This window comes from Eulemur rufifrons, chromosome 1, assembly GCF_041146395.1.
Source record: "Eulemur rufifrons isolate Redbay chromosome 1, OSU_ERuf_1, whole genome shotgun sequence".
Lineage (NCBI taxonomy): Eukaryota > Metazoa > Chordata > Mammalia > Primates > Lemuridae > Eulemur > Eulemur rufifrons.
In genome coordinates this window covers 39,380,601-39,856,554 of record NC_090983.1, presented here as the reverse complement: position 1 = coordinate 39,856,554, position 475,954 = coordinate 39,380,601, and the positions used below count along the sequence as shown (strand labels likewise).

The following is a 475,954-nucleotide window of genomic DNA, read 5'->3' as shown; positions in this document are numbered from 1 at the left end:
CTTGTTAACTAATTCCCTGCATAACAGGAAAAATGTCAGTTGTCCTGTTCTTCAGCGTTCTGGAAGAGAAATACCAAACAAGAATCTCTGGTGAGTATCTTGCAACACACACACATGCGTGCTGCAACTGCAGTTACAAGTTGGGTGTCAACCATGAGATCAGTCCGCAGTCTTCTGAAGTCTCAATCAGCTAAAATTATGACATCGTGCTGCTTACCAGAAATGAGTGATTTGTTTCATTGTCTAAATTTTAAACTCATGATAGAACTCCTAAACAGTTTCCCACTTCAGAAAACTGCAAAAGAAAACTGAAGAAAAAGAGAGAAGAAAACTATAGAAAAATGGGATATTTTTTGCCCAATTTTTTCAGTCTTGACTTTGAGCTATAGGAGTAAAGCCCTAAATGAATCTGTCTTTTTCCTGTTTTTCTAAAAGTTTCCTATACAGAACCTGTTTCGTTTTCTGATTATGATATGGAAAATTCAAATAAAACAATGCCAGATGTCTGTTGGGTCTGATAATTACTTTTAAGATTCTGTAACTGAGAGCTGATTGAAATTGGAACAGTGTTCTTTTCTAAATGAAGCAAATACCAATGGGTTCAGCAAAACAAAATTTAACTGATATTATTGACATGAGTGATGGAAAAACTGAAATGTGAATGTGTTATGCTACATTTTAAGTAATGAATCTATTCTTTTGACCATAAACTTTTGTTAATAAAAATCAATTTTTCCTCACTAAGCACTTGTGAAACAACATTTAGTGAGCAACATTTAAAGAACAACATTAAAAAATTTGGCTTAAAGGGATGCTATATCTTGGTTGGGCTGTGCTTATATTATCTTCCCTATCTAGGTGAAAGAATTTTGTAATTAGGAAAAAGTTTCATTCTTTCCCTTTTCCTGCTTAAAAGATCTGATTCAAATATTTTAAGCTTATCAACTTCCATAAAATGAGCTGTTCCCACCAAAATATTCTTAGGGAAAACTTGGAGGAGGAGATGATAAGAAGCCCAACTACTTTTACTCCTAACTGGTGCCAAGGTTTTTCTCTTCACTTAGACTGGAACCCTGAGTCATCTCTGAAACTTGTCTTTCTCTACTCTTCACGTTCAGTCAGATACAAAGTCCTGCTGATTCTTCATTTGTATTTTCACACACCCACGCGGGTGCATAAACCCACACACACAACACACACACACATATTCCACATTCGTTTCTTTCTCATCCCATTGTCATCCCTTAGTTCAGTCCCTTTCATCTCATGCAATCTCAACCTCATTTTTTTCTATTTTCCAATCCATTCTGTATATGGTTTTCCAGAAAAAATTCCCTCAACACTACTTTTTTCTGCCTAAGGAAAAGCAAAACACAACACCACAACCAACAATTTCAATGACTCTCTACTGCGAATAGAAAATTCAAATTCTCCAGACAAGCATTTTTTCAGGCCAAGTCAGTACCTTTAAGAGTTTTCTCACCGTCCAGATCCCAGGGCCCTGGCGCCCTAGTGGAAACGAAGCACATGCTTTGGCTCGGGGCACCCCCTATCCGGCACCTCAGACCTTCCGTCCGGGCCTCACCACCACATTTCCCACTCCCTGGCCCCTGCAGACTGATAGTGAGTTTAGGCACCTACTTGGCTTTGAATTGAGCTTCTAAAAATGTGCCTTTGGGATCCGGCTTCATACACCGTAGTCAGCGATGTCCTCTGACAAACTTGGCCCAGCTGCCGAGCAACATCCTGGCACTCACCGGCCGGGAGAGGAAGACCAGGTAGCGCGTATGCTGCTTCAGTGTGGCCGCCACAAATACCTTCTTGCCTTCTCTCCCTGTGCCAATGATTCATTTCGGCAAAGAGTCTGTCTGTGGTTCCCTAAATCCCTACCTACTCACCTTAAGTTGCCAACTATGAGAGTCCACAGGAAAATGTCCCTTATCAGAATCCCTATTTCTCATCACCGGAGGATGATGAGGCCACTCCAGTTCCATTTTTAAGAGAACCCAGTGTGACCATCCCTCTGCCTCATGGCATTCTCTGCTTCTGGGGACTGCGAGTCTCCTCATCACTGCCCTTAGCAGGTGTGACCACTCCTAGCAACTCACGTAGCGGCAAAGTCCCCTCCAGCCTGTCTCTGCCTGACCCACGGCCTGTCAGTCTCTATTGAACAAACACGGAGAGCCTCAGTGAATATCTGAGGTGTTTGTTTTTTGTTTCTTTTCATGGGAGAGTCAGGTCTCAGGGTGGAAGGGCAGTGTGAGAGAAACACGGGTCGTGGCACCATCCGAGGTATTCCTTTGTTCCACCCAAGGAGAGGCCCCTTCTGACGTGGGCTTTAAAAGGAATATGTGTTCTATAGATGCCTCCTTCCATCCTTTCTTCCCTCCCTCTCTCTGTGCGGCCATTAAAGGCCTCATCCTGTCTTGGGGCAAATTCCTTCCACAGGAGGAAGAGAAGGTTCTGTTCTCGGGTTTTGAAAACTTGAGGATCTCAGGCTTTGACAAATTTTTTGCAGGGAGAGGGATGGACTCTGGGTCCTGAATGAACGCGAAAGTGGCTCCCCAATCTCCTCACATGAGAGGTACAACTCACTTCCTCTCTGATTACCTAGCAAGTCATCACCTTTTTGTTTAAGAAACACAGTCTAAACTCACATCTAGGAAAGTCTATTTTTTCTGTTAGCATGGCTTCTTTCTTGTCCTTTTCAGAAAAATGGAACCCACTATTTCTTGTGCCAACAAACATTTGATTTTTTAATGGGCTACCCCACCAGCTATTCAAGAGGGGTGGCTCAGGCTTTGATCATCTCCTTTAAATTCGGAGTTTCCATTTTATAGGGTTAGGGCAATGAGAGGGATACTCTAGTTCATCCCACCTCTCGGTACTATGCTCATACAGCAATTGTATAACTTCTCCTTCACAACTTAGGTACAGGAGATATAGGTGGACTTTATGGCACATACACAGATAAATGAGACCATCTGAATTTTAGAAGTATACAAGCTGAAAAGAAATGTATGTCAGTAACTAGTCATGATATACAAATGAAATAACTACATTAAAAGATGGCAAATGAGGACGGAGGAGTGTTGATTTTGATTTGGGAAGGTTGACTTTGATCAGAAAGGTTTCCAGAAGTGGTGCCATGTAATATCCTTCAATGTGAGTAGTATTTTGATAGGGGGACAATGGCATTACGGTCACATGAAATTACCTAAGAAAGGCCTAAAGTGTTGTAGAATATGGCTTCGTTGAGGAAACAGTATGGGCAAAGAATCAAGCTAGGGATTTTTAACTTTATTCTATAAGCAACAGAATACATCTCCAATTTTTAAGAACAAGAATATCCTCCTCCAAATTTTGATTGAGAAATACAACTCTAATGTCAGTGAGAAGGCTGGATTGGAAAGTTATATATATCAAATGCTTCTTGATAGGGCTGGTGAGTTTTCCTTGGACATATCATGCTCCCATAAGGCCATCTGCAGCCAGTAGAAATTCAGTTCGGCCATTTCTTCTGCCTTGGAGGGTCTTTGTTCCTTGAGGCCTTGTATCTCCTCATCAGTATCATTAACCGGGCTCCACGACTCCTCGTAATCCACAGAAGGGGCCAGAGTCCCTCCTTGCATTGTATTATACTTGAAATACCCTTGAGGGTATACAGTAGAAACATAGTTTACTATTTATAGGCCAAAAGGAAAAACCAGTAAAGCAAATGTATAATGTGCTGATGTCACTTTAATATTTAACTTTATTATTTGTGATGGCTATTATGTATGTTTGAAGATCCATAAAATTGATTTTCTACCCGCTAGGGAATAAATGGACTATTTAAAACCATAGGCCCACAAACAAATCCCCTGAGGTGCCTGAGAGCACATTTCCCTCCCGATAATCGCCCACAATTAAAGCAGATTCTTTCAGATACATAAATTAGAGCAGTAAAATGAGATGACTATAAATAGCACTGCTGTTCACACTGAAGGAATTGAGCTGTAAACTACTAATCCTCACCCAAAATAACTTGGTTCTGTAGTTGCAAGCACTGATAAGAATAGGTTATGGAATCACCAGATGGGAAGAAATCCTAGTCTAGTGCAAACTTCCAAACTAGCTTGGATCCAGTCTTCCAGAGGGACAAGAATCTGTCTTGTTCTGATCATCCGTATCAATAACTATCCACAGATTAGGCTAAAAAGAATTGAAAATGCTTGTGAGTGTTCCTCGTAGGTCACACCTGCACAGTATTCCTTCCCCAAGAGGTGAGAACTGGCCAAAGGCTGGCAGACCTCATGTGCTGTGGTGAGAGCTTAGGGACAGAGCATTTCTTCTTACCTGTGGTTGGGATGTTTGAGGCCAGGTCGGGTACCTGAGAACTTTGTCCTGAAGAGGCTTCTGAGATGCTAAGTCTGAAATTAGGACGCCAACCTGAGAGTCTGGGGGGAGACTGAGGCCAAAGGTATGGAACCAAAATAGAAAAAATACTCAAAATCAGGGTTTCTGAAGGGTTTGGGTGGATGGGCTGAGTGCCTTAAAAAGATCTGGAGTGAGATGGACCACACCTCCATTCGTGGGTATTAAGTACAGACAGTTCTTCCTAAGAACAAGTTTTCTTAACATGAATTGCTTGAAAGACAATTGGCTAATTAGGGAACATGTTTTGCCTAACACTGATATCTTTTGATTATAACATAACATAACAATAACAATCAAGAACTAGCACCAAAATAAGAAAAAACGAGAAAGCTGTGGCTCCCACAGGCTAGGAATGCAGCACTGTTTTGTTGTGTGGCTGGCTGCTCATTTAGTTCCGGTTTCTTTTGTTTATCTCTTATGCCAATTTTGAGTCTTGTTTGTAATAACAATGAAGGGGATAAGAATTGTGTAAGAGACTCTCCGTATCCTCACCCCATCACTCATGGAAACAACTATGTTTATAATATGTTTTTTGATAATGTGAGCTTTCCATAAAGTACCACTATTGCACTGTAGCAGAAAAGACATTTTCATTTACATTTCTTGGCTTTGAATTTAATGCTGTTAATTTCAAAAATATGGAAAACAACAAAAAGTGTGCTTGGGAAACATATCCTCGAGGAATTTATGATCCAGTTTAAATGAGGTTTCTCCAGCCAATCAACCACACTTTTCTCAAGAAGCTAATTGTTTTAAATCATGTGTTAGAATTATCAAGTTTTAGAGATGAAAACAAACTCAGAAATCGTCTGGTTCCAACAATCTTCTAATATATCATTAGAATAATAGTAACAACCAGGGAGAAACTAATGTGTGGAATATGAGCAGTCACAAGCAAAGGGAGTGCTGAAGCCACAAAGAGTTTGAGCAGGAATTGCCAATATTGGGCAAGAGCTGAACAAGGAACTCCTCCAGTGCATTTTGGAGATGGGGTCAGAATAGGGAAGAGGCTCCTTCATTGTTTCATCTGCTGCTATAAAGAAGCCAAACTTTACTACTCTAAATATTTTGTACTCAGGATTCTCAGAAGAAATATTTTCACCAATTTTCTGTATAGATGCCATTTCTTTCAATGATGTGTTTTTGCAACCTAAATTATTGTATATTCCTTTGGGAAATGCGTCAATACCATTCTGATGGCTTAAGTATTTGATGAGGAAGTGTAGCATTCAACTCTGCACGGACATGCTAAAAGCGTTTTATATCAGTGAACTGAGTTAGAAAATTAGAAGAATACAGCATTTTGATCTCAGAATCTCAACTGTAATAAGCTATATCCAGGCACGTTTTGATATGAGACAGTTGGTGCTTTTTTATATATTTCTTTTCACCAAGAGCAACAGGTTTGCAAAGTAGAGATCATCTCAGATACGAAGACATGGGAGTTCAGCCTAGGTAAGTAACCTTCCTGTGGTGAAATACAGCTAGATATTGACTGAGAAAGAATTTTAGCCAAAACTGATCTACTGCAAAGTCAAGAAAAAATTATGGAAGAAATAGTTGTTTCTGCAACCTTGTTATTCATCTCATTTTAAGAGAAAAATCTCTCTCTTTACTTTGTTTTTAAGCTCCTCAGCAGAGTCCTCAGGATCTTCAAAATTAAACTTTTGTAAGCTAATCTAATCATTGCTTGTAAATTGAAATTCAATATTCTTGTTGTCTCAATATCATCTGCAGAGCATTTTTTATAAAACCCTGCCGATAGAATGTCTACAAAAAAGTAATTTAATCTTTCTTATTTTAAAAGGTAATGCTAATTTTATTAATTTAATCATTTGACATTTAAAACATGAATCATCAATTTTTTTTATTGTGAAACAATATAACCACATTATATTTTAAAAATGTAGAAACTAGAGATGAAAAAAATCAACTATAATCACACCAGCCTAAAAAGGCAACTGCTTGCATGTTGGTGTGACTTTTAAATTTCTCCTCATGAATAGTTCTTTTATGCATACTTTTCAAGAGATGAATACATTTTGAATACAGAATGTCCCCTTTTTGTCTCTTAATGTTAACATATAAGAATTGGGAATTTAATCTTGACTCCTGTGTTAAAGAAAATAAGACTAGAAAGAGATGGGTAAAAAGAAAAAAGAACAAGGTGGATAAAAAGCTTCCTTCAGCCCTTAATTTGCTAAATTCTAATTTTTTCTGAAGGCCTCATCCCATTCTCAAGTATCATATGAGTGAGCATGACAAGTAAGCTGTAGTTTAACAGAGTAAACCCTGCCATTGTGCTCTGAGCAGAGTCCAAAAGCTCAACCAAGTGAAATGAGGGGCAGTTACTGTGAGGTTAGCAAATGAACTGGGGAAGCCCAAAGTGGAGGATGGGAAACAGTCACTGGTCACGTCACATCCGGACGTACGGGGTCATGTTGTCCCCATATCTCTCTGTTTTGAAGGCCCCTTTATAATGATGGTGTGAAAATAGGATCTGAACTACTAAGGAGGACACCCCACATAGTCCCTTGTTGGGCATTATTGTGATCATTTTCCATGTCTGTTTAAGCTTTCAGTTTCGGTGCCTCCTCTAATTGGTTAGTAGTGGCCTCCTGGAACACTGAGTTGAGAAGAATGCCAAGGTCATGTCTTGGCTCCTGCAATCCAGTGCCTGCTGATTAGTACCTTCTAGAATAATTGTGGGAAGTATGTGGGTGTGAATACTGGGAATTGGCCTTGTTGGGATTTAGGCATGTTAGTTTTATGAGGACATTCAGGGAGATCCTTCCAGAAAGCAGAGACGGGGGGAAAGTTGCCTAAAAGAACAGCCGAAGAGAATCTGGGAAAGTGAGCAGAGCTGCTGACCAGAGTCAGGAAGAAATTGATTATTCCATGGACTCAGAGTAAGCCAACCACTAATGCCCTCAAAATGAATGGAGAACTAAGATCTCTCTTCAACTGAAGGGCTGAAATAGACAACTCATGAGATCCACTGTGGTAATGGGTGAGAATAGACAAGCTTGCAGAATAGACACCCACCATTATGCCACACAGTGTGGTGGGATGAGAATAAGAAGCCAAACTGCATTTAAAGCAGTAGCTCTTAATGCTGGCTGTATCTTAGATTCACCTGGGCAGCTTTACAACCCTAACTCTGCCTGAGGACGATCCCAGACAAAGTAAATTATCTTTTGGTGGTGAGTCCAGATATTTTAGTTTAAAAGCTTCCCAGGAGATTGTGAGCCACTGGCAGAAAGAAAGAAGAGCCATTATAGTGGTATTTCCAATTAATGAGGAGGTTCAGCAAATCCATTCTAGAAGAAGGATGGAAATGGATCACAGGGAAAGAATTTGAGAAGCCTTCCATCCTCACTTGTAACTAGTAGCCCATTGGCCTCCATCTTGGGCTACATCTGAAAACTTTGAGGCCTAAAGGGAAAATTTCATTTAATATTTTCTCTACCAAGTCTGAATTGAATGAAGAGGATGGGCAGAAAGTAGGAGCTGGAGATAGGAGACGAAGAAAGGAAAAAGAAACATGGAGAAATAGCAAGAGCTATGGGAATGCAAGAGCTCTTCTGTCTTTAAACATGTTTGTAAAATACTGCTTAGGGTCTGGATGCATGAGAGAATCAGGTGAAGGAGATAGGGATGATTAACTTGGAGGAAAGAAGTCATAGGGACTATAATAACTGTTTTCAAATATTTGAATGGGAAGCCACAATCACCTAATCTCCTGAGGAAGCCAGCCACATGCCAAATTCTAGAGCAAAAATATACAAAACTTTTAGCATGTATGACTTCTTTAATGTGGTTCCAGAGGCAGAATTAGGACTGGGGTGTTTAAAGTTCCAAGGGTGCAGAATTCAACTCAACCACAATAGAACTTTCTATGAGAGGTAGTTTACAAGGGTGGAAGGGCTTTAGAGTCCAACACCCTGGGTCTATGCCCTGGGCCACCACTACTAACCATGTGAGAAATGTTCTTAAATTCTCTGAGATTATATATATAAAGGCCCTAGTACAATGGTTGGTAGTCACAACACAACATTCATGGGCATTTTCCTGTTGCTCTAAAACTGACAACTGGAATCCAAAGCTGAAGGCAAAGAGGTATCAAGGACCAATCAGTAAATAATAAAGGAACAGCAACCAGATATCCCTTTCAGGGCTTATTAAGAAGTAGCTGAACTTTCTCTGCTTCCCCAACCTTCATCTCTACCACCTGCTTCCAGGCCATATAAGCAGGCAGGGGCTGGGGGAAGTGAATTCTGGGAGGTCATCTGCGTCCTCGGAGGACTGCGTAGCGATGAGATGCGTTTCCTGCTCCCTCCTCATTCAGCAGCTGGAGGTCTGCTTTACACACAGATGCCTGGTCACCTTGTCCAATCGGACAAGTGGAGGAGCAAACTGGAAGGAGAAAGCAGAGCAGAGGGAAGGGGTGGAACGCCGCAGTTTCCGTGCCTACCATTAACATTTGGGGAAGGCCTGGTGCGATTTTACTGTGGATCAAAGGGACGCTGTGGAATACAGCCATGCTTGTGCCTGTCCCACCAGAATCCCACCCAAGAGAACTGGCTGCCAGGAAAGTGGACCCTGGTGACACAAAAACCAGCGGGGTGAATCTGCAAGGGTAGAAGCAGATGGTGGAGATGGTGAAGTGGGAGGCCCCGGTGGCACCTCTGGAAAATCCACATGAGCGCTGAGCAGGAAGCCAGTATTGGCTGTTTGCAGCAGAGAAGTCACCAACAGCCAGCCTGCACTGGCCAGAGAGGCCTCTGACACCTCAACCAGGTAGGAAACACTGGCCTGCCCCTCCTGCCCTCTTCCCTGTCTCCAGAAATGCACAGTAGAGGAGGATGCTGCAGGGGCAGGTACGTCCCCCACCCGTGGGGAGACCCTCCTGGGCTGGGGGCTGGGGGCACATGGTCGTTGTATTGAACTGAGATGGAGGTTGTAAACTGGACTGGAATGGATTGGGCTGTTTACCCTTGAAAGGGACTGGAACCCTAGAGATCTACTCCAGATGTTGTCAGCAGACACAACAGAGAGATTGTGAACATGGCAGAGTTGAAGGCAAGTGAGCGTAGAAAAATAAAATCATTTCATGTCTGTACTTCCCATGAACTAGCATTGTTCACTGAACCAGATGTGGTAGCCACTATTTTTATTATCAACGAAGTGGCAGCAGGCAGGACTGAGGGATGCAGCTTTGGGGAAATGCACTGGAGATGAATCACTGTGCGAGTATGCGGGTGGGGCTTCCCCTACAGGGACTGGGACTGCTCACTGCCAGCTGTCCTCAGAAGAGGTCAGTCCTGGGGCAGGAAATCAGAACCTGGAGTCAGTCTGACTGGCTGTCCCAGGAAGACAGACTCCTGAGGCCTCAAGGCCCTGAGGCCCTCCCTCCCTCCCAGGGCCTCTGCACCCGCATTGACTTATTCTCCAGAATTAAGGGGAAAGGTCCACAACCACTCACAGTGAAGCAGGCAGAGGAGTGTCGTCATTCCTGTCCTGAGGCCACAGCGGTGGTGGCAGCCATAGGCAGCAGCTGAGAATAGCCTTGCCCTGGAGTGACCATCTCGCAACCTCTGATTACATCAGCCTAGTGGCTACAATCATAGGACTTGAGAGACTGGTTATTGAATACACACAACAGGGTACCCTGATAGAGTCTCAAGATTCTTAAGCATAGCAGGTCACACTGTGGGCTAAGGGGCGTGGGGGGCACTAATTATGTCAATAAATCTAGGGTGAGTCAAGGCATTGTCACTTCAGTTACACTGTAATTAGAGTTATCCAACAATGGAGCAAGCTCCTTGTCACTAGAAGTTCTTAGAGGATAAATATTTTCCTTTAGGAAGTATTCTAAGGGTGTTCCCATGACATTTATTTATTTAACATTTATCTATTTTGCATTTACTGTACATCAAGCATCATGCTAAGTGTTTTACACACAATCCCTATTAATAGTGTAGTTTTATGGATGAGGAAACTGAGGCTTAGAAAAGTAAATAAGTTGCCTAAGATCTTACAATGAATTAGTAGTAGAGACTCCAGAGAGGAGTACGCTAGAATAGTCAGTGAGGGAGGATGACACAGTTGCAGAAAACGATTCCTTGATGGAGATGGGCACAGATTGTTACGGGGGCATACAACTTAGTGTGATGGCAGGGGACAGTGGGACAGAGGGAACACTCAGGGAGGGCTTCTCAGAGGAGGTGCTTCCAAGGCTGCTTCTTAAAGGATGTGCAGGAGTTCAAAGGAGGAGAAGGAGGGAGCACCCAGACAAAGGGGCCAGCAAAGTGATTCTCACAGAGATAGTTCAGTAAACATTCCCTGAGTAGCTGAATGACAGCATGGGCAAAGTCACCTAGTCAAGACACCACAGAGCTTTAGGGGTATGGGGATGGGGGTGACACCACACCTGACAGCACAGAGTGCAAGGCAGGGAGTGCTGTGAGCCAGATGGACACAAGCAGCTGCGTGGCCGGCGGACACGTCTGGAGGTTGTTTTCTGAGAGTGGATGTTGGAATGTTAGACTTCCGAAGTGGAATGCTTCCAGATGATGGGAAGACCCGTGGGGTGATGGCTGGCTGGGAGTGGTGGCTGAAAGGAACACGTGTTGAGGGTCATTGGAGTTAGAAGACTGCCCCAACATTTGGAGGCTAAATAGTTTTCCTACAACTCTAAGAATCTATAATTCTTTTAATCACCTGGCTTTTCTCGAAATGAATGGGTTTGTAAAATGCTTTGGTATCATTATGCAAAAGCCGGTTGCCTAATTAAAAGTTGCTATTTTACTCAGCCTTTTGCAAATACACTGCCAGGGTGTTACAATCAAAGCCTGTGATTTTTGCAATAGTACCAATTAAGCTTTTCAGTTTTGTGATGTGTGGACAGAGTGTTTATTTGCGACTCTAACACCCTTTAACCTGGAGCAGTGAAAGCACACAGGACCAGGTCATTGGTTTTCATGCAACTAATGGAGCTCAGATACGTATCACGGTAAGAAACAAATGGCCCACCTAGCTTTAAGGACATAGGTAAGCAGCTTAGCTAGAAGCCTAAGCCTTATCAGCCACCGGAGGCATCTTTGTTGTTTGTGGAAATCTTGAGACACTTCCACCAGTCTCCTCTCTTTAGACACCTTCCCGGTACGGGAGTGTGATATTTAATATTAGGATATATAAATATGTATTGGTTTCCATCTACGGTTCCTGGCTCATAACTCCCATGGTCCTTGTTTTAATTTTGGAGTGCTTTAAGCCTCAGAAGCAGACCTGAGAAAACAGAATCTCTCTCTCTGACCTTCTCCTGTCCTCTTTTCACCTGCTCCTTTCTCTCCCCAAGGCGAGAATCGTCTCTTACCTTTCTGTCTTAGAGCTGGCGCCATAGAGAAATTCTCTGGCTGACCTTGTCTGATTGTGGGTCACAAGACTCCCATTTCAGAAGGGGTCCTGCCCCATACCCTGGAGGAAGGAATACTGCACAGAGAGGCCGAGAAGAATCTGAACAGACAGGCCTTGCTGGGGTTCCCCACTGATCATACCCTTTTGGTCCAATCACATTTCTACGCAGTTGTCCATCACTATCCAGTGAAGTCTCCACAAAAGGCCCAAGAGCACAGGGTTTGCGGAGATTCTGGAGAGCTGAACACATGGAGGTCCCTGGAGGGTGGCACGAAGCTCCGTGTCCCTTCCCCCACACCTCGCCCTGTGCATCTCGTCATCTGTACTCTTTGTAATATCCTTTATGATAAACTGGTAAACATAAATAAGTTTTTCCCTGAGTTCCATGAGTGGCTCTAGCAAGTTAATTGAACTCAAAGGGAGGATCATGGGAACCCCAGCTTGAAGTTAGTTGGTCAGAAGTTGCAGAGGCCTGGCCTTGTGACTGGTGCCTGGGGTGGGGGTGCAGTCTTGGGGACTGAGCCCTCAACTTGTGGAATCTGACGCTATCTCTGGGGAGATAGTGTGGGAATCGAATTGGAGGACACCCAGCTGGCGTTGGCTGAAGAATTGATTGCTTGTTTGGCGTGTGGGGAAAAAAAACCACACACATCTATTTGGTCACAGAAGCCTTCTGTGTTAATTGTTGTTGTTGAGGGAGAGAATAGAAAGAACACTTTGAGTTTTCTTTTCCACTCAGGGTGAGGCATAGGTGACAATGATCAACATAAAAAGACACGTCTGAACACGGTCACATTAAACAGAGCACATCTAGCACTTAAGTACATTTTTACCTTTGAACAACTGCCATTGTGGAGGTCATGACCTCTTGCCACATGAACCTCCATATACTCCATTATTCTTTTGTTCCAAAAAAACAAAAAAGTGAAGATCCCAACAATGTCTGAGAAACTTCTGTTTAAAAAGGGTCATTGCCAAATGTGCTCGATACAGCTTGACCTCTTGCCTTCTCCCTAATAGGAGCACATAGAAATATAAATAGATAATTCAAGTTAAACTGAAACGGTTCATTTTGATCATCAGCAAAGGCAAGGTGACAGAAGTTGGGGATTGTCCTTGACAACTAAATTCAAGACTGTCTTTGTCAGCTGTTACCTGTTTCTGTGCAGCTCCATGGCTTCTGGCAGAAAAAAATTGTTCGGGGCCGAACAGAATCCCCATGATTTTTTCTATCTTCTGGGTGAGACCGGAAAAGATGGCCCTAAGGGACACAATCCTGTCCCCATTTCAGCCCTGGAGCTAGAATCCTGTTGGTGCTCCAGGGTTCACAGCCGCAGGCCTTCCCTCCTGCTCGCTGGCGGAGGTCGATTGATCCTAACTCTATGATTTGAGAAAAACATTTCCAGCCTTAAAAAAAAATTGGCCTTCAGTTTCAACTTGTGGTGAATTTTTATGGTTGAATTACAAGGGCTAACAGACCGAGGGGGAGCATGGGAGGTTCAGAATGGAAACACTGACTGCTTTCTGACAGCACTGGTGCTGACAAGCATCTACTCCAGTCCCACAGACGCAAACGCGAATCTTGCACTTCTGAGTTTCTTGTGGGCTTCTTGGTGAGAGAGATTGCAGAAGTGCTGACTTCACTGGAAATCCCCTGATAAAAAGACCCTTACTAGCATTCTGATAACTGGGTCTCCGGGCTCTCATACTTCTCATTGACCATCAAAGTGTGCATTCTTGACTAATGTAACCTGCTAGAAAGAAGAGAAATAAACCTTTTCCCTTCACCGTGTGACCCCTTGGGAGGAAGACAGCACCTGCCAGGGCACAGGTGCTTCTCACAGAGTCGTCCAGTGTGTAAGAAGAAGGATCCAATCCCAGCTAGGGCACAGCAAGGGCCTCTACACATAGCCTGGTCTTCCCAAGTGTCTTCTGCCTTTAGCCAACATTTCTTGGAAACTTGGAATAATAAAGCTTCCATTATTTTGCTCTTTCAGGAAATGATTCACGGTATTTCCAAAATCAACAGAATCTCTCTCTACAGCAGGGTATTTGAATTCCCAAAGCAGGAATTGCTCTCTGCAGACCTCCACAATCTCCCTGTTCATTAACTTTATGTCTGTTAGTCTCTCACTTGCTAGTGATTCTGGCACTTTGGCCCCAAATAAAACAAAAGAGAACTTTTTCAAATTTAATTTTTTTAATGAAAAAAATAAAATAGAATTTCTAGGCTCCCGGCTGGGAGAGGGGACTCATGATGCAGAGGAGACGTGTGTGGGGCGGCGGAAAGAGCGCCAGCGATTAGACTCAGCAGACCTCGGCCCGGATCTGCTGCTTCCTGGCAGCAGGACCTTGAGTTCATTCTGTAACCCCTGAGCCTCAATTTCCTCAATTATAAGAATTGTAGCACTGCCTGCTGGAGTTCACATGAGATCAAAAGAGATGCGAAAACCAAGATGTCAAACAAAGTATCATTGTGTGCACTGATATTTGGAAACTGGGCACTTTCGCATTTAAACGATAGGATGCCACCTCTGGGTGGCTATGGCGCAGGTTTCCTTGTGCTAAGCAAAGCATTCCGTTGCAGAATTCCTCTGCGTGGCTGTGGGGTTGGCAGTAGGGTTTAGGCAGATGTCTGTGATCAGTTAAGCTCCCCGTATGGTCTTCTGGAGAAAAATCAGGGCTGCTCTGAGGGTCCTTAGGTGCCCAAAAGCTTCAGAAATATTCTGTCCTGTATACCCCGTGTACCTTTATTGCTTGTATTTAGACCCTGGAACTTGAATTTTTTCTCTTAAAATTCCAACATCTTCAAAGTAGTTGGATCCTGTTAGCAAAGAGGCAACAGAGCTATTTATACAGCCGACAGCCCTCGACTCGTTATGCCTTCTGAGGTAGATGCTGGGGTGTGCCGACCACAGGACTGAAACCCTGACCCAATTTTCTAGAAAGTTGCTCAATTCCTTCTTCCTTCCCTAGGAACTGCTTACAGAGTTGCTTTCTCTCGGTTTAAGGAGCTGCCAGGGCCTGCTCAATGTGGAGGTGGGAAGGCCTGGCCTCCTGGCCTCAATTTAGGATCTTTAATGAGCCATCCAGCTCCGGAGCTCTCTGTGGGGTTGGTGGAGGCCTTTGCTGAAACTCCTTCATCGTTCATGTGAACCATTTTCCCTCTGCCCACTGCTGTTTCCCTTCCTACCGTGTCCATGGCATTCCTAGGAGCTGGCCCATGCTAGAGTAAGCGTGACAGCCTGCGGCTGCCATCCTTTCAAACACCTGTTTACAAGTTTGGCCCTTGGCTTGCGTCTGGGAACTTGGATTTCAGTAGGGTTCATACCGTTCCCAGAATGGATAAAAGCAGATCACTGTGCCTAAACTGTTTTTTGAAACAATGTGGTTTATGTTGAACACCTGCTTTCCTTCTGGGAGTCTGGAATTTTGGTACATGCAAGGCCAAGGAGCCCCCCATGAAAACCCTAAATAAAAAACTCTAATGAACTTCCCTGATAGTAGTACTTTGTATGTGTTGCTACGTATGTCTTGTGTGACTCTGCTAGGAGAGGACTCTTGGAAGTTTGTGCCTGATTTTTTCCAGACTTTGTCCCATGCACCTTTGCTGATTTTTCTTGATATCCTTTTTCTTGAACTGCTGACCTCAAGCGATCCTCCCGCCTCGGCCTCCCAGAGTACTAGTATTACAGGCATGGGCCACGGTGCCCAGACAATACCCTTTCTCTGTAATAAATTATAGCTGTGAGTACAGCTGTATGCTGAGTCCCGTGAGTCCTCCTAGCAAATCATTGAACTTCCCAACAAACTTTCTGTATGCAAATCTCCATCCTCTCAGAAAACCTGACCTATGTCACCCCGCTCCTTACCTCTTACCCAATATCTAGTCTTCTTTCCAGCTCAATTTTAGTTAATTGTACCACTGCTCTTCCAATGCGCTGATCTTAGAATGTCAGAATCAAAACCTTCCCATCCTGTTGACTCAGTCCTTCCAAATGTATCACCGTCATGTCTCCTGAATGTGTCGTCTACACTCTCACCACCGTCATTGCTGTGATTTAGGCCATGATGCTTTCCATCTGGGCACTTGCATCAGTTCCCCAATTGTTCTCTTCCCAGTCACCCATTCATACAGAGTGCTGCCAAATTAATCTTCCTAATGTAAACCTCGGAAAAAGTGAGTTTCTAGCTTTAAAACGAAAACAACTTCAGTTTGGGGTTTTTTTCCCATTGATTTCAGAATAAAGTTATACTTCTTAGCAAGGCATTCAAGGCCTCCATGAACTGGCTTCAGCCACTTAGCTAGTCTTTTCCCTTCTGCTCATTGTCCTATACCTTTTAGCCAAATGGAACCTCACACTGCTCACCAAATAAGCCTTGTGTTTTTGTCTCTTGTTTCCTTTATTATGCTATTTCTTCCTTCTCAAAAAGTCCCTTACCCATCTTCTGTTATCAGGAGTCTATCACTGTTTTCAATCCCAAACTTCTTTCGAGAAGCCTCTTCTATAAAACCTTCCAATCTACCTCCTCAAGGCAGAATTAGTCTTGTCCTCTGCTCTTCTACAGGACAAACAGATTACTGTGTCTCTCCTATCCCCTTTTGATGTGTGATAACGAGGCTTCCCTTCCTTTCCTTTCAGCTGGATCAATAGATTTGGCTAAACAAGAGCTAGAGGAAATTCTTAGGCAAGAGTTTTTATTCCTATGGTAGAGAGAACCACCCGTAGTTTATAAGCTATGTGCTCTGGACCAGTGGTCTCTAAATGTTCTGGATCATGTTCCCCTAAAAGAACTGAACATGCATTTTCAACTTTATGTGTATTTATTTATATATTATATACATGTACATATACCGATATTTTATGTACATTAGAGAACACTCACGTAAATAGTAATTTTCAAAGGATGAGATAAAAAAAAACAGGTGTAGAAAGTTGTAACGTTTTGTTGTCCCATGCCCCAGGGGATCCTCTTACACAGAAGCATGTGCCCTCTTTTCTGGAGCACCCTGCTTCCCAGTCCCAAGACTCCGTACATTCAGCTTTCTCCTTCATGATCTCCCTGTCTCAAATCAAAAGACATTTCTCAGTTGTGCCATGAGCACAGCTAGGAAATATTAACTTCTTTGTGGCCAGAGTGAATAAAGGTCATCTTTCTCAAGGGAAAGGCGACTTTCACAAGCAGAGCAAGGTCCTTGTGGTTTAGATGCCCTTTTATAGCCAGAGATTGTCCAAAAGGAGGCTGAGTTTTATTTCTGTTAAAGAAGGCAGGATATCAGACTGTCCCTGAAGACTTTTGGTGTTGTTATTGTTGTTGTTGTTGTTGCTGGGTGGTTGTGTTTAAATCACACCCTCTGACATGCTCCATGATTAGGAAGACTTCAAAAATTTAGGCTGGCCTGCAGGCAGGTTGAGGCAAAATATTTCTCCTCTAGTAATGACAGATCCAGTTTGACAATATAGAACTTTAAATGGTAATGACCTTAAAAAAATGTGAAGCTCTCAGCTCACTTCTGCTGTCACAAGAGACTCTTGAGCAAACCAAGTAGAAAAACAGGAGTATAAGAAATATGTAAAGGAGGGTGGTATAAAAATAACTATAGAAAGGTTTTTGGGAAATATGGTCAAATGCATATATTGAATGCATATGTGTCACCAAAAGAAAACATATTGCAAAAGAACATTTACACAACTTTGGATTTAATAAGATCTTTGACTTGAATTGTTAAGGAAAAAGAGCCCAGAAAGGCAGAAAATTGCTGCTGTACAATAAATCTTTGGGCTAGCATTTTGGAACACTTTCTCCGCATGACTTTAATGGGATTACATTAAGATTAGCATCAATTAAGACCTTTATATTTACAAAGGGACTCTCTTTCCACTTCTGCAGCACAGTTTATCAAACAAGTGTTACTGGAAACCACTACATTAAAGCGATTACAAACATGTAGCTGCCACAATGACTCCAAAAGGCAAGCCCAGCATCCTTAATTGCCATTTCACACACCCCACACAAACAAGGGTAAAGACAGGCTTCGCTTCACATTTTGGCTTTGAGTATAAAGGTCCAAATCCAATCAATCACCAGCCCACTACTAGGCATGAGTGATTTGGGGTTTAAAGTAAAATGTACCCTTTTCTGGGGAAATTTCATTTCAATGAAGTTCAAAATAAATGGGACAGAAAGGGTAATACAACTGGTTTCTTCTCTGCAATAGGGCTGATATATTCTATGCCTACCTGAGTTCTCCAGGCATAAGCCTTTACTTTGGACACTGATCCATTTTCGCATGGCTCCAGGGGAGGTAGAGAGAGGAAGTGGAAAAAAGCCTGTCACACTCTTTAACAATCACGCCAGTGCATTACAAAGCAGATGCAAATGAGATGGTGCAGTGTGAGGCTGCGGTGTTGTGCCATTCTTGCACAGCCAAACTAGGTGCACATAAGCAAATGTACATCAAGTTGTACAGGTGATTAACATAAGTGCTTTGCCTTTTCTGCAACTATTTGAGGAATTTAACTGTAAAATAAAGTCACAGGATATTTTATCCAATAGTTGACTTTCCTGGAATTGCTACAAATAGATATTGGAATGCAACTAGTCAGTTAATACAGAAAGAGTATACAAAAAAACAGCTCTTTTTATGTCTCTCTAGAGTAGATGCATAGTGTGTATTTTAATCTTTCATTCTGTTGATCTTAGATCATATACAGAATGCAGAAACCACCTCACTTATTCAATAGCTGGTGAGCCCAGAAAAGGGACACATAAAGATTTATAAGTTTTTCTCCAGTTCTAGGAAAAGAGTAATGTTTGATATTTGTAATCCAGGCCGAGTGTCTGGATAAATGGGTTAAACATGCAGTTTAGATATAATGATTTTCTGATGGCATGCAAAGCTGCTAATACCAAGAAAGGAAACACCAAAGAGAAGTATAGATTGTAACTGAGAGGTGAAATTACAACTAAGGGAGATCAGCAATAAAGAAATAGGTAAATTTTGAAGCAGGAGTCCTCATTCAGCTCATTAGAACTTGCCAGTGGCCCTTAAGGCCCCAGTCCGTAGATTTGTAAGCCGCTTGCTGTTACTGTGCTTCTTTCTTCATCCACTGTCCATCCTTAGTGCCCTCTCTCCATGATTTGCTGAGCTTCTTCCTAGGAAAGGGAAGACAACCTGAATGTCTCTGTTTGTGCTGTTATAACAAAATACCTGAGACTCTGAGCAAGTTATAAAGAATAGAAATTTATTTCTCAAAGTTTTGGGGATCAGGGCGCCAGCAGATTGGGTGTCTGATAAAGCCCTGATCTCTGCTTGCAACATGGTGCCTTGTGGCTGCATCCTCTGGAGGGAGGAACTCTGTGCCCTCACAGGGTGGAAGGGGTGAAAGGGCAAGAGCCTGCACCCTTCAACCTTGAGCCCTTTTATAAAGGTGCTAATCCCACTCAGCAGGTGGCGCCCTCACGACTTAATCAGGTCCCAAAGGCCACACCTCTTAATACTGTTGCATTGAGAATTAAGTTTCAACCTGAATTTTAGAGGGGACACCGTCATTCAAACCATAGTACCATCTATTGCATTTTATTTACATTATAATTATGATGAATAAATACACTACAAAATATAAGGGAAGATATTAGATATCGAATTTGTCTGAAATTTCTAAATAAACTATTTTGAAATTTTAATGATAAACTTCAGCTTGCTTCCATTAAACATAACTTATTTTATGTTGTGATTTAGGCTTGAAATGGCTACATTATAATTTTAACAATGTTCTTCAATGAAGAGCTCTTCAAATTCTTGGTAGTCAGTATTTTTTTTTTTTTTTTTTTTTTTTTTTTTTTTGTTGAGACAGAGTCTCACTTTGTTGCCCAGGCTAGAGTGAGTGCCGTGGCGTCAGCTTAGCTCACAGCAACCTCAAACTCCTGGGCTTAAGCGATCCTACTGCCTCAGCCTCCCGAGTAGCTGGGACTACAGGCATGCGCCACTATGCCCGGCTAATTTTTTCTATATAGATTTTTAGGTGTCCATATAATGTCTTTCTATTTTTTTAGTAGAGACGGGGTCTCGCTCAGGCTGGTCTCGAACTCCTGACCTTGAGCAATCCACCCACCTCGGCCTCCCAGAGTGCTAGGATTACAGGCGTGAGCCACCGCGCCCGGCGGTAGTCAGTATTGATAAGAAACAGTTCACAAGTGGGTGGTAGAAAAATTTTTAAAATAACAATTTAACACTACCATTGAACACATATTTAAAGGCTAACAGCTCTTCCTTTTCTTCATTGACAAACATAATGTTGACATTTCTTGTGCTTCATATGAATGGTTTTTTAATTCCATCAAAAATTTTAAAATCAAGTTAATGTGTTTCCATCATACCTACACGGTCAGCATGGTTATCCTACAGCAAACTTAAGTGTTCCTAAAAGGACACAATGGCGGCAAATTGACGAAAGGACTGAATAAACATGATAATAGAGATTTAGGGAACACTGGGTCAGGAATTACAGCAGCCAGAAGCCCCGCCTGGGTTCCTCAGTCCTATTCTCTCTGCTCCTTGGGCACCTAGAGCACAAACTCCCCCAGCGGGACACAGCCTCCTTATTCATGCTGAGTCCCTGTGAGAATGCTCTAAGTGGCTTGCTGGAGATGGTGTCGGTGGTAAAGCATCTCTTTGATTGCAGTCCTTGCATCATGGCAGAGCGGGAGGTAAATGATGTTGTGCTGTGTGCCATCTGCAGGAGTCTTGGGGCACACTATCACACCTCGCTCCACTAAGGCATCATTATCTCACAATACAGTAATATCCACTTGTGGCACATAAATTAGGCAGCTCTACTCTCAAAACCAGCAAGAACTACATACTTTTGCCTATTGTGGGTTTCAAAGTTTGAGTCTAGTTTGCTTAAAATTCCTTTCACTGGCGTGTGAAAGCCTATGTTCACTCCCAATATAAAGAGATGCACCTTGACAAAAATTTTGAATAGATTTCTGTATCTCTCTAGCAAAATTTTGCATTGCAGCATTGAAATAAGAATGCAAAACACTATCCTTTGATTAGTGTGATTGGCAGCTCAAAGATGGCTCCTAATGATCCTCCCCTCCTAGGTACCCATGCCAGTGAGTGTGGGTTGGACACAGTGACTTGCTTCTAATAAGTAGAATATGGCAGACAGAGATGGGATGTCACAGCCAAGATTAGGCAACAAAAGGACTCTACCTTCCACCTTGCTTACCCTCTCTTAGTCTCTAACTTGCTCACTCTGATTAAAGCCAGTTGCCGTGTTATGAACTATGGAGAGGCCCTCATGGCAAGACACTGAAAGAGGTTTCCAACCAACAGCTAGAGAAGAACTGAGGTCCTTGGTCCAACAGCCTGGGAGGAACTGAATCCCATCAACAATCGTGTGAGGGAGTTTGGAAGTATAATACACCTCCAGCAGAAGGCTGAAATGACTGCAGCCCTTGATTACAGCCTTGTAAGAAACCCCGAGTCAGAGGACCTTAGCAAAGCTGCACCCAGATACCTGACCACAAAAAATTCTGTTGTTTTAAGTTTCCAAGTTTTGGGCTAATTTTTTATTCAGCAATAGATAATGGATACAATCAATTTTCTTCAATGGGCAGAACTAAATTCATAAAGCATCTGATAGCCTTTCAAGTATACCAGGAGCTCATCAACTATACAAATCTTGAGATCATTCGAAGAATGCCAAGTTTTGAAAAGTTGGGAAGGTAATTCTCATAATATGACCCTTTCTTCTATTTCATTCATATATTTAGGTTTGTGTTTGACAATTCATAAATATAAATGCCTTGTGATAGATTTGGTGACAAATAACCAAACAAATACAGTCTTAGGAAAAAAACACCCAGACACTTCCTATTGGTTTGTTGCAAAAAAGATAGCTGGGTTTTATCTTAGAATGCTTCTTTATTGAAACAGAGCTAATAATTTTTAAATAAAATTTAAGGTAATTGTTTACTCAAAACAAAGCAGTATTCATTATTAAAATGCTGGAAAATACAGAAGAGCCCCCAAAAGAAAATTAAAATTTCCTATTATCTCTCTCCTGAAGCTAATCACTATCAACATTTTGGTGTATAGGCAGTAGGTGCAGTTTTGTGCTTTGCCCTTCTCCTTGTTCCTGGCTGAAAGATTTGCAGATCTGATGGCTAGATCTCTGGTAACCTCTCAAGGGCATAAATGAGGGTCTCATTTTAAGCATGGCATGAGAGCTGGATGAAAGATAGGATGACTATGGGTCTCAGAAAACATCTTAAATCACCCAGCCTGAACTACCTACCTGCAGACTCTTTCATGTGTCAGAAAAATAAAGTCTTAATTTGTTTAAGCCTTTGTTTTGGGTTTCTATTATTTGCAGTCCAACATAATTCCTCACACAGTGTCTAAGATAACAATATGGTGATTTTTTTATTCATGAGATAGCTGTTTTGATGAGATTGTGTCAGGTTTACGTTGATAGCCATTGTCACTATTCTTAGAACAAACAATGAACAAGTACATATTGTGTAACTGATATCTTGCCGAGTTCTGTTTGGGGCACACAAAATGCATCAGGGACAGCTCACACTTTCAAAGGGATTGTACACTATCTATCGAAGTGAAGTTATGGACGAACTTGGGAGAATGACAATCTCAAGAAACATTAATAGAAAAGAAATAAATCATTCTGTAAGGAACAGGTCAAACGTGACTTGAGGAGCAGTGAAAAACAGCGACGTGAAAAAAGTCTAACCTTAGAAATGATCAAGCAGATTTAGACATGTCAAATGGTATTTTCCTGCCTAAATCAGACACCAAATTATATTTTCAATGTGATTATTATTTGTGTTGTAAATGTTACTTGTGCCACTTGCTCATATTATTTGGGGGTAGTTTCTAATATTAATGGATGAGGAGGAAACTTGCATATAGTCTGAATTATCTTTAAAATTCCCCCAAATAACCATAATGTATGGTCCCAGTATCTTTAACATCCAGGTTTGGAATAGGTCACTGTCAACTGGGGGCCAGATGAAGTTGTTGTGTATTGGAGCCATATTAGACAAGAAAAATGTATCTTTAAGTACTAGAATCACACTCAGCTTAGCTTACGCTTAAGCTTTGCTCACACTGCAGCACCCTGTGGAAACTGAGGTAGTCTGGGGGATATGTTATATCATTTATGTCACTCCAGTGCCTAAGGATATGCAGTAGAATGGAGAGAGGATAGTTCTCACTGTGTAAATTATTCTTTCTCTTTTTCTCTCTCATGTGTAGCTAAATTTACATAAGTGTGTGTATGATACACCTCCTCTGTATTTATATAAGTCTTAATCGTCTAGCTGGCAAAACTTCAGAAAGTCAACAGTTTTTATTGTACATCTATATGACCAAAGCCTTCTTTAAAGGTGTTACAAATTGCCAGAGACAAATGGTAACTTAGTAATTTGCATGATGGACTGATAAATTAAGGATTTTTTTTCCTTGCATCTTGTGCAGTATGTATGGTTACAAGTGCTGGGTAGTGAAAGATAAGAGGAGAAGTGAGAGGTCTCCTTACTACCAATGACCTTATCCGTCCTTGAAATCCTTGGCTCTTGGCTTTGATCCATTGAGTTTGCCTGGTTAGGTCAGCTGTGATAACCTGATCCAGCCACTAGGTGAGCTGGATTGCCCAGGGACATTCTGACACCTTCTGTGACACCTTAGTAAATTGTAGAGGTGCAGAAACTTATTTAAGCATAAGGGGACTGTTTAGGTGGGGCAAGAAATAGCTCCTGAAGCATAAGACTGTGAGGAAAGATGACCCAGTCTCAAAAATCTCTCAGCAAAATATTAGAAAATTTAATTAAACAATGTAAAAAAGATTAATATATCACAACCAAGTGTGGTACATCCTGAATAAAAGGCTGGCTCAATATTTGAAAATCTTTCAATATAATCCACTACAATAATAGTCCAAAGAAGTCCACATGATCATATCAATAGAGGCAGATAAAGCATTTGAATAAATTTAACATCTACTCCTGACTTAAAAAAAAAAAAACTCTCAGAAAACTAGGAATAAAAAGCAACTTTCTCAACCTAATAAAGAGCATCTACAAACCAAACCAACCAAACGAATGAACATCATACTTAATGATGAGACACTGAATGCTTACCTGCCCAAATCAGAACCAAGACAAGAATATGCCCCTCTCAACACTCCTCTATCTTACATCTTAGGAAATAAAGCAAGGAAACAAACAAATAAATGGCATATATTTTAGAAAGAAAGAAAGAAAATTGCTCCTATTCATAGATGGCACAAATGTCTATGTAAAAAATCCTGAAGAATCTGCAAAAAAATTCCTAAAGCTATTTAAATTAATCAAGGTTGCAGGATTCAAGGTCAACATGAAAACCAATCACAATTCTATATGCTAGCAGTGGACAATTGACAACCATAATTTAAGAAAATAAACCCAAAAGAACTCCAAAATTGGTATAGTTAGATATACATCTAGCCAAATCTATATAGGATCTGTATGCTAAAAAATAAAAAATGCTACTGAAATAAATTAAAGCAGATCTACATAAATGGAGAAACATACCATGGTTATGGGCTGGAAGTGTCGACATAGTAATTAATGGTGTCAATTCTCCCTTAATTGATCTATAGGTTTAATACAGTTTCAATCAAATTTCTTCAGAATTTTTTGTAGATGTAGACAAGCTGATTCTAAAATGTACATGGATAGGCAAAAACTAGAATACCTAAAATTATTTTTTAAAAGAAGAATAAAGTTGAAGGAATCACAAGACACAATTTTATGACTTATCATAAAGCTATAGTAATCAAGACAATGTGATATGGACAGACATACAGATCAATGGAACAGAATAGAATCCAGAAATAGGCCCACACGAATGTGGTCAATTAATCTTTGACAAAAACACAAAGCAATTCAATGGTGAAAGGATAATCTTTTCAATAAATGGCATTGCAACCATTAGAATGCCTAAACTTCACACATTGTTAAAAAAAATTAACTCAAAATAGATTACAGATCTAAATGTTAAGCTTAAAACTGTAAAACTTTTAGAAGATAATATAGGAAAAATCTTGTTGACCTAGTGTTAGGTAAAGAGTTCTTTGACACTAAAAGCACAATCTATGAAAAAATACATTGGCTGGGCATGGTTGCTCGTGCTTGTAATCCTAGCACTTTGGGAGGCTGAGGCAGGAGGATTGGTTGAGGTCAGGAGTTCGAGGGTACAGTGAGCTATGATGACACCACTGCACTCTAGCCTGGTTGACGCTGTTGCAAAAAAAAAAAAAAGGAAAAAAGAATATATTAATAAATTTGACTTAATCAAAATTAAAACCTTTTCTCTATGAAAGACACTGTTAAGAAAATGAAAATACAAGCTACAGACAGGCAGAAAATATTTGCAAATCACATATCTGACAATAATTTATATCAAGAATATAAAAAGAACACTCAGAATTCAAGTGTAAGAAAACATCAACCCAATTCAAATTCTTCACCAAAGAGCATATATGGATGGAAACTAATTAGGTAAAAACATCTTCAACATCATTAGACATTAGGGAAATGCAAATTAAAGCCATGATGAAATATTGCTACATACCTCTGAAAATGGCTACAATAAAAGACTGGCAATACCAAGTGCTGGTTAGAACATAGAGAACCTGGACCGCGCATAGATTGCTGGTGGGAATACAAAATGACACAGTCATGTTTGGAAGTTTGGCAGTTTCTTACAGAGCCAAATATGGGTTTACCAATTAATCTAGCAATCATGTTCCTAGTTAATTACCCAAATGAGTTGGAAATGTATGATCTCACAAAAACCGGCACACAAAATATTTATAGCAGCGTTATGAATTATTGTCCAAAACTGGAAGCAATCACGATGTCCTTCAATAGGCGAATAGATAAACAAACTGGTTCATTCATTCAATAGACTATTTTAGCACGGTACATAATTAGAGCTATTTCACTTTTTCCCATTTTACTTCTAGTAGGCAGTGTTTTATAAATGAAATAAACTCTAAATTGGTGGCTTAGTTAATTCAGGCTATTCATGAAAAATCTCTTTCTCATCTGTGTTCCTATTACTTTGTGTGTATCTCTATCAGTGTCAGCTTCAAGTGAAAGGAAACACAAAATAACACTGGCTTAAATAGGATAGACATGTGTTTCCTTTTCATGGAAATGAAGTCCTAAATTAAGTAGTCTAGGCCTGGTGTGGCAACTCCGTGTCCCCAAATTCTTTAAATCTTACCACTCTGCTATCCTCACATTGTTGCTCGTTGATCCAAGAAGAATGCTCAAGCCATGCATTAGTCACCTACTAAAATGGAATAAAAGCTTAGCTACTTAAAACAGCATGCATTTATTATTTCACAGTTTCTGTAGGCCAGGAACTTATCTGGGTGGCTTACCTGGATGTCTTTACCTAAAAGTCTCACGTAGAGCGGCAAAGTATCTTCCTGTTAGGGACAGAAAAACAAGTGAGAGGTAATGGAAATCAGAAAAACATAAAGGAGAAAACATTTATAGAAAAACAATAAGGAGGAAATGGTTGCAGAAAAATAAAAAGAGAGAACAGTTACTTCAGTCTTAAAGAATGGGGTAATTAGGCCGTGGAACACTGACCACCAGGGAATGAAAAAACATCATAAACAGTTATGGAACTTTCCCTGCAGTACGTATAACAACCTTTAAGTCAGGTACAAATCTGGAAAGAATTCGGTTCCCAAAGCAGTCATGTACAGTTATGAATAATTATAACTAACCTTTACCTAAACTGCTAACATATGAAAGGAAAAACATAGAAGAAGACAGTGTTCTCTCCACTAGCAGAGACAGACCCATTTCCCCTTAGGAAATGTACTTTCGCTTTGCACCCTTAAACTTTCCTTACAGTAAGTTCTTCACACATACTTGCTGAGTGTCTGTTATCTCTCTCTCCATTGCACGGGCCAAGGCTTGTGATTCCTCCAAGCCCGGAGCCCAAGAACTGGGGCAAAACTTCAAAGTTCAGCCATGAACTGAACCGTGACATTCCAGTGCTGCACTCTCCTCTGAAGGTTGGATTAGGAAAGGCTTTACTTACAAGCACAACTATTCTCTAAGACATTCTTCATTTTTCATGAAAGGTAGAACATGTTTGCAACTGAGTGGTCCTTTCAGCATGTTTCCTGCCAGTAGAATACAGGGGTCCGATGGCTTCACTATTTTGTACTGTTTTGTCTCTTTTATCCAAACTGGTATTGTCTTAGCAGATATAAAAAACTTTGTAGACCTCTTAATGAATCTCTTTGGCATTCACTCCATTAGACAAAAGCCACACCTACAAAATCTTTTCTCTACCTTGTGCTCCTGTAGAGATTGAGAGGGACAAATTGTTAAGCTTCTTTGAGGCCCTAGTGTTTGATTAAGAAGACCTGTGAGGTACACCCTTAATACTTTTAAAGTGTCCATTGTGTGACTGAATAGTGGTCCAAGGAACCATCTTTAATCTTTGAAGATTTTAACAAAAATGTTTGCAATCATACTCTTGGCTTCATCTTTAGACCTTTTCTCCTGGCAATGCCCTGGTTTTGAATTTTACTAAAACCATTTCTTAATTTTATTAACTTTTGCTGTCTGAAGAGGCTGAGAATTTTCCAAATTATCAGCTTAACAGTACTTCTCTCACTTTATCTCTTCCCTTTCACATCTTACTATAAGCAGCAAGAAGGAACCAGGTTGTACCTTCAACACTTTGCTTGGAAATCTCCTTAGCTAGGCCATCAAGTTCATTAGGCATATTCTCTGCTTTCCACATAACTGCAGACAACAGTGCTGCTAACATGTCTGCCACTACATAACAAGGATTTCCATTTCCCCAGTGTTCCTTACTTCCTTTTGAGTCTTCACCGCCAGCATCCTCAAAGTCCAAATTTCTATTAACAGTCTATTCAAGGAAAACTAGGTTTTCTCTAACATTTCTTCTCAAAATCCTTCTAGCCTCTACCCATTTCTTGGTTCCAAAGTCACATTCACATTTGTTATGGCAGCACTCCATCTCAGCACAGGAGTCAATCAGAGAAGAGGAGATACTACACAAACACATACACACACATGCAAAGAGATTTGGCCTTCCTTAATTGTGGGAGCTGGTTAAGCAGTCTCTATAACACTGTTGTCTTCACATCTAATGCTGGAGCTTGAAGTCCACAAGGCAGGCAGAGTCAGGAAGCAATGATGGGGATCAAGAAGAAGTCAGAACCCATAAGCATGAGCAGAAAGTCAGAAGCCATGACCATGAGATTGGAGCATGCTATGGTTTGAATGTTTGTCCCCTCAGCAACTCATGTTGAAATTTAATTGCCAATGTGACAGTACTGGGAGGTGGGACATTTAAGAAATGTTTATTTCATGAAGGCTTAACTCTCATGAATGGACTAATGTTATTGTGGGAGTGGGTTCAGTATCATGGGAGTGGGTTTGCCTCCCCCTCTTTGCCCTTCTGCCAGGGGATGATGCAGCAAAAAGACCCTCACAAGGTGCCGGCCCCTTCCTCTTGGACTTCACAGCCTCCAGAATCATGGGCCAGCAAAATTTTGTTCATTACAATTACTCAATCTAGGGTAGGTAGTCTGTTACAGCAGCTCAAAACAGACTAAGACACAGCCCCATGACAGCAAATCAAAACCTTTGCCACTTCTAATTGCTTCTTGGTGGCATGAGTATCCTGCAGAAGCCAAGGCTCACTGTCATAGCTAAACATAACACATATGACTCAGGAGTCAGAAGCTGAGGGAGAATCCAGGGGAAAATGGAGCAGTTGCTGCCTCATACCAATGAAGTGATTTAGCAGATCAGTGACAAGGCTGCAGCCCTCTAACTCTACTATCAGAATCTCCCCATGGCCTCTCTCAGTGGAAACGTACAGGAAGGGGAATTCTGGAAAAGGGGGTTCAGCCTGGCTAAGTGGACACTGTATCAAGTCGCCACACACCATTATCTCTGCAGTCCAGCCAGTGGGAAGGAAGAAGGAAATGAAGAAGTGTTCACCCTCCTTTAACTGAGAACATGTCATCAAAGGGATACTCCACCTTAGTGTTAAGGACAGTTTTTAGTTCCAATGTGCGAAAAAAAGAGATATAAATAATTTGAATACAAACATATTAGAGAGTGGCAATATAGAGTTGTAAAATGTCAAGTTACATTCTAAGAGTGACAGATGAAACTTCACATCCAGGTCCATGTAGCCCTTTCTTAAAATTTCATGGATTTTACTAGAGTTCTGCTTTATGTTCACTTAATATCTATAAGAGTACACACACTCTCTGTCTTTCTCTCTCTCTCTCTCAAACTGAAAAGCAGAGCTTTAATTAAAAACTGATATTTAAAAAAGAAAGTCATTTGAGCAGCGCTTTTGAGCAGCTTCTGAATTCTAACACACATTCTTGCTCTTTGAACCTTCGCTCCCACACACCAGCAGATGCAGTCTTAAACACACGCCCCCACCTTCACACCTACGGGTTCAGCCTCTCGCCCGCCCCTCACGCAGAGTTCTGACACGTTTGTTCTACCTCCGTCATCTGAGGGAGATAGAGTGAAGGAGAAATGAAAGTCATGAGCACAGATGTGTGATACACAAACATGTGCACTACACAACACCTCTGGGAAAAAGCCTTCCATGAAATAAACAGCATTAATTCATTTCAGAAAAATATAGCCAGTTCTTCTAGGCCAAATTCATGATGTTACAAGTGAAGATTATGATTCAGAGTTTAATTCAAGCCATTTTTGATAACAATATAGCCGAACAAAAACAATAAAGTGATTTCTTAAGAAAAGGATGTGAGACAGTGCTGTGGAATTAGCTCTCATAGACCTAAAAAGAAGAAAATAACAGTGTAATTTTTTTTTATGTTCAGGAAGACTCTAAATTTAACTCACTAGAGGTTTTGCCTTGGAGCCTGAAGCCTTTCTGATTCTGCATTATATTCACATTTAGGTGGACACAATTAGATCAAAAATGAGATTTTTAATGTCCACAAATATGGAAAATCATCAATGCTACTTCTATTCATAAAAACGTACAAGTCAGGAACTGTGGCAAATCCAAAATTGCCAAGATAGATGTTATAAAGTCTCTGAAAGCAGCAGCCATTGACTGTATAGTACTGTTGCTGACAAAGCGTCTTATATTTTCCCTCCTCAAGAATCTTGAAGGTTCTGACAAGCCATAACATTATGAAAAACAGGGTAGAAAGATGTATTCTTTCTCCATTAATGAGTTGAAAGAGCTCACCTTTGGCACAGGCTAAGACTCTAGGGAATGAGTGAGATTCTTTTAGTCACAAGTGGCAGAAAACCTGACCAAACTGGCTCAAAAGGAAGTTTATCAGCGCATGTAACTGAAAAGCCCAACTGTAGGTCCTGGGCTTCAAGCACCGCTGGACTCTGGGTAAACCATTCGACAGTAGTTGGGTTGCTCTCTGTCTTCTGAGTCTGCCTTCTGCGTGGCTTCAGTCTCAGGCTCCACGTGGCAGTGCTCCAGTCCTTCTGTCCTCTGATGTTCAAGGCCAGCAAGCAAGAGCCAGCACTTCCCCAGGAAGCCAGAGTTATTAATATTTCATCTTGTGCTCAGCCCTGAGCCAATCGCGTGGCTAAGGGGGTGTGATGTGTTGACTAGCTTAGGCTGGAGGAATACATTTTGCCTCTGGGTGAGGACAGAGGTGTATTCGTGCTCAATCACATGGACTGAGAGTGGGGGAGAATGAGAAAAGAGTAAAACTCAATGTGAACATTGGGAGATGTTGCTGGAAGGTGGAGAATGGATGGGATTCTGGAACACAAACCACGTGTGCTCATTATAGGGGGAATCTCACTTGTGGCCGTGGAGATATAGTTTTACTGGCTCTGTCAGAACCAGGAGTCCTAGATGAAAGGTGCTGACACAAATGCTTAGTAAATCCACCATGTACAAGGCAGACGTGCCGCTGGATCTTCAGTTTCCTTGGCTGCACAATGACAATGATACCACTCACCACTCGATGTTTTTGGTGAGGATTAACAAACCAATGCATGTGCTATGGCCTGAATGTTTGTGTCCCCTCCAAATTCATATGTTGAAATCCTGATCCCCAGGGTGATGGCATTACGAAGTGGGGACTTTCAGAGGTGATTAGGTCATGGGAGTGGAGCCCTCATGTTTGGGATTAATGCCCTTATAAAAGAGACCCGAGAGACTCCCTCGTTCCTTTCACCATCTGAGGACACAGAAAAATAACAGGCATCCACGAACCAGAAAGTGAGGCCTCATCAGAAACACCGAAACTGCCAGCACCTTGATCTTAGACTTCCCAGCCTCTCGAACTGTGAGAAATACATTTCTGTTGGTTATAAGCCAGCCAGCCTATGATATTTTGTTATAGGTGTCCAGACTGAGATACAATGTGAAAGCATAGGTGGTTAAAATGTCAGTTATCCTCTCATTTCCCTTTCAGTCAAATTCCCCTTTCTTAAGTTGAGTTCTTCACAACAGTGAGAATGCCTACGCGGAATTCGTTTTCTTTAATCTCCAGAATTTAGAACAGTGTCTAATACATAGTAGGGATTTAATGCGTGATGAACAAACAAATGTCAGATATACTAGCTAGGTTATAGGATAAATTACGGTAACAAAGAGACCCCAAAATATAGTGGCTCAGACAAGGTTAAGTGTTTCTTTCTCTCCCAGGGAGCAGTTGGAGCTGCTGGGCGGTTTTTGTCAGGAAGCTTCCTCTGTCTGACTTTTCTGCCTTCCCTTTGTTTTCCTCATGGGCATGTTGGCAGCTCCCTGACCACCCTGACAACTGCATTACAGCCCAAGGGAAGCAGGGAAATATGAAGGGCAAACAGCTTCCCTTTAGAAATGTGCTCCAGATGTTGCACTGCCTCCTCTACTCACATTCCTTTGGGCAAACCTTAGTCAACTGGCTACAAAAAGCTGCAAGGGATGCTGAGGGCTATAGCCTCTAGCAAGGCAGTCACGTGCCAGCTCAAACTCAGGACAGTCCACTGAAAAAGAGAGATCAGGAGAATGGAGAGAGGGACTCAATCAGTGGTCTCTGCCCCATGCAGCCATGTGGAGGTCAGAGACTTTGGAGCCATGGGGAAAACTTTGCCCAATATTCTCAGCGTCATTGCTAGTAAAAAAGCAAAGGTAAAGCTATCTGGAAGGGACCCAGGATTACAGTATCTGAGTGTTGTATGTAAATGAGCCTCTTTATTGTTAAGGCTAAAGATGAGAATTAGACTAATGGGACCTGATGATGAGCAGATTGACTAAGTATGATGTTAAATGCATTCTAGAAAGCACCTATTTCCTTAATCTCAGCCCATTTAATTTTGTCAGGACCATGAACTTGGATTTTATTTATTGGATTTTATTCTCAGTGTTATTTTTCTAGGACTGATTCACCCTCATTTAGTTGTTTCTCCAGATGAAAGTTCTAAAGAATATAAAAAGCTTTATTTGAGGTAAGAATTATATTTTCAACCAAAGACATATAAAAGGAATTTTATTGATAAATATACTTACAATCTGTTCTATGTTGAAGGGAGTTGTCCTAAATCAAATAGGACATATTTAAGAGAGTTAGATGTCCCAGAAAATCTGGGACAGTTCAATTTTAGATATCTGATGTTGTCACTAATTCTTCAACGTTTTTGAGCATGTACCACCAATATATGTATATTTACTTATTTATATATATATGTACTAACACATATATAAACTGACACATTGTGTGTATTATAAAACATACACCAAAATTAAAATTTTAAAAGGATAAGCCAACTTATAAATAGATGTTCCAATATTTACTACCCACATTGTCCTGGAGCTCATGTAGACAAACGTGAAAACTACTGCGCTAGTTAATTATAGAATCTGAACCAGAATCCAGGTCTCCTGACTTCTAGTTTACTAGTCTTTTCTCCTCACTTCACCTCCTTACATCTTTCCAATATCTAATTTTAAAGTATAGGGCAGGCTCCAAACAAGATGCAGTAAACACAACCCATTTTAATTCTGTTAACAACCGCCACCACCCTGGACAAAATACATAACTCACCAGAAAACTCTGAAAGGTGGAGAAAAGGTGTATTGGGTACAAACTTCTTTTCTCTACACTCTCCACACTTCTGTTCACCTTGTATTTTTCTCATACCACCCAATTCTCTGACATCAGCTGGGTGTCCTATAATTCAGTTCAATTCTGACACTACCTGGAGTTAGTGCACACCCCACAGGTTAAGTAAGGGCTCAGTCCCACAAGACTGCCCCTGCTTTGGACACCAGTCATAAGTCCAAGTTTTCACTTGTGCTTCTAACCAACCAGCTATTAATCAGGAGCTCTCATAACCCCCTCCTCAGGTTCAACCGCTTGCTAAAATGGCTCACAGAACTCAGGGAAATGCTTATTTATGTTTACCAGTTTACTATAAAGAATATTACAAAGGACACATTAAAACAGCCAGATAAAGAGGGACACAGTGAAGACAGAAGAGCAGGACAGGAGCTTCTGTCCCTATGGAATCAGGCTGTGCCACCCTCCAAGTTCACGGATGTTCTCACCAACCCAGAAGCTCCCAAGACCCCATACTTTAGGGACTTTTATGGAGGCTTCATCAATCTCCAGCTCCTCCCCTCCCTGGAGGACGGGGAGTGGAGCTGAAAATTCCAGCTTCTAATTATGGCTTGGTCTTTCAGGTAAGCAGGCCCCACCCAGGAGCCCACCAAGAGTCACCTCATGAGAACAAAAGATGCTCTTATCACCCAGGAACTTTTAAGGCATTTAGGAGCTCTGTGTTAGGAACCAGGGTCAAAGACCAAATAATAGAACAAAAGATGCTCCTAGCACCCCTATTACTTAGGAAATTACAAGGGTTTTAGGAGTATTGTATCAGGAACCATGGGCAGACACCAAAATATATATTTCTTATTATTGCACATTAGGAAACCAAAGCCTTGAAAAATGACCTGGAGGTGAGTTTCCTGGTTTTTTCTTGCCTCCTATATATCCAGGCCTGTGTGCCAGAGAAGCCTGCAACCTGGAAACACTAATGGGCACAGACAAAAAAAGCACCAAGAAAATTCTGCTCTCATTAGCCAAAGGACTGGGAAAGGGGCAGCCCAGCAAAACAGAAACCTTTTAACTCTATTTGGTAGGCAAAATTCTAAGATGTCCCCCAAGATTTCCCACCACTGATGTACATGCCCTCACCTAGAATTATAAATCTGATGGACTTTGTTCCTATGATAGGTTATGTTATATGGCATAGTTGCCCTTAAAATAGGGAGATTATCCAGATGTCCCCAGCCTAATTGCATGAGTCCTTTAAAAGCTAAGAGTTTTCTCTGGCAGAGGGGGACATCAAAGAGATTCAAAACATGAGAGAAATTAGACATGAAGGAAGTTTCTGTGGCAAAGATGAAAGGGTCTATTTGGCAAGGACCTGCAAGTGGCCTCTAGAAGCTGACGTTGTCCACAGCTGACACCCAGCCAGAAAAACGGGGATCTGAATCTTACAACTGAAAGGAAATGAATTCTGCCAACAGTGTGAAGGAGTTTGGAAGCGGATCTTTTCCTACTAAACTTCCACGTGAGGATGTAGCTGGCTAACATCTTGCTTTTAGCCTTATGGGACCCTGAGCTAAAATATGTGGCACTCCTGACTCAGGGAAACTATAAAATAATAAATTTGTGTTCTTTGAAGCCACTAAATTTGTGGTAATTTGCCTGTCCTTGGGATAGACACTGTGAAAAAGCCATGCCCCTTCCTCACTCCAAAGATACTGTAGTAGTAGAGCTGGTTGGTGGATCTCTGATATCCACCCTGCATTAATTTCCTCTTGCTGTTGTAACAAATTACCACTCATTTAGAGGCCTAAGAGAATAAAAACTTATTATCTTATAGTTCTGGAGATCCAAAGTTAAAAATGGGTCTTATGGGGCTGAAATCAAGGTGTTCACAGAGCTGCATTCTTTCTGGAGGCTCTAGGGGAGAATCCATTTCCCTACCTTTTCCAGCTTCTAGAGGCCACCTGCATTCCTTGGCCCACGCCCCTTCCTTCATCTTCAAAGAGCATCACTACAACCGCTGCTTCTGTCATCACATCTCCCCTCTTTGTGTTGACCCTCTTGCTTTTCTCTTATAATGACTCTTGATTACCTGGGGCCCACCTGGGTAATCTAGGATAATCTTCCCACATGAAGATCCTCATCTTAATCACATCTGCAAAGTCACCTTTACCATGTAAGGTAACATATCCCTGGATTCTGGGGATTAGGATGTGGACGACTCTGGGGAGGAGAACATTGCTCTGCCTACCATAACCCCTCACTATTCAGCACTGTGGAGGCTTTATAAATGAAATTAACATTTGACTCACAACCCATATCAGTAGGCTAGGACATGCATTCTGAACAGAAAGAGGTTAACTACTTGCTAAAATAGGAGATCCAAATAGGAACCAGAGTCTTATAATAGCCAAATGTCCAGGATGTAGTACAAAATTACTCACCATATCAGGGAAACCTCAACTCAAATGAAAATAGATTAATAGATGCTCACACCGAGATGACACAGATGTTGAAATTATTAGACAGGGATTTTATTTTACTTTATTTTTTAAACTTACAAGTATTTTTATTTGTACATGGTAACAAATATAAATTTTTTGTGTCAGAGCAAATCTTTTTGTATATATTTAAGGTGTACAACATGACATTTTGATATACATAGTGAAATGGTTACTATATTCACTATAAATTATATCATCTCACATAATTACTCTCAGACAAGGATCATAAAGTAGCTATCATAAAAATGCTCCAATAAGCACTTAAACTCTTCAATCAAAAGAAAAAATAGAAAATCTTAGCAAAGCAATAGGAGATATAAAGAAGGATTAAATGAAAATTTTTAGGATTAAAAAATACAATAACTGAAATAAGAAAATCATTAGATGGGCTCAATAACTAAACAAAGGTAACCAAAGAAATAGTCAGTGATCTTGAAGATAGAGCAACAGAAATTATCAATATGAACAACAGAGAGAAAAGAGATTTTTTTAAAAATGAAAAGGTCCCCAGGGACCTGTGGGACAATAACAAAAGATCTAACATCATGTCATCAAAGTTTCAGAAGGAGAGGAAAAAGAATACTGGGCTGAAAAAGAAATTGAAGAAATAATTACCCAAACTTTCCAAATTTGGTGAAAGATATAAACTTACAGATTCGTGAAGCTGAGTGTTCCCCAAACAGAATAAACCTTAAGGAATCCACGCTCAGACACACCATAATCAAACTTCTGAAAACTAAAGACAAAGAAAAACTTTTGAAATCAACCAGAGAGAAACAATGCATTACCAAATGATGATCAATAATTCAAATGACAGCTGATTTCTTATCAGAAACTGGAAGGACAGAATGAAGAGACAAAACATTTTGCAAGTCTTGAAAGGAAAGAACTGCCAACCCAGAATTCTATATCCAGTAAAAATATCATTCAGGAATGAAGATGAAGGAAAGCTAAGAGAATTTGTTACCAGCAGATCTGCTCTGAAAGAATGGCTAAAGGAAGTTCTTCAGACAGAAAGGAATTGGCAATAGAAGGAAACTTGGAACATCACCAAATGAAAATAAAGAGCACTAGAAAGAGAAAATATATGGGTTATAAACTACATGATTCAATTTACATGAAATTCTCAAAGTGACGAGTTTATAGTGATAGAGAAGTGATCAGTGGTTGCATGGGTTTAAGGTTGGGGGTTATACTATGGTTATAGAGGATAGTATTATTGGGGCAATATTAGGCACACAGAAACTCTCTTCTATTCTTGCAACTTCTTGTAAGTCTTAAATTATTTCAAAATAAAATGTTATAATAAAAATATAGAGCACATTCTAAGTTATTTTAATTTGATAATTTACAAAGGTAGAATAAGGTCAGGGGAAAGCAGGGTTTGAAGAAAATCAGCTGAGTTGGCTACTGGTGTATGACTGATTCTGGTTGGTTCAGTGAGATCATTCTGCACACCTCTAATCTCTAATCTATGCCTACATATGTGTGTATGCACACTTACACACGAACAGAGTTGTATTTACCTATGCTTCAGTGTTTTCCTATCTTTCCAGTATTCTCTCTCCAGCCATCTTTCTTCCAGATTTTTCTGTGCTTAGCATTAGGAAAGATCTCTCAGGAGATCATCTCTCTTTTCCTATTGGTCGTCTGACCCATCTCACTCCTCTTACCTTCCCTCTAACACCTTCATATGCCTAACCATTTTTGAAACAGTTACAGTTCTTACTGTCATAAAATTCTAGTCTTCATTTCTGATCACTGTATTACCAGAGACCTGTTTAATATTCCAGTATTCTCTGCAGCCCTATTAGATATGATGGGGTGAGAAGGCACAAGCTGAAACCTGATTCAGCACTAAGTGATGTCAGATGTAGGAGTCACCCTAGGGTGCCCACAAACTCCCTTTCACATTCCTAAGGCTCATATGTCCTCTGCAGGGTGGTGGTAGGAAAATAGCTCCAGAAAAGTCTGAGGATACCAAGGCAGATAAGCAGGATGTTAGAGGAGGAGAGGTAAGGAGTGGTGAGAAGTTATCCCATTTATGAGAACATTATCCAGATCAAATCCTTGGATGATCATTCAGGCTAGAACTAAGAAAGGATAAGAGAAGTTAAGAGGCCAAAATGACCTGAAAAATTCTTATAGACAAAGACTCTGTCGCCATCCTGTTCTGAGACTAGAAGGAAAGGAAGGGACAAGGTTGGTAAACCCAGTTCTCAGGCTGCTGGGGGAGGGAATAGAAAGAGTTCACTTGGTGTGGATGACTTTGAAGATCTACTCTGTAAAACAGAAAACCTTAGTATATTGGCTGATATCACCCCTCAGAGGATCTTCTGATCAGGATAGGATCCCTTGGATCTGACTTGGGCACAATGTTGGGGCAAAAGATATTTTCTGTTAGAGAAATGAGAGATGGGTCAGTCAGGGTAGCCAAAACAAAGATGATGGAGTACCAAGTCTCTACTGGGGGGCCCATAAGAGAAAGACTTGGGTGATAAGGGCTGGGAGAAATGCCTCCTCACTCACCCTAGGCCACATTAGGGGAAGCCTTGGAGAAATGATAGCACTTACATTTTTCTCTCATAATATCTAAGTTCATTCATGACTGGAAAGAGGAAAATAATTCCTTCCTGATTCCTATTTACCCTGATCTCATCTTGGATGTAGAGACAGGAGATTGTGTTGGGACCCCAAAGATATGTGAAGGACATATGTGGCCCCCAAAACAGTGTCCCAGATCCAATTTAGGCAGACGGAAAAGAGTTACTCAACATGAGCGTATGGTCTCCAGACATGATTCTGCACAGAACATGTTCTCTGAGACTTTAAAAGATATTTATCTTCTATAAGACTCTTGGCAATCTTTATTTGAGAACCAAGTGACATCTTGGTTTATTTGGACATCAGGTTTTGTTTATGAGCACACACAGACAGAAAGAGAGAGGTAACGTTTCTCCTTGATCCTTCACATATCCAACTCCCTTTATCCTCTCTTTCCTCCTTCATTTTTCTTATTGTCCTCACCATCATTCAATGAAGGAAAAAGCCAAAATGAAAAGGACCAGAGAAGAGGAAAACATAATGAAATGAGAAAACCAAAGTGTGGTTCCAGGGTGTAAACTGCATACCTTGGGCTTGTGCATACATGCTTTTACTTATGAATGCTTATTTGTAAGTTTCTAACAAATGAGCCACCATCAGCATCACCAGCTGGGTTGTCCTCCACCACCTTCCTCACCCAGACACCCTTTCACCCTCATTTGGGTGATGAATGAGGCAAGGACAATGGATTCCAGAGATCTCCAGCCATAAATAGCCATGTTACTCTTCAGTATCTTGTGTTGCCTCTTTGGGCCTCAATTTCCACGTGAGTAAAATTAGAGGTTAAGATGTATAAGTTTCAGGCCCCTTCCAACTCTATTGCTCTGTAATTATAGTTACATGATAAACCTCATTGAGGGTCTGTCTTGAAGGTCACTCACTGTAATTCTTCCATGTCCAGCCCCAGCCAGAGACAGTGCATGTGGCTCCCATTCTGTCATCTGCAGTGTTGGGCACAACTGCCAGCCTCATTGTATCACTGAGCTTTAGGGGATTCTTCAGCTTGATGAGCATGAGGTCATGTTCAGCAGAATCCTGAGTGAAATGTGGGCATTGGACGATAAGCATGGGTTTTAATTTCCCCTCCTTGTTTTGAAAATGCGTCACTTCTGAAATCAGCAATCTGCATGTTAAGAAATCTGGAACAGGCTGTGAAAGGTAGTAGAGGAGGGAGGTGTTATTCCACTGTTCTTCTTGCACTGTTTCTTCCCCTAACTTGCTTTGTGACTTTGGTCTCATTCCTTCCATAACTTGCCAAGACCTCAGCCTCCTCATCCTGCAAATGAGCAATTTCCAATGCAGTTCTGCAATTCTCTGATCCACACACTTTATGTAGCCTCTTTCCTCCCTATTTGTCCATCCCCAGTTCCTCAGGCCCCCCTAACTCCCTTTGCCTACCTCATCCACCCCAAAATCTAACTCATAACCAACCACCTGGCTATCTCTGTTTCCTGCCTCCTTCCTGCCCTTTCTCAGGTTTGAGTGTGCCCTGTGCATGGTGCAACTCAGCCTCAACCCTCCTCGTAAGGAATCCCGGAGACTAAGGTGAAAATCCTCCCCTCCCAGGATCCCCATCACTCATGGTAAGAAGTAGTGAGCTGCAGCATGAACCCACTGTTTGCAGATCAGAGTCCCCAAACAAGGCTCATACTCCGAGTTCAGGAAAATCAAAAAGATTAGTCCATCAGTTTTTATGTTCATCTAGTTGATTTGCCTGGCTGCATTTTCTTTTGCTGATGCTGGTGTTACAGTTATTCCTGTTACTGCTGCCATACAGAGGAAAGGGAGGCAGAGTCGGAGACAGCGGATGCTGCAGAGATGGGAAGTCTGAGACGTTTCATGGGAAGTGTCATAGATATAGAAGGCATAGTGGAGCCATTTCAGGATCCTTTCCTGGTAATGTTCTCTTAGACTTCTCCCTGTATTTGTGTTCTCCCTCCTCCTCCTCTTCTTTTCTTCCTCTTGATCCTTCTCTCTTTTCTTCAAGCTTCCTTCCTAGCTACACAGCTAAACTCATTCTTTATGCCACACCTCATACATTGTGTCGAGTCTCATTTTCTCAGTCTAAAGCCTCTAATGCATCACAGAGTGGAGGAAACTCAGTGGGCTCTGGATGTCTCCAGATGTTCTAGAAAACTGCCCGTCACTATGATCTTGAATTCTTATCTGTTCAATTGACGATCTCTCCACCCCTCTTGTCTAGATGAATTTCCTCCACTTTCCTCTAATACGACCCTGACTTTTTCAAAATTTTAAGCCCAAATAGGAATGTACACTATCTAGTCACTGTCAGAGTAATGAAGACTAGGAAGAGGTGGGTCATATCTGCCTGCCTCAACATGCCCTCTTCCAGTGAGAAGATGTAGGCAGGGGGTGAACCAATGCAAAAGATCTGTCAGTCTACCTGGTCCCTGGAGACTTTGCAAAGAGAGAAATGACAGTAAGGAATGGGAAGGCTCACAGGGGTGAGGTGTTCTGCACAAACTGAGGATGGCATCAGAGGGAGGAAAGACAGCCAGACCCATCCCTCTATAGTGTCTGCCCTTCTGATGTAGTCTGGGAAATTATTCCCAGGTGAGATGCCTGAACCCCAAAGAGATGGACTACAGGCTGAGAGCCATGCTCTCCTTTATTAGCAGAGAGAACTTTCAACTGCCTAATCCTATCAGCCTTTATTCACTGTCTCCACTCATATTTCAGCCCCATGGTTCACTTAGGTTTACTGACTTATCCCCACGTGGAGTGGCTGATCTCTACCTCTCTGTGTGACATTTACCTGCCTTCAACTTGAAAATAACCTCCCCTTACCCATGAGCTACAGACCTCCTTCCCCTGCTACAGTGAGCCCTATCCCATGTTACATTGACCCTTTCCCTCATGTCACACTGGCTGCACCCCCATGTCATCCTCTCCCCATGTTACATTGCCCCTATCCCATGCCATCCTCCCTACCCCAACTGACCTTTCCCTGAATATCTGCAGAGCATGTCAGAGACAGACAGGGTATGCTGAGCATAGAGCCCCCATGGAATGGAGTCAAGGGGATACTGAGTAGGAGATATCAGTCAGTTTTTCCTACATAGCAAACTTACTTAAAATTTAGTGGTTTAAAATAGTAGCCAATTATTGGCTCACAAGTCTGTGAGTTGCTAGTTGGGATGGGCTCAGCTGGACAGTTCTTCTGTTCTCAGTAGGGCTCAGTTATGCCTCTGTGATCAGCTGGAAGTCATTGGTCTCATGGACATGTCTAGTGGTTGGCAGGTTGTTGGCTTGGATGATAGGAGTAACTGGGCCATGTGTCTACCATCCTCCAACAGACTAGCCCAAGATCATTTGCTTATATGATGGTAGTTGCAGCACTTCCAAAATCAGCAAAATGATAAGTCCCAATGTGCAAGCACTTTTCAAGCCTCTGCATATATCATATTTGCTAATGTCCCACTGGCCAAAGCAAGTTGCATGGCCAGCCCAGACTCACAGAGTGGAAAAGAGTCTACATCTTGATAGGAGAATGTGTAAAATTATATTGAAAGGTCACAGATAGAAGAAGGGGAATAATTTTTGAGCACTTTTCCCTCAACACATTATTGTTTAAACTTTCAAACACATTGGAAAAAGTTAAAAGCAGTGAACACTCACATACCCGCCACCATCTTATTTCTTCAACTAACTATATTTTACTCTATTTGCTTTATCACATATCTAGGCAGTGGTGGGCATTGTTACAATCCATCAGATACAGGCAACCAATTCATCCCCTTCTTAATCCCCTGCAATCTGTCTTCCTCTCCCACCTCTCTGACAGCTCCTTCTCTTTCTCTATTTGTGGTTGCTCTTCACAGCTGCCATCCTCACCATATAACTCTGGAGTTGCTACGACAGCTTCCAAGCTAGTCTTCCTTGACTAGCTGTCTCTTCTTCTGTCCAATTTGCCAGATTTATCCTTTTTTTAATTTGTTGTGTTCATGCTTTAAAGCTTACAGTGCTTCCTAGAGCTCATCACGTCATGTCTAAATTTCTATGCCTGACTGCCAAGGCCCTCGATAATCTGGTGTTAATGATGCCTGGCTCTGTAGGCATATGACATAATGGCAGAGTCAGTGTTCCTGGGCAATCTCAAAAGTAGCAGCCTGTGTTCTTGGAACATATGTTGGCACACTTCTTGTCTCTCCCCGACTAAATCTAGTCCCTTTGTGTCCTAGCCCCTTTAAAAAAATTGGCTGTCATCTTTGGCTTCTAGACTTCTTTGCCCAGCGAGCACACTACACACCTGAGCATCTCCCATGAGCATCCTATCGATATCAACTTCTTCCCTGACCTGGATACCTTCTTCCCCTAGGCTCCTTGTCAAAATGCCCCTCACTTTCATTCCTATAAATCCATCTGTATCCCTGCTGCTGAGCAACAATGGCTGTTTCCTGGAATCTGGGCAAACAGTGGTCCTGACTCTTTTGAATATATTCCTCTGATTGGCTCTGAGTCCTTGGCTATGTTTCCTGGGTTCATGGCCACAAGACAGGATTCCCATCCATCCTATGATCTGGCCACACTTCTCACTACAATGAGGACATTTCTCTGCCTCCCACTAAGCCAATCTCTGCCTGCATCCATTGAGCTCTGCCTGTTCAGAATGGGTTTCAAGAGCCCCTCAGATTCCAACTGGAGTCCATCTCCTCCCCCCAACCAACTCCTGGTGCATTATTTTTCTCTCTTCCTTACTATGGACTTTCCACTCTAGGCCAGCAAGTTTCTTCAGTATTCTGCACATTTACCATTTCCATACATGCTTTCTTTCATTCTTTGGCTCACTGTACAAATATATTCGAAGGCACCTATCCTACCCACCCCTTGTTAGGAAATCTACCCCTACCCACAACCTCTGCCAAGGGGCTCAAACTTGGATGTCACAGGGCCAGAACCTGGATCCTCAAGAATACTCCCAGACCAGCATAGCTCTACCTCAGTGCCCCACCTGGTTCTACCCTGTCTGGGTATGACCCTATCACACCCATAGCTCATCCTGTCAGATCCTCACCAGCTTCTGGATGTCTCAGACTTGAGCAGCTCAATTTCCCTGGTTCATGACTTTGACCTTCCTAAGGGCAGGATTTGCATCTGATTCAACTCTGTATCTCCAGCATAGTATCTGGCACCACACAGTAGATTTTGCACACACACGTACACACACACACACACACACACACATATTTTGATCAATGAGTGATCAAATGAGTGACCTGTTTACCTGATTATCTCCTAACTTAAAACTCTCCGCAACCTGCCACATTGACCTGACCTCCAGGTAATCTAAGATTCCTGGCTTGACTCAGGTCCCTTCCTTGTGAGTTGTAATGAGAATAACATTCCCAGGTTATGGTCCTTGATCCCAAGAGTCAGGTATTGGACCTCACTGACAAGAGATTTAATCTTTTTTCTTTTAATAGGTTTCATTGACATACAATAATTCAAACATATAGTGTCCCTTGGTATCCTCTGGGGATTGATTCCAGGACCTTTGGGGATACACAAGTCCCTGATATAAAATGGCATAATATTCGTATGTAACCTGTGCACATCCTCCTGTATATTTTAAATCATCTCTAAATTACTTACAATACTGAATACAATGTAAATGCTATATAAATATTTGTTACACTGTATTGTTTTTATTTGTATTATTTTTACTTATTTATTCATTTATTTTTAGACATGGTCTCATTCTGTCTCTTGGACTAGAGCACAGTGTCATCATCATAGCTCATTGCAACCACAAACACCTGGGCTCAGATGATCCTTCTGCCTCAGCCTCCCAAGTAGCTGGGACTACAGGTGTGCACCACCACACCAGGCTAATTTTTCTATCTTTAGTAGAGACGGGTCTCACTCTTGCTCAGATTGATCTTGAAATCCGGAGCTCAAATGATCCTTCTGCTTTGGCCTCCCAGAGTGCTAGGATTACAGGCATGAGCCACTGCACCCAGCCTGTGTTATTATTATTTTAATATTTTTGATCCACAAAATCAAAATAAAAAATATGGTTGAATCACAGATATGGAGCCCAAGGATACTGAGGGACCAACTTTATTTAAAAAGGTACAATTTGGTAAGTTAATGAACGTATTCCCAAAAGATTCCTTATCCTGCTTTGTAATTCCTCTTTCTTTCCCTCCCACTCCCCACCCTGTTGCCAGGCAACCACTAATCTGCTTTCTGTTGCTAGAAGTTAATTTACATTTTCTAGAATTTTAGATAAATAAAACCATACAGTATGTACTCCTTTTTGGTCTGGCTACTTTCACTCAGCATAATTAACTTGAGATTCATACATGTTGTCATGTGAATCTAGAGTTCATTTATTTTCACTACTGAAGAGTACTCCACTGTATTGATATGCCAAAATTAACTTATTTACCTGTTGGTAGACATTTGGGTTGTTTCCAGTTTGGAGTTATTACAAATAAAGCTGCTATGAACTTCATGAGTAAGACTTTATGTGGACATATGCTTTCTTTTATCTTGGGTAAATAATTAGAGGCAGAACGGCTGGATCATATAGCAGCTGTATGTTTAACTTTTAAAGAAACCACAAATTCTTTTCCAAATTATTTATACTATTTTATTTTATTTTCTAGCTTTACTGAAGTATAACTGACAAATAAAACTATATCTACTTAAGGTATACAATGTGATGACTTTATATACATTGTGAAATGATTACCACAATCAAGTTAGTTAACACATCCATCACCTTACATAGGTACCATTTTTTGTGTGTAAGTGGTAAAAACACTTAAGATCTAGCAAGATTTTAGCAATTTTCAAGTATACAATATGGTATTATTAACTATAGTCACCATGTTGTACATTAGATCCCCAGAACTCATTCATTTTACAACTGAAAGTTTGTACCCTTTGACCAACAACTTTGATGTGTTGGTAAAAGTTATATCATTTTACATTCCCACCAGAAGCTCCTGCTCCTGTACATCCTCACCAATACTTGACATTATCAGTCTTTTTGATTTCAACTACCCCAATAACTGTGCAGTGGCATTTCATTGTGGTTTTATTCTGCATTTCCCTAATGACAAATGATGTTGAACATCTTTTCATGTGCCTATTTTCCATCGATATATGAGGCATCTTTAAAAAGTTCGTGGAAATATATATCGTGAAAAAACTATGCATGGATTTCAAAATTTTTTTGCACCAAAATAAACTCATACTAACTTGTTACAACATTTCTGAACAGGATCTAGTTAGAGGCACTAAGACGGACAAGACATCTGTTAGAAAAGAGCTCCTATGAGAGCAACATGAATACTGCTAAAATTGAAGAAACAACAAACATCAAGTTTATGGTGAAACTTTGATGGAAGAATGGTGAAATCATTCATGCATTACAAAAAGTTTATGGGGACAATGCCCCAGTGAAATCAGCAGTTTACAAATGGATAGCTCATTTTAAGAAGAGATCAGACAATGTTGAAAACTAAGCCCACAACAGCAGACCATCCACATCAATTCATCCTGTTCACACTCTAATTGAAGAGAACTGATGATTAACAACAAAAATGATAGCTAACACCATAGACATCTCAATGGGTTCAGTTGACACAATTCTGACTGGAAAATTAAAGTTGAACCAACTGTCCACTCAACTGGTGCCAAAATCATGAGCCCAGATCAGCTGTGGACAAGAGCAGAGCTTTCAAAGGAAATTTTAAATAAATGGATCAAGATCCTGAAGTATTTATTCAAAGAATTTTAACAGAAGATGAAACATGGCTTTAACAGTATGATCCTGAAGACAGAGCACAATCAAAGCAATGCCTGCTAAGAGTTATAAGTGGTCCAGTGAAAGCAAAGTGGACCAGTCAAGAGCAAAGGTCATGGCAACAGTTTTGGGGGATGCTCAAGGCATTTTGCTTGCTGACTTTCTGGAAGGCCAAAGAACAATCACATCTGCTTATCATGAGAGTGTTTTGAGAAAGTTAGCCAAAGCTTTAGCAGAAAAACACCCGGAAATCTTCACCAGACAGTCCTTCTCCACCGCAATGCTCCTGCTCTTTCTTCTCATCAAACAAGGACAATTTTGTGATAGTTTTGATGGGAAATCATTAGGCATTCACCTTACAGTCCTGATTTGGCTCCTTCCAACTTCTTTTTGTTTCCAAACCTTAAAATGTCTGTAAAGGGCACTCATTTTCCTTCAGTTGATAATGTAAAAAAGACTGCATTGACATGGTTAAATCCCTAGGACCCTCAGTTCTTTAGTGTTGAACTAAATGGCTGTTTTGTACCCTATTAAATAGAGTTCAAAGTGTCTTGAACCTGATGGAGTTTATGTTGAGAAATAAGGTTTATATTTTTTATTTTTGTCTTTTAATTCCATTTTTTCATGAACTTTTCAAAGTCCCCTCCTATCTTCTTCCATAAAGTGTCCTGTTCAAATCTTTTGCCCACTTTTAAATTGGGTTGTTAATTTCCTTATAATTCAAATGTGGAGGTTTTTTAATATTCTGGATACAAGCCTTGCAATACTTCCAGCAGCTGGAGGGGTGGTGTGTTGGCACTGAAGTGTGTAGTTGGGTGGTAAACCATAATTTCCACAACAATCCACTCCTTGCACCTCTCAGAGCCATTCCTTTCATGTAGTTAGTTCAGTCTTTCTGGGAATAGGTTTTACAGGATTCTGGCTGGTCTCTTTTCTTTGGGGAAATTTAGATCAGGGAGAACAGTGGACTTATCTACAGCTTCCAATATTGCGGTTGGTCTTGGGCCGCAACTCATATTCATCATCTCCTTTCTCTACTTCCCCTAGATTCTTCTTACCTTCAACTATCACTTTTTCTGGCCCAGGTGGCTTCCTGAGTGGAGTAATCTAGACCTTCATGAATGAAAGTCTGAAACTCTGGTCCCCAATACCTTCTCATGGCTCCTACATTTTCCCACTTATTGTCATAAAATAAATAACAAGGCAGAAGAGTATGAAGAGATGTCTTAGCAAGTTGTCTGGATGCCAAACATATTCTTCCCTGCCCCCATGGACTACTCAAAGGCCCTGCATCCTCCTGATAATTAGGGTCAATTACTCCTGCCAGAACAATGACTTCATCCTTGCCTGCTGGTTTCTTGACACAAGTAACTCAAGTGACCAGGTAGCAGACCTAGTGTAGAATTTAATGGGAGCATTCTCATTCTGGGAACCAGGAATTCTCTACCCATAGAGCCTGGAGTTTTGCAGAGTGGGAAGCACAAATTCCCAAAGACAGACACTCAGTTATGGAAAGCAGGGTCATTCCTACTTTCATTCCTTGGACCTATGTATACTCACTGAGGACATAGTTCCTTACAATGATTGTTCATTTAGCCTCTATGGTGCACCATGGAGGAATAAGCCTCACCCTTTCATGGTATCATCTCCATTCCGGTGTTTCACTGTAGCATTATTCCATCAAGCCATCAGCTTTTAGGTAGTCTGGTATATAATAGGACCATTAATTCAATAGTCACATGTCTACTACTATATTTCCTTTGCTAAAAAGTATATTTCTTAGTTAGATGCAAAGTTATACAAGTTCACATGTCAATAGATAAACAGTCTGTATACCCCAGATAGTGGTACTGGCTGAAGCCCTGCAGGCAAGAAGACAAATTCATATGTGAAATAGTGTTGAGGCATGATGAATTGCTGACCCTTTTAGGATGGAAGTGTTCCAGTGTAATTAACTTTCCACCAAGCATGATGCTGTATCAGCAATTCAGCTTTGGTCTCTGTTACTGTCAGGTTGGACACTTGGCAGTGGTAGTAGGAAGACCTTGGTGGGAGAGAGGCCATGTTGTTGAACCTAGAATTAACCTCTATCCCTGCCACCAAGGCTGCTTTATTCATGCACCCATTATGCCAGAACCAGCATTAAGCCATTTTGTCTATCTGATTCTTCAGTGCCTCTACCACAGTGGTGATTAACATGCAATACATAATCTTTGTAATCCATGTCCACCCCCTAGGTCCATCCACATGTCTCTTCCCTTGACCTATTTGTTCCCAATTTTTCAATCTTCCTCCTTTCAAACTTCTGACCAAGCAGCCGAACTGTTTATCACTGACCATGAGTCTTATATGCTCTTGTCTCAGGCTACTTCTCTTTCCACACAAAGTAGATGACCAGGTGTACCACCAAAGCTCTTCCCATAGGGAGATCTTTTGATCCATTCTTGAATTGGCCCATTTTTGGCTTCACCACATACCAAGCTGACCCATCTGTGTACCAAGAATAGCCTTTTCCTTTTCTACGAGTTGATCTTAACAGAAATTCTCTGTTCCCCCTCTCACCTTCATCCCTGCAAACAATTGTTAAGTATGGTGAAGGGAAAGAGGACAGTGCCCCAGAGGTAGATGGCACAGGTGTCTGAGCCACCTACTCATGCAGCTTGCTTGTGCCCCCTGGCCCTGCTCAGGACCAATTTTAGATATATCACTTCCATCTCACTGTGGACTTCTGCTGGGTTTACATGACCTTGTGATTTAGTGGATATGACAGAACACACCTGATGAATGGACATTTCTGGCTGCATAGTCACTGGATGCCTCAAGATCAGGGCTCTGTCTTTACCAAGGCCCAGTAGCACATCAGGAACTAGTTTTTGAACAGTCTCTGCTGCAGATGAATGGCATTTGTCCAAAACCCGGCAGTTCACATGGTGATTCTCTTATTAGGCCTTGTTATAAACCCCACAAAAAGTTCTTTTCCTGCCACAGATACCTCCAATAGCGTAAGTCTACCAGGTGGCATGGCCCAAGCTCAAGGACTGCTTGTGCTATAGCCTGAGACTTCCTTGTTGCTTTTTCATGCTCTGGACTCTATTCAAAGATGGAGTCTTCCATGTCACTTGGCAAGTTGTTCAGCGTGGTATTTCCAAGTGTGGAGTATACTGACTCCAGAACCCCAGAAGCCCACTAGTTATTGTGCTTCCTTTTAGTGGTGGAATACTTGACATGTCCTTGACCACTAAACTCCTAAATCTTCACTGATGTGGAGAACACCTGTATCTTCTTAGGATTTGTCTTTTACCCTCTGGAGAAGATGTTCCCTTAACATTCTTGCCACTTCTTAATCATCTGATCCAATTATCATGATGTAGCAGTAACCTGCTGCTGTGTTACAAATTACCCCCAAAATTTAGCAGCTTAAAACAGTAAACATTTACATCTCACGCTGTAGATCAGGAACTTAGGAGTGTCTTTGCTGGGTGATTCTAGCTCAGAGTCTCTCATGAGGTTACAGCAAGATGCTACCCTGGGCTGCAGTCATCTGGAGGCGTGACAGGCTAGAGGGTCTGCTTCCAAGATGGGTCACTCAAATAGATTTTGGCAGGAGGCCTCAGTTCCTTCCTACATGAATCTCTCCATAGGAAGACCTATCTGTTGAGGTATCTGTGGTTGGAAAAGACATTTTTGTGGAGTTTTAACAAGTCCTCATAAGAGAATCACCATGTGAACTGTAATGTCCTCATCACAAGGTACCTGATTTCTTGAAAGCATGTGATTCAAGAGACAGCAAAGGAGAGAATGAAGTTGCAGTGTCTTAGAAGTCACATATCATCACTTCTGCAATATTTTATTTGTTAGAAGTAAGTCGTTAAGCCTCGCGCACCATCAGTGGGAGGGGAATTAATCTCTACCTCTTGAAGGAAAAGTATTGGAAATTTGTGGGCATACTTGAAAACCACCACACGGGATATCATCAATATAGCGAATCATTGTGCTGATATGCGGAGTATCCAGACAGTCCAGATCCCTTAGGGTTATGACAGAGGGCAAAGGAGTTAGTCCTGGTCAAGGCTGTCAATGCCTGTGTAATTCCCATGTTCCTCTTTCTTGATAGGAATGGAAATGAATGCATTTGCCAATCAATGCAACATTCCTGAAGCTATGTTAAGAATCTGTTCTAGCAAAGATATATCTGGAATAACAAATGCAGTTGGGGCAACTATTTGGTTGAGTTTACTACTCCCCAGGATAAGATTGATTTTTCTAGAGGCCAGACAGGTGAATTAAATGAGGGTTAACGAGGGCCATCCCCTGCATCCTTTAGGTCATAGAGAGTAGCACTAAACTCTGCTGGTCTCCCCAGGATGTGATATCACTTTTTTATTTGCTGTCTTAGTGAGAGAGCAAATTTGTTTCAGATATTCCTCTTGGTCTCCCCTACTAATATAGCTTTTATCCCACAATGCAAGGAATCAATGCAGAGGTTCTGCCAATTACCAAGTATATCCATTCCAATTACACATCAAGGGATCAGAGAAATGACCCTTTTCTCCAAAGCACTTACCACCATCTACCCTAACATATATTATAGTACTCCTTTTATTTATTATCTGTCTCCTCAGTGAATATAATCTCAATAAGGGGAGGCAGGTCTGTCTTTTTTTTAGGACTGATTTATTCCCAATGACTACAAAGTGCCTTAATATCGTAGCCACTTTTTTAGTTCTAGCACATAGGAGGTACTCAGTAAATATTTGTTGAATGAAAGAAGGAACAGTGCCTGACTCTCAATATAAGTTAGTCATCATTATTGTTATAATTGCTTCTAAGTTTTTTCCACCTCTCCCAGCAAATGGGAATCCAAGTGCGAATCATAATTAGGGAAAGGTTTCCATAAGTGGTTCACAGAGGAACACTGGCACTTGAAATCTCCCATGGTAAAGCATGTGTGCTGGTGGTAGCCTGAGAGGGACACCACTTTAAGGTTCCAAGTACCTTTTATATCTTTTTCCTCCCCAATGTGGGTTGAAGTATATATATTTAATCTCTTACATTTCCCTGTGATAATTATTGGTATTTGGGGATCAAACATACTCACACATGCACATACCTATACCTCCCAAAGATACACATTAATTCTCAGAAACACTACAGTTTAAATCATAGGTTGCCACTAGTTTGGCCTCCTATAATTGAATTGCTTGTTTTTAAAACATTTGTATTAGTCAAAAAATATTTAAATACTTTCAGGCTTCTCTTGAAAAATAGAAAGATCTGGCTATTGCCATTTTCACTGGTTTCTGGAAGTGGATGCTCGTTTTAGATGGCGCATGTGTTTTCTATTTTATCGCAGTCCTCGCCACTCCTTATTGTCTCCTTCACACTAAGGCTAGGTGACAGCTGCCTTAGTGTGAAGACTAAGTGCATGAGTGAGACTACTTTTCTTAGAGTCAAGAAGAAAGTGATATCATTTGTATTAATACACGGTGTCCTGAAAGTCTCCATACAAAGGAAACATTTTGTAATGAATATTTTGTAAATAAAGGTACATTTAGCTACAATTTCCCATTTTCCCTATGCACGGTAACTTTTGGGGCATCCTGTATATCCAAGTCCTTTACAAAATTGAAACAAATGAAATATAGACAAAGAGAAGCATACATTTCAAGAAAAATGGAAAGAAAGTGTTTTGACGAAGTAAAGGGGAACAAAGACCATTTCTAAGCATTTAATATATAACATGCAAATGAAGTATGACTGGGTCCATAAAGTGCAATTCAGGATGTCAAGACCCTGAGTTTGCAATCTTTGCCCTCATCCAATAAAGAGAAATAAATAGTAAATTCTACCTACCTCGTAATTTGCATGGTACTTCTTTCCCTAAAAATAATCTGTAATTTCCATTAATATGCAAAGTATTTTAGTTTCTTTTCTTCATATTGACTTCTTCTCCCCAACATACATACAAGCCCACTCCACCTCCCCAATTTTGCCCCTTGGGAATGGAAATACAGAAGGACTCATGCTAGTTCATATGCTTTGTAATTGTTGCTGCCTTATTTATACAAAGAAAAGTTCTGCAATTCTAGCTCAGGAAATACTTAATTAAAATCTTAGCTAAAGATCCACATTCTCTTCAATTTCAATATGAAGGACGGAAAGAGGGCTATTTATTTTTGCAGTTGCTTTCAGTTGATGGTTTTAGGATGCAAAAATTTAATTATAACAGTAAAAGTAAAATTTTATATTGGCAATTTGGATTCTAGAATGCCCTTAGCTAGTAAATACACATGATGATTAGAAAATTGCAACAAGTACAATTAAGCAAAAAAAATTTTTTTAAAGGCCAAACATAAATCCATCACAATCCAGGCATTTAGCTTAAATGGTAGTTAGGGTATTGGCGCATATTTGTCAGACTCTTGTAAGGAAGCGAAGGTGTTCTTATATTAATCTGAATATGGCTTTCTCCCTCCACCACCTTTTCCGTCTTCATTCAAGACAGTTATAAAAATAGGGCAGTTATTGAGCCCAGTATTCACTGATAAACAAGCAGGAAACTTTTGGGTGTGAACCAGACTGGGGCTGAATCATTGGAAGCCAAATGTTTGTATGAAAAACTCCCCTAAAATGGAACAAAAGCAAATATTTATAAACATGTTTAAAAAGCATTATGGAACTCTTGGGAGGAGGGGTTAAAATATCGCCACCCATTCCTATTACACCGCTATGATGAAACATTGCTTTGCTACCACGGAGTCTGACCCAGGCTCTAAGCCTTTCAGAAATGGGGTTGCTACAATTGGTAGAACTGATTCTGACTCACAGTAGTTCTTATTTCAAAATATTACTCTATTTTGATTATCTCAGCCTATCTCTATTTTGAATGCATCGAAGATTCATGTGCTACTTGTGAAAATTTTAAGTTTTCATTGGATATTTCTCTCCATTGCAATCTGCACAGAGGACACAAGAAAAGAGTGATTAAAAATGGAAATTTGTTTCTTGATGAGCAAATGTTTACCTCAAGTAGCATGAGCATATATTGAAATCCTGCACCAGGATGTTGCCTATTGTGTTAAATGGCTTTCTTTATCCCTCAAGTAAACAAAAAAATGGCTGTTGTTTTAATTCTAGCAGATACTTTTGGCACATATCAGGTTCTTGCTTAGACTTCTTGTTTAGACTCAGGCTTTCATCGGAAACCCCAGAGTCCATGACACAGATTGATCTGAGGCCCATGGTAAGTCAGCTCCTGTTAGAAGCTGCCTCCAGTTGGGAGGTGATGGTGGTGGTGGTGGAAGTTTAATGTTTTTCCATCCGTCTCCATTTTAAAAGGTACCAGAGGTTCAGGAGGTAATGAAGCCAAGAGGTGAGTCCTTCTGCTAAACTAAACCGTCGACCTTTTTTCTGTGACTTCTGCTGAGGATCTTGAGTTGTTGGTATATTTTTAAAAGGGCATTGTCGACCTTTTTTCTATGACTTCTGCTGAGGATCTTGAGTTGTTGGTATATTTTTAAAAGGGCATTAAGCCATCTTGGTCTCTATGATTGAACTCATATCATTGAACTAAGCAGCAGCACTCTCAGAATTTTATCTCATATCCAAGAAACCATTGGAAAATACTTAGAACACTGGGTATAAGAGACGTGAATAAGGAGGTTAGTATCAAGGTGAGAAAACATCATCTTGGAATTCCATATTTGGAGCTGGTGTTACCTATTTCTGTAGCAAAAACATCCAGACCAGATGAGCCTATGTGGACCACGGTTACAAACACAGCCCTGCTCCCTTTAGTCAAGATTATGAGAAAATAGCTTCTCCAAATCAGCAGTCCCCAACCTTTTTGGCACCAGGGACCGTTTTCATGGAAGACAATTCTTCCACGGACTGGGGTGGGGGGGGAGGATGTGGAGGTGAGATGGTTTGGGGATGATTCAAGCACATTACATTCATCATGCACTTTATTTCTATTATTATTACATTGTAACATATGATGCAATAATTATACAACTCACCATAGGTTGGGGACCCCTGCTCTAAATAACTGAATTTCCCAGATTTATGGAGCTTCCCTTATTAAGCACCAAAATGTTAAAAAATAAATAAACAAATAACCATAGAAAATGGAAGAACCTCCCTGGGGGGAGGGTAAGTGGAAGCTCTAACTTCTCTTTTTTTGCTCTTCTGTAAAGAATGAATTTTTAAATAACTAATTTGTGCTACTTTTATTATTTTAAAAGCTTACTTGAAACAATTTCCATATAAATAAGTAGGTTACATACGTTTGCCTTCTCAAAAGAGCCAAACTGAGCTTTCCTTTGATGATTCATTATCATCATAAAGCTCGATTCCTCCCTGTGCCACAAAGCAGTGACACCCGCACGCAGTCCCGGGAGGCAGTGAATGGTTATTTCTACACTAACTCCCCTCAGACTTTTGCTCCTCATAAATTTTCTGCTGTCTGCTTTGCTGTGAGATCGTTAGCTGTCATGTCACACTGACAGGATTTGGCCTATCTTTAGCAGCCTCCCCTAAGAATTTGTGGTTTTAACTTGATGCTCCTAATCAGCTGACTGGTAAGTCATATAAACTTGTTAGAAGTTAACATAAAATAAAATTAAATGAGCATAGAGTGAAGACCCAAGGGTGAATACCCAAGGGTCACTCTGCTGAACATAGAGCTTTTGTACATTTATCTGGAGATTTCAGTCCCATCCTTTCTATCTGGATCTCAGCTATGTTTTAGATACTAGATGTCACTGTATAAAAGAGTTATAGATACGTGAAATGATGTTCTGCTGTCATTTAATAACATGAGTTGCATTGTTTCTTTCCTCCCTGGTGACATTGCTCAATGGCAGTCCCCGTAGACGGATATGATACTGAATTAGAGTTATTCACCCTCTCCAGGATAATTGAGATGACAGTCCTGGACATGTTGCCAGTTCTAGAATAATATTGTAAATAAGAAGTCATTGCCAGGATTTGGATAACCAAGGATTCATTTAGAGTAAATGTTCTCTGGCTTTTATGATCTCAATATGCTTGAAATTTACTGAATCCACATTAAAAAAACATACATGTAGGCTCTAGTCTACTGGGTAGATCAGACAAGACTCAGCTGACTCACAGATACATGGAAATAGATCAAACAAGTAGCATGTGTTTGAAAAGAACACTTCGGTTAGACAGGGAGTAGAGATTTTTTGACAATCCTTCTGAATGTGAGTGAGAGTGTAGGTTTGTGTGGGCGAGTGTGTGGGTGGATACATCTGTGGGTGTCAGAAAGAGACAGCCAGAAATAGATGGCTGCAGTTCCGTCCTAGTAAAATGACTATAATAGTAAAATAAATTTAAAGGCATAGAGCTTTGTGGAGCCCTTTAAAGTAGTTTTAGACAAACAATGTCTACAGACGGGCTTATTTAAAATACCAATTGCTTCCCACAAAGAATTTAAATTACCCCTCCTTACACAATACCAGGCAATTTTCATTTACCACTTACGTGAAATTTGGCAATTATCACAAATGAAACCCTATCCTACATTCTTGGTCGTCAAGACTTCTTAAAAATGGGAAAATTGAGATAAATTGGCTGTATTTCTTAACTGGAAAATGACCTTCAGCTGTTCATAAACCAAGAAATGACAGCAAATAACTTGGCAAGGAAAAATGAGCTAAAATGGGTAATAGAAGAAGGAGAAGGGTAATCTACAGCGATAACAAGATGATTCCTGACATTCCTACAGTAATTGGGCAATACAAAAATGTAAAAAGAGGGCATTGGCTATACAATTGCTTGCCTGGTTTCACCTGGGAGAATAATGTTGTGGATGAGCTGGAGTCTATGCATAGAAACTCCATTCACAAGAAATTCCCAGATGCTCATTGTTTTTGGCAATTCCACAATTGTTATTCCTAGACCCTGGCAAATCTGAATTTATGGCCAAGTTGAGAACCCCCAAAGCCACACAGAATATCACTTGAAACTAAAGCAAATCATCCCAGAATGAAAGAGGCGATGGATGAGTAAGCACTGGCAGGATTGTTCAATATGCAACACACATTTTTGAGCACCTCTGATGTATCTCCCTGTCGTGCTTGCTTCTAGAATTACAGCCCTGCACCTGCCCTCAAGGAACTCAACCCTTGAATTAAACAGTTAAGGAAGCTGACTAACACTGTGCTAGGTGCTATGACACAGGTGTCCATGGAGGAAGCAATTATTAATTTTTCACTCATCATCCATGATTTTTTTCCAAAGCACAAATACTTTTTTCTAATTAGAAAAATAATACATGCTCTTTACAAAAAATTCAGATATGATAGAAGAGTATCATTGGCTCATGTAAGGAAAATTCATTTAAAGCCATTAGACAGTATGGGAGAAAAGGATCTGTGCTTTTTTACATATGCCCTCTTCGTCAACTAACTTCTCCAGTCCTTGCCATGCACCAGTTTGTCTTATTAACTGGTGGAGAATAAGTGATACAATGTACTCGCCCAGTAGGCCAAGAGACCAGACCCGCTACCCTTTACAGCTATGCACTTATTGTTAGTTCTCACATACTGCAAGCCTCTTATAAACCTATTGCATAAGCACTCTGGGCTTGGAAAACTCCAAAACCACTTCATCTGTTTCTCATGCGTTAGTAGGATCACTCCTGCACTCTTAAGACGGGAGTCTATATTTTGAAGTCCTGATTCTTTACCCCTTTTTTGTCAGAGCTAAGAAGTCAAATCCCACTTAACCACTCTGAGTATGATTCATGGTAGCCACGAGCCTTTTCTGGGTTTGGAGCTCTTGATGTGGAGGATGAAGAAGACACAGAGAATGTGTGAGCCCATGTTAGTCAGGGCAGGGGAGGCTTATGTCGCAGTTACCCAGTTAATCGGAAACCCCAGTGGCTCGGCACAAGAAAGGTTTATTTCTTGCTCATGCTACAGTGATGGATGGGGAGAGGGCCTTGCTCAAGCACTGCGGTTGATGGAGGCTCTGCTATTGTGTGGCTGCACCAGCTCCCTGCCGCCAGGCCCTCATTTGTTACCATTAATTCCAATATGGGTTGACTAAAAATAGCAACATGCCTGGATTTGTCGGGGTAGGACGATTTCTGTAACAATTAGTTATTTCTGGTTTTTAGAATTCTGGATAATTTTTTTTCTTTTGCTTATCTGAATTTTATAATTTTTTTTTATAATCTCAGTGGTTTAAGATAATAGAATTTATTAATTGCACATGTAACAGTTCCGTATGGTGTTTTATTCCCATTTATTTTTTATTTGTATATATTCCCGGGTTCAGGGACAATTTAGCTATATTGATATATTGCATTGTGGTGACATCGGGACCTTCATGGCGTACATACGTCACTGTAGCAACACACATTGTACCCACCAAGCAACCTCCCATCATACACCCCCTTCCACCACCCACCACCGCCAAGTCTCCATTGCCCATTGTTCAGTGTGGGTATTTGATGAGCAGCCTTGTATGAGGTGTTTCAGGGACCTGGGCTCCTAATTCCTGAGACTCTTGTCACCCCCGAGGCCTTCAGAGTCTTCTGCTGGTCCCTTGTATCAGGCAGATAGACACGGGAAGAGAAGGATCTGGGCTAGGCTTGGAAACGGCCTGTGTCCTTTCCACCCCCATTCTGCTGGCCAGAAGTCATGATCACACTTAACCTCAAGGGAGCCTGGGAAATGTAGTCTGCCTGTGTGAACTGGAGGAAAAGTGATAGGTCTGGTGACAGTCTCTGCCACAATGCCCCTGACATGACCAAAACAAAAAACAAAAACGAGAAAGAGAAGAGAGAGGGAAGAGGAACTAAGAAATCTGATTAGAGTTGGATGTGTCTAGGGGAAAAGAACACTATTTCTACTGCATTTGCTTCATTTATACTTTTATGCTGTTTCTCCACAAGTGCATTTAATTTTCTTTTAAAACCAATTTTTAAAAATGTTAATACCCAGCTTTGTTGAGAGTAACACTGATCACGTTGGAATGTAAACTGATACAACCTGATTGAAGGGAAATTTGTCTGTATAGATCAAAAACCTTATAAGAAGCACAGTCAACAATTCGACTTCCAGAATTTTATCCTGGGGAAATAAGCAGGTCATATAAACAGATTATTTACATATTTATCACAGCATTGCTTCTAATGGTGAAACGCTTTCATGATATAAGTGTCCAGCAATTAGAAGTAAAATAATAATGCTACTTCTAATAAAATAATACCTGGCCATGAATGATGCCCTAGATGTCTATTTAGTGACATTGAATGACATTCCTTGTACCTTAAATGAAAATGTCAGTTTATAAATCTCTATATCTAGAATATTTCTATTTTTATTTTTCAAAAAATGATTTTGTATGTATATATAAATATATATGTGCATGATTTTTTATCCAATTATTTTTCTCTGGCATTCTAATGCTTGGTGAATATTTTTTTTTCCTTTTTGGCTTATTTGTGTTTTCTATATAAACAGATCATATTTATCTAAAAAGAAATCTTTCTTATTTTAAAGCAAAAAACCCAAACCCATAATATTTAAAACAAAAATACAGTTTTAACTCATAGGCATTGCAAAGAAAAAAACAAAACAAAATACCACCTGGTTACCCACACTGGCTTGGATAATGGGCAACAAATTATATCTTCCAGATGGCTACTGCCTGAGCACCTGGAAGAGTCTAGGTTGGGGTGGAGGTGGGGGGCAGGAGTTGGTATGTGCCCTGATCTCGTCTAGGCCCTTGTCTCTGCACTGGGCTTAAGCGAATTGTAGAGTTCTCGCATAGCTACTGTTCTTCATTCCTCCCCTCCCTCACCCGACAATGGTCTGCTTTCTTTCCTCTGAGTAGGAAACCTGCAGAGGCAGCTGGCTTGTGATCTCTTGTGTAGGCCTGTGAGTTATATGCAAATCACATGCAAAGCCACTCAGTATCCTTTCTCAGATGGTCCAAGTCAAGAATATTTGTCAAGAGTCTGTAGTACACCTAAAAAAAGGACACGCACATCTGACATTTCTCTTACTTAATTTCTTCCAGAATAAGTCAAGCTGCTGTCAGAAAAGCTTTCAGCTTCTAGGTTCACTATTCTTTTTGGAGTTATCCGTGCATGCATGCTTATAAAAGTGAAATTATTTTCAAAGACAGAATAATTTTTCCACCACAATTGAACTCCAAGTAAGTGAAGAGCCAGATCATGATAATTTCCTCCAAGAATCAACACCCTCTATCGTTCAAATAACTTGCAGTATGGATTTACAACCGCTGAAAGATGGGGAAAAAATTTTAAACACTTTCAGTATTGAGAACAGTGATTTTATGAACTGCAGACCTCACTCAGTCAACTCATACATCTCTGTCACCTACACATATACAAACACACTACCCAAAATTCGTTAATACTTGTTAAAATTATAGTAGTTATACTCATTTACAAATTAATTCAAAGAAGTGTGTACTTTTAAACAGACATTACCTACAATAAAAAAATCAAAGCCAATTTTGATTGTGTAGTAAAAGACCAACTTGTATTAAATCAGTATACTTGTCAGAAAATTATTATGAAACTCAGAGAAAAACAGAACATACTGACAGTCACTTTATTTGCTAAATTATGACACCCTATACTTGCCTAGACTGCTTTTTGGTTTTTCAAAGCAGGTTGAAAAGGAGGAAATGCTGATAATCATATGTAACTCATCCTGATCTTATTGATTAGCAGTAAGTTGAGAATTTTCTAACAGAAGAGGATAAGATGTTAACTCTCATAAGCACTAAGGATTTTTTTTAAAAATGTGTTATTGACTTTTTAAAGTTTATTTTTTTAGAGATGGGGTCTTGCTATATTGTTCAGTCTGGACTTGAACACCTGGACTCAAGATCCTTCCCCCTCAGCCTCCTGAGTAGCTAGGACTACAGGCGTGCACCACTGCACTGATTCACTTGTGAGAGGTAGGATGGGATTAGTCCATGAGGGGTGAGGAAATAAAGTGCCAGCATTGGAGTGAAAGGGCCACGAAAGAGACTAGTGGCAAGACCTTTTGCCTCTTTTCCCTGGTAGGCTCTAGCCATATATTTCCATGCAGGACTGTTTTGATAAGGTACAGCCTTTGCCACCACAAAGAACACCAGGATCAGCATGAAGGCATCTTCTGAGTGTTGCCCTGAGCTCACGCCTCAACGTTGCTTCTCCTCTCTGGGGCAATATCTGTCTCCTCATTATGGGCCCCTCCTTTTGAGCACCAGCTCTAAATGCTGATCATTTTCTTTTTCTTTTTTCTTTTTTTTTTGAGACAGGGTCTTGCTCTGTCACCTGGGCTAGAGTACAGTGGTAACATCACGCTCACTACAATCTCAAACTCCTGGCCTCAAGTGATCCTCCTCTGATCCTCGTGCCTCAGTGTCTTGAGTAGCTGGGACTGCAGGCCTGGGCCACGAAGCCCAGCTAATTTTTCTTTCTTTTTTTTTTTTTTTTTATAGAGACGGGGTCTCGCTCTTGCTCAGGCTCATCTCAAACTCCTGAGCTCAAGCAATCCTCCCACCTCAGCCTCCCAGAGTGCTAGGATTGCAGGCCTGAGCTACCGCACCTGGCGCTTTTGCTCTGGACTCACCATTCCCAGCATGTCACTTCCTCAGCTCCATCACTGGTAAAGGACCTTGCTTATTCTGGGACTTTCATCCTCAACCATGGCCCCAGCTGAACTCAGACAGTAGATGTGTGGGGCAGGTTCACTGCAATGGGCAGAAAAAGGAGAGAGAAAGCAGCTCACTGCTCTCACCTGAGAACGACTGTAGAACAGTGTAGGGACCAGTGGGAGGGGCGAGCACAATTACAAAGGCACCTGCATGTGTAGTTTGTTCTCTGCTAACCAGATATCAGACAGCAATAGGCAAGAGAAAAGAGTAAAACTTGGCAACTCCAGCTTATTCTATTTTGAATCTAGTTGACAAAGAAGCTGTCCAATGGTTTCTTATACACACACCCATCTCACTCACCCATCTCACCTATCTTCCAATCACCTGCCTTTCATACAACTCTTGGCCCCCAACACATACCTTTCTGCTCACTACCCTGATTCTCCCACCTGCTAATCAGTGAGCCCATTTACCTGCCTTTGAACTCTTTCACTGTTCCAGCATACATCATGGTTATCTGTGGGATGTCTCTCAGGGTGTGCAAGCATTTGTTTCCTTTCACCTCTAGAACACACTTTTCTATAGATGAACTGGTTCTTTGGTTAACCTGTGTGGCTATATTGTTACATTACGTAATGTGTAGGTGTACACTTCTACTGTGTGAATGGTTGAATCCTGATGTGGTTTAACACAACTATCTTTATATACGCATTGCAGATTGTATGCATGTACCTATGTACATACCAAGAGGTATGTAACTCTTAGTGTTTATTTGGGTGTCTCTGTTTAGGTACCCAGGTTGTGTTTATGTGTAAGTCTGCATATGTATATATCTGTATGTGTGTCTCAAGGCCCTGCTGATGACTTCCTATAAAGTATGATGGCATGCCTCCAAATCTCCCCACTTACTAGTGTTACTTTTCTTGTGAAATTTTTTTATCATGGTAAAATATGTGTGACATAAAGTTTGCCATTTTAGCCAAGTTTAAGTATACAATTTAGTAGTATTAATTACATTCACAGTGGTGGGTAAATAATCCCCACTGTCTGTACCCCAAATTTTTCACCATCATAACAGAAATTCTGAAACCATTAAGCAATAACTCCCTATTCTTCCCTCCTGAGTCCTTTTTTTATTTTATTTTTTTATTTTTTATTTTTTTTTGAGACAGAATCTCACTCTGTTGCCCAGGCTAGAGTGAGTGCCGTGGCGTCAGCCTAGCTCACAGCAACCTCAAACTCCTGAGCTCAAGCGATCCTCCTGTCTCAGCCTCCCGAGTAGCTGGGACTACAGGCATGAGCCACCATGCCCGGCTAATTTTTTTTTCTATATATATTTTTAGCTGTCCATATAATTTCTTTCTATTTTTAGTAGAGATGGGGTCTCGCTCTTGCTCAGGCTGGTCTCGAACTCCTGAGCTCAAACGATCCGCCCACCTCGGCCTCCCAGAGTGCTAGGATTACAGGCATGAGCCACCACGCCCGGCCTCCTCCTGAGTCCTTGATAACTTCTAATCTATTTTGTCTCTATGAATTTGCCCATTCTAGATATTTCATGTAAGTTAAATCATGCAATATTTATTCTTTTGTGTATTTCACTTAGCATAAAGTTTTCAAGGTTCATCCATGTAGTAGCGTGTATCAGAACTTCATTCTATTGAATGATATTCTGTTGTGTATATATATCACATTTTATTTCTTCATTCATGTGTTCATGGACACTTGGGTTGTTTCCACATTTTGGCTATTGTGAATAATACTGCTATGAATATTGGCATTCAATCATCTGTTCAAGTCCTTGTTTTTAATTCTTTGGGGTATATACCTAGGAATGGAATTGCTGGGTCATGTATTAATTCTATGTTTAGCTTTTTAAGGAATGACCAACCTGTTTCCGCAGTGGCTACAGCATTTTACATTACCATTAACAATGTATGAGGATTCCAATTTCTCCACATCATCATCAACAGTTCTTTTCTTTTTATTTTATTATAGCCATTCTAGTAGATGTGAAGATGTATTTCATTGTGATCTGGATTTGCATTTGCCTAAGGATTAATGTTGTTGAACATATTTTTCATGTGCTTATTGGCCATTTTTATATTTTATTTGGAGAAATGTCTATCCAAATCTTTTGCCCATTTTCAAATTGGATTGTTTATCTTTTTGTTATTGAGTTGTAGGAGTTCTTTATATATTCTGGATATTAATCCATTAACAGATTTGATTTACAAATATTTTTTCTCATTCTGTAGGGTGTTTTTCACTTTCTTGCTAATGTCCTTTGATGCAAGAAACATTTTAGTTTTTATGAAGTCGAATGTATCTATTTTTTCTTCTGTTGCTCATGTTTTTGGTGTTATATGCAAAAGTCATGAAAATTTACTCTTATGTTTTCTAATAAGAGTTTCATTGTTTCAGTTCTTATATTTAGGTCATTGATCCATTTTGAGTTAACATTTGTATATGATGTGAGGTAGGGGTCAAACTCCATTCTTTTGCATGTGTAAATCCAGTTGTCCCAGCACCATTTTGTTGAAGAGACTGCTCTTTCTCCATTGAATGAACATGGCACCTTGTCAAAAATCAATTGGCCATAGATGTATGGGTTTATATCTGGATTCTAAATTCTATTCCATTGATCTATATGTCTGTCTTTATGCCAAGTACCACACTGCTTTGATTACTATAGCTTTATAGTTAATAAGCTTTGAAATTAGGAAGTGTTAGCCCTCTGACTTTGTTATACTTTTCAAGATTGTTTTAGGGTCCCTTGCAATTCCATATGGATTTGAGGATCTTTTCCATAGTGGCAAAAATTTAAAAAGCTGTTGGAATTTTGATAGAGATTGGGTTGAATCTTTAGATTGCTTTGGATAGTATTGACATCTTAATAATGGCTTCCTTACCATGAACATGAGGTGTCTTTCTATTCATTTAGCTCTTTAATTTCTTTCAGCAATGCTTTGTAGTTTTCAGTGTAAAAGTTTTTCACCTTCTTGGTTCAATTTTTGTTTTGTTTTGCTTTTTTTGTTGTTTGGTTTCGAGAATTTTTTTGACAAATAAAAATTGTATATATTTATGGTATACAACATGATATTTTGAAATGTGTATACACCATGGAGTGGCTAAATAAAGCCATATGTATTCTCACATGCTTATAATTTTTTGTGGTAAGAACATTTGAATCTATTCTCTTGGTGATTTTCAAATACATAATACACTATGATTAACATTAGTCACTATATTGCACATCTCCTTGGTTAAATTTATTCCTAGGTATTTTATTCACCTCCTGTGAATTGGCTTGAAATCCTCCCCACTGTAATTACTACACTATAATGTGTCCATACTACATAGAATAGGGCCTAGCACATAGCAGACATTGAACAAGTGCTAACTGAATACAAGATTCTCCAAAATCATAGAATCTTAGAACTTTAAGAAAAACAGTCATACAAATTACATTCTTCTATAGACAAAGAAATGATATTCACTGAAGTTAAGTGACTTCTCCAAACAGCACTGCTAGCTAGTGGTAGAGCCAGAAGTTCGTATCTCTGGAAAGTTTTCTATGAGTCAAAATGTAATCATTATATGCCAAGATTCTGTCTGCTGGAATAAATAAATGGGCATGTTTATAAACTTGGGTCCTTGTCTTTGGACATGAAGATTTTTCAGCATCTGATTCCCTCTTCTTTGAAATGAATTTTTGGTGTACCTACAAAACTAGTTTGCATTTAATAACAAAGTATAGTGTATATACTTTAGTAAATGAGGTTATCACATGTACACACAGCTGAGTTAACAATTACCTAGAGATGTGTATCTGTGAGGGCATCATACATAGAAGTCTCTACAAGTGTGAGTGTGTGTGTGAGTGTGTAATAGTAGTAGTAGTATTAGCAGTAGTAGTAGTAGGTGGTGAGATGGCTGGGTTTAATTTTGGAAATCAATTTAACCCATAAGAGCTTTCTATAATGAAAGCAGAAGATCCTCCATGAGGCTTTACCCCCTAAAGAACTTGTTTCATTATAGCATTCCTTCCATTCAGAGAAAGAGAGGAGGAAAGAGAAAAGAAGAGAAGAACTGTGTCCTTATTTGCAAACTGGATATTACTTTTAAAAACAGAATTGTTTATTGGCTTTGGGGCTCTCTTCCAAGGTAAGGGCAAATCAAGCTGGGGCAGTCTTGCTTTATTTTGGCCCTTTTGCATATAACTGATCAATTTTCAATCATACTCTTACCTGTCCTGATACAGGCTTCTCCCAGGACCTTTTAAAGGTGGTTGGTAATCTTTGGTCTACACACGTCTATGAGTAATGATGTGAGACCAGCCACTCTCTGTTCCTGGAATTTGAGAGTTGTAGACGAGAATTGCTAGTTGCCTGCTCAATATCCTTTTTTCCTCTTTTCCTTACTAATAGCTCCCTAATATTTTTGTGGGCAATAATTTGTTTAGGAAAAACAAACAAACAAACAAACAAAAACTACATTTCTAACACTCCTTTTCAGACAGAAGTTGTCCTGGACCCAGGTCTGGACAATCAGGTGTGAGCACAAATTTTTGAATGGGGCTTTCAGGACTGATCTTTAAAATGGAGCTGACAGTTGACAAATGCCTTTTGCCATTTGCGCTCTGTCCTTCTTCCTGGCTGGATTACAGATGTAGTGCTGGAGGTAGAGCAGCCCTCAGATAACCACAGGCAACCATGAGAGAAGGGCTAAGATGCCACAGAGAGATTGCTGAGCCAATGCCCACCACCCCCACCTCTGAAATATTTTATTATACAAGAAAACTGCAAATTTGTTTAGGGAGATCTCCTTCACGAGCAGCTCAATTCAATTCTTAACTAATACAGGAGCTTAAAGAGCTCCTGAGATAGTGTGAGTCAATGAACTCCCATGTATCTTGCTGGCAAATCAGGCAGATTTAGAGTAAACACTATGGAGGAATTTTGGGTAGCCAAGAAAATGATGGTGGTGTAAATCTGAACCCCTAACATATACCCCAAAACAATAAAGAGCAAGAAGATGAAATGAAACTACACAAAACCCATGTCTTCTGTGTAGCTAGAAGACACAGAATGTCCAAATTTCAAATTAAGTCTAAATAGAAAAAGAAACACCCAACCGCAGCACATTGTTGCCTCCCACACTCCTGACGCCAGCCCCTTGGGGAAACACAGCAGAGAAGAGGGAAGCTAGTGGCGGGCCTAAGATTAATCTAAAACCACCATCAGAGTAAGAAAGTCCACCCTAAGTTTGAAAATACTGAGAAAGCACACGGGGAGACCAAAGCGCTTACTGCCGGGAAGGGGCTTAGCCACGTGTGCGGGTGGGTAAAGCGTCCTGGGGAAAAAGGTCAAAGCAGCAGAGACCTCCGGAAATACTGCAAGGAGGGGGAAACTGAGGAACGTGCCCGACTCTCTTCCCTTAATTGAAGGGAATCCCACCCCTCCTCCCATCATTTCCCTTCCAAAAAAAACCTATTTTTTTTAAAAGCAAGAAAAATTGAAAAAGAAATCATACCTTGCTACACTGACAGAAGAGGGCGCTCTTGACCTAGAAATCTTGCAACTACCCCAAACCTCCAGCTCTGCCCTCAGAAACACAGGTCAGAGTCTTCACTGAGCAAAAGTACTAAAATAAAAATAATACCAACAATACAACTGAGAAATATTCCTCCTCCCCCAAATAAGGAAGAAATGGAAGAAAACTGTAACGCAACACTCCAAACTGAATTAGCATTAGGGAACCTGGAAAACATCTCGAATCACAAATTCAGAAACTAGGTACACAAACAGAGAAACACCCAGGAAGAAATGAAGTGAGAGTTGATTGAACCGAGGAAAGAAATAGAAGACAGAATAGAAAAAAACCATCGTACTGCATTACCTATAAAATTTTAGATAAAATGTACTAAGACAGTTTATATGAACCCACCTACGCACTCTCACATGTGTGCCATCCTTCAAGGTACATTCCGGTGATTTCTTCATCATGTAGCTTTTTGGGATTCATTCCAATTGGAGGTGACCCTTGAGACATACAATAAATGCTTTTATCACCATTATGGGCAATCGAGTGGATGAGGACAGTAAGCAAGGGGACGGAGTGCCAGGTGTAAAATGTCTGAAGCAAAACACGATAGTTTGTCTAATTCTAGTGTTCACCAAGGCCAACGACTTTACAGATGAAAGGATGGAGATTTAGGGTGGTTACATGGTGGCCCAAGCCAGTTAGTGACAGAGAGGACAATGTAGAAAGCCTTCCTCTCCTTCTCGCTGCTCTTTCTCTTGCTTCCGAGGACAATGAGTGCCTCCTCCTCTTCAATTCCACCCTCCAGCACCCAAAGATCCGATACCTCCCCTTCAGCAGAGTCCTTTCTGTTATATTCACTCTCTCCCTTTCCTCTAACTCATTCCCTTAGACAGAAACTCGGCCTCAGTCACCCTCATCCTGAAGAGTAAATAAACCAGACCACCTTCCCTTGATTTTGTTGCCTCTGATTTTCCTCTCATCATTAAACGTCTGTCGCCTGTCCCTCTGCACTCACTCCTAAAGCTCTTGCAATCTGTTTTTCCCGTCATCTCTCCTGAGGCTGCCCGCTCAGCAACTGGGGGCCACCGTCTTCTAGACCCTCCTATCCCGCGTTGTCTCGGATCCACAGTCTTTGTTCTCTAGTCAATTCCACTGCTCCTCATTTTCTTGTTCTGGCTTCTCTTCCTCCCTCTTAAATGCAGGCGTTCCCCAAGCTCCCCACTGCCTTGTCTTCCTGCCCGCACAGCTGCAAACGGCAAACGTGCATTTCCAGACCCATCTGCTTCTTGGGTGCCTTTCCTGCATGACCTTCTGGACATGGTCCCTGGAGCTCCACGTGTCTGAAACTGAACTCTGCTCTCACTTTCCAATTCTGTGCCTCCTCCGGATCTCCAGCTCAGCCTCAGAGGGTCCTTGATCCCATGCTTTCCTCTGTCCTTGTACCAAGTCACTCGTAAGTTCAACTCAAATGTTTATTACAACGCACTTACTACACTTGTACTTATGGACTCAGTGAAAAGTCCTGTCCAATCAATGTACACAAATTTCCTTCATCCCGTTATCACAATTTTCATTCCCACTGTCACCCTCCTAGTGCAAACCAGCATTCATTACCTCTTTGCTAGACTAGTAAAACAGCCCCTTCAGAGACTGCTCTGGAACAAGCCTGGTTGAAAGAAGTTGATCTCTATTCTCCCAACACATTTTGTAGTTTATTCTTGTTTCTATTTTACCGTCTACATCTTTTAAGCCCTGTCTCAAATCCCAGGCCTGCTTTGATGTTTCCCTGACTTCCTGTGCTGGGAGTTGTGTCTTCTTTCTCTGAACTCAGGCAGACCTGCCCTCTGCACCTGTGCTTTGCCACTGTCCCTCCTGTCCAAGCTGGTGGCTCCAGCAATTACAACTAGAATGTAGAAACCAGTTTTATGTGATAAAAAACTGGATCTGTGATCAACTCCAAGAGAGATTATTCCGTCATTAGCTTATTTATATTATGCCTTTTTTTCTGCAGATTTGATAAACTAAACTGCTGGAGAAGCTGAATATGCTAGTGTCACTAAATTTTGTTTGATGCTTTAAAGCAAATAATATGTGACTTGAACCTCACATGCCTTCTCTGGACCTCAGCTTCATTATCTAGAAAATAGAAAAATTCTATTAAATAATTTTCATGTCCTCTTCCAGATCTAACCTTCCATAATCAAGTTTCTAGGGGATTCGACTGTGTGGCATACTATGTTGACAGATTAATCCAAAACCATTCCTAGCCCCACTCCTTTCCTTACCTTCTCTACAGAAGTTGAGAAAGCTAGATATCCACCCTACCAGCCTTCCTTGCAGCTGGGGTGGCCCTGTGACATAGTTCTGGCCCATGAGATACAAGCACAACTCAATAAGGGGAACTGCTGGGAAGCCTTCTGCTTTCCAGATGACAGAAACAGGCGCAGCTGTCACCAGTCCTGCGGCTGGCAGAATTCTACAATGGCCCCTGGCGTATGCACCTTGTATAGTCCTCTTCCCTTGAGTGTGGGCAGAACCACGGATGTCACCTCCATCATTAGGTTACTAATCAATTGACTTTGACTCAGTCAAATGGGAGAATTTCCTGGGGGGCTGATATAATCAGGAGAGCCTTTCAAAAGAGAGACAAGTTCCTGTTGCCTTCAGGAAGAAAGCAAGCAGCCATCTTTCCAGTGGCCTTGGAGCAGCGTTTAGGAGCTGAGGGCCTCAGCCGTAGGGACTGAACACTACCAACAGCCAGTGGAAAAAGACCGCTTGAAAGAGGGCCCCAAGCCTCAGATGACATGCAGCTACAGCTGACACCTTGATTGCAACCTGGGAATTTCGTAAGCGGAGAACTCAGTTAACCAGTGACCATGGAACTGGTTAGACTCTTGACCCATAGAACCCATGAGATAATAAATTTGTATTGTTTAAACTGCTGTTTGTGGCAATCTGTTATGCAGCAATAAAAAACTAATATAACTACTTTCCACCTAATCTCAAAAGTCAGGTGCTTCAGAAACTATCTCATGATCATGAAGGAAAGGCCAAGTGAATCATAAAAGCCCTGGCCCTGACCTCTTGTACTTCTAAACCAAGGTCAGCGGCTGCTTTTCTCAAAACTTTTTTGAAGCCAGAAAAAGAAATGTCTGTCCGTATGAGCCCATACAAGTTAGCAAGCTTTTCTTTTACTTGCAAGTTAAAATTATTTCCAACTGATAAATCAGACTTCCAAAAACAGCATGAGCAAATTCTTATTTATTCATTGGCAAAGGTTTATAAGAAATACATAATGTTCCAGATAGGGGGAAAAAATCTACCAGAAGTAAAAAAAAAATTGTTGCCCTCTATAGGCTCATAGCCCAGTGTTGAGGGGAGGATGGGAGGAAAAAAGGCAGGGATATCAAGATACAGTTGACATACAGAGTGGTTGGGCTGTGACAGTTGCAAGCAGAAGGTCTTAGGGAAGCTCACCCAGCACAGACATTGAGGGTGGTGGGGAGGGGAGGGCTGAACTGGGAGGTTTAGGATGTGGAGCAGAATTATGAGGGAGGCGTATAAGTTACTTGGAAGAAGCAGAGGAGGGAGGTGGGAGGGTCTACACAGAGAGGAGCAGAGGTCAATCAATCAAATAATCTACAGCAACCAAGCACCCAGTATGAAGCAGGGGAACATGCCAGATGCTACAGGAGACAGAGATGTAAAGTCCTTGGTGCCTGCCCCGGGTTTTTATAACCATCCTGCAGCAGGCGCTCCCCCTACCCCCACCCCTGCCGCAGTCCCCCCCCCACCCTTCCCTCCTAACCCCTCACCCACCCCTGCAGCCCCGCCCCCACCCCCAGCAGCAGTGCGAGGCTCTCTCTTGTCAACTAGGGCACTGCAGAAGACACATGCCACTGGATCGTGCTGCTTCGCTCCCCACATTATTGCTTTGGCAGCTGCCCCAGATATAACCGCATCCAGAGAGCGGCTTACCCACGACGACAGGAGAATCTAGGTCAAGGTCCTTCGGGAATGTGCAGTGTGCGGGGAACTCAAGAAGAGAGAAACGGATTTGACAGGGTAGACAAGCCCTTCAGCTTCTGAAGTAGACTCTTGGGCCTCCAGGCTCGGTCTAGCGATGTCATCTCTCCTATTGGATTATGCTTCTTGCAGCCTGGGAATCCGCTTGGAAATTATAGAAAGCCACTGTAAGTCTCCTTTAAGTAAGCAAAGGAACAAATATGTTGAAACAATAAAATGCAAATTCTGAAATAGGGCCTAGGGAAAAGTACTGGAGGGAAAGAGACTAAAGCAGATATTATTGCAGGAAGTTGAGAGCAACGACAAAATAAATCTTATTTCGTCCATTGATTTGTTTAATCATATTTGAGGAGCAAGGAGGGTTTGGAATGGCTAAAAAGAAAAGGTAACTTAGGGGCAGGGAGAATGAAATGCTCTTCTTATTTCACAGGGTATCCTACCCAAATTCACCTGATTTCCCCAGGATGCTGAGGAAACTTCCATAGTGACAGCCCAAGGCCTAGGGTTTTTTGTTTTTTTCAATTTTTTAAAAAGTCAGATTTACTGAGGTTTAATATATACACAGCAAATTCACCCCTTTTCGGTGTGTGGCTTGGTAAGTTTTGACATATGTATACAGTCATGTAACATCACCACAAGGAAGACAGAATATTTCCATCACCCCAGAAAGTCCCCTTGTGTCCTTGTGTAGTCAACGCCCTCCCTAGCCCCTGGAATTCAGTGATTTGATTTCGGTCCCTGAACTTTTGCCTTTTCCAGAATGTCACATAAATGGAATCTTGTGGTAGATTGCCTTTTGTGTCTGGCTTCTGGCACTTAGCATAATGCAAGGCCAATTTTTAAAAGCTTTAGTTCGAATGTTCTCTGCCAAGGCCATCTCTCCTTCTGATCTAAGACTAAGTGGGTGAGCATCAATGTTCATGCTTCTCTTAACAAATTCACTGAAGTATGACTGCAGACACTAAATCAAACCTGGGGAATACCAAGTAGTTTCTCTGTGTCATCTGCTCTGATGTGTTGGCTCAAGCTACACTTGTACAGCGTAGATAATAATAGTAGTAGTAATAAATGTATACATGAATATTGTTCGACTTATCAACATTTAGAAATGCATAATTCCATTTTAATCAATCAAGAGTATTTATAGGCCTATACTGTCACCCTTAAGGAACTTGCAAACATAATTAAAAAGACAGCATATAATTAAACGATAGAATTTTATTCCTGAAAAGGGGTTGAATGATCATTTAGTCAGCACATCAGAAAATTTCACAGTTGGCAGTAGCCTTCAAGATTATCTAGACCTGCCCATCATCTTAGGTTTGAATTGCCCCCAGGGTGGCAAACTCCAGAGCAGACAGACTGTGTAAACGCGTGAAGCTGGCCAGGGGACAGTGGTTGCGCCTGAGTGGTGCCTGTGGTCATTCAAACTCAATTTAAAAAGAAAACACTGTGAAAAATCAATAAACATATATCTCTGGGGCTTGATTGAGTCTTGGGTCGTCGCACTGAAATCTCTTTTCCGTATTAGCCTTCCCAAGTCGTGAGGGAGTATAACAGCCACTCCTGAGACCTGGGCCCATCCTTCCACTCTTCCCAGTCCAGTGTGTGCCGGCCTGGCTTCCACCTGCCAGCGTGGCAGCTCTTTGCTGCAGGATTTCTTGAACCCTCAGCCCCTGCTCTGGACACTCCCACCTGGCAGGCAGGCAGGCAGTGGCAAGGGATTAAAATGGCCCCCCTACAGCAGCTTCTAGCCTCAACTTACGGAAATTTGTGCGTAAATATCCCAGCTCCCTCAGCCTGTTGTGCAGAGGAGTGTATTTTACACTGGGCCCCAGAATTCCCACATGGGATTACAGTTCCTGTTACCACAGTGGACTCTCGTGTGACAATATATCCTTTCCTTCTGGCATCCTTTCCTTATCTCTTTTCCCCATTTCCTACCAGTGTTTCTTGCAGGGACCTGCCAGATAATCTACTGGTGTGGGAACCTTCATCTCAGGGTCTGCTTATGGTAGATCTCAAATTCTTGTAGCCATGAACACCCCCAGACGTGAGGAACTTACTACATCCCAAGACCCTTGAAACTGTCTTTAGATATCTCTGACCCATGGAAATATCTTCCCCTTACTGAGATGAAAAGTCTTTCTACAACTGGCATCTGAAGGTCCACTTTATGGGCCCACACACTTTGTGTGAATTTGTCTAGAAATCTCCTTCTTTAGGAAAAAATAATTCAACCGCATTCTTAATTCACTTAATTGTTCTTGAATATATCCTACATTTCACTCACTTATCTATGAAAAAAATTGTTAATTGATACACAAAGCCAGGAGTGAGAATCTGGAATGAAACGTGCCCAGGAGAAGGAAAACTTCTAGAAATATGGGGGTTGGAGAAAAATACTAGACTTTCCTCATTAAGTGAGATGGCATACTCTACTAAGTAAATCTATTAAATAGATTTACTACTGCTACTACTAGACCTATTTTTCATTCAATGTAAAGGGAAGGGCCAATTCGGAGGGCTGTAAAACATGGGATCACTTTGTTTATATATATAAAACATGAATCATGTGTATAACTTACGGTTTTAGTCATTCCCGTGGGGGAAGATCATGAAAAATGTGCTGTCTTCATTTTCAGCCTGACAGTTTTCAGGCTTATATGTTTCCTAGTCAAGTGTTTATGTTTGTTCCTACATGTACTACCTAAGAGGCCATGAAACACTCTGCAGAAATGCCAATATGGTGTTAACATTCTCAGCTTCTCTCCAAGAGACACCCCCTGGGACTCCTTAAGAAGCAAGAAAAGTTCTGAGTTGTCTGATCAGTGTTCTGATAGCATCTCCCACCTGCTCCTTCCAATTATAAGAGAGAAAGGGGAGTTTCAGGAGAGCAGAGAGCTGGGTGAAATGGCGTGCAAAATATTGGAACAAGTAGACTTCAGAGTCCTTATGAACATCACTTCTGACATTATGCTTGAAGTAAAATACTTGATAGATAGTTAAATGTATTAGTTTCTACATTTTGAGAGTCCTTTTAGCATATCCATGGCCATTTTTTCACAACCTATTTCTGGGACACACAATGAAAGGACTCATTACTTGCTAATGCGTCTTTTCTTGTACAAAACCACCCTGTGAATATGCATTCCTGGAGTATAGTTTTTTTTTATTTAAAAGAGAGATAAACAAGCGATTATTGAATTCAAACCTACACCTATTCCTCCCACTTCCGCATCTGATATAATTACAATAAGTCTGGGTTATGCGTATGTGAACATCTTCTGGTTTTGATTGTCAAGCAATCAAATAGCATTTCTTGCCCCCACTCAGACCCATAATTTGGAAGCTTCTCTGCAGTGACACTTGATGCAGTTTAATTATAATGCGCTTCAATCCAGAAAGCTATTTAAAGGACAGTGGAAGCTGTGCGTTTTCAGTCCTTTCTCCCACAAACAATTTGTGTGTGTAGCTGATCCCAAATTGAAACTCGATAACTTGTGCCTGACTTTTAACAGCAATACTTTCTCCTTTATAGAATGACTGATATTTTTAAATATATATTTCTTTCCAAGAAAACATGTCCGGCACAATTTTACCATATTGAAACTGTTTTTTCCCCTACACTGTTAGCAGAAAGCATGTAAAATTTCACAATCATCTGCATTCTGTTTACAGCAAATATTTTTTTCATTTCAAAATGAAATTCTCAAGCCCCAAATGGGTAGGTGTTTTAATTCAGCATTGAAATAAAGAACTGCTTTTTCTGGACATATTCTCTTCCCTTCCCTGGCAGCTACTGGTACCGACTTGCTCTTAATTATCTCCCATTCAATGCTAGTCATAACCACCCGCCCACTTCACACTTAGGCAGTCCTGCCCACAGCACTCACCCCAGCCCCCTCAGGCTGAATCATCCGCTCCCGCCCCCGGCCTTTCCTTTCCCACTGCCGGTTCCTTTTTCGCTTCAATGCCCTTTTTAGAGGGACACTCTTGCTTTTCCAAAGCTTTTTTTCCTCATTCGGAATTATATTCCCTTTAAATTCTAAAAGCTCCACAATTCTTACAGAATTTTCTTCCCATCACTGAAGACGACGTGTGCTTAACACACCATAGAATGTTTATTAGCTATCCATTAAATCTTGTGTACGTTAGGGAAAAGTAGAATTTGACAAACTAGAAATTTATCACTTTCACTCAAACATACAAAAGGTAAAACTGAGTCACTTTTGGAAGATTCCACTAGGGCAGAGACAAAGGAAGTCCCAGGCCTGGGCTATGCAAACAGCCAGTTTGACATTCCTGCTTTCAACATTCCACTCTCACTGATTGTTTTTTTTAACTGCTACAACTAAGTCCATTCAAATTGTTAACCCTCAAGTCTCTGTGTTTTCTTAGGCATAACTGCTGACCAAAGGCTCCTATAGAGTGTGGGAGGCTAAGGGCTCTGGAATTTGATAACTAGCTCTGCTCCACAGACAGAAATGTGATACTGATACCAGCCAAGGCCACGAAAATACCATTAAACACTTCATCTCTATATGTTATTTACTTAAAGTAAGCTGACATTTTCAGGAGGTATCCGTACATGAAGACAAATTTCTCCCCACATTCAGGACAAGTCACTCATTATCTCACAAAAATTCCGCATACAGCTTTCCTAACGCCAGCCAACATGCAAATAAAGAAAAGAGAATGTCAAGTTCAAATTATCATCAATGGGGATCTCCTTTTGTTGCAAAGTTTATAGTTAAAAGAAATATACTTGGTTCAACTTCTCATTTTATGTAAGAAAAATGAGCTCCAAAGGCCTGTATGACTTGACCAAAGTCATTAGAAAATTAGTTAAAAAAAAAAATTTAGGAATAGAACCCAGACATTTCCACTAGATGAAAAGAAACCTATCTTTGTGAAGTGCCCAACGCTGTGCCCTTCCCTTTTTTATCATTTCACCAAATCCTTAAAACAACCCCACAGAAAGGCATCATCATCCCTATTTGGCAGACGGGAAAACAGTTTCAGACACTAAAGTGTTTATCCCAAGCTCCCACTCCTGGAAATTGATGCTACCAAGTGGAACTGCTTGCCAATGTTCACAGCTGACATTTTACAGTTTTGTGAGCACTCACAAAGCGCCGGACATTGAACTAAGCTCTTCACTACATCATCTGACTAAATTCTCACGGCAACCTCATGTGTTGCTATTTTGTGTTGATAATATTGCCATCATTTTCTCCATCACGAAAGCATGGGATTTTAGGCTTCTTTGGTGCCTTTTTGTCCTGTTTGGTTGCTGTTGTTTTGTTTTGTTTGTCACTATAGATGTAAAGGCCACACAGAAAACCCACCCAATGGATCCTTTCAGGTATTATTTTCTGGAGTCCAGATTGTCCATATGTATTAGGAGACAAGAGTGCAATCGGACTCTCACAGCCCTAAGCATTTTTCTTTTATGGAGTGAATGAAATGTATATCTGAGCAGAGATGGATAAGGGAAGAAAGGTAGTAGCCCCGCCCATCTTTCGAAGTTTGTGTCAGGGAAAACTAACTGTAAGGTGATGCTTAACATCTTTGCTCTGACCCAGGGATCGCTGGATGGGAGTACTGAGATAAGAGGAGAAATGTGCTTGTGCTGTTTTAACTTATCTGCAGTGACCAAAGACCAGGATATACATGCAGCACAATTCTAACTGCCTTGCTCAGAAAATATAAAGGAATCTACCAAATAAAGCTCTGACTTATGTTTCTAACCTACACATCAAAAATTTGACAGGGAAAATTGGGAGATAGAGATGATAAAAATAATAAAATATAATGTACAGTTATTTTAAAGAATGGTGAACAGAACTTCTAACCACAGGAACACGTTTTGAACATGCACACGCATCAGCTCGGCACTCTACTCAGCCATCCACCCCGTCTCCAAAGCTCAGATGCCCCACCCAACGTCTGCGGCATGCTCCCCCGCTGAGCTCCATGAGCTCATGCCTTTTCAACTGTTCAATCATCCCTTAAAATTACTACCTTTCAAGATGCCTTTTTATACTAAGCAGTAGTGATTTCCTTCAGAATATCTGTCTGAAACAACCCTTTCAGATTGCGTTTTCTTCACAGTGTCAAATGAAAAGTCTTACTTAGATCGCCATGAGGTGCCTTCAGATCTTAAATTTTATGGGTTTCTAGGTGTAACATTAAATCAGTAAACATGTATTGAACACCTACTAAGTGCCAGGGGTTGGGCCAGAAACTGGGGGGATCAGGATGCAGTCCCCACCTCAAACACGTCATTCTGTAGTAATTGAAGGTGCCTGAGAGATGGGTAATTATCATTCAATATGAAAAATGGCCAAATCCAGGTTGTGCGCACTGACGGAGTGATTAATTCTGCCTGGTGGTTGGTTAAGTAAAACACGGAGAAGATGACATTTGAACTGAGCCTTGAGGGATGAGGGATGAGGCCCAGCCAAGGAGGAGAGAACTTTCTAGATAAAAGGAACAGAATAAGCAATGACATAGAAATGTGTCTGGGGAGAGCAAAGAGAGCGTGGATGAGAGTAGGAGTGGAGAAGTAGGACTGAGACCATGTCCTCTGAGAATCCATTTGTCCGGTATATTAGTCAGCTAGGGCTGTATAAGAAAACATCTCAAACTGGGTGGCTTGAACAATAGAAATTTATTTTCTCACAGTTCCAGAGGCTAGAAGTCCAGGATCAAGGTGTCAGCAGGTTTCATTTTTCCTGCAGCCTCTCTCCTTGGCACGTAGATGGCTGCCTTGTCGCTGTGTCCTCACAGGGCCTTTCCTCTGTGTACATGTGCTCCTGGTGTCTCTTCCTCTTCTTGTAAGGACACCAGTCCTATTGGATCAGGACCTCAATCTTATGACCTCATTTAACCTTAATTAACTCCCTAAAGGCCTTATCTTCAAATACAATCATATTAGGGGTTAGAGCTTCAACATATAAACTTTGGGGAACACAATTCAGCCCGTGAAATCCAGCCACTGCTGCTATTTAGGAAAGAGTGAGAAAAAGCCTGAGGACAGCAGAATGACTATCATGAGGTCCATGCCTTAAAACTCGATTCCCTCATTCACAAGATAATCCTTAGGCTTCTCCTAATGATTCTTTATGCTTCTTGTTTGCATATTCTGGTTTTACACTCAGTTTTTGAAAGCTAGTTTATCTGTGCTGTTATTTTGAACAGAAATTGTACCTTAAGTGTATGGGAAGCCTAGAAGAGGAAGAAAGGTCAATAGAGATAAGAAATGGTTGCTGGTGTTTTGTGTTTTCCAAAGACGGTCACAACACTATCTCCTGTCCACGTGCTCTTCTCCAGTGTAACCTCGCCACTGCCCCTGGAGAAGTGGAGTCCAAATCTTGTCCCCTTCAGTCTGGAGCTGACCTCATGATTTGCCTATTACTAAAAGAATGGCGCTGTAATATTCTTGTGAGAAAAGGCCATGAAGCTCCCACTTATTTCTCTAGGGACACTCTGGAAGCCCCTCTTTGGCATTTTCTATCTTGGACCCTGGTCATCATTCTGTGAAAGTCTGAAGCCACATGGAGAGGCCATATGTAGGTGTTTTGGTCGATAGTCCCTGCTAGGCCCAGCTTTGAGCTATTCCGGCTCAGGCACCAGACACTTGAGTGAAATGTCATCATGGCACTGGATCATCTAGTCCCAGCTGTTCCAGACCCCAGCCACTAACATCACTCCTAGCCACTAACGTCACTTCTAGCCACTTAAGTCTTCCTAGCTGAGGCACCAGACATGGTGGGACAGAGACGAGCTGCCCCCACATTCCCTTTCCTGATCCACAGATGCTGAGAGCATAATAAAATTTTTTTTATTTCAAAGTATTATGGCGGTACAAATGGTTTTGGTTACATGGATTGCTTTTGTAATGAATAATAAAATTGTTTAATGCTAGTAAGTTTGGGGTGGTTTGTTATATAGCAATAGTAAATGACTGAGTTAAACCATTAAGGGAACAACATTTAAGAAATACTTATAGTAAATAAACAGATGAACCAAAAATATAGACTGGGTCCCTTTGGTGTATGGAAAAATAGCCATGCACATGTCAATATTGCTTCTGAAAAGTCTCCTATTTATAATGTAGCATACTATCTGATGCTCACAATGATATTCCAGTATCATTAAGAAAATGTTAAGTTTGGTTCAGCGTACATAGTTTAAAAGAGCAGGGGGAACAGAGCATACATTTTAGAAAGACACACTTCATGGTAATGGACACACAGTTATTCTGATTTGATAAATTCACATCATATACCTGTATCAAACATCACATGGACCCTATAAAGATATACAACTATTATGTACCCATAATAATTAAAAATAAAAAAAGAAAGATACACTTCTAACTTGTGAATATTTAAAATGCTTTGATGCTTTAAAAGGGATATAAGTTTCCATTATCAGAAAAATTAAAACACATGAACATTTTTGTTCTTTGATCATATTGGGTAACTTAGGCTTCACTATAATTTGTTAACTGAATAGATTTCATATTTATTAATTTTCATGTAGTTTGTCAGGAGGAAGTCTTGGGAACTAGCATATTATTATTTATGTATATATTTTCTCTTTTTGAAAACGTGATTTGAGGAGGACTTAACTGTTTGCTTTAACCAGGTTTATACCCCATAAAGCATACTGTGTATTATAGAATCATGAAGAAATACACTTTGACAATAGCAATGATGCTAAATTATGGCCTCCCTAAAGACCAGGAGCCATGCCCTATGACTCATTTGTGTACCACAATATTGCCTAGTTCAGTGTTTTGTATGTAATTGAAGATCATAAGAGATTTGGTGAAATGAATTGAATTGACTGAATTGTGATCAGGTCTTTAAATTACTTATTCTTATGTATGAAATTTCCCTCCAGAGCATTATAAGGGAATCAGCAAAAGGATCTGAAGCAATTATCGTTGTGTAATACAAAAAAGTCATGTAGAAAACCGCCCACTTTTAAAATGGATATACCTATGCATTATAATAAACACACCACATGACAGACTTTTCTAATTTTATTTCCATGCAGTTTCACACTATTAAAGTGGTATTATAAGACCCAATTATAGTCAGATCAGGACTAACACTGAAGGAGGAGGACTTCATGTGTGGTTATGTGTGTGTATGTGTATGGGCATATGAGCATGTTTAGAAGGGAAGATTTGCCAGCAGAAGTAGGACTCATAACCAAAACTTCAGGTCCATCAATCCCATCACAAGTATCAGAAGAAAAGGGAACGAGCAGACAGGGACTGGGGAAGGTAGGGTATGATGGCCCAGCTCTAAGAAGATATAGGACCTTAGCAAGCACATTAACATCGGGAGTCCCAGCTACCCCCTTCCTCCTGGAGACCAACAAAGCCGAAGTCTTCCTCCTACCCTTTGAAGGCTCTCACCCTGAAGCCCCCACAATTCCATACAGGACCCACACTAACACTCACCCTAGGATGGCTGGGCCCCCGACTGGAGACAGACCTGGCAGAGGTGCCCTTCCTGCTGTTCCACTGTACACCTCAATGGCATGTCTGGATTGCAGGGACGAACTGCTGACTAAAATTTTATCTTTGCTGATAATGTAACTATCTGAAGACAATATAATAACAGCTGGGGATTCGACTACATAAAATATGTGGACCCTACCCTCCAGTGGGAAAGACAGGGTCAGATATTTCTGTCTCTATATTCATTTCTGACTATAGAAGTCAGATGCTAGCCTCTAAATGTGTGAATATAAAAGTGCTGGGTGGGAAATCTGAGGAGGGGCAAATTACTTCTGAAACCGTGGAGGAAGACTCAGATCTCATTTGAATCTCACTTTTGACAAATGGTTCTGATTAAAACAACTGGCACTTTGAATTTGTAAAATAAATAACTTTATTGAATACACACACACACATATATATATATATATAACCATATATATATATATATATATATATATATGGTTATTAAGTATGAAATGTCCGATTTCCTTAAGTACTAAGTTTGACAGTTGATATCTCTGACATTTCATTTTGACACTTCTTGTTTTATGTTTATTATGAAAGTACATCATCAGTCTTTCAAATGCACATTTTCGCTTGTGATTATCTTTCAGATTTTTTTAGAGCAATTTTTGTAAAACCATGGAGAAGTCAAAAATTCATGTTATTTTCGAATATGAATTCCATCGTGGAATCAGTGCAGCCGCAGACAGCTTGAAATATCAATGAAGCGTTTGGGAAGGATGTGGCTAGCATATCACAGTATGCTGATGGTTTGAGAAGTTCTGTTCTGGTGATTTTAATCTTGAAAATGAGCCATGTGGGTGACCTGTGACCAAGGTGGATAATGATAAGCTGAAAGCTGTAGTGGAGGTGAATCCATCTCAACCTACACATGAATTAGCAGCAAGGTTTGACATTACTATTCCAACAATATTGGACCATTTGAAACAAATGGGCAAGGTAAAGAAGCTGGATAGATGGGTGACGCATGAATTAAGTACTAAGACGAAGAGAAATCATCTGGAAGCTTGCCTTTCTTTGGTGTCACGACATAAATGCAAACCATTTCTACACCATATTGTTATGTGTGATTAAAAATGGATTTTTTTTGACAATCGCAAGCATTCGGCACAATGGTTGGATAAAGATGAAGTGCCGAAACACAGTCCAAAACCCAAGATTCATCAAAAAAAGCTACTGTTCTCTGTTTGGTGGTCCAGAGCTGGTATACTACAACTTTATGAAACCTGGTTGATTGATCACAGCGGATGTCTACTGCAACCAACTGGCCGAAATGATGAGAATGCTTGTGATTAAGCAGCCGAGATTGGTCAATAGAGACAGGCCAATCCTCTTGTAAGACAATGATTGACCACATGGCGCAAACCACTCTGCTGAAACTATAGCAGCTGGACTTGGAAATTCTCTGTCATCCACCATATTTGCCAGATCCTGAACCAACTGACTACCACTTCTTCCAGGCTTTGGACCATTTCTTGAAAGGAAAAATATTCAGTTTTCAACAAGCTGTGGAAAACGCCTTTAATGATTTCATCGCCTCTCCCTCTCCAGGCTTCTTCGCTGCTGGCATAAACAAGCTACCATTAAGATGGCAAAACTGTGTCGATAGTTTAGGTGCACACTTTGATTAATTATACTGCTTCTTGTTTGAGATATAATAAACTAAACTTTTGATTCGAAATTGGACATTTCATATTTAATGACCCAATACAATGTCTATGCTATGTATTCAACTGCCTTATCTCATTTTATTTTTACAGACCCCTAGAAGGGGTACTACTATTATTTTTGTTTTATAGATAAAGAAACTAAAGTTTAGAGAAGTGACTTACCTAAGGTTACACGGCTAGAAAATGGCAGAGCCAGGACAACAGCCCACACTTGTCTGACTCCAGAGCTCAAGATTTTAACCACTCTAAAATATGTCTTTCTGTCTCTCTCAGTCTGTGTGTGTGTGTGTGTGTGTGTGTGTGCGTGCATGCAAATTCTATTTTACAGATGAAGAAACTGAAGTAGGCAAAAGTCAAATGACTTCCTTAATTCCCTATAAAAGTTCATTGTAATTTTTGACCAAGAAAGTAAAAAGATGTCAAAAAATATATAAATATAGAACACTATCATGAAAAATGGTATCACGGAGTTCAGAGTATTTCAAACCAAATTTTGCACACTCAATGTCATGAAAATATTTGTGTTCCTTGCCTCCACAACATATGATTCTGATGTTTAAAAATATTTCTGTGTTCTGATTTCCCCTTATCCTTAAGAAAGAAAATAAATTTAACATAAGACTTAATTTGTAACTCAGGATGTATCTGCCTTTATCTATACAACAGAGTATTAGTTGTCTAGCAGCCTTTCTAGTTAATTGCTAATTAATTATATATTTCAAATTGCTTGTAATATGTTTCTTTAAAAGGGATAGAGAGCTTTATTGGTAGGTTACAATTATAAGATTATACAGTTCCTACCACAGATTTAGAAATAATTAATGAAAAATCAAGTTTCAGAATGGCAAGAACACTATTTCAAAAATGTTAATTTCTAGTTCATTGGGGGCAGCAAGAACCCCTTCAAATATTTTATCTTTTTTTAAAAGCATCAAAATTTCCTATACCAAAATGCACAGTCCACATTTTTTAACAAGGTTTCTATGGCACACTAGTCGCACATGTGTTACATCCCATCCCATCCCAACAATTGCACCCACCTGGGACAGGAGCAGGGAAACTTCTTGGCTTGTCATTCCTCCCTCTGAAGCCCAGAAGAACAAATCTCTCTCCACTTTAGAATAGGATCGTAGCATTCATCTAGGAGTTTAGCTTATCAACTGAGCACTGGGTTCCACATTAATTGATAAGAATACAAGCAGGACACAAGGCCAATGACAATGTGTAGATGGACATCTGGTATCCCAGATTGGATTAAGCAAAGAACAAGCTAAGTGTGTGCTTAGGGCACCATAAAAAGCCAAAAACAGAGTATGAATAGTTATTAGAGGGAATAGTAGACTTTAATGAACTATATTGCACTTATTTTATAATTCAACTTTAAAAACATTTTTGGAAATACATATGAGAGGTTCGAGGAGAAGGCATCATAACCTTTTCAGTGGTTGAGACCTATAAAGGCAATCAACCCTTCTTTATATCTCAGGACAGAACATGTTGACACAGTATTCAATTAATCAACCAGAATCCCTAAACAAGTTTTTATTCCTAACAAATACTAGAAACTTTTAATTCAGTTCATAAAATAGTTTTAGTCAATGATAGGGCCTGTTTCCTAAGTCTACACAATGAGTTGTGTAGACTGAAGTTTCAACAGAAGAAATTGTGGACTAATACTTCAATGGATGTTCACTGAATGAAGGAATGAACTAGAAGCAATACACCTGGATTCAAATCCACTTTTTTTTTTTTTTTTGGTCATTTCTGATCTGTGACCTTGAATTACTTACCTTCAGCTTAGGTTTCTACATGTAAAAATTGAAATGATATGATATGCTTCAGGAGTTATGGTTATTAAATGAGATAATGTGAGATTATATTATTAAGGTAGTTGAATCTCTTATTTGGGTGTTGGGAGTACAGACCCTTATTTGCAGGGGTTTACTAAAATCCTTCACAACCTCCCTATATTCATTTATTCATTCATTCATCAAATGCACATAGAGTACCTACTATATAACAGGCACTATATTGGGTACACAGAAGCCTTAGGAAATAAAATATTTTTATGTGCATTTTGACGTAGTCTAAAAACCATATAGTATTTGCTGTAGTGTACAACAATTCATTAAACTTTCAACCTAACCATCCCTCCCTAATGTTCTCTCCATCTTTGAGAATAGGAGAGGGATGAGAATGTCTGTTTTACAAATTATCTAGTAATTTTCAAAATGAAAGTTTAATATCTCATTTTTAGGGTAATGAAAAGGTGCAAATGTCAAAACTACCCAGCCAAAATGTCACCTCCTCTTTTTTTAAAGATATATTTATTTATTATATGTATAGGTTCATGGAGTACAAGTGCAATTTTGCTACATTGATACATTATATCCTGGTGAAGTCAGGGCCTTCAGTGTATACACTACTGAAGCAATGCAAGTTGTACCCACCAAGCAACCTCCCGTAATCCACCCTTCCCACTCCCCCAAACCCTTGGAGTCTCCATTGTCCATCATTACACATTCTGCTTTCATACATATATATTATTTAGCTCCCACTTGAAATGAGAGCATGTGGTATTTGTCTTTCTGTGTCTGAGTTGTTTCACTTAAGATAATGGGCTTCAGTTCCAGCCATGTTGCTGAAAAAGACATGATTTCATTATTTTTTATGGCTGAATAGTATTCCATTGTGTATATATGTCAAATTTTCTTTATTTAATCTTCTGTTGATGGCCATATAAGTTGATTCTGTATCTTTGTTATGAATAATGTTGTGATAAACATATGTGTGCAGGTATTTTTTTATGTATTGATTTCTTTTTCTTTAGTAGATACCCAGTAGTAGGATGGCTGGGTTATATGGTAGTTCTATTTTCAGTTCTTTGAGAACTCTCTACGTTGTTTTCCATAGAGGTTGCGTTAATTTACATTCCCATCAGTGTTGTATAAGAGTTCCCTCATTTCCACATCTTTGCCAACATCTGTTATTTTTTGTCTTTTTAATAATAGCCATTCTGTTTGAAGTAAGATGACATTTCATTGTATCTCATTGTGGTTTTAATTTGCATTTCTCTGATGATTAGTGATGTTGAATATTTTTTCATATGCTTGTTGCCCATTTGTTTGTCTTCTTTTGAAAACTGTCTGTTCATGTCCTTAGCCTGCTTTTTAATGGGATTATTTGTGGGCTTTTTTTGTTGAATTGTTTGAGTTCCTTATAAATTCTGGATACTTGTCCCCTGTTGGATATATAATTTGCAAATATTTTCTCCCATTCTGCAAGTTGTCTGTTCACTTTCTTTTGCTCTGCAGAAGATTATGATTTAATTAAGTCCCCTATTTTTGTTTTTGTTTTTGTGGCCTGTGCTTTTGAGGTCTTAGTCATGAATTCTGTGCCTAGACCAATGTCCAGAAAGGTTTTGTCAAGGTTTTTTTAGAATTTTTTTTTTTTTTGTACAAACAGGTTCTTGCTCTGTTGCCCATGCAGTGGCATGATCATTGCTCACTGTAACCTTGAACTCTTGGGCTCAGCCTCTTGAGTAGTTAGGACTATAGGCACATGTCACCATGCCCAACTAATTTTTTTTTTTTTTTAGACAGAGTCTCACTCTGTTGCCCGGACTAGAGTGAGTGCCGTGGCGTCAGTCTAGCTCACAGCAACCTCAAACTCCTGGACTTAAGCTATCCTACTGCCTCAGCCTCCCGAGTAGCTGGGACTACAGGCATGCGCCACCATGCCCGGCTAATTTTTTGTATATATATATTTTAGTTGTCCATATAATTTCTTTCTATTTTTAGTAGAGATGGGGTCTCACTCTTGCTCAGGCTGGTCTCGAACTCCTGACCTCGAGCGATCCACCCACCTCGGCCTCCCAGAGTGCTAGGATTACAGGTGTGAGCCACCGCGCCCGGCCCCCAACTAATTTTTTTATATTTTATTTTTTGTAGAGAGACAGGGTCTCACTATGTTGCCCTGGCCTCAAGCAATCTTCCCGTCTCGGCCTCCCAAAGTGCTACAATTACAGGCATGAACCACTGTACCCAGCCCTCTTCTAGTATTTTTATAGTTTCAGGTTTTACATTCAAGTCTTTAATCGATCTTGAGTTGATTTTTTATGGTGGAGATTACGTGTTCAGTTTCATTCTTCTACATAGAACAATCCAATTTTCCCAGCTCCACTTACTGAATAAGGTGTCCTTTCCCCAGTGTATGTTCTTGTTAACTTTGTCAAAGATCAGTTGGGTGTAAGTATGTGGGTTTATCTCTGGGTTCTCTATTCTGTTGCATTGATCTATGTGTCTATTTTTATACCGGTACAATGTTGTTTTGGTTACTATACCCCTGTAGTATAATTTGAAGTCAGGCAATGTGATGATCCAGTTTTGTTCTTTTTGCTCAAGATTGCTTTGGCCATTCAAGCTCTTTTTTGGTTCCATGTAGGGTGAAAAATGACATCAAGATTGTTTTTTTACTTAACTGGAAAGACAACATTTAAAATGTGATAGTAGTGGAAACATTAATTCAGCTTTGGAGCAGAATCTTTTGCTTTAGGAAAATCACCCAGAATACTTTTATGAGTATAATAACCACTTATTGTTCTTGGAGAAAACTTTCAATCACTAATAACTAGAAAGCTACTGCTTCAGACAGAGGTGTTAAATTAGCCATTGGCCAAATGTAAATAAATATGCCCTTGCAAAGATAAATTTTTTTTTTGTCCAAAATGTGAACTAGATTTGCCCCTGAAAATTGTTCCTCCCCGCCCCCTAGAAATATGTATGTCTTTTATGCAAGAATTTTCTCACAGCCTGGTTTAGAACAGTTCATACCAGGAGCCAGGTCTGGCCTTCTCTTAACGTTGCGCTGAAATAAAGAACTGGAACGGTCTGGACTGTTGATAACCTATCCATGGTTTTTTTTTTGTTTTTTTTTTTAACTGAATAACCCAGACTTTGAAGTGTATCTTTTAAACTGTAACTATTGCCTTGTCTGTGCCTCTGAGGCTAAATAGTACCTGGGGGTGAGAGGGAAAGACTTGGATGTTTCTACCGTCAATCATCCTGGGGTGGGTGATGAGACAGGCCTGGGAATGGACAGGGAAAGGAAGGGTTTCCACTTTCTCAGCTGTAGCCAAAAGAAGGGTAAGTCTGAGAACTCCACGACATGAAGATGCCTCAGGAGACCTACCAGCTGGAACAGTCTTAAACATGCAGTAGGTGCTCAATTAATAGCTATTGAAAAAGTAATTATCAATTTAATTATATTTAGATTTAATGGGAGATCCTAAGAATAGCCAAGACACTTGTAATAGCATCCAGATCAGGAAGGCTAGTGGATGGATTAGTGTCCTTCTGGATAGATCGTTGAATATGGTGTTCCTTGGGGATTTATAGAAATTACTTGTGAAGCAAATCTAGTAAAAGAACAGATTTCTCACAGTTCTTCTGGTCAGGGAAAAGTGTGTGCCTTTTAAAGGTTAAGAGAAGTTGGATTCCATCCCTCAAATTCAATTTTTCTTCTCTATAAAACCATGAGCTTCGTGCATCACCACGGTTTCTAGTGCAGTGCTGAAACACAATAGGTACTCAGAAACTGTTTGCTGAGTTACACATGCCAGACTAGGCTCTGTGTGACTTCTTACTGCTTTAAAAGTAATATTGATACAACATAGATGATCCTCAAAAACATTACAGGTTATCGATGTCAGAGCTCCAGACCTCACAATTTATTTCTTGATGTCCTATAAATGCCTATTTCATGCTGCTGTTGCTCTTTTCTGCTTCACTCTAGATGTGTGCACAGAGTAGTTCTTTAATTCCCTACAGCACAGCTAAGACCAAGCTATGACACTACACATTTAACTGGAGGTTTAAGGGTAACTCAAACATAGTTACAGAAAGTAGCTTGTAACTAACCTGAAAAAGTCTTTCACAATATTATCTTCAATTTGATGGATTGACTAAAATAAGTAGTCTTATTTAAAACTGGTTATAAGAAAGATACTGAAGTAGAATTAGTAAGATGACTTGATCATCTTTATGGTAAGGCAGTTGCTATAACTTTCAAATTGGAAATTATGTTTCAAGCACAGATACCTGCAAAAAGCTGCACAATCATCACATAGTACCAGAGAATCAGGAAACCAGAAGGGGCACTGAAGGCCACGTAGCTTCCTCACTTTATGCGCGAGGAAATGGAAGCCCAGAGTGATAGTCATTTGCCCAGCGGCACACAACTCACCAACGGCAGACTACAGAGCCTGGTCAAGATGGCACTGCTTCTCATTTAGTGCTCTTAGTACTATGAATACTTGATAGTATTTATTTGTATCTTATGTTCAAGAAATACTCTGAAGCAATAGTTGGTGTAGAGCTTTTTTTTTAAACAATTATACTTTGCTTAATTTGAGGAACATTGCAGAGCCTTGAAAGTACTAGGAATAGTGGGTCTCAAATCTGAGCTCCAGGCCAGTGGAGCTTAGGCATTGGTATTTAAAAAAAAAAAAAAAATCCCCAAATGATTATAATTGCAGCCAGGATGGAGAATCACTGCCCTTAATTTTTTAAATTAATTTTAATTTTATTCAATGTTCTTATCCATTTTCCAACCATTTTGTCCACATTCCCCAATTTCTCCACTATACCCCATTCTATGATTAACTAGAATTCACAAAGAACTCACAGTTACTCATTTGGGTTTCATTAGTGACCAGTGGGAACTTTCTCAATTAGTGAAGTTCAACGCTAAAAACATTTAATTTACCTTAAACACAAAACATATCATTTGCTGGGGGCAAAACAGAATTGCATTAATTTAGACAATTGGTTTCCATAGAATCACATGATCAGCAAGCAGCATATAATTCATACCCCAGTCACCTGAGAAATCTTTACCTATAGATTCGTGTTCTTATGGTCAAAATCTCCAAAAAGAAATGTTTCATACTTTCTTTCGTTATTCTTAACTACATTGTTAAGAATGTTCTTTTATTTAACCAACTTAAGCTGTTGTCTTCAGTGGAAATGGAGAAAAATAAATAGATTGCCTATTTGCTTATCTTTTGTTTAGTTGTGAAGACTCACAAATTCACAACTTAGCCTTCTTTTCATGAGGCTAATAATAAATAATTTAGCCTATCATTGTGGCCTATATTTTACAACCATTTACTGTATATTTTTCATTCCTTTTCTCTGAACACATTAGACCCCTGTATGATAGAATAGTTATTTGCCTTTGTTTTAACATGTCATCTAAAGATGAAAAATGCAATGTTCATGATTGAGGTTATCATGTTTAAGTATCATTACACTCATATGCAAGCACTTTGCATTTTTTCCCTTTATAATTTTAAGACATAAAATGCAGTCATGGGTCATAAATGATAATTACTTTGCCTTATGTCTGAAAGCAGAATGCAAACATAAAGCTTTCTTGCTTTGATAATTTCTGTAATTTTACACATGGCATTAATAAGGCCCCGAGTATAATTCAAACGTACAGATTGCACCCACAATGCCATAAACACAAGCTTTTCTCAGAGCAAATCATCACTGAAGCACCATCTCAGATAAAAGAATTAGTCATTAACTCTTCAGGCAGCCTTTATATTTTCTTTATGTAGTATTTTCTATACTCGTCGTAATATTGTGCCATTTTCACCAGCTAGTTAAGATTTCATTGTATAAACAGTAGCTGAATATATTCATGTCAAAGATAATCATTTCTTTAAAAGGTTTCTTTGTCAGGTATTCATTAAAATAGATTTCACATCAAAATGATAGTCACTAATATAGGGCAAACATCTTACCCATTTGGCAGGCTTTTAAAAAAATTTTAAATTTTATTAGTACTGTATCAGATCCTCCACCTATATACTATGTCTCCTTAATGGTATACAGATCTGTTTTATGAATGCTCACAATGGGTGGGCATACAAATGGAATAATCTATGGTCATACAAGATAGGAGACCATAGGAGAGATGATGTTCATGGATGCCTCTGAAATTAATTATTGGAAATACCTACTGGCACCAATGCTATACTTTGCAAACAGTGCTTCCACTTTTTTAATATTGGTCTTCAGAAATTCATTTTGTGAAAAATTCCCTAAAATAAAAGCATCTCCCCAGCTGATGTTTACCACTCTGCGCTGCCTGAAGCATTGGCATTTTGCTTCAAGACAGGAGGTAACAGGAATAAATACAGCGCCAGTTACATTTCCTCCAGATCAGATATGTGAATGTTGTGAGCATTGTAATGGGTAGCGTGGGTGACACAGAATTTCACAAAAGTGCCTACACAAAGAGCAGCCCTTCAGAAAGCAAAGCAGACACCATGTTGTCTCATTTTCAAGCAGTTCACAACCTTCTCCAATTTTTCAGAGAAAGCTTTTCAGACACAAAGTTTTTTTTTTTACCTAAACCTAATGGGATATGAATTTTTAGGAGGGCAATTTGATTTCCAGACAGTGGGGAGGAAAATAATAAAAAGCAAAAATTGAGGCCATAAGATCATAGCTGTAAATACCTAACTTCTCCGAAAGGAGTAAATTAAAGTGAGACTGGCAGCCTTTACCTATAGTCATATAGACACTGAGAGCCATTAAATTGATGCCAGTAAAAAACTAAATCCCCAGCCTTAGATTATTTCATAGGAGACAGCCATAACTGCTCTGTGGGCTCGGTGGCAGGGGGCTCTGGAAAGGGGTGAGTCACGGCCCCACCCAAGGCTTTCGGACGGATGTGTGAGCACAGCTGCGGCCCGAGAGCCCGCCCCGGAGCTGACCTCCCGGGACTCTGATTGGCCTGACTGTGGATGTGTCAATCATGATTACGTATGCCGCTCTGTGATTGGTTGGCTGGTTATAAGTGATCTTTGGCTTTTTGTTTTGTTTTGTTTTGTTTTGTTTTGTTTTGTTTTGTTTTGCTTTTGGCAAGCTAGAGCATATATCTAAAGTGACTGTTGTCACCTGACATTTCCCCAAATTCAGGCTCACTGATTGAAACATTTTGGGGTATATCTTTTAGAATTCTTTTCAGCCCCTGTGGCACATTATTTTCTATACCCTGAGTACTATCAATTTTCATCCTTTGAGGGGAGATTTTATTCTATTCTATCTTACTTTATATTTTATGTATGTATTTTTTTGTTGTGGTAAAATACACATAACAAAATTGATCATTTTAACGTGTACACAGTTCAGTGGCATTTAGTACGTTCACAGTACATTTCACAGTGTTTTGCAATCATCATCACGATTTGGTTCTAGGATTTTCATCACCCCAAAAGAAAACCCTGTACTCTTGAAGGAGTCACTTCACAATGCCTCCCCTCCAAGCTTCCGATAACCTCTACCTTGCTTTCTACCTCTATGGATTTGCCTATTCTTGATATTTCACATAAATGGAATCACACAATATGTGTCCTTTTGTGTCTGGTTTCTTTCACCTAGTGTAATGTTTTCAAGATCATCCATGTTGCATGTATATTGTTTTAAAAGCAACAGGAGGTCATATGGCGCCTAGTCTGGTCGATAAGCTGGATATGTACTGTTTGAAAAAAGTTTAAGTGACATAATAAAGTAATAAAACTGATTATCCTATGTGACTCATACTTTGTTCTTATGTCCTTAAATATATAGGGTCTATTTACACTAAAAAAAATACAACAAATAAACACCACAATATATTATTACCTATACTCAAAGTATGCACATTACTTTATTACTGCCAAATAGACTTTTACAAGATCTTCCTTGGGGAGGAGGAGGGGTTTGGCCAAAGGATGTTACACGGAAGATGTTATGCTAAAACTATGACACCCTCCTAATGAAAATTGTGAGGTATGTGTAAATCAGATCTCGGGTGACTGTAAGGCAAACCATTTAAATTAGGCTTTTGTGGTCTCTCTTTGTAATTGTCCACTTTCCAGTTCTCCCCTGAGGGTGAAACACCTAGTTAATAAAGTAAATTCATTCTAAAATATTTGTGAATTAATGAACTTAGAAACTAATGGAGACATCCTTGTTTAATTCTTACAAAATTAATTGACTTTTGATCAAGAAATAAAGAGAAATGTTAAAAGAAGGATTTTTCCTTGTTTCCTCAAATCATACCACATGGATCAGTGTGGTTCTCAAACTCCTATGTGCCTAAGAATCACTGTGATATGTGTAAAAATAGTTTCTTAAACCCTAGAGATTCTGATTTGATCTGAATAGGAATAGGAATCTATACTTTTAGTGAGTATCCTAGGTCAGTGGTTCTCAATATTAGTGTGCATCAGAATCACCCTGCGGTATTGTTAAAACAGATTGCTGGACCCTATTCTCAGAGTTTCTGACTCTGTAGGTCTGCAAATTTACTTAAGATTCCTGGTGATGATGCTGATGCTGATTGGGAACCATATTTTGAGAATAACTGTCTTAAGAGATTCTAAAATAATTGTGCCTTGGCCATATTTGGAGACATACTAATAAACTGATCACCCATCTGCAGCTCAGGCTAAGTCTATGCAGCAGCTTGCGATAAAAAAGCATGGATTTTAAAATGATGGAATAATATAAACCTCTGTCTCTGCCTGTGGAAGCATCAATAGTTTTCACAATTTTAATAGGGCAGTATTTTAACCTAAAAAATCAGTGAAAAACCTAAAACCAATGCACTAAAAACAATACTTTCTTTTGACTTTCAAGTATACATATCAAAGTTTATAAATTATTACTGTAGGTTTAATTTAAAATAATATGTCAAAAAAACACAACTGAAGCACTAAGAAAATCATCGTTTAATGGCTTGGAGTTTCAATTAGAAAACTGATTCAGGGGTGCAGCCTGCTGGATGCTTCTGATATTGCAAAGGAAAAAATTGTCAAGGAAGTTTTATCATTTAATACATTTTATTGTAAAAATTTCTTTCCATATTTCTTTATAAGCATGATATAAAGAAAACATCATGAACTTTGGAGGGTTCAAGATCTTCCTTTGCCTTGTGACATTTCTTGCTGTGTGATCTTGGGCAAGTTACTCAACCTTCAGGTTTCTGCTCTGTATAGTAGGGTATCACAATAATTACCACTCAGCAGAACTGTTGTGAGAATTAAGATAGTTAAGTTTCCAGCATAATGCTGCATTCATTGCAGAACCTATGTCCTTTATACACACACACACACACACACACATACATGTGAGTGAGTGTGTATATGTATATGTATATATACCAGCAAACAAACAGAAAAGAAAATTACTTTCTGACCTTCTTTCTACACAAGTTGCTCCAACTTAATTCTGCTTCAAAGCAACAACATTTACTAGGCCATGCAGGGACTCTATGTTAGTGCTTTTCTACTTTTTGATTTCTGATAGCTGTATGCTTTAGTGAATTAAAAAGACTAGGCACTGGAAGAGTTATGTAATTTTTGCAAGTATTAAAACTTAGTGATGAAGTGAAGCATCCTAGCTGAATAATTCTGTGTAAGTAAAATTTTTAATTTTACAGTCAATTAATTCTTTGTCGTGCTGGGAAAGGACTCTTGTAAACTCGTTCTTGCCTAAGATAAGCAACAGGAAGTAAGATTACATTAATGTCAAGGCTCAAACTGTGGACTCCAGCTGTGTTTAGGGACTCATATCTTGACGGACTCACCTTTATGGTTTGGGTAGTGTCCATTGTGGTCTCATGCATGGTTGGGAGCAGGTTCACTCATGCTTTCCTGCTATGGCCTCCTGGTCAAGCAATCCAGAGATGTGACACAGTGATATACAGGATGGTCCAGGAGTCTGAATTAAAACAAGGACGCCAGGAGATTCTGATGAAAGGCATCCAAGGGTGACGCAATGTAGAAAAAATCATGCATTGAGAGATCCAGCAGGAATTGGTTTTTCTGTTCCAGATTGCTGTGATTATTGGAATAGAATCAAGCAGTACATCAATACTCAGTGGGAACTTTCATTGAATATCAGTTATAATTGCCAGGGAACGCTGTGATTCAAGGTAAGGGTGCCCTTTGGGTTCAAGTTTTGCAAACTGCAGTGATTTATCAGGCTCTTGCTGCAGTAATAGACCATTTTGAAGGTGAACTCTTCCTGCCTACTTACCTGCTGCCCAGCATTAATAGAGTCAGATTAAGTTAGTCCAGGGTCCAGCACATTGCACAAAGAAAGCATTCAATAAATAAGTGTTGAACAGAATCCTTGTGTTATCATGATACCAAGTACATCAAAGATTGGGGTTTAATTGGAAGGCATATTTACTTGGTCCTGTATTCATGACCAAGCAGTCATTGCAAGCACTGTGTGCTCATCTGCTGTAGCTTTACTCCAGATAACTCAGGAATAGGAGTTTTGGTAAGTTTGAGCCCTGAATGTGCCTAGAAAAGACCAGCTGCATTTTCAGAATATAGCTCTGGGTCTCCACCATTCACTTATGGCAGCTTATCAAAAATCACACTCTACTGACATTCTTAAAATAGAGCTATGCTAGGGCTTGGAGAAAGGTTCAGGTGAAGAGAAAAATAATTGGGATTCAATGTATTGGAAAATTATTTGGGGATTAGACACGTTCTATTATGAATGGCCAAATGTTAGAGAATGATATTAGTAAGATCAAATATTTAGATCTTACTAAGTGTAAGTGTTCTTAAAGTAATGTGGACTGACTTACACAGGTCACATGATAGTTCCCTCCTCCTCCTAATCAATAACTACAAATTGCTTCACTTTTCATTGCTCTGCAAAATCTGTAGGTGACAGATGACAGTGCCTTTTCTTTCAGGGTCACAATAACACAGAATTATTGACTTTTATTTTCTTTCCCAAGTCAGGAATCTGTGACAGTTACACCTTGACTCAGGCATCCCAGGAACACATTTGTAAAAATGTTACCCTTGAAAAATTAGGAATGAGTGAAAGAAATAGTTTGATTTAAAAAAAAAAAAAAGTTAGCCGGGTGTGGTGGCTCACGCCTGTAATCCTAGCACTCTGGGAGGCCGAGGCGGGTGGATCGCTTGAGATCAGGAGTTCAAGACCAGCCTGAGCAAGAGTGAGACCCTGTCTTTACTAAAAAATAGAAAGAAATTATCTGGCCAACTAAAAATATATATAGAAAAAATTAGCCGGGCATGGTGGCACATGCCTGTAGTTCCAGCGACTCGGGAGGCTGAGGCAGTAGGATCGCTTGAGCCCAGGAGTTTGAGGTTGCTGTGAGCTAGGCTGACGCCACAGCACTCACTCTAGCCTGGGCAACAGAGCAAGACTGTGTCTCAAAAAAAAAAAAAAAAAAAAAAAGTTAAAAAAAAAGTAAGTTTTCAATTTGTTAAAAAAAAGAGTTGGAGAAACTTTCACCATATTCTCCTATTTACTATGAATTTTAAATCACATGCATTTACTACCTACTTTAAAATAAGTCATTGTTAAAGAAGAAATATGATTACAGAGATAATATTTATAGAGTATTTGCTTTTAAGAGAAAGTACTCAGAGTCATGCAATCATAGTAATAGAAACTCTAGAGTGAGAATTAAGTGTTATGCCATATTCTTCCTATGCCATCTAGTGGGAGACTCAAACGGTCTTATCTGAGTCTTGTGCAGATTATTTGCCATCAATTTTTCCAACTCTTCATTTGTACCAACTACATTAAACTTAATAAATAGTACATGTCAAATTATAGGTCAAAAACAACACTAAAGCAGAGAAAACAAAGTACAAACCATGTTTATATTACAAATAACTTTACGGCAGGATACACTCAAGTTTCCAGCTCACATCATTAATAATACTAATGAGACATTTCATGGATAAAATCTGGGCCATTGCCAATACTGGTAAATCACTACATCATGTTATGATGACACATCCTAAGCTATGCAGCCAAGAACATCCTAAGGACAGAATTCCTAGATTTAAATAGAATATAATGCTGTTCACATGCTGTCTCTTTCTTTCCCTGTCTCTGCATAATGAAATTTTACTCATCCTTCAAGAGTCCTATGATATCATATCCTCTATGAAACTTTTTTTTTTTTGGGAGGGGGGATCTTCCGGTGAGAACTGGAAAACCTGCTAGACAAATTCTAAAAGAGCTGTACCACTGCCTCTTGCTTTTTGTTACAGTCTGACTGCATACGACTCACAGAAACAAACACAGACACACACGCCCTGGCAGGACTAATTGGTCCCTCCTTGTTTCCAGAGTACTTTGTTCTCACACTTCAGTTACCACATCCACTGGTATTATGATTTTCATTGATAGAGCTGTCTGAGGACAAGGGGTGAATGTTCATCATTGGATAAGACACCACCTTGAATGAATGAATGAATGAATGAGTAAACAAAAATCTTTAGAGTCATCACTGCTGCTTATTTCTCTTTCTCCATCGGTTGTTCCAGAGCCACTCACATCCAACTCCCAGTGACGGCGCTGGGGACATAAGGAGAATTATAGAGTGTGTGTGAAAGGAAAAGGCAAGGCGTGAGTGGAAGAGAAGCGAGTGGCAGATCAGCAGGAATAGCTTTCCAAGGGGGCTATCATGAGTCTCCCCTTTGTAGTTCTCCCTCCAGCCTTAGTCCTCCTCTCGCCTTCCACTGAAGAGTTAGAAAATGGAAGAGACAAACTATCTTACAATTGGAGAGTTGGCCTAGTCCCACCTGTGCATCCTCATGGACAGCAGTGATGGTCAACTGCTAATAATGACAATTCAGGTGGCAGCAAAGGAAAAAAACCACAGGACTGCCCCTAAACCATAATGCATATTTCCATGTGAAGCCTGCCGCTTGGGTGCAGCTCCAGGTATCTAACCTTGCTGAGGGTTCTCTTTTACCAGCTTAAAGTAGACGTGAGGGATTCTCCCATGACTGCATTCCAAGAGAAACAGTCACCCCTCCTGAGACCCATGGGGAGAAGCATCATCTGACTACTCCAGCCTCAAAGAGCTGCTTCATCTCCAAACTCCTGCTGCAGCGGGCTAATCCCATTAGGAGACATATTGATTCATTGTTCCATTTGCATCGTGTCTCCCGACTGGACTGCAAGCTCCCTGAGGGTAAGGACCAAACCTCATGCTTCCCTCCAGAGCTCCTAGGACAATAGAGTGAGGGTCTTAAAGCAAGACCCTGATACATATCTGACTCTGGTTAATTGAAAAATAAATGCTCAGTTTATTTTTTGTATTATGTCTCTTTTTTTCTTTCACATCCACTCTCGCATCTCCCATGCACGTCACCTCTTCTTTCCTCTTCCCTGTCCCTCTTTCACAGGGCATTCTCTTCCAAAAGGCCCTAATTACCCAGCTTTACAAGAAGCACCATGGTAAGTGAAGTTCAGTGCAGAACAAGGTAAACAGACAGGACTCTGCCCTGCAGAGACTATGACACCGAGTGGACTCACATTCAGAGGGCACTGAGAGGACAGGAGGCTATAAACACAAAATCCATCAGAGCTATTAGAGTCATAAAGTGTGTTGCAACCATACTCCAAACAAGGTCAGCCCAGAACTAACAGAAACTTTATGATTAGCACCATCTCCTTCACTTCCTAATTGTAGGCATGAAAGACACCATTTTTTTTAATCTATCCTCTGGCCTAGTAAGAATCAGAAAAGCAACTTAAACACCTTTGAGGTTAAATGGCTGTTTTTCATGTTTGTGAATTTTATTTCATCAAGTTGTCAGTGGTTGGGGCTGAGAGAGTATAGAGCCAGTTTAACCTTGAGCATCAACATGTCAAGTGCATGTGCGGTCTGCAGGGTAGGAATGAGACCACAGGTGATGAATAAGGTGGGCTAAGGACCAGAACTAGGAGGCTGTTCAGGGCAAATTGCAGACTGGGAGACCTGCATGCAAGGGAGGATTGTGAGTGCTCCCGTCCCCGTCTCAAAAAATGGCATCTTTGCATTTTCAGTGACTTTAAGCCAGGAACCTTGTAGCCCTTGTTTTCTCTCACTTACCATATCCAACATGGAATCAACCTGCACATCTTGCTAATTTTGGGGCAAATGGTTCCAAAATATATCTTGTATCATCACTTCCCACCACTCTGGTCCACCCAGGTGATCTAAGCCACTGTGAGTCCCATTAGAACTACTGTACTAGCCTCCTAGCTGGCCCCCTGCTCCCAGTTGGGCTGCCAGTGCCCCACCTCCAAGCTACTTTCCCCACAGCCGCCAAAATTTTGGTAAAGCACAGGTCCTGTGCCATTTAAGGTAACAGCAGTTACTGTAACAAGGAAACTCCCAAATTTGCATAATATAAATTTTATGTTATTAATATATTTTTTCTGTCTCCCTGAATAGTCTCATGTGGAGGTTCATTTTCAGTGCCAGCTGGGACAGGGAAAAGGCCAGTTATCTTCAATGCATGGACTCAACATCCAGTTGGTAGAAGGGGGGAGAGGATGAAGCAAGTACATCTGCTCCTTCGATATCTCTGCCCCAAAGTGACCCACGAATTACTCCTGTTCGCATTCTAATGGCCAGAATTCATCACCGGCTTCTCTAGATGTAATGAGGTGCCTGGCCAGGCAGCTGCTTCCCCGTAACAGCTCCACAACTCCACAAGTCTTTGCAGTAGACATCCGCTGTAACTGATTGACCAGGTTTCATGAAGCTGTAGTGGGTAATACCAGCACTGGACCACCAAACACACACCATTAGCTTTTTTGAATGAATATTCGGTTTTGGACTGTGGTTTGGCACTTCATCTTTATCCAGCTATTGTGCCGAATGCTTGTGATTGTCAAAAAGAATCCATTTTTCATCACACGTAACAATATGGTATAGAAATGCTTTGCCTTTATGTCATGACAGCAAAGAAAGGCAAGCTTCCAGATGATTTCTCTTCTGATGCTCATTTAATTCTTGTGTCACCCATCTATCCAGCTTCTTTACCTCGCCCATTTGTTTCAAATGATCCAATAGTGTTGGAATAGTAACATCAAACCTTGCTGCTAATTCACGTGTAGGTTGAGATGGATTCGCTTCCATTACAGCTTTCGGTTTATTACCCACATTGGTGCCAGGTTGCCCACGTGGCTCATTTTTAAGTGATTCTGTGGTGGTTTTCAAAATCACCAGAATGGAAGTTTTCAAACCATCGACATACTGTGCATTCATTAGTCACATCCTTGCCAAACACTTTGTTGATATCTCGAGCAGTCTGCGCAGCATTGGTTCCACGATGGAACTCATATTCAAAAATAACACGAATTTTTGACTTAGCCATGGTTTCACAAAAATTGCTCTAAAAAAAACTTTGAAAGATAATCACAGCCAAACCATGCATTTGCAAGACTGAGGATGTACTTTCACAATAAAAATAAAACAAGAAATGTCAAAGTGAAATGTCAGAGATATCACAACTGTCAAAGCTAGTACTTGAAGAAATCGGACATTTCATACTTAATAACCTAATAGCAGGCAGCCCAGGGTAAGTCCGGTCCTCTGTGTTAGTTCCACGTGCACATGTGCTCTTTCTCTCTCCTACATAAACACTCCCCACGATCCCTACGCTTTAAACTCAATGCTGGCCTAATTTGAATATGATTAAAATTCCATGTAGGTAGGGTGAATCCAGGTTTTGTATGAGCTAAAGCTTATATTATTTGGCTGATTCCTTTAAAGAAAAAGAATATAAAATTATGAATAAAGTTAGGTACCAAAAGAATATTAAGGATAAGAAAAGGATTCCCCAAAAGTTACCAGAGCCTTGGAAGTCCAGATCCCTTTCTTCTGACATCGGTCTAGGCAATTTACCAGAAATGCTTACATACAAATGCAATCTGACTTCCCTCCCTACTTAGAACATTCTACAACCCCCACCAACTCCCACTGCTCACAGAGGCCCAAGCAAGTAAGGGGTCCCTGAAGCTTAAGCTTCAATTACTTCACAGTAAATTTGCCCTTTTTCTTAGGTATTTCTCAGCTGTATTCAACTCTTCTCCTGGGCCCCAAGGTGAGGAAACTCTAATACCCGATTAAGATGAAGGACTTCTTTGTGTTCTCCTTTCTGCAAATTCACTATGCAGCATTTCCTTGAAGGTGAAGGGGACTAAACACCAACCATCAGGAAGAAACCAGTGGAGGGCAGGGACTCTGGCAGACATGGCCTCAGGGCGGCTAGCAGAGTGTTGAGTCCCTGAGCTCTTTCAAAATATGTTGCTGCATTCCTATCCGTACAAATACTGCCTCAGCACCAGCTGTACCTTAGGAAGGAATTTGCTTTCTGTGGTTTCTTCCATTAGTGCCTGTGCCCCCAGATGCACTCTCAGTTCTGCCCTGCTCTGTGCCCTGGGAGGCTGACCCATATCGCTGCCGCTGCATCCCTTCCTGCACAGCTCACAGTTGGGTTTAGCCATTGAGAGGTCCCAGCAGGAGGGTGAGGTTGGGCTATTTCTTCCCCTGGCTCTCTTACATTGGCTGCAACCTCTCCTTCCAGACAGTCACCTCCATAAAACCACCCTCTGCAGGGTCTAGAAATCCAGCCCCTTAATAATTATCCCGGTCACAAGCCTGGGGGACTGTATCGTCCCTTGTTGGTTTCCTTAAACCACTGTGTACACTTTTGTAAGCACTTCCTTTGTTAAATTCTCCTTAAATGATCTCGTTTGAATATTTGTCTAGTTTCTGCTTAGACCCTGATTGATATCCTGTTATAATTAAGAAAGAAGAAAAAAAGGCCTTTGGAAACTTTTGCTTGCGGGCCCAGAGTCAGTGAATGAGAGAAGTAAAAAGCCGTAGATGATGTTGAATGCACCAGCCAATTTATTGTGACAAAAGGATGATCATAACAAGCGTGTCTGGGTTCTTTCCCTCCCCGCAGGTGGGAGTGCCAGGAAAGCAGCCCCCAAATGAAAGATCAGAATGCAGCAGCGTGGATGTGAGGACCCGAGGCCACTGTCTGCAAATCACACGCTCCTCCGTTCAGAAGGGAGCTTATAAAATAAAAGAAATCCTTCCATTAGTTAGTCGGTTTATTGAATATTCTCTGCGTGAATACTTGCAAAGATGGGAGAACATTACAATAGCCCATTCTGTTATAGGGGCACGTCTAATTGTTAGCACACTATATTGAGCAAAATCTGCCTCCCCATAACTTTCATTGGGTCTATTTCTTTCTTTTGAACAGTGGAGAGCCAGGTGTGATCTTTCCTTTTTAAGGCAAACCTACAGATATCTGAGGACAGCCACCACCTCGCCCTAACTCTCTCTGTGGAGGCACCATTGTCACATGTCTCGCTACCCCGGTGTCTTGAATGACCTGATTCATCAACTCTCCCATGAAAGTGCGGTGCCCAGAAATGAACATAATACTCCAAGTGGACTCTTGCTTGAAATAACCATACAACACTCAACCAGGTTTGCCGCATCATTCCTCCTCAATCCTCAAAAAAATATTGCTCTTACTTCTGGGACACATTTAAAATTAATCCTTTCTCTTCACACCCATAGCTGCTACCTCCTTTAACTATACTAAAATTATCTTCTCCTCTCACATCATTTCCTATTTCAAATGCCCCTTTTATAGCTACCCGTGGTTTTTTTCCATCAGATTCAAGTCTCTTGATTTCACTGTTACCACCTGACCTCAATCATTATTTTTACTGCTTCCTGATTTTCTTGTTCTCTGTTCTCCTGCACAACTTTGTGCCCTGTCACCTCGATTGAATATACTACTGATTTCACACTGAACTTCGTTTGAAATATTCAGCCCGTTTTCATCCTTTCCCAATTTAGAAGTCCCTTTTATATAACCACTTCATGTTTAAAACCTAGAGGAAATGTACGCATGCACGCACACACGCACACACAATCTAAACGATATTTTCTCCTTCAAATTTCATGAACATCCTCATTTTAGTGCTTTGATCACATTCCCAGAATTAAATACTGGTGTCAAGGATAAGCTGTTAGAACCAAAATCATATCGTACAATACTTCATGAAAATGTGAAGCCCTTTATAATTATGTAAAACATATAGAACTTGAAGTAGCATGGAAATAACACTTGAAATAATATGGGTTGACAATCATTTCACTGCAAGATGCATCATATCAATCATTCAAATTGCATATAAAACTCCCATAGAATATTTGTCACACAGGACTCATCTAAACTCAGCTTTACGTCTTCTTGTGAGGGAAGCCTACAGTTCAGGTCCTTGAGCTTTGATGAAAATCCATTCCACACCCTTGTTTTGAAGGATGGGATTGAGCCAGATACTCAGTACTGAGTATTTGTTATCTGTACCTGTGCATACCTCTGGACACAAGCCAAGTTTAAAAAAAATATCTAAATGGAGATACAAAGACCAATATACAACATCACAATGTTTGTCTACTAGAGTGTCTTGGGTTGTATTTATACAACATTTTTATTGAGGGAGCTCAAAGTCCTCCATAGATATTATCTTTACAATCCTTGTAACAGTCTCATTAAGCATGTAGAAACCAGAGGGATTATAGTGTCTCCTTTTTGAAGAAACTTCCTTTAAGTGGAGGCAGCAGGGCCTTACCCTTGGGGTCATGCCTCTTTACAGGTTGCTGGCCTGCCTTAGGCCAAGGTCACACACTAAGTTACTGGTGTGCCAAGAAAAGAATCCTGGTTTAATGATCTACCCAGGAGATCTGGCTGACTTCCATCTGTACAAAGTCAGCCCTAAGACACTGCAGAGTAAGGATATTGACTAAGGCTCTGTCTACGTAAACTCACTGAGTTTTCTACTGAAACATTTCTGAGGAAGAATCAAACATAGAAGTAATAAATGAATGCTAGTCACATAGTAATGTCACCTCAGGTCCCATCCTTCCTTGATATCATAATAGAAGACTAGGTTGGCCAGCCAACCTTGAAGAAATTTGTTCCCTTGTCCCAGCCTGTCTCTCAGTTCCTGCCCCAGACCCTGGCCCCATACTGGATGTTCCTAATAGGCAACTAGTTAGCCTGCTGCTGCCCTTCTCCTGGAATTAAAAAAAAAAAAAAAAAAAAAAGTCAATAAATTTGCATTAACAATCCTCTTTAATTCCACAAATAATCATGCTACTCTGTGAGCATTGAAAAACAGTCTTCCCCACCTATCCTAATATCACCGTGGGAAGGGTGAGCCACCTCTCTGGCACCTTTTGCCAAGGGTTTCTCTGTCTTTCCCAGGACCACAGGTACCTGAGAAGGAGCCCTTTTCTTCTCTGACTCCCTTACTGACGTGTCTTCCATTTCTAATAATGTTGTAGTCCCTTGGGGCTGGGTGTTTTTCCTCTCTTCCATCCTACCCTGTTTTCCCATGTATTTCTTGGAAATAGCTTGTCCTGCTTGACTCTTCTACCCACTCTGGTCTAGACTTCTGCATATGCACCCCCATCTTGCCAACCTTGAACTTAGCCTCTCCTTGGATTACCAATGTCTGCCAAGGATGAGTCTGAATTTACTGCTCACTTGTTGGGACTAGCTCTCTGAAGGCTAACGTTCTCCATGCACACTGTGGCCACCAAACCCATTTGCCCTAAGTTCCTCATAAGCTTCTTGCTAACCCACTTTCTCCTGACTTGCTTTCTCTTCCCCTTGCTCCCTTAATGCCCTGAGGTAAATGCCATAAAAGGATATTCTACGACCTGCTGGTGACTAGAATTGGCATTGCCTTCCTTTCCATATAATTTCTTTTTTTCCCAGACAGATTCACCCCCAAACTATGCACAGTGGCTATACTATGCACATGCCCTAATGTATTTCTTCCCTAACCAGAAAAACAAATAAAAGGACCATGGCAGGGCTAGAATTTCTGCCTTAGAATGAGGTTATATAATCAGTACTCTCATTGCTGACATATTGACCTGAGTCACTTACTGCTTGGCTTTGGAAGTGTTTTTTCCTCTGAACTCAAATATTAATCTTTTCTACTTAAGAATTGCTTCTCTACTAGGAGAAATATTTGCAAAACATATATCTGATAAGCGGCAGTCTCCAACCTTTTTGGCACCAGGGACCGGTTTCATGGAAGACAATTTTTCCACGGACTGGAGATGGGGGAATGGGGTGTCATGGTGGGGGTGTGGAGCTCAGGTGATGATGCACAGCCAGCTTCCTAACAGGCCACAGACCAGTAATGGGCTCTGCTTTGGGGCCTGGGGACCACAGTGATAAAGGACTTCTATCTAGGATATATAAAGAACTCTTACAGTTCAATAAGGCAAACAACCCAATTAAGAAATGGACAAAAGATTTCACAAGGAAAAATATTCAAATGAAAAATAATTGTACATAAGCAAATGCTCAGCATCCTTAGTCATTAGGGAAATGAAAATTAAAACCACAATGAGACACTACTACACATATATCAGAAAGACTAATAACAACCAGTCTTGTCAATGATGCAGTTTTTGGAACACTCATACATTGGCCCGGAAATGCAAAATGGTACAGGTACTTTGGAAAACAGTTTGGCAGTTTCATATAAGATTAAACATGCACCTAGTATATGAGCCAGCAATCTTACTCTAGACACACACCCAAGAGAAAAGAAAAAATATACCCATGCAAAGATTTGTACTTTAATGTTTATCCCAGCTTTATCTATAAAAGCTCCAAACTGGAAACAATTCAAATGTCCATCAAGGAGTGAATGAGAAATAGGTTGTGCTATATTCATACTTTAGGATAGCATGCAACAATCAAAAGGAATGAATTATTGATATAGCCACCAACAACGATAAATTTCAAAAGTATTATGCTAAATGAAAGAAGCCAGACACAAAAGAGTATGTATCATTTATATCAAATTCTACAAAAGGCAAAACTATAGTGACAGAAAGCTAATCAATGGACTCTAGGGACTGGTAGAAAAGACGGAATTGACTGTAAAGGGATAAGAGGGACTATTCCAAGTTAATGTAAATGTTCTATATTTTGATGGTCGTGATAGTTTTTGACAAGTTATTTTAATGAAACACATTAAATTGTATGCTTAAAATTGGTAAATGTTATTGCAGGTAAATTATGCTTCAATGAAGATTTTTTTAAAAAACAACCAAATGCATCAAATAAAAAGATTGATGAATAGTGTTTTAAAATTTAGGTTTAATTATTATTCAGGTATGGTGAGGCCACCAGATCAAGAGATGCTGGTCATTGAAAAGACAGTTGTTACTCACAGTTCCCAAGAGGAGAGGGCACATCACAGCCTGCAGGGCTGCATGGAGAGCACCAGGGTTGGTCGGGAGGCAGAGAGAGTGAGGAGAAAACACGGGAAGAAACTTTACTGTGGTTTCCCTGGGATGTAACAGGCAAGGCAAGGTAAGCAGGTTTAGGATTAGTTTGAATTATTGCAGTGGGCTCTTGGGTGAAGAGAATGTCTCTAATTCCCTGGTGCCAGGCTGTGGGGAGATTAGGACAGGGGAATAGTGGCCCTGAGTATGACAGCCTGATAGAGAAGGTCATGGGGCTGTGGGCTCTGGATTGGCTACTTTGCATGTGAAAACCATGCTTGCAGGCAAATCTTTTACCGTCTTTTGGAGTTAGCAGCCCTGCCAAGGGCAGTCCCTCCAGGGTCAGCAAGGCAAGGCCCCAAATGCCAAAGTACCAGAAATACAGAAAATAAAAAGGCATGATTAATACAGACAGAGGAATGGATAGATTGATAGATATGTGATAAAACAAATATAGCCAAATGTTAATTGTGGAATTTAAGTGTGGGGTAAATGGGTTTCACTGCACAATTCTTGGAAGTTTTCTGTATGTCTGAAAATTTTTATAATGAAAGTTAAGAAAAAATTGCTGCATTAGATATCTGACCTCGTGCCTAGTCATGGTTTCTGCAAGCTCTGTTTCTCCACCTTTGTCTTACCTGCTTGGGTTCCTGGCCCCCTGCTTGCTGTGAACATTACTGTTGCCTGAATCTCTTAGTTCTGACATTTAACTAATCCTCTCAATCACCCAAATTCCTTGATTCCACAAGATGCACCGGAACTAGCCAAGGGTTCTTATTGTATTAACACAAGGTCACAGAATAGACAGGGCCGGCCGCAGGAGTAATGTGAATTAGGTGAGTTCTGCGTTAAAGTGTTTTGATATCTTTATATACATTCTCCCTTAGACTCTTGCACACACACACCCCCACACATCTCTGTTATAAAACCAACCGTGTACCCTCTTATTCATATGCTAGAGTCCTAACCCCTAGCACCTCATTATGTAACCTTATTTGAAGATAGGAGCTTTACAGAAGTAATGAGATTATTAGAGTGGGCCCTAATCCAATAGGATTGGTGTCCTTATAAAAATTAGAAATTTGGACACAGAGACACACATGGAAGCCGATATGAAGAGACACAGGGAGGAGACAGCCACCTACAAGCTAAAGAACACCTGAAGCTATCAGAAAGTAGAAGAGAGTTCTAGAATAGATCCTTCCCCCATACATTCAGAGAGTATGTCGTCCTGTCAACACCTTGATTTTGGACTCTGGTCTCCAGAGCTGTGAGACAAATTTCTGCTGTTCCAAACCACCCTGTGTGTGGTATTTTGTTACTGCAGCCCTGGAAAGCAAATACACCCACTGTAGGCTCTCTCCCTCTTTTCCTCATCACACAGTGTCCTTGTCCTCTCTGATGCCCCACCCAGACGTGCAGTCATGGGCCGTGTCTCAAGTACCCATCCAACAAAACTCTAATTTCCAAAGTGCCTGCACCTCAGAGAGTTCTCAGGGAAGAACTAAGATCTTGATTAAGCATAAATCAAGCCAAAGAGTAACCACTGATACCATCATAATGTGTCGTAACTCTTCTGGGGATTGGCCTGGGTGTTTGTTAATTCATAGGAATGATTCTATAGGATGAAAGCTCAAGCAGTAAAAGAGGTAGTCAAGGAAATAATCCTAGATAGTCAGACTAACAATTCCCTGTTTCTCAAATCACACCACATGGATGGCCATGCGTTTTTACTCAGAAGTGTCCATGCTGGCAAACAACTTCTCTCCTGGAAAAAGAAACAGGTCAACAGACAAGTGCCTGACTGCCTGCAGGGTGGCACTTAGTGTGTAAAGGTCTTCTATGTAATAGTTTAGAGTAAACCATCCAAAAAATTCCTATTGTCGTAGCCAACTTCTCACCTGCTTTGCTTCTGTGCTAACACTGGAAATGCTGAGAGCAGAAAGGCATGTGCAAAGATGCCTATAAGTGCTAAGGGAAGGGGAAAGTAAAACGACTGATCTTGCCTCAGCTTGCAGACAGGTGAAAAACTCAGTAGAAAACAAGCAACAAAAGTGCAAAAATATAGAAGTGACTGGTTTTCCTATAGCTAACAAATAAATAAGTAAATAAATAAATAAATAATTATTAGTTAGGACTGACATCCCATTTTAGAGAACGTGTTTACCATTTTTAATTTAAAAAAGAATGAAAGCAGTGTCTGAAAGAGAACAGCTGAGTTTCTAATTCCCCTCAGTGCTTTCAGCGAAGGGTGCTTGCCATTTTGGCTGCGGGGCTGAAGAATACTAGGCAGTGTGCTGTCTTGTCCTGCCGGGCAACTATACTGGATTGGGATATTGGGTTTTATGGCTTCCCAGGACAGATCTGTGGACACAGTATGTCACGGTCTTCTACAAAGAGCAAAGGAAGACACATCTGAAGAGACATGGCCTTCTTGCATCATAGTTACAATACTTAAGGATTATCTAAGTAAACTTCGGTTTCTATCATTTGTCTCACTAGTTGTTCAACACCTTATTATTTGAACATCATTCAGCAATTTATTCAGTTTTCAAGATAATGGTAACTTTTGTCACTCAACACTCTTATTGTTTAATTTTACACTTATTTAATTTTGATTTTACATGTATTTGATTTTACACTATTCTCCTAGTTGAGGATAGCTAAGTGCCAATTCACAACAGAAAAGGTCATTTGTTGACCATTTGCATGAATTCTTTTGGCACTCATGAGATGTGACCATATTCCATCCTAAATGAAGTGCAGAGATTTGGACTCTATATGGCCCAGTAGTTCACCAGAGGGGATCCATTAGGTTGATTGGCACCTGTGACCTCTTTTCCTAGAAATCAGACCGGGCGGCCTCTCCCTTCTTTCTCTCCTTCCTCCCTCTCTCATTTCAGTCCGTGCCAGGCATGGGGATACATGATTATGTAAGAGACAAAGTCCCTGCTTTATAACCACTTATTGTCAGAGATTCCAGTCCACTCTGAGGATTCAGTTAAAAGGGTTCAGTCTTTCTCCCCACCTCCCTGTGTCCAAATTGTACCTTACTTTCAGTGTTCTCTCAAATGGGACCATCTGCCCACAGCTTCCCTTTCCCACCTAAGTCCTCCTCCTCTGAACAACCATGCTCTCTAGCTGTATTATTCCTGTACCATAGTCTACACTGTGTCTTGTTTTGCAGTTTTTAAACTCATTTCCCCTAGCAGGCAGTGAGTTCCTCACAATGCTTAACCACATTGCTTTCCGCATAGTAGGTGCTTAAAGAATACCTGCTGAATGGAATGAGCGTGTTCAAAAATTAAATATGGAAAGACAATCTATAATTTTTTTTGACAGGCTACATCTTTAGTGCAGCAATTTGCTCATTCTTAAGAGTTCTTAAATGAAAAGCACCAGGTGAAAAGGTCTTTTACAATTGGTGTGTAGAAATTTCAATGCAAACAAATTTCCAGAACTTTAGATTCACTTTCTGGAATCAGGTCGGCTCTGAAGCTGTGAGCCCCTAAGTGGGGATGGACAACTCAAACTGGGAGTGCTCAGGCTAGTGTTAAAAGCATTCTGCTAGAAATCAATACTTACTAGGGGAAGTTTCCCAACACATGATGATGATAATAATGTTTAATTACAAGAAGTCCTTTAAAGTCACTCCTAACAGAACTTTATCTCTCTATTTTGCAGAGAACAATGTTTCAGTTAATAGATCAAATTTAGCATTGTGCTTCACTAGTTGAGTTAAAACTTAAGCTCTTTTCATTAAAGACAATATTAGTTAATTAATTTCATTAAAGTACAATATTATCCTGCTGCGGTTAAAGATTTTGCTAATCCAGGAAGGGGAAGTGCATTCTGTTGCATAGTTTACTCTTTGATGAACAAGGCTGAACATCTTAGTGTTTAAAACTCATGGATTCTATGCCTTGTTGCCTGGAATCATATCCTGATCCATTATCTTCTAGCTTTGTAATATAGGTAGCTTTGTAATGTAGCTCTGTAAGGTAGGTAGCCTCTCTATCTCAGCTTCCTCCTCTTAGAAGCTAAAGCTTCTAAGTAGCTACAGCTCTTAGAACAGTGCCTGGGGCATCATGGACATCATGTGAGTTATGGTTAAAGATATAAGAGTAGGACTGTAAGAACATGAATCTCTTCAAATTGGAGGAATGATCAGATGAAATGGAATCTCATTTTTTTCCAATCCCCTAAATATTCTCTAGGATGGCATCTGATTTTAAGGTAAGTAAGCTCTGATAAGGCTCAGCCCTTTTTCTGACCTGTGAACAAAGCTACCTAGCCTAAGGCCTGAAAGCTATTTCAGCCAGTGGAAATATTATCACTGGCATCTCTCCTTACTTCCTTTTAACTCTTTCTATACATCTCTGTTCAAAGTGCTATGCTCCTCCAGGGTCAAATTTCTATCCAGGGGGAACAGAACTGCAGTGTCATATAACACATCTGTAAACCTAGTGACATATCACCTCCCTGATCTCCTGTGACCTCCACTGAAACGTGAAAAGCGAAATTGCAGCCCTTTTTTGATTAGCAATGCCCATACGGCTTAAGTGGAATTAGCAGGATCTTTTAATGCTCCAACCATGCACTCATGTGTTTGGCATATAAAGAGAAGCAAATTAATGGGGATATTAACTAACTTTTTAAAAAATTAAGTTAAAAGAATGCAGTTTAGCATAAGAGAAGAGTTGGAAATGGAAGTAACAGATGGCGAGTGGGGTGTCTGTCTTATCTCTTTAGGCACAGGAGAGAAAGAGGGTCCCTGGTTTCTCCCGGTGGCTAGTTTCCAGGGCCGCCTGACGGTATTTCTTCATTTCATGGCATGCGACCATAAAATGTCGAGTCCTGAGGCCACCCACTCCACTAGGATCTGGGAGCGAGACTTAGCATCTCCACCTCTAACTTGCTGCCCCTGCAGGCTCATTTTTCAGGGCGATGAACAGGCCACAAAGGTGCTGGTTGCAAAAAATTTGGAGGAGAGGAAATCTTAGAGGTCATCTAGGGTGCCTCCTTTCCTTATGAAGAGGCCCAGAGAAGTCAAAGGACTGCCCCAGGGTCACTCACACTGGATAATGCTAGCACTGCTCAGGGGTGCCAAGAACTAAGAAATTGCTAATCCTCAAAATGTGTTTAAGGTGCAAATTATTTGTTTTGCTAACATACATAGCATTTCCAAAAATAATGTTCTGTTTTAACAGACTGCCATTGCCATGCAGATGTCTACATAATTCAGAACTCTCATAACTAATGTATCTTGGGAGTTTTCTAATTAGCTTTCCTTTCCCCCCTTCCTTCCTTCTTTCTTCCCGTTTTCTAATTAGCTTGTGTGTGCATTCTTTCTTTCCCTCTCAACAATATTTTATTGTCTTTTATAGGTCTTTGTGGGTCAGGATTTCAGGATTTCAGGAAGGGCTCAGGTGGGTAGTTCAGTGTTAAGGTCTGTCATTTTTGGAAAAACACATTTGAAATATAAATCACATATAAAATTTGCCCATTGAAAGTGTACAATTCAGTGGTTTTTATTGTATCCGTATGTTGAGCAAGTTGTGCCAGAGTGAAATTGCTGAGTCATATGGTAACTATGTTTAACATTTTGAAGAACTGCCAAATTGTTTTCCAAAGCACATTTCCATCAGCAATGTATGGAGATTCCAATTGCTCCACATCCTCACCAGTGCTTCTTATTGTCTACATTTTCATTATACCCATAGGTGTTGTTTTGCCAGGGCTGCTGTAACAAAGTACCACATATGAGTGGCTTGAACAAAAGGAATTTATTGTGTCACAGTTCTGGAAGCTAGAAATCTGAGATCAAGGTGTCGGCAGGGCCATGCCACCTCTGAAGATGCCCGGGATTATCTGTTTCTGGCCTTTCTCCTAGCCTGTGGTAGTTCCTTGGCGTGTGGAAGCATAACTCCAGTCTTAACTCCAGTCTTCACATGACATTCTTCCTGTGTGCGTGTCTGTGTCCAAATTTCCCCTTTTTATAAGGACATTGGTCATGTTGGATTAGAGGTCACTATAGTCTGAATGTGTCCCCCCTCCATTCATATGTTGAGATTTAATCACCAAGGTGATTATGTTAAGAGGTGGAGCCTGTAGGAGGTGATTAAGTCATGAGGGATTAGAGACCTTATAAAAGAGGTGTGAGGGAACTGGTCCTCCCCTTCCTGATCTGAGGACACATAGAAGGCACCATCCACGAGGAACAGCCTTCACCAGACACCGAATCGGCTGACGCCTTTTTCTTGGACTTTCAGTTTACAGAACTGTGAAAAATAAATTTCTACCATTTATAGATTACCCAGTCTAAGATATTTTGTTATAGCAGCCTAAATATACTAAGACAAGAGCCACCCTATTCTAATATAACCCCACCTTAACTAATTATATTTGCAAGGATCCTATTTCCAAATAAGGTCACATTCTGAGGTATCAGGGATTAGGACTTGAACACATGAATTTTGGGAGGACACAATTCAACCCATAACTCCATACTAGTGGATCTGAAGGGGTATTTCATTGTGATTTTGACTTGCATTTCCCTATGACTAATATTAAGCATTATTTTATGTGTTTATTGGCCATTTTGTACCTTTATTGGAGAAATGTCTATTTGAATCCTCTGTTCATTTAAAAATTGAATTATTTGTCTTTTTGTTGAATTTTAGGAGGTCTTTATATATTCTAGATATAAGACCTTTATCAGGTATATCATTTGCAAAGATTTTTTTCCCATTCTGTGGGCTATCTTTTCACTTTACTGATAGCATCCTTTGATGCACAAAAGATTCTAATTTTGGTGAAATCTCACTTATCTATTTTATCTTTTGTTGCTTATGCTTTTGCAGTCATGTGTAAGAATCATTACCAAATACAAGATCACTAAGATTTACTCCTATATTTTCTTCTCAGAGTTTTAAATTTTAACATTTTTGTTTAGTTCTCTGGTCCCTTGTGAGTTAATTTTTGCATATGGTGTGAGGTAGAAGTCCAACTTCTTTCATTTGTGTGGGTATATCCAGTTGTTCCAGTACCATTTGTTGAAAAGACTATTCTTTCTTTCATTGAATTTCCTTGGCATGCTTGTCAAAAATGAATTGATCATAATGTAAGAGTTCTTTTCTAGACTCTCAGTTCTATCTGATTGATCTATATTTCTGTCCTTATGCCACACTGTCTTGATTACTGAAGCTTTGTAGAATGTTTTGAAATCAAGAAATGTGAGTCCTCCAACTTTGTTCTTCTTCCTCTAGATTGCTTTGGCTATTTTAGATCTCTTGAATTTTCATATGAATTTTAGGATTAGCTTGTCAATTTCCCCAAAAATCCAGTTGAAATGTTCATAGGAATTGCATTGAATCTGTAGACAATTTGGGGAACTTTGCCATTTTAACATCTTCTGATCCATGAAAAATGGATATCTTTACATTTATTTAGATCTTCTTTAATTTCCTTCAACAATACTTTGTAGTTTTTCATGTACAAGTCTTACATTTAATTTTGTTAAACTTATACCCAAGTATTTTATTGTTACTGATCTAGTATGCTGCAACCCTACTAAACTTGTATATTAACTCTGATAGTTTTTTAATAGATTCCTTACCTAGGGTACAATAAAAAAGGTGTATTTGGTCTTCCTGGCACAGAGCTCAAAAACCCTTGGAATTTCCTGAGGGATAGGAGTTCTTTTGTTATTCATAACCATACCTGAGTTTATATTAAGAAGATGACTCATGGTGGGCCCTCAGAGAGTTTCAAGGAAGCGGCTGGCCAAAACATGATTGGGACTTTCAGCCCCACCCTTCAAACTCTGGGGAGGTGAGGGGTACTGGAGATTGAATTCAGTCATGTGGCCAGTAATTTAATGAATGATGCCTACATAATGAAGTGCTGATAAGACCTCTTGAAAAATGAGGTTTGGAACTTCTGCATTTGTGAATAACTGTACACTGGGAGAGTTTTGTTCCTGAAGAGGTCATGGAAGCTGTATGCTTCCACCTGCATACCTTGTCCTATGCATCTCAACCAACCATGGATCAAAAATATTTGGGGAAAAAAAATAACAGTGCAACAATAAAAATAGTATACATAAAAAATAATACAGTATAACAAATATTTACACAGCATTTACATTATGTTAGGTATTATAAGTAATCTAGAGATGCTTTAAAGTATATGGGGGGATATGTGTAGGTTACATACAAATACTAGGCCATTTTATATAAGGAACTTGAGTAGCTGTGGATTTTGATATGAGGGGAGGTGTTGGTCCAGGAACCAATCCCCTGCAGATACTGAGGGACAATAGTACTTTACAACCTGTGGAGTGGTGCTCAGAGATTGGTAGTTTTTAAAGTTCCCCAGTGATTCCAAGGTACAGCCAATTTAAAAACCACTACTATATGTAGATGTTGGGGGCTCTCAGCTGTGGTCAAAGGAGGGTTAGGGCGTGAGAAGACAGGCAGATCTTTGTAGATTGTACTTGTTTTTTTCTTCTTGAAAATCTCACCCAAGGATTCTCCTCTAAACTGCCAGCCTGAGATTAATGAATTTCTTTACTCATGTGCCAGTTTTCTAAGTTGATCATACTACTAACTTACATCTCACACTCTGCTTATTTTGAGTAAGTTATACCTTTCCACTAGACCACAAGCTATAATTTCTACCACTATGATTTTCATTTCAAATCCAGCAGGGATCCCAGCAGAAATTTAACGTACGTGGGCATTCTTATTAAATTGTTGAGGATAGTCTAGGGGAGGTTTGTTCAGAAGGAATAAGAAATTCTTGGAGAGAGCTTATCCTCAGGAAGGAAATTGGGAGGAGGAATTCATATATTAAATATTGACATAAAATATATTAATATATGTTGGTATTTGATATAGGCAAGTAGCCCTTATAAATCAGTTAAAAATTGAACACCCCAATTTAAATGGCCAAAATATATGTATAGGAAAATTACAGAAGAATTAAAAAACATGGAATATTCACTTAAATTTTTAAAAATTCAGATTCAAACAAAAATTTTTTTTAAAAATTTTAAGGCTTTCAGACTGGCAAAAGTGAAAAGATTGATAATATCCAGTCCAGTGAAGGTGAGGAAAATAGCTAGGCTTGTTCACAGCTGACGGGAGGGTCTCAGGCTCTCCAACCTATCCTCCACAGGCACCAACTCTGTGGACAGTGTTCTCTCCTGTATTTATCACAATTGTAAAGGCTAGGCACCGTTGATTCATCAATTCTTCTAAGAATTGATCCTAAGGAACTAATAGATATATATACAAGGATGTTTGTGACAGCAGAGTTTATTACTAGGCAATTATAAAGAACATTGAAGTCCATTAGAAAGGATTTGGCGAAATCAATGATGGTACATCCAACAACAGAATCCTCAATCAAAAATTAATAAGTAGATCTTTATATTTGAAATAAGTTTACCGAATACGATGATTATAAATACATATGCTTATGTAGACATAAGTTACCAAATTGTTAGTTCACTTTCTCTGTATTATTTTAATGCTTTTTCTATGTTCACTTATAATCAGCAAAAAGAAGAATAACAAGGAACGAGGTGATTCTGAGCCATTTATCCCTGGTCCAGCCCTTCTGATTCCCATTAAAACTGAGTTGTTTCACTAACTGCTGTGTGAAGCTCCAGCACAAGCAGCTCCGTCTCATAATAGCATAAGGTTAGGCACAGAGAGATGTCCTCCCCCACTTTGCCACAGCCCACAGCATAAGTCTGGCCCTTCAGAAGGAGACGCAGGTACTGACCAGGAGAGGGTGGTGTGATGGAGAAGCAGTGGGGGTGACTGGCGGGAGGGCAGCGGTGCCTGGCAGAGGGTGAGTGAAGTTGTGGAGACAGCACTGATGCCCAGGAGGGGACCCAGCAGAAGGAGCACCTGACAGCTGATTGGATGCTCTGCAGAGTCTCAGAAAGACAAATGTTTCAGGAATCTGAGGTCCTACATGAGCAAGATGGATAAATTTGAAACAATGTACTCTTTAAAAATACACATAATTTTTTTCAAAAAATAAACTTTATTGTGTATATTTAAGGTATACAGAATGATGTTATGGATACATATAGATAGTAAAAAGGATACTGTAGTGAAGCAAATTAACATATCCATCATCTCACATAATGATCCATTTTTTTTTTGTTTTTGTGGCAAGAGCAGCAAAAATCTACTTGTTAGCATGAATCCCATATAGTCCAACAGTATTACCTCTAGTCCTCATGTTATGCATTAGATCTCCAGACTTGTTCATCCTGCACACCTGCTACTTTGTAAACTCTGACCTACTATCTCCCCATTCCCCATCCCCAACTGTTTTGTTCTCTATCTTTATATAATTGAATATTTTTTAGATTCCATGTGTAAGTGAGATCATGCAATATTTGTCTTTCTGTGTCTGACTTACTACACTTAGAATAATGTTGTCTGGGCTCATCCATATTGTGGTGAACGGTAAGATCTCCTTCTTTTAAATATTTCATTGAATGTATATACCACAGTTGCTTTATCCATTTGTTCATCAAGGGACACTTAGGCTGTTTGCATATCTTGGCTGTTGTGAATAGTGCTACATTGAACTTGGGAAGTTTAACCCCATTTTTATACTTCACAGGCTGGTGAGGCCTGGGGAAACTCAAGTTATAGGTGACTATACTATGCAGCTAAAGAAATGGATTTTAAAAAATTTATGTATCAGTCCACAAATTTATAACTTCTATTTTTCTTGTAATTAATAAAATATGTTATTTATAATATAAAAGATTATCAAAGTTCATCAGTCTTCCTGAGTTCCTCCATGTCTCTCTAACCTCCACCTCTGACTCCTGACTTGGAACACAGGCTCTCAGAGGCTGAAGCTGTTTGTAGATAGATTACGACAACAGACAATGCCAGGGTCGACCCAGGAGCTGACCCTCAGTCTAGTCCAAGTCTACTCATATGACCATATACCTCCCTCCCTCTTTTGAAATAAACAAAAAGCGGGAAGGATCCACTTCCTCTAATTTCCCCAAGCGCCTCTCCCCAGTATGTTTAAGTTTTCATCATCCAAACTACCAATGGAGCCAAGAGTTTTAGCCACTCTGTGCTACAGTCTGTGCCCTTATAAACTGTGATGATGTCAACCTGCCTGTGCTTGAAGAGAGTAACTTCTGTGAACAGTGCCAGAGACAAACCAGGAGCTGATCCTGGGAACAACGCCTTTCTCCCTGGGTATAGAACAGCTTCCCAGGGAAGAGAAAGCGCAGATCCTCAAAGAAAGGCCAAAGAAAAAACTAAGAAAACAAAAAGGAGGTAGGTAGGGCAGGTTAAGATAGAAAAGAGAAAATATGAAGGCCGGATGGGGAAAGGAGCAAAAAAGAGAAGAAAAAAAAAATGCAACAGAAATGTAGGGGCAAACAGGAAAATCTTCATGGTATACCTACATATCCATATTATCCCACTTTGAAACCCAGCCAATTGGAACTTCTCCCTTGTAGCCAATATTCAAGTGCAAAGTCTTACCCTGTGGTTTTCAATCTTTTCCTGAATTGTTTTTACCAATTCTCTAAGTTAGCTACATGGCCTCAAGCAAGTACTTCTAATACACTTTTATTATTAGGGAAGCAATATATGTATGTGATGGAAAACAATAAAATACTGACAAACAAAACAATTAAAACATCACATCTTTACTATCCAAGAGTACACACTTCTTAGGGTCTACTGCTGTATATTTCAACTGGTAGCACAGTCTCCCTTTTATGTTATCAACTTTTTATTTATTTATGTATTTATATATTTATTTGTGTACTTATTTATTTATTTAAGATGGGACCCCACGATGTTGCTCAGGCTGGATTTGACCTCAAGCAATTCTCCTGTCAGTCTCCTGGAGTATCTGGGACTACAGGTATGTGCCACCACAACTAGCTTTAAAACCTTTTTCAGAAAACCAGCCCAGCTGTCCTACAGATCGGTCCACCTTCTGGGTTTGTCTGGTTGTTTCCACCTGATGTCATTTAGCTTGTTTCCCTATTGCTTGAATTAACTGTAAAATGGAAGTAATATCTGTATGTATTTTTTTAAACTTTTATTATGAGATAAAATTCATGTAACATAAAATTCACCATATTAACCATTTACAAATGTACAATTCAGTGGTTTTTAATAAATTCACAATGTTGTGCAACCATCACCACTATCTAATTCCAGAATGCTTCCATCACCATGGAAAGAAACTTCTGATCTTCCAATACCTTCCTTCTCCCATCCTTTGGCAACACTGATATAACTTTCTGTTTCCATGGATTTGCCTATCTTAGACATTTCATATAACTGAAATCATATAATATGTGATCTTTTATATCTGGCTGCTTTCACTTAGCATAATGGTTTCAAGGTTTATTCATGTTGTAGCACTTACCAATCCTTTATTACTTCTCATGGTTGAGTAATATTTTACTGTATCACACTGTATTTATCCATTCATCAGTTGGTGGACATTTGGGTTGCCTCTGCTTTTTGGCTATTATGAATAATGATGCTATGAATATTCCTATACATGTTTTTATGTGGACATAGGTTTTCAATTCTCTAGGATATATACCTAGGAATGAAATTGCTGGGTCATTTGAGAACTCTAACTTTTTGAGGAATTGCCAAACTCATCTCCACAGTAGCGTACCATTTTACATTCCCACCAGCAATATATGAGGATTCCAATTTCTCTACATCCTCACCAATACTTGTTATTTCCCTTTTTTAAAAATTATATTCATTCTAGTGAGTGTGAAGTGGTATCTCATTGTGATTTTGATTTGCATTTCCCTAGTGACTAATGATGTTGAGCATCTTTTTATGTGTTTATTGTCCATTTGTATACCTTCTTTGAAGAAATGTCTTCAGGTCCTTTGCTCATTTCTTAAATTGGGTCATTTCTTTATACATTCTGAATACAAGATCCTCATCAGATATATTATTTGCAAACATTTTCTCTCATTCTGTAAGTTATCTTTTACTTTCTTGACAGTGACTGAAAGGGCAGCCTTGTTAATAAACTAGCTAACAGAGCAAGATAAACTATCAAACAGAAAGTAAAAAAATAAATTCACAGCACAACTGCACCCTTTGTTTTGTTTGATTAAACACCTGGGATTCAACTCATCATCTTCAAGCCTAAATCATTATCTCTAAGAGTTCACTTTCACAGCCTTGAAGAGCCATAAGCGGACAGTAGGGGTGCACACTTGCTGCCTCATTTCCTACCAGGACCATTTCAAGGACTTTGATAAAGCCAGCCTCACAGAGGAAAAGAAAAAACAAACAAACAAACAAACAAACAAAAAAACAGAGACAGCTGCTTCAACCACTCCCAGCATACAGCAAAGGAAAAAAAAAAACAAAACAACCAACCATTTTTACCTTTTCAAAGCCTGAGCCACTTTTCCTCAGCTGCCAGCACTTTTCCCCTACCTTTTTGCAGTGCTGTGCCATTTTTCTTCTTTTCTCTCTTTCTCAAGAAAGTAAAATAAACTTTTCACATCATTATATCCTAATCTTTGTGTGAGAAATATTTCTCAGCTCACTCTGTGAGCTCCTCATGGGTTCCCCACCCTAACAGTGACCTGTGATGCAAAAAACATTTTAACTTTGATGAGGTCCCATTTATCCATTTTGCCTTTTGCTGCCTGTGTTTTTGGTGTATATTTGAGAAACCATTGCCCAATCCAAAATTATGATGATTTACACCTATGCTTCCTTCTAAGAATTTTATAGTTTTAGCTCTTATATTGAAGTCTTTGATCCACTTTGAATTAATTTTTGTCTACAGTATGAGGAAGAGTTTCAAGTTCAGTCTTTTGCATGTGGATACCCATTTGTTCAAGCACCATTTGTAAAACTTTGTGTATCCTAATCAGACATTTTTGCCCAGATTATAGCCTAGGTGATGTTAAATACTCCATTTTGAATCCCATCAAAACATATTATTAGTGGTGAACCACCATTAGAAATACTAAACTTAACTGTTCATTCAGCGTCATGACCACTGGATCCTTCCATTGTTCAGTGATGTTTTCCTTTGTGACTAGAAAGTAACTTGTGTGGTGTTAATCTGGCACTATAAAAATGTTGAGTTATTAGTATAGTCTGGATGTTTGTCCCCTTGAAATCTCATGTTGAGATTTGATCCTCAGTGTTAGAGGAGGGGCCTGGTGGGAGGTATTTGGGACATGTGGGCAGATCCCTCATGAATGGTTTGGTGCCCTCCCTGCTGTAATGAGTGAGTTCTCCCTTTGTGAGTTTATGCAAGAGCTGGTTGTATAAAGGAGCCTGGCACCCCTCCTCTCTCTCTTGCTCCTTCTCTCACCATGTGACACGCCTGCTCCCCCTTCACCTTCTGCCTTGATTGGAGGCTCTCTAAAGCCCTCATCAGAAGGAAATGCTGGCATGATGCTTCTTGTTCAGTTTGCAGAACGGTGATCCAAATAAACCTCTTTTCTTTATAAACTACCTAGCCTCAGGTATTCCTTTATAGCATCATAAAAAAGACTAACACAGTTATTCGTCAACTATTCTCCTATCGTTAACAAGCAACTGTACTCTTTGTTATCAACATCAAGTAATCATCTGTTGTCCGGTCTATAAAATGGAGGGATTACATAAAATCTTCTCAAAGTTCACTTTTAGCTCTAATATTATTTTACTCTCTTAATGTTAACTTTATTTGAATCAAGCCATATCCTGTTTTCTTCTGCAGGAATAAAATAAAACTACTACTTCAAATGACTAAGGGAGTGGTCCTATAACTTCAGGAAGTAGGCAGCAATCTCTTGAGGAGTAATATTTTAGGGAGATGTACTATTCTTTCTCCTCCATTTGTTTTGTCCTTCTATTATTGTATTATGGCTACTCAAGAGGCTGATATGATAATAGCCTCAGTCACAGAGTCTCATATTTTAAGGTCATAGCACTAAACATTTGTGACACCAAATACAACCTCTGAAGAAATGTGAATAGCTGCCATATATATAAAATATATATTATATGATTATATTTATATATCATACATATTTAAAAATATATATATAAAATAAAATGACTGATAGAAATTTTGTCAGGATTTTCCTGAATCCTTGGAAATGTTTTGAGGAAAGAAGACTGGAGAAGACTAAACAAAAACAAAATAGTGGTTTCTAAGTATCTAGGTGACTCAGACCTATACCTAAGAAAATAAGACCTAGTCTGTGGAATAAAGAATTAAGACTGAATAGAATTTAAAGGCAGGAAGATCTCAAGTCAATATAAAGAATCTCTCTCTAAAATCCAATCTGTCCAGAATAGAACAGGCTGTTGCCCTGTGAAGCAGAGAGCTACTACCCCTGGAAGGGTCCCAGCAGAGGCTGGGAGGCCACCATTCAGGCATGCTAGGGGCCGGGCCAGACTCCTGTGTTGGGTTGGAAGTGGGCTAGAATAACGTCTAAGTTTCCTTCTCTACTTAGAGATCTAAAAGTCATCTTCTTCTTCTTCCATATTATTAAATTCTACTTCTCAATTCACTTCCTCAACACTTCCCATATTTATCCATTATCATTTTAGTTTCACTGCCACTGGGTCTTAAATCTCCAACCAATTCTTTAAAAAAATTTTTTTTATTTTTAATTATCATGAGTACATAATAGTTGTATATGTTTATAGGGTACATGTGATGTTTTGATGCAGGCATACAATGCATAATAATCAAATCAAGGTAATTGGGATATCCATCACCTCAAGCATTTATCATTTCTTTGTGTTAGAAACATTCCAATTCCAGTCTTTTAGTTATTTTAAAGTATGCCATAAGTTATTGTTGACTATAGGCACTTTGTTGTTCTCCTACAGATTCTTTACATGAACTTGATGCTTGAGGCAACTTTTACTAGAGTCATTCCTCCTGCCTCCCCCATCATTGTGAATTCCATTATTCCTCAACACTCAGATCAAAATCTCCTCCTAAGGGAAACCTTTTCTCATTTAGGCCAGCAGAGTTCTTGGCTACCTCCATTGAACAAAATGATGCCTTATTCTTCCACTATGCACTTATCACTCTATATTGCAACTTTGTGTTTATACATCTGGCTTCCCTACTAGATGAGAGCCTCCTCCAGGGCAAGGATTATGTTTGTATCACCAGCATTTGGAAAGGTTTTTCCTATAGTAGTTGCTCAACAAATATTTGGTGAGTAAATGAATCAATGGGATTCCACATTTCTATTGAGTTCTTATAATCATATGACACTTTTGGGGATGAGAATAGAGTAGTGACCAAGACCAGTATTTTTGTATCTATTAATAAAGTAGTATTTCTCATCTTGAAAGTTTTTATGTTCTTCCTCTCTCTCCCTGAAGGGATGAGTTTGCTATGGATGACTAAAAGGAAGTATTGACTACAACAGTAAAGAGGAAAGTAAAAAGTTATTGCACTGAGATTTTGGCTTGGACAATACCCTGTCTAAAGATTTAATTAATATTGATGAGGAAGAGGAGCTATCAGGCAGCATAAAGGATATCATTTGATTGAGGGGAGGAAGAAAGAGAGAAGCAGTGAAGGATGTGGGTGGGTGGAAGAATGGAAACATCAGAAGACAGAGTGGGTGAGCCACAGTTTGGAACATCATGTCATTTTGTGATGCACTTATAAGACAGTCACGTTTAGAAGACCCTGGGAGTTCTCAATCTGTGGCCGAGAAGACAGCACTAAAGGGCACAACATTGCTCCTGGGACGCTTTACGAAAATCAGGCAGATGAAGATCAGCCTGCAGATGTGCTAAAGAAAGATGTGCTCAACTGCTGACATGAGTCCTTCTGCTAAGCAGAATCCCTTCGTCCTTGTGCCATGGGAAGTAATTTTTGGCTCTTTTGGCTAAGACCAGCCTAAAGGAGATTTGGGAAGTAGGCAAAATTTAATATTTATCCATTGTCTTTCTTATAGCCCCTGCCGTAACCTCCAATTTTCTCTAATTTTCCCACTGTCCCTGCATTTCATTTGTTTACCAAGTCCTCTCCCCCACCTGAGGCATCCCATCAGGGCACCCGGCAGTTCAGTCTCTGGGGCTTATTGCTCCTAGTCCTCCCTGGTAGCCACAGCAGCATGTTTATTCTCTCTGGAAAATCTGCTTGCCCAGTCTGAGATAAATTGTTAATGACTGACAATGAAATTGATTCCTAGTGTATTATTCTTCCTACACATGCCAGGGATTTTCAATGGCTTAATGAAAACGTGGAGGAAATATTAAATACTAAATAAAGGAAACCATTTAAAAAACTAACCCACACCTAGCCTTCCGTTTAAAATGGAGGTCTCAACCCCAAGAAGCTTGAGATCCTCAAGAAATAGACATCACATTTCATTAAAATAAACAGGACACACAGTACTTGAGATTTTTGTTTCACTCTAATGATTTTGATAGCAGCTGTTGTTATTTGGGGAGGAGTATATTTGTCAGGGCAGCTAATCAAAAAAAAAAAAAAATGGAATGTAATAGGAATTTGGAAATCTGCCCAGGTTGCTTTTTGAGAAATGGATGGCAATGGTTGATATCTCTTTTTTGTGCCTATTCCTTCACAGGGGAACACCCTGCCTATTCTGAGGATGAATATAAAGACAGATTGTTGTCTCATACTTAAGTGACACAGAAATGTCCCCTATCCACTTGGGGTATATGAGAAAAGAAAAAAATGACACAGAAATGTGTTGTCTCCAAACTACAATGAAGGAAAATCAAACGAGGCAACCACAAACTATTAACTGCTGCTTTTATGAACCTGCTCTTCAAGAATATAATATTTGCTTTTATGGTGCCTGGCAAGTCTTTCCTCCATGTTGAGAAAGAAACAAAAGGAAGGAAAGAGGAAGAAGAAGGGGAGGGAGGAAAAAAAAATGAGGGAAGAAATATGCCAACTCCTTAGTGCTCAACAGTCCTATATCTTTGGGATGTTAACATTTTGAAATGACAGCTTCTTAGAATATTTATTTTTTCCAAGATTTGGCCCAGGGCCTTGATTGGCAGTACTTGTTCACTTTATTACTCATTTTTAAATAATTATGTACCTGTTTCCATGTGTCTTAGTCCATTCGTACTACTATAAAGAAATACTTAAGGCTGGGTAATTTGTTAAAAAAAGGTTTATTTGACTCACGGTTCTGCACAAGAAACACGGCACCAGCATCTGCCTCTGGCGAGGGCTTCAGGCTGCTTCCATTCACGGTAAAGGGCAAAGGAGAGGCGAAGGGCAGCAGTGAGTAAAGATCCAGTAGCGAGAGAGGAAGCAAGAGAGGGGAAAGGTGCTAGGTTCTTCTTTACAACCAGTTCTCACGGGAACTGAGAGTGAGAACCCACTTCCACAAGAATGGCACCACGCCGCTCCTGAGGGATCCACTCCCATGACCAAAACACCTCCCACTGGGTCCCATCTTCAACCTTGGGGATCAAATTTCACCACGAGACTTGGTGAGACCAAACAAACCACATGCAAACCAACGCACTGTTTCATTTTGTCCCTCTGACTCCATGTTGGGGCATCTGAAACAACTATTTCAGGCATTTGTTTTGCCTCTCTCTGAGTAAAGATATCTCCAATTCTCCTTTTGCTCTTGCCTACATTCTTTCGACATTATTAGAAAAGCAGGCATGATCACAAGCTTCGATGGGGATGAGCTGCAGAAATGGCTTAGGATTCAGGAGTCAGCTCAGTATGGCCCACAGATCAAATCCAGCTAGCTTTAAGGAGCAGGCAGCAGGAACACAGCCATGCCCATTCATTTACGTATTTTCTATGGCTGCTTCCCTGTTATAATGACAAAGTTGATAGAGACTGTATGATCCAGAAAGGCTAAAGTTGTGACAAAGACTGTAAGGCCTGCAAAGCCTAAAATTTTTACTATATGGTCCTTTACAGAAAGAAAACATTTGCTGACCCCTAAGCCTTAAGTTATTGCTACTAGAAATGTGGTCCACAGAGAGCAGCTGGTCCATAAACTATAATCAATTTTGCAGTAATATATTCTGCAAAATATTCTGGTGCAGCTCACACCAGAATATAAATCAAATATGTCAACTGTGCACCCTATTTAAATCAGCTGACATCCTTTTGCAGCAAGACCTTGTTGGTGAAGGAAGCAGCAAGTAGATTTACATTTGGTACAAGCTCTTTATCTCTGTATGGATCAGCACTTTTAGTAGCGCTGGCTTAAGTGACTCTATAAAACTTTAACTTGCTTTGGGAACGTACTTACTTTATAACATTTCTAGGCTGTGTGACTCATAGAGGTATGTAGAGCTATTAGTTAGCTTTTGCTGTTTAATAAACTACCCTGAAACTTTGTGACTCGAAACAAATTGCAGTTTGGCAAATGAAATGGGCTCAGCCTTGTGGTTTGGCCTTGACCAGGCGAAGCTGATCTTTCAGTTCACTTACTCATGGATCGGTGGTCAGTTGGCAGGTCAGCTGGGGCTTGTTGAAGGCGGTTCGACTATTATAGCTTTCTGCTCCATGTGACCTCTCCTGAAGCTCAGGCTATGCTGGGCAAGAGTCTAAGAAGGAGAGGAAGCTGAGAAGCCTCATGAGACTTGGGTTCAAAACTCACAAAGGGTCACTTCCATCACATTCTTGATCCAAGCAAGTTTCAAGAGCAGCCTATCCGATCTTGGGGGTGGGTAAGTAGACTTCACTTTTTGATGGGAGGAGCTGCAAAGTATTGCAGCCATTTTTACAATCAGCCACAGGAAGGGAGAAAGAAAACTACTGCTTCTCTTCACTCCCTTCTAACTTCTTTTCCAAACTTTGGTCAAATGTTACTGTTCTAGTGCCCATTATAACACTGTTCAGTTGGCCTGATCCAATTTCAGAGTTGTATGTAACCTTTAGGAAATACTCTGACATCAAAACCCATAAATCTGAATTATATTGAGAGCAATAGAAACAGAGCTGGAGTCTAGGAGTTCAGGCCCCTTTGCTGTAGGATGTAGGTTTTATGGTGTATGAGATTATAGCATTACTATAAACTTTCAGAAAAAAGACAATTAATAGAAATCCTGGGCAACACACATATCAATTATTAATAAAAATATTTGTAGATACATTTAGACATAGCATTCATGAGTGGCCTTAACGTAAAACCCTATTCGCCATGTTTATGTTGAAAACTTTGATTCACATTCTACTCTGAGTTTTAAGGGCTCTGACTTTAAAACTTAGAACTTGCACACCAATGCTATCTTTAGTGCTTCCTGAAGCCCCCAGGGGCTATGTAACCCAGAAGTCCCAGCCTTTTCTAGCCTAGAAATCATACTTGTCTTTAGGGTATTGATAAGAGTTTGAGCCTCTGTCCTGTTTGACTGCAGGAAGTCAAATTTTTACCAGGTTCCGCTCCCCATGTACCTCTGGGAATTCCCAGGAAGGGCTTTCTTGTTCCACAAATGTACCTTGGCTTGCCACCTCAGCCCATCAGCTGATGCTGGATTGCTGCTCTATTCTTCTGAGGATCAATTTTCATTACTTCTAGCCACTGAAACTTCCTCTTGGACCATCTTACCACCATGGAGGTCACAGGCCCTTCATTCAAACCCCCACGGTAGTAGCTAAGACCTAGCTGTAATCCTTAACAAGACTTCCCTGGAGGGTTAGTGAATAATGGAAGGAAACTTTTCTGATCGCTTAAAACTTTCTGCCAGATGTATTAATAGTAGTTGTCTGACCCTCTGCAGGAGTCCTCTCACTTTGGCCCCCCTGCCTGCCAACATGTTACAGGGCTGGCTCACTTCCCCCTCTGAGAGTTTTCTGAAACACCTTGTCCTTTTCCAGAACTGAGGCCCTAATGCCCAAGGCCAAGATAGAAGGAATTTTTTCTCCATGTCCTATTTCCTACTCCAAGACTACCTTTTCCAGTGAAAGAACATCCAGGGGATAAGACATAAGCTCCACAGGGATTTTCCTGGTTTTTCACTGACATATTCCAGGTGACTGAAATAGTGCCTTGGCATAGTAGGGCTTCAATAATAATTGAGCAATTGAATAAAATGGTTTGTTTTTCTAAACAAACAAACAAAAACTAATCAAGACCTAATAACAGTTACATTTCCAGAATTCAGTTATTTAACTTAGAACAATACCAGAAAAGCCTGTTCCAAATTGGAAATTTGTGAACACAGTCCACTTCCCTTTAGGGTCTCTTCTCTAGAATAGGATCAATGCATACCTTCAAATCTTTCTGCCCAAGTTGTTATCCACTCCTAACCTCCTTTTTCTGAATACTCACCCAGGATGACACAAAAGTGTCAAGAATAGTTTTCAGACACAACGAAATCTAACTCCATGGTCAGAAAAGAAACATTTCCCTAAAGGATACAATCTGCAGAAATGCATTCCCATCTTCAATGGATATGAATTTTCATTATTTTCATAGTTTAACTCCTCAAAGTCTTGGTTGTCTCAATTCCAAAGTTGGCCCTGCTTAATCTTTCATAAAATGTCCTACACAGTGATTATTTCTCAAAAGAAATAGTGATTTTATCCAAAACTAAATCATAAACTCCACATTTAGAGACACAGGAACACTCTTCTCACTTCAAATTGGCGGTTTTCCCTCTTCTTGGGCATCAAAGTTTCCAAAAATATCTTGGGGCCCAGTTTCAGCAGAGCACCAACTTTTTAGGATATATTACTCACTCACTGTCTAGATTCTAGAACATAAACCAAACCTTGGTGATGGGTGGAAAATTCCCTCTGGTCTGAATCAGCAGAGCTACTCTCACTGCCTCCACCTCCTTGTGAAGGACTTTGCAACCATCTACATTTACTCCCTTCTAGGTGTCCACACTGTGTAGTAGACCTTTGCTGTGTAATCAGCTTTCAGCCAATGGATTCATGTCAGTGAACTTCTGACAGGTCAGCCAAAGGAGGGGACAATGTACCTTGTTTCATGAAAGATCATCATCTTTTCTTCTTTTGTATCCATTATCTATTATCCTTTTCCTGCATGAAGAACTATCACTCTTCCTCACTATCCTCCAACTGTTCCAATCTGTGGTGACTAAGAAAATGCACCCCTCAGATCTCTGCCTATGGGCACCCTCGGCTGCTGTACTCTGAAATTATTCATCATTGAATTTGAGCCAAAGTCATGCTTCCTACAAGCTGCTTTTAGCTAATGATTGAGCAAGGCGGGGATACTAAGGCAGGCCTGCTCCTGAGAGGCACAGAACTCCTCTGAAAGTCAACTTGGACTCTAAGATTTCCTAGTGACCTTGCAAACTTTCTGAGAACTAAGCTAAAGTCTAAGGTGCTTTTCCCAACTTTTCTTCTTTTCTTCTCTTATTCACCCAAGATTAGAACTGAGTTACAGTCTCATGGCTCTCCTGGCCTTCATTTCCTACCCCCTACCCACCTTATTTTTCCCTCACAGGCATTACCCCTAATAAATCTGTTGCTGCTTTAATCCCATTTTAGAGTCTGACTCTTTGAAGACCCAGATTAACACAAATAATACTAAGAATAGGGAGAGAAAACAGGTGACAAAATGGGAGTTTGGGATTGGCTCACTTGCCACCTGCCAGATGAAAGGGATGGTTGGCAGGCAAGGCAAAGATGGTACCTGGCACAAGGTGGTAGAAGCTCAATTGCTAAAGACTTCACTCATGGTGACCTGGGAAAATATCCTGGTAACGTGGAACGCTGTAGCAAGTATGAAGACGCAGTCATTTGAAATGCATGGGGTAGGGGGAGGATGATGCCTGCAAATAATCAAACATTTTTAGGACTATTAGACAAAAGCAGAGTTGACACTGACATCCAGAGATCAAAAGCATCATCATCCCTCCTACCCCCCACTAGTGTGGGGGTCTACAGGGCCAGGTAATAAATGAGTTGGCTAAAGTTTGGCTCATAGTTGGCATAGTTTGGCTCATAGTGGATTCAGGGATCCACTCAGTGGTCATTTACCCCAGTTGTTGAGTATTATTGGAATTGACTTGGCAATTGGAATAACCCCCACATTGGGTCTTTGGGCTATGGGTAAAAGCTAAGTGGAAACTTCTGAAACCCTCCTCAGACCCCAGCCAAGATAATAAATAAAAGACAATATCATATCCTATAAGAATAGTAGAAATGATTGCTAAAGACCTAAATGATGTAGGAGTGGTGATCACTCTATTCCTGTTTAACTCACCAATGTGGACGCTCAGAAACCAGATAAATCTTGGAGATTAACTGTGGACCATCACAGACTTAATCAAGTAGTAAATCTGATGATTGCAGTTACTGTGATATTGTGCTAAGCAGGTTAATAAGGCTTCAGGTACATAGTATGCAGCCATTGATTTGGACAAAATATTTTTTTCCACTCCAATTAGAAAACAAGATCAGAAAAGGTTTGTATTTGTATGAAATAGACAAAAATATTGATTTCCAATTTTGTCTCAGGGCTATGGTAGCACTTTTACCCTTTGCAATAATTTTGTCTGAAAAGATCTGAATCACCTGCACATCCCTCAGAACATCACACTGATTCCTTACATCAATGACATTGTTATCCATGACAGCTGCCTCAGTGCCCCTTCCGCAGCACCACTGCATTGTGGAGGATTCTGTTTGACCAACTGAAAGAGAAGGGAAACATCTGAGCCTTTTTAAGGTTGGGTTGGCTTGACACGTGAGAGCAAGCCAAAAATAGACAGTGACTGCATTTCAGCCATATTTGGGGTGGCTCTGAAAGACAGTGAACAGGCAAAGCCTTCCCAGTGGGCAGAGCTATGAACAGTGCACCTGACATCTGCTTTAGGTGGAATGAGAAGCAACCAAAGATGAAAATGCATATACATCCTGGGTAGTGGCCAATGACCTGGCCAGCTGATCAAAGGTCTGGACAGAAAAGCATTGGAAGATGAGAGATAAGAGGGTTTGGGAAAGGGGAGAGGGGACAAACATATGGGTGGGGACATGAGTGTGAAGATTCATTTTTGCATTGTCCATTAACGCCCAGAAAATAGCATCACCACGAAAGAAGTACTCAACAGCTAAGTAGACAAAATGACTCAGCTAGTTGGTGTTAGTCATCCCAGAACTGTCACAATGGGTACGTGAATGAAATAGCCATGGTGGCAGATATGGGCACTCTATATGTACCCAATAGCGTGGTCCACCACATATCAAGGCTGATATAGCTACTGCTGTCTTGGGTGTCCAGGCTGTCGGCAACAGACATCGATGCTAAGCCCCTAATAAGACACTTCTAGCTTGTTTTCTCCTTGCCTTCTGTAAAGTATCTGTCACGCCTTTTGTGAGATGGGAAGGGACCACAGGTGAGCTCACAGAAAAATGCTCAATCCTATGACTCCTCTGCTGGCTGCCTCAAGCTACTAGACAAATCTTGAATGATTCAACATTCTGGTGGGAAAAGGAAAACACCAATTTTTCGATACAAGGTTATTTATTTCAAGAAAAAAATGACATAAGATGTGCACACTATTTATTAAAAAAATGAAAAATTAAAATAATAGGCCATTAAAAGAATCCTAAGGCACATGAAAAAAAAATTAAGCCAAGGATAAAAAGGTCTACTCAGGTTCTTCCAGGGGATGGTAGCGGGGTGGGGCTCGGAGAGGAAGCCTGAGTGACCGACTGGTAATACAAAAAAGGCTGCTATAGAAGGAAAGGCAGCTTTCAAAAAGTGGGAAGTTTGCCTTCACAAATATATCACAGAAGCATGTGGTGTGATAAATGTATCAACCAAAATTTAGACATGTCAAAAAAGAACTCAAGAAGTACAGTCAAGTGTCTTGAGGAACTCGAAAATCAATACCAACAGATTAAAATTGCTAAATGATAGAGCCCAGTTAAAATAGATTAAGCACAAATTTAACTAATGTCTTGCTTTAGGGGGATCAGGGATTTCCAAGCCCAAATTTTCTTTCAAACAACCAAGTTACAGCAATTAGATCAAGTTTTAATGCTTAGATCCTCTACAACTAATTAGCCAACAATTTATAGGATAGCTCTTTAGAAACAGATAATTTTTCCAATATTTCACCCCTCTTATTAAAGCTCTTACCAAAGGCTGTAGCTAGTCCTTATGGTACCTTTTTAAGAATTAGAAAAAGATGTTCCCTTAGGAATTTCAGCTTCCATTCCCCCTTGTGAAGGGCATACTTCCTCCACTCACACACCCACTCAGCAAATAAATTTACCCCCTACCTCACAAAGAAAATTGAGACCAAGAAATTGTGAACTCCTTTAACTTCTGTCTTCTCCCACTCAGATTTACCTCTGTCTTTGCCTGTATCCTCCTGTCTGAGACAGACACTCTTTCCAGAAGTACCCTGTCCTCCTGGGCTCTTCCTCCTGTCCTTGACTGTCCTCCAGGGTCCAGTTACACCCAGTCACATGCTCACTTTAGTGTAAACGCATTTCAGTCATGTGCTTTTTATGGATTGTTTTCCTCCAAGTAGACTCAAGTTTCTTTACTTAAAAAAACACAAAAACTTTCTCTTCATTCTATCCTCCAGTATAAAACTTCCTGAAAAATCACCGTACGTCTTTATCCTCACTTTTGTGGGCAATGACCTGGCCATCTGATCAAGGGTCTGAACAGAAAAGCATTGGTCCTCGGCACTGTTGTGTCTCATCTCACCACTCCATTCAACGACATTCGGAAAGGTCACTCGTGACTGCCTAAGTCACAATAATTTCTCTTTCTACCCTTCTTGACATCTCTGCATCATTTGACTCCGTTGGCTTTCTTTCTTTAAACTTTTTTCTCCACTGGCTTCTTGGAGACTGCTACCTCTCTGACTGCTTGTTCTCAGCTTATTTTTCTGTGTTTTATTGATTTTAAAAAAGGGCAGGGGAGCAGCACAGTCTTACCTCTTCCTACGCTTTAATGATGGAATCTACTGTGGGGTAAATGATGGTTAAAAGCTTGCACACTTCGCGTATTGGTAGAGAATATATTTTATTTCCTCAAGAGGAACTCATATCTAAATAACGTGTTAGACTTCTTAGAGAGTAAAATTAGAGATCTTACTGAGAGCAGAGCATAGCAATAGATGTAATGTTTTGGGAAGTCTTTGATTCTGTACTGAAAACAGTTTAAAAAAACAAAAATCATAATGAAAAATTTCCGTATCCATATTTAATGGATAGAAACTGCTCTAAAAGCACTAAACAAAGGATAGGATAAATGGGCACTTGCATGTGTAATCAGTGCATTGAATAAGCACTAACACATGGCATGCAATCAGAAAAACAACTTTATTTTTTCTCTTGCATTGCCAACTTAAATTTATTCAGTGAGTCTGGTCCTTCCCTGCCTCTCTGTAGAAACCTGATTTTTCTTTTTACCCTTACATAATAAGAGTTCACCTTAAGATTCTCTCTTGACTTAAGATAAAAGGGGAGGCGATAGTCACTTCACAGTGAGTTAGAGAGACTTACTGTGAAGTGGGTATTTCCTTTTTTTTTTAAATCACTTTTACACACACCCAGTAAAACCAAACTTCTGTGCTGTTGATCCGAGTAAGGGCTTTAAGAGTATTGTAATTTTTATTGATATCCCTCTAAAATTCATAAATTCACAATCTGTTTAGGTACCTGATATCTTTCATGTAGGATCTCAGCAAAAACTTCCACTTTAACATTCCTTTACACCTGGATGAAGAGGTTCAAATAGCAGGGCACGCCAGGGATCGGGTCTAAGCAGTCTTATGAAACAGGTTGGTAAATGATTCAGAGGTGAACATATGTGTGAAATCTCCAAAGTGGCATATGACACAAAACTTCCAGTTAGCAAAATGCCAAGTCAATAGGATAAACTGCAGGAAGATTGCACCAGGCTGGGTGAGTGGGCAGAGAAGCGGCAGATGAGTGTTCAAGGACAAAACAGCAGATGCTTTCGGGACAGATAATCCAAACACCGTTCTCAGGGAAATGGCCTCCAGGGTGTATCAGTCATGACCCTCTGGAAAGATGGGTTTCAAAAGGTACCAACCTGAGCACAAAATAAGATTCCTATTTATAGTTCATGTTACTGGAATTTTTTAGCACATTTGGACTAAAGTTCTTTATCTTCATTAATGTCATTCTGCCTTTCAGTGAAGGACAGGGTGCTTGGATCTCAACACCAAATTTTAGGACTGCATTTTATAGCAGGAATTTCCCTTCAGTCAATATTTCTATGTATATTCGTAATTGAGATAAGATTCTTAAGCCTAAATTTATTATTCTTCGCTAGAACTACTTAAAGGTTTTCATTATGAATGTACAAATACATTTTCATTTTTTTCTATAAAGATGTATGTGTATATCTTTTTACATGTATTTTGTCTCTCTTGTGTGTGTGTACAGTTGATAATACAAATATGTAATTACTTGAGGTGTAACTAAAAGTCTTCAAAAGATTTTCTAAAGTTTTTTTTTCTGCATTGAGAAGGGGAGACATTGGATAGCTGGTAAAATTTCTACCAATAAAAATAAATGTCCTTCAGACAGGAATTGGATAAGCAGCTTGTTTCTGCAAAAGTTGAACTGCAGCCAGTCTTGTACAAACTCATTTCATAAATATTTCTCTCTTCAAAAAAAAATTGAGAAGATGGATGGATTCAAAATTTTCCAGGAAGGTACTGAGAATTCTGCTCATGATTATCTTCGGGGGGAAGCTTCCATCTGTTCTCTCTAATAGTTTAACTTGCTCTACTTTGTTTCATATCTCTTAATCGGGACTTTGGAGTTCCTGCATAAGATCAAATAGTTTTCTCATTTCCCCTTTTATTAAAATACCACATTTATGTGAAAGATGAGTGCCCTGCTATATTGTTTACAGTGCTATTTTAGGATAGGGAAAATAGTTTGTCACAAAGAAAGATTTCATGACGTCTCTATGGCTGTATAAATATTTATACATCTTTGTATGCACCAATTATCATTTTGTGTAATCAACAATGGGTTGATTTTGGATTGTCTTGGTCTTCATCTGATTTCTCTGCCTCCCTGATAAACCTGTATTACTTTACGTGATGATCAGACACGAAGCTCAACATCGCCCAGATGATTTCAGTATGATGCATGACTATAATCCAATGTGAATAGTTTTCAAAGTGAGCAGGATTTGAAGATAGTTCAAGAAAAGGAACTCTAAAAACCTTCTGAACAATGGCAGCAGCATTGAAACAAACACATAACTTTTTCTGCTGAAACCCTTGAATATATGTGCTATAATATTTACCTACAGAATCATTCACAGTGTTTATCATCTCATTTCATACTAGGTATTAATATGCTATACTGTGTCTTCTCTGAAATAAAACACTACCTTATTTTAATATTCATTGATAGCTCTCATAAAGAACTAAATGGATTTTAATATTTAGCTGTAACTTGTTTTTCTTCATTACATTCTGATATTTAAATATGAAAGATATGAAAATATATGAGGTTTTTTTTAATTAGGGGAATTTCTATTACTATATTTGTTTTTTAAAAAAACTCCTGGGCCCAGTAATTAATGGTTTTAAACATTTGTTTGGAACCTTAGAGACTTTTCTGCTGCTTCAGTCTCCTTTTAAATCAAATGCAAAGTCTATATGAAGGCATTCTCAACTCCCATGTGAAAGGTGGTACTTTATAATAGTTCTTTTCTGATGAGCTCCTGTAATTTTCCATCACAAATTAGTATTCAGGCTACTTTCGAGCAGACACATCTTTCATATGCACTAAATACAGGTTTGACCTTGGGGTGGGAGTGGAAACCAGCCCAAATCACACTGTACTCTCCCATTTTCTGTTTCAAACATTTTTACATGGGAACATCAGGTTAAAATAAATCAATCTTAAAGGAGAGAATGAGGAAGTCCCAGAAGAACCACACCCAGTCTGGGCCAAGGGTGTGCATAGAAGATAAGCCCGTCCTACCTGTCTGTCTTGATGCCAAGGGTACGGCAGTAGATTGGGTTCACTGCATACGTAGATAAAAATTTCCCCCCTAAAGTGTATTGAGAACAGTGAGTCCTGTAGCCCTACGAGTCAGGTGGTATTATTAGCCCCATATTTTAAAGATGAGAAAAGTATATTTCAGGTCTTTTTTAGCACCAGTTGGGGAATTGGCCAATTGCCTGGGTGAGTCATGGTCCAGATGCTCAATCCTGCAGTCATGAGGGCCCAAGACAATTATCCAATGTTTCTGGCACTCCTTGCTTTAACTGTGCCCAGTGCACACCCTGACTATTTGATAATATATGCTTTTTCAAAACTCCATATTGTACTGATTAGCATACAAATATCTGTGCTAATGAATATTTTCTTTTTAGTATTTGAGTCATAAATTCCCATTACAGTGCTGATTTTCACTTTGGCCTTTGTGCTAATCAGAGGAAGCGTTGGCACGGATGCTGGAAGTGGGCAACTCGCCCACGCAGCAGGACCATGCTCCTCACACAAATTAGCCAAACACTGACAGTCGCTGTTACCTCTTCTCTTTAAAAATTTTTCCCATTTTTTTCTCTTAAAATTAAAGCTAGAGTTGAGGAGAGCTACCACCAGGGGGCAATATATATCACATGGTCAGAACCAGAAATAACAAATCGGTGGCCAGCAGCCATATTTTGTTTGATTTAAATGGTTTGTTGGCTTATTCCTTTTAAATTTAAGCCAACATCTAATAATCAGTAGTGTCCACATAAAATATAGATTTTCAGTTTTTCTTAAAAAATCAGAAGATCTAGCAATTACTGGCTCTGCATTTCTTCAAGGTAACAATTGGCTATAGCTGACTCCAGTTGACCCATTTGGATAGCAAAGCACTCTCCAGAGCTTCATCATTCATATAATATATGCACATGTACATACACCCAGCCTACTTCAGGTTACCTGCCTGGCTTCAGTGGCATTTTGAGTTTGTGAACCCCTTATCCAAACAATCAGGTTATAGAGGGAAGTATGATTACAAGAAAGATTATATGCATTAACCTTCTAGACTTCTTATAAGTCAAAATGTTAACTTTCTTATTAAAAAATGACGTTGTACCATCAAAGAATGCAATAATTAAACATTATTAAGACATCAAGATATTTAAAACGACCAAATTTTTTATATAATTTGATATCTATTTCCACTAATACTTAACTGCTTTAAATCAACTTATTCCATATCTATTCTTTCCTTTGACTGAAATAGAAAGTTGTTTATTCATCCTGAATCCACATCCTGAAGGAGTCAGGACTCTCCTAGAGATGCTGTTATCCCAAACCAATTTGCATCTGGTCATTATCTTAGTTGCAGGTAAGAGTAAGAATTGTACAGCTAACTTGAAGAGCTTGCTTAGATGCAGTTTCTCAACTGCTTATCTATTTCATTCTCTCTCCAGCAGGTGGAAGAAACTGCTGGTGGAGGTAAGAAAGAGAGCATCCCCTTCCTATTTGCTTTCTCACTCTTCCATGAGTTCCCTCGCCATCAGAAGCAAGCAGAGAGAGCATCTGACAGTCTCCAAGGTCAAGAATGGCCTTGGCAGTGCGGACATTTCTCTTGTCAGACTCCCAGACGCTCCTCACTGTTTGGGGCCAAATGGCTTTCTAGTTTCATAGAGAAGTTACTGTTGCTCTACAGAGAGATCAGTTGGGGTGGAAGACAGCTCTGGCTTTGAATCAGAAAAGTATGGTTTGAGTTATTACTCTATTATTTACTGGCTATTCTAGGACAAACAATTTACTATTACTTGTATGCTGAAGCTCAATTTTCTCAACTATCAAATGGGGATAATACTATTTACCCTTACAACGTTCCCATGTAAAGAATTACATTATTGTAAATAAAATAGTACTTATGATAAAAACAATGTGTAGAACACTGTGTAATACAAGGTATTACAATTTAGAAAATGCCTCAGAGGCAAACTGACCTAAGATGGCCACTCTTCTAATCCCGAGAGGAATTAGGATGCAGATAAACAAGATCCTGATCCTCCTACTGAAATAATTTTAGGCTAGTGAGTGAGTCCTTGAAATCCAGCCAATTTTCTTTTCTCAACTTTATAGAAAGACATAGACTCTGAAATGTGCCAGACCGTAGGAGTCCCTTGTCATATGGAATCTTTCATTGATCAATAATTGAATAGGCAATTTGAACCCTAGAAATATGCCTTTTTAAAGACAATCTCTGTCAACTCAACCATAACCAGACTTGAAACCTGGATGTTATAAAGTGAGAGAGAATGGTTCGGGATAGAAATAGGATAGTCAGTCTTTCTTTCATATTCTGAATGTATCTTAGTTAAAATTCCAGCTAATATAGAACCAGTATAGCTTCTCTTTCATTGTATTTAATATGTAATCATAAATCTAGTGATTTCAAAATCAAACCATAGCAAAACACATTTTGTTGCATTGCTGGGAAGCACTAAGAATAAGTAATCTATAAGAACAATAATATAGAAATTACTTCTTTTCAAGGTTTTAGTATTGGATTTGCTGCTAATCAAATGATGTAACCTTGGATTGCTTAACCAGTAAGATAATCACCCAGAGTTCTAAAATGTATTCATTCATTCATCTAACATGGGCTTGCCAGCTGCTACCTAGATGCTGGGAATACTGGTGTGGAATGCCATGGTTCCTGCCATTGAACGCCCATCAGTCTCCTCTGGCTCAAAGGAGGTCTTCTCCTAAGAAAGCAGGATAGGATGGAGGTGAGAGTGTTGAAAGTGAGAAAGGAGGGCAAAAAAGAATGCTAGCGAGTCAACAAAGAGTCTAGCAAATATAAGGATTAGCAGAAAATGCAGATCCACCTTGGAAGTGAGAAGTCTTGGACTATGGCAGTTTGTTAGTGGGAGGATTACACAGACACCTGATGCAGCAGTCAGGGTGCCTGAACCCAGACCCGACTTCATCTGTCAAGCCTCATGCCGTAGAGGGGTAGGGGGAGGTAGTGTTTATACTCTGTTCTCAATCCAGTGTCTCCTTGACAAATTTCTCCCATGTACTGAATTTAAGAGCGTATTTTCAAGACTTCCAGGTATACATTTTGCGTTTTATAAGATATAGCAATAGGTTTTGAACATGGAGTTTCAATTCTTTGCCTACTTTCAGTGCTCACTATTTGAGATATAATAGGTTAAATAAAACAAATACTCAGGTCTTGTTCACTTTTGTATTCTAACATTTTAAGAATCATCTTGTTATTATTACTATTATCATATTATGTGAGAAAAATACCAAAGTTTCAGTATGACCCATGATCTTTTATTATTTGAAGAAGATTATTTTCATTTACTTTGTTTCAAATCTTAAAATTTGTAGTTCTCCATAAAATAGCAGAAAGCTGCCTAATCTTTTCAAATACAGAGTGCTGACGTGGAGTTTAAAGTCCCCTTCATTTTAACCCAGGTTCAATTTCCTTTGAAATACCAAGAAGCATTCCTCATGCTAAAAGAAAACAACTTGTGTGCTCATGTTTGAAAAAATTGTACTGTGAACCTAAAACACAAAACAAACCATTATGTTGGTGTGTTTTCTGTTGAACCTACAATTTGGTAGCTTTCTGGCAAGCTGATCTAAAATATAGTATTTTTGTGATTCCTTAACTGTCAAAATTTATTTAATATCCATTGTGTGGAGCATTGCAGAATTAAGCAAATAAAAGAAGAGATACTAGAGCACAAAGAAGATACTTTGTGCCTTCAAAAAGATGTTATTTTGGCATTGAAATATTTCTTTTCAGAAAGCTTATAGGAGCAACAAAATGGGTAGACTATGGGCCATATTGTGTAGCTCCCCTCTCCTATTTTGATATCCTTTTTGGCACCCAATAGCCTCTGCTGTTCTCTGAGTCCCTTATGATTCACCTCCAGAAGTTTCCTCATTTCAATTCCTTCTTTTATTATGCCCCTATCAAAATTACTTGCTTATAAACTATTTTCTTAGAGGCCAGTTTCCAAAGTGACAGCTAGCTAATCTGGTAAACTAATCCATGCTAAGGTATGTTCTAGTTTTATACCTTTGAGTAACATATGACATTTTATCTGTCTTTTTAGAGACAGTATCTGGTTTTCCACATGTATGATGGGTCTTTTGGTGTTGCTCAAATACATCATTTGAGGGGCTGCCAACACTGTCTTCCTGTCCTGAGGGCTGGAAAGGAAAGAAATGGGCTAAGACTTTGCATTGCTTGAGGAGTTCCTAATAGCATGCTTGCCAAAACCCACGAGGGGCAGGTAGGTCCATCCACACCTTTGTAGGATCTTCTGTTTCAACAAGCCCCACCCAGTTTTCCATAATTCCTATTGGGGAAAAATATATTTCTCTATAAAGGGGTGCAAATGACATTTTGGGCAGTACAATTCTTTGTTTTTCCTAATGGTATTATACATGGAAGGAAATTTTGGCATTTCTAGTCTCAACCCACTAAATGCCAACACTATCTCCTCCCTTTCATCTCCACCTGCCCAGTCACCGTGACAACCAACACGACTCCCACACATTTCCCAATGTGTGGAACAATGCTGGTGAGAACTTAGACAATCCTTTTAGAGCCAGTTAGAACTTTCTCTGTAGGAAGCACAACAGCCTCATACCCCATCAGCCTCACCTTCAAAGGGGTTGAGTGGCCTTTGACCTCCAATGACTAGATTCAAGAATACAGTGTATGTGTGGGAAAGGGCAAAAGTTCCCCCCTCAACATCCTCAATCTAATTTTAGCTTACTATCTTGCCTTGAATCAGAAATTCAGACTAAAAGAATGGGGAATTTTTTTGAAAGTAAAGGCTTTCTTTGGATGGCAGCTTAGTGAGGAATAGTTTGGCAGTTTGACATTGATCTTCCCAATATTGTGACAACATCACTTAAGAAACCATTCCCTTTGGGGATAGCACAACTTCATAATTTTATCTAACTAAAGTTGGAGTCACATTCTATCTCATGATCAAAAGATCATTTTTTTGGAATCATATGTAAGGAAAAATTGGAAAGCGAGTACTATTCAGGTATTTATTCAGTATTTATTGGGAGTGAGACACTGTGCCAGGAAGTAGGGTTAGAGACTTCCACAAGCTAAGCCTCTGCCCTCTAGTGAGGGACAGGCCATGTAAATATGTCACGCCCTTCACTACTAAGTGGGCCATAATAGAGGAAGTAACAAGGCAGCAACTAGTGGAACTTAAGGAGGGAAGAACAATTACCTGAATTTCAGATATCGTTATGCCTATGATGATAGGAGAGTGATAGGATTTATATGTTGGTCTTTCTGGATTCCCAGAGGCAGGCAAGTTATGCAAGGTGAGTGAAACCATCCTAGCTTGGTATGAAACAATTCCGTCCCCTCACATGCCCTGGTAACACATTATAATATTTATTTTTTAAAAATTTCCTTCGTGATACAATTTTTAGTGAGTCAATTTGTATTAATTTTATTAATTTTTTATGATGGGATTAAATGTTTTTAAGATACTGGTGAGAATAAGAACTACATATCATTATTCCAGAAGGCATTGTTAGTTTATGGTGTGTAAATCGCAGTTTCAGGGGCCATAAAGAGTTTCATTGGAAGAGTAAAGTCCTTTTGTTTTCCTTTAGATAAGATATTCATGTAGAAGGCTCACGAATGTCAGCAGTGCTATTTTATTAAATAATGCTCAAAGAACGTGATTGACAAGAAAATTGTATGGAGAATAATTTTCGAAACACTTTATTTAGGCCGGGCGCGGTGGCTCACGCCTGTAATCCTAGCACTCTGGGAGGCCGAGGTGGGCGGATCGTTTGAGCTCAGGAGTTCGAGACCAGCCTGAGCAAGAGCGAGACCCCACCTCTACTAAAAATAGAAAGAAATTATATGGACAGCTAAAAATATATAGAGAAAAAATTAGCCGGGCATGGTGGCTCATGCCTGTAGTCCCAGCTACTCGGGAGGCTGAGACAGGAGGATCGCTTGAGCTCAGGAGTTTGAGGTTGCTGTGAGCTAGGCTGACGCCACGGCACTCACTCTAGCCTGGGCAACAGAGTGAAACTCTGTCTCAAAAAAAAAAAAAAAAAAAAAAAAAAGAAACACTTTATTTAAAAAGTAAAATATACAATATCTTAGAAGCTTTGAGTAAGTGGAAGATAGGGGCATGGCTTTAAGAGTCTCAATATGTTTTAGCAATATTAATGGTTTATTCTGAATCTAAGAATTAGGATTGGCTTCCCTATAAAATATTGAACATTTAGTATGTAATGATGCTGATCAAGTATGCTGTAGGTGGTTAAATTGTTAGTTATGTTGATAAGAAAATCAATTATATTTCTTCCCTAATGACCCATATTTTGGTCAGGTGCCGATTTAGGAAAATAAACTCATTTTACTGTGAGTTCCAGGAATGCGGGAGCCACATAGACATTGCTGTCTCTATCCCCTATTTCTGAGCACAGTATCAAGCACATAGAAAACCCTCGAAGGGGTGGAAAAGTTGAAAAGCATTTGCTCCTTTCTTCTGGTGCAGCAGCCACAGTCCTTGGTTATTCTCCCTCTGAACCGTGCTCAACACAAACAACTCTGAGTGCTAACAATAATGACTCTCATCATTACGCATTTATTCTATGCCAGGCACATGATGGCCATTATTTCCTTTAATTATTAAGGTAACCTCATGGCCTAAGCATTATTATCAATATTTTCAGATGATGAAACTGAGGCTTAGAGGGGTCAGTGGTTTTCTCCAGATAACACGGTGCTGAAATGCAAATCTGGTCCCTAAGGCCTGGGTCTATGTATGGAGTGCCTATTATGAGTGAGGCACTGCACTGGGGGGTAGGGTTAGAGACCTCCATCAGATAAGCCTATGTAAACGTGTCATTCCCTTCACTATTAAGTGGGCTATAATAGAGGAAGTAATGAGGCAGCAGCAAGTAGAACTTAAGGAGGGAGGAACAATTATCTGAATTTAAAGTTCTTGCTAACCCTACAGGGATAGGAGAATGACAGAATTTATGTGTTTGTCTCTGGATTCCCAGAGGCAGGCAAGTTATGCAGGGTGAGCCAAACCATCCCATCTGGGTGTCAAACAATCCTGCCCCCAGGTCCTAGCTCTCCTCAGGCAACCCGGCCCGCTCAGGACTGTTCAGCGGGCCAGCGAGTGTGTGCCGAACCTGCTGCTGAGCCTGTACAGTGTTTGCCTTGAATGTCCCAAATGCAATTCTTGCACGATAAGTGTACTTTGCTCACGACTCCCACCAACTTGGAAAGCTTCTCCCTGTTATTCCTGACAGTCACAGAAGGGGTGCCTCATGTGTAGAGACAAATCAAGTTGTTCCTCTCCTACTTGGATTCCCTCTTGCCAGTCTCCACTGCCACTGAAGCCAGTGAGGGACAGGTCTGTTAAACAGTCCATCCATCCATGCCAAGGATGTCCACCCCTAATTCGGCTTAAGTTGCTGTCACCCAGCTGAGCCTCAGGATGTGGGGTAATGGTGGGGTAATAACTAACTTTCCTCTGCAGTCAACTGGGCTCCAAGCCCCCACTGCTACCACCTAGTCCTCTCACTAGATTTCACTCTGCTATTCATCATCTATAAGCAAAAACTTGTCCCAACAACAAAAGGAAACAACAGTTCTCTTTGTGTTCCATCTCCTGTTTATATATATCTAATAAAAAATGTTTTCTTTCCCTACTATTAATATACAAGCAAACACACATACACTTTCACACAGGGGACTTGGGGACAGAAGTCTGGCCCCAAACTACACAATCATCCATTTCCATTACTAAAACCAGAATAATACAGTTTATGTTAATTGTACTTGCCTCGTATTTGTGTAACTCAAAGAAACCATCCTGGTGGGTTTTTTCTAGACAAAGAAGCAGTTTACATTAAAGATGAATTCACTTGTAGAGACCAAAAGCAAGCAAGCAAACAAACAAACAAACATAAAAGCCACCAGTTTTAAAGTTCAATCTCAGCTAAGACACTCAATTCCTATAGATGAAAAAATCTAGAGTCAGAATATTAAATTTGGTGGTGAAAAATCATAGCAGAGCCAGGGTTAGAATCTAGGTTTTCTGATTCCTAGTCTAAAGCTCTTTCTTGAGGGAGGAAGGGAGGAGGAGATCAAGAGAGGTGTACTGTAGTTTGATACTTTTTCCCTTGCAGGAGAAAGAAGAATGGATTTCTCTGTCCTGCCTCGGTTAGTTTTGGTCATTTTCTAGGTATGTGTCATTTCTGGCTCTTGCATTTTCAACACAGCCGACTCTTGTACACTGAGCTCAGTGTCTCCGTGGTTTTCTGGAATGCTCAACATGAGCCTCTTTCAAGGGGAGATTTGCACAGGCCTAAACATTGCACAGACCTCCTCATTCTAAAAATAAGCTATCTGTTTGGGGTGAAATGGTTAAATTGTTATCAAGGCTCATTTTATTGTAGCTTGAATTATGTCTGAATTCCTTTTACTGTTTTCTTTTTCAGCTTCCTGTGTTCTGATCCATCTTTCCACCTTCATGTTTTTATCTTTAAACACACTGACTATTATATGCTCCCCATAGCCTAGAATGATTTATTTATGCTTCCTAATAAGTCCGTTTCTCCAGATTTTCATTAATGTTCAAACCTTTTCCCTTAGTGTGGTTGCCTAGATATATCGCCGGAGGGCCTGGAACGTGATTTCACCAGTACCAAGTACAATATTAATATACTGCTCATTCTCCCTCTCCCTGATCCAGGAGGGGCTCCTTTCCCTCATCTTCATCGGGAAGCAGAAACCTATGCATCTGCCAGCTTCAGTAATGCTCTTGGCTGCTCTGAGTATGATGTGGAAAAAAATGTTGAGGGCAGGTTTGTAGCAGCTATTTCACCACATTCCTGTAAAAATGGCTGCAAGCATAAACTGCTCCTTTCAAGGCATCAGAAGGCCTTCTCCTGCCCTGGTGACTAAGGGGAGGAGGTCTGTCCACTCACTGCCTTGGCGGATCCCTGTTAGAATGCAGGGTCTCACACCTGAGTATGTATAAGGACCACCTCTGGGTGCAGAGTCTTGGGTTGCACCCCTAGGCTCTTAGGATCCTGTCCATCTAGGGTAGAGCCCAGGGACCCTTTAGCAGCAACCCCAGGTGATTCTGATGCAGGCTGTCTGCAGAGCATTCTTTGAGAAATACTCACTAGGCCTTTAGAATTAGGTTCATTAACCTTTAAAAAATCTTTTTAAAAAAAAACTGTGACTGGATAGCCAGTTTTGGGGAGTAATACAGAGGAGATTAACAAACAGATGAGGAAGTGGACCAGATTTCTCAAGTCCTTTCCACCTCTACGATTCTACAGTTCTGCACTTTTTAAGCTTATGTATACGACCTCTGAATCCACAGAATTTAAGAGAGATTTCTTGGCATCATTCTCTCCCTTCTGAAAAGCCTGCAAGATGAAAGGTTATATTAGAATGTAGAAAATGTGAGTATAGAAGCTTTGGCACCTTCTTGGAATTATTCTTTGCTAACTAAACAAACCCACAGTCTACAGCATACGGTCACTCCCCATTGTCACTTGGGCATAGTTTCTTGGTTTTACAAGATTAGGACTGAAGTGGGTAGTTTCCGAAAATAGGAGAAGATGAGGAATGTGCCCTGATAATTGAGGCGAGCCTTAGAAACTGAAGGGGAGGATTTGGGACACTGGGACAGGGCAGGGCTCCCTTATGTGATTGTGGAGGGGACGAGGACACTTCTGTATGAAATTCCTCTACAGAAGCTAAGGTGCCGAGGAGTGACAAGGCTTCAAACTCTATAAAGATAAAATTTAAGATACATGACTGGAAGATGGTTTCTTAAATTCACAGCATCATATGTAAAGGATTCCCTAAAAAATTTCCAGAAAGCTGTTTTTAACATGGAGGGGTAAAATTGCCATAGAAAGTTGGAGTGGGGTAGGAAGAATGCAAATGAACGAGAGGCTATAAAAATAGGTCTTTGGCTTTGGCGCCGTGACTGTTCTTATTCTGTTTATCTTATTCAGGAGGCTAGACACACAGTAGAATTGTGGAGAAAAAGACCTGATCAAGCAGCAACCTCAGCTAATAGAAGGATGGCAATTCTGAATAAAGCTGAAGTAGATGCCACTTCATTCTCATACTTCAGAGGCAGGGCCGCAGACCCTCAGAAGCAGCCTCAGTCTAGCTGTTAAATAACAAATACACATTTAAACGCACAGGAAAATCTCACCAACAACTTCCCTATGAGTTGCCTTTTATATGCAAATAGAAATTGTGGATTGCTAACCAGGATGTTGTAAAGGAGAATAAGAGACCAGGCTGAGTATTTTAAGGAAAATCAAAGCCAGATAGGACAGAAGACTCAAAGTGGACAACAAAATTCAGTAGAAACCCTCAATCTAGATGGTCTACAAAAGCAGAGAATGCAGAAGGCATGGGACCTAGCACAGTGCCTGGTACTTAGGGACATTCTATAAATATTCATGGAAGGAAGGGAAGAAGAACCCAGCTTCCTAGTAAAAGCTTCCTAAATTATTGGAACACGTGGTTACAAAGTGAGCCCTGTTGTTTGTCTTTTAGACAAATGGGACCAAACTTAGAATCCAAACAGAAAAGGATATTAGTACTTCCTTTCAGACATCAGTGCAGAAGTGTGACTCAGGGCAGGAAAGTAAAGCAGGAGGCTTGGGGCATTGGTAAATGATCTGGAGGCACATGTAGCACAGTCTAGAAGCATGGTACAAAGATGTGCCTGGCAGGGACATTTCTGCCCAGAGCCCAGGAGAGCGAATGCCTTGAGGTTGTGCTTTCTTTTATTTCTTCTGTTCACAGCTAGCTCTCCCAGCCCCATTCCCCTTTCTCAAACCCCTCTTTCTACGTAATATTTCATGTTGCTCCAAAACCTGTGTATGTTGAAATGCAGTGGACAGACAGGGTAGAAGAAAGGAAGTGAGTTAAAGAGGAAGTAGGAAAAGGCCAAGATACAAAGGCACAGTTTTAGAGAGAGGCATTTTCTTTCTCTTTTGTTCCTGGATATTGGCTTAAGACAGACTCTAAAAATTTGTCATCAGATTAGCTGGGGTAACATTCTCCAATTTTTATGTGCGGGGCAGGTAGGTCTTTTGCTATCCATGTTCAGGTAGACTTTATTGCTCAGTAAGTCCTGAGCTCCAGCAACAATCATTTCCTGTCTGCCTTCTCTGCTCTAGACTGCGGCATCCAGAGAAGCAACCACACTAGCCTTGCCCTTCTGGACCACACAGCCCAGTGAGGGAGAAATAGCCACACAGGATTATTCATTTGCTTAAAGAAAAGGACAGGGTGCCATGAGAGTTCTTAATAGGGAAACATATCTGAGGAGGTGACATTTAAGCTGAGACCTGAAAAGCAAGTAAGATTTCACCGTAGCAAAGAGGAAGGATGAGGGTTTCAGCCAGAACAAACATGTGCAGGAGCAGAGACGGTTCCCAAATGACAACTTAGGAGGGCCTTTAGAGGCAGCAATTTGACTGAGTGGTGGGCTAGAAGCTGTTTTTGCATAGCATTCTGTAAAAGATTTATAAAATATCAATTGTGCATATCAAAGAAAGGATGGGCTTGATGCATATTATAAGATATAACCACTACCCGCCCCCACCCCATGCTGCTACTATGCAGGAGACATGAGAGAGATCTGCTATATCTGAAGATCCCAAAGAAGGCAATTGTGGCTGGAGCATAGAACTTTAGTGAGAGACTGGCTAAAGATGAAGCTAAAATTTAAGCAGAGGCAGAATGGCCTTATAGAGAATGTTACAAATTTTTAATTTCATTCTAAATATAATGGGAAGCCATTAAGGGTTTTAAGCTGGAGAGTAACGTGGCCGGATTTAGGTATAAGAAGATCACTCTGGCTCCTGGATAGAAATGGATTGCAAGGGACAAGGAGCTAACATCTGTTGAGTCTCTGTGTGTGTCTATTTCTGAACAATAGACATGCATTACTTCATTTAATTCTCACAATTGCTCTGAGAAGTGTGGACTATTATCTTCACTTTACAAGTGAGGAAACTGAAACTCTTTGAGGTTACATGAATTACCCAGAGTAACATAAGGAGAAGCAAGAAAATGAGTACAATTCCTCTATTATTGTGCAGTTAATGTATGGGGCATAGTACACACCCAATAAAATCTCAGTGATTGTTTTGTTGTAAAATTCTGTAGGGAGGTGATGGTCATATCCAGAATGCAGTGATCAAGGAAGGGTTAATACATGGTTTTGCAGCAAGGAAGTTTATGATCCTGGCTGCTCATCTGAGACATACTGGATATAGCCATGTATGATAGAGGCTATTACAGGATTTTGCTCTTAAAAACCTCTCTTATCATTGTTCAATGTGCCAAAGACCTCTTTTTTTTTTTTACTGCTTTGATCTTTTTGTCAGGTTGTTTTCCAGGAAGTGGTTGCTAGGAGTGAAAGAGTTTTATTATTTAGAGATAAGTGGGGCCTAGATGCCTCATTCCCTTAAAAAGTACAAAAAAAGAGAGAACCTTATAGTAATTGACTTGAAAATTATTTTTGTGACACTGTTTGTACAGTCCACCTGCTTTCTGTTTACTTGTGGTTATCTCCTTTCTCTAATGACTTTCTGAAAGCACACACTAAGCTTTGCACCAAAACACTGTCCTGGATACTGCTGAAGGAGTCTGACTGCCAGGGCTCTTCAGAGCCAATAGCTGTCTCTAATGACAGCGAGCACGTGCACTCTCAGTGGCTACAGAGTCCCTTGCAATGAGTGTGAGTACTAGCCAGCTGCACGGCACATGAATTGCCCTCAGATATAGTTGTCTTCATATTCTGATAATGTCTACCACTGGGGGGAAAACTGAAGTTTGAAAAAGATTGAAGTTTTACCAACCAGCCCACAGAGACACTGTTCCACACCCTGGGACAAATTCCTACTCAGGCCCCGAAGTTCTTGATAGTGTTGGGCCCCTTGGCTGTGTATCCTTTTGCTCTTTCTCATACATCCCTTAACATTATCTTTGATTATTAACCTAAAAGTGTGTACCTTTTATCGCTCTTGCAAAACTGCCATGTGCTAGGCTGTTTATAGCTTTTGTCTAGTCACTGCATTTAAAACATTCTTTAACCTTGTTTGGTATTTCAAATGTGTCGCCTGCAATTCCCAGGGTATCTGTTGGGGAAAAAAAATAGACATGAGATTTCATCAGTAAGTGTCCAATAACCTCCAGATAAAAGCCACAACTGTATGTAACCAGTGCTCAGAATCACAGTTGGGACCCAGGTGGCACCTTTGAGGTCACTGGGGTCAACCTTCCACTCTATTGATGTGGGAACTAAGGCATTGACAGGTCAAGGGGCTTGCCCATGTCAGCTGGTTAGGTAATGGTTGGGCTGAAGCTAGAACTCCCGACTCCTGAATCTCCATTCAGAAGATTTTTAGAGAACTCTACATAGTATTAAACTTTTTAATAAACAGACATAAATTTACTCTTTGGAATAGGACTTAAAATTTATTTATTGGATTTCTCGCTGTACAAAGACTTGATTTTCTGCTTGACATTTGGGCAGATCCTAGCAAGTTTGCACACTTAAGGCACTTTGGCCCATTTCACAAATTATTGAGGAAAAGCCATAGTTATGAAAGAGACTGAGTCCAGAATCTCCATCTTTGCTGCCATTCTCCCTTCTTCCTTCAGTGTTTCTCTGTTTATGGTATCTTAAGATATGCATCCAAATCTGTTCCTGGGCCTTGGGCGTTACAGGCTTACAACTTAGGACAACCCTTCATGTCTAGACATTTTCTCATTTCCTCCTTTGCCTACATAAACTTACCTGTACTGTCCTGCGGTCCCAAACCCTGGTCTGCAGCCTGTTAGGGACCGGGCCACAGAGCTCCGCCACTGCCACCCACTCTGTCCGTGGAAAAACTGTCTTCCGTGAAACCAGTCCCTGATGCCAAAAAGGCTGGGGACCACTGGATACTATCCCCTTAGCTCCTCCTTTCAGGAGGACGTTAGCAAATCCTGAACAACAAATCCACACAAATGTCTTCTGTTTTTGCCTATCACGGGATGTTAGGTTCTCCCTATTTCAGTCACTATCTTAGATTAAGACACTATCTCTAGAAACACCTGCTAAATGCAATCGATGTTAGCTGGGAGGTAAAATCCACGAAGGCAGCACTATGTGAAGACAATACCCCCTGGCAGAATTCAAGTCTAAGCCTATCTGACTCCAAGTCACAGGCACTTTCCTTTGTATCATGCCTCTTGCAGTAGAAATGTAACAGTATCTGGTGTCCAGTACCAAGTCTGGCCAAGATCTGTGGAAGCTGCAGATGTCTCTGGACACTTCTTTCTCCATCTGGAATACATAGGTCAGTGACTTTGTCACTGTCAGATTAAAAAACAATGGATGGTAAAGATGTCTTCTTTTTCCTGACTCAAATTACATTTGAGTCAACTGTAAAGTTGTGGAAATAAGAACAGCTAGTCAGAAATGGCATTCAATAGAAAAAGCATAATATGTTTACTTGAGTTCACTGATTCAAATATTTTGGGCACACACTTTTAGGTAAAAGGCCACTTTATGGGCTGACCTTTTTCTATGCTGCCAATAAGACAGGCTTCTCTCTGATTCAGTGCTCTTTCTCCTCCCTTCCTCTTGTATTAAATGGATCAGTTAGGATAGGATACTGTTGCTGTGGTAACATACTCAAAATTGCAGAGCTTAGAATGACAAAGTTTTTTTCTCTGCACTCAGGGACCCAGGCAGACAGAGCAGCCACTAGCTTTAGGCATTCTCAGTTATAATGGCAGAGGGAGAGAGTAGAAAATTGTGGATTGATTTTTAAAGCTTATAGTGACATTTCCTTGGTCAAAGCAAGTTGCATGGGTACATCCAACTTCAAGGGCACAAGGATGTGCAATCCTATGCAGGAGGATACTGGGAATGTTTCGTGAATAGTGCTAATAACAATACTCCAGATTACTTGTAATTCCCTGAACCCATTTATCTTCACTCTTTTTGGGTCTTGAAAGAGTGGCCATGTCATCCTTATACAACTGGATTTCTACCTAGCAAATGTTACTCCCTTTCTAGAATATTCCCTAATCTGCTTGATACAATTCATTTCTATATCATTTTATCCATTGACTATATATATGTAATATTTGTAGCAGCCAGAATGCTGTATTTTAATTGGGAGTTTGTATATCTGTGTCTTGTATACCTCCTCAAACATAAAAACTATATCATTCATCTATGTAATTTTAGATCCTATCACAGTGGTTGGCACCAGTGGACAGTCATTAAAAACAAGGTGTCCATAAATGCCTTTTGTGGTTTGAATTTTTAATAAATTTCCTCCTCTTTATGAAATGCAATGGAGAAGGAATTTATTCAAGATTCAGATAAAATTGTGAAAGCTTCATTTGTTCTAATACATTTCTTCTATTTTCCAGTTAATAAACTCCTATGTTACATTAAACATCCTCAATTATGTTACTTTTCATATTCAAAATGATGGTGGATATATCAAAAGCTAATACAGCCTGTAGTTAAAAATGCTACCATTTGAAACATTTTGAATTTTTGGACTTCATGAACATTCTGTGTTTGCATTGCTTAATCATTTGCATGGTCAAAATGTAGATTAGATCATGTTTCCCCTGATTAAAAATCAAAAAAGCCCACTCTTGTGATAACTAACCCACTCCTACGATGAGGGCATTAATCCACTCATGAAGGCAGAGCATGCATGACCCAATCACCTCTTAAAGGCCTTACCTCTTAATACTGTTACAGTGGCAATTAAATTTCAACTTGAGTTTTGGCATAGACATTCAAACTATAGTGAGTGCTTGGGTATTTTTGCATCTATAAGCATGTCCTTTATAGGCATTTCTCCAATACTTCAGAAGAAATGAGGGCAAGGGCCAGATCTAGTTAGAGGGTGTGTCTTCACCAATTCTATTTATTGCTGTAGTTTGAATGTCCTTGCCAAAACTCATATTGAAATGTAATTGCCATTGTAACAATATTAAGCCATATGACTTTATTAATTTATAATAGCAATTGACACCTGTCCCCAACAGAAATGTTATAAAGATCTTCTTTAACCTCAGAGGAAGGAAGAATATATTTTTTATTCATATTTTATTAGTGAAGTAATCACTCTCATATTTATCTTTGAATTAGCCAAGAACCAAATAATTCTTTACAAGTTTTTATGTTAAATATGTCATTCCTATCTTTTATAAGACCTGTAGCTCAAGGGTAGTATTTGTTGATTGTCCTCTTGAAAAATATTTACAGGGTGGTTGTATTGCTTACTAGTTGTGTTACTCAGCATTGGTTAGGCAAAATTAAACAAAGTTTAAAAGGAGCCATGAAAATTTAACATTGGATTTGTAATATTTCTACACTAATAATAATTGTTATAGAGTTGTAATGGTTCTCAACATTGAAATAAAGCTTCTTTTCTTTTATCACAAAATATTTCAAACATAGAGAAAAAGGGAATATAACAAACCGTATTTGCCCATTTGCTTCAGACTTTTAAAATAATTGTTTTAAGAAATCGGTCTTTACAGATACAGTCAAGGCTTTCTAGGTACAACTGTTCAAACCCATTCCCCATAATATATACCCAGAAATGATAACTATTATACTGAATTTGATGTTTGTCATTCCTATGCATGTTTTAAACTCGTAAACCAAATATGTATAAATCTATAAATAATACATTATTTGCATGTTTTAAAATCACGGTATTAAAATACATGTGTAACTTGGTTTTTTTCCCTTCAGCATTGTTTTTGAGACTTATCCACTTTAATTTAGGAAACTAGGGATCATTCATTTTAAATACTATGCATTACTCTGTGGAAATGTCATGTGATTTTTAATACATTCTCCTACTGATAAACATTTAGGTTGTTTCCACAGAAATTTTTTATGTATCACACTGTTTGCTGTACTATCTAGGATGCATATGAATAAAGCTCTGCCTCAGAATCCACCACATGGTGTTGTCCCTAAGAGAAACAGCTCAATCACAAATCAACCCTTGCATTTGTAGAGTTGTTTCTTGTGCCTTATAGTTGGAGAGGGAACCAGATGCTTACTGTAAGTATCACATGCTTGACAAGTGAAGACATGGTGAAGGGACCAGTACTTTCCAGACAATGAATACTGACTCTTCTTTACCCTGATGCACCAAAATATATTACTGTAGACTCTGAATTTTGGATTTAGCTCCATAAATAATGACTTCAGTGGAGTTCAGTAATTGGTTTCTGAATTAATATGATTTTACCATTGGATGAGCATAAATAGATAAAAGCCCTGGTTCATTTTTCTTTTTCAGGGCTTAGAAAATGTGACAAATTTCAGATGTTGAAGCAACATTGGATTTCATAGCATAAAACCAACCATAGCATAATTGATGTGAGGCTCATACTTTAAATCACTGCTAATTTTCCCCACTTAAAGTATCCAAATATGTGTGGCATATTGAAATATCAATCAAATGTCTCCCACCTGAACGTTGGTTTTAATTGTCCCTGAAAGAGACTGCCTGTTCTGACAGGCAGTCCACTCAATGGTACTGAGTTTCAACTGCTCTACAGGTCAAATACTTTTCATAATCTGCATTGGTCTCCTGGCTGCCATGTCTTCTTCATTCAGTCAGCTTAAACCAAGTCATTGTATGGTAATAACCCCTTACAATAAGGCTTATTTCTCTTTATGTTATTTGTCAATTACAGTCATTGTCAGCTTTGTTCCGTAATTCTGGGACCCAGGTAAAGAAGCATCCCCTCTCTGGAACATGCGATTCAAGAGGAAAAGAGAGACAATAAAACCAAGCAATGGCTTTTAAAGTTTCTGCTCAGCAGTGGGATATCACTTCTTCTCACATTTCATTGAACAAATCGAGGCCAAGCCTGCCATCCAACAAGGTAAGGAGATAAAGTTCTCCTGGTGGGAGGGACAAAAATATTTGGGAACAGTAATTCTACACAGAAGTTGTTTTCATTCTCAAGAGGGTATCCTTTTAACTAACTTTTTGACTATTTACAAAATCAATTTTTTTGTGTGTATGTTTGGATAATCTATAAGACTTTCTTATCTCTGGGATGGGGTTTAGTCTGATTTATTTTTTTCCATGAATCTACAGAAAGATAAGAATTAAAATCATTTTGAAAAATTAATAAATATTTGGTGGCCCCAAAATATAATTGCAATCTAAGTATAAACAATATTAACCTACAAACTGAACTAATTGAAATCTTTACCATAGCACTCTGAATGAAGGATAACTGATTTCCACTCTATCCCCATTCCAGCCATCGGGAGACTTTCAATAAGAACTTCATATAGTTAGTATTTTAAGCCGGACCACTCAAATATACTGCTCAAATTTGAAGAAAATCTCTTGTCATTTTTGTGTGATGTCACAATGAACAGAGGTTTAATTTCATTTACATAGATGGCAAATGATACATCTGTAGATTTAATTGCTATATGTTAGGGTATTTGTATATGACGTGCACATCCAAGTCCTGCTTTTTTTTTCTCTCAGCTATTCTTCCTTCTTTAGTATTTTTTTTTTTTTTTAGTTATTTGTAAATAGCTGTTACCTTGGGCACTGAGCCCAGCTTTTCTTAATCTGTCTTTGCAGCAATTCCTTTCTATTTTAAGATACTTTGGAAATTATTGGTTTGTTTTCTAAAAATGAAGTAAGTAAATGATCTCATTTTGGGGCACTAGGGTTCTCCTTAAATGATATCTTATGATTAGATGGTTTAAAGCAATCCCATTTGGCTTTTCAATAATGGATGTGAGAATTGATCACATTGTACACCAAAATTTATTCACCCAAGGGATGATAATACTAATAGCTAACACAGAGTGTTACTGTCATTGTTCTAGGTGCTTTACATGTATTGTTCATTTTTTCCCTCACAAAAACTTAATGAGATAAATACCAATATTATTCCCATTATATAGATGAGGGATTTACCAAACTTGTTTTAAAACAGATCTGCACTCAGTGTTGGAAAAATGTCATGTTTGGCAGGGCTTATCAGCAAGGCTAGGAAGTTGGCCAGTTACAGCAGGAAACCAACAGAAGAACGGGAAGTAGTAGGAGAAGCTTGTTTAGATGTTTCCTGAACCTTACTCTATTCTCCAAGTAGATGAATTCCAAACAAAAAAGGCTTAGACAATTCTTTTAAGCCATTAGTCAAAGGAGAATTACTTTTTGTTTAGCTCTAGGTCAACACATACTCTTTTAGTTTTTGTGAAGGGCAAGATCTGGAATTTATATACAGATTATACTATGATCTTGAAATGTTAGTCTTTCCTAATCTGCAAAAGAACACAGAAGCTCAGGAACACGGAAGCTCAAGAAACTTCTTCAAGTTGGAATAGAAGCAAAGTGCACAAATTCCAATTTCTCCTTTTAATGGTTGATTACTTCACTATGTCTATGAGATCACAACTCATGGTAGAATAGCTGCACTTAGTAGCAAAGAGGAAGTCTAAGAGTAGCTCTGATAACCCAACCACATATTAATTTGGAGAGCCTTTTTTACTATTTGTAGAAATTTTGGTGGGCTATTGTACGTGTATAAAATGTTTTTATATATGTTTTATATGAGTTTGTTTTATATGATGATATGATTCAATTTAATATAATTGAAACTCCAACTCACGGTTTCAAAGTTGTATAATAAAAACATCTCTGAAGATAAAAGAAAATGATATAAGATGAAGGAAAGAATCAAATGAAAGTATTGAATCATATTTTAATTTTATTTATAATAGTTTCAATTTACTGTCTATAAGCTTTTCATTAGTCTTCTCAAAGAAGGGGTTAAATATCAGTGAACTCTTAGTTCTTCTAAATGTTTGGAATAATGTCTGTCCATTCTCACCTGCTCATCCTCAAAAACAGAAACTCTAGAAAATAATCTCCTATTACTAAGTTAGCTTTCTATGTTTGTTAGGTATACTATAAAGCATTTAAACCTTTAAACATCAGAAAGACTTTTCATCAGAAAATTAAGAGAAAAACTGGGAGAAAAACAATAACTGAATTTGTCTGTATCTTGGTGTAGTTGAGAAAAAGGAGGCAGTTAAAACTGATAACTAGTTGTGTCTAAGATACTGGACAATATTAAGGTTTCCAAGTCATTGACAAGTCAGCGTTAGGCAGGGATAGCATTTGTTACCTTTCCTCCAAAATTTGTTGTTTCTTTTCCTGAATATGTCATTACTTTGACTCTTATCAATATTTTTGGACAAGTAACATTAAGTAGTAATAAAAGCCATCTAAGTAATTTGCAACTGTCTTAAATGCCTTTTTTCTTTTTTAAAGGTGATTGCCTGCTTTACATGATAGCTTTTTCCATGTTCTTCCAGTTAAATAGCAGATAGAAAAACTTAAAAACGGCAAGGCTGTGACATACCAAAGGTCACCTAACCTGTAGGTACAGCCAGATTTCCTAATTATTAATCTAATGCAATATTTTAAGGTTCATTAGAATACTAAATCCGATGATCAGTTAATTAATGACGCACCTGATATACACCCTTATCATTTCATAAAAATCACCCCATTAACCTTTGTAGATCTATGCATTTAAACCTAATTGTTTCAGGAAACCGTCTAAAAACATTTTTTTGTCCTGGAGTGGAATGTATATGCAGGCTCAAGGAATAACTCAATTTATTAGATTCTTGGCTTTTTTTCCACAGGTCCAAACGACAAATGGGTAATGTAATACCGGGCTGAAATGATCTAGAGAACTGGTATTCCAAAGCTTCTATTTTAAAACTGCGAAGCAGTTTTTAGAAAAGTATGTACACTTTTGCCTTCATGCAAACTAGCATTATTGGAATCACTGTTGCTCAAATATATTTTTGAAATATCGGTGTACATATTTTAAAAAAAATAATTTTTAAAAAGGAAAGCCGTCGTATTCTGGTTCCCCCGCCTCCCGCCCCATTCGCCCTCCCTCCACCTCAACCCTCCAAATGGCTTAAGTCGCATAGCTGAAAGGATTTCACTCATTTTTTCCAAAACACTTCACATCTGGGTGGTAGCCAACCATGGAAAGTTTCAGGCAAAGGCTACATTTGGGAGAGAGCTGAAGCTCGTCCCGGGCTGCCTTCGCGAGACCGCGGCTCTCGGAGGAGTTGCCCCGCGCCTTGACGGGACAACTGGGGGCCAGACGCAAGCTGGGACCAGCAGAACTCCGACGGCCCGGCCAGACGCCAGCCTCGGCCAACCCCGCCGACCTCACAGCCCTCGGCTGTGGGGGCTCTCGCCCATTAGTCTCTCCAACAGCTCGAGGGTCCAGAGTCCAGAAGCAGTTCATCCACTTCACAAATGACGAGAACCCTTTGCCCGTAGTACCCAACAAGGGTAGCCTCGGGGTTGGAGCAGCGTGAGGAAACCGGCGGCTCGGGAGCCAGGCCTGGCTCACCAGCCTCACACGTCAGTTTGATTCCTCTCCCCGCCCCCCCGCCAGTCCCCCGCCCCCCTCCCGCTGGTCCTCCGCCCGACTCTCCGCGCACCCGGGGCTGAGAGAAATTTGACTGCTCCAATCACCAATTGCAAGAGAGGTCGAAGGTCTGAGCCAATCGCAGCGGGCAAAAGGGGCAGGCCGCCGGCGTCGTCCCGCCCCCGGGTGGGTGAGCGCGGAATGTCTCCAGCCCTCCCCTGCGCTTCAGCCTCAGTGCGGAGCCCACGGCGGTGTGAGAAGGACTGGTTGCGGGTGGCCTTTGGAACTGCGGTAGCACCGGCTGCGGGAGCCGGAGCTAGAACCACACCCACGTCGCTGCCTTTTCCTCTTCTGTCATCTCACCGCACAGCCACAGACCGCGTTCCTTGAGGAAAGCGGCCGCCCACGCCTGGAGCATCCTCCCCTGTCGAGCGGGCGCTGACGGACCAGGCGGCATGATGCGGCTGAGAGGCTCGGCGATGCTGCGGGACCTGCTCCTGCGGTCGCCCGCCGCCGTCAGCGCGGCTCTGAGGCGGGCACAGCCCCTGGTCACCCTGTGCCGGCATCCCCCGGGCGGGGGCCGCCCGGCCGCGGGCCCGGCGGCCGCCGCGCGACTCCACCCGTGGTGGGGCGGAGGCGGCCGGCCGGCGCAGCCCCTCGCGCGGGGCCTGTCTAGCTCTCCCTCGGAGATCTTGCAGGAGCTGGGCAAGGGGGGCACGCAGCCGCAGCCCGGGGCGTCGCCACCCGCTGCCCCGCCGGCGCCCGGCCCCAAGGACAGTCCCGGGGAGACGGACGCGTTCGCCAACAGCGAGGGCAAAGAGCTGGTGGCCGCAGGCGAAAAGTGAGTGTCTCCGCGAGGCAGAGGAGGCCTCGTTCCGGTCGGGGCCTGGGCCCTGGGGTGTCTGCGGTGGGGTGAGATGGGAGCCGAGGTTCTAGAAAAGAAAGAAAGAGATGCCGGGCGGCCTGCGCCGTCTGCGCCATGTGATTAGGCCCGGCCCCGCCCGCGCCTTCCCCGCCCGCGCCCCTCCGCCAGGCCCCCACTTCCCTTCTCCGCCCCCGGCGCAGGTCGCCCGGGTGGGGCCGCTGTGGGGCCGAAGGGGCTCGTCTGGCCCGTCTCTGGCCTCGGTGGCTGCCCGGCCCGCGCCGCGTGCTCGGCTCCCCCGCTCGCGGCTGCAGAGCCTGGCCACCCGCCCCGTGGGTGATGCCACAGCTACATCTCCACCGAGTGACATTTAGGAGTCGGGCCTTGAGCAGAGCCCATACCTTCCCGAGTTGCCGCTTTTCCAGGCTCGAGTTTCCGCTCTGCCTGCCCTCCCCGGGTCTCTGCCATCATCCCATTGGAAGCCAGATGTGGCAGAGTAATCTTTATATTTCTGGGTTGGCTCCTTCAGGCGTGTGTACAGCCATCTGGGGCACCGGAAATAATGCTTCAGAAGTGAGATTAGGAGGAATAGGGTCATGTGGCCGAGAAGATGGGGTACGCAGTACAGACCACCTGTTTACACTGGGGTCCAGCTTTGGCCTTACTGATGTATGGTGGACAGATTTTTAAAAATAAAAGTCAAATAGCCAAGATAGGATGTGACATAAAATACTAACTCAGTGAAAAAATCTGAGTTAAGTAGGTTATGTGACTTAATTGTAATAGGATGGTGACTCATCCTACGTGTGTATAGCACAGTTTAGTCTCAAAGCAAAATTGGTCTTTCTTAAACAACATGGGAAGCAGTTTTTTGAATATATTTTTTTTTTATTTCAGCTTATGGGGGGGTACAAAAGTTCAGGTTACATACATACGTTGCCCATGTACCGCCTATCCCCCCTTTTGAATATTTTTGTCTTGTGTAATATAAATGGACAAACTTTGTTTTTCAATACAGGTAAAAGATTTACCTGGCTGCTTTCATTATACCCTATTATTTTTCTGACTTCGTACACTGATGCTATGTGACCAGTTTAGCCTCCTTTTTACTTCTATTTCCAGCTCTAGAGTTTCTTAAGTCAGACTGAAAGTGTGATTCTTACAATTTCAATCTCAGGCCTGCTTGATGTTTCCTGTAATTCAAGTTGGGACCTTTCTAGAACTTTCCAAGTTAAAGTTGTTTTCCCAGACTGAAAAAGGTTGTTTAAAAAAAAAAAAAAAACACTTGATGATGGGCAAAATTTGTGGTGTTCTGTAAAGATGATTTTGTGCCACAAAGAAGCCTCATGATCATGGGCAGGTTATTTAATATCTTGAGTTAGATGGCTGAAATCCCTTCAAATTCTAAAAAGCTAGAGTTGTTAAATTTGTACCTGTCTCTGATGTTTTAGGGAATGGAATTGTGCTTAATCTCATCTGAGACTCACTTTTACTTTAATGTTATCTGGTTTACCAGTCAGGTAACAAGGGTTTGAATACATGTGCCCTGAGTTATAGAATTGCAAAATGCAATTACTACCATTTAAAAGTTATCCTTAAAGGCTACTGTGTAGGAACTGCTTTTTAGTAAAACTATGTCTTCAAGCTTGTGTCTCTTCAGTGGATCTCGTGCCCCTCTTTTTTTCCTCTTTTGTCAAATAGGAAATTGGGCTGCTTTTGTGATTTACTTGTTGCCCAGAAATTTCCGGTTTCATTGTCTTCTTAATAAGAAATCATGCTTTAATAATGGCCTCAAGGTTGTAGAGAAAGCAAACATTTTAATTTGGTTAAAGTTTCTGTTTTCTGAGTGATCTGGTTTCCAAATGTAGCTTTCTTCCTTTGGCTTTTTCTATTTTACCTTTATGTGACAAACATTTCTCTTATCCTGGGAGATAAGCTTCCAGTTGATCCTGTTATCCTTTATAATGCTCAGCCTCCAAAGCACAGGTCATCCCTCAATCAGTAGTCCACCTGGGATGCCAGCACTCACTCAGGACTCTGCCGGATTTTATAGAGTATTATTAAAGGAAATAGCCACGTGGAAACTAAATGAGTTAACATTTTGTAAAAGGTTTAGAATGATGTTTAGCATATGTTACATGTTATGTAACTATTTATTAAATAAATGAGAATAAAATTGCTTCTTCATTTGTTATAAAGCCTGGTAAAGAAATTTGCCTTTGAATTTCAGGCTCGCACATGGAGGTTCTTTATTTTTTATTTTTAGTTTCCAGAAAAAAGTTTTTTGTGAGAAATTATTGTATTATACTTCTCTCTTATATGAGACTATGTGATTTGCACTGTTTACCTTTTTGTCCTGCTGGTAAATAAGGTCAGAGTAAATTTAATCCTTAACCACAGCAATTGCATTAGTTCACATGGCTAGGATATTTGCTTTTCCTCCTTTTCTTGGTTCTGACTCTATATTTTATTTACCTTATTATTCTGGAAGGAAGTGGGATGTAAGCAAGTTATCTACTTACCTTTTTTCCACAAATTCTTTGAACCAGTGTCACCCTGGACTGTACTGTCTATATCATACAAATTCAGGGTGGTTTAGATTAAGATTCTGTGATGAACATCTTAATACCATATAGAAAAATCTAATGATCTTTGCTTAGTTTTTCCTGTCGCAGTCTTATTTAATTTTATTCCCATTCATTCTGTCATTTTGAAAACTATCTTTGCTTGACTTTCTTCTTCCTTTTTAAAATTGTGCTCTCTGCTCTCTTGGCTCTTTTTGGATTTCCTTACTGTGTAAACCCTGAGGCTGAGGCCTTTGCTTCTTTCCCTGTTCTTTACCTTCTCAACAGCATATCCCATCTTTCAGCTGTGATACTCACATTTGTACTGGTATTACTTCATTTCTTAATCCAAGCTCTGTTCTCACATTTATCTCTACATATCTTGATGACTTCAGATTTAAAATTTGTACCCCTATATCCATTGTTTTCTCCAATTTGATCTGTTTTTCATACTACTGAGATTAATTTTAGAGTTAATTATTACTCTTCTTCCAGAAAACCAACGTGAACTGGAATGAGCATTATATCAAAGTCACAGACTATGTTACGGCATTCAAGAGCCTTGATTAACCTTTATGCCAATGTTTGTCTAACATGGACGTTTTTATCATGCTTGTCTCTTCTCTGTCAAACATGTCATGCTTAACTTCTGTAGAACCCAAAAGTATCTGTTCCTAGTGGAGAGTCCCTAGGAAGAGTCTAACGGGTGGGGGTGAAAGGGACATTTTTAAGTCTTTTATTAGGGGATTTTATTTTTTAATTAAAAAGGAAGAGAGATATATAGTAGAGAGATTAGGCTGGATATCAGCATATGTATGCTTTTTAGAAAATAGGTAGCACATATAGGGTGCAATATTGAATGCATTCCATTAAAACAACAGTGAGATCATTTTTCCCCTGTCAGATTGGCAGATATTAAATTAAGTGATTGATAAGGTATGGGAAATAGGAACTCTTGCATTGCTGGTAGAGTATAAATTAGTTCAGCTATTTTTTAAAATTAAAAAAATATATTTTTTAAAATTCCTGCAAATCACTGGCATATAGTTCACCTATTTTGGAGGACAGTTTGGTAGTATCTGTTAAATACTGCATTCCCATGATGCAGTAATTATATGTTTGCACATCTACATGAAGTTATGGCATTTAAAAATACATACTTTTAATTACATAAGTAAGCATAATTTAAAATATATTTAAAAATAAACGTTTAAGTAAATGATTTTACTGTAGCTTCAGATAGTATGGCTTTATGTTTTGGTAGTTCATAGTCTTCATAGATGGAAAGTGAAGGGCAAAGATAATCATTACATTGTATATTATCAGAATTTAATTTCAAAGTAAGATTAAATACTTATGCATTTCAGCAAACGTTGAATTGGTAGATTGAACAGTACTGATAATGAAGTTGAGTCAGTATTTGGTAGGTAGAGGTAATATATTTTGGAATTTTGAACCTCTGTTGAAATAGGTAGCAAATGCTTTTATGATTCTTCAGTATTGCATTTGCTTTAATTTTAAAAGTTAACATATTTACAATTGACTTAAACTAAAAGCAAGATTAAAAGTACATTTAATTTTTTTTTTGGGTTTCTAAGTCAACCTCTCAGTTATTTTATTTGTCATTTCTTCAATATTAAATTTTTTTTCTAGGTTTTAGTTATCAGTAAGTTTTAGTTTTGACTTAATAGCAAGTGAAAAAGTTCTACTAACTATATGTCTAACATTTTTTGTGGTCTAATGTTTATATTAAACCATGTGCATCCATTATACATTGAGAAATTTGTCCATGATCTGTAATTAACAAACTGCAAGCTACTAATTTTATTATTTGGATGAAGTTTACTTGATAGAGTAAGAATTAGATTCTTAGGTTTAGTCTCTGAGTTTTAGCTTCTTGTTTACAGACTTTACTGCTTCATAGAGAAGTCTGCCTACTTCAAAATCAGCTAATTCAGGAAGTGACTACCAAACAGAATTCATCCTTTTTTATAAGGCAATATCTAGCCAAAAAAAAAAAAAAAAAAGTGGAGGGTGGGAGGAGCACTGTTTTATTTTGAAAGATAAATGTCACCTTGCAAAGAAATTTGCTGAAGATATTTGTGGTTTTCTTCAAGTTTTAAAAAATTGTTTGCAAGAAATCAGTACAAGGCTGTACTTCCTTCTGGTGATATTTGAAGTGAAGAAAATTTGCAAGTATAGAAACTGAAGTCTAATTGTAGAATTTGCATTCTTTAAGGAGCTCAATCATATTCAATCGTATATAAGCCAAGGTTATATTTTATATAATAGTTGCCTGTCTGTGCCTTTTCACCTTTAAGTCATTTGCTAGAAAGAAGAATGCTTAAGAAAGCTGAGTGGACAGATGTATTTGTAAAAATAGTTACTAGTTATTAATATCTCTAAATGAGGGACATAGCTTTCAGGTAGAGACACTGTTAGTACAGTTTTACCCTGGAATCTACTCAGATGTAAAATTGCTTTGGTTATGAAATACAGTGCATATGACTGTGCATGGTGATTTCTGAGCACCTACAAAGCAGTAGAAGCAAAACGTTAACATGCCTTGGCTTCCTTTTGGAAGTATCCTTTCCTTGGTATGTAACATTTGTTATTGCTTACTGATTTCTAAAGAAATGTTTGTAATAAAAGCACTACTTTCAAAACATAGAACTGTTGATGTTGCATAATGAATAAAATGTTGATAGCTTTCAGGATTTAGAACTTTATCTTTGTCTATTAATTTCTGGTACAGGCTTCTAAAGAAGATTTTAAAATTGTCATCTTGATGAGAATATTTTGAGTGACACAGGTACTTCACTAGATTTTTGGTGGGAGTACAAACTTTCTGCAGAGCAATTTTTAAACTGCTTGAAGAACTTATTCATACATTTTAAGGAATTTAGGCAAACAAACTGAAGTGCGGAAAGATTTATTCCCTGATATTTTTGGTACAGTGTTATGCACCCTGGGGAAAATGGAGAAAAATTTATGTTCAATTAGTGGAATGGTTAAGTAAAATATGGTACATACAGATGAGAGTCTCTTATTTTGTCATTTAAAATGTATACAAATACTTTGAAGAGATATGAGAAAGTGTAATGTTAGGCCAAAAGTTAAACATAAAATTTTCTATGCAGTTTAATCTCAGGTGATCTTAAGCTTTTTAAAAAAAGCTTAGAAAAAGTAATAGAAGGAAATAAGCAAAAATGACATTAGCAGTTGTGGTTTATGAGAAGAGGATTGTTTTTCCTGCCTCCTTACAGTTACTTTTAAGATTTCCCATTATGAGTGTGAAACTTCTAAAATAGTGGAAAACATTATATAACTTCTAAAATCAGAGGAACCACGTCTGTTACATTTTGAACTTGTAAATCTCCATTCTGCTGCCTAGTCTGCTACCCCAGTATCCTGTTTGTGGTTATATAAGAATAGCAAGAAAAGCACCATTATACTGAAAAAAATTACGAGAAAAGATTATGAATGGATTTTTATAGTTCCTATTTATTAGCATTATCCAATCATATTATCCTCAAACATCAAACTTTTAAAATTTTGAACTATTTTTGGTGTTAAGTCTCTTTAGAAAATGTTGCATATTTCTCTTATTAAGACATTGTAATGAAGAGAGTTTAACATTTCTTGTTCAACTTATGTTTATTATGAAGAACCATTACTATACTGTATTGTTAGACTACAGTGATTGATGTTCTAAGACAAGTGCTGGCAAACTTTTTCTCTGTAGGGCCAAATAGTAAATATTTTTGGGTTTTGGGGCTCTCTGGTCTCTGTTAAAAACTACTAAGGTAAGCTGTGATAGCAAAATAGCCATACATAATAGGTAAATGAATGGGTGCAGCTGTCTTCCAACAAAACATTATTTACAAAAAGGGATGGTTCCTTCTGTAGTTTGTCTAACCCTGCACTAGAGTGTGTTTATTTGTGAGCAGTTCTTTCATACTCTGGTTGATTCTGCTTTGAATGAGTTTGTTTTTATGTGAATTTTTGTATTTTATATCAGTTGCTACATCTTGTTCTGTCCTTTTTTCTTTAGCAATCTCCCCTTCCTCTCATCTTCTGTACCCAATTCCCCTTAGCTTTTATTTTTTTAACAAATTGTAAAATATATTAATACATAATGTAAAGTTTACCATTCTCACTATCTTTAAGTGTGTAAGTCAGCAGCATTCATTACATCCCTTAATTTTTGTGTTAAGAACTCAGATGAATAAGCTTATTTGTAAAATAAAGGTGTATAGATCCTGAGTGAGTAAAATCTATGATCTCACTTTAGTGTAGAGATTTAGGAGGACATCTATATTTAGCAACTCAAAAACTGAGAATTAGAGTTGGGAGTGACTTTAAAGAACACCTAATTCTATCTCGTTTACATATTTTGTAAGCTACCCACAGATATTAAATGACCTAACCCAAGTTTATATAGTATTAGGACTTGTTTTGTTTTCTCTTTTTTTCATCTTTTATCAGCAGATTAATAAATATTGAATTTTTTTTTAGGTTCAGGATTGGAAGAGACCTTACAAACCCATTTCCCCGGCTACTGTTTTTTTCTCTTCTGTCATACTCCCTGTAGGTCCTTATTCATCTCTACTTGAATACTTATTTGAAGAGAGAGTTCCCTCCCTTAGAAGGCAGCCCATTCCATTTTTAGAGCTGCTTGGTTTTTCCTTAGGTGTAGCTAAAGTCTACCTTTCATTAACTTTTACCTATATATTTTAATTATTCTGTACAAGTCATCTGCAGTGGTACCAAAGTAATTGCAGTGACAGAATTCACTCTGCATTTTCCCAACTAGAATGATTTATTAAAGGATAAATAAATCCTGCTGCAGGAATGTATTATTGGAAAGACTAACAGAGTTGGACATTATGGACTTGATCTGCCCAGATCTTAGTCTTCCCATCTGAGACAGGCAGACTGCCTTGTAGGTTATACTTCTAAAGTTGTGCACACTGAGACAAACTACTATGAGCTGATACGGACAGCCTGACCACTTCCTCATGTAAAACTGACTTTTGTACTTTTTACTTTGGCTTGCTCTTGAATAAATTTCTTTAATAAAGTCTAATCAAAACAGCATCTCTAATGTAATCTCATTCTTGCTTACAAAGCAGAACCATAATTTAGTCATCTAACATAAGTAATTCTCCTGTTAGCATTTTGATTAGAAATTCTTCAATAGGTAAGGAGCCTCATCTTTGATTATTCTTAATGAACTCTAGGTATTCCTTCTGAACTGGAGTGCTAACGACTGAGCACCGTTGGTATGGCAGAGCAGGAAGAGTCTGGGACTAGGAACAAAGAACCAGCTTTATTAAGACTAATTCTGGTCCAACCACTTAAGAGTTTTGTGCCATTGGATATGTTGCTTGATTTTTGGACTTTGTTCATCTGTAAATTGCGGGTAATTAACCCACGTTAATTTACCTCATAGGCTTTTAAGATAAGACAACAGAAAGTAAAAGTTTTTTTTTTTTTTTTTTTTAAACAATAAGGCCTTAAAAGATGTGAGTTTTTCTTTTTCAATTCCACCAATAATTAGCCCTGGGGTAAAATCACCTTGTTTGGATGAAAAGCAGAATTTGTCACTTTGTCAGACTTACATTTATTCTGATATACTAATGGTATTTACAGGGTTAGCCACTGTCAATTCAACTTTCAGCCTGACAGGTTTAATCTGCTAATTTGCTGATGTTAATTTACATTTGCTATCAGTCAGAGCACTCTAAATTAAAAATGATAAACTGATTTAAAAACCTCAAATATCTTCTTAAGGATCATTCTTAAATGAAAATACAATGTAAGAAAATTAGTAAATACTTTTGTATTCTGTTATTAGGCCTCATTTTTTTTGTATCCCAGTTAAGAAAAAACAGTTTTTGATTATCTTATAGGTTTACTGTACCATACTATGTGTTTTAAGAGTTATGCAGGGTTCCAAAAAAAAAAAAAAAAAAGAAAGAAAGAAAGAAATGGACATCACCCCAGCCTTAAAGGTTTATAGTTTGGAGAGGTCAGATGATAAGAAATAATATTTAACAAACTACAACAGTACAGTTGGTTTTCAGTTTTTTCCCCTCTGTTTGTTTCATAGTTCTTAGTAAAAATTTGTTTTTCATTTTCCTCCTTTCATTTGATAGAGTTTTTAATTTATGAGATTTTGAACTGATAAAGATGAGCTTGCGGTATTGCTACCAATTACAAGTTAGAAGCTGTTGATTTCCTTCACCCATCAAGGCATAATTAAATGCTTCATCAGTGTACTTCCTCATACTTTTTATTACATTTCTACCATAGTACATATCACATTGCTGTAGTCTTCTCTCTCCTTCTGTTAATAGACTGCAGCCTTACTTTATTGATTTTTGTCCCCAATGCTTGGCACATAATAACCTGTACAAGAAAAGTACAAAACAGCGATGCCAGCAAGTGAGTGCTAAAGACTATAGAGAATCTGGTTGGGCAAAATCTTGTGGAACAATTGGAATAATTATTGATACCTTAAAGGTTTAGGGAGAGGAAGGTTATAAACAGAAGTCATGATAGGTAAAAAAATAAAGGTGAGATAGCAGGACTTATAGGTCAATGAGTCTAGTCAGTTACATTGGTGAATTATAAGGGATAAGTTAGGAATAAATGGTGTAAAGCTAATTTTTAGGGAACTGAATACCAGACTAAGAAGTATGAAATTGTCTTTTGGTATGGGGAAACTGATTGGTCAGTAGAGTAAGCAAAGACAGTGCCTCTTTTCATGTTGGAGAAGTTGGTCCTGAATTTAAACTTCGTATATTTTTTTGAAGGGTACTCTCCTCATTTATCTGTTGATACATATAAATCTCTCTCAACCCTGAAAATTAGGTATCTATAATAAAATAGCTTATAGATAGAAACAGATACCTTAATTCATACATCCTATGCTGTAGCTATTTGCTGTTCTTTATAAACACCCAGTGAATGCTTACTTTCATCCTTTTGGTCTGTTCACCAGAAATGCCCTTCTGTTGTTTCTCTTCCAGCTCCTACCCATCTTTCAAGTTTAGCTCAGATTTCACCTCTTCTAAACAAGCTTTAGCTTTTTAGCCCACAATGAAGTGTTTTCCAATGACTGGATCCTGTAGCTCCTTTCTTGTAAATTCCTCATATGTGCATGTCTTCTATTTCTCCTTCTAGACTGTAAAAAATGCCAGACATGATGTGGTGCATGTTATAGTTAAGTACATGGGATTTTTCTTTTTTTTATTAAAAAAATTATTTTTAGGCAGTTATTTTGTGAGTCTAAAGTAGGGAAAGGAGCAATATGATGGTAAAAGGATCTTAAAGGCAGAAATTAGAAAGGAAAAGAGAGAGAGTAAAAGTTGGAGAAGGATTAAAAAGGTGCGAAACAAGGATTTTTCTTTGATTTATCTTCTCTACATATCCTGTTTTAGTTGCTGAATATCATAACCAATTTGATTTTCCCTCCAGGGAGTCTAGAGGGCTCTCTTGAGTTTATCAGTAATTGTTGATGATAAGATTTGAAAGCCTGCTGTAATCTATTTTTTGTCATTAAAATTTAAATACTTCTCAAGGATTTCCTAATTACTATATAGTTAGTGTAAACTATAGTTTTTAGCTTTTGAATTTTAATAGCAAAATACATTATTATTGTGAAGTACTGCCATAATGACATACTAAATTTGGGGAGAGAAAAAGGGTGTTAAGGCATGAAATATCTTTGGAGTAATTTCTATCTTTTTGAAAGTTTGAGGAGAATATTTGTGTATGTTTGTTTACCAGACTGTTTTGAAGATAACTTATTCTCAGATCAGGATCTGAGCTTTAAAATGTTAAGATAGGTAGTAATTTCTTTTTATCAGTTTTGACTATTTTGTGAGCTTATTTTTTAGGGATGGCTTAAATTTTTTCTCCTATGGATAAAAATTAGTTTCTTGTTTAAAAGCAAGTAAATATTTATCTTCTTTGCTAGCTATGGCAATAACAAGGTCATTTTAATTTTTTTTGCACTATGTACCATAAGCTAAAGAAGTGCATATTTTATGTTATTTACATAGCTTTTAGGCAAAGCAAATACCATTTACTGGTGTGATAAATACATAGAAAGCTTATTCTGCAGTTTTTTAAAGTGATAAAACTACTACCTTCTGAAGTTTATCTGACAGACCATTTTCTGTAAATAATTGGTATGTTATTATCCACTGATTTTTTGACAGCTGGTTCAATTTTTCTTTAAATATTAGGTCATCAGTATTGTTGAATTCTGTTTAATGGTATTAGATCAGAGTAAGACCTAGAAAACTTGTTTGTACCTTATAAAGGTAATAACAAGCTAGTAAGTTAGAGAATCAGTATAGTGTAGTGGTAAATAGCTTGGATTCAGAGAAACAGGATTCCAAATCCATCTTTGCCACTGTGCAACCTTGGGAAGTTTCTTAACCTCTGTGAGCCTCTGTTTTCTCATCTGTGAATTAGGGATAGAATTATTCATGTTTTTCAACAAATATTGTAATAAATTTGTTGCACTTCTGTGTATAAGAAATCATTCTATATCTGGGATAATATTATAATAGTACCTTTGTCATAAAACCATTGGATTAACTTACAATGCATGTAAAACACCTAGCACAGTATCTAAAATATGTGATCAATAAATTTTAGCTATTATTATTAAAAAATTATATAAAAGCAAAAATACTTTTAGGGAATAATTTCAGGATTTGTCATTAAATTTTTAAATGGTAATCCTGTGTCTTAGTTTTTAAAAAACATTGGTGTGACATTCATGTATTTTAAGGTGGACTTTAAAAACTAAAAGTTACTTTAACGGTTTTGAAAACAAATACAAATGATATGCCAATATTAATGTTTCTCTTTGAGAAATTTTATATGTGTATGTGTACATGTACATGCTTTGTGAACCAACTCTATATTCTATTGTCTTTTAAGGTAGAAATATATGGATTACTGATAGTAGTTTGGGGAGCAATTATATTAGGAAATAATTAAATACATGTGGTCTTATTACAGGACGGAACTGTTATATAATCTTTGGGTAATCCAGGAAACATTTAGACATCTAGAAAGCTCTTTTCAACAGTATAAAAATGCAATTTTCAGCAGACTTATGCTTTTCTTTTTTTAACAAAAGTAATATATATAATTTTTCTGTGAAAGTTGCCATCATACCTATGACTAGTCCAGAATTGACTATATTAAGTTCTAAATTTAATTTAGGAAAATTTTTATTCTCTTTTTTGTCTCTCATATTCTCTCTTGCTTTCTTGAAATACAAGTCCTCTCCTCAATATTTTATATACACACATTATGTATGTATATATTTCTCTCTGCCATTTTAATAAATAGTGATAGGTAGAGAGGGGATTTGTCTGCTTTAGATTTGTAATCATTGTAATATCACCATAATATGAATGAAAGTCATTGATGTTTAGAATAATGAAATGTGTTATTTTCACTTAAAGAGCCAAAAAAAAAAAAAAAAGATATTTAGCAGCTTCTTTATAGTTTGTTTACTTGAAAGCTTTTCAATGAATAGGAAAAAATTCCTTTCTTGTTTAAAAGTTTGGTTAATCACAGCATCTTATTGTTATACTAGTTTGGTTAATTAAGATTTTAATGTATTTTTTATGGTAAAATTTTTGTTTTAATAGTCTTTACTATTTGTGGAATTTGATATGTACAGTCTTTCCGTGGTCCCTGATTCTGTGGCGGGATTGGTTCCAGGATCCCCACAGCTAAAGCCCCTTATATAAAATGGCATGGTATTTGCATATAAACTACACATAACCTCCTGTATACTTTAAATCATCTCTAGATTACTTATAATACCTAATACAATGTAAATGCCATATAAATAGTTGTTATATTATCTTTTTTTGGTATTATTTTGTATTATTATATTTTTTGTTTTTTTCCCTTGAGTATTTTTGATCTGCTGTTGGTTTAATCTGAGGATGCAAAGAGCTGACTGGTATATATAAACCTAGGTAATTTTAGAAATAATAGCTAAAACTACCATCAGCTGACTACTTACTCTCTGCCAGGCACTGTTCTAAAGATATTGAATGTATTGAGTCATCTGATCCTTACAACAACCCTGTGAGGTAGGCACTATTATCCCATTTCTCAAATGAGGAGACCGGATCACAGAAAGGTTAATTACTTTACCCAAGGTTACACGGCTAGTATTACAGCCAGGATTTCAAGAACTTGTGCATTTGATTTTAACTGCTGTCCAATAGTTAGTTGTTGTCTCTCTCAGATTTCATAATCAGGTTAACTATTTGAATAATATATAAATATAGTCACTATGTTAAAACAAAAACAACCGAACAAAGTGTTGACTCTTACCTGAACATTTGCTGGGCTCTATAATCAGTATTGAGTGATTGTGCTGGGTTGTCTGGGAAGGCATCACCATAGCAGATGACTATGCATTGGCACAACTAGAGTCGGTTGCCAGGATTTCAAAACCTATTAAAATCTATGTATTAATGAATTGATTTTTGGTTGTTTTTCAGTGTGATTTGTAGTGGTACTGATATGATTTTGGTAAATCAGCATTTATTTTGACTAGTCTTGATGAGTAGATCAGCTTAGCTATAGTCTAGTTTCATGATTATTTAATGATAGACTTTGTTAAAATCCATTAGAATGTTCACAAGGATTAATTTTGTATTCTTTCTACCCTTTTAGTAAAATAAAACAGGGTCTGTTACCTAGCTTGGAAGATTTGCTCTTCTATACAATTGCAGAAGGACAAGAGAAGATACCTGTTCATAAATTTATTACAGTAAGTTTTTATATTTTCTATCTTAACTTTAAAAAATCATATTAAATCAATACACAGTATTATTGAAATGTAGTCTTAAAAGATCATCTGAAATGTAGATTCTCACTGACACTGTTTCTCTTACTATGTTTTCAAATTTTTATCATGCTCATTTCAAGGTAATCAGTGAAAGAAAAAGAAAGAAACATTGAGAAACTTGTCCAGAAAGTGGGTAATAGTGACACTAAAATGCCGTATACATGTTCTTGGGTAGAAGTTATATACAATAATAAAAACTTATAGTTGGAATAAGCATATACATTATTTGCACTGTATATTTACAAACTCTTATTTTTTTAAAAACAGGCACTCAAATCTACAGGATTGCGAACGTCTGATCCCAGGTTGAAAGAGTGTATGGATATGTTAAGATTAACTCTTCAAACAACATCAGATGGTGTCATGCTAGACAAAGATCTTTTTAAAAAGTAAAAATTTCTGCCAAACCTTTAATGGTGATTTGCTATGCTATATGGTGATTTTGCTTTTAAAACAAAATTGCATCTTTGAAGGCCAGTGCTTTCTGCTTTCTATGTAACTGGAAAAAGGGATTTATAAACATCATTTGTTTGAAGAACTTGGTGCACATTAATGTTTTATAATTCACTGGGCTAAGAGTATGCTTTCTTTAAATCTGTTCTACAGAAATTTAGCATCCAATTTGCAGTACCTGGAGATTGCATTCAGTTTGAGTAGAGCATACCCTTTTTCCTGTCATTTCTTATATTGATCTCCAATTCATCTGCATGTCTTGCAGCTTCTCTCAACATAGTCTCTAGTTCTTTTCCACAAGGTGACTTAGATGACATCATAAAATGAGAGGGCTTTAGACAGCCCTCTATTCCTCAGATTTATATATCTGATTGTCTGCTTCTCTCCTCTTCTCAGACATAGGCTATTGCTTATTTTCATTTCCCTCAAAACAGTTAATTAAAGACAACTTTAGAGATTAAAGCCTTGATTTGGTTGAATGAGAATATTTATTTTTGTATTCCTATATTTGTGTATCTGTTTATTAATCTTCATTAATGTGTTTCTGTTAGTTTGAATACTTAAAGATTTAATAGACAACATGTTTGTAATGAATCCCAAAGAGTCAAATAGTATTTTAAACTGCTAATATTTAAGTGGAAACTAGTCTAAAACTATAAACACTACTATAAGACATTGGCTTTTTCCAGACCATAGGCTTAGGTTGAGGTGGATCCAAAGAATTTCTGCATCTACTTTGAAGTTTATTTGTATGTATGCATGTATTTATTTTCTTTTCTTTTGGGGATTGGATGATATGTTCTAGGTATCTCCTGGGAATGTCCTGGAGTATTAAGTCATTTAAGTTACACGTATTTAACTGAGGTTCTCTGAAGTTTCTCCTGGCATGCTGTGAAGCACTGCTGACAGTATTGGATTCTTATCTTTTCACCAGGATGTGCTTGGTTTTGTTAACTCTGTTGACAGAAGTTTAGGTATTAGGTCCATCTTGCAATTTTGAGTCTCCAAAACCTGCTTTTTTGTGGTGGGAAAAAAATCATTTCTAGACTTATTTGTGCCTTTTCAGTAAGATTATTTTATTATTAGTGTTCATGAACTATCTGTTCAAAGTATTCTGCTTATGGTGCTTTCTGGGGGAGTTATTTTGGCAAATCTCTGAAAGAAGTTGTCAGGGAAATGGTAGATCTATGGATAATCAGGAGGGGAGCTGCTTTGGAATTTTAAGTGGAAGCAATATTTTACACATTTTTAATACTTTTTAAAATGTTTGTGCTTTATAAACATGTTACGTTTAAACACCAAATTGAAAGCAACTTAAATACTCCAATTATGAAGCCAGGAAACCACAATCATAAAATTTTCTGCCTACAATTATATCAAGGGACAATAATTACTATTGTTTTGAACACTAATCTGAATTTTAAAAGATCTATGATTGTAATACAAGCAGTTTCCAATTTGACAAATGCTTAATGGTCTATATGAGCAGATAGTGGAAAAGTACAAGTCTATAGGCATAATGATTTCTCTTTTTATGTAAAATGAGGTGATTCAGAACCTCTTAGCTATTAACCTTTTCAGGTCACCTGGAAAGGTGATTGTTCCAGAGATGTTCTTTCTTTATTTTCAAATATAAGAAGTTATATAGTTAGTGTTGCCAGAAATAAACTATCTCACCTCCATACGGCTGGGAGGACATATTAAAACAAGGAATTCATTTTTCTAGAGAATAATTTATAAAGGTGGGTAGGTTTAGTTGAAGCAATGTGTTGATACTTTACCTAAAATACATTGTGGGTTAATATATTTAGCCTTTGTTGGTAATCTGAGAAAGAACTATTATGTATGACTTTTTTTTTTTAACATGGTAAAATGAGTTCTAAGCATATTTATTTGTAAGTTGGAGACTGCCTGTACCCGTCTAGATAGTTGTTTTTAATGCTAGTAATCCTTAAAACTAACAGAAGTAAAAAAAATTTTGTTGAAAACTAACCCTTTATCTATCCATGAATTTTTTACCTTATGGGTATTAGAACTATTTTTATGTGTGGTTATAAGTTGTGGTCTCTTTTGTTTTGGAAAAAAGTGAACAGTTGTCTTTGCATTTGTATGTTTGATTTTCTAAAAAATTTCATATTGTTTTATTAATGAAAAACTATATATGTGAAATATTTTGTAAAACATTGATGTGCATTACAGTTTTTAGTCACAAACACTTAAGAAGGAAATAAAATGATTAGTCTCAGTTTACAGATAAGAAAACTGAACAAAGCACAGAGAAAGATGTAACTTGCTGTAAAGCATAAGTACCTCCTTCTCAGAGTTCATTTTATATGACTTCTAATTTTCTAGTTAAACTCATGAGATATATATTAAAATAACTCCCAAGGAAAACCTTACTATTTGAAATACTCATCAGTATGCAGTCAGGCACTCTTCTGCGAGGTAAGATTGCCCTTGTCAGCCATGTTAATTTACCAGGGAAGGCTCTTGCCGCAGCTTTACCAGCACCTTCTGCTAGGGCAAAAAAACCTCAACATTTCACTGACTGCACAATTTTGTTAATTATAAACCCTTTTAAAAGTGCTGATTAATTTTAAATAATTAACTAGTTAGTAGTAGGTTAATAATTTAAATTTATTTGGCAGTTCTCATATTTGTCATTTATAACTTCTTAAAAAATGAGGAAGTAGATTTGATTTGATATAAATACTGATTTAAGATCAGGAATTCTATTTTGTTTTCTCTGAGAAAGGTGTTCTTAGGTATATATCTTTGATAACTCCGATAATTGCAAGTTGAATTTTAAAAGCTATTTGAAACATTTTAACTAATAAATATTAAAGTAATGGTAATATTTTTTAGATTAACATTGAAATTATCAGAAAACTATCAAAGTTTATTGAAGTAAATGTTTACCTTAGCTCTGGGATGTTAATACTACAAAGATAGGTTAATGGAAATTAGGACTGTAATTTTTTAATGTTATAATGGGAGATCCTTATCACTGAAATAATAGCTATTTCTATTAGGATTTTATTTTAAACCTAATTTAAAGTTAGGTTCATTTTTATGTGCTAGTTTATATTGAACAAGTGAATATGTGTTATTCTGAATTTTTAGTTAAAATGTAAAACCTGCACTTTAATTTGATGTTTCATCTAGAGCAACTTGACTTAAATGCTAAGATTTAAAATCTTCTCATATACCACAAACTAAAAAAGAAAGTAGAGTATCTACTTTTTTATTTCTCCATTTATGATTGGTGTAAGTTATTCAACCTCTTAGAGTCTCATTTTCTTATCTGTAAAGTGGGAAAATCTTTCTCAAAGTGTTGATGTTTTGAGGATTAAACAGGATGATTAGTACTTGAAACTCTTAGTTACTTTTTTAAAAACAATAATTTTTTTTCTTTCCCTAAGAGACTGCTCATACAATATCACATCACTTACTTGTGAGGGTCCAGTTACATCAATAACTTCCCGTAGTAATGGTTTGACTTTAATACTTGAGCTATCAACATTTGATTTTTTGTCTGTTAAGGGCTTACCCTCAAGACTTACTGTAATTGCTGTTATGGCTTGACATCCATGTTTAGCAAGTCTTCCTTTATCAATTCAATACTCTATTACTGAGTTACTGAGACTATCTTAAGAAGTTAGAGTATATGGGTGACTGTAATCTATTTATAAAACTCTTCTTTAAGGTTACATGAATATTGATTTTCTGTTTTACATCATTTTTATTTTTATTTATTTATTTATTTATTTTGAGACAGGATCTCACTCTGTTGCCTGGGCTAGAGTGCAGTGGTGTCATCACAGCTCACTGCAACCGTAAACTCCTGCGCTCAAACGCTCCTCCTGCCTCAGCCTTCCAAGTAGCTGGAACTATAGGCGCACACCACCACACCTGGCTAATTTTTAAATGTTTTATAGAGATGAGGTCTTGCTCTTGCCCAGGCTAGTCTCGAAATCATGGCCTTGAGTGATCCTTCTGCCTTGGCCTCCCAAAATACTGGGATTACAGGTGTGAGCTGCTGTGCCTGGCTTAAATTCTTTTTAGAACAATGAAGAATATTGGTTCAAATCATTAGATTTTATGCCATCCACTTGGTTTACCAAGTCTTTTAAAATAGTTAACACTGAAATGTTTTTATTCCATATTTGTTCCATTATGTAAGATATATATATTATATGTATATTACATATCTTACATTAAATAAAATTACATAACTTAACATTTTGTTGACTCAAATAGTGTAAAATTAACTATTATATTACTTTATGAAATTTTATTTAAAGTTATACATTATTTTTGCAAGCATTTTAACACATTTAATAAATTAGTCTTACTAAACAAAGTTGATTTTATCTCGACTTTTAAACTTAAAAATGCATATTTTTCAAAATATAATTTAGGAAAAATATGTTAACATGCAAGATGTTCAGTTTGTCTGTGAAATATTAAGTAGTAATTCTATAGGAATGAAGGTATGTTTCTGAGGTTACATGATCAAAAAAAATGAACAGGATATCAGCCATGACGTATTGAAGTCTGATTTTTGTTTATCAGATGTCATGTTTACCAACTCCGGGTAGAGTAAGAAACTTTTTTCATATGGTATTAATACTTAAACCTGGTGGAATACTTTGTCATTTTAATCTTTGATGCAATTTTTAGGCACATCTAATGTTTTTCTGTAACGTGTTCAACAGCTTGCAAGCAACTACATGAAAGACTGCTGGAAGGAAAGAAAATAATGTAGAAGTAGTATAATTTATAGAATCTAATTTTATAAAATGATAAGTTTTTCTCTTGTTTAAATATTGGATTAATATTCTCTTAATTAGTACTGTTACTACCAAGCACTAATAATTTGAAAGGCACCCAATCTATTAATTTCTTCTCTCACATTTCACAGATGTGTTCAAAGCAACATTGTTTTGTTGACACAAGCCTTTAGAAGAAAGTTTGTCATTCCTGACTTTATGTCTTTTACCTCACACATCGATGAGTTATATGAAAGTGCTAAAAAGCAGTCTGGAGGAAAGGTAACGCTTTTGATGTGCATATTTTCCTAGCCCAGTCTCTTAATAAATTCAGCTCCATTTGAGGTCCAGAGAGTAAAATTGTGTAGTTTTCTTGTGTTTTGCTAAAGAAAACACTTTAGCCTTGCTTAAGCAATTTAAGTTAAATGAAGCCACTGGATATAGTGCTTTTAAAATATTTTAAATATTTAACTTTAATTGTTATTCTGGCTAAAAAGAAATCTAAGTTTAAGAATTTTTTCAAAATTTGATTTTCAAATGATTGGGGTGGCTTTTAATTAATAAAAAAGAAACCTTATTGAGAATTTCTGTCGGTTTAATATCCTTGAACATAAAATGAAATGTTTCTAGTTTTAAAAATCCTCTAAATAATACCAGGAGCTATTTTATTTAATTTCCATATGGAAAGTTATTTTCTTTTGTTTTAACTTTGGGTAGCTTTAGTATAATATATTAATATTTGACCCTTTAACAACACAGGGGTTAAGGCTGCTGAACCCCTACGCACGCCATTGAAAATCCAAATATAACTTCGGTTTCCTTAAAACTTAACTACCAATAACTACTATTGACTGGAAGCCTTACCAATAACATTAACAGTCGATTAACACATTTTGTATGTTATTTTTATTATATACTGTATTCTTAAGAATAGAAAATGTTATTGAGAAAATCATAAGGAAGAGAAAATATATTTACTATTTGTTAAATGGAAGTAGATCATTAGTTATAAAGGTCTTCATCGGGTCTTCACATTAAGTGGACTGAGGAGGAAAAGGAGGGGTTTGTCTTGCTGTCTGATGGGTGGCAGAGATGGAAGAAAATCTGCGTAGAAGTGCACGCTCACAGTTCAAACCTACATTGTTCAAAGGTCAATTGTATAACCTCTTGATGATATTTTTGTGTTAAATACTTATTTCTTATTTTTAAATATCTGATTCCTAATTTTTTAGGTAGTGAAACCCTACCAGTACCCATAACCCCAATTAAAGAAGTTTTTTACTTTTTTCTGTTAAAAAAAGAGTCAAGTCCCAGTTCTTCCTTTATACTCTGCTTTTTTAGGAAGAAAGAATGCATTGGCAAACAGAGAGTAATAGAGACTGAAAGAAGTCACTTTAGATCTCACCATAATCTGTTGTGTCCTTAGTTTTCATGAACATTGTTATAAAAGATAGCCACTGAGTGTTTTAAAATGACTGATGTCATTGGTAGAAGCTAAATTGAGACAAGAATTTTTTTTTGGTAGAAGAAAATGTGTTATTTGCTTATCTTAAATCTGTTAATTTCTTTCTAATACTTTGGATAGGTTGCAGATTATATTCCTCAACTGGCCAAATTCAGTCCTGATTTGTGGGGTGTGTCTGTTTGTACAGTAGATGGACAGAGGTAAGTTTATTTCAAATCTATGAAAACCAACTCTAAGCTTTAAATTTTGCATAATAGTGAGCATGATGTAGAAAAGTCCATCTTTTGTAATGAAAATTAGTCCTAACGTGACATAATTTCAATAAGGTAAATAAATTACCTTAGATTTTAATGTAATTTTTAACTCAACTGAAACAGTAACCTTATACTAAGTTTTCTGAGGCATTTCATTTATCATACTCACAGTTGTAGTCTTGTTGAATATTATTCAAGTACCTGCATTACAAATTGGTTTAGCAAAAGAAGACTTTTCAAAACATGACATTATTCTCTAATGAACTGACCACTAATAAAATTAGTCTGCTTTTCTCACCTTAACATTGGTAACCCATCCTGTCATTATCTTTGTTCCTCATGTTTCTGATAGGATTAGCATGATAGCATGAGAGTTAAGACAGTGCAGCATAACATCCTGTTATCCATCAGTCATTTACAAAATGACAAGTCAATTACAAAACATGTAGGATTTTCCAGCCTGAGCAAGAGCGAGACCCCATCTCTACTAAAAATAGAAAGAAATTATATGGATAGCTAAAAATATATATAGAAAAAATTAGCCGGGCATGGTGGTGCATGTCTGTAGTCCCAGCTACTCAGGAGGCTGAGACAGGAGGATCGCTTGAGCCCAGGAGTTTGAGGTTGCTGCGAGCTAGGCTGACGCCACGGCACTCACTCTAGCCTGGGCAACAGAGTGAGACTCTGTCTCAAAAAAAAAAAAAAAAAACATGTAGGATTTCATGAAGTCTATGGAAGCAACATTTGGGAAAGGCTCACATTGCAGGCACAGCCACTGACAAATGAGGAACTTGCAGAATTATAAAAAGGGTACTGATGTGAGGGTGCTTTAAAGAGAATGATTTGATTTAAAAATCAAAGAATTAAGAGAAGTTCTTGAAAAATGGTGAAGTTCTGGAATATTTTTTCAAGAATGTCCCTTTTTATTGTGCTAGAAGTCAGACATAAAGATTTATCATCATGTTGTAATTTGGTTTTGTCAGAAAAATTATGCCAAAGAGAAAAATCAATATTCTTTTTTCACTCATTTAAAGACTTAGCTCAGAGATGTATTCTTTTTGGTTTTTGTTTTTTATCAAAGTAATTATTTCTTTTTTATTAAAATATAACTTGCATAAAATAAGATGTACAACTTGTAAGTAAATGTAGCTTGAGAAATTTGTATCAGAGATGTAATTTTACCTAAGTTTTGTTAACTACAGGTCATTTAACCTAATAATTTTAGGTTTCAGTTTTCAAGATAATGTTACAAGTAAAGCTTTTCCCCTCCTTTTGTGAAAATTTTATGTCTTACGTGCCTTTATTCTAAGTGTTTTATTTTTTACTAATTATCCTCAAGTATTTACCATAAAAAAAGTATGGTTTAGCCAATTCATTTTGAAGATAAGGAATGTGAGGCCCAGAGTTGATATGATATTGGCAAAGATGAAACGAGGTCTCTTCTAGTACATTTTTCTTTCCATTATTACAGGCCTTTATCCTCATTTGGACCTGTAAAATGTACTAAACACTTCCTATGTGTTGAATTAAATAGTGGGTTTTCTGAAGGGGACACAAAGAAATGAGGAAACATGGTAGCTTTATCCCATGGAGCAAATTCTAAGAGGGAGTGATATTCCTATTTTTGCATTTTGAAGAAATAGTTTATCTAATAATGGAAATCTTTGAATTTGGAGGAAGTTATTATCATGTAATGCTTGCATATGGTTTTTCTTTTCTTAAAACATTCTCTGTATCTTTTAATTTTTTTATCTAGAGAATTCTGAAAGTTGACTTCAGAACTAGAACATATGTATTTTTAAATCCAAAGGCTATTTATCATTTTTTAGAATGATTGTCAAGTTGAAGTTATAGTCTGAACTAGAAATTATGCATAAATTTGATAGGAAAAATATGTGTTTTGCTATACACACACACACACACACACACACACACACATTTATATTTTATAACATACTTAGAAGTGAGATGGCCATGCATTCCTTTTTGACTTCTGATGTCTCTGTTAACCTCTGTGTGAAGTAGTTATTAATAGTGCCCAGTTTCACTATGAATGAGTTTCACTATGAGTAAGTTTCACTATGAATGAATGAGGGCCTTTGATATGTTGGCATTGTTGAGGGCACCTGAGATACACCAGTGAGTGAAATGGCCCTTGTGAAGCTTATGTTATAATTGGGGTGGCCAGAATTTTTTCATTCCTAAATCTACTCTCTACTTCATGTACCTCTCAGTTTGGTAATGTAAAGCTTTCTTTTTGTTCTGTTGTTTATCTGTACGGTGAGGATGACTGCTTATTGGAACTTAGTGGCAGCTCTGTCAGATTTTTAAAACTGGATGTTTTTCTTTTAATAGGGTTGAAATTGTGAGTGGATGTGGTTCACAAGATGAGACACTTAAAGACAGGGTCTCAGAGAGTAGTATTGAATCTGAACTGAGTTCTGTTTAATTCTTAAACTAACCATTGTTTAGCCGTGGCTTAAAGCTGTGAGTAAAAAAGATAATTTTTTTTTTTTTTGAAGACAGGTTCTTACTCTGTCGCCCAGGCTGAAGTGCAGTGGTGTCACCATAGCCCACTGCAGCTTTAAACTCCTGGGCTCAAGTGATCCTCCCATTTCAGCCTCTTGAATAGCTAGAAGTACAGGCATGTGCCACCATGGCTAATTTTTCAGAGACCGGATTTTGCTGTATTGCTCAGGCTGTTCTTGAACTCCTTGGTTCAAGCAGGCCTCACACCTCGGCCTCCCAAAGTGCTAGGATTATAGGCGTGAGTCACTGTGCTTGGCCTGAATGATTTCTAAAAGGGTTAGTTCATATTATATGATTGAATACAGATGAGTATAAGGGGAGGTGAACTGTTATTCTCTTGCCTCAGAGGACAGTTTCCACATTACTTATTTATTATCTAATTTAGAACCATTCTATTATCTAAGTACTTTTACACTTTTGCCTTTTTTTGCCTTTTGTCTTAAAACAAATATATAGTCGGCCCTTTGTATCTGTGGGTTCCACATCCATGGATTCAACCAACTGCAGATTGAAAATATTAGAGAAATATAAGATGGATGATTGCATCTGTACTGAACATAAACTTTTTTCCTTGTCCCTAGTCCCTAAACCATATAGTACAATAACTATTTACATAGCATTTAGATTGTATCAGACATTATAAATAATCTAGACATGATTTAAAGTATATAGGAGGACATATGTAGGTTATATACAAATACTACACCATTTTATGTAAGGGACATGAGGATCAGTGGATTTTGGTATCATGGGGGCTCCTGGAACCAATCCCACGCAGATACCAAGGAATAACTTATTTTTACACTTACTCTTTAATACTGAAGTAAACTTCTATGGTTGAATTATGGGAAGATTTTTTATAAATTGGAATTAATATTTAAAAAGAATAACTACAATTGTACAGTTATGTTTTTTCCCAGTTAACGTTAATTGGTTTTTAAATCTACTTTTAAATAGGCATTCTACTGGAGATACCAAAGTTCCCTTTTGTCTTCAGTCCTGTGTAAAACCTTTGAAATATGCCATTGCTGTTAATGATCTTGGAACTGAATATGTACATCGATATGTTGGAAAAGAGCCAAGTGGATTAAGATTCAACAAACTATTTTTAAATGAAGATGGTAAGAATTACATAAAAATTGGTTGGAAAAAGAAATATCACATTTTCCTATGTAAATTTAAGTAGTAAAAAATTTTTTTTGAAAAAAATTGTGTTTATGTATTTTTTTATTTGTCATGGGATTTCTGTGAAATTCATAGAGAAAGTTTAATTAACTACTTTTTAAAATGGTTATTTTAGGCATCTCATACCCTGGGGAGTGGTCTAGGGAGAAGATGGAGGCAGGGAGTAAGAATTTCTTCTGATAACCACCTATCGGTGAACATACAGCAAAATTTCAAAATATCTGGGCTTTGCTTAAAAATAACTCAGTAGAGGCAGATGGGAATGCTGAGTGTGATTATTACTACACGTTGGTAATAATTGCAGCTAAATGATAGGTACATGAGTATTCATATACTATTATTTCTACTTTTGTTTATTGTATATAGTATTTGAAAACTTCAATAATAAAAAGTTTTTATGGTGGCTGTGGCTGAGATTAGTGAGTGGGGATTTTTTGTTTTTCTTTCTGAGTGTTTTTGCTTTTTTTCCTTCATAACATTTAGTATTTGAAAGAAACACCTGGTGTTAAATAGTTGGATAACTAACAAGTCTTATAACTTTACAAGAATTCAAAAGTAAAGGGGAGGACAAAGATAGTACTTTGATCTTATAGAAATTTTAAATCTAAACACTATCTAGCTGAATGCATACTAGGAAGATCTTTTTCATGTTTATAATTGCAAGGGTAGATTTATAATGAAATTATACACTGTGTGTGTATCGAGAATTATAAAATTAAAAAAAAAATTTGTTAACGTGCTTTGTAAGATTGTGATGATTTATTAATATGAATATAGTGAATAAAGAAATTGTAGTAGTTTCTAATAGTATTTTTAAAATGTTTACAGCATAAAAGTTTTGGTCCTGTGGCAGGACTTTGCTGATATTTTCTGTCATAAATGAGCAAACAGGTTACTTAATGGAGATGTCAGTTTTGGAAATCACCATCTCCAAGGGAAGTCTTTTTCTGCCTTATAGTATTAATAATTAGGTTATTCATCAAATTATTTATATAGCCTTTGTCAGTATTGTTAACATCTCTGGAGGGTATGGGCCTTGGTTCTTGCAGTAACTTATCTAGCTAATACTACATTATACAGAAAACAATGACATATCTCTATTACATGGTTGGGGAAGACAAACTTAAGCTGCACATACTATAAGTTATATTATAAGTATGGAATTGACAGGTGCCAAAAGGTATGTGCTGGTTATATGTGTAGAAGATTTGAGAAAGAAGAGGGGTTAAGTTAATTTACATGAGGAAGACAGGACTTAGTTGATAGGGTGAAATTTGGATGGTTGGGAAGATGTGAGGGGGCACTGCAGAATTAAACTGTATATAGAATATATTATAAACATGTATAATGTGGGATAATTAGGTTTCTTTAACTGTAATTTTTATATGGCACTGTAAAATTCCAATATAATGCTTCTAATATAAATATCCAAATTAAACCAGACATCCTTTTTAATATGTTTTAGTTCTTTAGTATATGCGTTAGCAAACTGCCTTAGCCTCAACTATGAACCAGATCTTTCTAAGGTTCATATACTTAGCCATTTGAAAAGCTTCTTCTAATATAATATGAAAGAACTCTATGTTTTATTGCCTTGGGGAGAATAAGTGCTTGTTAAAATTGATCAGTTTTGTGCATTCTAGTTAAAAGTATGTTCATAAATTTTAGATGTAGCCCATGTTCATGTTGTCAGTATAACAAGCTCTAATATATGCCATTACTTCAAACGATAGCCTTTATTAAATTAGTGTGTTATATATTATTTCTGCTATTCATAAATATTTTTCAATTAAGAATTCTAAATTGAACCCTTCAACTCTGTCTTATGGCAGAGCAGGAAACAAATAGATTTCACAGTCATAGTTCTTAGACTAAGGTTTTATACTGCAGTTTAGGCTGGTGTTACATTTTCTTTGGTGGATTTCCAAATGTTCAGAGGTCTGGCTTTTGAGCCAAAGGCAGAGTGAGCAATTGACTTTCTTCTGAAAACTGTGCTGTCATGCCAGGAAATGATTTAGTGTTCTGTAAGACATCCTGAATATAATTTATATAGCACTTGCAGAGTATTTATCATTTAGAAAATATTTAGTGCCCGTGTTTATGTGGTACCCTTTGGAATATGTATATTAGCTGCCTCCTAGGGCCCTAGGGCCTAAGCCTGATAATGTCAGAAAACTCTGAAATGACAGATATATGAACATCTATACAAATATAAGTATAAAATAATTTAACACACCCTGATTTCTATATTCTGCTTTCTGTCTGCATGTATTTTTTTTTCAGGTGGATAATATTTGGAAAATTTTGCTTCTTGGCTCCCTCTTGCCATGTAGTGCTCTCATTTTGTGTGGTCTTAGAGAAAGCAAACTTTTCTTGGTATAATTTAGAATAGGCAAATCTTGATTGTAATAATCAGATATAACACCAAGATTTTATTTTAACTTTTGGAACTAGGCATTATCATGAGTAACCCCAAATTTGCAATTTTTTCTTTTTCTTTATTTTTAATTGATAAAAATTATATATAGTTATGGTGTACAAATGATGTTTTGAAATGCATATGCATTGTGGAATGGCTAAATCAAGCTAATTCTTAATAACATGTGTATTACCTTACATACTTAATGTTTATTTGTAGTGAGAAGACTTAAAATCTGCTTTTTTGGCAATTTTCAAGTATACTTGTTATTAACTATAGTCAACATGTTGTAAAATAAATCTCTTAAACGTATTCCTCCTATTAAATGAAATTTTGTATCCTTAGATCAGCATCCCTCCAATCCCTCCTTTCTCCTTCCCCTACCCCTGGTAAACATCAGGTAGATAAATTAGTATAAATTGCTTGTAAATAGATGTTTTCTATTTCCCAAGAGTTTTGTATTTGGTGTTTGTGTCATGCAGAGAATGAGAATATACTCAGTTGAGAATTGAAATTCTGTTGATTGTAAGAATTAGGAGAAAAAATAAGATTTTGGATCAACTTAAAAAATTTTGAGTAACTTTTAAAATTATATGAGAAATACATTCTTATTGTCAGGAAATATAGAAAGCATAGAGAATACAATTTAAAATCCCCTGTAAGCTCTATGTAAGCTCTATGTAAAATCCCCTATAAGTTCTATGTAAATCATTTGTTTGTGTTTTGTTCTGAGTATGTGTTTATATTGAAGCACAAGAATAAAACACTTTTAAAAAAGCAAAATTGGGTTTATGCTAGATGCATTTTTTCCAAGGTTCTTTTTAATATATTGGTATTATTTGAGTGCCTAAGTGTTTGCCCGGTACTTTCTAAGTATTTCATGTGTTTTAATTCAGTCATTACAACTTGCAAAGATGTAGGTGCTATTGTTATCTGGTTTATAGTTAGAAGAATTTAGACATAGTGAAGTTCATTATGACAATACATGATGGCAGAGTTTTAGATTTGCTCTTATATTACTATTTATTGTTTTTCTGTCCATGAATCCGTGTTTGACTGTATGATTATTAGACCAGCATTCTAGAAGTAAATTACTGGTTTGATGTGTAGCTGACTCAAATGCCCCCTTCCCTCTAAAAAAAGAACTATATCAATGACTTACATTAATTTTAAAAAGTTCATGATTATGAGAAGTACCTGTGCATCAAAGAAAATGCTACTAGGTATTTGAAATAATACTATTGCTTTTATATTTTACAGATAAACCACATAATCCTATGGTAAATGCTGGAGCAATTGTTGTGACTTCATTAATAAAGGTAAAATGTTGACATTTCCTTTTAACCTAGTAAACTTTTTGTAATTAAGGCATAAAGATGAATCTTGGATTGTTTATGTAGAACTATGAAAAGTTTTCTCTTGGTGTTAAAAAAATTAATCTTGTGGTATAGGGTTAGGATTTTTATTTCAAAATAAATGATGTAGTCATTTCAAGGCTAAATTAAAAACAGATGACTCATTGTAGATTCCAATAATTAATTACTATTGACTTGAAGAAGTTTGCTGAACAATAGGCATAGAGGTTTTTCTTTTTAATGTTTTGATATTTTTTCTTTCTCTTCCGTTTGGCTCTTCTAGAATGAACAGATATAAACAGAATTAAAGGCATTTTACTGCATAATGTTTGTTATCAGCATATGTAGGAACAAATGTTCTAGTACTTTGTGTTTAAGACAAAGTACATTTAGTTTTGAATATTCTCAAGTCTTCTATATTCTCATGAGCTGGAATCACAATTTTTATTTGAACTTTTTTCATTTGTTTTACTTAAATCATGCCATAATTAAAATAATTAAGGTTTATTCCAATTATTAAGTTATATTATCTTTCTTATGCTTTTTAAAGTTTACTTGGTATGTTTTTGATTTTTTTGTTTGTTTGTTTTAGTGTTTGGTTTGCCTTAATAATTGGAAGCTGTGATGTTGTGAAATAAGTATTTGAAAATGGTGCTGTTGTGTGATAGATTTTTATATCTATTATACAATTTCAGGTTCTTCTGGTTTTTAATTTAAATTTTTAATTTCTAATTATAAATTTCATTTATATTAAAATCAATTTCATTTGTGTTTAGAACATTTGTATACTTTCTTCAGTAAATCTGTGCCTATCTAATCCAAGTTAGAATAAAGCATAGCTACATGGCTTTGTAGATGCCTTACTATGGATGGGGTACCCCAGTTACACAAAGGATGCTCAAGTATAAATTATACCGTTGGTCCAATTGACCAAAGTTTATCTAATTTGTATACTGGAAAGTCTCAACTTCCATGAGTTTTATATCTTCATGAGAAAAAGCTTTTAAAATAGAAGACTACTATCTTAAGAATATATATGTTTAGTTGTTACTGTAGGGCAAATGCTTTGTAAGCATTGACCTACTTAATTCTTACAACTTCAATGAAGTAGATATGATAGCTAAATATTTTTTTAACGTAACTAATTTTAATAGGCCATGGAAATTTTCATTTTCCCTATTATAAAATAGTTAATCATGGATATTTTACATAAGAGAAAGTTGTGAGTTTGAGGTGAAAGAAACTGTTTATTATAGAAAATGATAAGGCAATTGTGTGCACCTCATAGTCCTACCTTTTGGTAGCTTACATTGTGCTGCGGATTATGCACAAGTAAATGGACCCTTATAACGAAATTCAGCAAATGCTGCAATCAGAGAAAAGTCACTTTAATAACTGTTCATATTTGGACAAGTAACTTAAATTAGAAGGAAAGTTATTATAATATAATGTATGTGTTAATGCTTGATGAGAAAAACACTAGAATGGTTCTGAACTATTTTTAGATCTTCCCAGAAAAATGTCCACGTATCATGATTTTATATAAACTTTAGGGTGTTCATGGACTCTTTGAAGCTGATCCATGGATCCCAGTTCAAGAACTCTTAAACTGGAGAAAGATTAACATGACGTACCAATAACATTCTCAAAAAAGGGCATATATATGAAAATGATTAATAGAAGACTTCTTAACTATATGCAGTTAAGAATCTTTTGTTTAATGATTCATGGGCTTAACAGACTGAAATGCTGCATGTGGGAATTGCATGTTTAGTCATGTCACATCATCATATTATTTTCACTTAACCATGTTCAGTCATAAACCATAAACTACATTGAGCCACATTAGTATAAGCAATCAGAAACAGAATTGAAACACACATACAACATTAAGTTAGGTTCAGTGTTCAGTACTGTAAAAATTTAACTGAGTCATCTTGTACTTAGAAATTTGATAAGTGATTTTAAATTTATAAAAAATTTAAATTTACTGGCAAAGTTGGAAGTGAGGATTTGGGGTATATTTCAGATTTATGGTCACTTTCTTTGAGTTTTTGTTTTGTTTTGAGAATGTATTTCACAAGTGCTATTTTTTTAAATGAAGTTTATACAAATCTTGGAAGAGGAAGCCTGACAAACCCTGTGTACAACTGACTGCCCCAGAATGTAATACTTAGAATCTTGTTAAGAAAGAATTCAGAATTCATAGAAGTATCTGTTTGTGATCCCTACAAATTGTATGATCACATAATGACTTGAAGTTGAGGTAATAAAACCACAGCTAAAAGGCCGTTCATGGCCAAGCTTTCTTACTTTATATAGCTGAAGAAACTGAACCTGGATAGGTTGTAATAGCAGTGGAATTGGGCTTGAGCTAAATAAATCTCCTGATACTCTGCTGTTCATTACAGTTCATTCTGCCATATTTAATGTAGGTGTTTGGCATTTCTCTTGGTGACATCTTTGACTTTAGCATAGTAACGTTGCCCCAAATGTAGAAATACTGTTTTCTTAATTATAACTTATACAAAAGATATCAATTAATTGGCTTAAAAGACACATCTATTTTTTAGTGAGGATATGTAGTCATTTTTTGGACATTAGTGCCTCTCTGTAAGGAAATAGGCCCTTTCCCAAGGAGCTTACATTTGAGTACCCAAAGCATGGGTATTTTACCATGGCTACTAGATGTGAGTTCTGTTTTTTAGCTCTTTTACTTGATGACCTTAAGACTATTTGTGATTTTTTTCTGTCAAAATTCAGGAATTTATCATGGTGCCATTAAAACAATTCTCCTCATGTTACTTCCCCCCACCCCCAAATTAAGTGGAGTCTTTAGTAAGACTCTTTATTTCATAATTTTGTAGTATTGATATTTTTTCCTTGTAGGATTGGTGGTGATCCTCAGGAAATGGGGGAAGAGGCAAAGCAAATATTCAAAAGGATTAGCAGATTGTGGAAAAAAGGAGGATTTGGACAGAAGGAACCTGTTGCATAAATTCTTAACTACTAAGCTTATAGGAAAACTCCAATATTTAAAATTTTAAACAAAGCTATATAGGTAAATACCTTTTTAAAAACAAATGTCATTTTATACTTAAAATGCACATAATTTAAAAAAACCCATAAGGGTACTGTACTTCCTCTCTTTTTCTCTATGCTGGCTACGAATTTTAAAGGAATACTTTTTGTGTCAGTGTGTTTTACTTGTTGATGATAATGTGTGATTGTTTGATTTAAAGGAAAGAATAAAAATAAATTTGAAAGGAGCAGTTATTTTTATATGAAATAGCAGTATTCTTATGTAATTTTTTTTCTTTTCAGTGGTAAAACTTTCACCTAGTTTTAATTTAAAAGTTAAGGTCTGGTGATAACTTGAGGGTTAGGGTGGGAAAATAAGGGCAACATACTGAAAAATAATTGCCACACTTACGCTTTTTCATTTTAAAAATAAAGAGTAAGTTACACTGTCATGTGTGTTTATGTCTTTTTATTCTAGTTGTAGTTTCCAGTTTTTGTCATTTCAGGAAGCTTGGATTTTTTTTAATCAGAGGTATTTTTGGATTTAAAAAATTGAAGTTTTCTCTTTTTTTCTCTTTAAATAATTGTGATCTATGAAAATCAAGATAAGTTCAGTTAATGTATAAATGTTGAATTTGGTCATGTTAGCAATAACCTTTTAGATTTGCTTATAAGCCACATTTTTTAAGGCAGTTTGTGACTCTGGGGAATAATGAATGATGCCTTGGACTTGATAACATTCAGAAGACAGGATTATTTGCTTTATGTTTATATCAGTTGATACATTTGAGTTTTTTTTTTTTAATGAAAGGTAGATTGTTTATTGCCAACTGAAAACTGTTCTGTTACTTTATTTTTAGGGTTAATCTATGAAAATACTAGACCTAGAACAACCTTATTTTTACCCATAATATCTATTTTTAATTTTCCTAGTACTATTTAGCTTTAAAGCATTTTCTGTCATAAGAATATTTTATAAAATCATTTTTAATTACCTATTTTTGCCTCTTTCCTCAGTGATCTCTAGTTTTTAATTGGCTTGTACTCCATATTTTATGAATGGAATCAAATGAGTTACTTACAAAATAACTCTGATTAATGCATTGACTTTAAATGAGCCATTTTTATATTAACTTTATTGGCAGATGTCCTTGTTAACAGTGATGTTTTTACCTGTGTTATAATGTATAATATATGAATCAATTCATAAATATGTTGTAAAAACAGTATTAAAAACACTGCAATATAGTAACATTAATTCCTTTATTAGACAGTATTAAAACTCAGTGCCTCTTTATCAGATTTTCATTCATAAACTCTTCTTCAAAGAAATGTAAATTCTGTAACATGATAGGCATATTTGTAGAAAAATTTGTATAATTTTTTTTAAAATTAGGATCTGATTATCCTTTTCAAACAACCCACCTGGTTTGCTTTTCAAAGTCATTTGGGCCAGGTGTGATGGCTCACACCTATAATCCTTGTACTTTCAGGAGGCTGAGGCGGGAGGATCTCTTAAGTCCAGGAGTTTGAGACCAGCCTGGGCAACATAGTGAGACCCTGTCTCTACAAAAAATTAAAAGAAAAATTAGCCAGGCATGGTGGTCCCTGTAGTCCTAGCTACTCAGGAGACTGAGGTGGGAGGGTCACTAAAGCCCAGGTGTTCCAGGTTGCAGTGAGCTATGATTGCACCCCCACACTCTAGCCTGGGTGACAAATGAGACCCTGTCTCTAATTTAAAAAAAAAAAAAAAAAGTCATTTGGTAAATGGATTAGAAATTATGCTAAATATATATTTTAAAATTCAGTTTCTTTAAAAAAAGTTCCTGCTGTATGTACTATAAATTTTTGTAACTTTTTTAAAATTAACATAATATCTAATAATACTTGTACACTGGTATATTTGTATCCCTGGGTACATGAATTCTTTCCAAGGGATAAAGGGGCATTGATGTTTTAAGACAAGTCAATTTCCAGATCTGTTTCTGTATGTTCTTTTCTTAAAATTAATCTGCCTTTGGTCCAGGTGTCCTCCTCATTTTCCAAAAAAAAGGCATACTTCTCATGTGTTTCAAAGTTTATTATTGTGTACTGCTTTAGGTTATAAAAACCTCCTTGGCCACCAACAACATAGAACATCTTTTATTTTTATTTTTTTAACATAGAACATCTTGAAATATTGGAGTCAGGAGTATCAAGGATGTAAATCACTGTAATGACTGCTAGTAATAAATCTTATTGTATACCAGGTTGTGTCCAGTTCTTTCTAAGCAAGTTGTCAGTTAATAAGAGCATTAGTGTGACTTTTGACACATAATGATGTAGAGGCATGTAAAGAACTGAGTGACATTATTATAACAAAAATTTTTCTATTTCAATCTACTCATCTATTGTAAGCAAGATTTCTCAACTAATACATCTGTAAAAATTAAAAATAGGAAGAGAATTAATCCACAGCTCACTCTAACAATAGAAAATAGCCATTGGCATATGAACTAAAAATCAATTATTGTTTCAAAGAGGAAAGAAAATGCTTAAAAGGAACAATCTTGCAAATTGGCGTGGGTAATTATTAGCAAATAGATATTTTTTCTTTAACTGTTTATATGAAAAAATTCAAACATATATAAAATAAACTAATAGTATAATCAGCCCCCATGTACCCATTTCCAGCTTCAATTTTTGTAACATCTATTCCTCTACCGCTCTCACCCCATTGCTCTCCATAATGACAATGATGATTTTTTTTTTTATAGTTTTGGGTTTTGTTTTTTTTGAATGAGGGTTTGCTCTAATTTATTTTGTATATGTATGTGTGTGCTTTTCCTAAGAGCTTTGCAAATGAACTTTTTACTATAACTCTTTCAAAATTAAAATAACATGGCATCTTAAACGATTATTAGATCCCATATATCTCTAGGTACATGAAATCTTTCCAAGAATACAGAGGCAGGTATATTTTATTGACTTAAGTTAAATGCCTTTACATTTAAATGGGGGGAAGTTTGGGAGAGAAACATTCTTCAGTCAACACAATCATTCAGTACAGGCATACCTTGGAGAAATTGCAGGTTTGGTTCCAGACCACCAGAGTAAATTGGGTATTGCAGTAAAACAAGTCACACATTTTTTTTGTTTCCTAGTACATATGAAAATTATGTTTATATTGTACTTTAGTCTATTAAGTTTATATTGTACTTTAGTCTATTAAGTGTGTCTAAAAAAACCAATATACATTCTTTTATTAAAAAATACTTTATAGCTAAGAAATCTTGGCCGGGCGCGGTGGCTCACGCCTGTAATCCTAGCACTCTGGGAGGCCGAGGTGGGCGGATCGTTTGAGCTCAGGAGTTCGAGACCAGCCTGAGCAAGAGCGAGACCCCACCTCTACTAAAAATAGAAAGAAATTATATGGACAGCTAAAAATATATATAGAAAAAATTAGCCGGGCATGGTGGTGCATGCCTGTAGTCCCAGCTACTCGGGAGGCTGAGACAGGAGGATCGCTTGAGCTCAGGAGTTTGAGGTTGCTGTGAGCTAGGCTGACGCCACGGCACTCACTCTAGCCTGGGCAACAGAGTGAGACTCTGTCTCAAAAAAAAAAAAAAAAAAAAAAAAAAAAAAAAAAAAATACTTTATAGCTAAGAAATCTTTAGTATCACCTGAGTCTTCAGAGTGTCATAATCTTTTTGCCAGTGAAGGATCTTGCCTCCATGTGGATGGCTGCTGACTGATCAGAGTCGGGGTTGGTAAAAGTTATGGCTGTGGTAATTTCTTAAATAAGACAACAATGAAATTTGCTGTATCTATTGATTCTTCTTTTTACAAAAGATTTCTCTGTATCATGCCATGCTGTTTGACAGCATTTTACCCACAGTAGAACTTCTTTCAGAATTAAAGTCGTTCCTCTCAAACCCTGCTGCTTCTTTATCAACTAAGTTTATGGAATATTTGAAATCCTTTGTCATTTCAACAATGTTCACTGCATCTTCACCAGGAGTAGATAACCATTTCTGGAGATTGCTCATCCTTAAGAAGCAATTCCTACTCAAGTTTTATCATGAGATTTCAGCAAGTCATATCTTCAGGCTCTGCTTCTAATTCTCTTGATATTTCCACTGCTGCAGTTCCTTCCTTCACTGAAGTGTTGAACCCCTCAAAGTCATCCATTAGGGTTGGAATTAACTTCTTTCAAACTACTGTTAATGTAGTTATTTTGACCACTTCCCATGAATCACAAATGTTCTTAATAGCATTAGAATGGTAAATCTTTTCCAGAACGTTTTCAATTTACTTTGCCAAGATCCATCAGAGGAATCACTGTCTATGGCAGCTATAGCCTTAAACGAACTGTATTTCTTAAATAATAAGATTTGAAAGTTGAAATTACTCCGTTATCCATGGGCTGCAGAATGGATGTGTGTTAGCAGCATGAAAACAACACTAGGCTCCTTGTACCTCTCCATCAGAGAGCTCTTGGATCAGATGCATTATAAATGAGCAGTCATATTTTGAAAGCAATCTTTTTTTTCAGAGCAGTAGTTCTCAACAGTGGGCTTGAAATATTAACAGATGTGTTGTAATCCAAGATTTGTTGTTGCATTTATAGAGCACAGGCAGAGTAGACTTGGCATAATTCTTAAGGGCCCTCGGGTTTTTAGAATGGTAAATGAGCATTGGCTTCAGCAGCACTAGCCCCTACCGTGAAAGTCAGCCTTTCAAGCCAGTGATTGACTTCTCTCTAGATATGAAAGTCCTAGCTAGCATCTTTTTCCAATAAAAGGCTCTTTTGTGTACATTGAAAAATCCATTTAGTGTAGCCACTTTCCTTAATGATGTTATCTTGTGGATAACTTGCTGTAGCTTCTACATCAGCACTTGCTGTTTTACCTTGCACTTTTATGTTGCAGAGGTAGCTTCTTTCCTTAAACCTCATGAACCAACTTTTGCTTAGCTTCATACTTTTCTTCTGCAGCTTCCTCACCTCCCTTGGCCTTTATAGAATTGAAGAGAGGTAGAGCTAGCTCTGGATTAGGCTTTGGCTTAAGGGAATGTTGTGGTTGGTTTGATCTTCTATCCAGGCCACTCAAACTTTCTTCATATCAGCAATTAGGCTGTTTCACTTTTTTATCATTTGTGTGTTCACTGATGTAGTACTTGTAATTTCCTTCAGGAACCTTTTCCTTTGCATTCACAATTTGGCTAACTGGTACAAGAGGGCCAGATTTAGGCCTACCTTGGCTTTCTACATGCTTTCCTCACCAAACTTTATCATTTCTAGCTTTTGACTTAAAGTGAGATAGATGAGACTCTTCCTTTCACTTGAACACTTAGAGGCGATTATAGGGTTATTAATTGGCCTAATTTCGATATTGCTGTGTCTCAGGGGAATAGGGCGGCCTGAGGAGAGGGAGAGAGACAGGTGAATGGCCAGCAGGTGAAGCAGTTAGGACACACACTACGTTTATGGATTAATGTCTTATGTGGGCAAGATTTATGGCACCCCAAAATAATTATATAATAATAGTAACATCAAAGATGACTGATCACAGATTCCCATAATAGATACAAAAATAATGAAAAAGTTTGAAATATTGAGGGAATTACCAAAGTGAGCACACACTGTTGGAAAAATGGTGCCAATAGACTTACTCAACACAGGGTTGCCACAAACTTTCAGTTTGTAAAAAATGCAGTATCTGCATTTTAGCTCAATAAAGTGAAGTACAGTAAAACCAGGTATGCCTGTATTTTTTTGCCCTATTTACATAATCTGCTGAGAGCATTTTGAATAGTTTAGCCAAAATGTTATACTCCATAATGATAGACTTTGGTAAATATCAGTTGTTTCTTAAAAACAACATAAAAGCAAAACTTAATTGTGCTTTAATTTAGTAAGCCACAAAATAGACCAATTATGTGACCATAGTCTAGACTTGAAGCAATTATTTTTTTATATATTAAGTATGACTGCTCATTGAGGAAAACTTGTATTAGTTTTACAGGGTACAGTTGAGGTCAGAAATGAAAGTTCAATGTAACTTGTTTATTTTACATTGATTAATTGTATAACCAGTAATTATCCATGTGACATCCCAATGCAAATGCTGACATCCATTTCCAAAAGAGTTGTTTTTTTTTTTGTGCTTTTTCTAAGGTTATAAAGGTTTTTGTGGTTTAAATGTTGTTACATATTTTACAGCATTAGGATCTATGGAATATTTTGACAACTGCAACAGTTCAATGAAGTTGGTAATTTCTTCTTTTAATTATTTTTCATTGAACAGCTTTGGAGTTACATTTCTACATTTTGATTTCTGATATATTATAAGGAAAGAAAACTTAAAATATGTCAAAGACGCTTTAGAGAAAATATGTAGATAGTGATTACAAATGGCTGTAATTAAATTATCCTTGTTTAAGTTTTAATGCCTAATTTTGATGAAATAGTGTGGTGTTCCTTCCAGCTACTGATTGTATAATTGCACATCTTTCTTAAATAAGTTGATTTGTAGGTTTTTACACATTATCTGGCACACCCTAATCCTCTTGTAAATTAGAGAATGAACCTGGATTTATTCAGTTATTTAATTGGTACATGTTTTCCCCCCATAATAATATTTTAAATTATGATGTTTCAGATTTTTTTGAGGATAAAGTAAAAAAGTATGTTTTTAAAATTTAGTTGTCAAATTATTTTATTTTAAGCCTGTTTTTATAAATTAGAGATGTATTGTTTCTTTTGGGTGCATATCACCAATTAATACGTTTGATTTCAGATCTACAACTTACTGCTTTGTAAACTTCGCCGAGGTAAAATGAAACCATTTGGCTACTTGAACTGATCTACGTTACATAGGTTTTTTTCCTGTTGACATTTGCAATAGATAACATGTCAGAAATAGAAATGATGAAACAATACATCTTCCATACTCTGAATTGGCATAATACTAAATATAATTGAAACTAATTTTTTAAAGACTATAAAATATAATTTTTTTTTTAGTTTCAAGTATTGTTATAACAAGTGAGAGATATTAAGGGTAGAGCCTTCTTTATACTAGTAAAATGTATCCAAAATGTTTGCATATGCTGGAATTATAAAAGATTAGTTAGTTTTACAACATAACTCATTTTTCTAACTCTAATGTTGGTTTAAGGATTTCTTTAAAAGTATAAGAAAATTGTTCTTAATTGAAATTATGATTTATATATACTTAATTCTTTTCTAAGGGTGAAACTTTATTTTAAGTTTTTTAAAATATGAAATTAAATAACATACATTTTAGCAGATTATGTGCTGTCATGAAAGATAAGGGGTTTCAGGGTAACTGGATTTAAAATTCAGTAACTTTGGGTTGGGTAAAGATATACTTAAAATAAAGCATTCCCTTTGTAATTCTGATTCATTCTCAACATGTGGGTGTTAAAGAATGTGCGAAAAACTTTATGTAACTATTAAATTACTTTAGAAGTATTTCCTAGATTTAGAAGTACTAATGCAGTGTATTATATGGTAGCTATTTGAAATTTTGATATTGTATTAGTTTAAAATTAAACTGTAGTGGTGCCTATATTAACATATTTATGTCTCCTATTTCTTTATAGCAAGGAGTAAATAATGCTGAAAAATTTGACTATGTAAGTACAACATAGAATTCAGTTTTCATGCCACATTCTTTATATATTTGTTTTTTGATTACTAATACTTTCTAATTTTGGTTTATAGGTAATGCAGTTTTTGAACAAGATGGCTGGTAATGAGTATGTTGGATTCAGTAATGCAACGTGAGTCCACTTTGTGACTTATGTTTTTATAGTGGGTCAGGCCTTTTTAAATTAATAAAAATATCTAGATTATAGAATTGTATTTTAAATACTGTTTTGTTACTTCATATATATGTTTGTGTGAGTGTATACATATATGGTCACTGTATTTAGAATTAATCTGCTCTCCATTGTTGGTCCTAGGACTTCAGTGAATAATTACTTAAAATTTAGTCATTCTGTGGTAAATGAATGATTTCTAAATTATCTGATAGAAACACTTAAAAATGCTTTAAGTAGTTTTAATAAACTTCTTAAAGATAATCATACAGTCAGGAGAGATCCCAGCTTCACCTCAAATTACTGGCACTCATCCAATTTTGTCTTAGCTTATGCTACTTGTCTTACATTTCTTATCTCTCTCCCTGGCTGACTTGATTTTGACCCCAATTTTTAATTTTGAAATGTTCAAGTCTATAGAAAAGTTGAAAGAATAAACAATGAATATCTGGAATCTTATATTCTGTATTAGTTTGTCTTGTTTTTTTTCCCAACCTCTCCTTCTTTAAATAGATGGATAAAAATGTATTTATATCTCTATATACACATGTATGTAAATATATACATACATAGTTTTTTTTTTTCTGAACTATTTGAAATTAGGTTGTAGACATCATGATACTTCATCCTTAAATAATTCAGCATGTATATCCTGAGAATAAGGATAGTCTCCTGTATAACCACAGTACCACTTACACACTTAAGAACATTAACATTAATTTTAAAATACCCTGATCTTAATCAATATGAAAATACCCCCAATTGTCCCCAAAATGTTTTTTACAACTTTTATTTTTTTAAATTCAGGAACTGATCAAGGTTCATACATTGTATTGTTGTTATATCTGTTTTGTCTCTTTATTTAGAATAGCCCTCTTGCTGTAGATCCTTGCTTTTAAAGATTTTATTAAATGGCTTCTTTTGAAGAGTGAAGGCCCCTTGTTTCAGAAAGCAGGGATTGGCTGACTTATTCTTTGAAGAATCAGACAGTAAATATTTCAGGCTCATGGGCCATATATGGTCTCTGTTGCAACTATTGAGTTCCACTGTTTTAGTAGGAAAGCAGCCATAGACAATATGAGGTTATGTTCCAAGAAAAACTTTAATTTATGAAAACATGCAGCAGGCCAGATCTGGCCCATGGGCTGGAGTGGATATTCCCCATTTTGAATTTGTCTGATTGTTTCCTTATAATTAGAAAAATTATTTTAAGACAGTTTTAACATAAACACTAACTACTATTTTATTGTTACTTCACACTTACTGCTTCACATTTCAGTGGTAAACATTTTTAGGCTATCTGCCTTACCAACATTAATTTATCAGCTTAAGTGTCTTTTCCAGGAAGTTTTCCATGAATCTCATCTTACCTCCTTTCTGTGCTCTCATATTACCATATATTATTGAACTTATTCCATAGTCTCTCTTTGCCTCATAACTACCATTAGATTCTGACCTCCTTAAGACCTGGACAGAGTATTGTGTCTTCCAGTTCATTTCTATATATCCCTGTTACCTGGCAGATAATAGCACTTGAGATAGTGTTTGATGAACTGAACTGTGTGCCAGGCATTGTAATAATTGCTGAATAGTTAGTCTTTTATGTTGATTTTTTTTTTTTAAGTATGGCAAGTAGACAAGAATTTTTCCATATCGTTTATTATTTTTCTGACCATAGAAATGTAAAAATGTACAATTAGAAGGGGCTGTCCCCCTCAATAATACAAAGAGTGTCACTCACAGTTCCTGTACTATTAGTAGTATTCCGGACATTTGTAGGTTGATTCTCAAATGTACTGCAAATTAATCTGTCTAAATCAAAATTCATTCTCTTTCTTCCCAAACTGCTCTTTGCTCTAGAGATCTTTATGTCAGTTAATACTGTTATCCTCTCAGTAGGCCATGTTGGAAATTCAGGCTTTGTACCAGTCACATCAGTCTCTCCTCTTTCCCATCCTGTTGGAAGATTTATCCAACTGCTCACATTTTTCATCATGTCCCTCCTTCCATTCCTGTCACTGCCTAAATTCAGGCTTTCTGTAGCTCTCATTACAGTAGTCTCCTAATATGCCAGTTATCCTTTCTCTTTTCCCTTTCCCAAACTAATATCAGACTTACCTTTCTAAATGCAGGTCTGACAAGGTAACTTGTTTGAAAGCCTTCCTTCAAACTTTTGTTTTGTGGGCAATCAGGAGCCATTGCATTCTTTGTCATTTATTGATCTCAATACTTTGGTCCCAGTCTCCTTTGTTAGGTTAGTGTTTCTCCCCTCTTCAGGCTTTCCCCTGAAGTCTGTTTCTCCAGTGAGTCCTGCGAGATTCATTTTTTCTACAAGATTCATTTTATGTATCTCTCTCTCAGTGAAATTTCCATGATTCCCTCAGGTGGAATGGACTGTTCATTGTACTTTTGGGGAGCCAGAGGATTCTGCAGTTTTTTGGTATACTTTCATGGTGGAATATTTGAGAATATTAAAATTAGCATTTTTATTCACAAAATAGGAAGACTAGGAAGGGTCTGAGTTCATTTCAGTTGTTTTACAGCTAAGAAAATTAAGATTGAAAGAATTATCACTTAATTGAGACTTGAATTCAGCAGTCCTCAATTTTAGTTCAGTGTTCGTAATGCTATACTTTGCCATACAAATTAAACTAAAGAGTAGTCACACTTTTACAGAAAGTAAATAAATAGAGCAAATTTATTTTTTCTTACAGGTTTCAATCTGAAAGAGAAAGTGGAGATCGAAATTTTGCAATAGGATATTACTTAAAAGAAAAGAAGGTTTTTAAATTTTTATTTCTATTTCAAGTTATTCTTTTATTTAATAAAGTATATGAAAATATATGCTATGAATTCAACAATAGGATTTAAGCAACTACTTATTATTTAAGGTGCAGAAGTTTTTGCAAAGCATTTTTATCAAATTGTTAATGTTATTAATTATTTGTATATGGCAGTATTGAAATATTTGACATTAATATTTAATATTGAATTTTATCAATGCAAATTTTGAGATTTAGTCCATTTTTTCAAAAGTATACTTAGTGTTTACTACCCTTGATTTTTTTTTTTTATTTTAAGTGGCTAGTCCAATATAATTTATAAATTATTAATCAGTTTATCATTGCTAGTTAAACTAGTATCTAGAAATTTATGTGATGTGATGTAATTTTGCTTTATTCTTTGTTTCATGTTTATGCTCATTTAGAGGTTACATATTATTTCATTCTCAATTAAAATGAAATATTTGTGTAAATTTAATCTTCACATATTTCATATTTTTTTCCTGTGTACCTGTATTTTTAATGCCTTTCTATTTTTTTCAGTGTTTTCCAGAAGGCACAGACATGGTTGGTATATTAGACTTCTATTTCCAGGTAATTTAATTGTTTAAACTGTGTATACAAATGGATGTGTCACATTTAGCAAAATATAGATGTCTCTTAAATCTTGGTTCTAGACTATGAGAAAATATATTTTTTGTTGACTTTTAAACAGTGTCTTCATGAAAAGCAGCCTCATGTCTGTGTCTCCTAAAAAGTCATGCCTCAAAATGTAATAAGGAAAAAATTTTACGAAAACATCCTATTTAAGTAGTGTCAAAAATAATGCGCAGTCCCAAAATTGGCTTCTGCTAATTATAGACTGAGCTCTGTTTTCTTATCTTTTAAATTTTGTTTGGGAGAAGCTATTTGGTTTTTTTATCAGATGGCTCATATGCAGCATTTTAAAGTGTCAGTTTCTCAGCTGATTTGGTATCTTTTGTAATTTCTTTGTTACTACTCTATCCTGGCTTAACTGGTGCTAGGAGAATAATTGTTTAGTACATTTCTAGCTTCACATTGTTGGTTTTTTTCTAAGTTAGAGTAGCTCTCAATATTCAGGAGGAGGGGTTGGGGTGGAGGGACCATGTACATAATCTGCTGAGGTATAGAACTCAGTTTAGGGTAGCCTTCCTGGCGATCTCCCCCTTTCACATTTTCAGTCCAATTTATTATTACAGATTTAACATCATTGGTGCCACTGATAGGGCTATAATGTGAAGCTATTTTAGGCTACATTATTGTTAATTTCTAGTTTACCTCACATTTGCCTATCTTTACTTTTGAAGGTGCTTTAATTTTAACCTTTCAGTAATCTTAGAGAATATATAAGGGAGGATGATAATGAAGTGGGTTTTGATAGAAGTCTAGGTAACAGTTGGTCGTCCACTCAATGTGGAAAATAAATTGGGAATCCCAGACTCTCAATATGAAATCCAAAGTGTAGCCTACCCACTTATTAACCATGTGACCTAATTTCAGTTATTAATCCCTAGTTTTATTATCTATAGTATATATCTGACCTAACTTGCTGTATTATATTGTATTACATTGAAGATAATGAGATGATATGTGTGAAATTCCTGTGAAACTATAGTGTTACATGAAATTTAGTATCATTTTTACTCTTTTATCTAATAGTCTTTATTTTTTCCCTAGTCCATATGAGTGTTTTTCCATAACTTTAATGTTATTTTGGACTACGTCTTTAACTTTGATTCTCTCGTAGCTTAGATGCTACTAATCTACTGTTCTTTGAATTTCTATACTTAAGGGCAAAAATCAAGAGACAGCCATAGAAGCCTTACTAACTTTTTTGGAGAAGGGCTGTATGTAACTGAACAGCCATCAAGTTATCAGGAGAGTACTCTTAAATTGGCATTTGTCAAATTAGGAATATGTTGCCTTATGTTAAACAAAATTCCAATTAATATTAAGTGTAAATTAGGAAATGATCATTGAAATTTAAATTTTCTTTTAGAAAGCCTTTCATAATTAAATCAACCTTATCATAATTCTTTGCTATCTGGGGTAGTATAGTAAGTAGATTCTGTATTTTTGGAGAAATAGGGAAGAGATTTTAATATAAATGAGCAAAAGGGAAAGTCCATCAAAAAGTGACTTCCAGTCAAAGTTACATACGCAGTGTCACTGTAGTTATTAATAGTTTGCTTTCTTGCTATTTCCAAACCCCTTCTTGCCTCGTACAGATCTTGGAGTTTGAGGAAAGTTTACAAGTTGAGGACCCAGTCTTCTCCTCTTCCTTCATGCTTTCTCTCTCTCCCCCCTCTCACCCAGTTTTGGTCACTGTTACTTAAAAATAAAATGTGGAAGAATTTATTATTTTTGTTTTATGGATAAATTTGGGTTTGGTGTGGTAAAATACTTCTATTATTTTGATCATATTTAAATGTAGAAATTTCATCCTAGAGTACCTGGGCTTTCCATTTTTCATTCATCATGATATAGTCAACACCCATAGTAAATATCAAATAAATATTAATAAATGGTCTACAAGGCAACATTTTGGTCTAGCCTCACACAGCTAAACCAAGACAGGACAAGAAAGTAATGTAAGACAAGAAAGTATTGTCTTATATTTTTCTTCCCCTTTGTCCTTTCTATGTTACCATATACATGGGGATACTGAGCTTTGATGTAAGTAAAATGTCAGGCATTTCAACATTTTTTTTCCTAAAGTGGTAATTTAGAACATAGATGCTATCATAATGCTGATATATGGCACTTTATCTTAAAAATATATCATGGCTCATTTTTTTCTGTTGCATTAAAAATAATTATGCTCGTGTATCCCACAGAAAGTATTAGTATTTAAGCAAATTTGAATAATAAATGGAGTGATAACAGATCTTAGTGCTTTAGCTTACATCTGCTAATAAAAGACTGAATAACTTTGGGAAAATTAGAATAAACCTTGAAAGAGCTAGAACTTTGGTCAGTTAAAATCTTTGGGGGCTGGGCAAAGTGGCTCATGCCTATAATTCTAGTACTTTGCGAGGCTGTGGCGGGAGAATTGCTTGAAGTCAGGAGTTTGAGAGCTGCCTGAGCAAGAACGAGACCCTCTTTACAAAAACTAGAAAAATTAGCCAAGTGTGGTGGCACAGACCTATAGTCCCAGCTACTCAGGAGGCTGAGGCAAGAGGATCGCTTGAGCCAACAGTGAGCTGTGATGATGCCACTGCACTCTAGCGGGGGTGACAGAGAAAAACCCTGTCTCAAAAAAATAAAAATCTTTGGTATGTCATCAAGTCACACTAAAATCTCTTTGGAAGAAATATTTCAGATATGTATGAAATGCCAGATAAAATAGATTATCTTAGAAGTCAACTGTAATACTAAAAGTAATATGAGCCTAAATTTTTTAGAATTCTGGTTTTTTTTTTTTTTTATTCGTTTCAGCTATGCTCCATTGAAGTGACTTGTGAATCAGCCAGTGTGATGGCTGCCACACTGGCTAATGGTGGTTTCTGCCCAATTACTGGTGAAAGAGTGCTGAGCCCTGAAGCTGTTCGAAATACATTGAGTTTGATGCATTCCTGTGGCATGTATGATTTCTCAGGGCAGTTTGCTTTCCATGTAAGTAATTGTTTAATCTTAATTTTCTAGGGCAAGAAACTAGTCTGAACTGGTTCTTTTAAAAATGCTCTTTAAACTTTGCTTCCACAGCTGTACGTCAATTTTAGAGAGAGAGGCTTGTTTTCAAGGTTAATTTGTTACAGAATTAGTAAGGAATAGAGTTAAACAGTCTACCAGATGTTCTTAAGAACTTGGAAGTTTAGTTTATAGAACCTCATCACTTCTGTTTTTAAGGCATTCCAATGTACAAGGTTAGTATAGACTTTACTTTCAGTTAATGTTTAGCATTGTGATGATTATGTACCTCAAGAATTCCTTAAGTTCAGAAAGACATAATGTTTATTATCTTTGGTTACAGCCATAGATATTCTAAAGCAGCAGTTCCTAACCTTTTTGGCACCAGGGACTGTTTTCATGGAAGACAGTTTTCCTACGGATGGGGATGGGGGTTGGGGGGGGATGGTTTGGGGATGATTTAAGCACATTATATTTATTGTACACTTTATTATTAGTACATTGTAATATATAATGAAATAAATATACAACTCACCATAGGTTGGAGACCCTTGTTTTAAAGGACTTAAAGTATATTAAAGTTAAAACTTAATAAAAGTATATTTCTTTAAGTTCTGTTGTGCATTTGCCACTTGTGAAATGTATAGACTTTTCTTATTTCATTCTGCTCATGTCAAGTCATTTTTTTTATCTTGGAAATTTTCAAACATAAAAATAGAGAGATGCATTTAATGTACTCATCACTCAGCTTCAATAATTATGAATACATGACCAATCTTGTTTCATCTGTATGTACACCTATTTCCCCCACTCTTGTCATATTACAGTATGTAATTCTAAATGATAAAGACCCATAACAAAACATACAATACCATTATTACATATAAAAAACTTAAATATTACATATCAAAATTTTAATATCATCATTAATTTATCACCATTAAATTTAATGTCATTAAAATATTTAGTCAATGTCCAGAGTGACTGGATTATTTTATAAATTATTACTATATTACTTTACAGTTTGTTTGGGGGTACATGTAAGAACCATACATTGTAATTGGTTGTGTCTCCCTTTTTCTTTTAATTTGTAGGTCTTCTCATGACTTCTCTCTTATTTTCTTGTTCTTTTTGGTTGAAAAAACTGGGGCATTTATCCTGTATGGTTTCCTATAGTGTTAAGTTTTGCTGATTACGTATGTCTCATTGTCCCTTGCATTTCCTGTAAATTGGTAGATCTGATTCAGGTGGTTTTTGTTTGCTTGTTTTGTTTAGTTTTCTGCAAGAGTGTTTCATTGGTGTAGTTCTGTCAAGAGGTACCTAATATATGAATGTTAGTAAGCAGTTAATGAACACTGCCTTAATGACATTAATTTTGTTTTTTATCATAATTGTCAAATACTGCATAACATAAACTTAAATTTTTTGAAGAGTATTAATTTACACTTGATCTTAGGCAAAAGGTCGAGAAGCAATGAAGAGGATTAATTTAAATTACCATTTTATTTCCATTCCTTAGACATTTCTCTGACAGTATGCCATAGAAAATCTTTTAAGATATAATTCTCATTGTTTTCTAGTTGTGAAATATTTTTGAAAAATAAATTCTTATATTTAAAAATAATACAAATTTATTTTAGAAAAATTAGAAAAATAGTCAAGAAGAATATAATAGGCCGGGCACGGTGGCTCACGCCTGTAATCCTAGCACTCTGGGAGGCCGAGGCGGGTGGATTGCTCGAGGACAGGAGTTCGAGACCAGCCTGAGCAAGAGCGAGACCCCCGTCTCTACTAAAAAAATAGAAATTATCTGGCCAACTAAAAATATATATGGAAAAAATTAGCCGGGCATGGTGGTGCATGCCTGTAGTCCCAGCTACTTGGGAGGCTGAGGCAGTAGGATCGCTTAAGCCCAGGAGTTTGAGGTTGCTGTGAGCTAGGCTGACGCCATGGCACTCACTCTAGCCTGGGCAACAAAGCGAGACTCTGTCTCAAAAAAAAAAAAAAAAAAGAAGAATATGATAAAAACATCCATAGCCCTACAGTTTAGATGGAACTACTTTAATTCCTTAGAGTGTATGTTTCAAAAATTTTTCTATATTCAAATCTATCCCAAACTATCCCAAATGTTTACATGAATGCTCATTTTTACTGAATTATTTTCAGGTTGGTCTTCCTGCAAAATCTGGAGTTGCTGGGGGCATTCTTTTAGTTGTTCCTAATGTCATGGGCATGATGTGCTGGTCTCCTCCTCTGGACAAGATGGGCAACAGTGTTAAGGGAATTCACTTCTGTCATGTAAGCACATTTTCTTAATGAAAATAATGATCATATAAGTTGAGTCATTCAATGATTCTATTGTTTTTAACCCATTTTCCATAGTTTATTGACTCTTGGCACTGTGTCTGCCAGTGTGTTAGTTACTAGGTAGCCACGGAAATACTCATAGAGGAGCTTTAAGTTGCTTCTACCAGATAGCTCTCATTTAATCATTCTTACAGGAAATTACATTTGTGTGATGCTTATGTTTTAATTTTCATGGTTATTATTAGTTTTCAGTTTTCAAAAACTCAACCAAAGATACTAAAGTTGGAGAAGTAATTTAAAATCCAACACATTTTAAGAATTATACAATAGTGGTTTATTTTATCTCCTTTAATCTGCCTGGTTGAATATATTTATCCCTTGACTACCTTTAAAATTTTTTCTTTGAGGAAGTAAGCACTGTAAATAAAAAAGAGAAAATTTTTTAAAATGTGTTACTACTCTTGATTAATTCAGTATTTTGTTATAAAACAATTCTTGCTAATATTTTAGCTTCTAGTTTTGTTTACACTTACTACTTTCTGGAGTTCAAGTACCCTATTCAATTAAAACTGATTTATTTTTCAATCTTTTATATTTTATAAAAACTAGAGAATGACATTGGATTGCATATAAAGTAAATTATAATTGATTGTATAGTTATGTATATTTTTATAGTGCTTTACAGTTATTTGATAGAAGAATTCTTTCATGTGGCCTCTTATTATAAACCCTGTTTTACAGAAGGTAAAAGTTAGATAATTTGGGTGGCTGAGCCCTAGGGTCATGTTAGTAAGCAGTGTTCTCAAAACTTATATCCAGGCCGGGCGCGGTGGCTCACGCCTGTAATCCTAGCACTCTGGGAGGCCGAGGCGGGTGGATTGCTCAAGGTCAGGAGTTCGAGACCAGCCTGAGCGAGACCCCGTCTCTACTAAAAATAGAAAGACATTATATGGACAACTAAAAATCTATATAGAAAAAATTAGCCGGGCATAGTGGCGCATACCTGTAGTCCCAGCTACTCGGGAGGCTGAGGCAGTAGGATCGCTTAAGCCGAGGAGTCTGAGGTTGCTGTGAGCTAAGCTGACGCCACGGCACTCACTCTAGCCTGGGCAACAAAGTGAGACTCTGTCTCAAAAAAAAAAAAAAAAACACAACTTATATCCATATTTTACTCTGACTTCAGTCCCCTTCTTGATGCATCATGCTGCTTTATTAGAATGCAGTGATGATTTTTAAGCAGGAAGCTATAAACACAGTTTGTTAAAATATGAATAAATGTAACCAATGAATAGCCAATTTCTTATACCTGTTCTGTATAACTATTTACAGGATCTTGTTTCTCTGTGTAATTTCCATAACTATGATAATTTGAGACACTTTGCAAAAAAACTTGATCCTCGAAGAGAAGGTGGTGATCAAAGGGTAAGCAAAATTCCTATTTAGATAATTGTGTAATTTTTTTAAGAGAGAGAAAATGAGATTTGCCTGTTTAAATAAAGCCTAAGCTTAATTGTTAGTGGCCTTATGTCTTTGCTAATCACAAATGAGGGTAAACAAATAGGTGACATTTTTTATCCTCATTCAGTAGTACATAGATATTAAATATTGCTGGTTTATTATTTAAATTGGAACTGGTTAGCCTAATGGCAGTGTTTTCTTCCTGTTTTCTGCTGTTTGAAGCAAGATTTTTAGATTTGATTCTGTTAAAAAAGACATTGGAAAGTTCTATGTGCTATAAATCTAATTAAAAAGAAAGCTTTTTTTATTCTTAATATTTATCAGTTATAGTCCTGAATTGAAGTTTATTTTATTTCCTCACCTACTGTGGATGGATATGTAAATGAGAAAGAGATTATAATATTAGTGAAGCAACTTATGAAGCCTAATAAGTTTTATAAACCACTGTAAATGAAATATTTTTTCTAGAAAGAATATGTGATGCAATATTCTTCATAACCTTAAAGTCCTACTTGTTTCTTATCAGTGTGTTTGGCTTCATGCTATTGTACATATATATTCCTTTTTTAGAGCTAGTATTAAGAGTCAAGACTTAACTTTTTTGATCTGTATAGTTTTTCACTGGACCAAGGGACTTGTATTGAGATTTTTTTTTATTCAGTTTCTTTGCATCCCACATGTAAAATATTTATAGTAAAATTACTTAATTAGACTTGAAGATAATATGAAGTTCTTGTTAGTAGAAAATATTTTTAATTCAGACTGAGCAAATTTACTTTGGGGCCAAACTAAATTTTTGTTAGTTCCAATTAAAGTAACTTCTGATAATACATGAGAATTATGCAAAGCCAACAGAATAGAAACTTCCATGAATGGGAGTTGACATGAGTAACATGAAGCAAAAATGTCAGATGGTGGTGATTGAAATTTTTAACAGATTTTAATAACATTCATTGAAAAATAACATTTTATAGCTTGGACCTTTCTTCACTCAAGTGCACTAATAAATTATGTATGTTGCTTGAACAACTAGCATTCCTTTGGACCATTGGACTATGAAAGTCTCCAACAAGAACTTGCTTTAAAAGAGACAGTATGGAAAAAAGTATCACCTGAGTCAAATGAGGACATCTCTACAACTGTAGTGTATAGAATGGAAAGTCTGGGAGAGAAAAGCTAAAGAAATGGGTTCTAGTTTCAGAATGTTTGTTCATTTAACCTTTCAAACATCTTTAGCTATTTTTGCAAACTATAAATATTTATTGAGTTTTTTGTGTTCTCAACCTTGGGTGCTGGAGCCATAAAGCTTTTTTTTTTCTTTTAATCTGTGTGTAAAGATAATAGATTAAAAGTGCATTTGTTGGTCTTTTAAAAAAAGTATTTACAAGTAAATAAAGCAAATTTGCTTTATTTTTAAAAAATGCAAAATGGGAAGATTTCTTTAAAACTTTTTTTGATGTTATTAGAATTTTAACTATATAGTCAGATAATCTTATTTTAAAATAGTAACAGAAAATTGTAATTTCTTAATTCTAAAACTCTACAAATTGAACTCCTAAGTTTTGTTGCTTTTTTTTTTTTTTCAGTTTAAAACTGACATGTCTACAGTGACAATAGAAAGTACTTCTATGCTAAATACAAAACTAAAAAGCCAAAATAATGAACCCCAAATTATTTTATTTAAGAATAGCAATAGTATAAAGTTAGCTTAAGTTTACATTTATACCATTTTTAGTGATAGATTGGCTTTAAATTTTTAAAAACTTTATTTAAAATTTTATCAAACACTTATAAATATGTTTCCTTACTCTTTTACTTTGCAACTCCCATGTTCCGTCAGAATTGTCATATACAGGAGTGTCTTATGTTACTAAAACATTCCAGCCAAAGAATTTCAGTTGTGAGATAATGACGTGTTTCATTGTTAAAAAGCTATAATGGTTAGTTACTCAGAAGGAGAAACAGTGTCTTCAAGTGAAATGTTCACCTAAACAATTTTATATTCATATTACCCACATAACTTTTTCTATGTTATATTTAAATATGAATGGCAAATCTTGGTTTTTAGCTTTTCAAATTTTATTATCCTAATAATTTCATAAATGCTAATGAATATTTCTTTTGTGATAAATTATAATATCTCATAGTTTGTTTTATCTGAACTCTTTTAGAGTACTTAGGAAATGACTTTAGTCTGAAGGTAGTAAGTATGCTACTAAAATATTTTAGATCTGAATCCTTTTGTTCATCTATAAAAATGCAATATTGAGAATCAAAACTTGTTTTTAAGAGAACTATAGGTCTACACAACCTGACATCAGGTAATTATTCATAATATTGAAAGTCTGTCTTGGCAAAATGATTGTAAAATCTTAATAGGATCTATTCACATTTCTTCCTTCTTCCATATACCTCTCTGGTTTTGCCCACAGTTCCCACGGTTTCAAGTATGTATGTTTTTCAATTCATTTTTCAACTTGTAAATTTCATGGTAGGGGGATTTAGAGGGAAAACTTGATGGTTTCTTAGCATGACGGCATATATGTAATATGGCAAAGTCTATAAAATTAAACATAATGTAGCAAAAAAGATTTCTCCTAGTAATTTAGATACTAGTGCAAATGTAGATATAGAAAATCTTGATTATATGATGTCTTGAGTTTGGGAACTCTGATATTAGGAAAAGAAGTTCCCTCCCAGAGGTGCTGGTCAAAAGCCTTTTGGGCTAACCCAAGTATTAAATTTATATATTTAAATAATTAGTTTTAGAGAATTTTACCAAGGCTTTTATGTTTACTTGAATGTTCTTCTGATGTTCAGATGCATATCCTAACTGGATGCTTCTCAAAGTCTTATTACTGCTACACATTTTTGTTAGTTCCGGAGCCATTTGTAGTTTGGGCAATTGAATGCCTTAATTGGAAAAAAGGCATTATTTTTTTCCCCCCTGCTCTAAATTGTTACATGTTACTATTTCTTTATAAAATGAAGATTTAGTTTTCATATTGTGTGCATATTTGTATAGATTTCAAAATTAGGTTGTTAATTTGTGGTACTTACTGATGTATTGTAAGGTTTAAATGTACACTTAAAAACCAAGTAGGATTATCTAAGCTACAGTATTTAGAGAATGTTAAGAATGGGCATCCAGAAATTTTTACAGTAAGGAATAAATGGAAGAAAAGGTAAGATATTGTGAATAGGCCCTCAAACTTAAAAAAAAGAAAAACTTTGTCAGTTTTAGGACATATTTTGATTCCTTCAGTATTCTTAATACCTTTTTAAATATAATTCTTGAAAAGTACCCAGTATTGTTGGGCTTAATATTTTTTGCCATTATTGATTCTTGATATTCAAGCATTTACAAGATAGCATATTTGATTTTCTTTCTTTCTTTTTTTTTTTTTGGCATCATTAACATTTCATTTGAAATGCATATTCTTCTAAAATACTTTGTTTTTAGCATAAATGTTGTGCATTTTATCTTAGTGTTTGGATTAAAACATTTGTGTTGTTTAGCTTTCTTTCATTTGCTTTGTATATTTAATAATGTACCTTTATTTTCCAGTATGCCTACTTTTTGTATTGTACAATAAATTTATTTTAAGCTGATTTTATTGTTTTTTTTTTTTTTTTTTTTTTATAAAAGCAACTCCAACATTTGAAGTATAACAAACAGTTGGGATTTTAACTTAGAAAAACAGTATCCTTTATGAAGGTACTATTACAGAGTTTATTATTCTGAGGCTGCAAACTAGAAATTCTCAAAAGGGCTTTATTTGATTTTTTTTAATGAAATATAGTGTTGGTGGGTTTTTTGGAAGGAGGACTTTTCCTATTGGTTGTACTAAAAGTATTTGAATAAAGACTTTTCTCCCAATTTTTTTTTTTGTTGTTTTTCCATTTGATAACTTAATACATCCCTATTTGCAGGTTCTTTCTGCTTTCTAAGGAAGGATATAATTGATGTTATTCACTATGTAACTCTCATTTTATTTGTTGTTCCTAGAGAATAAGAAAAAACATTGCTAAGTCAGATGAAGACTATCATAATATTGCTTTAGAATAAAACTGTTAATCTCAGTAGAATTTATCAAGTAGAATAACAATAATATAGAAATTGACCTTTGCTGCTTTTTTAAGGGATTTAATTTTCAGAAGAAATTTAGTGTATTTCCATAGCATAGTCCAAATTATGTAGTCCAGATTATAGAGGGTCTGTGTGTTGTAGGTCAAATACAGTACTTAAAATTTTCATTGGATTAAATCTACCATTCATATTCCAGAGATTTCCCAAATATATTATAGAAGTTTTAAAAGTATTTGAAAGGGGAAATACCCTTGCTTACATGAATTTGTATTAATCTGTGAATTTTTTAAAATAAAGTTATTTTAGGGCTAGTTAATAAGGCATTCCAGTATAATGATATGTTTAATATACTTAACAGTTTATGATCACTTGCTTTTAAAGATACATTTTTTTTTAATCCATTTGAAGCAAAGGGAAAAACGACTTAAAATGCCTGGTGATCTTGATCTGACGTAGTTTTTCATAGGCGTATATGTATGTGGAAAGAACTATTGATAAATACTGATATGTCAGTCTATATCCTGATTATTTATATATAATGTATGTGTTATGTATATTTTTGTATATATATATCATCTCCCTATGTACCTGAATTTATCCATTCATATGGATATATGAAAATAACCAGCAGTTCTTTCCACATAGTATATTGTGTATAAATGGTTCATTGATCTATTATATTCCTATTCCAAACTTTTCCATAAAAGAACTCCTAAAATTTTTGCTACACCAGAATTTATAAAATACAACATATTTTACTTATTCAATTTGACTTCATAAAGATTTGTGGTTTCTGTTGTTGATACTCCCATCCTCTATCAATACTGTCAGGTTGTGAGAGTAACTAGCAATGTTGGAGAAGTCCAGAAAAGGGAAAGCAAGAGCATCAGATTTCATGTGAAATTTACTTTAAAGTACTTCCTAAAATTTATTACATTTTTTATTTGACTTAAGTAGTGTACTTCTGAGATTAAACAGTTTACTTTATAGAATAATTTTATTTAGTTCACTGTGTACAGTTTTTAGTCTTAAGAATCTGCTTTACTATTCATTTGTTAAAATTTTAATTTTTCTCCTTGGTGTGCAAAAATGCTAGAATGCATTTTTTAAGAGATTTATGATCATTCTACTTAACATTGGATTTCTTCTCAATTCCTTCTCTATCATTGTATATTAAATGTAATAGTTGGATTGTGTAATAAAATCGAAACCAGATGTTGGAGATGCAGTATAAGTGGAAGTTTGTTATCATGCATCATGGCCATACACTCAGACTTTCACTTAGAATTCTTCAGAATATGATTTACCTTACTCCATTCTCTGCCTTGGAATTCAGGGGCAAAATTATACTTGAAATACATTCAAGTATATCCGAGTTCAACCATTTTTCTTTTATTTCAAATTGTAATACAGTTAAAATGTTTGTTTCTTAGAACATTGCTTAGAAGTGGAAGGAATTTAATTGGTTTGGGCGAAGTTCTTTTATCCCTGCCCTAAGCCCCATCCTGGAGTTTATTAATGTGAATACCATAAAATGCACACAACTTGGAGAAATTTAGGGGAAAAAAAAAAAAGTGCGTCTGAGGCAAAATCTACCCAACATGAAACAGAGCTGGTAAAACTTGCTGTATTTTAGAGTTCTAAACTTCTTAAATAGTAATAGAAAAGGACTTATTTTTAAAACAGGATGTTAAGTAAACTGATCATAAATCTTTATTTAATGAAGTGATTCTGTTACTATGGTCTTCAAACTTTATTTTCTACTTATATTTTATGAGCATTTGAAAGGAAGGGAATTTAAGAATGATTTTGTTTACCATTTCTGTTTTGTAGATTGTAGCTCTACTTCAGTAATTTTTATAAGTTATAGCTAATAGAGATGTTAAAAATATACCAGGTGTATAAGCCTATTTCGATTAAAACTTTATAATGGCTTCCTAATCCATTAACCTTTAAACTAGAATGAGTAGAATACTAATTAGCACTTGGATCCATTGTGTTTTTTAGTGGTATCTGTGGTATTTTTGTATAAGTTACATTCAACAATAAATTATGAAACACTTAGTATTAAAAATTGTCATGTATTGCTTAAATTTTTAAAAAAAAGTTATGATCTTGCTCTCAAAGGCTCTTATTAGAACAGGTAAGCTGGTGCCAATTGCTTCTGCCAATTAATCTTATAAAATTGTTATTAGATTTCTAACTGTAAGTCTCATTTACTAATTCTGAAATATTTTTGTTACAAATTTGTAGACCACATCTCAGCAGCAAAGAACAATTTGGTATACTTATTTTTAAGACAAATTTTAATATCTGAGGACATGATTTTTCTAGACAAAGTATGATAAAAATAAATAATGGTCTTTTTTTCACAAAGTATTTACTTTGCTAAAATAATTTTTATTCTCATACCTCAGGTGATTAAAATTATCTATTTGGAAGGGTTAGCTTTTGAAAGAAAAAAATTCTTACCTGAAATAGTTTTTAAATTTCTGTTTTCGTATTATATTCCTGGTGATTTTTGTTTATATAATGAAAATCTCTTCTGCCCAGCAATTATACTTGGAACCCTGAACTATAATTAAATTCATATTCTGTAAATAGCTGAAGGGTTTATTTCATTTATTTCATTTTTAAATATAGTTTTAGCCTTTCTAGATTTTTCATGTACTTTTATTTACCATTATCTTGGGTTTTTTTTTTTTTTAGAATCACAGAACTGAGTTTGAAAGTTAATTTGATGTAAACTTTGACCCCACCCAACTCCCTTTTCCAGGTTTCTTAGCAGCTTGCTTTCTTCGTTGGCATTTTACATTTTTTTCCTCTTTTTTGATGGAGTGGGTCTGTTATGTGTTTTGTTTGGACATTTTGTGGACATTTTGTGGGAGAAGTGTAATTGGCAGTAGTTAATATGACTGTAAGTTATTTGGCAGACTGATTGTACCAACAGTGTTTATTCAAACTACTTAACTGTATTATTTTTCTAGCAAACAATCATGTCCCAGTTATTAAAAACTAGTAAAGTTAGAAGTGAATGTTATGTAGTAGTTCTAAAAATAAAATATTACCCTGGAACCTTTGAAAGAAAGTGTAGCAGAAATGTGACTCTAAAAATAAATGTTGCACCATTGGCTTTTAAAAATAAACCCCTTTAGGGTTAGATTAAATATATAAGTAAAAAGATTTTAAATAAGAAAAAGGCTATTCAAGTTCTAAACAAATGGTTTCTGAGGAAAAAATGTTTTTCCTTTGCATGGTAGCTTTTGTAAGACACATACAAAATATCTAGCTACTCTCCTTGTTTTTATTTTAGACATTTAGATCTGTGAGTGACCTCAGAGCATGGTTGCTGATTTGTCTGTTTAGTCTGTCTATAGTACATATTGCCATCAGTATCAATCTCTATTTTATAGTTCTGGGATTTTAATTTTTTTATTTATGAAGGAAAATGTATATTGTATTCTTGAAAAGCATTAATTCTTTAAAGCTTTTGTTGACTTATAAAATGTTAAGACTTAAATATTGTTACTCAAAAAAGCATTGGTTTCTTAATTCTCAAAATTTAAACTTGCCTAGGTAGCTCTTCTCACAAGTTGATAAAAGTGACACCCTCAACTTTTAAGAGACTGGCTCTTATTCAGTATAAACTCTGCTTACTGTCATATTACATATATACTAAAATAAGAATGATGCAGAAATATTAGCATCAATTATGCAAATAAAACTATCATTTTTTAACTATTCCATTGTAAAATAAAAAATCGGTCTCATTATAATTCTCTTCAAAGCTAGATTAGAACTACCAATTTTCATTATTTAATATCTGCCTGTCACAAATCATCACTAAGGAGCCATTTATAAAATGTCTTTTGAGGGGAAAACATAAAACTTAATCCTTAAATCTTGACTTTCTTCCATTAAATGAGATTAATGATGGTATATAAAAATATGGAATAAATTATTAATTGAAGTCATCCCAAGGTCTGTTGTTTTGTACTTTCTCATAGTCACTCAGAATAAGATATCATTGAAAAATTCAAAATATATTGTCTTTTTTTTTTTTTTTTTTTTTTGAGACAGAGTCTCGCTTTGTTACCCGGGCTAGAGTGAGCGCCATGGCGTCAGCCTATCTTACAGCAACCTCAAACTCCTGGGCTTAAGCGATCCTACTACCTCAGCCTTCCAAGAGTAGCTGGAACGACAGGCATGTGCCACCATGCCCGGCTAATTTTTTCTATATATATTTTTTAGTTGGCCAGATAATTTCTTTCTATTTTTAGTAGAGGCGGCGTCTCGCTCTTGCTCAGGCTGGTCTCGAACTCCTGACCTCGAGCAATCCACCCTCCTCGGCCTCCCAGAGTGCTAGATTACAAGCATGAGCCACCGTGCCCGGCCTAAAATATATTGTCTTAATTTCAAGTGTTTTACTTTCTTTTTTTTTTTTCATCCTTTTATATCATAATTCAATTTTGGCAGAAAAATGAGATAATTTTTAACATTATATCAAAGTTACTCATGAATGGGTTTTCAATTCCATATCTTTATATTGCTGATATGTTCACTTCCCAATCTTTCAATAGTGTTGACATTTGCTATTCTAGTTTTTATTTTCTTTAAAAAGTTAAAAACAACAACCACCAACCAAGAAGTTTGAAATGTGAAAGTTCATCTTTTCTTCAGCATAATGTAGCTTATTCTTTATTTTACATAGAGCCTTGAGTACATGCATTTTGAGTCCAGGTCTATGCACAAGAGTTATAATTTAAATAAAGCAGTGAACTAAATAATACTGTTTGAGTTGAATATTTGAATTGAGATGGGTGTTAAATTTTCTGCACAGTGAAACTTCATTGACATTTTGATATTACAGAGCAAGTGATTTTGTTAAAAGTCTATGATGACTAATACTATTATTAACCCTCTTTAATCATACCAATAAAATATTGTTGCCTTAATGTCTTTTTTTTTTTTTTTTTTACCTGAAACTTAAAGAATGACCTCAAAGAGTAGGGGGAGTAGAGCTTAACTTTCTGTTTACCTATTTGTGAAGTTTTTCAATTAAAACATGCTATTTCAACAGAACTTAGAGAATGGGTTTTTCTATTTTATTTTTTTCACCAGGAGAACAAAGTGGAAAGAATACTAGTTTGCTACATTTTTAGCTAAGTAATAAAAACTTGGGAACCTTTCATTTTTACTCAGTTTCTGCTGTGTAATTTTATTTTATATCCATTGTATATGTCTGCCACAGAATCAAGGTGTTGTTTATTTGGTATCCCTTACATCTTGGGCTATGTCATGTAATTGTCTACTTACCTTATATATTAATACTTTTACCTTGTACTTGGGAGGCTCTGGATAGAGAGCTGCTGTTCCGTTTGCATATTATGTTCTGTAGTATTTGCTTTGCAAAAAGTCTTGTTGGTATTGTGAGGCATGGTTTTTTTTTTTTTTTTTTAAAGAATTTAGGATCTTTTGCAAAAGTTCTGAATGGATTGAAGCTTTGAGTTTACCTTGTGCTTTTATGACTTAAATAGCATTAATGAGTGTAGGGTGGGTAGGCCTAGGATCTGCTTGAGCAGCCTAGAATGATGTACCATTAATGTGAACTTCCATGTCTTGCTTTCTACCTTAAAATTTCATGTAAATTTTGTTCTACTTCATAATACCTGTTTTAATATTTTCAAAACATAATATTTACTAATTCTATTACTAAAATTTTCCTTCTCCAGTCTTTGAGTAAAATTGACTTCAGGAAGAGGTACCATATTTATCATGGTACTTCTCATTCATCCTGACATAGATAGAAACCATACCAGTTAATCCATAGACAGTCTTCATCACAGGTTTGATGTGACCATATATATCTAAAATTGGCAGTGATTTAAAATGAAAAGAATGTCCCATATATGCCTATTGCCTGTGCCAAAGACCTTCAAAATCTAGAGTTGTCAGTCCTTTAACACAGTAAGTTTAGCAGTGTGCAGACGAGAACTAAGTATACAATGAACAATCCTCAAAGGTGTGGGCCTAAACCCAGATAACCTGGGTATGTTCAGGCAGTCCAGTTTGCTAACATGGAAGCTTCTGTGGTTTTCTGTGGATTTCCTCATTGCTTCTAATGTCAACAGTTTTACTCTAGCAACAAGGCATGCATAATACACCATCAGCAGAAACCCAGTAACATCAAAGTTTGAATAACATGACTTTTAGGATCATTGGTAATAACTAGCATTTATTGTGACTTACTATGGGTCAACCACCAGTGTAAAGCATGCTTTGAGAATTCTTTAATCCTCATAAAACCTATGAAATGGGTACTGTTACTATCTCTATAGATTGAGATAGGTCATGTGAAATTCCCTAAGGTCACAGAGCTTTTAGGTGTATAGAGTCAGGGTTTGCACCCATGCAGTTTTAGTTACAGAGTGTATCCTCTTGAACACAGACCATTCTGTTTCCCATCACAAAATGTAATGAGCTTGGACAAAGGGTGTTGAAGATTAAAAAAAAATGTAATGGGCAATTTTATGTTGGTTTGTTAATAAAATGGGGATGTTCCATGAACATTAAAGGATAGTAACAATTCCAAAGTATCTTGGTAGACTAAGAATTCAGGGAAATTTCCTATTAAGCAAGGTTATCCTGTGATAAGTTCATTTTTCACTATAACTTATATAATGTGAGCAGTATCTACATCCCATATAACCAGTGTCTTATGATTTTAACATACATATATGTATATGTATTATTTCACTCATAGAAAAGAAATTCTATCTCCAAAAATCCTTTTATTGAAAATTAAGTGATGGGAAACCATTGGGGGGTTTTCAGCAAATATGATCATATATGATCTGATATGATCAGGTTTATGTTCTGAAGTATTGATCTAGGTGGGAAAATTAACTCCAGTATTACCTGATTGTAGAGGGTAAAAGTCAGTTCTAAATCCTACCATTAAAATCATTCCTTAGCCCAGCTCTGTTGTAGAGGTGAGTGACTTTAAGTACTTAAAAAATTTCTTTGTGTATTCCTACAACATTAAATGTAAGTTTGTAAGTTAGCACTAAAAGTTGATGTGTATTGTAACCCTTACAAATTATTTTTGACAACACATTTTAAAATCCTTTTGTTCGCCTCCTCTAAGTGTCTGTTAGTTAAACTTATTAAAATCTTTATCAACCCTGATTCCTTAGAGCTTTTCACAGAGCTCAAATAGAATTTTCATTTGTTATGTTTATATATAATACTTCTTGATTATAATCTGGAACTTTATTATCCAAGAATGAATGTATCTTTGTTCACATCTGCACTTAGTTATAAGATACACTGTTTTTTTTTCAAAACTAACAAAGCTAGAATGACTCAAGATGAATCAAGATGAAGATGAAATTTTCTGTACTCGCCTAGAGCTATTTACAGTTGTCCTTGTGTATGTGTTTGGTTTTGACTTTAATGATGATGTTACATGTAAGCAAAATCATAACACAGGGATATGCCATGTACTGGACTGTGAAGAAACACAATTCTGCTGTTAAAGTGTAAACTACCTTTCCCAATGCCCTTACTCTGGCAAGTTGGCAGTTTCATTGTAAATATATTCACTTTACATTTAAGTTGCTCTACTGTTTTAACAGTATTGCTTTTGAAATAAATATAGTATAGTATAAGAGTAGTCAAATAGCACATTCCTTTTATGGAGTTGCTTTCCCACTTGTGAGATTGTGAGAAAGTGGCTAAAGGTGAGGACTCTTCCAGGTTTTCATTTCATTATTCTCAATCCCTATTTTACTCAGTTACCAAACATTTTTTTCATTCCTTCTACTAGTTTTTGTTTAAGCAACACACAAACAGAATTATTTCAAGATATTTAGCTAACTTAATTTGATCTATATATAAACCTCAACATTATTTCTGTGGATTATTCATTCACTTATTAGTTCTTCATTCAACAAATGCTTATTTCTTGCCTTAATGCATGAGAACTGCAAATTGTTTAGGATATGCAATGGAGAAAGACAAATATGATCCAACTTCTGATGTTTACAATCTAGAAGGGGATACAGATACTGAATTACTAAAACAATTAAAGTGGTGGTAAGTGATTTGTTAATACATGTAGATCTAGTTCATTTTAACTGCTATAAAGGAAGTGAGTCCCAAAATGGTATATACCATGTGATGCCATTTTTATACATCTGTAACAGACTTTATGAGACACAAACATACAGTGTAGTTAAAAGTCTAAGAACATGGACACCAGTTTTAGATAAAGCTTACTCTAGGGAAGGAGAGGAATGGATGCAGGGAGAGTGGTTAGCTGTATCTTTAATGTTTCATTTCTTTAAAAAATATTTAAGGAAATACAATGATAATAAATATTAGAAGAATAAAGAACGCTAGGAGAGGGTATAATAAGACCTTGTTTAGTCTGGATGGTTAGATGTGGTTGGTTTTCCCTGAAAGAGATAATACAGTATTTTAAGTTTAGAAGGAGTCAGAGGAAGGGTGGAGTGGGGTTGATAGAATAGTTTGACTTGAAGGCCCCAGACCAGGAAGAGTATAACACATTTGAGAAGGTGAGAGAAGGTAAATGTGCCGAAAGAAGAGTGAGGCGAGGTAGATGGAGACTGGCCCTGAATCAGTCTTGGAGATAGGACCATATTATGTAGAGTGGGCCTTCTCATATTTTAATGTGCATCAGAGTTGTGCATCAGAGTTCTTAAGAGTGTCTTAATTTTAAAATGCAGCTTCCTGGGACCCAATCCCAATCCTACAGTTTGATTCAATAATCTAAATTTTTAAAGTGCATCCCATGTGCTTTTACTACAGGTAGTCCCCTGGACACAGTTTGGAAAATATTTGTGAAAAGTCTTATATACCATAGTAAGAGTTTTGAGACTTTATTAAAAGTTCAGTGTGAAACTTGAAGGCTTTTAAGAAAGGGAAAGATTTGGTTCTTAAATACTGCCCTGTAGAGAATAGACTAGAGGGAGATAAGAGTTGAGATTATGGACTCGAGATATGTTGGTGGCTTAGACTAGAGGTAAAGTAGATGGACAGGAGATATGTTTGAGATAGACTTGGTAGCACTTAGTGATAGTATTTGATGAGTGAAAAAGAATGAGATATCACATTGAGTACCAGGTTTTTAGTATAAGCAACAGGGCCGAAGCTGCTGGATTTATTAAGATGGAGAACATTGGAGAAGCAAACCTTGGCAGTGTGGGAAGAAATTAGTTTAATTTGGGCTATTGTAACAATTAAGGATCTGTTTCACTACAGATATCAGGAGGTTGATTAACAGTGGTTTAAACAAACAGAGGGCTATTTTTCTAATGTAACAAAAAGTCTGGGGTTAGATAATCAAGAACTAGTGCCATCAGTAAGGTAAGCTTCTGCTCCACCAGCCTTAGGTGTTGTCCTTAGACCTCATGACTGTCATTTTATAGTCACAAAGTGGCTGTTCCACCTTTAGTCTCACCTGTGTGGCCAAAGTGGAATTAAAAAGGAGATACCTAAGTCAGGAAAAAGAAGCTTTCCCAGAAACCCACTTGACACTCACTGGCCAGACTAGCTGCAAGGGAATCTAGGGAAGTATTTTTATTTGGATACATGCCTACCCTGCAAAAATAGAGATTCTCTTAGTATGGAAGGGGTGGAGAGTGGATAGTATGTAGGCGGTTAGCAATGCACAAAAGCTAACTTCTGTTTGAGATGTCTGTATTTGTGAGATACCTAAGTAGTAATGTTGACTAAGCAGTCAGATTTAGTTCTAAAGCTTAGGAGAGTGATGTAAGCTGTACATACAATTTTGTGAATGGTCAGTATGAAGAGTAGTATTTGAATCTGTGGTGATGTCTGGGATTGCTCGAGAAGACAGTGTAGAGAAGGAAAGGGGACCAGAAGATAGCACTCTAAGAAACCCCCATTTTAAAAGCAGGACAGAGTAGGAGGGGCTTCCACTAGGGAAATGTAGCCAGAGAGGAGAAAATCCAGGATAGTATAGTATTAGGAGTCAAGGAAAGAGTATTTCAAGGAGTTTAGAAAAACATTGAACTGTACCAAAGCATAGAGAATTAAGTATAATATGGGCTTTCCATTTGCATGATGTCCTTCCAATTTTTTTTTTTTTTGGTGTTAAAATATCATTTTATTTGAAAAATTATAACAGTAGACTCTGGGTTGTTTTTATTTTTTGCATTTGGAAAATTAAAAAGTGGCAGCTCAGGTGGTAACCTCCTACCTCCACCCCCCTTTTAAAAATTTTTTATTGGATTTGTGATCAGATCAGGTAACTATTGGACTAGGGCAGGTTTAGCTATGGATAGAAAAGTAAGGAATATGAGTTTGAAGTAGATACAAGAGAGAGGCAATCGCCAATAAGGTGAGGCCCCAGAAAGAGATGAGACTCTTAGCACAAGTGGAGGATTATCTATGGCGGGAGGAAGAGCACTTCCTCCAGTAAAAGAGGACTTAGAAAGGCAAGTAGGGAGGCATCAGTCTACCAGACTTCAAGCTTTATTACAAGGCTATAATAGCTAAAACAGCATGATACTGGCACAAGAACAGACATACAGACATTTGGAACAGGACTGAGAACCCAGATATAAAACCATCCTCATATTGTCATCTAATTTTTGATAAAGCAGACAAAAATATACATTGGGGAAAAGAATCTCTATTCAATAAATGGTGCTGGGAAAACTGGATAACTACATGCAGAAGATTGAAACTGGATCCCCATTTCCCACCTCTCACAAGAATTAATTCACGGTGGATAACAGACTTAAACCTAAGGTATGAAACCGTAAGAATTCTAGAAGAAAATGTTGGGAAACTTTATAGACATTGGTCTAGGCAAAGAATTTATGAAGGAAACCCCGAAAGCAATCACAGCAGCAACAAAAATAAATAAATGGGACCTGATCAAAGATGTGGAATCAACCCAAGTGCCCATCAATACATGAGTAGATTAATAAAATGTGGTATATGTATACCATGGAGTTCTACTCAGCCACAAAGACCAATGGTGATCTAGCATCTCTTGTATTATCCTGGATAGAGCTGGAGCCCATCCTTCGAAGTGAGGTATCACAAGAATGGAAAAACAAGCACCACATGTACTCGCCATCAAATTGGTACTAACTGATCAACACTAAGGTGCTCACATGGCAGTAATTAATATTCGTTGGGTGCCAGTCAGGTGGGGGTGGGGTCTGGGGATGGGTAAACTCACTACTAATGGAGACAGAGCACACTGTAGGGGGGAAGGGCATGCTTCTAGCCCTGGCCTGGGTGAGGCAAAAGCATTACATGTAACCAAAATGTTTGTACCCCCATAATATTCTGAAATAAATAAATAAATAAATAAAAATGTCATAAATGGGGAAAAAAAGGCAAGTAGGTTGATTTGCAGACACCATGAGGGGAGGTTGAAGGCATTTTCTGTCTGTGGCTTTCATTTTTCTGAAGGGTATGAAGGGAGGCTTTCTGCTGAGTTGAGGTATGGGGTTGGAGGGAGACTGTGAGGTTTTAGGGCATAGAGAAGATAGGAAATCTTTGTTCTTGTAGATTGGGAGAGAGCTGAGGGAAACATGGCAATGTTCTCAGAACACTATTGAGGTTGGTAACCATGAATTCACAGCAATGGGAATCTGCCCTGTTGTTTTTTCCCCCCAGTATCGTATGGCTGCACCCTGAATTTGGATATAGGCAGGTAGTAGCAGTAGAAGATCAAGTAAAGGATTTTAGGGCATTTACCAGACAGTGATTTTAACAATAGGCTTTGGAATCTACTTTAGACACCCCCCTAAGTAGAGGGCCTACTTTTAAGGTTTTTTTCTTCTTAGAATTTGGTTCTACTTACAGAACTTTCAACTAACATAGATAACAAATACAAGTTAGTTCTGTGTGTAATTATGTTACACCCAACCTCCTTGCTTTACAGGATAAAATGTTATAAGAATTGTAAATGTTCAAATAAAAATGGATGCTAAGCAGTCTCATGATGAGGGCCTGAGACTAGTGCTGGTGCCATATATATATATATATATGTATGTATATATGATACATATATAATGTAAAATTTGAGACACATATATATATCAAACTTACATTGCTGTACTTTTTAGGGTCTTTATCTTTTTCATTAGCAGATTTCTGTATTATATGTTGGAGGAGCTTGCTATGTAACTTGAATGGTAATCACATTTAAATGGCTATGAAAGTACTTTGAAAAGTATATAGCACCAGAGAAATATACAGTTATTACAGCTTTTGTGTATGTGGTTCAAAAAGCACACATGTTGGACTTTTCACAATAGAACTATAAAATCAACATGGAAGAATATATATGGTTAAGCATGGCCCTCTAGAGACCAGTGAAAATAAGGGATCTCTTTCTAACATCAAAGCACTTAGTAAGGATGTATTGTGGTTGGAATAACTAGAAAACTCATGTCAATGTGCCTTACTTTGTTATAATAGCAGGATTTAGGGCCTGCTAAGAGAGTTAGGTCCTTAAAATCCAAATTGAAACATAATTCTTCCTATATCACTGCCAAAAGTTTGTTTCTCAGCATCAGCAGAAAGAACATCCCATCTCTTTTCAGGGAACTTATTTGTATTTAATTTTAATTTACAAGACAGTGTCTTTGTAAGAATCTTTTGATTTCAGTGGTCCTGATTTTTTTAATTTAAAGTAATGGGTATAAGTACTTGGTGACCAATTTCTTCTCTTCCTATCTTATCTTTGCTTTGATTCTTGGGTTTTACGTACTTGTTTTTAGTTGACAACTGGAAACATATAATACTTTATCATTCCAGAAGTGTGGCACCTCGTCCTCTATGTGAACACACTAATGTAATGCTAACTAATCTTCAAAAAGTTTTATAAATATTTGTATAAGATAGGAAAAAGACCAGGAAAATAGTAAATGCAAAACTTTGATAGTTGTTAATGCAATACAAATACTCTTAGGTCTCTACCACATGAAAAACACAGTTTTGTTCTTCAGAGGAATAGCTGCCTTTGTTTGCTCTTGCTCATTTCTGTTTGTCTTCTGTTTGTTGCTTACTTGTTAATTAGGAGTGCTGTTTTTCAGACCACACAAAGATATATTATTAGCTACTATTACCACATATTAAAAAGAGAGGCTTATGAGCCCATTAGTATCTTTTTAGACTTTTCATTGGCATTTACCAGAATAATATGAACCATTGAGATAAGAAGTTGTTTATTTGCTGCCAATGCTGTAGCAGTCATATTTGCTTTTATTCACATTAACCCAAAACTCACATTTCATTTTTAGAGATTTAAATCCAAAGAATAAAGATAATATCTTTTAACATTTTCCATTTGTTGTTTGTGGTATTGATATATCAAAATAAATTATTTCATTTATTGCCTTATTTTCTCTTCATTTAAAAAAATACAACTTTGATCAGCACCTGAATATATTAATAAAATAAAACATATAAAATTAATATTTCTGATTTCCCTATAAATTGTTTCTTAGTTGCTATTTTCTGATTTCCTATTACAATATATTTTTGTCTTGGTATTGTATTATTGAGGAAGTCCCAGATTTTTTTTTAGAAAATCTTTTGGCGCAGTAGATAGGTAGTGGTTACGAGAACTGACTTTGCCATCAGGCAGACCGAGCTTGAGCCCTCGATCTGCCACTGACCAGCTCTGATATCTTGCTTAGGTTATTTAAATGTTTCCTGTCCTTCAAATAATAACAGAGATAATTATACTTAAAGCACCTAGCTTAGTCAAGGGAGAGTAGATGCTTCACATTAACTATTTTGTTGTAAATTAATATGTAATCTTAATTTTTGTCCTCATGGGTTTTCAGATTTCTTTGACATGATTATGACTTAAATTAAGAAGTCATAATCATGTCAAATCTGAAATAATAAGTGAAATTATTTCAGATCAATCTCATTGAGAAATTTTGAAAATGGTATGCTTAAGGGAGTTTATTAGCTAATTCAAGAGCAGAATGCAGTATTTGGAGCTGCCATAGGTTGTATTTTTTAAGTGAAATTTCTGTAAGATGGAAATTTTCTTTATTCATCTATATTGAAATTACTGTATGAGAACTTACTGCATTTGTGTAAAAATTTGGAAATATGGTCATGAAATTGCTGAATTGCTATTCCTATAAGGGATTTTTTCTAATCCTCTCATCACATCAGTTTGGATTAGTTTTGTCTATATATAGTATATTAATAACTGTCTGAATAAATCATTGAAAAGCTTAGGGACATGTGGCCTCTTACTAACCTTAGATTGTCTGATTATAAAAGTACTATAATTTTGTTTTGCACATCCTTAAAAATATTAAATAAGCTCAGTAGTAAAGGAGAGAGGACATATCTTTGCTAACATACACATTGTACAGGTTTATTTTTCTACCTTTGTTGGGCAAGGTGATTAATTTACGTATGCTGGCAACTTAAAATTTTTCTTTAGCTACATTATAATAGGTGCATATGTTTCAACCTGACTTTAAGAGAAATATTTATGAAAGAAGGCTGAAAGCTTATTTTCGTTTAAAAGCTATAAATGGCCAAGCTGGAGTAAAGCTTTTTAAAACAAAATTGGATCTGGAGTCATGATGGTTTATTTAACAGATGAAGAAGAGTATCCATTCCACGACAACAGATACTGCAGTGAGCTGGAAATGAGAGAGCAGCTTACGTCAAACTAGAGGCAGTAGAAACAGAAGGATCGTTTTTCAGTTACCTGCTTTTTTTCATTAAAGCAGCTCCAGAAAGTCTGAATTAGTCTTTGTATGAAGACAGAAACTAAAGATGAAAACAAAGGAAACCTCGGTTTGGAAGTTGGTAATAGAGTTGGAAATAAAATATTTGGAGCGAAGGAAGCGTAAAACTGATGAATTAAACTTTCCTCCCTCCCTCCCTCCTTTCCTCCTCCCTTTCTTTCCTTCTCTCCCGTCCCTTCCATTTTCTTCCCTTCCTCCTTCCTTCCAGTATTTAGCATAGGACCTTTATGGGTTAGAGCTAAGTTGCTATTTAATCCTTTGTTTTCCTTTTATCCTTTGGATAAAAGTCTGAGATCTATTAAGGACTCACATCATCATGGTCTAATTGTATAGAATTGGGAATTCAGATACCTGAGTTCTTTCCCAGCTACATCATTAATTCATATGTTATGTGACCTTGAGTCAGGGCCCTTCATCTCAGTGTTAGTAATAAATAAAATATATTTATCAATATATTTTACAACCAGCATGTCAGGTATTTTTAAAAACAATTATAACTGTTTAAAATGTTGAACTTTGTTCAGAGTCATCTACTGTATAAATACAAAGTCATACGATTATATAATTCTAATAATTGTTGCGTACTTGTAAGTACAGATTTATTAGGACATTTACAAAAACCACACAATTCAACTTTTAAATAAGCTCAAAATGAATAGAAGAATGATAGTATTAAAGACTTAGGAATGTCATATTTTAGACTCGTAAAATTTATAGAATCCCCACCTGTTTCTAGCTGTTTTGGAAAAACAGTGAGATTTTGGATATGTCAGGCATGCCAGTGTTAGATAAACTCATGTGAACTGTAATATTTTTGTCCCATTGTTGTCATGACTTTGTACAAATAAACTAAGATAAGGTTGTCTGGTTCTGGCAGGTTCTGACAAAGATTTGATAAGGAAAATGCAGTAGTACTGGAAAATCTGCAAGATGAAGGGGAAATTGTTAAAATCTAATTTACAAATTTTAATGGATACCTGCCCAAGCAGAGTTTCTCTTTACTGTGGGGAGGCATACATTAAACATCAGAGCCCTTAACTTATATAGCCTACTGTTGCTGCTGTGTATAGTCTATTTCTTTATATCGAGGAATGATTCATTCTGAATGATTCGTCAAAACACAGGTTCCATGCCTCTGGCATTTACTGTTAACCCATTTATTTTCTGGAGTTGGCCTTTGTGACAGGTATTTAAAAATCAATGTAACTCAAAGATCCAGTGGGGAATTAGGGGAGTAAGTCTTGATCAGTGGTTTTCACACCTACATCCTTTGCAAGAGTTGGCTTGGAGGTGGATGGGCTATCTTCCACAGTGCCTCTCTCCTTCACTTTGCCATGTAAGCATTCCAGAGGGAGTGTCAGTTTAGTTGGGAATATTTGTGGAACTCTTAACAGACCAGGAAGTGGACTATCCCTAAATGAAATAACATTTCATGTGTTGTCAAAAACTGTTAAACCAGTTTCATATTCTTTCTACTCATGGCTCATTTCATGTTTTGTGCAAACTTTGAAAACATAGGTGGCTATTTGCATTTGTGCTTTTACTTCTGTACCGTGCCTGTGCATGTGCTGCCTCCTAGTGCTTTGCTGTCTTGGAGGGGAAGACACTCACTTTGTGATCAAGCTCCTGTCTTCTGGCTTGGACTAAATTGAGCTCTGCAGCTAGCCTTTTGTTTTCATGGGAAGAATATCACACTTCCATGATAGTCATTAGTAATTTTTGTTAAGGCAAGGCAATGGTTTTCCCCCGCCCCCGATTAGTCACAAAGGACAAAGCCTTTGTACATTAAAGTTTTCTGATTTATTCTCATTTCATATTTATCTCTGAGCTGAAATATGTTTGTGAATAAAGTGTTAGTATATTCTGAATAAACCGATTATATTCTAAAATCAATCTTTCTTGGGCCTTATTAAAAAGAAATTTTATTTTAGAACTTTTGAAATATTGAATAAGTGACTAAGTGATATAAAAACTATAATAAAATCTCTTCAAACTAGCTAGGTCTGAATTCAGAATTTTAAGGAGTGTGGATTATGCATACAGTCACTGAAGCAGTAAGAATTTATTGCTTAGAAGGACTAATGTATTTTAAAGAATAAGAACTATGGGTAATTAATACATGAATGGCATGTGTTCTGGAATCTGGATTTTTCTTTAGTAGTGAGGGAGATGAGATACCCAAATATATACCATGTGGTCATGTGCAGTAGTGCCATAGCGAGGCAGACGTAGAAGATGACTTCTGATTTAAGAGATTGGAGTTGAGTTCACAAAGGAAGGAATAAGGGAATGGTATGCACTGTGGGTTAGAAGGAACAAAGCAGGTACATTGAGGGCTGTGGTGGGAGAGGAGGTATCTAATTGTCAACTGTGTCCCTGGTGCATGCTGTCTCAGGGCACTGTATGGGCAACTGGCAACAGGCTACATGGATAATGAATTCTGGGAGGGGATGGCCTAGGGACGTGTGGCAGCAAGGAATCGGCTTTCAAGCCAGTCCTTGAGGAAGGGGAAGGATTTGTTTAGGAATCTGGGTGTTCTTAGAGAGAAGAACATAGACACCAAGAAAAAAACAAGAGCAATAAACGAGACCAATCTTGCGCCATTGAGATTGAGAGAGAAAAGTACATTAGCCAGACTGAAGAACCTTCAATGCAAGGCCAAAAAGTAAATTCTGTCAGGAATGATTTTGGGGTTTGTTGACAGTCCCGTTTAGAAACCTTTAGTGATTGAGGCAATGTTTTGGGAAGATGATTAGAAGTATGTGGAAAGGTTTTGGAGGGTGGAAGAAAGACTAGACGCAGAGGGCCACCAGTTAGAAGAACTGAATAAATCTGATGATGATACTTGAAGATGTAAAAGTTAAGGGAGGTGGAGGAATTGATAATGATTACAATTTAATACCCAGGAAGTGGTAAGAAATTGAATATTTCATGCTTTGGGGGACAATATTTCATTTAGTCTGTCAATATATATTTAATGAGCACCTAATATGTGTGGTAGACACTTTGGGGTTACAGTAGGGAACAGAAAGAAAAGTGATCTCTACCCACATGGAGCCCACATTTAATGAAAGAGACAAGAAACAAGTTAAAATATATATGTATAACATATATATATATATATATCAGGTAATGAAAGTTGCCCTGAAGAGGAAAGCAAGGCAGGGAATAAGGAATGAAGAAAAGGGGCGTGTTATAATAGAATCTTTGAGTAACATTTGAGTAGAGACCTGAGGCAGGGGAGGGAGCCTCCTCACTGCCTGGGGAAAGAGCTTTCCCAGCAGCCAGTGGAGGCTCTGAGTGCCTGAGGCCTGCAGGAAGACCTGGCTGGAGTAGAGCTGCAGGGGGGAGTGTGGTAGGGAATGACACGTGCAAGCAACCAGGGAGTAGAGCACTTAGGATCCTGAAAGCCAGGATAGTTTAATTTGACTCTAGGTGTGATGGAAAGGCGTGAGGTTCCCTGTGGCAGCAGAGGTGAGTAAGAGGAGGCTGTCAGTCCTCCAGGTGAGACAAGGTGGTGGCTCAGATGAGGCCTAGGGCAACAGTGACAGAGGTGGTAAGAAGTGGTGGGATTCCAAACATACTTTGGAGCTAAATCAAAGAGGATTTGTTGGTGAGGTAGGTGTGAGTTGTGAGAGAAATAATAGGATCAAGGACTACCTCCCAGGGACTGTATGGTGGATTTGTGTGAATTAGAAAAAGCCAATTCTGCCTCTGGGCAGGAAGCAGATTTTCTCAGCACTTTTGGGTGAAGAAGGCCCCCTTCCCACCAGCAGATGTCCTTAGGTGCTAGGACACCTAGTATGGGCTGGGTAACCCAACCTGGCCCTGTGGCCAGGCATCCTTGTGAAGGACTCAATCTGTACAAGCAAACGCACCAGCACTGGATGTGAGTTTTTGGCCTGAACAAGAGGGTAAATTGTGTCATCCCCAAATGGGGGGTACTGGAAGAGGAGCCGACTGCGGTGGAAGGCAAAGCAAGGCAAGTTCTATTTTGGACCTAAGTGAGAGGTGCCTGTTAAATGTTCTGGAGGCAATGTCAGGTAGGCAGGTGGGTATGGAATACTGGAGCGGGGTGGGGAGCCAGGACTACTGCTGTTTTTGAGTTTGAAGTGATAGCATGGCAATCAAGTGGAGCTGTAGGGCTAGAGCTTGGGAACAAAGATTTAAAGTCGTAGGTTGGGAAGTCATTCTGCCCAGAGGAACATATGAAACCTTTGAGGGACATTATATGAACATTATAGGGAAAAACAAGAAGAATGGAGAAGGCCTTTGAAGTATTACTAGGCAGTGGAAAGTGGACAACAAATCTGCAAAGCAGCAAACAGGAGGAAGATCGGGGTGATGAAGCATCATGGAAGACAAGCCATGAGACGGTGGGGGGTGCTGGGTGATCAGAGGGAGGCAGGGCTCAGGAAGCTGCTGGAGCTTTGGGGAGTACTGTTTAGAGGTAACAGTGAGTGTGAAGGTCATTTTTAGGGAATTAAAAATATACTTTCAGAAAATATGCACTGAAAGGGGGGAACAATAGTGTCAAGTGTTGGTTTTTCAAAATAGGATGGAGCTGTGTCTGTATTAAGGCAGAGATAAAGGAACCCGTGAAGGAGGGAGAAGTTGAGGATGGTAGAGACGTAGGGTTAAGTGAGGGAGCAAGGTGAGGGGATCTGGAGAACATGCTGGAAGGAATAGGTGAAGAAGTGAGTCTCAGAAATGAGGATGCTTTTTGCTTTCAGAGATGAGAACAGGTTTTTTTTATCCTTTCAGTAAAGTTGTAGTCAGGATCATCTGTCTGTTTTTATGGGGTCACCATTGCTGTTAAAGGCCTGAAGAAAGTATGGAGGGAATCAATAAGAAGACAAATTGCCAAGCAGTGATGAGAGCCCAGTTGGAAGTAAGGAGAGTAATCTGTAATGGCCAGTGTTCTGTGGCCCAAGAGCACAAAGAGTACTGGGGATTCAGAATTAATCCTAATAAAAAAGTTAAAGGCACCTGGAACAGTGGTTCATAACCCGGAAGAGTACATATCAAAGTCACCTGCAGACTATTAAAAAAAAGCTATGCATGCTTTTAGCTATTTTCCCTAAAATGTATCAAACTGAGGCATAGGAGTAGGACAACTAGAAATGGGAAGGGATGCTTATGTGTGCTTTTAGAACATTCTGGGTGAAGCTTTTTTAGCTCTTTCTTCCACCCTCATTGAGAAAACTGTTCTGGACTGTTGGGGTAGCTGTTGACTACAGGGTACAGGTTGGAAGGGAAGCTAACGGACTGAAGGAGTAAGAGTAAGGCTTTCTGGAATGATATCAACACAAACAGTTAAGTAGCGGTCAGTAGTCAGCTAGTTAGATTCCTGCACTGTCGAACTTTACAAAGCCTTTCATGTGCTCGTGAATCTCTAAGGGGATTTAAAACTTTAAGAACACATCTGACAGGACCCTTATTTTCATGGAGCAGCTATGGACTACTTCCTATGAATCACACTTTGAAAATGCTGAATTAGAGAAGTCTAGCAATGGTCAATTCCAGCTTGTTTTAAAAGTTCATAGGTTATGGGAAAAGGAAACCACAGTGGAAAGGAAGAACGTCCAGGTTAAGCTTTGGAAGCACAGCTTCAGAGCTGCAGCTTTGTCGGTGGAGAGCCATCCCTCCTATTAAACTTCTGTCTTCTGCCATTGAGTCCACAGTATCAGCTGGGTCATCAATATGAATTTGGTAGTTGCAAAGTGTAAGACAAAATTGGGAATTTATGAAGTATTTACAAAGATTCTATGATCAATAGATTAGTCTGTCATAAACAGGGATGCAAAAAGTCGTTGAGAGCAGACCAAAATCAATCACTGTCTTTTAAGATAACTAGCGTGTTTTCCTTTTAAGCTAAGGACAAGAAGGTAGATAAACTGTCAAAAGTAGATAACACTTTGTTGAAGTCTTGGAGCACTCAATAGTGATGATTTACTATTTTGGGAGTTTACCCACCTTTTCAGGAGAGGCAGTGTCATAGGCTCTGAAAATGACTCAATATGTACTGCTGGGCAGCGAACTGAATATCCTACCTTTCCAGCGAAGGATATTCTTAAGCGGAAGATGATAATTAACACTGAATGTTGTCTCTTAAGGTTCACAAAGAAGCCAGTGATTGATGAGGACAGTGATTGCTGGCAGGGATTAGACACTTATATAGCATGATTTAGTTTTTAATAATGACGTGACATAAATTTTTTCACTGTACAATCTGGCCTGTAGTATTGAGACATACTAAATGGGAATGGTTCTAACTATTTTCACTTCCAACTATGCGAGTTCCATAGGTCACAGGCTTCCATTCCTTTGTGCCAGTTTGATATTATTCTATTCCTTCCCTCATATATCTTATCTATATTACTGAATTTTCCCTCACAATCCTCTGTTAAAGAGAAATACCACACACATGCATTCTTTTGGCTGTAGAAGTATACTCGAGATAACTTTTTGCTTGTGATCCAGCTGAAGTGTTCAACGCACATGGAAACCGCTTACTGGTGACAGTTGGACATTGTGTTTATTTCCCCCTGTGGATGCCTAAACTTTCTTTTCTTCGCAGGTAAAGTCAGTCATAAACCTTTTATTTGCTGCATATACTGGAGATGTGTCTGCACTTCGAAGGTACGTTTACAGGGTGGATTAGCATGTGGTTTACTGAAGTTTATGAAGTTGCTTCTAGGCGAGTAGCCATTGCAAGGCTAAGGTCTCACTTCCATTTTCCTTTAATGAAAATGACCCAAACAAAATTTGTATTAAATCCCCACTTCCAGTGCCTTAGGCTTGCTGTCCAGTCTTGTCCTTTTCTACCTCTTATAAAAGCTCAGATCTATTTTCCCAGGTGATAACTGTTAAACGAATCTGGCTAACTGGTATTAGTGGCTTACTGCAATGGGACAAGGCCTCTCATTCCCCATCTTTGGGGTGTGTGTGACAGAGGTGGGGAGGCAAATAGGGGTAACTGGTGGCCTGCAGATCACCATGATTAGAAGGACCATGACCATGTATGGAAAGGCCTGTATGCCTAACATAAGGTCTCTTGTATAGAGTTGCACCTGATTTTTAAAGTTGAAAAATGTCTGTGCGTAATTCCCCCTTGTTGTAAAGTCTGATTAGTTCTGTACTAATAGACTGTGAAATGTTAAAAGAATGGCAGTCTCAGTGAAAACATACAACTTCACTATAGCTATTAGTTTCTTGCCCTTCTGAGATATAAACTTTGGTATAGTTGTGCTATTATTCTTGAGTTTTAACAATAATGTAATGAAGCTTAATTCTGTGAGAGATGGCTAACATTTATCTTAGCCAAAAAAAGCAAAGCTGCGGAAGGAAGACTGGTGAAGTGGCATTCGCCCAAGACACATGTGCACTGGTTGAACAGGGTCCCTAGTCCTATTAATGAGCTTGGTGAAGGATGGAATCTCTGACAGGGCCTTAGACTGAACTGATGGGGTAAATGTTACAAGTATGAATTAAATTTCTTTTATATATAATGAATAGCTATGCTTACGAATTTTCAGATTTGCTTTGTCAGCCATGGACATGGAACAGCGGGACTATGATTCTAGAACAGCTCTCCATGTAGCTGCTGCAGAGGGTAATTCGTGAACCACTCATATATTTTTTTCCAGATTTAATTTCTACTCAATACTAACATCTGCTTTTTTGGGGGGTGGTGGTGTAGGTCATGTTGAAGTCGTTAAATTTTTGCTGGAAGCCTGCAAAGTAAATCCTTTCCCCAAGGACAGGTGAGCACTTACCTTACCTTATAACCTAAGTCAGTATTTTATTAAAAGGACTGTAATAGTCAAGTGATGGTGTATTTAAATCCACTAAGACATTCTTGAACCTGCTATGGTATTTTATAAGGGCACCAAACAAAACCTTGTTTCTGCTAGATAGATCATTCTGTCTCCCATATCCTATTTCTTATCTAAGAATGACATGTTATTTAGAAATTTTTGGGTTAGTTTGACTATCAGTCAGTACACTGTGTGAATAAAACAATTCTTTGTATTTGGGAAGAGAAAACAGGAATTTTGTCCTCACAGGACTTTTAACTACACAAGGTAGATAAGATGACCATTTATAGAAGTGTATAAAAAATTGTAAGAAAATTATTGTTAAAGAACTCTAAAGTGAATGTATTGGAGTTGAAATTCATTTGGGTGGAATCAGTTTGAGAGAGCTTTGTGGAAGTTGAATTTTAATCGGTGCTTTGGGAAGAGATGAGATTTGAAGGCCCAGAATGAAGAGAAGGGCACTCTATCTAGAGTGGAAGTCTGCTCGGAACATTGCTCCTCTCCTCCCTCCGGGGTCTCCATGGCAAACTGCTGTCCATGCTGCAGCACACGCTGTCCACAGAGTGGTCATGGCAGGGATGAGAACGCAGCTCACATATATGTACAGTTAACTCTAGACTCAGAGCCTTGGACATTACGTGCTGGAGTAGAGTGTTTGAGTCAGTGAGCAACAAGAATAAAGGTTTAGAAGAATGGAAGGAAAAAATACTTTTTGGAGATGTTTAATATATATGATAATGAGTTTGGATTTGATAGTTTAGGACTGGGAGCTGTATTAAAGTTTGGAACAAGGTGATTACTCCTCAAGCTGTTAGATCTTCCTGTTTATTAAGCTTTATTTTTTAAATTGGGGCTTCAGTTTTGTTGGTTCAGCTTGCAAGAAATGCAGAAAAGTTGTGTCTGAAAATCATTAGCAATTTTCTAAGTGTGGTAACACTTTGGCTATCTAATTTTATTCCTATAGTTGTTAAAAAGCATCATGATTAAAGTGGCCTTTGTTGGTAGAATTAAAAAACTTCATGTTAGGGCGACACTTCTCCCTTTAACCCCCAGATATAATGCTTATCCCAGCTTCCAGAGCAAGAAACAGAAGAGTGTTTTCCTCCTGTGTTTATAATCCCAACTAAAACACTAACACATGCTGAAAATATTAAAGTATTGATTTTTTTTTCCTTGCCCTAAATTGGCCGCTAGGAATGTGGAAGTAGAAGTACTTATCTGATGGGCAAAAGTTAGCTACGTAACTAACTTGGTAACTCGATATTCAACAATTCCAGAATGGAACCTACCGACCCAAGGCAACTGTTTTTCGCTATTTCATACAATCACTGTCACCTTAAATTACAGTATAGGTTTGAGCAAAATTAGTGTATTCTTTAAAGCTGATATTTTTCATTATTTCATTGGAAGAGTGGTTATTAAAAAAAAAAGGTAACTTGAAGTTGACTTCAGTTTTTCTGAAAAAACAATTACATGCTACAGAGAATGATTAAAAAGTCCCTGTTCAATGGCATTGACACCCTAAACTAATGAAGGCCTGTATGGAAGAACAAAGACACTTCATTCAGCTCTTTTTTGAGAAACACAAGATATATGTAAAGTGTCACTTACCTGATTTTAAAAATTAAAAACAGGCTACAAACTTTATTCAAAGACATTAAAAATGAGACCACTTAAAAAACCTTCCATTTCCATATTGTGACCCTATTAGGTGGGTAAAAGGTTCAGGACAGAGGTGGAAAGGGAGGAAAGAAATGGGAAGAAGTAAAACCAGAAAGAAGGTGGTGAGAGTGGCATATGAACAGAGGGAGTAAGAGAGGCCAGCGGCTGTGGAGAAGTTCCCGCCACAAGTAAAGAGAGAGGGTAGGAAGACAGGCCTCACAGTGAGTGTGTGGGATATCAGGGAACTAATCACCATACCCTGTCCTTCACGGGGGCTGTGAGTTCTACTGTGCTTCCGCCTCCTCCAAAAGGCTTAGCTGAGTAACCACTGCTGGCAAGTCTTCCTTTCTTCTTCTCCTCAAATCTTCATCTATATCACTTTAAACAGCACAGCCCCAGAAGCACACTTAGTATGGAAAGGGGAGTTATGTAGTTGTGTAGTGTTCTAATTGAGGCCACGGCTTCCCATACTTACCAGAGATGATGAAAATGTCACCTCCTCTGTGGCCGATCTTGCTTCTCCAATTGTGTGTTTGAGCACCGATGAGGTCATGTTTACTTCTAGAGTTCTGTGATTTATTGATTTTGAATTGACAGGAACACAAATTTTCTGTCCAAGGCTAGCGTGATGGATGTTATATACCTGAATTTTTTTTGAACATTTTATTTAAAAAGAGATACTTTGGGCTTTTCATGAAGCTAAAATTCAGGAACTGTAGAAAGTCTGTTCCTGTCAGCACAAGGACTTTCCTAATAAAGGTCTGTCCATAAGCACTTGGATGTGTAAACAAGATCCTTTCATAGATCCTTTTCTCTTCTTCCTTATACTCCAATTTGTCTCTGAGACCACGTTTTGAATTATAAGTCCCTTTCTGCATTTCTGTAATTGATTCTTACTTGTAAAATTGCTAAAATGGCTAAATGTGACTGGCCATTTAACCTGCATTTAAAATCTAGGAATGCTAGGTGATCATCTTTGTACAGAAATTACCTAATGACCCTGTCTTGCTGTGCTACTTGTTTAGGTGGAATAACACTCCCATGGATGAAGCACTGCACTTTGGACACCACGATGTAGTTAAAATCCTCCAAGAATACCAAGTCCAGTACACACCTCAAGGAGATTCTGACAATGGAAAGGAAAATCAAACCGTCCACAAGAATCTCGATGGATTGTTATAATGGTCTTAAATCCCAAGATTTAAATCACTTACCTATTTAATTGTGGAAAATGATTATGAAGAACGTGTGTATTTCTATCTGGTAGTGATGTATATTTTACAACATTTGTCATTTCAGTGTTACTGGAGTTTTCTTCATTGTGCGCACAGGACAAATCTGATCTCTTTGGGAAAAAATAGAAATAAAACAATCTCCCTCCATAATGTGAGCAATATTTACCTCGTGCATTGTATAATTTGATGTAAAAGAAATAGTTACGAATGCTAGCTTAACTTTGTGGTCTTCATGATTTACTTGTGTGTTTTGTGAATTTTCAATTTATGGTGATGATCTGCTGATATGCATTTATAAATGAAACTCTGTTGTACAGTCTGTCCAAATAGGTCAAAGCTGCCTTTAGAAGCAAATATTGTGAGTTTCATGACTTCAAATATAGATTTAGTATGAGTGTTTGAACAACTATATGCACTTATGGTTGTGTGTTTAAAATGTCTCCCTCACGCTAGCTTCACGATGTGACTCTTAAAAAATTATAATAATTAACAACTGTTAGTAGGATAGACCAATTCTGATTAGACTTTATCAGGGAATCTGTTTAAGATATGTTTGGTGACCAAAACATATGTGTGAATGTAGTTACAATACTTCTGAAAGAAATTTCCTTTTTCTATATCCCCTTAGTCCAGCCTCTCTTCTCAGACATTTAGCTATCTGCCTCTTTCCTTTTGCTGGGAAAGTGAGTGCTGGCATACTATGCAGTTTTCATGTTTTCCACAGTAAGTCGGAAAATGCCTCCTGTTTCTGGCATCAGAGTATAACTTTGCCATTTGTCTATAGAAGATGAACCAGAGACAAAATTACTAAGCTAAGTATAAATTAGTCAAACTTATCAGTCTAAAAAATTAAGCGATGTGCTACTGTAGTTCTTTGAGAACATCTTTTTAGCTTCTAAAGAGAAATTCAGAAATGCTCTAAGCTACCAAAGTTATTCTGATAGTATGAGAACTGCTACAAATAACATTTGTTTTTAAGCCTGTTATTAAAAGTCTGCATCAAGATATTTGTCCTCCGGGAGGGGACCAATGGATCACTCCAGATTTCTTCTGATTCTCTATTGTATAATTCTTGGTGGGCTCTTTTAATAATAAGAAAAAGTCATTTCATTTTAAATTGCAACCCATTATTTCTTTGTCATAGGGAGGTAATTCAGAATTAATTTGCAAAGTAGGCAAAAGGGGCTTCAAAACTTAAAGAACAGGATTTTGTAGGAATTGCACATATATTTTATCCTATCATACCTCAAAGAGAGAAAGGGGTATGTTAGTGTGGATTTCTGATACTAAGCACACACACACACACACACGCACACACAAATGCACTTCTCTGAAGCAGTGTTTAGTAAAATAAGCAAAACTCTCAACTACATGAATGCTAATTGTTACTACATAATAGAAATTTCCTTTTTTTTTTTTTTCCTATCAGCACAAACTGCTGCTTTCAAGCTTTATGATGCCTGATGGCACCTTACTCACTCCAGCAGCCTCCAGGTGCTTTGATTTTTGCTCGCAGTCTAAGGCAGTGGCTTAGGCCTTGCCCTCCCGTTACCCACACGGCACCTCTGGTGGAGCCAAGGCCAGTGTTCCTTACTGCGCTGCATCCGCACAAAGCTGTTCTGCGGAGGACAGTGGGGGGCAGCCTGCCCTGCTGCTGCGTCCTTCCCCGCACGTCTGTGGAGCCGTGCAGACAGGTAGCATTTGCAAGATGCTACACAGGAGCAGCATTGTCCCCAAAGATATTACAGGGTAGATACATTTTAATTGAAATCAATTGAGATAACTTTGTTTAAACAGCAACTTGTTTGTGTGATTAAAATGAAACGTTAAGATGGTTGAACTGTGTGATTTTGAGGCTTTTCTCTAATAAAAAGAGGTTCTAACTATTCTTTGGGAACAAAGTTTTCACCTCTTCTCAGATCAAAACTGTTCTGTGAAACCTTTGTCATTTAGTTAAATGTGCCCTTATTTATTGCTGATGTTATTTATGACTATGCGCTGGTTCTTGCTCGGCTGTTTGCTGTTGGCTGGTGATCATGAGTACATTTGGATTAAATGCTTGTTACTCTGCTGTTAACTGCTGCCATCAGCAACTCCAAAGATCTTTTTGTTTTGGCTTTAGGATCATATGTGCTTTGTCTGTATCAGGAGAGCTCTATATGGTCATGTTAATTTAAAGCTTTGTATACACTGTTGTTGTTGCTGGTCTGGTTCTGCTGGTCTCACCTTTGGTAATATGCTGAACCCCACTGCTGCCCCACACTGCCCTTGAGCTACAGAGCTGGATTAGCTACTGACCATCGGACGCTTTGTCTGGCAGGGATGACCTGATGGTGGATTTAGATTCTTCCTGGGGATTACACAGCTATGAATGTATTTGTTTCCAAAATTTCCCAAAGTGAATCTAATCTTAAAACTAGGAGTTGTAAGTATTCTGAAATTGGGAAACATTTATTTTAAATGAAATCAGGTAGTGTTGCTTTTTACAGCATAATAAATACATGTATCAAAAAAAAAAAACCTGTGTGAAAGATCAATTTTCTTAAAACAACTAAGGTTTTATCTATGTCACTGGGTTGGGAACTCCGTTGAGCACAGGGACTATGTCTAGTTGGTTCAAATCCATTTCTAATGCCTACCATGATCCAGGTGCTCTACCAGATGTCAGGTGGGGTTAGCACAATGATTGAGATGACAGTCCTGTAAGAGTTCATCCTTGAGGGTGAGGGGGTGGGCAGGCATGTCTCTAGTGCCCTAGAAACTAACCCTAATCTTTACAGTGAGGAATTGCTCAGTAAATATTTGTTGAATTGAACCATTGAACATATCCTTGAATAAGAGAGGTTATTTTCACAAAGGCTTGAAATCTACTTGGAGAGGTGAACCCAATACTGCCACACTAGGATCTGAGTTGGACAAAGGACAAATTTGCTGAGCTGGCAAACCTCAGCTCCCAGCTAATTCATGATATTAAATACGTGGGAATAGCATTCACTTCCAACTCCAGAAACCCCTGGTCCTCAGAGCACTCTGTCCTTTCAGGTTTAGGATTAGTGTACGGTTTTCTAACCATAGAGAAGGTATACAAACACCATAGCTGTTACATTTTCATCTATCAGAGTTATTTGTTACAAAGTAAGTTGCTTTGGTATAGGAATCAGTGTTATGCCATTTGCATTACTGATATTTTAGAACTGGAAGGCACATTAGAAATTCTCTAATCTAACTCACTCTTGTGTAGATGAAGCTGAGACCCAAGAGTGCGCTATGCAGCCCCATGCCCTTTCCCTACATCCTACAACACTGGCTGTGCCCATATAGACAGAATATGCACATTAGCTTATTCATATTTAATATTAACCCATTCATTTTAGCTAAGGCCTCTCTGCTGAGTTTTCAGGAGAGGTGTAAGTGCTACAATGTTAAGTCCTGCAACAGGCAGTCAACTTCAGCTATGCATATATACATCCACAGAGAGGCAGGACATCGTGCAGGGACAACAAATGTATGAATGCTCCCAAACAGTGGAGAGTTATATTTGTTTTTGATGCAAGATCATTTTAGTTTTGTGGGACATTTTAGGGGTTGTGGTAATCTTCCTAATTTTACTTGTTAATCCTTATAGTAAAATGAGTAAATTCATAAATCATATACCAGATAGTTCAGGAAAGCAGCCCATGAATGTGTTAGGTGGCACTTATAAAAAGGCCTTTTAGGAAAGGGGAATTTTATAGTTATGTATAGAAAGGATGTAATTTACTAGATTAGTGAAGGTATATGTGTTTTGGGATGGTAAGGATTAGAAAATTAAGTTAGTTATTTTAAAAAGGCAGGGGGTGATATAAAGTAAAACAATTGGATGGGAGGCATTAAAAGCAAGATTGGGGGTTGTATTTCTATTCTGGAACCTGAACCTGATTCCAGGTCTGTGTGTGACCCACTGTACCCCTGGCTGCCTCTCCAAATAGTCAATACAAAGCCTGCTCTGAAGGGAGTCAGGCAGTCCTAACAGCCAAGGAATATCATGACTGTTTCATTCATGGACAAGACATGGGGAAAGGCTGCAAACATACCAACAGTAAGGTATTAAAGTATTATAATAGCTTTACGAACTATAACAATTCAGAGTTATATGAATATAACATATAAGTTATATATGAATATAACAATTCAGAGTCTGATAACAGGTTTGACAGCTTTTTACCTTTTAGGAAGCTTTATGTTCCTTGTATACCCAATATAACTTTAATAAATAAGTTTAAAACTGCTTAAGTATGGTTCTTTTTTTTAAACAATAAATCAAGTAAGGTGTTTAATTTCTCAGTGAGTATAGCAAACATATAACCTGAAGTTAGTTCAACAAACTTGGAAGCTGAATATTATTGACTCATTATCATTTAAAAGCTACATAAACTCATCTTAGAAGGCTCTAAAAACAATATTATCTTTACCCTACTTAAAACTAGCCTAAATGTTATTTCTTTGAAATTATGTATTTTTTATGTAGTATTTACATTATTTGTAGCTCTTGACTATGTTTGCCTCACAAAATCTTTCTAAGTTCTGATAAGTAAGGTGATTGCACTAGAATGTATCTCAGAATATCTTAAGTTCCATAAAAGCAGGGATTTTTGTTTTTGTTTACCAGTGTTTCCTAAACATCGAGAATAATGCCTGGCTCATGGCAGGTGCTCAGTATATAACTGACGGATTAACAAATGAATGAATCTTAACTAACAGAAGTCACTGAAGTAAATACTCTTCACTTTGGGAATAGCACCCCAGTTCAAAAAGTACAAGAGTTTTCAAAACACTTTCTAGCTTTTTCCTGTCCTTTCCCTAGGATAGTCAGATGTGACAGAGGACTGCTTTGTTCAAGACTTGCCTTCATATTCCACTTTAGCTTTCAGGCAATAATAGATTTCACTCATTCAATGCCATCTCAGAAAACACTCTTTCCTTAAACATGGTATTTGTCCCAAGTGATACACTTAAGCTCTGCACTTAAAAACTACCTTTCAAACGTGAACACACTCTACAAACACCATACTAGAAATATTCAAACACACACAAACATCCCTTAAACTAGGATCTACTAGGTGACTTCTTAGAATGCTTAATTATATAAGAATGCAGGGGCAGGAGGTGGGAGGCAGGGGAAAAAAAAAGAATGCAAATTTAGGCTCACTAGCCAGGGCACATATACTTTCCTCCCTGGAGAAACATCTCCACACTGTAGATATGGAGATAAGAATGATCGTATTGGTTATGATGACAGATTTCAAGCCTATAAAACTATTCTCTGATAATAGTTAAATCAAATTTGCCAGATTGTTTAACTTGGTGATTATGTCTCTTCTTATACTATTCTTTTCCAGCACATTGTTTGACTTTGAGAAGGGTATGGCTTTCTAGCTTTTGATACCTTTGGAGAAAAATGGCACCCTTTCTGTGGGTGCAATAACTTCTCTTCTGATTATGGGGGTGTGGATTTTAGATGACTGCTTTGGAGACAACACAGAGTCCCATTTCACATGTATTTTAAAATTAAAAACTGCTAATTTGGGGGGTATATTAAATTCATTTTAAAATAAGTGCTGAATTATTTATGTATTTGGAGGCAGCCGTGGTCACCAAGAACCAAAGTACTTTTTTTGGTTTGCTTTTTATGGCACCTATTACAGCTCTTTCCAATAATATTTCTTCTCTGGTCTCTTCTATTGACCTATCTTAGTCTGCTAGAGCAATTCTGATTACAAGTAGGGTAAGTGAGGGCAACACTTAGGAAAACAGTGTCATTAATCTTAATTTAAAATAAGGACTGATGTACATTACATCAATTCATACTGCCAGAAACTTTAAAAAATCTTTACATGAAATACTATTAATACGAGACTAACATTAGAATTTTAATACTTCTTAAAAGTAAACAAAGTCTCTTGGCTAGTGTCATAAAATGAAACCATGCCAAATCATTCTCAAAGGGCAAAAACATAACAGAGTTAATCTCCGCAATTAGAAACAATACATTTTTTAAATGTTGTCTTCTTTGTTTCTTGGTCATTTAAATTTAAAAAGTCAACCAAAACCCAGTCAGGTTCATGCCACCGTATGTAAAAACTGAGAGAGGAGGTCTGAATTTGTGTGCAGTACCAAGGACAGTACTGTGTGCATGTTATATTTCATGCAATACATATACTTTAGCTTTAATTTTACAATGGGCTTCAAGAAAACTTTATCTCCACCAAAGAAAAATATTTGCATAATAATATTAATACTAACATAGTTGTGGTAGCAATAGTGGAAAAATAAGATGCAGCCACATAGACAATCCGTGAAAGTTATTTGGAAGAACCTTGTCAAACCCATTTTTTAACCCACTTTTTTGCTGTCAATGCTAATGAAAGAATACAGTCAAAAACATAATACACTCCAAGAAATATCCCTTCAAAAAAGTGTCTGAACAAAGCACAGTAGAGATAGTGGAACCATTTGCAAATGTATTGTCAGAAAAACACATTTATCAGTGAAAAATATGCAGTTCTCAATGCAGTTACATAGGACATGAGTTTTGAAATAATCTGATTCTCAAATTATCTCTGGTTAATGATTTGAGCTGTCAAGTTACTACATTTTCTACTCCTTCTTTCCCAATTTTATGGCTAATAGACTAAATACCAGCTAATAACAATAATGACAAACTAGCCCATTTAAGACACATGAATTAAATTTCTGAGTTTATCAACATCGATGATTAATTTCGACTTTAAAAAAAATAAGATGACTTGCCTTGAGCAAGCTATTGTGAATAGCCTGGCTCCCTTGATAGAGCCAAAATAATTTTATGTACTAGTGACCAAGATGAAAGCAGGAAATCTTCAGCTTTGGATACTGAAGTTTAAACAGAAAACACCACTAGTGAATTTGGAAAACGTACTTCCTTCTATTGATGTTAGCCAGAAACATTAAGCCATAACAAACAGAAAAGTTAATTCTCTCTCGAGAGAGAATTTGTCTTTAGTTTTAAATGGCCAATGTGGAAGACGTGATAAAATACACAACTTTTCTCCCTTACCAGACGCAGGATGGCTACCTTTGATAAAGGGTTGATATAATTTATATAATCTTGGCTTTGAACTATTTCACAGGTAAACCAATGCAAAACTTCCGGCCACATTTAAAGCAGACAGAAGACATAAGAGTTCTCCCGAATAGAAATTTCCCATTCCTACATTAAGAAGTTCCCTAAATAACCGTTGATCTATCCAAAAACCTATAACAGCTGGGCATTGACTTTATGCATGGCATTTGCTAGATGCTGCTAAACTTCTCACCTCTCCTAAAACACTCTCATTCTAGTCCTGATGCTTTGGGTGTATCTGAATGTTTTTCTTTTGCAAAACCCACTCTGTGGAGAATGCCTTTCAGTTTTACCTTCAGTAAGATGCATGATGCCCTTCAGAGTAACAGATGTTTCTGAGTTAGAGAAAAATTCACGTGCTATCAACAGGTTGCAGCAAATTTGTTGGCCTTTCTTTCATTTCCCTAGAAACATAGGATGTGAAGGAACAGAGTAGCAGGAGGCAATCACAGATGGGAAGGAAAACTGTCACCAGAGAAGATGAGAAAAATTCATGCTCTATACTGCATTCATCTGTAAAAAGAAAAAATATGGTTAAGTTTATTACTCTGATCTTGTGGAATGCAGACTCATATATTAAACATTACTTGCCCATTCTAGAATGAAGTAGTAGGAAGACACTCCCAGCAGTAAATAACTACTATGGAATTAGAGGGCCTTCAGCACGTACTATCCATTATCCGGCACTAATCAAGACCTTTTATATCACCTAAGCTGATGGATTACTGCTCTGCAGCCCGCTGGCTTAATTCTGTGAATCCATCCAGACTGCATAAAGCTTTCTGCTGTTATGCAAGTCTGGGGACAGAGCAACGTGGCAAATGTGGTCACGCAAAACAAGGGTGAGGCAATGCTGAGCTGTATGCCAGAGGGAGAGATGGTGGAGAGGGAAGTGATAAATTTCCCTTAAAGGTCCCTCAGTAGGTAAAATAAATGAATGTGTTTCAGGTATAGGCTAAAGAAGTAGGATTACTAAGAAACCCTCCACCTCCCCGAGCAGGGCCTTCTGTCCAGCTGCCTTGACCAGGGCAGCTGTAGTCAGTAAATTGCTCATCCAAAGAATACTAGGCCCTGCCTCTGACTTCCCATCTGACCTCCACACTGGCCTTTCCCCTTAGAGCAGACATTCTCAATCAGGGTGATTCTGGCCCCCCGCAAAGTCCGAAGACATACCTGATTGCCACGACCGGGTGTGGGGTGTATGTGCTACTGGCACACATCTGGGAGAGGCCAGGGATGCTGCGAAATATCCTACCGTGCACAGAGCGGCCCCCACAACAAAGAAGTCTGCAGCCCCAAACACCAGGAGTGCCAAGATTGAGACATGTGGCACCAGACTGGAAAGCCCAGTAAGAACGTTTTTATAACCGCAAGTGCTCACTAGTGTATGGTACGTAGCAGGCTCTCAGGAAAAGTATTTTGGATTGAAAAGCACAGTGCAGGTTTTGCCCCTACGTTTCAATCCAGCTGACGGTGCGAATGTGTAGTTAAGACGGTGGACTTTGGGGTGAAGAGAGGAAGGGAGGGGGAGAGAGAGAGAGGAAGCAAGCCTGGATTCAAATCCTGTCACTGCGTGATGATGGCATGCGACTTAACCTCTCTAAATCTCAAGGTCTTCAACTATTACAAACAAGCTAATAATAGTACCTAGCAGATAGGCTTGTTGAAAAAATTAAATTAGATGGCATATGTAAAATGTCCAGTATAGTGGACGGAAAATAGTGGACAATTAATAAATATTCCTATTATTATGAGCTTTGGCCAAAGGCTTCTGTACAGACCCAAAGGGAAACGCAGACTAGACAACACCCAGGCCACGCTGCAGAAAGCGCCAGTGCTCTGGCTCTCCGGACAACCCCTCAGGAGCCTGGTCCTCTTGCTCCTGAGGCTGCATCAGGCATTGGCCCCCCTGTGCCACCCTCGCCCAGAGCAGAAAGCTCCGAGACAGCGTATTCTATTTTAGAGCATACGCCCTAATTCCAAGAGTGGATGTCATGGCCAAGGTCGAGGACAGAGCAAACCATGCTGCAGTCAACCCAATTTAGAGACTAACTTTTATTTTGTCTAACCAGTGCCATGCCTGTATTATAGCCTCTTTCAGCTCTTTTAAGTCTTCTATGAGTTTACCTGGAGACTTTGGTGGGGGTTGGGGCGGGGGGGGGGGAAGGGCTCTGTGTATATGAAATGTATTTCTTTTATTCTACAAATGAAATGAATGAAATCATCTGAAATGGAATGGAATGGCTACAGGGGGCATCCAAAGACTGCAAAACCATATTCTGACACTTATTTAGAGTGTTTTAATTGCTCTCACAGTATCGTTCTGAAGGCACACAGAAAGCAGTCCTACTGCTTGCAGATGGAGGGAACTAATCCATCTATTTTCTCAAGGTCACAGGAAATAATGGTGATGACAAAGATGAACTCTGACTGCCAGATCCCAAACACACACAGGCCTCTCATCCAAAGGCTACGCTGCCTTTGTCTTAATAAGCAGAATAAAACATACTCAATCCTGTGCAAATAGCTTCTTTAGGGTGCATGTTTTGAATGAGGCAAGGATTAGCTTTTTGTGCGAGGCATCCTGGGATACCGAACAAGAGCATGCATGCCCGAGACTCACTCGGTGGATTCGAGCATTCCTTTACCATTTACTAACTGCCAGACCTTAGTCAAGTGACATAAAGGGGGAGGGCACAGGACTGTTTCCACAGCCGTCAGAATGGGAACAATAATAATACCTAACTCAGAAGGTGGTTGTGAGGTCTGAACAAGTTACTACCTGTGAAGTGCATGGTACACAGTAAGTGCTTAATAAAGATTACCCATTCATGGTGGTGATGATGATGATGATGATGTAACTTGCTCAGGAACAACACAGGAGGTATGAAAGAAGATCACCCCATTTTTGGTTCCATCAATATAACTTACATTTTCTGAGTAGGACTTTACATTTATTCCGTTTTTGTGTCCGGCCCACAGAGCGCTCCACAGCGGTGCTGGGCACTGCGTTCTAGCAGGGCGCTCCCTCACACACAGGAAAGGCGCATCTGAAAACTGCCAACAGGAACAGAACTGCCCTGCTGCCACACTAGCCAAGCACGTTTCTAACTGACTTTTTCTGTTCTCAACAATCAGGAGGGGATAAGAAAGTGCAGTCTCTAAAGATCTCAGCCCGTGCTTCTCAAGGTGAGGAGAAAGGACAAAGAAGGCACATGGGGGAAACCTGAATCTAAGCAGAATTACCGAAGCCACACAGATGTGCTCCCTGAGTGTTTGAAGAGTGGCGCCCTCTCCTCTCCCAGCTGTCCCCTCCCTGCCTTCCTCTCTCATTATTTTGCCAGGCGCCAGGTACACAGTGATGAAGAATGGCCAGTAATGACTCAGAGAGGATATTTTTTAAAGCATTAAACAAATTTTTAAAAATGAACTGGAACGGTACCATGTGGAAAAGAGCTTAAAATTAAACAGCATCAGCAGAAATCCAGCCAACCAAGCAAAACCTTTAAGAGGAAGGAGTTCAGGCTGAAAGATAAACAATACTATTTGATATCCTGAAAAACATTCTCCCAAAGGAAGATTCTCTCTTTTATGGGCAATCATATTCCTATTTCTATCATGAAACTCATTAACCGTTTCACTCCTTGAACCTCTGACTCTTGGCAAGCCCTTCCTAGCCCCGGGAGCTAGCAGGACAAATTAGCTCTCACATGTAAGGCAGGTGGAGTTATTTCACTGCTGCTAGCTATGTTTAATTCTCTATAATTACTGTAACTACCAAGCATTAGTCCCCTCCCTTCCTAAAAATAACACTCCCTCACCTAGACACAGTGATGAAACAGGCCAAAGGAAAACATTTCCTTATCAGAGAAATCTCAGTTCCTTAACATATGAAATTTCTACAAGGACAACTTCAAAGGGCAGAAGGGGAAACTTTTAAATATTTGAAATGTCACTTATTTTTTTCGAAGGTGCTGAATGCCAGGAATAAAAATCCCACTGATGATGTCGGTTGCTTAAATACAGCAGGCTCCACCTTGCCGTGGCTCATCTAAACAATGCCCGCTTTCCTTGCTCCGCCAGAGGCGTCCTTCCTGCAGACAGGCCCAGGATGTGCCCTCTCTGCCCCCGAGGGCTCCCGCTCACCGGGAGCCGAGGACACCCCTGCCACGGTACTCACCATACTGTCGAACTCCACGGCGCCCACTATCCGAGACACCTCATCAAACTCCTCGGGAGACATTGGGAGCAGGTTGTCTGTGGTCTGGAGTCTAGAAGGGTGACTAGAACGGGGAGAAAGGAAAGGAAGATGTTAATATCTAAATTATGAAAGCAGTGGTACAAACTTACACATTTTCTCTTTTGTCTGTGATCGAACTATACTTTGTATTCTGATTTTGCATAAGAGCATCCACTGACAAAATACATTTGAAAAAGTACAAATCATGGAGGTCTATGTCCCCAGCCCGGCCCCTCGAGAAACACATGGGACTCCAGAGATGGGAGTGAGCAACGGCCAGCCTGGCTCCTGTGCCGCTGCTGCCTGGTGCGGCCTAGCGTGAGCGTGTGCAGTGGCATCCTCAGAAGACGAGGCCTCGAGGCTTACCCTGCACAGAAGAGACCAGAGAAATGCCTGGGGAGTCCTTCATCCCTACCTGGAGGTTTGAATGCAGATAAAGCTGCTCCACAGAGTGTTTTTACATGAAGGCTACATCCATTCACCCCAAGACTGCTGCAGGCCAAATAACTGACAATGACTTTTCCAAAATTTTTTCTACCTTTTACAAAATGAAACAACAAAATAAAAGCAAATGGAGACATTGTATCTCAATCATTACTCTGGCCTTTTCTAGATTGAAAAGAACTACTTTCCCACTCTGATCAAGCTTTGTTCATTTTATTCATACTTTTTCAAAGTTTTGGGAGAACTTATATACCTTAAATACATCTTTGTTTTTTGGCTTTTTTTTTTTTTTTTTAAGGCAATAAAATGCTGATGGGCAGTAACATGGGGATCTCTAATTGAGATCTTTCCAACAAGTCCAACTGTGACCGCGACAACAATTGCAATGGAAAAGCAAAATGCAAGCATCTTCAACAGGCCCCAGCCAGGAGCGAGGCTGGCTTGAGGTTTGTAAACATGTCACTCTTCTGTGTTCACTTACACTTCAGACACAGAAATCAACTCAGTCTTGATGTATCCAGTTCCTTTAGGGCCATCAAGTTCCATGGGTTCTGGTGCTAGAAGCAAACACATCATGTACACTTTCCATTAGCGGAAATTACACAACAATAGAACAAGTAAGTTTTGGGGGGAATCAAAATTCTGCTGTTTTTTTCGACAACTTAGCATCCTGACCCTGCCTGGGTTACCTGAAATTCTGGTGGGATCCAGAAGCTACTAGTAGGGGAGGAGATTTCAGCAAAAGTCTAGCTGGGAGCTTTGTCTTTCCAAGGCTTGAAATCCTACAAGAAGCTGGAACCCAAAATATGTGAAGTCCTATCTGCTTTGGTGGTTCTAGCCTGGTTGATGAATACACACAGCTGTCAAGGTAAGCTTGGCCATCTCCATTCAAAAGGAATTGTCCTAATATTGAGACTTCTGATTCCAAAACACAATTAGCTTTGTTGGCATGTTCCAAGCCTACCAGGTCGAATTTGAACTTTCTCGATTCCTTGACGACTGAGAGGCAGGAGACTCAAGTTGTAAGTCGAGGCTTCCTCTTAATAGCAACAGGATCTAGTAAGTAACTGGGTCACTCTGAATGAATTGCATTTCTCCTAGGCCTCAGTTTCCTCAGTTTTAACACAAGCAGGATGCCATACTTTTCATGTGGCAAAAGTCATACTATAACAATTACACAAGACCAGAAATGGACTTTCCCAGCATCCCTAAGATGGGAAATTATCTACTTTTTTACTAGCTGTGGAAGGCCAAATAATGCATTATGTTTCAATTGCACTGAGTTTATAGCATCTTTTGAAAGCCTGCTTTTATCAATTCAAAAGAAAGTGGTGGGTTAATGACACAGCGTGGGTGGAGTTAGTGCCGGCATCTTCCACTTCCAGGGTTTGTGGTAATGAACCTGTCTGAAGGGGAAGCCACCCGTCCACCACCAGGAGGGACCGCACTGTGCTACTACTCGTCAGGGCGATGACTGCCTGCTCTCTCCACCTACCTTCCTTTGGCCTGGAGTAATACTTCCCAAAGGCGTGGTCTTTGTCAATATTCGGATACAGATACTTCAGGGGATTCTCTGGAATGTTCTCAGCCGCCATGACTTTGTAATTGCGAATGATATCAGGGAAAGTAACAGCAGAAAGTTCTTTCTTCGTGTAGGGTTCAACCGCATGGATGTGAGGTTCTAAAAAGAAGGGGAAAAACTTAATGAATGCTACAGAATATCCCCAAACAACAGAGAACGGAGACACAAAACACTGCAGAGTTTACCTGCAGTGCACCTGGTGAGAACTAACCACACTCTAGGAGTCACAACACACACAGTAGACTCCTTTCTTTATTTCTAAACCAACTATAATCCTGTTTTAAGAGGAAAAGCAAAGGCAGTCACTACTCTCAGTAACACCGTATTTGTCATTATTTGTTTAGACTTCTAAATCTGGCCAAAAGAAGTTTGTCAAAAGCCTTTAAAAGCCCACCTCTTCAACAAGACACTGCCCGCAGGCAGATAAGTAACTAATTACTAATTGGGTCATCTTAGCTAAAGCCACAGATTAAGTTACTAAAAATAAACTGATTTTCTTTTCATGTTGAAAACTATAATTTATTTAAATAAGTAATGATGATAATGGAAAACAACTTTTGAAACAAAAAAAAGACCCTATTTGCTACTTTTCCCTCTAATCCTTAAATAAACCACAGTTTTATTCACTCCTGTTCTTGTTCTCAGACCTAGTTCAGGTCCTTCTTCCTGATTAATCTGGAATCTCACTTTTGGGTGTGCACATCCACGGGCTGCAGTCCAGGTGCCCTAGGGCCCTGCTCTAGAACTGCAGACTTGCCGGGATCCTAAATCTCTGTGGCTGGCGCTGCCCCGCTTAAACTTTCCAGTTGCCAATGCTGGTCTTCACCTCTGCTTGGCTGGCTGGCTCCGTCTCCCGGCTGGTTCAGGAACTACCAGGGATCAGAGAAAAGGGCAGGCTCTAACATCTACTGCCTACACCAGGCTCTGCTCTAGGCCCTCCGGCTTTGTCCTCAGAAGAAGAAATACACAGAACAAGAAAAGTATCCCATCTTTTTGCATCTACCCACGGAAAGCATAAAAGTCACTAGAACAAATCAGTTTTTCCTCCAGCCCTTCAAACAAAACAAACTCTACGCAATGGTGAAAAGTAATCAGTCTCTCTTTATCATTTTTTCCTCTGTGCTATTCAGCTTCGTCCCCAGAATCCTGCTCCTTATCACCAAAGATTTTGGAGACTTTTAGCCATGGACTCATTTGGTTACACAGAGACCCAATATATGATGAAGATAAATGTATAGCTGCTCTCTACGAAGGCAGGGTGGGGGCGCAGCGCTCCCCAGCAGCCCCTGCACCTGATCCCCCCCGCCAGCAGCATGTGTGGAGTGTGTGCAGTGGGTGGAGTGTGTAGAGTGTGTGCAGTGTGTGGAGCGTGTGGAATGTGTGGAGCATGTGCAGCGTGTGGAGTATGTGGAGCGTGTGGAGCGTGTGCAGCGTGTGGAGTGTGTACAGCGTGTGGAGTGTTCCCACAGAGCCTGTCCTCACCTGCACGCCTTACTCTGGGATTGCCCTAAGTGAGTCTAGAAGTTTATGCCTGTGGGGAACGTGATGCCTTCCAAGACTGACTGCAGGTTGTATCGACTCACATCCTTCGTCTACAGATAACAAACCCGACATAAAAGGAAAGAATTTGGCCCTGTCTTTTCAAAACTATCATTTCCACACTATGTTCCAGGCAGGGAATCACAAACATTCAAGGGGGGTTGTTAACTCCTACTCGGGGGGCTCAGCTGGGGTGAGTATAGGATTTGCAATGTCATGTCCAAGGCTCATCACAGGCGTGAGCTGACTGCTGGCAAGGAAGCAGGACTCCACACACGTGTGCTCGCGCCCCTCACTCACCGCCGCCGTTCTGGGAGCGCTCCACCCACGTGAAGGTGATGGCGCCTTCCCGGCAGCTCTCGCTGAAGCGCAGCAGGAACGTCCCCGACTGCTGGTCCATCAGCAGAGCGCGCTCCCGCTCCTTGCTGATGAAGCCCATGATGCACCTGGACATGGAAGAGATCGATGCAGAGACTGTATTCAGTCCTGATCTCAATTCTCACGCTAGCCTACAAATCAAGGGAACGACTGGAACGTGACAAAAGAATCTGATAAAAATGTACAGACTCATTTAAAGTCTATTTAATTGGTACTTCAGGAAGCATTTCATTTATTCTCAACCTTTATTCTTTCATTTATTTTTAACCATGCTATGGTTAAAAAAAAATCCAGCATGAACATGGTGTCAGTAAGATGCTACAGAAGCTGAGTAACTACATGCTAGATTAATGAGCCTTTTATTGTCATGGGATTATTTTAAGGGCCATGAAAATGTCTGAATTTACACATCTTTTATATGGGAGAGGAAGATTCAGACAATATATTTTCATATTCTGGCACTTCTGATCAACTTAAAGCTTTTGTTGAAATATTGGCTGACCCTGGGAATGAGTCAGATAGCAACAATTTACTGAGTTAAAAGGGTTTTTTATTCCTTCCTACGGGGAACATGGTGAGTGCTCAAGAAATTTTTGTTCAATGAATGAATGCATGATGGCACTCAGAGGGTTTTTTAAAATTTAGCTTTGCAAATACATATGCATATACTAAGAAAGTTTAAGTTTAATCTTATGAGGTTCTACTTTAGCCTTGAGGAGACAGCCTGTACAAGTGCACACCTCTGTGAGAGTCACACGTCTTGTCAAACAACACGGCCCAGCTCAGGCCTTGTCTCAGCCTTGCAGTAAGGGGGTGTGTACTAAAAATATGTTTCAAAAATACATCCATCAGTGGCCCTTACCCATCATTCCAGAGAGAGAGCAGGTGTTTTTTAATGAGTTCTAGGATGTTTTCAATCCACAGCCAGAAGGAAAAATTTTTATCATTTATATTTTCCTGAAAGTATACAAATGCAACATTAGGAACAAAGAAACCCAAAGTGGTGACTTACATGCCCCTTCTCGTCATCAGATTTTAATTTGTAAAGACTCCCCAGCTGCCAAAGGTAGAACTGCCCCTGACAGAGCAGCCCCATCCCGACCCCAGGCGGGGAACATCGCTGTCCCTCCCCTCTTATCAGCACGCAGAGGGAGCTCTCCCTTTCCCTAGGCAGGGCTCCGCTTCCCTCTCCAAACAGTAGCAAACCAGCCGGGGGATGACCTCCAGGGTGAATCATGGAAACAAAAGCTGCCCTCACGCTGGCAAGCAGATCGGCACTGCCTGGTGACCCCAGCAGGGTCTAAATGTTCCCTCCAACTGGTCCTCCTGCTTGAGCAGCCTCCACGAAATCATCTGGCTACTCGGGCGGTGCACGCCCGCCCGGAGCACACATTTCACACGGACGTGGCTAGAAGGCTGCCAGGCGAGGGGCCAGTGTGAGTGAACAGAAGACTCATTTCGGATATGAAAGAATGTTATCACTCAGGCAGGCGCTTCCTGGCTTAGAGACCAACCTCCTGCGCTGAAGAAAAGCAAACAACTTGCCCTAGGGGCTCCTTGGTCAGAGACCAACATGCCAAAACAAGCAAAGTTAAGTAACTGCCACAGCAAGAAATGTGAGGCCTCAGCAGAGAGTAACAAGGACTCGGAGAGCATAAAACCCGGACAGTACCCACCTTACAAAACCTCGTCCATGGAATGAGACCATCGAGGCCGGCGTTAGGACCTAAGCAAACAAAAATAAGATTTTTCAGCAAATAGAAATTGATTCTGAAGCTTTGGCTGGACTGACAGCTCTTGTATTTGCTCTTGAGGAAAAGAGCTAACACCCAAAAAAGGAAGATTTGAATGTCGTTGGTTGATATTTTCAGATACCTTAATGCTAAATTAATTGAGCAATTATTATTAAATACATGGGCTGTAAAAGGACCTAACTGAAATAGTCTAAAACATGTGTATGTTGGTTTAATTTTAATGGCAGGAAGGAATGGATGGCAGATGCCTGGGCACCACGTGACAGTTTGTGGGGAAAGCAGAAACGTCACAGAGCCTCGCCGGCTGCCTCCTGCCTTCTCTGAAGAGAGGACCATCCTCTTAAATCCCCCTCACATCCCACTCCTTTCCACGACCACCGGCCAACTGTACCTAGGCTTCCAGAGAAGCCCCGCCGGGTCCCTCCCTGCCTAATGTCACTTCCCACTGCCCCAGTGGAGCCCCCTCTCCCAAGGAACCTACACAAGTTTTTTCAAAGTTCATCCTAAGGTGGAGATCACCTCTAGGTGATCAATTTAATGGGTACTTGACTTTACAAGTCAAGTTTATTTTAGGCATTAATTATGCATTTCCCTCAATCCTCCTTCCAATAAGACATGGGCTCAGGGGGGCTGACAGACCAAAAGCCAAGTGAGAGAAATGCGAGGAAGCAGCCTGGGGTTATTAGCTGCCCAAATGAGAGCAGCCCAGGCTCCGAGACGTGGTGAGCCCATCATCTCTCCTCAAAGGGGACCACACATAAGCCACTACCGGCAGGGAAGATCTTTCTTAACTCTTGTCAAATAAGAAAATGGAGTAAGGTGATTTTATACTTTTTATGTAATACACAAGGCCACCACTGTGCCAGTGGCACAGCCAAGAGAGGCACTGCTGAGAGCCGCAGGGTTAAGAAGGGCCTATTGGTGATTGCAGCAGACGCAGTTCTGCTGGACAGACGGCAAAGCTGGATAAAAGTTGTCCATGGATTTTTAAAGAAATAATTCAGATTCTCCCATTCACGGAGACTAATGGGTCTTTGATATGTTTAGTGTAGAAGATTAATAAATCCACTGACATCAGCCACTGAAGGCGGCTACCTACCATGGTGTGGCCTCTGCCCTATCAGGCCAAACTGCAGGTCACAAGAGTCGTGATCTCGTGGGGACAGTGTCTCCTGCTACCCGGGCCCACCTGACGCAAGCGTCTTGGGTTAATGCTGTGCGCTGAGCAGGCCCTGGGACCTTATTCTTACCACATCAGGGACTTTCTTGCTTCTCCCCAAGGTTAAGACAACTTCATCTTTCTTGTCAAGGAACTTATTTCAGCCACACATAATATATTTTAAATAATTCAAAAAACTCTTCTTAGGAACCCTTCTCAGAAATGTGAGATAATGAGGAAAAGATGCATTTAAATCTTTTATCAGGTTTTATTTCCTTCCAAGGGGATGTATGATTCTCACCTAGCTATCATAAGCTGCAGCTTGAAAAGCCAAGAGATTTTAACATTCTTCTACTTTCAACAAAATAGAGAGCAAAGGGAGAAAAGAGCCAGTAGAGACAGTTTTATAAATTTCAATTTTTATAGACATAAAAAGTTAATATGCTCATACCAAGAAGCTTCTCTCCCAACATGCTCAGCTGGTCCACATTGAGACCTCTCTTGGTGACAGAAGAAAACTGCCAACTCAGCACCTCTGAAAGCTGAGACCATCGTGCACACGGTGGGTTCAGGAAGAAGGACAGATTCTACAGAGAAAACACCCAAAAGCTCAGGGTTACTGAAAAGGCACCAGTCACAAGCCGGACACTGAAACCTGAGTCCATCCCGAAGTTCAGTTCCAGCTTATATGACACACAGATGTTTTCACAGTAGAGGAAAAAAAATATAGTCAGTTCTCATTATTTGCAGATACACTTCTGTGAATTCATTCACTCACTAAAATTTATCTGTAACTCCAAAATCAATACTCACGAGCACCTTCACAGTCATGTGAAGATACAACCATGCACAGAGCAGTAAAGAATTTGAGTCTCTTAACACTTACGTTCCTAACTTAGGTCAAACAAAACGACACTCTGGCTTGTTTCAGCTCTCATACTAGAAACAAGCATCTTTTTTGAGGCCGGGCGCGGTGGCTCACGCCTGTAATCCTAGCACTCTGGGAGGCCGAGGTAGGCGGATTGTTTGAGCTCAGGAGTTCGAGACCAGACTGAGCAAGAGCGAGACCCTATCTCTACTAAAAATAGAAAGAAATTATCTGGCCAACTAAAAATATATATAGAAAAAAAATTAGCCGGGCATGGTGGCACATGCCTGTAGTCCCAGCTACTCGGGAGGCTGAGGCAGGAGGATCACTTAAGCCCAGGAGTTTGAGGTTGCTGTGAGCCAGGCTGACGCCATGGTACTCGCTCTAGCCCGGGTAACAAAGCGAGATTCTATCTCAAAAAAAAAAGTATCCTTTTTGAAGTCTATTTAGTACCACATTTTTTGCATTTTTGTGATTGTTGCTGATTTCATTGCTACAACGGTGCCCAAGTGTCCTGCAGTGCTGTCTACTCCTGAGCACAGGAAGGCTGTGACGCGCCTTATGGAGAAAATGTGCGTGTGAGATTAACTTTATTCAGGCAGGAGTTACGCTACTGGCTGTAAATTCAATGTTAATGAATCAACAAATATATTAGGTAAGGTATGTTTAAACAGAAACATACATAAACAAGGCAACGTATTGATGTGCTGACAAAAATACTGAGACCAGAGGCTTGCAGGAACCTAACCATGGATCTCCCTAGGAGCAATGATTTGATTCAGTATTTGCTAATTAAGTATTCCCAGTGACTTTAAAGAGCATAACTACTTTGAGTAATGAGACTTGACTGTAATTAATCAACAGTCTCTAAGAATGGAGCATGTCTGTTTAGTAGCTGTATACATTTAAAAAAAAGGAATGATAATAAAGGACCTCTTCCACAAAAAAGGTTATATAAAATCATCAATTGTCTGAGCCTATTCACACGGAAGGAAAATCACAATCCTCAGTTCGAACACATACACAGGCTTCACTTTCCCAGAATTACTCAAGATCCTTGGTGATACCAACAGGAGTTGCATCACTTCTCCCTCAACATCTGGCCAGTAGGGGCTATTTCACAGATGCAGCAGCGAGATCGGGGGTCTCTGGTTAACCTGGGATGAAAGCAAATGTGGGTTCCATACCCTGGGTTCCGCCACCAGCATGTTGTACCACAGGATGGAGGCCCAGCCACTCGGGAGCTGGCTGACGTTGGAGATCACCACGACGGGCAGAGAGGTCGTCTAAAAGATGACACAGACCTTGAAATCATCTCAATAACAGAAATGTCACCTTCGGACAACTGTTTAGCCTCAAAAATAAGCAGTGGATTATTTGTACATTTGCATACAGATTATACTTGAAAATTAAAGATGACAGAGACCTTGAAATCATCTCAATAACAGAAATGTCACCTTCGGACAACTGTTTAGCCTCAAAAATAAGCAGTGGATTATTTGTACATTTGCATACAGATTATACTTGAAAATTATAAATGTTCTGTTCTTTTGTCCGTAGTTTATCTTTGTTATGTATTTTAGTTAAGAAATAAGTCCCTAAAAATGATAGCTACAATAATTTATTAAGAGATATACAATTTAAAAAGATGTAAATCATGACATTGAAAACAAAATGTGGAAGAAGGGCAGAGTAAAGAAAATAAGTTCCAATGCTTAATATAAAAAAATTAACATTGGCTATCTCAACTGGAACATTATTAAGCTTATAGAATTTGAAGGTTAATTCAATTCTCTATCCTTCTGGACCATAAATTAAGGTTAAGATAATATTAGCTGGCCGGGCGTGGTGGCTCACGCCTGTAATCCTAGCACTCTGGGAGGCCGAGGTGGGTGGATTGCTCGAGGTCAGAGGTTCGAGACCAGCCTGAGCAAGAGCGAGACCCCGTCTCTACTAAAAATAGAAAGAAATTATCTGGCCAACTAAAATACATATAAACAAAAAAAAAATTAGCCGGGCATGGTGGTGCATGCCTGTAGTCCCAGCTACTCAGGAGGCTGAGGCAGTAGGATCGTTTAAGCCCAGGAGTTTGAGGTTGCTGTGAGCTAGGCTGATGCCACGGCACTCACTCTAGCCCGGGCAACAAAGCAAGACTCTGTCTCAAAAAAAAAAAAAAAAAAAAACCAAAAGATAATATTAGCTGAAAAAGGTTATCTTTTCTAAGCAATTTGGTAAATATCCCTAAAACAAAAATTGAGAAATAAAAATACATGTAGCCATTAAAAGTAAAAATAAATAAAGTTTTCCATCTTGGGACCACAGAAATCTTACCTCGAGATCAATTACCAAACCAGGCTGGCACAACTGGGTTTCAAAACTAAGGGAGTGAAGCTCTTCAGTAACAATGAGAGGACCCTTGGAAGAGAAAAGGAAAAAAGAAAAGAACAAAGCAATTTATTCACTGATCTTGCAACTTTCAAAAGCCCAATTAACAATGCAATAGGCCGCAGAGATCCTGGACCCAAGCTGCTGCCACTCAAATACTCAATAATCTATTCCACATTTCATTATTCCGAGTTTCTCAGTGTTCTCTCAAAGATAAGACATCTGAAATTATGGCAAGGGTTATAAATTCAGAGAAAGAAATGTCGATGGGGAAAGAGAGTTTCTAATGGCTTTATTTGTGACCTAAGGCTTCCCACCCCTCAGCCCTGTCTGCCCACCCAGGCCCGGCCCGGCGAGGCTGCACACCTCACGCAGACGGCGTGGAGGGTGGGAGTGGAAAGTGCCCATGCGCTTCAGGTATGGTTTTCTACCGCAGGTCACAAAGTGCCTTGGTTTGGGTAGAAATGTATGGTTTTCAAAGTACTTTTGCACACATTATCTCACGTGAGCATCACAACTTAGAACTAGGGGGGTGCAACTGCCAGAGCTGGGGAGATCACAAAGGCAGTTCCGGTGCAAACCAGGGCCAGAAGGCATCTTTGCACCGCCCAGGCCAGCGTTTGTGCTGCTGCTCCACGCGACCTCCCCTGGTCAAGGTGTGGAAGGACATACAGATGGAAACACTCCAAACCCAGTTAACTCCAGACATTTCATTCTCTGTCCATAGTTAATTTGTGTTTTCTTTTCTTTTCTTTTTTTTTTTTTCTTTTACCCTGTGACAGAGTCTTGCTCTCTTGCCCGGGCTAGAGTGCAGTGGCATCATCAGAGCTCACTGGAACCTCATACTTCTGGGCTCAAGAGATCCTCCTGCCTCAGCCTCCTGAGTACCTGGGACTACTGGCAATTGCTATCGTGTCTGGCTAATTTTTCCATTTTGGGGGGTTGAGACAGGGTCTTGCTATGCTGCTCAGGCTGGTCTCCAACTCCTAGGCTTAAGTGATCCTCCTGCCTTGGCCTCCCAAAGTGCTCGGATTACAGCGTGGGCGCCCGGCCCATGGTTCATGTTTGAACGCATGGCAAACAGAACTCCTCAAGGATCACATTGTACAAAGGAAACAGACGAAAAGACAAAGCTTCTGGTAGGGGGTGCAATGGCGGGAAAGTCCCCTTAGCACACTGCACAGCAGTCCCAACACTGGCCTCTGCTTCCAGCTCTGACAGTAATTCTCTGTGCACTGATAGCACGAATGCAGTGCTTTTACTGCTCTTTCACAGATGTACCAAGAACCCCTCTGTGAGGTGTCCATGGCCACCGGAGGCACGAACCTTCCCTCACTGCACAGACCTGCCCAGTTAGGGCCGATCCCAGCACAAAGACTCTCACCTCGTTAGTTCTCGTGCCAGCATTTTTCTGTTCTTTCAGTTGCTGTAAAACAAAAAACCGTCTTAGCAAATGGCATGTTAATTGTCAAAGTTGCTGTCTTCATTTACAAATTAGACCAAAGTTAAGACTGGAAAGAATGCTAGATGTGATGTTATCTTCAGGATGCTGAACAAAAAGCAAAACTGCCCCGTCTGGGTCCATGAGCAGAAGCGCCTCTCCCCAGTGCCTGACGGGGCGTGGTCCCACGGCATCTGGAGGGATCCAGGGAACTGCATCCTGCTCCCTTCCTGCGTGCAAACTTTCCCTGAACGACCTCCCATGCACCTTCACTAGCTGTTTCATGTCCCTGGGCTGGGCGGGAGGGAAGCGTCTCCTTCCTCCTTCCCCCAGCACAGTCTTCCAGGCTAGGCCCAGGGACTCCAGGCCCAGCTACCCTCAAGAGCACTTCAATCCCTGGGGTTTCAAGGGAGCAATCAGGGGCCCCGAGAGCAGCTCTGGACTCCCTCGGACTCCCGGGTCGGGCCGAGGCCCCTGAACGATGTCTAGCTTCCTCGCTGTGAGGTGGGTGGTACACAAGGCCAGAGGGAGAGGGCATCTGTAACTCCCTGCAGGGTCTGGGCCCAGGCAGAGCTGTGGGCTCGCCGCCCACAGAGCCTGAGAACAACTGGAACTGGCAGCCCCGTTATCACAGAGGAAGAAAGCAGGTGGCACCTACTGCAAACAGCCCTGCTGGGTCTACAGCCTGCTGGGACAAGCGCCACTTCTCTGGAGACCGTTCCAGTGCTAGAGTCAGGCTGCATGGAGACAGCGGCTGTGGGTGAGACCACCAGGAAGGGGAATGCCAAGAAGGGCTGCGGGAAGAGTCCAGGGGTACACGGCCACAGCTGGAGGGCGGGGAAAGGTGTGGTCAGGCTGCGGGAGCAATGCCTTTGAGAAAGCAGCAAGAGCCACAGCGAGCGGCGCTGAGGCTGCACAGGCAGCAAGTGCAGATCACTGATGTGCACAGGGGGTTACGGGACAGTCTCACTGAGGCCCAGACAGCCCAAGGGGAGTTTCTGCAAGAGAGGTGGGCAGAGAACAGAGTGACAGTCCTGGGACAAGGAGGAGGGACAAAAACGCCCCAAGTGCTGGTGATGAGAAGTCTGGAAAGCACAAAGTCTGGAAAGTCTAGGGGTGCCCTCCGTGTTGTGGAGCGTCCTAAAGTGCCACTATTGTCAAAAGCCCTAATAAACCAGAGAGGACTGAAAGAGGGCAAAACCAGTGCTCTTACCAGGTGTCGAAATTCGGCCGCCAGGCTTCCATTGGTGGACTCCTCCATGTTCATCACTTTCGTGTGAGTGCCCAAGATGTTGAACTTTCTAAACCTACACAGCACAGGACGGAAACAGTGAAAAGCCTTCCAACTATTAAGTGAACAACCAAAAAGGACAGCAAAATACAGTGCAAAATACATCACATACCCTTTTACTGTATTTCTCTCATTCACATCTCTGCAAAAAAAAAAAAATAGAGATATATATAACCATATATGTGTATCTAAAATTTGAAGTAAGTTTTAACAAAAATAGAAAAGTATGTGTATAAGTAAGAGATAAATAAAACATAAACTTAGACCTGTGGGTTTGCTGCCCTTTTATTCTCTCACTCCCTTCCTCAACCCACCTGCACTAGCTCTGCCAAGTAGTACCCAGTGACCTTGGACAAATAAACTGGGCCTCACACTTCTCTCCTGCACAACATGCTACCAGCATGAACCCCACAGGATATTGTGAGGAGAAAACTAGCTAATGGGTAAAAAGAGCACGTAATGCACCCTCAATAAACATAAGCTGTAGCTATTGCTATTTATTGAGCAACTAGTTTGTACGAGGCTCTGTGCTAAGCACTGGGGTTCAGCAGACAGCAAGTTGCTCTGCTGCCACAGAACTCAGAGGACCTCCATGTGGCCACTTAATCCTTATTTTTATTCTCTATTATCTTTAATGCTCTCATGAAAGTACCAGAAGAGTCAGTTATCTGGCGAAAGTGGTAAGTTTTAAGTCTGAGGTTAAAATCTTGAAGGACCCTGCACCTTATGTAAATTCAGCGATTACTTTGTCATGTTCTGGCCAAACAACGTACCTGTTGGTGGTGCAGACGTGGATTAGGAACCGTTAGCCCACCCACAGGTAGAGTGAGGGATGGTTCCTTTCCTATCTCAACTAGAAGTTCACTGTTTTTGTGAATGCCAATCCCCATTAACTATGACAGGGACCCATTTTTACTATTCAAAAAAAAAAAAAAAAAAGGAAAAAGAAAAAGAAAAGCAAAGAATTTAAAATGAAAGGAACAGTGTGATACAAAGCTGACTTGTCAAAGCTAAGAAGACGAGTCAGAGCTGGAATAGACAGAAAAGACAGAGGAGCCGGAAAACATCAAAAAAGGGGCTGAGATAACACAGAGGGTGTGGCCACAAAACCTCTGTGCTTCCTCCCTCCGAGAACAATGTACTTCCCAGTCCCCTGAATCCCAGCTGGCTTTGCCTTACTTTTACCAACAGCATGGATGTGAGTGATGCTATACAGATTCCAAGGCCAGCCCTCACAGGCCTTGCCTGCTTAGAACACTGTCCCCGTGGGAAAAGCCCAGGCTAGCCTCTTTGAGACCCACAAAGGACACAGTTATGTAACAAAAACCTGCTGGACCACCCAGCTCCAACCAGGCTAGCCCCGGCCAGAAGGACCACCTACAATCCATATGAGAAATAATAAGTTTTGGGGTTTTCAGCCACTAAATCTTTGGGGTGGTTTGTTATATAGCGAAAACTAATTGATGCAGAGAAAAACCAAAGATGATGGCAGGGAAGACAAAGAAAGGCACAGACTATACTACAAGGAAGAATATTCTTACAGGAGTGGGAAGAAACAAAAAGCCAGAGGAAAATACATTCTCATAAATCATTTTTAAAACCTGCTATACTAGTATGCTACATAAGCCAAAAAAGTATCAAATATATCCGGGGTAAGGGAGTCATCATGTTCCTTAATGTAAGTAGCTAGGTCAGTGCTAGTCCAGGTCTAGGGTCCAAGGGCAAAATAGGATGGGGCCACTCCATCTGGACCTCTACAAGAGATGCTGCCCATTCCTGGGTCCCCACTGCTCAGAAGAGACAAAGGGGAATCCAGCAGGCTCCACACAGGCCCCCCAAAACGCGGCTGACCTCACTCCGGAAACAACCTCCCAACAGGCCACAGAATCCCGGCAGCCTGGATGGGCAGCCTGTGTCTGATCAAGGGCCGCTCCGTGAGGCTGGCCTGGGAGGAGGGCGTGGTGTGCCAAGTCCAGCAACCTCAAGACTTGCTGATTACAATCTCATATGCATAAAATACACTCATTCCTTTGTTCATTTATAGTCTAAAAAGGCACAGGCATATTGATACTAGCTCTAGGGGAAGCTCCCAACATCCAGAGAGGGAGCTATTAACTTAAATCTGCTGGGATCATTTGTAATAGCCCCAGTGGACCTGACTAGGAGCCTCTGCTCACTCGTAGCAGGGTCAGGACCCTGGGCTCAGATCTAGGGCCCCCGGGGGGCAAATTTCCTTCCAGTGTAGACACTCGTTGGACAGCTGGTGAACCTGCTCATTTAATGGAGGAGTCTGTGCTTGGTTAACAAAACCAGCATTCCAATAGTACATGTAACTTAGATAATATTAAAGGTTTCTTACTTATCAAATAAGACTTTGACCTTCAAGTTATAATTCAGCTCTTGCAATTTCACCAACAATCTGGAAAGAAAAATAAAAGTCATTACTTTAAGAAATTACCTATTACAATTTGTTTATTACGCGAATTCCCTATCTATGAATATATAGAGATAAACTATTCCCCCTCCAGTTTTGGGGTCTTACAAACAACAAAAGTGACATTCTTGTATTGTCTACTTGATTTTTTAAAAGTGTATTTGTAGGATAAATTCCTGGCTACGGAGTTGCTGAGGCAAAATTGTAACATTAAATTCTCATGGGACACAGCACTGATTTTACACTCCCACCAAAGTTAGTGAAAGTGGCCACTTCCCTATATAATCTCACTAACATTGGGTTTTATCAAAATTTCTACGTTTGGCCAATTTATACGGGTGAAAAATAACAAACATTACTTTTTACTAAACTTGTATCTAGTGTTCGTCCTATTGGGAGAAAATAAAAATTATCACCCCTAATCAGAAAAATCGGGGTCACACCTCTGATCTGGCCAGGGCGGTGTGGAAAGGTGGGAGTCCAGCGCCTCTGCTCCCCTAGGCTGGAGGCCTCGAGGAGGCCCCAGGGTTCTGTCTGCTCCACTCAGTGGAAAAGGCGGACAGGATCAGATTTCCACTGGCCCTTCCAGCTGCAAGTTCTAGGATTCCACAGGGGTGTAAGTGTGGCCCGGTGACACTGCTAGCCAGGGAAGGCTGCGGGTACCCGTGGACTTAAATCAGCCACACCCACAAAAAACAACTAGGGCCAACTCTGAAGGCCAGTCCAGCTCCTCAGAATCCAGCTGCTCAGCTCAGGAGGAGTCGTTAGAGGAATGCAGCCATTCAACAGGTAAGTCAGGCCGTATGTCCACGGAAACCTTTCCACAATTATCATCAAGAACAGGCTATGAAACAATAAATATAGCATGACCCTAGTTTTAAAAACTGAAATGTTTGTCATATTTGTGTATGTCTATACAGAAATATATATACATATATGTACGCATTTATATGTTTTTGGAAACATGGACTAAATTTGGGGAGGACAGACGTGAGGCTGTTTACCACAGTGGTCCACAGATACTCAGAACACAGACAGCTTTGAAAATCTGATGACAGCTAAGAACCCACTCACCAGAAAAACATATATGTCATAAATCTACTTTCACACACGCCACATACAGTTTCAGGGGTGCATAAAGCTCAGGTTATGCGCTTATACTCAAGAAGGGTGAGGCCGTTGCTAACTTCTACTCTTCACTATATACATCTCTGTAATGTGGAATTCCTTTTTACTGTGAACATGCATGATGTTTACAATTGGAAAAAAATCAGCTGTGTGTGCATATACATCTACGTTGATTACATTTCTATTTTGAATATAAAAGACAGACTCTTGGATGTTCTAAGTAAGAATTCACATTAAAATGCCTACTGAAAGATTACCTCCTCCAAAGTACTCTATGTAACAGCTTTGTAAAAGGAAACAAGGGGTGCAAATGACATGACAGGCAGCGTGTGGGAGCACATCTCTCCTTGGTTACCTCAACTTCACGGTGAACTGCACCCCGGTCTTCAAGACCAACGGCCTCTGAGGGTGAGTTGGCATGCAAGGCTGTCTCTCCACCACAAACGAGCTGTAAATACCCAGCAAAGTGTAGAAAAATTAGTATTGCCATTTAGGTTGAGGCAGTAAAAAATGATTTTCCCTAAAGAGGAAGGGCAGTTGGAGGACACAACCTAAAACACAGCTTGAAAGACTATGACAAGTTGGATGATGTTTTCTAGTTAGTAAAGAAATCCCCAAACCTAATTTATACTTAACAAAAACAGAGTAATTGTAATGATCTATGAAACTTCAATAAGGAAAACGCTGAATTTGATCATAGTCACTTACAAGTCATCATCAAAAATAAAATTTGTCTCAAAAACCCAAGGGAATGTCCGTCATTTTTTCAAAACCCAACACACAGACATTCTTGTTTAGACATTGGCCACAGGGAGCCAAGAACATTTTTATTACATTAACATAAAAAAGCAAAACAGCCAAACAAACCTTATACTATAAATTCTACTGTTCCACTTAGTGACATTTATTTATCTCCTAAGCATGTTTGGAACACCTACTGTTTACAAGACGCTGCGCTAGGCCCTGCTGGGGGAAGAGTGACAAAGGCATGTCTCTGTCTTCCAGAACCTTACAGTTTCAGCAAAGATAACAGACATACATAAACAGCTATATAATAAAAGGCAGAGTGGCTGAGGAATGAGGAACAAACTAGGTAAGCCTGGAGGGGAGATAACATCGGGGAACTCTGAGAAGATTTCATGATGAGACACAAGTTAAAACTCTCTGGATGATACAATTTTGAATGCAGGTGCAAGAAGAGAAGGCTCTGAACTGTGGGAAACGTCCTCAGGAGGGGCACAGAGGGGTGCACAGCTGGGCCCAGGGGACAGCAAGAGGGCAGGCGTTCTGGAAATGGGCTATGTGTGGACACGAAGTGTGGCGTGGGCAGCTGGGTCCGGGCTACAAAAGTGGGCCCGTGAATGCCCAGATGGCGGGCGCCACTTGGATCGGCAGGCGGTGACGAGCCAGACTGGAACTCTGCTCTGGGAAGAACTGAGGTCACAGGGCCTAGGCAGGACAGGACTGCGGAGGGGGGCCGGTTGAGAACCAGAGTTCAAAAACGAGGATTTGAGAGCAAGAGATGTGATGAGGCCACGGCATGGGAAGGGGAGGACAAACCTCATTAGACACGCTAAGTCTCGGCATTGGCCAGCCACAGGGAAAGAGGAGGTGTGACAAGTTACGATAATTTCCAGCCCAGGTGACCACAGTGTGAAGGGCCATTGCCACTAACAAGGAATTTGGTAAGAGTCAATTGTCATATAAAAACCTATTACACCCTTCTAAATTATCCAAATTACCATCAAATGTTCCTCTACATAAAATAATTGCTGAAGGTGCAAATAAATATCCCTCAAGTTACCTCTGAATGAGCTGCTGGAACAGGCTGAAGGTGCGGTCCCATAACACTTGTTTGTTTTTTGTGATAGGGTCGTGATCGTAGGTGTATTTCTGTTCCAATTCCTCCAGCTTTTTAAGCTGCTGACGAACTTGCTGCAGACTCTCCGCAACTATGGTGAACCTGGGAAGGTACAAGACACAGTGTCCCAGTGAGAAACAGCCTGTATTACGGAGAAGCACGGAAACCAACAAGTAGTCACAGGAAACACGAGATGTTACTTAGGTTGCCGCACTCTGCCCTACAGGGAGAAATGGGGGGAAACAAGGCTTGTGTCGGCACTAATGAGCTGAGTTATCTGGGGAGAAAAAGCTAACACACCTACTGAACAATGACGTCCTAGACCAACAACCTCTGCACACTCCTGAGATCTATAAGGAGAGATGGCCGGGGCAGGGCTTCTAGGCGATCTGTGCCTTCAACTGACCTTTCAGGTAAGTGGGATTTAAAAGGCGCAGGGCAAAGAGGCCAGCAGCAGGGGACACAGCAAGGCAGGTGCCTTCAGGTGATGCAGGAGGCAGCGAGGAGCCACTGCAGATTTTATGTTAGGACAGTGGCGTGAGCTGCTGGTGCCTCATGGGACCGTCAGATGCTGTGCAAAGGGGCCCAGGGAGCAGCCTTGAAGCCACGGAGCAAGGCGGTGGGGAAGGCACAAAGGCTATTGTTTTGTTCAACTGCAAGGACAGGGCAATAGGTTCAGTCTAGACCCTAAAAGCCAATGAGTAAACCTAGCGATTGCTTTGAGGTTCTTCCTTCCTTCCAGTCAGTCAACTGCTAATGGTAACACGGGCTCTGAGCCAAGCCACGCTGGGGCTGTGTGTTTTATTTGCCTGCAATAATGACAGAAGAAAATATTATAAAACGTCTTCTCCCCCGGGAAAAACATCTATGTCACTTGATGATTTCACTCCTTGAAACCAGTTCAAACACTGAGAGAGCAGCCCTTTGCCACGACAGAAGGCGGACAGTTGTAGTCAGGTGAGTTCCAAAAAAACTTCTAACCCAGTTGCTCCCAACTCCATTCAGTTTGTGGCACGCAGAAAAGGGCAGCCCTTGGACAGCACAGAGGGAACACTGGAGGGCATCTGTGTCCCAGGGAGAGGTGCATGCGGTCCAACGTGACCACTAGGGGGCTCCAGATACCCCAGGGCCTCCCTAGCCACCTGGAAGGCTTGGGGGCCAGTATCCCTCCAGGCACCCTGGGCTGGGAAGCACTGCCTAAGAAATTTGGGGTATGTACAGGCAATTCACAGATTAACAATAAATGGCTGAGTATTAATTATGAATTTTTTAAAATTAGCAATGCAGAAAATAACCTCCCCAGATCTCGAGTCTTTGAGCCCTTGGCAATTGCCCCAGGCCACCATCCTCTCACACTCACTTTGTGATCCCACCTCCTCTGTCCTCTCTGCCCAATCCCAAGTTCAGCTCTCACCTGGGGTACACTAACTCTCTAATAGTATCCCAGTTGGCCTTTCTGTCTCTATTCTATCCTCCAGACTGTGGCCACGGTGATCTTTCTAAATAAAAAATCAGAGAACTGGATGCCCTGCTGAAGACAAACGCCTGCCGTGGCTCGGCAGTGCTGCCGGATAAAGTCCCCGTCCCAGCGTGGTGCTGAGACCTCCACCATCAGGCTCCGGCATTTCTTGCCAGGTCCACTGTCCTCCTCATCTCTCCCTGGCCCCAGGCTCTCCAGGCACGCGGTACACGGTCCCTGCAGGTCCTGTGCGTTCGTACATGCTGTTCTCTCTGTTGCAAAGGACTCCTCGCCACACAGGGCGCTCCTATCACTCTCAACAGCCAGCGCAAGGCCGCTTCCTCTGCGGAACTCTGACGGACGCCAGGCTCCTGGAACCCTTCACTGCACAGGATTATTACCACGGCCATCGCCCCTCCACGCCGAGAAGTGCTTATTGGCAAGGACCAGAATCATTCATCCTTGTGCACCTAGGTCCCAGCATAGTGCCTGGCACACAGCAGGCATTTAGTAAGTATCACTGCATGGATGAGTGAATAAATGGCCTAGCAAATGTCTGAAGCTATTTTGTTTTCAACAACACATTAGGATGCGGGTTGCTAAAAGCATTACAGTAATGGCCACATTGCTGGTGTTTTGCACAAATGACAGATCCGACAGTACAGGAGTGCTCTAAACCAAGCAGACATGGCTGGACGTGGCGACAGTCATGAATAACGCTGCACTTTCCAAGCAAGTATTTCCAGAGTAAACAGAAGCTGGACTGTGTCAGACTTTAAAGTTTTGACAGGGTCCACTCAACTGACAGCTCCAAGGAGATCTTTATGAGTTATGTGGTCAGCGTACAGCTGCCAGCTTTCCGCTGTGGAGAATCTCACCAGTTCTGGAGCTGATCGAGGCAAGCGTTGGGCGGGCCCCCAATACAGGCGCTCTGCTGTCTCTGCTTCCACTCCACCAGCTCGTTGTTAATCAGGGCATTCTGCGTAAGTTCAGTGATGTTCAACAACTCTATTATTTTGTGAACTACTTCCTAAATGGAGAGGAAGAAACAGAGGGAAATAAATTCATTTTTAATCACTGAATTTTAAAAGATTTTTTTTCAAGCAAAGCAACTATCCTTTCGTTCTCAACTGGGGCTCTAAGCCAAGTGGTTATAAAAATAACTGTTCCTCTGTTCTAAACTCCAAGTCCCTTATGTACAGCCTATGATAAAAGCAACATGCTATTCTGGAAAGTAAATCACTACCTTTCTTTTATTGTCAAGCATTAAATACATCTTCTGGATTAACAGCTGTTCTTGTTTCTGTTCATTCTTTGCCACACCGTTGGTTTCGTGTTCTGTGAATTAGGAGAGACAGCAGATAAATATATAAAGAAGACAAAACCAACTAAAGCCAAGATCCACATAAATTCAGGAAAAATATGATACAAATGCTATCTAGCGATAGGTCAAAGTTTGGTCTTTTTCAATTGTTATTGAATAAGACAAGAAAAAAACGTCCCAAGTATAAAAACTGAATACATTGAAACTTTTGTACTTATTCTCAGTGACCCATGGATGTTGGAAACAGCACTATCTGCGACTTACGTTACTTTCAGAATATTACCTCAATGAATATAAATGACAAAATTCAAAACCTCAGATAAAAAAAAGTATGCAAAGCATATCTGGGGCTTTGAAAGAGAAGTAGATGATTAGGAAGTAGCAGCTGAGGTTCTAGTTTCTCACCCTTTTTACTCAAATTCTGATAGTCTCAGTTTCCAGGGTAACAGCAGCGCCCTACGTTTTCCATACGATGCACATTTGTGGGTTATTTTCAGTTGCTGCATTCATTACAAATAAGCAACAACAAAATAGAGTGAAACTGCTTTAAAACACGAGAAAAATGTTGAACTTATCTGTAGCGTATATACACAGACCTGGGATGTTTGAAGGAACTGTAGGTATCAGGGCAGGGGAACACCACCTATCTATGAACCTGTGTTGACCAGTGGGCTAAGGCATGAGAAATCAGGCGAATAAAACAAAACCGGTGGTTATCAACTGGGGTGACCCCCAGGGGACATCTGGCAATGTTTGGAGACAGTTTTGGTTGTCATTACAGGGATTACTGGGTAGGGCTACTGGCATCTGGTGGGCAGAAGTCAGGGATGTTGCCAAATATTCTATAAATGTAGGACAGCCCCTGTGGCAAAGAATTATCTGGTCCAAAATGTCAACAGCACTGAGGTTGAGAAACACTGGCCTGGATCACCAAGAAGCCAAGACTAGCATTCAGAGACACAATTACTTAAAAATATAAAGGAGAAATCATCTTCATTATCTAGTGTGAACACAGAAAATTCTAGCCAATGGGCACTGCTTTTATTGCTAACTCTTACCTCTGTTCTGCAAGGTTTTGCATTTAAAGTCATATTCATCTTGTAAATCTTCTAGGCTCTTGATTTCATGCTCTATACACTACAAATAAAGACACAAACACAGTTTCCACTGATTGTCACCTTCCAAAGACTCTAGGAAACAGAATATTGCTACTATAGAACCCAGAGAAACATGGGAACAATTCCAGCTCCCTCAAAGATGGATTAGACGTGCAAAATTCTAATCACATAAATGCAATAATTTCTATTTCATTAATGAGTATTTAGTAAGTTTTTTAAAAAAGGAAACATATAATTCTCAAACTGACTTGCATGTCATCACTTGGTTTCAGGGCCTACATTTTGATTCTTCCTCATCATTTTCGATAGTGCCTCTGAGACATGATTTAACAACTCCACTGTGAAGCACACAGCAGGAGAAAACAAGTTGGTGGAAGATCTCCTCATTTCTTACAAATAAGAAGGGTGACCTTCCCTGTTTAACCGGGGTGGTCCTGTTTTAACATCCTGCCATCCTGGTGTAATTATTAACAGTGGCCTCTTAGTTGCTCAAATGTGCCTTGATCTGGACGATAAATTGTATGCTCACTCTTATGAATAAGCCTCATTTGTCTGGGATTCGGTCACATTTCTACATGGTCTACTCTGGATTTCCATGGCTATTTCTGGACTGGGCCCACTTGGTTTCTGCTTTAACAGAGTGTTTCCCTAGGAGACTGCAGGATAAAGTTCTCCAAAGAATCGAGAGTTTGGAAAGATGCCGCCAGCAGCACAGAAGTCAAGGCCATGCTGGTGCTGCACAGAGACCCAAGGAGGACTGCACCCTTGGCCAGAAGGCCTTTTCCACAAACATAGGCATCATGTGAAGCAGAATTCCTCAATCTCTTCCCCAAAACAGCCCTAACGGTAGAGAGGGTGAACATATGCCAACAAGGATGCCAGGGCAGCCCTCTGCTTCCATAAACTGCCTTGGAAGTTTTATCTTAAAATTGCTGTGGATGTCTTATTTCAATCACAAATGTATTAGAATGTTTTTGTTCTTCTTCCAAGTCTTAGAATAAAGCAGGTGCTTGAGGAAAATGGGCCACGTCTATCCTGGGGCTCTGTGTAACCCAGGGACACCCTGATTTGAGAGGTGTGGACTTAAAGGCCTATTAAGAGCAGCAACATCTAGTTTACTGGGCAATGGGGCAAAGTCAACACTGACTACATGATCCTGCAAGGAAGAAAAAGATAAGCTCAGTGTTTGGCGGTTATAACAGGGCCATAAAAAAGCCTCTCTGGTCATTGGTTTTACCTATTTGTTTACTTATGTTTGGAACATCAGCAAAATTTTTGTTCTCAACTTAGTTAAAAGATTGAACTCAGTTACTAGATCTACACCCAAAGCGACGGAAACCTTTCTCTCCCTACGACGCTTCAGAATAAATGTGTGCGTTTACTCACTACTCACCATAACTTTGTCCTTCACGTTCCTGACTTTGCTGTCGAGCTCCTTCTGTTTGTCCAACATCACAGTGCTCTGAATATTCCCCGACTGAGCCTGTAATGGGAGGGGCATGATTAACAACCATCACCTTCTCCGGCGTGTTTACTTGCTGGTTACACTCCAAACTCAAGGCATACCCTGTGCCCCACCTACCTCTCAGACCTTCCACTACGACTGGCTTCCCACTTGTGTGTCAACAAGAAATAGCTCAGTTGCCCAGACCCTGGAAAATGCCGGCAACTGTTAACGAGGCTACAGAAACATGAGGCTCAGTTCATGCCTCAAATAAATAGTATTTTTAGAAGTTTCCATTAATTCATAGTTACATGGTACTGCATAGGAATTTATTTCAGGGTTTCTCAAATTCTGTATACTAGATTATTCTTACTAACCCTCTCCTTATTTATTTCAAAGCCTTCCAGAGCACAGTGTGGTCCCCAGGCCAGCAGTATCTCACCACCTTGGAGCTCGCTGGAAATGTAGAACCTTGGGTGTTAATCTGATCACTGAAGCAGACACCCATTTTTAATAGGATCTCAGGTGATTCAGAGGTATATTGAAATTGAAAAGCATGCCATTAAGGGCATCAGTGAAAATCTGCTACTATAAATCCAATGATGAATATAAACCCAGACTCGCCTGGGAGTACTCGGTCCTTATTGTTGATAATCAGAAGACTCAGACATGACAGTGTCTATTTGTTCATTACACAAGCTGCAGCCTGATTTACTCATCAGCACACACCTACTAGGTACTAAGTAAATGTCAGGCGATGTTTTAGGCCCAGCTGTTAGAGTGGTGAACAAGATGGTCCCTGTTCTCATAGAGATTAGGGTCTAGAAAGATGTTATTTTTGTTTAGTTAAAGCCCCCACATGGCAAAAACTGTTCCAATTAACCTGTCTTACATAGTATTCTACACAGCATAGATTCTATGTGGGTGTTTTTATACATTCAAATTTATCAGTCTTTTGTGTTTTTATGCCCTGGATTCTCTCTCATATTAGAAAGTCTTTCCCTACTGACAGATTATAAAGTTCACTCATTTTTTCCCCCTAGAACTTGCAGTTTCTTTTTTTTTTTTTTTACTTCTAAATCTCTGATACATTTGAAGTTTATTCTTGTATTTAGTGTGAAGTATAGATTCAATTTTTACTTTTTTCCAAGTGGCTATTCATTTGTCTTAGCAACATTTAGTGAAAAGTCCATTATTTTCTCCAATATCACATAAATTTCCATATGCACCTGGGTTTACTTCTAAGTTTTTCTCTTCTTTCCCATTGGTCTGTTTATTCATAAGCCTGAACCTCTGAATCATGTTAAACTATAGAGGATTTATAGCATATCTAGGAGGGCTAGTTTCATTTCATTGCTCTACTTTCTGAGAAGTCTCCTTGATATTATTACATGTTAACTTTTCATAGGAATTTCAGAATCAATTTGTACAGCTCCAGAAAACAACTTATTGGTATTTTTATTGGTATCACATTAAAACTATTATTTACTGTGGGGGAGCTAATATCTCTATGATATTGTTTCTAATTCTTATGCTTCTAATGGTTTTCTCCTGTCTAATTGCATTGGCCAATACCATCAATGTGATGTTCAACAGCAGTGGAAACAGCATCCCTGGCGTGTTTCTGACTTACTGGAGTTTTCCCAGTTAAGAAAGAGACTGTCTCTAGAACCAAGAGATATGTATTTTAGTATGTTAAGCAGGTATCCATCAATTCCTATTTTATTGATTGTTTTTATCGGCAATGGGTGTTGGATTTTGTCAGACCTTTTCGTTACCTATGGAGAAAATGCTTTCTCTTCTTATATCCGTTAATTTAGCAAATTACATTAATAGATTTCCCAGTCATGGTCTACTCTTGTAACTCCTACTTGGTGATGATGTATTATTTTCTTAATGTAGTATCTAATTCTGATCCCCAATATCTTATTTAGGACTTTTTACATTGATATTCATAAGTAAAATTGGTCTATAACTTTCTTTTTTGTTCTACCTTTATTACAGTGTTAGGTAATCAGTTATTCTCTTCATAGAAAGTTTTCCTTCATTTTATATACTCTGGAATAGCAGAAGTTCAAAGTGTGTGAATTATATCATTTGTAAAGTGTATAGTAGAAACACATGAAAATTATCAGTATCCTCAGTCCCAGGTGCCACATGTCACTACAGGATAAAAGGGGCTTCTCTGGACATTCAGAATAAGCTGTTACTTAGAGCAGTTCCGTGAGGCTTTCTGCTGTCACCTACTTTTAAGCCAGCTGGACGTGGACACCATGTCCTGTGGGCTCTGTCACAGCTGGGACATTATATCCAGACAGGGGACCAGGCCACCGGAGGATCCTGACTTCCCAGTCCCCTCCCAAACTGTCAAGGCTTAGTTAGGTGAAAGGGAAGAAGCAGTCACGGCTGTAAGAATGCAGCCTCACTCCCAGCTCCACGTTCCCTTCCTGCTGACTTACGGGGAGATGCTCGGTGGAAACCCCTGGGAACCGTGGCATAGGCCTAAGACCTCCTGCTTCCAACCTGGGCAGCATCCACCCAAGTCACTCAAACCCTCCGGTGTTTCTCGTACTCTTTCCTCTCACTCGTCCCTGCATCCCTCTACCCTACCCCCGTCTCCTGTTAAGCAGCTGCTTAGCTGATACTGTACCAGCACGTCCTTAAAAAATAACAACATCATGAAGACCACTCTACACTTCTGATACTGACACCACTTTCAGGGGGAGTCTTTAACTTTTTAAGGTTCTGCCAACCAGGAGTATTGAAACCACAGGAACATCAAACGTCATAGTTGGAAGGGACCTTAGCTGCCATCTACTCTTACTTTTTCATTTCACACCTGTACTTCTAGAGACCTTGTTTGGAAGGTTTTAATTGTAACTCAGTTATTCACAGACCCTGGACCAAAGAAAAATCTGCTCAGGAAGCCTGTTCTCTTTGACTGCATGAGTAGTTGTCCAAGTAAGGACACTCCCTGGGTGTGAGAAGGCCCAGGGGGAACGTCCTCACAGGCCACCCCACAGATGAGAAAACTGATGAGTGACTTCTCAGTGAACTGGTGTTAGAGTCAGACAATTCCAGGTTTAAATGCCAAAGCCACTCCTCATTAACTCTGTGGCTTTGAGCAAAGGACTTGACCTCTAAACCTTAGGTTTCTCATCTGTAAAATGGGGATAAGAATACTTACTTTCCATGATAGTTTTGAAAGCATTTATTCAACTGAAAGAATGTTTATAAAGTGCTTAGCACTGGGCCTGAACCACTAGCATATAGTAACTCTATTATTACTTAAGATTACAAAGATGGAACAGCCAGGGGAAGCCGAGAATGTACTTCATGTCTGAAAGAAATGATCACCACTTCTGTGGACCCAACGGACCTAAATTTTGTCCATACATGTAATTAACTTTTTTGCTACAAAAGAAAGAAAGGAAGAAAGAGAGAGAGAAAGAAAAAAAGAAAAAGAGAGAGAAGTTTAGTGTGCTATCAGGCAGCATACATTTAAAGTCTACTACAGTATGTACAATATAATATTGTCTTAAATGCTTTTTCTAAAAGCTCTTCTATTAAAACAAAAAATAATAGGAACAATACTATCCTATCTCAGCATGTCTACAGGATTCTGTGCTCTCTCAACCCACAGAACTGACTCAGAATTTTGCCCGTTTTGAACTTGTTGAATCTCTGAATGCTCATGTACCTATCATGTGGTTTCAACAATTAACAATTTGTAGACGCCCTTGTTTCATCCATATTCTCCTTACTCCTCTAGTCCCAAAACTGAATTATTTTGAAGCAAATACCAGACATCATTCCACATATACATCCTTCAGCATAAATAGAAGATACACAGTCCTGCGTCTATATGATGTTTCAGGTAACAGACCACATATATGACAGTGGCCCCATAAGATTATAACGGAGCGGGCCCATACAGGCGTACCAATTCTTATCATTTATGCCACATTTGTATTGTACCTTTTCAATGTGTAGATGTGTTTAGATATACAAATAGTTACCACTGTGCTACTATTGCCTATAGTATTCAGTACAGTAACATGCTGTGTAGGTTTGTAGCCTAGGAGCACTAGGCTATGCCATATATCCTAGGTGTGCAGGCTGTACCATCTATGTTTAAGTGCATCCTATGAAGTTTGCACAATGACACAATTACCTAATGATGTGTATCTCAGAATGTATCTCTGTTAAGGGACGCAGGACTGTATGACTGTATTTTTTTTTTTTTTTTCCAGAGACAAAGTCTGGCTCTGACTCCCAGGCTGAAGTGCAGTGGCACAATCGTAGCTCACTGCAGCCTTGAACTCCTGGCCTCAAGCAGTCCTTCCACCTTGGCCTCCCAAGCAGCTAGAAATACAGAAGCATACCACCACACCTGGCTAATTTTTAAAAAAATTTTTAGAGATAGGGTCTCACTACGTTGCCCAGATTGGTCTCAAACTCCTGGCCTCAAGCAATCCTTCTGCCTCAGCCTCCCAAGTAGACGAGTGTATTACAAGCACAAGCCACCTCACCCGGCTGTATGACTATTTGTAAAATGTAGTTACTTCAACAAGGGGGGAAGGGCAAAGATGTGTCACATTGCCTGGCGGTAGTAAGCTGGCTAACTTTAGAAGGGAGGCACCTACTGTGCCTTCTCCCGTTCCCTGACACCTCCAGACACCTAGAACCTTCCCTCACACCCCAAGGAAGCCTTACAAGGATATTCTCTGATAACCCAAGTGTCCTGTGATAGGCTCAAAATAAACTTCTTCCAAGATGACCTACATTTTGAATGGAGAGGGGGCTCAAAAGCTGGTAAGCCCCCAAGACCCACAGAACAGCCAGGAGATGGGGCTGATAGGGGAGAGCAGAGGCCACCTCCTCTGCCTGCAATGGAGGGCGGAGCCCAGATGAGAGGAGAGACAGGCCTGGGGGCAAAGGTGGACAGTTTGTCCTTCTGCCCGTCTCTGCCCCGGCTGTCCTCTCAAGTCTGTCTGAAATACAGAGAAGGCTCATCACGTACTTCTGGTGGGATCAAAGTTCCACATAATCAAAATTTCCTGCTGAAAACCTCCCAGGTGGGTGCCAGATTGGAGACAGACACATCTCTCTCAGAGGAGACAACACAGCCAGCTTTCCTCCAATGCTGAGAGACAACCTTGTTCGCCAGGCTGGGAACCAGATGGACTAGCCAACTTGAGTTCAAACGATACCTATCTTTACATGCTTAGTTCAGCGAGGTGCTTTCAGTGTGACAGGGAGACGGGAAGTAAATGCCTGGGGAAGCGACAGGTAAGTAAAGGCTGGGACAGATAAACAAGGACTGGACCAATGTTCAGGCAATGCATGGAGAATGACATTCACCACCACTATTTAAACTCTCCTCCCCACCGCTCTCCCTTCCCACTGCTGCACAGCTCACTTGGTTAGTTATTTGTTAGTGAAATGCACCCAGGATGCATTTCCCCAACGTACTAGAATGGTCTTAGCCAGAATAACCCACACCATAGTGGTTTCACACTGCCTGCCTAGTGGGTTGTTCTCACTGCTCAAGAAACTGCTGAACCCTGACTGCCAGTGGGGTTTGTATTGGGATCAGTAACACCATGACCAAAATCTTAACACTAGTATGACTCTGACTCATTGACTGCTTGGGTGTCTTGAATATTTAGTAGGTATCTCAATCTTGTTCAAAACAAAGCCCTTGCATTTCCCATCCACCTCTTCTTCTCCCCCAAAACCTTCTGTGCCCTGCAAAAACCCTAACCCTGCTCCCTTCCCCACCTTCCCAGCTCCATGAACAGCATTACCAGCCCCCAAGTGACTCAAGTCACAGCTATAGACCCATTCTTAACCTTTACGTTCTCACTCCCACAACTGATCTTTCAATATAAGCCCAACTGGCATCACACCCAAAACATAACCTGGATCTGTCCCCTCCTTCCAAGTTCCACTGATTCTACTGAGCGTAAGCATCCTTCTCGGACTGCCACAAGAACCCTCCAATGTCTCGCAGTTCAGAGGGGTTTCCTGACCCTTATCTAAAGAAACAACTCCTTCCCCCAGTTACTCCATGAACCCAGCATGTTGTCTTCATAGCACTTAAAACTATCTGGAAGTACCTTGTTTATGTGTTGTCTCTCTCCTCACTAGAACTTAATCCTATTAGATTAGGGTCTTGCTTAAAGCCTGGTTCTATAGAATCTCTAAATCTTATTTTCCCCACTTCTTGGAGCCATAAAATCAGAGGGATATTCACCATTGACTTAGACTGGTCCTCAATAATATTTGTTGAATGAATGAACAAATTTTAATCTTATTATATTTTTTAGTGTTCTGTTAGAAAAAAGTACCTGATTAAATCTCTGAGCATTTTCCAAAATCTTCCTCTCCTCCTTCAGACAGTTACAGATGATCATAGACATCAAGATTGGGTCTTCCTGAAAATTATCCTAGATTTGGATGGTTAGAATAAAAATGAATTAAAATTCAGAATGTTTAAACCATTATGTATTAAAAACTGAAATGAATTTGTTTATATTCCCTGAGAAACCACACCTCTCATCTATTAAATCTACATAAGCTATTTTTTGTTAAAATCAAAATATTCCTTTCATAAATTATATTCAAAAAGAAAGAAGAAAAAAGCTTCCAATTACCTAAAGTGAAAAGTTTGGTTGTGTTATGTGAAATAAGAAAATGACTAGCTTTCACCTCTGTTAATACGGAAATAAATACAGTAGCCAGGCCAATGACATGCTGAAAGTACGTTTGAAGAACTCCTAAAATATCGTAGCATGTTCTCTCATGTCTGATCTTCCTTCGACTTTCTCTTCTCAAGGAGGGCAACTCCACCAGAAGCAAGGCAAGGTGGAGTTTAGTTCCTGAAGTCACTTGAGTCCCTCAGAGAAGTCAAACGGTTCCAGACTTATTCCTCATCTATATACCAAGTACCTAAACCTAACTGATCTCTAACGTTCCTTGGAGCTTTAATCGGTAACTATGGCTCACTGCTCTTAAAATGTAGCCCTTTTCTTTAGTTTAAATATCGGCAATATTTAGTAAAACAAAGCATCCTATTTCTCTCAGAATTACTGACACCTAATAGATGTCACACCTGAAAATTCCTTGTGTTTCTAAAATGAATTGATATTTTATTTTACTTATGCTATAATGACTAGCCACATAAAGGGAGGTTATTTACAGTCTCTGTAATGTCTCTAAACACCAATGAGTGTATGCTCAATAGTATTTGCTGAATGAAGAAAACTGTCCTAAGTAAACACGAGACTATTTCTACTAAAACACAAAAACTGAGTCATACCTGAAGATTACGCTTGCTTTTCCTTATGTTATGCTGCAACAAAAAATTGTTCTCCAGAGAAAAGCGACTGTATTGATCATCCAGCTGTGACAGGAGGTCGTGAAAACGGATGGTGGCAAATGAAACATCATTGGCAGCATGTTCCCTAAGAGATTTAAAATTTACACATTTCATTCTAGATACTACTTAAAACAGAAAAAACAGACATTGGTTTCCTTACTGAAATTATTAAAAATAATTTAGGTGTTTTCTTAGGTTTAATTTTCTTCTTCTGAAACTGACATTGCTTTTAGCAGCAGTTGATACAGTCTTCCTATTCTGTGCAATCAGCATGAAAAAAATCTAGAATTCTAAGAGATTGTGCACAAAACTGTTCACAGCGATTATCTCTGGAGGGAGAAAAAAATCAACAAGGGCCTTCACTTTCTATGGCAAATACTTTCAGGACATTTAAAATTTTTGCAATCAGCAAACAAATTTTAAAGTAGAACACATCACTTTTAAGAGATATCGCCTTCATTTTACTACCTTTTTCACATTTCTAATCCATGTTTTACCATAATTTGGCTTTAATTATTTCTTTTAAATTACTTCTTTCTATATATAGCCTGACTCCAAATTCCTGGAACAGGATCTAAAGGCTGGATCCTAAGTTGGAAAATAATTGGAGTCAGTATTACTTAATTTGTCCAAAGCATTCAGGAGTACATACTGTACCTTAAATTTGACAAAACTACCCAAAAGTGCTTAATAGCTACCATATTTAGCTTTGTAGACACACGCCATTTTGTAAATCAACAAACTTTTCTGCAACAGCTAATCCCAATGGCCACTGACGAGATTCATCTTCCAGTGAACACGGTTCCATGTCACTTAATCAAGTATTTTTAAAGCGTGAACTTCTTTGTCCTGTGAGTTTTCCTTACCAGTCTTGCTTTTCTAGCCACTGTGCTAGGTATTGTCTGATTTCCATGGGAAAATTGTCATCATAAAGCTGGTGAACTTGCTCCAGGAATTTGGAGTCAAGTTGCTGAAGTTCATACCACTGAGACATCCTACAGCGAAAAAGAATATACATCACGAATGGCCGACCACAGCTCCAGAGAAAGCCTTTCTAGCATCATGTTGCTTTTAAATATCTTGCTTAATCCAACACATAATTTTTCCCTGAAATATATTATTTAAATGGTGTTTATATTCTAAAGTCCGTTTTTAATTGAATTTTGGGGGTCAACATTTTTTTGTCCTCCAGGAAGAACATTTTCTTCTCAACTGTCAAAGTATCAGGGCAGCCTTCTCTGGCCCTCTTACTTAAATGGCAACAACCTCACACCCTGGAAAACTCTACTCCCCTTCTCTCATGTATTTTCTCCACTTACCACCACCTGACCTACCACATATTTTCTTTTTTCTTTTGATTATTACCTGTTTTTACCACACGAAAAGAAGAATTTGAGGGGATTCTGCGGTATCCCCAGAGCAATGTCAAGCACATAGTAGGTATCCAATAAATGTCTTTAAAATGATTTTGCATTGTTATCAAATAAATGGAAAACATTATTTTAGTTAGATTTGCTTTAAGATAAATCACAAAACCTCTCCCAAAACTGCTCTCCTACAAATTACAGTACATTTGTAATTCAACTCAAAGAATTTTAAGCTGTTATTTTATATTTTATGATTCATATGGTAGAATTAGTTTTGTTATACTCATTTAAAAAGAGGTATTTTTTTCCTTGCATACTACAAACAGTAAATCTAGCACAAAGAAGTCTTAAATCTCAGTAACGATTTTTAAAGGTTGAAACAACATCACTAAATGTAATTTGGAAGAATAAAGTCATATTTAACACTCTGGATAACTGTTAAGTCAATATTTAAAAAATGACCCTGAAGATTAAAAATTATAACAAAAACCTGATTAAAGGAACTCCTAAAATCCATTAAGAAAATGAAAAGCTACTCATGGTTGCTACATAACTTAGGGTTTAATTTTATTTTTTTGTTGTTTAATTTTTAATAAATGAGAAGGGGGATTCAGTTTCCTTTTTGTTTTTTTTTGGAGACAGAGTCTCACTCTGTTGCCCTGGCATCACCGTAGTTCACGGCAACCTTAAACTCCTGGGCTCAAGGAATCCTCCGCCCTCAGCCTCCCAAGAAGCTGGTGCTACAGGCGCACACCGAGACACCTGACTAATTTTTCTATTTTAACTAGAGATGGGGTCTCACTCTTGCTCAGGCTGGTCTTGAACTCGGGAGCTCAAGTAATCCTCCGCCTCCCAGAATGTTAGGATTACAGGCATGAACCACCTTGCCCAGCTATAACTTAGCATTTATATCAGCACATTGCTGGCAACATTCAGAGTAGATACAAGTGAATCTCGTCCTGCCAGATCTCTGAGGAAGGGGTCTGGATTTTCAAGCAAGGCACTGGAAGAGTGTGTATGCATGCTTGTTTTTGAGCACATATATGCAGGCATGAAGTTATACCTACTCCACAAATGCCCTTCCAAAGGAGGGTGTCTGGACTACAAAACTAGTTACTGTCACAAATACCAATAGAAATGGACCCAAGCCCACCCGCTTGGCAGTCCTGCTGTAGCAATTTGATTTTTCGCCTCAAATTTATTCTACCTGAGAGGAAGCCTCCAAATCTGCAGCTCTCTCCCTCCCGGCTAGATGTCTAATAAGTATGGACCTAAAGCAAACATGCTGGACTGTCAGCCTCTCATTAGCCAAGTGAACTCAGGCAACTTACTATTAACAAGGTGGTTGGTGGCTAAGACTGGATGAGCTAATACATACACACAGCACCTGGCACAGAACATGCAAATCAATCTTGTCGTCTCAAGAAGCTGGGGCTAGTAACAGGGAGTAGCATGACCATCCCCAATCACCTGGCTTAAACCCAAATTTAGGGTTGATTCCTTCCTCCCCAGTCCCAAGACCTGCTGCTTCCCTGCCTCAGATACTCTATCTACCCAACCCAGTCTCTGCTGCACACAGGTTGGACGACCTCACTCTCCTGTGCAAAAATGCTAGTTTGTCCATTCTTAGGCTGATTTCCACTCCACTCCCAAATCTTCAACCATCAACAAAGCAACCCAGTCACAAAATTATTTACTCTGTTACCCACTGTGGCCAACATTTCTGCTTTGCTCCAATTGCTACTTGGCCTTGCAAATAGCTTCCTGACAAATTTCTGTCTCTCTAAATCCTACAGCATTCAAATCTAGATACAAATGTCCCTTCTTCCAAAAGGCTGTCTGAGACTTACCCATCGCATCCTGTACCTCTATTAGAGATCAGTTCCAGCCTTCCTTGTAAAGATTTGTGATATAACGTCTAGAGGGCTGCAAGGGGGCGTTTTTCTTTTTAACACCCTTTGGACCTTGAATGGTGCCATGCATATGGTATGTGTATTTCAGATGGAATTAGAAATAAAAATCAAACCATATTATGATCCCGCACGTGTGAGTCCAGCACCCTCATAAAGCAATGGTTACACACTGGATTGTGCTGGAAGTTCAAGTCTCATTTCTGTCCCCCCCCCAAAAAAAAAAAAAAAACTCCCTCTCTAATCTATACAAATAACATTCCAAGGACAATCAACCATATATGTACATACCTATCCGAGAACTCTTCAGTACTAGTCAGAATATTTTTAAAAGAGTAATTATATTATTTGGGGGGTTGCAGGAACTGAATATCACTTTTAAATTCCAGGAAGACATTAATCTCCATCCTTTAACATACACAGTTAAGAATCCAGTCATGTACTCATTCATTCGTTTTCATGAACATTTACTGACCTGCCACCTTGTGACCGAGTGAGGGGCTAGAGGTTTAACCAAAGCAGCAGCTACCCACAGCACGTTAGGTGCCGAGACTGTAGAGGTTGCATGCACACAGTGGGAGCGTCTAACCTAGACAGCTCTCGAAGATGGCACACGGCAAATGAAACTTTCTGAGAAAAGAAGAAAACGTGACAGTGATGGAAAGGGGCAAAAAGGGGGGAAAGTGAAGGTAAACGGGAAGTTGCGGTGTCTTGGGGCCGGGGGAAGCAATCCTATTTCACTGCCAGAGCATCCTGGCAGGGACAACCGTGCAGAGCAGTGCCATCACCGAGAACAGGGGACCCTGCGCGCACCTAGGATACTCGGACGAGTTCTCTCTTAGGGATCAGGGATTCACCGGTCAGCATCGAAAGCCGGTCCTCGCCAGGCGTCCAGCTGCACGGTCCCGGCGGGCCCAGTTCCGGCGAGTCCCACCCCCGGCACCCAGAACTTCACGGCCACTCACTGTGCGTGTAGGATCCGGAAGAGGTAGGCGGGGGCGCGGCGGTGCAGACTCTCTCGGGGCGCCGGGGCGCCTCCGCTAGGTCTGGGGTCTGACAGGTGTGATCCCCCGGGTGCAGCTGAGCCCCTCCGCAGACTCTGCGCAGGAAATCGAAAGTTTCAGGCCAAAGAAAAGGCAGCCCCGAGCGTCCAGCCTCCTTCCGCCTCCACCAATCACGGGCGGCGGCCGGCTCAGCCAATCGGACGCGGCTGTTCCGCGGACGGCGCCGCCTCCCCCCCGCGGGCCTCTGCTGTTCTGAGCGCCCGGGACTTCCTATGGCTTCCGGCGAGCCAGGGGGGCTGGTGACCGGAATCCCGGTGCGTGTCTACGCGGCTGACTGGAGGTTCTGTTTACATATTTTAGGGAACAACTAAAAGGAAGTTCTGTGTTTGCAGAAGCCCCAGCTTGGAGATCCCTGCCTTAGCTCCGTCACTGAGAACCCAGGCAGAGGACAGTTGGGGACGTTGTCATTTCGGAAGCTCAGTTTTGCAACTGACCTCCATGGTGCTAAACCCAGGGGACGTTTTCTGTCCTCGCTGTACTTGACCGCTCAGAAGCATTCGGTACAGTTGACACCTCCATTCTTTTTTTTTTTTTTTTTTTTTTTTGGAGACAGAGTCTCACTCTGTTGCCCAGGCTAGAGTGAGTGCCGTGGCGTCAGCCTAGCTCACAGCAACCTCAAACTCCTGAGCTCAAGCGATCCCCTGTCTCAGCCTCCTGAGTAGCTGGGACTACAGGCATGCGCCACCATGCCCGGCTAATTTTTTCTATATATATTTTTAGCTGTCCATATAATTTCTTTCTATTTTTAGTAGAGGTGGGGTCTCACTCTTGCTCAGGCTGGTCTCGAACTCCTGAGCTCAAAGGATCCGCCCACCTCGGCCTCCCAGAGTGCTAGGATTACAGGCGTGAGCCACCGCGCCCGGCCGACACCTCCATTCTTGAAACACTTTTTCCTTGGTCATGATGACACCTTCGTGGCTTTTTCCTACACCCTCTCCACCGTGTTCTTTCTCCATGGCCAACACCCCCCCTACCAAGCCATTTCACATTAAGTGTTGTCAGAGCCCGGACCTCGAACTGCTTCTTGGGCTACGCGTCTCCCCCTGTGCTGTGATGACCTCTCCCACAGCTTCGATTTCTTTCCAGATGAGGGACTCCTAAATGCATATCCTATCCACACCTCTTCTCCGAGCTTCACACCCGCACGTACGGCCCCCACATGACTCTCCGCTTGGATGTTTGGTGACCTCTGCAAACTATGTTCAGAACCAAACTTACCCTCTTTTTCCTGAAACCTGCTCTTTTTCTAGAAATGGTGCATGCCAGATGCCCAGGCGTCATCTTTGACATTGCCTTCTCCCTCACCCCCCACACTGGATCCTCAGCCTTTGCTGATTCTTCCTCCTAAATATTTTCCAAGTCTCGTTTCCTTCGCTCCATCTCTTCTGCTGCCTCACTTTTCCCTCATTTGGATTATTGCAGTAGATTCCCAAATGGCCGCCATACTTCTGCTCTTAACTCCCTTTTAATCCATTCTCCATACAGTAGTTTGAGTGATTTTTTTTTAATTGTAAAACAGATCGTGCCCTTTGTGAACCTGAAAAATCCTATGATGGGTTTTCTTTGCTCTTATTAATAAAATTCAAATTTCTTAATACAGCTTATAAAGCCCTGGTTCCCCTATCGCCTTCCCTAACCCCATCTTGTGCCACTCTTTCCTTTACTTACTTCAGCATTTTAGTTCTTCAAATAAGCCAAACTCTTTCCCCAAACTCAGGGCCTTCTCACCAGCAGCTGTCTATTTGGAAAACCCCTTGGGCCAACATTGCCCTCCCCCAACTTCTTTGCTGGCTAAGTCATCTTTTAGGTCTTAGCTTAAAATCTCAGTTTAAATGTCACTTTCCCAGGTAGGCATCGCTGAGGCCAGAGTAGATTAGATCTTAGAATGTATGCCCCTAAAACCAATTGGTTTCTTCAAGTAGATGGGATTTGAGTCAAGTCTTGAATGATAACGCAACTGGAGAGGAGAAGGATCTAAATAATTTCCCAGGGATATGCCTATGTGTGTGTGCATTATAGTTTTCTGTTATTTCCACATCTATATGCTGTATCTTCTTGTCACACATGCACCCTCACAAAGCCAGTACCGAGCTGGTGATAGCAATGATTCTGGTACCAATATAGCGGTAAAACCAGCCTTCTGTGCAAAAATATCCCAGGCCACCAGAAAGGGCTGTTTTGCTCTTAGTCACCTGTACTAAGGACCAAGACAAGGTTTTGTTGTTCTCTGAGAAACGCTGACTCTAGGAAGGGTAGATAACATGTTAAAAATATTTTTTTTTCTGGTACTATAAAAGTTTCACAGAGAATAGTTTCAATATTGATGAAGGAATTAAATAATCCTAACATCTGCAAATCCTCATTTGGATCATCAAGTTCTATGGCTGCGTCCTTCCCTATGTTTTATTCTCTTGTTTTACCATTACTGACAATTCCCTGCTATAGGCCTTTGTCATTTCAGAACTGGAATGCTCTCATAGGGTCTAGGTAGACTACCTTTTTCTTGTCTGTTTCTCCTCCTCTATATTTGCCAGATTAAATTCCCCAAAACCCCACATTGATATAGTCATTCCCTGCTGGAAAGCCATAATAACTCTCCTTGCATTTTTGGCAAACGTAAACGTTGTCTGCTAGTCTGGATCCTCTAAAAAATGTCCCTCCCCTTCCTTCCAACTTTGTCTCCCAGTATCCCATTACCCAACTAAATTCCTCTAGCTCCAGCCCTCTCCTCCCCACCCCATGCTTCTAATTTCCCGATTTCTGCCCCTTTGCACATACTAAATAGCAAGTCCTGCCCCTTACTCTCTTCACTTACCAAATTCTTACCTAACTTTTAAAGCCCAGCCAAAATTCTATATTCCCTTTCCATAACCAGCTAAATCTATAACAATCAATCTTGTCTCTGAACTAATATGACATAGAAGTATCTCTATTTATTTTGACAATAACCACACACTCTCTTATATTATGGTTTTTGAAGTGTCCAAGCCTTAGTCCCCCAAGATTCCAAGTTCCTAGAGGGCAACTATATGTATCTTATGTGTTACTGTTTAACATATTGGCTGCTTTAAAAAGTAATCAAACCAAAAAGCAAAACAAAACAGAAACCTAGAGATCCAGAAATTGACAGATCCAAATGCATGGTGGCCACCTTATAACAGCTTGGAAAGCTATATCTCTATACCAACAATGTCAAATTTGCAAGAGATACAAAACTAGAAAAAATAGCTGTTTGGTAGATTGTATTATTTTCCATTTTTTTCTTCCCTTTCTAACCCATTGCCATGGTTTACTAAGGGTAGGGTATACCTCTGTATATACTGACTCTGGCCTTGGCCATGTAACTTGCTCTGGCTAAAGGAATGTGAGCAGTTACAATGTACACACCATCTAACCTGAAACTTTCCATATTCTTTGTGATCAGTTTGTCCTTGTGTGTTCCTTCCCTGTGCCAGGAGATGGCATGCCTCAGGTAGCCATTGCTGAGTCAAAATTTTAAATTATGTAAATATTCCAACAGGCTAGGATACTGCTGAGCTGAAACCAACTGGATAAAATTTAAAGCAATAAATGCAAAGACTTGTTTTGTATTTAAAAGAAAAGAGCAACAAATGACAATTAGCAATCAATTAGAAACAGCAGGTAAGATGAAATTTACTATTTGCCATCCCTGAACTGGTGCATAGTCAAAAGAAAGTCAAGGCTAAGGAGGAGTCTAGAAAACACATGATATGATGAGTAATTGAAGGCACCAGAGTAACCCATAAACTCACATGATGTTACTGTGGAAAGACCTGAAAATCATTTCCATTTGGAGGAAATATATTTTTGCTTTAGAGAAAAGGAGTGGCCTGTTCTTTTATTCCTCAATCACCTAGTTGCATGTATTTCATTAGTCATATCTGCCTTGTTGCACAAAGCACTTAAAGCAACTTATAGCAGAAATATCTACAATAACTATAAATATAAAGAATACAATGCAGCCTACAAGCCAAGGCAAAAGATATTATCAGTCACATAGGCCTCATTATATAAAATTAGGGAGGATCTCCTGGTAAATTACTTTCAGTAATGGCCACATTATTCCCTTCTCTGTTATCTACAGCCCTTTGTATTATGACTGTAGCTCCTTCCAGCAAGAGGTGGGGACTATTTCCCCATCCTTTGAATCTAGGCCGGCTTGTGACTTGCTTTGACCAATATTATGCAGCATTTGTGACATTGTGTCATTTGGAACCTAGGCCTCAAGAGCCCTTACATACTCCACTCTCAGAACCCCCCTCAGCCTCCATGACCAGTCAGGCTAGCTGGCTGCAGGGTGAGAGACCACACAGACCACAGCTGAGTCAGTGCAGTCATCTGAGCATAGGCCTCAGATATCTGAGAGCGCCCAGGCAAGATAAAGTAGGCCTGACACAAATGGCCTGAACTGCTCAGCCTATCCTAGACTCACAGGCAATGATAAATAGTTGTTTTACGCCACTGAATTTTGGGAATCGTTTGGCTTTGTTATATAGCAATAGATCACTGAAATAGATCTTATGGGGGAAGCAAAGCATCCTATGACTGAATTCTAAAACAGAATTTCTCAACTGGAACCTGCCTATTGCACTTCCCCCACCACAAGTATTTCACCTGAGATCTCTCATCCCTAAAGAGAACTTTGTGTCTTCACCATAGCCCCATAAAAAAATCTTACATGTTCTCTCTCTACAGCCTTGATCTGTTTCAAAATGGCAGTTACAAATCCCATGACCAAATCTGTAGTAATACGTTTAGAGACATCTCCTCTCCTCCCAGCTACCATATTGCATTTTAGCCACATTTTTCTCATGTTGGTAGTAATGTTGTAACCTAAATATCTGATAGTAGGAATTTCTAAAAATACCAGTCAATGCCTCCGCGGCCCTCCCCATTTCCAATTGTAAACCTTGCTACTATGCAACCCTGAAAATGTCATTACATCAGTATAAGCCATTTTTGTTCATCTGTAACAAGACATTGAAATAAAGGATTTCTAAAATTCCTTGTGGTTTTCTGGATTTGGGTTTTGTACAGTCATTCACTTGTCTTGGTGTGTGTATTTTCTTCTCAGTTAATAAGTAGAAGAGGCCTTTTACATAGCAGCTGATTAAAATGCAGGGGTACGTATCAGGGTTTGAACAAAAATTGCAGTATGTACATGACATATTTCATCCCAATATACGGGAAAGCTATGAGTACTTTTAGGAAAATGACCATATGCAAAGAAGGCATGTTCTTTACATTAACTAAAAGGGGCACACTGGCCAGAATTCTATTCAAAATTATAGAAAACATAATCATTTCCCCAGAAGTTTTTGCTATATTCTTGGACTTAGAGATCCACTATAAGTAAATGACCAGATGGGCGAAAGATTTATGCACAAGGGTGTTCACTACAGTTTCATTTATAGTAGTGAAAGATCAGAAACAACTTATTTTTCCAATCAACAAATTAAATTCATATAAAAGAACATCAAAGTTATGCTTTCAAAGATTATGTAATTACATCGGAAAATACCCATGTACGTCGTTAAAAGAAAATGATGGATAGAAAACATACAATATTATCCTATTATTGTAATAACATATAAAAATGTAAATAAATGTAAACAGAAAGGAGGAGGGAAAATATTCTAGAACGCTTCTGGGTGGTGGATTACTTCTATATAATATTTTTTTGAACGACTACAAAGAGCACTATTCCATTCGTCAAAAACCCCTCTGCAACACTTTGGCGCCCAGAGCTGCGGGGCCCGCCGAGAGCGCAGACGACGTGCGCTGAATCCCGCCTCCCAGACTGCGCCGCGCGCTGAAAAGTTTCCGCAACAGCCGGCCGGCGCGCGGCGGGAGGGACGCGGCTGCTCGGAAGAGCCGCCCCACGTGCTTTCGGGGAAATAGCCCCAGAGCGAGAAGCGGCAGGACTGAGAGGAAATCGAAAAGCAGTGAGAGCAGAAGGGAGCAGTGCGCAGGCGCGGGCCGGGCTTTCACTCTGACGCCTCCCTCCGCGTGGTTCCGGACTTGGCCGCGCGCCCGCCGGGACCGCAGACCCGCCAGCGGGATGGGGTCGCCTAGGGGCCGGTCCACGCCATCCCGACGCGGGAGTGCTACTCTTGCACGGGGCGAAAGGCGGGGGCGGGGCTGGGTGCCCATTAACTTTAGAGGGAGGGCGGGGGAACGTTTCCTAATGTCTGTACCTAAGGTTCTGGAAACCTTACCCATCCCACGTCCACATTCTTTTCCCTCCGTTGGCCTGGAAACGTTCCCCCCACCCCAGTCACTTCACCAGCTACACAGTCTGCACGCGCACTAACTCAGATCTTGACTCACCCAGTTTGACTGCCCTTAAACCTGGGGTAGGGGGTGGGGAGCTGTTTGTTCAGCTGTCCTTTTGTTAGCTCTGCCAGAGTCTTGCTGCTTTTTTCTGGAGTCTTCTAGGCCCCTGCCTTCTCAGTTGTGATTATACCAGGAGCGTGGGAGAAGTATAATGGAGAGAATAGTCATTGAACGATGATTTCGAATGTCTGAGTGGCCCAGGAAAAATAGTGTAGGCCCTGCCTGCTATTTTTGTGACTTAATGGTTCCGGGAGGTACAGAGACCAAGTTTTTTTGGGCTCCGCTTGCCTACTCTTAAGTCTTAGGGTGCACTAGGCACCCACCTAGGATCTCCAGTGTGTGAGGGGACTACCTTACTGGCCCACACCCTCTGGAGTCGTGAGAGTGAGGACCAGCCCCCCACGGCTGCACACAAACACGACCCTAACGTGCAGTTCACATAAATCCCACAGTGAGCATGGACGCCTTTTTTCTGTTAGAAGGAGAATACAGAACCAGCAATATAATTTGCAGGGTCTAGTGCAAAATGAAAACGTGGAGTCCCTTATTCAAAGCTTACTAAGTATTTCAAGAAGTCAACAGGAAGGCACTAAACCAAGCATGGATCCCTTCTGAGTGTTCTGCCCCGTAGAGGCCAGCCCTAGGTAGGGAATTTGGGGGCATTTCTTCTGTAGGAACAGTGTTAGATGTCCACTTAAAACAAATGAAAACTTCGCTATAATGAAGAAACAAGTTTTATAACACCATCCTCCTGCTTAAAAGCCTCTGCTGGCTTCCCATAGCATTTACGGTAAAATCCAGAGGCTCTTAGCTTTCCTCACAGGGCCCTACATAATTTGATCTGGCCTACCTCTCTTGCTCATCTTATCCCACTCTATGCATACTTCACTAGGCTCCCTCCATACCCTTGAACCCTTTCTTTTCCTCAAATGCCCGAAGTTTTTACCTGCCTGAGTCCTGTGCCTCCATATACCATTCTTTGGGGATGCTGTTTTCCTGGCTATGTTCATGGACTAGCTCCATCCTGTTCTATAGGTCTCAGCTCAATCATCATCTCCTTAAAGAAACCCTCATTGGTCACTTCTTCCAGTGACTCTGTATCATCACATTTAAAATCCTCATAGCACCTTCTAAATCTGTTCCTATTTATTATTTGCTTGTCTGTTTTCATGTCTCCTCACCAGAGTTTAAGTTCACAGCAGGAGGGACTTTGTGCTATGTTATAGCCTTTCTCATCTGGGGTTCCATGAGAATTAAACCTAATGTACACATCGATGCGTGCAATGAATTACCTTCTCCCTATATATCTAGAATGGCCCTATATACCATCCTTGGCATATAGAACTGAGCTAATAGTCAAGCAAATAACTTTTTGTGTCATGTGGTTGAGATGGGAAACCCTGGTGGAGAAAGGCATACCTGATACACAGTAGTTCTCAAAAATATTTTTTGAATGGATGAATAAATGAACATCATTGACCAACACTGGGATCAGGACTCACAGGTTAATTCAGCCATGCAGACCTCAGCAGTGGCTGTGAGACCTATTGAGCCACAATTGTGGAGGAAGAGAATAATGAGCATATGTGTTCTGAAACAGTTCTCTAAAGGATTTTTATAAGAATGCCACTTCTCCATACCATTCCAACCTTTACCCCTCTCTAAGAACCTCTCTCGATGGTCTCTAGGGTTCTTTCCATCTGCAGCAGTCTGGGAGACTTCTAAGGGGATGACTGTCAAGCCTAATGCAAGAAAGTGTTGTGTAAGACTTTTGCCAGGGGCAGGAGTCATAATGCTTATGAGTTCAAAAAGGGAAAATCAAGGGGAAATTTCAGGAACACTTCATGGGCAGATGTCTGGGATGTTAGGCATACATGAAATAATACTTAAATCAGAGGAAAGTTAGGGTGAGATAATAAACATAATTCTAGATCATTTTTATAGAGCTTGGAAGATAAGGGTGAGGTGGAGAGGAAGTCCTATGTTGTATGATCAAAAGCAAGTGTGTTTGGGTTAATCAGGATAAAGTATAATATTGGAAATTGTTTCATGATTTTAGAGGTCAGAGGCATTATGAAGAGAATTCTAGGTTAATTTTGCAGGCAGACCAAGGAGCAAAGAAAGAGAAGGACTTAATCACTCTCCTCTATGTGTTCAAACACTAAATCATTAACAAATATTTATTAAGGTCTAGATTGTGCTAGATCCTAGGATGTTACTGTGAACCAAGCTGTCTTGGTCCCTGTACATACAGAGCTTACTTGGAATCTGATGAAGAAGGCAGATGATGTGCGTTTACACCAAAGGCTGGGAGATCTAGAGAATGCTGTGGAGAAAGCATGGTGTGAGCTGAGCCATTCTTGCACATGTGTGTGTATATGCGCGTGTGCGAGTATATTTGTGTTTGAAAGGAGCCTGAAGGATGTGGGAACGTTATCCAGGTGAGGGGTAGATAGGAAGGGTTGGAGAATTGAGAGGATGCAGTAGAGGGAGGTGAGTGAGAGCATGGACTATCCAAAAAACTGAAAGTAGTTCAGTATTGTGTGTTGACATTTCGGAGGATGAGAAGCCATGGGGGAGAAGAGAGATGAACTGAAGACTAAGAAGAGACTAAGTAATATGTGACTTTGGAAAGATCTATTGATAATTATGGTCTTTATCTGTTTATCTAGGATTTTTAAACTACTGCTATGGATCCCTTTGGCAGTCTGACAAAACCTGTGAACTCCTTTAAAAAGTGATGTTTTTAGTTGAATAAGATAAAATGCATAAGATTAAAAAGGAAAACAATTACATTGAAATACAGATATCAAACCAACTTTGTAATATAATAATTAAGCACTTCTTTATTAACGGCATTAAATAATTGGATCTAGTAGTGGGTATAATTAATGCAATTTCAAAATTGTGCTTAGTATAAATAATATTTTGAGATAACTATAATAACCACAATATGAGACAAATGGGTATGGATTATGGTTTTCTTCCCTTATTCATAGTTGAAGGAAATTCTAAACTTTAGTTAGAAATTAGTAGAAATAAAACTGTAGCTTTTGCCTTCTAAATCCATGACCCCCCTGAATTCTGTCCATACTCCCCAGGTAAGAACTGCTAATGCAGAGGCTCATGAGCCATTCAATGATTTTAAGCAGGGAGTGAAATGACTCCACTTATTTTAAATAGAGCCTTCTGTCTACACATGAAGCTGCATAAAATTATTTGTTGTACATACTGTAAAGTTGTTGCAGAGAGTGTCCTTCACTGTGTTTTTATAGCATCCTCTTTGTGAGGAGTCTGGTAGAAATTATGTGTCTTAGAGTCGTGGTTACACACCTGTGTGGGTTTGTCAGAATTCATGACTGACACACCTGAAAAGGTGAATTTTACTGTATGTAAATTATACTCTAATAAGCTAGACTTTAAAAAATGCAATTAGTCAAATCAATAAATGTTCACAGTCAATTTGGAAAAAAAGGAAATCTTCACTCAGTGTCAGAAATTGGAACGTGTGTACAGAGGCCAATTTGCTAAGTCTGGACCATGTAATTACCCATTACTAGAGTGGAGTGCTAGGATGGCTTGACCCTTAATTCTGTTCCTTCTACTGCAGGGAGTTCATGGGCCTCCTGAACTGTGTGAGGTAAAGAAAAATCCCTTGAGTGTGCCAGAGGTATATTCATTCTTTATGTTTCTTTGGGCAGGAGGGGGTAGTCTTCCTTGCTACCTTAGACTTTGATGAAATGCACTGGCCAATTGTCTTCTTTCAGCATTTATTTCAGATAAATAAAGGCATTGATATTCAGTATAATCAATTGATTAAAGTGATTTTTTTACATTAAAAAGAATTTGAAAAGGGATTAGCAGAATGTATATCTGTTATTGATCTGGGATGAGTGAGGGGAGAAGTAAAAATGTAATTAATATTTGGAAACTAAATATTTGATTTCATTAAATGCTGCTTATTTTCTAGTAGTTTGTTATGGACTGAATGTTTGTGCCCCCTCATTGTTGTGTTGAACTGCTAACCCCCCGTGTGATGGTATTAAGGAAGTGGTGCCTCTAGGAGCTAATTAGGTCATGAGGGTGAACCCTCAGGAATGGGATTAGTGCCCATGTAAAAGAGACTCCAGATGCTCTCTAGTTCCCATTCTGCCATGGGAGGATATGAGAAATTGACAGTCTGCAATGCTGAAGGGGGCCCTCACAAGAACCCAACTATACTGGCACCCTGTTCTTGGATTTACAGCCTCCAGACCTGCAAGAAATAAATTTCTGTTATTGATAAGCCACCCAGTCTATGGTACTTTGTTATAGCACCTTGAATTGACTAAGTCATTGTTGGCAGAAAAAAATATTCTGGGGTAGGATTTGGTGGAAACATGGTATAAATTCCCTTCCCATAATATTTCTTGCTCATGTGGCACTTTCTCTTGTACTAAACAGGTATTCCCAGGAACCCCTGACAAATCCCATTACTCCCTGCTATGGTTTGGATGTTTGTATCCCCAAATCTCATGTTGAAATTTGATCCCAATGTTGGAGGTGGGGCCTAATGGGAGGTGTTTGGGTCATGGGAGTGGATCTCTCACAAATAGATTAATACCCCTCTGGAGAGAGGGTGAGTGAGTTCTGGCTTTATCAATTCCTGTGAGAGCTGGTTGTTAAAAAGAACCTGGCACCTCGCCCCCTCTCTCTTGCTTCCTCCCTTGTCATGTGATCTCTGCACATGCTGGCTTCCCTTTGCCTTCCGCCATGAATGGAAGCAGCCTGAGGCCCTCACCAGATGCAAATGCTGATGCCATGCCTCTTCTACAGTCTTCAGAACTGTGAACTAAGTAAACCTCTTTTCCTTATAAATTACTCAACCTCAGGTATTCCTTTATAGCAATGTAACACAGACTAAGACAGAAAATTGGTACTAAGGATTGGGGTATTATTATAAAGATACCTGAAATGTGGAAGCAGCTTTGGAAGAAGGTAATGGGCAGAGGTTTGAAGAGTTTGGAGGACTCAGAAGAAGATAAGAACACCAGAAAAAGTTTGGAACTGTAACAGAAGGAATGGCCTGGAAAAAGGTTAAATGTTTTACAAGTTGTCTCTTTAAAACTCCCCCCACCCCCCACCCTTTTTGGGAATTAAAACCTAAATCCCTGCCTGAGGCCTGTAATCAGAGGGGCAGGGGAATGTCCTTTGTTCTTTGTACCACAAGAGTTGGCTTCATGGAATTGTCTGGGCAGAGGTCATGAGATTGTCTTCCCTGGAGATGGGATAGATTGGAACCATCAACTGTAGTTAAAAAGCAATAGCCTGAAACTGAAAATTCTCCATTTAAAAGCTCTGTATTTCTGCTTAAGTTAGGATGACAGCACTTTAAGATGAGAGTCGCCATCCTTCTCATTTGCTGGAAAATTAATAAACCTCCCTTTCCTTCTCCTCAAACCACTTATTCTTGTTCTTCTGATGGGGGGACAAGTGTCAAACTTTAGGTAAAAGAATTTGGCACCTCTGGGTGGGCCCATTGGCACCGAGGTGGAACAGCACTCCACCACTGAGAAGAGGCAGGGAGCAGCCCTGGGTCAAGCTGTAGGAGCATTGCCTTTTCTAGTAAGAGACTGAGGGACCATCCCACCAGTTGCGGGAGCCTGATTAGCTCTGGGGAATACCCATCTCTCTCTTCTCCAGATTAGATGTAGCTCCAGCCAGCTTTGACTTTGTTGAGGAAAAGGAAATGGATTTGGGAAACGTCCAGATGGCTTGGCCAGTTATCTGAGTAAGTTCCCCAGCATGCATGCCAAGACCCTTGATTCCACCCATTTGGGAGGTTTTCAGACCTTCCTGCTCTGTGGCAGGGCATTTTGTTTGGATTTATTTGGAGGTGTTGTTTGGGGGTGGAAGTCGTGGTTGAGTGGAACTAGGGAACCTGATTTGGATTTAGAGCTCATTTGTACAGTTTCCAGAGAACCTATGGAATTCATTCCCCTTTGGATTAGGAGATGTTGGTTCTCCTACAAGAGTTTGGTTCTCATTTGGATGGTTCCCATTTCTTGGAAGGCCTTGGCATTATTGTTTTGTTGTCTGTGTTTGTTGTTTGTGAGTTTTAGTTCAACTTAGAGAAGCTCCATCTGAAAGGCCCTTGGGGAGAATCTTGGCTGAATGGCCAACTTATAGCTATTAGTCTATGTCTAAAAAGGAACTGTGTTTTTGTAATCCAATATACATGCTGGAGTGTGAGAAGTGGCTGTTGAATGAAACTTTAAATTATTATATTATCTTACAAATGGAATTATTTTGTCAAAGGTCAGGTAAATGGGACGAGATCCCATATGTATAATCTTTCATGCAATTGCATAATAAAGAGACTGAAAGGCCAAGTGATAGAATGGAGAAGGATTAATTAGGTTGGATCTCATGAGCCCTTTACCCACTGCCCCATCCCCCAAAGGCCTTTGCAATACTTTGTTTTAATTAAACAATCAGATTCCCCTCGTCTGCTGAATAGGTAAGAGTCCATCATACTTTTGATAAATTCAAGGCAATGAAAAATTTCTGCAACCTTTTTTTGATAAATCCAATTGTTTAAGAGCACTTCCTCTCAGAAAATTATTCTTTAAAGATAAAACTATAATAATCATGCCCAGGTTTAAATTATTTCCTCCAATTCTGCTGCCAATTGATATATATGTCTCAGACAAATTTTAGAAACGGGGTTTGTGGAGGGAAATAGATACGGGGAGAGTGCACCTCCAGTTAGGTTTGTCCCTCCACTAGACAGAGGCCTTCACTCCGACTACTGTCAGGAGCTCGCAAAGAGGTAAGGGAACTGGCCTTGGGGCAGGTGGCTCCAGTGTAGGATCCAGCTGGGTGGACGTGGGTGGGTATAAAGGATGAGGTTGATTGGATGGAATCTCCCTAAGGGAAAAGGCCAGTTACGTTAAAAACTTTTCTTTCTTTGAATGTATTTCCATCAAACATTGGCCTCTGCCTGTTTGGTTTGCCTGGAGGACAGCAGATGGGTGGAAAGAACTGGATAGCAGCTCTTCAGAGTGGACTGTCATCCCTGACTCTGCAGTTAGGGCTCACCTTGGAAACCAGCCTTGGGATTTTTCTGTAGCTGGTCATGGCAGTTGCCTCAGTAGCATGACTTCCTCACCTGGCTCAGCAGCTTCCCTAGGGCTCAGTGGACATGAAGAGCTTCCTAGGTCTTAGGCATAGGGGGATCCCATGCTATTACCAAGGGGAGCAGCTGGGCAATGGCACCACAAAGCATTCAGCTGGGGTGAGACAAGTACGAAAAAAGACCTGCAGCCCATGTACACGCATTGCTATGCAGTGCACCACCTATCCTTCCTCTTCACCAGAGAAAACTGAAGCGATGGGACTTCTCATCCCAAATCCCTTTCCCCAGTCTCAGGTTGGATTCGTGGAACCAGAGAAACTACTGGAGCTGGAAAGGATCATAGAGCCCACCTAGTCCAACCTGTTCTAGAGATGAAGAATTTGCAATCCATGGATTAAATCAGTTGCCTAAGGCCAGAGTTGTTATTCTCCTCCCAGGCCTCACTTCATGAGATTTTTTTACCCATGTTTCTGTTTGCAATGCCTGTACTATCAGTGCAGTTTGCCCAAGATACCACCAGAAATGATCCTAGATCCCTCCCCTAATAAGAGAAGTCTCCCTGGCAGTGGTTCCAGCAGCTGTGAACCCCACAGTTGGGACCATGTTGACACAGCAATTAAGAGGCTTCATAATTCAACTTTGCACACCCTGTGAAGTGCTGCTGTTAATGCTTATTGATTACTTGCATCTTAGATCTACTGGGACACTCTCACTTGATGGAACTCACCAAGCTTGATTGGCTTATTTGGCTTTGCCCACAGGCCTTCCTGCTCAGGTACACCTAGGTGTGACTTTGTTATTGTTGACCTACCCTGAAATGCTAACACTTATACTGTCTAGAGCCAAAATCATAAATAACACCAGAGCAACAAAGTGAGAAATAAAACAAACACATGCAAATAAGTCTTCTGTTAATATTGTTATTAACACTGGTTTCTTAAAGTGGTCTTATCTTGCAAGTTTATCTGAAGCTGTGGTTTTTAGCAACTCAATCACAACACTCCCAACTGGGGGGTGCCATGCCAGTGAGAAGAGAGCTTCAGATTTCAAGCATTTCTTGGAAACCTGTATTTACAAAGGTGAAGATATAAGATGTTGTCGTTGGCAAAGAACAGTCTTTAAACTTTTGTGTCTGCTTCCTCTGTAGGGTGTCAGAGTTTATCTTGTCATTCAGCAGAATATGGAGACTTCATCTAAAATTGAAAATGAAAATGATCTTTGAGGAAAATCCTGTTTTGCAAATGAATCATTATTTCTTGGAGAGCTAAGCATCCTCTTGTCTACTAAATACTCCATAATCTTTCTATCAATTATTAAGTATTTACAAAAGTAATTGGGGTTGATCAGTCCCCAATTTTTATTTTTATTTTTATTTTAAGTCTAAAATAAAAGGCACCTTCAAGTAGATAGAAAACTGTTTTACGAAAAAGGCCTCTTCATCCTTCCAAAAACATAACAAGGAAATGGGTGCAAAATGTCACAAAAGTTCAGCTAGGCATAAATAACTTAAGGACTTCAGGGCAATTAACATTGGAATAAGCCATCAAAGGACAGTGTGAATTTTCCATCCCTGGAAATCTTCAAGAGAAGGACTAAAAACCACTTGATTTATAGCAAAATACAAATCTTTTGGGGATCCAAGATTCTGTTATTCTGATTATGTTCAATTTCATGTAAATTGGCTTTGAACCTCTTGACAGTATTGGAGAACAAGAACAAATAGAATGCATCCAAAATAACATTATTACATTAAAGATTATGGCCAGGCACGGTGGCTTATGCCTGTAATCCTAGCACTTTGGGAGGCTAAGCCGGAAGATTGCTTGAGATCAGGAGTGTGAGACGGGTCTGGGCAAGAGCGAGACCTCATCTCTACAAAAAATAGAAAAATTAGCTGGGTGTGGTGGCATGTGCCTGTAGTATCAGCTACTCAGGAGGCTGAGGCAAGAGGATCGCTTCAGCCCAGGAGTTTGAGGTTGCAGTGAGCTATGATGACACCACTGTACTCTAGCCCTAGTGACAGAGGGAGAACAGAACTTGTTTCAAAAATAAATAAATAAATAATTTAAAAAAAGATTACTACCCAGTTGTCAAAAAGAAGACTATCATGATGCTATTGTTATTCATACACTACTTGAAGAGGCTCCAGATTCTAGTAGTGCAAGTAACAAGAAAAATTAGAATTTATGGTGCTTGAACTGTTAAAATAGATATTACACTAGACTTGTAAGTATTGACTGGTAAATGTTGTTTGCTAAAGTGGAGAGAGTGGTGGGGCCTGAGGGGCCCCTGGCAGAAGCAGGGACAGTTGTGCCTGAGTAGGATATGGGAATACTTTGCCCTCTGCTGGTCTTTGATGGAAAGAACTGAAAGCAGTTCAAGTAAACGAAGGTCCCTGCCTTCCCTGTGGCTAACATCAACAACACATAGGACCATACCAACACCCCTGGGGTTTTGTTCACGAACTTGTTCCAGTACACATGCTTCATCCCTGCCCAGGCAGTACTTCAGCTCCTTTGATTCTCACACCACCTTTGCTTCACGGGACACGCCCTTGACCAACAATGGAAAAGAAAGGGAACATACTGCAGTTTCAATTGTTGTGGGACTCAGGTTTTCTCTCAGCACTGCATATACACTTGGAGACATGGGAAGAAGGTCTGTTGGAGAATGTGGCTCAGTTGAATCACTTCGGCTAAAAGAGATAACAAGGTAAATAGTGAAAAGGATTAGAAAATAATAGCCCTTGGTGACTTACTGTGTCAGGAACTCATTTCTAGGGCTTCATCTGTTTGTGGCACTGAGCTGTCTAATTCATCATCTCATATCAGAGCATTCAACCTGCTACGGAATATACGGCATATAAAAGGGCAACTTTATAATTCCAGTCCTAATAGACTGTGGTAAGTGTGCCCTGAAGACTAGCTTTACGTATTAATATTAAACGAAATGGGACATTGACCATTAAAATGCTTTATTCTCAGTTATATGTATTCTGCTCTATCCTTAAATCTCCTATAGGAAGGCTTTGATTAAAAAAAATTAAATAATAAACATTTAACATGTGGCTAAGATTACTCACATTGTTGAGATGGGGATAAAAACTGAAGGAACATAACCTTTGTCTCCCCTTTCTGTTGGTCTTGAAACTAGAAAAGAAAGGCACAATGTTGGTAAAAAACGTTATCAGTATTACTGATAAAATTGGGGGGGGGAGTCTAGAAAAATATCAGCAATGCTAAAAGGAAGAGAGATAATACAGTTGTTCAGGATTCACAAAGATGTTTAGCTGAATAGAGTAAACAGTCTTTTAGATAAACATAAAGTGTGCAAGATGAGAAAAACAAATGTCTGGGCAGGCCTAATCTGACTTTACATAAAATGTGTAGGAAAAATTGAGAATCAACTATATACCTGTCTTCTAGGTTACCTTTAAGCTTGACTGTAAGGACTGATTTAGTCATGTATTGGGAGACATATAATAACCCAGTTGTTTTCATTAAAACTGATACCAGTTAGAACCTTATGATTACAAAAATTTTCGAGACACAGATATCAGTGTTCCTGAAAGTACCACTGTACTGTAGTAACAGTAATGTGCAAACCTCACTGTGGAAACACCCCCCAAATTTCTCTGGTATGCCACGTTGAACAAGTATTTGATCCAACTTTCCAGCTGTAATTTGTTGCATTGACATTTGCTATTTCATTCAATCAGATGTAGAAAGTCACTTAAAAGCCATAGGTCTTTTTGTTTTTGTTTTCTTTTATATTTTTGTTTGTTTGTTTTAGAGGAGATGAAGCAGCAAGTCACCATCTGTTAGTGACAACTGAAAGATATTCTAAAAGAGGGTGCCCAGAGCTGTTATAGATGAAGATTTTAATGTATTGTATATACTTTCATTAAAGAAACAGAATGGTGAACTGACCTTACAATTATATAGCAATTTCATGAATCTTCTTTCATGTATTTAACAAACATTTACTGAATACCTATTTTGTTCTAGGCCCTTAGGATACAACCAGGAAAGGTAGGCTGAGGGTTGAGGGGAATGAAGCACAGACCCCCGAGTCACCTCCCTAGCAAATGAACAAATTCTCTGAGTTGTAAGACGACAGTAAGGTTAAAAATATAAAACTTATAAACCCTGGGACTGCTATGCAAAATATGGGCTTGCCTTACTTTGAAAAGTGTCTAACCGTTACCTACTCTCTCTTTTCCTTCCCCCCAGCCACAGGAGTGATGTCTGTATCACTCTTATTTTACGGAGGAGAAAACCATGGCCATGGTGAAGTCTAGCTGTAGCTGCTGTGTATTTCTCTGCTAGTGTTCAACAGCCAGTGGTCCCTGTGCAGGAACTGCTGCCAATACCACCTCATTTCTAAGGCTTCGACCTCCATACGCCCCGTAGATCTTCCAAAGATCAAAGTAAACAAAGAGAGGAACTTCGTTTACTTTGCTCCAATATGAGGTTATTTTCCAAAATCTTAAGAAAAAAACAAACATGAAGAATCTAACCTTCACATGGCTGGGAGCTGTAGTGTTTACCGAAGGCTTTGTCTTTGGGAATGTCAGGATATAGGTACTTCAGAGGGTTTTCCGGAATGTTTTCAGATATAATAACCTTGTAGTCTCGAAGGATGTCAGCAAATGGCAGAGCAGACAACCGGCCTTTATTGTAGGGTTCCACAGAGTGGAATCTCACTTCTCCTGGAACGACAGAAATCGGAGGAATATACAGGTTTCTGCAGGCATTCTCTGTGATCATTCTTCCCACCCACATTGTCTTCAAGTCACTGGTTATAAGTCCACGTCAGACTTTCTGCAGCCTAAACAGACTGCAGATCATGCACGTGACAGAGGGTGACCACACAGGCTTTTAGAATTCATGCGTACCCTGTTCTGGGACAACTGCAACAAATTATATTCAAACACACTGAACACATGATAAACAGATCCGCACACTTCTGAAAACTGAAATCCCAATAACCAAACCCAAGGAAACTGAATGCACCTGAATAAACAGTAGTGAGTATATACCATTTTCAGAATGGTCCACCCAGGTGAAAGTTATGCCTCCGAGATGGCTTTCACTGAATCTTAATAAAAAGGTTCCAGGCATTTTATCCTTTAGCAAGAGCCGTTCCTTCTCTTTGCTAACAAAGCCCATGACATACCTAAAAATAGAACAGTGGATAGATTTATCCAATCATTATTGCATTCACAAAGAGCAGACCTAAAGTTTGTTTGGAGTATAATCAAAAGCCATTTGTACCTGAAGTACTTACTCATATACAGATTAATATGTATATATCAATACTCTGTGAAGAATGTAAGAAATTGCAACTGTTTTTTTCTTATGACACTAAACATGCTCAAAAAAGAAAAAGAACGGACTGGCGCTCTCCGCGCGCCGCCCGCGGTCCTCCGTCGGTTCTCTAGTTAGTCCGCGGTCGCCTCTTCCGTTAACGGCTCCAGTCTCTGAGCTTGCGACTGGCGGACAAGGGTCCTAGGCAGGAAGAGGCCGGACTCAGAGTCGTCGCCTGAGCCTTTCATCTCAGAAGTTCAAGGTCCTTTGTACAACTTCTGCCACCCAGGCCGTGCATCCTGCAGGGCATTTGTAAGCCATGGTCGCCATCAGGAAGAAACTGGTGATTGTTGGTGATGGAGCTTGTGGCAAGACATGTTTGCTCATAGTCTTCAGCAAGGACCAGTTCCCAGCGGTGTATATGCTCACCATGTTTGAGAACTATGTGGCAGATATCGAGGTGGATGGAAAGCAGGTGGAACTGGTTTTGTGGGACACAGCTGGGCAGGAAGATTATGACCGCCTAAGGCCCCTCTCCTACCCAGACACTGATGTTATACTGATGTGTTTCTCCATCGACTGCCCTGATAGTTTAGAAAACATCCCAGAAAAATGGACCCCAGAAGTCAAGCATTTCTGTCCCAATGTGCCCATCATCCTGGTTGGGAACAAGAAGGATCTTCGGAATGATGAGCGCACAAGGCAGAAGCTAGCCAAGGTGAAGCAGGAGCCTGTAAAACCTGAAGAAGGCAGAGATATGGCGAACAGAATTGGCGCTTTGGGGTATATGGAGTGTTCAGCGAAGACCAAAGATGGAGTGAGGGAGGTTTTTGAAATGGCTACGAGAGCTGCTCTGCAAGCCAGACGTCAAAAGAAAAAATCTGGGTGCCTTGTCTTGTGAAACCTTGCTGCAAGCACAGCCCTTATGCGGTTAATTTTGAAGCCCTGTTTATTAATCTTAGTGCATGATGACTGGCCTTTTTCATTTACCTATAATTTACCTACGATTACAAATCAGAAGTCATCTTGCTACCAATGTTTAGAAGCCAACCATGATTATTAATGATGTCCAACCCATCTGGCCCGCCACGGTCCTTCTGACACTGCTCTAACACCCCTTTTCTGCACTCCCACCTGACACACCAGGTGCTAATTCAAGGAATTTCTTAATAACTTCTTGCTTCTTTCTAGAAAGAGAAACAGTTGGTAACTTTTGTGAATTAGGCTGTAACTACTTCGTAACCAACATGTCCTGCTTATCATCTGTTAGCTGCAAGGTACTCTGGCGAGTCACCACGTGAGAGCTTTACTCCTTAACAGATTTCATTGGCATGACTCTGGGGTGAACATCCGGTTTTCTGAAAATGTGCGCAGTGAGAGAGGCCCAAGTCGATGCAGCCGTGGCAGAGTTACAGTTCTGTGGTTTCATGTTAGTTACCTTATAGTTATTGTGTGATTAGTGCCACTTAATGTGTGTTACCAAAAATAAATATATCTACCCCCAGACTAGATGTAGTATTTTTTGTATAGGTGGATTTCCTAACACTGATATTTGTCATCCCCAAAGAAACTGTATTGGTTTTTTAAAAAAGAAAGTGTATTTGGAAATAAAGTCAGATGGAAAATTCAAAAAAGAAAAAAAAATAAAAGAGAAAAAGAATGGGAAAAAACCAATAACAACAGGAAAAAATATAACTCAATTAACTCATATGGAAAATATAGGCTGTAACTCACCCATCAATCCAGAGGGGAAGAATGTGCTTCTTAATTAGATCCAATATTGCTTCAAGCCATGTCCAAAAGGTGAATGATTTACCAGGTAAGTGTTCCTATGGAATAAACATGCACATTAGGGCAGTGATCATTTAAGTAGTAATGTTGGTATAATAAAGTTCCATGTTTGAATAAAATATTTTCTTCAAACTGGACAACACTTTAGTTTCTTTTAAAAATATCCTTATCCAGGAAATCCTCAATCCTCCAGGTAATCATTATGGAGGCTTAGAAAGGAGCATTATATTAAAAAAAAAAAAAAAAAAACAAAGTTAAATGATGTTCCCCCTCCCCCTGTTTGTACCTTGCAGAACTTGGCCCAGGTGAGGTGACCATCACTGTAGCTAGATTGGACTAAAATGAAAGAAAAGAATGAGATTGTTTTATTCAATAATGAGATTCTTCAATTTTTTGCTCAATTTAGATCCTCCCCCTTCAAGCATTTCTTAAGCACCAGCCATGGGTTTACAGTGTACTGAGTGCTAGATACAGTACAAATATATCATCCTTGTGCCTAAGAAATTTACTATCTAGGAAAGAAGGTTTTTGATGGAGGAACTAATGATGGCTGTAGGCACAGGTGGATGCCTAGAACGTGGCTTCCATGAAATTGTCGGAGCAGAGGAAGGAGTCCACTCCAGGGAGCAAGAATAATGCAGGATGAGGATGAGGTGTGGTGGACATGAACATGGCTCCTATAAGAGAGTAAGAGCAGCCTAATGTTGGTGAATAAACATTATAAAATAAATCTGTATAAGTTAGGTGTAGCCAGATTACTAGGAATCTTGCCTATTAAAATGAAAAGAGTGGACTAGCAATCTATCAGGCAATAAGCACCCATTGGCTGTTTTGATCCAGAATAGTGAAAGGATACAAGAGTTTCTACTTAAATTTTTAAGGAAATTATACTCAAAGAGTAATTTGATAAAGATTTGAAAAGATATGGTTGCTATCTATACTACATATTTAAAGGCCACTCTAACAAATATTTATTGAATGTCTCCTATTGCTGCTTATAAATTAAATAAGGATCAAAAACATATTTATATTAAGCCAATTTTATAATACTTCCCAAAGACCTGATTTATTTAAATACCCACTGATCCGATAATAGGTGCAAGGGGCAAGCATCCCAGCATCACGTGTGGGTCAAGCTTAAATCACACGATTCTACTCTTGCTGTACAAATGCATCTCTGGCCCTACTTTAACTAGAAATGCACACAGATCCAATGTTAACTCTTTTTTGGTGCCAAATATATTCACCCCAGATGTGTCAAAATACAGATATCTCTTAAAATTCTTTTAGAAAAAGCTTAGACTATAATTGGCACAGGTAGTACCAATGACTTTATTTTGCAAATTTTAGAAATCCCAGTCAAGCTACCAACTTTCTTGATAATGCAGAATTAAGTCTTCCTGGGGTGGTTTTTTAAATTTCTATGACATTTCCTAGATCTGGTGAGAGAATCAGTCATTTTCCAGTTGGTTTGTGTCAACTGAGCATTAATATGAAAGATCAAGTCACCATTAAGGCTTCACATCACATTCAGTGGAACCGGCCTAAGCACTCCCTGGAGGCTGGTGTGTGGAATGGACAGGAAGGGGCTTTAGACCTGGACAGGCCTGGCCGGCGGCTTGGCACTGCTGTGTACCGGCCATGCAGCTGTGGCAAGGCACGTCACCTCTGTACTCCAGTGTCCTTGTCTATAAAATGGATAGAATCATGTTGGCCTTGAAGAACTTTTGTGAGAATTAAAGATATTGTAGCACTTAGCCCTGTGCCTGGCAATATAGTATGCACTCACTAAATTGTGCAGATTGTTGTTATTATTAATATTGATATTAACAGTACAAATATCATCGTGGTTCTATAAAACACTTGAATAACAAAAAATAGGCAGATGCTCCCTACCCAGCAGCTCTCACCTGTAAGCTTCTCTGCCAGCATATTGAGTTGGTCAGAATTAAGGCCACGACCAACGTACGATGAAAACTGCCAGCTCATCACTTCCAGGAGTTGACTCAAGGTGGCAGATGGAGGGTTATTAAAGAAAACCAAGTTCTGAAATAGAGTTATGAGGATGATGATATTTGTTAGTCACACTAAAAACGCTATAATTCAGGGTATAGGATTCCTCATTTAAATTCTTTAGGCCTACCTAGGTTAACAATACAGAATATAGTCCCATCTCTGTTGTTATTTTTAAGGTTGATTTTGTCTTTTTCTAAAGGGCTTCTTGTTCCTTGAGCCTAATGTAATACAGGGCTCATCTTTCTTGAATCACTTGGCAACTCTTTAACTTCTCCCTATCAACTCATGCCAGTATTTAACACTGTCCAGCAAATAATTGGACAGATACTCTCTTCTGAAATAATATTAAGCTTAAACAAAACTTATATCATGTTATTTAATTGGTTTATTATGGGTTGGCACATGTTTTACCTTGACCAGACAAATCATCCCAAGAAACAGTTAAGTCCCAGTCTAAGGAAGGTGATCCTACAATATAAATTTATGATTAACCTCAGATTCCTGTCCTATGGAGAGTATAGTAGTGTTTTATCATTTTGCTTTAGATTAGAGAATTTTAAAAAAATTTCTTCAGAGACCAGGTCTTGCTACATTTCCCAGGCTGGACTTAAACTCCTGGGCCTAAGCGATCCTCCTGCTTCAGTCTCCTGAGTAGCTGGGACTACAGGCTTGTGTGCACCCAGCTAGATAAGAGAATATTCTGTGTGATCAACTACAAACGAGGTTGTTTGTGCCAGAAACAGGGTCAGTGACAGTGGAACTGAAGGTTTTGTCTCAGATTACAGGAAAGTAGTTAGGCGTGAAAGCCAGGAAAGGTGTTCTAAGAGAAGGAGAGGGAGAATTCAGAAATGCAGTGTGGCACCCAGAGAAGGCCATGGTGAGCGTGAGCTAAACTGGGCTTAGATCAATCAAGAAAAAAAACCAATGCAAGAGAGTTCAGAAGGTGGGACTAAAACATGACACAGCATCCAACAAGGAGTGGTAGATGAGAAGAGGAGGAATACAGAGAAAGAATTTCTAGGGAGGCAGTTTTCCTTGAACCTGAGAACTGAATTTGGAAAAATGGCCAGAAAGCACAGACTATAATCAAGGCCTAAGAGCTTAGATTCTGAAGCAGGATAGAATTAAGAAGAGAAACCAAGGTTCGTTGTTCAGCTTGGCTCTGTAACAAGGCTGTGAAATCTATGTTTAGGAGCTGTATGTGATCTATATCTCCCGATTCTTACCCTGGGGCTCAGTAAATCTGGGAAGGTTAGTGTGACAACTCTGGTGGCTTTCTTCCAGAAGGAGTTTGCAGAAGAAAGCTAAGGGCAGTGCTGCTCTCTGAGACTGGAGGACAAAGTACCCCATCACCCCTCCTAGCCCTGGAGTTGGAAGAAAAGCTGAACAAACATCCTAACAGGGACCAGCATTTAATCTCAGGGGCTTTGGCTGTTCTTGGCTTTAAAGACCAGGCAGATTTTCTAGTAAGCTCTGCTATTTTGGGGGCACTCCATGCCGCCTTCCTTTCTGTAGTTGATCTGTCGTAGATGCCAAGGCATCTGAGGGTGAGAAGGAATAGGCTGGGTCATTTTGCTCGTTGTTTCTTTATTAGGAACATTGAATTAAAGGGAAAGAATACTTAGAGCTGACTCATTAGGCTTTGTTCTTATTGTGGGGACCTAAAGTAAAAAGAATTCTTCCCTTTGGAGGGAACAATTTGCTTGGAATTAAGAAGAAATGTTGTTATTTACATTTGACCTATTTTCTCTAGACCTTGGCAGTTTCCAGGACAACACTGAGGTTTTGTCAGGGGGGAAGCAAGGGAAAGTGCTGACTCATCTTCTTTGACACTCCCTTCCCTGGTTGTCTTACAAGAAGAGCGTCTATTCTCTTCTTGCTTTGTGACTCGAAGCCAATTTTGGGTAAGTGCTGCAAATAACCACCAGATGGCATCAAAACCCAGCTTGAGTCTCGGATGGATGAAATCTGTAATCAACTTGAAATTTTGTGCTATCACAATATAGTTAGGCAAGATTGATGAATATTCTAGCAACTTATTTGGAAACCAATTCTCTCTAGAGGAGACTGTGTGGATAAGGTGGGGCCAGAAGCAGTTGAGGAGGTCAGATACCAAATTCTGGGACAAGAAGTTTCCACACAGCTTAGCTAACAGAGCTATAGGATGAAGGCCCTAGAACTCTCTGTGATGCATGTAGTTGGCAGCTGACCAGACTCTCTGAAATAACAAATAACTGTTTGTCACTTTTGCTGCCAGGAGGCTCTCAGGGTCCAAGCACATCAGAATATATTACTTTAAATATGACATGAGAGGAGTCATACAACTAGAAATAAAGCAGCCCACAAATCACACACACACACATACGTACACACACACACCTTTTGATGCAGACGGTTTTTGTTGACAATAAAACAAAAAAGAATTAAAAGAGGAGAGATAGGAATAGACTCTACCTGGGAATCATTGGTTGACACATTGTACCAAATGATGGACGCCCAAGCGTTAGGTAACTGACTGACATTGGAAATCATCACCACAGGTAATGAGCTGGTCTGGTTTGGGAAAAAAAGTATAGTCATTACAGGTAGTCCCAACTTACACTGATTTTACACTCAACTCTTTCCTCTAAAGGGCCATCTCAAGCCAGCCCCACTCCTGTAATCCTGATGTCCATGCTGCCCTGGTCACTAAAACACCCTGTGAAGGCTGTGGAACTTTCTGAGCATGTCTGAATAAGGGTACAGGGAGGAAAGGGCAGGAATCCTTTCAGCGAGCTCAGTCAGGCAGCTTCCCCAATATCTTCCCGGGCATCACATAAATATTTGTACTTTCTTATGTCATATACTGCCTCCAATGCAACTAATTAGACATGCTATTGAATTAGCAACTATCCTCATAAGTTACATTAAAGAATATACTTTTAAATTTATTTCTGGAATGAATCAGTATCTTCAAATTATGGCCTAACACCTAATTAATGTCAGTACTAGAAATGGGAGTTTTTATCATAAAAGATGGAAAGGTAAGCTATGGGAGATAGAGCCACGTAGTCTATTGTTGCAGAACTCAGTTTAGCAATATTAGTACTGTGTTTGCTAGTTTATGGAATAAACAGGCTTTTACAGTCTAGCCCGGGGAAACTAATCAATTTATAGTAATTCCTTTCCAATAACAGACCATTAGATTTCTGTAGACAGTGAAATACCCAGTTGAGAAACTTTGTAGCTCGTGGAAACAAAGGTTTAGGGAAAAGAAGTAAGGCAATCTATGAAAAATTTTTATAAACGTTTACTTTCATTAAGATAAAAGCAAAGGCAGAATTCTAAAACAACACACTCCACAAATAGCATCACATTCAGGGTGTGTGAAATTATGCGTGCTCATTCATGTACTCATTTGTTCACTTATTCAACAAATACTGAGCATGTGCTGGGTGCTGGGCATTGTGCTAGGCACTGACAGTGAAGTGACAAACAATGTACGATGTCCTGCTGACGGGGAGCTCATAGTCAGTCATGTCCAATTCAGTCCCCAAAGTTGCTTTACTCTTTGTTTGAGTTCAGTGGTGAGTGTCATAAGAGGATCAAACAATGCACTGTAATGTTCCTATCATTTGTCTTTGCTCTTTATGTTAGAGAAACCTTCCTTCTGAGAGATTTTTATGTACAAGTTAAATTTTTGACACCATATCACTACAAAAAAAAAAAAGAAAAAGAAAATATATCATGACATGGTTTAAGATACTTATTTCTCTTTCCGCAGAATATTCATGACTCAGGAAATCCCAGAAAACAAACAAAAATGCAACCTGAGCAACACATTATTTAACATATATTGAATTCATAATACCCATGAGATTTTATCATTTATATTTAACCAGAATAGTATTTTAACTATTTAGTGAAATTTGACATATTGCTTTTATAACTTAAGGCAAAAATAATGAATAGGGAATGTACTAAAACCTAGAAAAGACCGAGCTTTCATCTACAAATGCTGACCATTTCATGCAAATGTTGTTAGTACATAGTAGATGTTCCTTGAAACACCTACCTCCAAATCTATGGTCAGCCCATAGAGGCAGATCTGTGTTTCAAAGGTTATGGAATGAAGCTCTTCAGTCACCATGTGACAGCCCTAAGGGAGAAAGAAATAAATTGTTATCTTACAAATGCATTATTCCTATGTAATATTAGACCCATTTTTATATAAATTAATAATGCTCCCAAACATTCCCTAGTATTGAACATTTCCTCTTGTTGTTTAAAAAATTAATATACAGAGTTTGAGAAATCTTCATTTCCACAAACAGAATGATTTTAAGTCTCCAATACAAGATAATTTCTGGCTTTTGAAATTCTAGCATATTTTTTCAATTGAAATTCAGACAAGTGGTTCTTTGTGTTTAGACACCAAGTTGAACAAAAAATGCATTTTTAAACATTAGAAAAATCTCACTGTCCTTTGGGGAGAGGGTGCTTACACTACGCAAAACACGAGACAAATGAAGAATTTACAACTGTCATTTCATATTCACTAATGGGTGCCTTTCACATTCTCACTGAGTTCCATGGTGGACAAGATGATACAAGCTTGTGCAGAACATTTGAGAGGCCTCAGGCAAGCACACAGATGGAAACCCAATACCATATTTATAAATACTTCACCATGATAAATCAAGTTAAAATATGGTCTACCCTCCTGCCTTGACACATAGCCTTCACATAACCTGATTGCCCAGGTTTTAGCTATTTGAAGTCCTGTTGGAACATGGGAATGTAGATAGAGCATGGCCACCCTGGACCATTGCCCATCCCCTTCTCTTCCACCTCTCTGAAGGGCCTCGAATAACTAGGGTGGCCTAGGGGCCACCTTACACCTAGAAATGCTTGCATTGATGGTGCCATCTATGCTTGGGAGAGTTGACTTGGAGAAGAGGCTCACACAGGCCCTGGAAGTGGGCTTGAGGTATTGTGGGCCAGGAATTCTGGGGCCCTGGACTCTGGGTGAGCATATATTGCCTCGACCTCACAGATGACTTTCTTTGTAGGGAGGGCTGCAGCTGGAGGATGGCCATGACCATGAGGTCCTGTGATACTGTGATATATAATAAGAAGAAATACATTATTTGGTTTCTGCCCTCAGTTTCTGAGACAAAGCTCCTAAGATCTTTGCAGATAAGGGTACCAGATGAATCTTTTGTTCTAAAATTTGGTCTTTGACCCAAGTTCCGGACACAGAGTTCCTAAGATTTTTGTAACTTCCCGAGTGATATAAGTGTCTGACACAGAGCTTCTAAATCCCTTGGAATTTTCTTGGTGATAGGAGCATCTTTTGTTCATGCAATGACTCTTGGTGGGCTTCTGGATAGTCTCAGGATGGGGGCTGGTTGCCAGGGTAACCAACAATTAAAGGGTTAGAACTTTCAGCCCCACCCTCCAGCCTCTAGGGAGGGCAGGGGGGCTGAAGGTTAAGTTGATCAGCAATGGCCAATGAGGTAATCAGTCACGCCTACATAATGAAGCCCCATAAAAACCCAAAAGAACTGGGTTCAGATGAGTTTCCAGATAGCTAAACACATGGAAGCGCCCAGAAGGTGGCAAGGCCCAGAGAGGGCATGGAAGCCCTGCACCCCTTTTCACATACCTTGCTCTACCCATCTCTTCCATCTAGTTGTTCATCCATAGCCTTTGTAACATCTTTCATAATAAACCAGTGAATGTAGTAAAATGTTTCCTTGAGTTCTGTGAAATGCTCTAGCAAATTAATGGAATCTGAGCAGGAGGCTGTGCAAACTTCCAATTTATTGCTGGTTGGTCAGAAGCACAGGTCACAACCTGGGACTGGCAACTGGCACCTAAAGCAGGGAGCAGTCTTGTGGGACTGAGCCCATAACCCGTGGGATCTGATACTCTTTCAGGTACACAGTGTTAGAACTGAGTTTAACTGTAGGACGCCCAGTTGGTTTCTACTGGACATTGGTTGTTAGTGGGAAGAAATCCCCACACACGTTTTGGTGACCAGAGGTGAGGTATTCTGCACTGAGAGTGAGAGTAGAGAAAACAATTTGTTTTTCCCCGTCTCTAGGTCCTATCCTCCCCCCCATTCTAGCCACTATAGTTTAATTTATATGATTAAATATACACATGATCACTCAGTATGGATAGTTTTATCAGCTCTTTGAGTTATGTCACTTGTGTGTTCACCAGCCAAACAGCAGCATCTTGAATAGTATGAGAAACCAGAATTCCACAGACAGAACAATGACACTCAAGGTTGTCCATTAACTGTGGAAAAAGACTTCATGCTTTAGATATTACTTTACTGAATTGGAATGTGGACTGTGAGAGGTTTCTTAGTGATTCAAACTCATTTCTAATGTTTACTTAACACCCCTGACGCCATTGTGAGGCACATTTAGAAGGGAATCCAGCAAGAAAGCTGACATACAATACACATGACTGGAGAAAAGAAGCTCTAACTAAAGAATTAATGACCATCATTAATTTTCAAAGCAGAGTGGCCATCAATCATAGTCTTCATTATTTTCTCAGTGCAGTCCAAGCCAGAGACATTATTCAATTTTACATTCCCAGAGTCCATTCCTTACAGATTGGGAAAGTATCATAGATAAGATACATCATTAATGTCAGTATTAAAAGTCATCCTAATCATCTAAGATGGTTACAGATTTAAAATATCGATATGTATGATATTTATATTATATGACACTAAATATTATAACTGGACTGGTTGAATCGTACTTCTAAAGAAAAAATACCCATCGGATAATCTGCTAAGAAACTGGAAAACTGACCAAGCAACTTAACCAGGGCTCTACTTGGAAAAAATTGTATAACCTAATGAAAAGCAAGTCCTGGTGTCACCATATTCTTTTTGTTTCCTCTCCTTGGTGCCTAATGGTACATCCTGGAAAACTAGAATATATTAGCAAATAATTATGCCTTTTAACTTGAAAGAAAACCTCTGCTAAGAAAAACATGGCTGAGATAAGGAGATTTTCACCCGAATTTCTTGCTCAACTCTTAATAAGTCATAATTTATGGCTTTCCACACGGAAAACTATGTGGTAGAGAAAACAATTAAAATAATCTATTCATTGAGTGAATATTTATTGAGCACCTATTATGTGCTAGATGCTGGGAAACAGTCAGAAGAGGGGAAGAATGGTCTAGAGAGCCTTTAATAACAGAATAAGCCGGGAATGTAAAATGACCACTGTGCCCAGCCCATAAAATAAGGGTTCTGTATGGATGCTGTTGCATTCTAAAAAGTCTGAGGTTTTAGTCATATACTTGTACTAATGTCTCCCTTTAAAAAATGTTGCAACTCCTTAAATTAGTTCTTTAGGAAATCAACTTGCTGTGCAAATGCTTGGGCTATTGGTGGTGTGGGTATTGTCTGTTTGAGAACACTGAACCTTGAAAGAACATCTGTTTGGCTATTTTGTTAAAATGAAACTCAAGTCACCCAGGCTTTACTAATAGCTTCATTGTGTTTCACAACTTTCTACTGCATAAACAAAATTATCCAACACCTCAATCTGTGGCTAAAACTGTCATTTATCAGTTAGAGCCCACTGACAAAGAGCGAACTGGAGAGACTGCAATTTCAGCTTCCTTATTCACATAGTTTTCACGTTTCAACAATCACCCTCCAGCCAGCTCTCTGCCAGATAAAGACCTTCAGGGAAAGGTTGCTTCCTGGGAAAGTTTATTTTACAGGGCCAGGCTGATGGCTTCAAAGTCTGGCCACTCACTAGGTGATGGAATCATTTCATCACTGTGACTCTTCCCAGGAAAGAGTGAAGGTGGGAAAGAGAGGCATTGAGTGCTAACCTTGATTTTGTGATGGTGCGTCTATAGATTCCTCAAGGGGTATCGTGAAATTCCAAAGGGAATTCTTAATATTAAATTTGTTTTTTAAAAAAATCTAAAGCTCCTACCTGATGTTGCACTTCTGAGGCTTATAGAGTCTTAGTCCAAGGAGTTTCAGAGATTGTCTAGTGTGATGGATTTTAAACTCTTTTAACCTTGGAAAGTATTCTTGAAAGTAAATCTCCCACTTGGATTCCTAGCTATAAAACATATAAAATAAAGCTGCCTTGCTAGACACAGGGGTGAAGGACCCAGAGCTCCATGTTTCACCGATCCCCAACGCACAGGTGGCTCCTTAGGCGCCTCTTGGGTTTCTGGGCCTTCTGGGAACAGCGTGGGTCTTGTGCAACTTCCTTCCTTCACCCAGTCCTAAAGCCGGGAGCCCCTGTACATCCTGACATGTCATCTCTTCTTGGATAATTTTAGAGTCAGTCACAAGGTGTTGCGATTCCAGGGAGGTTTGAAATGGCAACCTTAAGGAAACTATCCTTCATGACATCTTAGAACATCCTCAATCATTTAATAGCTATGTGATCCAAGCTCGTACAACCACAAAAGTAGAACTGATAAACACAAAGGTGCGTGTGTGTGTGTGTGTGTGTGTGTGTGCGTGTGTAGGGAGTAGACGGCATTGGTGGTAGTAGGAACCCCAGACATGAAATCCCACAAAAGGGGCACACATAAATGGTGGTCTGAGGTTTCAGGGAGCTGGAACTGGAAGATGGGAGTGCCCAGGGTCCCTTGAAAGGGGCCATGTCTTCAGCACTTGGCAGGTGGGCAGAGAAGGGTGAGGATCAGCAGTTGTCTTAAGTCAGGCACCACCTTTTAGAGCCCACTTTTCCCATCTGTGTAAACAGCTACTCTCTCTAGAGGGGGCAGAATGGACGGCTGATCCGTGAGAGCCACAGCCCACATCTACACAGCCCACCCCCACTGACTTTCACCCACCGCCTTGTTCGGTCCTCCCAACAACCCTATCAAGTGTGGGGCAGCATCAGCTCCATTCTGCAGATAAGGGAGCTGGGGCTTAGGGGGTTCAGCGGCCTGTGCAAGGTCAGACTGTCTGTAACAGGCAGAGCCCAACACGGTGCTATTTCCACTGTCCCAACGAGGCACAACAGAGCCGTGAAAGGAGACACGGTAGATGACAGCAAAGTCAACAGCATTTTCTGAGGAAACGTTATTTTAAATTCTGGTTTGAGACAGCCCATGATTTTTGAGCAGGTGGGCAGAATGCAGACTCTTTGTGAGATAGATGAGGTGAGATAAAGCAGTGGGAGAGGGTCAAAGAGCAGTGCCCACCAGCTCGCCGGCCCCAGGGAAGGTTCTGGCATCCCTCAGGCGCAGAGCAGAGCAGCCAGGAGCAGGGACCTGGGATCCACACTGCCAAAGTTTGGATCTCGGCCCAGCCACCAATGGTCTGTGTCATCTTCAGTAAGCTGTGTGAAGAGTCTGTGCCTCAGTTTCCCTAACTGACATATTAATAAGTATGAGACTAATAGCACCTACTTCATAGCATTGTCATAAGAGTTACACAAATCAATATTAGTGAAGCTCTTCAATAATGCCCATTATAATAAAGTCCACAAAAGGATTTTTAAATAAATTCCTAGCAGGCTGTGAACTCCTGCCACAGCTGCTTACAGATAAGCGACAGCAACTTTTTGAAACTTGAAAAGGAGGTTATAATATCCTCGCTTCCTGTTTTCCTGAAATTTGTTGCCTCAGTTTCTGACTGGATGACGTTATGAGCTTCACTTTATTGCTAGCTCTTCCCACCCTTTCCTGACCGTCTTCTGGGCATCCCTACTGATGGCCACTGCCCTGGCTCCTGGCTCCCCGCTCCCCATCCTTCACAGATTTTGTGGCTGTCAACTGTTCCTGTAGGGCATCAATGTTCAAGCCTGTGGCTTAAGTGTACCTAGGAGTCATGCTAAAATTCTACCAACAGGTGGAGCTCAAAGAATAGCTTAAAATAAAATTCACCTGATTTCGCAAACCTGGAGAAAAAGGAAGACATAAAATCATTCTGTTATGACTGTACAATTTTGCTATTAATCGGAAAGTAAGAGGAAATAAATTCAAAACAATGTAAACAGACAGCGTTAATAAGACAGTGGTTGGTGTTTCCACAGAAGGTGATTTACTTAGATTTCCATCTCCAGGGAAATCCAAATAAAGATTTTGATTTTACATTTATAACGATGACAACGCACTGCAAGAGTTGAGCTATACAGACTTATTCCCATTCAGTTTGTTTTACCCAAGAAAAGTTCAGAATAATTGTGCTTAGTCTGTTCAGACTCAAAAATAATATTCAAGGATGTGAAGCTGAATGAAATGTTGCAGCTCTGGCCCGAATTCCAGTGAGATGTCTGAAATGGGCTTTCATTTAAAATGTGCTGCTCCCCTCCTTTCTGCCTTAAAAAATGTGCTCACGTTTAACTATGAAGTTTAGGAGACCTTTCTGGGTTTCTGTAAGATGGGAAGAATATCTCCCACTTATCTTACTAGAATATTCTTAAACTCAAAAGCTCTGCTCATGAGGTATCTTTGGTCATAGAGACCTGCTGAGAGCTCTTCCCTGAGCAGTGATTTTATCCTGGGAGGAAGATTTAGCTCATCCTCAGTGGGCCCAATACTTGCCAAATGATCTTTAAGACATAATTAAGGGAATAAAGAATTCTTGGAGGGGAAAATAGTAGGGTGTTAAATGTTTTGTGATGGATCTTTGTGGGGTGTGAGAGATTGGATGTCATTAGATGCTGGATTTATAAAGTGCTTTTCCTCCAAATGCTTCAAAGATCTTTTTCATAGGAGCTGCAACTACAAAGCCAGGAGACTGGATCCATACAAACCACACCAGAATTAAGCTTTACTGCTCTATAACTGCATCATGTAGGTGGTCTTGCATATGCAGCATCTCTGAGCAGGGAGCATTGGGCGTTACTATCCTGATCTCTTGGAGGAAAAAAAAATGCAGTATTTCTTCAGATCATCTGCCAAGATCACATTTTCAGACACTATCAGAGCATGTACTCAAACCCAGGTTTTCTAATTCTAAATACATAGATAATAAGACTGATGCCTTAGTTTCTAGGCCAATTTAACAGATGATCTCCAAGGTCACTTCCAATCCAGGATTTGTCCACTCTGTCATCTATTGACTCTAATGTGAGTACTGGGACTGCATCAGTTTGTTCCTTTATTCAATTCATCTGGTGGAATATAGCCCTTAGAGAGCAAGATAATCGATGCCACAAAGTAATAGGATTTGTTTTTCACCTGTGATTTTCACGTAACGTGTCATGATTTTTGAGCCTTATCTCATAGATGTGGGAAAATGAATGAATGAAAATGAAGAATGGAAAAGATATTTCATAATAATGGAAGACTGGCTAAAGCAATTATGGCACACCTATAAAATGCAAAATCGTGCAACAAATTTAAATCATGTTCTTCAAGAGTATTTAAAGTTATAGAAAGCTATTCACCATACACTGCTCTGTGAAAAAAGCAGGTTATGAAACAATGTGTGTCATATATTTTAAAAGTAATATGCACATGAATAAAAAACTGGAATAGTGTGCACCAAAATGTTAATAGTTATTTTCTTTGGAGGGTGTTACTATATGCTATTTTTATTTTCTCCTTTAAAAATATTTTCCCATATTATCTGCAATTATCCAGGTTTCTATTTATAATCAGAGAAACACAGATTTAATTTTACATAAAATCAAGCGGTTTAAAAGCTTTGTAAAAATAATATATTATAGCATTATTTCCTAGAAAAATTCTCTAGGAGAAAATGTTTCCTACCTCATTTCCTTTACTTCCGGCACTGGACTTCATTTCCTTTGGTTGCTTTATAAAAGAAAACAGGAGTGTTAAGATGGAGAAGCATTATCAGCAACATATCAAGTTGGTTGTACTATCGTAGTCATTTTCCTGGCCATGGTTTTGACTTCTAGGACAGTAACCTAGATGTCTCAACCTTATTGAAACCTGACACGGCTGCCCAGATTTAACAGAGAGGAGCTTCCTGTTTCACCTCACAGATGCCACTGTAGAAACTTTCATTGAGATTAGTGAGCAAGTTGGCAATACTGCTAAGACTGTGTTTTTCAGCCAACAGTTTCAAAAATGGAAATCATGCTGAGATCTTTTAGAATCTGTTCAGCATTCCTTTGTGCTTGGAAACCATCATTTTAGCTAAGCTGTGGGCGATGATTCCCAATCCCTGTGAAATCAAGTCTAACACAAAGGCCTGGGGTAATAAGCTGTGGGGTGGTGTAGTCACACGGCACAGTAAGCTATCAAATGACATTAGAGTGGAAGAAGACTTAAAAACTGTGCATTCATGTAGATTACTGAATGGAAAAAAGAGACAGAAAAGTTATATAGTGTGTACAAAAGTATTTGTCTATTTTAGAAAAAAAGAACAAAAACATAAAAATGAAGGTATTAATAGCATTACCTGAAAGTAGTGCAATTATAGGTGATTTTTAATTTTTAAAATTATGCTTCTCTTATTTTCTATATTTATTTTTGTATTAAAAAGCAATAAGTTATTATGCATCAGAAAATAAATGTGAAAATGCTTTGCAACTAGAAGAACACTGTAAAAACTAAGGTTTTGTTATTTTATATATTGTACCAGCTGAAATAAAGACTTAAATGCTTTAGGGGTGTCACTCGTCCTTCCTTTACTACGTAACTTTTTTGGGAAATAGACATTTCTCAGTTAAGGGCCCTTACGACTTTACTTATTACTAAACATGGCCCACTATTGAAAGCTCCTTGAGGACAAGAATTGAGCCCAACCACAAAGAGTGTGAGGTACAAGGATGTCTACAGTATCTGACTCTTTTTTACGCTTTATTTATTTGGCAGTCTCACACAGGAGGGATTCACTTAGAAAGAAATATACCCCTCAATACTGAAAACCAAAACCAAAACCAGCACAAATTTATAATTGCAGATACCTCCAATCTGACTTTTATCTTTTAGAAAGTAGACCTTTTGAGGCTGATTCAGTGGAGCTCCAGCATTCGGTGAGATACTTGCTAAATGTTAAGAAACCAGAGGAGTAATATATTTCTGGCAAGAAAAGCAGTAGGGTTTTTTTTGGAATCTAAGAACTATACAAAGAATTAGAAAGAAGGCAGGAAGAGAACTCTAGGTCAAGAGGAAGTGGTAAAAACAGAAGCAACAGGATGAGGCTGGGTCAGAGCTTTCTAGACATGCCAAGGTGAACTGTGTACAACTGCCATCCCGGGAACATCCTATTTCCCCAAGCTATCCTCCTAAAATGAAAACGCTTTTAGCTAGACTTGTGGTATTGGACATCACTCGTTGGGAAGATTTTAAAAATGAAACTAGGAATGCCTATCCATTATTTTTTGTGTGTGTGTGTGTTTATTTTTTTATGACTCTATCATAGTTGTACATATTTTGGGGGTACATGTAATATTTTGACACAAGAATACAAATGTGTAATGATCAAATCAGGGTAATTGGGATATCCATCACTTCAAACTTTTCTTTGTGTTAGGAACATTATAATTCTTCTAGGTATTTGAAATATATAACAAATTATTGTTAACTATAATTTCCCTACTGTACCATTGAATTACTAGAATTTATTCCTTCTACCTAACTGTATTTTTCTTCATTCTTCCTTCCCCTTCCTTTCCCAGTCTCTGGTAACCACCATTCTACTCTCTACCTCCATGAGATCCACTTTCTTAGCTTCCACATATGAGTGAGAACATGCAATATTTGTCTTTCTATGCCTGGCTTATTTTACTAAACATAATGACCTTCAGTTCTACCTACGTTGCTGCAAATGACGAAATGTCTTTTTTTTGTTTTGGTTTTTCCTTTTTTTTTTTTTTGTAACAAGATCTTGCTCTATTGTCCAGGCTGGAGTACAGTGACGAGATCATAGCTCATTGCAACCTTAAACTCCTGGGCTCAAGATCCTCCTGCCTTGGCCTCTCAAACTACTAGGATAACAGGTGTGAGCCACCACACCCAGCATCATTCTTTTTTACGGCTGAATAATATTCCATTGTGTAATGCCTACCTATTCTTATATAAGACAGATTAGCTCTGTCATTATAATCAAAATATACTGGCCAACTCCCATGTCTACTTAGGTGCTACATCATCATTGCTTAGAACTCAGACCTTTTGAGTCAGGGTTCAGGGTTCTTTCTACCACTTTAATTCTTCAATGATGGCATGTTTCATTTCTTAATATGGTCCTTAATCTCACATAAGAAACACTTAAGAACAAAGTACACTGAATTATAAGGCCTATTATAAAGATGTATCTGATTTGAAAAAAAACGTTTGTGTAATTTTAGGGCCAAACTTACCAAATGTCGGAATTCTACTGAGAGACTCCCATTGGAAGATTCTTCAATAGACATGGCTTTGACATTAGTTCCACAAAGTACAAATCTTCGATTGCTAGAGAGGAAATCTTAGCTATTTACATGGTCTCAGGCAAAATATATTTATAAGAACAGCAAAAAAATTCTACAAAGTAAATGTCTTACCTTAGAGTTGAAGCATTCCTGTAAAATCAAGAAGATTCTTTAAAGTGAGTTATTTAATAGGTCTAGTAAAAACTTTCTATGATATTTTAAAGGATAGTATATAAAATTTCATTTCAGGTCTTTACAGAAAAATCTTTTAAATTAAATCTTCATTGGGTTCTGTTAAATGTATGAACTTCAAAGTCAAATATTTGAAGTACATTTATATGTAACATTTAAGAAGTACATTTAAAAGTTCAAAATTATTCTATAAAATAAGGGCAGTTCATAAAAATGGTCTTACATTTCACATTTCAAAATGAAATTAGAAAACTTACTTGTCAATTGATGCTTTAACCTTTACCTGATAATTTAGTTCTGGCAATTTTATTAGTAGTCTGAAAAGAGACATCAATAAAGAATCAAGGATAAAAATTAAAAGTTTAAAAGCCTTTTTTGTATTTATGGCATATGTATGTAAATAAAACTTACATTATCTCCAGTTATATGTTAGTATGTTTTAAAAATGTATGATTTCTCTTTAGTTTGCCATGTTACTAATCCTGACATCAGCCACTTAATATCATGCCAATAAACATTTGGAAAGTGTTTCCATATTGCTTCAGGTAATGTGTGCTGGATAATACATTGGCCAGGTCAGAAAAATAGCTATATAGTTTGGAAAAAGCCCAAATTTGGGTTAAATGTATAAATATAAGAAAAATTCTTTGCAAGTCTATTAATTTAGTCCTATTTTATTATCATATTACCAAAAAGCTTAGTAAAGTCCTATTTTATTATCATATTACCAAAAAGCATTTTGTAAGCTTAGTAAAACTAAATGTTTTTGATAACAACTGTGTAATGGTGAAAATACTGAGAAAGACTAGGTCTCTGGTAGAACATGGAAAATCCCAATTCAAACACATTTGTAGTCTTTCAACACACTATAATTAAGTATCAACAAACATGTTCATCACTAAAAAGACCTAACTTCAAACAAACAAGTGCTTAAAGCTCAGAATAGCAATTCCTTTATTTCCTTCTTGTGTCAGCTCTCCTTTATTCTTTTGCTTTCTCCAAATCTTTAGAGCTATGTCCTGTGATGTGCCCCATCTGTGGGTTCAGCGCAGTTTCGGAGATAATCCTTCAATCACTCACACACTCATTCATTTACTCATGCACTCATCCCAACCTTTGCTCATTCACTCAGCATGTACTGAGCTCCTCATATCTACCCAGAGCAGCCTGAGACACAGGGAGCTGGCAAAGCAAAGACTGAGGAAGGGAGAAATGTGGACGTGGCTATACATAAGAGGAAGGAGGCCAGCCAAACAGATGGAATATAGAAAGTATGGTGATAAGCACCTCATCAGCATTAGAGAAATAAAATCACAGATCATAGCCCAAACAAAAGAGTGGGTAGAATGTGTAGCAGAGGCTCTTTAAATGTCCTGTCCAAGGCATAAGATTGGTTCAGGGTTTGGAGTATGTTAAGCCTGTAGTCCTTGGTAGTGGGTGGTGAGGAGTAGGTGTGGTCAGGTGAAATAAGGCCAGATATTTCCCTTTCTATCCTATTCAGGAAGTATCTGATTCATTGTAAGATGCTGACGACTAATACTAGAGTTCCAGGTCACCACGCCTTTTGAATAGGAGAAAGCAAATGGTACAAAGGGGTTTTACCTTGGGTAAAGGATCATCTATCAAGACAGTGGGGAACAGGGTTCAGAAAAGGAGGATGAGGATCCAACAGTTAGATGGAAGAGGAGGACGGAACCTGCCAACCAGGGACTAATGGTCTATGTCCCTGCCAATTAGTTCAAACGACATGCAAGGTGGTGCCGATTCAGGGACCTCTTCCACTCAGAATGTTTTGCTGAGCAACCCCTACTCATTTCCCCTTTTGTCCCAGAGAGCATCTTAGACCTGTTTTGTCATCATTAGGCATGTCTCAAGGAGATGCAGAATGTCCACCCCATTTCCAGCCTATTTCCCTTTATTGCTGCTGTCCTCTGAGTTGCATGGAGATGTGGGAATAAGGAATGAGCAATTTTTGAGAAGAATAAAATGTCAAAAAAGAACCTGGCCTCTGTTTTTTGTTTTTAGTTCTTAAATCTTGGTGCAAAATTCACACAAAGAAACTAAGAATTTTAGTAAGAGCTGTTGAAATGCAAACTGAAGACAAATGCCTTCCCTTTAAAAATGGAGTTCCAGTAGTGATATGTGATCAGGGACCCTATCATAGGACCCTAAAATGCTCTCTACCATGGCATCACTACCCCTTGATGCATTAATCTGTGGTTTCAGCTTTCCAGAGGTGACCTAGTAAATAGGAATCTAAAACTTCAGGCTTTGGAGTTTGAGGCATGATGAAAATCGTTGAAAGTAAGAACTAAAAATCATTGTTTCAAGCATCATTAGAGGAAACTATAAGTTTTGATTTCTCAGGCTAATGAAAAGGATCAAACACAGAGATAAAACAGAGCAATAATAACACAAAAGCCATGTGTCTTTAAATCAGGTACATAGTAAGGACATACTGAAAATTGTGGCGTTGAGTGTTTTTGTGCAAAATCCATTAAACCAGTTACTGGGTAATCACATTTCCATAATCTGTCCCCAATCTATCTTTTCAGTTCTATCTCTTCCTCCTCCACACTATCACAAAACAGGCCTAGGAAACCATGATTTCTGTAGTCTCACTCCTACAATCCTCCCTTCTGCCAATTTCTCCAGTCTTCTTCTCAAGTCAACCTTGTGTTAGCAATTAATTCCATGGTGCCTGATGTTATGATTCCATACTTTGACGCTAATATCCCGCATGTCCTCATTTGCATTGTCACACTCCTGACAAGTAGGGCTCTCATCTTAACATTTTACCAAAGCTTAGGGCTGGGCACACAGCAGGTGCTTAATAAAGAATAACTGGATGTAAGGCGCAATGGGAGAAACTAACCTTGATGACCCAGGGGCTCCATAAACACATGAAACCAGAGAAAGCGTCTGCCTACCTTAGTCTCACAGTGAACTGAATGAGGGTTTTAAGTACCAACGGCCTCTGGGGGTGGGTTGGCATGCAGGGCTGTCGCTCAACCACAAAAGAGCTAGATGAAAAGGAAATAAAGCGTGTCATTTGAAAACACTGAAAATACTGACAGGCTGAAAACCACAGAGGAACAGGATGCTATCCTCTCAAAAGGTCCAAATTTTCTACACATAGAAGACATTCAGACCCCCATTAAACTCAGATCTTTTCAATGACTTTTCATAAATAATTACCAAGAGGTAGGAAAAGATTGCCTAAAGACTGTCCCCAGGTAACAATAGTAAATAATTCTTAATTGTTATAATTGAGTCATAAATAAAAGCCCCAGTCCATTTTTATCATATTATATACAGAGTAAATTTTATGCCATTTTTTTGACTAAATATTAGGATTTCTGGTACATATTAGTAGTTTTTTCTTTAGACTAGCTTATAAACACAAAAATGTTCTCCATCCTTCATTTCTTGGATATGCACTTAGGAAGAAACCTTTGAAAAAAATCTTTTCTAAAATGTGAACACTGACCTGTAGGTGGGTGATGTGGTTTAGTTTGTGGAAAACTGAGTCAGTTAGTGGGAGATGTATTGATGAGTACATAGTGAAGTGTAGAAATGTGGTTTCTGAAACTTTCTGGGGTCCCTGAGGCTCATGGATTAATACTTCCCTGCCACTCTTTAACCTAAACACCAAAACCCCAGGCAGAGTGTTCTTACAACTTCACAGAACTGCGGATGCCATGAAGCATTTAGTTAATAATACTTCACTTACTTCTTGAAAAGATTGTAGATCAAGAAGGTGACTCTTTCTAGCAGGTGAGTTCTTTGGATTGGAATGGGATCACCTTCATATGTCATTTTGGTAGATTGCTCCTCTAATTTCTCCAATTGCCTTCTGAGTTGGAAAAGACTTTCTGCCAATAGTGTAAAGCTATTGAACAGCAAATGAAAATCAGAGATAGTTTTTCCACTTAACAATTGAGCATTTTAACAGTTGATCATATTTAACAAATATTAAATTATTAAGTAATCATTAATTTAAGTGACTCACTTAATTTTACTTAAAGTTAGTGACAGTTCTTTATTTGCATTTTCCATTTTTTTCATATGCATCATACATGTTAAATGTTTTCAATATTTTCTAATTTATGCCTTCAATTATAGATAAGACGTCATTTATGAAATTTTGTCAACATCTGGAACCAAATCCCTTTTAATTATCTTTTTCTTTTTCTTTTCTTTTCTTTTTCTTTTTTTTTTTTTTGAGACAGAATCTCACTGTCTTGCCTGGGCTAGAGTGCAGTGGCATCAGCCTAGCTCACAGCAACCTCAAACTCCTGCGCTCAAGCGATCCTCCTGCCTCAGCCTCCTGGGTAGCTGAGACTATAAGCACGCGCCACTGTGCTCTGCTAATTTTTCCTATTTTTAGTTGTTTGGCTAATTTCTTTCTATTTATAATAGAGATGGGGTCTCACTCTTGCTCAGGCTGGTCTCTAACTCCTGAACTCAAGCAATCCTCCCGTCCTGGCCTCCCAGAGTGCTAGGATTACAGGTGTGAGCCACTACGCCCAGCCTTAATTATAATTTTTAAGCCTGTTAAGCATATATATGTTAAGAATATGACACTCACTAAAGGGCAATGAAAAAACAAATTTAAAACTATAAAATACATGATACGAAGGATGTTATGTGTAAAAATATTGAAGGAAAAAATGTGAAACTGACCTTCTCCTCTAATATATATTTTTATAAGTCTTAAATATTCCTAAAATGATCAATGACTCTCTCTGAAAAAAAATGTATTTGGAAATGCATGCCCTTGATATCTGCTTGGAGTTTTACTCACTGTGTGGTGATCTTATCTCAGAAATGGAGGTGGGAGCTTGGGCCAGAAGTCTAAAGAAGAGTAAGATTGAAGTGGACACCACAGAGAAGGCAAAATGTCTCATCATACTTGGGAAGTCCATCTGGCCCTATAGCAACTCTTTCTGTTTAAAGTACTCTGCATATGAGACTGTGGGAAGAGTTGTTGAATCTCTGTTGATTTTTGGTCTGAACACCATTACCTGTTAAATTCTTTATTGCCCCTTTTATTGTTTGTCTTGTTTTCACAACAACAGAGTACAGTAAGGTTAGATAGTTGAAGTATGTCCCCATGGAAAAGCAATGTTTTAAAATGAGCCCAACTCCTTAACTTTTCTTGGGAAGTAAGCCTGGTAGGATAGAGCTTTTCATGAGAGGGTCCCCCATTATTATATATTTCCACTGTATTGAATTGTACTCTTAGAAGGCTATTTTATTTTATTTATTTTTTGGAGACAGGGTCTGGCTCTGTTGCCTAGGCTGGAATACAGTGATGCAATCATAGGTCACTGCAACTTCCAACTCCCAGGCTCAAGCAATCCTCCTGCTCAGTATCCTAAGTAGCTAGGACTCCAGGTGTGAGCCACCACACCCAGCTAATTTTTTTTTTTAAATATATATTTTGTAGAGACAGAGTCTCTCTATGTTGCCCAAGTTGGTCTCGAACTCCTGGCCTCAAGCAATCCTCCTGCCTCGGCCTCTGAAAGTGCTGGGATTATAGGCATGAGCCACTGTACCAGATCAGAAAGCAATTTTAGATTTTAACTGAACATTTTCCTTCTTTTTCATTATATTTTTCCAATTGTTCTTTCAATCAGATAGTTTTATTATATTTTGCATTAATGAGGTAGAAAACCCTGCCAACATTTTTATCTTTCAGTCCATAAAGGATAGTATTTATATTTAATTGCATATGTGCATACATAGACATGATATATTTATGGTACATGACAGGATGTTTTAATATATGTATACCTGGTAGAATGGTTAAATCAAGCTAAATAATATGTATTATTACCTCAAATACTTTTTTGCGGTAAGAACACTTAAAATCTACTTTCTTAGTAATTTTCAAGTATACTATGTGTTGTTAACCATAATCACCATGACGTACAATAGATCTCTTAAACTTATTGCTCCTGACTGAAATTTTGTATCCTTTATCAACGTACTTAACACAATAAATCACTAAGCTGAAAGTACAAAATTAATGTTTAACTTCAAATGTGTCCTAAGATACACATTTGAAAAGTCAATATTTTCATGATTTTGAAGCTAGTGCTTCCTTATTATGTCCTTAAAGAGAGTGTATTGCTAGTTTCAAAAATTTATTTGCATCTTTTAGGACTGATATCTTGTATGTGAAAATTAAGCAATTCTTATGCATTCGACAGAAGCTTCCTTGTATTCCCCCCCACACAAAGGAATGAAAATTAAGAACACTTATACTGTTTCATCCATAGTTTTCAACTGCAGAGTCCTCAGCTGCTAATAAGCCATCATTAGGCTGAATGAAACGACGTTCTGGTCTAAACCTGCATTCTCTGACTGAGTGACACTGAAGGTTTGTACTTCCTGTGGTTTTCACCAGAAACGGAAGTGAATTCATTTTACCAGTTTTGAAGTTGGTCGAGCCCGTTGTGGAGTGGACCTCCGATGCAGGCGATTTGCTGCCTCCGCTTCCAGTCTTGCAGCTCTTCTATGAGCATGCTGTTCATTAACAGGTCCGTCTCATTAACTATTTGTGTCATCTTACTGAGCGCTTCCTAAAAACAAAGGTGACTACTGAAGAGGTTTTCATAAGAAACAACCAGAATCACTCAGATTTCAACTTATAAAACAATTTGACCTGGAGATAAAGGCTTGGTTAAAATTTTGACCAAATATAAAGAATGACCACAGTTTAGCATTGTCATACATGTGTTTCAGGATAAAAATGTTGAATTTGTAACTCCTGTGGCAACAATATTGAATCTTATAGTCATAAAACTGTATATTTGCTTTTTAGAAGGATGTTTATAAATTTAATTTTTAAAAATAAATATGGTTAAACATTTATTTGAAAATGAACTGACTAAAATTTGAGCCTTTGTGTGTTAATTTTTATTAGGACTTTATCTGGGCTCTGGGAGGCATAGTGGAAAAGTATAACGTTCGATGGCCTAGGGGTTAGAAGATAAGAATTTCTGTCCTCGCTTTGTTACAAGTCATATGAATTTGGACAAAGCATTTAGTCTTGCTGAAACTTAGTCTTCTCATCTATACAATCAGATAAATAGACTGAATTATTTTCAAAGTTCCTTCTTTCCTTATAATTTTATTTCTAAAGTAGAATAAGATGCCATGCATAAAATGTGTAGCATAGATTTATGGTGCATAAAACATTGTTTTATATTGGATTAAATTACTTGCATGCTTAAAATCTGTTATATAACTAAGTTAGTAATTAATTTAGGGTGAAAATAAATTTTATATTTGTTTGTGCTCACACCAATTCCTGCACACAAAATAGAGCTACACTTTTAAAAATGAACTATTGATTTATCAGTGACTGGTTAAATTTCAGTTGCATTTATTTTCAAGGAGAGGTAGAGAATTGAATTAGAGATGTTTCCCTCTTTAAAAATATTTCACTGAGCCAGAAAAACATTCTTCTCCTTGGGAGATTAGATTGAGTATGTTCAATTGCCAATGAACTATTCTGAAATCTAGGAAATTGCTTAACATAATGTCATTTCTCAAGGTAGAAACTTATTTGAAAAACTTGTTTTTCCAATAAAATTTTAGTAGTCATCAAGTAATACTTTAGTTATATACATGCAGTGGCACCTGTCTCAGCGTATTAAGTACAGCAACTAAAACAGCCATGTCTAAAATAGTGACAAACAAAAATTGGGTAAAATGTCCATCGTGAAATTAATATTACCTACAGCAAATGTATCACATAAGCAAGATAAATAGGTTTTAGAGGGGTCCAGCGCTGTAAACTCATGAAGGGAAGCATGCCAAAAAGTGTGGGACTGTTCCTAGAAACATGGCCGTTTATTCACTCAGTGTAAATGGAACTGATAAAATCTAAGAGCTTGATACCTTTCAGTAGCGCTGGGTTTAGGAAAGGGAGAAAAATGAGCAAAAGTCCAAATGAAAATTCTTCACAAACCTTTCTCTTGAAGTCGAGGCTATTAAGCATTTCTTGCAGCGTCAAAACTTCCTGATTCATCATTACACTATTCTTGTCACTCTGATCTGCAAAGGACAAGGAATCAGATTTACAGTCCTTTCCAAGTTAAACCTGTCTAGTCTTGAAAGTCAAATCGGCCTCAATCTGCCATCCTAAACCTGCCCTGGCCAGAAGGAGGGGCTTGTGTGGCAGGAGACTGAACGGGGCCATTGGAGTTGAGCTTGGAAGTTAAGTCCCTGCCTGCTCATTTTGCCGGGAAGAATTACGTCCAAACATGCCCAAAAGGACCTCTTTATCTTACAGACCTTCAGGGAAGACAATTCTTTGCTCAGTGTTCTTTTATTGGTGGTGGAGGGAGGAAACAGAGTTATTGTAATGGATTCCTTACTGGATAGCTCTACATAAATGATGAGCCTGGTTGTTTGGCATAAGTAAGAAAGGGAGGGGGCCTCCCTTTGTGCCCATGATTAAGTCATATTTGACTCTTCCTGTTGCCTTTACTCACCCCTCCCTGCTCTACTTTATACTCAGGAGTTAGAAGAAGCTTCCTGGTAGAGTTATAGTTTTATCTGCTTGGTCTCATGAACTAGTAAAGACTAAATGCTTTCCCCTTTTCTTTGCAAAATGGGCTAGCCTCAAAATGGGCTGGAAGTGGGAAGGAGTTGCAAATTAAGAAAAACATCTGACTGAAACAACAACAAAAAGATTTATCCTCTTAAATGGGAAAACATGCCATAAACAGCCATTATATTAATTTGAACATTAAACTTTATCGATATACATAGTGTTGGGGTTTAGAAAATGATACCCTGAAATAATGGAAATAATGAAGCATCCTCAAGGTCTCCCCTCTCAATCCTCTGTCACGCCAAAGGACAGGATGAAGCTGTTCTCTGACGTTCCCTCATCTACCTAGAAACAGGACCCCCAAAGAGGAACAGAACTGCTTTCAACCCCTTTCCTAAAAGTTCATTAACCAGAGAAGATTAAAACTCATATCACAGAGGAAGGGACTGAAAAGTAAACACCACACCTAGAGCCCAGACAAACTTTGTCCCAAGCCATTGTTTGTTCTCTGGTCGCATTCAGTTCCCAAAGAGAATTTACTTAACACAGTCTGAGCATTGGGTCCATTCTTTACCCTTAAAAATTGTTTACTCTTACACCTTCCATCTCCCTTTCCCTTATGCAGAAGGGCAAATAAGCATAGGCAGCCCATTGGGTTACTGGGTAATCATTTTCCTGCCTGCTATGCCTTTTTCTCCTATGGATCTGCCTTTTGTCAGTTCATTTGCAAGGAACATTGGCAAGGTGGGGGGAAGCTTTCCCTCTTTGCCCCTCTAATAGCAAGTGACTGTTTATATTAACCATTCATGTCCATTAAAAAATGAGGGCTGGGAATGGTGATCTGACTTGTGTAACTGTGAAAAAGAGAGTCAAGAATAACACTGTGGCAAATTTCCCTACAAAATAATGCTAATCTCCAGGAACTCATTCCTGGTGGTAATTACTCACTACCTCCTAGATCCCATACATAGCAAAATATTGCTTATGTAGCATTTTATCAACTGAAAACTTACTTAGCTAATACTTTCTGGTCTTCACCAGCAAGGATATTGTAACTTGTTTCCCTCATATCTTTCATTTCACTTATAACAGGGTGGGACAAACAAAATAAATATTTGTTGATTTAAGTGATAAAAATGATCCTTTTTATTCTTCATAATGAGCATAAAGTGAAAAATATTAATATTAAAGTGACTCAAATCATAATATATTAAGTTCAAAATAATTTTATTGTTAGTGTATTTTGTTGTTTTCTAATTCTTCAAATTGGTAGTTCACATATGCAACTTACGATGAGGCCAGCAGGGGTGGGGAACCTGCAGCCTCAAAACCACACATGTGGCCCTCCAGATCCCAAAGTATGGCCCCTCGACTGAATCCTTTCGCTGTGAAGTTTGGATTCAGTCAGTCCAAAGGCCACACTCAAGGATCCAGAAGGCCACATGTTGCCCAAAGGCCACAGATTCCCCACCCTAAATTAGGATCATGGACTCCTTTGAGAATCTGATGAAACAATATTTATGCCATTTCTTCCAAAGGCAAAAATTGTACATACACATAGTTGTGAACATTTTGAATAATAATGTTTCCTGGAAGTCAAGATATCCTAATAATGACAGAAGAACATGAAACACCTCGCTTTTCACTTATTAAACATGTGATCACAATCATTCATATTTCCTTCAAGATATATTTGATACTAACATTGTGTAATAATAAAGATGATTGTGTAAATGAAAGGTTTATTTCTAATTTATTTTTTAAATTATTTGAAATAGATTTAGAATTACAAAAATGTCGGAAAGTTAGTGCAGAGTTCCCATATATCCTTCCTCCAGCTTCCTCTATTCTTTTACATAAGCATAGTCCAATGATCAAAACCAGTATACTAGTATCAGCACAATCCTATCAACTAATCTAGACCTAATTAGAATTTACCAGTTGTTCCATTAATAGCAACACAGTTTAAACTATCAATCCGTTTTTACTTGTAAACTAAAGCCTCGTAGATATTTTCATTCTTTCCTTGCATTTCTTAAAAAATAGTTGTAAACAATATCAACATTTAACCACAGAAAATAGTCAAATAAGTTGTAATGTCCTTACATTTTGACATTTATACGATTATTGAGTTGTGTTTTTGGAGACTTATTTTTAAAAACTCTCCCCCATTGGAGATTTTTTGATCTGAGGAAATACTTAAAAATTTAAAATGCAGGGTACAACACTATATACAAAAGATCTCATTTTTTGAAAATAAGTAAATAGATAAATTATGCAAACATACAAAGAAAAGGCTGGAAGGAAATACATTTTGACAATGTTTATCTATAGATATATTTCATGTGATTTTAATTTTTTCAATGCTTTTGCCTATTTTCCAAATTTTCCTCTATGAAGCACATTTCTACTTTATAATTTTAGAAAATTATATTTTTAAAAAACTACCTAGGGATAATATTAGTAATTCTCTGATGATGTTAGGCAATTATTATTACTTTTGTTTTTGTGATAATGGTATTTTGATTCTGTACGTTTCTTTTGGTTTGGTTTTTTTTTTTGGAGATGCACGCTTAAATAGTGATTTCTCATGCAGTTTGTAATTTACTTTGACTTGGTTGGTAAAAAACACATATATTTATATGGAGAGGAAACAAAGAAGCAAAATAAAGAAATATTCGTTATATTTCCCTAGGCTTACCTAGGAATGTAAACCAAATTTATTTTTCAACTCTGTCAGTAAAGAAGAAACCCTAGTCATGCTGTCTTTATGTCCCTAGGTAGAATTATGTATAAAACAAAAACTTACCCATTGTCTGAATAGTTTTATACCTGTAGTCAAATTCATCTTGCAGGTCTTCTAAGTATTTGGTGTCTTGTTCTGTCATCTTTTCACAAAAGAAAACATACTTACTCTGCTGTCACAATTAAGTACGTCAATGAAACAACATTATAAGTATTTTCAAATACACTGGTTGGTGCTTCCAGTCTTGAATAGCATCCAGCATCCGAAGACTATAATGAGCCTACACATCCGAAGGGCTAATGCACGTGAAAGTTGAACAGTGCTGGAAGAACCAGGTTGCACTTACTCTTCCAACTATTCTCTCTTTCTGCTTGTTTGGAAATCTTTCAGCATCTTATCTCTTATTTCTCAATTAGTTCCAAATGATGCTTTTCACATAATCTTTTTTTTTTATTGGAGAATATGGATAGTTTTGTCCTTTTATAATTATTGAGTAGTTTTGCATAACTCTGTATTAATATATCAATGATCACTTTTTGCTTAAATCTCCATTCAAATATGCTATAGTTTATGACAATTCAGGTTAAATATTCTTTCCTTTCTACTACTTAAAATAGATCTATGTTTTATTTGCATCTCTTATTTGTTTCTATCTTTGAGATTTTTACTTTACTTTTCTCCAAACCTGGTGATGTTTTACTGCTCAGACATAACAGCTGTTAAATGTCAAGATCTGGGCCAAAGGCTTTTTATATATTATCTCATTTAGTCCTCACAACAATCATGAAGTGGGTTATCCTCACCTTTGCAGAGGACGAAGCAGAGGCTTACAGATGTGAAGCAATTTACTTGTCCAAGTTCACACAACTGCTTAGCAGGGAGTCTGGTGGGAAGTCTGGCAGTCTGACCCTGACCCCTACCCTAGTCAAACCCACTGCTTCCTAGATTTCAGATACTGCACTTCCCTTTCTTCTTAGAAAGTTTAACGTTCTACCTACTTATACCAAGAAGTCTTCCCTAACAAAATATACATCTTTCCCTGACAAATTGTCCTCCAGAAATTCTAAATTTTAATCAGCTAATTTATACTAAGAAAAGTATCCAATTTGGAGTATGAGAGTCTGAAATTGTCTCTCAACTCTGTGGCTTATTAGCTGTATGATCTTGGGCAAATGTCTTAGCGTTTCAGCTTCTTCTTAAAATGAGGTGAGGTGGGGAAAGAGGATGACAGTATCTACCTCATGGAGTTGTTATAAGGGTCACATGAGAAAAACTGCTTAAAACAGTGCCTGGTACCAAATACATACTTCCTAAGCATTAGCTATGATCACTCTTCTCATCCTAGTTTGTTATCTTGCTGTCTAAAATGACTTCTCTGTATCTGTAAACCTCAGGAAAGAAACATATATAATCCCCACCATAGTAATAGCAGCTACCAATTTTTTAGCAACCTGTGCTGTGCCTAAACCTTACACACATTATCTTTTCAGCAACCTGCAAAGTAAATTATTTTCATTTTTCATGTGAAGAAACTGAAGCTCAAAGTCATACAGTAATAAATACTTAAGCTAGAATTCAAGTTCAGTCTACTCTAGCTTCAAAGTCTTTACTCTTTCTGTTCACTACACCCCAATACCCCTTGTAGCATTTCACTTTTATGTTAAACTTCTGCAGAACAAAGACTTGTGGAAGGCTATGGGCTATTAATTAAAAGTCAGGGAACCCACATGCATGCGAAAATGTAACAAAATAAGATAGTTTTAAAGCAGAGATATACTGGGGTTCCATCTTTTGATCTCAAAATTAATTAAAAGCTAAAAGAAGGCAATATCTTACAGATTCCTTCTAATGAAAAGGATATTAAACCAATGTCATAACTCTAAAAAGTCAATGCTAGGGTAATTAAGAGGCTTTCGGACTGTCAGTAATTGTAAAATGTGAAAACACCCAGCATTAACCTTCAAAAGCTCTCTCGATGGTCTGAGGATCTTTACAGGCATGGCACATTCCAAAACATTCCACAGAGAAACTGAGGCTATGGCATAAGTAGGGGAAGTGCATTGGTTGAAAAGCACTGCTTTGTCTGAAAGTCAGGCCAGGCCTCCTGGGATTGGAGCCTGAGATAGGAATCAGGCCCATGGGATTTATTGCAGGAATATTCTCAGGAGAAAGGACATACAAGAGAGGGATAGAGAAGGGGACAGAGCTAAGCAAGCATGTGGTTTTTGCTGGGGTCTAACTTCAGTTTGATCCCATATGGAACCCAGGAACATGACCTGCACCATAGAGTTAACCCAATGTGAGGCAAGGGGTCTGGCCTTTTCTTCCCCAGCCCTTCTGTGTCACTGTGTCACTCGGTGATTGTCTGAAGGCAGCTGAGGGGTCCCTGTAGACACAGTTCTCTGGAGAAGACATTAGCAGCCAACACTCACAGCTGCTGGGGATCAGTGTGCAGGCGTGGTGAAGATCTGCTCCCGGCTCCAGAAGGTGGGCCTCTGCCCATCATACTTCGCAGGAGTTTAAAGGGAATTTGTGCTGGATGTAAAACCCACCTGTGTACTTGGTTAATGTGCTTAGTATTTTTATTATAATAAAATAACCATCTCCTGCTTTACACATTTGTAGAGTTAGTAGAGCCCTTGGTTTTAACATCATAATGTGCCACGGCATTTTGTCTCTGGTCCGTCTGAGAACCTATTCTTTCTTGCAACAGTGTAAGCAGAGGCTTTTGTATGCACGTTTTACTTGTTATGGAGGATCACGAAATCAGAAGTCTGAAAATAAATGCTCAGAAATATTGTTATTTAAACTCTGTTATTCAGACAATCCATGGGGAAGTTTACTTTTAAATATCTACAGTTTATTTAATTTTATGGAATTATTATTTTTGTAAAGAACAAGGAAATGAATGCTATGTAAGTTTTGGAAAGGAAATTAACATTCTGTTTTATATACTGACACGGTGGAAAGTTAGTATTACTTAAGACATCTTCTCTAGATCAATAAAATTGATCAATCTCTAGCCAGACTGATTAGGGAAAAAAGAAAAAAACAAAATTTACTAATATTAAATAAGAGATGTGATATCACTACAGGTTCTATAGATATTCAAAGGATAATAATGGCATATTATGAACAAGCTTATGCTAAATAAAGACAACTTAGATGAAATGAACACATTTCTTGAAAAACACAAATTACTAAAGCTCATTCAAGAAGAAAGAGATAAACTGAATAGTCCTGTATCAAAAAAGTTTAAATTGGAGTTAAAAAGCATCCCACAAAGAAATATTCTCTTATGTAAACAGAGTGTGTGAGAGATTTATCTTATGAACAAACTTTCCTATGATTTCTGCACCCACTAACTGTGGGCCCACAGGAAAGTGGTGCATAGCCAGATGTGTGGGGACAGTGGCTCCCCTTTCTAGGTATCTACATGTGATCACTCACCTGCACGCTGTTCTTAATGGCAGCCACTTTGTGCTCTACATTCCTCTGTCTCTCTGAAACTGAAGAACTTTGTAAGGATTTCTCCAGAGGTCCCTGGAAAAAGAATGTCATGAAATTTCACTGGTGTTGAAAAAACAGGTTCATGATGAATGTAATATATATTGTATATAATTTGAACTGAGGTTTGGATCAATGTGATATAGAATACTCCATAGCTATTAAAAATCATGCTGTAGAAAAAATATTTAATGACATAATATAAATAGTATTAAATTTTAAGGAATAGAACAGATTATAAAAACACCATATATAATATATACATGATTTCTATTGCTTGTACATATATATATATATAGTGTGTGTATATATTTGCAAATATATGAATATATGTATGGATATGTAAGTTCAAATACATCTGATTGGAAGAACACACACACCAAAATATCATCAGTGTTTTATCTCTGAATAGTGAAATTACAGCTAATTTTATGATTTAAAAATTTTGTTCCTAATTTTCTGTGACAGATCTATATTACTTTTGATATTCTACAAAACAATACATGTAATTTAAAAATTGGTATATTGAAAATACATTAAGCCTAAATTTTGAATTGGGGATGTTGAATCTGCTGGGATGAGATTTATTTTTACTCTTAGAACAAAGGTGTTTACTAAAGAAAATGTAAAAGTGTTAGCCTAGTTAAGCAGAAACGTAGCTTCTCCAAGCATATTTCTTGGTCACTCTAATAATCTGACCCCAAGTGTGTTCCTTAGATATAAAGTTCTATAAATATCTAGAGATGAGAGTTAAAAATGTAAGTAACCCTTCACCTTAAGTTGGGCAGAGAGCTATGGTTGGAAAAGTTGATAACTTGACTAAAATCCACCGCAAATCAGTGGGGGAGCCTCAAGTGAAACACATGTCCTCGACTCTTGATCAGGTGTTCTTCACCTACACCATGTTCTTTAAATTGGTAAAGCCTTTAGAAAATCCTCTCTCTCTCATTTCTGCCTTCATTATTTGTCTATCTACCTGAAAGTTTAAAAAACCAGTGCTTCCTCTGTGGTAGTATATGGTGCTCACAAATTATCTTCAGAGTGACTTTGATGAGCACACTCAAACAAATGTTTCAATTTGACTGATAGCTGACATTTGAAGGGAACAATACACACATAAATGACTAGAGATAAGAGGGGTATAAAAAAGGACAACTAAGAATATATGTGAGAATCTCATATATTTGTAATAGTACCTTACGTTTTACCCCAAAGGCACTGAATCAAACTATATGTACTTAAGGAACTTACCATATTTTTTAAACGAAACAAAAATACCATCCTTCTTTATCAAAAAAATAAAACTTCAAAACCTGACAATAACTAAACCTGAGAATTTTTAATAGTTGAAAGAAGATACTTTTGTTAGACCTTCAAAAATAAATATCATGGTATGATTTACTAAACTATGGAGGACGTCATTTGGAAAGTTGATTATTTACACACTCTTTCCTTTTTGTAAGGATTAACTGAAAAAGTATTCCTTAAGGATTTTGTTGATTATTCCTCTAGTTGTCCTTATGGGGACTCTGAATTCACTCAGCACCGTGGGATACAAATATAACCTAAAACATGTCAGGGCAAAGTACATTTAAACAATCAACAAGCAAGTATTTGCGGAGCTTCTGTAAGACAAAATTCCTGCTTGTGGACTGGTTTAGACTTGAGAGGTAGGAAGGAAGCTATGGAAAGATTTAGAACAAGCTCAGTCTGTGAGAGAAACAGACTGCTAGTTTTCTGATTGTGGAGATAATCCCAGGACCTTGATTGCCAGTGCCTGGAAGGATGGTGGCACTACTAACAGGTAGAAGAAGCTGGAAAAAGATAAAAATTTCTGTTTCAGAAAAATTGAGTTCAAGGTAATAACAAGATCACAAGTTCAGAAAATATTACCTGGACAGGCATGTTGGCTGCAGCCAGTATTCTCCTCTCCTCCCTTAAACAATTTGAAATAACCACAGCTACATGCATTGGATTTCCATGAAATTTTCCCTGAAAAAAGTGAGCAAAAATAATTAACATAAACACTTCAATACATATATCATAAGAAAAAAATCACTGCTTGAAAATCAATAATTATCTCCCAATAAATATGTGAAATTATTTGGGATTTGTCCCAACAATCTGTTCTATTATAAAGCTGTAGAAACTCTGACTGTGAACATAGATGCCTAAAGAGAGCATATTTCTCTTTTTGTCCTCAAAAATCACTTTAACAATTAAAAATGGTTCTTGACACCTCTTTAGGAAAGACCCTGAACACATACTCGGGAGGCTCAGTTTGGTTTAGGCTTAGGGCAGGTATTAAATATAAGAGTTACTTCCCTGTAAGTTATCTGGAAGCAGGTGGTCCCAGCTGTTCATTTGTTAACTCTGTGCATCATGGTATGCTTTGTCTTGGTCTCTATTTGGTGCTGTTCTTGTCAACTAGCTCATAACTGTATTAGTATACTGGAGTGCAACTACACCACACATTTCACCAATAATATTTTTATGACATCTAAGCATAAACATCTTTTTTTAACCAAGGTGAATGGTGCAGATACTGTACACTGGCAGCCTGTGGGCCTAATTCAGCCACCAGGCATGCTGTGTATATTAAAATCCTGGAATCCCGAGAGTGGAATGTGACTCCCCAGGGTTGCCATCGTGCACACCAGTGAGTGCCCCAAGCACCCATTTACCTTACCTGCAAGGCCTCTGTGGGTGTCTGAGTTTTCTAACCTTGATTAGAGGACTAATTTGAATACTACCATCATTTTAGTTTAATAGCGGTAAATTTCTTTGTTACTGGATTTTTTTCCCAAGGCAGGATTAATAGGAAGCACAGTAGACAAATGCACTTATTCAGTTTCCTTCTGCCCTCCTCTTTCAAGGTGGTCCTAATATCCATGAAATGGACAAAAGGTCAAGAGCAGAAAAAATAAATAATCCTCAAAATGAAAAATTAACTACTAATCAAAAGTAGAAATGAATGGTAAGCCAAACGGTCTTTCTAGGGAAAAAACGAGGTTATGGGTTGTAAACATTTTTATGGCTTTGGCTGCTGCCCCAATTTTATCAGCTGATGCACCTTAATTAACACTGCTATTTGTAAAACCAGGGTGAACACCAACTATCTGGATTCCTGCTCTTACATATTCTACAGTCTTCAAAACTTTCTCCCCCTTTAAATCAGAAATTTCCAAAAGAAAAAACAAAAATGAATTAACTGAAACTTAAAAGGTAAAAAAAAGATGAAAATTATCCTATTACTAAGCAGGGATATCAAATTTCTGATTTCTGCATGTGGACAATCTCAGAGTCTATCAAGTTAGAACTTTCTCCTACTGTTAATTTTCCCATCTATTGATTTTTTTAAAACTTGCATTTCACTCCCAAGGAAAAGTTTTATTTCCTCATTTTGCATTCAATTTATTTAAAAATTGTTCCATTGTTAAAAATAAAGGGCTCCTTCTATGGATAATTTGGAAGCTCTGTTATTAATGTAAACTTGAAAACTTTTCCCATCCAAGATCAAGAGTTCCTCTAAGAACCCAAGAATTATCATTATTTTCTTTGTTTTTCTCACTGTTACTGGAGTATTTGCATGCTGATCATTCAGATACTACCTTGCAACATTTCTCAGTTCCGTTGTATACTTTTTCATTTTCCTTTTTTGCCTGAACTTTCTTTTACCTTCCTTTTCAGATTCAGTTTCCCCCATATCTTGTAAGTTTAAATTACTCATTTTTTCTCCTTTCTTAAGAGCCAGGAATCACCACTGTTTTCACCTAGGATATCTTTTCACTTTGCTTTTGCATTTTTCCTAACTTAATTGCTCACTTAAACAGATGAGACAAAAACATATTACGGAAAATTTATCACTATCGATGCAATACCCAATGAGTACTTTCATTTTTCTAAGTATCAAAGATGTACTCATGTTCACCTCACAGTAGTTTCCAAGTATATGAACCTCAAAACAACAGCAACAAAACAAACTCCTAAGTGTGTGTTGGTGGAAGGTAGGAAAGAAGACAGTGCCAGAGAAAGAGAAACTGCCCATTTTCTATTGTGTATCAGTCTCTCTCATGCATATGTATTGCAAATACTTTTTCCCTCTGGCTTGTTCTTTTCCTCTGTCTTCTAGTGTCAATAAGCAGAAGTTATTAATTTTAATAAAGTGATTTATTAGTTTTTTCCTTTATAGTTATTCTTTTTATGACTTGACCAAGAAATCTTTCCCTAAGCTGCAGTCATAGAGATTTTTTTCCTATATTATCTTTTTAGTCTTTGTGATTTTGCCATTAATTGTAATTTACTTGGAGCTTGTTACTAATAGGAGATTCCTTTCACTTTTTTCCATATGGATACCCAGTTCCAACAGCAGTTACCGAACATTCCGTTCTTTCACCACCACTCTGCTGGGCCAATGTGTCATAAATCAAGTGTCCATATGTGGGTGGTCTTGTTTCTAGATTTCATTCCATTTTATGGGTCTATCTCTGCTTTATCAACAGATTATCTTTATTACTAGAGCTTTGTAATAAGTCTTGAAGTCAAGTAGAATAGGTTTCCTTTGCATTTCCCTATAAATTTTAGAATCAGCTTGTCAAGTCTCACACACACACACACACACACACACACACACATTCTGGTTGAGAATTTGAATGGCACTAAATCTTTTAGATAAATATACGGAAATTTTCCATCTTTATAATTGTGTTCTAATCCATTTATTTAGGTCTTCTTTAATGTCTATTTAAATTATAATATTCCATATAGGGATCTTATATATCTCTTGTTAGGCTTATTTCTATGCAGTTTGTATTTTTTAATACTAGAACAAATGTCTTTCTTTCCTAATTGTTTTTTGCTAGTATATAGAAATATAATTGATTTTTGTATTTTGATTTTGAATCCAGCAACCTTGTTAAACCTTATTGATCCTAATAGTGTATCTGTAATATCTCTTATCAATTCCAAAATTTTATCTGTAGATTCATTTGGATTTTGTGCACACACAAATCACATCTTGTGCAAATACTAATAGAATTTTTCTCCTTTTCAGTTATCTAATTTCCATCAGGATTTTACCTTTGTCCTAAGACCTTAGCCATTTAGAAATGTATTGGTTAATTCTCAACTATAGGAATTTTCTATTTATCTTTTATTTATTTTTACTGATTTCTAGGATAATTTAGTGATCACTTTAAATTTGTTTAGACTTATTCTGTGTCTAGCATATGAATATTTTGTAAATGTTTCATGTGAGCTTGTAAAGAATGTATATTCTGCAGTTGTTGGCTGCAAATGTTTTATACAGGTTCATTATACCGAGGTTGTTAATTGTTTTATTCAAATTTCTGTATCTTTGCTGATTTTTTTGCCTGACCCATGTTATCAGTTATCAAAAGAGGTATGTTAAAATCTACTTTGTGAATTTTTCTCCTTGTGGGTTTGCCATACACATCTAGACTTGTTATATTTACTGGTGAGTAAAATCTTTCATTACTACAACCTGACCTTTATCTCTGGTAATGCTTTTTGCCTTTAAATAAAAATATAACTATACTATAGTTCTTTTCATCACTTAGATTCTTATTGAAAGAACTCTTGATTTATTTCAACATAAATATATTTAATCATTTATCAGTATTGTGCATATATAAAAGGGAAAATGTACATGAAATAAATTGGCTAATGTCTTCCTAAAATTCTGTACTTATTTGAATTAAATTTTTCTGAATCTCTTTTAAACTCAAATTCATTGGCATACATATTTTTCCATAAAATAATTTCCTTTGGGACATCAAGAATGTCAGCGGTCCCTCATTTCTTTACAGTGTGCACAACTATTATCTTCATTCTGTAAGTTTTGATGCTGTCACTTTCCTGATCTCACCAGAATTTCTCAGTACATGGTTTTGATGCAAGAACCAGAACTCACACTCCTTCTGCAAATGGTCATTAAATGGTTTGTTGACTGAAACATTAAGAGATTGTAATGGTCCGGTTATACTGTCATGATTAACAACCACATCACTACACTTATAGGTGAGATTATTATTTAACTCTTCAGATAGATGTCCATGAAATCTTCCAGAATGAGAGTATATGGTAGATTCCCCAGATGTCTATTCCAGAAGACTTCTAATCAGTTTTTCCTCAGCTCAGCCACCATCCGTCTACTCCTCTGGGTCACTCCCAATAGTACCTTTGAAGAAATTCTTATTCTGAGATACTGTTTTACAGTTTAAAATTAAATATGGTGGCAACTTCAGCAATCAGCAGCTAGACATAAGATCACAGTGATACGCTGCTTTTTATAACCCGAATTCATAATCCTGATCTCCTTAAAGATCCCTTTGCATTGACAGTGTAATTTTAAGCCTTGCCAAAGAAAACCAGTTCCCCACCCTCTAGCATTACTTCTTTGATTAAACACATATTAATGTTTTCATTTTTCCTTGATGACATGCTGGAAGTGTTTTCTGTTCAGTCAGCAGGATGTTTCTGAAAAACTGATGTTGTACATCTTAATGACAATACTATGCAATGCACGATTCGTTTACTCCAGGCTCTTACTGTGCTGAGATTTCTTTAATATATTATGAGGGATCTGGCAATTTTTCTTGCCACTGTTGCTTTGTGTATGATAGACAATCAACTTTGCATGCATTTCAGTAATAAAATATAATACAACTTCATCTACTTGTGAGTGTCTTCCTTTCTTACATTTGGTAAAGCACTTTATTGTTGCTTTCCAAGAAAATTTGAAATTTAGGATAATCCATCCAGGGACAAATATTGGCTTAACAAATATAAAATTTGTACCCTGCTAATTTGTTCCCATCCCACTCAGCATACATGGCAAATATTTGTTTCAATCCTAAATCAGAGTGCTATATTTTGATGACAGTCTAAACAGCAATTAAGCTCAACATGTGTTGTATCAACAGTGCATGTAATTCAACTGAAGTGACAACAACATGAATAGCTATGACCCAGTTTCACATCATAAGCAATGACAACAATGCTGTGATTGCCACATGGCATCAGCAATTAAAAGGTGTTATCGATTGTAAGATGCATTCTGATTTCAGAGATGTTTAAGTGTGGGGAAAAGGTGTCTTAGAATGAATGATATGCTTTTTCATTCTTTTTTGCTACTTTATGCTAAATTTCTTGGTTTTACTTCAGATTCCCTTTCTACTACTGCTCCATCTAATTTCTGAATTTGACTTGTCATTAAAGAGTAACTTGTCATTCATTTGCTCTTTTTCTTCCAAATGTTCTAAGGAGGAACAGAGTCAGAAGCAACTGATGTGAGAAGGCCTGCTCAAAATAATCTCCTCCATTCAGGTGACACAGAGCCTGAGATTTCACAAGTAGACATTCACTCCTTTGAGTCCTTTCCACAATAATCCTCTTTAGAATGTAAACACACCTGAAAGAGTTAACACCAAATTTAACTAATTTCCTCTGTGCTGTGAAGGTATTCTCTGGCTGCAGTGACCTGGCAACTGAGTAATGGGTCCTGGGTCAAATAAAAGGAGAAGTTTCAGGAGATCCCTGAAAGAGGACAGCATTAAAGACCAAAGGGCATGTGGGATTCTGAAGAAACACCACACACCTAGCAACTGTACTAGCTTGGGTTCCTCCAGAAACTGACCCTGAGACAAGGATTCCAGTGCACATCGTTTAAGTGGGAGTTGATCCTAAAAAAACACTGCTAGGGGAGAGGGCAAGTGAGACAAGGAAAAGAGGGCAGCCAGTAAAGGGTGTGCTATCAAGCCATTTGCTATGATGGGCTGAGAATTCTGGAAGTCAGTGTAGAACATGTGACTTAGAGTTATCTACTCAAGAAATTAGGGAACTAGAGTATTTTTATATCTGCTCTTGTCATCTATCATTATAGATAAAAAAAAAAAAAAAGATGGGCTGCTGGCAGTTGGAATTCTACTTGGTTGAACTAAAATGATAAGGCCAAGAGGATGTGGGCAGGACACCCCCACCTCTGCTATGCCAGCCCTTCTTCTAACCCCAATTTGAGGAATTTTTTACTTCTCATTTTTTTTTGTGTGTATGTATCTTTTTTTTTTATTTTATATCATCTTATTGTTATGGGGGATACAGAATTGCAAGTTACATACGTTGCCCATGTACCGCCTCTCCCCCCAAGTCAGAGCTCCAGGCGTGTCCATTCCCCAGGTAGTGCGCATTGCACCCATCATGTAGGTATATATCCCTCCCTTCCCCACCCCCCCTTCCCGAGTCAGCACCTTCAAGCGTTACCATTTCCCAAACGGTGCACAATGCACTCATTGTGTAGGCATACCCCCATCCCTTCCCCCACCCCCACCTCAGTATGATATCCGATTGGTGTCGTTCCCAGATGTGTATTTAGGTGATGCTCAGGGAAACCAATTTTCTGGTGAGTACATGTGATGCTTGTTTTTCCATTCTTGGGATACTTCACTTAATATAATGGGTTCCAACTCTCTCCAGGAGAACCATAGAGATGTCGTATCTTCATTATTCCTTTTGGCTGAGTAATATTCCATGGTATACATATACCACAGCTTACTAATCCAATCATGTATTGATGGGCATTTGGGTTGTTTCCACATCTCTGCGATTGTGAATTGTGCTGCTATAAACATTTGGGTACATGTGTCTTTGTTACAGAATGACCTTTTTTCCTTTGGGTATATGCCCAGTAATGGGATTGCTGGGTCAAATGGCAGGTCTACTTGAATCTGTTTAAGATACCTCCATAATGCTTTCCACAGGGGTTGCACTAGTTTGCAGTCTACTTCTCATTTTTTTAACTACCTGCAATTATACTGTACTCAAATGTTGATTGGGATATGAAGCTTTTGTCTCTACAAAGTAAAATGTGTTCACTATTTTTTATTGTAAATCTGCAATCTACTACATACTTCTGGTTGCCAGCCAGCTTTCTCCTGTTTTATCACCACAATTACTGCTGTTAAGTAATTTTTATCCTTGTCCAATGTCAAGCACATTGGCCAGTTTCTACATAATAGCATGATCTAAACTTCAGTTTCTTATTATTTCCTTCTCTTTATGCTGAGCATGCAATTCTTCTTAATGGTGTCTACCTTATCCTTTCTTGTCAGAGTCATAAGTGTATGTCTACAGTGAAGAAAAGTAAACCTACTAAATTCGAGAGGAGCGGACCTACTTAAGTATGTTTAAAAAATAAAAAAAAATATATAAAATAATAAAAAATAAAAAATTTTTAAATTAGCCAGGCATGGTGGTGCACACCTTTAGACTCAGCTACTTGGGAGGCTGAGGTAGGAGGATCACTTGAGCCCAGGAGTCAAAGGTTTCAGTGAACTGTGATCATGCCACTGAACTTCAGCCTGGGTGACAGAATGAGATCCCCATCTCTTAAGAAATAAAGAAAGAACTAAATTTCATGTTCAATTTGTACAGGATTCAATGGATAGGAAGACTCAATATTGTGAAGATGTCAATTCTCCCCAACTAATTTACGAATTCAATGAAATCCCAATCAAAATCCTAGCAAGGTTTTTTGTGGATATTGACAAACTAATTTTAAAGTTTGTATGGAGAGGTTTGCTAGATATAAGATCATATCATCATCAAAGAGTGATAGCCTGACCTCTTCTGCCCCCATTGGGGTGCCCTTGATTTCCTTCTCTTGTCTGATTGCTCTGGATGGGACTTTTAGCACTATGTTGAATAAAAGTGGTAATAGAGGGCAACCTTGTCTGGTACCAGTTCTAAGCAGAGATGCTTTCAATTTTTCCCCATTCAGTATGATATTGGCTGTGGGCTTGTCATATATGGCTATGACATAATCTTGTATCTAGAAAACCCCAAAGATTTGGCCATGAGACTATTGGAATTGATAAGCAAATTAAGCAAAGTCTCAAGTTACAAAACCAATGTACACAAATCAGTAGCATTCCTATATGTCAATGACAGTCAAACTGAGAGCCAAATCAAAGACTCAATACCCTTCACAACAGCAGCAAAGAAAATAAAATACCTAGGAATATATTTAACTAAGGAGGTGAAAGACCTCTACAGGGAGAACTACAAAACACTGAAGAAGGAAATAGCAGAGGATGTAAACAGGTGGAAAACCATACCATGCTCATGGGTCAGCAGAATCAACATTGTTAAAATGTCTATACTACCCAAAGTGATCTACAGATTCAATGCAATCTTTATTAAAATACCAAGATCATTTTTCACGAATCTAGAAAAAATAATTCTACAGTTTGTATGGAACCAGAGAAGACCCCGTATAGTAAAAGCAATCTTAGGCAAAAAGAACAAATTGGGAGGCATCAATTTACCAGACTTCAAGCTATACTACAAGGCTATAGTAACTAAAACAGCATGGTACTGGCATAAAAACAGAGACATAGACCAATGGAACAGAACTGAGAACCCAGATATAAAACCATCCTCATATAGCTATCTAATCTTTGACAAAGCAGACAAAAACATACACTGGGGAAAAGAATCCTTGTTCAATAAATGGTGCTGGGAAAATTGGATAGCCACATGTAGAAGGCCAAAACAGGATCGGCACCTCTCACCTCTCACAAAAATCAACTCACAGTGGATAACAGACTTAAACCTAAGGCATGAAACTATAAGAACTCTAGAAGAAAATGTGGGAAAAACCCTTATAGACACTGGCCTAGGGAAAGAATTTATGTAGAAGACCCCAAAGGCAATCATAGCAACAATAAAAATAAATAAATGAGACCTGATCAAATTAAAAAGCTCTGCACAGCCAAGGAAACTATCATGAGAGCAAACAGACAACCTACAGAATGGGAGAAAATATTCACATGCTACACATCCAATAAAGGGCTGATAATTAGAATCTATATAGAACTCAGGAAAATCAACAAGAAAAAAATCAAGCACCCATCAAAAAGTGGGCAAAGAACACAAACAGAAAGTTTTCAAAGAAAGACAGACTAATGGCCAACAAACATATGAAAAAGTGCTCAAAATATTAATAATCAGGGAAATGCAAATCAAAACCACAATGTGATATCACTTAACTCCAATGAGATTAGCTTTTGTCAAAAAGTTCCAAAGCAACAAATGTTGGCATGGATGTGGAGAGATAGAAACACTCACACACTGCTGGTGGGAATGCAAACTAGTATAACCTCTATGGAAAGTAATATGGAGATACCTCAAAGAGTTAAAAGTAGAACTACCATTTGATCCAGCAATCCCATTACTGAGCATCTACCCAAAGGAAAAAAAGACATTCTATAAAAAAGATATCTGCACTAGAATGTTTATAGCGGCACAATTCACAATTGCAAAGATTCAAATGCCCATGAATACATGAGTGGATTAATAAAATGTGGTATAGGTATACCATGGAGTTCTACTCAGCCACAAAACCCAGTGGTGATCTAGCACCTCCTGTATTATCCTGGATAGAACTGGAGCCTATCCTATTAAGTGAAGTATCACAAGAATGGAAAAATAAGCACCATATGTACTCACCATCAAATTGGCATTAACTGATCAACACTAATGTGCACAATTAGTAGTAACGTTCATCAGATGTTGGGCTGGTGGGAAGGAGGAGGAGGGGATGGGTATATTCACACCTGATGGGCGCAGTGCGCACCATCTGGGGGATGGACATGTTTGAAGCTCTGACTTTGGTGGGGCAAAGGCAATATATGTAACCTAGACATTTGTACCCCCGTAATATGCTGAAATTTAAAAAAAGTTAATATGGAGCGGCAAAAGACCCAGAACAGCCATAAAATTGAAGGAAAAAAACAAAATTGGAGGACTGACACTACTGACTTGAAGACTCTCTATAAAGCTACAATAATCAAGACGGTGTGGTGTCAGCAAAAGAATAGACAAATAGATCAATGGAACAGAATAGACAGTTCAGAAATAGACCCACATAAATACACTTAACTGATCTTTGCCAAAGGAGCAAAGGCAATACAATGGAGCAAAGATAGTCTTTTCAACAAATGGTGCTGGAACAGCTGGGTGTCCACAAGCAAAAATGAATCTAGACACAGACCTTACACGCTTTACAAAAATTAACTCAAAGTGGACCACAGACCTAAACATAAAATGCAGAACTACAAAACTCCTATAATATAACATAGGAGAAAATCCAGATGACCTTGAGTTTGGGGCTGACTTTTTAGACAACACCAAAGGCACAAATCCATGAAAAAACAAATTGATTAGGTGAACTTCATTAACATTAAAATTTTCTGCACTGTTAAGGAATAAAAAGTCAAACCACAAACTGGGAGAAAATATTTGCAAAAGAGAGAACTGATAAAGAGCTATTATGCAAAGTGTGAAAAGAACTTTTAAAACTCAACAAGAAGAAAACAAACCCAATATAAAAATGAGCCAAATACCTTGACAGACATGTCACCAAAGAAGACATATAGATGGCAAATAAGCATATGGAAATATGCTCTAAATCATATGTCATCAGCAAAATGCAAATTAAAACAACAATGAGATACTACCATGCACCTGTGAACACTGACCAACCGAATGCTGACAAGGATGTAGAGCAACAGGAACTCTCATTTGTTGCTAGTGGGAATGAAAAATGACACAGCCCTTTTGGAAGACAGTTTAGCAGTTTCTTATAAAATTATACATATATTTGCCATGTGATCCAATAATCACATCCCTTTACCCAAAGGGGTTGAAACCTCATTTCTACACAAAAACCTGCACTTGGATATTTATAGCAGGTTTATTCACAATTGCAAAACTTTAGAAGCAACCAAGATATCCTTCCATATGTGAATAGAGAAATAAACTTTGGTACATTCAAATGATAGAATGTTATTCAGCACTAAAAAGAAATGAGTTATCAAGCCATGAAAAGACATGGATAAAACTTTAGTGCATACAACTAAGTGAAAGAAGCCAATCTGAAAAGGCTACATACTGTATGATTCCAACTATATGACATTCTAGAAAAGTCAAAACTATGGAAACAGTAAAAAGATCAGTGGTTGCCAGGGGTTAGAGGGGAGAGAGGGATGAATAGGTGGAGCACAGAAGATTTTTAGGGCAACGAAACTATTCTGTATGATAATGTTATGGTGGGTACATGACATCATGCATTTGTTAAAACCCATAGAACCCATAACACAAAGAGTGAACCTTAATGTAAATTATGGACTTTAGTTAATAATATAATATTGATTCATCAGTTATAACAAATATACCACAGTAATGTAGGATGTAGGGGAAACTTCTGGAGTGGAGGCTAAGGAGGTATATGGGAACTCTGTACTTTCCACTCAAATTTTCTGTAACCCTAAGACTACTCTAAAGAATAAATTTTTTTTATTTTTTTAAATTTTCTTACTGCTGTTATAGTTCTTACATGCTGTCCTTTTGCTATTCCCCTTGCCAGAAATGAAAGAATTCAAATGAATGAGGTTGCTTGCCTCCCGCACTAACAGTTAGCTGTAAATTCTCTCATCACCACAAAGGTTTTCTTAATACAAGAAAAGTAAGGTATAGATTCTCAATGAACATAAATTATTAATGCCCTGTTATTTATGCTAATAATAGCACAGTCATCTTAAACTAGCTAAAACTTAGCTGCAGGTATAGATAGCTTGTCTTACTTTGTTTTGCAAAGAAACTCCTTCTTAAAAGCCATCAAGTATGTCCTCTGAAAGTTCTGAGTATATTTCCTGCATAACATTCTACGTCTGTGAAGACTTGACACTTTGAGACAATTGCTCTGAAAGGCAGTCAGAGAGCCCTCTGTACGAAGTCAGGGACTTGGTTCTGTGTGACCATAGCTAAGTCACTTCTTAACCTTCATTGCTTTAATTGTCCTGTTAGTCAGCTAGGATAGTAAGACTTGTCATTCATCACAGAGCATGTCAGACAATTGAGAAAGAGCTTTGTAACTTGTAAAACATTCTATTTAATATAAATATGTGGAGTTTTCTGTGTTGCCTTATGGGTGTGTTAGGAGAGTGTAAAGCTCATAAATGGTAAAATCGATAAAAACAGAAGATAAACGTCTTCCTATTAGTTTCACAGAAATCACCAAAACTGATTATAAAAAGCCAATGAAGTAAGACTGAGTTGTGTTCCAGGAAATAGATTTATGTGAATATAAAAGAAATTCCAGAAAAAGGAGGACTGTATTTGGGGGTTTTCAAAACACAAGACAGTGGGGACTTTCCTGGCATTTCTTCAGGACTAACTCGCACATGCACACAAATACACTGAAAGCTGCTTTGAATAAAAAATCAACTCACACAAGCTAGCAATTAGCAATAATAATACAGTGCTTTCACCTGAACATAATTCACATCCTCTTCGGAAGAGAATCATTAACACTACGCTTCTTTGCATAGAAAAAGACCTGGGAAGGAACATGTCAAGATGTCACCAATGATTATCTTTGGACAATGAGATTAGGGAGAACATTTTCACTTCAATTCTTGGGTATTGTTAGATTTTTTTTTTAAATTAAGCATGTTTTACTTTTATGATCAAAACTAAACAAGAAGTGCTAAAGTACACACTTACATATTCTATATCAGGTCTTTCTCTGTGCTTGATTTACACAGGGGTTTTTATAAAAGATGAATGCTGGCTTTGAAAATGTTAACCAGGTGAAAGGACAAGAAAAGAGAGTTGGAGTCCAGTCACCATTATGACAACTAAAATTCAGTGCTCACAGGGAATTTACATTGTTGTAATTAAGAGGCAAATAAATTGCTTAATTGAAAAATGACAGGAAGAGAAAAAGGTAGATGTTAGCAAACTATACTTACTATTTATATTTGAATATACGAATAATAGAACTGCCATGTACTGAGTACCTGTTATATGCAGGGTGCTTTACGGACTTTGATTTTATCCCAACAATGGCCTGCAAAGTATATATTGGGCAGCCCAGGGGTCACGTCATTTGTGAAAAGTCATAGAGCGAGGAAGTCAAGGAAAAGAACTCCTCAAATCCAGGTGTTTCTCATTCTACAACCTATGACTTTCCAAATCACTACTTCCTTCCACTGATTTCTTCTTTATTTAACCAGATCCTGTGAGCCACAGCTGCATTTAATTTTATTTTCCCTGAAAATAAACTTTATAATATTTTAGATGATAAATCTGTTCAGGTCTAACCATTATTTGTGGAACCTCAAGAGAGCTCTGCAGTGGTTAAACAAACCAAGAGAAAATGACCATGTGTTTAATTATAAAATGATTAAGTCACTTTTCATGAGATAGCTTAGGCTGCAGTACCCTTACAGTTCTACTTGCTGTTGGTAGAGGCAATGTGCCATGATCTGTGGTCTGTGGGTGTCCCTGCATGGTCTTGCTAGGTATGCCAAGAATGCAAGGCCCTGACCATTGTTTTTTTTTTTTTTTTTTTTGAGAAAGAGTCTCACTCTGTCACCCTGGCTAGGGGTGTCATCATAGCTCACTGCAACCTCAAGCTCCTGGGCTCAAGAGATCCTCCTGCCTCAGCCTCCTGAGTAACTGGGACTACCAAGGCATGTGTCACCACACCCAACTAATTTTTCTATTTTTTGTAGAGCCTAGGCCTCATTCTTGCTCCAGCTGGTCTCAAACTCCTGACCTCAAATGATCCTCCTGCCTCAGCCTCCCAGAGTGCTAGGATTATAGGCGTGAGCCACCGCACCCGGCCCCTGGCCATTCTTTACTTGTGCCATTTCTCAGGGTTGTATTGGTAGCAGGCAACCTTGAACAGCAAGGTAACATCTCCCTCCAGCAAAAGAGTGGGTTTGCTTCCTTAGCTATAAAAGCAGTGAATTCCTCAAGTTCAGTGTTTCTCTCCTGTAATGCAACCCACTGAGTGTGCAAACATCCATGATGGGCCCACTGTGTCACCTCCACGTGTAGGACTTGGGGCACACGGAGAACCAGTGCAAATGAACACAAAGTTCTGACTACTGCTTTTTCTTCGAATAGTAAAGGTTTTTTTGTCTCTGATCTAGAAGTCTCATGTCTTTTTCTAGCATCTCTGAAACAACAGCAAGCTGTGTTAGCTTGCAAGAAGGATAAAATCCTAGACCCTGCACAGCTCTTGATAGTTGCTTGTGTTGTAACACTTATCACATAGCATTTCCATTTTTATGTCTCTGTCTGATTTCCCATCTAGATTCAGCATCTTTCAAAAGCAGGGATTGGTCTTCTTTAAGATCAATCTTGAAATAGATGTTACCTCATAGGAACTTCACAAATGCTTGCTGAATGATCAAATAAGAGGATGAATAAATTATAATAATCCCCTCCTGAGAGAAAAGTGGAAAAAGCATATTGTTCAATCTCTGTGTTGGTAAAGACCTCTGTCTTTAAATCCTTCTGGAGATTTTTATTGGTTATTTACCTCTAGTAGCCATAAAGATATAAAACTAGAGTCTTGAGATTATTTGGAAGAGGACAGCAGGGAATGAAATACCCTTGGAGATGGCAATTTTGCTTTTCAAAGGCTGAATGGGATCCTCACCCTAGTTGATCAGCGTCATTGGTAGTGAGACTTCCTTAAGGAAAATTGAACCACGAGGGTTGTTCCTTCAGTGGGGCTGATGTTAACTGCTCATTGTGTGATAAGATAAATCCTCTACTGAGGGCACAAGAATCTGTGTCCTTCCCTATGTCTTATAAGATCATTGTGTCACCCTTTCACCCTTACTCTGTGATAAAAATAGATACATCATCATCATTATTACAGAGTATTAAGATTATAAGGATATGAAAATGTAATATTAAACGTAAATATTAGTATCGAGGGCATGTGCATCTTTCTTATTGATGATATAATTGTATATCTAGAAAAAAAGAGGCTAGAAAAAATTCTAGGATGAATATACAAGATGATATGATTTTCTCTACACTGGGAATAACAATATAAAGCTGGAAATAGGGAAAATGGTATATTCAAACTAAGAGGAAAAATAATTTTAAAAACACAAATAAATTTAACAAGAAAGATACAAGTCTTATATGAATTAAACTAGGGTCATACTGAAACTTTAAACAAGATCTGAGAAGACATAAATTAAAAACATAAATTTTAGCATGTGAGAGACTTAGCATCATAAAAATGTTAATTGTCCCAAAATGAATACGTGTATTTAATGCAATTAAAGTTAGACTCTCAAGTTGCTTTTGGAAGGTTTTGGGTTGAAGGAAAGATTCAAAAGTGATCTTAAAAGTTACATGGAAGAAGAAAGACATTAGTCTAACAATAGCTAAGAAAATCACAAAGCTAATTAATTTTTCTGTGCTTGAAATGTCAGGGAATTTTTGGACTGCTCTGCAACCTTCACAACTGTCTGTGATAAATGCTGTCATCCTGATTTTATAGCTAAGTAAACTGAGATAGAGAGATGTTAAGTAACTTTCAGCCAGGATTCACTTTGACTCCAGAGTGTTGAAGAGTTACATTGTCTCCAAGCTGAGGGAAGGAAGACTTGCCTTAGAAGATATTGAAATATACTATAAAGCCATTGTAACCAATAGGATTGGCATATAACTAGATTAGCAGAGCATAATAGTGAGTTGTGGAGAAAATATTAAATAAGAAAATAACATAAAAAGATGGTATTTCAGTCCAGTGAAAAAGTGCTTACTTAAAAACAAATCTTGCTTTTATAATTGTCAATAAATCTAGAAGAAAAAGACCTTTATATAAAGAATTCCATGTAGAATAAAGACTTTTTTTAAATGTTAGAATAGAATTCAGGAAAACATTTGTATAATTTAAGGGTTGGAGAGACCTTTTAAACCAGGATGGGACTGCCACAAACTACATTTAAATGTTTTCTATGGAAGAAGATATCATAAAGCATAAAGTCATATGATAGACTGAGAAAAAGATTAGTAACTCATATAAAAGAATTATTAATATACAAAAGATATTTTTAAAGTAATATTTTTAATGTATATAAAGAACCCTTTGAAATGGAAAGGAAAGCCCAACAGAAGGAAGTGAACAGGAGTTTCATGAAAGAGCACATCCAAATGACCAATAAATGTAGAAAAGGACACCCGGATTTCCAAAAGTCAGAAAAATCAATTTAAAATAAAAAGAGAAAGATTGGTTTCCAAAAAATCAGGTTGACAATAATGGAAAAGAATGATAATATCTATTGTTAGTAAAGACATGGGGAAGAGGGTCCTCATACACTTTGCTGATGGAAATGTGAATTTCACAACATCTTAGGAAACCAGTCTGACAATATCTATTAAAATTTAAACTCTTGACTAATAAGTCCATTTCTAAAATCTATCCTATAAAAGTAAAAGTACTAGCCCATAATAATAAATGTACAAGGTTGTTTGTTGCAATACTGTCAATGGCGGGAAAAAACTGGAAGTAAAGTGACTGCTCAGTTAACAGGAAAGGGTCCATACATTGCGGCACATCCACACTGCGGACCATTTGCTACCTTTAAAATGAAGGAATTTTTGTGACATAAAATTTATAAAACAGAAACGAATAATAAAATTTCATTTTTTGTAAATGACACGATCCTGACTTCATCATTTGCAAATTGCCATAAACATACACCTACATACGCATGGGCATAAACTGCATATTTTTCTGATTTTATTTAATTAGTGAATCAGAGATATAGATATGGAAAAGTGCACACTTGGCTGTTAACATTGATGTCTTTGAGCGTAATGGTGTGGATGGAGGTAAGAAAAAAAGAAGTGGGATAAAAAGGAGTTTGTTATTTTAAAAAACCAGCAATATGATCTATTTTATGGAAAATTATATATGAGTGTTTATGTACTAAAAGTACCAAAAGATGATGACCAAAATGTTAATGGTGGCTATCTTATTTTGGTGGAATTTCAGGGGATTTTTTTCTTTCTTCTAAGACTTTTCATCACCATTGGAATTTTTACAAAGATTTGCATTATTTAAGCAATTGGAAAGAAATTATAAAGCTATTTTCATCATAACAAAAATTCCATTGGTAAAATTTTTTTTAATTAATTTACATAATGTGCGAAAATTAGAAAATTAGAACTCCTAAAGCAAGAAGTGGAAAGATTATTCCAATCTGAAGAAATAAAACCACTCTCTGACGATCATTGACATTTACGAAGCAACCCTCAAACTGTCCCTGTACATTTTCCATTGAACAAAAATCTGAAATCTACTTGAACTGTGGCATAAGTATTAATACCCCCCAACTACTGAGAGAAATGGAAACTGAAGGGATGGCTAGTATCTTGTAAATAATAGAAAGTGAGTGCCTAAATGACTTATTAAGTCAACTGTGAACATGAGGACAGGCCCCAGAAACACTTCTAAAATGGTAAATCCTGGACTTGGCTCACAGATACCCAGAGTCACACTTCAAAGTGGTCTTTGGGCTGGATTAAAATGCAGTTTCTCTCAGGGCTGCTCTAGAGAAGATGCTAACTCGGTGAAATTCTTTCCTCAAGTGTCAGAGACTGTTAAGCTGACTGGCTCTGGCTTCCATGACACTATTTCTACTTTCAACTTCCATCAACTTCCAACAAGATGCATTTGTCTCATTTCCCCAGTACCTTGCTCATTTGGAGCTAATCAGATATATTCACCTTTTTTTCCCTATCATCTTAGATGAAAAATTATATTAAGCTGTAGATTTGTATATTTTATTATCTCTGGACCTTGACAATGTGGACTTAACATCCTGAACCAGAAGCGTTTGGATAGGCCTTTGTGGTAACATGGTTTACCCAGAAGAATGCACTGGGAAGTCCTCAGGATTTGAGATCAGAAGTCAAGGGTTTTAGACCCAGTCCTGTCACTAACTAGGGCTTTTTTTTTTTTTTTTTAAGCCACTTTACCTCTCTTAGTCTTGATTTCTTCCTCTGTAAAATCTCTGATGTTAACACTTTGATATGGACTCATTTAGTTTATTTTCTCCATGTGTATATTTATATATATTTATGTACATTTAAAAAATAAAATTCAGAGCATACTCTATATATGATTATGTATCTGCTTTTCATTTAATTGATAATTAATATTTCCATGTTGTTAAGCATTTTTCAACAATATTATTTTTAGTAGTGGCTGGATGGTTTAGCCTTCAGTCTGTTGGCATTTAGATTATTTGTAAATTTTTGCCATCAAAATGCTATGATAGATTCTTGGTTAAACCAACCTCATTAAATCATAACATTTAGATCGTGCTCATTTATGTCTTTGCCTACTTGATATGTCAGAAAACTGAGAAAGGTGTGTTAAAATGTCCTACTACCACTCATTTCTTTTCATATTTAGAATTTTGCATATATGTTGATTCAATATTACTTGCTACATACTGATCCATGAATGTTCATTTGAAATCTTCTCTTACAGTGTTGCAATATTTGTCCCGACTGTTGCTTTTGGGCTGGAATTTGACATTTTCTAACAACCCCATACTTATGAGCATTAAATGAGATATTACATGTACTTAGTATTAAATAAATCTCAGCTATTATATCCCACTTCTATTTTATTACTGTGTTATTATTACATAATGTATAGTGACCATACTTTCTGTCTGCATTAGCCTGATGTATCTTTGCCCAGCCTTTTACTTTGAACTCTTCTAATACTTCATTTTAGATGGTTGCTCATAAACAACATGTGGTTGAATTCTATGTTTTGATTCTAAGTGAGAATTTTCTTATTTTTAACAGAGTTAATTCACTTGTATGCATGGCCTTATTTAATATATTTGCTTTTACTTTGTCACTTGTATTTCTTCTATTTTCTTTGCTTGTCTTTTGCTATATAGTCTACACCAAAAAGGTCCCCAACCTTTTTGGCACCAGGGACTGGTTTCGTGAAAGACAATTTTTCCACAGACTGGGGGGTGAGTAGGATGGTTTTGGAATGATTCAAGCATATTACATTTGTTGTGCAGTCAAACCTCTCTGCCAATGATAATCTGTATTTTCAGTCGCTCCCCAGCACTAGCATCGCCGCCTCAGCTCCACCTCAGATCATCAGGCATTAGATTCTCATAAGGAGTGCACAACCTAGATCCCTCACATACATGCACAGTTTACAGTAGGGTTTGTGCTCCTATGAGAATCTAAGGCTGCTGCTCATCTGACAGGATGTGGAGCTTGTGCAGTGATGTGAATGATGGAGAGTGGCTGTAAATACAGATGAAGCTTCACTGGCATGCCTGGGGCTCACCTTATGCTGTGCGGCCTGGTTTCTAACAGGCCACGGACTATCCATCCACGGCCCAGGGGTTGGAGACCGCAGGTCTATATTTTTTTTGCTTTTACCTTATCCACTATTTGGAAGGCATACATACAGCTTTTCATACTTATAGCAATCACCATTGAATTTATCAAAAGTATTTTTGCACCCAGTGGTTCACAACCTTGGTATCACCAAAACCACTTGGTGGAGAACCTCACATCCACTATGCACTCCTCTCACTGTGGGCTGCTGTGATAAAAGAATGACCTCTGGTTTATGCACAATTCTCACTTGCACCATCTTCAATTTCACTATTTTCACTTGCACCAATCACAATCCACCATGGATGCATGACACTGCCATTGAAACCTAATTTTTATTGTCTGGAGTAAAAAGTTAAGCTTTTAAAATTTCCATGTCCGGATAACGAATTTAGCATACTTCAGTCAAGTCTCTGAAATCCACAGCTATATACTTTTTTTGTCAACCCAGGAAAGTTTTCTTCTAGAATATGTTTTTAATTGTCATTTTTATCTCCACCAATTATCTGTGTGTTGTCTCTTCTGTATCTGATTTCTATATATCATTTTCTTTTATATCACTACATGGTGTGCTTCAAGTGTGGCTCCCATATTATCTCTATATTATTCATAGTATCAGCTGGGTCCAACATGGATGTAATTCTACTCCTATTTCTCTTTTTCTCACCATAGAATCCTTTCCCATCTTAATCACCATCTCCCTCTTTTCATATCATTCTTTACAATTTTTCATTTTAACCTATTTGCTCCTTTTAGATTTCTGCTCCTATTTTTTACACATGGTTTCCTGAAAAAATCTTCAAATGAAGGAGATGATTTTCAGAAGAACGCTGTTCTCCTAATTCTTCAAGATATGCTTGCCAGTTTCTTGCTATGTAATATTTTTTCACAGGTCTCAGGCATGCATCTTTAGGCAATGTTTCGTTAGAGGAAAACAGGGTTGATTTTCCTGATTTAGTTTTATTTCATCATATTGGTATAGATTTCACTATGTTTTGGCATTAACATTCTAGTCATCTTAGATTTTAATATTGTACATGTTTGACTTTTTGTCCTCTTATGTATTTTATCTAAAAGTTTGGAGAGATTTTTAGATCCAATGATAAACATGAAGTCCCTGTTACCAAAGCCAAGGGCATGAATTCCAGGCACTGTGGCAGACTGAAAGATATTGTCTTCAGGGAGCTACAACTCTTATCAGAGTCACTAAAGGCAAAATTCAAAAGCTCTAATTCTCTTACTGATAGGGTTCGTACTATTTCAAGCTGAAGCATAATTTGATTTTAAAAAATGGTAGTCACCATTATGTTTGCCAAGAAAAAAATGAAATTTTAATATATGATTCCTTTTCCATTCTCATGTGAATTAAATAAAAAGAATACACAGTATTTTTTCCTATTTTAAAATATACCAACAGTTTGTTGTTTTCTTTGATATATCTCCCTTTTTCATATTAATTCCTTTAGCTTAAAAGAAATACCATCAAAACACTAGTATGTCTTTAATGTCTATTTTAATTTTAATGTCTCTATTCTAACTTGAAGGAAATTGCTCAGACAATGGGGCACCTATAGTTTTCCCCTAGCTCGTCTACAATTTTCATTGCCCTGCTCTTTATAAGATGTGTAGCTTCATTTGCACATTGCTGATGAACAACCAAGATTTGAGACTATGACTAATGGGTTGCTCAGTTTTCTAGGTATCAGAGCCTTTGTGATAGCTTTTTTTGAGGTAAAATACTAAAGAAATAACCATATAATCCCCATTTTGTGAAAAAATTCATCTATACCTCTATAACACATTTAAAAAGGCAAGAACAAATATACTAAAGTATCAACAGTGGTTACAAATCTGGATGATAAAATTATGGATAATTATTTTTTTGTCTCTCTTCATTTTCCAAATTTGCTATAATTCATATACATTACTTGTATAATAAAAAAACTCTAATCTTTTCTAACTGAACAAAGCTTTGATGATAAGGAAATTAAATGAATGAATGATGTTTGTCCCATGTTGAGTTCTAACCAACATTTGTTTTCTGGGAGAGGATGAGAGTGTATTACAGATACAAAGTTTTAGAATTAGTGGTCATTTTTTATTCAGTTACCAAAAAAAATAAATAAATAAAATTCACAATAGGCATATGTGAAGAAGATTTCGCTATACAGACTAATGCTGTGTTTTCCAGACTTGGATATTTAGTGGATCAGGAAATTGTAGTAGAATTCTTTAGGTCTGAAATAAAGTTGTTAATTTTGATTTTGCTAAATAAGTATAAAGAAAGTTCCACAACCACCACCATATACATGATCATTTTATAAAACATGAAACACTCCTCCCCAAGTGATTGGAAAGAATCTATACTGTCATAGAATAAAGAATTATCCTTAAAAGGGGATAATTTTTACTTTGCAAAAACTCTCCCTATTGTTCTTTTACTTTGCTGCCAACTGGAAAAAACTTTATTTAGGGTGGGCCCTGACTGGTGTTTGATACCCTCTGTACCAAGACTCGGTTTTCCTGTGCTTGGGCAGACAGAAATCCCAACAGCCCATCTTATCTGGCTCCACGGAGACAGGGTAACTGTTGGAATATAGGGGCAGGTGTTTGAAAAGGAAAGGTGAAATCAGACTTAGAGTTCTTTTCAGGGAGAAGACCTGTTACACCCAATGGTTTTTAGATTAATCACAGGTTCTATTGATAAAATATAAAACAAAAGACATATTTAAACCCACTATAATAAATAATACATCATGGGGATTTAAAAGACATATTTAAATCTGCATATAATAAATAATAGGTTGTGATAGATAACCAGCCAGAATCCAACTCTTCTCACCCCATCTACCACTACCATCCTTGTTTAGCTTGGCTTAGTACCATCTTCTTCAAACTCAGTTCCCTGCCTCTGTCCTTGTCACCAAAAGGTCACTCTCAGCACAGCAGCTGGAGTGATCCTGTTAAAATCTACATTGGATCATGCCATTTCTATACCCAAAACCCTCCAGTGGCTTCTCATTTCTGGGTAAAAGCCTACATGGTCCTACTCAAGCCAGAGTCATGAGTGGAGGACACACATGGCACCCACCATACGCATGCCTACATGTTCTTTTTAAAAAGGGGACAGTCCCTGCAGCCATCAATTCCTCTCTCCTGGTTGATTATGAGTACCCTGGATTATTTTAAACAATACTCTTTGTCTTTCACATTATAAATAAAATCACTATCTAATACATAAAGTATTAGAACACAGGAAAAGTGTACACAGAAAAATTAAAAAATCATCCTTAATTTTACCCACTAAAGGTAAGCATTAGTAACATTTTCATGTATTTGCTTCCAGTTAAAAATTTCTTTCTAATACATATACATACAATATGAAATAAGGATACAGGTTTGTATTCCACCATTTTCACTTAATATTTTTCCATGTCATTAAATAGTCTCCAAAAAATGTTAAATAAATGCATGCTACTGAATTATCTAGCTAGGCCAGATGAATCTATGGAATCATTTCCCCATCATGGACAGTTAGGTTGTTCCTGATTTCTAAATACAGTATTTAATTATCCTTGCTAATGGATATGAACAGAAAATAAATAACCCCAAACTTCTGGAGCGGGATACTGTTGGTATCAGGATAGGGGACTCGTGGATGATCTGCGATTGTGGGTGTGTCATTGGCACTTGCTGTGAAGACTGCAGGGGACAGTGAAGGGGCTGAGGGGAGACCTTGGCTGGCTTTACTGTTATCGAGGAACTTTGGTCGGGTCATTATGGCCTCAGCTGAAACGTCAGTAACATTGAGTGTGGAATTAAATGGCATTAGAATCCCAGCTCTCTTAATTTGTTTTGCTGTCAACCTGTCTCAAGCCAAAAATAATCAGTCATCCATTAGAACACAGATGTTACAAAAGAACCCTTAACCCTGGGGTCTCATTTGTGCTTTTGTGGCTTTTGTGGCAAATAAATCACTAGGTACTGGGAACTTTTCCAGCTTGGCAGAAGACAAATAAACACAAATGCCCAATTCTGTTTAAGTTTCATGGTATAGTTTCTGCTTAGAAAAAAAAATTAACGTGTGTCCAATTTAAGTAACTTTCTGGGAAAAAAGTATTTATAAGTCAACAAATCATTTTTGGAAAAGTGAACATACACCTTCTTCAGGAACAGAGCAAGACTGCAACCTGGTGATGGTGTGCCTATGCCTACCATTAGAATTTGGCCAGATCCTGTTGTTTAGGAATATTATTGTATGCAGAGAAACCCCATTTTTATGAGGGAGCATTCCTGAAATACTCTAGGTGAGAAAGATGCTGTCAAGCAAACTGAGCAAGGATGCTGCTGTCTGGCGAGGTGAGATGTTTCAGTGCTTGGCAATCCATTCAGATTGTCAGTGAACTTGACAGATACATGTAATGAATTCAAGTACTCCACACATTTAAAGTCATCAGCAGAAACTTACAGTTGCATGAAATGAAATATAGGTGTCCAATGAGGTCAGTAAGATGAAAAATGGTTAAAAGCTTCAGAGATTAGCCTTCCTGTTTTGTGAGGTCTTTTGGTGCGATAGCTGTTATTTTATCCCAGGGTTAAACCTAATGTGTTGACCTCAATATGTACTCAAAGCATGTTTATTGACTGAAACCCACAAGCCTATCCTTATTTCTTCTTTTTAATTTTCCTGCCTGTTAACAATCTGAAAGAAGCATGTCATCCACACTCAGTTCTTGATATAATAAAATTTATAAAATAACATTTATTGAGGATTTTCTAAGTGTCAGGCACTGTGCTAAGCTCTCTACATGAATTATGTCATCTACTTCCTACAACAAACCCAGGTAGTCTGATTCGCAAACATGCACTTAAACATCATGCTATTACTTTTAAATTGTTTCCAGCTTTTGGTTTTGATGTGGTATTTTGTGTTTAGGGTCAGCGAATGTGGCTTCAGTTTACCCAGGCCAAGTGAAAATATTCAGGACATAATTTGTTTTTTAACCCAATGATTACCATTCCTTCCTGGTGTTCTAATATACGGTCACAGGAAGAGCATCTCTGTGATAGATCTAGTTTTTCAGCAAGTATTTATTATGTGGGTAAGTTCCAAAATGTCTATAGAGTGAAGAACACAAAGTTTCTATAGGACATTTCTTTTTTTCATTAATGCTCACATTTTACCAAAAGGAGTAATTTCCATGATCTCTGAAAACTATTATTATAATCCATGAAGCAACACCACGGATGAAATAAAGACAGTATCTATTGTTTACCTTATAGAGAAGTAACAGAAAATAAGTGAACCTATTTAGAAAAAAGTAAACATAATAACTAAATTTAATCATAGGGACAGTTCTTTAGAGATGACTACCCTTTTGAAAACAGGTACTCTTTCACTTACATGCAATGATGCTTTGAGAAACAGATCCAGAAACTGACTCTGGAGTGTTCAGGACAAATAAGTGCAATAGGAAATGAAGGGGGGGCGAAGAAGACAAGGGACAGGTGGAATACTGCTTATTTCACTTCATCAATTCATGCGTGCGAGTTACACAAAGCTTAAAAGCAGCTGAATTTTTCTTACTTAGGAAAGGAAACCTTTTGGTCAGCATTAGCAAAACGGGTAATGAATAGGTTAAAAGGAGAAAACCAGTGCATGCCCTGGGACCGTGATTCTGTGGTTGAGCCTGACAGCGTCAAACCAGCCAAAAGGTCACAGCCCAAACAAGCGCTGTTCACTAATGGAAACCCCCCTACATTTCTAAAACTCTGGGTACATGCCCTTCAAAATTTGATAGAGATTCACTAACAAAATAGTTTTTCTTAATTGAATTTTCCATGTCTACTGAACTACCTGAAAAATAAAACTGTTTGTGAGACAAACGTTTTTCCATTTGGCAAAAACAGAAACCTCTTGGTTTCTACTGGAAAATTACAAATTATTAGGTTTATTTACTTTCCTATTTATCAAAGCCACTTGCCAACTACCTGAATTGTTCATACACCAGTAAGTGCTAGCAATGCATTAGCAAGTGTGTTTCTGCTACTGAGAAAAGCAGTTCAGATGTTTGTTGAGCACTTTTACTGATTTCCTGTGGTTCTCACGGCATCGCTGCAGGCAGGTGGAATTATCTCCACTTTACAGATGAAAAACAGAAGCCAAAAAGAAATTCTATTCATTCTGATGAAAATTCTTTTATGATTCTTTCATGAAAACTTGCCAAATAGCACACTTTAAGTATGTGTTTATTGTGTGCCATTATACCTCAATAAGGTTGCTTAAAATTATCATAAACTATATATTTTTGAAAGGAATGTAAAGATAAAATTTGGAGCAATTACCTATGTATGTGTAACATTTTGGACATAGGCTCTGGATTGGACAAAATAGATCATATCCTAATTCTCTCATCTCCTAGCTCCGTGACCTTGGCCGGCTGTGTGACCTTTCCAAGCCTCAGTTCCCTCATCTGCAAAATGAGGGAAATAACAGTAAGTACCTGCCAGGGCTGTGAGGATTAAGTTCGGTAAGGAAAGCAGTGAGCGCATGTTCCGGCACGTGCAGCGGCAGGTGCTCATCGCTACGCCGAGACCCACATGTGCATATGTTTGAATATATACGGACATGCGGATGCACATTTTTTAACTTGAACAGATAATGTGGCATAACCTGTATATAGTATAGGAAAGTGGTGAAACCAAAAGAAACAATGAATCAATCTATGAAAAAACGAAGCTTTTGTTATTACTGTTATTATTTTCCCAAGCACCATTTTATTTTTGACAACTATGGGAGGCATTACCATGACGCCCTTTCTGCAGCTGAGAACGTCGAAGCACAGCGAGGGTAAGGTCACCCGATGCGGGTGGTGGGTTTGGACGCGGAACACAGACGCTCTGTCTTCAAGCCTGGTGCTCTCTGGACAAGCCATTGGAGGAAAATTCAAGGTAATTTCTTGAAAGTAATAATTATTCTGTGACTCAGAATTAAACACACAATATACAGTCCTGTAGTAGAGCAAATATTAAGACAAAAAATCTTTCAGCCTGCACCCCACCGCTGGTTCCCTCTGCTCCCCGGCACAAAGGGCATTCATTCCCGCTGCTCTTGCCATGTTGGGCTGCTCACATGAGGGCCAAGTTGCCCACCAATGCCCTGGTCTAAGCTCCTTACATCTCCACTGCTTTCCTGCCTCTGGGTCTTCACGTAGTTGGTGCTGTGCACCTGTAACACCTGTCATACCTTTGTTTATGAAGATCCTACCTATCCACTTACAGCCAGTGCTGGCACAGCTTACTGACGCCATCCATTCATTTATTTGTTCATTCTTTTGTTCCTTTGTTCCACAAACTTGTACTAAACCACAATTTTTGCCAGGAACTGCTCTGGGTGCTGAGAAAGCTCACACCAAACAAACATCACCTCTTCTATCTTTGCCTTCTTGGAATCTGAACTTCCCTCTTAGTACCTGTATTATAGTTGTTATTTTGCTCTTGACAGCTGTGGCAGGGTCATAGTTCAGGGCTTGAGACACAGGGAAATGAACTTATTCAAAATTTATTGGGTTGTCAAGAAGGGGAAGTGCTGTATTTGATAGGATAAAAAAGTATTTGATATAAATAATGCTAAGAAACGTACACAAGGTAGTCACACTTAAATAAGATTAAATTGGTTTAAGAGACTCGAAGGAACTTTTGATGTCACAGGGCGATGTGGAAGGCAATCAGGTACCACTAGGGCCAAATTTGCTTTTTGTTTTCAAGTGGAAAAGGGATTTAATAGGTTAAAGATAAAATTTAGAGAGTGCTCCAAATTGGAGTTTTAGCAAAAAGCCCAGGGAAATACTATAGAGGAAAAATAATTACAGAAACCAGTATAATGAAAATCTGTAGAAATTTCTTATTTTTTAAAAGTACTTTTTTCACAGAGGAAGTTAGTTCTCCCAAGAGCAGCAAAGAATATCTGTAAATATTACAGATTTTTAGAACAGAGAAAGTGATTTATATAAAGAAAATATTTTCATACATATCACTTTTGATATGCCTTTCCCCTCTGCTCAACCACCACAGACAGGAGGTTCCCCTAGAGTTTATAGCTGATCAAATATGATGTTCAAAATACATCGTTTCTGAAGAAAGGCTGTGGTCTGGGGGAAGATGTGATATACAGGAAGCTGCTGTTATAATTTATTCTGGGCCACAATTGTTTTACAACTTAGGTAGCTTTTCAGACTTAGTTCACCTAACTGAATTGTGATAGAGACAGGAATAATTATAGATTAAAGTAGTGAAAACTCAAACCTTAAGTGCTGTCATATTCAACACCAAACTGCTAAAATAATTTGTAAAGTTAACTAAAACATAAGACTTATAGCCTGAAGTCTTACCAATGTCATGGTAATCAGACCAGAATTCAACAAAATGTCCCCCAAAATATGTTTTGCTGTTATTTGTTGCATACATATTATTTCTAAGATCCCTTTCATATGTAAAATGTGATTTTTTCTAAGATGTTTATGCATACAGTATAATAAACAAATAATGTGGTACACTCTGTGTTCAGGATAGAATAGTGATGAAAGCAAAAGAAGAAATGCTATATCAAAAAAGAAGCATTTAAGTATAGTTTCTCTCTTACTGTTCTATTCTCACCTCCTCCGTAAAGTTTAACAGGAAGTCACAACTCTCAGTTGCATAACTCGTGTTTTCCATTCTCTGAATATTTTTCAGCTGAGCATTTATTAGAAATATGAAGTTACTTCAAGTGAGAACACCATCACAACACGTCTTATCACATGTGACATCACTTCGGTCTGTAATCAAAGCACTGGGGCTCTCCCGCAGAGTAGTTCACTGCCATAAAGCCAATGCTGTGGACCATGTCCCTTACGGGTCACAGTGATCAGAGGTTTCCTTTGGAGGGGGAGGACAGCAAGTATGAAAACGGAGGAGGGTGGAGTTCTGCTTCTAATTCAGTTCAGCAGCCACATAAGGTTTTGTTGGGGCGGTGGGAAGTTATGTTCCCACCCCTTAAAGACAAAATTTCATATGCTTTTGTTTATGTGTTGTCATCTTTGCTATTGTTATTTTTTGTTTTAAGAACTGATGTACATTATTTAGTTTGTGCAATTAAAAAGGTAAATTTGTTGGGTTTTTCCCCCCTCTCTATTCTGTATTTTGATTTTTTTTTTTTTTTACAGGAAGCATGGAAGTGAATTACTTTTATAAACAGAATTTTAAAATCAGTTATCTGTTTTTCAATTCTACAAACCGTTATGGAGCATCTACTATGTGATAGACACTGTGCTAGGTATTGTGGATCCAAAGTTGAAAGAGCTGTAATTCCACTTCGATGTTAATTCATTGAAAATCTGTTCACCAAGAGCCCATTTGTCAATGTGATTCCTGGTCCTTTGTTCCCAAAAACTCACAAGCTAATAGAAAACACAGACATGTAAGCAGCCATGACATGTCTCCTGTGTTAGTGGTATGAACAAAGCTATTGTTCCAAGCTCAGAGAAGAAAATAATTCTTCTTTAGAGGTTAGGAATGGATTCAATGAAAAGATGTGATTGAATCTGGGCTTTGATGGAGGAGTCAGATTTAATCTGTGTTGCCTTTTAGTCTTTCTTTGTGATCTCAGGCACGGTGACAGAAAGAGAATTTTTTTAAGGCCAGTTTGAACTCCAGACTTCATTACAACCTAAGCACAAGGAAGGTCTGTCTTCCTTTTACTTATATGCTTTCACCCTGTGCTTCGAAGAATTCTTTAAAGTATGTGCATAACAGCCTCCTCAGCCACAGAGGACTCACCGAAGCAGTGAGGGCTACTCCATCCTCACTGCTCCCGGCCTGATGGGGAAGCCATTCCCAGCTGTGCATATAAAGGCCTGAAGGTGGATGGGCTCACAAGTTGTCACCTCAATACTGCACTTCAAAAGCCTTTGGAGTGGTTGTTTTTCTACACTGGGATTTCCCTTCTTCTAATTAGTGCCCTCCTAGCTGGTGGGCATGTCTTGCCTCTAATGTCAGGTTCATAGACAACCCTGGCTCAGGTGTTCAAGAAACTGAGTGTGTCTCAGTTGAGGTAGGACCAGGGATTACAGACAGACAGGAGATTAAAGAGAACCAAGGCAGCTGCTCGCCCAGATGATGCCTTGATGCAATTTACAATAAACAACCTAAGCAGTCTTGCACTGGGACACACAGCTTCATAAGAGGGGTGTTGGCTGGATTTCATCACCCACTTGTCCCTCTGCCTAGTTCATTTGTGTGGGACAACCTGCCAACCATGCTTCAATGCCTTGAAGATCCCTACTGTTTTGAAAACATCTGTTTTGATCTTTAGGCTACCTTATTAGATTCTCCAAAAGCTATGGAGCATTTCTATTGTGTCTCATTAGGTCCTTATTCATCTGCACACAGGTGGACAGAATGCTGTTCCCACTGGAGAAAAATTGCAATAGCTTATGGCTCCCTGTTTCCAATGAGGAGCTTAGGTCACATTAAGTATCTTTGTGTCCAGGCTGGTATGTGACTTTAGTCTTCAGAAATACTGACTACCTGCCAATGCACAGAAAGTGAAGAAGTCTTTGATAATTTGTGCATCTTCTTGTATATGTTATGCCAGAATTATATTCATCATATATATCATATACACATTTGGGGGGGTTCAAAATTGTACTTTGATTCTAAATACTAGGTCCTTTGTTGACTACTCAGGCAGAACGACTTGAAAAAGTTCAGATAAGACTGTATCTATTGCATAGTACTGCTTAATTTTTGCAAGAGTAAGGTATTAGCCAAGGACATTTGGTTGAAATGAACCTTATGATCATGGAAAAAACTTAGAATGCTGTTGGATTGTCAGAAAAACCACATTTACTTTGAATGTACTTTGCTCAGGACATGAAATGCTTTGGTAAGGGCCATGACTGACAGAGTCAATGGTACCCTTTCATTGTTTCCATTCCCAATGTGGATCAAAGATCACATGTACCCTTTGTCCCTTTGATACTGACAGAAGGAAATGGCTTGATAATGCAGTGCTTTTAGACCTATGATATGGTACACCTTCTCTACAGAACCATATGACCTGCTACACTCCTATCATACTCATGCCCTCCTCAGCTGGTCTTGTTGCTATGCAATTACTTTGCAAGCTAAAGTTCAGATAAGAAGAATCAGCTTAGTTATAATAATAAAACAGCCTAAGGAGAGTTAAGAAATGTTATTGCAGGTTAGAAAAAAATACCCCTGAGTAGCCTAGAAAATAATCTTCTAATAAAATCAGTGTAGATTTACAATAAATTAGAAGGAATAACCTTATAGATTTAGACAAGTTTTTGTAAGCATATTGCATACAATTTAGACAAAGGTGGCATATTTCAGGAATGGTACATGCCTGTTAACTTTCTAGTTAAAGCAGGACTCCACTGAAGCCTGCTTGAAGACTTAGCTCCAGTGTAGTAGTAACTACAATTGCAATTGTTTGCTTAATTTCTGTCCTCTGTGGCAGACTACACACATCAAGGGCAGTGGACACCTCTGTCTTGTTGCCTGTTATATCCCAACATCAGAAGTGCTCCTGACAGAGAACATTCTCAATACACACTTGTTCAATGAACGAATGACTGAAAGTAAATTTACTCAGACAAACTTCCTAGAAATGACAAAAGGCTTAAGGTGGATAGTAAATAAATCACTGGGAATCCATCACTTCCACTAAAAAAACAACTCAAACATCCCTCCTTTTGGAGGGGTAAAGAATAATGAACTGTATTATATGTGAAATGTACATGTGATTGTTTAGCATTACTTTGGGCAATGAGTCTCAATCTTGGCTTAAAAGTGAAGTATCATAAAAATGAAAAAACAAACACCACATGTACTCATCATTAAATTGCAACTAATTGATCAACACTTATGTGCACATATGGAAATAACATTCATCAGAAATCATGCAGGTGGGAGGGGGGAGGAGAGGATGGGTAAATTCACACCTAACGGTACAATGCAAGCTATCTGGGGGATGGGCACACATAAGTTTGACTCAAACGGTACAAAAGCAATTTATGTAGCCAAAATGTTCATATCTCCGTAATATTCTGAAATATAATAAAAATTAAAAATTAAAATAAAGGAATGAATGAATAAAAAAATCCAATTGAAACAAAATCTCTGGAGTAGGGCTGAGCCTGGCTAATTTTTAAATGTGTCTTCAGGGATTCTAATCAGCAGACAAAGCTGAGAACACTGAGGGCATGCTTTCCTAAACTTGTCTGATCTTAGTAAGTGCATGAGCTGCTCAGTCCATAACCAACTATAAGCGGTATCAGGGTTTTTAATCTTTACCAGTTTGGAATATACAAAGTGGTCTCTTATTTCAGCAGAGAAGCACTAGTTTCTAATCTTTAAGTCTGTTTTGACCTCAAATTTCACCTTCTAAAGAGTTGCCATTACTTCTAATTTAGCATCAACACAGAAGTAATTTACGGCAGGATTATTTTCCAAGCTATCCTCAGGCATTTCTTCTTGTACTAAAATAATACTTCAACAACTTTTGTTAGACTATATCTTTATTACTATAAGTTGAGTCCCATCTATCTAAAGTAATTGCGGTGTGTGATTAAGTGTCAGGATGAGTTGTTTGGACACTAAGTGCTGTGGGAGTTCAGAGGAGGGAAAAATCAATGTGGATTTTAATGACACGTAGAGCAGAACGTGGGCTGGAACTTGATGGATGGTGGGAAGAGAGGGGGACTGAGTGCTGGGCAGAGGGCACAGTAAGAAATGAGCAAAGAGTCTATTCTAGGAATACAAAATACCCATATCCTAAATCCACCATTGCTCATTTTTCTTTTGATGCTCCTGCCTGGGATGCATCTCTGCATTGCAAACTCCCTGAGTCTTCCCTCCCCTACCCACATTCCCAAACCTCTGTTCTCCAAACCCAGAATTGGAAGTGAGGGCTGGAGATCGACATTTGTAACAAGTTCCCCGAGTGATTTTTATAATGAGACACTAAATAAGGGGGATGAATCTGTCTACACAATTGAAGAAGAAGATAGATGGGACAGAATGTCCTCTAGAGAGAACCAAATGCAACAAACCAGCACTTCTGTTGAAGTAAATCAAATATACCATTTTTCATTTATCAAACTGGCAAAGATTAAAATACTTTATACCACTCAATGTTGATGATAGAATGAGCTTTTACGCATTGCTGGTGGGAATGTGAATTGGTACATTACTAGAGGACAATTTGGCAATTCTTACCAAGAACCTTAACATTTTTCACACTCTTTGACATAGTAATTCCACTTTTAGAAATTTATCCTAAGGCTGTGGTCTCAACCTTGGCAGTTTATCAGAATCACTTGTGAAGCTTTTATGAATTCCAGATTTCTGGGCCTTATTCCCTGGAGATTCTGGGAGTGAGGTCTAGAAAGTTGGTGTTTTAAAACACTGATGTAATTTGGGCTTATTTTTTAAAAGTTCAAGTAATAGAAAAATAAAAAATGGTGAAAGCCCCATCTTTTCCTTCCCCGACTCCATGTGGGCTATCATACTGGACATAGCCTGTGTTTCTTTAACTCAATACCACATATTATGGTCATCTTTTCATTTCAGTATATTCAGATCCATCTAATATTTTAATAGCTCCATAGCAGGCATGGAAGTACCTCAATTTATTTAACCATTGTGGACAGTTAAGATAGACATTTAAGATAATTTTCACATTTTAAAATTATGAATAAGACAATGATCATACGTTATGGATACCCTTCTCTTTACCTGCGTGAGAATTTCTGGAGGATAAATATCTAGAAATGGAATTACTTTGCCACATTAAACATGGATATTGACAAATTGCTTTCCAAAATGGTTTTACGAAATGTAGCAGGCATACCTAACTGTCTGCCAGAAATCCTTCTTCCTTTCTGATAGGATGCAGTAAGTTTTAGAAAGGGGGAGGTGGCAGTCCAGCCAGACATTGCATTTCCTAGATCCCTTGCATGGTGCTGGAAGCCTGTAACTTGTTCTTGCTAATGAAATGCAGAGATAGTGTGTCATTTCTAGGCCAAGGAATTTAAGACATCACTGTGACTTTGTGCTCTTTCTCTTTTCCTACCTTCTATTTGTCTGCAGATGCATCCAGCACCCTTAAGAATAGCTGAGCCACACAACAGAAGACACTTGGATCCCTGAATCTCCATGAGAACGAAGGCTACCCATTTATCTACCAGAATAACCAACATCAGACTGTTGTACACAATAAATAAAATCCTGTTGTCTGATTGCTAGTGTTATCCTCATTAATACATATCAGTTTAGACTCATGTCAACAGTTGGTATCTGCATTAAAAACAACAGCAACACCACGACAAGCAATTTTGATGCACGGGGTTAAGGCCCACTGTCCTAACAAAATAATCACAAATATGAAGGAAATTTTAATAATAGGTATGTGTACTTCACCTGTTTATACTGGTGAAAAACTGAAAAAAATAATAAATGTCCAATTAATAGGTGAATAAAAATATGCTGAAAAAGAGTATTTCATGGCATAGAAAGATATTGACTAAGTGAATGTATTAAGCTTGAGAAGGTTATAAAACAATATTAATTTTTAAAATAAGTTAATATTGGCAGTAAATATACCATAAAGTTCACAATGGTTATCAGTTAAAGATAGAATTACAGATTTTTTTTCCCTTATCTATGTTTTCTAAATATATAAGATATATATATCTTATATTTGTATATATATTTAATATATATACACATACATATATTGGATATGTATCACCTTTGTAATTAAAAAGTTGTTTAAAAATCAGTAGGTATAGTACTAAGCTGCATTAGCAAAAAGACATAACCCATAGAAACTCAGATAAACCCCCTGTATGGGTCAGGATTCATGTGGCTTAATGCTCAATAACTTAGAAGAGTTGGCTACCTTTGAGAGAAGATCTGAAACTACAGTTGTTCATATGTTTATCAAAAGCCCTTATATTTTACTAACAAATGCATGTTTCTTAATTCATTAGCAAGGTCAGAGATTAGAACCTATATTCATGTAGCTTTTAAGTAGAGTTAAAAAGAGCTATAGACTTCGGAAATTAAAAATCCCCAAAATACAATTTCTGTCTTCTAATGTGTGGAGAACTATTTTTTAAAAGATGAGGCTATCTTCCTCCATTCATTGATAAGTTCTTTTCATTCACTAAGTGAACAATGGGAAAATGGTTTGAATTTACAAGCAGAAGTGACAAAAGGAGGCATTTCCTGATGATTATATTGGTAAGGGTTTGGAAAGGCTACAAAGTCTGTTCATGCAATATTGTTCCCTAGAGATTTTCATAACAGGAAATAGATTGAGGTAGCTCAGCTGTGGTTTTAAAAACCAAAAGATAGGACACTCTGGGGGGAGTCATTCTTTGCCCTTTGACTTCTTGCTTGTAGATGAGAATGTAGAAGGGGAGAATGAGTTGTTTTAGATAACCAGTTGTAGCCCTTTAAAATGATTTAAGATACACGTGTAGTTTTAAATTTAACTGTGCTTATAAAGATAGAATGGAGTAAAAATTGGAAATGGGAATACCTGTTTCCAGAGGACTGGCTAAATTGTGGTACATCTGTAAGATGTAAAAGACTTACCTAAGAACACTGTAAAATATTTCTGGGAGAAATGAAAGACCTGAATAAATGGAGGGATGTTTCACATTCATGGATTGAAGACTCAAGATTGATATCAATTTTTTCCAAAATGACCTATAGATTCAATGTATTCCCAATGAAAATCCCAGCAGGTTTATTTGTGGAAATTGTTAAGCTAGTATTAATATTTACATGAAAGTTCCAAGAATCAAGAAAAATCGAGACAATTTTGAAGAAGGAGAACAAGGTTTCTGGACTTTCACTGTCACATGTCAAGATTATAAATCTACAGTAATTATCTACAATATGGTATTGGTACAAGGTGAGACAAATAGACTAACATATTACAGACTCACATAAATACAAGTCACCTGATTCATGACAAAAACACCACTGCAATACAATGACGAAGGGATGGTCATCTCAAAAAATGGTTCTGGGTCAATTAGATGTCCACATGGAAAAAGTCTATCTTATCCCTACCTCACACCAGCTATAAAAGTCAACTCCAATGGATCATAGTCTTAAATGTGAAAGGTTAAAACACTAATGGTTCCAGAAGAAAACCTAGAGGAATGTCTCTATGATCTAGGGCAAGCAAAGGTTTTTTAAATAGGACACAATGAGTGGTAACATTTTTAAAAATTAGAACATTGAATGTCATTAAGGAACTTCTGTTCATCAAAAGACACCATTTAGAACAGACTGAAAAGGCAAGTCATAGGGCAGAAGAATATATTTGCAATTCATGTATCTGATAAAGACTCATTTGGAATATATAAAGAACTACAAACCAAGAAAACAATGACAGACAAAACAATTTTAAAATGGGCAAAGTACTTTAATAGACACACACAAAAAGAGGACAGCAAAATGGCCACTAAGCATAAATTTCTCAACATTATTAATCATCAGGATAATGAAATTGAAATTACAACGAGGTTACCACAGACAAACACTGAAATGACTAAAATGAAAAAAGATTGACAATAATATGTGTTGACAAGGAAGTGGAGCAACTAGACTCTCATACACTTTTGTGGCAGTGTGAATTAGTACAAGTACCATGGCAAATCCTAAATCCAATCATCCTAAAACCCTACTATGCAATAATTCTACTTCCAGGAATATGCCCCAAAGAAATGATTGCTGGTGCCTACTAAAAGACACAAAAAGTTTGTTCATAATAGTTTTATTCATAATATACAAAAACTGGAAATAGTCTAAGTTTCCATGCACAAAAGAATAAATAAATAAATTGTGGTATATTTAGACAATGGAATATTAAGTTGTAATTTAAAAAGAAAACAAGAAAAATACATATACACACAACATGAATAAATCTCATTATATAGCATGAAAAAAAATCTAACCCCAGAACAATCTGCAAAACTTCATTCATATGAAGTTCAAGATAGCCAAAACAAATCTACAGTGATGTAAGTCAGAATAGTTGTTATCTTTGTGAGTGGTTGACTGGGAGAAGCATGGGAGAGATTTTTGGGTGCACGAAATATTCTATATCTTGATCTGGTGGTAGTTACATGGATGTATATAAAAAATTCATTGAGCTACACAATAAAGATTTGTATTGTTAATGCATAATACACTTTACTATGTAAGTATTAGGTATCAATAAAACATTTTTAAAAAGTGATACACGTTGTTCTAAGTGCATCATTTTCATATGATGCACGTAGACCTCAGTTGGACCTCAATCTACATCTCTTTCAGTTTGACTGTATAACTTTCTCATGAGAGCAGAGTGGGCAATGAAATGAAATGGCAGAGCCTCTCCTATGCAATCTCGAAGTGAATCTCTATGACTTTGTCATTATACTGTGGTTTTTTTTTTGTAGTTGTTGTTTGTTTGTTTTTGTTTTTGGTTCAGGAGCTTCAAAATCTTCTGCATTCCTAGAGTCCAAAGAGTCAGAGTGCTTGACTCAGCTCCTGGAGAGTTGGTGTTGGTCCACCTCCCCGTCCCTAGGCACAGGCTAGTTCTAGGGTGTTTGTCTTTGCCTCCCTTTCTCTTTAGTCCTGATTCCTATCCAGGGTTAGTGCATGTTCTCTCATTTTCAGATGATTAGTGTCTCCTCCTCCTGCTGAAGGTTTTCCTCAGCTCTTCCTGCTTCTGGTCTCAGCCAGGCTTACCTTCTGTCACATATGCCATATGTTCTAAATACAGATGTTTGACTTACGAGGAGGTCCATCCCGATAAACTCATCGCAAGTTGAAAATATTGTAAAGTGAAAGTGCATGTAATATACCTAACCTACTGAACATCACAGCTTAGCCTAGCCTACCTTAACGTGCTCAGAACACTTACATTAACCTACAGTTGAGCAAAACCTCCTAACACAAAGCCCATTTTGAAAAAGAGTATTGACTGTCTCATGTAATTTATTGACTAGAGTTTGCTGTAGCGTACAGTGTGGGTTGTTACCCTTGTGATCGTCGCTGACTGGGAGCTGCGGCTCACTGCTACTGCCCAGCATGGAGAGAGTATCCGACTGCATATTGCTAGCCCAGGAAAAGATCAAAATTCAGAATTTGTAGTACAGTTCCTACTGAGTTTGTGTTGCTTTTACACCATCATAAAGTTGACAAATGGTAAGTCAAACTATTATTGTAAGTTGGAGACAGTCTCTGCACTTGTTTGCAAAGCCAATTCCTTCTCTCCTTAGAAACTGCTGATTTCAGCAAGAAAAATCTTATAATCTAAATTGCTCTTTATGGACTATATCTAAACTTCATTTGCAATAATGACATGACATTTACTCCATTTAGTTAGGGATAATCATTGCAATGAGGTAATATCCATATTTTCAATGTCAGCTCAACTCTTTATTTATTAAACAAGACACCAAGCCTCTGCTATGTGCTGGGCTCTGTGTCAAGCACTGGGAGTGCAAAGTGAATGCACTCAAGAGCTCACAGTCTTGTGGTGGAGGAGACAGATGAATATGCAGACACATTAGTTCTAGTTACTCTTATTAACTTCCTACTTCCATTTAGAATTCATCAAACTCATCGTGTTATCCCACCTTCCTCCCTAAACCTAATCTTCATTATGCATTAACATCTATGTGATAATCCAAACTAAAACTCATCATCTCTTATTTTTCACTCTCTCACATTCACTCATTAATGACATGTCAGTTCTCTGACCAGATGATTTCACAACTCCAGCACATATTTTTCCTCCCCATTGCCCCTGCCTAGCTCATAACCCTATTTCCTTTTCCTCGAGCTATTTCAGTAATGTCCAAGCAGGTCTCCCTGCCTCCAGTTTCATTTCTGCTACTCTCTCCTCTACACTGTTGCCACCATGAAGTCTCTATCTTTATATTTCTATCTGTCTCTATCTCTAGGGAGACTTTATTCTTCAGGGAAAGGAATATAAGAATCTAAAGTAGGAGATTTGATGAGTTGATGTGCTCAGCTACAGAGAACCAATGTGATACCAATCTTTTCCCATATAAATCTTGACAGATACGAGGTAAATTATAAAAATCTGGCAAATTATCAAAGGCAGCTATTTTTTTAAGGTTTGATATGGTACTGCTTATTTTCTCATTCACATATCTTTCTACTGGAGCAGAGGTCACAGATTAAATGAGAGAAAATAGGCAGGTTCTTGACATTATAGGCACACATGAAGTTCTCGTTTTTTTAGGCACCAACATAGCTCTTGGCTACCTGTACACTTCACAGCTCATTGTGTACTTAGGAGCTCACTGGAGATGAGATCACTATGTTCTTAACCAAAATAGCCAATCAGAGAACCGTGGTAAGAGACTATGGAAGATCAACTATCTCCCAAGCCCTTGGCTATAGACCCTCATTATTGGAAGAGAGTAGGTGGGAAAACTAGTTGTCAGTTGAGCAAATCTTTTTGTCCCCAGGTCATCTCTAGAGAAGGCAGTAATGAAGGCCCAGAGAGTGCCTGGTGGCTTGATGGGAAAACCAACTCTTTCCCCAAATCATGAACTTCTCGTTGGTGAAGTAAAATGGACACATTTGAAGTGATTTGTAATGGCCCATTAAAGGCCATTGCTCAATGCTTATGAACTAAATTTAGATAGCCACTAAGTTTAGATATCTACCTGTTCATTGCTCACTTTAAATCACAAATTTTAAAGCTAAACATAATTTCTAAGTGATTGAGATTATATTGACTGCCTTGTTTAGAAGTGGATTTATTTATTTTTGCTCCCACTTCTATACTTTTGCTTATTAAACCTACTTTTATGAAATTTATATAAAAATGTTTCTAAAGACTTATTTAAGGTAACAAGCTTTGTGACTTATCTCTGTTTTGGTTAAGTATCTCTTTGGAAAGTTCACAAATCACAATGGATTTAGAACAGTGTAGACAGCTTTCTTTTAGGTCTTTATCTCCATGCAATGGGGGCAACTAAAATAGCAAATTATTTTTTACAAATTGTTAGAAAAATGACACAATTCTCCTACTTTAAAGGTGAATATCTTCCCAATATTTTCTTGGCGACCACCATGATGCTCCCAGCAAATGAGGCCAATATATAGTAAAATTCAACATGTGACTTTGAACATCTTCATATCCTCTTTCTCAACTGGTATCTGTATCACTCCACCCGCTTTCTCAGTGGTGTGGTTAGTCATCGCACTAGAGGCTGTAGAAATCTCATTTTCTCCCTGGCCATGGACTGCACTCTGGGTTGGCAGCTTCTCTGTAAGCTTCTGTTATAGGCTGTCAGGTCAGCAGATTCACATGCCCCCATCAGTGTTTCTGGGGTTTCCATGGCAGTTCCTGGACAGATTGTGTGGGCTGCTTCTGTAAGTACCCTGGATGAAATGTTTCCTAAGACCAAGCTTTGGACTTGAGTTTTCATTACAGGAATAGTTTCGTTTTTTTTTTTCCTTTGGTACATTACAGCCAGTTTTTGTGTTAGGGAAAACAAAATCTATCCAGTCTGTGGATAATTTGAGGAGAGGGAAAATAGAGGCTGGAATGAGAAAAAGGAAAAAACCTTTCAGCCTCAGGTGAGTATCTCCAATATTCTTTTGCCTACAGCAGACAAAGGCTGGTTCTTTCTAGAGAGAAAATCAGCTCTGGATATATTTTTGATAAAAATATATATTCATTTCATACATTGGCTTAGAAATCTTTGATAGTTCCCTATTGCCCAAGTCCAAACTGCTTAGCATGGCACTCAAGGTCCTCACACAACCCTTTTAATGCTTAAAATGCCTAGCTTGTTTGGGGGATAGGCATTCTCACGTTGGCATGTCCTAGAAATCCAAATGTTTCTACCTCGGCAAATCATGATTGCAGATGCCTCTCCATGCTGCTTACCATACTACATCATAAATATTTATTTGCACTTCATCTCTCTTCTAGGTTGAAAACTCTTTGAACATAAGAGTTTTATCTATGTCCTCCTCACTTTGTGTCTTCAGCAGTCAATACTAGCATGATGTTAAAACCCATATGATGAAATTAATATTCAATCAGAAAATATCTATGGAGTAGATAAGCAAGTTATATGAGCCCTACTTTTAAGAACTCCAAACTGTCATTTGGAATAAAAATGATGTTTCACTATACACAAAGTAATTATTGCACAAAGAAGTCCCAGACTCTGGCATAAACTTCACAGAAAACAAAAAGTAAGGGAGAGGAGAGATCATTATGGATTCAAGCATTAAACTGTTAGAGAAGATTTACTAAGGAGGAAGAGCAATCTAAGCAGTCCTGAGTAAGACAAATGCTTGCAGAGTTTGCACAAAATGATTCATGAATGAAATGCCAGATGGTTGGGGGTTTCAGTTGATCCTACTGGATTCCAGTTTAGCGTGATGTGCGCAGGGCAAGGAATTGTGATGCACACCATCCACCTTCTGACTTTCCCAAATTATGTAACAAACAAAATCTTGACAACTAATTCACATCTCCTCTTAAATGGCACAAGACACAGGTCTCCAAGCTTTTTTTTTTTTTTTTTGAGACAAAGTCTCACTCTGTTGCCCGGGCTAGAGTGAGTGCCGTGGCGTCAGTCTAGCTCACAGCAACCTCAAACTCCTGGGCTTAAGCGATCCTACTGCCTCAGCCTCCCGAGTAGCTGGGACTACTGGCATGCGCCACCATGCCCGGCTAATTTTTTGTATATATATATTTTAGTTGTCCATATAATTTCTTTCTATTTTTAGTAGAGACGGGGTCTCACTCTTGCTCAGGCTGGTCTTGAACTCCTGACCTCGAGCGATCCACCCGCCTCGGCCTCCCAGAGTGCTAGGATTACAGGCGTGAGCCACCGCGCCCGGCCCTCCAAGCTTTTGAAATATGAGTGCTGTGACACTGGTATCATGGGATTATCTCAGAGGAAGACAGATTTTGAGGGCATGTGCTGGGGAATTGGGGAAATAACTGCGGAGAGACTGATGAACTGGCCACCACCCATGCCACCCATGCATGGAAAAATGGCATGAAAGATCGAACCCTCAACTCAGAGTTCTTTCAGAGTTAACACAAAGTGGCTACATGTTCTTTTCAGGTCTCAGGTTGAGGTCATCTCTCTCCTTCTCTTTGTGTGCGGTGTGCAGAGGGGAAGGAAGAGGAGTGAACTGAGAAAGCAGCATGAGTTAGAGGATAAGATCTGGCAGACTCAGAGCAGCTCAATATCGACAGCAACTTGTTTTCCTCCCTAGCACTGCAAAATGTATTTCTAACCCTCCACCTTGTCGTGTTAAAAATCTCACCTCACGGGATATTCAGAACCAACAACAGGATTTTAACAGACTGGACAAGAAGGAGCCCAGCCATGGCTCAATTTTCAAGGAGCTTTTAGCTCCAACGTGTTTTTATTCAACCTCACCCAAACGACCTCCAAGAAATAGGTCGTGGTGGTACAGAGAGTAGGACACGCGGGTGTGGATTACACTACTGGCACGTATCACCTCTGCTACTATGTTTAAAACTCTCACTAATAGGGTCATTACCCTTGTCTGTGAAAAAAGCTCTGTAGGTGGTGGGATTACTAACCACAGAGTTCACACCAAAACCCTGAGCAGGGCTTTCTGATTGATAGAGACTTTTTTCTAGTATCAGCTAAGATCGCTGATTCCTGTTTCCCCCTACTTCCCTAACACTAACTTTTGAGGAACAGCCATAGAAGTTCCTTTAATTTAAAAACCAAAACATGAGAAGTGTGAACTTTTTACACTTGATCTTGCCAAAAGGCCCAAAGGCGATTAAAGTGTGAACTTTTTAGATTGCGAGCTTCATGACTTCTCCCATTTGTATTCCTGGTGCTTAAAATGTGACTGTTACCATAGTTAGCACTCATTAAATATTTGTCGACTAAATAATAAAATTTGCTATATGATATTTATAAAAAGTATACCCAGCAAAAAATTATCCAGAAAGAATGAAAATGAAGAGATGAGTTCATTTACCAGTTAGCAAATGATAATGAAAAGAAAAACACACAGTGAAACTTTAAGATGAAAAAATAGTAAAAGGGTCAAATAAGGATGTGTGATATTGAATTTTTACAATTTCAGTTCACAAGTAAGATATTATCTTGTGCTTATGCTCCTTACAACATAGTACCAATATATGTAAGGTAAACACTTCTAGAAGTTTAGGAGAGGTGATAAATCCATGGTAATAGAAAAAGACTTTTCAACACGTCACTCTCAAAAATCAACAGAATTTTCCAACAGGTCTCCCTGTTTCTTCTTGACTCACAACAGTTCATTTAGCATCCAGAGTGAGCTTTTTAAAACAGATATCAGTTCATGTCACTTCCCTGCTCAAACCCCTCAGTGGCTTCCTGGCACACTCACGGTAAGACTCGGATTTCATGCCAAGGCCCACAGCTTCTTCGTGAAACAGCCCCAGCTCATCTTTTTGCCTCACCATCTTTCTATTGCTTCATGTTTTAGGTGCATTCTTTTACAAACCACAATTTGTCTTATAGCTGCTGAGTTCTGTCCATTTAATATATATTACCTGGATTTTTAAAAACATTGTATTTTGTGCTTTCAATTTCTTATGCACTCTATTGTCACTTGTTTAAGTGGTGTTTTTGAAATTTTCCCAAGCATGCTTAACTTCTGTGTTTAATTTCCTTTACTAATTCCTTCTAAAAGGTATCTTTGTGGTTAACTTTCAATCTTGTATAATAACTTAGCTTGGTATAGAGTTTTGATAGATATGGTATTCTAGCTCAGTTAAGAAATTATTCTACCCTCTTTTCACTTGTTACTGTTTTAGAGTTGGCTTTTAGTCTCTCTCTCATTTCTTTGTAGATAATATATTTGTTCTTCCTTGTAACTTTTAGAATCTTTTCTTTCTCTCTGGTATCCTGCACTTTTTAAAAAATTTATCATGTTTGGGATTCATAGTTTTAAGCATCCAAGGATGTGTGGAAGCCACTGTGTCAGCTCCTACTTACAGTTTTGTTTTATAGTTTTTTCTTAATTTTTGGTTCTATAATTTTCCTTAATTTGTGATAAGCTTATCTATGCATTTAAAAGTCTGTTTATAATTTATCTAGCATTTCTATATATTTCATAGGGGAATAGTTTTTAAGTTTATCTAGCCAGCAAAAAAATTCAAAACTAGAATTAAGGACCATTTAGACATGAACAATGAGAGCACTACATACTAAAGTATACAAAAATTGCCTCTCATAAATGCATGTATGAGAAAAGCAGGCTGAAAATAAAGTATTTGAATAAAGTTAGAGGACAAAGAAGTAAAATGAAGTGATATGATGCATATATCACAGGATTGTTGTGTGATCTATGACCATAACAAGTGTGGGTAAGGACATTGAACTGGAACTCTTACCCTACTAGGGGAGTGTAAATTGGTATAATCATTTTTGGAAAATAATTTGGCATTATGTAGTACAATTAAAGATGTGCACAGTCCATGATTCAACAATTCTACTTCTAGGTATATATCCTAGAGCAGCGGTCCCCAACCTTTTTGGCACCAGGGACTGGTTTCATAGAAGACAGTTTTTCCATGGACCAGGGGTTGGGGAGATGGGGGGCAGATAGAGCTCAGGCGGTGATGTGAGTGATGGGGGGTGGCTGTAAATACAGATGAAGCTTTGATTGCACGCCTGCCACTCACCTCCTGCTGTACAGCCCAGTTCCTAACAGGCCACGGACTGGTACCTGTCTGCGGCCTGGAGTTTGGGGACCACAGTCCTAGAGAATGTCTTATATGTGTGCACCAAGGGAAGCATGCAAGAATGTTTGGAGCAACATTGTTAGAATTAGCAAAGAAATACTACAAATAAACCAAGTGCCCATTAACAGAAAAAATGGATAATTTGTGATAATTCACACAATGGAATACTACATAACAATGAAAATCAATAAACCACTGCTACACACACCAATACATCAATATGGATGAATCTTGGTACTGTGTTGAGTGAAGAAAGCAAGTTACTGAAATATATAGCGTGACCTCATTTATGTAAGTTTTAGTAGCTTGCAAACCTAGACACTATATTGTTTAGGGATACAAATATATGTAGTAAAACTGCAACAGAAAGGAAAAGACTGATAAATGTAAAGTTTGCATCAGTGGTTACTCTGGGTGGGGAGAGAGCAGAGTGGAGTTAGGGGGGAGACACAAGAGGCTTCAACGATAATGGTAGCATCTGGGTATAGAATGGCAACAATAGCTAGAGAAGCCAGAATTCTCTGATGTTTTATATTAGCAGAGGTAGATGGGTGCTGAATTCCTATACCATGGTTTCCTCGACTGATACCATCTGAATGTCCCAGATGGAGATGCTAAGTCCTAGGAACAAGCTGTGGGCATTCATATGTATGCTTCTCCCAGCTGGTCCAGTGAGGGTTGTGCTGTAGCCGACCCAGGGAACTAGAATACATTAGAAGACAGTTTATCATCTACATTTAGGGAGGCATGCATTATTGAGATTTACAACTACCCACACTAAATCACAACTGCGACAATAATGAAAAGAAAGGTTTCCTAAGAAATGAGGAACTTTCATTCTTCACACTATTCCTTTCTATTCTGTTTGAGTTTTCTCTAGAAGCAGGGCTGATTTCAGTGGATATGCATCAGTAAGGCTAACGTTGTTGGATCCCATAGCTCTTCTGACTAGTCAGTGCTCATGCTGTCTTGGTTATAAAATAGCTCCCATATCACTCCTAACTACAAGCAAAAAACTCAGGTTGGCCCAACACTTCCCCGGTCTCTACAGACCAATGTCTACACATAGTTGAGAGACAGAAAGAGAAACCCAAGAACTTTACACTCAGCCATGGCGTCCTTTAAAGTACCAGACATTCTTAAGCATGAAAGTTCTCAAAGATTACAGCACCATTGAAACCTTCTTGAAAAAACTGCTTGATGTAATCTAGGCAATTCAGAATGAGTCAAAATTTAAAACCTCAGGAATAGAGAAGCAATGGTAAAAGAAGTGGCAATGAGTACTGAATCCTCGTATACTTAAAAGTAATGTGTGAAATTGCAGTTATACAACAGAATGATAATGTAACTAACAAAATATAATATAACTGACAAAAATTGGGGGGTGGGGGTATGAGAGGTGGAAGCAAATTTATGAATGCTAATTTCTCCTCATATTTAATAGCATGGAGTCAATAGATAACTGCCTGAAAGTAAAATATGTAGTTTAAGAAATAGTAAACATATCTTATCTCTTAATGCCTTTCATAATTTTTTTCAGTAAAAGATAAAATTTTATTTAAAAAAAACATATATAGCATGATTCTTTTTTGATCCAAGTATTCCTCTGTAGCTATTCATTTATTCAAAAGCTATTTATTGAGCACCTACTATGCGTCTACGCACACTTTCTAGGCACCAGGGGTATAGCAATAAATAAAACAAAATCCCTCCGTTCATGGAGATGACATTCTAATGGCAAGGAGACAAGTAAACATAGGAAGTCAGAGATTGATAAAAGGTATGGGGAAAATAAAGTAAGGTAAGAGATATGGGGGGTACCTGGTGTGTGGGTGAGAGAGAGAGAGCGTGCGTGACAGCACAGCAGTAGCAATCCTGCCTCCATCTGCATACACACATGTAGAGAGAGATGTCTGGAATGATGCTCATCAAATATTAACATGTAAATTTCTAGGCAGGAGATTTTAGATTATTTCATATTTTTTCTTTGCATTTTTTGTATTGCTTTAATTTTTTAAAATTATGAGTACACAGCATTTTAATATTTTTAAGTCACTCTATTCGAGGGAGGAAAGTGAAAAAGGAGAAAAGGTTTACAACAGAAAGCTCAAGAACAAAGATCCTGAAATCATGCTCTTAGATATTTACCCAAATGAGTTGAAAACTTAAGCCTATACAAACACCTGCACAGGAACGTTAAAAGCCGCTTTCTTCATAATTGCCAAAAATGAATAGACAAGCTGTGGTATGTCCTTACAAGAGAATATTATTTAGTGGCAAAAGGAAATGAGCTATCAAGTCATGAGAAGACACAGAGGAACTTTAAATGCACACTGCCCAGTGAAAGAAGCGAGTCTAAACAGACCACATAGGGTTCCGACTGCCTGACACTCTGGACAAGGCAAAACCATAGACAGCAAAAAGATGGGTAGTTCCCAGGGGTTCAGCGGGGAGGGAGGGAGGGAAGAACAGTTGACGGGCAGAAGACTTTAAGGGCAGTGAAATTCTTCAGTATGATGCTGTAATGGTGGGTGGCTGACATATATATCTGCCAAAACCCACGGAACTGTACAACACAAAGAGCTGGCCCTCATATAGTCTTAGACTTTAAGTTAATAATAATGTACCAATAATTGGTTCACAATTGTAACAAAGATACTACACCAGGGCAAGATGTTAATAATGGGGGAAACCGAGAAGGGGGGTGGAAGGAAGTATATGGGAACTTTCTGTGCTTTTTGCTCAATTTTTCTGTAAACCCCAAACTGCTCTAAAAATAAAATTATTTTTTTTTAAAAGTCCAAGAGTAGGGCAGAGCATTCTTGAAATACTTGGGGCAGATATTTGTTTTTAGCAAACCCTAACATAGTTCTTACTACATGCTTTAAAATCAATTCTTTCAATGCTCCTAACATTTCTGTGGGGCGGGCACCAGTGTAATACTGCCGGGGACACTGAGGCCAGAGCAAGCAAGTATCTTGCCCCAGGCCAAATTGCCAGCGCGTGGCAGAGCCAGGATTGGAGCAATCCTTGTTCCCAGGCTTGACCGGAGTCTGCCTCCCATAAAGGGGCCAAGGCTAGCTGAATAATGGTGCTCGCTTTTTCCACTTTGGAGCTTCTCGTATTTACCCTGGGGTAAGTCGCTTTGTTTTGTCTTTTGTAACAAGCCCTTCCAAATTCTTACTGGAAGTAGGTGATATAAATAGTAAATTAAAATATTAAAAAGAGAGGACTCAGCTGCTCTGCAAAGAACCAGAATAAGTCTACCTTATACTCTCTTAGTTCCCCAGGTACAATATTGTTTGTTCCTTTTGGTGTAATTATTAAGATGGTTTGTATTTAAAATCCCACAGGATGAAAATAGTTAAACCAGATAAGCCCAATTTCAATAGTCTTTTGACAAGAGTATTTTTCTTTGTGAGGGAGAGGGGGATCTTGTTTCATCAAAAAGACTTGCCATATCAAAAAAAAAAAAAAAAACTCAGTGGGAATATGACAGGTTAAAAAGAAAGATAAAATGCAGGTTTGTTTAGGTGTAAAACCATAGTTGACAATGTTTTTTATTACTGTTTTCTACTATGTTCTTAACTAATACAACTACCCAATAAGGATAGTTTATAAATCAAAATATACAAGAACACAAGAAAGAGCAAAATTTTTTTTCAACTCAAAATATCTTAATTGACCAAAGTATATTTTGAGTTTCTAGTTTTCAGTAGAAGCATACTGGGTACTGGAGGGAAGGAGATCAGTCTCATATACTCAGAGACCTTGTGATCTGGTTAGACACATCCAGCAGGGATGAAAGGGATACAGGGTGATGCAGCCAGTAGTCTGTGGAGGATGAGAACACAGGCTAAAGCAGGTGGCGAAGGTTTCCTGGTCATACTGGGACCTACTCAAGTTCTCCAGGGATGGATGGGCACTGGATTGGAGGAAAAAGGGTGGCGGAGCATTCCTGGCCATTGGACCATCATGGACAAGGCCCAGAGTCATTCAAGAGTGAGCTCCACATGTTTGGGAACAAGCAGTATATCTATTTTATTGAGGCAGGGATGTTGAGGAGCTTGAGGAAGTTTGTTGGGAAATGTCCAAAGAGGAAAGATGCTGGAGGACCAATGACATAAGCAGAAGTTTGTGCTTGAGTTGAAATGTGACTGGGAGCTATAGTAGGTTCTTGAGCAGTGAAGTAGTGAGATAGAAGTGCTGCTTTAACAAGGTTTGTCTGATAAAACTGGCCAGAAGAGCAGCTCCCCTCCCAATCCTATCCCCTACTCAGAACAAAAGATGGGCTGTATGCTTACCCTTGATTTCCACTAAAACAATCCTGCTATCCTTATCCACAACAAGACCCCTTTATCGAAAGCCTACTTTTGCCAGAATAAAAGGTCCAGTCTTCCTCACAATTCCAAAAGGTAAGTAATAATCATCCTAGTTTACATTAAAAGATACAGGTCAGCAGTCCATGTTCATAGTTTATTACCTAAGCATTTCTGGGTTTAATTCCCTATTAGCCTGCCCTTAATTCTTTAGAGCCCTGATTCACTCACTTCATTCATTCATCCCTTTAATCAATAAACACTGCACATATTCCATATGTCCAGCCTTATGCTGGGTGCTGGAAACTCAAAGCTGAATACTCAAGTCCCTGCCTCAAGGAGTCCATAGTTTGGGAAAAGACAAACACAGAGAAATAGAAATAATGTAGAATATACTAAATGCTATGGCACAGAGATGTTCTGGGTGCTGTGGAAACACAAACACATGGGCTTTGCCTGGGTAAACCTTTGGAACAGGGGCAGAGAGTACCAAAAAACACTTTTAAAAGAAGCAAGATTTAAACCAAATCTAGAAGTATACGTATATCCAAGATGCTTCCACTTATGAATGAAAACAATAAATTGTTATATAAGACACAAAGGCAAAGAAGGGCTGGGGGAAAGCCATGAAGCTATTGTCTTTTAAATCTTTGTTCCAGTGTTATTGAACTTGATCATAGTTAGGAAACAAGATACATGCAAGTCCCTCATATACACACACCCTCCCAGTTATAGGGTATTTTATATTCAAAATTGCATGAAAAACAAATATTGGGTAATAAAATTGAGCACAAAATTTTTAAGTGATAAGAGAATACAGATTTTCCCTCTTAAATCTGGTTTGAAAATAATATAAGGGTATATATTTGATTTTCTTAAAACTGAATTTAAGACTCATACATGCAAATATTTGGGAAAAGTAGAATGCATTCTCACCTGAAGGACTTTTCTAATTCTTTTTAGATTGTGTATCAAGAGTAGATTTTTCTCTTTGGAAACACGACCCAAATGTTCATCCAGTTGTATTAACAAGTTTTGAAGAAGAATTGTTGCCATGGTTTCATTGTTAGAAGCCGCCTCCCTAAAAAATAAAAGGGTTATTACACAACAGGAAACAACTTAGTAAAATGTCTACTTTTTTTTACCATTACTAATTTTAAAGTGATAAATCTATTTATTCCACAGTGATAAGCATGTAAAAGTTTTTAAACGTTAAATTATAAATACTAAAAAAATGCCCAACATCACCAATCATTAGGGAATTGCAAGTCAAAATCACAGTGAAGATAGCACTTCACACCCATTAGGATAGCTGTTATAAAAAAAAAAACAAAACAGAAAATAAGTGTTGGTGAGGATATAGAGAAATTGGAACCCCTGTGTATTATTGGTGGGAATGTAAAATGGTGTAGTCACTGTATGGCAGAGACTCAAAATGTTAAACATAAAATTACCATATGATCTAGCAATTCTACATCTGGGTGTACACCTGAAAGAATTAAAAGCAAGGACTTGAGCAGATACTTGCATATCAATGTTCATAGTGGCTTTATTAGCAATAGCCAAAAGGTGGAGACAACTCATGTGGCTATTGACAGATGAATTGAAAAAATGTGATATATATATATATATATACACAATAAAATATTATTCAGCTTCAAAAAGGAAGAAAATTCTGATGCGTGCTATAACATGAATGAATAATCTTGGAAACATTACACTAATTGAAATAAGTTGGTCACAAGAGCACAATTGTTGTGTGATCTCACTTTGAGACCACACCTAGAGAAGTCAAATTCATAGAGACAAAAAATAGAATGGTGGTTACCAGGAGCTGGGGTTGGAGGAATGAGGTATTACTGTTTAATGAGTACAGAGTTTCAGTCTGAGGAGGTGAAAAAGTTCTACAGATGGATGATAGTGATGGTTGCAGAACAATGTGAACATACTTAATGCCACTGAATAGCATACCTAAAAAATGGTTAAAATGGTAAATTTTATGTTATGTGTATTTTGCCACAATAAGAAAGATGCTTAAAGGAATTAAAAATTGTACAAAGTGAATAAAGCTTTGAAGAATGTTTGTGGATCTTATTAAGAAAAAACATTTATTTATATTGAATCTGTGATAGAGAATTGATATAATCAATAGGTTGGCTTCTTGGTTTTATTATATAAGACATAAAAAATTGTTGGAGTTTTGGCTCACAGAGAAACAAAGTACTAGAACCATTAAGTGTTCATCTACAATGAATGAAAACAGAAAGGACAATGATTCCCTTCCTTTGAGAAGGCTTGCGAAAGCCTTGAAGTTCTTTATCTGAAAAGAATGCACCTCCTGAGTCAAAAGTGGATCATAAAATAAACCCACATGTATAGAGCATAAAGCATTTGTGCATCAACTTCTAGGGAAAATACACGTGGTCCTACCAGTCTTGATTTTCAATCCACTGGGCCAGCAGATGTCGAATTTCCATAGGAAAGTTGTCATCATAGAATTGATCTACTTGCTCCAAAAACTTGATTTCTAACTGTTGGACTTGATTCCACTGAGACATGCTATAAAAGGAGTAAAATCAGAGTTTTAAAATATTGTTGATTGATAGCTGTGGTATATGTTTTCTTCTTTCCTTAGAATTCAATCAGACAATGTTATTTAATAGTTAAGTAACTGGAGAAAAATTTCTCTACTTTTCTTTTATAGTCACTCAACTGAAAATGGAAAAAATGCTTTCAATCCAAAATTCTGCAATTCCTTTAAGATTTTCTATAAGCCAACCCTAATGAAGACAGCAACCTTCTTCCTCTGGCCCCAAACTGCATCCTTCCTTGCTCTAACATGAACTTCACCTTCTCCAGGAAACTTTCGCTTCTCCCCCCTAAAACATCCTACACCCTGCTCTTGACTGTCTACATGACCTTGGATTCTCAACAAGCTCCTTCCCTATCCCTTGCTCCCTCTTTGCTATTAGACTTGGAGCAACTTGAAGACAAACATATTCAACAGTTACTATATCTCCTAAGACCCTCTTTAGATTTTATATGTTAGAAACACCCCCCCAAAAAGCTTCTTTTATACAAAACTACCAAATCCTTTTTTCTTTATTTCAGATTTGTCTGGCTTCTAGAGTCAGTTTTATGTTCCTGCCTGCTAGTCTAATATTGTCTTAACTTCATGAAGCATTTCATGTATGCATTTTCCATGGGCTCTAGTTCTTTTAGCTAAAATATTTCTGAACCAATAAATATTTTTATTTCACTCTAGATGATCCACTAGGGGTGGGAAAAACTTTTAAAATTTACTTTTAATTTGTCTCTGGTGTGCATCTGACAGTGGTTAAACCCTCAAGTAACTTAAGGAGGAAAAAAACCACACTTGATACATATGTGGCAGCCTGTCATAAAGGAATAGTACGGCTTTCCCCCTATGTAACTCCACTCTGGCCAGTTTAGAAGCTGTAGATGTATTTCTTAACTCAGGAAAATTAATATAATGTTGTCTCCTTTAAATTACTGTATTTTACTTTTTCCAAAGTCAATTTTTTTATTGTTTTGTCAGCAATTCTAGGTCAGAGAAAAAAACTCTTTTACATGACTAATCACCAAAGCATTTCAATATATCTTATAGGTAGGCTAAGCTTTCCTTTTGCCTGTAAAACATCAAGGTAATAAATTTCACATATTTCATAGACATATTCTTTAGGTTTCAAATAGAACCATTTTGAACACATTTTCTCTGAGCTCCCAGCAAATGATCTAAAATGTATAGAAAGAAAGTTGTTGCCAATGTTTTGCTAAAGAGAAAGCAAGCGAGAAAAGAAATAACGTTTTATTTACATATCACTTTATGAAAAATTTCTACTTTACAAATCTAGCATACTGTAAGTGCTTAATATATGCTTGTTAAATGAAGATGAACAGCACTCCTGACATTGCTATGACTAGGGTAGGTGGATAGTTAGTATTGTGTTAAGTTTAAAAAGGAAAAAATCTTGAGGATTAAACAGGCAAAGTGCTCTTCTGCCCAAGGTGTGCAGCTCCTAAGGGGCAACCCGAGGTCTCCTGAGTCGGACCCAGTTGCCTTTCCATGTACTGGGTATATATCTATTCCACACAAAATTGGAACATTCGTTTCCACATTACTGTCAATAGTGGCTTGCTATATCGCTATCAATTATTCTAATTAATGACAACAGAGAACACAAGCTGAAAATAGCGTTATAATTTTAATCATTAGTGTTGTTAAATCCTGGCTACCATTTGACAAAAATCTGTTATCTAACTAAGAACTAACCTATCTTAAAGTTAGATCACTCCTGACATTATGTTAAGTGAAATAAGTCAGGCACAGAAAAATAAATACTGCGTGTTTTCACTCACATGTGGAAGCCATAAAAAAATGAGCTCATAAAAGTAGAGAGTAGAATTGTGGTACTTAGAAGTGGGGAAGGGCAGGGAGGAGAGTAGGGAGAAGTTGGCTAACAGATACAAACTTCCAGCCAGATGGGAGGAATAAGTGGTGGGCTTCTGTAACACTGTAGTGTGAACATGGTTAACGGTAATTTAGTACGTGTTTTCAAGACGCTAAAAGAGTATTTTGAATATTCACAACACAGAGAAATGATAAATGTTCGAGTTAATGGATGTCCTAATTACCCTGATTTGATCATTACTCATTGTATACTTGTATCAAAATATCACTCTGTATCCCATAAATAGGCACAATTATTATGCGTCAACTAAAAATACAAAGAAAAAAATTTAAATAATAAAAACAAACACTGGGAAAAAAGATCACTACTAAGACCTGAGTCTTCCTTTCAGAGACCTGAACTTAAGGCTGAAAAAGGGAAGGATAAGGTGTCGATAGTCCTAGGACACCCTTCTCTATTGCAGCCACTAGAAATGCTGGGCTGGTCCCACCGTCCGGGAGCTAGTGGCGCCGCGTTGGGTCTGTGACCCATACCTTGCGAAGCAGATGACCTGCCCTAAAATGTCACTCGCGCTCGCCAAAGCCACAATCACTGGCCGGCGTAGCTGCAGGCTTTTTCCTGAAGCCCAGGTATGCCAGACTAATGTCAAACATCCCGGCTCCGGAGAAGCCGGCGAGGAAAGCGCAGAGGCGCGCACTTGCAGCACCCGTGAGGACACACCTCTGCGGCCGCCTCCCGCCTCGCACCCGCGCCGAGAGCCGCGGGGCGCCGGGGCGCGGGCCTTCGGGGCAGGCTCCGCGGAGAGCCGGCGCCGGAGCATCTGGGGAACGTGGAGTCGGACGCTTCTTTTCAAAATCACCCCTCCTCAGACCAATTAAAATGGAGCAACTGTCAAAACGCCGAGGGAAAGCAAAGTTTCAGCAGCGTCCTTTACAAGCGTTTCCTCCCCGGGAGAGGCGACACGAAGGACGCAGGCGTGGGCTGCCCTACTTACCTGGCTCGCTCTCAGCCCAGTTCCCAGGCGGTGCTCAAGTCCAAGCCAGAATCGCCCCTCACAGTCCCCAGGACGGAGCTGCTGACGCCATCGTCAATAGGGGATTTGCATTTCTCCTCCCACTTGAGGCTTTCCTGTGCGTCAGTGTTCGCGGCTCTGGGACTTTACTTGGGTCGGTTCCCACCCACTTTCTATTCCAGAAGTGCTAAATCGCAGAAACAGGTAGGGCGCCCTCTTCCCTCTGGTCTCTACCAGCCACTACTGCCACCGCAGGTGGCCCAAGGGTGCCAGAGGAAAGGGGAGGGGCGGGTACACGCACACTTTCTTCAGTGGTTTTCCCAGTCAATTTGAGGTCCCTGGAGGTAAATTCTTCAGCTTCCTATCTCCCTCTCGGACTCCACTCAGCCTGGTGAGCCAACCCCTGGGATGGAAGCGCCGGGCAGCCAGGATCAAAACACCAAACTCATAGAGCTCGCTGTGCTCCAATTCCAGTAGGGTCTGCTCACGCCGGAGGGCAGCTTCACCCAGAGGTTTGGGCCAATCCTGGGTAGGCCACCAATGCCTGCCCCTCCTGGCTCAGCCGCCTCCTACTCTCCCTGAGTGGCCCTGCGCCTGGTCGCTATGGTATGTTCTCTCTTTGTGACATTGGCCTGTTCTAGAATCACAAGAGTTGGAGGAAGCCTTGGTCCCATCTGATTCTTTCTTATCTGTAGAGACTGAGGCCCAGAGCGGTAACCAAAGTTACTCAGAGTCAGCCACTGAGCTGGATAAGAGGTGTTTCCACTCCCACCTTAGTGGTCTTTTCATCTCATCTCCTTGGAACTAGATGTCAGCCCCTTGACTCATAGTTAGAGTCCTAAAACTTAAAATAAAGACAAAAAATAAAGGCAGACAGACTGAAAGAAAGGCAGAAAGCATCACTCAATCTGATTACATATGTGCCTAGAGTAATACACCCCAAGGTCAAAGGCCTGCCAAGGTCAAAGGCCTGTTTCCCCCTCACCCTGATTAGCCATCACACAGGTACCCTCTGGGTTCTCTTCCTCTCCCAGGTGACATTATTATCATGTGCTTAAATTTACTACTTCTCCCTGCAGATAGGTCAATGAATCCCAAAGTCATACTTTCTATGTCACTCTAAATGTCCTGATCAGGTAGGCCTGGTCCTGGCCGCCGGCTTATGCTGCTCTGTCTCCACATGAAAAAAGGCTGAATTCAGGCTATTCCATGAGCTACGGGGCGAAGCCTGGTTTTCTTCTGGGGAAGCAGTCATTGCCTATAGAAAAAAGTCCGAATTCTTGACACTCAGAGTTCTGTACCGTTTGGTCCCAATCTATCTGGGAAACTTTTCTCCCCTGCAGGAGCCTGTGATACAACCCCGACCAGTCTCCTCTGCTGCTCAGACTAACCTCTCATGCTTCACTACTGATGCTCTCTTCAACTAGGATTTCCTCCCCCAACCCATCTACTTATTGAAATCCTATATTTTGAAGACTTCATGGATGACCTGAATCCATAGCAACATTTCCCTGTTCTGAATTCTTATCGCACTTCCTGTCCAAACCAGCACTGTCCAAGAGAAATCAAATACAAGCCAAATATGTCATTTTAAATTTTCTAATGGTCACATTAAAAAGAAAAAAAAAAAGGAACAGGTGAAATTAATTTTAATATTATAAATAACCCAATATACACAAGAATATTAACATATCAGCATATAATCAACATAAAAAATTATTAGTGAGATACTTTGCATTCCTTATTTCATACTATATCTCTGAAATCTGGTACATGTTTAGCACTTATGGGAAATCTCAATTCAGACTAGCCACATTTCAAGTGCTTAATAGCCACACGTGGCTCGTAGCTACCATACTGGACAGCGCTGATCTAGACCACTCATTTAGCACTTTTCACTTCCTGCCGTATAGTGTTACTCATACTGGTTTTGCGTGTTCTTATCATCACTGTGTTCAATTGCTATACAAAGCAGAGGGTTTGTTGTTGTCTTCTTCCTTTCAAGGGCCTCACCTTGGGACTCCTGCAGCAGTTCTGAAACTGGTCTCAAGACATCTTTTTTCTTTTAAAAATTATTGACAACCCTAAGAATGTTTGTGTATTATTGTTCTGCATGAAATTTTTATTTACTGTATTAAAACTTAAATATGAGAAAAAGTTAAGCTATTTCTTCATTTAAAATTATAATAATAAACCCATTATGTGTTAAAATAAACATGTTTTGTGAAAAACAAGTATATTCCAACACAAACTGTTAGTGAGAAGGGTAGCATTGATTTACATATTTAAGAAATCTCTTTAATGCCTGAGTTGAGAGAAGACAGCTGGATTCTCATATCCGCTTCTGCATTTAATCTGTTGCAGAATATTGTTTCGGCTGAAATATTTGAAGAAAATCTGAACTCATAGAGTTATGTAGTTGGACAAGGGAACAGTATTACAATGGCCTTTTCAGATAATGTAGTTATTCTTCTTTGATACCACACCAAAATTCAACAAGGGTAATTTCTTAAGGGCTAGTTGCATTGTGAAATCTGCAACCTTATAAATAAATTTTCTGTATACTGCTACCTTAAAATCCTTTGTTATATCATGTTTTGAATAGAATTTTTACCCACACATGATTTTGAAGTGTCAGACATTGGTCATTTGAAAAATATTTATCCACTGAATTATACAAAATTTCTAAATGCTGACATATTTCATCACACAGTATCAGAGATTCACATTGGGTAATATTACCACTGTTCTCATCAGAAAAGCACTTTATGTATTGGGAAGTTGTCAAGCTCATGGTGATGTATACCAGTTCTCCAAACTCTAATTTTTGCTTGGAAGCTCCAGGCTTCTTATTGGCAATGGATATTGTCAGTTGTTTTCCTTGAAGTGACAGGCTCATTTTGGCAACTCAGTCACACAAACGCTTTCCCTTGAGATGATCATCATACTTTAATATACATGTACTTCCCATTTCATCACATAGAGTATTAAAATACATGTACTCAAGGTCTGAGATTTAATCAAATTAATAATTTTTACTGCTTCATCAAAAATTTCTTAAACAGGCATTTTTAAAATTTTGTTTTAAAATGACTGCTGTATAATTTGGCACCACTGCCTTGCTTTTTGCTAAGGCATCAACAGTTTTACCCACCATCGCTTTCATACCATTGGAGCAAATGTCAACAGAGTGAAAAGGCAAAAGTGTATCAGTAGTATTATAAAAATAGTATAACCTTGCAGACCCCCTGAAAAGATCTTGGGGACCACCCTGAGGGATCTGCGGGTGACACTTAGAGAACCTCTGCTCTGTTTGCCACATCCTAGCCACTGTGATCAGTTTATCCAGAGGTGCCTATCACAAGGGACTCTTGCTCAAAAAACACTCTTCTCTTGGTTAAAGCATATGCCTTGAACCTCTCTCTCCCTTTCTATTTCTTGAACTGAGCCAGACATTTAAGAAAGGACATCTCTATGTCCACTTGGTTTCTCTTTCCTAGAATCAAGTCTAAACAAGCAAGTCCTCAATTTCCTGGCCCTACACTAGCCCTGGTCTCACCAGTTCCTCAGAGACTAACAAGGATTTTAAAAAAGTAAAGAAAATCCAAAGTAAAACAAAGAAACAAACCAAATGCTAACATAAAATCCCTGAAAAGCTTTTCAAAGTCAAAGGGCCTCTTAGATTCCTGTCTCCCCTCTAAAAGGGCCCTCCATTTACCTTGGTGAAAAGTCCACAAACCTTATACCTAATTTCTTGTTGCATCACCCTAAGAGAGAAATTCCAGAATAAAGACTTCCAGAAAAGTAGATTCTAGCTCTGGTATGCCAATTTCCAGCGACAAAGTTGGATAAGTTATCTGGGGCTTCTTCAAGCCCCAAAGTCTCCCTCTATAAAAGTGGGGGTATTATATCCCACGTGAAATTGCTGCAAAGATTCGAGGATCTAACGTAAGAAATGAGGTAAGGGAAAATGCTCAATCAATGTTTACCAGCATTAGAATAATCATCAAGCTGTGGGGACCGTTGGAGGTCAATGAGTTGACCCTCCGCCCTCCTCCCTTCCCTGCTCGCTGTACAGAAGAAGAGATGAAGAGAATCAGGTGAGGCAGGCAGGTTCGCACCTGTAAATATGAGGCAGAGCAAATTCAAAGTCAGGTCTTCTGATGGTGCTTTTGCCAAGTAGAGCTGCTTATGTTGGAGACGGAGGAAAAGAGGGGCTTTCACTTTTGCTGCCATAAGAGATGTAAGCCAGCTCCATCTTCTCCCAATTCGTGCACAAAGAATATAAACATTTGCTCGTTTTCATTTTTGTAGTAGCATCTTACTTCTCCCCTCCCAGCTTCTCTCATGTGTGTCCCAAGGAAACCGGGGTGAGCTGGACTCGGACGCTGGACAGACAACATATGCACATAGAAAGGAGCATTGAATCCTGCGGTAGCTTATGGTAGTACCCAAGCAGTGGGGCAGTGAGGATTATTGGGACAAGACGTCCTGGCTCGGGTGAGTCTCACCAGCTCATCTGTGTGCGGGTTGCTCAAGCTCTGTTAGAACAGGGACATTGCCTTGTGAAAGGGCTTAATATCTATCTCGTCAGTTTCCTCAAGTCCTGTTCCCAGTGACTGTGCTCCCTCTACTGCCAGCTCAGGAGCATTGCAATTTACAAATCAACATTCTTCAAACAACAAAAGCACTTTTTTGGCTCTACCTCCATCCAGACATGGTGCTGAGAACTTCACCTGCATTGTTTTACCTAGTCCTCACCACACTTCCTAGGATTGACTGTCATTGTCATCCCCAGTTGATGGATAAGGAGACGGAAGGTTAGTGAGCTTTAGTGAGGCTGTCTGACTCCAGAAACAATGCTTGCAACTGTTATGCTTTACTAAGAATCTTATCTGCTTTGCGAGTAAAGCAATAAATTGCTCAGAGAGCTATGGAAGAAATGGTTTAATGATTTAAACATGAATCTCAAAATAGAGAGGATCATTGCATAGTTTACTGGTTAGAGATGATGCATAGACTCTGATTCTCCAACCTTGTCTTGGCATGTATGGACAGTAGCCCTGCGTTTACAAGTCCCCAACATATCAGGATGGTAGACACATTGTCAACAAAGTTCCAAAACATTTAGCAAGTCAAATGGTTCTATAGGATCTGTTTATACTATTCCATAAGGTGACTGTTTTTGGTGAGCCACAGATTAGAAAATAGGATAGAATATTTGAATTGTAGACTCTTCCCCAAAATTTCTGTGTGGTCAATTAAATATCCCTAACCACTTTATTATATTTTATGTATTTGTCTACATGTTGGTCTTTCTCAGCAGGGAATATCAAGAAAGTCAGGACTAAATGCTATTTTTCTTCATGTTCCAGGGTCCCACTGGCACACAGAAGGTGCTCAGGAAGTGTTTACTGAACACACAGAAGGCTGATGGAGAGCCCCATTGCCCCCGTCTGTCCTCCATGTGAGAGCTTTCTGGTGGCTTGCCTTGTTCCCACCAAAGTTGTCACTATTCTCGATAATTACAATGACAACTCATATTTATAAGTTTATAAATGGTTATACAAATGGTTATTCATTCTATTCAAAATACTGTCTAATTTTCCTTGTGATCCCTTTGTTCACTTAGGGGGTTTGGGTTGGTTTGGTTTTTTTTTTTAAGAATTGTGGCCGGGCTCGGTGGCTCACGCCTGTAATCCTAGCACTCTGGGAGGCCGAGGTGGGCGGATCGTTTGAGCTCAGGAGTTCGAGACCAGCCTGAGCAAGAGCGAGACCCCATCTCTACTAAAAATAGAAAGAAATTATATGGACAGCTAAAAATATATATAGAAAAAATTAGCCGGGCATGGTGGTGCATGCCTGTAGTCCCAGCTACTCGAGAGGCTGAGACAGGAGGATCCCTTGAGCTCAGGAGTTTGAGGTTGCTGTGAGGTAGGCTGACGCCACGGCACTCACTCTAGCCTGGGCAACAGAGTGAGACTCTGTCTCAAAAAAAAAAAAAAAAAAGAATTGTGCCATTTAATTTCCAAATATTTTTTCACATTTGTTTTTAATTTTATGGTTAGATAATGTACTTTTTAATTATTTGAATTATTTTAAATTTATTGAGTCTTGTTTTATGGCACAGAATATGGTCTATCTTGGTCAATGTTTAGGACATACTGAAAAGTTCTCTACTTCTGTTGAGCAGAGCATTCTATTAATATCAATTAGGTCAAGTTTATTGAAAATCAATCTTCTATATTGATTTTCTTCCCATTTATTCAATCTATTGTTAGTGGAATACTGAAATCTTCAGCTATCATACAGAATTTGTCTATTTCTCCTTCCAGTTCTGTCACATTTTGTTTTGTGTATTTTGAAGCTCTCTTGTTAGGTTCATAAACATTTAGAAGTGTTTTGTTCTTTTGATGACTTCCCCTTTTATCACCATGAAATAACACTTGTTATCCCTCATAATAATTTTTGCTCTGAAGTCTACTTTGTCTTATATTTCTATAACCACTGAAGCTTTCCTTGATTAATGTTAGCATGGTATATTATTTTTCCAAACTTTTAATTTTAACTTATTTATTTATTTAAATTGGAAGTGGGTTTCTTGTAGGTAGTATACAATTGGATCCTGCATTTTTAATCTGAGTTGACAATTTCTGCCTTCATCATGTATTATGAGCATTTTTCATTCCTGTTTTTGAGAATATAAACTATACCTAGCCTTGTGTGAGCTCCAGAAATTGTTCCACCTGCTCCTTTCTTGTGGTTCCCCCTGCCCCCCTCAGCTTTAGGGTAGTTCCTTTATAAATGTGCACTAATCAGTACTCAGCTGAAAAATCAATAAAAGCCCTTTGCAATCTCTTTCTGGTACTCTGCCTATCAGTTCTAGCCAGTGTGGCCTCCCCACACTCTCAACTCTGTCCTCAGCTTTGAGAGACTGCCAAGCTCTATTTGGGTTTCCCCTTTCTGTGCTGAAGCTTGAAGACTCTCTAGAAAGGAAGCTGCGGTAATCATAAAGATTGCCCCCTTTGCTCACTTCTCTCAGGGATTGTTCTCTTGCACTGCCTGTTTGGCAATTTCTGAAAATAATTGTTTCATTTTGTTTGTTTGTTTGTTTACTTGTTTAAGATGAGAGAGTAATCCACCCTTAGAGAAGGTTGCCAGATTTAGCAAAACAAAACAAAATACAGGACTCCTAGTTAAATTTGAATGTCAGATCAACAACATATAATTTTTAAGTACATATATGACCCATATTTATAGTATAAATGTGTCTGAAATTCAAATTAAGTGTGTTCCCTGGATTTTATCTGACAACCCCAATCCCTGTTAATGTATCATGTCTAAATCAGAAGTCCCCAAAGACTCTTTCAGGTTCTAGAGCTGTGTTCTTGTCAGAAATCCATTTAATTCAGTATAAAATATTTACTGAGCTTCTGTACCACGATGAGAATGATTTAGGGTTGAATTGGCAGAAGACAAAATAAGTATATGAAACTAATAAATGCTCAGTTGAATGACAATGCTAAGCATAAATGCCACAAGAATTCAGAAGAATGGCCAAAATGAACTGAAGTAGTCATAAAAAGCCAGAAGGTAAGATTAATAAAAAAGTGAAGGATGAAAGCACTGTATTTGTGTAGGGAGAAAGACAATGATGCTTATCCTGCTTAAAGAAGGTAAGATGCTGATGCAGCACTAAGGTTGGCATCCAGTGGACAGTGGAGAAAAATAACCTAACAAAAGTTGCCATGAGCTGGTCATTGTAAACAAGATGGGTTGATACCAGGGTGTCTGAGAATAGTCGTTCAGTTTGTTCAGTGCACTGGTGTGCACTAGTTGAGGAGAATGAGTGAGGGCTAAAATCTGAACTGTGCTCCACTTCCCAAGATACAAGCTTTGGTGCAGGGCCACGTCCAATCAGAGGAAGGAATGATTTTTCTAATGTGAAGGTTGCTTGTGGGACTTTGGAGGTCCTGGATGGGACCAAGACCTTCCTTTTGAGTAGTTGCAGTATGGTTACTTCTGTGCCACTGACCCAAATTCTTCAGTACTACAGTCATTATGGGGAGCAGTGGATGGAGATGTTAGAAGGCACATCATCTCTGGGCTGTGAGCCTTTCTGTACTGGGCCACTACGGAGAAGAGGGTGGGTAGGGACCGGATGAAATTTGGTTTTATGGTTGGAGGGAGCAAAGTAGGTGAATCGAGATGGAGCTGATAGGGCTTCAGATTAATATTTTGGTAGAACTCCTCCAAAGTTCAGCACCAGTACTCAGTGGTCTGAATGTTAACAGAAATCCATCCAATGAGAGTGAACCCTAAATCAAGCACTGTGAACTCAAAGTCCCCCTGGGGCTGGCAGATGATGGGACCTGTAAAGAATCAATCTAACAGGCAGCTGCAAATTTTGGATTTTTAAAGAAAAAAAAAATCACCTGAATCTCAGTTGTTGGCATAATTCAAAAAAATTTAAACACACACACATACGCACACAGTGTAGACCTACACTGTTCTAAATAAATAATATAGATCTATAGGTGTAAATGCTGCCAATGTTCCTTCTTCATTCTAAAGCAATATTTCCCAGCCCTAATCATTCCATACACTGTCTCCATACTGTGTAGAAAAAGGGAGAGAGAAGTGGAAGAGGAAGAGGAGAACCAAGCCAAACAGTACCCTTTATAGCAAGATGGGTGAAAATGAGTATTTTGGAGGACATGAACTGAAGTGGCTACTTTCTCCCCTCTTATCATTCATCAGTTTGATCTTTTTAAAAGAATGAGACAACCTGATGCAGACTTAACCTATTGGAGCAATAGTTTCATGTTTAGTTTTATTACCAAAATTTAGACCAGGATTCTTACCTAGAGACCAGGAAGGTTGTTGTAATGAATCTTTACAGAAAAAGGCATTCTCTGATCATCACCAACTTGAAATTTCTTGCCATAAGCAAAAAAGAAATCCCCAAAGAAAATATACACCTGGAACAAATACCCAAATTGTGGAAAATCTGTCATTAGAAAAGTATAACATTCTTTCTTCCATATGTAGAAACGACCAATGGATGTGAAGTCTGAAAACAAACCAAAGGAAACCAAACTAAACTAAATTAGATGCCTTCACAGAAGATGAACTGATGCCTGGAGCTCCACTGGGGATGAAAGTAATGAATTTAACCTTAGAAATGAAGGGTTGATATCTTCTTTCTCTTGAGAATTGATTGACTTCAGAGAGTCAAATCATCGCTGATGAGCTGGAAGAAATGCATGTCTTTTTTGTTTGGCTACTACCTTCATTCATCTTCCTGCGTCCCAACAAATTCTTATTTTTATGCTAGATTAAAGCAATAGGGAATAGTTTTACACACAAAGAGCACAGTTTTAAAATGGAAAAGTGCTATTTTAAGGATAGTCCTGTTACATAAATCGTTGCTGTTGGTCGTTGATGAAGGATTTTGTTTCCTTGGCCAGTTCTGAAGGCTAGAAGCTTAAAGCAGCACCAGAGGGCACTATGCTCACATGGAAACCAACTCTCAGTGCCTGAAAATGGAAGCTGCTTTTGAGTTTATGTATCAGAGAGTTCTTTTCACATTTAAACAAGCCAAGCATTTGTCTCTAGCCTTTTGTCATCTGTGACTGCACAATCGCTTGTCCCTGAGACATCAGAGAGTTTACAGCATTAATAAACTAGACTCCACCAGCTTATTCTATGGCTATGGCAAGTATTAATACATTGATCTTACTTTACACCAGGATGGATATAGGGGGAAGGAGAAGGGGATGTGAACAATAATACTTACGTTGGAGGATTGTGAGGATTTATTTTTGGCTTTGTTTAACCTGAGCACCTGATTTATGACACTGGTCAGATATAGTTAGTTCAGGTAAAATCTATGTGCCTTAGGTATTTAGGCATGTCAAGCTCACACAAGGTGGTGATACCAAGAGATGGCTCGGGGGTCTCTTGCTTTCCATAGTGTCCACCATACCACCCCTCCCAAAAAACACATCATCTAAGTAAAGATGATGTATTTGCTATCCACCTTCAAGAAAAATGTCCCCTGGCTGTCCCTTCCACATAAATTACCACTTTTAAGTCCTTTCTTTACAGAAATTCTAGAGCCACCCCTGCTTGTTGGTTGGTTGGTTTTTCCAGAGAACTTTCTCTAATAATCCGGTTCACTTCCAGTATAAAGGCACAGCCTCCACATTCACTTCCTCGTTACTCCAAGGGATAGAAAAATCCACAAGGAAATCACAAGGGCAGTTGTCATCTTTGTCAGGGACTGCTATGTACATAAAAGATTAATTAATAAAAATCAGGGATACTAAGATCCATGGTAAGGTACCAAAGAGCTGTCTATTTAAGCTCCCTTTTCGATGGCATTGAGTCCACAGAGGTTCTCCACGTGGAGAAGCTCATCATGCTTGGCCCTGTCAGAAGCAGCCAGTTAATCAGCTGTAACATGAAACTTTGACATAAGTGACTGCACATTGGTAACTTGTACTGTAAGTGCATTGTCCTCTTGCCATACTCCGCAATGCCGCCCCATGTAAACAAGACGTCTGGCTTAACTGGGATATCCTCTAAAAATATTTAAACTGAGACACAAGCTGACATCACAGAGGAAGGCTGTATTGCCTGTATTTGTTATTTCTAACTTCCTATACCATTCCCAGAGATTCCAGCGGAGGTTGCTTAATAATTATAACAATGGATTACACACAGAGGTTGGCAAAGAGGGAAGAATGATTAGATCATCCAGTCAGCTGGTCTTTCCAGCAAAGGGCAGCAGAATTCTCAGATAGGGAACCTAACACTTCATCTAAGGCAAAGGGCCAAGTAGTAAGAACCACACTGACTTCGTTGTCTTCTCCAGCATACTGACAGAGCACCAAATCTGTTTGAGTTGGCTGTACTTGTGCCCTACTCAATTCCTCAAACACAGTGCTGCTTTTTTCTTTGGAGATAACCAATAGAGTAACTGCTATCTGGTGGAAGTTAATTAACTCTTGTAAATGATGCCTGCGCAAAACTCAAGGTCAGGTTACTTACCCAGAAAACCTTGACAAGACAAGGCCAGCACAGGGGGAAAAAAAAGGCCCTACAGAGTCCTCCTGTGGAGAGTCTTTCACCTTTTCTGGGCATTGTATTGTGTAAACTCGGGCTCAGAAAGGGCTATTGTTTCAGGCTTATTTATTCACCTCATTGAGTTTATTCAATAGCACAGCTGAAATGCTTGGTTTCTCACTCCTAGGTTTTGGTCTTTATAATAACTGAAGGGCCTACCTTGCTCCTGGATATATTTTCTTCTTATGTTCAAATATATGGCTAATTCAAATTTTCAAAGTGTATTTTATGATATCTAGGAGTGGGAGATGAGAACTATCCAGAATGGCTGCCAGATTCTCGCTTCACTTTGGGCTTTGTTACCAATCTAGCAACATGCTTTTGGACTCATGGTGGGACCCTGGAAGACCAATCAGGGCACTCAATCTCTCTGACACCCCCACTTTGGAATTGGGAGTGTTAAGGGCTGTGTGAGCCTGAAGCTTTCAGTGACCTCTTCGCTGTCCAAGAAAGATGTTACTGAGCCAAGCCAACATATGGCCCTAGATCTAGTCATGTCTTTGTACCCCTGGCCTGCCTAGATAACCTAGCAAATAAATTCCTTTTTGTCTTAAGCAACTTGGAGTTGAATGTCTGTCCCTAGCAATCAGTCATATAGTCTGCTGGATACAGTAGAAAGTAGTACCATACTATGGATAGAGATAAGGACAGAGAGTGCCAGAAAGAGAGCAAGAGACTGACTAAGTAGAGTATTTGTAAAGAGGCTGTATTCAAACTTACAAAGAGTATGACTTACTTCACAAAGTACTTGCTGAAAGGCTTGAAGTTTTTGCAAGGTTACATCTGTTACTCTTTAACATTTCATGGAGGACGGAGGAAGTGCCAGCACACTGGGAAAAGAGCCAACAATAAAATGGTTGTGCAATAAAAGGGTAAAAGGTTTAGTTCTGAAAATTAAAGACCTGTAAGCTCAAATGTTATAGCAAAGGAAAAAATTGCCACAGTGAATAAATAATGTGAATAGAATAAGATAGTGACTTTACACAAACTACATTTCCCCCAGACTAATCTAACAGTTTAATCTACTGACAAAAAATATGTAAATTATATCTGTGGATCCAAGCTGGGACCTTAGGTCACTGGGAAAACAGGTACAGAACCAAGCCCAAGAAACCATGGCAAGACTAGAATCTCAGATAGGAGTAAGGGAGGTGGAGATCAGAGCTGGGGATGTACCTGAAACCAGGGGTCTAAAGCCAGGGGCATTAAGATCATCTCAGATTTTATACCATTTTCTGTCCCTTAAAAAATTGAACTCGAAGCATGGACCTGTGAAAATTATTCAATTCCTCTGATATACTAATTGCACCATTCAAAGAGCTATCACTAGATGACACTAGATGTCACTAGTATCATTTCTTCATTCTTTATACATTCATTCACTCATTCACCAAATACTTATTAAACACCTTATTTTTGCAAGGAAACTTACTAGGAGTAAAGAAAATAAAAGTGATGGAGTTGGTTAGGTATCTCCCCAATGATAATAGCGGAGTTGGAAAGTGTTTTGAACATGACTTAATCATTACCGCCTTTTCTACTTAAAAAAATTAGCAAAAGAATAACAGGATGTAACTAAGTCCTGATTACTTTGGGGATTTGATATAAGTTAGGACAAAAATTCAGGGAAAATTTAATGTTTTAAGACAGCCCTTTTAATCATGGCTTGGCTTCTTTTTGGCTTTTTTTAAAAAAAACTTACATTTTAGAGTATTGTTCCAGCCTTGATTGAAGATCCCAGATTTCCTAAAGTACTTTTTAACTTACTGCTTTATATGGTTTCAATATATTCTTGCTAACCACTGTCAGTTCTTGCCAACCAAAAGTGCTATCTTTTATCTACAACTTGATTTTTGTCATGGTCAGAAGCAAAACAAACATTAAAATAAAATAGAGGAAAAATTATTTCAGTCTTTTCACTATTCACTTCTATTTTTACTTTCCTTGTAAATCAGTAAAATGTTATTCTTGAAAGCATGTTTCTATGCCACTCCCACTTTCTGTGGCTTTCTGTTATTGTGTATGTTCCTTTGCATACACAGATAAATAAGCTTCATCTGAAGATCTCTGACTAGCTTGCTTTTCACTTATGAACTTAATGTAAAACAACCAATTTGAATAGATTTTAAGCAGTTACTAAATAATTCCTTTACAGCTATATACAGGTGCTTACAAGATGAGTTGTGGGTGGTTAGTTTATTCATCTGTTTGTTCAGCAAATTACAGAGTACCATCATTGAAAATGAGCTGTTGTAGGTTAAAACAAGGTAAGATACCACCTTGTGCAAGACAAGCCCCTGCTGTCAAATTTGAACCCAGTTGCTGGAAGAGACAAATCATAGTATTGAACATAAATATCTCAACACAAGGTAATTTATGAATTACATTAGGTTATTTGAACAAACTAAGGAAGACTGAGTGGAGAAGGTGCACCCTAAAAAATAGTTAGGATTTTTGGTAAGGATTGGGAGAAGACATTGGAAGTGAAGAGAAAGATGTGAGTAAAGGTCTTAAACAGGCAGGAAAACCCAATGTATATTCAGGGAAGGTAGAGGGGACATGTTGGCAGAAGCAGAACTTTCATACTGGCAAACAGAAGTAGACAAAGCTATGAGTAGTGAAAGTGTTGTGGCGTTTTAAATGCCAGGTGCATGAATTTTGAGTATTTCTATGGCCCGGTTGGCCCCCACCTTCATACTCAGCCACTCCAACCTGTCCTCAAACTGCTGCCAATGTGATCCCCCTGAAAGATAAAGCTAACACGTAACTCCCGTTGAAGGTTTCTCAGTGGATTTTAGACCTGGGTTCCTAAGCCCACTCAAGTATGGGTGTCTATGGGACCATTCACAACTCAGCACCAAGATACAGGTTCCCTCTGGCTGAGCTTGGCCAGGTGGGTCACCAGTGGCCTTTCCTAGACTTGTAAGGAGCTAGCTGGGTAAACAAGACCCCTCTTTGGTCCAAGCAACAGTCTCAGAGAGAGGTGGAAAAATAGCACCTGGCAACCCATTATGCCATGGCAAACAGGCTGAGCGATATCTTTGAGGACTAATTGAATTCCTGGGACACTTACATAGTAGAATTTGATGTTACAGGCTCACTGAATTCAAACAAACCATCATATAACTCTGTCAAATTCACATTGTAAATGCATTTAATTTCAGAAAAACAACATCCATCATATGAAATTTATATTCAGGACTGGGTGTGGTGGCTCATGCCTGTAATCCTAGCACTTTGGGAAACCAAGACAGGAGGATCGCTTGAGGCCAGGCATTCAAGACCATCCTGAGCAACGTAGCGAGACCCCATCTCTACAAAAAATAGAAAAATTAGCTGGGCATGATAATGCATGTCTGTAGTCTCAGCTATTTGGGAGGCTGTAGCAGGAGGATCACTTGAGCCCAGGAGTTTGAGGTTGCAGTGAGCAATTATGATGCCACTGCACTCTAGCCTGGGCAACAAAGCAGGATCCTGTCTCAAAAAACAAATCAATCAATAAATCAATATAAAAAGATTTATCTCAAAAGATAGATCAATCAATAAAAATTATATCCAGATTTTATAGATTATATTTTAATTTTCAAAATTTATGTTGTGTATGATGGAACATAGAGATATATGTATGTGTGTGTGCGCGTGTGCATGTGGAATTATATAATTTAGTTTTAAAAGCATCCCTGTAAGATAGTTATTATTATCCCCATATAATAGATGAGGAAACTGAGGGTCAGAGGGTTCAAATAACTTATGCAAGGTCAAACAGCAAATAAGTGGTAAATCTGGGATTTTAACCCAGTTCTGTTTGATGCCATTTCCTCTGCACATGCAGATTCAGACGTCATCTTCAGAGATGTGAAAGTAGAATTTGTGGATGACGGTTCTAATATATAAAAGCAGAGAAGTACAAAGACCTAGATTCACCTGCAATATCTATTTCTGGGCTATGTCACTTCATAAGAAAACTACAGATCGTGGTCTTACTAAATCAAGGAGTTATATTCAATGATTTTTCAAATCTTCTCTCATCCCCTTGAGTCCATGATCCCTTATGAGATTTCTGCTTTTCCCTAAACATTTCAAATGTCAAGAGCTAAGTTAAAGCAGTGAGGAATTCTTTCTCCTAAGGCAGGAAATGTCTTTTATAGTGATATGTTCCCATTTCACTAAAACAACAAAAGCGAACTTCAAAAACCATTCTTACTGTTGCTTTTTTTTTTTTTTTTTGTCCACACCTCTTTCAAAAATAATTAACAGCAGCAACAAAACCCAACAAAATTTGGCCCTAGCCCCCTTGAAGTTTAAGCCAGAACTGTACTTAGTTTCCCAAGCCAACGTGGGAGAAGCAGTTAGCTGGTCACAAGCCCTTCACAGTGCTAAAGAACAATGAATGGAGAGTTTCAAAATTAAAACCACACGTTTGGTAGGAAACAGCTCCAACTGGTGCTTGATTACTGACTAGGCATTCTGCTTCTAACATGATTTGGACAAACACAGGAAACGCTGCAGGCGTGGATGCAGAGATATTTCCCTTCCAGGAAGAAAAAGAGCAGCATCTGATGGCATTAGGATCCCTGTGATTCTGGACACCATCAAAACCCAGGGCTTTGAGGGGGTTCTCATGTTTATGGCCACACAGGGAGCCCTTTTCTTTCCCAAGAATCCTCTCCAGAGGGACAGGCTTTGTGTAGAATTTTCCTGACTGCAATGGATGTCAGCACATTCCCAGCTAGAACGCACATTCTATTCTTATCCAGTGAAACTGACCTCCCTGCCCCAGCATGTTCTTATTCATCACCATGATTAATTTCAAGTGCACGGTGATGCAGGTTTCTAGATGAATTGCACAGGCCACTCCAGATGGCAAATATGTACCTCTGGAATCTCCGCACCCTTAGGAGAGAGGTCATGCACTAGCTTACAAGAAGAATGAAGATTTTAAATAGTTGGCTTACAATCAAATCTGCACCCTACAAAATGCTCTGCCCAGACTAGCCTCTCAACTTTCAGTTGGCATCAATCTGCCCCTTCCTACTCATTTTCCCTCTGGCACCATGTGACTCAAGTGGGAGTCACAACCAAAATGAAAACGTTTACTGCACAATTCAAGATTTTACAGTATTTTTTTCAGCCAATGGAAGCAACCAGGATTCATGAGCCCTCCAAGTGAAGTTCAATAGGCCCCTGAATCATGCTTATGCACCAGATATTTCCAAGTTAAGCTGTTTCTAGTGAACAAACAGTTTTATTCCATTTGTCATCACTGTCAAAGGGCATAAAATATGCAAAATAAGAGCTGATCAGAAATTGCTCTTTCTGTGTGCATTTCTGCATCAGAGTGATTGTTTCAACATTGCTTGAGCACAGATTTTCCCCAAAAGCTTTTCTGGAGGCTGTAAGTGGTTCAGGTCATGGAAAATGAGTTAATTCACATTTCTACCATCTCCCTTTTCAAGGTTAGTTTTTTACTGAGACATTTTCTTAGGATTCAAAGTTTAAAAAAAAAAAGAAAAGGAAATTGCTCTTCTGTGACTGCTTCGGGGCAGTTCAAACACCCACACTGACAAATGGCTGCCTCACTCCGTCCCTCTTCTTGCACCCCAAACTGTCACCTCTAGGAGCCTCTGCTGAGGTTTCCATGGCGCTGTGGGGAAAAGTTTATTTGGAACCTCCAGGATCTGTGGGGTGAGTGTGGATGGACACAAGAAACTGAACATCCAGGAGCTGAGTCTGTGGAGGAGGGAGGAGCAGATTCGTCAACAGGGCTGGCCTCCCCCGCAGCAATGTCCTGGCCCTCAAACATCATCCCTCCCTACCGGCAGTTCCACACATTTAGTTCATGACAACACACGTTCACTGTGCCCTGGGAACACAGAGAGGAGTAGAAAAGAGGCCTTGTCTTCAAGAAGCTCACGGTCTAATGGGGAAGGGAGGAACTTTGTAATAAGCTAACTTTGCCTGAAAGCTGTGAAAAAGGCACCCTGCGGGTATTTTTGAGCTAGATTTTGATGGCTGAGTAGGAGAGTGCCAACCACAGAAGAGAAGGTTGAGGGAATCCCGTTTACAAAGGCTGAGGCCTGATTTTCTGTGGCGGGAGCAAGAGTTTGCAGGAGGCTAAAGCTCGCAGGAGAGGGCGTGAGGCAGGTGGGGCCAGACCCGGAGGCCTGTGGAGTCTTAAACCAGAAGATAACTCAGTGTGGTTAGCAATGGTGTTGGGGATAGGCTGGGGTAGGGAGATTCTAGAGGGAGAGAGACCACTGTGAGGTTTTTGCCGTAGTCCCGGCAAGTGCTGATGAAGGCCTGGACTAAGGCAGTGACAGCAGGATTGAAGAAGAAAAAACCCACATGTCAAGGACATTTTGGGGGGTGGAATTGACAAGATTGGATGTGGGTGATGAGGGAGAAGTCCACAGAGGTTTCTAGTTTGGCAGACTAAGCTGATGGTAGCAATTCTGAAAGAGGTTTCTCTCTCTCCCTCTCTCTGCATCTGTTCTATCTTTCTGTCTACGTCTGTTTTTCTCTGTGACACTATCTCTGTCTTTATCTATCAGTCCCTCACGGTGTCAGCTTCTCTCTCTGCATCAGTTCCACTCTCCTCTGTCTCGTGACCAACTTTGTCACCATCCACATTCAATCTGCTCCCTGGTAACTCCAGACTCCAGGGGCCTTTGATGTTCTACAGCCCTCATCGATCCCACAAAACTCTCTGCCTTTCCGTTCCACTGTTCATTATAAAATTTGATGGATATTTTTTGTTCAAATTTCCAAGGAAGAAAATCCAATGAGAGGCTGCGTCTGCCCTGCTCCCACAGTACATTGAGCTCCACAGAGACGGCGCCGGGGCAAGCGAAAGCTGATGGACAGCCTTGCTGAGGAAAGACTCCTAAACGTGGGCAAAAAGAAGCTAAGAGGTAAAACGCCGTCTATGCATTCTTTGTGCAAACTTGCCAGGAGGAATACAAGAAGCAGCGTCCAAATTCCTTAGTCACCTTCTCAGAGTTTTCTCAAGTGTTCAGAGAGGTGGAAGACCACGTCTGCTAAAGAGACAGGAAAATCTGGAGATACGACAAAGGCAAATGAGGCCCATGACGAAAGAGAAATGAAAACCTATATCTTTCCTAATGGGGAAGCAAAAAAGAAGTTCAAGGATCTCAACATGCCCAAGATGCCTCCTTTGGTCTTTTTCTTGTTGTATTCTGAGTATTGACAAAAATCAAAAGGGAACATCCTGGTTTATACGTTGGTGATGTTGCAAAGAAACCGGGAGAGATGTGGAGTAACACTGCCGCAGATGACACTCAGCTCGTGCCAAGCTGACGGGATGTTGCTGCGTACTGAGCTAAAGGACAGCCTGGTGCTGCAGAAAGGGAGTCACCAGGGCTGAAAAAAGCAAGAAGAGCAAGACGAAGGAGATGAAGATGAAGATGATGATAAATAAGTTGGTTCTAGCACAGTTTTTTTCCTTGTCTGGACAGCATTTAACCTTCTATATACAACTCCTGTTAAAGAAAAAAATCAAAACATAGGCTGTGTAAGATTTATTTTTAAACTGTGCAGTGTCTTTTTTTGTATAGTTAACACAATAACAGATGTGTCTTTAGGTAGCCCTGTCGGGGTGATATTTTCAATAGCCACTAACCTCGCCTGGTACAGTATGGGGGTTGTATGTGGCATGGAAATCTAAAGCAGGTTCTTGCTAGTGCACAGCACGAATTGGTTATATATGGGGATGGTAGTATTTTCATGTTCAGTTGTCTCTCATGCAGCCTATATGAAATAATTATTCTGTGAATGCAATGGCACTCTGTAATTGCAAAAATAACAACAAAAAAAAAATTCCAGCTGTTTTATTGACATTCTGAATGCTTCAAAGTAAATGCAATTTTTTTATTAAAATTTGTTTTAAAAAAGATAATCTAATGAGAACAGCTCTTCTATCTATGCTAGTTCAGAGAGTCATTCATCCTGGCTGCTTCTCCGAATCTCCTGAGGGTCTTTAAAAAATACCAGTACCTGGGTCCATCCTACATCTACTACATCAGAATCTTTAAGGATGGAAAGCCCAGCATCTGTATTTTTTTTAAGTTCCAGTGGTGATAATGATGCACAAATAGGAGGGAAACTACTGCCGTAGGTAACAAATCATAGATTGTCATTCCTAGAGAGGAACTTGGGCCCACGGCTCATAGCTATTCCAGTTTCAGCTGGAGACGAGGAGATGCAGTGGAGAGTCATACTGTACAAAGCAAGGCCATCCAGGGACTAGGGAGGACCCCTTTAGAACTGGCCATGGGTGTACAGGCACCATGAAACATGTTTGCTGCAATAGTGTTGTGAGGGGCAAAATGTTTAAGCATACGTTTACGGTGCCTTGTGATGAGTTCTATGGAAGAATGCAAAGGAGGGGCCTATATTCCAGATGGGAACACTAAGGGGAAGTTTTCCTGGGGAGGTGACATTTGAGCTGGATCTTGGGGAAACATTAACAATTAGTAAAATGAAGATGAAGAGAAATGGGGCCACAGGCAAATGAAACAGCACACCCAAGCAGAGGGACGTTTGGGCAAAATGGCATCACAGTTCACACTTCCAGCATCCTCCACCACCCCGCCACAAACCATAGCAATGTGGCAGAAAATTCTTCAATTTCTTTATTCTGGAAGTGATTTAAGTGTCTGCCAGACCTCGAAGGGCTACCCAAACCGAAAGAAAGTGAACTGTGAGGGGATGGTAAGGGATTAGACCAGAAGGTACGCAGAGGCATGATGGTGAAGCTTGGTGTCCAGTTCATTAGATTAGCTACCATTTATTAGTCATCCGCATGCCGGAAACTTGTGTGCATGATTTCATTCAATCGTCTCAGAACCCGGGGGTCAATATTATTACACTCATGTTATACGTCAGGAGACGGAAGCTTGAATGGCATCAGTGGACTTGCCACAGTCACAAAGTCAGAAAGTGGCAGAGCTGGAATTTGAACTTAACTATTAAAGTTTTCAGAATTTAAAATTTTTTTGAAAAAAAAAAGGGAAGAAGGGGAATTCTATATTTGAAAATTGAAAAAATAGATATAAGTATTTATGTGGTTGAAGATACATCTAGTGGGGTCATTTCAGCACTCACGTGGTTTAAAGTGTACATCATCATGTCTATGCAGGTAAATAGTCTAGATATTCTGTATCCTATATTTTAGTGTATTTCAAACATTTTAGCAATAAAAGAACACATCTTCAGACAAAATCTGGACTGGATGCCTAATATGTAAAATAAATGAAAAGGGAGCTGCCCGGGTCACTAGAAGGTGGGAGGTTTGTAAGGCATCAGCATCACTCCATCTTCCCCCCGAACGTTTTAACAAAACTCAAAGACTCCATGGTTCTCATCTATGGCCCCAAATATTTTTTATAATCTTAAACATTTTTCTACATACCGCTCAAGCAGATGGCTCCGGGAAGCAAGCAAATGCCATATGGAGGTGACAGAGGTGTATCTTTGCCCAGGTGGAATATTGTGGCTGTGCGGGAGGGCTTGGCTCCCTGCTGGACCCACCCCTGCGTCGTCATGGGAGCTGCTATGACGTAGAAGAGGGCTGAGCCAATCACAGACCTGGTTAGTGCCTACTTCAAGCCACCTCATTACAGGGGCCCTGACTTTTGTCCTCAGAGGTCATAGAAGCAAAAAAGGAAGTGAAACCCTATTTGGGATGGGATATTGCTAAGTTTGGTGAAGTCTCTAGCCACAGGAGATGATAAAGTCATCCAGGGACAATGTCCCACTGCTGGTGCTCTGTTTGTTTTAGGATTCCTTCTGAGGGCAAGATGGAATGAATCACATCTGCTCAAACATAAAAGTATTTTATTGCCAGCCCTGGCCACCCCTAACCCCTTGCTCACTGAGGAAAGTAGGGACGGCTTTAGCACAGCACATTATAGTGATCTTTGTCCTGGTTTGCCCAGGACTGAGTGGTCTTTGAGGGCACTGAATTTTCAGTACTAAACCCAGAGAAATTCCAGGAAATCAGGACAAACTGATCTTCTTACTACAACCCAACACACAACAAAAATTTAGGGTGTTAACTGACCTATAAAACTTAGGGCCAGATGCTGCTGTGGGAGCTGACAGAGAGTTCACTTTCGTATATTTTAAATGTCCTCTTTAATAACCAAGTCAAAGCATTTACATCCTTCCTGTTACAAACTCAACAAATACACTCGTCTCAATGCAAAAAAAAAAAAAAAAAGTGTATAAGCTAGTTAAATATACTTAAATATTCACTTACTTCCTGTGATGGTTAATTTTACGTGTCAACTTGGCTAGGCATGGGACCCAGATATTTGGCAAACATTACTTTAGATGTTTCTCTGAAGGTATTTTTAAGATGAGTTAACATTTGAATCAGTAGACTTTGAGTAAAGCAGATTGCCCTCCCTAATGTAGGTGGGCCTCGTCCGATCAGTTGAAGGCCTTAATGAGAGAAAAGACTGACCTCCCCTCATGAAGAGGAGATTCTGCCAGCAGACGGCTTCAGACTTGAACTGCAGCTCCAGCCTACTGGCCCACCCTGCACCTCTGTAATCACAGGCGCTGTGTCCTTAAAATAAGTATCTATCTACCTACATACCTATCTATCTATCACTAAAAAAAGCAAAAGATCTTGCTGGAAACTAATATCCTGATAAAGTTGTTTATTTGGACCTTTAGAAGTCTAGAGGGAGTTTCCAATATTGCCCCATATTTTTGTAATAACCACTTTTTATTTAACAAATATTTATTGAGTCCTCATCACACACTCATATATTTAGAACAAGAAACTAATTTACAATCTGAGCAGAAGCTGTGGGAGTACACACTGTGCAGGGACACCCTCCACGGACACCCAGCTTAGTGCATGGAACGTTGACTTGTCACACGGACTGGGTTTTTCCTGGGCTCCTGGGGTTCATCGTTTTTACTTTCTGAGTTTCAAGTCCAGCCCTTTCCATGGCACCTGAATCTCAGTCCTCATCAGCTTAGAAGTTCCAGTGATGACAGCGTTCCAGCCCTCCTTTCCTCCTCACCTTCAGTTCCTGTGTAAGCAAACTGACGCATATGTGTGCTCTGCCTGGAGGCTCCCCAGTTTGCTCTTCTGGGTTCTTCTGAGAGGTACAGTTTTCTTCCCTTTATCCTGTGCCATGTTGTATGTGCACATAGACACACACACACACACACACCCCATTTGAGCTTTTATTTAAAACAAACAAAATGTGCGAAGTTTCTCCTCCTTTTGTTCATGCCACATCCTGGTTCGGAGGCAGCTGATGTGGTCGGCAGGAGGTCTGTTCTTCCCTCCACATTTCTTAGAAGAGACTGACTGAGCAGTGTTCTTGGAGTAAGCCTCGTGGCACATCAAGAACACTTGAGATTCTTAGCCAGCATTTGCCCTTGGGCAGCACATGCAGGCTCTTCTTGCCGTCCCTGGAACTGATGTCGGCACCAAGATGTGGCCTTGAATCACCCCTACACCCTGATCTCAGTGCTTTCCCTAGCGACACTTTACTGTGACGTGCTGTCTGGACTGTCTCACAAGAATGGCTTTGCTGTCCCCTTGACAATGATAAGCATCATGACAGAGCCTGAGGGCGGGCATGATTCTGGCACCACAATAGCCGTCATCTCACAGGCAGCCTGAGGAAGAGGGGAGGAGAGGCCTGTCGGAATCGCTTTCCTGTGCCCCTCAGACCTGATGTCCAGATCTCATATGATAGCAAGAAATCCTTACTTCTCCCAGAAGGGAAGGCACAGGTCTGGGCCTTCCAGGTAATGGTCAGTTGTAATCTGTGGCAGGGCTTAGAGAAGGTTAGCAGGCCAAGCACCAGGCCTTGCCGCTGCAGCCAGGCCCAGGGCAGCACCGGTGCTCATTCCCTGACCACTCGCTCTGTTAACAGATTTTCCTCACCCTTGACCAACGTTTGTGTCAGGTTTGGTTGCTTGCCTGGTGCAGTGACACAGATCTTCATCCCTGAGGGGCTTCAGCCCTTCATTTGTTAATCTTATCAATATTTTTGATGCAATTGCCCTTTGATAGATACTACTGGACACAGACGAACCAAGAGACACGCCAGTGAAGCCTCTGGGGTCTAGACACACCCTCTCTGCAGCAGCTGCCTGCAGTCCTCACGGGAGCCGCCATGGGCTCTGCCTACCAGCATAGTAATTCCTTTTTCTGCCTGAGGGTGCACTGGCAGATAGAACCCAAAGTGGCCAGGTGGTAGTTGTGGCCGCAGTTCAGTGGAACCCATGGCAGAAAAGTTTCCACCCTGGGAACTAAGACCTCTAGTCTAGCAGAGACTAAGTTTGTGGGGGTGAGAAGCTCAAATTCTGAAAGTGAATCATTCAGAGTTACGGCGGAACAGGGTCAATTCTATATCTAACTATCCTCCATCTGTCTGTCTGTCTGTCTAACACATATCACGTATTGCACATATAATCTAGCTCCCATAGTTTATATGTCTGTATGTTACCTATCTATCATCTATCTAATCTATTGCACTATGAAGGACAGCATCGCAGCCTCGCAAGGTGGTGTCCCTTCGCTGGCACCTTAGCTGAGCCTTCCACAGGCCTTTCATTATTCTTTCAAGCCAGTTGCTTCTGAGTGATAGAAATACATTTTAGAACTAGTGACTCGAGAGCCATGAGCCTGTTGCTGTACATTCTTTGCTATAAAACAGGGTCTTCACTCTGAGGAAATGTCTTATGTCCAATGCTAGCAGATCAGCCATTCTGTAGGTCCTCAGGTGATAGTGTTGACAAAGGTAACACCTGCCACTTGCCTATGGTAGGAAAGGCAGACCCTTCTCCAGAGCCTCAGTTCAGGTAAGTATGAATCACTGCCCTCTCTAAGGCAGATGGGGTTTCATGTAATTGACCTGCCACCAGATGGCTGGTGGATCTTTCCAAGACTGGAGCCATGTCAAAGACTCAGCATCAGTCTCCGAACCTGGCAGAGAGGGAATTCAGCAGATGCAGTCGCTAGATCAGCCTTCACAAGAGGGAGCCCACGTTGTTGGATCCATGCTTAGTTTCCATCCTTGCCACCATGACTTCATGGCCCCATTGCACAAACCGGGCTGACTCAGCAAGAGGCTAAGTAACACTTACGAGACCAGTCATGCTGCCTACTTGGCTGCTGAGAGCTTTGCATGAGGATGTTGTTCTCCTGTGGGTATTAACATGAGAGAAAAGGTCTGCATGTATCGTGTCCACTCCAATAAGTCTCTATACATGTATTTCTGCCAAACATCTTTGTCCCATGTCCTTGAGTCTTGGCTACTTTGGTCAAGCCATTGTCCATCACTCAGGAGTCAATATATATCCTTTCCTCGGGCCATGTCTCCTTCAACATGAAATGGATAATAATCAAATGTATTGCTCTTCACTCTGCCTAATGGGAGAGTTTCTTTTAACTGCTTTTCTTCAGGGTCAATCTTGAGTGGGAATTTAATACAGCAGAAGTTCATTTCTTGTTAGCATCAATATATTATACCAACCTTTGTGTGAACCAGGCCCAAGTCCTTTCTCCATTGTCAGGTGGTCAGAGGGAATCCCCACAGATGACACAGGTACGGGTGGAAGGAGACATACTGTACAACACAGGTGGGTGAAGTGAGCTGAGGCTCCCTGTCTGTGGATTTTACTCAGGTGCTCTGGACTGATGTCCGTGCAATACTGAAGGTTCCTTGTCCATATGGCGATGGGCTGTCGCCACATCCCCCCGGCCTTATGATTCGGTGGAGCTGATGAGCTCATCTCATGATAAGCAGCTCAGGTTTCACAGTCACTTGGTGTTCCTTTGTGGGGACTAAGTTTTTATTTGTGACCAATGTCATTCTGTTTTTCATATGGGGAATTGTTCTCTGTTGCAAAATACGGCTTGGCCCCAGAATCCTAAGAGTCTGTGCTATGATTCTTCTAGGGAGATTTTTCAGAGATTCTACATGGCAAACTGGATAAGTCACATGGCTCGAGAGGCAGGGCAGCTGGCACTGCAGCCTGGACTCTCTTCCTCTGGGCCACAGGTGAAACTGGCTGGTGTGTGTGTGTGTGTGTGTGTGTGTGTAAAGAGAGAACCCAACATTCTAGTTGGCCTCCTATCCTTCTCATTCCTGGCAATGTCATCACTCATTACTCATCACGGCAGTCCCCGTGGATCAAAGCACCCAGCTGGCCAGGTTGTTCCGAGATGTTACCATAATTATTGGCCTGGAGGCAATGAGGTGTGGTGGCAGGCAGACCTTGAGGAGAACAAGTACTATTAATATTTTATAGTACTTCAGGTGATGTCATTGCATAGTCTCCAAGTGAGGTAACTGCATAATCTCCAGGGAGGGTCAGGGAAATTTGGACATTCAAGGTTATCAGACTTGTCCACTCAAATGTCCGCATTCCTACTCTTTCCTAATCAGAGCCTTCATGTTGACATGGGAGACATTTTGAGGCGGTGCATTTTTTCTCCTTTGTAGGTCTGCCATCCTATAATATGCAATACTGAACATGACTTCCTTCCTCATCTGCCCTGCCGGTGCCAGAGATAGGAAGATTTTGAAGGCTGCCGTAGAGGCCCTGGCTTCCACAGCATGCTTTAAGTGGGCAATTAGCTTCCCTGAGCCTGTTATTCCTTTTTGCAAATCTTCCAATGCCATCAAAAGCAGCCACCTCATAACACAATCCTTATAATTATCATTTGCCTGTACTGATTAAGTATAGCAGCCACTTGACATGCCAGTATTCTTGCCTTCTACCTGTACCACACACCAATTAAGCCCAAATGAATGATTTAGCAATCATGATATCACTGCATGCCAGGGGGCAAGGCCACCGAGTTTATCACCATTAGTGGGGACCCAAAGTTCTGCCCTGGAAGTCTGCTGTCTAAGGACTCTCCTTGTATCATGTCATAGCCTGGGTCCCTTAGAACATAGAACCTGAGGCCAAATTGCATGTGCTAACACTTTGTTGTAGGATGGAATCCCAGGGAAAATGAGAAGTGAGGCAGAGAACGAGGAAGAGCAAATGCAAGCAGGTGCACTACCAAGCTAGCCAGAGCTTCGTAGCAAGCACGTCGATTGCTCAGCCTTGAGAAGACTTCTCCAGAAAGATCATATGAAAATAACTGCATCTTGGAACAGCTCACAGGGCAAGGAGCAGTCTAAGAGGCAAGCAGTCTATGTGCAAGCGTTCTCTCATTCCTTGTCTCCCGTTGGTAAAGGTTCACCCATTTCGTCAACTTCGCCCCACATCTGAGTGGTACCAACTCTACACCTCCTCAGGCAGCCACTGGAGCTTCCAGAGATCCAGTCCTGGCAGCGTGTGGCTGCAGGGGTCTCTTTTTCTTAGCTGGGGATGACTGTTGAGGCTTCTCTGTGGCCAGGACCCCAGCAGAAGCAACTGGGACTTTAAGATCGTTGCGAAAGACTGAACTATTGCTACGATATTTCCAGTGAGGGACAAAGGCCAGTAACCAAAGCCAGGCTCCTCAGGAAATAGGTGAGGAAGAGTGGATCCGAGTGACACATAAACTGGGCCTGGTATATTCACTTTCCCTTTGAGAAAATAAAGCTTGACGTTAACATTAAGGACACTTCTTAAAGGTGTAGCAAGCTGGTGGTCTACCTCTCTTCATGAGAACCTTTTCTCATTTTACAATTGTGTAGAGTCACAGGGCTGGAAAGGTCTGTGTAAATCATTAGGTTTGGCCTCCATATTTTTCAGAGGAGAAGCATGAGCTTTAGAAAATTTAAGTGACATTCTCAAGCCAAGCAGTAATGAGGACACGAGAATGCCACTTCCATTCCGGTCTTCATTCCACTGTCCTGGGCTGATAAAACAGGTGAAGGGGCTGGTCGCTGGTGCTCCACTTTTGCCTTTATCAAAGCCTCTCCAAGGTGTTGGTTTAGTGAGGTAATGTCTAAAAGCTGTTTTAAGAACACGGAAGGAGAGATGTTATATAATCTGGAAGTGCTATTGTTGGTTTTGGAACAAAAATTTTTAAACGGTACCAGCCTGCTTTGCTGACGAATCAAAGCAGGTGTTATAAGAAGCTACATTTCCAGAGGCAGAACCTCATCTTTAGAGATGAAACAGAGTATAATACAAAGAAGGAATGTCAATAAACAAAGGTGAGTGTGTCAGATCAAGTTACTGCGTCCCTTTTAATTCCAAATCTATTATGTTAAGCAACTCTCCAGTATTGGCTTAGAGATCTTCTCCCTATGATCTCTGCATTCACACCTAAGTGGAAGCCTAGTACTCTATGCCCTTTTTAGCACAGCTATCAAGGTGACATTTGTAGCTGTTGTAAAAATGAAGAGGTAGCTAGAGCAGAAACCCCTGTTACTTGAAAAATAGCCTCATTTCTAGCAAATCCGGTTGCTTTGCTCTTGGTGGACACAGTAGGTACAGTGGCATCTGGAGAGCTTGCCCTCCTGACACGTGCACTAAAGGGGGTAAAGATCTGAATTCCACCTTCTGATCACCTTGATTTCTGCGGCTACTGAAGCTACAATAGGATGTACCGATCTTCTTTCATTTTGTGTTCCAAATAACATCCTAGAAAATTTGTTGTTTTTATTTTCTGTTTGAGAAAATTAAAAAAAAATCTGGCTTGCTAAAATCTGTTTTCTATCATGTCTTAAATTAGCCTGGCACCAATATATTTGAATATCTGCCCCAGCTCCGCAGGAGGAAACTGATGAGCTGGCTTTGAATTTTCACGAGTGGGTGCCAACCACGGTGTGCCCTGGCGCTGACTTGGAATACTTTCTGCCAAAGGCAGAGTTTCACTTCTGATTTTATGGTGGATCAAACTCTGAATGAGAAGACAGCTAGAGACAGGAGGGAAAACAGCATCTCTTCAATCTGTCAGCTCTTCTCCTTATATCCCTCTCCACCCCAGAAGGATCCATTGATATGTACCAGGAAAAATACAGACTCAGTGCAATTTGGTGAAGTGTGAGAAACAGCCTAAGTAGTTTCCAAGCAAGACTATCACATCAGCAGAGCGAGTAAAGCCTTTGAACTAGTGTTTCTGCTGTGGAAAGGACGCTCACATCCAGGGTCTGCCAGATGCTACTCTCCCTGGGAATGGAGGTAAATAGTGCACTTACTTTTGCGCAGGTAGAGTTGTCTGTTTTACTCCTTTTAGGTGGAGAAAAGCTATTGCCCTTCTGTGGCACCATGAGGCTGAAGACTGAGAAATATATAATCATGCACTTTTTTTGTTGTTTCCTGAATTATGCAAAGTGTCCTTTCCTGTGAGTTCTACTTTGGGGGCTTTCTGAAATGTCAGGGTTTATTACCTGATGCCCAGAAAAATCCATTACAGGCTTGCACAAATGGAGCTGCAAAATCAGACTTTACCCACTAACAGAGACAGAGCAAGGCGGCAGAATTGTACCCACTAGGAGGGTATTTTCTTGGCTTTTTCTCCCCTTCTTTGTGTGTGTTCAGCAAGGAAGCTTGTTGAACAGACATGCTTCTCAAACCTGGGCCTGACTGCACCTGCAGTCAAGCCCACAGCAATCCAGGAGGGGCAATCTCCAAGACTTTCATAGGTAGTGTATATCCTTGAATATATAGTCTTAGTACAGCAACTGAAGTACCAGCACTAGTGATATTCCTGGGGTGTCTGAGATTATAATAGATATTATCTCTGTGCACACATTGAGGATCCCAATCTGCAAAGTTATCAACAAAATGGGTACCAGGAATGTTTTTGAGTATTGTGCATTGTAGTAGAGGAACCACATCATGCACATGTCTATAAATGCAGAATTGTATAATATCATAACCAGGATATTGACATGATACAATCTACTGATCTTATTTATATGTATAGAAATGGTATTACTAACAAAATATAAATTATTTAAAAAGAATAGATTCTAAGAAACAGACGAGGAACAATGGCTCACACCTGTAATCCTAGCACTTTGGGAGGCTGAGACAGGAGTATCGCTTGAGGCCAGCAGTTCTAGACCAGCCTGGGCAATAGCAAGATTCTGACTCTACAATGTTTTTTTTTAAAAAGCCAGATGTGGTGGTGTGTGCCTATAGTTTCAGCTACCTCGGAGACTGAGGCAGGAGGATCACCTGAGCCCAGGAATTTGAGGTTGCTGTGAGCTATGATGATGCCACTGCACTCTAGCCTGGGCAATGGAGCCAGTTCCTGCCTCAAAAAAAAGAATAGATTCTAAGAAACAAAAGCTCAGCTATCTATGAAAGCATTTGCATGGGTGCATCAATTATAATACAAAAATGGCAAAAACTAAAACTAAATTAAATTATGACACATCTCTGAATAATATGCCTATACTATTGAAATTATTATTTAATTAGAAATGATTTTTATTTTCCTTATTTTTATTTCTGTATTTTTTTAAGTTCCTCTACAATTCAATCTTAGCTTTATGGTAAAAGTAAAAGTCTTTTTAAAAATAAAAGTTTCCTTTGGGTATGCTGTGAACACACAGCCTGAGAGTAAACATATGAATATCTAGAACAGTCAGAATTACCTTTAAAGGGGGTTGGTTTAATTTGCTGACATGTGGTGTTGATTTGGATGTCACGTCTTCAAACTATAACTCCATCAAGCTATACATATATATATAAATTTTATACATATATTTTGTATATAATTTTTATATTTTATGTTGATAATTCTATATAATTTTATAAAATGTATGGATATATATTATATATATTAAATTAAGTTAATTATAGAGTTACATGCAGTTGTAAGAAACAAGGCAGAGAGATCCTTTGTACACTTTACCCAGTTTCCTCCAATGGTAACATTTTGCTAAACTATAGTATCATATCATAGTTCTTTATGAAAATAGCTTCCACACGCAATTCAAATCAATGCTCAAATTTTTAGCAATGGTAAATGTTCATTCTGTCAGTCAATTAATAAATATTTACTATCTACCTGCTGTGTGGAAGACATAGTGCTGACACTGAAAGCTATCAGCAAACTTTCTGGGCACCTTTGGTTTCTCCCAATGCAGCCAGTCTCATTGCCCTGAGCAGCCCAGATGGATGCCAGTGAAGACACACAAGGACCCACTCATTATGGGGCACTCCAGGTGAAGTGTATAGCAAGAGCTCCTCGCAGGAAAACAGCTGTGTGACCCCAGCCTTTCTGCTCAGATCGCATGGCATTTGGCTTTGCTGAATCAGACCCTATGGTGATACCTGCAGGGTTTCTTTGCTCCCTATAAATATATCCACCAAACAGTCAAATGATCAATTATTTCTCAGGAGATAATTTTCAGTCTATAACAATTAACATGCTAAGGACTTTAATACGTAATCTCATTTAATCTCACATAATCTCACAACAGCCCTTTGAAGCTAGTGTTACTGTTATCCCTACTTTACAGATAGAGAAACCAAATCTTAGAGAATGTGGAAATGAAGATCGCCCAAATGAGAACACGCAAAGGCTGTTTATTCAGAACTTGCTACAGCAAAGGAGTCACTTGCATTTGGCAGAGACGCAAAGACAAGCAGAAGAGTGGGAATAAAAGCTTTATGGTGGAAAAAGGGAAGGCTTCAGGTTCTCCCTGGTTGGAAGCTGTTGGCATGGGGAAGCTGTAGGCAGGCTAACTACAAGTGGGGCATTCCACGTGATTGGTTGGGGGGCATATTTGGCTTTCTCTGGTTGGTCCTAAATTGGAAGCTGGGGGAGGGCAAAAATGATGGAAGTTGTCAGTTATTAAACAGATCTTGGCCATTTTGGGTCAATGGGAGTTACTGTTTATTTTATAGACTGCCTGCTAGACATAGGAGTCTGACTTCCTGGACTGGTTACTGTAGATAGTAGGTTGACTTTCTGGACTTGCTTCCTCAGGTTGTGGGTCAGAATTTTATTTTTTATATAGTGTGTGTCCATTGTCCTTTGGTATATGGTCAGCCTCTCAATAGTTTAAGCAATTTGTTCATGAACAGATAACACAATAAAGATTCAAATTCATGATGCAACAAGAGTATGAATTTTACTACCTCACTATATTAACTCTGTGGAAGGATCCCAGGGAGGGTGGCAGAAATAACCAAGTTGACAGATATCGTTGTGCTGAATACCTGCCAACAGTGGACCTTGCTGGTTGCTTTCCCATCCAATCGCCATCCTCCTTCCTAACCAAACTCTGACTATTCAGCTATTAATCCCTTTGTTATGCAGGGGGATTGACTCAGGAGAAGCTGACCCTTTCTCCAACTCCAGGAACCCTGAGTTTTCTAGGGCACACAGCCTGTGGCATTGTCCTGGTTACCTTCACCCTCCACCCACCAGGCTAACCTCGAATGAACATGTGACCTCATTTGGCCCAGAAAGAATGGAAGAGGGTAGGAGGATTTCTCTTTCTGGCTGGGTGGGAACAAAGGAGCACGTATGTACCCTTTGCTACTGGTTGCCACCATTGACCATAAGGGTAACCAACCTCAGGTGAAGTCAATGCTGTGGATATCAGGATCAAAAGGCAAAGAGAACCTGGTTCTTTATGAAATCGATGAACCACTGATTCAACCAATTCTGCAGCTTCCCTTCCTCTGGGCTTCTGTTCCATGAGATAATAAATTTCCTCATTGTTTGAGTCAGTTTGAGTTGGGTTTCCTGATACATACAGTCAAAAGCATCCTTGATAACACAGCAGCCTTGCCACCAGTCTTTGCCTTCACACTCCATCCCAAGTCCAGTGATAACACCTTTGGACATTCAGCAGAGCAAGGTGGTGAAGAGCCATGGCAGGGGACTTGGAATGCCTGCAATGCCTGCTCCACCTCTTTCTAATTGCTGACTTCAGACAAACTAAACCATTTTTCTGTGCTTCACCTGTTTATCAATAAACCTGGAATAATGATGATTCCTAACTCATACAGTTGTGACAATTATAAGAGCTAAGATATGTCAAGTGCTCAGAAGAGTGCCTGAAACATTGTTAGTACTATAAGTGTTGATTGTTGGTATTATTATTAAAAACTAAGCAACTATTTTCTTACCTTTCTTTCTTCCAGAATTAAAAAAAATTTTTTTTTCTTTTTACCATTCAAAATTTTAAACCATTTTCCTTACTGAAGCCAGCTGAGTCCAATTCAACTTTTTCACTTCTGCTTCAAATGCATGGCCAGGCTTCAGCACCATAGGAGTGATCATAAAAGGGACCACTCTGCCTCCTTTCTGCACACACCTCATGTCCTGACAACTGACATTTCTACCCTGTATGGAACAGACCCACGTTTGCTTTCATTCAGCCCCTTCTAACGTCTGTTAACTATCTTAATAACTGTCATGTCAACATCTTTCCTTTTAAAATTGTTGAAAAGCCATCAGTATGTTCTGAGTTAGTTGCCATGTAGTCCAGCAGTCCCCAAACTTTTTGGCACCAGGAACCGGTTTCATGGAAGACAAGTTTTCCACAGACTGGGGGTTGGGGGTGGGATGGTTTGAAGACCATTCAAGTGTATTATACTTACTGTCCAGTCAAACCTTGCTGCTAATGATAATGTGTATTTGCAGCCACTCCCCAGTGCTAGCATTACTGCTTCAGTTCTACCGCAGATCATCAGGCATTAGATTCTTATAAGGAACGCGCAACCTAGATCCCTCGCATGAGCAGTTTACAGTAGGGTTCATGCTCCTATGAGAATGTAATGCCATTGCTGATCTGACAGGAGGCGGAGCTTATGTGGTGATGTGAGCAATGGGGAGCGGCTGTAAATACAGAGGAAGCTTCGCTTGCTCGCCCACTGCTCACCTGCTGCCGTGCAGCCCAGTTCCTAACAGGCCACGGACTGGTACCAGTCTGTGGCCGGGCGGTTGGGGACTCTAGGGGTATAGCCCATTCTAGATTACACCTGTGTTCTGTCTCCATTATCAAGGGGTGATATTCAACCAAGAAAAGCAAAATTACTACCCTAGTGCTTATGCTGTGCCTGGTATATGCAAATTGTTTTCATTATTTCTTGAATAATGTGTTTCTATTACTAGCATACACACAAATTAAGTGATTTTTAAAGAGTTTTGTTATCAGTCAGAACTACATAATTATATATGACTAACAAATAAGGCACAAATTTTTGCTAGTTTAGTGTAACAAAGGCTTGTCTTTCCCTTCAATCTACACGTCCTCCTAAAGTAAGTGGGGGTGGGAGGCAGTGTCTTTATCAAGGGTCAGCAAACTTTTTCTTAAAGGGCCATTTATTGAATATTTAGGCTTGCAGACTGTATGGTCCCTGCTGCAACAAGTCAGTTCTGCCCCTGTAGCTTGAAAGCAGACATAGACCAATGGGCATGGCTGCGTTTTGTAAATAAAGCTTTATTTACAAAAATAGGTGACCATCCCATGGGCTATAGTTTGCTAATCCTGCTTGACATCATTCTCACTTCAGCACCGAGGCTGGTGGAGGCTCCGTCATTTGGAATGCTGCACAATCATGGTGACAGTAGGGAAAAAGATGGAGAATCTTGCACCAGCTCTTAAATGTTTCACCTGGAAGTGATCCACGTCACTTTCACTCACATTTTATTGACATAGAAAATCATATTGTCAGGTTGCAGTCTGAAATGTCTGTTCTTAGCACGCTCATGGCCAAAGAATGACCAGATGCACCAAAGTAAGGCAAGCACAGAAATGGGGAGAGAAAGGTAAGATTATAGAGCAAGAGCAAGATATAGGTTTACAGAATGAGGTACACACGCCACAGATGACAACTGGACTCATTGTCGCAGCAAAGGGAGAGCAAAAGGAAGGGCCAAAAAAAGGGGTCAGTTATGGTCTCAGTCTTGTTATATAGTGCCTGGATTGGGACCTTCCTGTGGCTCAAACATCACCAAGGAACCACTTTGGTTGGACAGTTGGGAGTTATATGACCTGAGTCTTACTATGCATGCGGGTTCTAGGTCACTTTCTAGACTCTATGGTACCTATCTATGCTGCTTGGCCCATGGAGTAGAGAGTCCTCGTAGTCTGTTGCAGCTGGTGCACTAAGTTATGATTGGCAGATTTGCAGGGTGTTCCCTCCTCCCCCAGGTATGGCAGTAGCTAGGGCAGAATTAAGGTGGGGCAGGACCAAGATGGGGGCCTAGGGCCCACCCTTGTCCTTCTTCCCAAGTGGGGCAATTACAGCAAGGCAAGACACCTACTTTCCTCCCTAGGAGACCCAAAATCCATCGCTATCTACCTAACAATATGGCCACATCCACCTTCAGTAGATGTGGTGGGGAAGAAGTCCTCCTGTGAGCCTAGAAGAGAACAAGCAGCCCTGAGAAGTGCAGTAATGTCTGTTGCACATTGAATCATTCTTGTCTTCATCTCTTTTTGTGGCTATGTTTTTGCTGAACTTTATGTTCCTAGTTAAGGAAATGAGTTACAAAGCTGTGGTTTAGTCAATGTTCTTACAGGTGTATTACTCAGTTTCTGAATGAGCTGGTTCTTTACCTCCTTTTCTTGCTTTTCTTGTCCAGGCTCTAGGCTTGTTATTACTCCTCAACCAGAGCACAGTAGAGCCAGGGGAAAAGTGAAGCATCAAATGCAAATTCCTTCACCTCAAATGTGGTCCCTGGGCCTTATACTACCATACAGGAAATTCCCTTCTGAGGGCCCATTGTCAGGCTTGGGATGTCAGAAATTTGCATATTATTGATTATGATCTAATATATACAATCTATTCAGAGTAACAATTCTTAGGGGTCAATGTCTGGCCCATGTTGGACAGCTATACCTGCGTGTGTGTGCAGGGATGAGTATTAAAGAACCAATTTGGTCAACGTTCTCCATAGCTTCGTTTACATCTCATTACCATTTTCTTTTCCTCTATTTCCTCTTTACATTTTCTCTCCCTTTCTTCCCAAGGAACCTGGTGTTTTCAGAGCATGAAAGTTAGGTTGGAGGGAGTAGGAGTTAAGGATAATTTTTTGGTTAAATTTCCCTTGCGTATTATGTCCCCAATCATATCCACCTCCAAATGTCTGAGTTTTCTTTCTTTCTTTCTTCCTTCCTTCCTTCCTTCCTTCCCCTCTCTCTCTCTTTCTTTCTTCCATTTATCTATCCATCCAACATCTAAACGAATGCCTACTATTTGTCAGGCTCTGTGCTAGGCAGGTAATGGGGGTATATAACTGTGAATCAGAGAGACACAATTCTTGCCTCGATGAGCTGACAACTTTTGTGAGAAAAAAAATTATAATAATTGATCAGAGACCTGAAGAATACTGGAAGTTAGAGGATCACAAGGGAACACCTGGCCAGGACATCTACTCCCTAGAAAGTAAAGCATTATAGGGGAGAGTTCCTGTTACTCTGCATGAATGCAAATAATATGAAGGGAGTTTATTCAAATGTTTTTGTTCTTTAACCTTTTGCTTCCATTGTTTAAGCTGCTGCAGTCTTTAGCTTTGTTTGGAGAATGGCAAATAGCCAGCAAGTTCTGGGTAGATTTCTCATTTGTAACAGGTTTCTCATTTATCTGGGTTTGGCTTAAAGATCATATTGCCTCTTGGCTTATTTCTGATCCCTGCCAGAAGGAGCTGGCACTCTCTCCACCCATCAGTGTAAAGTGTTGCTCAGGTGAGAATTTCCCATGATTTGAATAAAAGAACTAAAACTTTCCAGGAAATAAAGGGAGTAGGAGAGGCATAACTTCTTTCTTTATTTTGTTGCCTCGGAGGCTCAAGGCTATTATATGATTTTTTTTATGTTCTCTTATCATTTTGTGGTTTTATTTCATTTTAATTTTTTCTTTTGTGAGAAAAATGTATATCCAATTGGAATGCAGACCAAAATAAAATTATTATGATATTTAAGTGTAAAAGTATTTTAAGAAAATAATTCTTATATAAAATCAGCACAATGTTCAAACCAACAACAGCATATACAGTGAAAACTCATTTATTAAATATTTTGCAACCTGGAAAAAGTGCTATATCATATTATGGAATTTCCAGAAAATTTGCTCTTTTGCTTGCTCTTTTGGGAAGAAATTTTTTTTAAAAAAAGAAGGTATTTTGAATTAAACTATTCCTATGATATTTCTTAAATCAAGCATAATTTGTTCTTTTCTTAATGGCTCCAAGCCATCACTATTAAATCAGGTGATTCTGATTTTCTGTTGCATATTTGTACCCTCAATGTCTACTGAAGAGCTGTAGGACAATTTACATTAATGGGAATAACTAGAATACTAGGCTTTAAAAGTATTTCCATGAAAACTTATTTATAGTTTTGGTTGGTTTGGAGATTTTGATTTTTTTTTTTAATGTCTCCTTCATTGTTAAGGGTGTCAGACATCCCTCCTCCCAGGTGTTAACTATCCATTTCTAGTAACCACAAAGCCAACAATTTCCTACTTCCGATTTATGTTGAGCATATTTATTAGAATAAACTTGGATGCACAGATAAACATTTAGAATAAAACTAACAGTTACCAAAACAAAATAGGAGCTTATTTCCATCTCATGCATAAGGATTCCAGAGATGGCAGTCCAAGACTAGTATGGTGCATCTTCAATTCCACAGGGATTCAGGCTCCTTCTAGCTCTCTGCTGCAGTATCCATAGGGTGTATCTCTCACCATCACAGTCCAGGATGGTTCCTAAAGCCAACATACCAGAGTTCCAGCCAGCAGACTGGAAGACAGGAAGGCAGAGGGCTGGGCTGCCCCTTCATAGAATACTTCCTAGCCTTCCTACACAACAACATTTCTGCTCATATCCCATTGCTCAAAGTTTGTCACACTTACAGTCATAAGAATGCTGGGAAAAGTGGTTTTTATTCGGGTGCATGACTTCCTTAAATAAAATTGAGTTTCTGATACCAAGTAAGAATGGAAGAAGGGATGTCGGGATCAACCGCTAGCAGTTTCTGCCATATTCCAACACCAAATATCCAAACCTATTAGAAAAAGTATGCAGAGGTTTGAGTAATATGGATTTCTCCTAAGAAGTAAAATGAATGACATTTAATGTATGGACTTACATAGTTTAATCATGATAAGGCCTTTGAAAACTTTTTCCCATGTTCTCTGCTGGGTTCTGAACAAATCTGCTACATAAATGGCCTTTGAATAACTGAGGTGCTATTGTGGCTAAAGTGAATACTTACATATAAAATCTGTTAGTAGAATTCAAGAAATTCTAGTTTGCCATATCACATGGATACATTCCAAATATGGGAGTTTCCTCTCAAAACATGTGCTGCAAGTATGTGCAAGCATTATATGTGGCCTGAATAATTTGCATTGAATCTTTATATTCAGTTACATCCACTCCCTTTATCACTATTTCTCAGCTTACAGAATTTATGCCAGGACTTGCTAGAAATAATATTTTCATATTATATTACATACTTCTTAGAGTATAAACAAAATCTATTTGGAGAATTCTCTACATCTCTCTAAATCTATTCTTTGCCATGTTTGAAGGCTTGGAGTGAAGAATGTACACATGAAAACAAGATGCCAGTTTGTGTGTTTGTTTAATATATTTGTGTTTGGCAAGGATCACTATAGGCATTATTTCTTTGCTTCCCCAATATTTGGTTTAAAATCAAAAGCAAAATTTGCATTAGCTAAACATGTGTCTGGTTTAGAGCTGGGTCTTGTGCCCTTGCCCCCTTGAATGAGTTAGTTCTCTGGATAATGCTCATGGTGGCACGTGTAGTCCTCATGATGAATTGTGCAGGCTGGATTTTAACTGCCCTGATCTAGCTGTGCCCACACATGTGGCTTTTGTCTGCGGAGCAAATGGGGAAAGTGGAAATGACATTGAGCTCACTCCAGAGCCGATGAGCAACTGCTATGCACTAATGCAGCTGCCCGAGCTGTGTACAACTGCCCTACCAGGTGTCAGATATTTTGAATATCTTCTTGGTGAGGATTGATCATTCTAGTTAAACGTCAGAGACTCACTGATGTACAATTTTCAGCCTCCTGAGGAGAAAGTCCCTCTCCCCACCAAACCCATCTCCCACATCTCAAGCTGTCCACCAGAGTGAAAGTCTGGCAAGCCCTGCCAGGCATGAGGAGACAGGTGCCTGAGCTGGGCAGATGAGCCACAGTCCTTTATCTCTCCAATTTGACATAGTAACTTTCGTTCACTGTGGTTTTGCTCTGGCATCTCAGCCATTCCCTGCCTCAACATTTTCACATGAAGTTTTAGCAGTGGGAGTAGATGCTTTCTTGATTTACCATTAAAAGGAGAAGTAAAATAATTCCTTTCTGCACCCCCCACCAGCATGCACATGCACACCATAACTGTGCATTCTTCCCGGGCTCTCATGCATGACTGTGGGGTAAGACTCCGCCAAACACAGGAACAGGGGGTTAGAAAGTGGCTGAGACCCAGTCCCCGCTCTCAGGTGCTACAGTCTAGTGGCAGAGATGGGGAGAAGCCATAGTGAGGATGGAGATACCAATCTTGACCTGACCCAGCTGGTACTGTGGAGGAGCTGAGTTGAAGAGGGGAGAGAAGGGAAAGGATGGGTGTATTAATCAGCTTGGGGTGCCATAATAAAATGCCACAGGCGGGGTGGCTTAAAACACAGAAATTTATTTTCCTACAATTCTGTAGACTAGAAGTCCTGGTTAAAGCTCTGACTGATTCAGTTACTGATGAAAGCTCTCTTCCTGGCTTCTAGATGGACACCTTCCTGTATGGCCTCACATGGCCTCATATGGTGAAGAAAGAGAGCAAACTGTCTGGTATCTCTTTTTATAAGAACACCAATCCTGTTGGATCAGGATCCCATCCTTATGACCTCATTTAACCTTAATTACTTCTTTAGAGGCCCCATCTCAAAATATAGCCGCACTAGGGGTTAGGGCTTCAACATATGACTCTTGGAGGGGACACAAAGATTTATTCCATAACAATGGCTTTGAGATGAAACATTGGATGAATCAATGTCTCCTAAGCTTTATTCTTGCTGTCTGAAAGATTTACATAGAAACTAATGACTTATTCTCTTAAATTATTCCCACTGGCATGGCTCCCCCACCTCTTAGCTTAGACCCTCAGCCTCAGAAACTACTTCCATTTGAGAGGATGAATGATACTCAGGCCAGTTCTAGAAGGAGCAACTGCCTGAGGGGAAAGTGGAGGGGAGACATCCTGATTGTCCTCTAGACTGCAGTTAAAAATAACCCCATTTCCAGAGCCAAAATCAGGACAAACATCCAGACTCAGATAAGAATATGTAAATTTGGGATTTCTACAACCAACTGATCTTTGACAAAGCAGGCAATGGTGTACACTGGGGAAAAGAATCCCTATTCAATAAATCGTGCTGGGAAAATTGGATAGCCACATGCAGAAGAATGAAACAGGACCCCTACATCTCACCACTCACAAAAATTAATTCAAGATAGATAAAAGACTTAGACTGAAGGCATGAGTTCTAGAATTCTAGAGGAAAATGTAGGAAAAACTCTTCTAGATATTGGACTAGGCAAAATATTTATAAAAAAAACCTCAATGGCAATCATGACAACAATGAAAATTAATAAATGGGATTTGATTGAACTAAAAAGCTTCTGGACAGCTAAGGAAACAACAGAACAAATAGTAGGTTTACAGAATGGGGGAAAATATTTGCAAGCTACACATCTGATAAAAGGCTAATAACCAGAATTTACAAAGAACTCAAGCAAATCAGCAAGAAAAAAACAAACAGCCCTATTAAAAAGTGAGCAAAAGACATGAACAGATGATTTTCAAAACAAGAAAGACAGATGGCAAAGAAACATATGAAAAAATTCTCAATGTGACTAATCATCAGGGAAATGCAAATTAAAACCACAATGCGATATCACCTTACCCCAGTTAGAATGGCTTTTATTAAAAAGTCCAAAAACAATAGATGCTAAGGTGGATGCAAAGAGAAAGGAACACTTATACACTGTTGGTGAGACTGCAAATTAGTGCAACCTCTGTGGAAAATAGTATGGAGATTCCTCAAAAAATTAAAAGTAGACCTACCATTTGATCCAGCAATTTCACTACTACATATTTACCCAAAGAAAAAGCAGTCATTTTATCCAAAAGACAACTGCTCTAGAATGTTTATTGCTGCATAATTAACAATTGCAATGATATGGAATCAACCCAAGTGCCCATCATTTTCATGAGTGGATTAATAAAATGTGATATATGTATAATATGGAGTACTACTCAGCCATAAAAAAGAATTAATACCTTTTACAACAATCTGGATGGAACTGGAGACCATTCTCCTAAGTGAAGTATCACAGAATAGAAAAACAAACACCACATATACTCACTATTAGATTGGAACTAACCGATGAGTGCACCTGTGCACAGAGGGAAGTAAAACTCAGGAGAAATCAACCATGGATTGGGCAGGCAGAGGGGAGGGGAATAAACCTAACCAATGGGTACAATGAACACTATTGGGGTGACGGGCACACCTATAGCCAGGACTCAGGCATTACAAAAATGATCCATGTAATCTAAAACATTTCTACCCCCTTAATATTTTGAAATTAAAAAAAAAACTATTTCCAGATGAAAATAAATATATAAGTAAATAAAATTGGGATTTCTCCAGGAAAAATGTAGTATATGATTGCTCTGGGGTAGGTACAGGGGACATCAAAAGAAATAGAGGACTATGTAAAGATAAATGAGTAAGGAATAAAGAAACCTGGCTGAGGAGCAAGATCTATCTTTCATCCATGCCTCTGAGATGGACCTGAGGTTCACAGGTATAGATTCAGGCCCTGTCTGCTTAAGATTTACACTCCACCCAAAATCTCCTTTCTGTGCCTCCCCTGGCCATTGAAGCTGCTGTCAGCGTTCACCCAACAAGACCTCTCATGTCTCTCTGTGCCTGTGAACAGACTCTGTGGGAACTTCTTGTGCTCCCATCCCTGCCCTAGTGGCCATCCAGAACCAGCACCTGGAAGCAGGAGAAGTAGGTGTGGCCAGGACAGGACAGCACCTGAACTTTGACCTCTGGACATGTGTTGGAATGCTTCCTAGGTCCTGGTTTCTGGGGAGAGATTGCAATGAATTCTATAACCCCAGAAAATATGTAGCCCTCTCCCAGCTCTGCCAATTAACATAACCCGGAAAGGTACAATTCCCACTGAAGTCTACATGAATGGTGCCCCTGGAGTTCTGCGGTGCACAGCCTACATGACCAGTCACAGTGACCTTGCCTCTCTCCAGTGATTCCTAGTCCCAAAGGAATCAGTGACTATACTCAGCATCTCTGGCTATAGCAGGAATGGAAACAGGGCCAGTAATGACGAAGCCAAGATTTATTTATGTGCTTATGGAAAGGTATTTTATTTTCCATACAATTTTATTGCTCTAGTACACATCTCGATATTAGAAGTGACCTACACTTTCATGGGTCTCTGCTCATCAGATTCCTTCCAGCTTTGCAAGGAGCGATTTGCCTAAGAAGCTCAAATTATTTATTCCGAGTAAATGCTGATTTCATTTCACTCCCTTGAATCTAAATCTAAATCTCCTCTGGGGAAAAATACATTAATAATTCTTCTATTTAAACAAGGCTGACTTGATGTGTCTACAGTGGATATAACATGTCCAAAATTATTTAAATTAGGGATGGAAGGTACAAGATGTCCCTGATGCTTTTTTATTTTATTTATTTATTTTTTATTTTTATTTTTTTTGAGACAAAGTCTCACTCTGTTGCCCTGGCTAGAGCGAGTGCCGTGACGTCAGCCTAGCTCACAGCAACCTCAAACTCCTGGGCTCGAGGGATCCTACTGCCTCAGCCTCCCGAGTAGCTGGGACTACAGGCATGCGCCACCATGCCCGGCTAATTTTTTTCTATATATATTTTTTAGTTGGCCAGATAATTTCTTTCTATTTTTAGTAGAGATGGAGTCTCGCTCTTGCTCAGGCTGGTCTCGAATTCCTGACCTTGAGCCATCCACCCGCCTCGGCCTCCCAGAGTGCTAGGATTACAGGCGTGAGCCACCGCGCCCAGCCTCCCTGATGCTTTTAAAGCAACATAAAGATTTTTCCTCAATTATTTAAAATCTAGCTGTGGTGCATGCAGATATCCAAGACTCTCTAAACCAGTGGTACTTAAAGTGTGGTTCCTGGAACTGTTTCATCACCATCACCTGGGAACTTTGTTAGAAATGCAAATTCTCAGTTCCTACCTAAGACCTACTGAATCACAAACTCTGGGAGTAGGCCCAGAAACCTGTGCTTTAACAAGACCTCTGGTGATTCTGATGCACACTCAAGTCTGAGAAGCGTGCTCTGGATGCAGGACAGTGGTTCTAGTCTTGGCCGTATATTGGAATCACTTGGAAAGCTCTTAAAAATTGGATGCCCAGGCCACACCCCAGACAAATCATAATCTCTGGCAGTGGAACCCAGGTGTAATTTCCCCAGGTGATTGCAAGGTACAGCCAAGGTTAAAAACCATTGCTTTAAGAGTAGTAGTTCTCAAAGTTTAGTGTGTATAAAAATGACTTGAGATACTTGTTAAGTACATAGATGCACCCTCATAGGTTTTGATTCAGTAGATCAATGATGAGGCTCAGGAATTTTTATTTTTAACCAATAGTCCAGGTGATGCTGCCGCAGAAGACTCAGAGACTACTCCATAAGGAACACTACTTAGGCCAGGTTTTCTTAAAGAATCTTGAGGAGGGACTGTGCTTACTGGTGGGAATTAGGAAGCTGTAGTTGTGAAGATTTAAAGTTGTAGCTCAAAAGAGTTAACAGATGACTGCATGAAGAAGGTGAAAACTGCAAATGCAGAGAGGCAGTGGGGCTATTTAATTGTGATGTCCCTGTCAATCTCCACCTGTATTTATCTTGGGAGCTGATGAGCTCTCTTAGTGAACAAAATAATGATGTCAGGAGACCGACCCAAATAACCGCTTGCACTGCATGGTCCTGTGCTGGACGCCTGGCCAGCACCTGCTATCAGAGCGAAACCACACACAAGGAGCAGGGAAGTTACATGGAAACCACACAGGTCTTGGATTGAATTTGGATTTGGATTTGAACCTGGATGTCACCGCTTGCTAGCTACGTGATCTTGAAAAGTTACTCATCTCTCTGAATCTGTGTTTTAATCTGTCAAATGAGAAAAGGGATACCAACTTCACATGGTTGTTATGAAGATGAATGTGAAAGGCACTTGACTCACAACAAAGAGTGGTGATTGTTATTCTGAAGGGTTAAATGTCCCGTGACCATTTATCAACCAGAGTCTGTGTTCTAATTTATTATACCGGACGCTGTCCAGTAGGAGTGCCATGCTGAGAAATTCCTCCAGTTTCTCTGCCAGGACTCACAGAATGCACAAAAGGCAGAGACCTGAAAACTTGACACCGTCTTTAAAACTAAGCAAAAACAACTAATGATGGATAATCTAGGGGATATTTTTTAATCTACATAAGCATGGCACTCGATGAGTTCCCCAAACTATTCTCCTAGAGTCTGTAGAGCAAAATATACCCGTAACAATTTGACTGGTAAAAAGTTAACTTGGGAAAAGAATCTTAAGCACTTTCCCAGCTGTGTTCTAATTGTGCGTTTAGAAAGAGTACACACACATTTTTTAGTGTAGTAACATCAAGGATAGATGCTGCTAAAGAGAATTTTAAGTGATTCATGCCATGTTTCCTTATTCAGGAAGGTTTTTTCTAACTTTCTTCTGATAAGCCTGCAGAAATAAAACAGAGTATGGCAGAGGAAGACATTAAGAATTAAAGTTGGGAAAGAACTCAAGAGAGTCACCCAGTTTATTTTCTGAGTCTCAGACAGAAACGTCTAGCCTGCCCCGCCTGATGGCCCGAGGCAGACGGAGCTTCTCTCACCCCAGGTTCCTAGGGAAGCACTTTGCCTGCCGGCTGCTTCCCTCCTGCCGCAGGAGAAACACTTTTCCTCCGGTGGCTTTGGGGTGGAGGGCGGCTGGGTCTCACTCCCTTCATAATTGCCCCACGTACGCTTTAAGAAGACAAGTGAGTCATTCTCCACCCTCTTTTTTTCCAAGAAAAAATCCAGTTCCCTAAAATTTACCTCACAGGCTCTGTTTTCCAGCCCTCTGATTATTGTCTTTTTCGTGAGCCATGGCCAAGTCCCCAGCTTCTCCTGTCAGCAGTGGCTCTCAGAACTGGCCCTGGTCCATGAAAAAGGACCCGACCTTGCTCACAGGAAGAGGAAAGCCCCCTCTGCTTCCACACTCACGCGGGAGCCAAGAGAGTGATGAGCAGTCATCACGGAGCACCTCCCAGACTTTATTCTAGAAGGTGTGGAAACCTCTGCTGTCTGCGGGGACAGGCAGGAACATATGGCACAGGAGAGGACAGTGTGCGGACAGAGAACCACACAGCCGGCCACAGAGGTCAGCCCTGGGCGGTTACGGCAGTCTATTGCCCCGAGACACATCGTTGCCAGGTCTTCTGATTTTTCAGGGAAGTTCAAAATCCGGACTTTAAAAGTACCTATTTTTTTTGTTTTCTTTGACATTGTCTACCATCTCAAAAACACTCTGTGGGCAAATAAAACATGTCTGGAGGCTGAATCAGATCCCTAAGCCTCCTGATAACATCTGTTGCAGTAAATGGAGTATAAATAAAAGCCAGTCGAGTATGGGTGGGGCCCGGGATGGGTTGGGGACACAGATAGATGGGCAAACTGATTTTTACCAAGAAACAGCCACAGTAATTAACAGTGATAAACACTTCCCCATAGGAGGAAAGAAAAATTATTAATAAATGGTAAAATAATTACCATTTTAATCCAGCACCTGGAGTATAGTAAGTGTTCAGTTAATGTTTGCTGAATAAATGCCTTACTTTTTAATATTGCTTTGCCATTATGAAGCACTGCATGATTTCGCTGGCTCCTCAGAGCAGGCCTGAGAGGTAAGAATATTCTTCCCATTCTCGTTACCCGGAGAGGCCTGGCAGCTGGAGCAGCAGAGCTGGAGCTTCCGTCCAGCTGCTTCATTCTTCATTATTTTCCCTTCTTGGATCCTGACTTCCCAAGATCTAGGGCCCACCTTGCGGACAGGCATAAGTGGGCACCTGTGAGTGTGGTGTGATCCGAGAGACCACCCTCTCCTCCTCCCCACAGGGAGCCACTTCTCCTCGCACGTGGTTAATAAACAAATGAAAACAAAACTCAAAGCAAAAGAAGGGACAGACAGTGAAAAGGAGGTCTTCCCCCCAATCTCATCCAGCCACCCAGTTCTACTCCCTGGAGGGAACCCTTATATTCAGTTTATGTAAACATATGGAGATATTTTATGTATTGTGTGTGCATGTGTTTGCATACAAATGGTGGTATTTTATAATACTGTTTATTATTTCCTTTTTGTTAAGACTGTAATGGGAATAACTTTTCACATCAATATGTATGGAGCTGCCCATTCTGTTTAACCAAATCTCTATCAATGGACATTTAGGTTGCTTCCAGTCTGTTATGATTAATACTGTAAATAATGCTACAGTGAATAACCGTGCATCATTTCACAGACGTTGAAGTGAATCTGTGGAATAAATACTCACAGGTGGAATTGCAGGATCCAAGGGTGTATATAGTTTTAGTTTTCAAAGCTTGCCAAACTGCCCTTCGTAGAGCCCATGTTATGCCCTCACAATCAATATATACAGTGTTATCACCCTATTCTGTAAAAACCTACTTTTCTGTTTGTTCATTCACCTCAATGCTCACCTGCTAGGCAACTTACAACTGTTCCACTTCTGAAATCCAAAATTGATTGCTGTACCCCTGCCCAAACTTTCATCCAGCTATTGCCATGACACCCCTGCACTTTCTCCTAGCCGTGGGTGTCTCCCTCCCCCTCTTGTTCCTATGAAATCTGCCTCCATAGTCTATCATCTCAGCCTCCTTTTCTTTGTGAGGGCAAAATCCTCACCCGGGATTGCTCCAACCATGTGCCACCTCCGAGCCAACACCCCGGCTCCCGAGTGCTCTGAGAGAGAAATCTTATCGCGTGGGCTGCTCCAAATCCATGCCCCCACCTCACCTGGGCCTCCACACTGCCCCCGCTGCCAACACTCCCTCCCCCAGCGGCTCTTTCAAAGCCTTCCATTCTCCTCTGAACTCTCCTCTTTCTCCTCAGGTGGCCATCTCGTCTGCCTTCCTCAGAGAAGTGATAATGACACTTTTCTTTCCTCTCTCCTGACTCTTCTCCCTTGATACGGAAACATCCTCCAGCCTCTCTCGTCAAAAAGCCTTTCCCTTGACTCTGCTCTGCCTCTTGTGGTCACTGTCTTGTCCCTCCTGTTCATTGCCTGACTTCCTGTGAGAGCGGCTACACTTGTGAGTATTCCATCCTCATCCTGCCGTTAGTCTCCAAACCCCTAAAATCTAACCTCAACCATCATGACTACAATGGCTCCGTAATCTCCTGGCAGTAACTACAGTGGGCACTTTGACACCCTCCTGGTGCTTGACCTCTCAGTAGCATTTGACACCTTTTGCAACCCTCCTTTATGAAACAGCCTTTTGTTTCTTTAGCTTCCAGGGCCTCATCTCTTGCCACCCACTACCTTATTCTGTGGGGCTGCAGCCATATTTAACTCTCTCAGTTCCTTGGGTAGTGGATATGGTGTTGACTCCTCTGCTCCCAAGTCATTAGTCTAAATGAAGCATGGTAATCTCACATTCCCAGCTAGCAATTTGATTGGGAAAAGAACATGACCCAACTCTGGCTCAAAAGGCATGAGGGGAAGTCGTCTGCTTGAGGTGAATAGAGAAAAATGTTCTTACTCCTGAAGAGTTACATGGAAAGGAGAATATCTTTTCTTATGCCAAGAATGGAGTGGACTGCAAGGAGGAGGAAGAGCCAGGAGAACACAGGGCAGAGGAGCTGGGCCTTTGTGGACCCTGCCTGAGGCCCGTGCTGCAGGGACCTTCCTGTTCTGTAAGATCATAAACTGGCTTATGGCTGAGCTAGCTTGAGTGGGGTTTTATTTATTTGAAGGTATCTGGACCTATACACCATACTCACTCCTCCATTTGTATGTGTTCCTTCTGCCTAGAATCCTTTTACGACAGGGGTCTCATCTCCTACTCAGCTAAGAAGTCTCAACTCAGGCATAGTTCTTCTAGGGGTCCTTCAACAGTCCCTCAAGAGAGAGTATCTTTCCTTTGTGCTCCTACAGTACTGTGCGAGTGTAGACGTGTAGTAATCTACTGTAATCCCCACTAGACTGTAATCCCTTGAGGATGTCGGGTTGCAGTCTGAAATGTCGGTTCTTGGTGCACTCACAGCTGAAGAATGATCAGAGTAAGTAAGGCAAGCACAAAAATGAGGTTTATTGAGAAAAAGACAGGATTATAGAGCAATATGTAGGTTTACATAGCGTGATACATAAGCCACAGATGATGACCGGACCCAATGTTATAGCAAATAGGAGAGTAAAAGGGCTTGGTTATGGTCTGAGTCTTGTTTTATAGTGTCCAGATTGGGGCCTCCTTTTTGGCTCAGATGTCACCATGGAACCACTTTGATTGGACAGCTGGGAGTTATATGACCTGAATTTATTGCACCTGTGGATCTCCCGTGAGCCTCTCTGAAAGCCCATTGTGGGGGGTGGACAGCAAAGGCACCCACTTTTGTCCCTAGGAGACCCAGAATCCCTTGCTATCTACCTAACAAGGAGAGGGATCACTTTAGCACCTAACCCTGTGCCTGGCACACAGTAATTGCTCACTAAGTGTTTGTTAAAAGAATAAATGAAGAATATTACTTTCACTGAACTAATCATCATTTTTATGACAATAACAATATTGGCAAAGATTTATGGAAATGGACACTCTCCACAAACATAGCTCATGGTAGAGTTTTTCTGAATGGCAACTTGACAATATGTTTTAGAATACAAAAAAAAAAGTGCCTCAGAAATTCCACTTCTAGGAATTTATCATTACAAAAGAATCAGAGATGTACACAAAGATTTATTTATATATATGTACAGGACTATGTTCTTAATGGTAAAGTATTGAAGACAATCTGCAACAGCAGAGTGGATTGCTGAAATAAATTATAGTATATCCATATATGCAATACTATGCAGCCAACCAAATTTGTGTTTCTGAAAAATATTTAATAATTTGGGAAAATATATTATATCATGCAGTAAAAAGTATATAAATGAAGGAGCTCAAGAAATTTTACCCCAAAATATAACTCATTGGTATAAAGAGTATTTTGAATTAAACACACACACAAAAAGGACTGGAATAATGTCTTTTACAGCAACTAATATTTTAATAGTAGTTAAATAGTAGGATTGTGAGTGATTTTAATTTCTTCTTTATGCTTTTCTTAATTCTCAGCAATAAATATATATTTTGAAAAGCTATTAAAATTAATATTAAGAAAAGAAAAGAAGAGAGGAAGAAAGGACAGAGAGAGGAGAGAAGAGGGAGAAGAGAGGACAGAGAATGAGAACATGAGGCTGTGAGTCAGGACCCCTGAGTTTTATTAATAGTCCCAGTTTTACTGTTAAGAAACCACCCAGTCTAGTCATTTAATCTTTGTCTCTTAATTTCTCACTCAGCAAATGCAAACAATAATATTTACCCTGTCTCACAGAGTTTTTGTCAATAAAAAAAGTATATGAAGGTGTTTGAAAAAGTATGTGCATTTTGTAACGTCAGATGGCATGGTTATTCATATGGGATATTGTTTGATCACAGCTACCCTTTCTTTTTTTTTTTTTGAGACAGAGTCTCACTCTGTTGCCCAGGCTAGAGTGAGTGCCGTGGCGTCAGCCTAGCTCACAGCAACCTCAAACTCCTGGGCTCAAGCGATCCTCCTGTCTCAGCCTCCCGAGTAGCTGGGACTACAGGCATGCACCACCATGCCCGGCTAATTTTTTCTATATATATTTTTAGCTGTCCATATAATTTCTTTCTATTTTTAGTAGAGATGGGGTCTCGCTCTTGCTCAGGCTGGTCTCGAACTCCTGAGCTCAAACGATCCGCCCACCTCGGCCTCCCAGAGTGCTAGGATTACAGGCGTGGGCCACCGCGCCCGGCCCCTTTCTGTAATTTGAATCCTCAAACACATTTTCTATCTGAATGATGACATCATATCTATTATTTCCTGTGGGGCTTTCCAGGCATCTGAGAGAGACGCCAAAAGTTTCACTCAATCAGTAAAAGTGTCTGTTTTATTGAAATAAAAATTAAAATTTTCTTCCACTTACCAGAATATCTGAAATCCCCATCTTCCTTATTACTTTAGGTTGAAATACTGAAAAATGTATGCCAAAATAAGAAATTATATGAAAGAGGGAAAATTTCTTTCACGCTTTACAGGCTGTAAAATAAAGCACGTGACCAGTGGTTTGTGAAGAGGGTAAAGAGGATGCATTGAAGAGCTGAGTCCTAGATCACTACCCTGGGGAAAGATATTTTTCATTTCAATGAGAGAATCTGATTAGCCAGAGGTTACCTTGGACCCTCAGGTACTTAGAATTAAACTACGTAGACTAGCATTTAATGCTACCCATGGGTTAGCTTCAAACTGCCTCTGTAAGATTACTATGTACTACACATACTCTCCTTCAGCCAAACTGGAATACATTAGACTCTTATTGCTTAAAAATTCAACATTTCTTCTGTATTTTTGCTGATCAAATAGATATAAAATGCTATCACATTGTTGTCTTGATTTGTATTTCTCTCATCACTAATGATATTAAATATTTCTTTATATTTATTAGCTATATATGTTTGCTCTTCTGAGAAATGTCTTTTAATTTCTTTTTCTAATTTTATGTATTTTTTCTTATTGATTGGTAGAAGCTATATATTTTTGATACTGATAATCTTGATATTAATCACATGTGTACTGCAAATATCTTCTCTCAATTTGACATTTTTCATTTTATTTAAAGATATCTTTTGATGAACAAAATATACTATTAATAATTTTAATACACTGTATTAATGTTTATAGCTCACACTTTTTTTTTCTTTATTTCAGCTTATTATGGGGGATACAGAAGTTCAGGTTACAAACGTTGCCCATGTACCGCCTATCCCCCCAAGTCAAAGCTCCAGGCGTGACCGTTCCCCAGACAGTGCGCGTTGCACTCATCATGTAGGTATATACCCATCCCCTCCTCGCACCGCCCCCCCTCCCCGAGTCAGCACCTTCAAGCGTGACCATTCCCCAGACGGTGCGCAACGCACTCATCTTGTAAGCATACACCCATCCCCCCCCCCACCTCAGTCTGATATCCGATTGGTATCGTTCCCAGATGTGAATTTAGGTGATGATCAGGGAAATCAATTTTCTGGTGAGTACATGTGATGCTTGTTTTTCCATTCTTGAGATACTTCACTTAATATAATGGGTTCCAACTCTCTCCAGGAGAACCATAGAGATGTCATATCTCCGTTATTTCTTATAGCTGAGTAATACTCCATGGTATACATATACCACAGTTTACTAATCCATTCATGAATTGATGGGCATTTGGGTTGTTTCCACATCTTTGCAATTGTGAATTGTGCTGCTATAAACATTCGGGTACATGTGTCTTTGTTACAGAATGACCTTTGTTCCTTTGGGTATATGCCCAATAATGGGATTGCTGGATCAAATGGTAGGTCTACTTGAATCTGTTTAAGATATCTCCATAATACTTTCCACAGGGGTTGCACTAGTTTGCGGTCCCACCAGCAGTGTATGAGTGTTCCTGTCTCTCCACATCCACACCAACATGTGTTGTTTTGGGACTTTTTGATAAAGGCCATTCTCACTGGAGTTAAGTGATATCTCATTGTGGTTTTGATTTGCATTTCTCTGATGATTAGGGATGTTGAGCATTTTTTCATATGTTTGTTTGCCATTCTTATATCCTCTTTTGAGAAATTTCTATTCATGTCATTTGCCCACTTTTTGATAGAGTTGTTTGATTTTTTTCTTGCTGATTTTCCTGAATTCTATATAGATTCTTGTTATCAGTCCTTTATCTGATGTGTAGTATGCGAAAATTTTTTCCCATTCTGTAGGTGGTCTGTTTATTCTCGTGACTGTTTCTTTGGCTGTGCAGAAGCTTTTTAATTTAATCAGGTCCCATTCATTTATTTTTGTTGTTGCTGTGATTGCCTTAGGGGTCTTCTTCATAAATTCTTTGCCTAGGCAAAGAGTCTTTCCCGCATTTTCTTCTAGAATTCTAATCGTTTCACACCTAAGGTTTAAGTCTGTTATCCACCGTGATTTGATTTTGTGAGAGGTGAAAGCTGTGGGTCCTGTTTCAGTCTTCTACATGTGGCTATCCAATTTTCCCAGCACCATTTATTGAATAGGGATTCTTGTCCCCAGAGTATGTTTTTGCCTGCTTTGTCAAAGATTAGGTGTCTATATAAGGATGGTTTTATATTTGGATTTTCTGTTGTGTTCCACTGGTCTGTGTCCCTGCACTTGTGCCAATACCAGGCAGTTTTAAGAACCACAGCCTTGTAATATAGTTTGAAGTCTGGCAAATTAATACCTCCCATTTTGTTTTTATATAGCTCACACTTTTTAAAAATCTTGTATAAGATATCTTTCACTATCCCAAGGTCTAAATCATATTTACTTATATTTTCTAACATGGATTTTAAATTTTGTTTTTTATATTTGAGTTAGTTGACTTAATCTACCTTAAGTTGATTTTTGTATGTGGTAGGAATAGGGCGCCAACGTCACTTTTTTGCATATCTTCCTCTTCCTGACCTGACATGCTACTTCTGTCATCACCAAATTGATTCATTTGGAGGGACCTCTCTAGACTCTCTATTCCATTGGTTAATTTGTCTATCCCTTCACAAATATTAATACAAAATGATCTAAATGACTGTATCTTTATAATAAGCGTGATATCAGTTGGTCAAGACCCCCTCACTGATCATTGTTAATGTCTGACAGCAATGGTTTTTAGCTCTCGGTTTCCAGTGGGCAGGACTTGCACAACTTTTGTCAGATGTGTCTGTAACTATTCATTTCTTGTGATACTTTTATAAATAGTGCTGTTTACATCAATTTCCAGTTGTTTGTTGCTAATATATAGAAATAAAATTGATTTTTGAATGTTGATCTTGTACCTGCAACTTTGTTTAACATATTTACTTGTTCTTATACCATTTACTTAGACACCTTAGCGTTTTCCATATAGACAATCACTGTGTTTGTGTGTTTTACCATTTTTGGTTTTTAATACTGCAGTCTTGGCCGGGCGCGGTGGCTCACGCCTGTAATCCTAGCACTCTGGGAGGCCGAGGTGGGTGGATCATTTGAGCTCAGGAGTTCGAGACCAGCCTGAGCAAGAGCGAGACCCCATCTCTACTAAAAATAGAAAGAAATTAATATGGACAGCTAAAAATATATATAGAAAAAATTAGCCGGGCATGGTGGCACATGCCTGTAGTCCCAGCTACTCGGGAGGCTGAGACAGGAGGATCGCTTGAGCTCAGGAGTTTGAGGTTGCTGTGAGCTAGGCTGACGCCACGGCACTCACTCTAGCCTGGACAACAGAGTGAGACTCTGTCTCAAAAAAAAAAAAAAAAAAAAAAAAAAATACTGCAGTCTTTTGATTTTCTTTTCTTCTGTTATTACATTGGCTAGGACCTCCATTACAATACTAACTAGAAATGGTAAGAATTGGCATCCCTGCCTTGTTCCCAATCTTAAGGGGAAAGCATTCAGTTTTTCACCATTAAGTATGGTGTTATCTATAGGCTTTTTGTAGATAGCTCTTATCAGTCTGAAGATATTTCCTTCTATTCCTGTTTTTCTGAGTATATTTATCATGGGTGGATGGTGGACTTTTTCAAATGCTTTTTCTGTATCTACTGAGATGACCATAGGATTTATGTTTTTTAATATATTTTTATGATGAATTGCATTTATTGATTGTTGAATATTACACTATCCTTACATTCCTGGGATAAACTCCACTTTTTCATGATGTATTATCCCTTTAAAATATGATGGAAATATGATTGGATTTGTTTTGCTAATATTTTAAAAATAATTTTGCATTTATTTGTCTTTATGTCCTATTCAGCACATCTGTTCTTGGTTTCATTTTTCTTTCTGCCAAAAAAATTTCTGTTCAGAGTTCTTATAGGGAACATCTGCTGGTGATGAATTCTCTCAGGTTTTGTTTATCTGAATTTCTGGATATAGAATTCTACATTGACAATTTTCTGTTTCTTTCAGAATTTTAAAAATGTTGAATCATTGTCTGGGTCTTATACAGTTTCTGACAATGTCAGCTATCTTGTGTCTTTGTGCTCTATGGATGGCTTTTTTTTCCACTATGCTTACTGTTAAGATTTTCTGTGTCAGTGATTTTCAGAACTTTACGATGTGCCTCTCTGTAGTTTTCTTTTTTTTAAATGTTTTCTCTGCTTGTGTTTGCTGCAATTCTCAAATATGCTTGTTTATAGTTTTCAAACATGGTTTAAATTTTTCAGCCATTGTTCTTTCAAAATATTTTTCTGTCTCTCCATCTCTCTCTTCTCCTTCTGGAATTTCAATTGTGCATATTTTAGATAACTTGTTATTGGTTTTTTTCCTCCTTGTAGTTCCGTTTGGATAGTTCTATGTCTTCAAGTTATCTAATCTTTCTTCTGAAGTGTCTGGTCAGTTACTAATCCCATCCAGTATTTTTCATTTCATATATTATAATTTTAACTCCTCAAAGTTTAACTTTGATTTTTAAAATATGTTCCGTTTCTCTCGTCACCATTTTAATGCTCATACTGGGGCCTCCTTTTGGAGTCTCAAACCACAAGGCTCTGTTTAGGTTTTTCTGGAGTAATCACAGGGCTTACCTGGTTTGTTTAGCTTTTCTTAGTGATCATCGTCCTGCCCTGACTATTGCCCAGTGTTTCAAAACCATTGCTTTAGTGATCAATGCACAAAGGTAATGGCCATGGCCTTCATTTTAGAAAGATGTTTCTGCTGGATGTAGAACTCTAGGTTGACAGTATTTTTGCTTTCAGCATGTTAAACCATGTTTTGATTTTCAGCATTTTAGAGATGTTGTTATTTTCTGGCTCATGTTTTTAACAAGAAATTAACTATCATTCTGTTTCTAATGACTTACATTTTCTCTGGTCATAGGTCACATTTTCTTGCTTCTCATGTTTAGTATTTCTTTATTGGATGCTGGACATTTTTGTGCGTTGTTGTGTGTCTGGATTTTGTCTTAGCAATTTCTGTCTCCTCATCTTAGTGAGACCTGTGTACTCCACTTGGATTCCCCTACCTGTGGCACAATCCAGAAAGTGTCTCCATGTAGAAATGCAGAGTGATCATAGGGCTACTGTATTTGATTCCTTTCCCTCAGGGGTCACTGACCTGCACTGCCTGATTTCCAATATTTGAAAGCTACTTTTTTCCTAGATCATACCCAGTTTTCTAGTTGTTTACAGTCAGAGCTGAAGTTAAGTTCCAGTTACTATGTCACTTTTGCCAGAAGCAGAAATTTAGTTACATTATTAAAAATAACTACCCAACTAAAAAACAAATAATAAATTAGGGCTTCCACACATTAACCAAGGAAGGGTATATCATGAACCACAAATTATGACTAATCCAATCCCATATCCTTGAGATCTTTTTCCAAATAAATTTTTCCAAAAGCAATTTCACATTTGTGTTCTATACTATTGCACATAATACTGAAAACATATATATAAGTTTTGCTATCGTGCATAATTGTGGGGCTGGTATATGCCCTTTATTTTTCTCTGTTGTGGCCTAATTTTCCCAAGTATTATAAAGAGTTATTACATGCCATAGGAGTATTTCTTATTTGGGACGTACTCAAAGATTTCTGGACTAATTCTTCCAGAATGAAAAAGGTTACACACTAGGTTCTCAGAATTTACTCCATGTTCACGTTATTCCTTCTCCCTTGCACATCTTGTTTTCTTCTGTATCTGTTAAAATTCCATGCCTTCTTCTATATCCAGATGATATGTCACCCCTGTTATCTATTCTTTCCATCTCAATATTGTTAAATCAAGCCTTAGCTTTTTCTCCTCTGTTTCTACATCTTCACATAGGATGTTTATCACATTCTAATTTGATTTGTAATTATTTTGTGTACATGTCAATTTTTCCCCCACAGGCTGTGAGTTTATTAAAGGCAAGGACTAAATCTTAATAATCTTTAGGCTGTCCTGACACCTTGTTCTGTGCCTGTCAATTAGTGCTCAGTAAATCATTGTTGAACGAATGGTGGAGGAAAACGGAAGGGCCTCCCAGACAATCTGCCCTAGTCCACTGCTTTCACCTAACGCACTGGGTCTAGTACTGCAGGCGTGCCTGTTCTCCGAACACGTGCTTCCAAGGTCAATGCTCCGGATGTGGCTGCCACTCATGCCCACTTTTCTCATCCTGAGTGGTCATGGAGAGTGGACATTCGCTTCATTGGTGGTAAGGCTTCGTGGTTTTTCTCCTTTTCATCTGTTACATTTCTTTGCTAATCTTCTTCCCCTTTTCCAGTCTCCCTCAATCGCGGAGGCTTTGGAAGCTTCTGTAAGCTAAGGATGACAAGTCCCAGTACTTTCTGTGTGTGTACCCATCCACAGAGTAGCATGTGTTTCAATGATACTATCTCAGTCCCTCTCCAGTGCAGCTTCCAGCAACAAGAGTGCTCTGGGCTCAGTGGCTTTTTGTCTCTGTAATCTTTCTTCTTTCCTGTGCTTGCTTATGTGTCGTTGACCACCCTCTGATTGCAGAAATAGCCTTCAAATGGCTATGTTCTTTGGAAGACTGAGTGTGCTAGAGGTCTCAGTGCCACTCAGGCAGAGCAAGGCTTGTGAGTGCATTTTTAGGCTATTTGTTGAAATCAGTCCTCAGCTGTTTGTGCAGTAACACCTTCTCAATACACACGCTGCCCTAGGTACTGGACATGCAAAGTCACATAAGCCTTGGTCTTAAGGAATCTATTATTTAGATGGAGAGATTAATAAGCAAACAAAAATTGGACACACAGCGCAAGGGTGCAATAACAAAGGGTGGTTAACAGAGAGGATGCTCTGGGAATGTAAGGAGGGCATAACTCTGCCTGGGGAAAGTGAATATGGTATATCAGTATCTTGGGAAGGGTAACATCTAAGGTGGGTCTTCTAGAATGAGTAGGAGTTCATCAAGCACAGGAGGATAGATAGTTCAGCAGGAGAAAATAGCATGTGCAAAGGCACAGAAACAGGAAAGATTACGGCTTGTTTGCTATGTTTGGGACGGAGGCAGTGAAAGGGAGTTGCTTCAAACGTAAACTCAAGCCAGCGTCTGCACTTTTTACAATCTGCTAAGAAATATGGACTTGTTCCCTTAGGCCAATGTTCCCTAAATTTTGGTCCTATTGCTTCCACTTTCATATACCTATACAATACCTGTACCAATGTTTACTTAACACATCTCTTTAAATCAACTTGAACTCACCTCACTTAAAATGGTTTATTATGTAATATTTGGTTATTTAAAAAAGGATAGATATCATATGTATAAATTATGAGTCAGAATAGTAGAATGAATACTTGCAAACTCATCATCTAGTATAAGAAGTAAAACATTGTTATCCAATTTAAGAACAAAAACATTGCCATTGCTGCATTTGTATGCCCCTCTAAGAGGTTAATACTATTCTATATTTTGCTATAATTTTTGTTTGTTATTCTCTTGTTTTTTGAAGAATTATTTTATCTATTTCATATGTATATGTCCCTTAACAGTATATTGTATAGCTTAGTTTGGTTTTGAGTTTTGGATTTTGATGTAAGGCAGCCTTGTAGAAAAAAGGCTGGAGCAGGAGCAAGACGGGAGGCAGGGAGATCATGTAGAGACAGTTGTCAGAAGCCAGAAAAGACTCTGAGAGCCTAGATTAAGGCAGGAGGAAGAACAAAGGATAGATATGCTCCATGTCAAAGGCAGGATTGCTGAAATCAAGAGATCATTTAAAAGAAATATATTTTATGTAGTAAGAGCTTCTTTAGAAACCTGCCCTTTATAATATTGCTAATACTAGAAGTATGAAAGTGTTTGTTTAGTTTATTAACATAAATAGTTTGTATTTTGACCTTTGTTGTGCTGCTGGTTCCCTGTGGTTTCCAGGGAACAGGGAAAGGCAAACCCATAGGCCTTCTTTCTAGAAGGTCTGCACTGTGACTTTTAAAGATAAGTAAATAAAAGTCATCTTGTGTACTTTTGAGCGGCATTTAAGGAAGGTGTGGTACTTTATGATCCTAAGAGGCAGCTGAACCAACATGCAGATCTGAGATTTTTAACTCCAAGGCGAGTCTTCCTTCCTAGCCATCGTGTCTTGAATTTGCTTTTTTAATTTTGAATTTTGAAATTCACCACACCCAGTCTTTCCCCATATTTGTTTCTAAACAAAAATCTCACCATATTTCTGCAATTAGTCTGTACAATATTACTATTGTGTTCAGAATAACTTTGGAAAGCCCCAACTATTTGGGCAATATTTGCAAATTGTAGTTAATTTAAGACTGTCTACACTAAGGGAGTTTTTTTAGCTTTAAAACAAGAGGTTGAATTAGCCAGTTTCATTGAGATTAGAGCAATTAATTTGTAATTTGTGATTGGCTCAGAAAAGTCACTCACTGGAAGAGGGGTGTCTGGGGACTCTCCTAGGTCTTCGTGATGACCTCGATTGGGCAATTTGAGCAAAGCTGAATGGCTTGGAAGAAGCATTCTCCAGCCAGAAGGCCACTCATGCTATTAGACTTGGAAACTGGTTCAACTCTCTGGATCAGAAAACAGTCACCAGCAGGAGTTTAAAAAATATAAAATGAATACTTGTGAAAATGTAGATGAAATATAATAACTGTCAGCTTAATTTAAGTCATCTTTTGAGAATCAATACCCCTCTCGCCTCCTTAAATACTCACTTAATTGAGCAATTTCCTTAGTTTGAACCAGACTGGTTGTTTAAGAAAGTGTCTGGCAGACTAGGAAACCCAGTCGTTGGTAGATAAAATGTGTTGGATCAATTGGCATCGCTCAGCAGTGGTGGAATTCAAATAGGCCCCAGTGGTTCCGCTTGTCACTACTTGGTTGTGGGCCTCTTGCTATTTAATTCAATTAAACTAACATATTTAGTGCCTCTCATGTAAAAGTTGTGGACTAGGCACCCTGCTAGTACCACAATACTTTCCTAATGGACTGGGCAACTTGGGAGGATGACAGTTTATAGCAGTGTCCCTTATCTTATTGTGAGGAGGAGACACCATTTGTCTCCCCAAAAGTTGAACTGATTGAGGAAAGAAAGGAGGATGTGGGTCACCATGAGTGGAGAGCTTGAGTGTGGCTCTGTTGTCCCATCCTCTCCAGTGGAAACTTTGACAAACTTGGAGCGGGGTGCCTAGTGCAGAGAGGGGTTTGATGGTCGTGGGGATTTTAGGAGGCAAGATCCTAGGAGCTACTATTTGATGCTAGATGAGGGTCTGTAACTTAAACCTAACAAGACACGATGCATTCAGGGTTTAGTGGCCACTTTGATGGGTTGGCACACATTTCCTCTGCATCTCTGTTCACCCAGGCATTAATCTTATTTGAATATATACCTGTACGCTGGAGTTTTCCCCTCTGAATAGGAGTGTTTTATTTGTATTTGTATTTTTGTTTTGCTTTGTTTTTTGACCTCCTGATGATTGATGGTGGAAAGTGGAAGGACAAGACAGAAAGCAGATAGATAAGCTTACAAAAGTGACAAAGACCAATTTTAATGTTTAAATCAGAGCAGAAAGCCCTTTATGAGTTGTGATCTATTATTTGGCTCTGAAGAGCAACAGAAGTGTAATTAAAGTCTTTCAACCCAATGGTTTATCCAGAGAGATCTTTTCAGAAATGCAGGCAGTATTTATCTCATGAAAGCAACCTTGGTTTTATGGAGCTTATTTATATGACAGCTGTTATAACCATGATGTCTGGACCCAAGGTGCCTGAAATATGGTCTCAAATTGAACTCTCAGTACCCATGGCGTTGAAAGCATGAGTAGGCATACAGTGAGGGGAATAATAGCTCACATTTGCATAGTGCTTTTTTCCTTTTTCAAAGCTTTTTCATATCTATTAGAACATGAAATCATGTCACTAATATTCATCATTAATTTTTCTAATGATCATTTGGCCACCATTTTATAGACCAGGTTATAAATGCCTTAACCTATTATCTGAGGATTTTGCTCCTGTATTTGTTGAACTAAGTTTTTAACTAAAAATCTTAAGGTGAAAAGGACATTTGCTCCCGCATATGAGTGAGAACATGGGAGATTTCTTTCTTTGCTTGGCTTATTTCACTTAACATAATGTTCTCCAGTTCCATCCATGTTGTTGCAAATGGCAGGATTTCATTCCTTTTGTGACTGTATAATATTTCATTTTGTATGTGTACCACAGTTTCTTTGTCCATTCACCTGCTGATGAACACTTAGGTTGATTCCAAATCTCGGCTATTGTGAATAGTGCTGCAATAAACATGAGAGTGCAGATATCTCTTCTATATACTGATTTCCCCTCCTTTGAAGACAGAGAGTAGAATGGTGGTTATCCTCCCCACTGGAAAGGGCAGTAGGGGGGATAAAGTGGGGACGGTTAATGAGTACAAAAATATAGTTAGACAGAATGAACAATATTTGGTAACACAACAGAGTGACTATAATCAGCACAAGTTAGGGTATACTTTAAAATGAAGTGGAATTGGAATGTTCCTAACACAAAGAAATGATAAATGCCTATGGTGATGGATACCCCAATTATCCTGATTTGATTAATTCACATTATATGCCTATATCAAAATATTACATATACCCTATAAAGATATACAGCTATTATGTACTCCTAATAATTTTAAAAATAAAAAAAAGGACATTTGGTGATCTTTTCATTGGGAGACTGGGAGAGTTCTCCCTTAGAATCCAAATACCCCTTTGAAAGGTTATGTTACCAGGTAATACCTTAAAAGGTAACAGGTAACATCTTAGCATGGATTACTTGGCAGTTATCAAGAAGGAGAGGAGTTTTAAGTTGCTAAGAGAAGTTACCTGGAAGGGGAGGAATTCTCTAGGAGGGGAGGGAGCATTACCCAGGGCCACCAGAGACAAACTCCACCTCTTCAACTCCACGTTGACCTCGCCTCTCACCAACCTTCCCCATAAAACTGCATTAGGCGCCGCTGCTGGCAAATAGTTTGTCTCCAGACTCCAAGTTCTTTGCAGGCGGGGACTCTTGTCCCTGGACATTGCTTTCCAGCCTGTCTCAGCTTATAGCAGAGAATCAGGAAATATTTATAGAATGAATGAAAACTTGAATCCAGAATTTTATGCCTAGTTGTAATATTTAACCTTCTCTCTTGTGCCATCCTTGTTTTCAAAAGGAATGACCCTGGAGCATTCTAGAAATTGAGACGTTTATCTTTGTCTCAAGCCTCTAGAAAAGTATCCAATTTCCTTGTGGAATAACAAAAAGAATAGATAACGCTTCTTGAATGTTTATTGTGTGCTGGGCACTGTCCTATCGTTTTGTACAAATTAATTTATCTAATTTTCATGACAACCCTGTGAGGTAAACGCTATAAGGCACAGAATTTAAGTCTACTTGCTTATCAGTTTTCCCTCTCTTACTATTCAAAAGGAGTAAAGCACTGAATGACAATGACAAAACAGTTCCTTCTATTTGTTTTTAATCAAACTTCATTGTAGACTCAATAAAAATTAAATGCAAACAGAAAAAGGACAAAAACGGAAGTTCATCTCTCAGGAGCCCAGCACAGTGCCTAAGTATGTTATTGCATAACTATCTATTTAATTAGTTCCTAAAGTCAACATGGATATAGAGCTATGCTAAAGATTAATACATATTGAGTGGAGAATTCATGGCAGCACCAAGCTATGTCCACCAGGTGGCACTCGTCTCTCTAAATGAGGAGCATGGATGGGAATACATTGTGTTATCGGCATCCTTGGCAAAAAGATCTAAGTACTGGCCTTCAGTTTCCTAGGCCTACAGCTTTTTATCCTATCCAGGGATAGTTGAGGAGCTGTCAGACACTGCCAAGGCACTCTTCCTATTTTGCTGGTAAAGGGAAGACATTCTCAGGTGCATAGCAGCATGGTACAGTGGATGGATGCAGGGCTCTGTTTCAAATCCAAATTCGAATTCAAGTTTCTTCAAATCCCAGCCCTATCATTTACTAGTTGTATGACCCTGGGCAGGTCACTTAATCTTTCTGTGCTCCAGGGAATGGGGACAGTGAAGTGGGTACAGCCATTATACCTACCACCAGTTGTAACAGCGGTCTGTGCACAAAGGGCTCAAATAAATGTTCTATGAAATGGAACCAATTATGTCACTCTTCAGTACCTGGGCACTGAAATGCAACGCAAATTTTTCTTGGCTCAGAATATACCATCAAAGAGATGAACTTGAGTTTCAGTTTTACATGATAATGTAAAGCCATGACTATTTACTAGATGTAAGTTAGTCATTTGAACAAGAGATATCGATTTTGCATCTCCAATGAGCAAGTCAGTCAATTCTCGAGGTGTTGCTGCTACAAATATAAGCAAGGCTGGTCCTATCCCTACCCTCGTGAAATTTATAATCTAACAGGGAATAGAGACATTAGAGAAATAATGACATAAAAGTAAACAATTGCTAATGTGCAAAGGAATGCAAAACAGATGGATGTAACCTAGTCTGGGGGCCAGGGAAAACTTCCAAGAGAAAGTAATAGAAGTAACAGTAGAAGGGAATCAGATAATGGGTCAAAAAGAAGGGGGGTAAGCATTTCAGGCAAAAGAAATGGCATTTGCACAGGCACTAAAGTGGGAAGGAGCTTACTAAATTCAAGCGACTGAGAAAAGTCCAGTGTAGCTGAAGGGTAGAAAGAGTAGGGCAGAGGGGCTGGAAGATGGAGAGACTGCTTCCTGGGCAGGAGGAAGGGTTTTACATAGGGAAGTGATGTCAGATGGTGTGGCTCTAAGAAGTGCACATTTTTTTTTTCCAGCTTATTATGGGGGTACAAAAGTTCAGGTTATATATATTGCCCATGTCCCCCCATCCCCCCGAGTCTGAGCTTCAAGCGTGTCCATTCCCTAGACAGTGAGAAGTGCACATTTTAAAAGGCCATTATGACTGAAATGAAGACACTAGATCGAGGGGGGAAGACTGGATTGGGAAGCACCAGAGCAAAAGCTGTTATATTATTTCAGCCAAAAGTTGATGGCAGCCTGAACCAGTGTGGCAAAAAGAGCATGGTTCTGAGAGACACTTAAGGCATGTGGACTTCATAGGATTTGTGGATTACATGTGTGAGGGGGAGGAGTCAAGGTTTCTGGCTTATTCTTTATTTGTGTGATGTTTAAAAAATCAGTTTTGTGTTTCTCTCACAAATCTGTAAGCCCCATGAGAGTAGCAATAAGGCATGTTTTGCTTCTTATTATATCCCAACAACTAATGCTCGCCTAGCATGCAGTGGGTGCTTAATAAATATTTGTTAAATGAATGGACAAATAAAGAAATTAAACGACTTTCCCAAAGTCATTGATAGACTTGCTAAGAATAACAATATTAACACTTATACTAATATTTATAAAATGTGTTCATTAAACTTTATACCTTTGTGACGTTTTGCATGTATGTAACAATGGGTGAATGACATCAGCAGACACAACTGGTGGTGAAGAAGATAAAACTTAAAGAGATGGAAGTTTGGTACCCCAGGAGATTCCCTGGGGCTTCTCCCACAGAACAAGGGTTGTGCCAGAGCAAGATGGTCCCTTTTCTGCAATTGCAGGAGGCCTTATTCTACCTGGTTGCTCCTCCTGCCTGACCCTTGTGGGAACTCTGGCTACACGGAAGCCTGTCCACTAGTAGTGTGTGCAGAACACCCCTTGCACTTTCTGAGTATTGACTGCCAGACTAAGTGAAGAGAAAGTCGGTTTCTCAGGTGTGCAACCCAGCAACCCTGAGCATGTTGCAAGTCTAGACCTGCCCATCTGTTCCATTAGTATCCTGAACATTCATTTAAGCAATTGGTAGCAAAATGCCTCAATTATCTGAGAATTTTGTTTGTGTGTTTTCTTGTAACTCCATGGCCCTTCTTCCCTTTCGCAACTGGACCACAGGGCATCCAATGACTCAGAGGGAAAAAACAGTGTTTTTCTGACTTTAGTTCAAATGTATAAGGCCTATAGAAAACAAGGAGTTCTCAGGTGAAGTTAATAGATTTTAGAGAGTACACAATGATGCAGAAACAAGGTTTCCCACTGCAAAGGACATTTGGTGGGTCAAGGGTAGTAAGTTTCCCTGAGAATCAGAGGGGAAACAAAGGACGTGAGCTGTTGGTTTGTTTTGGATGAGACTACAGAAATCCCAGGTGAAGCCCTAATTGCAGGTAGAGCTTGAGGAGGCTTCAAGATGTCAGAATAGAAATGGCTGTGGAGTTTGGCTATGGGGTTTGCCTAGATGCCTGGGGCAGATGCTGCCTCATAGACTGCTCCCAGCCCAACTCGATGTGTCTTTGGGGCATGACTTCAGTGTGCTCGTGAAAAGCACCGAATTGCTGAAGGCCCTTGCACAGCCCCCCCATACCCCTCTCAGACCCAGTGACGTGCAGGGGCCTTAGCAAGGACAGTCATTGGACCTAAATGATCCCTTTGGATGGGAACAAGGTCTATCCAAGCAGCCATCTGGGTAGTTCAGTCCCTGAAGGCCAGATAAGACAACAGATCTCAATGGATGTCAGCTTGGACACCTGCCTGTTCCTCCTAGTTCCCCCCCCCCACCATATTGCCACCCTCACATTTACAGCTTATACCATGGAAAAGGGGGGAGTCTTTAAATTGTCTAGGATTACATTTCTCCCACTCAGAAGGATCCAAACCTATTATTAGAGCTGGGCGTGTTGGCTCACACCTGTAAAGAGTGTTAGACTCTTGGAAGGCTGAGGAAGGAGGATCACTTGAGCTCTGGAGTTTGAGACCAGCCTGAGTAAGAGTGAGACCCCATCTCTACAAAAAAAGAAAATAAAAGAAAAATTAGCTGGGTGTGGTGGCATGGTGGCAGGGTGGCATGCACATGTAGTCCCAGCTACTCAGGAGGCTGAGGCAGGAGGATCGCTTGAGCCCAGGAGTTTGAGATTGCTGTGAGCTGTGATGACTCTATCGTACTCTACCCGAGGCAACAAAGCTAGACTCTGTTTCAAAAAAAAAAAATTAAGTAAATAAATAAATAAACCTGTTGTTATTAATAATTGTAGACATTCACTATTTTCTATAGTAAAGAACTGTGCCTTTTTTATTACAGAGAAAGAGAACTTGCATTTCTTGCCCACTTGAATTTGTGGACAAAGATTCATTTTCTACACAGGTCTTGCTAGTTCTCTTCCTGTATTAATGTCTGGTCTCTGTTGCCAGCCTGCAAGATATTCAAGGCTCCAGAGTTGCCCATTCCTGCCCTTTTTTCTTCCTACAAAGCACCTTATACATAACAGGGTCCATTTTTGAGAGAAACCCTATGGAACAGGATGTGCATAGTTGCTTTGTTTACACATTATTTGCCAGAGTATCAGTTCAAGAGTCTCTCAGCTTCGTCTTCATTTGTAAGTTGTGTAGTTTCTCCCAAGCACTCGTTTTTCACATTAGGAGACAAATATTTGTCAAGCACCTACCACATGCAAGGCCTTACTTCTGCCTCTTCCTGGGGATGTATACTTGTCTTCGAGGAGCTTGTTCCTGGAGATGTGACAAGTTGTAGCTGAGTGCATTTAACAAGCATTGACTTTAGGACAACGCCTAAGAGGTTGGGTTGCCTGTTATTTTAAATACCTGCATAATCTGATTTCAAAAGAGATAAATGTTTGAGAGAACTTGCAAATTATGAAAGTAAACATATTGCACCTATACGCTCCGAACCTGTAAGATTAGAAGTAATCAATGTCAACATTTTGATGTATATCAATATTTATGCTTTGTCAAAATGTATCACGATCTACTGTAATTTAAAGAAACCCCTGCCATACTACAGTGAATGTGTGTGTGTGTGTGTGTGTGTGTGTGTGATTTGTGCTTTCTCCTGAAAGAGAATTTCAGTGACCAAAGGTATTCTATGACCAAATATAGTTCACTGATGAAGTAAGTTTGAACATGTATTACAGTTTAGAAAAAGTTGAAATTCAGGTTTCTGGCAGCTGCGTGGATTGGGAAACCAAATAAAACACATACTGTAATCCACAGCATGTCCATGAAAACAGCTCTGTTGATTATCTCAAATGTCACCTTCTCAATGAAGCTCTCGCATAGTCCCTCAGGCAGAGTTAGCCACCTAGCCCTTCGGTGCTCCCAAATGTTTTTACTATCTATGTATATAATGACATAGTCATTATTTTAATAAAATAACATATACTATTATTTGTATATTATATTTAAGGGAGACTGTGTAGTGTTATGATTAAGAACATAGACTTTGGATTTACATAGCCCAAGTTCAAGTTCCAGCCTTACCATTTGCTAGCTATGTGACCTTGGACAAATTATTTAGCTTCTCGGAACCTGTGTTCTTACCTGCAAAAGGGTCACAATAGCACTTGCTTCATGGAGTTGTTGTGAGAACCAATTAGGACAATATTTGCTAACTGTGCTGACTGACCCACCCTAAGACACAGTCAATAAATAATAGATGTAATTATTATTATTACAGAGCTTGCCATATCGCATTGCAATGACTGGCTTAGGAGTCTTTGGACTGTGAATACCTAAAGAGTAGGCCCTGGGTCCTGACCTCTGTCATATAACCTCTCTCCTTCCTAGCAGAAGAGTTCATAAACAGTAAGCAATCTATAGGTGTTTGATGGAAGATAAAATAGCTATGGAACGTGCCAGACCAAGTGGTTTTTCCCCAGAAGTTCTGCATGGTTACCAAGATATCTAGAACACACTTTTTTTTTAATACTCAGCATGGCACTTTATTGTATTACTTTGCTGTGGTTCTTCCATTCAGAAAACAGAACCCATCTTTTAGTTGTTGTTCCCTTCACTTATCCCAGTTTAGGGATAATTTGACAAAGGCTCAGTTTATAGAATTTATTACAAAATTAGTTTTTCATTAATACATTGCAATTTAATTTTTCATAAAGCCCGAAACTAAGGATAACAATGCATACTTTTGAAAATAAAATGGTATCTTTTAACCTATTTTGTGTAGTAAAAAATATTCTACATACTTTACCATCAAAAGTTGTCTTGTTTGAGAAATTTTCTGTGCAAGTTAAGTAACAACATTGTCAACTATTATATCAATATTTCCAGTGTTGGTTAATACCTAGTGTTCAATTTCTGCCTATTTATCTTACAAATTTAAAATTTTCTCCTCAAAATTATCATGTTTTAAAAACTGCGTTGTGGAAATGCTTTTTTCTTAAGAATGGTGGCAACATAAAATGATGAAAAGAATGTATAAGGTATCAAAGATAGTATAAAAATACATAAGGCTACATAAATATGAAAAAATCCCTATTTTTTTCTGGTTCCAAATGCAGATGTCTGTCTTCCTTAAATTTTATCAAAAACCTCAAAAGAACATCTAGGTTACTGGAACATACAGGAAGACTCACTACAGTAAACAGATTAGTTGGAACTAGGACTTATAATCCATGATGACTGTAAGGCAAACAATCTATTAAAAACATCCATATACTGGAAGTAAGTGAAGTAGTCACAGAAGTAAAGGTATTTCTTTTTTTTTTTTTAACAGGAGATATTATGATCTTTTAACTCTAAGTTCTATTACATCAAAATGACAAAGTATTAACATTTCACTCAACATAATTCAGCATCCTCAGCTTTTAAAGAAATATAATAAATACTTTAAAACAATGAAAATAAATCAGTCTGCTTTAACAAACTATACTTGAGATGAATTTCTACATGCCAAATATCATTTTAGTTTTCTTAACAGGTGATTGCCAAAATTCCAACAGTAGAACAAATCCTCGGAAAACTTGGAACGTAAAACATTGAGTTCACTTTAGATACCAACAATGTCTTTATCATCATCTCAAATATCATCAGATTGGATTTCATCATCATCTCCAGGACCAAATGTATCTGTTCCATTAATTTTAGCATGTTCTGGAAGCTCTCCATATGTCTTCAGACTTCTAACTTCATCCGCATTGTACTTTAAAAGGACATCAGCTTTGTTATCCTGATAGTCTCGTAGACCAACCAACATAATGTCTGAGGTATTTATCCAAACTGTTTTTCTCAATTTTCCTCTAATATGTTTTGACACCATCAAAACACATTGCTTCTAATCATCCATTTTCCAACATTCTTATTACCTGACCATACTCTTGCCCATCCTCTTTAAACACCAATTCTCTTTTTTCAGATTCATTCTTATTCTTATCCCTGCACCTGTTTTTACCTCCTTTACCTTTATTCTTGGGGATGGTGGTGACAGTGACCTAGTAGGATCTCTGATCCCTTTCCAGCTGCTACTACTCAGCCTAGAACAAACTCTTTTTTTTTTTTTTTTTTTTTGAGACAGAGTCTCACTCTGTTGCCCAGGCTAGAGTGAGTGCCGTGGCGTCAGCCTAGCTCACAGCAACCTCAAACTCCTGAGCTCAAGCGATCCTCCTGTCTCAGCCTCCCGAATAGCTGGGACTACAGGCATGCACCACCATGCCCGGCTAATTTTTTCTATATATATTTTTAGCTGTCCATATAATTTCTTTCTATTTTTAGTAGAGGTGGGGTCTCGCTCTTGCTCAGGCTGGTCTCGAACTCCTGAGCTCAAACGATCCGCCCACCTCGGCCTCCCAGAGTGCTAGGATTACAGGCGTGAGCCACCGCGCCCGGCCTAGAACAAACTCTTAACTGCAAACCATTAACTCTTCATTTTGGAGCCAGGGTCTCACTCTATGGCCCAGGCTAGAATGCAGTGGTGTCCTCATAGCTCACTGTGACTTCCAATGCCTGGGCCCAAGTGATCCTCCTGACTCAGCATCCCCAGTAGCTGGGACTAAGGCGCATGCCACCACCCCTGGCTAATTTTTCCTTTTTTTTTTTTTTGTAGAGGTGGGGTCTTGCTATGTTGCTCAGGCTGATCTTGAACTCTTGGGCTCAAGTGATCCTCTCATCTTTGCCTCCCAAAGGGCTAGGGTTACAGGAGTGAGCCACAGACAAGGCCATTAACTCATACAATCAACATTACATGGGGTCATTTTTGCTTTTAACACAAGTTAACATTTAATGAGCACTTATTATGTGCTGGGTTTTGTTCCAGTGCTTTACATTTTATTTAAAAGCTACTTTATAAGCTGCATGTCATATCTTCTTTAGCAGATGAGGAACGTAAGGCCCAGAGAGGATGCCGTGAAGTCTGTGATTTCTGAGATTTTGTTAAAGTTCTGGCTCCTTGTCCTTCGATTTAAGTACCTAAGCAGGAGGTGAGGAAGAGAAGCAACCATATATTTTTCTTTCTCTTTAGTAAAGCATCTTGTTTATTTTGCAGAGAGTCTCTTTCCTCTTTTGGAAAAACAAACAAAAGAAATTCTTGCTTCATTCATGATTTTACCCTGCTGAGAGTTCCAGAGGAGGTCCTTGGAAGGATTTCTCTCCTGCAGAGCCCTGCTCAAGGATGCAAATGAAGGTTACTGCGCTCCTCTGAGAACCAGAAATAGTAATTTTTATTGAGAGGGGTTTGAAAGAGACTTTTACATTTTAAAAAATAAGTAATTCAAATCCCATCTGTGTGCATAAAAGCAATTAAATCACCTGTGAAACCAGGAAAGTATCAATAAGCTAAATAAAATTTAGAGGGGAGGGCATTAAGAATTGAAAAAAGCCAAACTTGCTCTCAAAGAGAGTATTTTATTCCATACGATCCATATTGCCATGTTAATGACATTTATCAATTATTTGTTCATGTTACCTACATAAGTGAAGGATATGTTTTAAAAATAAGGAAAGCCTTGGAATTATTTTACTTCAAGTAAGCTGATTGGAATCCTTCCAGATTCCACATTTGTTCCTATTGACCAGAAGTCTTCTGACTTGGGAAAATATTTTTATTTCCCTCTCCCTTTCTAAATGTCCTCCAAAGACCTGTATTAAGATGGGAAACATTTTCTGAGTCCCAAAGGAGTCTCGCATTTGCCTGAAAGAGATAGCTGAACTGTGTGTCGAGAGAGGCTGCTGGAGAAGATGAAGACGTCTCAGAATAATGTTTTCAAACATTGTATGCGTACTTTCTTCATTCATAGGAACAGTTGCCATATGATAGATAAAATAGGATTCTGAAGAGCATTATATTGTTTTTCTTTTACATACATCATAGAAGATGCAAAAAAATGTCACCTTCAAGAAAACAACTGCATAGTGCCTAGCATATTTATTTCTTTAAAAAGTTTTCTTAAAGTTTACTTCCAGAATTAGACTCAGAAACAGCAGAAGCTGCAGCATTGGCTTGAGATCAATTGTTATTCTCCCCGCTCCCCAGCGCTAGCATCACCACCTCAGCTCCACCTCAGATCATCAGGTATTAGATTCTCATAAGGAGCACGCAACCTAGATCCCTCGCATGCGCAGTTTACAGCAGGGTTTGCGCTCCTGTGACAATCTAATGCCGCTGCTGATCTGACAGGAGGTGGAGCTTGTGTAGTGATGTGAATGAGGAGGAACAGCTGTAAATACAGATGAAGAGGAAATACATTAACTAAAACGAAGGTGGGGGCGGGGGGAAGGCCAGGTCCTTGAAATATGAATTATGCCTTATTTTTACTAACATTCCCATAATAATAACCTAAAACACATTAAGTAGAAAAACTACTTCCATCTAGTGAAACTGTCTTCTGATGCACTAGTACGAATTCACATGTGAACTATGTAGTAAAATTATGAGCCAATTTAATTATAAAGTTACTTGGTGCCTGCTCAGGAGTACTTTATGTAGTAAAACAGTACTTTCCTTTCTGGAAAAATACTTCAAAAAATACTATCATTGTGGCACTTTGTCCTGGAATTGAGGACAGGATTGCTTCTGGCTTTAACCTTTTGGATGGAGATCATATTCTGAATGCATGAAATGAGAAGTGTAGTGTGCTAAGAGTGGCAGATAATGCCTTTGCTCTAGGTACATAGTAGTTACTCATTAAACATTTGATGAATAAATATTGGAGAATGCTGTTAGTTGTTTGGGGTCATAAGGATTGTGTTTAGAGCCATTAGGGACACTCCAGATGCAGTAAGTCTCATTTAATTCCATTAGTTGTGAGTTTAGTTCTTACTTCCTTCATTCATTTCATAAATATTTATTGATGCCTACCAAGTGTCAAGATCTGTCCTTGGAGCTGGGAATACAACTGTGAACATCACAGACAGTGGCGCTTGTGCGCTGACATTATAATCCATGGCCAGAAGAAATAAAACAAAACAAAACCATAAACCAATCAATAACTTCAAGTAGTGCAAATCTTCCTGGCGCTGGTCCTGTCTGCACTGGGGTTAGGATATACCCGAAGTGAGAAGCAGCAAAGAGGGCCTCTCTTGGGATCTCCTGCCCCCCCCGTCCCCTGGTCCTAATGGCTCAACCTTCATTATCTGAAGCTCTCAATTAAAAAATGGGAATCAAAAGAGGACCACTGCACTGGAATAAAAACCTGTCAGGGTAATAAACAAGTTTCCTATACCTTCGGCTGGAAAATGCTCATTTAGGTATCTTAGGCTTTAGTGGTACTTGGCTGTGTCTGCTATCAGAAAAACTGGACAATTTAAAGTGAATAGATTTCCTTGAGAACAGGGGACTTATGGTTAGTTCTGTAGGACAGTGATGATCATACTGCTCTGTCTTCCCTTCTTCCCTTCTTGCCTCTCCTCCTCCACCCTTAATCAATACCTTCTTCCTTTTTTTGCCTTATATTAATATAATTGAGTAAGAAACAGAGTCTGGAGCCTACATTTTCAGTAAGGCTAAGTCCACCTTATCCTCCAATACCAGAAATTTCCACATCTTTTGTGGCTCTGTAAAAGGAGTCCTATGTTCCTCTAATTTTCTGTGTTAAAGTAGTGATAATTTGCTTCTGATGTATAAGGTTTCTCCACTGTGCAGAAGGAAGAAGCTGAAGCCTGGTTTCGTCTCTTGCCTGTGGTCCTGGTTCAGACAGGCCCTTCGGGCATTTTACACATGGGCGGAAATCCCTGACCAAGAGACTGCTTGATTTCAAGCACCAGATTTTAAATGTCTGGGCTATTGAATTAGAAATCACACTTATGATTCTGATGCTTGGTTGTTATTGCACAGCCAGTGTTGAACCTATTTTGCAAGCGGGGCCATTGCATTGCTGTCATGTGTGAACCACTGTTACATTTCCTACCAACCAGTGTGACCGGATCCTGAAAAACAAAGGTATGTGTTGGAGCCAATCCGGCAGCACTTAGAGACGGTTTATTTCTTATTACTCCTCTGGGCAGGACCATGCAGAGTTGGAGGACAGTAGGAAAGCCAGGAAGATATAGGGGAGCAAGGTCAACTGGCCCAATTCCATGTCAGGCAGGTGGGAGGAATGCTGTTAGAGCACCCTGAAGTAGAGCTCCAGGTCACACGGCGTGGGCGTGGCAGGACGGGGAACACCAAGGGCGACAGACTTCTCAGTCAGAAGGGAGGTGGCTCTTGAGAAAAAAATGTGTCTGGCAGTCTGTGAATTAAGAATCGGGACAGAATGTCAGCTGTCAACAATGAACAACTGTGGCCCAAATTAAAGGAAGGCCTTCACATAACGAACATGTGTGGGAAGAAGCCCTTTGACGAACACTGACGAGCATCGCTAAAATGTCCCCTAGACAGTGGTACCCAACCTTTTGGCACTAGGGACTGGTTTCATGGAAGGCAATTTTTCCACGGACCAGGGTGGGGGATGGTTTCGGGATGATTCAAGCATATTACATTTATTGTGCAGTCAAACCTCCCTGCTGATGATAATCTGTATTTGCAGCTGCTCCCCAGTGCTAGCATCACCGCCTCAGCTCCACCTCAGGTCATCAGACAATAGAGTCTCATAGGAGCATGCAACCTAGATCCCTCACAAGCACAATTTACGGTAGAGTTTGTGCTCCTATAAGAATCTAATGCACCTGCCATCTGACAGGGGACAGAGCTCATGCAGTGATGTGACCGATGGGGAGCAGCTGTAAATACAGATGAAGCTTCGCTTGCTCACCCACCGCTCACCTCCTGCTGTGTGGCCTGGCTCCTAATAGGCCACTGACCAGTACGGGTCCACGGCCCGGGGTTGGGGACTGCAGTCCTAGAATACAACGCTTATACTCTCTGGAGAGACTTAAAATTAATTTTAATATTGCATCAAATATTGATCGTGTTCACCTTTTAATCAAATATTCCTCTCATTTCTTAAATTCCAGGGTTACATGGTGTATTCATTATCTATTGCTGAATAAAAAATTATCCCAGCTTAAAACAACAAGCTCATCTTACGCAAGTTTTGAGGGTGGGGAAACAAGGAGTAGCTTCTCTGGATGGCTCTGTCTCATGGTCTCTCGTGAGGCTGCAGTGGAGCCCTGGGCAGGAGCATAGTCATCTGAGTGTTTGACCGAGTGCTTCTGAGATGGCTCATGGACACAGCTGCTGGTAGGAGCCCTCCGTTCCTCACCACACGGGCTTCTCCTCACAACACGGCATCTGGCTTTCCCCGGAGCAAGGGACCCAAGGACAGGCCAGAAGCCACAATACCTTTTATTACTAATCACAAAGACACACACCATCACGTCTGCCGTATTTGAGAAGTGAGTCATTAGGTCTAGCCCACACTCAAGTGGTGGGTTGAGAGTCAGGTTCTACCTTTTGGAGGAAGAACTGTTGAAGAATTTGTAGACATATTTCAAAACCCCCACATATAGTAGTCATCTAGGATGTCAGAAACTGTGGTTTAGTCAGCAGTGGCTACACGATTTGTGAGATCCAGTGCAAATTCAAAGTTCAGAACTCCTGTTTAAGAATTTCAAGACAGTGGCAGCAGAGCGTTAACCCAAGTGTGGGCCCTTTTAGGCTTTGGGCCCTGTGCTACTGCCCAGGGCTCACACCCATGAGGCCAGCCCTGGCTATAGTGGTTAAGAGCACAAGGTTTTAAATGAAGAGTTTGAATCCCAGACCCATTGCTTAATAATTGTGTAACTTTTGGGAAAATTACTTAATCTATCTGAATCTCAGTTTCCATTTCTCTAAAATGGGCAGGATTAACTTACCTGTCACTTGGGATTTTTGTGAGCATTCAATGAAATCAGTACTGTGCCTGGCTTATTGTTGTAGGCATTTGATAATGAGTTGATATTATAATGATTACCTTTTTAGGGAGCTTTAGTGTTGGAAAAGAGAAAAGAATGACTCAGCTGATAACTGAGGTTGGTGATTTAGCTGAGGATCATAAACTCCTCAAAGTGGGAATAGCAGGATCTCATGCTCTTTGCAGTACCAAGATCTCTTTTACCTAGCACGGACTCATATGTTTATGAGTTTGAAAACTACGGCCTGTAAGCTACAACGAGAATGGCTAAGAAGATGTATTTCAGAAATGGTATGTTTTCAGCATTCTAAAAGGTAGGCCAAAGCTACTCTTTTCAGAAAATCCATATAAAAAGATCAATGTTTGATTGGCTGTTCTAATACTAGGCCTTTACCAGCACTTTAGAAATGGTTGCCATGAACTACTTTCTATTAATAACTCAGTTGATGAGACTGAATATTAAACAGGAAATTTCCCATAGCAATTCTTTTTGGGTGGCTCGAATAACAAAAGCTAAACTATTTCTGGATGAGGCTTTGCTACTGGCAAAATGATTTTATAAAATACTTCATAGCTTCAGACAGGCTTTCTGCTTTCTTTCTCATGCAAATGAACGCGGGCCAGCGAAGCCAACAGCAATGCCTGGTGTCTGTGCAAACAGCCAGGCCACAGCTCAGGTGGGTCAGGCTGGTTCTCCAGTCATCCCGCTTTGGAATCTATTTCAAACCAAACAAATGGCCTTCAGAAACCTCCTCAACTGTTTCCATATGGGCTTTCTTCTGCAAAGCTCTTAACCAAAGCATATTGTTGGGCCGAGACATCTTTGCTTATCTGACAAAATCCCATGTGCCAGCTCGGGCAGTGGAGTCCACAGAATCCACGAAGTATTAACCTAGCACGGAGCTTTGCACTACTACTGACTGGGGCCTGAGGGAGTCAACACTGGTTCCAGAAGCACCTCACCTGCCTCCTCTGAAAAGACGATCCCATCGAAGGCTCGAGTGAGGAAAGCAGGCAGAGGTGCTGGTTCTTCACCTGCATGGGCAGCTAAACAGGAAACGTTAAGAAAAATAGTAAGAGTTGGGTTCTTTTCACAAACACATTAACACCACAAAATAAACAAGCCAAGTGTGTCACTAGATTTTTTTTCTCTCCTTAACTCTAGGCGGCGTTGCGTGCTTAGCAATAGTCTATTTCTCAAAGAACTTTATTTATTCCCCAACCCGAAATTAGTTCCTTAATTTGAAACAGCCATAAACAAACATTACTAAAGAAATCCCTTGGGCTCTCTTCTCCTACACCTTATCCCCCCACACACATTTTTTCTGCTGCTTTGTTTGTTCTCAGTTCTTTTCTTCCTTTGTGCTCAATACAAGGGCCTGCAGTAGTTTGGTTTTCTGAAATCCCTTCCTAAGTTTCTTGAAAGATATTTAAATTCCATTTCGACAGGAGAGAATTAAATTCACATTGATTTCAATCAATTATGAATTGAATCTAAACAAACTTCACTCACATGAAAGTGCAGATTTTGGTTCTCTATTTGTTACTAAGGTCGCTTGCAGCTCTGTAATTCTCTCCTTGGCCTTCCCTGGCCTGGGCCTAGCCTGGCCCAGCTCTGTACTGTGAGTACGAATGGCGCCCCTAATCCCAGCAGCTGTCCTCGCAGACTTGGAGAGCGAGTCCCGGGCCCCTCTTCCCCGACAACTCTTTTCTCTCCTCTTACTTCTTGACTTCCAATCTTTGCCACCTGCCTTCTTTTCCCGCCTTTCTTCATTTCACCTCCCTTGCCCACACCATATCAACGAAGAATTCCATAGCCATTTGGCATTCCTCTTCAAGCTCATCTCAACATCATCTTCATAAAAAGGAATGTGCTGGTCATTAGCCTGGTTGCTCTGGCCTTTTCCCTGCTCTGCTGTCTCTATCACAGGGGACTGCATTTTCCAGCTTCTTTGCCCTCTGGCTTCCACGTAGGCTGAGCCAATGGAAGGCATTGCAGAGCAGTGGAGGAGGGGAGAAGCCGGGCAATTTCACCTCCTCTTTTTCTGTTTTCAGTGGTTTCTCTGGCAGTGGCTGCTTCTCCTCCATGATCCTAGCTGCTGTGGAGCAGCCCCTCCCTTTGCTGTCTCAGCAAAGCCAAAGGTAAGTTGGAGGTACAGGTAAGGTGGGAAACCCGAGGGAAACAGATGGAGCACTTTTCCTCTATGTACCTGGGTATCCTGTTGCAATTTGCACTCTCCCAAACATGGAGTGGAGGATTTTCTGCTCTTGCCTCACTGACGTGGGCTTTACAGCAAAATGTGACGCAAGGTTTGTGGGTCACTTTCCCTTTCATTCCCATCTGAGTGGGCATGGCCTGTCTGCTTACACCACCGCCTCAGTGTTCCAGGAATGTGGTTTTGATCATCACAGGTTCACTAATCTTGAATCTTACAGCAACACAGCCTTGCTCATGAATCTGGGAAACATTTGCTATAGAGCAGCGATTTCTATCACTTCGTGAGTCAAAGGCCTTTTGGGAGAATCTGAGGAATGGTCAGAATCCTCTTCTCAGAGAAACATGCATATGCACCATGACTGTGAGTGAGCACGTGTACTGCTGTGTGTGAGCATGCACGTGCGTGTACGCGCACACACACACGCTTTGACATAAACCTCAGGAGGTTTGTCAATCCCAGGATAAGAGCCTCACCCCTGCCACGTGTGTCCTCGGTCATACATTAATCTTTCATTCACACACAGGATGCGCTGGGTGGTGCCTATGTAGGTAACTATAGTTTTATAGACAACTTATTTTCTTCCCATTTATCTCCTTTTAAGTGTTGAATTTAACTTCAAAACACGAAATCTGTCAGACTCTATTTGTCTGTCAGATCCTTTGGACTCATCCTAAGGCAGACAGTTCCATGTTTTACTTGTGTTAAAAGATTTCTCTATAGTGATATTAAAGGTTTCTGTACATGAAACAGTAATTTCCTCCTGCTGTTTTGAGATATGCTTCTTTCTTATTGGCACCACATGAGATAAAGTTCTGTGACTGGGGCAGAGATTTATGGAGTGTTATTTTCAAATATATGTGTATGTTGCTTTCCTGTGGTGAAAGACCCATAACCCGCGACTTCCATTTTGGGATTGATTTGAGGCCTGTGTCACGAGGACGCTGTAATAAGTCACGGCAGATGCTGCCTATGTACTTCCTGCTATTCCATGTGGGTTCCAGGGGGGGTAATTTTGCTCATTCTTTTGGCCTTTGCTGTGGCTTGTCAGGGACAAGACTCATGTTCATAACTCTGAGAAGTGCTCAGCTGTGAAATGAGTACTGAAAAGATGAAATGCAATTGATCTGGAGCCATTGTGATCTTTCAATCCTATGTAAGCAAGAAATAAGTATTTAAAGTGGCCCAATAAATCTTCTTTTTGAGCTTAAAAGTTCATAAATTAAAAACATTTATGGATTGACTTGAGCAGGAAGACTAGGAAAACCATATGTATTGGCTCTGAGGTAAAGACAGAAGCCCTTATGGAATATTTGGAATATCAGTGACAAGCTGAGTGGGGTCAGCCTAGTGCATCTGTTTCTGCAGAAATGAGATCTCTTTAGCTTCGAGGTAAGAGGGTGTATACCAGAAGTACAGGAGATGTCAACACAAACATTGTTTAAAAATTAAAAATTGGCTTTATTTTAAAACATTATAACTATTTGTTATATTTTAGCTTTTTTAGAAGAGACTACCTTGTAAAAATTCTTGGAGCTTGCTATGAGAAGATGGGGCAATCTTTCAAACTGAGTGATAACAGCTATGAAGGAGCCATGAAAGAAGATACTGGAAACACTTGGCATTCATTCATTCACTCGTTTGTGCATGAGAGCAAAAAGCATTATTGAGTGCCTGCTGTATTCCAGGACTTATGTTAAACATAGAAATAAGAAAATGAATAAACATGATTCCGCCCTCAAGGTGGTCTCAGTGTGATGAAAGAATAATTTCACTGGTAATTGAATATGTAATTTGATCATGGTGTGATGGACTCTATGATAGGGCACAGAGTGCTCTTTTCTTGCTTTGGGGGATCAGGAGACCTTTTCAGAGGAGGTAATGTTTTCTACAATGAAAAAGAGTTGGCCAGGGGAAAGGGGAGGGAGAGGCAGCAGAGACAGCGTATGCAAAGGCCACGGTAGAGAGTCCTGAGAGGTCAGGCACTGGAATGACTTGGCGCAAAAGCCCAGAGAGGGGAGCTGAGAGAGGGAGCACAGACGGCAGGTGTGCCGGGCTAGCAATGGGATATCCTGATGTCAAAGGCTTTAGGATAAGGCAGGACAATGAGTATAGAGAAAAGAACATGCATTCTTGAGGCAGCTAGGAGGTAGAATAGCAACAGAACTCCCAGAGAGAAGGGATTCAAAAGATGACAGAGAGGGGGCTACAATGACATTTGCTTCCCAGTTGGATGACTGGATTGATGGTGGTGTCATCCACCATGATTAGGAATAAAGGACAATAAATAGAGTTGTGACTGGACGGAGATGATGATTTCTCTTCTTGTGTTGTGCTTGTGGCACCTGAGAGTTTCTGTTCTGAACACGTTGAGTTTGAGGTAGATGCTCAGTAGACATTTGAATACGTGGAATCTGAGCTTAAGAGATACAGATTTGGGAGTCCTCAGAAGTTGAAGCTTTGGGTGTGGGTGAAATAGAGAGAGAGAGGACTGAGAACAGAGCCTAAGGGAGCACTGATATTTAAGGGGGGACAGGCAGAGAGACAAAGGAATGCTAAACAATACTGAGAAAAAACAGCAAGAGTGGCAAGAGGAAAATACGGGAGGATGACAAGTAGAAGCCAATGAAGCAGAGAGGTTCAAGAAGGCAGTGGGTGCCATGTGGCAGGAGAGTCAATTGATATGAGAGCCCAAACCTGTCTTTAAGATGTGGCCACTGAAAGACCACTAAGGACCTTGGCAACATTAGTTTTAATGCAGTCACAGGAGCAAAGAATTGGGGTGTGAAAGGGAGGTGAGAGAGTAGATAGAAATCATACACAAGGCTTCCAAAAACTTGACTGATGGGGAGAGAACTTTTAAAACCCAGGCTCCCTTTTCAATAAATATAAAAATTCAACTTAGTTAGCTCAGAATTCCAATCGACAGTGCCCCCTTTTCTGAGAGGATTACAGCTCTAACTTCATCATCTTTTTTTTTTTTTTTTTTTTTTGAGACAGAGTCTTGCTTTGTTGCCCAGGCTAGAGTGAGTGCCGTGGCATCAGCCTAGCTCACAGCAACCTCAAACTCCTGGGCTCAAGAGATCCTCCTGCCTCAGCCTCCTGAGTAGCTGGCACTACAGGTGCTCACCACTATCCCCAGCTAATTTTTCTATTTTTAGTAGAGACGGGGTATCGCTCTTGCTCAGTCTGGTCTCTAACTCCTGAGCTCAAACAATCCTCCTGCCTCGGCCTCCCAAAGTGCTAGGGTTACAGGTGTGAGCCACTGCACCTGGCCCAGCTCTTAACTTCTGAATATTTCCACTCACTAAGCCAATTTTTTAAAACTTTACTTAGTTATATTATAAAACAATCTTTTTTTCCAAAAAAATATATTTATAGTATAGTATAAAACATCATCCACTCAAGACTTTGATATACCCACCACATATTGAGGTTACTAACGTAGATATAGTTCACCTGGACATCACAGCACAGTGATAAGGGTTGGGGGGTACTAAGTACTAAGTTCCAGGATTGATTTCAAAAGCATGAAGTCATGGATAAACTACTCAATGGGAGCCAGGTAGAACTACCTTGTTTGCAAAAGCAACTAGCCTAGGAAACAGCTAGTTGGGAATTTGAAGTTTTTGTATGTATTAGTTGGGGCTGCTATAATGAAAATACCATAAACTGGTTCTCTTAAACAACAAACATTTATTTCTCACAGTCCTGGAGCCTGGGAAGTCCAAGATCAAGTCATTGGCAGTTCTGGTATTGGTGAGGGTCTGTTTCCTGGCTCGTAGACAGCCACCTTCTTACTGTGTCCTCGCATAGCTGAGAGAGCTCTCATCTCCTTCTTTTATAAGGAAACTGATCCCATCACGGGGGTTCCACCCTCATAACTTCATCCAAACCTAATAACCTTGCAAAGGCCCCACCTCCTCATACCATCCCGTTGGGGGTTAGGGTTTCAACATATGAATTTTGGGAGCACACAAACATGCAGTCCATAGCACCATATATATGTCCTCACATGTATGTATTGGGCCAGCCATTTTTGAAGGTTCTAACAGGTGCATGCGCCATACCCCTCACCTCATTTCTATTAGCTCTACCTAAAATTGTGACTTTCTCTTTTGCATTAAAGGAGCTGATCAAATTTGTGCAAGGATCTTGGATGCATCGCCCTTGGCAGATTGTGTTTCTGCAGCTGTAATTCTCCATTGAAGTGGCCATGATAATGAACCATGAAGCCTGCAACAGAGAGACCTCCCACAGCACTCCTACTCATGACTCGTGCCTCCCACACTCTGCCCACTACCCTGGGCACATGACTTCATGAAATGGAAAGAAGGATCTTTTCTGCAAAAGTATGCAGTAAAGAAATCCAAGGACCTTGCTTTCAAAGCAAATGTTCTCCACAGGTCCTTAGTATAAACCCTCACTCAGCATGAGTTGGTTATTAGATTTGCCAATGTCTAACATGTCCTGATGGAAAACATCAGCAAGTACTGAAATATTCTGATGGAAAGGTATTAGAAAAATACTCAAGCAATATTTATTTAGTAATTTTTTTCAGTAGGGCCAATTCAGAAAAACAACAACAAAATTTATAGACACATTTTGACCAAGATGAAAAGGGCCTTATTATTTTTTTCTGATTACGAAAATAATATATATTTATTATTACAAACACTTGAATGTTATTTGTATGAAAAAGTAGTAAATATAGTTTGAAATCCCAAAGCCTATTGGGGGGTGGGGGGAGTGCCACAGTTTAAAAGGCAACTGAAGTTTCTTTAATATTTTACTTTATTGAATAGAAAAATGTTGACGAGTATCTTTTAGCTACTAAATTTTTGGATATTTGAAATCTGATATTTAGATGTTTGAGATGGAGGAACATAGAGGTGGTTTTCTAATCTTTTACTCAGAACTGAAATCCTGGACTGTGCTGCAGCTCTCGGGCCCCAGGTTGTACATCATGGATCTAAAACACCTGGGAGAGGAGGTGAAGGGTCAGGTGGGCTGGTGAGGTCTGGAGGTGCCTGGGAGCCGCATCAGGGCCTTCATTGCCTGTGGGACTAGGGGATGCCACAAAGGAAAAGGGAGTTATGTGCAAGGTGGCAAAGACCTGAAGCTAGACTTCTGGGTAGTCACAGACCCTGACTGTCACGTTCACCATCTCATCCTAGGCACAGGACTAGCCCAGGACTGATAGTCCCTCAGCAAATATTTCTCCATGCAGGACAAATTTCATCTGCTTCACTCTTTGGCCCTGAGGTGGTGGTGCCTGATCAGAAGTCAATAGAATGGATGGGGTCTGCTTTATATCTGATAATCTAGAGCAATTACATCCCTAATCAAAGTTATCCAGTGGGACCAAAAGTATTTAGGTACTGAGAAGCCCACATGTCAGGAAACAAAGAGATTCTTTTTCTCTTACCCAGGTTAAATCTGTGTGCTAGTAGTTGCTTTAGGCTGAAAAAGATTCATAAAGAAAACTGTAATTTAATGAAACTGTGGACTTGTAGAAACATGCAGGTTTTTGAAGAGACCCCTCAGGGAATAGATAGGAGTTTGTAGGAGGCTTTAGGACAGCAAGACTTTTAAAGCAATTTATACACCCCATGCCCCCGAGGGGAAAATATTTGAGGCCCGTGAGCTGTGTCAAGGCTGCCTAGACTCAGGATTTGTGGAAACTTTGCAGAGTTCCCAGTGGCTGAGACGGGGCTTGGGGGCCGATGAGCAGGGGCCTGGTGAGAGAGCCCCTGAGAGTCCAAGACAAGCTTTTGCTCCTTTCTCTTAGGCATATTGGGATGAATGGGTTTCGGGAGAAACACCCACAGTGCAGCATGTGTCTAATGGGAAAGGAGATTATGCATCTTTTTGGTAAAGATTATTTTTATTTTGGGGAGTTGGGTTGCTTGTCAATAACCCAACCAACCTGGTCCAATTCTGCCTCTGCATGAAGTGGGCTGCGCTTTGATGCTACTCTCTTTAAAGCTTTTCAAGATTTATTCAAAGTTTGAGAAGATTATCTCTGCCAAGATCTACTTTTGTTTTACCTTGGTCTCTGGAAAGTCCTTAAAATTGCCCTGAGATCCATCTGAAAATCTTGACTGAGATTATAGGCCAATTCAATTTACCTAAAAGAATAATCATTTATGAAATTAGTTCATCAATTTAACCCTATTTATTGAATACCTTGTATGTTCCTAGGCTCTGGGGACACAACAGTGAACCACATAGACAAAAATTTCACCCTGATGGAGCTTATCTTATACAGATGCCAAGATTGAGAAAGCAGCTGAAATGATGAGCAAACTTGCTGCTAACCTTTGGTTCATATTTCCAAGTTAAATTTTGGCTTATTTTGTCAATGGTCCCTAAACTTGGATTATAAGCCATCTCGGTTGTTAATAAATTAAGATATTTTTGAATTACACAGTGATCTTTCTCTATCAGCATTTTCATATACTAACATCTATGATGAATATATGCACCAGATCAAATAAATGGACACTGAGTTTTAGGGACTGAAGCAGAAACAGAATATTACATCATATGTTTGCTAAATTACTCTTCACTTGGTATAGACAACCAATATTTTTTTTTCCTTTGCCATAATATTTGCTTTTCCTTGCAATGCTCCTCAGATCTCCTCAGCAACAAGATGACAGCTCCTCAGTTATCATTAGAAAAATGAAAATGATTTTTTAAGAAGATTGGAAAAAAGTCTAGTCATTTCTCACATTGATTTATTGTTTCCCAGAAAGGTTTTGCTGTAATAGTACTAACTTGCTACAGCTTGAGAGGAAATAAAAGAGACAATTATTTTACTGGTTGAAATGACAAAATGCTAAATTATAAGATGTCAGGGGAAAAATTTCAGGCAATTTAAATTTCCTGGCAATGGGTCTATAATTTATTTGAGGTTCAGAACTGTAGAAAAATGCACTTTGTGGAGAAAAAAAAAATACAGTTTGAATCTCACTGCTCAATTTTAGTGCTTAAATTACATTGTTATATTTTTATAAGGAATCTTGTTTTTGATTTTCAAATAGTCTAGTACAGTACCTACAAGAAATCTGATTTGTGAACTCTTCAAATTCCGTTCTTTTTAGCCTCAAAAAGATTTAGTGAATTTTCCTGCCAGGGAGAAATTCCATCAGTCTTTTTACTCTTAAATATTCTTGTTTTCATTATCTACAGCTTTTAAAATACTTAGAGTAATAGTTGTGTTTTTACTGCTGAGTCCTGGAGACTGACAATGCTATAGAAATATTTTTTATAGTACCTAATCTGAATTTCAAATAATACTTTAAACATTAAGCACTTATTTTTAAAGTACTCTTTATTTAAATATATTTTAAAAGCTTTTCTTTTGTAATGAAGCTATATAAGAAATAGCTAATTTAGTACTTATTGCATTTGGAACACTATCCTAAACTAAGAGACATATACTCAAGAAATAAGGCAGTATAGTTGACCCTTGAACAACTTGAGGGTTAGGGGCGCTGACGGCTCATGCAGTTGAAAATCCCCATATAACTTTTGACTCCTCCAAAACTTAACCAGTAATAGCCTGCTGTTGACTAGAAGCCTTACTGATAACATAAAGTCAATTAAAACACATTTTGTACGTTATATGTACTATATACTGTATTCTTACAAAAAGTACACTAGAGAAAAGAAAATGATAAGAAAATCATAAGGAAAAAGAAATATATTTACTATTAGTTAAGTGGAAGTGGATCATCATGAAAGTCTTCTTCATGATGAGTAGGCTGAGAAGGAGGAGGAAGAGGAGGGTTTGGTCTTGCAGTCTCAGAGGTGACAGAGGTAGAAGAGATGGAGGAGGTGGAAGAGGAGGCAGGAGAGGTTGGCACATCGTGTGTAACTTGTTTGCCTCAGTTTCAACATCTTCAAAGTGGGATTATAATAACCTATTTCATTGGGCTATTGTGAGGGTTAAATGAGTTATGTATATAGAGCATTTAGAATACATTCCAGGGCAGAGTCAGCTAAGACTATTCTTGTTGCCATTGACCTGGTGTTTTTAAACTAATTGACTGGTTTAATGTAGAGGCCCACTATTTAGCTGGAGAGGTGAAATGTCTCTAAGAAAATAAGTAAAAAGATTTCATAACCTGGAGTAAATTAATAGGTACCAAGAGGATGTGGCATCAAGATGCTACCATAATAAAGAAAGCGGGATCCAATTCAAGATAATGGTCAGGAATAGGTGAGAACTCAGTTTGGTCTCCAAGGATAAGTAAAGTGGGTGAAAACTAAGTGTTTGGGTGGGTAGATGTGAGAAAATATAGCAATAACAAAGACTCTTAGAATTTTAGAGTTAGAGGGTCTTTAACACATTCAACATGATTGAAAATACCTATGGACTAAGAGTGTGGGCCTCTGGCCAAAATTGGAAAGCTAGTTGAAGACAGAGCCAATGAGAAAATCTAAAACTATGGTTTCCAGCCCACTTTTGCATTTGCTCCACTGAAATGTGGCAGATGCTGGTTATGTGGTCCTTTTGTCCATTTTCTTCCCAATGTCAAACTTTAAACAATTTTTTTTAAAGAGCTCAGGTCAAAACAAATAAGAAAAAAATAATCATACATGCTTAGTATTAATTGTCTTCCTGGAGCACACACAGATATGCTTTTATTTCTATATTTTCCACAAGGAAGGCAAGATTTCCCTTGTCTTAATTTAAATCTTTGCATGTTTTCATTGAGGTAAAGCACGCTTCTTATATTCTTTTATTGTACTCTTATAATTTGATAATTTATGGTTTTCACTCTAAAATCTTAATAATAGTTTTTTTTTGCTTCCTCATACATTCTATTTCCTCTAAATAGACTGAGGAGAAAGTAAAAAATGCCTTTGTAGTTGATGGATTTATTATCTATTCCTGACAATTGTGAGAACAACTTTAATCTGCTTTTTGTAATTCAAAAGTTGTTGATTGATTGACTTTTGAAGATAATGGCCAGGAAGGTAAAGTATTTTAAAACCTCATGGTATGTCTTCAGAAGTTTGGATTTTGAGATTTATGAAAACTAAGTTAATGGTATTTTTAAAAGAGAAATATGGCTTTCCTCTAGAAACATTTCTGGCTTTTTAATAGCTTCTTGATTAATTTTCTTAGTGTTTATTAGGATAAGTTCAGTAGTTTCTAGTATTTTCCATTTTGAACTTGCTGATAAATAGGGGGAAAGCCTCAACTGTCCCCACTATGCGAGGTCCTTCTAGAGGCAGAACTCTTCTGACATAACTAAGTTCCCATTCCTTTCTTGAGGCAGGAGTTGCAACCTAGCAGCTCTCTCAATAGTCCTACTCAGCACATTACTTGGCCCAAACCTTCCTTTTACTAAAACTTGGCCATCTTCCAAGATCGAAAGGTTACAAAATTCCCCCACTCTTCAAACCGTTTGTTTACATTTTATATTTGTGATCCTGCCATCTGCATTTCTGCTATTTTTGAAAAGCTGGAATGGACAGTAGGGGTCAGAGGCTCTGTTACTGCCGAACTGCTGTAAGCAGCCACTTTGGAACCTAAAATCAGACAGGCAAAATGGAGAAGTGAGTTTAGCACATGTCACCAGGCAGCAGGTCTATATGTTGTCTGCTGTGAAGGCTTGGGTCTCCAGGGTTTTCATTACGCTGGATTATCAAGGTCTGAGGCAATCAATGTGCATGATCGTTTGTGGTGAAGACTGTAGAGTCAGACAGCTTGGGTTGCAAGTATCTATTGCTATTCAACAACCATCCCAATGACAATCTTTCACTATTGTTTTTATCTCTTGTGTGTCTGGGGCCTGATTTAGCTTAGCTAGGTCCTCATGCAGTGTGGGCAGTGACTGGGGCTGGAGTCATCCCAGAGGCCCACCAACTCACATGTCTGACATTGATACTGGATGTAGGCTGGGCAGGTACCATCAGCCCAAACACCCACACATGCCTTTCCGTGTGGCCTGAGCTTCCTCACAGCATGGCAGCTGGATTCCAAGGGTGAGTGTCTGGAGACAGAGCCAGGTGAAAGCTGTATTTCCTTCGATGACCTGTTTAGAAGTCTTATAGTATCACTTCCGCTACATTGTTTGTTACAATCAAGTCACTACATCCAGCCCGTATTCAAGAGAAAGGCAATTAGACTCCACTCCTTCATGGGAAGAATGTCAAAGAATTTGTGCACATGTCTTCAAACCATCTTAGCAATTTACAAGCTGGAAGACCATTCTGTTCTTGGCTTTTCTGGTCTGTAAAACAAGGATAATGAGAGTAAATTACTTCACAGGTTTTTGTGAGGATTAAACAAAGAACAGTACCCAGTACTGGATATGTGTTAGCTTTACTATTAGCCTGCCATCTGCAGATCTGAACTGATGCTGGTGGTGACATCAGTAATGGTATAGTCCCAAGCAGATAACAGTCTGTGGTGGTCCCACCTTTCCAAACTCTAGCGGTGGTGTTTGACAAATGCCAGTGCCTGTGGTTCTTATGCTTGTGGGAACATGTTACTATATATGGTCTGAATTCTTTGGTTCACCTCATTTTAGTGACAGTTTCCAGATATAGGTCAGTCCATTTAAACCTGTCCCATTTATGGCAATTTATGTCATTATAGGATGAAGTAGTTAGAACCATGAGTAATAATTACTGTGTCTATAGTCCTTTTAACACCTCAGCCAAGTAATCCTCACCTCGCCCAGTGAGTAAATTTGGATGAGTACCCTTCCCTTCTCCGAAATGAGGAAACCAGGACTTGGGTCAAGAGGCTTGTTCTAAATTCTGCAATGAGGCAAGAGGGCCTCCGGAGAGAGAAGCCGGGGTCCTGATTCTCGAGCACCTCTAACATGCCTAAGTAACATACCCTATCATTGATTATTACCCAATGCCAGTTCATACACTATATTCAAATATGTATGCGGATCTGAAATTTCTTTAAACTATCTGTAACAGAAAGAATTGGCCAGTGTCTACTTAGCATAATGTGAGATTAAGTAGATTAATAGATACCAAAAACCTTGTAATTGAAGACACACCACCACTCAGTGTACTTTTTTCTCTTTCAGTCAAATTAATATTTTCTGATATTCTTGGCATCCAAACTTTGTTATCTAGGGGAAGAAGAAAAATTGAGAGTACTCCCACTCTTTCCCAGTATTTGTCCCCAGGCAGGCTTCGAGTTGTCAAACGTATGTCTTATTTTATGTTAGTGAATCCGGGAGCAAAAAAAGTAGACGTGCGTTCCGGGCGGGGGGCGTGAGGGAGGC

The 475,954-nt window shown here is 39.0% G+C and overlaps 4 protein-coding genes, 1 long non-coding RNA gene and 1 other non-coding gene across 19 annotated transcripts; 3 read left to right on the top strand and 3 right to left on the bottom strand.

Annotated features, from left to right (window-relative positions):
* Positions 1 to 95,342: 95,342 nt before the first annotated feature.
* Positions 95,343 to 95,404, bottom strand: LOC138387985 (U7 small nuclear RNA). The gene has a single exon (XR_011234025.1). It is a non-coding gene; the product is annotated as a U7 small nuclear RNA (small nuclear RNA).
* A 59,895-nt stretch (positions 95,405 to 155,299) lies between these two features.
* Positions 155,300 to 236,935, top strand: GLS (glutaminase). 2 transcript variants are annotated; one of them, XM_069490755.1, is made up of 18 exons: positions 155,300 to 155,845; positions 169,162 to 169,258; positions 169,604 to 169,725; positions 174,714 to 174,843; positions 176,147 to 176,226; positions 179,767 to 179,930; positions 183,674 to 183,732; positions 194,398 to 194,430; positions 194,519 to 194,577; positions 197,331 to 197,397; positions 197,943 to 197,993; positions 200,859 to 201,035; positions 203,217 to 203,348; positions 204,687 to 204,779; positions 230,281 to 230,342; positions 231,239 to 231,315; positions 231,403 to 231,466; positions 234,208 to 236,935. In XM_069490755.1, exons 1-18 carry the CDS (start codon positions 155,460 to 155,462, stop codon positions 234,362 to 234,364), a joined length of 2,010 nt encoding a protein of 669 aa, XP_069346856.1. In that variant the 5' UTR covers positions 155,300 to 155,459; the 3' UTR covers positions 234,365 to 236,935. The 2 variants fall into 2 exon arrangements, with proteins under 2 accessions (XP_069346856.1, XP_069346936.1); XM_069490835.1 differs by lacking the exons at positions 230,281 to 230,342; positions 231,239 to 231,315; positions 231,403 to 231,466; positions 234,208 to 236,935 and adding an exon at positions 205,849 to 208,427.
* Positions 236,936 to 241,803: 4,868 nt separating this feature from the next.
* On the bottom strand, positions 241,804 to 281,202 carry STAT1 (signal transducer and activator of transcription 1). Of its 10 annotated transcripts, none has more exons than XM_069489480.1 (25): positions 281,034 to 281,201; positions 280,544 to 280,698; positions 277,658 to 277,786; positions 276,732 to 276,876; positions 275,761 to 275,859; positions 269,357 to 269,446; positions 267,904 to 267,982; positions 266,768 to 266,859; positions 266,400 to 266,551; positions 264,006 to 264,164; positions 262,557 to 262,649; positions 260,999 to 261,058; positions 258,752 to 258,781; positions 258,562 to 258,655; positions 257,292 to 257,333; positions 255,854 to 255,937; positions 254,710 to 254,808; positions 253,106 to 253,241; positions 251,418 to 251,467; positions 250,604 to 250,698; positions 249,664 to 249,809; positions 247,738 to 247,923; positions 246,724 to 246,823; positions 245,739 to 245,841; positions 241,804 to 242,071 (listed from the first exon to the last, which is right to left on the bottom strand). In XM_069489480.1, exons 3-25 carry the CDS (start codon positions 277,783 to 277,785, stop codon positions 242,057 to 242,059), a joined length of 2,277 nt encoding a protein of 758 aa, XP_069345581.1. In that variant the 5' UTR covers position 277,786; positions 280,544 to 280,698; positions 281,034 to 281,201; the 3' UTR covers positions 241,804 to 242,056. The 10 variants fall into 10 exon arrangements, with proteins under 10 accessions (XP_069345581.1, XP_069345842.1, XP_069346290.1 ...); XM_069489741.1 differs by having other exon boundaries at positions 245,739 to 245,829; positions 246,724 to 246,799; XM_069490189.1 differs by having other exon boundaries at positions 246,724 to 246,799; positions 276,732 to 276,913; positions 281,034 to 281,200.
* A 6,900-nt stretch (positions 281,203 to 288,102) lies between these two features.
* On the top strand, positions 288,103 to 298,531 carry LOC138383991 (uncharacterized). Its single transcript, XR_011233673.1, has 3 exons — positions 288,103 to 288,133; positions 297,106 to 297,318; positions 298,399 to 298,531. It is a non-coding gene; the product is annotated as an uncharacterized lncRNA (long non-coding RNA).
* On the bottom strand, positions 295,511 to 388,997 carry STAT4 (signal transducer and activator of transcription 4). Its single transcript, XM_069469227.1, has 24 exons — positions 388,954 to 388,997; positions 385,957 to 386,085; positions 384,463 to 384,607; positions 334,966 to 335,064; positions 333,016 to 333,108; positions 329,629 to 329,707; positions 326,232 to 326,317; positions 324,686 to 324,837; positions 321,981 to 322,139; positions 321,178 to 321,270; positions 318,505 to 318,564; positions 318,188 to 318,205; positions 318,005 to 318,098; positions 315,441 to 315,485; positions 307,777 to 307,860; positions 306,177 to 306,275; positions 303,617 to 303,752; positions 301,993 to 302,042; positions 301,650 to 301,744; positions 299,648 to 299,784; positions 299,126 to 299,317; positions 297,689 to 297,755; positions 297,193 to 297,301; positions 295,511 to 295,799 (listed from the first exon to the last, which is right to left on the bottom strand). The coding sequence occupies exons 2-24, from the start codon at positions 386,082 to 386,084 to the stop codon at positions 295,773 to 295,775; spliced, it is 2,247 nt and encodes a 748-aa protein (XP_069325328.1). The 5' UTR covers position 386,085; positions 388,954 to 388,997; the 3' UTR covers positions 295,511 to 295,772.
* On the top strand, positions 300,097 to 301,062 carry LOC138383971 (transforming protein RhoA-like). Of its 4 annotated transcripts, none has more exons than XM_069469203.1 (2): positions 300,097 to 300,390; positions 300,643 to 301,062. In XM_069469203.1, exons 1-2 carry the CDS (start codon positions 300,235 to 300,237, stop codon positions 300,814 to 300,816), a joined length of 330 nt encoding a protein of 109 aa, XP_069325304.1. In that variant the 5' UTR covers positions 300,097 to 300,234; the 3' UTR covers positions 300,817 to 301,062. The 4 variants fall into 4 exon arrangements, with proteins under 4 accessions (XP_069325304.1, XP_069325296.1, XP_069325315.1 ...); XM_069469195.1 differs by having other exon boundaries at positions 300,097 to 300,363; positions 300,424 to 301,056; XM_069469214.1 differs by having other exon boundaries at positions 300,512 to 300,693.
* Positions 388,998 to 475,954: the final 86,957 nt, after the last annotated feature.

Bases quoted from the DNA above. Each gene is read 5' to 3' on its own strand.
- GLS (XM_069490755.1), top strand. From the start codon at position 155,460: ATGATGCGGCTGAGAGGCTCGGCGATGCTGCGGGACCTGCTCCTGCGG. The intron at 174,844-176,146 runs GTAACGCTTTTG...TACTTTGGATAG, and splicing joins AAAAGCAGTCTGGAGGAAAG to GTTGCAGATTATATTCCTCA. The intron at 231,316-231,402 runs GTAATTCGTGAA...GTGGTGGTGTAG, and splicing joins CCATGTAGCTGCTGCAGAGG to GTCATGTTGAAGTCGTTAAA.
- STAT1 (XM_069489480.1), bottom strand. From the start codon at position 277,785: ATGTCTCAGTGGTATGAACTTCAGCAACTTGACTCCAAATTCCTGGAG. The intron at 262,650-264,005 runs GTAACTTGAGGG...GGGTATTTACAG, and splicing joins TTCCAGCAGCTCATTCAGAG to CTCGTTTGTGGTGGAGAGAC. The intron at 255,938-257,291 runs GTGAGAGTCTTT...TTCTCTTCCAAG, and splicing joins CTGGCACGAGAACTAACGAG to GGTCCTCTCATTGTTACTGA.
- LOC138383971 (XM_069469185.1), top strand. From the start codon at position 300,235: ATGGTCGCCATCAGGAAGAAACTGGTGATTGTTGGTGATGGAGCTTGT.
- STAT4 (XM_069469227.1), bottom strand. From the start codon at position 386,084: ATGTCTCAGTGGAATCAAGTCCAACAGTTAGAAATCAAGTTTTTGGAG. The intron at 324,838-326,231 runs GTTTGTGAAGAA...CTTTGTTTTTAG, and splicing joins GCCTCGACTTCAAGAGAAAG to GAAGCGCTCAGTAAGATGAC. The intron at 302,043-303,616 runs GTGAGAGCTGCT...CTTTCATTTTAG, and splicing joins GCTGGCAGAGAAGCTTACAG to TCCAATCTAGCTACAGTGAT.